This window comes from Cyprinus carpio, chromosome A16 (assembly GCF_018340385.1).
Source record: "Cyprinus carpio isolate SPL01 chromosome A16, ASM1834038v1, whole genome shotgun sequence".
NCBI classification, from domain to species: Eukaryota; Metazoa; Chordata; class Actinopteri; order Cypriniformes; family Cyprinidae; genus Cyprinus; species Cyprinus carpio.
The window spans coordinates 9,003,638-9,550,992 of record NC_056587.1 but is presented as its reverse complement, the minus strand read 5'-3'; the positions used below and the strand labels follow the sequence as shown (position 1 = coordinate 9,550,992).

Below are 547,355 nucleotides of genomic sequence, written 5' to 3'. Positions count from 1 at the left end.
TTTGAACGGCAGTGTATAGGCCTATATATAGGCTATAGGCAATCTAGCTCATGTACAGTTAAATGTTCTCCCATTGTGCAATAAAAATATGTGCAATAACCTTATTTATCACCCTACATCCTAGTAGCCTACATCCCTACAACTTTTTTTTTATTCTATTCATATTCTACAGTATTTTCAACATAGCACACCTATCTATTGTTTGTGTGTGTATGTGTGCTTAATTTATATTCATACACGTATTTTATTCACATCTTATTTTTTATTATCTGTGCGTTGTTGTTGTCTCTGTGTATTGGAAGCTTGTGGCACTAAAAAAATTCCTTGTATGTGCAAACATACTTGGCAATAAAGTTCTTTCTGACTTCTAATATACTGTACGTGTGTACAGTAGGCCTACTACATTCAGTGTAAAATGAATATTTTTCAATAAAAGATAATTTATAGAATTAATACAGACTGCTTTGGGTGCTTGACACTTCATTGGTCATTTTGTGTTTTAAAAATTATATTCAAGGTTAAGAATATGCTGGAAGTTATTTAAATAGCCTATAATATTTTTTATCATTTAGGTATATTTAACAACATTAGCCTACCTACATTAAAGAAAGACGACTTTCCTTATTGATCACGTCTTCCTTCAGGTAAAAAAAATGCACGTTTTCTTGCGCGGCTGGATGTTGGAATCACGTTGTTTGCATTCGCTCAAACTGATTTGCTGAAGTCTAAACGCGGACCTAACTCCGGACCTAAAAAAAAAACCTAACTCTGTTAGGGCGAGTCCCGCTCGCTGTGAAGCGGGAGCGACCAACCGGCAGAGGATTCTGCTTGGTCTTAAAGCCTCCCTCGAACGGCTATGTTCAAAAATCAAACACTTGATTAATTCTCAGTTTAGAGTTTGTTATTGGTATGTTCTAGGTAGTCATACAGCATATGCCTTAAATACGGGACAAACTGCGTTCCGTATAACTTTCATGTGCTTCTTTGATGCCTTAAAAATGGGACAATTCTGTATTATATGAAAAGGTTGGCAACCCTAATAGCCTGTCGATTTTCTATCTGTTCCTATCCAAAACTATAGAAGACATCTCGGTTACGTATGTATACCTGCGTGCCACATGCTATTTCGCTCAGATTTCATGATACTAAGGAAACGATATCAAGGTACGGAATGGCTTGAACAGCAGCAACTCGTTCCCTATTCAGTGAACCGCGGTTACATACGTAACCGAGATGTTCCTTTTCATAGGTCACTTCAATGCTGCAGTGACCTCACCATATGAGAACACTATACCATCACGCCTGACGTACCTGAGATAGCTGGGATCCAAGGAAAGCATCTGCTCAAGCGGAAAGAACTGGGGAGCCAGGGGCCGTCCTTAGATCCAGGCTGTAAAATTTGACAAAAGTGCTCGGTGAGGACCATCCTGCCGCAGCACATATATCATCCATAGAAGATCCACTAAGGAAGGCTTGCGATGAAGCCACCGCCCTCGTGAAATGAGCTTGAATTCCTAATGGTTAAGTGAGCCCGCGCGCCTCACAGGCTAAGGATATAGCCTCCACCAGCCAATGGGACATGCACTGCTTTGTGACAGCATGACCTTTATTTTTAATCTCAAAACAAATGAACAGCTGGTCGGACTCACGCCATCGGGCTGTACGATCAACATAAATCTTCAGTGCCCTCACAGGACTAAGGCTTAGATTTTCTAACCCCACCTCCATGGGGGAGAAAGCCTCCAAGACCACCTGCTGGAAGCGAAAAGAATTTGAAGTGACTTTAGAAACATAGTCAGGCCTTGGTCGCAGCAAAACTTTCAGAAATCCTGGTGCAAAGTCCATGCACGAAGGTGAAATAGAAAGAGCTTGTAAATCTTCAACTCTCTTGAGGGAGGATAAAGCTAACAGTAGGATGGTCTTTAGAGTCAGGATTTTTTCAGTCACAGTTTCCAAGGACTCAAACGGATGTTCTGATAGCCCTCGTAATACAATGGACAGATCCCATTAACTAACTCATGCAGGAAAGAAAACATACATCCAAAACAAACCATAAATAAATCCAGAGACCAGGGGATGACGGCCCACTGAAATGCTGTCTATGTATGCATGGTTAGCGGATATGGCTGCCACGTATACTTTAAGAGGGTGTTACTCCCTCTGAAAAACGGCTTTGAAGAAACTCCAGTACTGAAACGACGGGGCAGTAAGCTAGATCCATATTATGAAGTCTACACCAGGTAGCAAACAGTTTCCATTTGAAGGCATAGAAAACGTCTCTTAGAAACTGCCCTAGAATTAATTATAGTCTCAGTGGCCTCTGCTGAAAGACTGGGACATATTAACTCACTCCACTCAAAGGCCACGCCCACAGCCTCCATAGATCTGGCCATGGGTGCCAGATCATTCCCCGTGTTTGCGACAGCAATTCCTGTCTGAGGGGAATCTCCCACGGAAAGCCCGCTAAAAGAATTATTAGTTCCACAAACTACGGCTGAGTGGGCCACCACGGAGCTACCAACAATAGTTGTTCCACTCTATCCAACTGTATTCTGAATAGCACCGCTGGAATTAGCCGAATCGGAGGAAAAGCATACAAACTGGTTCTGGGCCATTCGTGGGCTAGAACGTCCATTACCAGGGGCGATGGGGGAGATAGGGAGAACCATAGCGGGCAATGCGTAAGTCCACTTCCACCTCTCCAAACGCTCGCCATATATATCTTACTGTTTGGGGGTACAACCGCTCGGATCGACAGAAATCTGTTCTGAGACCATAGAAGGATGTTCCTCGCCAGCCTGCATAGGGGACAAGAGTGTAATCCTCCTTGGTGATTCAAATACGACACAACCTTTGTGTTTTCCGTCCTAATTAACACATGACGGCCATTCAGCAGTCTTAAAAAATATTGGAGAGCTAGAAAGACCACTAGCAGCTCCAATCTGTTTATGTGCCACCCTCGCTGTGCCTCCGTCCAAGTCCCATGGGCTGGGCATCCTTGACAAACAGCCCCCCAACCTGTCAGTGACGCATCTGTTGTGACAGTCTCGCAGCAAAAACAGATCACTAGTCAAACTCCTTTCCAAAGAAATTCAGCAAACGTCCAGGTCTTTATCGTCAAAACACACCTCCGTGTCACCGAAATCATTCGATGCGGATAACAACGGGGTGAAATACTTTGGCTTTTCGTCCACCATTGAAATGGGCGCATGTGAACTAAGCCTAGATGGATTGCAGGGGATGCTGCTGCCATTAGGCCCAAAAATCTGAGGCACAAACTCACCGACACTGTGCGGCCTGCTTTGAAGTGGCGAAGGCATGACTTGAAAGACTGAGACAATCGTGCCCTCATCACCCAAGAGTCCAGGTCTATCCCCAAAAAGGTTACCCACTGGAAGGGGATCAAATCACTCTTTTGGAGATTCGTGCATAAGCCCAGGCTGCTTAGATGATTTATTATTTAGCACGAGATCTCGATGCTTGAGTGCTTGAGTCTGTGATTGTGCCAATACCAGCCAATAGTCTAGGTAATTTAGCACACGAACGCCCTGGAGTCGCAACGGGGCCAGAACTGCGTCCATGCATTTCGTGAGAGTTTATGAAGCCAGGGCTAATCCGAAAGGAAGAACACGGTATTGATACGCTTTGCCCTCTAAAGCGAATCTGAGGAACTTCCTGTGTCTCTTGATGATCTGAATATGAAAGTATGCATCCTTCAGATCGATCATGACAAACCAGTCGTTTGGTTGAATCTGAGACAGAATAGATTTTACAGTCAACATCTTGAATTTGCTCGTTCTGAGTGCAAGATTCAAACGGCATAAATCCAATATTGGTCATAAGCCGCCATCTTTTTTTGGCACAACAAAATATAGGCTGTAAAAATCTGACTCCATCTGAGAGGGGTGTATTTCTTCTATAGCCCATTTTTTTCAGCAGAGATGACAGCTCTTATCGCAGCACTGCGGTGTCTTTTGAACTCACGATTGTGGAAAGAATCCTGCGGAAAGGAGGCGGGCCTTTTTGAAACTGAATGGTGTATCCATAACAAATTGTGCATAATACCCATTGCGGAATGTTGGGCATGCGTTCCCACGCGGCTCGAAAAAGATTTAATGGCCTCAAGACCTCTGTCTGCGGCTGTGATGTCTCCACATGCGTTAGAATTTCCAAGCACGCAAAGCTTGCGGCGTCCGTAAGAAGGGGAAATGCATGTGTCAAGGTCGCTGCGTTTTGTTGTATATAATCCTGAAGTGTGTTTACGGCAGGATTTATTCCAACAGAAATCACACCCCACCCCAATCCAAAAAATAAAACCACAGCTTTCCGTCACAAAACAAACCAGCCATCCATACCATACCCCCGTCCCCGTCAACCAAACTTTGAAGGCTGAACTGCGCAGAGTGTCTGAGGGGCGCTCGGAGTGGTAGCTCGGTCCAATGCTGCTCGAGACACATTTTGCGGTGAGACAGTCAATGTTAGAGCCTGGGGACTGCAGTGAGAGGGTTGGATGCGCATTAGCAGTCCAACAGTGCTCTCTAGTGGAGGGCACAGTCCCTGACGAACAGCAGAAGTATCAGGACCTGAGGACGAGAGGTTTTTGCCGTCAAACTTAGGTCCAGCCTATTTCGTTGGCGCTGGCGAGCTGGTGGTTAAGCCCTAGGTCCCCAATCTTTACGAGGGGGTGCCATAGGTGATGGCTCTTCCTGTGGGGCGACCCGTTGGTGGTGTGAGGATGTTGAACGCGAGTGCGCCGCCGGTGCCTGGCATTGCTCCGTTTCCCTGGGCCTGCAAGGAATCAGCTGGCGGAAAGCGGCTGTTTGCTGCTTCTCTGCCCTAAATTTCTCCACCACCGCGGTGACCGCCTCTCCAAACAGCCCATCCTTGGAGATCGGGCCATCCATAAAAAAAGTCTTATCCTTTTCTTTAATATCGGTGAGGTTGAGCCAAAGGTGGCGCTCAACCGTCACCATCCCCGCCATTGAACGGCCTACTGCCCGGGCGGTATGCTTGGTGGCATGTAGCGCCAAGTCCGTTGCCCGTCGCAGTTCCTTTACAGCCTCCGGGGTGATGCCTTCCCCCCTCTTCGAGCTCTTTCAAAAGCTCCGCCTGGTAGGCTTGAAGCACCGCCATCGAGTGGAACGTGGCAGCCGCCTGACCTGAAGTCAAGTAAGATTTCCCGACAAGGTTAGACGGGACTTGACATGCCTTCGAAGGAAGGAGAGGGCGAGACATCCAGGCCGCGGCCGAGTTCAGCGTGAGATGTTTGGCTAGAGTCTCATTCACCGGCGTCATCGTTGCATAACCGCGGTCTGCCATGTCAGCAATGATGGCGAAATCCGAAGCTGCGGTGTTTGTGATGCGCGTTGAATAAGGCTGCTTCCAGGACATCGAAACCTCCTGGCGGAGGTCCGGGAAGAAGGGCAGCAGCTTACGGGGCTGGGCAGGTGCACGCCTAGTAAGGAAACAGTCATCCAGCTTAGATAGAGATTGGGCCTGGGCAGCGTCCACTTCCCAATGCAACCCCAGTTTATCCACCGCACGGGTAACCATATCCAACAGCTCACTGTAGGAAGGGGAGGTGCATTTCTCCTGTCTGCTCGGAGGGAGAGAACCACATGTGTCAGCCAGAATGTCCTCTGAGTCCGAAGCCGCGGTGGACAAAACATTGTTGTCATACAGCCCGCAGCCGCAGAAGGACATAGCATTGCAGGCCTCCAATGTGGGCCGTAGATCCTCGTTTGTAAAAGCAACGTGCTCCACTAAGTTTCTGATGACTTCTTGCACTTGAGTAGGGGAGAGTGAGTGAAGTGGAGAAACCTCTACCGCAGCACTGTCCTCATAGACCAGGTCGCCCCAAGCCATCGCCTTGTGTGACGCCTCAGCAACCGCAGAAGCGTTATGGCGGGTTTGGACACGGGGGCGACCTTAGAGAAGATTTCTACTCTCAAGCGCAGAACTTTTAGCCGCAGGCTATCACAGTGAGGACATGTAGAGAGGTCGCTAAGTGCCGCCTGCGCGTGATGCAGGCCCAGGCACACAACATGCCCCCGTGATAAACCTGTTACACGGCTCCTTACACTTTTGGTGACTCATCGCGTCTGCGAAGAGGAGTTAAACACTGCTCAAATAATTGTTGCTGAGATTGCAAGATGCTTTCCTAGGGCACAGAAAATTTGCTTTCCTGAAGGAAAAGAAATCTGAGCAAAATAGAGCGCGGCGCACAGGTATACTATGCTTACACATGCGTAAGGATGTGCCAAGCACTGTTTGGCCAGTAGGATTGGCGGGATGGTACAGGGCTTCAGACATTCGTCAAACCAAGAGGTGTTCCCATACGGTGACGTCACCGCAGCATTGAAGTGACCTATGAAAGAGAACCCAAGACTTGTAACTCGTAGTTTTGAATGGGGAAGAATGCAACGCTCAATATGGCCGCTCAGTCGCAGGATGCCCCACCTTCAGAATGAAAGAGCCAATAGCTAATTTATAAAGTCAGCGTGTCACTGCACTGTCACTGTTTAGACTCGCGCTTAGGACTGCGCATGCGCACTGGCTGATCTTACCTTTTTATAACGCTATTTGTGGAAAAGAAACAACATTTATGACAGTTGTCAAGATTTCTTTGGTGATTTCAAATATGAAATTTAATTGTAAGCTTAGTGAACTGGAGAACTTGATGTTTCCCCATTCAAAGAGAAAGGAGTTGCCCGAGAGGCGTTTCAAAGATGGCCGCCGAGGGACATGACTTGTCTTAAAGGGACTTGCCGCTATCAATATGCGGAGTATTTAAATCGCTTTGGATGCAGCTCATGTTGGATGCAGGGTTTCCAAATCCGTATTTTATTCCATGGAATTGGGATAATTTTATACACTGTTGCGGCAGGTTGATTTTCTCCCATGGGTTGAATGTTTGAAATATTGCATAAATTACATTTGATTGAAATGCTTGTATTGAAACATTTTGCATTCTACCTATGATAAAACTGTGGTAGATGTTAAGTTTTGTGAAAGATGACCACTGGTAGGAAGTCTTTTATAATATAATATAAATATTTAGAGTTTTGATATGGGATATGGTCATTGCGCTACTTTCGGGGCCTCATTTCTTCATGGTTAACAGTATGGAAAACAGTAAAATAATAACGATGCAGAAATATCATATTTGTTTTGTTTTGTAGAGGATACTCAACAAAACAGCAAAAACAAAACAATGAGTATCATGTAGTGCCTTCTTGTTAGAACTTCCTTTGTATTATTAATTTATTCATACAATGACAATCATAAATATCACTCACTTTTAAGCCATACTGATCTTCTGGCCATTATTTAAAACTAGCCATTATTGTCAGCTCCAGATATATCTGGTCAGTAATCAGTTTAGAAGAACCATTGGGGAAACCATATATAATATTTTCTTAAATCAATTCAATTCAATTAAAAATTAAATGAAAGGCAAAAATAAAGTAACTGATGATAGAGGTTTTACTTTTAATGTATACTGTATATGAATGTATGAATGTAATGTATATGAATATTGAGCCAAATGTCATAAGACAGACCATATAGTCTAAAAGAGCCAATGAATATACTGGTAGCTTTTGACCTGTAGATATAGCTGCATTAGAGTCACAATTACAAGATAAAACAAAAACCTCAATGTCTACAAAACCATGACTGGTAATATTACAGGTCAAAAAAGCAGGTATAAGCCAGTTCAGGAAGACTGGCCATGATCTGTGAATATATAAAAAAGAAAAACCTTAACTCAAAACATTACAGATCAACTTTCACATGACTAATACTTTTTTTTTCTCTGTGAAAAATTGAGCTCTCTGTCTATATAAGCGGTCAACCCCCTTTAAGGCTACCCTCTAATGTAGGTTTCAGGCACTATGGAGGGGTATTTTATACCTGACTGACTAGCAGGTTGGTCTCCAGTCAATATAAAAATTCAGTTGTTAGTAGTTACTAAAAAAAAAAAAAAAAAAAAAAAATCCATTTGCCAGTATGAGAACAATCCTCTATAACAATAGTTTACGCTTTCAGTAAAATTCAGACTAAGGTTATTGACTATTGAGGGTTTTTTTTATAAATTAGACTTCCTTAGAGAAGCCATATTTAAGGATATAATGTGGTTTATTGTGACCTGTACCTCAAATCATTCCAAAAGTGAAAGAAACTACTCAAACAATAAAACAGATGTAAATGTTTTTAATAGTTGAAGAAATTCTCAATATTGCCATATAAAAGTAAAACTTAACATCAGATTTTCATAGCAATGTACGTCAGCACTAATGTAGATGAAACCGCATTATTTGTCAAGCCTGAAGTTTACTTTTTGTTTGAGGCAAGCCATTGAATTTAGACTATTCTCAATAAAAAGGTACATCTGGATTTTTATGAAACATAAAATACATTAACTAAAAGGCATTCACATCATGTATAACTACTGTGTAATGACCCCTTAACTTGACCTCAAATGTTTACAAACGGACCAAAAAAAAAAAAAGAACATGGCTGGCCATTACTATGAAACATTAACATTAATCTACCGATTTCCTCTAACCGTCATAGGGATATTTAAAAATGCATTATATGGTAAGTAAATTTAGCAAGGTCAAAAATTACTTCAACAATAGAGAAATGACGCAGGATTTACAACTACACATCCTTGTGAACTGTACAGTGGAAAATTAACATCTCCAATGACTTTCATACACATATGCCTATAGTTCCATACATCATCTAGATTACATTCATTTACATCAGTCGGAGTACTGTACAAACAAAAATTAGTGAGCAGTTCACAGAACTGTAGAGCAGAGCAAACTGTATGAACATTAACATACCAATTCAGAACTACATTAAAACACCAATATCATATTTTAAAGTGGATAAAAGTAGTTAGGCCCATGTAAAAACAACAACGAGTTGTATGTACAGTTTATCTTAAATAACTTTCAGAAAACTGAATGAGTTTGAATAACCTGCATTGCAGGAAACTGAGTCATCAGTAATTCGACCTTCCTTCATTTACTGAGCTTTGATAGGGAAAATGGATTGTTGACTGAGACTGAAGAGATTCTGTAGAAGCAGCACCATGAGTCCTCTGATGCTCCTCCAAAAGATTTAGAAAAGCAAAGGCTTTGTCACACTCTGTGCATTCATAGACCACTTGTCCTACATGAGTTTCTTGATGCTTTTGCAAATGAGCAAACATGGTGAAGGACTTATAGCACATATCACACCGGTACTCCCTGTTGTCCTCACTCAGGTTTTGATGTTCAGCATGTTTCCTTTTATGTTTTGCAAGATCATTTGCTGTAAGGTAGGTTCTGCTACATATAGGGCACTGGTGTTGCCTTTTTGCATCATGCATTTTACAGTGAGATACAAGAGCTGGTTCTGTTTTAAAGGATTCTGAGCACACATCACACTGGTAAGGCCGTTCACTGTGTATCTGCTGGTGCTGCCTAAGGTAGCGTTTCTTCGTAAAGCCTTTTTTACAAACCAAGCACTTGAAAGGACGCGGATCCTCATGATGCTTTTTATGGTGCTCCATTAAACTGCTATTGGAGGAGAACCGTCTTTTACAGATAGGACAAATAATGAAGTCTTCTCCGACATCAACCTCCTCCTCTTCTTCATCACCTGCTTGAAAATAAGACCCTGAACTCTGCTTCTTGGAGAAAGAGCCAGATGACTCTGAACGGTGCTTTTCTGAAAAGGTCAAATTTCTATTACTACAGTGGTGTTTGCGGAAAGCATCACTTCCAAGAAAGCTGTCTCCACATTCTGTGCATTCATACTGAGTAGCAGCAGTCAAATGGCATTGTTCATGTTCATCCAGGTCTTTCTTAGTGGGAAAAGTCATATTACAAACACTGCACATGTGAGAATGAACAGACAGGTGATTTGCAAGGTCCAAGGCTTGGTAAAAACTCTCTGGACATATGGGGCACTGGTAAATTTTGTCACGCTTTACAGTTTCTACACGGACCATCTTTTCCCTGGTAGGAACATTAGTGTCCTTGGAAGTCTTTTCATTCCCATGGCTTCGTAAATGAGTGAGAAAAAGGTGGTGGTGGGTGAAGCTCATGCTGCAGTGATTACACTGATAAGAACGTGGACCAGACAGCTGATGGCTGAGCTGATGCTTTTTTAGGTGGGAACCATGTAAAAAATGCTTGTTACATTCAGGACATGAGTATGGGCGCTCTTTTGCTGGATTGCAGCCATGTTCTGAGAGCTGTTCTGGATCTGGAAATCTTACTTGACAAATTCCACAGCGATACTTGTACTGCTCAACATTACTTGAGATGGCAGGAGTCACTTGCATTGTTTGAGGCGGTTTGGGGGGAATCAAAGGTGGAAGATCCTCTTCTTGCTCTGTGTGCATCTTGCGATGTTCTGCTCGACTTGTTTTGCAGGAAAAGGTTTCATCACAAAGGTCACATGGGAAGTTTTCATCACGGTGGGTAACCATGTGCTCTGCTAGTTCCGTTGAGCGTGTAAAGCTCAGGTGACACTTGGTACAGCGGTGAGGACTCTTTCTGATATGTGTCTGCTTGTGTTTGCGCAGGGAGAAGAGCGAGACAAACCCTTTACCACACATTTGACACTGAAACTCTGACTTGTGGCACCGCTGATGTTGTTGCAAGTTCGCCAGCTGAAAAAAGCACTTCCCACATTCTTCACACTCGAAGGGTTTTTCCCCGAGATGACATCTTTGATGATCCTCAAGACTTTCTGATGTTAAGAATGTTTTACCACAAACATGGCAAGGAAAGTACGGTGCTGAATCAGAGTCATTGTCACTGTCATCTTCATCTTCAAAATTTCTGGAGTCTTCCTTATCCGATTCTTGACTTGCACTGCCAGAAGATTTTTTCAATTCATTATCAGAAAGGGTTTTGATAAAATCCTTGTGTTTTATTCTGCAGTGCTTCATGTATGACTTTTTTAACATGTAGGTTTTGTCACATGGTTCACACCTATATACTTCAGACTGCTCCGTTCTTGCTTTCACACTAGATTCTTTTGAGTTGGGTGGGTGTGCGTGCAAATGAACCATCCTGTGGTGAACGGTCAGAGCTTTAGCAGTCCAAAACCGCATCTTACAACTGTTACAGACAAAGGGACGATTAGGGTCATGACAAGATCTATGAATGTCCAGGTCAGATGGAAAACGAAAATTCTTGAAACAAATTTCACAAATATTATCCATTTTTTCCTGATGTTGCATTTTCACATGCCTTTGCAATATACCAGCTTGAGCAAAGACTTTACTGCACACATGGCATCTGTAGATATCTGATCTGCGCTCTTGATCCTCACGGCCATGCTGCTCCAAATGACTTATGAGTCTCAGTCCATCGGTGAAACTCTGATCACACTCAGAACACTGATACTTGTGAATGGAGACATCATCTTTCTCAGAATCATTTTCTTGGTCTTGATCTTTACATGAGAATTTAGTCTGCAGTACTCCAGTTCCTGTTGTATTAGAACCCTTGTTAAATACTAGAACAGTGTCGTTTAATTCGCCTGCACTTTCCATAGCAGATCCATTATTCGAGATAACTGTGTGACCTGTACATTTTCTTCTGTGTTTCTCCATTGTCTTTCTGGTCCAAAAACCAACATGACATTTTTTGCAAGAAAGCGGATACACTCCTGTATGTATGCGCATGTGCATACTCAGGCCAGCCTTTTTGAAAAAATGCATGTTGCAGTGTGGGCATTTAAGAGGCTTGATAAGGTCTGTGTTTGTACATGCCCGCAATTCCTTTGTGTTTATCTGACTGCTGCTTTCTTGGTTCTGTCCATTCCCCTCATCAACCTGCTCTTGCTTTATGACTTGCATGTGACTTGATACCAATTGCTGCTGACCGTTATTTGACTCTTGTGGCTGATCAGATCTATGCTTTGCTAAAAAATGCTGCTGGAGCTGGGAGAACAATAAAAAGCGGTCACTACAGTTAGCACAGGAAAAACCTTTTATCTTGGGGGGGCTCTTGTCTTTGTCATTTACCTCTTGAGATGATCCAGATGATTTTGAGCTAATGACACACGTCTTCTGGTGTACAGACAGTGCGTCCCGGGTAAACAGGTCACCGCACTTATCACAAAGATTTTTTTCTTGATTTTCTCCCTTTCCATTGCATTTAGCCAAGTGTCGTTTCAAATAGTCTGTTCTGATGAAATGCTCTCCACAGTTGGCGCAGCCATATGGTTTTTCCCCTGTATGAAGACGTACATGCACCTTTAGTTGTGCAGATAATTTAAAGCGTCGAGGGCAATACTCACATTGGTATTTAAATTTATTCAAGTAGTGCACCTGTATACGCTGCAAAAGTTTAGATGTTTCTCTGCATGGTTGGATTTGAACGTCATTCTTGGCAGGCGGCACACTTTCCTTTGAAATCTTTTTGCATCTGATTGTGAGGTTGTGCCTCCTCAAAGTCTTAGTAGTACTGTAAGTTTTGCCACATCTTTTGCAGGGAAAAGGTTTATCGGTGATGTGGAGCATGGCCATATGACGCTTCAGATCACTTGGGGTGGACAACCGCTTTAAGCAAATTTTGCATTGCAACATGTCACCATCTTCCTGGGTTTTGCTTTGGGGACTTGTGCTCAAGCTGTCGAGACTCATCTTTACAACTCGTACTTCAAGTTGACGCTTTCCTCTGCAGCGGGCTTGGTGCAGTTTTAAATGATCATAGCGGGAGAAACAACTTTCACAAGTCTTGCACCGATATGGCTTGACTTCTGTATGAGTGAGAATGTGGCGTCTTAGATATCTGGCCCTCAAAAATGATTTAGTGCAAAATTTGCACTTCAAAGCCTCGCCATTTTCTCCAGGGACCACAGTGCCCTCTTTCTGATTTTTTACTTCAGCAAACATTGATTTAATTTTATCAGATCCTCTTAAACTATCCAATCTATGTTCCTTGCACACACCATCACAAAATGCCTCATGTTGCAAGTATCGATCCTGACTGTCAAATTTCTGTCCACAATGCACGCATGCATATGCTGTTTCCTTTGAATGAAGAGATAGATGTCTCTGTAGAAAACTGCTAGATCTAAAACATTTAAAGCATTGTGGACATTGCTGCTTAAATTTGCCCTTCTCATTTGTTCCTGTTCCAGTTTCCGTTTCAGTTTTGTTCTGCTTGCCCTGGCACTGCTTTTCGTGACCATTTCTGTAGTTCTTTCTAGTAAAAACTCTCCCACATTTTCTGCAAGCAGGTTTTATCTCTTCTCCATTGCAGATCTCCACATGACCCTTAAATTTTCTTTTCCTGTAAAACTTCCCACACTTTGAGCAAGGGAAAACAGTCTTGGCCAAGTGGGCTCTTTCATGGAGTTTCAAATTGTTTGGAAAACGAAAGGAATGCGGGCAGTATGAGCAATTATAGGCTTTGTTGGTCTTTTTTGAAGGGTCTATACTATGTTCTGCCTGTAATTGTTTAGCATTTGAGGTTTGTAATGGAGGTGGTTGCTCCACTGTGCATTTTCCCTGATGTAATTTAAGAACTTCCTTTCTGTGGAAGTGCCTGCCACAAGTTTGACATGGAAAAGGCTTTTCACCAGTGTGAAGGCGAATGTGACGAATAAGCCCAGTACGATTCGAGAAATGGCGTTTGCAGAACTGACATTTGGATGCAGAAGGTCCAGGCATATGAGTTAAACAATGCTCACTAAATGCCTTTGAGTCAATGAAGGCTTCTTGGCAGAGACCACATTTGAACTCCTCTTTGTGAATTTCTTGTACCTTTTGAGGTGTAGCTTGGTCCTTTGGAGGGAGAAGTTCCTTAAGTTTGCGCCTTCTCTCATGCACAGCCACATGTCGAAGCAGAAATACTGGAAACTTGAACTGCAAAGGGCAATCAGGGCACTTGAGCATGCCTTTTTTTGGATGGGACTGTCTGTGTTTTAACAAATCTCCAATAGACGGCAGAACTTCCCAGCAGACTGAACACTGTACATTCCTCCTGTGCACATTTTTGTGAGCCATTAGGTGTCCATGCCTGGCAAAATTTTTACCACAGTCTAAACAACGAAAAGGTTTGTTTCCTTTATGAAGTTGTAAGTGCTTTTTTAATGAGTCAGGTGAAGCGAAGGCTCTTCCACAGAAGCGACAAGAGTGAGGAAGTCTTGTGTCATCAGCACATTCTTGGCTAGTTGGTCTTTGCCCAGGAGAGCTTGAACTTTTCAAATTAACAGCATTACCATGCTTGTGCTTGACTGCCTTTTTGGCATGTCCAAGCGATTTATGCTTTGCTAGATGGCTGTAGAAACCAGACTTGCTAGAAAACTCTGCTGGACAAAAAGTGCATTTATACCGCAATGCTTTTTGTGAGGACACAATCAATGGTGACTCTTTGTCCTCTTTTTTGGTATTGTTAAGTTCCTCTAACTCTGTTCTTTGTTTAACTTTTCCTTTGGCCGTATAGAGTTTAAGTTTAATGCAGGTTTGCTTGATGTGTCTATTGCGGTTGCCGGCCACAGTAAACATGTCTTTACACAGAGGGCATTGATACTTATCACCAATCTTTCCTTTGCCTTTTTTCATGTATTCACTTAGACAATGTTGACGCAAATGACGTGTACGATTGTAGGAGTACTTGAAAATGTGAAAACAGATTGGGCATTTAAACTTTGGTGGAAACTTGCTATCTGGAACTGAAGATTTTTCTTGTGGGACAATCTTTTGAGAACACTGCTCTCTTTTATGTTTGTTAAGATTCCAGGTATATTTGAATGCTTTTCCACAATTGTCACATTTGAAAGGCTTCTCATCAGAGTGTGATCTAAGGTGTGCATTCAGTTGCGCTCTGAGCCTGAAAGTCTTTCCACATACTTTACAATGTATTCGTTCAGGTGATCGGCTTGTCTTGCAAACATCCATTAGTTTCACAAAGCAATTACGAAGTTCTACATTGGACCCAACTGTTTCAACCAGGTCTGCCATTTCGCTCTTTTCATGGCTTGATTCTGAATGATCGGCAGTCTGTAAAGAAGGGTCTAGTATCAAAGGTGTGCATGTTGCTTTATGCTTGTGTCTTTGACATTTGTGAGCATTAGGAAAGTATAATCCACAACAGTTACATCTATGATGTGTGACAACTCTGTGCTTCAGCTCATGTTCTTCATAATAAGCTTGTCGAACAAAGGACTTCCTACAGTACCTACATATGAACTTTGCTTTCTTCTCAGTTAGCCCTTTGGTATGCAAAGGGGATGGTTTTATCTTGTCATTAAGCTCGACTTTCCCACAAAAGTTTTGTCCAGCCAGTGTACCACCAGCGAAGTAACTTTCAAAGGTGGAATAATACTGAGACTTATGGAGAGAATGCATGCAGTGGTAGTGATCAATTAGTTCATCTACACTTTGTGCTGACTCTTGGCACTCAAAGCAATGATATTTTTTTCCATTACAAGTTTTTTTCTCAGTTGTCTTAAGGAGAACAACAGGCTGCAGTTTTCTTTTTTGGGTCATGAAATATGATAAAGAATCTTTGCTTGAAATGGTGCTATTGCCAGTCAGACATTGTTGTTGTCCAGGATCTAGCGAGGTCTTGGACGTTTGGTCTGTACTGAGTACTGGTGGATCTTTTAGTGCATCAGTTCCCTCATCCATCTTATTATTAGATTCAAATGTAGTTTTCAGAAGAACCGGTGGTTCAGTGTGATTAAATGGACTGCACTCGTTGACTTTGTTTACATGTGCATGTTCCAGATATTTCAGTTCCTCAGCGTTCTGCGCTGTAGTTTTTAAACCAAAACAAGACTCAAGGAATCCAAAACTACTCCGTTCAACTTGTTCATCATCAGATGTAAAGCATTTCTGTCCTTCTAACTGAGAAGAATTTCCATGGACAGGTTTTGAAGAGATGCTTTTAGGATCGGGTTTGTTCCTTTCCAATTGACAGCTATCAGCAGAATTGTGTCCATGTCCAGATACCCCAATTGCCTCTTGAAATCCAGGTTTTGATGATGTGCTTTTAGGATCTAGTTGGTTGCTTTCCAATAGACAGCCATCAAGAGCACCTTTTCCATGGCCAGATATCTCAATTTTCCCTTGAAAGCTGGGCTTTGAGGATATGTTTTCAGGATTTTGGTTTATTACATCTAAATGGAAGTCATCAAGTGAACATTTTCCATCACCGGAAATCACAAATGTTTTTTCAAGTTCAGGGTTTGATGATGTGTTTTCAGGATCTGGTACTGTCCTTTCCAACTGGCAAAAACTTAATGAATCTATGGTTGGGCAAATGTTTTCATCCCTATTAGAAGTTGATGAAGTATCAATATTTGCATGATTTGAGGCACAAGTGGAACCATCTTGAGAGGTACCAAACTCTTTGCAATGATCCAAAAAACATTCCAAATCACAAGTCATTTCCCTTTCCTCAATTTGCCCATTTTTTGACAAAGGCACTGCACCATTCATATTGTCCACATCTTGTAATTCTGTACATGGAACCTCAGCATTTGAAAGAAGTAACCCTTCACTACAGTCAGTACCAGTTTGGTTTACACTTTCATTGCTCTCACCTCTGGTCACTAGAGATCCAGTGTCCTGCTGTTCATTTATTTCACTCATATCTGCTTCCACAGATAAAGGCATTGTATTACTTGAATTCAGGTCTCCATCTGAAGGCTGAACAGCCTGGTTGCTCAGGCCCGATGAACTCAAATTGCAATCAAGATTTGCTTCCGTGTCAGAGCAGCTGCTAATATCTGAATATTCAACAAGACCAGCATTTGTCTCAAAAGCAGGTTCTAATATTGCCTTGTCAGAATGTGCTTCCAATGTGGACTCAACCTCTACTGAGTTAGGCAAGTGACAGGGTGTAATGTTACCATTATTTTTTTCTTTATCCCCTGGCTTATCCTGTTCAAGTTCAGCTGAATTCATTACATCTTGCCAACATGATTCGTAGCATGTGTGCTGCAGAGAACCAGACACCAAGTCTTTTATGTCTGATTCAACAATGTCTTGCAAATCCATCATGCTTGAAAAGTTATCCTTCTCAATTAACTGTTCTATCTCATGAGCAAAGCTCTCCTCTGGTTCCACTGGAATTCCATTAGAGTCCATAGTTCCAATAGAAGTTTCCTGGCTCTGTTTAGATAGAATCTGTGCTTGCTGGAGTGCATTCCATGTTTGAGCCATCCTGGTGTTCTCCTCCAAGCACTAGTTCTCCTTAAACTCTGAAAGACAAATGTCCATGTGATTACCAAAAAGCCCACGTTTGTAAGTAAAAATATGCAGTAAGAGAAAATTAAATGCTCACCACACTTATCCACTACATATCAGTGGGAACATTATAGCCGATTTGACCAAAGACCTGCATAAAGAAAAAGAAATTCTATTTCAAAATCACCATACAAACTGTAATTACTAATAAAAACCACTGTTTTCATTAACTAGTATAAATCTGTATAAAAACCCTCATGTTCAAAGAAACACGCACAGATTACTGCCAACTAGTAGTACTGCAACACCATTATGTCAAAACAGCAGCACTGAAATAATGTGATCTAAAGGTAATGGAAGCACTAACTATGCAATCTAATTTTGGAGTTGGACAAAATTAGGTTTCCTCATTAAAAAAAAAGAAATTATAATACTCCAACAAATAATATTTAAAAAAGTAATTTTAAGTGACTTGTTCTACATGGAGGGGTTGCACCCTCATGTTGTTGAGATGACGAGGACCAGTGGTAGCTGTTAATGCTACCAAAATTATAAAGAATGAAAAGAAAAACAAAAGTAAATACACTATATAGCGATATTCCATTGCTCGGGTAAAAAAAAAAAAAAAAAAACAGTGCTTGCCAGAGTACATAGAATGCCTGCAGCAGCAAACAATCCCAGGCAGAGTATGGGGATGCCAGACTGCTCAGAGGAATGAAGCAGCACAGGCAGACACCATTGAGAAACACCACAAAACAGTTTGTTGGTACTGAATCCATTTTGTGTGTCACTCAAGTAATTTATGGGACGAACTTCAGTACACTGCAGTTAATTTCAAAGGTATTTTTCAGGGAACAAGAAATGGGTTAACAACTTAGCACAAAGCCAGAATCAGAAGTTTCTGAGAGTCAACATCTTGTGAGTACAACAGCTTTAAGCAGTTTACCATTGCACGCAAGTCTCACTACAGTGCCCTCCACTAATATTGGCACCCCATCAGTGAAAATAAATCTGCATAATTTATCTTTTTGATCTTTAATAAAAATTAAATCTTACTTTTCATTGAAGTAAAACAACTGAAAGTGGAGTGGGGGGTGGGTTCAACTATACTAAAATGGCTAACATCCATTTTCTCCAATGGATGTTAGCCACGATTATTAGCACCCCCAGAAAATCTTAGGATTAAAATATGTCTGAAGTATATTTCAATTTTTTTTTTATTTTTTTTTTACCACACCAGGGTGACTAGGAGCATGAAATTGTCCAGCCATGACTTGACCTATGAAGAACACAAAGGCCAAATTCCCTTAATCATCCATCACAACGAGTAAAACCAAAGAATATAGTTCTGATGTGTAGCACAAGTTTGTTGAGCTTCATTAAATAGAAACTGGCTGTAAGAAAATAGCTAAAGCATTAAAAAAATACCCATTTCCAACATCAAGGCAATAATTAAAAAGTTCCAATTAATTAAAGATGTTAAAAATCTGCCTGGAAGTGGACGTGTGTCTATATCGTCCTAATGCATGGTGAGGAGAAGAGTTTGAGTTGCCAAAGAGTCTCCAAGGATCACAGCTGGGGAATTGCAGAGATTATAGTTAAAGTTCTGGTTTGAAGAAAAATCATCCTCGCTTATCCAAAAACAAACTCCCGAATCTTTAATGCTGTGGGCATATTTTTCTGCCGGAGGTCCTGGACATCTTGTTCAGATACATGGCATCATGGATTCTATCAAATACCAACAGATAAAAAAAATCTAAACCTGTCGGCCTCTGTTAGACCATGGCTGGATCTTCCATCAGAACAATGATCCAAAACAAACATCAAAATCAACACAAAAATGTGTCACTGAGTACAAAATGAAGCTTCTGCCATGGCTGTTCCAGTTCCCTGACCTGAACCCTATAGAAAATGAATGGGGTGAACTGAAGAGAAGCAGCATCAACATGGAGTTAGGAATCTGAAGGGTCTGGAGAGATTCTGTATGAATGAATGTTCTCTGATCTCTTGTCAGGTGTGCTGCAAACTCATCAGGCATTGTAGGAGAAGACTCCCCCCACGCCACCAGTGGTCTACTGAAATCTTCAGTTCACACCCAAGGTTTTTGTAAATTGTCAGAACTGGTATACCTAGGTGGTCAAGGGTTTATCATTCAGCTAGAAAATGATTTAAAACATATGTCCAGGTTACATCAGATTTACCTTCAACCCTCTACCATGCGAGTAAATCACTTGCATAATCGATGTCTAACATTAGCCATTGGCCAGTAAGCTAGATTGCATATTTGTCACCTTTTCACCCCAGGTTAGTTTGCATCCCTGGATATTTTTCAATTAATATCAATGGATTCACAGCGTACCTGTCTTTGACGTACCGTAAACTCTAGTGTGATAGAGCACGACTCTCCGTCGCTTTGCTGAGAGCACTGTTTCTCACGTACACGCAAAGAGTGAGAGAGACTTAAATACCATGCAGAATTGACGTGATACATCTAAACGATATTCTGTTGTATTTTCCTGTCCAAATAACAGAGTTCATTTGGAACTCTTCAGCTTTAAAAGACAACCATAAGATACTGCTGGTTTCTCCGGTAGCGGGCAGAACTAGTGCGCAGATGACAATCTCATTGGCTGGTGCTTACCTATTATTGTCCCTGTTTTAATTTCACCAAATCAGTTTGAGCGAACACAGACAAAGTGATTAATATTCATGAACCCAGCAGCTCATTATTCCTTAGTGCGTTTTATATTGTTATTAGTAGTAGAACTTGTATTAGTATTTTTATTATCTTATCAGTATTATTGTTAATCCCCCCCCCCCTTTTTTTTTTTTTTACAGAAACACAGAATGAGCAATAATATCTTAAAAGGTTACTCCACCCCAAAATGAATTTTTCTTCATCAATCACTTACCCCCATGTCGTTCCAAACCCATAAAAGGTTTGTTGGTCTTCGGAACACAAATTAAGATATTTTGGATGAAAACCAGGAGGCTTGTGCCAAGTAAATAGCACTGTCAAGGTCCAGAAAAGAGAAGACATCGTCAGAATAGTCAGTCTGCCATCAGGTTTAGGGTGCACGATAAATATCTGCTGATAATTAATGCGCATCTCGTCAGTAAAGCCGGTTCTCAAATCAGCGGTAAATTCCATCAGGTGCGTGATTTCACATAGAGCAGCTGTTACTACACAGATCCGTTGTTAACGTACAAGCTGCGCAAATCCACATTCATTATCAGCACAAAATGACCAGCTAACATTAATTGACTAATCATATCAGCAGCACTTGTGAAAGTGTGAATGAATACTCATCAGGTAAAATTACTATCATACTAATTATATTGTAAGAGCAGACTGATTGCTATAAAAGGAGGGAAGAAGCACTTCCAATCATTGTGTTCTTGTTAGCAATGGTTACCTCCAAAAGAAAGAAGTGCAACCATCATCGCTTTGCATCAAAATGGACTCACATGCAAGAAAATTGCTACAAAGAATATTGGACCTGAAAGAACCATTTACCGGATGATCAAGAACTTCAAGGAGAGAGGTTCGACTGCAGTGAAGAAGTCTTCAGGACGTTCCAGAGTGTCCAGCAAGTACCAGCACTGTCTCCTCCTGAGGAGTCAGCTAAAGAATCGTGTCACCAGTAGTGCAGAGCTTGCTCAGGAATGGCAGCAGGTTGGTGTGAGAGCATATGCATGCACAGTGAGGCCAAGACTTTTGGACAACGGCCTGGTGTCAAGATGGACAACAAAGAAGCCACTTCTCTCCAAAAAAAAAAATGTCAAGTACAGACTGAAATTCTCCAGGAAGTACAAAGATTGGACAGCAGAAGACTGGTGCCATGTTATTTTCTTTGATGAAGCTCCCTTCCGACTGTTTGGGACATCTGGAAGATCGACTGTTCTGAGAATAAAAGGTGAATGCTTACATGAGTCCTGCATTGTGCCAGCAGTGAAGCATCCTGTGACCATCCATGTGTGGGGTAGCTTTTCAACCAAGGGAGTGGGTTCTCTCATAACTCTGCCCAAAAACACTGACATGAATAAAGAATGGTATCAAAACGTCCTGCAAGAGCGACTTCTTCCAGCGATCCATGAGCAATTTGGTGATTATCCGTGCATTTTCCAGCATGATGGAGCACCATGTCACAAAGAAAGAGTGAGAAAAAAAGTGTCTTGAAGATGATTATATTGAAACTTTGGATCCGTGGCCGGGCAACTCCCCGGATCTCAATCCCATAGAGAACCTGTGGTCAGTCCTCAAAAGGCAAGTGGACAAGCAGAAGCCCACAAATTGTGATCAACTCCGAAAACTAATAAGGCAAGAATGGATCGCCATCATTTAGAATTTGACCCAGAATCTAATATCCATCATGCCAGAGCGAATTGTAGAGGTTATGAAGAACAAGGGTCAACACTGTAAATATTGACTCATTATACATTTTTTGCCAATAAAAGCCTTTAAAACATATATGCTTATTGTTTTTCAGTATACCATAGAAACCTGTGGAAAAATAATCTACAAATACTGAAGCAGCAAACTTTGCAAAACACAAAATTTGTCACTGCCAAAACTTTTGGCAACGGCTGCAAGCTACAAGTTACAAACATAGTATATCAGTCTGGCGAGTAAACAAAAAAAAAAAAAAATGTACCAGCCAGTGGCGATTCTATTACCAAGGTGTGCGTAGAGGATTGACCTTAGAAGAAAATAAGACTGTAGGCTTTGGAGCCATTATGATCTGCACTTAGACGTATTGGTGCACTACAGGTTAAAAGTTTTAGAACACCTTATTTTTTATTGAAATGAATACTGTTTGATGTCTAGATATAACTAAATCTGAGAGCACCCACAGTTTGTAGCTTCACCTCTCCAAAGAGAATTTCCACCCAGGTCCAAATACACTTACTTCCCTATTAAGCAGTGTTAAATAAACAGTACAACCCACAAGCAGTATGGCCAAATATGGCAAATTCCCCCAATATACCCTAATGACATACTAGTGAATTCGGAATGAATCCCACAATTGATCAGGAACCCACAAGAACCAAACAAGATTTGACCTAAAGAACCACAAATTTCAGTTTTATATTTGTTTATCCAATAGGATATTGGATTCATCTTGTAAATGCCAAACTTTGAACCAACCATCTGCATCAAAAGTCCTGCCTGAAATCATAGCACTAACCTATCCCTACCCATAAACCTAATCGTAACTTATCCTTAAAGGATACATGTGTTGTGCCTTTATGTATTGGATATGTCGGTTTTCACATCTTTTGCTATCACTACTTACAATACTAATACAGTCTTGCAGTGGGATATGTTTGGTATGGGACAACTAGAATTTTGCTTGGATACTCTCTCATGACCTGCAATTGAAGTAAAAAATGACAGCATGATTTTTTTTTTTTTTTTTAATCTTAATAGCAAAATATTATAGCATCTTTACATGATATGCCCAGGGGCAACATGTAGGGCTGTCTGTTGAATAGCTGGATATGAATGGGCTTGTTTTAACAACATTAACTAATACAAAGACTCTGTTCTTTACTTTGTTTTAGGTTATCTTAGATAAAGTCCAACCGCTACCAGTCTATTCAGTTACTTCTGCATCCTTACTGCTACATTCAGTATACCTGTCATTCTCAAATGTCAGACCGGATCCAGTCTGGACCTAGCAAAGGGTCAATACAGACCAAACAGCATCAAATAATATTTAAGATAATAAATTAAATTCAGAGAGTTTTAAAACACAAATGGCCCAGCACAGCTTCTCACTCTCTAGCAGTGAAGAAACCACATCCCACTCAACAGCATAAGTTTATGCAAATGGATCTCATGAAGAGCTCTTCATCGTATCCAGCTGTCTCGCAAAATCAGTCTTGTGAAGAGATCCATGTTTCATCCAATTGCACCAATATAACAGGGCGAAAGATGTGTTGGAATGAGAACTCCAAAATATGCCTTATATGTTCAGAGTACATAGCACTCATGAAAGGCGCCAATGTGAAGCCCCACAATGACATGAAACAATCATTAAGGAAACGTATCCTGAAAGCACAGAGCTGAGAATGAGAATCAGCTCAAAGCCCAATAAGAGAGGTTCACAAGTGCATGTGAAGTTCTTTCTTCTGCATTCTGAATGGCCTCCATGTATTTCTTTTCATCTGATGATGAAACAAAGAACTAATTCAGTGAAGACCTACTGGGTTTAACAACTCTTGAAGCACACAAACACACACCCACTCACAGGAGAGGACATCCATGAGGCCATCAAAGGGAAGCTGGCAAAAAGAGGGATAGACTTCAGTGGTCTCCATCACCATAGACAAAGATCCATCCATAATAGAAGGGGACTGGTTGAACATTGGAAAGAGGACCAAACTGACCTATTATCTTACCACTGCACCTTCCACCAGTCCGTCCTCTGTGCTAATCTGGGAGAAGTGTGTGCTGACGTCATGACAACAAAAAAATTTAACTGATAAAGAGCATCATCATCCCTACAGTATTGTCTACTAAGATGCTCACACAGAGGTCAATGCCAGCTATGATGATTTACTGCACAAACTTGAGACGGTTCAAGGTTTGGGTCAAGGTTTTGGAGTGCTTTTGGGCCATTTGAAAGGAGATCAAAGCTTCCTTATCAGAGAAAAAAATGTGAAGAAAATGCAAACAGCTCAATAGTATGTGATTTGCAGCATTTTTCAACAGTCCGAGATTTCAAGACTGATCTTCAAGGTGATCTTCAACTTCTCCACTTCCTAGGCTCGGATCTATGGGGGTTGTAGAGGGAGCTAAGCACCTTCAAATGAAAGCAAGAGCAACCTCAGTTGAAACCATAATACTAGAATATTGGCAAAACGGATTGGCAAACTATTTGGTGCATATTTGTATTGGTGCTCTGTAGAGCATCAAAGATTTCTATTTACAATGTGATTTTGCAGCGTTGAGCAATGTAGACAATCACAGACATATGTGCTCACAGAATAAAGTGTAGACAATGTAAATAAGACATTCATTGTGTAGAGAGCTTGATTGTGTATTTATTAGGTTTTGTGAGATGACAATGAACTATGATAAGTGACCATTTTTACTTATAAATGCTGGATTCACTTTTGAAATTGCAATGACAGATGTAGTGATAACCACAGCAATCGACATATCAAGACAAAACAGATGTTATCGCATACTGCTCTTAGTAGCTCTGGTGTTAAATGCATAAAACTGAAGATCTGGAAAGATTTCACCCCGTTCTACTGCCATGATGCCATAGCCCAATCAAGAATCATTCTGTGCATTTCCATGGAAGACAGTGTTGCTCTTGCAAGGAAAATCAGCTGGGCAACTTTAGGGGCTCGGGATTCAGAAACCAGTCAGGGTCAGGATAGCCTCGCGTAGCCAGACCTTCAGACAAAAGGTCTGAAATTCATGGCAAATTTCATTGACCAAGGCCCGCCCATGAGGCCGTTTGACCGACATGTCAAACAACCAATCACAGTTCGTTTTATTCAGCATCACGTTTTGGGGTGCGGAAATGTCGCCACAATAACGGACCAGTGTGTAAAACTCTCTGACATTTACTGCAAACTTTAAATATTTCACATACTTTTGAAAATCCAGCGTTTAGCTGATCCTGATAAGCGCTTGTCGTCACAGTTGTGAACACGGTGGCTTTCTTCTTTCGTGAGGGGGTTTGGTGCCACGGTATCTTTGTTTCCAGGTGGAATGTTAAACAATGCCACACACACGTCTCGCGGAAATCCTGTAGAATTCAACCAAACCGATGATGACTTCATCATTCCTGAAGTGTTTCCACTTTTGTATCCCATATGCATCAGACGTTTGGCCAACGGTCCGTGGGCGTGACGCCTGAGGCTGAGACTAGGGTCAGGATAGTACCCTCATTGAGAAAAACGCCAACACTATAATATACCCAACAACCTGGATAAGATAAGCTGGTTGTAGAACATTATGCAGCTCTGTATTGTTCAGGATGCAACACATGATCCACTCTGCCAAATAATAAATAGCTAGCATTTACACCCTGGGAGACAGAAATTATGCTTGCAAAACGTTCTCAGACACAGCAATCCTGGGAGTCACAGATTTAATTTCTATTAGACAAGGGCAGGGGGTGTCTAATCCTCCTCCTGAAGGGCCAACTTCCAGAACTGCTCAAACCTTTTAAGTAATCAAGGCAAATCAAAAAGAGAATGTGAGTTGGGGCAAAAAAATCTGTAGAAGGGTGGCTTGTCCAGGAACAGGACTGGACATCCCTTTTAAGTGAAGAAGGCAATTCCCAGAGTGTGTTGTTTCCGATGCGAGCTTGCAAGCGATTTGCAGAACATTGCATTATGCATGGCATTGTTATCATACATCACCTACCTCTAGTCCCAATGCCTTCCACATTCTCTCCCCATCACTCTTGTTTGTAAACAAAGGCTAATCTTTGAATCTCAGCAGTGACCAGAGTTTAACAGTAATTCTGATTTTGTCATCTAGACCTACCCTATTCTTTTACCATTCCCCTCCTTATTATTCAGTAATGCTTATTAAAGAGTAAACGCATACACGCACCAAAAAAAAAAAAAAAAAAAAAAAAAAAAAAACACAGACATACCTTCGCTATTCTGCTAAGCTTCCCATTCTTGTAAACTTGACCGTCTTGGTAATGCATGTACATTTAAACAATTTGCCTCTGGATATGATTGAAGTGGACTGGGTACCATGTAAACAGTTACATGCAACACAAAGCATTGATGGCAAGACGTTTGATAAATAATTGCAAATATCAGACAATGATTTAATTCTACACCAATAAACAGATGCTAACATTGATTTTTTACTAATTAAAAGATTTATACATAAAAGATGTTTACATGAGAGGAACAGTTCAGACCAGGGGTAGCCAACCCTGCTCCTGGAGGGCTACTTTGCTGCAGACTTCAGATTCAACCCTGCTCCAACACCTGTGCTGGTAGCACAGCCTGATAGATTTCATGTTTGTCACGATCAGATCCATCCATGGTTTTTCTTAACTGAATCCATAAAGTCTTCTCTTTTCGTGACATTTGAATGTGTGACTGAGTTGACGAATGTAATCAGCTGCGAGGGTGTTGGATGTAAAAAATGAAATCACACACACTGAACACATTGAGTAGTTGGTTCGGATGCACTTGACTAGGGCTGGAGCTAAAATCAAAATACATGGTTGGCGACTCCTGGGCTGTACTAGTGGTTCTCAAACCTGTCAATCAACCAATCAAAGTGCACCCTTGTCAAATGGACACACCATCCACATTCCAACAACTTAAAGGATTCAATTAGCTATCACAGGCAACATCCCTCATCTAACACACCTGATTCAATTCATCAGCTCATTAGTTGAGACTGCAGGACTCAAAATTGGTCTGTCCAACATGGTGTTGTGGTGATGTCTCCAAGACAGATTTGAAAAGCAATGAGCTGTGTTCCACTTCGATTTTAGACATACACTTTCAAACTTCCCTAAGCATTTCCACTCACAGCACTCCCCCACCCCCATTGCTAATTAAAATGCGTTCCACTTTGTGTAGTGGATGAGGAAGGTTTAAATAGACAGACCCCCTCAATTTTGTCCAAGGGAACAAGTCTACTTCGTATGTACACTTCAGGCAGCTCCATATACACCACACTGCAACAAGACTGAGACATCTCCGCAGATTGTGCTTAATTTTAACCACATTTAATTCGTTTTAGTTTTAACCACAAATAACTTAGACACCCAAGGCATACCTACTCACATCCAGAATGCTATAAATTCGTAAGGTGAAAAAAAAATTGATATAATAAACTCCATAGCAGTTTCCAAATGATCAAGGGCTTAGAACATTCCAATTCAGTCAACTGCAAGGGTCCCACCGATAGTGGGCACTCGTACAATGTAATCAATGATGTACATCTGAGTCAATGAACCGGGTTTAAACATGCTATCCATCTGACCATACAGAATGAGTATGAGTGAAAATGTCCAAACATGCTGTTCCTGTTGAAAGGATGAAAACAACCATAATGACCTGCTGCTCCCATGCACAGATCAAGGAGAGATTCAGCAGCATGAAGCAGTGAGCGTGAACATGCACTGGGTCACAGATGCCCCTGCAGGCAGAAAACCCACGGGTATCCATTTGCCATAAAGTGAAGCAGCCTTACAACACCACAGACCACCAACATCGCACAAAATTACATTGAGAACTAATCCAAGAATGTCCATTGATATGTAGAGTATGAAACTGAGAAAGGGAACTTACAACATAAACACTGATGTGCAGCAGCAAACAAACTTTATACTATGTCTGTTGGAGTGGATGCATGACATCCGAAATCATAGACAGTATTGCAAAAGCTAAGAGCCAGCCAAAGTGCACCTCTAAGCCTACTTAAAGATTTAGTCTTTGCAGCCAAGGGAAACCAAACAATAATGAAAGTGCACGTGGCTTTAGCAAGGCCTGTGTAAAACCTGAAATTCATTTGCAAGCTTGTATGGACACCTGGGATCAATCCCAAACAATGAGATGTGTGTTTGCAATCTTGTGGACTTGCGATCACTGCAGTGTTTGTGTACCAGTTAATGGGATTGTAGGGTGCCCCATTTGATATTTCTAAGTTTGAGAAGAATGCTCACAGGTATAACCACCATGTGCCCTTGATGTACTCTTGGGTTGTGCCAGTTTAATACACAAAAGATTTAGCAGAGCAGGGTAAACAAAGTAACCTAACAAGGAAGATTATTTAATGGATATTATGGGTAGGATCCCTGCCTTAAAACAATAAACTGTTGTTTATGGTTGAAAATGCAATTTTCAATGCCATGACCCATGCTCGGGACCCTAGACAGCAGAGATACCCCAAATGTTATGGACAGCCCATCTTGTAGTGTACAACATGATAAAACTCCCATGCACAAAGCAGGGCCCATTAAATAAATTATGTACCGAGTCTGGTAGGAAGAAACTAAATTTACGTTCAGAAACTTGGCCCAATCAGAGTAAGGTAATGAGATCGAAAAGATATACACCAGAAGACCTAACAACAGTAAAGTGTAAAAGTTTGCCAAACCTTTTGCTATTCCTGGCACCTACAGATCAGTATAAACCCCCAGAAGGACTCCTTCAAGGATTTATTTAAATATTTGAATTCAGCTATTTTACAATAATATTCAAATATATGATTGCGTATAAAATGTGCAGCCAAGAACGATTTGACAATTTATAATAAGGTTCACATTAGTTTATTCACATTAGTTATTGCATAAAATAATATACAATACTTTTACTAGATTAATTGTGTTAAAGAGTTAGTTCACCCAAAAATGAAAATTCTGTCATTAATTACTCACCCTCATGTCATTCTAAACCCATTAAGACCTCCACTTATCTTCGGAAACACAAATTTAAGATATTTTTGATGAATTCTGAGAGCTCCCTGAGCCTCTCACAGTCAACAATGTAATTACCACGATCAATGTCCAGAAACATAGCAAGGAGATCTATAAAATAATCTATGTGACATTAGGGGTTCAACTGTAATTTTACGTAGCTACTTTTTGTACGCAAAGATAACAAAAATAACGACTTTATTCAACAATTCGTCTCCTCCACGTCACCCTGGTGCCATTATGGAGAATATCCACTGAATGTAAACAGCGTATGCTATTCTGTGTCAGCTGCGTCACTCAGATACATTTTCTATGTTGTTTACGCTTTGATTTGAACAAAAACAATGTATCTTCATGACACAGCTGACACAGAACAGCATACACCGTTTACATTCAGTGGATATTCTCCAAAATGGTCACATGATTATTATACAGATATACCTCCCACAATTAATCCCCTTGATCGTGGTAATTACATTGCTGTCTATGGGAGGGTCAGAGAGCTCTCAGAATTAATCAAAAATATCTTAATTTCTGTTCCGAAGATGAACGGAGGTCTTACGGGGTTTAAAACGACATGAGGGGGAGTACTTAATGACAATTTTCATTTTTGGGTGAACAATCCCTTTAATACGTTACAATTTCAAATTGTATAAATTAACATTAATGTATTGTGAACAAGCATTAATACATTAGCCAAGATCAATTAATGCTGTGAAAATGTTTATAGTAATATGTAATGTGTTCATCATGATGCCTAATGTTTAAACTAATATGAAATGTTTTGAACCTTACTGCAAAGTGATAAGCAACTTTCAAAAACATTCTTAGCTACCCACTCTCATCTAAAGGAGTGCTTCTCAAACCTAGTGGATCACTCACCACTACACATCTTAAAAGTCTCTCTCACCTGTCACACCCAATTCAAGTCTTGCAGTTTCGATGAGCCGATGAGTCGAATCAGGTGTTTGAAAGAGACTTCCAAAATGTACAGTGGTGGAGGGGGGAGGTTCCCAGGACAGGTTTGAGAAGAAATACAGTTATTGGAGGTAAATTTTTGTGATCAGATTTCAATATTACATGCATCATTTACTAATGTCAGTGTCAATGTCTGATCAGGGTACATTTGTCGCACCCACCAGTTTGTGGCAAATGATGGCCTGTTTCACAAATACCGTTTCTGCAGCAGATTTTCATATTGATGCCTATATTTACAAGGTACAATATACACAGATGCAGCACAGAGAGTAGAAAATCAGCACTATTTTTGCTGTACAACATCACGATCTCAGCATAAAACATGTAGAAAATGCAGTATAAACATGTTTTACAACATGGCTTAAATAAGATCAATATGATTTAATTACAGAACAAACTGAACTGTAATAATTAAAGGCACAATACCACTACACATATGTAAAAGCATAACATGAGTCATAGTCAGAGGGTTATGCTGTTTTCATAAAATATAATATGTATTGACACTTATAATGTGCAAAATAAACAATATGGTGCCATCTAGTATTGTGGATACAGAATAATGCAAAAGCAATTGTTTTCAATTACTGATGCTGCTGTAAAAATACACTGTTTAACATATATTCACTTACTTTCCAAAGCAACTTACATTGTATTCCAAGCATACATTTTATCAGTTCATGCATTCTCTGAGAATCAAACTAATGGCACTGGTAGCACAAAAGGTAGCCTTTGGCATTGCTAGCACAAAAGTGTCCTATAATAGGGGGACTACAGAGGTGAAGCAAGTAGTACATGGCAACCCCAGGAGGCAACCCGCCCAATGTATAATATATCAGTATTTATTAGGTTACTGGTATGAATACTAGAATATTCATCTAATGTTCTTTCATTTAGTGGTGAACATTTTTTTCCTAATGAGGAAAAGTTTACTGATGCACTTAAAATTGCAGTGAAGGCTATTTTTTAACATGTTTAAAACTGCTTTAGTATTCTTACTATGACTGTAGGTTTGATATAATAGCAAAATATATATGACCTGTAAAGTGACTACTTAATGTGTAAACTAAATGTGAGAACTAATTCAACAGTGTAAATAAATTAAGCTGCACAGTGTTGTTGCCATGCAAACAAAGCCTAGTATTGGCATTAACATATAGGCTATTCTATTATAAACGACCCATGTTGTCTTGACATGTAAACAAATGGCTGCACATGGCTATTATTTTATAAAATAAATTATGATTCATTGGCAATGAGCAATAATAATTCCTCTCATCAGGGGAATTGCACCTATCTGTGCAAGAAAACAAACGCCCATAAATTCTATGAGATAGAGCATATATAAGAATTGAAAAGAATAAAAAAAATTGTAAAGTCTACTTACCCTAATATGCTAGAACACATTCCAAAAGCAAACTCAGTCCTGTTATCACTGTTTTCTCCTTGTCCATCCACTCTGTATAAAGAGAAAAAAAGGCTAACATCATTATCAAGGATTTATTTCTATGGGGGAAAACTTGTCTTGTAAGTATCAAGATAAATAAAACAACTATACAACAAAATGTTTACTATCATGGACATCTTAAACGTGCTAGTTTCTAATTCTTTAAACTATATAAAACAAATCTATTCTTTAAACGTGAGAAGAAAAAAAAGAAAGAAAAAAAACATATATGTAATAGGTTCACCATGGTAACCTTCAACAATAAACGATGGAGTAGGAGTTCCTCCTGATAGCTGTACAGTGCCAACCCGGTGGCTGTTTTAAAGTGATGCAAGTGTCACTAAGACGAAAATCTACGACTAGTCAGTAAATGATCAGAAGTGTCAACAGTAACGTTATGCAAACACATCCGTGTTCATGCTTAAATCGTTAATGGCTCCATTTTAATTGTTATTTAGTTGTTTACATAATGCTAACAGCAATCTGAAAGAGGAACGCACGAAGCTAAGCTGGCAGGCTAGGAACATGGAAGTCCAACGTCACAAAACAAAATGGGCTGCATGCTTGAAAACCTGGAGTCCGAGCACACAAACAAGAACTCTTGATCCTACAAAACGACATCCTAATTTTAGCTTTAAATCTTAAGTAGTGCATTAGACACTCAGTGTTATATCACCCCGTTTAGTTCCGCAGCAAAGCGGCATAAGCTTCTCCCTATGAGATCATTCCCTCTTAGGACTGCTGGTACTCACGTCGTGCTCAGCTTCCTGCTGCTGTCGTTTTCCTTTGTAAGACTGTGCACCTTCCCATTGCGCAATGCGCACGTAAGATATTCCAAAACTTTCAATGCAAGTTAATGATGCTTGAAACACTATTCATTATTTAAAACAAAATCAATCATTAAAGGTTTGATGTTAGCACAACTCGATGCACGTTCACCAAACAATGTGGATCAACCCGGGCTCTTTCGTGACACCCGACCACTGGAACCTATGAGAAGGCGGCGAATGGAGAAGAAGACCCGCCTTCAGTTCTACGGGCCTCCATTTCAAAGTCCAATGTGTGGAAGCATTTTTTTTGCGCATGGTATCTAAGGAACATACCTTAAAATGGCTGCCGATGTCGTGGGAGGAGCTTGTTAGAAATGCTGTCGACCATCCTACATCGTGCCTTTGAGATTGTTGCAGGGTGCAGTCTTGAACCTTACAGTTTCTTTTCAAAGAACTCGAGGACATCAGTTTACCCAGAGGTCCAACAATCCACACCACCTATCTTGTTCTTAGTGCTGAGAGATATTCCATTGTTACCATACTGTTGCTACATGTACTGGGACAAAAATGTCACAAAATTGATTTTGGAATCAACAACACCTTTGCACTTAACCTAAACACTTAATAAGCAATGTGGACTGTTATCTGTGTTATAATAAACATTTTAGATTTGAAAAAGGCAATTATAATAAACAACTAATAATATTTTAATGTGGTTCCTCTTGCTTAAGGTTCAAGGTAATAAATCAGATTAATATTGAGAGTCTCTAAATAAAAGAATACATAAAAAACCTGGCACTGAGACCATTCATTCACTTCATTCCTTTGAGCAAGACATAGGCTCAACAAATGTAAATGCTTGTCTTAAAACCCCAAGGGAGGTCCTGGCAAAGATGCATGCATGCACCACCAAGAGAAAGGCTCCACTTTGTTCAGGGACTGAAACGGTTTTCATTTCCCCCTATAGTCTTCTTGATGTTGACTGTTCTTGATTCACCACAACACTTTACCAATTATTCCTAGATAAATTTCAATTATTTAGACTAAATCCCTATCTCTTAGTCAAGAGTTGTACATACAAGAGGCATAGATACAATACTAGAGAGCTGTCACTCATAGTTAAAGGGAACAATTAAAAAGAAAAAAAAAGTCAAATCAAAACCACACATTCTGGTCAGATATTATTATAAACAGAGAACATAGGGTGTCTATCATGTAATTATGGTCTATTGATATGTATTACCAAAATATAAGCTTGCATTCACTTTGGTAGGCTGCTGACTCTGGCAAACAGTAAGGACCTCTTATACCAGTTTCTTATACCAGTATACCATTTTTCACTCACTAAAATGGCCTTAAAAACCTAAATGAATCAGCCTTTACTCAATACAAAACATCTGAACCACAGTACATATACTTGACTCCAGTGGAAATAAGACTTGTAAAGGTTTACATAAGACTATTAAGAAAGGACATTGTACAAGGGATTGACTCTAAATGGGAGGTAGGGGCAATGTGTCAATGGACACTTATAGCCTACAAGACTACAAGAAAAAGTGTTTTTAAAAATCCATTGACATACTCTCATTCAGAAATGGGCACATGGGCAAGTTTCACAGATCAGTTTTGTTCACTCAAGTGTAGCCCATTAAAGTCCATTAGATACCTGATACCCACAAATGTTTTGGAATACCAAGCTTCCTTGTGATATTCTCTTGTTGTAAGAGAAGACTCAAGAGTCTAACCCAATTGTAAACCTCACCTGAAACAACAAAAATGTTTGTGAATTATGTGGAAACATATTAATCAAGATCATACAGTACAGCATATAAGATTATACAGAACAGCATATAATACAACAATGTAAAAATGTGCAAGTGCTGATCCAACACGTAGCAAATGGGGATCACTTTTTATGAAGGGTGGACAAGTTCACTATACAAATGCTTAGAGTAGATGAGTAAGAAAGTAAGGACATATTTCTACTGAGCACATATTACCATTTAATCAACATTTGAATCATTTGAAATCTTTAAATGGCTTTTTATGCCATCAGGAAAAAAACAGCCTTTGCCCAATTCTACAATGGAGGTGGTTAAGTAACTCTTCACAGTATAGTTGGGCTATTTCTGTGTCTGGGTATCTGGGTTTTTTTCTGAATCTTGAGGCTGACTTGTACAAGGACCAAAAACCAGTAAATACTTTACAGATCACAGTGCGAAGTAACTTCCTTTTGTCATAGGTCTTGTCTGAGACAGAGTTGTTGATGAGGTAGACCAATCAATGTTTTAAAGGGTTGAAACTGACTGCCAATTTCCATCACAAAACCTATTATCCAGGTCGGTTAATTCAGTACTTCTTAGAAGCCCCCCCCACTACTACACATTTAGGATGTCTCCATCTAACACACCTGATTCAACTCATTAGCAGAGACTGCCAAACCCCAAAATGGTTGTGTCCGATAAGAGAGACTTCAAAAATGTGCATTGGCGGGGGGGTAGAGCAGTGGCTCCCAACTGCGTTCCCAAAGCCCTGGAGGTCAATACTGCATATTTTGCTAGTTCACCCTGTCAGGTCTTCGAGTCTGTGTCTGAAATTTGTTGGGACAGCCATTTGTAGTGGTGTCCGACACCATAGTGGACGTTATCAAGCACACTTTTTCAATCTCATTATGCACCGCACTAACGGGTGTACAACTGATGTACACTCAATGGCTATAGAATACCCATAATGCACAGTGAGGGTCATGCCGAATTAATTCCTATGTTACGCAAAATAGCGCCTACAGCCGAATCATCCATCCATCCATTTTACCAACCTCTTGTCCAATGTGGGTACAGTGTAATATACAGGTATAGATTTATTTTTAGTTGATTATTAAAAAGTTTAATTAAGGTTTATAAATGATAGTTTTCATGAAGATAAATCTTTTAATCACTACTGTAGCTGCAAGTTTAAAATGATTATTAAGCAGCTAGCATAAACTGCTAAAAAGGCAGCCCTTCTGGCAGAGTTCAAATGGGCTTTCATTTAATCAAAAAATAAAATAAAACAAACAAAAACTACTCTGTAGGGAAAAACAGGACTGGTAGCTGGACTTGGCAGGGCAAGGCAGAACAGGAACAGGCAATGTAGGACACAAGAGGGTAACTGATGACCAACCAGCACAGGACTGAAAACACAAGGAAAATAAATTAAGAGAGAGCAAACAAAGCCGGTAATGAGGGAGCACAGGTGGGGCAAATGAACCAATCATCAGGTAGCAAAAAGAGAGGGATTAGACAACAGAGAGGAGAGCACATGGCACATAGAAACAACCATGAAAAACCATGTGTTCACTCCAAACAAAACAAAAACACATGGCCAGTGAACCCAATCACAAGCCATATGTCCAGACAAAACATGACAACATGAAAGCACGCAGCCGAAGAAAATAGTCACCATGATTTTGCCAAGTAAGACATGTTCCTGGATCAACATTACAGTCCAAAAATATAGATTTTAGACTATAGACCTAATCCCTACCCCTAAACCTAACCCTACCAATAATTTATTCCTAAAATGAGTGGGAAATGATAGCTGATTAACAAGGGTGTAGAAGAACTTAACACAGATTTTAAGCCTAAAACAGATGTTTCCTGAAAAGTCATATCTCAATTCTGATAGGTTGATTGGAATGTTGTTCCAGGATCATCAAGGATGTTGATCCAGGAACATGTTGTACTTGGTGAAATCACGCTCACCGAAGAAAACCATGAACTGCATGCACACAGCACAGCACAAGACAAAACATAACATGAAAGCATGTGGCCAATGTAAGCATAAACCATGTGCCACACAGAACACAACATACGTGGACAAAAGATCATTTGGCTCAAGCAAACTCGAAACCACACCCTCACACAGCGAGGCCAGAGTGCATGGGGAATGAGCGAATGCTCATTCCATGCACTCACAAAAGACAACACACAAAGCATGAATGTCCAAACCCTGACATAGAAACAAAACCAAACTTGACAGAAGTGTCAGGATCCGAAGACCATGCTTCGCACACAACGTGGACAAAAGAGCATACGGCCCAAGTGAATTTGGAATTGCATGCTTACAATGACAAGACAAGACAATAGAAGTATCAGAGTTCTATAAACAATTCAAAAATAAACCGACCAAAGTGACAGAACCCTGTCACACTGATTTATCCAAAGCAAAAGAACAGTGAAAATAACAGAGATAGAAGCCATTTATTCACTGGACAACAAAAGTATATCACACCAAACAAGAATTTGGGGTACAAGAATGGAATAACAGTAAGTGCATAAAAATTTTTTAGCTCCCAGAAAATGTCTTTAGCCATTTCTTAAAGATGACAGTGGATTACACTGTTAAGATGAAGGTTGAGACTTCATTCCACATCCAAGGGAGAGGGACAGTGTGAAGGCTTTTGGAAGTGACCTTGTACCACACTGTGATGGCACCATCATGTGTTCTTTGACTGACTCCAGGGTATGGGAGACCGAGTAGACAGTAGTGGTTTGGTAAGCATCTGAAGACCAGATGCTTTTATAACTCTGGATCATCTGCATGGCTTGACAGCTGGAAGGCAAGATAGTAAAGCATTCCAATTTTCCATATTTGGATGAAAAGAGTCTGAGCCCAGAGTTACACAGCATTATCAGAGGAGTGTGGGCTAATTTTCTTTAACGTTAAAGAGCATATTTGGTGGAGTTGTGTACAATTGATGGCCTGGCTGGTACGTCAAGGAGTACAGCCTTTGCAAGGTTGACCTGGACATGACATTCCTTCATTCAGTCCATGATGTTAGAAAGACAGGATAAAAGTGTGGGATAATCAGGTTGGAATGAACAGTAAAGCTGTGTTAAGTATATAGATAAGAAGAGAGAGCCAAGCATTGATCTCTAGAGTTCTCCAGTGTTTAGCCTAGTGGTTAGGTGTGAATCAGACACTCCTCCCCTTCATGGAACTTTGACAGATATGCCTGTAAATGTCCTCTTTTGAAGCCAGAATGCTTTAATCCTACAGGTTGCTCTGTGAAAGTTGAATACAGCCTTTTTCAGTGTTTTTGGACAGGAATCAGACATTCAGGCCTGTGTTATATATTACTTTTCAGTTCCAGGTCAACTGGTAAAGCTTGGCACAAGCGACACAAACATAATTGGTTTGAGTCTTGAATTCACTAGTAGTGGCTTTGGATAAATGCCCCTGCTAAATACATTAATGGAAACGGAAATCTACAGCTGCAGTGTCAAGTATTGGTTTGATTGGGGTTACAAAGGGGACACCTGAACTTACTTAAATCTGGCGGGAAAGACTCCAGTGGAATGAGACATGTTTATGATGTGTATGAGAAACACGTCAATTGTGACTGGCCGAATGCCTCAAGTGTGTGACGGAAATGTTATGCCACTTACTGTGATGCTGTGTGTCCCGGTGCATCGAGACAAAAATATTAAAACTCATTAAAAACTAGGCATTTGTTGCATTCAGTGGGGACATAATTACGGATTACAATGACAATACCAGCGGTTCTCAATTTCCAGTCCTTGCGCCCCCCCAGCTCTGCATATTTTTCATTTCTCTCTTTGTTAACACACCTGATTCAGATAACTAGCTTGTAAAAAGTGAGCTCCATGCATGAACTGTGTTCCCATTGACATGGTCCCTACACAGTGTTTACTGCTCCCTATCCTTGAGCAGGGGAAATCTGTTGAAGTTTACTTCAGTTCGGAACATTCATTCACGGATATGCGCTGCGCGACATCTTCACACACGGACAAGTGTGACATCATATACCTCTGTAAATAAATACAATTTAAATTCACGTCTCGCACACTTCAATGCACTTTGAATGGAACATATACGTTCGCTTTGAACTGGAAACATTTTGGAATATCCTATGATGTCCACTTCGCAGGGCACTTATGTTAGAATAGAACAAATGTCTGAAGCGGAGAGAAACATACAAGATGTGCAGAGCAGGGGGCGTGAGGACTTGAATTGAGAACCGCTGACTTCTACAGTCTTTTTATGCATTGCATCACACCGCCTAAACATAACACCATGTCTGCATTTGTGATCAGAGAAATAACAAACAACAAGCGCTACTCTACACTCCTCAAAACTTGCGTTTGAATCATCAGAGGTAAATCCATTACATATGTAATCATACTTACAGACTGTGAGCCAGAACAGCCAGCACTGTAGTCTACTCTCCCAGGATCAGGAAACAGTCCTCCATAAAATGCACTGCACACATCTGAATATTTGGATTGAACTTAACCACTGATTTCTAGTCGTGTCCTCTTTTGGAAGGCCAAACAAAGTAGTTTCACTTTCACAATGAAACATTGTCTCCACGACATGGCGCCGGCGGTAACAGCGAGAATAAAAGTTATGCCTTCTTTCTTTGCGTGAACATTTGGGCGGTGTTATGCAAATCTTCCCACATTGTGACATAGACGTGGGTGCATGTTAGGAGGGTGTGGTTGACTCTTAACTTTTATAAAGAATATCTCTTTGGATTTGAGACTTTAGTCTTTGCAACTTTACAGATCTTCTTTTTGCACCAAGAGCTTGTAACACTTCAAAGAGAAAGGAAAAGTTGAAAACCCATCATATGACCCCTTTAAATAATCCCCTTTAAAAAATAATGGAAGTGAATGGGAATCATGGCTTTTAGAGTCAAAAAAACATACACAAACAAAACCAAATTAAACCCAGCGGCTCGTGTCGATACATTGATGTGTAAAGACACAAAACAATCGGTCTGTGCAAGAAACTGAACAGTATTTATATTGTTTTTTACCTCTGATTCACTGCAATGTCCGAACTGTCCTGAGCGCGTTCTCAACAGCCGGAGTGGGACACATCGTTTTCTTCTTGCTTTACAGCAGATCGCAGACTTATAAGTGCATTACCACCACCTATCTCTCAAATGTGGACCACTGACACTCCTAACTGAGATTGTAGATAGTGTGTCAATGGTCCATTTGAGAGATACAAGAATCTAAGAGTTGGCAAAAGAAAATTAGACCAAACAACAATCAGTAGGCTACATTGGTGTTAGAATGTCATTGATGGCTGTAAGTCAGCAGTCAGACTGCCTAAAGGCTGTGTTAGGGTTCCAGGATTTTTGTGTTACAAGCTGAGATTCAGTATTTTCTAGTTTTTCTTTACTGCAAACAAAATAAATTAATCATAGTTTAAAAAACAGTTTGAGTTCTGTTCTTATGTTAAAGGCCCCTAACAAACGCATGTGATCAATGTGTGTTAGACATAACCCTTAATTAACCCCACACCACTGACGGAATTGGGAGTTGACAAAGAGTGAAAGACCTTATGTAACAGGATTAGGTACAATTTGGTTGTAACATAAAACAGAATCTGTAGCCTGCTGTTGTTTATCACAGAAAACAACAACTGTATCTTCTCTTAAAAAAAAAAAAAAAAAAAAAAAAAAAAAAAAAAAAGAAGAAGGTTGGGTTGAAACCCCGGTGCCAATATGGAACTGGTACCTTTATGACGGTATGCACCAGACCAAATGCAGATTTCGGTCCCACATTTAAATGCCTAAGCCAGGGGCACAAAACCTATTCCTGGAGGGCCAGTTTCCTGCAAAGATTAGCTCCAACTTGCCTAACACATCTGCTTGGAAGTTTCAAGTATACCTAGTAAGTCTCATGGTTCAGCTATGTTTGATTAGGGTTGGAGCTAAACTCTGCAGGACACTGGCCCTCCAGGACAGAGTTCGGAGACCCTGGTCTAAGATGTCAATTGAAATATATACCCTCTGGTGCTCCAAAAGGGAAGAAAGAAGCATCATCACCGCACATGATCGCTAGTTAAATTATACTGCTTTCAAGTCAGAATAATCAGAAAAATAATTTTATGACTGACAAATTTCAAGTATCTACGATAATACAAAAATCCAAAAATAGTAATGTTAGAGTCCGACTTAAAAGCACAACTCGGGAAATGAGACCATCCGAGGAGCGTGTGAATATTAACTACATTCTCTAAAATATTAACCTTTTTTTCTAATGCATCTTTTTCATCAGGCAGACAGACTTCTGTGTTTTTGTGTACACGCGAGTTCACCTGTTCAGGAAGTTGCAGTGACATTCTAGTTAGTTTGAAGGGAGTAAAGCTTATGTTTATGCTAATTAGAAAGTGTAGGCTAATCTATCCAATGAAGAACTTATGTTTTATAAATAAATAATCATTTAAAAGCAGCAAATATCAGCCTATTTTGTACTGTTACCCCTTTATGGCTCCAACAAGTTTTGTTCCATCCTCCACGCGCTGGCAACTCACACCAGGAGCGAAGCAACTGGATTTTATTATTATTATTTGATTTTTTCGCGTTTTGTCTTGATTTTTGGGGTTGTATCATGGGTTAGTTGGTTTTCCAAGGTTAAATGTGTTTATTGCTATGTTGTGTGCTGTATCCTACAGGCAAAGTTAATACACAGTCAAGTGTAGTTATGTACGACAAGGATAAAATATTTGTAGCTGTTTTTTCGTCATTTAAAATACATCCTCAATTTTCTAATAATGCAGCGTCCATCAAAAATACACTAAGTACCTATCTTAAGTGAAGCAGTGCGGCAGGTATAAACATAAGCATTGTGTGAGCATAAACATAAGCAGAGATCATCTTTGGTGGCCGTGTCGGAGCCATAATTCGTCACAAAAAACTAAACTAACCTTAAAACAAAACAAAACTCAAAGAGCAGGTCAGATGGGTTTTTGAAAAATCTCTCTTTTGCAGTTTATAACGTAGCTATCCTTAAATGAAAACAATCTGCAAAGTTGTTAATCAAAAAATTGCATGATAAATAAAGATATTATCTCTCAAAAGAGAGAGTCGGTTCTGAATCGCCGTAATGAGTCGTTATATTTTCGACTCTTTTGCCTGTTTGCCTGTACGTCACTGGGTACACATTTGCATAATCCACGCCTGCCCGCGAAATACGAACAGAGTCTGATCTGCCCACAAACACTTTTGCTATTATTGCGTTTACATCATGTTGAGAAGACGCGGTGTTCAAGGATACCACAGAAATACAATTCGAGCCTTTTGTTGTGTGCTTGTCATTTTATCAAGAACTGCTTCTCTAATCTGGACTTTTATCTTCGTTGGCTTCTAATCTTCTTAATTTGGACTAACAAGCTCTCTGAACCACGACCTGTAAGTAGTACGATTGATACGTTAGGTGTACATTTTCAAATGAGTGCTCAAAACAGGGTTAATGCGGGAGAGATGAGTGATTTCGGCTGGTACTCCTGTGATACAACTGTTCTGTGTTCTGATTAAAAGTTAAGACCAAGTGTCTTTTGTCTGCCGTTCTTCAAACATTACAGTAGACATATTTTGGTTTACAAACTGTATTGTTTCATCAGTTAGTCACGTTAGCACTTGGCTAACGTATCCACCTAGTGTTCACAGTTTAGCAGCTAAACTTTAGCTGTGGGCACGATTCGCTTGCATAAGTGTTTTTGTATTTTATGTCATTATAAGAACAGATTGATTATATTATTGTTTTATGTAAAGGTGCTTTGTCAATGGTAGCGCTGGCTAACTGGCTCAAGGACTCATCTCTGTGCCAATCACAACAGGTTTGGCCAGCTGACCAATCAGAGCAGAGTAGGCTTGAGGAAGGGAGGGGCTTGCTCCGAACTTGCTTGAAACGAATCATTTCCTAATCATTGGCAAATGACTCTAATATTAAATGTATATTCTGAGAAAATTACAATGTTTTCTGACCTTAGATGCATTTAAACCTGATGTAGGGGACTCCAATACAATATTGGGACACTTTAAAATACCATCTGACCTGCTTTTTAACTGAATCTGCTGTTAAAAATGAACCATCCATTCATCATATTATCATGCAAAATTAAGATTTTGAATAATTGTAATGTGACAATCAGTTGCGGGTTGGGGCAGATATTTAAATCCATGGCGTCAGAACCATTGTATGTGGGTAGGACAAGACCCACCCACTTTCTAAGACCAATTATATTGGACCCACTCTTTTTTTACCATCTCTAATTCAGCACATATATTTTTTCACTTTTCAAAGCACCGCCACTCAAATCCATTCCAGTTGAGGAATGCCCTCATATTTTAATCTCCATTCCGCATTTTAGCTACAGCCTTGATTTCCATGCTGCTGCTTCCTCAAATCCATTCCACTTGGCTCATTCAGTGTCCATATAAAATAAAGCATGGTAGCATATCTGCCGCTCAGGTGGGTCTGGCTGCATGCTCACATAGGCTACTCCCACTAAACAAGCTGCCATTAAACTGAATTTTAAAGGCATCATAGTCTTTGTTGCAGCGAGTAACAGTTACATAAAACTACGTTGGACCCACCCACATTTTTGTTGCTTCCGATGCCCATGTTTAAATCAGAGAAAAATAAAGATAATTGTTTATTCAAGCAGCGGATTCGGAAGATGTTTGAGCTGATTCGTACATCTCTAGTTTATAGCCCTCACCTCAGTAATGGCCAATCCATCCTTTGGGTAAAAATAGAAAAATAATACTTCTCTCAAAAGTAGTAGACATATGATAATCCATATTTTACTTGTGTAAAGGATTTGTTTTTGTATTTTTTTTTTTTTTTTGGTTAATTTGTTTTAAAATCACATTTAAAATTGCAATTTGTAAAAATAAAGATTGCCAAGCCATCAGAACCGAACCAAACAGAACCAAAAACCGTGGTTTAAAAACCAAGATATGTGTTGAACCGTGGCCTATTGTTGAATCCCTGCCAAGAATACAGACTACTTTGCTGTTATTAGTAGCCTACTGTAACTGTTATTTAGAGTTAAATTATTGTAGTTGGGTTAGGTGGCTTAGGTTTATTGAACTTATGTAAAATTTGTTGTGGTTTGTATTTAATTATTTTATTTCTGTATACTTTAAATTTGTAATATATTCATTTAAAGTTTTTTTTTTTTTTTTTTTTTTTAATAAAAGAGCCAATCTTTAATGTCATCGACCATAGTTTTGTGGCTCTTTTATGAAAGTATCGGTTCAGGCACCGGTACTGCTTTAAAAGTATAGATTTGGCACTGAAGGATACCCAATCACACAGGTTTTCAAAACCTAAAATTATTTTTCTTATGATACAGTGTATTTTATTTGACCATATTTTTTTTCAAAACATGTCAATGAGAAAATTAATACGGATTTCCCCTCGATACTTCATTATAAAACAGTACAATCTTCAAAATTATTGCAACAAAATTTAAGGTCTTTAAAGACAAGGGGAATGTATGAAGCCTGAAATAAGTTTAAAGAAATGTCTACTAATATTTGCATGCATAAAAACAATAACTTTGGTACATGAAAAATAAATTCAACAATTACAAGGCCTTAGAAGGGAAAAACAGAATTATCTTTATTTATAAACAAGTGGAACTAGCTAGACTTGCACAAGATATGTTACTGATGTTTAAGAACAGTCGAAATATGTTTTGCATCACCACTTATACAAAATAAAAAATACAGTTTGCAGAAAAAAAGAAAGAAAAAGAAATTATGTGTGGTGTTTAGTCTTTGAAAAGACTTGGGGGGGGGGGGGGGGTGTTAAATCTCCATTGTTAGTTATATATTTAAAAAAAAAAAAAATACAGCTAAAAGTCATACTTCACTAACTGCAGCAGAAATGTGTTCTTGAATCAACTTTTAGCAAAGAGAGTTCAAATGACATGAAATAGCAGGATTAATAACTTCTGCTTGCTCTAAATTCATCAGTTCATTAGTACAATTTCAAACATTCTGGTCATTATAATAGTTCTTATAAGGGCCCCTTTGGTTTGTGAATGCATACTGTGTCAACACCTACTTTGAATAAGAATTTGAATTTCCTATCCAAAAATTGGAAAATGCAAATGAGAATTTTGGGGGGAAACATTTTTATATACAACAAATGCAACAAACATGAAACAACAGTATTCATTTGGTACATCCGAGGAGCCAAACGTTACACAAGTACAACACTCAAAAACGTAAAAGTTTTATTTACTATAACTGAGTATTCTGAGAATTCTGATATAGATTATATCTTCATTGTGGACACTCTTCTCTAATAATCAAGTTATTAGAAAGGCTTTTCTCCAGGCATTCTGGTCAGAATTGTGACCTGAACACCATACTATTCAATGATCTACTTGAGTATTCTGTGCTTTCAACTTTGTTGCAACTATGTGGGGAGGGCCCTTTTCTTTACCAAAAGAACAGTGGCAGTTTGCATGAAGGCCTAAATGCTAATTATGCTCTGATGCTCTTGTCCACAATTTATTTTCAAAAGTATGACATTAATCACTCCTTTTGCAGCTATAATAAAACTCCATTCTTCTGGAATGGAACACTGTTGCAGGGACTTGCTTCAGACACAAGAGCATCAAGAAGGTCAGACAAGAACATAAAGCAAAAAAACCTGGCTCACAGTCTGCATTCCCAATTCATCCCAGTGGCTCAGTAGTGGATTTGTGCATGTCATTTACTTTCTTCAACAGTGGAAACAGTGGAGCATTGCTTTGTGCACAGGGTCATTGCCCTGCAGGGATAGGAAAAGGGTCCACGCTGTTGAGACAAAATTGAAAGCACAATTTTTCATTTTATAGTTGAGCATTTATATTTGTCTTCACTGAAATTGTTGGAATAGCCAAACCTGTTAATTATATAAGGGTCCATATACTTTTGTCCATTTTGTGGATCCCTAGGTCTGAGAACATTCAGTGGATTCATTTACTATTTCCAACGACATGCCATTATCAGCATTTTTATTAGGCTTTTCAGCATCAGCATCTCCTTGCTGACTTTTGGAATCAGCTATATTAGTCCCAGGATGTTTTGTGCCATCAGAGTCTCCTTTATGATGATATTCAAGATGGCGATCTAAAGCAGAGAGGAATGTGAAGCGGCTTGGACAGAGAGGGCAACTTAGCAGAACCTTGCAGGGATTTCGCTTGTGGTAATAAATGTGTCGCCGATAAACACTAAGTAGCCCAAAGACTCTACAACATTCTTCGCATTTGTATTTCATCCTTGGTTTGTAATTTCCCTTATAAGGAGAACCAAGTAACAGGTCATCTGTCTTGGATGCAGGCTGATTTTCTTCTTCAAGTTCTTCTTGTTTACTATCACTTTTTGGTTGTATTGATGCTTTCGCAGGTTCCTGATCATGATTTTTAACCTCTTGTTCTGTCTTTGTCTCCCCAGAAGCCTTAGGTTGAAGCACTGGACTGTGGTACATGGCCACATGCCTTGTGACATCACATCTTTGTGGAAAGTGTTTTCCACAATAAACACAGGCATGCAGAGTTCCCTTATGGTAACGCATATGACGAGAAAGACTGCTTGAGTGTACAAACACACGATGGCAGAGTTTGCAGGAAAATATTTTGACATTAAAATTGGCTCTGTTCACTCCTCTAGGTCTTCCTCGTATGCTTGACCTTAGTGGATCAACTCGCTGCTTTTGCCATTTAGTAACTATTTGTCGCATTACACCATGGCACTGCTGTTTCATCTTAGCCGGTAAGTACTTTACTTCAACCTCATCTGGATGCTGTGTTTTATGATGCTCTCTTAAATCTGAAATTTGGTTGAAATGTTCCCCACATAGGCCACAACGACATGGCTCATTAAGTGAATTACTGCCATTTTTCTTACTTTCTTCTTCCCCAAGCATTTCCTGTTTTTGTGTTACATCACTGGATGGCCTGCTGACCCGAGAATGACTGTTTAGGTGGCTTTGCAAGTCAGACAACCAAAAGAAGCGCAAACCGCAAATTTTGCAAGGATAAGACCTGTCCATTTTATTTCCTTGATTTTCCTCAGATCTACTCAAAGTCTTGGAACCAACAGATGCATGCCACTGTTTTTGATGTGACAGTAAGGTCTCTTGTCTTAAGAATCGCTTTCCACAGTGTCCACAACTATAAAAGCGTTCATGAGCATGGGTTTGAAGGTGGCTCTGCAGACTCTCCTGGTCATTAAACACCTTGCAGCACAGAGTGCATTTGAACCCCTGCTCAAGGGCACGGTACTGCTGATGCAGTTGAAAGCTCTTTGGGGTTTTGAACACTTGTTCACATCTTTCACACTTAAACCAAGTATACTCCTTCTCTGGTATCTTCGATGAAGTCAAGGCTTCTTGATTAGGGGGTTGGCACCATAATGACTTGGATGATGGTTTTCCAAACAAGAAAGTAAAGTTCGACAACACAGATCGATCAACCACAGTGAGCATTCCGTTTTCATGGAGAGCAACCTCAATGGATGCGTTGATACAATTACCATTACTAATGCTTAAACCATCAGAGGAAAATATCTCAGTAAGTCCATGAATGGCCATGTGTTCGACTAGTTTTGGGTAACGACTAAATCCTTCACCACACTCTGTACAGATGAAGGCATCTCCTCCACTTAACTCTTGCATAGAGTCCACTGAATAAGCCATCATGACAAAGCCAAATGTAGCCTCTTTTGAGGTATAAAGTTAAATTGTTTAGGAAACAGGGAACATAATATATTATGTGAGATGTTTTAAAAATATATCAAAATATGATAATGTCGACTACTGGAATTATTTTCCAGGAAATAAGTCCAATCTCACTTCAGTTGCTATAAAACAAGGCTAAATTTCTATATACATTTAATAAAAAGCCACAATTGGTCACAACATTTCTAAAATGGCAACTCTACCAAGTTCAATAAAATAGAAAATTCCAAAAAGAATAAAAAGTCTCTTCTTGAAAGTCTGTGATTGTCAATTCAAGCATCAGTTCCCCAAACTCTGCAGGAAAATGTGACATTTGAGCATAATACAATGATGTGAACCTTGTTACATATGGCCTGCCTTGTTTCAGGAGCTGGCCCACAATTCAGATATTGCCATCTGTAAAAAAAATAAAAAATAAAAGAGAGGAGAGGAAAAGACAAATAAATTTTGTTGCAAGTGATGTGTCTTTGCATAGTTAAATTGTTTAGCTTTTTCAAAATTCATAATACATACAATCCACTTAGGCTTATGATATTTCTTGGAAATGCAGCCCAGGGCAGTTATTAGAGCAACATCTACATTACCTAAATGAGCCATATGTACTTCCATTGTGGTATTTGTGTTGGGGCTAGGTATCAAGGGTGCAACAGATCGTAGATGATCTGATCCATATGGACAAGACCCCACGGTTCAGCACGCATGCGATTTGCGGATTAACTGTTAAATTTAACCATCATAGAGTCATCATTTGCATCATTTGTTTTGTCAATTTACCCATTCAAACAATTTTAAACCACTCAAGCAAAAGAGAACATGCGCGCTGTTTTCTACCACTGCCGCACACATCCGAAGCAAGCACACCCAGAGAGAGAGAGAGGCGTGATTCACACAGATTGATTCCTCTTTCACTCTCTTTGAATGGAAACATACACACAAAGTTATTTTAAAATACCCGTTTTGGCAAGTATTCTAGTAAACAGTCAGTCATGTCTAAAAAGGGGTGGTTGACTTTTTTTTCTAGGCTTAATTATGTTTATGGGGTGCAGTCTAACAAGTGTTAATGCTTTGTTTTAAAAAAACGTTATTTTTCACATAATTTACCTTTATTCTACACAACTCCTTCCCTTCTTTGATAAACGCTCCGATGAGTTCCTGGTTTTATGAAGCTTCTCTCTCAGAAATACGCAATGGGCTCAGATTGGTCTGCTGGCCCAGTGTTTTGCCAAACTGCCAGTGTGCATCTAAATGTCACGCCCCTCACCTCAGTGGCATGTGCTCCAGTTGTATTGTAAACAATGGCATTGTCAATATTGCTTATCAATTTGAACCCGAATGAGATGCAGAGGATATTACTGAAGAGGATCACGCATAACCTGTGCAAGCACAGCTCTTAATGGTATGTTTTTTATTTGTTGTTGTCTTATACTTTTGATCTGAACGAGAGAGAAAGAGATGCAGAGCAGAGCAGGGCTGTTTACAAGCTGTTTAATGCCACTCAGCGGGTGTTGCAGTGCATCAGTCCAAAAGAAGTGAAATAAAAAGCGCCCATACTTAATAAAAAATGTCTCACACAGCTCCGGGGGGTGAACGAAGTCCTCCTGTAGCAAATTTATGCATTTTTGTAAGAAAAATAACCATATTTAAAACGTAATAATTTAATCTAGCTTGCGCTCACTGTTGTGCATGGATGCAGCTCCGGGTGGATGACGTATGAGGTCAGCTTTGCGCATATGCCACTCAGAAGTAATAAACGCAGAAGCGCAGGGGACAGATCAAAACAAAACAACGGTCACTAATTAGAATTACAAAACAAGGATTTGTAAAGAACAACATCGGAGGATTTCGATATTAGCAAAGAGGAGACATGGTGTTCCTTTGCTAAAGTAAGGAAACTTTGCTTCCTTTGCTCCTGTTAACAAACGTTGGTTTTCACAAGACTCACAAGCGCATGTGCAAGGCCGACCTCATACGTCATCCTCCCGGAGCTGCTTCCGTGTACAACTGTTGGTGCAAGTTACATTAAAGTGCTTATTACGTTTTGAATATGGATATTTTTCTAACAAAAACGCATCGATTTGCTACAGGAGGCCTTTGTTCACCCCCCAGAGTCGTGTGAGGTACTTTTATTATGGATGAGAGCTTTTTATTTCACTTCTTTTGGACTGATGCACTGCAACACCTGCTGAGTGCCATTAAACAGCTTGAAAGATCAAAGACATCTTTTAATACAACTCCGACTTAATTCATCTGAAAGAAGAAATTCATATACACCTAGGATGACTTGAGGGTGAGTAATTTATGGGCTAATTTTCATATTTGAGTGAACTAACCCTTTAACAAAGAAAGCTATTAGGGATTGTGCTATAAGGTTAGGCTACCAAGAGGCAGAGCTGCCCTGGAGTCAATGGCCCCATTTACATGCAGTTTAAGATAATGGTTTATTCTAGGGTTTTTGCGGTAAGCAGTTCTAAACCAACACATTAATGCAAGAACTGTTTTCCTTAAAGGGATAGTTCACCCAAAAATCAAAATTATTTCATTAATGACTCACCCTCATGTCGTTCCAAACCCGTGAGACCTCCGTTCATCTTCGGAACACAGTATAAGATATTTTAGATTTAGTCCGAGAGCTTTCTGTCCCTCCATTGAGAATGTATGTACGGTATACTGTCCACGTCCAGAAAGGTAATAAAAAACATCTTCAAAGTAGTCCATGTGACATCAGAGGGTCCATTAGAATTTTTTGAAGCATCGAAAATACATTTTGGTCCAAAAATATCAAAAACTACGACTTTTTTCAGCATTGACTTCTCTCCCGGGTCTGTTATGAGCGCGTTCACAACACTGCAGTTTAGTGATATCCGGTTCGCGAACGAATCACTTGATGTAACCTGATCTTCTTGAACCAGTTCACCAAATCGAACTGAATCGTTTGAAATGGTTCGCGTCAACAATAAGCATTAATCCACAAATGACTTAAGCTGTTAACTTTTTTTTAACATGGCTGACACTCCCTCTGAGTTCAAATAAACCAATATCCCGGAGTAATTCATTTACTCAAACAGTACACTGACTGAACCGAGCCAGATAACGAACGAAACATTGACTCGTTCTCGAGTCAAGAACCGTTTCTGTCGGACGTGTCCGGTTCGAGAACCGAGGAGCTGATGATACTGCGGATGCGTGATTCAGACTGACACACAGCGCGTCTGAACCGAACTGGTTCTTTTGGTGATTGATTCTGAACCGATTCTGTTCTAATGTTATGAGCGCGGGTAAACTGAAGGCTTGAATCAAGGGCAATCATCGCCAATGAAGTCATTACGTCGAGCGCAAAAGAACTGGTGAACCGTTTTCGGCAACCGGTTTATTTAATCAAACTGTCCGAAATAACCGGTTCGCGGAGAAGAACAGAACTCCCCATCACTACCGGTGATCCGAAAACCGATGCAACCGGTTCTTGACTCGAGAACGAGTCAATGTTTCGTTCGTTATCTGGCTCGGTCAGCAGCTTAAGTCATTTGTGGATTAATGCTTATTGTTGACGCGAACCGTTTCAAACGATTCAGTTTGATTTGGTGAACTGGTTCAAGAAGATCCGGTTACATCGAGTGATTCGTTCGCGAACCGGATATCACTAAACTGCAGTGTTGTTAACGCGCTCTTAACAGACCCGGGAGAGAAGTCAATGCTGAATAAAGTCGTAGTTTTTGATATTTTTGGACCAAAATGTATTTTCGATGCTTCAAAAAATTCTAACGGACCCTCTGATGTCACATGGACTACTTTGAAGATGCTTTTTATTACCTTTCTGGACGTGGACAGTATACCGTACATACATTCTCAATGGAGGGACAGAAAGCTCTCGGACTAAATTTAAAATATCTTATACTGTGTTCCGAAGATGAACGGAGGTCTCACGGGTTTGGAACGACATGAGGTTGAGTCATTAATGACATAATTTTGATTTTTGGGTGAACTATCCCTTTAAGCCATTTAAAGTAAGAGAAATCAGTTTAAAACCTGCCATGTAAACAAATAAGCTGCATTTTTCACAATGTACATATTTAGAATGTGGAAAAAGAATAAATAAATGTGTAACTCTGTATATTAATATTATAGCATGTATTGGCAGGGCTGTATATAACAGGAACTGCGGTTTTGTACCATAAACAACTTTCTCATGCAAGCAATTTTCTGATGTCAGAATGATCAGATGATCAGCATCTGTACAACTGGCTCTTATATAATGTATAAAGTGAGGAAAATATTTATTTGATCCCCTGCTGATTTTGTAAGTTTGCCCACTTACAAAGAAATGAAGAGTCTCTAATTTTTATGGTAGGTTTATTTCAATGTATATATAGACAGTATACCAACCAAAAAATCCACATTATAAAAACACATTATATAAAGGTTAGAAATTGATTTGCATTTCAGTGCGTGAAATAAATATTTGATCCCCAAGCAAAACATGACTTGGTGCAAAAACCCTTGTTGGCAAGCACATAGGGAAGACGTTTCTTGTAGTTGGTCACTGGGTTTGCACACATCTCAGGAGGGATTTTGATCCACTCCTCTTTACAGATCCTCTCTAAGGTTTCTTGGCTGTCGTTTGGCAACTTGAAGTTTCAGCTCCCTCCACAGATTTTCTGTAGGATTGAGGTCTGGAGACTATGGATGGGTACCGATAACCGTAATTGGGTCAATACCGGACTACCAATAAGTTTCAGGACAAACGATACTGTTATCAATACTTGCGTTGTTTTATCTCTGAATACTTCAATGTTAATGGTGAATTAGAAGCTGCTGCTTGTCATTTTTCTTCACTTGATGTTGCCGACGTTTGCTCGACATGCATGTGATATTCATGCACATGTGCTGTGTGTTTTTGCGTGCAATCAATGGCGGTGAAACGTTCAAAAGTGTGGGCTCATGTTACAAAACTAAGCGACACCAGTGTCAGATGCAATATATGCAGTAGTGTAATAGTGAACAAAGGAGGCAGGCAACACTATTAATACAATGAAACATTTACTTACGAAACACAACATCTACCGCAAGCAATGGGCTGTATTTACTATGTCTCCTGGCTCCAGCGCCAACTGCAACTCATGCAACACATTCACATCAAATTTTATTTCAGCAGTAGTTACACTTACAAGACACTGCACTTATTTGCAATTACAAAAGTACATTATTTGCATGTGCTTTAAAACCTTCCTGGTTTAACATTACATTCGCATGCTGTTCTGACATGCTTATTCAGAGCACGTACATGTGGGATTTGTGGGAAGTCGTGGGAAGTCGTGGCCTAATGGTTAGAGAGTCGGACTCCCAATCGAAGGGTTGTGAGTTCGAGTTTCGGGCCGGCAGGAATTGTGGGTGGGGGGAGTGCATGTACAGTTCTCTCTCCACCTTCAATACCATGACTTAGGTGCCCTTGAGCAAGGCATCGAACCCCCAACTGCTCCCCGGGCGCCGCAGCATAAAATGGCTGCCCACTGCTCCGGGGGTGTGTTCACAGTGTGTGTGTGTTCACTGCTCTGTGTGTGTGCACTTCGGATGGGTTAAATGCAGAGCACGAATTCTGAGTATGGGTCACCATACTTGGCTGAATGTCACGTCACTTTCACTTTTCACTTTCATACAAAGCATGTGTACACTAAAAGGATGTTTGAACAGCACCTGGTTTACATATACACACAGTTCGTTAACTTATGTCTAAAGTGAAAGTAAACAGATGAGAGAAAAACAGATGTGTGCAGCTCTTAAAGCAACAGTACTAAACATGCTGCCAATTGTCATTAAAGGGATAGCTCACCCAAAAATTACAATTCTGTCATTATTTACTTACTCTCATGTTGTACCAAACCTGTATTAATTTCTTTCTTGTGCTGAACACAAAAGATGATATTTTGAAGAATGTGGGTAACCAAACAATTCCTGCTCCCCACTGACTTTAATAGTTGGAACAAGAAATATGAAAGTCACTAGGGACCAGCACTAAATAGCAGCGATAAGCAGTATCGGTATCGATAAAATGTAAATGATACCCATCCCTACTGGAGACTGGCTAGGCCACTCTATGACCTTAATGTGCTTCTTTCTTGAGCCACTCCTTTGTTGCCTTGGCAGTACGTTTTGGGTCATTGTCATGCTGGAAGACCAATCCATGACCCGTGTTCAGGGTTCTGGCTGAAGGAAGGTGGTTCTCGTCTAGGATTTTACAGTAAATGGCCCCATCTATTTGCCCCTCAATGCGGTGAAGTCGTCCTGTACCCTTAGCATAAAAACAGCCCCAAAGCAGAATGTTTCCACCTCTGTGCTTGACTGTAGGGAAGGTGTTCTTTAGGTCATAGTCAGCATTTCTCTCCCTCCAAACACGGCGAGTCGAGTTAATGCCAAAGAGCTCAATTTTGGTCTTATCTGACAACAGAACTTTCTCCCAAGCCTTCTCTGAATCATTTAGATGTTTTTTGGCAAACTTTAAATGGGGCTGTACATGTGCCTTCTTGAGCAGGGGGACCTTGCGGGCACTGCAGGATTTCAGTCCATTGCGGTGTAGTGTGTTACCAATGGTTGACTTGGTGACTGTGGTCCCAACTGCCTTAAGATCATTAACAAGTTTCTCCCGTGTAGTTCGGGGCTGATCCCTCACCTTTCTCATGATCATCCTTACTAGAGGTCAACCGATTCATTGGTTTTGCAGATTAATCGGCACCGATAGTTGATTGGCGGAAATATCGGTTATCGGCAAAAATCCATGCCGATAGTTTTCCGGGTTGCGTCCGTTTGCAAGAGTGGCTGAGAAGGGTCCGCTGCCGTTATACAGTATGAGAGCGGCCTCCAGAGGTGGAAATCACTAACAGCATGTGTTGTTTGTTTTGACACGTGACACTGCGCGCAGCACAGAGCGGGAAACTTCAAACGCGCATTTAAATGCAGCCGACAGAAAATCCTGCTGCAGAACAGAGCGCCAAATCATTGTTAATGTACATAATGACTTCAACCTAGGCTATAAATGATGTATTGTGTTCTTTCTGTGGCTGTAGTCTGTATGCTTCATATAGAGAGCTGTAATACAGATCGCACTTTCCCTTTCCCCTTGCTCTGTTTTTCTAAACCCCAAACTTCAAACTCATTTATGCCACATTGTTCATTCTTGAAGCAAACTAGCGGTATGTTTGGTGATTAAATAAACAGTTTTAGACCGTTGCTTGAATTGAACGTGACGCGTCTGTTGTGTGACTTCTCCTAGATATTTTTTTTTTGATAAGATAATCATGCAGTGTTCTAAAATAGAAGCAAATGAAGTGTGAGAGTACACATACAATATCAATAATCTATGTATGTAATTTTAATGATATGGCCTTGTGTACTATATATATATATATATATATATATATATATATATATATATATATATATATATATATATATTTAAATATGGCCATCTTTAAGCATTACTGTTAAAATTAAATGCTAATACTTAACAGTAAAGGCTGATTTATACAACAACAATTCTTTCCATCTCCACAAGGACTTGTACCACGGCAGATCAACATTGTTTTTCGCGGACAACTACTGATGTATAATACTATGTAGTATAATAAATAAGACACTTGTTCTTTGCTTTGTTTTATTTTATGTAAGAAGGTGTAACATTAAAATAAATTCAAGTGTACATAAACACACACAAAACTCAAGTACATACGGAGGAATGGGTTCAAGCAGACCAATCACAGCGCTTGCTGTCCGCGTAGAATTTACGAGCTGTTAGATTTTTGGAGAGATGCACATCAGCCTACGGCATAGGCTACGCGTGCTATGCACAACCTACGATGTAGCTACCCCATGGTAGGGGATCAAATACTTATTTTACTCACTGAAATTCAAGTCAATTTCTAACCTTTATGTAATGTGTTTTTCTGGAATTTTTGGTTGATTTTCTGTCTCCATCCATTAAAATACACCTACCATAAAAATGACAGACCCTTCATTTCTTTGTAAGGGGGCAAACTTACAAAATCAGCAGGGGATCAAATAAATATTTTCCCCACTGTATATACATATTTTCCAGTAATTTTAATCACCAGAGGAAAAAGTAAAAAAAAAAATATACACCAATCAGCACATTATGTGCATTATGTGCCCTTCAAGTGTCGGAAATATCATAACTACAAGCTCCAAACAAATAAATGACTATATGCAATGTGCTTATTTACTTTGTTAACACATTGTGTATATAATCATATTTAAGTGGGAAACTCTGAATTCTAGATCAATTCATTAATCACAATTAATCTCACCTAACATTAAAGGTTTTAAATATACTTTTACATTGCAATAATTTCACATTCAATCTTCAAATTATTGTAGAAACAACAAATACGATATGTTTTTAATATTTGTTCAATGGCATCAACCAATCCACCAATACTACAGTCATGGCCAAAAGTTTTGAGATAAATTGTGTTTTGCAAAGTTTGCTGCTTAGGCTGTTGTGGTGTTCATTCACATTGTTTTTAGATTATTGTGTAGAGTTATCAGATGCATTTTAAATAATTGCTAAAAGCTTCATTGGCCAAAAAATTTACTTTTTACAAAAAACTAATTTCACTGTTTTTGGATCCTGACACAAAATGACCAGCTAACATTAATTGATTAATTATATCAGCAGCACATGTGAAAGTGTGAATGAGTACTAGTCATGTGAAATCACTATCATACTAATTAGATTATAAGATAATACTGATTGCTATAAAAGGAGGGAAGAAGCACTTCCAATCATTGTGTTCTTGTTATCAATGGTTACCTCTAAAGAAACACATGCAGCCAGCGTCGCTTTGCATCAAAATGGCCTCACATGCAAGGAAATTGCTTCAAAGAATATTGCACCTGAAAGAACCATTTACCAGATCATCAAGAACTTCAAGGAGAGAGGTTCGACTGCAGTGAAGAAGACTTCAGGACGTCCCAGAGTGTCCAGAAAGCACCAGGACCGTCTCCTCCTGAGGAGTCAGCTACAGAATCATGTCACCAGTAGTGCAGAGCTTGCTCAGGAACGGCAGCAGGTTGGTGTGAGAGCATATGCATGCACAGTGAGGCCAAGACTTTTGGACAACGGCCTGGTGTCAAGATGGGCAGCAAAGAAGCCACTTCTCTCCAATAAAAACGTCAAGTACAGACTGAAATTCTGCAGCAAGTACAAGGTTTGGACAGCAGAAGACTGGTGCAAAGTTATTTTCTCTAATGAAGCTCCCAATTTTTAAATAATTGTCAAAGTTTTTAAATTCCTTGTTTTATTGTTGTGATTATTTTTTTATTATTATTATTTTCTTTTCTTTTATGTAAAGCACTTTGAATTACCATTGTGTATGAAATGTGCTATATAAATAAACTTGCCTTGCCTTCCGACTGTTCGGGACATCTGGAAAAATCAAATGTTCGGAGAAGAAAAGGTGAACGCTACCATGAGTCCTGTGTTGAGCCAACAGTGAAGCATCCTGAGACCATCCATAGCCCCTTTCACACTGCAAGTTGGTCCCGGAAAATTGCCGGATCACCTTGTGTCTGATCACAAACACAAATTGTATCTGTATTATCCGGAATCTCAGTGTGAAAGGGGCTCATGTGTGGGGTTGCTTTTCAATCAAGGGAGTGGGCTCTCTCATAATTCTGCCCAAAAACACTGACATGAATAAAGAATGGTATCGAAACGTCTTGCAAGAGCAACTTTTTCCAACGATCCATGAGCAATTTGGTGATGATCCATGCATTTTCCAGCATGATGGAGCACCATGTCACAAAGCAAGAGTGATAAAGAAGTGGCTCGAAGATCATTACATTGAAGTTTTGGATCCATTTTGGACCTCAATCCCATAGAGAACCTGTGGTCAGTCCTCAAAAGGAGAGTGGACAAGCAGAAGCCCACAAATTGTGATCAACCTCGAAAACCAATAAGGCAAGAATGGATCGCCATCAGTCAGGATTTGGCCCAGAAGCTAATATCCATCATGCCAGAGTGAATTGTAGAGGTTATGAAGAACAAGGGTCAACATTGTAAATATTGACTCATTTATTTTTTTATTTTTTTTTTGCCAATAAAAGCCTTTAAACTTATGATATGCTTATCACTGTTTTTCAGTATACCATAGAATCATGTTGAAAAAATAATCTAAAAATACTGAAGCAGCAAACTTTGCAAAACACAAAATTTGTCAACACAAAATGACTACTGATGTCTCTATAACCCCCCCCTCCAATATTTAACCAGTGACTATAGGCATTCAACATTACTGTATAACTTAGAGCTAGCAATTTTAACATTTATTAGACTTTTAAAAAAATAACTTCTAATTTAAGTGAACTTAAAACAATCCTTACATTAACCCATTATAATAAATGTCATATTTACCTGTGCCCTTCTGCAAGTAGTAAATATACAGAAATTGAACAAAGTTATCAAACATGAAAATCTAAATTAAATATAGATGAATCCTTAAAGCTTCAAAAGTTATTGATTTCCTCTTTTTTTTTTTTTTTTTGCTCTTTGATTAAAGCTGCAGTCCGTAACTTTTGCCTCTTTGTCGCCATGTTTATTTGAAAACCTGCAATTGTAGCTGTTTGTGGAATTATCTTCCTTGCGTGGGTTGTGCGCCAGCGTGGCTCCAGCTGATGAATCTAAATGTTTTGTATGGGTGGCAGTGTGGCAGTCAGTCACTGCACCTGTGTTGATTTTTACTGTACTTTCTTTGCAATAACAGATTCTAGCCTACTTCTTGGAATATATGACCCAAATAAGAATTTTCACCATATAATGCACCGTAGAAACTAGCGCAAATCTGTGCGCACAAATCAGCTTACGACAGAGTTCCTGTGTGATTCATGAAACATTTGTATGCCGCCAATCTCATTGTACGAATGACCACATGCTGATAAATGTGGTGGCAGAAAACAATCAGTCATTTGAATATCACGCCCCTAAAAACACCCTGGTTAATGCCAGGTTCAGACTACACAATATTTTTGTCTGTCACGATAGTCAATGTGTCAGATTAATCCTAAAATCTTGTCGTGTCATGGACAAGAAACATGTCAGACTACACGTTGCTTCCCGACCATTCATCGCTTGCCGTCTTTAATGACGCGCGTGATGTCATCGAGAAGGCGGAACTAGTGACTGACTTCCGAAAAAAAGAGTGTAAACTGCTGAAGTGCTTCCAAAATCGTTTGCCAGCATTTTTATGTTTTTGTTCTGTCGTGATAGTCTCTCGATGACACATCATACAGGCAGGAGTACTGTTGCCAGAGCTCCACGAACCTTTCCTCCATCTCATAATTCCACCTAGCAGCACCATCATCTCTCTTTCATTTCACTATGTTTGAAAACTGTATAAAAGAGCTTCTGTGCTGCTATTGGTCAACATCACCAATGTGAGGGAACTCGCCATGGACGACAGAGACTGTGGAATCGTTTATCGTCCACTGTGACACACTATATGAGAGGAAATTAAGGAATTTTGCGTCCCGATGCCCATTGTCGTTTACGAATCCCCACGACACCCTACATCAAGCAAATTGTGGCAAAATCGGGCTAAAATAGTGTAGTCTGAACCGGGCATTAGAAGCCACGCCCCTAGAGTTTACGACATGGAGAAATGAAACCCAGCCAAAAAGAGGAAGTAATCTCATCAAAGAGAAATATCTTACTCCAAAAACACGTGTTAACCTTGTAATGGCAAACAATTAGGCTACAGTACATTAATTTATGTTATTTATATTTATATTAAAATACTAGTAAATATAAACACCTATTTAGTTCCCCTCACTCTACAACAAATATTTTAAATTTAACGGTATTCAGAACAGAACAAGAATGAAAAATAAGTAGTTATAAAATTATATATTAAACTATAAAATAAAACAAATTATGCTATTGTGGCATTCACAATAATTTTACAGTGGACCTTTTAAAATAAACGGTGTAACTTTTTTTGTTTGGTTGACTACATTTTAGTTTAAAGATGAATGGCTGAAATGTCAGGCAACGCTATAACTAAAGTTGTTTGTGTGTGTGTGACGCGCCTGTGCAATCAGATGGATTAAATTAAATAAAGATATAAAGAAAAGAAATAAAATGCATTAAGAGTGTCACAAAAACAAGCGTAGCTTACACTTGTTGCACAGTGGGTTTTTTTTTCCTTTTGATAATCTGTTAATTATATTATAATCTATTATATATTTTGTGTGATCCTATTTATTTTATTCCTTTTATAGACTTAATTTCTGTTTTTCTCCTTTCATAAAGCCTCTTTGCGCTCGTGTCTCTTGCAGTGTCTCATGTATGAAACTCCATTCTAAAAACACTGCACTCAAGTTAAAAGTAGTTCACTCCCATCTTCTTGCATGTTTTACCTATTCCACTGCAATTCCTCGATTTCTAAAAAAAAAAATTGTGGCAAAACATTAAATTCAAATTAATCTATAAAATAGGGAAAATCGCCCAGCCCTACATCAAACCATACAAATTATTTTTATTGTTATACTTTATTCTCTGATTATTTATGCTAAAAACATCAGCATTGCCTACAGTGTGTATAAACGAGTAGATTTCAATTTCTGTACAGTCTGTACAGATCTGTACAATTGTCATACCATTCAAATTTCATATTAAGAAATTCTTTTAACCCAAAAAGCAAATTATGCTCCCTTTGAACTGGTTGTCTTTAAAATACAAATCTTGTGTAGGCCAATCCCAGGCTATCTGTAATCAGAAGCACATTTAAAACTGGACTATAATTTAATTTCGTAATGATACATTATTCTAGCTGCTGTGAGAAAAGGTTATTAACAATCCGCCACCTGCAGGATACTCACATGCGATAGACTAGCTAGCCGGGACAACTTCTTTATGTTTACAGACGTAACAATGACGCAGCAGCATGCTCGAATTTCCCACTAATTCCTACCAGTACCATTCAAATTAGAAAACATTATTAAGCTTACCATTGTGAATCGGGATAAAGTAAGGCGGTTGTTTTGAACACTGGCTGGTTATGTACTTGCTCAAATATTGATTTCGTATAATTTTTAACCAAAAAAAGTTACAGACTGCAGCTTTAACAGACATCACAGCAACTTATTAGGTTATTTTGGCTGCTGTTAGAGCTGCCACTGCCGCTGCCGAAAATGACGCGGATCAGACATGCAACCTACTTCAGGTTTAAAGTCTCTACTAATGAACTGACAAATTGAATCGGGCGTGTTAGATGAGGGAGACAGTGCTGTGCTCCAGGACAGTTTTGGAAAACACTGCATTTCAGAGACATGTTCTTAAATGTGACTCATTTATAACAAATACTTACATGCATGCACAGATTTAAGGCAGCTTTAATCACAATTTTGGTAACTTCATGACTTAACTGATGACATAACTACAACATTGCATGCTCGTAGTGTCTTTTGCGCTTTAATTTGAATAATAAACAGTGTGAGCCTCTACATTTGTGCATTCAATTGAAGAGCACGTGCTACAAGTACAGTAGAACAGATGACAGGACAGGGAAATTCGTTTTTACTGACATGGCCTGACAACATCTCATCTGACCACAGTTGACTAGCACCTGTTGGAGTGCACGTCTGAAAAGTCCCCGTTTGATGTGGTCGTAAAGACAAAAGCAGCCCTTGTGAGTGGGTCTGTCCACCCTAGGTCCACCTAGAGCTGCACGATAAATCGAAATGGAATCGAAATCATGATTAGACAGAAGCTGCGATTCGGTTCTGTGATCAGCAGTCAATCTCCATCCGAAAGCCAGAGGGCGCTCTCGCACTGAAAATCCAAATATGCCTTGCAGAAGAAACCCAGGAAATGCCTATAGCGGTAGCTGCATAAACAGAAGATTTAACTGCTTTTATTAATTCAATGTGACTAATAAACACACGATTATGACAATATCGCGAGTTATTATTGTTATAATTTTCATTAAAATAAAGTATATTTATAATGCAATGCCTTTATCTCTGCTTAGAATACTATTAAATATGTTGCGTGCATTATTCTGTTAAAGAAAGCCACATCATCTCACAGAAGGATTTATTTCAAACACTTGACTGACATTATGAAGGGAGTTTGGAGTAAAAACATGTTATTAAATGTGGTATTTTCACATGCTTTCAGGTGGAGCAGCATTTACTACACAGAGCCGTAGTTTAGCGATTTTTTTGTGTAACTTGTCATTGAACTACGGCTCTGTATAGTAAATGCTGCTCCATCTGAAAGCTTGTGATGATGATTTACTGCTGATTACAGAACCGGCTTTACTAACAAAATGCGCGTGACAATCGCATTTGATTAATCATGCAGCCCTAGCTCCGCCCCTGCGTTAGTTGTGTTAAATATTTTTAATGCATTAACTTGGAATTTTTTTTTAAATCGCCCGCGTTAACACACTAATTTTGACAGCACTAACTACAATAAATCTATAATCTATTTAGAAATCAAGGAGAGGAGAGCTAGTCTGTAGTGACTTTTACAGTTTGCTTCATGTAACAGTTAGTTATAATACCATGCATAAATAAGAGATTAATTTTGAATTCAGATGTAGTTATTTGGGTTTGTTCACAAAATAATATTTTTGTTTTGTTTACGCTTTGTTTAGGCTCTTTATTTTTCCGACTTCATGTGTGATGAATGTAGTATGAGTTCCCCAGGTTTTTTTTTTTTTTTTTTTTTTACATAAAAAGGGTATTATAAAATAACTAACAAGTGTACAAAACAGGAAATCAAGTTTTACTCACCGCAAACCTGATGTTTTAATTGTGATTACTCCCCCTTAACAGTGGCCAGGGCGAACACCAGAAATCACCCAGTATTTCTAAAGAGTGACAAAGATAAGAAAACAACAGTGTTAAAATAAGCATGTAACAATACTGAACAATGGTCTGGTACATTTTCTTACTCTATTAACAATTTCATGCACAGACAAAAACAACATAGTAACGCAGAATTAATCTCATGAAGGGCTAAAATCATTGATAGTTACACAATACACAGCAATGATGAAACAATATTATATATTAATTCAGCAGACTCTTATTCAAAGCAGCTTACAAAACGTGGAACTTCATAAGTTTTTATCTTAAGAGCTATAAGCTCAATTTAGTATTGAGTAGCAAACAGTAATTTGTTGAGGTATTTTAGGTTCCTGGCATTTAAAGGGTTAAGGCATCGTAGACTCTTTACGAGTCCAGCAACCAAATCAGGCTGCTTATCGAGACAATGAATGGTGTCCTTATAAACAATAGCAAAAACAAATACATTAAATATGAACTGGCGGTGAATGTACACATGTACAACGGGAAGATTAAGGGAAAATGTACAGCTCAAGCCAAATAAAACGCAACACCATTACATTGTTTACCCCACATTACAAGCCTAAACAACACGCTACGTTAGCAAAGTTGACTTGTAGATTACACACTTGTTACGCTACGTAAACAAAACCCAACTGGTTATGTGTGAGGAATATAGAACAAAACAAAAAAATCCATGCTTATGTACAAATAAAAACAGGCACATTTATCTGCGAATTACCTCGTCGATAGATGTCACTTCTGAAGAGGCTCAAAGGCGGGTAGCAACTTTCCGCCTCCTTTCTGTTTAGTGCATAGCTGTAGTGCAGTGTCTTGAGAATTCAACGTTTACCGTACATTGGTTTTGACCAGTCAACTGAGCTAGTTGTAGTTTATCTCAAACAACTCTAAATCCTCGAGAAAAGGAGGTGGGAAAGAAAAACGAAAGCTTCCTTTTGGCATTCTTCTTCGTGTGAGATGTGCTTTGGTTTAACGCCACCCTCAGGACTGGAGTGGAGGTGGCCAGCTAATGCGAACAGCTGAAGGGGGTGGAAAATCTATAAATAATTGTTTTGAATTCATTTGATATTTGGTGTATGCATGTACTACTTAAATCATGTTATCTAAATCTGTTGCCTTGAGATAATTGGGCACTGCATTATGAACTATATACATTTGTCTGTGCTGGAACATTGTAAGACGATTTTGAAATGTGAGGCTTTTTTATTTAAACCCACACTTTATTTTGCATGTGCTGTAGGAGGGTAGCTGTCATGAAATCATTTTAGGAAGAATGAAATATGATCTATTATGGGAAGCTCTTTTACCTTACAATGCGACATGCAATACTTCCCTTATGAAAATTAACCATGGTTTTTACTACAAATAAATCCATGGTTGCTGTAGTTAAACCATGGTAACCATAAATTAACCACGGTTTTGTTACACTAACCACAGTTTAACCATGGTATTTGTAGTAAAACTGTGGTTATGCAAATGATAATCAATACACCAGTACACTGGCCCAGTACACTTATTAAACTACTATAATAAAACCATTAATTTTCGTAGGGGTTTATTCAAAATTATTTGCAAAACAGCTGGAAGAAAATAATTTTGTAATTTTGAAATATTTAATTGATTTTAAATACAGCAAAACCATTTGAAATGAGCAAGTTAAGACAAACGTTTCCACAGATTCTTCTACACTGTAAAAACAAACAAGCCGATTCAATTTGTAACCTGGCTGCCTTAAAATGTTGTTAAATAACCTAAAAAAACTTACATTTTTTACATATATTGGAGATCCCTAATAGTTGGGGTAACAAAGGTGAAGCTGAAAAAAAGCCGAATCAACTTAATACCTCGTCTAACCAATAAGATTTTAGTTAGCCCAAGACAAAAAGGTTGTGCTAACCTAAATCAAAATAAGCTAACCTAAATAAGTTAAAACAACTGATATTGAGTTGTTTAAACTAAGCATTTTGTTGAATAAATTTATAATTATAATTTTTGCAACCTAAATAAAAAATGGGCTAAACTAGCATTTTGTTAAATTAATTTATCTTTTTATGGCAGCCAGGTTACTTTTTAAAGAATAGTTCATCTTACTTGTAACGTTAAGTTCATTCAACAGGCTGAACTATATGTAATTTGTCCACACCACTTAAGTTTCATTTTCTAACAGTACTGTATAAAAATGGCTCAAGGACATTGATGAACATGCAGAATGCTATTTTATTGGATTTCAAAATTGACAGTATTCTATTTAGCATCATTGTGTTTTGTATTAAAACACACTAACTTAAAAAAAAAAAACAATTGATGAAAATTGACATTTCATATGTCTGTGGAACAACTGCAGTAAATATTTACATTCCTTTCACTAACCGACATCCAATCAAAAGAGTTCTAAATTTCCCAGCTCAATATAAGTCAGAGTTCAGAACATGCATCAAAGTGCATATATATTTTTTTAAAGAGATGTCATAACATGGCAAAAATGTGTGTTGAACAAAGTGCAAAAACCAACCAAAAAGCCCAAAGATACTTAAAAAAAAAAGAAAAAAGAAAGAAAGAAAAGAACAAGTTAATGTTCATAAAAAGTTTTTGGAGAACATTGGAAGTGCACTTCATGTGTTTTGGGTAATCAATGTTAACGATGTAAAGAAGACCCAAATGATTGCTGCGGTTCTGAAACTGCTGCAGCTGGATATATCTCCAATGATTTCAGGACATCACAGATACGGTGAGGACACAACGCTCTTCCACAATGATAGCAACGTCAATGGTTTCTTTAAGAAGCACTTCCCATTGCTCCTCCTCAGTCACAATCAAGATGGTCATGTCAATGCCCTTCACTAATTCTTCAATTTCATGAGAAACCAGCGTTGACAATACATTTGAATGGTTTTTAAGTATGATAGACCACAGCTTCATTATACAGGTATTATTTGAGCAATTTTTTGTAAACATTACAGCATATTATGCATTGATTATTACGTTGAGTAATAATAATTACGTATAGTGATGGAGAGGCAACATTAATATGGTTTTCTTAACCCTCAGGTATTGCTTATATAAAATGACAACACAGCATAACTATCTTTTTAGTTAAATAAGTGTTATATTATATTTTAGTACAATAATAACTAAACAATATAATGAGGAGATCTTTTGGTACTAAATACTATTTGTGCAATTATTATGGTTTTCTAATATGTATATTACATTTAGTGTAGTATGTAAGGTTAAAATAGGAAGGTTTTAAATTACAATGCAAATATGCAAATTAAAGTCATTTTGTGGTCACGTAAAACAAATAATTTTCATTTGTAATGCCATGATTTACCCACTACCTGTATGGCTCTTTACTAAATATATCTAGAATATTGCGGGCCATACTTGCTTAATTTTTTTTAAGTTCTTCATTTGAATACATATTTAGAAAAAATAAAACACTGGATTTTAAAATGAGAAATTTAAAAAGTTAATAACTTAGGCCTACATCCTTTTTTTAAAAAAAATACTCACATAATTAAACACAATGAATGCAAGCAAATATTGAATTTAAACCAAGTTTAAAATGGTGCTAAAAAAGGCATTCAACTGGATTCAACAAAAGATTTTTATTCCCCTTTATTTTTACAGTATATACATATTAACTGATATTGAATCGAAATCAATCAATTATAACAATTGAATAAATATAGAATACTATTGTACATTAATTCAACTGTAGTAATATATTCTGTTAAAATATTTAACAACAACAACAAGAAGCAATTAATAGGCAAATTAAAAAAAGGCATAACATTAACATGGCTGAATATCAGGCCAACTGCAACAAGTACTGTAATTTCCAGAATGAGGGGGCAAATACTCTAGTTTGTCAACTTACAAACTAGTTGAGACAGTGAACATTTAAAATATTGAATTGAATGAACAAATTCAGAACCTGCAAGTTGTGTCAACTTAGAGTTAAACTGAAAAGCAAAAAACAAATAAATAAACAAACAAACAAACAAACTACCTGGTAGGTGGATTACTGTCATCTGCTGGACATGTAGTTACAGTACACACACAGCTTTTCGCAATGAGATAATATCCTAACTTCATCAAAGCACCAGTATCAGAATTCAAGATTTTGAGGTTCTGTTTAACTGGTATTGCCATTGCAGTAATAATGGTGTAAATGTGAAATTCAAGTCATTACAGAGTCATAGCACTCTTTCTTTGGGTCACAGTGTTATTGGCCAAATGTCCCTGACCAGTTCTCTGTGTCTGTATAGTTCAGCAAAGTAAGCCTGGCAATTTAATCCTAAGGGATAATTGGGATAATTTAATCCTAAGGGATAACAGGTGGCGACAATAAAAACATTATGGTACACTATACACAGACTTACTTTTTATCATAAACAATATAATATGACATATTTTATTCAGCTGATGGATCAACTGATTGCATTACATACTATGTGTTTACACTGCAAACAAGTGTTGTAGATAAGATGCAAATTTCATTGGTTCTCACAATCTCAAGGCTGGCCTTACTTTCTTTGTTTCCTGAATATAGCAATACAGTCAGAATCTGTTACCCATTTCAAAAACTGAAATTGAATGAATCTCTTGCTGAACTGAAATTTCATGAATCTCTTACCAGAGGGTTAATATTTAAAATAAAACCAACTTACATTTTTCATATTATCAACTGTTTAAGTATGATTAAATATACTTTGCCTTACTTGGAAACTGAAACAGCAATTTCTCCTATTCTTGAACAAAAGCATTGTTGCATTTGTTTTGACTTCACTTTACATTACTACTGTATATTACACAACTAGATTTAGAACTTGAAAAATATACATACAAGATTTAAATTTCTGTAAAGTGCATTACAAGGCTTTTTGTGGTTTAAAATTTTTTGTACAATACAGTCTTGGAAGAGATCCATGGGTTCTTTGAATAATTCAGTGAACTGTCCTCTTTAGATACTTGGTATAATATAGTTGAATAGCAACAAAGATTCATGTCATTTTACATTTGAAAAGAATATGTAAAAAAAAAAAAAAAAAAAAATTAAAATAAAAAAACCCCTAAATATTCTCTTTTATTAGTTATTAATTTTTGATTATATCTAAATTGAGACCACAATGAGACCAGAGTAAGGAGCGTAATAAGTCTATTTAGCTTCAGTTTTTTGCTTAATCTTTAAAATACATCAACAAACTTAAGACTATTATATATGAAATAAAATATACTTTATAAAAATTTATTTGCAGACAATAGGTATACAGTAAAGACATAGCAAAAAAGCTACTTGTATCACATGCAGATTGCATGTAAAAAATTGTTCTCATATGCTTACAATAGCAAGTTTTATTTGTCAAATACTTTATGGGTATATCATTAAATCGCTCTCTCTTAAGCCTGTGTTATACTTTCCGCATGAGCAATCCAGACACGTACATAGACAGTGCGGACGCGGACTACATGTATTTATACTACCGAAAGCATGATGGTCCACTCAGCAACAAACATGTGAACAAACAATTGCCCAGAATTATTGCACATCTGGCTGTCTTTATACTGTTTTGTCGACGGATTGTACAGGTTCGATTAGCAACGGGCTTCTTCGCATGTTAATTTACTGTACATGTACTCAGTACTTGGTAGGGGCTCCTTTTGCTTTAATTACTGCCTCAATTCGGCGTGGCATGGAGGTGATCAGTTTGTGGCACTGCTGAGGTGGTATGGAAGACCAGGTTTCTTTGACAGTGGCCGTCAGCTCATTTTTCGGTCTCTTGTTTCTCATTTTCCTCTTGACAGGTCTGGTGAGTTTGCTGGCCAGTCAGGCACACCAACACCATGGTCATTTAACCAACTTTTGGTGCCTTTGGCAATGTTGGCAGGGGCCAAATCCTGCTGGAAAATGAAATCAGCATCTTGAAAAGCTGGTCAGCAGACGGAAGCATGAAGTGCTCCAAAATTTCTTGGTAAACGGGTGCAGTGACTTTGGTTTTCAATGGACCAACACCAGCAGATGACATTGCACCCCAAATCATCACAGACTGTGGAAACTTAACACTGCACTTCAAGCAACTTGGGCTATGAGCTTCTCCACCCTTCCTCCAGACTATAGGACCTTGGTTTCCCAATGAAATAAAAAACTTGCTCTCATCTGAAAAGAGGACTTTGGACCACTGGGCAACAGTCCAGTTCTTCTTCCCCTTAGCCCAGGTAAGATGCCTCTGACATTGTCTGTGGTTCAGGAGTGGCTTAACAAGAGGAATACGACAACTGTAGCCAAATGCCTTGATACGTCTGTGTGTGGTGGCTCTTGATGCCTTGACCCCAGCCTCAATCCATTCCTTGCAAGGTACACTCAAATTCTTGAATCGATTTTGCTTGACAATCCTCATAAGGCTTCGGTTCTCTCGGTTGGTTGTGCATCTTTTTCTTCCACACTTTTTCCTTCTACTCAACTTTCTTTTAACATGCTTGGATACAGCACTCTGGGAACAGCCAGTTTCTCTGGCAATAAATGTTTGTGGCTTACCCTCCTTGTGAAGGGTGTCAGTGATTGTCTTCTGGACAACTGTCAGATCAGCAGTCTTCCCCATGATTGTGTAGCCTAGTGAACCAAACTGAGAGACCATTTTGAAGGCTCAGGAAACCTTTGCAGGTGTTTTGAGTTGATTAGCTGATTGGCATGTCACCATATTCTAATTTGTTGAGATTGGTGGATTGGTGGGTTTTTGTTAAATGTGAGCCAAAATCATCACAATTAAAAGAACCAAAGACTTAAACTACTTTAGTCTGCAGTGCATTGAATATATTTAATACACGAGTTTCACAATTTGAGTTGAATTACTGAAATGAACTTTTCCACGACATTCTAATTTATTGAGATGTACCAGTACTTTCCATGTCTGCGAGTCCGCTAGGGTCCGCTATGGTAGGCGTGACATAAAAATCGTAATCGGAGAGTGTGCACGGAGGCTCTGAGCAGACGACCACGTGCTTCCCATTTTTTGTGTCAGTAGGTTTCAAAAGCACCATTGCACATGCGTAGGCTGCCCATTGCTACTCAAACCTGTACAATCTGTCAATAAAAGAATATAAAGACAGTCAGATGTGCAGTAATTCTGGGCAATTGTTTGTTCACATGTTTGTTGCGGAGCGGACCATCAGCGTACGCTTTCAGTAGTATAAATACAAGTAGTCCGCGTCCGTGCACGCATCCGGATTGCTCATGCGGAAAGTATAACACAGGCTTTACACACACACACACACACACACACACACACATATAAGAATTCTCCATCACATAAGCATTTCCCCATAAGAGAATGGCAGTTTTAATGTAAAGCTTCAAACTACCTGAATTTATTTTGGTCCAGTTCTTCAGGTTAATGTGTCTCACTTTTATTTATGATGGCATTAAATCCATATGAGACACTCTGTAAAGTCCTTCTTTAGAAAAAGTACTTCATTTATGTTATACTGTTATACTTAAGCATCAGTGAAAGACTTGCTCCCATTCTCTTTGTTACGTATAGTGGGCATTAAATTTGTGTAGGTATTTGTTCGTGAAACTTCCTCTGTGAAAGCAGTTTCCAAAACCTTAAGGATTGACTTGCGCACCTTATCTTTAAAGTCTTGTCCCATGAAAACATACAACAATGGGTTCAGGCAGCTGTTTAGGAAAGCCAAGCTGGTCGCTATGGGAATTCCAACAGTGACAAATTGCAGGGTGGAGATGTATTTCATTCCCGTGTGGTTTACCATGTCAATGAGCACCAGGATATGGTAAGGAGCCCAACAGATGAAGAAGGCGGTGATCACAGCAGCAATTATCTTGAAGGGCCGTCCAGTTCGGCCAGACATGGAACGGTTTCTTTGGAGACGATGGACAATGACTGCATAGAAGGAGACGATGATCACAAAAGGCACCACAAAGCCTATGATGAAAGGTATGATCATGGCACGATGCCGTAGAATATGGAACTCCACCACCTCTGGTGTTTCATAGTCATGGGAGAATGCAAAGTTGTTGAAGCAGTTGATTGTGTTTGGGTTGCTGTGGTCGGGTGCAGTGTCCCCGAAGACAAAGTAGGGTGAGCTCAACACCAGGGCAAATAACCAAACTCCAAAGCTCACCACAGAAGCTCGGCTCAGATTCCGATGGTTCTGTGCCCAGATCGGACGTACCACAGACACACAGTGGTCAACAATGATCACAACCACAATGTACACACTGGCAAACATGTTGAGGAAACTGAGTGTGCTGTTGAATTTGCACATGAACTGGCCAAAATGCCAGTGTAAGCTCATAGCCGTATATGCCATGCTGAGAGGGAGGAAGGCTGTGAAGAGGAAGTCTGCTACAGCAAGGTTCAGAAACCAGACCGTGTTGATCGTCCTTTTAATTTTGAAACCAGTAACCCAAATGACAATGCCATTGCCCACCACTCCAAGTACAAAAGCCAGACTATAGACTATAGAGTGACATGATGAGAGATTTCCTGAGATCTGTATTCTCATCATAATCATCATCATCATAGTCATCTTTATACTTGGATGAGTTGTAATTGAGAGGACTGTTTGTAAAATTGTATGGATCAATCACTGTTTCTTCAAACCTATGTTGACAGAACAAATATGGTATTTAGTAGTTCATTTTAAGCAGTCAAGATATACTGAGAACCATATTTTTTTTTTTAGCATAAGAAACAAATGGAGAGAGAGAGAGAGAGAGAGAGAGAGAAATATTTTTGATATTTTATTCTATGTCCTTTGTAGAGGACGGCAGGATCAAGTTAATCAATGAATAAATAAATAATAAAAAATAAATAGATATGAAAATGCATGTATAGGCAAAACAATGTTTTTAGGTTTCAGGCTATTTTTAACCAAACTTTATACAAAGATGTTTCTCAGCAATGTTATGAAAGATATAACAGAATGATTTGACATACTATTTTACTTTATGCAAAATGTCTGTATAATGTCCATAAATTGGTATTATAATTTGCATCTAATTTGCATATTAATGTGTTCTTGGGGCAAACTATAATGGAAAAATAAGTGTTATACTGGGAATAATACCTTGGCAACATTTTCATAAGAATATCTCATATTTCATAGGAATATTGATCTATAATTTCTTTCCCTATTGACTTGTTGGGTTTCACCAAAATGTCTGATTAACATGCCATTTGTCCTGGTGTCCTCTACAGAAAATATGTATGCCCAGCTGTTTCATAACAAAAAATCATACTCCAATTTGAAACCCCATAACATTTTTTGTGAGATGTTTTTGTAAGACAAACAATTTGAAAATGAATCAGATTTAAATGATGCTTACATAATATTATATTTCCCTAAGAGTGCTAAATTTGATCATTCTGTCAATATCAGTCATTTTTAGGAGAAGGTGTGTTTATGATCAAACAATCAAAACATCTGATATCCCCAAAAAGCCCTGAATGTGCTGTACAAGACATTCAGACTTAAAACTGTGGCATGTAGGGTCTCAGAGAAATTCTCTAAAATAAAATGTCCTCAACAGAGGACAAAAGTTTATGTCTGGGTCCAAGGAGGAGAAAGAAAAGGAACTCACTAACTCACATGTTGTTCTGCTTTTGTCCACTGGAGGCCAGAATTTTAATAGTAAAGTGTGGCTTTGCAATACAGGAAAGCTCTAAACATTATCTGGAAGCATTTTCTCTGCTCAGTCATGTAAAATTTCACATGAGAATTCATTTATTAAAATACATTACATATATTTTTTCCTGTTTTATGGTGAACATGTGACATCTGTTTCTTACACTGCATTAAACTGAGTTCCTGCAAAATATATATGCTTACCTAGAGTTGCCTAATAAGTGACCACAAAATAATTCGACCACACCTGTGACTAGTGAGAGACTGCAATAATCTCTCTTGTTTCTGGTCGGGAAAGTCAAGCCCAGTTTGGAGTGACGTCACATCACCACCCTCCTCTTTCTACTCGGTTGTTGTTGTTGCTGCTCCCTTATTTATCAAAATTTTATAGTAATTTTCTTGTAGGTTTGACCAAAGCGGTGTGTTTCTGTTCTCAATGCACTGATACTGTCAGAGGACAGTGGCGACAAGCCTCTTCTACGTGTTAATGACTGCGGTTTCCGAATGTGGTACCGCAAGCTGCCATTTCCTGACAAAAACAGTATATTTGGAAAAAGGAGTGAGGCAATCTCATAAGTGAAATATTGAATGAGTCACACGTAGGGCTGTAGTACTCGAGTCCGGTCTCTAGATATTTTTCTATCGTCTCGGACTTGTCTCAGACTCGTTGGTGTTTGTACTCGGACTTGGTCATTGGACTCGCCAAATGTTCTCGTTGGTCTTGACCAAGTCCAGCAATATGCTTTTTTCTCCTTTAAAACAAAACCACATTTGCATGTCACACCTGAAAACGTGTGGAAAACGCTAGGCACGCTGGTTTCTCTTTTTTTTCCAAAGTACTCTGTAGCCTGCGCTCTGTGCTTGCGCTCCAGTTGCGTCTGCCGTTGCTAAGCAACCATGACCTGCTCTTCATGAAGACGCAGAAGTTTCAGCAAGAATAAATGTGTTTCCAGCACTAAAAATCCCTTGCAGCAGCCCTGCTAATAAATTCATTTAAAAAAATGGCTATCCTTGTACAGCTATGATCAACTGTTTCTCCATCTTGGCTTAGTTTTCAATTTTGTTACGGGAAAGGATGAAGCTGATTCGTTGATTCTTGTCACATGACCAGCGGTGCACTTCCTGCGTTCTGAAAAGTTTAGATGTTTCTAATTTAATTGTCTACATTTTAGATTGTGTTTAACGTCTACACCTACATAGCCTTAAACTTACCCTTTACAATAATGAAATACTAATTAATGTTGTACAGTAGGACAAATTAGGTTGTATTTATGTGTGCATGCCCAGTAGCGCCAAACATATCCCTTCTAATTTTAACCGCACGTATGCGTCATATCCCGAGCTTGGCGTGTGTGTGCTGCGCCAAGGCATCAGTCATTTTAATTTTTGACCACAGACATGATGTCAGCAAACAGCAGCATTATAAAGTAAATTAAATGTAAATAAAGTAAAAAATAATTTTATCCTACAGCTCCAAACTTGGTCCTAGAGGGCCAGTGTCCTGCAGAGTTTAGCTCCAACCCTAATTAAACACACTTGAACCAGCTAATCAAACTCTTACTAGACACACTAGAAACTTCCAGATACGTGTGTTAAGGCCAGTTGGAGCTAAACTCTGCTGGGCATTGGCCCTCCAGGATCTAGTTTGGAGACCCCTGTCCTACAGAGTTCTTACTTTGCACATGCTTTTTGATCATTACAAATAATAATATACAATTATTTTCTTAGAATAGGAGATATGCTGTCTCTCGAATCACATACATTATCAATAGTTAAGTATGTGGTCTTGAAGAGGATCCTTTTTTTCCTCTCATTTGGACTCGGTCTTGACTTGGACTCAAAACTTTTGGACTTGGACTCGAACCTCTTTGGACTCGGTCTTGACTAGTCCTGGTCTTGGACTCGACAAAGCTGGACTTGACTACAGCTCTACATGCTGTGTGGTATTGGCATTTGGTTTTGGGGCATTTTAATGAGTACGAGTACAGGAGCTCGGTATCAGTGCATCCCTAATATATATATATATCAGTGGCTTGTGGTGGTGTTTTAAAATGAGGAGGAAGTTTTTATAAATAAATATAAAAAAAAAAAAAAAAAAAAAAACATATATATAGACACACACACTCACTGGCCACTTTATTAGGAACACCTTGCTAATACCGGGTTGGACGCCCTTTTGCCTTCAGAACTACCTTAATTCTTTGTGGAATAGTTTCAACAAGGTGTTGGAAACATTCCTCAGAGATTTTGGTCCATATTGACATGATAGCATCACGCAGTAGCTGCAGATTTGTCGGCTGCACATTCATTATCTGAATCTCCCGTTCCACCACATCCCAAAGCTGATTGAGATCTGGTTACTGTGGAGGCCATTTGAGTAAAGTGAACTCATTGTCATGTTCAAGAAACCAATCTGAGATGATCTGAGCTTTGTGACATTGTGCATTATCCTGCTGGAAGTAGCATCAGAAGATGGGTACACTGTAGTCATAAAGGAATGGACATGGTCAGCAACAATACTCAGGTAAGCTGTGGCGTTTAAACGATGCTCAATTGTTACTAAGGGGCCCAAAGTGTGCCAAGAAAATATCCCCTCACACCATTACACCACCACCACCAGCCTGAATCACTGAGACAAGGCAGGATGGATCCATGCTTTTCATGTTCTTTACGCCAAATTCTAAACCTACCATCTGAATGTCACAGCAGAAATCGAGACTCATCTGACCAGGTAACATTTTTTCAATCTTCTATTGTCCAATTTTGGTGAGCCTGTGCAAATTTTAGCCTCCGTTTCCTGTTCTTAGCTGACACAAGTGGCACCCGGTGTGGTCTTCTGCTGTTGTAGCCCAACTGCTTCAGAGTTTGATGTGTTGTGCGTTCAGAGATGGTATTCTGTATACCTTGGTTCTAACAAGTGGTTATTTGAGTTACTGTTGCCTTTCTATCATCTCTAACCAGTCTGTCCATTCTCCTCTGACCTCTGACACAACAAGGCATTTTAATCCACACAACTGCTGCTCACTGGATATTTTCTCTTTAACCATCTCTGTAAACCCTAGAGATGGTTGTGTGTGAAAATCCCAGTAGATCAGCAGTTTTTGAAATACTCAGAGCAGCCCGTCTGGCACCAACAACCGTTCCATTGTTCAAAGTCACTTAAATCCTCTTTCTTCCCCATTCTGATGCTCGGTTTGAACTTCAAGTTGTCTTCACCACGTCTAGATGCCTAAATGCACTGATTTGCTGCCATGTGATTGGCTGATTATCAATTTGTGTTACCAAGCAATTGAACAGGTGTACCTAATAAAGTGGCCGGTGAGTGTGTGTGTATGTATGTATGTATATATATATATATATATATATATATATATATATATATATATATATCATGTGTACTGCATTTCTTTGTCTTGTACCCACATGTGCAATGACAATAAAGTTGAATCTAATCTAATAATAATATATATATATATATATATATATATATATATATATATATATATATATATATATATATATATATATATATATAAAACATGAAAAACAGAACAAATATAATTCTGTTTTCTATTTTATTCATATTATTTTGTATTTTTTATATATATTTTAATACTAATTATACATTTTATAGTGTTTTTATGCATTATTATATTTATTCCATTATTCCATATTTATAATGACTAAAGGCAGTAACAATTTGAACAATATTCTGGAAACAGTGTACAGCAAGGTTTCATTAATTAACATTAGTTAACTACTTTAGTTAACATGAACTAATAAACAATAGCCTACTTCTACAGCATTTATTCATCTTAGTTAATGCATTGTTAAATATTACATTTTTTAATTATGTTGAAGTTTTATTTTGACGTGACACAAAGTAGTGGTATCTAAGCGGGAGAGTTGTTTACTTAGGTCTACTTTATAATTTGTCAATAACGCCATCATTTTCTTCATTCAGATCGAGAGCTCTGGATATCGCAGATTTATCGCAGGAATCAATCACATCCAATCATATCCAATTATAGCGCGACGGAGGCATTGCCTCCTCTCACTGACTTTCCACCATTAGGGCCCTATTCTAATGATCTAAGCGCATGGTCTAAAGCGCACAGCGCAGGTTTACTCGGGCGCATGGTCTAAACGGGTTGTCCCTATTCTCTTAATGAGTAATTGCTGTTTTTTAGGCGTTATGTGCAATAAACCAATCAGAGTCTCATCTCCCATCCCCTTTAAAAGCCAGTTGCGGGTTCGCTATTTACATGGCGGAATGCAATTTTTCATTTTTAAAAATGTTTGTGTGCAGTTGCGCGTCCCTGTGTGTGTGATAAGCAGAGTGTACGCGCGTTGTGCACCCGCATTTAGGCGCATATGGCGTTGGGGAGTAACATGTAACGGCGTTACGTAATTTAATTACAAAATAAATGTAACTGAAATCAGTTAGAGTTACTAAAAAAAAGAAGAGAGAGAGAGAATGGAGTGGACTGTAAAAGCGCACAGGTGGAGCAGAGAAGCAAATATGTACTGTAAATATGCTATTGTAGTTTTGTCTTTGTTTACTTAGTCAAGCAGCAGCAGCCCATTGCTCACAATCACTCAAAATACCGTATAAAGGACATCATTATTATCTATTGTAATTTTACAGTAGTAATTTAGCAGAAAAATAATCATATTTTATAATAGGTTTAGGGGGAGCTAGGGCAGACAAAAACACAACCCTTGAAACGAAAATGAAGATGATTTACTATAAATCCAAAGACAATGGTTACTATTGTTAAACCATGGTAACCACAAATTAAAAATTATTTGACAAATTAATTTATTTAAAAATAAATACAATTGGTAATCCATTTGCCAAAAAAAAAAAAAAAAAAAAAAAAAAAAACAACACTTATGTCTTACACATGGTTTCTGTACTTTTACTATAATAAAAACATGATTAATTTTTGTAAGGGAAAAACGTGACTCGTTCAGTATTAGGATTTTTCTATAAAGATATTTAATTTTGACATGTAGACAATTTAGAAAGTATAGTTTTGTTAATTATTGTGTATTAAAGTCATGAGAGAGATAGATATCAGGGCAAAATAAAGACACTGAAAAGAAAAAATGTAAGTGAAGGTGCAGTTCAAGAGAGAACTTTTATTTATTTTGCATGTCCCCAACCTAAGGATTTAAACCTTTATGTCAGGTCCATACAAAAAAGGGGTTGTCCATGTTTCAGAATTTGTTTGTATGAGTTTGAGATTTCCCGGTCTGAATTTTTTTCCCAGTCCGCCCCTCGTAGAAATTAATGGCGCAGACATGCGGTTTTATTTACTACACATAGGCCTACTGAAACTCGTGCTGTTTTCAGCCTCTGCCGCCTCAATATATGAGTACATGAACACATAAACATAATCTCTAGAACTGCTCTGAGTCACCTCATGAGCATTTTACTTATTTTGAGAAAACTATCGTCTCATATCATATACAAAGAGACAGCAATGTTTCAAAAAGACACCAAATGTTTTAGGAGTTTAGTACACAGAAGAGGGCACATGCTTTTTAGATAACTGTATTTGAGTTTATGCTTCCATTTATTATTATTTTTTAATGAACTATTTTTTCCCCAAACCATTGTTAGATGCAGTGTTTCCTGTAGTTATGCAAAGATTTGGTTTTAAAAACAGTATCAGTAAACAATTTTTTTATGATTTTAAATCTTCATTGAACTTCAGCTCAATCTCAAAGTAAAAGGCAGTACTAAAGTCTTATTTTGTGGTGGATGTGTTCAAATTTGATCATCTTAATTCAAATGATGAAGGATTGTGAAAGTCTGACAGTGTTGAGCACTACTGTATGGTTAACCCTGCATGGTGTAAATGTTTGAAAATGATTAACAGTTGAAAATAAACATTCATTAGAAATTTAGAAAAGTAATCAAAAAGTAATCAAAAGTAATCAGTTACATTACTTTAATAAAGTAATTGATAAAATTACACTAATATTACATTTTAAATAGGGTAACTTGTAATCTGTAACCTATTACATTGCCAAAGTATCCTTCCCAACACTAGGCGCATATTACTAACGCGCTCTTTAAATAACAAAGAAAAAATATTGCGCCAGACTTTAGACCAGGTTTGAGTTGGTCTATGTAGCAGTCTATTTTCAGTTCCTCAAAATAGCAGCGTGCCAACAATGCGCCTGAACACACCTCTTTTTTAGACCAGCACGCCCATGGGCGAACAAATGTGGTGCAAATCCATTTGCTATTTAAACACCTTGCGCCGCATTTCACCGGGTGTATGATAGGGCCCTTCATCTCAATGAGCCTCCAGAAAAGTCATGGCACGCTTTAGGGTCTCTGTAGAAAGTCTATGGACTGAAGGGAGGCAATCCTCTGCTGTAACTTTACCTGCGGGTGTCACTGTTGGACAGTGTTACTTTATAAAAACGAGTGACTTTTAGACTTTTATAGCCTATCATTTAGTCATATTTGCGCTGTTTTATTTTTGTAATATTGATTATTTTCTCATCCAGTTTTGAGGAGAGGAGGAACTGACTCCTTTGCCTTTAGGAGAGAGAGAGAGAGAGAATGGAGGTAGGAGGGTACAGAGCCTGTAGATGTTCTATATGCAAGCACGAGAGCTGCAACCTTTAGGCAATGTAGAGAGATAAAGAGATGTGTGACATGGGCTTTCTTTTGGGGTCACTGATGACCAGTTGTGCTGCTGTGTTGTGAATAATTTTTTGTTGGACATGATTGAAGTCTATCTAGATGAGCAATGTAGTAGTCATGCCTAGAAATGACAAGTGCCTGAACAAGAAGTTGTGCAGCCATACTCTGCTAAGAAGGGCCTGATCTTCCTGATATTGTGGAGTGCAGCCCTGCATGATTGAGCTATCTTTGCAATGTGGTCATTGAAGTTCAGCTGGCCAGCCGGTTTGGTCAGGTGACATTCTAAAGATATCCCATTAAACCAATAAACACAAAATCCCCATATCAACGCAAGCACAAACATTTATAAACATGATAATGAGTGGCCATATATATATATATATATATATATATATATATATATATATATATATATATATATATATATATATATATATATGCAGCTTAAAGAATTACGTGTTTGTGGCTCTAAGTTTAGTCAACTCAACTCAAATTGTCCTACCCAAGTTGTCACATAGTACAACTTAATATTTTAAGGCAGCATGCACACTTAAAAAAGAAAAAAAAAAGAAAAATTAAAATAAATATATATATATATATATATAAATAAATACACATTTTATTTTACAGTGTTGATATCAGGAGGACACAGTATTGTACCACAAGAGGGCAACATATTCTGTTTTCTTAAGGCAGAGGAGTCCTTGGATAAACTATTGTTGTTTAGAGCAATTTCCTTTACCAAAAAACAAACCAAATCAAACAAACAGAAAAAGCACCAATTATATAAGATAAATGGACAAGCCCACAACTGGATATATAGAGTCAAACAGGCAAATTACAAATTAATAAAAATGTAAATAAATTAATAAAAATAAACAAAAGGGGGAGGAATAGAGAAACTTTGAGCCCTGTTTGCATAACTCCAGGGATTCAGATAAAACCAATGTATATTCTAATATTATGAATATGTAGTTTAGGCCTACATATATTACATTAACAAGATCAAGAGAAGCAGTCCTTTCTACATTGTTAAGGCATAACAATCCATTAAAATAAAGGTAGCAATTATTTTCTGTGCACACCTTGTGAAACATGACTGTTCCATAAGATACGTTGAACTTTAACAAATGAAATCCATAAAGACCTAAATTGATTATAGTCATTCATCCAGTAATTCTCTAAGTGTCACATCCTTACCCAACACTAACATCCAGTACGTCAGAATTTCAGAAAGACGAGTTTCTGAGTTTTGATGTAGAGTGTGTGAGTCACGGATGGAAGTCCTGTGAGTGGGGCGTGAACTGAGCTCAGGCACATTGGTAGCTCATTACACATCTCCAGAAGGGATGTTCCCTGAGCTCAGAGCCAGACTATAAGTTTATAGGTCCTGAATGAACAGTTAGTTCAGGAGAACAGCACAAAAAAGAAACAACCTTAATAAATATTTCCCATTAAATAATAATTATAATAACATCCGATTAATTTAATTCTAAACTGTTTATATGTATATATTTATTTGAAATGTTTTGCTTTTATATATTACACATTATATATAATCATATATAATACATAATATGTACATTAATTTCATTTACATAGTGCAATATTGGTCAGTATTTGGACTAAAGCATTACATCACTGAGATTACAAGGTATATTGGCCTTCCATCTTTTCTGATGATGATGATTACAAATTAATTATTATTATTTTTTAAATACTTTCCCCCCATTGTTTCTAGCATTTTCGTAATAAAATGGATATCAAGCCAGTATTAAGGAGATTTGGCTCTCGTGTCCGGGCCATTCTCACATTTCTCTTCGCTCTCCTGGTACTTGGGGTGATGTTATGGGCATACATCTATGGTTTCCAGATAGCCACATCTCCGTATAACATCATTTCATTTGGTTTCTATGGAGTGCTGCTTAGCCTCCACGTCCTAATTCAGAGCTTTTTTGCTTTTGTGGAGCATAGATGCATGAATGCAAGACGCAAACCATGCTCTTACACAAAAACCATCGGCTTAACTATATCAGCCTATCAGGAGGACCCTGCTTATCTCCATGAGTGCCTTCAGTCAGTACGGGCTCTGCAGTATCCATCTGAGCTGCTACGCATCATCATGGTGGTGGACGGGAACTCAGAAGATGACCGCTACATGATGGAGATGTTCCGTGAGGTCTTTGCAGACCAGGATCCTGGCTGTTATATATGGCAAAACAACTATCACTCTTGGAACCCCACTGGTCCAGAAGCAGACGACGGAGTTGTGTTTGAAGACCCTCAGCGCTTAGAGGTTGAAGAACTCATCAGGACCAAGAAGTGTGTGTGCATCATGCAAAAATGGGGAGGAAAGAGGGAAGTGATGTATACAGCATTCAAGGCACTAGGGTCCTCAGTGGATTATATACAGGTTAGTAATATTGACAAGTACACAAGTTTATTTTAAGTACAAATTTGAGCATTGAATTTTAGAGAAAAAGAGCAACGTATGTAAGAAAAACTTCATACAAGGAATAATCAATTTTCTTTTCATTCTGCTGTTTAATCAGGTATGTGACTCAGACACGAAATTAGACCCCCTGGCCACAGTTGAGCTCTGCAAGGTGCTGGAGAGCAACCAGAAATACGGTGCGGTGGGAGGCGATGTGATGATCCTTAACCTTAAAGACTCCTGTATCAGCTTCATGAGCAGCCTGCGCTACTGGATGGCATTTAACATTGAGAGGTCCTGCCAGTCCTTCTTCGACTGCGTCTCCTGTATCAGCGGCCCCTTAGGTAATACAGAAACTAAACAAGCTAAAGTTTGCTTTAATTTCAAACTGAGCCTATGTACTAAATGCGTATTTCTGGTCTTATACTGAATGAGTCATCCGAGCAGCTTTTTAAATCAAAACACATCTAATGCAATAACTTGCTTTGCCTCTGAAACAAAATTACTTTTCTACGGATGTCACTACAGGCTATTGGATAATATTAATCAACAGCCAAATGGTATTTAGGCATTGTTGTAGCAAACTAAAACATTTGGCTCCATTCTAATATGTAAAAAAACCTTCCCTTTTTTTGTATTCAAATCTTGGTTCACTCAGAGCACTGTTGTTGAGAAACACTGATAAAAAGTTTGGAATATCTACCCTAGCAGGCTTATTTTAGTTGATCTGATCTGAGTTTTAACATTTTGTCTGTAGGAATAACTGAGCATCATGATCTTTGCTTCAGGTCTTTACAGGAATGACCTGCTGCAGCAGTTTCTGGAATCCTGGTACAACCAGAAATTTCTTGGCACCCACTGTACTTTCGGGGATGACCGTCATCTCACCAATCGAATGCTAAGCATGGGCTATGCTACAAAGTAAGTAGTAACAGTATGATTCACAATTGATTATTTACAAGCTAAATACACAATGAGCAGCTATCCATCTTTTGGCAGAAAGGTTCAACTTGAGCACCGTTTGGGACATTACCATTACAAACGGTTACCAGCCCAGTAAAACAGGATTGTCTGTAGTGATGTGAGGGTCATCATAATAATATCAAAATATTATTATGGCAAACAGAACGGTTAAGAAAGTTCAAACAAACTCATATTGATACTTTGTCAATAAATGTGCTTTGTAGCTAGTCTGGAAATTTTACCTTTCTGTATGATGTGATTAACCCGATCTCTATGTCAGTATGACAGAGAACATAACTATGTTATGAGGTGGCAATTTCATTGATTTGTACGATATGATTCATATGGAAACATATGGAGTTAATTGGTTAACAAATGTTCAGGAGCAGGGGCACGCCCCAAACAATCACCTGACTTCCTGAAACCTCCATATATATCGGCCACCTCATACCATACTGCTAGTCTCGTTCTCTCGAACCCACCCTTCCCTCCCTTTCTCATCCATTTAGCCAACCTTATCCCACATTATTTTTCTATCAGGTTGTGTCAGGGGGTCCTAATTGTCTGGCCCAAATATATGCTAGAGACGGTACCCCCACCCTGAGTCTCTCTGAGCCATCAATTCTAGATGCCCTGATCAACCTGACCATCATCCCATACCCTCGACCCCTTCATCCTCTTTCTACTCTTCCCCAACTCCCTGTTCAACTAAAAGTTTCATAGATTGTTTGTGGCATGGTCCTAGCTAGTGAAATGGTTTTTAGAGAAAAAATAAGCATGAAGGTCTACCCCACACCTATCCATCAGTAGGGCAAAAGCAGATTGTACATAAATGTATTAATGAGATTGTACAAATTAGCCCAAAATGTATTATAATCAGAAAAAAGAGGCAGTGACTGTTGTTTAACTTACCAGTTGTTCAGCTAACAAAACGACTTTCTGAAAAATAAATCAATGATAATAACAGACAATAACAGTTTTGAAAGTTGTAAAAATTTTGTGATCTCTAATGGTAATCGCAACAAGAATCAATTGGTCAAATGGTGGAAAATAGTCTGACACCATTAGACTGCATTTATACCACATAAATCATGAGGTCCTTTTCCTGTCAACTACTTATAAATTATAATTAATTTCAAACAGGCATGTTTTGACAGAGTTTCTGTTTCTTTAGTACACTGCTCGTTCAAAGTGCTACACGGAAACTCCTGCCCAGTTTCTGCGCTGGCTCAATCAGCAGACACGTTGGACCAAATCCTACTTTCGTGAATGGCTCTATAATGCCATGTGGTGGCACAAGCATCACCTGTGGATGACCTACGAATCCATTGTGTCAGGCATCTTTCCTTTTTTTGTCACTGCCACCATTATCAAGCTCTTCTGGACAGGCACTCTGTGGGACATTTTGTGGGTCTTGTGCTGCATCCAACTGATTGGTCTGGTAAAGGCAACCTATGCCTGCATCCTACGACAGAAAGCAGTGATGCTCTTCATGTCCTTATACTCTGCCCTCTATATGACCAGCCTCCTGCCTGCCAAATACTTTGCCATTATCACCATGAACAAAAGCAGCTGGGGGACATCAGGCCGTCGTAAGATGGTGGGGAATTATATCCCCCTGGCACCTCTATCAGTGTGGGCTGCCATTTTGTTGGGAGGCCTGGGGTACACGATCTACAAGGAAAGCAAAAAGGATTGGACAACAGATGTAAAGAAAGAGGAGATCGAGTTTTTAATATTTGGAGCTGTAGCTTATGTGTGCTACTGGCTTGTAATGATCTGCCTCTATTGGATGTGGTTTCGGAGATTATTCCGAAAACGCTCACAGAGTTACACTGTGAATGTATAGGGCAATTATTTGGGCACATTTTCTATTTATTATTATTTTTTTTTTTTAGTATTGCACATAATTTATGCAATTTATGATGTCCACTAAGTATTCAGAGATCAGGAATGATGTGGAAGCGACCAGTTTTTATCAAATACAATGACTACATGAAATGTAGAGAAAGCAGTCATACAGAGTCAACATTGATGCTGTAGCTTTTTAAACTGAACAAATATAGCACTGAACCCAAATAATACAACTATGTTATTATTAGTGAGGGAATTCGATCATATCAGTGTACACTATTGAGCTTACTGAAGTGATATTGATTGCTGAAATAACTGAGCAAACACTAAGACATCCTGTTACATAAATAGATACATACACTGAACAGCACTGATCATGTGATATTGATGATATTTTAGCAATTGTTATTATCGGAATGACTACTAACACAAATATGACAAATATTTCATGAGAAACAATTGTGCAGACATTTCTAAATGTATTTTGTGATATGTATTGATTTAAAATATTTTTGAATTGTTTCTGATTTAGCTTTATGATTTTTATTTTATGATGTCTTTTAGCACTTTAACAGAATATGTTGAGTCAGTATATTTACTGATAAATACTTTCGGCAGAAATATTGTGTAAATGTGAAGTTACAAATGTTTGTTATTTAAACAATACAATGGATTAAATAAATAATATTTAAAGGAAAATGTGCTAAACTTATTTCAAACATTGGTGTTTGACAAAACTATTTCACCATGAATTAATATCTCAGTAAAATAACAATATGAAGACAACATGGAAGTAAATATTTCTAGTTTTGCACTGCTGGACTGATCTCAGCATTTAAAAGGTTATACTTTGATTTAAAAAAACAAAAACAAAAACAAACAAAAAAAACTACTAATTTAAAAATAGTTTAATTTACCTTAATTTCTTAAACACAGGAATTTCCAGCAGTGTAGGATGATGACGGGTGCAACTCTATAGACAATTTCACAGTCTTTGAACAAAATACAGTATATGGGAGGATTTCCTGACATTTGTACATCCAGACCAGCAGTGACATAAATCAGTTTGGGCATCATTTACAGCAAAATCAATAACACTTTAGGATAACAGCCCACAAATAAGTTATGGTTGGCCATAATGAACCTGTGGGATAATGTATGCATGTTCAATCCAAAGTAAATGGTTTAACCTTTTGTGTGATTTAGGGCATCTTGTCATACATGAACACAGGCTGAATCAGAGCAGGGTGGGTGTCGTTTGGGGTTAATTTCATGAAGAAAGTTTAAATGTTGTACCATGTTTAGACTGTTACCAATGGCAACCAAGGTGGACCCCACTTATAGGAGTTTAAGAATTAAAATTAAAACCATCAACAAAACAAAAACAGCCAGAAACAAGAAAAATGTGAGCAATATAACAACTGCTTAAACTACCTAGAACCAAATGTGAAGAGTATTACCTCAAAAAGTTTAAGGAAAATAAGTTTTTTTATCATTTGTTTTAATATTCCTAATATTCCTAATATTCCTATTTATGAAATTAAGAATAAGAACAGTAAAGTGGTACTAAGGCTTGTAAGACTAATCTAGAATGAGTTTCTAAACAGCCTGAAGTGTCTTCAATGAGTGTTAAACATCTTAACTCGCAAGAACTATTATCGGTTTAAAGGCATGGTCACATTTGTGAAATTTTGCTGACAAAAAAGATTGATTGTCTACTTTCTATAGTGTATTGATACCAGGGACGTGCACAGACATTTTGAGGGGCAGGGGATCAAATGGATAAAAGGACCTTTTCTTATATTTATTTACATATTTTTGTAATCAAAACGTTAAATATATTAGGAGTGTGCGATATTGACAAAAATATATATCTCAAAATTTTCTGGGATTTTATCGATAATGATAATTAGATGATATTTTGCTGAGTGTGTTATTGTGCTGACATCTTAAGGACTACAGTGGACAGCTGATTCCTAAAGTTTTTGATATTCTGCATATTCTGTGTGGTGATCATTTCACAGCAGTGATAGAAATTAATATTTTCCAGTAAGTTTAAATTGATCATTACCTTTTATGGACATTTTTACCTTTATAAAGGCATTTTTTTTTTCTATAAGTGTGCATCATCTTTTCAATCAATTACAATAATAAGTCATTTGGGCTGTTACCAAGCAAATTAAATCAGTATCGACAAAATTCATCTTTGCAATGCAGAGGAAACACAGAAGCTACATTTGAAGTGGCATTTAGATGCATTTACACACTGTTTAATGCAGAACATGAATACTTTAACCTGCAGTTACAAATGCATTAATACTGTTTTAATATTATAAACATAAAACGTTGAATACTTATATTTGAATATATATATATATATATACTCATTTATTAACAGTGGCTTGCTGTCACCTACTGGCGGTTTTAATTTCACATTAAAATAATAATAATAATAATAATTATTATTTTTATATATATATATATATATATATATATATATATATATATATATATATATATATATATATATATATATATATATATATATATATATATCTCACACAGTAGGTGACAGCAATGCCATAAATGATAAATAGCCATTAACATAAAAACTAAACACATTAATCAACAAAAAACAAAAAAGATTCACAAAGCCCAAAATCGCAAAAATAAATAATATCTAAATACAAAAAAAAAGCAAAAAAACTGATTAATGTCAATATTGTTTCTAAAATTGAACAGTCTTTCAATATAAATTCTTGTTTATTGGACTGCTGTATAAAATCAATATCACATTTGTAACCATGCTGCTTTTTGGTGGAAAACACGTCAGTCTTCGCGTGATACTGATTAACTGAGATGATATACATTTCTGCCCCCATATCTTGAATTTTATGATCATTCTAAATGCATTTTAATAAACTGAATCATGCAGAGAAAGAACGCGCACTGGTCTAACCTAGACTTCCTGTTGCCTTAGCTAACTTACATGGTAGCTCTCATGAGTCATGGATGTTAGCGAGACAAATTAACTGTATTTGCCTTTTGGATTATTAGCTGTAAATTCGAGGCACAGGTAGTATTTTGTTCATTACCACTCACCTCCACACCAAGAAAACACAACTGGAAAGGGAGGGAGGGCTTCACTTCTGTGGCTCTCTACCTGTCTGTGATGTTTATGTGCTGATCAATGTGTGCTACACTGCTGTGCTGCCGAGACGCAGAGGGAGAAAGGCATTGAAACTCGACCCGACCCGACCTGATATTTAGATTTTTTTATTTGTTTGACAGGGAAAGCTGTGTGCAAACAGAAACACACACGCGCACATATATACGTATATTCATTTATTAAAAAAAAAAAAAAAACACTCCTGAGAAAAAAGGGCACTTTCTCTCGAGGAAGAAAAAGGGCAGGTACTCAAGCCCCCTTTGATGTCTGTGTGTGCAGTGCCTGGGTGAAACATAAAGCACCGCTCACAGAAGTTACTTTCAAACCAAGCAGCAATTTGTTGGTCAACATGACAAATTCTTTGTGAAAAACTTTAACCCAATACAATTTTTAGGGGAGTGATATTTAGTCCTTAAGCAAAAAAGGTCCATTGTCATTAGTATAGAGATATATAAAGCCCAGCTCACATTTGAATCACTTTCAAACCAAGAAGCTTTCTGTTGGTGAATGCAGAAAATTCAAGGGTCCAGCTTGAATACAAATGGAATCTGCATGAGGAAGTCATCGCCCTTATGGGAAAATACTGAATATGTGGATTCTAAATAAAATGACTGAATTTTCGAAGATTTTCCAAGCAACAGACCGCACCTTTTAGCACTTAAAACACATATTCTATGTGAAATGAGTTTTGCAAGTTCTTATGTTTGCCAAAATACTTTTTTTTTTTTTTTTTTGATAGTGATATTCCAGTAATGGACCTGCCCTGTATCATTCTTACTCTTTCAACACTGAGAGGTTGATAAAACGGTCACTACTGCGGTCAACCAGTGATTTTCCAACCAATGGTTTCTTTTGTTTAGTCATGTTTTATTTGGTGATATACTGATTGGCACTGACACCCAATGACCTAAACACGCAACACTCATTGTGATTACGCTTGAGAAAATTAAGGAAGCTCTTTCTGTAGTCAGCCCATAGCAAAAATTATGCTTCACCCTCGACAAATGTTTGCAATTAATCAGATCCTTCCCACCCTGTCTCTTTTCCCTCTCTTGCGTCAACATGATGATGAGTAAATGAGATAATTTTCTTTACTTTTTTCACTTAAAATATATAAAACATTTAAAATAAAAATAATATAAAAGATATTTAATATTACAATGAAAATATGGGTAGTTTAGGGGCCAATTCTCCCTATTAACTAGTTGGATATTAGCATGCATATTACTAGCATACCTATTGTGTATTAGTATTTATAAAGCACATATTAATGCCTTAATCTGAATGACCATATTTTAGATCCTTAATATTTTATATCCTATTTTAATCCTACCTAAACATAACAACTACCTTACTAACTATTATTAAGCAGCAAGTCATAGTTAATAGTGAGAGTAGGTCTCCAAACTAAAGCATGACCAAAATATGTTTTTATGTTCTATGGTAAAAAGTTTTGAATCCATCGTGTTTTCCAGTTTATTATAAATAACTTTAAATAAAAAATAACTTAAACAAACCTACCTAGTCTATTAATATAGTCCCATGTGTTATAATTAATACAATGTAAATTAAACAGAGGGGGGAAATATTACAGTATATATATATATATATATATATATATATATATATATATATATATATATATATATATATATATATAGCAGTTTATAGGTTTTGTCATTTCACACTCATTTTAACAGCCAGTGAATAAAGTAGCACTTTTTTAAACTAAATAAAATCCTCACATTAAAAGCCAGAGGCACAGGTAGAGGTTGCCACTTTGAATTAAAATATCCTATTTTCCACTTTACTTTGGCACCACGTATCGGTCATGACCTCAGCATTGAGTTGGCGGACATCATCTTATCTCAGGGCAGATAAGTAGGTGCCAAAGAAGACGAGAAGCAGAAATATGACCAGTGGTGATGACAGTGATCAGCAAAGTTCATCCTTAAAAAACAACTTATTTAAATGTATAAATTAAATTAAAAAAAAAAAAAAAAAAAAAAAAAAAAAAAAAAAACATTAGGTCTTTAAATCTAAAGCCCTGTAATAAAATTCAGACATTGTAAAAGAAAATACACATTGTCCTAACAAAAATTATGGAAAATTGCAGTGCTGTATAATGAAGTATTTCCCTCGCCCAGTTTGGACTTAATGGGTTGTTGGGACAACAGTTGCAAAACACTGAGTGAAAACTGAAAACGGAGTAACGCCTTAAGTCACTGGCTATATTTAGTAATATAAAGGAGGCTTTATAACTTGATGTAGCCTATGGCACAGCCTCATTCATAAGCACAGATTCACTACCTCTCACATGTTCTCCTGCTCATTTTCAAAAGCTGACTTCTATATAATAGCCTAATATTTAAAATATTCTTTAATAATCTGGTCCTAAATCAAATGGAAATGCCTTTACTGGTGAATAGTGATGATCCGCTACGGATAATCCACGAACTGAATAATAAAAAAATACATTCAGATTAATTTCGGGTGGATGAGCTATATCATTAATGATGCAAATATCAATATCCGGGGTTTCCATCCAAAGTTTCGAATTTTACTATGCGCAATTGAACAAAATCGTCACGTCCTGATAAACTGGCACTATACATCACTAAGTAAAGTAGGAGAAGCTACTGAATATAATAATTTCCTATATAATAAATTACTTGCACCTCAGAACGAGCAGACAAAACACAATGAATGCGGTTATTGCTTTCGGAGGTGGATGCTACTGTTTGGGAACGCAGTCGTTTAACAGTTCTGGAAGGCAATTATACAGAAATACTTTGATGACAGACTTTGCTCTGGCATTTCCGAATGACCATGTAACAACATTTCAGATGCTGTGGAACAAGATCAGTCCGCTGGTTAGTCAGGATTTACCGTCCCATAGTGCAAAGTCACATGACTTTTTTGATGCGCTTTGAGGAATTTATTTGCAAAATGTATTTCCATCTCCCATTATCGCACAAGTCAAAAACCTCCTCAAGCGAGCGTAAAAACTTTTTTTGCGAATTAAGGCATTTTTATTCGAAATTCAGCATTTCCATCACTCGATTCTGATGCGATACTTCAAAATGCACATAAAAACAGGGTGATGGAAACAATGAAGCACATTTACCTGGTGCCTTTTGAGAGAAACAATGACCGGGTAAAACAACTGAGGGCTGAGTATGTTCAGATACAGCACTATATATTGTATTACTGATTTTATTTGATGCATCGCCCACTTCATATATATATATATATATATATATATATATATATATATATATATATATATATATATATATATATATATTAAACTGTAAAAAGAATTAACAGAAATATATTTTTTTAGCAGGTGATAGTGCTTAATGCTGATGTGAAGCATCACAAGTACATATTTGTTGAAGAAGTGGGCTTTAACCTGGCTGAAACTCGTCGTCTTGGACGGAACATCATCGGCCATCATCGGCCACCTCTCTGACCTCTCTGTTGGTGCCCATGCCCTCCTCTCTGACCTCTCTGTTGGGGCCCATGCCCTCCTCTCTGACCTCTCTGTTGGTGCCCATGCCCTCCTCTCTGACCTCTCTGTTGGTGCCCATGCCCTTCTCTCTGACCTCTCTGTTGGTGCCCATGCCCTCCTCTCTGACCTCTCTGTTGGGGCCCATGCCCACCTCTCTGACCTCTCTGTTGGTGCCTATCCCCTCCTCTCTGATGGTGCCCATGCTGTCCTCTCTGACCTCTCTTTTGGTGCCCATGCCCACCTCTCTGACGGATCCCTTGTCCACAAGCTCTTCCTATTCCTTGCTGTCTTATCCTTCTCCATGTTGAAAGAAATTTCCAGTGTTTACACGCCCACTTTTATATATAGTGACCAATTGTGATTACAACTATGTGAAATCAATTAGCAATGAGTATTCATCATGTGTGGTTACATGTAATTTAGATGTTTGTACAAACACACATTTTATTTTTGTAGTTCTCGAAATCCATATACTGCATAGCTAACAAACCAATTTAAAATGTATAGGTTTACCAAATGGTTCAGTGATTAACCATTAACAGCAGTTGGATTAAGTGTTTGTCAAATGTATTTACTCAAATCAGAAGAGAAAGATATCAAAAGAATTGTGAGCATTGAATTGTGAAAGACAAGTACTTCACATGAAAGTTATTTCATTGATGACACACTGATTGGGTATGGTGAAAAAGTTAATGTGTAATTTTATGTCTTGTACATAGTCGAACGTGATTACATGTTTGAAAAAACAGCCTTTTTGATGATCTGCTTTGAGTTTTGTACTAACAGGTTTTACCACATACTTGAGATAATAGTACCAAAGTGATCAACAAAAACTCTAACTAGATTTAAATGCATTTTTTTCATCACACAAATTTCATTTTTGTGTGTTCGCCTGTTCGAGAAGTTGCAGTGACAGAAACAGTGACATTCCAGAACTTTTGTTTTACAAATAAATGTTCATTTAAAAGCAACCGACTGCGTGGGAGTGTTTTTTAAGTCCCGCTCCCGCTGGGGTTATATCCACACCCTGCCGTTCCCGATATATATTCACTCTTTGTTCACCCGCTGTCTGCTTAGAACAATTTTCTTCCCGACCCGACCCTCCTGCTAAATTTAGATCTCGTTTCCAAAATTTCACATTTCCATTTCCACGGAGAAAATAAAAATGTTGTCTGCACAAAAATTTTATTTATTATTTTATTCGCCTTGTCAAGATACAAAATGTAACATTTTGCTGCCAACACAGTAGGGGAAAAAATGTCGCAGAGAAAAAATAAATAAAAACGCAGACTCTGAGCCCTCTTTTCAATATTTCTTGATACTGTTGCTGGATGTGGAAGTATCTCACTGACATTAAACTTTCCGATTTTTGCTGCTGTGTCGACCAAATGTTGGGCCAGTTGATTAAAACCTTTTCCGGACACAGTATCATACGGTCGAATGTCTTGGCAAACTAATTCAACAAATTTTTCTGTTGTCTCTTTTTTAAACTGCTCTAGACTTTGTAAATGCCAGTTTAGTTTGACCCTTTGTGATGAGTGCCGCCTTAAACCCGAGGTTCCAGTCTTGTGACTGCTGAACGGGAACACTTTTAGGCATTTATCACATTGCGCAAACGGTATTTTTTTCCATCTGCGTCTATGATACATGAAAAAGAGTCCCATACTTCAGACTTGCCTGATGTGGGTTTCTTAGCAGTAAACTGACCATTTTCCAGTCCAAGTTGAACGTCCTTCAAGGACAGCGCATCCACACTTTGCTCTGCCATCCTTTTTGAGGGCCGTATATTTACCACCGGTACAGTCTGCCCTGAGAACCGTTATGCACATGCTGCGCGCACAGACCCCGCAAATACAATGCATGACGCAGAAAAAACGTCTCAGGTTACGAATGTAACCATGGTTCCCTGAGTAGGGAACGAGACACTGCGTCCTCTAGGGGTCGCTATGTGGAACACCTCGTCGTGACCCGTGTCTGAAGCATACATTGAAAAAACACCAACGAGTTGGCCGGTGACAGCCTCTGACGTCACTACCGGCATGACTATAAACAGGCACCGGGATAACACGTCATTCACTTCTTCGTCTGAAGCTTGCGTCCGAAGCATGGCAGGGAGCTAGAGGACGCAGTGTCTCGTTCCCTACTCAGGGAACCATGGTTACATTCGTAACCTGAGACGTTCCCTTTCAAGGAAACTTCGAACTGCGTCCTCTAGGGGTCGCTATGGGGAACAGCATACCCACGCCGCCATGCTGAGGGGAGTGCAGGCCAGAATCATGGCGAACACTAAGTACCAACTCTACCATTTCCATGGGAGTTGCCCCTGGGACGTTTAGACGGCTGTCTGTGACAGTACCCCTTACGGCCAAAGGCCTAAGCTACATAACTTTCAGGTTACATTCGTAACCTGAGACGTTCCCTTTCAAGGGAACTTTGAACTGCGTCCTCTAGGGGTCGCTATGGGGAACAGTATACCCACGCCGCCATGCTGAGGGGAGTGCAGGCCAGAATCATGGCGAACACTAAGTACCAACTCTACCATTTCCATGGGAGTTGCCCCAGGGACGTTTAGACGGCTGTCTGTGACAGTACCGCTTATGGCCAAAGGCCTAAGCTACATACCCAACTTAATTGTTAGGGCCTCGGCTTGGAGAGCTGAAGGCTTGGAATCAGGAAAGATTCCTTTAAAGGGATATGGCTAGGAACCTAGCATTTTATACTAAGTCCTGCCTGTCACAGGGGCTATGCTTGCTTCCTCAAAAGCTTGCTGAACGAGCTGTCTCAACAGATCTCCAGTAGCAACACCCGGTTTAGATAGGTATCCGAGGATACATAGGTGGAGTGGCGCCCAGGATGAACGGGGCTTTTACCAACTCAAGAAAGGGCACGAAGCAACCGCGCGAAGCCCTCACCATATAGGATTTTAGAAAGAACACAGAATACTAGCGTGCGAACTTACCACAGTGTGGATTTCAGAAAATGTGCAAAAACTTCACGTGCACACTTACCATAGCATGGATTTTCAAATACTGTTCTAAGGAAGGGCTCTCGTGGCACTCTGATAGAGCAGCTCATAGATGGAATGGTGCATCTCAAAACAGTATGTTTGAGAGTCATCAACTCGTTCTGTGAAAATAATGCTGGAGCGCTCTGGGAAAAACAGTGAATTCAGTCTCATATGAGAGGAGAACTCCTGAATCCAGAGTAGCGCGCTCATAGGTGACCCTTCTTGGAAAAGGGGAGCGCTGCTAAACTACCACGAGAATCGCCCAAATAGCCCCTCATGTTGAGAGAAGCGATGCTTGAAGTGTATAAACGAATACACACTGGCTGAATGGAGCCCAAGGAACCAAGGTCTAATCATCTCAAGAAAGGGAATGAGGTGGAGCGCGTAACCCTTACCATACAGGATTTCAGAAAGTGCGCAGAGTCTTGCGTGCAGACTTATCAATACGTGGATTTTTAGAAAGTGTGCAAAGTGCTCACGTGCACACTGACCACCATGTGGTTTTCAGAAAGTACAAAGAGCTTAGCGTGTGTACCTAAATGTTCCTAAGCATCGCAGAGGCGCTGAACTGCACGGGAGAGGCAAGCTCAAATTTTACAAGTCTCTAGCGAGGGGAGCATCACCTGAGGTAGCATATACAAGAAGACTTCTGTAACTGCCACCTTCACTTCCCGCTGGATGCGGCAGCACCTAAGCGGCCAGGAGACCCCTCAGGGTGACCTGGCTGGACATCCATGAAATTCCCTGCAGTGCTGTGCCAGGCTTGATGATCAAGGAGGCTCCCACAGAAACCTGTGATCTCAGCCGCCTAATACCGGAACATGAAACCGGATGGCTGGTGCTGAAGAGTGTTTAGTAAACACTGTAACTGAGCACTGCATAGGAAACTCACAGAGTTTATTAGTAGACACATAACCACCAGCAATTTACACATAAGTATATACAGAAAGGGTTATTTTTATACTCCCACCCTCCTGCGCTGGAGCCCCGCTCAAGGGGCGCCTCCTTTTAGTCCGGACCATCAGTAAGGTGGTTGCTATGAACATAGAACCAGCCAAAAACATTATAGGTCCAGCATGGGAGACTGTTATGCGTTAGAGGTTTCCACCTAACCTCGATCAGGTGGAGAGCTGTTGGTTACAGGGGAATTAGGAAGGGGAGGATAAAAGCAGAAGTTAAAAATCCATAAAGGGAATGAGTAGATACCTCAGTATAACTCTTATTCAGACGAGAACGCTGCCTCATCTGGATCACATCCCTTAGGTTCTGCTTACCTCCTTGTGACCCACAATTCCTCTTACCCCTGCCCGCAGGTGGGGGAGGAGTGCGAGTCGCAACACTAGCCTTCTGTGCCCGTCTTTGATCCTCAGATCGAGACAGGCCAGGACCCTTATGTTGTTCGGGCTCAGACCTGGACCTTCTTGGAACGAAGGATCTGAAAGCAGCGGAGTGCGCCTTCGTCTCCCCGAACTTCTTGATCACCGTCTCAACGGAAATACCGAAAAGTTCAGAAGGTAAAACCTGAGCATCGAGAAGAAAGCCTTTTCTTTCTTCCCGATGTCTGACAGGTTCATCCACAGAAGTCTCTCCGCCACCACCATGGCCGCCATAGTCCTGCGCTTGGCAGAGGCCGCCTGCTTGGTAGCCCGGAGAGAGGCCTGTGGTGCGGCGCAGCTCGGCTACCTGATCAGGAAAAAGGCCTTCGCCTCTATCCAGGTCTCTTAGCAGATCAGTCTGATATGCTTGAAACACCACCATCGTGTGTAATAAAGCCACAGCCTTACCTGCTGCTGCGTATGCCTTGCCATTTAAGCGAGATGTATTTCTTGAAGGGGCTTAGATGGCAAGGAGGGAGATTAAGAGAGAATGTCTCCCCCGCAGAATGAAAGCTCTTTCTACAGGGGGCATCCTCTCAAAGCAGTTTTCGCGCATCGCCTCGATGTCGGCAAAACTCTTATGCCGAAACCGATGGATGCGAAAAGAAAACGGCCTCTTTCATTTCCTTTCGATCTCTGTATGGAGATCAGGCAGAAATGGAAGGCTCACATGAGCTGGAGGGCTATGGTCGGAAAGATAACGCTCATCGAGGCGCGATCCATAAACTCCAACAGCTCTACATACGCAGGACAGGAGAATTGAGAAGGCTCAGCCTCAGCTTCTTCACCATCCTCAAATATCTCCTACTTTTCCTGGGTTAAAACCCAGCAGAGCACTAACCTCAGTATCAGAAAGTGTTAAAAATATAACATCATCCTCCCGAGGCTCTCTCTCGTCCGCCGCCATTAAGAGCGCGAAAGGGAAAGTCCCTCTTTAAACCATTCAGACAGATCCACCTGAAATTCTCACGAGCTCATTCTCCTCCGTGCCTCAGCAGCGGCGGGTCCTGAACCGCGGGAAGCAGATGGCTTCCTTTTTTTTTCCTCGGAAAGAGAGATGAACGAGAGCGGAGCTTTTTCCTTGAAAAAACCCTCGCAATGCACGCAGATTGCCTCCTCAAAGACATCGCGTGGGTGCTCTTTACCCAAACAAATGACGCAAAGATCGTGTGTGTCATCGGGTGTCAAATAACGCAGACACGGATGCACACATTATCTAAACGCTTGCTAGTAATCGCCATGATAGACAGAGAAAGAACGCTCTTACCGGTTCTTTCAGATGCACGCTTCAAACAAAATGGTCAGTTTTGAAGATGAAGAAGAGAATGACGTGTTATCTTGATTTTGGGTTGGGTTGTAACGGTACACAGAAGTCGTGGTTTGGTATGTACCTCAGTTTTGGGGTCATGGTTTGATATGAGTTCGGTACAACAGGAAATGTATTTTTTCACTTATTTTGAACAGACAGTAATGCAACATACATGTAGCATGAATAGTTATTTTTGATTTGAATTAGATAGTAAAAATAGAATGGTCTGACTAGATTTGTGAAATTATGTTACTTCAGACAAAACAAAAACAGCCGATGGACTGAATGAAACTGCAAATGGATTCTCTGACAGCAGGTGGCACTTATGGAACAGCAGCGATATAGAGTTTCCTTGGCTACCACTGTAAACAAAGCAGCTGCGCTTATAAACACTAGTTTAAGCTGGGGACACACTACACGACTAGTTGAAACATTTCAAGACTGAAATCAACACACTTAAAAACTGTTTCCATCGACTAGAGCAGATTCTAGTCTTTGACAGTCAGAGACAAGCACAAAAGTAATGACCGAGTCAGTCCACTAATCAACACACTTAACGACTGGCATATCACGACTGGACAAATTCTGCTGAACAAAAAAAAAAAAAAAATGCAGTGTTCAATCCTACCTGTGCTCCCGCCCCACCAAAGACAACACAGCGGGCAACACCGGTGCTTTTACTTAATTATTGAAATGTTAAAAGTCTGTTTTTCCTTTATTAGTTTGTGTTTAATATAACAGAAAACATAGCTTTCCTACTATGTAGGTGTTGCTAATAAATGCCACAGCAAAATTTTCATATGAAGAAAATTCATTATGAAGAATAGCTTAATTGTTATGAAGTTGATTTAAAAATTCTTTATAACAAATTTTAAGAAAAAGTTAAAAGTTAAGAAAATAAAAGAATAAAAAAAAGAATTCTAGATGGTCCTGGCCTGGAGACTCCACAGTCTCCTCCCTGATGGCAGCAGACTGAAGAAGCTGTGTGACGGGTGAGTGGGATCACCTGTGATGTAGAGGGCTTTATGGGTGAGACGGGTTCCATAAATGTCCTGGAGGGAGGGGAGGGAGACACCACCAATCTTCTCACATGCTCTCACTATGTGTTGAAGAGTCTTCCGGCAGGATGTGTTGCAGGCGCCTTACCTCACAGTGATGCAGCTCGTTAGGATGCTCACGATGGTGCCTCTGTAGAAGGTGCACATGATGGGGGCCGGGGCTCTGGCTCTTCTCAGTTTGCTGAGGAAGTAGAGATGCTGCTGTGAATTCTTGGTCAGTGCTGCGGTGTTGTTGGTCCAGGAGAGGTCTTCTGAGATGTGCACACCCAGGAACCTGGTGCTGCTCACTCTCTCCACAGTCGCACCGTTGATGGTCAGAGGAGCATGCTGAGTGTGCACTCTCCTGAAGTCAACAACAATCTCCTTCGTCTTCTCCATGTTCAGAGAGAGAATGTTGTCACTGAACCACCCGGCCAGGCGGCTCACTTCGCTCCTGTAGTTTGTCTCAACTCTGTTGCTAATGAGACCTACCACAGTCGTGTCATCTGCAAACTCAATAAAGAAGTTGGAGTTGTGTAAAGGTGTGGAGTCGTGGGTCAGCAGAGTGAAGAGGAGGGGGCTCAGCACACATCCTTGGGGGGCCCCAGTGTTCTGTGTGATGGTGCTGGATGTGTTGCTGCCGACCCGTACTGCCTAAGGTCTTCCATTCAAAAAGTCTAACAGCCAGTTGCACAGCGAAGTGTTGAGCCTCAGCTGGACCAGTTTGTTAATGAGCTGTTGAGGGATGATTGTGTTGAATGCTGAACTGAAGTCTATGAACAGCATTCTGACGTATAAGTCTTTTTCTCTAGATGTGTGAGTGCTGAGTGGAGGGTAGTGGCGATGGCATCACCTGTCAAGCGGTTGGACCGATATGCAAACTGGAAGGGGTCCAGGGAGGGAGGGAAGGAAGGCAGACTTGATGTGGTGCATGACTAGCCATTCAAAGCACTTCATGAGAATAGGGGTAAGTGCAACTGGACGGTAGTCATTGAAGCAGAACGGAGATAGCTTCTTCGGGACTGGAATGATGGTGGTAGCTTTGAAGCATGTGGGAACAACAGCCTGACTAAGCAAGATGTTGATAATCTCTGTGAAGACATTAGTGAGTTCCACTGCACAGTCTCTCAGTACACTGAAGGATCTCCTCACGCTGTCCAGGGATAGCGTCATCATCTGGTCATCGGGAGGAGGTGGAGTCTTCTATGCAGTGGTGCTGTTTTGTTCCTCAAAGCAAGCGAAGAAGGCGTTCAGCTCGTTCAGCAGGGAGATGGTGCTGTCACAGGTCCCCGGTGGGGTCTTGTAGTCCAAAATGGTGTGTATCCCCTGCCACATGCTCCGAGTGTCTCTGCTGTTGCTGAATCGATGGGCTATCCTTCTGGAGTACTGTCTCTTAGCCTCTCTGATGCCGCGGGATAGGTTGGCCCTGGCTGTCCTCAGGCTCCCTCATCTCCAGCTCTGAAGGCAGCGTTCCGCATCTTCAGGAGTCTGTAGACCTCCCCTGTCATCCATGGCTTCTGGTTGGCCCAGACAGTGATGGTCTTTGTGACTGTTACATCATCAATACACTTGGTGATGTAGGCAGTGACAGTCTCTGAGTACTCTTGGAGGTCTGTCGAGTTATTGTATGTGGCAGCCTGCTTAAACATATTCCAGTCAGTGGTGTCTAAACAGTCTTGAAGAGCCTCTGATGACCCTTCAGGCCACACTTGTATCTGTTTGTGAACTGGTTTGGTGACTTCAACGAGTGGTCTGTATGCAGGCATTAGCATGACAGTGATATGAACTTATACACCAAATCTGGTTATCTTTATTTTCTTTTAATATACTTACTTGGTTTTTTAAACAAAATCCAAAAACTTCTTTACCTCTTGTTGGAAAGTTAATGTGTTGGTGTATTTTTGGGAACACACTCATTAAGTCTGCGTGGTTGAAATCCCCAGCCAAGGTGAGAAAAGCATCAGGGTGGGCTGTCTGCTGCTCACTGATGTGCTGGTAAATTTCATTCATTGCCTCACTCCTGTTGTTGATGTTGGAGCAGGGAGGAATGTAAACAGCAACAAGCAGCATGGCTGTATATTCCCTCGGTAGATAGAATGGCCCGCACTTAATAATCACAAACTCCACCAGGGGTGAGCAGTGTTTGCAGACCACAATAGAATCACAGCACCACGCATCATTGATGTAAACATAAAGCCCGCCGCCTTGTGATTTACCTCCTTCTTCGGCGTGCGTGGAGTTTAACTCTAAAAAAGTTGTTCTTCCGACATCGAGCATAAACTCACGACTGTATGCGCCCTTAAAGACAGGTAGACGTGATGAAGACGTACAAAAACACTGCAACTCACAAGACAAAAAACACGAAAACACCATTCTGACGTGAGCGAGAGAAGCTGCTGTGTGTGGACACGCCGTCATCTTGTTTAGATAAAATAGCATCAACATCATTAAGTTTTAAAATCATCTGCTGGAACACCACTCTCTTATGAATGCACGTATGACAGTTAGTGGAGGCTAAATATTATGGTTTATGAAGTTTTAAATATGGATATTTTTCTGACAGAAATGCATAGATTTGGTTCAGAAGGCCTTTATTAAAGGTGTCATATGATGCTATTTTAAAGATCATTATTTTGTGAATTTGGTGTAACAGAATATGTTGACATGCTTTAATGTTCAAAAAACACATTATTTTTCAAATACTGTGCATTATTGTAGGTTCTCTATACCCCGCCTATCTCAAATGCGTTATTTTCAACAAAGCCCCTACTACCGACAAGCGCAGTCTGCTCTGATTGGCCAGCTGACCCAGTGCATTGTGACTGGCTAAACACCACAAGCATGCTTCGGAAATGTAATGCCCCTCACCATAATTGCGAGCTTTCGCTTTCAAAGTAAATATCAAGTCAGTTAATAATGTCATTAGTTTTACCATCAGTCCAAGCCAAAAGGGCAACAGAGTCCAAGACAGACACAGTGATGATTTAGTACACAAGCCGCGGTTAAGACAGCTGACGTGCTATGATTTCTGACAGGCTGTTCACTCTGCTATGATTTGACCCTTTTCCCGTCACGACACGTTACTCTACGCTGTGCAAAACGCCGCATTTGAACAGTCAATAGCAAACACTTAAACTATTAAGAAAACATACTTACAGTCGGTGATTCAGAAGTGCCAGATTGTCATAGCAAAGTTAGAATTGACCCAATTTGTTTTTAGAAATAGCCTTTGTGGACACCCAGCCTTGTACTCTCCTAGGTTCACAAAACTGTCCTCCATAAAATGCGTTGCACAAATTCGAACATCTGGGTAGTGCTCTTCTGTTGTAAATAAATCTTCACAATGATTCCTAATAGCATCTACTTCCGTAAGGCCAAATAAAGTGCTTTTGCTTTCACACAGACACACATAGCGTCTCCTTGACATGGCTGCATCAACACTACTGGAGTTCCTGAAACCACTCCTTCTTTCTTTGCGTGAACATTTGGGCGGCGTTATGCAAATATTTCCACATCGTGACATAGACAGACATCAAGAGACTACAACGGACAGTCAGGACAGCTGAAAGGATCATTGGTGCCCCTCTGCCCAGCCTCCAAGATCTTTACATCTCCAGAGTGAGGAAAAAGGGCTAAAAAAATCACCTTGGACCCCTCACACCCAGCCCACTCTCTCTTCCAACTTTTGCCTTATGGTCAGGGCAACAGAGCACTGACCACCAGACCAGCCAGACACAAAAACAGTTTTCCCGCAGGCTTTATTCATCCTGAACAATTAATCTTACAACGTCCATCACAGCTAACATAGTCATCTGACATATTTATATTAAACTGCACACTTTGTATATAACATATCTGCACACTAATAACATGCCTGTACATTTATCTAAACAATTATCTTTTTTTTTTTTCCTATACATCTATTTCTGTATATATAGTACATAATTAAATTTTTTGATTTCTTTTTTTTATATTAGTGTTATATTACATCCCTACTGTGTTATTCCTATGTATGTCTGCACTATGTTGTACTTTCTTCTACACTGTAAGCAAACATACTCAATAAAAAATCCCTGTGTGTTCAAACACACATTGTAATAAATCTCTAATGATTCTGATTTTGATTAGACATGTGGGGGCGTGATTGAATGAGGCGTTTTAGTCCGGTCTAGATCAGCCTTATATTTTTGATAGAATAAATCCTTTTGTGGGAGACTTTGAGCTTTGTAACTCTGCAGAAATAGCATGCACAAATAGCTACATAGCACACTAAAGAAAAGTAAAGATAGAAATCGCATCATATGACCCCTTTAAAAGGATAGTTGAAAATTAACCCATGATTTTCTCACCCTCAGGGCATAATAGGCATATCCAGTGCTCGAATTGAGGGGGGATGCGGGGGGATGGCATCCCCCTGGTTGATAACAAATGACAAAAAGCATCCCATCAGTAAAACCACCATTCCCCCTTACCATCCTCTTTGGATTAATGATGTGTATTATGTTAAACTCATCATGCAAATGAAATGTTAAAATTATCTACTTAAGATACTTCACAAATAACAGCAATTGTCCAATCAGAACTCAGTTCTGTAACAAGTTGCGGACAAGCAGAAGCAAGTTTTCATAATTTTTCGGGCAAAATGGTTCAAGCGCAACTTTTTAATTTCTTTAAAAAGAAGAAAACAGAAAAGGTATGATTTTTCCTTGATTATAATTTAAAGACATTCCCAGACATTATGTTATTGTGCTGTATGTGTAACTGTGAGGGATTGAGAGACGATAGGAGAGCTGACATTATCGAGTCATCGACCTTGCAAAAACCAAACAAAAACAAGCCTTTAGACTCTGAAAGCATTCACTGCGCGATGAAGCCTATTAGAATACAGGTAAAATAACCTTATAATTCAAGCTATTAAAGAAAAAAAATCCCTTGAGTTTTTATGTTTTTTTATTCATTGCACAAGCAATGTACTTTTCTGAATATCAATAGGCCTACATACGCGAGCACAAATGTGCTATTAATTTTATACAATAGTGCATAGTAACACAGTGTTTCATTCCTTGAATGTATCAGTTTTTGAACAAATTAAGTGAGCCAGTGATTCAACAGCCCATTCAGATGGACACTTTCCCCGCGTCCCAATGTGCATACTATTCAGCCTGTCTGCCCTAAATATTATAGAAAATTACTAATATCACATAGAATTTACGATGGATATTATGCACATTGGGACGCAGGCTTATTACATTGCTAACTGAATCAGCCATTTTGAATGAGTCGTTTGATTTGAATGATTCAATAAATCATTTATCAAAACAAGGGCTTGCTGCCACCTAGTGGTGGTTTTATTGTCATAATTATTTACCCATGACAGGCCTAAACCAGCCAAGGTTTCAGCACAAAAGCACATTTGTTTAATTATCAATATTGGCCCAAATTCCTCCAATTCAGGCCCGAGAAGAAGAAAAAAGCTTATAAATAACAGTTCATTTAATAAGGCTAATATTTTTATTAAATAAAAACCTTTTTTAAAAAATGACAAATTTTGTAATCATTATGTAAAATTAGCTACAGGACCCACATAATCCGAAAAATAAACTGACCACATCATTCTCCCTGAATTTTTTTTTTTTTTTTTTTTTTTTACAATTTGACCACTGAGTGTATTTGACATTTCTCTTTCAGATGAACAGAATCAGATATATATTAAAAATTGTCCTGGTTCTTCCAAGCTGTATAATGGCAGTAAATGACGCCCCTGTTTTTGAAGCCGAAAAAAAGTGCATCCATCCATCATAAAACTACTCCACACAGCTCTGGGATGTTAATAAAGGCCTTCTTTCAGGTTTCCCTGTGTTGTAAACAAAAATTGGTTCTCACGCGACTACACTCTTCTCCCTGGAGCTTATGTTGCACCTTCCGCTACGCCTACATTATATGTTTGAACACCTTGTCGTGAACATGCTTTGTTTCGCTTCAGAAGGCCTTTATTAACACCACGGAGTCGTGTGGAGTAGTTTTATATTGGATGGATGGATGCACTTTTTTCGGATTTTAAAATAAAAAAGTCTATTGTCAGGACAGTGTCTCTGTTACTTTGGAGAATCAACTGAAATTAATGAGAAATGTGATTACACTTTTTTGTTTTGTTATACATCCAGGGTCTGCGAGCGGCCCAAACAATTATTTAACACTTTTTTGTTTTGTTTTCTGCAGACACCCAGGACTGAGGAAGAGTGGCTGAAGACTGATAAAGGCTTTCAAGAAAAATGACAGTTTTCTCAGTGCTTGGGCTCTCTGGATGGAAAACATATTTATATCCAGCCACCAGCACACAGCGGCAATACATTCAGAAATTAAAAATGCAGATTTTCTGTCCTTATGTTGGCAACTGTCAATGCAAACTGCAATTTTAGTTAGGTAAATGTAGGCACGCAGGGCAGAGTTTCTGATGCAGGTCTGTTTGTGAACTCAGACCTTAAAAGGGCATTAGATGATGTGCTGCTTAATGTCCCAAAACCAAAAATAATGCCTTCTGCATCCTTGCCAACCAATGGCAAGTGTTCTGATCAACAATGCTGTTATCACCAGATAAATTCACCAAAGTAACTATGGCAGCTGTGTGTCTACACAATTACCAAGGGCATCCTGGGTCTGAGGTATACCTCCTGCCAGGACTAGCAGATTGTGAAACTGCAGACAGAGTATTTGTGGCAATTAAATGAAGAAGGGAAGGACTTGGAGCACTGCACCCTTGGAGAGGTGGAAGAACTCATAAGCCTCTTTTCCACTATCAGGTCGAATGGTTCTCTTTGCTTCACTGTTCCATTCCGTGCCAATCCTTGGCCAGTTAGCACGGATATGGTTTCATTTTCCACCGAAGTGCTGATAACGGAGCTCTTTGGATTGTAATACAAATGCGTCAGTCATTGCTTTGGTGAGGCAAGTGTAATGCAAACAGCGATATGGAAGAAGATCAGATATTTCTGTTTTTGGGACTCCTTTTTTATCTTATATTTATTTCTTTAAATAACAGAAAAAGGACACAAATCCTGTGGAAGACTCCAGTGGAAATACAACTGGAACCGTACCTGACAGTTCTTAGAACCGTTCGGCTGATAGTGAAAAAGTGGCTATAATGTCAGCCATCCTGCCAAACATTTTTGTCAGCTTTGAAGTATTTTTGCCCTGATTAAACAGAGGGGTGTTTGATTGTGGAGGGTTTTCTTGATCAAAAGAGGGAAAGGAGTTGCTTTCCTCTGACAGGTCATCTTGATCGAGGGGGTTGTCATATGACTGACTCCTCATCCTCCAGATACTCTTTAATTGACGGAACAAGCTATAAAGAAACATTTAGAACAACTTAGTGAATTTAAAAGCCATAGAGCACATAAGAAATAAATTAGAGCAGGGGCAGCCTAGAACAGAGCAAGTGGAGGTGTATGTGGTAAAGGATTTTAAGTTGCATTTTTTATTCATATATAAATATATATATAAAAAATATTTCAACAAAAGAAAAAAAATACTTTGTTGCCACCTATAAATTACAGTTTGTCTATTATATGTTGTTTTATGAAAGTGATTATATAGTGTATATAAAAATATAAATAAGCAATACTTACACTTGTCTCAGCAACTGCAAACATGAGATTAAATTGTTATTTTAGGACAATTACAGCAGTTCTTGATTTTCCTTTGTCATTCTATAGATAGGCTACTGTAACCATTACTGTTGAGTTCATGCACAGACATTTTATACTGTAAAGCAGCATATTTATTATTTTTTATTAAACTATTATTATTATTATTATTAAATAGTGCAAGGAGATAATGGTGACAAAAAGAGTTTGCGGTGTAAAAGTACATTGGACAACTGATATGGAAGAAAAAATGATTGAATTTTGAAAAGAACATGAATGTCTTTACAACGTAACATCAAACACATACCACAATCAAAGTGATAAAAAAGGAGCAGGGCTTCAATCGCTGAAGCTTTGAATGTATCAGGTAAGCTTGCTTTCGATACAATCTATTCAGACTATCCATGCAAGCACTCACTTATTATAATTAATTAATATTAGAAATAATGTCAATGTATTTAGAATTTAATGTCATTAATGTTCTGTTCATGTAATGGTCATTTGTCCCAATTAACGCAATGTGAAACAATAGTGACTATTCATAGGCCTATATATCTTTACGTACCCTCAGTCTGTGAGTAATAGAAGTTTGCTGAGAGTAACACAATTTCTAAACCCTAAACCAAAACACTTGGTGTCTCAGAGATACATGTACTAAATGAGTAAAGGAGGGTTGGATAAGTTGCTGCATTAAAAAAAAAATAATAAGAATATAATACTACTACTACTAATACTAATAATAAATATGCGGCTTTTCAATATAAGAATGTCAGTGTGTGAACAGCAATGGTTATAGTATCTATAGAATGAAAAAGGAAAATCAAGAACTGCTGTAATTCTCCTAAAATAACAATTTAATCATGTTTGCAGTTGCTGAGGTAAAATTAAGAGCTTGCTCCTTATGAACCCAGTACAGCAGGCTGCTTAAACCAAGACCTAGTGGAAATGGTGCAACAACATTAACAGCTAAGCAAGCTTGGATCCTTAGGTCTCTGCAGTCTCTTAAAACCCTCATAACTCCATACCAAAGTGAGACAAATGTAAGTATTTCTTATTTATATTTGTATATACACTATATTATAATTATCATAAAACAAAAAAAGCGTCTGCTAAAAATGACTAAATAAAAAATTACTAAATAAAACAACACATAATAGATAAACTGTAATTTATAGGTGGCAACAATTATTTTCTTTTGCTGAAATATTTAAAACTTAAAATCCTATACCAGATACACCTCCGCTTGCTCTGCTCTAGGCTGCCCCTTCTCTAATTTATTTCTTATGTCCTCTTTGGCTTTTACATTATCTAGGTTGTTCTAAACATTTCTTTATAGCTTGATCCATCAATTAAAGAGTATCTGGAGGATGAGGAGTCAGTCAGATGACAACCCCTTCGATCAAGATGACCTGTCAGAGAAAAGCAACTCCTTTACCTCTTTTGATCAAGAAAACCCTCCACAATCAAACACCCCTCTGTTTAATCAGAGCAAAAATACTTCAAAGCAGACAAAAATGTTTGGCATGATGGCTGGTATTATGTGTTCTTCCTCCTCTCTAAGGGTGCAGTACCCAGAGTCCTTACCTTCTCCACTTACCTGCCACAAATACTCCGTCTGCAGTTTCACAATCTGCTAGTCCTGGCAGGTATGAGTCAGACCAAGGATGCACTAAGTAACTGTGTAGACAGCTGCCATAGTTACTTTGGTGAAATTATTTGGTGATAACAGCATTGTTGATCAGAACACTCGCCATCGATTGGTAAGGATGCAGAAGGCATTCTCTTTGGTTGTGAGACATTAAGCAGCTCATCATCCAATGCCCTTTTAATGTCTGAGTTCACAAACAGACCTGCATCAGAAACTCTGCCCTGCGTGCCTACATTCACATAAACACATTGTCACTGTCCTGACAGTAGATCACTTTTTAATTTAAAATTCAAAATTAAAATATGAATTTGTTCTGATACTGTGCAGTGCATGTGGGAACAGTCTTGAACTGTAGAATTAAAGGGACAGTTCACACAAAAATGTAAAATTACTCAACATCAAACCATTCTAGATGTAAATTACTTTCTTCTTTCAGACAAATACAAAGTTATATAAAAAATGTCCTGGCTCTTCCAAGCTTTATAAGGGCAGTGAATGGGGGTTTAACATAGGAGCCGTGATGACAGAGTAGAGGATCCACATGCAAGCCTTTATTAGAAGCGTAGACAGACAGGCAGAGTCACACAACAGCAAAACAGTACAAGCTAAGGTGAGACAAAAAAAGTAATCCAATATGCAGGCAATGATCAGGGCAGGCAGCCACCAATCAACAACAAGGAAACAGTTCAGGGTCAAAAACAAGGCAAGGTAAGGTAACAAGGAACAGGCAAAACAGGAGAACATGGGTACACTTCAGGCTAAAAATCCACAGCAATGTGTTTGTGACTAAGTGGATCCTTTATAGTCCTTCAAATGAGAAGCAGTTGTGAACTGGTCATGAGTGCTGATAAGTCCAGACAAAGGATTGTGGGAAATGAAGCCCTGGATGAATGGTAAAAGTCAGGGATGAAGTGCCCTCTGGTGGAGATCATGGGCACTCTAGTGTGTGATTGTGATAGAGCCCCCCCTCCACTTAACAGACTAGAGTCCAGGAGGGAGGTGGAGTGGAGGCAGAACAGGGGGAGGGATGGAGGGCCAGGTCCATGAGAAAGGGAAGGAACAGGGGACTGAGTAAAAGTTAGCAAAGGCAGAGCCGGCAGAGCAGGGTACTAGGGCGGAGCCAGCATAGCAGGGTGCCAGAATGGAGCTGAAGACCACCAGAGCAGAGTAGGCAGAGCTGTAGACCACCACAGTGGAGCAAATGGAGTGGGCGGAGCAGTGTGCCAGGGTTTTTACTCGCCGAAAACACTAACTGAGCACTTCAGAGTTTCATTGTCTGTCAAGTGATCTGTTATATTTTTCAGTTCATCTGAATGGATGTGCAGCATATGTATTTGTGCATCTGTATTTGACGTATCGTGAACCCTAGTGTGCAGGCGCACACCTTGCCGTCACTTTGTCTCACACACACGCAAAGAGAGAGAGCAAGAGAGTCTTGCATAACATGCAGAATTGACATGCTACATGTAAATGTTATACTTTGTTGTATTTTCCAGGCAAAATAATGGAGTTCCTTTGGAATTCTTCAGCTTTTAAGAACTGCCAGGTTTTCCTGAAATAGACAGAACTAATGCACAAACTGTGCATTTTCATCTAATTGGCTGGTGCTCACCTATTATCGTCCATGTAATGATTTCAGCAAATCAGTTTGAGCGAAGGCACACAGCCTGATTGATATTTTGGAATCCAGTAGCTCATTAATCCTTAGTGCGTTTTATATTGTTCTTATTAGTAGAATTCGTATCATTTTTATCTTATCAGTATTTTTTTTTTTTTTACAGAAACACCGAATGACCAAAAAAGTACCACCACCAGTCCAGTTAAAATGTTCAGTTAAAATTACTAATATGCATTCAAACTTGGTTATCAAGTTTTAATTCTAATTACTAAAGTTCTATCATTAAATAATACTTGATTATCATATTATAATGCTTGACAGACTGATGTTAAGAGTGTACATTCAGTTATTTAAAAAAACTGTGCCATTTTACAAACATTATATATATCTATATATATATATATATATATATATATATATATATATATATATATATATATATATATATATACACACATATACACACACACACACACACACAGGTACATCTAAAAAAATTAGAATATCATTGAAAAGTTCATTATTTTTTAAAATTTTATTCAAAAAAGCAAACTTTCTTATATTCTAGATTTATTACACACAAACTGAAATATTTCAGGAGTTTTTTGTTTTAATTCTGGTGGTTACAACTTACAGCTTAGGAAAATTAAAAATTCAGTATCTCAAAAAGTTAGAATATTCCATTTTGAGCTTGATTAGTTTGATTAATTTTGAGTATAAATACTGGGTACCTCCTGGGCTAGTTTAGAACATGCAACCACAATTATGGGAAAGACTACGGACTTGACAGTTTTCCAGAAGGCGATCATCGACACCCTCCACAAGGAGGGTAAGTCACAGAAAGTCATTGCTGTAAGGGCTGGCTGTTCACAGAGGCCTGTATCGAAATATATTCATAGAAATTTGACTGGAAGGAAAAAGTGTGGTAGGAAAAGGTGTACAAGCAACAGGGATGACCACAGCCTTGGGAAGATTGTCAAAACAATTCATGAACTTGGGAGAGCTTCACAAGGAGTGGACTGAAGCCAGAGTCAGCGCATCAAGAGTCACCACGCTCAGACGTCTTCAGGAAATGCTGTCACATTCCTAGAACCAAGCCACTCCTGAACCATAAAAAATGTCAGAAGCATCTCACCTGGGGTAAGGAGAAAAAGAACTGGACTGTTGCTCAGTCCTCTTTTCAGATGAAAGTTAATTTTGAATTTCATTTGGAAATCAAGGTCTGGAGTCTGGAGGAAGACTGGAGAGGCACAGTGGCAAGTCCAGTGTGAAGTTTCTGAAATATATATATATATAGTCTGGCGAGTAAACAAAAAAAAATTACTAGCCAATGACGATTCAATTGCCAAGGTGTCAGTAGAGGGTTGCCAGAGCGGAGAAGGCAGAGCTGAAGACCACCACAGCGGAGCAGACGGAGCGGGCGGAGCAGAGTGCCAGGGTGGAGCTGACAGAGCTGGACGCCAGGGTGGAGCTGAGGACCACCAGGGTGGACCAGACGGAGCTGGCAGAGCAGGATGCTAGGGCGGAGCCTGCGGCACTGAGAACCACCAGTGCAGAGCATACAGGACTGAAGATCCCTATGACAGAGCAGATGACCACCACAGCAGAGCAAATGGAATCGAAGACCCCCATGGCGGATCTGGCATGACTGCAACAAAAGGCACAAAGAGGTTAACAGTGGCTGTGGCGACCGTTACAAGATGGATGGACAGTTCATTAGTGGCATCCATGGCCAGTCTAGGACAAGACAAGAGTACATAGATGGTCTCCTTGACCATGACGAGACAGTGAGGAAGTTCACAGATTGTCTTCATAGCCATGACAGAACAGGTAGAGAGTTCACAGGCGGCGTCCATAGTTGTGACAGGACAGGCTGAGAGTTTACAGATGGCCTCCATAGTTGTGACAGGTCTGGCAGTGAGTTTTCAGATGGCCACCATAGCTGTGAAAGGAAAGGCAGAGAGTTCATAAATAGCCTCCTTTACCGTAACAGTACAAACTATGAGTTCAGAGAGAGCCTCTCTAGCCGTAACGGAACAGTCATAGAGTTCACAAATGGCCTTTGTGGCCAGGTCAAAACAGGACACAAGTTCATAGATAACCTCTGTGTTCAGTTCAGCATTGGACACAAGTTCCTATGTGGCCTCTGTGGCTAGTTCAGATGAATTCAGAGGCAGTTTTTGTGACCGTCTCAGGCAGGATTGATAGATCATGACTGGCTTTGATGACCGAGACCGGTTTGACAGGGGATTCACTGACAGTCTCCATGACCTTGTCAGGACAGACAAAGGTTTCATAGGTGGACACCCCTGTCTTGAGAGGAGCTGAGGCGAACACCCCCACTGCCTCTGGAAGTTCTGCAGCAGTGGTAACAGGAACTTCACGAAACACAGAGTTGATAGATGGCCCTTACAGCCATAAGGGAGGCATCGGGAAACATGGGAAGTTAAAAAATGGTGTCCGTGGTGGCATCAGTAGTGACGGGGACCACCGAGAGCTCAGGGAAGAGTACCACTGCTGTCTCAGGAGGAGCGGAGCGGATCTTACTGGCGTGGAAGGTTCAGCAATGGAAGTTGCCACCTTAGGGGAGACTGGCACGGACTCAGGTACTGGAGTAGATTCTGGATCAGATTCTGGAGCAGGTTCAGAAATGTATTCTAGAACTAGAGCAGGCTTGGGAATGAATTCAAGTACTGGAGCAGGCTCTGGGATTGGATTGGGCTCTGGGACAGAAGTGGGCTCTGGGTCTAGAGTGGGCACCACCATGTCGGAAGGTTCTGCAGTGGAAGCTGCAACCTCTGGGGAAACTACGGTGGTGTGAGCAGCCTAAACACAGAGAATGGCCATAGCCATAACTGGTATGGCAGAGAATAAATCGTCTATCTCAGAGACAGAAGGTGCTGTGCCTGGGGAATTGGGGTGAGTAGCGGCTGGCAGGCTGGAGAGTGTTGAAACAGTGTCGCTTGAGAGCGCTGATAGAGTGTCGCTTGAGAGCGTTGAAATAGTGTCGCTTGAAAACACTGAGTCTGTGTGGCTCAGGAGCAGAGATTTCGCAGGGTAATCCGCAACTTAGACAGACACCAGCAGTAGATCCTCCACACTGGATACCAGTCTAGGACGCCTTGTAACTGACAGGAGTGTGGAGGGCTCAGGTGGAATAGCCATGACTGGATGCTGCTCGGGAGTGGCAGCTGTGATGGGAAGAAATTCTGGAACAGCGACCATGATGGGATGAGACCCTGGGACGGTGGCCATGACGGGACGAGACACTGAAATGGCAGCCATTTTGAGAACAGGTTCTGGGTTGCCAGCCATTTTGTGAATGGTCTCTGAGCTGGTGACCATTTTGTGATAAATCTCTGCCCCATAAACACTCTTAGTGTACAACTGAATTTCCCTTCAGGTAACCATGATTTCGCTGACCCATTGAGTCCAAAATGAAAACTGTCTTTTAACATGATTTCATAGACTGGCACATGATAGGACAACTCACATAACTGTTGAACATATTCCTCAGTTGGCAGATTCCTTTGCCGAAGGTGCAGTAGCTGGTCGAATGAGTCCATGATAGGCTTGGAATGATCAAAAAGCCACTGCATCCGGGTATGGGTGTTGATTCTGTAACATAGGAGCCATGACGACAAAGTAGAGGATCCACATGCTTTTTTAGGATCCAAGGCTTTATTAGAAGCATATTCAGACAGGCAGGTGTTACACACAAGCAAAACAGTACAATATAAGGAACAGACAAAAGAGTAATCCAATATGCAGGCAATGGTCAGGGCAGGCAGCAAACAATCAATAACAAGGAACCAGTCTAGGGTCAAAAAGAAGGCAAGGCAAAGTAGGGTAAGGTAACAAGAACATGGCAAAACAGGAGAACACGGGTAAGCTACAGGCTAACAATCAACAGCGATGTGTTTGTGACTGAGTGGATCCTTTATAGTCTTTCTAATGTGAAGCAGCTGTGAATTGGTGATGATTGCTGATAAGTATGGGCAAAGGATTATGGGAAATCATGGATGAATGGTAAAAGTCAGGGATGAAGTGTCCTCTGGTGGAAATCATGGGCACTCCAGTGTGTAATTGTGACAAGGGGTCATGATTTTGAAGAAAAATAAAGCATCCATCCATCATAAAAAAGTGCTCCACACAGCTCCAGGTGGTTAATAAAGGCCTTCTGAACCAAATCTATGCATTTGTGTAAGAAAAATATCCATATTTTAAAACTTCATAATCCATAATATTTAGTCTCTGCTGACTGTCATACTTGCATTCACAAGAGTGTGGCATTCCAGCAGATGATGTAGGACTAAGGCATAGTGTAAGCTCCAGTGAGAATATGATTGTCTCGCGAGAACCAGGTTTTGCTTACAGCACAGGAAAACCAGTCTCCACTCGTCTTACATCGAAATCCTCCAACATTTTTCTTTACAAATCCTTGTTTTGTATTTCTAATTCTTGACTGGTGTTTTGTTTTGCTCTCTCCTCTGCACTTTACTCACTTCTAATTCTTTCTGTAGAGTTCACATTGCCTCCCCATCCAGGACCGCACCCATATCCTGCGGGTTTTCCCTCTTTTTGTGTGTTTTTTTTTTTTTTCTGAACAAATTGCACCGCAAATAAATAGTGATACCTTTGTATTGACATCCATGTTTGTTTGCGTACAAGATCTTGTGCAGTTGAGTTGTGCATCAAGTGGATTCGACAGAATGATGTGATGGCCATACTGTGATGGTTCAGGACAAATACATGTACCATTACACCCCTAGTACGTTTACATGCAAATATATTATTTAAAAAAATTATAAAAATGTAATAAAATAAAATAGGAATTACACTGAATAATTACACTGAAAGTAAGGAAATTATTACCCTAGACTAATGAAGACCAGCAGAAGCATTGCAGTCAGACAGGTGGTGACAAGGGCAGGACTGGGAAGCCATAAGGTGAATGGAACTGTAGGGGACAGGAAAGTGAACTGCTCCTGTTCAAAGACATCCTGTAGTCCTGCATGGCCTATTTGTGCCATTGGGACTACTGAGGTGAAAACCACAGACATTTGGTATATATAGAGAGGTCAGTAATAGCAACAGCCCAGGAATGTCATTATTTTTTATATGTGAGTGGGCACCTGTGAGGTAGTAGTAGATACGGACGAGTGAGTGCTCCTGAGAGAATATTTCACACTGGTAGGTGCCTGAGTGCTCTGGCCGGGCAGAGGGGATGAAGTAAAGTGGATCCACTCCAACCGTGACCTCGTCAAACCGATCCATCAACATCGTTCTCTCCTGTATGTCAAGATTAGCGGTTGTAAGTACAGAAAGAGTTTTTTGTTTTGTTTATTTCATTTTGATCTGTCACATTCAGTAAGTAACTCTAAATTCAAATATGCTGACTTCCACATATCTAATATTGCTATATTCTACATTGCTAAATGAATGAATAGAAATTGAAACTGTAATACACTGTAATTTTGTCTGCATAAAAAGAAAATAATATAGCTATAGCCCCCTTTAATTTTGATAAACTCTGCAGGAAACATACTGTAACTTTTTCTATATTTGAATAAAACAATAAAAAAAGGAAGAAAAATAAATAAATAAATAATAATTAATAAAAAAATAAATGAGGGAAAAAAAATACATTTTAAATAAAACTGTGGGACATACACCATAATTTTGTTTGAATGAATGAATGGATGGATGAATGAATGAATGAATAAATAAATTAATATTCATTGAAATAGCAGGAAACACTGTTATTTTGTTGCCATAAAAATATTTAAAATATTACAAATTACAGACATTGCTACATTCCCCTGTAATTTTGTTCAATTCTGCAGGAATCATTGTAATTTTGTCTGCATTTGAATAATAAACAAGAAAAGACAAATGCATGAAATAGTGAATATTCATAAATACTGCAGGAAACATACCATAATTTTAGCTGAATAAATAAATAAATCTTCATTGAAACAGCAAGAAACATACTGGAATTTAATATAATAATAATAAATAATAATAATATTAATACATTGCTATATTGTCCTCTAATTTTGGTCAATTCTGCATTAAACATTATGCAATTTTGAGTTTTACAGTCCTATAATTTTGTCTGATTTAAAAAAAAAAAAATAGATAAAAATATGAATGAATAAATAAATAATATTCACTGAAACCGCCAAAGACTGTACTAAGAATTTTTTTTTTTTTTTACATATAAATAATTATTAGTTGTACTCATAAACTATGTTAGCTATTCATGGGTTGAAGTGATTTTCTCATCACCATTGCATATCTCCAGACCATTTCTGCATCTGTAGGAAGCAGGAAAGGGACCTTACACCACATCTGAGTTCTGTTGTTCTCCTTTACATTGATTTCCTTCACTGTAAAAGCACATACATCACACACACACAGCAATACATTAGACGCAGATCTGTAACACTTCACCTTGCAACTGAATGCCTTTTGTCGACAGAAGAACAGAGGCAGCACAGTCTGCCCACCATTCAACTAATTATAATATTTAAGCAAAGCCTCTGGTGAGAGCAGCCAAAGAAAAGATACACTGAGCAATAATTGTAGCTGTGCTGAGTGGAAATGAATACCACAGTGTGTGGGAGAAGGCCTGCCATCTTAGGTGACCCAAAGGGCTATCTGTGAGAAATTATATTATGTGTAAAAGTGTGTCAAGGCCCAAGGTTTCGTTTAACAACTTTGCTGTGCTCCCAAGTAGATTTAAAAGCAATAGATGTTTGTACTGCGTAAATGCTGTTACATAATTACAGAGGTGGTTCTGTCAGGTTGAGTTATAACATATCCATCATGTCAAGTGTGGAGAGAGTGGGTGAGTGGGGGACTGCATAGAATTACATATCATAATATATTGAACACAAAACTGCACACATGTAAAGGAGCCTGTCAACTCACCAGGGCAATCCAGCGGGAACTCACAGGAGTCGTACTGACAGGTCATGCAGTTATAAACAGCACCTTGCACCTGGAAACATAAACAATAGATTTTATCCCATTTATAATATACTATTTTTTCTGTAGTCTCTGAAAGAATGTAACTGTATTTGAAAATTTTAAAAAGCCTATTTAGAGGAGTAGTATATGGAAGACATTGAATATGCCTAATAGAAAAAATTTAACGATCGCCACACTGGCAGATTTTGTTGCAATGGACCCACAAATATGATGATCCCTTTGTAAAGAATCTCCTTTCTAAAATATAAAGGCAGCTACATATTTTCATATTCAAAGCTCATTTATACTGTGAAAAAAAAATAAAAAAAATATATATATACACATACGCAATCATGCATGACACGCCACATGAACTTCATCTCCAGATCATATACTGTTCACACAGAAACTTAAAGGTCTTCAAAACAACCCATCAAAATAAAGGTCTATTTTAACTTGAAGAAAACGTGACAGAAATATAACTATTTCTGTAATATCTATATTGTATTTTTATAGTAGAATGTACTTCTTAAAGCAATAATAATAATACAATTATGGAAACTATTTTTTTAAGGAATAAAAGGAATTGTTAAATTTTCATTATATTTTAAAAGATTAAATTAAAACATAAAATATAATTTTTGAAAAAAATATTTCATAGGGTCATTTTACGGTTAAAAAAAAATCTAATAAATTATTGTTAAATTGTATTTCAATTAATTAGACATGCTTTTTGAAGACTAAAGTTTAATTTAACTATTAAAATGGAAAACCAGAAAAATTAAAATATATGGGGGGAAGAAAAAAAACTATTTTTTTTTTCTTTGAATTCAGTGAACGCACTAGTTTAAAAACCCTGTTCTGAAAAACCAATAAAGAAAAGATGGAACCCATAAATTTCTGCAAGACAGTCAGTGGTGCTTACAGTAACACCATCATAAGGGAAATGGTTTGAAAGCACTTGTAATATACAGTATATTGAGTTTCTTAAGTACTCAGTAGGATATTTGAGGCACCTTAAAACTGTCTAAACGTTCTTCAGAGAGTTCAGTGTAACAATCTGAGGAACCTCAAATTACAGAACAAGCACTTTTCTTTAGCTTCATCAGGAGAGTCATGACATATATAGGTGTTACTCACCACATGGGGGGAATCATCCAGAGGCTGCAAGAAATGATATTAAAAAAAAAAACCAATAAAAAAAAAAAAAACTTTTTATATACTGCAATATCCATGTGCAAGGAATGTACAGTTTAATAGTAAATAATACTTAGGTGGCTAGGTGCTCAGAGCGTTTAAGAGCGGGACAACTTGCTATGATTTAAGAGAGAAATATGCGGAAATTGTAATGGAACTTATAGGGGAAAGTGAGAGCTGTACTGAAGATGAAGGCTCTGGTCCAGTTTTTCATGGTTTACAAAGCAAAAGAAATGATATGATAATGTAAGTCTCACCTCTGGGCAGCCTTGAGGCTGCAGCAATGAAATTGTCTGCTGCTGCCTGTAGCCTGAACTCATACACTGTGTCTGAAAGAAGGGAGGAGAAGGGAGAAGTTTAGAAGACTAACTTGGAAGTTTTTAGAATTGCGTGGAAAAACAGTATGTCCAGCTATAGACAGGCTCTAAAACCTGCCAGGGCCGAGCATATCCACAAACTCATAGAAAACAACCAAAACAACCCAAGGTTTTTATTTAGCACAGTGGCTAGATTAACAAATTACCAGACGCCACCCGATCTAAATATTCCCTCACAGTTAAATAGTAATGACTTTATGAATTTCTTCACTGATAAAATAGATAACATCAGAAATACAATAACAAATGTAGATTCTACAGCGTCTAATACTTTAGGTTTATCTATCGCACCCAAAGATAAAATGCAGTGCTTTACAACTATAGGACAGGAAGAGCTAAATAAACTTATCACTGCATCTAAACCAACAACATGTTTATTAGATCCTGTACCCACTAAATTACTGAAAGAGTTGTTACCTGTAGCAGAAAAACCGCTTCTCAATATTATTAACTCGTCGTTATCTTTAGGTCACGTCCCAAAAACCATTCAAGCTGGCGGTTATTAAGCCTCTTATTAAGAAAACCACAACTAGATCCTAGTGAACTGGCAAATTACAGACCCATTTCAAATCTTCCATTTATGTCTAAAATTTTAGAAAAAGTTGTGTCTGCTCAAATGTGCTCCTACCTGCAAAAAAAAATGATCTCTATGAAGAATTTCAGTCGAGGTTTCAGGCCCCATCATAGCACAGAAACTGCACTTGTTAAAATTACAAATGACTTGCTTCTTGCGTCAGACCAAGGCTGCATCTCATTGCTAGTTTTACTTGATCTTAGTGCTGCGTTTGACACCATAGATCACGACATACTCATAGATAGATTACAAAACTATACAGGTATCCAAGGGCAGGCTTTAAGATGGTTTAGATCCTACCTGTCCGATCGCTACCACTTTGTTTATCTAAATGGGGAGTCATCTCATTTATCACCAGATAAAATATGGAGTGCCACAAGGATCTGTCCTAGGTCCTCTGCTATTTTCAATATACATGTTGCCCCTTGGTAATATCATTAGAAAAGATGGGATTAGTTTCCACTGTTATGCTGATGATACTCAACTATATATCTCAACAAGACCAGGTGAAAACTTCTAAATTATCTAAGCTAACAGAGTGTGTTAAAAATGTAAAAGATTGGATGACCAATAATTTTCTCCTATTAAATTCAGATAAGACAGAGATATTACTTATTGGACCAGAAAACATTACACAGTAATCTCGTAGATTACAATTTGCAACTAGACGGATGTACTGTTACTTCCTCTACTGTAAAAAATCTGGGTGTTATATTAGACAGTAACTTGTCTTTTGAAATCATATTTCCCATGTTACAAAAAACAGCATTCTTCCATCTTAGAAACATTGCCAAGCTACGAAAACATGTTACCTGTTCCTGATGCAGAAAAGCTAGTTCATGCATTCATGACCTCTAGACTGGACTATTGTAATGCACTGCTAGGTGGTTGTCCTGCATCCTCAATAAAACAAGCTACAGGTAGTCCAAAATGCAGCGGCTAGAGTCCTTACCAGGTCAAAGAAAATATGATCATATTACCCCAATACTACAGTCTCTGCACTGGCTACCTATTAAGTTCCGTATCAGTTACAAAATATTATTACTTACTTATAAGGCCCTTAATGGCTTAGCTCCTGTGTACCTAACTAGTCTTCTACCTCGCTACAACCCATCACGATCCCTAAGGTCAAAACGACGCTGGACTTTTGATAGTACCTAGGATAGCAAAGTCCACTAAAGGAGGTAGAGCTTTTTTTCGCATTTGGCTCCCAAACTCTGGAATAGCCTTCCTGATAATGTTCGGGGCTCAGGACACACTCTCTCTGTTTAAATCTAGATTAAAAACACACCTCTTTGGCCAATCATTCAAATAATGCATCTCATAATTTTGGACTGCAGTTATATCTGATCAATTGTGCATTATTATTCTTTAGCTTGGGTTAAACGAATTAATTTTACTTGGCTGGAACAGCAGCTACGCTAATTATGTCTCTATTTGTTTCTCTGCTTTGCCACGGGATTTACATCCCGTGGTAACTAGGATTTACACAAGCTCCAGTCTGGATCCAGAACACCTGAGAAGAGATGATGCCAGCCCCTCAGAGGACCTCAGATGATGCTAACCCAGAGACAACATACAGAACTACCACATTTTGCTATAAGTTTGATTGCATAATTGCTGTTAATAGTGTCAATCGTCTGTTTGTTTACGTCTTCTTATTGATTTTTTCTGAACATTTCTGCTATATGCACATGAACTGACAATCACCACTGATAAGCTACTACTAAATATTGTAGAAACTTAATTTTCTGTAAAGTTGCTTTGTAATGATTTGTATCGTAAAAAGCGCTATACAAATAAACTTGAATTGAATTGAATTGAATTGAGAAGGACAGAGCCATTTATCTCAATTGCAGTCAAAGTGTGTATGTCAAACATTACATGTCTGTTTCTATCAGGCTCTCACCCTGATATTTCATGCCAGTCTCTGTCTGTCTTTTCCACTTTCCTCAGTTTGAAAGAAAGATGGGCCCCACAATTCAATTATTGAATGCTTAGAAATGACCTAAAGCAAGCAGTTTTTTTGTTGAAAAGAGTTAATGGATAAAAACACTTAAATTGTATTGTCTCTTATGATTAAATATTTCATTTCAAAGGGATAAACAATTTTGTCTACTTGTAATCAAACCACTAGAACAGACAGATTTACAGCTTTACAACACCCAGCATCTCATAAACACCGTGTTTCTGGGTGCAGTGAGTGTAGACAATCATTTCACAGTTGTAAGCCTACATATCAGTTTTCACAGTACACATTATGCAAGTCTCTAGGTCTTCCCTTTGTAATCTAAGTATTGTTGGAGTTCACGGATAAGGGTCTACACGTTTACTATTTCCAATAGATCATGGCTGAAAGGAAATATTTACTATTCGGTCTCAGGGTGAATCCTCACCAGTTATGGCCTCATGAATTGTCACAGGTCTGGTCCCAAACAAACACAGTTATTACTTGGTTGCTGAAGAATGGTAATTAGATAAACCTGTGACCATTATTTTTCTGCTGGTCAAATTCCTCCACTATAGGCATAATTTCAGCCATCAAGATATTCTTCAGCATCACGTCATAGCCTCTCCCTAAGAAAGAGATACAAAAACATTAGCTAAACAATAACATAAACTGTACAAATTATGAACTCACTATAAATGACGTAAAGTTTAATTGCAGCCTTATTTTTATGATTATAATTAAAGTGTAGCAATGTGAAACATTTATTGCACGTTTCCGTTCATGTTGAATTTATAGTTTTTTTTTACAGAATTTACAGAACTGTTTACACACAAAATCTTTAATTGTCAGACAATTTCTCAAACCTGACACTTGAACACCAGAAACACACACCAAATCTGCAAAACCATAAACTAATTCTCAGCCTTTGACTCAAATCAAATTCATATAACACTTTTTTTGCAAAACACAACACAAAATTCTCTATGTAACACACAAAAATCTAACAGGAAGTATCTTGATCTCCTTTTTCAAACACAACAAATCAAAATGCCACACTAATTCATCAGTGCCTCACACTGACTCCTCACCTGCAAACACTCATTGCTTTACTTAACACCAAGCAATTATGGCTTTAGAATAGGTCTATAAATACAGATCTACGCATGGTTGATGTATTTTTTTTCTTTGTACTGTGTAATACTGTATTCACAACCACAAATGTTTACAGTGAAAAAAAAAGTTTGGTTTCAATCTTGTTTTCGTGTTTACCATGAATTTTTCAACATCTCCCTGTCAATTAGGCTACTTTCAATCTTGAAGAGAAATGTACATAGGAGCTCATGAAAGAAGAGCTTTAGGTTTTGAATAACTGTGTGTATATGATATGTCCAAAAATGTAATATTATTGTAAAGGTTTGCAACGTAACACAAACGTTTGCTTTTGAGATGTGTTTGTGATATTTTGAATGCAGTGCTTCATTTTGCCAGAGATGTTAGGCATTTTGCATTTTGTGCGTGCAATTCTTGGATTTGTGTGCAGTTTTTTAAAAAAAGAGGTAAAGTTTTGAAAATGTGTATAAGCAGTTGAAAAAAAAAATGTAATTAGGCTACTGAGAAAGAAAAAACTGTTGACATCAATGCAGAAATTACAGATTGAGAAGTTTAATGGATGATGAAAACTTTGTAGACTACAGTGCAGGTAGGGGGAAAAAAATGTCGATGTGACCACTTCTTCCAAACGAAGCATATTTAGGCTTTCATTTTGCAAGAAATATTGCTCAGCTACAGTAGCAAAGCAACATTATGTTACTTTATATTCCAGCAGAAGGATAGCTTAAAACTTACTGAAACATCGTTTTAATTAAGTTTATGTTCTACATTTTTTTATTATAAAGTAGCCAAACGTTTCCTTTTTTATTAAAAGCAAAAATATATGACCGTTACTTCACTTACTATACGCTTCTCGTAACCTTAGGCCTTAGTAGCATAATACCAATAATAACATATGTAATTTCTTAATTCTTACCTACTTTTCCTGCTTCAGTTACTCTCGACTCATTGTTGAATATGCGATCGAGTGTGTGGAAACAAGAGTCTACATTCCTTATATTGTATTCGGTGAGAATATGGCCCCAGCACAAACGAAGACTGTCATCGACATCAATAAAGCACTGATGCAATTCAAAGCTGTACTAATTATCGAGCTGAAAAAATAATTATCACATGGGCACAGCTATACACATAATAGTAGTGATCTTACGTGGTGATTACTTGTGCTATAATAAACATAAGCCTATATTACAAAATGTATAAATAATTAACAAAACTCTAAATTTCTCTCGTTTATTGTAAAGTTATTTATATCGATTATAGGCTCATGTAGGTTTCTTAAAGGGATCCACCCCAAAAATATAAACTTTCATCATTCACTCACCCACCCTCACTTTCCAAACCTGCATGACTTCCTTTTTTTATGTGGAACACAGAGAGCGCCAGCCCCTGCAGGGAAGATATTTTAAAGTATATAGGCCTAGTCAGGTTAGACGTCATACTGAATAGATGAAAACAAGGTTGTGAGGGATACACACTGTATAAAGGTCATAGATTATATAAATTTCACCAACTCACAACTTTAAAAATTGTTTTATGGGGTTTTGTCTACTGTTTATTATTATTATTATTATTATTATTATTATTATTATTATTATTACTGTAAATACGCTTCTCCTGGGGGGTATTCCAGAAAGCAGGTTATGTGACATACCCTGGTATGTTTAAGAGTAAGTAAGCGGATAACCTCAACTTTCGGTTCCAAAAACGGAGGTAACTTTCAGGGTATGTTAGTAGTCATAGCAACTCACTCTCTGAACTTAACCTGCTCCGGAGAAGGTTATGTTCCAGGGTTAGTTCACTTCAGCGAGCCTTCAGTGGGCATGACAGATAGCGCACAACATTATATAATTTTACAATATGTAATATAGCTTATTATATATATATATATATATATATATATATATATATATATATATATATATATATATATATATATATATATATATATATTTTGATATGTTAATGAGGAAGCGCTAATATAAGTAATAAATAAGGTAACATATTATTCTTTTATTGCCATATATAAGAGTTATATGCATAAATTATAAAACATTATGACAAGGTAATATTTAACTTATATATATATTTATTTATTTTAATACATGTTATATTATCTCACACATGCATTTTCTATAACGTCTAAATTCTAAATCAAAATACATATCTGATATGACTTAATATATAATTAGCATAAAACAAACAATATAATTATATAATTCACATTCTCAAGGATTAAAGATTAAATGGAAAAAAATAAAAATGATTGCACAGCCATCAATTAGGTGGTGATATGCACTAAGCATGTAAACAACTAATGAACAAAAGAAGAAGAAAGAAACAGCTTGTTGCGCTTTTTCTTAGCGTCCGTTTCCATAGTGACTCGTCGATTTGTCGCTCTGTTGAGAATGTCTTGAGTTTTAACCAGGAACATACTCTGAGTTGAATGAACTTACTCCCGGACACGTTTTTGGAACCACATACCTCGAGTAAGCAAGGTTTGGGGTTAATCAACCGAGAGTTCAGGGTTAAGTTCACAGTAAGTTAACCCTGCTTTCTGGAATACACCGCAGGGGCCCAAAGGAGGTTAAGTGAAAACTCTGAGTATGTTAACCCTGAAATGAGGGAAACTCTGAGGTTTCCGTTTCAGAATGAGGTTTGTCAAACCCGAGAAAGCAGGTCAAGCCCGTTTCTTAAAGAGCGGTGATTATGGCGCTTTTCCACTGCGTGGTACGACTCGGCTCGGCACGGCACGGTTTGCGTTTCCACTGCAGTTTAGTATCGCTTTAGAGTAGGCGGGATTATTCACATGTCGTTATAGTAGCGCCGCCTCTACTGCCACGACTGAAAAACTTTTTCATTCCGCGTCGCCCCATCAAGCTCTCGCTGGATCCGGGGTGTATTCCAAAAAGCAGGTTACGTGACATACCTGGGGATAAGTGAGCGGACAACCTCAGCTTTCAGGGTAAGTAACCATAGTAACTTGCTCTCTGTAGAAAACCTGCTCCAGAGCAGGTTATGTTCCAGGGTTAGCTCACTTCAGCGCACGTGTGATCTACTGACGAGCCTTCAGTGGGCGTGGCACATCATTATATAACATTACAATATGTAATATAGTCTATATGTATTTGTATATGTTAATGATGAAGCGCTAATATAAGTAATACACAAGGTAATATATTATTCTAATATGGTTCTTATTTATTTTATTGGCATATATAACAGTTAACTGTATAAATTATAAAACACTATGACAAGGTAACGTTTAATTTATTATTTTATATATCTATTTATTACATTTTATATTATCATTCACACATGGATCGGTACTTTCTATGTCTAAATTCTAAATCAAAATACATATCTGATATGACTTAGTATATAATTAGCATCAAATGTAATTCATATTCTCAAGGATTAAAGATTAAACGAAAAACTTCACAACCATCAATTAGGTGGTGATATGCACTAAGCATGTAAACGACCATTGAACAAAAGAGTAAAGAAACAGCATGGCGTGCTTTTTCTTAATGTCTTGAGTCTTAACCAGGAACATACTCTGAGTTGAATGAACTTACTCCCTCACGCGTTTTTGGAGCCACATACCTCGAGTAAGCAAGGTTTGGGGTTAATCAACCGAAAGTTCAGGTTATAGTTAACGGTAAGTTAACCGTGCTTTCTGGAATACACCCCCGCTCCTCTGCTCTCAGCGAGAGGAACGTCTGTACAGGGCTGCCGCTGGCCAAATGGGTGCCCTAGCAGGATTGTATTGTTGTGCCCCCTCCCTCAAATATTATGGAAGTTAAAAAACAACAACAAAAAAACTACTTTAGGGGTCAAAATAGAACTTAGATAAAATATAAAAGTAAATAAATAAATAAATTGTATTATTAACAAATTACAATTGTAGCTCAGACAGTTACATATGGCTATGACAGTTTTTTTCCAATTGCTAACACACTAAAATGACATGCACAGCACAATTATTTAAACTGACACACAGAGAGCAAAACTTCTTCTCAAGTCTCCAAAAGTCTAAACACATTTTCTGCTTTACACACATTTTGCATTTCAAAATGGCACTTTTTAAATGCACTGAACACAGTTCTCTGCATAAGACACAACAATCTGACAAAAAGTCACATGTTTGCCATTTCAAAACACTGCCATTCAAAATGACACTACATGAGTTAATTGGCCAATTACATGTGCCACCTGGCCAAACACCTCAATGGTTAATTGTTAACACTTCAATCAGGATGTAAGCACTATGAAAAGACCACAGGTGAGAACCTTTTTTTTTTTACAACAACAATGGAAGACATTGCAGAGAGAGGAAGAGGAAGAGGAAGAGGAAGAGGAAGAGGAAGAGGGAGGTTGAGAATAGGGGGAGGAAGAGTGAGAGGTAGGGGTAGAGCAGATAGAGGAGTTCATGGCCAAAGAAGACAAACACTTTCAAATGAAATCAAAGCAACCTTAGTAGATCATGTCATCAACCATGGGCTTACAATGCGTGAGGCTGGACAGAGAGTGCACCCAAACTTGAGCCATTTTACTGTCACCTCTGTCATCCGGACCTTTAGACTGGAGAACATGTATTTAACCAAAATTTCATGTAGTACACATGTAGTATACCCCATGTCATAGTGTATCAGTTGGGTGACACCTGTTTACTTAGTGTATGACATCAGCCATTCATAAACTGTACAAGTTTCCTGTACAATGTACTCTACTGTGGGGGAAAATATTTAGGTTGCATTGTCCAAGCCCTATATATATTTTTATTTTATTTTTTCTAAAGGACTGAGAGAGACGACACCATGGTGGAGGAAGGGGCCAAATGTTCACGGGGGTACAGGAAGTTGTAAACTTGGTTTTGGAAAATAATGAAATCAGATTACGAGAAATTCAAAGCCACATCATCCAAGACAACACCTTATTCAACAACATTCAACGAGTCAGTCTGTCCACATTGGCTCGCATTCTCAAGCGAAACCAAATCAGAATGAAACAACTTTATAAGATGCCGTTTGAGAGAAACTCTCAAAGAAACAAAGAGTTCAGACGAGCATATGTGAATGTAAGTACTATATTGACTGCAGTACACTACACGCAACATTGTTTCCCAGTGTACTGGATAACACCATATTGACTGATTTTTGTTCTTTGTTTTCAGGGAGTACTGGAAATGGATGCTCATGCAATCCCACACGAGTTCATCTTTATAGATGAGGCTGGGTTCAACCTAGCAAAGACCAGAAGAAGGGGGAGAAACATCATTGGCCACAGAGCCATTATAGATGTTCCTGGCCAACGTGGTGGGAACATCACAATGTGCGCTGCCATCTCCAGTATGCATAGTGTCCTCCACCGTCATGCCAACCTTGGACCATACAACACAGCCCATGTTCTCACATTTCTGGACAGACTTCACAACATTTTCATAACACCAGAGCGTATGAATGATGCGGACCATCAAAGAAACTGGTACATTGTAGTGTGGGACAACGTGAGCTTTTATCGTGCAGCCCCAGTCCAAAACTGGTTTGATGACCACCCAACATTTCTCGTGCAATACCTCCCACCATACTCACCATTTCTGAACCCCATAGAAGAGTTCTTCTCGGCATGGCGGTTGAAGGCATACGACTGGCAGCCCTTTGTGCACATGCCTCTTGTGCAGGCCATGGAAGAGGCATGTGATGAGATTGATGTGGGTGCAATTCAGGAATGGATAAGGCACTCAAGGTGCTTTTTCCCTCGATGTCTGGCAAGGGAAGATATTGCCTGTGATGTTGACGAGGCATTGTGGCCAGACCTGGCTGTGCGGCAAGATGCTGCCTAATTATTTTTCTTGCCTCTTTTTTTTACTGTAATATATTTTTTCTGAAATTTTCTTTTTCAGTTTACTGTTTTTTGTAAGAATATTTTTGTTCAGTCCCATGTAAATATATCTGCTGTGCATATGTTGCACTGACTTGTTTACTGTAGTGAAAAAAAAAAAATGTTGCAACAGCATGTGTGTGTATCTGCAAATATTTCTGTGCATGTGAACAATCTGATACATATTTTAGTATTATGGCAAAGCATACTAAAGATGGGGGTGCTTTTCATTATGCTCAGTGTGTAGTTGGTTAGGCAAAAATCTGGTAATATGAATGAAGTGTGTGCCATTTCATGCAGAAGTTTGATTTTGATAATATTATGTGTAGTTTCGGTTGCAGTGCTTCATTTTGCAGGATATATGAGGTATTTTGCAGTTTGGATGTGTGGTTTTGTGAATTGTGTTAAGTATTTTGATAAAACCAGACTAGTTTGAAAAAGTGTGTGTTAGCAATTGGAAAAAACAGTAATACAGTTATCTGATTGATTTTAGTCTCAAGCATTTAGAAATCATGCAAAAGAAAATTAAGCAGTTTTACTATGATACAACCATGGTTCTTTTCTGTAAGGGTTGTTAAATAAACAATAGAAGCTATGTCATCTATAGCAAAAAGCTGGCCAAAAATAAAAGATTAAGTGAATATTTGAAATAAAAATTTATTAAAACAAATAAAACAATGATCAATATACTTTCAAACAAATATACAATTGGCCCAAATGTAGCAGCAGCAATTACCAGGCCTTTGCAGGGCAGGCATTTGTAATAAATGTAATGTACATAAATAGATTACAGTATGTATTTTAACAGTGTTATTCAATTAAACCATATAATTATTAATTAACCAATCCTTAAAGCCTCATTGTTTTTATATAGTGCATTTTAAGTCATTGTAAAGACCATTGTTGGCTTAGGTCTGTTTTTATAACCATACAAAAAATATTAATACTTCTTTGTAAATTATTATTCCAAGTAACAAAACCATGGTTAATTTGCGGTTGCCATGGCTACAAGAACACTGATTTTTGGTGTTATTCGTGTTCAAACCATTGCTAATTTTCGTAAGGGAACATGGAAACTCAGAGAGAATATTAGTCAAGTCAAGTCAAGTCTGCTTTATTGTCAGTTCTTCCACATGAACAGTACATACATACAGAGAATTGAAATTGTGTTACTCTCAGACCCTTGGTCCATACAGATAACACTAGAACAATAGAACATTAAATACAGATGAAATATAAAGTACAACCATACAAATATATCAGAGTTCAGTGGTGCATGGGGAAAAAGAGGGGAGGGGAGGGGACGGGGGGGGGGTTAAGGTCGGGAGGGAGTTCAGCTTCTTGACAGCCTGATGAATGAAGCTGTCCTTCAGTCTGCTTCAGTCTGCTGGTCCTGGCCTGGAGACTCCGCAGAAGCTGTATGATGGGTGGGTGGGATCACCTGCAATGCAGAGGGCTTTACAGGTGAGACGGGTTCCTTCAATGTCCTGGAGGGAGGGGAGGGAGACACCAACGATCTTCTCAGCTGCTCTCACTTTGTGTTGAAGGGTCTTCCGGCAGGAGGTGTTGCAGGACGCCATACCACACAGTGATGCAGCTAATCAGGATGCTCTCGATGGTGCCTCTGTAGAAGGTGCACATGATGGGGGGTGGGGCTCTGGCTCTCCTCAGTTTGCGGAGGAAGTAGAGACGCTGCTGTGCTTTTTTGGCCAGTGCTGCGGTGTTGTTGGTCCAGGAGAGGTCCTCTGTGATGTGCACACCCAGGAACTTGGTGCTGCTCACTCTATCCACAGTCGCACCGTTGATGGTCAGAGTAGCATGCTGAGTGTGTGCTCTCCTGAAGTCAACAACAATCTCCTTCGTCTTCTCCACGTTCAGAGAGAGATTGTTGTCACTGCACCACCCGGCCAGGCGGCTCACCTCGCTCCTGTAGTTTGTCTCATCTCTGTTGCTAATGAGAACCACCACAGTCGTGTCATCCGCAAACTTAATAAAGAGGTTAGAGTTGTGTGACGGTGTGCATTCGTGGGTCAGCAGAGTGAAGAGGAGGGGGCTCAGCACACATCCTTGTGGGGCCCCAGTGTTCAGTGTGATGGTGCTGGATGTGTTGCTCCCGATCCGTACTGCCTGAGGTCTACCAGTCAGAAAGTCCAACACCCAGTTGTCAGGGGGGGGTGGCAGACTTGATGTGGTGCATGACTAGCCATTCAAAGTACTTCATGAGGATAGGGGTAAGCATCATCTGGGGTCAGCGTCATCACCTGGTCGCTGGGAGGAGGTGGAGTCTTCTGTGCAGTAGTGCTGTTTTGTTCCTCAAAGCGAGTAAAGAAGGCGTTCAGCTCATTCAGCAGGGAGATGGTGCTGTCACAGGTCCGCAATGGGGGCTTGAAGTCCGTAATGGTCTATATCCCATGCCACAGGCTCCGAGTGTCTCTGCTGGTACTGAATCGATGGGCTATCCTCCTGGAGTACTGTCTCTTAGCAGTAATTAGAATATTAGATGCGTTGGTGGTGGTGAAATTATTTCCAACATCAAAACATGTTAATAACGTCAATAGCCAAAAATGTTTCACATGATCATGAATGTGCCTGAAAGTGATGTACGGGCTCTGTTTTCACTTTTTTTCTCTGATTGCTGATGATCAGTTATGATTATTTGCATTCAGCCGCAAACATGAGCGGGCGCAAATGCGGGAATGGCGCGTCAAGGTTTTTTTGTTTGTTTGTTTGTTTTTTGTTTTTGAGCAATTGGGATGGTGCCCCCTGGGAGTTGGTGCAAACTGCGCAGGCTACTCTGCATAAAGGGAGCGGCAGTACTGCGGCTGTACTTCCGCAACAGACAACGAAACTTTTTGATTGAAAAGTTTTTTTTATTTATTTTTGTTTATTTTTTATTAGAATTGAAAGAATAACAACAGTTATTAAATAACATGGGGCAAACAGACATCATCACATGAGGTTAGACAAGCTACACAAATTAACAGAATATATCAATGATAAAGAAACTAAAAATAAAAAAGAAAGTCTTTTAAAGATATCTTACAATAGACTCAAGCATTTTAAAATTTTTAGAAGCCTTTGAGTTCAAAGGTTTTGACATATTTTTAAAGGAAGTAAAAAGAGACTTTATATCAGACAAAAACATTCTAAAGTTAGGTTTTCAATGAATGGTTCTGGCTTTATGAAGGTGAAATTTACCCAGAAGACAACAACAATATGTTCCAGACTAATGTCCTTGGAATGAAAATCTGAAGAAAAAAAAAAAAGATAGATAGATTCTGTTATTTCTATCATTTTGTTACGGCAGGAAAAAAATTAATATGGTCACTCCTGACCAAAAAGACTTGGAGAATGGGCAATGATAAAACAGATGTAGAATAGTTTCTTCATTTACAAAATGAACACATTGAAGATAAATTTTCAGAAAACCTGATTACAAGGGTAGTATCTATGAACAGTTTTGAAATGGAGTTCTTTAATTTTACTTGTGATAAATAGTCTATGAGGAAAGGTCCACACGTCTTTTAATTCAGAGTTAGGAAAACAGATTTTATTTGAATCATATGTAAATGATTCAAATAAAAATTCTGTTGATGGTATTAAACGTCATGTAAAATATCTAGGGGTTGATATTTGCAGATCTGATTCATACTGTATCCATCAAAATTTTCAGCCAAGGTTACATAACATTAAAAAGATTTTATGTTACTGGCTACAGAGAGATTTGAAAATTAGGAGAGTCCTAATTTAACATTTTTTGGGATTTACTTCTAATCCTGAAGCTTTGGAAATAAGAGTAAATACATTAAAGGCAACAGAAACTTGTGAATCATTTTGAAGAAAAAGACAAGTATCATCAGCTATAACTGACTAATTATCAAAGTATTCCCTCCAGGCTGAAAAGGTGCACTCGTTCAAAACAGTTGCGTTCGGTCATTGGCTGGGGGGTATTCCAAAAAGCAGGTTATGTGACATACCCGGGTATGTTTGAAGATAAGCAAGTGAATAACTTCAATATGTAATATAGCCTATTATATATATATATATATATATATATATATATATATATATATATATATATATATACAAACACTACCGTTCAAAAGTTTGGGATCAGTAAGACTTGTAATGATTTTTTTAAATAAGTCTCTTCTGCTCATCAAGGCTGCATTTATTTGATCAAAAATGAAAAAAAAAAACTGTAATCTTGCAAAATGTAAATAGAATATAAAATAATGGTTTCTATTTAAATATCCTTTAAAACATAATTTATATCTGTGATGCAAAGCTGAATTTCCAGCATCATGACTCCAGTATAAAGTGTCACATGATCCTTCAGAAATTATTGTAATATGCTGATTTATTATTAGAATTATCAATGTTGGCAACAGCCAAATATTTTTTGGAAGCTGTGATACTTTTTTTCAGGATTCTTTGATGAATAAAAAGTAAAAAAAAAAAAAAAAAAACAGCATTTATTTAAAATAGACATCTTTTTTAACAATATACACTACCAAAGAAGGTCCCCATCAGCATTGAACAAACCAGAAACAAAAAAGATATTTTGATTCACCCATTGAATGAAAAAAGTGATTTGTTACCAGACAATATATTTTCATTGTTCCAAAGAATACACGTGTGCGGGGAGAAATTATGTTTAAAAGCAATCTTCCAGGAATCTAGGGCTTGTTTACGAAAATTTTATAGTTTAATAGGTAACTTACTATACTTAAAATTACAGTACAATAAAAATGTAAGGCCACCACAATGTTTGAAGAATAAGTTAGGTTTCCAAAACCAGGGTAACACATTATTAAATAAACTTTTGATCCAGTTAATTTTGAAAGTCTGGTTAATGATTTTAAAATCTAAAGCATTAAGACCGCCCTCCTTATAATTTCTTATCATAGAATTCCTTTGAACACATTCTGTCTTATTTTTCCAAATAAAGCAGAATAGCAGAGAGTTATTTTTCAACATAAAGGGAAAAAGCAGGATAAACTAGGCGTGAAATGCTCTCACCCTTAGTCAGCAGGACTCTCCCATAAATTGTCAAATCTCTCTGTAGCCAGCAACATAAAATCTTTTTAATGTTATGTAACCTTGGCTGAAAATTTTGATGGAGACAGTATGAATCAGATCTGCAAATATCAACCCCTAGATATTTTACATGACGTTTAACTATAATACCATCAACAGAATTTTTATTTGAATCATTTACATATAAAATGTAACTTTTTTGGGGATTTACTTCTAATCCTGAAGCTTTGGAAATAAGAGTAAATACATTAAAGGCAACAGAAACTTGTGAATCATTTTTAAGAAAAATACAAGTATCATCAGCTATAACTGACTAATTATCAAAGTATTCCCTCCAGATTGAAAAGGTGCGCTCTTACAAAACAGTTGCGTTCGGTCGTTGGCTGGGGGGTATTCCAAAAAGCAGGTTATGTGACATACCCGGGTATGTTTGAAGATAAGCAAGTGAATAACTTCAATATGTAATATAGCCTATTATATATATATATATATATATATATATATATATATATATATATATGTATACACACACTACCGTTCAAAAGTTTGGGATCAGTAAGACTTGTAATGTTTTTTTAAAGAAGTCTCTTCTTCTCATCAAGGCTGCATTTATTTGATCAAAAATGCAAAAAAAAGAAAAAAAAAAAAAAAACTGTAATCTTGCAAAAATGTTATTAGAATATAAAATAATGGTTTCTATTTAAATATCCTTTAAAATATAATTTATATATGTGATGCAAAGCTGAATTTTCAGCATCATGACTCCAGTATAAAGTGTCACATGATCCTTCAGAAATCATTTTAATATGCTGATTTATTATTAGAATTATCAATGTTGGCAACAGCCAAATATTTTTTGGAAGCTGTGATACTTTTTTCAGGATTCTTTGATGAATAAAAAGTTAAAAAGAACAGCATTTATTTAAAATGGACATCTTTTTTTAACAATATACCATTCAAAAGTTTGGGGGTCAGTAAATTTTATTCTTTCTTTTTTTATAAGAAATTAAAACTTGTATTCAACAAGGATGTGTTAAAATGATAAAAAGTTACACATTTTTTTTATATTTTTAGAAAAGATTTCTATTTTGAATAAATGCTAATCTTTTTAACTTTTTATTCATCAAAGAATCCTGAAAAAAGTATCGCAGTTTCCAAAAAAAATATTTGGCAGTACAACTGTTGCCAATTTCCATATTGACTCGTCGATTTGTCACTCTGTTGAGAATGTCTTGAGTCTTAACCAGGAACATACTCTGAGTTGAATGAACTTACTCCCGGACATGTTTTTGGAACCACATATCTCGAGTAAGCAAAGTTTGGGGTTAATCAACTGAAAGTTCAGGGTATAGCTGACGGTTCCCACTGATTCCACTGAACAGACAAATGGAATGGAAAATGTATACCAACATTCTTCAAAATATTTTCTTTCATGTTCCACAGAAAAATAAAAGAAAGTTATAAAGGATTAAAAGGACATTAGAGTGAGTAAATTATGAGAGAGTTTTCCTTTATGGGTGGACTATCAATTTAACATGTGAGGCTAGTTCATCTTGATCATGCATTGACTCCAGACAAAAGCAATATACGCATGCAGGGGCAGACTGGCCATCTGGACGTTCTGGAGAAATCCAGAATGGCCGTCCATCCAACGGCCGTCGGCCTGGCTGTTTTATCATTAAAGAAAAAGTGTCAGATAAAGTGACGTTGACAGCTGACAAAAGGGGGCGCTAATGCAATCTATTTTTGCTTATAAGAAACCGAAACTGCCGTATACGGCCCGCAAGGTCTTTTAGTACGGCCCGCTGGATCATTTTAGACTCGGATGATCAATTTTAAAATATTTGAAGTGTAAGTCACGTAAAGATTGCTTTTAGTTAAATACTATCTCCAACCAGGAGAGGTCTTTAGTTTCCAGCCTCTCCCCGTACTAATTTCAGTGTAGTAGGACGTGCACTCTAATGTAAACATTCACTAACATTAGCAAATAATACATGAAAAACTGACCATGAAAACAGCATTTTCCAGTCAAGATGGTAAACAGATTATCTTTTTACCAAGTTCAAGGGGATACTGATATGTTTATTTAAATCATCATCACACCACTACGCACAAACAACGGGGACGCCAGAGTTGCACTTGCCTCAAATTTCAAAGGTAAAATGCATTTCAACAAAAGTTTTTTGCCAAATGCATGACAGGGGGTTTCCGCGGGTCCTTAAAAAGTCTGCAGTTAAATCGTTTAAATTTAAGGCCATGTAAACTCTAAAATGATATAAAGTCTTAATTATAAGAGGTCTTAAATTTGGGGACAAAAAGACAAGAACTGCAATATAGATTAGTACATAGATTAAACTTCAAAAGTCTATGATTTCACTGAATAAACTTGAGCGATGCATGTTTCAAAGTCAGGCGCTGTTTTGTACATACTGTGGTTAGTGTGGAAACTGCTTATAACGAAAGTGAAAATTGCTTGCAGAACACAAATTTGCTTTTTCAACAAGCCTGTCTACTATTTTTGCTACATATTTTTAAATGTGTACCAGTGGATCCACAAAAAGCTACAAACCCGATTCCAAAAAAGCTGGGACACTGTACAAATTGTGAATAAAAACAGAACACAATGATGTGGAAGTTTCAAATTTCAATATTTTATTCAGAATACAACATAGATGACATATCAAATGTTTAAACTGAGAAAATGTATAATTTTAAGGGAAAAATAAGTTGATTTTTAAATTTCATGGCATCAACACATCTCAAAAAAGTTGGGACAAGGCCATGTTTACCACTGTGTGGCATCACCTCTTCTTTTTATAACAGTCTGCAAACGTCTTGAGGAGACAAGTTGCTCAAGTTTAGGAATAGGAATGTTGTCCCATTCTTGTCTAATATAGGCTTCTATTTGCTCAACTGTCTTAGATCTTCTTTGTTGCATCTTCCTCTTTATGATGCGCCAAATGTTTTCTATGGGTGAAAGATCTGGACTGCAGGCTGGCCATTTCAGTACCCGGATCCTTCTTCTACGCAGCCATGATGTTGTAACTGATGCAGTATGTGGTCTGGCGTTGTCATGTTGGAAAATGCAAGGTCTTCCCTGAAAGATACAACGTCTGGGTGGGAGCATATGTTGTTCTAGAACTTGGATATACCTTTCAGCATTGATGGTGCCTTTCCAGATGTGTAAGCTGCCCATGCCACACGCACTCATGCAATCCCATACCATCAGAGATGCAGGCTTCTGAACTGAGCGCTGATAAAAACTTGGGTTGTCCTTGTCCTCTTTAGTCCGGATGACATGGCGTCCCAGTTTTCCAAAAAGAACTTCAAATTTTGATTCGTCTGACCACAGAACAGTTTTCCACTTTGCCACAGTCCATTTTAAATGAGCCTCGTCCCAGAGAAACGCCTGCGCTTCTGGATCATGTTTAGATATGGCTTCTTTTTTTTTCCTATAGAGATTTAGCCGGCAATGGCAAATGGCACGGTGGATTGTGTTCACCGACAATGTTTTCTGGCAGTATTCCTGAGCCCATGTTGTGATTTCCATTACAGCAGCATTCCTGTATGTGATGCAGTGCCGTCTAAGGGCCTGAAGATCACGGGCATCCAGTATGGTTTTCTGGCCTTGACCCTTACGCACAGAGATTGTTCCAGATTCTCTGAATCTTTGGATGATATTATGCACTGTAGATGATGATAACTTCAAACTCTTTGCAATTTTTCTCTGAGAAACTCCTTTCTGATATTGCTCCACTATTTTTTCGCCGCAGCATTTGGGGAATTGGTGATCCTCTGCCCATCTTGACTTCTGAGAGACACTGCCACTCTGAGAGGCTCTTTTTATACCCAATCATGTTGCCAATTGACCTAATAAGTTGCAAAATGGTCCTCCAGCTGTTCCTTATATGTACATTTAACTTTTCCGGCCTCTTATTGCTACCTGTCCCAACTTTTTTTTGGCATGTGTAGCTCTCATGAAATCCAAAATGAGCCAATATTTGGCATGACATTTCAAAATGTCTCACTTTCAACATTTGATATGTTGTTCTATTGTGAATAAAATATAAGTTTATGAGATTTGTAAATTATTCCATTCCTTTTTTACTCACAATTTGTACAGTGTCCCAACTTTTTTGGAATCGGGTTTGTAATATATTATAAAAATCTAAACAATTAAGACACTAAGATATATTTATATAATTTAATATAATAATTGACTAATAATAGCCTAATTGTTAAAATTAATATAATAATTGATACTTTTGACTCTTCCCTTTTCTTAAAAATTGTTTAAAGGCTGAAATGTGAAGTGCAGGGCTTTAAAGCTCTTAAATTTTATTTTAAAAATCCTGCAGTTCCCCGATTATTTTATGGTACCATTTGGAATAACTATTTATTTATTTATTTTTAATAAGCCCTTTTTAACTGTCCTCTTATGTTGTTTTGAGAATGTTCTGTAATAAAAAATAGGACCTCTGTACATTTGTTTGTTGCAAATTTACAGACAATGCAATTGAGATGTTTATATGTTGGGGTGATATTGCCGACAACAAAGTTTTCCTTCTGAATTAGCATAACTGCACAAGTTTTATAGTTAATAAAATCTTTAAAAACAAATTGCATTAATTATACTTTAATTTCCTTCAATAAAAAGGAAATTGAGTAAAACGATGTAAAAGGTGTCTGAACGTGGATTAGTAATCTGGCCCCTTGGTACAAAAGAGAAAAAATGCTGGCCCTCGTCACTATCAAAGCTGCCCATCCCTGCTACAGAGACACCCCTAGTCCGAACGTTTACTGCTATTTATTACTTTGCATTGTCTGACATGAATATTCCATTCATTCATAAAGAGAAAGCTGCGATTCTACAATGGGTTACATTTGAGAGATAGGCCTATTGAGATAAAAAATAGAGTAAATTAAATCGCCTATAAGGGGATAAGTCTGATTAACATGACACACACACACACACACACACAGAAAGAAAGAGAGAGAGAGAGAGAGAGAGAGAGAGAGAGAGAGAGAGAGACATGTGAATACTCAAATTGAATAATTCTGTTGAGTTTCTAGATGATTCTGTTCAGGTTTCTAGATTCTAGGTTTATGCTTATTATTGTCATATTATACATTTTGCATTCTGCTCTTTTTCTATAGATTTAAAGTATCTTAGTTCATACAATAGTACATTTATTTCAATCCCCTACTGAAAAAAAGAAACCATCACATAATTTGCAATGGTTTTACTGGTTATAATGAAATTGTTTTGGTTTTAATGGAAACTGTAATGGTGCCTGTGTTGGTCTCTACTGTTAACTGGTCGCATTCTGTTGGTGGCTTTTGTTAAAACCATTAAATCCGAATTTAATATGTCCCAAAAAACACACTACATGATACCATTATTTAATGGTTTTAATGGTTAAAAGTTGATGGTTTGTAGTGGTATTTGTAGTGGAAATCATTAGAATTTCTGTGATGGTTTCTATTGTTTTTGTCAGGAGGGTCACCATGGGTTTTGTGATGTTATTTGCCATAAATGCGACAGAATTGCTGTAATATTGTGAGATAGTAGCGACTGTTTGTGGTTTTAGTGGGGCAATTTAGAAGAAAATCCAGGGCCGTTTTTCACTTCCAGTCCATCCCTGTACAGATGTGATGTTCATGTTGGTCTTGTGCAGTGTTTCTCCATTAAGAAATATTGCTAATTTACTCCATTGTCTTTTCAACTCTCTCTTCCTGCTCCCATTATGCACCATTTTGCTGCAAAGTAAAGAGATGGGGAGTGTGAGTGTGAAAGAGAGGGAGAGAGAGAAGGGAAAAGGGAGGGAGAGGGTGATGCCTGTGTGCCTGTTGATGATGGTGGTGGGATGCCGTGATATTGCAAATGATCCAAATTGACCGGAACAAAGAGAAAACAAAAGGCATTCTGTGCATGTAATCGATCACTGATCTCTGAGCAGCTGACGAATAAAAGGAAAAAAACAAAGCATAAAATTAGAATAATGAAACAATGCGTGAGACATTAGAAAAGGCGTAATTGCCATTTAAAAGATTAATATAAAGGTTGAAACATAAACATATTTAAAAATGGTAAAGTAGGATTCCCAACATAGCCAATGTGTGTGTCTAAGAAATAGAGAGACTACCAATCAAGCCCACAAGCCCATTGCATCCCATATCCCACACCCCTCCCCCCCATTCCATCACCCCCCAAACCCCCACCCCCCGTCTTTTCCAAAGTGTCGCCATGGTAACGAGACAGAGTGCCTAATACATGAAGTTAATATATTTCCAATGGCAGAAGTGACTTGGGTACTAATGCATTCATCTGTCTCTGCAGAGACAAGCCAATCAATAGTAAGCAGGAGCCCCACTGCAGGCTTGCCAGAGAAAAGAGGGCGTAGTCAGTCAGCTGGCAATGATCAGAAGACAGGTAGCATTGTGCTGGACTGTCCTGAGATGTTAATTCTACAGCTGGCCCTCCAACAGGAGGCCAGAAAGTCAGTGAGGTTACAATGAAAAATGAACATATCATGGAGTGACGTTGTCTCTTTTTTTCCCAGGTTCATTTTTCATTTGTGATTTTGAATGTGCGTCACATACGGGAGAGTTACATTTTTGTACACTCTGTGGGATGTTTCATTTCTCTTGCAATAATTAAAAACAGGACCAGTGATAAGTGTAAACAAATTGTACCTGAAAAGGGGGACTACACTTCACTGCTCAGATTCAGTCAAATTTTCAGGCTCACTTCATTCAACTCACTTCACTCTCTGTAACAGAGATTAGCAAACACACAATAATTGCACAACAACTACTAAAATGTCTACAGCAATGCTTTGTGAGATGTTTAATAACTCTTTCATTGATTAATTTATTTTTGAATAGCTCTTTTGATAAATATGAACAAATTATGCACATATGAAAGTAAGAAAACTCACCAATATCAGGTATAAGTCATGCCCATTACAGTAAACTAAAACCACATACACACACACACACACACACCCACACACACACACACACACACATATATTAAAACAATTACCTGAAATAAAATATAAAGTTAAACTTGTACTGCAGTAACTAAAACTGAAATAAAAACTACACTGACATAAAACTAATGATATTGGCAAAAACAAACAAACAAAAAATACTAAAACTTTAATATAAAAACTAATTCTAAATATTAATAAAAATTATTATATTATTAAAATGATACTAAAAAAGGGGAGAAGAGATGCTTAATGACATATATAGATCAACACATCTTTATGTTCAGAAAATACATCTGTCTCGTCTTGTATGAATGGAATGACAGTATCAGTGATGATAATATTATGGGGTCACCACCCTTGACTGTCTTCTTATTGGACCATTTCTTTGTGTAGAACACAAAGCCAGCCAATAGGGTGTGTCCCCAGTAGTCTCTTCCACAACTGGAGGGCCAGAGTACAATCTAATCATTTAGAGTAAAATGCTAAATCTAAACATTAAACTGATATTTTTAAGCATTTATTTAATCAGTTACTGTAAGTAAAGCTAAGAATGATTTAATAAAGGCATAATAAAAATGCAAATGTTTCTCCTTGGTTTGACTTTTTGGGATGATGGCGCATGCAGCCTTGTTCCTGAGGACCTCACCTGTGACCTAGTTTGACCTCACAGGTTAAGGGTCTCAGGGACAAAGAGACATACTGTACTGTGAAAAAAAATAGGACCAAGTTTCTGGAATTAAAAATGCACAACTACTTCATTCTTTCGTTCTGATGTCTTCAAAACCTCATTTAAAGTGCCTGGAAAAAGGGGCTCTGACTGCATTGCGCTGTTCAGATTTTCACCTTCACTTCCTTCAGGCTGTGAAGGTGCACAGAGAGCAGTAAACACATAATGTTTGCACCAAACTGTGTTGTGTCAGTCATAATAAACCATGGGGTGTTGTTGATGGGTACTTTTACTGCAATATGTTCCACCGCAGAGGCTGTAAGCCATGGCATTATCCTCTGCACGATTTTACCAGGAGCTTCAGTAAAACCTCATCTGCTTGAGGAGCTTTTCTTTTGGAAAACCAAAGACACATTAGCTGACTCCTGAGACAATGATAGAGGATTTCTCCACGATATTACATTACAATCAGGAGAAGACTATGATAAAATAAAACTAACTTACAGTGTAAAGTAATTCTTAGTAAATTACTAAATAAAAAGCCATAAATCAACCAACAAAAATTGCCCGAAACATGTTAACAATTCAACTCTTTCAGCTGTCATCAGGTAACACGAGGACAGGGCAAAATGGAATACCTACAGCACAGTATGTGGAAGTAATCAAATTTTCCCCAAATGTCCAGGTGTTTGGTTGAGACCTGTGAAGATAAAACAAAACAAATATAAATATATTTAATGCAAATATTTTAAGAAGATAAATAAATGATTAACACTTTTAAAAATTATTAGATGGATTTATGCTACACAGTGCACAAACTAATAATGGGGACCTGAAGAAGGTAAAATGGTGCAATAGTGCCCCTTCTTGGTAGACAGCTGGTACAACTGACACAGTGACTGAGTGAGTAGAGACAGCAAACTGTCTAAATTTTTACCATGACTATCACCCAAAATGTACCAGGACTATCATAAAAAATGCAAGTTGACCAACTGATTAAGATGCCTTGACATTCAATACTTCAAACTGGTCACAGACTCGAAAATACTATGGCAATAAAATATTTCTCAAATATCACACCATTATGAATTATGAAAATGACTGCAGCAGTAGTTGGACCCAGAGTTCTATTGTCTTTTAAAAAACACCAAAAAATAAAAAAACACTTTTGATAAACCGAACAAGCGTAGCTACCTCAAAGCATCTCTCAATCTCAGCATTTGAGAATTATTATCTGTATCATATACATACATGTGCACAGATGTGTCAATCTCAAGCACCACAATAAACTGTCTACGACAAATACAAGCCTCTGCTGTGGCAAAAAACGCATAATGATGTAGCAGAGGCGAATGGCAAAAATTCAAAAAGGAGATGGCACCTGGAACATGCAGACTTTAACAATGTCTACCTTTGTGGTAACAAAAAGTGCATGACGACCTACAGAATCTGTCGAAAAACTACCCATAAAAGACGAAAAACCAGTTCACGTGCAGCATGAAGGATGTGGAAATGTGTCGGACTCGGAAAAGTTAAACCTGACGAGACAAAGAAAAAGTGAAAGAAAACAGAAAACGTCCATCCTTTCCACTCTCTTTGGGTCCAGTCTAAGTGTCTGGTCATCTTTCCCTTTTTCTCTGGAAAGAGAAAAACAGCCAGTCAGACATACAGACAATGAGCCCACAGGCAGGTAGAGCAAAGACAATCATGCTGATCCCATAGGTAGCACACAACCTACCTCCCTTACAGCAGTCCTATAGTCTACAGCGGCACGAGCCCCTCAGACTGTGTCCTCCCTGTCAGACAGACAGACACACACACTCACACTCACACATTTTCCGCCTTTGCCTCTGAGTCTTCCATCACTCTGTCTCTTCTCAGCATCTCAAGCACTCACATCCCTTGTCCCCAATCTCAAACTCTCTCGCTTTTTTTCTCTCTCAATCCCTCCCTAGCCTACAACATCCCTATTCTCTTGCTCTCTCTCTTTCCCTCGCTCACGTTTTTTCAGGCATCGTGTCTCTGTTACTACCCCTGCCCCCCCTTCTTTTGCAGTCTGTGCGCTCGTGTATGCATGCGTCTGAGAGAGGAAATGTGTGTGCGAGACAGAGGGAGCAGGGAGGGGGCAAAGGGGAGAGGAGAAAAGAGCTGAGAGTAGGAAGGAATGGGAAACGAAGGGGGAGGGTCAGAATCTCAAACCGGGTGAGAAGCCATGAGCATCAGGCTAGCAAAATGATAAAGTGCTGGAAAATATTACTCTCTGCGTTTGCTGCAATCTTCTGTTAATCAATCCGCGGGTACGCTTCATCAGATTACGCTCTGTCTTCCTGACATGCTGCGGCTTCACCAGTGCAGCAAATCGCCTATAGCTACTCGTGCACTAACATGCTCGCACACTATACTACATAGATTTTTCAGCACCAGAAGCGTCGTGCTCTGTGCATTTGAAAACACTCACCGCAGGTTAAAATGGACATTAAAAGGATAGTTAGGTCAAAAATAGTTAATTCTGTCCTCATTTACTCATCCAAATGTCATTCCAAACGTGTATGACTTGAGGAACACAAAAGAAGATGTGTCAGTAATTTTTTTTTTTTTTTTTTTTTCATTTAATGAAAGTCATTTGGGCTCAGTGTTGTTTTGGACCCCAGTGGCTTTCAGTGTGGAAACTGGTATTTTTTTCTCTAGGATTTTTTGACACATAGAAAGCTCAAAAGAACAGCATTTTTTTATTTTATTTTTTTGCCCATTTAATGAAAGTCAGTGTTATGGACCCCATTCACTTTCAATGTATAGACAAAAACATAGATGATGTATTACAAAAACATGCTTCAAAATACCTTGGTAAGTGTTTTGTAGAAGAAAGAAAGTCAAAAGGGTTTGGAATGACATTACAGAATTTACATTTTTGGGTGAACTTTTCCTTTAAAAACATAAAAAGAATAAAATCATCAGAGATATTGTGCATAAAACAGTATTATTTTTCACTTAATGTAACACATTATGTATATTCAGTATCCTTTGTAAAATTATACTATATTAAGGTCATGTGTCACAGAAATGCACTGGTGTATATGTGTTTAAAAAGTGTATAAACTTTTTAAACAATGGCAAAATCATAGTATCATAAATCATAGTAAAATCATAGTAACAATTTGCTTGACAAATCAAAATTCTGAAACAATTTCAGCTGCATATAAAACACTAATTTCTACGACTAAATGCTGCATTGTCCTCGGATGGCCTCTTTAGCCAGTCACATTCCAGTCACACAGCCTCAGTGGAGGTGTAGTCATTTAAATATGATTTATGACATGCTGGTACAGTGAGTGGGGGAGGCTACTCATTTCGCTTTGAGAGCGAACAGTAACAAAGACAAAGATAGGCGCAAAAATCAATGCTAAGAGGGAATAGCCCCTTTCCGTGCCATCGCAACCAGCGGGTATGAAATTCCCTTATTCTGGGGCCAAAATGTCTGCTGCAGACAGCATTATTAGTGCAGTCTGGGATAAAGATGTTCAGACGTTGATGCGCAGGAACATGAAAGAGCCCACTTAAACAAGGGTGCACAAGTATGGATCAGCTATACATTAGCTTTACAGCAGCTTATTCAAAGGGAATTCTTAATAACCTCCATTTCCACAACTCAGAGGGATGGCAACAGCTGTTATTAGTGCTGCTGACTGCAGGCAGTCTGGCAGGTATTTGCAAAAGCTTGAGCTTTATCTGCTCCTCATTTTTGTTCATTTCTATGTATCTATCCTCTCATAAATAAACCTAATATTTTCTCTAAATATCTATTCCTCTCTCTTCATTCATCTTTTAATATTCTGATGTCTGTTGTTTATTGCTATTGTGCTGTTTTGCATCTCCCTTTTTTTTAATCTGGACTGCTTTCTGTCTCAGTTTGCATGGATGCTTCTAAATTGTCCTGTGTGCTGCATGTCTGCAGTATGGGAGTACAATGAGACAAAGCACTGAGTTCCTCACTGAAAGAATGACGTCACCGTGTTTGGTGCAGGTCTCCCCATTTCAGAGCCCGGATGGCCACACTTCTAAGTCACTCTCAATTGAACCGCTCATGACGTGGCAAGGCATCCGCTTCCGTGAGTCATCAGACAAATGTAAGTTTACACTCGATTTATATATGGGTAGGTTTTGCCCATTTATATACTTGTTATTTGTTATTACTTGTTTTTGAAGGAAGGCTCTTGTGCTCACTTAGGCTGCATTTATTTGATAAAGAAAATACAGTAATATTGTGAAATATTATTACAATTAAAATAATAAATTAGTATTTCTAAAATAAATATTTTATGTTTTAAAATATTTGAAAATGTAATTTATTCTTGTAATTTCAGTGTCACACGATCCTTCAGAAATCATTCTCATGCTCTGATTTGGAGCTGAACAAATGTTAATTATTATCAATGTAGAAAACATTTGTGCTGCTTAATATTTTTGTGGAAACTGAGATTGAATAGAGCAGAAAGTTCAAAAGAACAGCATTTATTTGAAATGGAAAACTTTCCGAACATTATAAATGCCTTTACTGTTTTTGATCAATTTAATGTGTCCTTGCTGAATAAAAGTATTCATGCCTTTGAAAAAATATTACTGACAGGTAGTGTATATATGAAAAGTGATAAATACACATAAATAACAGAATATTTCCACTGTAATAAACCAGGCTAAAAGATGAAGTTCATCAAAAGGGCTGACATTTTGTAATGGTGGAAATAATGAGGCTTGTTGTCTCACTATATGGGCTAAGTTGTCACAGTGAAACTTGCCATTAAACAGCCTTTTCAGCAAAATTTAAATAGTAAAAACTTAAGAAACAGACAAAACTTTAAAAGTACCATTCAGGTACATCAGCAAACATTGTAATATTGGCTAAATAAATAAATTAATTAATTAAATATGTCATAACCAGTCCCAATAAAAACACAAATTTGTATAATTGTATTTTTCACTCAAACTAGTTACTGAGATTGATTGAGACGAGATCCTGGTGTAACAACTTGCTCTGGTTTCCCCATAAAAATTCACCCAACCACAGGACACACACAAATTTAACTGCACAAGCAAGCGTTTGTAAGCACAAACACACCCCCTTCAAGATTCGGATTCTATTATACATCATGCCAATTGTGTGAGTACAGCTGATTTGAGCAGCAGTTAGTCGAAGTGGGTGAAGGATATGAAAATTATAGCAGAATATGAGGACAGACACCGAAACATATCATTTCAACATATACCATTATGGTGTGTGAAATGAACACTGAATCCTTAACATACAACAGAAACTATCGACATCTGACCACAGAACAACCTCTCAACACACCTCCGATAGGATATATGCTGATACATGCACTTTTTCCCCACCCCATGGAGGGGAAACAGGAAGAAAGAGACAGAGTGAGAGAGAAAGAGAATGAAAAGACAGAGGGGGAGTAAAAGAGAGCTACAACGCAATGCGGATGCTTGCTGTCTGAGCCACCAGCCAGACACACAGGGGGAGATGGGGAGGAGGAGAAGGGAGGATGGGGGGTGACTTGGATGGTGATGCAGAAATACAAGGCACAAACAAATAAACATACAAATACACGCTAGTGTGCAGACACAAACAACCAGCAAAAGCGTTTTGCTTTGTTAAAGTTTTTCGCTGTTTCTGGGTGGGAAAAAAAGGTGAATGCAGGACATTTTTCAGTTAGAAATTAATATAAAATAAATAGAGAAAAAAAATTAACTTGATATCTAATCTATAATTTAATGAACATTAGATGAAAAAAAGTGATTAAAAAATTAAAGGCAAGATCTGAAAGTCTTGGATATCAGAGAAAAAAAATGGAGGCCAGTGGCAATAAATCAGAACAAAAATGTTCTTAATATTTCTATGAAGCTGATATATAAACAATGCCTCATACCACTGGTGTGTGAAAAATTCATGTTTATGAATGCGTCGCTTTTCAATCTAAATATGATACAGACTATGAAGAGCTGCTGCTTTTGTGCTGTTTGCATTCCTCAGTCACCACCAAACAAAAAAATTACTCTGACTTCACGACATGCATGCTGCCTTAAAGCACCTCCTGTTGATGTTTCCAATGTATAATCAAATGCTTCTGTTTTTGGTAGTGTATTCAGTGATACAGTACAGTCAGTTTTGAATATTACATATTGTATGATATGCAGTGGGGTCCAAGAGTAAGAGACCAGTGAAAGTGTCTGTTTTATATGTTTTGTAAATTTTCATTTAAAATGAATTTCAGAGTGAGACTACATGAACTCCACAGGTTTGAGTAAAACCTGATGAATATGTTTTCCAACATGATTTGACAATAATCCAAAGAGCATCTTGTGCTTCAATGGAAGATGAACATCTCACCATCTGTACATAAGAGTTCACCTCACAGATTTGCATGATTTAGCATCTGACAACTTTGCTTATTCTCAGATTTTAAATAAGACCTTGATTCCCACATGTTTAATCTGGGACAGTATAACACTGTATCTAATTTAAAAAAAAATAAAATAAAATAAAATAAAAATTATCTCTTACATATCCACCACACAACCACTGTAATTGAATCATTGCTCCTGGCTGTCCACATGAGCTCATCCCATGCTGCTTCAGGCGTCATAGTGGGTTCTGATAGCCGTAAACGTGCAGCCGCAGGGAAAGCTAGAAGGTTGTACAGTTATCTCCAGGCTGTTTATTATGCGAAACCATACAACCAACTACCTCACACCGCAACGCACATGCAGGGTTGCAAACTTCTCTGTGAAAAGCCAATTAAAGAGATTGCCGAGGACCTTATTATTCCGTTGCCAGATAAACTGGTGCATTTTTTTCTGTAACCATATTTTTTCACCTCCATCTCTCAAATTTTAATGTTTCAAAGGCATTTGCATTCATGACAAATTTAAAAGTTCTCCAAATATACGTTCACTGTTGTATTCAAAAACAATATAATGGCCTCATATCTTACCTAAAATTCTCTATATAATAATAGTCCTTAGGTACACAACATATGCAAATTCACACAAACTCACACAAAATCACCATAAACAAACTCTTGTATATTTAGCAAACAATCTTGTCTAAAGAACTTTACAATCATTGTTGTGGCATTGTTGCCCTCTGCTGGTGATATTGTGCACTAAACCGACACAGCCCTGCCTCCTGCATTGTCTCTGCTCATTAGTAGCTTCACATACATAATACACAGATGAAACACACACACACACACACACACACACACACACACACACACACACACACACACACACACACGCATATGCATCCACATGTACGCACACAGTCTGTGCTTTTTGGTGAAACCACCCACTCTCTGCAACTACTAAAATATTCATGCTGCCCTGATAATATGTTTTCTTTTATCATCATCATCCCCTCACACACAGTAATTTCCCTCACAAACACTGTTTAAGAAAAATATGCTTATTTATCTTTATTCAATGACAATGAAATGCTACAAAATCATCAAAATACACATTTAAACCCATAAATGTGTGTGTATGTAAAGAGTGCTGTGCAAATCACTGCTGTGAGCTTATATTCCATCAGTCTAGACTGATTCTGCAGGCCTGGCAATATAGAGGCAGGAATCCGTCTGCTAACAGAGAAGCTAGAGCTTATTCAGCAGGAAAGCAGTGGTGTAGCACTTCTCTGAGACCTCTCATTTTCACACACAGACACCAAATGCCTACGAGAGCCATAGGTTAAAGCCGTATCACTTTGCATGCCGACTACACACATTTCACAGATGGCATACATGCAAAGGAATGCAAATGTGTTTATCTACACTAGCATAAGCCGCTAGGTCTACAGCCTGGCTTCTTTGTTAGTGTTTGTTCATTTGTTTTACTGCAGAGTGAATTCAATCAAGAGGTTTAACTTATTGAGTGTGTAGGTTTAGCTAATGAGTTTATGACCTTCTGTATAGTAACAGATATGAATGCAGGCTAAGAAATGTCTCAGTTACGTATGGTAACCCTCATTCCCTGATAGAGGGAACAGAGATGTTGTGTCGAAGTTCCAACACTAAAGACACTAGTGGTCACACTTGGGAGCCCAGACACCTTTGACATCAATGAGAAAAGGTCAATGAAATTGGTGAGCAAAATTTGCATAGTTGGCCACTAGGGGTTTAACATTACGCGTATCGTGTACTCTATGGTTCACGGGTAAATTCCAAATGGAAGTGATCATCCCTATCACCTTGGAGTGGGGACTTTGGAGTAAGCAGGGCACATGTGTGCCATTATGTAGTTGTTTTGGAATGCACTTGGTAAAGGGAGCGACAGTTTCCTCATTATCTTCAGCTGGCATGTTACCGTGACAACGCAGCACGGTGTCCATCAGCAGGCATAAAAAAAACACATTTAATATTTTAAAAAGTTTCATACACAGTTTTTATATATTAGCATATTTTAAAAACTTTTTAACATATAAAATGTATGTTTATTTGCAACAGTTATGCTAACAACATTATAAAAACATATATGACATTAAAACAGCGATATCTGCTGACGGACACGATGCGTGTACACCTCTACTGGCCACGCCCCGGACATCCGGGTATAAATAGGCCAGTGTGGCATTTGCTCACTTGTTTTGTTCTGAGGAGTCAAGAAGCATCTCAACCCACTCAGAAGCAGTTCAGAGTTGTGGTAAAAGAGACACAATGTCTCCATTCCCTCCATCAAGGAACGAGGCTTACCATACATAACTGAGGCATTCTCTTTCAGTTGTTCCAAAACTAGGGGTCCCTATACAAAACGCCACAGCTGCTCAACTGCGTTACAAGTCCATGGGGGTGTAGATGTTGACAAGCCCAGTGTGCTACGACCAAATGCACCACTCCTCTTCGTAACCTTCCAAAACCAAAGAATAATGACCTCGCTCTCCAACATCTGGGAAAGCCGCCAAATAAGGCAGAGGTCACCTCCAGCTGAAGCCTTTTCTTATTTTGAGAAAAACATGAAAAAAAATGAGGTTTGAGAATTCCCGGTTGTAACGTTGGGGAAGCATTAATTTCCCCAAGTGGGGAGAGAACACTACAGAGACCACATCCTATCCGAACAAGAGGTAACATGGAGATACATCCTATGGACTCACTAAAAGGGAGTACTACATAGGAAAGATTTCTGTGGTGGGCTCCGCATAAGGGGAGAACTACCAAGCACAGAAACAAATGACAGACCAACTGTCTGTCTAGGGGAAACACTGAATCCTATTCAGAATAAAGCAGTGGACTAATACACATACGGGGCCAACAAAGGGAGCCACAACATATGGACCTCTAATCCATTAAGAAAGTTCACTCAAGCATACTAACTTGTAATGGATGCTTGTAATGAGTTCCTCCACTAAACTCAGCTACGTAAGGGAGTGCTTGAGTGATGGAAGGGTAGTACAGGGTTCATAAGAAGAAACTGAACTGGACTCAATAAGAGCACATTAGAACCTAAAAGAGGGGAAGGCGGTAAATGCAAGCTCTACACTCTACCAGCCATCTGAGTTTAAGAGCTAGGGCCCAAAACTCTAGATGGAACTGGTTCCATTCGTAGATTGTAGAATCTGGCAAATGTATTAGGTGTAGCCCAACCTGCAGCTCTACAAATATCCACTAATGAGGCATCATTTGCTAAAGCTGACGAAGCAGAAATGCCCCTGGTTGAGTGCGCCTTCGCTCCCAATGGGTATGGTAAGCCTCTGGCCTGAAAGACTGTAAGGATTGCATCCACAATCCAGTGGGAGATCCTTTGTTTGGAGACAGCATTCCCCTTCTGCTGACCTCTGAAGCAGACAAAGAGCTGTTCAGATAGTCTGAAACTCTGTGTGCATTCCAAATAGATGTGTAGGGCATGCACTGGGCACAACAGAGACAGGTCAGGGTCCCCCTCGTGTGGGGGGGATAGCTTGCAAGGTTACCATCTGATCTCTAAAAGGAGTGGTGGGAACCTTGGGCACATATCCAGTCTGGGGTCTCAGGACACCTCCTAGGAATCTAATAACTAGATTGTGTTTCCCCACCGATCTGCAATCTACAGTGTTGTGGCCACGTACATCTTGAATGTAGATGCAGACAGTTGACTGCCCAGGCCCTCTTGGAGGAAGGATAGCCTCATAGAGGGGGCCCTAGCCTGCATAATGATATTCAACACTGCGGGTGAAAGACCTCTGAGTTCTTCCTGGTCATGTCCAGGGACCAAACGTGGAGGTTCCAGAGATCTGGGCATGGGGTGTCAGATTGTGCCCTTCCCCTGGGAGAGAAGTTCCCTCCTCAGGCGAATCTGTCAGGGAGGGGCTGATCCCAACAGCACAAGCTCCGAGAACCATGTCTTGTTGGGACAGTAATGTGGCTCAAACAAGAGTTGTTCCATGTCCTCCCTGACTTTGCACTAGGGATGTGCCTGAATCAGAATACTGTGATCGGAAAGGAAATTACATGTACTACGGAACCCCTATAGGGAATAAATACAAAAGAAAGGGAAAAAGATATTTTATATATATTTATTTCAATGCTTTCTCTCGCAATTATTTTGTTGGCTAATTATATAGTATATAAATTGCAGGCATGAGGGAGCTGTTATTAATATGTGGGGCATTGAAATCGCTTTTGAATGCGCGTTCACTTTTTACCTTCACTTTCGAGATTAGCAATCCCATGTAATCGGTATGTAATCTGTAATGTAATAATACTATGGAGTGGTAGTACTTACCACACATTTTACAAGATTAGATGTTTGTCTATGGTACTCAGGATCTGCAAATCATTCGCCATCGTCCTATTTGTCATCTCTCCTTACTCTGTTTATGTGGTAAATGAATATTTATGTACTGTAATTTAACAGGCCAGCCGTTCACAAGTGTATTCAAGCTTAGGGGGCCTTGGTCAGGGAACCCACAGTGGGCAATGGGTGGATTTTCGTGAGGCCAACAGATCTATCTGCGCCTAACTGAATCGATTCCAAAACAACTGGACTGGCTGGGTGTGAAGCCTCCACTCGCCCCAGAGCATGACCTGCCGTGAGAGGGAGACTGCTACATGATTGAGTTCAACTGAAATGCAAGTGGTACACAGATACTTGAGTCTCTGTTGGTTCCACAGTAAGAGTGTGAGCCTCGATACCATGCCCATCTCAGGACTCGGGTATGAAGCATTAAAAAGCATTTGCATTAGTTCCAATGGCGTAAGCACAGCCGAGGATGCCACATGTCCCAGGAGCCTCTGAAAGTATTTGAAAGGGACCGCTATCTTATACTTGAGCATTCTCAAGCAGTTCAACACAGATCGAGCACGATCCAATACTAGGCATGCTGTCATAGTGACCAAGTCCAATTCACACCAAAAAAAAGTGATACTCTTCACAGGGGAGAGTTGCTCTTCTCTCAATTAACTGAAGTCCTAATCGGGGTAGGTGGTCGAAGACCATGTCCCTGTATGTGCAAACTAACTCTCACAAGTGATCTAGAATAAGCCAGTCGTCGAGAATGAGAATGAGAATGAGAATGCAAATGCGAATGCAAACGCCCACTTCCCTAAGAGGGGTAAGGGCAGCCTCCGTGACTTTCGTGAAGAAGTGAGTAGACATATGCCTGTCCTTTGAAGGCAGACCGAAGAAATGGCCTGAGCCTTGGAAGGATCGAGAAATGAAAGCATGTGTCCTTCAGGTCTATTGCCGCGAAAACAATCTTGGTACCTGACACATGTTAACGTGTTTGAGGGTTAGCATTATGAACCGGAGATTGTAAAGGGCCCAGCTCAGTACACTTAGGTCTAAGATTGGTCTGATTCCCCTAACATTCTTTGGTATAATGAAGTAGGGTCTGTAAAAACCCCTTCTTCATCTCAGCTGGGGGGACAGGCTTTATCGTATAGAAGTGATGCAAATTCCATTTGAAGAACTGCAGCACCTTCGCCTTGCACTGAGGTAACAGAATGCCACTGAACTTTGGTAGATGCCTGGTGAACTGAATCGCATAGCTGAGCCGAACGTTCCTGAGGAGCCATCGGGAAAGGCTGGGGATCTTAAGCAAGCATCCAGACACCTTGCCAAAAGTCTCAGTGGAACTACATTCAACATACCTGGAGTAAGGTTTCAGCGGAACAGAAATCACAGTGTCAGAGGACATATGTCCTTCGGGGCGCACAGTGTCCTGTCCGCCAGGTCTGTCAAAGAAGTCACTGACAAATGCAGGAACCAGAGTTCATTAACATGCGTCATACTGACTCGATCAGCTGACACCCAACCTCTGATGCGCAATCTTAGTGCCTGGCCATCACACATGGGAGGGACAGAAACGCTGGGAGTGTGACCAGGGAAGGAGGAAATAGCTCTTTAAATGACCATCTGGTGACTGCTCTTCCATGTGGCAGAAAGCAGGAGCCCAGCAGGATCCATCTCCCATCCCCCCCGCGGAAGTGGAGGTTTCCTCCCATCTCAGATTCAATACAAAGACTTTCATGGGTTCTTAGCATGCTGAGGATGGGCTTCCTGTGAGTGACTGGCCGTTGTTCAGGATTAAACTGCCAGCCCAGGCTGTTATGGGGCCTCAGTAGTTCTCGCAGGAGGCCATCCCCAACGACAAACAGACAGAGCCTGCTGCTTTGGGGTGCAGGGGTAGAACCTGACCTACGCCTAAACAGGCCTCCATTTAACCGCTGGAGAATCGCTACGCAAATTCTTAAACTGTGTCATCAAGAGACCATCCTGAGAAATTGGGGCATCGAGAAAGAGCACTTTCTCAGCATTCCCACATCTCTGCCAGGCTGACATTGCCCTCCCCGGGCCTGCGCTGTGGAAATGTGGAAATTTGATCTCAAAGATCACCATTGAAGCACCCCAGGGGTACTCTCACTGTGTATGGGCAAGGGAGAAAGGGAGAAACCACTGCCTGTGCCATAGATCCAATGATGATGAGATGAAATACCCATGTACGTGTGGACATGGCCTGAGAGGTGAATGCAGTGCTGCATCTCCCAGAGAGAGAGGGAACTGACTGAAAGGGAACTGGGGTTAATCTAGTTTATTTGTGCCAAGAAGCAAAACTTATGTTAGAAAATAATCGTGTATGTTTGGGTCTCTCCGTGTGTTATATGTATGGGCTACAATATATGTCTTTGTGTTTTCATCAAGTTTAGTTAGTTTGTTTATTTAGTTTTAGTTATTTTGGTACTTAAACTAGCTGGCAACTAGCTGAATGTTTTATTTCAGTTAATGTTTATTTTATTTTAAGTAATGGAAATTAATTGGTTTAACTTAATGATCATAAACCTTGTGGGATTGTTGTTAAGAAAAAGCAAAACATTTCACAAAAAGAATTTTGTTAGGTTTTAAATTATAAAATAACATGTATTTTCTGACTGAGAAACATTAGTGGAATATGCTCATAGCTAATGTGATAAAACTGTGGTTAATCTCCAATTATCTATGTTATGTATTGATGTGAAAACTAAAATATGTAATTTCTTCGCCACTTGCATCACCAAACAGAATAGAAAGAATAACTGTTTTAAATGGGTATACCTGAACACTCTCCCTGTCTGTGATTAGCTAACAAAAAGATCAGACTCACACCATGCTTTGCATATTAAGGAGGGGCACGAGAAAGCATTTTAAAGGGATAGTCAAAAATAAAAAAAATCTGTTCTTATTCACTCACCCTCATGTCATTCGAAACCTTCATTATATTCTTTCTTCTTTGAAACACAAAAGAAGATATTTTTAAAAATTACTTAGGGTTTTTTTTCTATTAAACACAACAGAAGTAAAATATAAATATATAAAACTCTTAATATAATACAGAGTTTTATATAAAACTGTTTGGTTACCAACATTCTTAAAAATATTGTTTTGGTGTTCTGCAGAGAGCTGATCAAACACAAGCTCCACGTAAACAACACCACCCAAAAAATGCACAAACTTTTGCATGTACCTCTATGATTCTGTATTTTTGCACAGAATGAAAAAAGATGAGCGACACATTAAAAACCTGAGACAATCCTGTGGCACGTTACCATGGCAATACCAGGGCCTCATTTAGCATGTTGCCAGGTAGATTATTTGGCCCTATATCCTTTTTGTCTCCAGACTCCTGCCCTTTTTTAACTCTCACAACACCATGTTGTCAGGTTCCCTCCCTAATTCTGCCCACATCCCAATGTCCCTTTTTCCATCCTACTACTTTCGTCGAACTTTGGACCACTATATGTCTGGTTCTCATTCTAACTCTCTCCCTGCTGACTTCTGCACCCCCTTGTTCTCTTTTAAAATCAAATCATGCATAAATGCAGCACTGATGTCAAATCAGTGTCATCTTGACAAGATACGGCTTTTATAACACCCTCTTTTCCAGTTCATGTTTTTTAAAATCTCTCAATACTTCCTTTCGGTTCCCCAATGCACTCTCACTCACCCTCTCCAGATCCCACTTTCCATATAAATCCCAATACTGGACACAGTAAGCCTGAACACCTGAATCTGAGTGTTAATGAGTAACTGTGTGAGTCAAGGTGTGGGTTGAAAATGCATATGTGTGAACGCATGATGCACATGTGTGTACCATTGAACTTGAACTCAAATGATAATCCATAATGTGCACATGGATGTTAAGTTGAATATTGATGTCTGTGATTTTAAATGGAAGGTTTTCATACTCCTGCATGTGCTGTTTGACTATTGTAAGCCAGTAATGGGACCTTTTGTCCACCATAAAGGCGAAATTAGATTTAGTTAAATCTACGTTGTTTTACAAAACGAAAAAAAAAAGCCTTTGGCACTAGCAGCAGAACTCAATACAAAAATGTAAAATAAACAGATAAATAAATGGAAATTATGAATCATAAAAATCCTATCCCCTTTCCACACATTTTCTTCCTTGGCAAATTTCAGCAGTAATCCCTTTCTGCCTCTTTGCAAAACCTTCGCTACATTTCAAGGTGGCAAATAAAGTGGTTAAACATGTTGCTATGGGAACACTTTCCCTGGCAACCCTGGGCAGCCCGGCAACGTGCCAAGCGGTTGCTAGGGCAGAGTTGTCAATCACATCAGAGGGGTTAGTGTGTATGCCAGGCATGTTGGTAGGACCGAGCTCTGCTGCTGAGAAAAGAGAGATACATACACAGCTCTGGTCAGCTGCAAAATATGAAGGTCAGCTGGCATTGTAAGTGTACAATGGAATGCCAAGGATATTCAGGAACAATCAGAAATATTCAGAGAGCAACCTGATGTCCAGTGAAGCTGCTTCACCCATTAATGTAAGAAAAGAGTCGGAAACAAAATACGAATGTGAGGTGGTTCAAAAATTATTTCTTTGATAAAAGATGACTCATAAAGGAAACCTACAAAGCACAGCAGAAACATGAAAGATATTAGAAACATACGCAGAGTCTTAGAGGAACTCATACTGAACAATAACAAAATATCTATTTGGAGCCACAAAATAGACTGAGAACAGGTTCTAAGCGTTTAAAGTTTCGATTCATAGGTGGTATTCAGCTCTGGTGTGTGAGCATTGTAGGAAGAAAAAACAAAGGGTGGAAAATGATGGTGGGAGAGAAAAGTATGGTTACCTGATCACTGACCAGCTGGCCTCCTTTGAGCAGCATGTCGTACAGTATGTGAACACCTGTAGTCCCTGAGGAGGACCACAGCGGATAACAGGTGATGCATCCCAGCTTCTAAAAAGACTGAAAGTTTAAAAGATATAACAAATACACAAACGAATGGCATTGTGCATACAGTGGCCACAGAAACTGAATTTGGAAACATTTAGACAAGAGACAAACCTAAAAATGTATAAATGTTGCACTGGATTTCAAAATAACAAACTAAGTGGTATCAGCTAATTCTCATAATTTATTTATCAGATTTTTAAAGGAAATTAATAATTTTATTCAGCAAAGATGCATTAAATGATAGTAAAATATATTTTACTGTCAATTGTTACAAAATATTTCTATTTCAAATAATTTCTGTTCTTTTGAATAACGGCTGCTGAAAAATCAGCTTTGCTATCACAGTCCTGCTTGATTTGATATTTTGTTATATAATTCAAAGTCATTCATACATTTTTAAGGGTAGTCTATATATCCAAATTAGTTTTTGGATCACAGTGTATTTTAATGCTTGAATTACTAATTGTAATGCAATAAAATTAGCTTGGTGAAGTTATTTTCTGCCTTCTGTTTGCAAGCATGTGCTCTCATTTTTCATTTTTATCCAGACACCCAGGGTTTTCCCCTGATGCATCATCTTACCCAGATAACTGTGACATCATGCCAAGAATGCACATAAGTGTTTAAATATAAACAAACTCCAGCCCCAGATCTCTGGTATGCAATTTATATTTTATATCTGTTTTGACAGGCTTCTGTGTTCATCTGCATGAGAAAATCCACCTATTTGCCTGGCACTAATCTTATCTGCATACACCATATTAAACAGGTCACATACAGGTCAACATTCATAATGGAAATAAAACTGAAATGAAAGGAGCCTTCAGAAATCAAAGAAAGTTCATTTTCATCAGTGATTATCTGCATTTATGCAGCTATCAGGGAAAGAAAACCGAACAAATTCTCTGTTCCAGGCCAATTTCATAGTCTGAAGCATAACGTATCTAACACCATTAAACAGAGCAACATAAATTCCCATGAGCTGTTATTCTGTTCCACATACTTTGTGTCCTAGGGTGAGAACAGAACCCACGCTAATCTTGTCAGTCCTGACGAGGACTCACAGCGAGTCACAACAATCCTCAGAGGAGAGGAGGATGCATGCTGCAGTTCTGGCTAGAGAGGATTAATTTCAAAGGCTTGTCAGGCATTAGTTCACTGGAGTCAAGTCTAAATAGGACTTATATTATGCTTGATAGTCCTTTTACTACCCATGATTGCCAAAGTGGTCCTTCTATATGCATATTTATATGATTACATTAATAGGTTTGGTGCTATCTGTAGAAATCAGATGGCAGATCGCAGTAGCACTGTGACAGGATAAGATGGTCTGTAATCCCTTTTTCTGACTTTTGATGGGTGGAATATTACTCTTCTTTTTTCTATGATTAAATCTTTACTAAAGCTGAAGTCTACCAAAAATACAACTGACCTCTAAAACCAGCAATAACGTATATCCATCAATGATTTACTCATCTGCCACAATAATTCAGTGTTTTTTTAAGTATCCTCATTTGGAGGCTTTACTCAACAAATACTGAAATGCACTTAAAAACAAATCAAATAAATTAAAACTTTAATAAACAAGAATAAATTATTGCAAAAGATGCTGTTTAATTTCAAACTTTGTTCATCATCATCAAAAAAAAGGTTACCACAAACACATTACCATTGATAATTATAAGAAGAAATGTTTCTTGAGCACCAAATCATCATATTAGAATGATTTTGATGGATCATGTGACACTGAAGACTCGAGTAATGGCTGCTGAAAATTCGGCTTTGCCATCACAGGAATAAAATACATTTGAAAATAGAAAACAGTTTTAAATTTTTGAATGGTAGTGCATATTTTTAAATGCTTTATTAAATTGATCATATTTTTATGATACTGCATTTTTTAAGAATGATTCTGTATTTTTGCACAGAATGAAAAAAGATGAGCGACCTTTCTGACCATCAAACTGTCCATTTCTAATCTTTCCATTGAGCATTTGTCTGAAAATTTTTCATGCTAGTAGCTGCTCTAATCACAAGCACAAGCTCCATGTACCCAAGGGACCTCATAGATCCTTTCTTTTTTTCCAAGGCAGAACTGTGTCATGGATACATTCATCTGTGCCTTTTGTTTGTGTGTGTGCGCCTGTGCCTCCCCATAACTGTGCCGGTACCCCTGCATACAACGGATGTATGGGGGAACCTTTTGTACCTCATTTTCAGAGAGGAAATGTCGCCCAATCTTTCCCCCCTTGGTTGGCCCCTCGTGGGTAATGCCTGATTGACCAAAGCACCTCTTAAAGGGGTCAAAGGGCAGACAAAACAGTCTGGTGTCATGGCAACCTGACTCTCAGCAACTAGAATGATAGGGTAGGCAGGGAGGGCTTTGAACAGGCTGTCCATCAAATTATTCTCAAAACCCTCTGCTGGTTTTCAGATTGGAACACACAGACAAACAGCAATATACAAACTCCCAAATGTGATGAGTGACAAGCATGGTTTGAAAGCAGTAAGAATAAAGAGTATAATGACACTAAATAAACAAATAAATAAAATAAATGAAAAGAGTAAATTTAATATTTGTAAATGGTAAATGTCAGATATGGTACATATCTATGTACATTACATTAAAAGGATATAAGAAAGTATAATTGTATACACCGATTTCTGACAATAATACTTATCTTCTTATTTTAATTTCAATAAAGAAAGTGCAAAATTATCAAATTTTCAGTATGTTTGATTGTAATGGCACTTTTATAGCATCAAACATTGTGCACGTGGCTCCTTTAACTCCCACAACCAACTCCATCATTTAATTAACTTTTTTTTTCTCTCATACTCAACACCGCATGATATACAGTTTTCCAATTTCCTGAATGTTAATGCCTTATGCCTGAATATTGACTTTTATTATCTAATTTATGTTTCTCTGCTGGTGTGCAGCAATATGTAATTTTGTATCACACTGCCAAATAATGTGACCTCATAACACATGACCAACAGTATGTGAGATGTTGTCAATTAATTCAGTGGAAAAAAAGCAGAAAAAAGAAAAACAGGCTAAAGCTGTTATGGAGTACATTTCCATTGACTAACGCTTACCCTAAACCTATTTGTGCATGTCTATGGCAAGCAAGTGATCCCTCCCTAGATGGATTTGGGCACAGTACCGGGTGAGTTCACAGTTCTTTGTATTCAGTGGATAAATGGAAGGCAAATGCATTCAGATCAATACTATGCCATAAGAGGGGCCCAGAGTGTGCAAGCGAGGAGGGGGAATTGGTGGAATTGGACAATGGAGCCACTGATTAATCATTCCTGTGCTGTTATTGACTTTCTGGTAAAGGGGTGAGTCAGAACCTAATTTATGTGAATGTGTGTGTGTGTGTGTGTGTGTGCGTGTGTGTGTGTGTTTACTTAGCTATACTTTGGGGACAAATTTGTAAGCAGAAGTTTGCTAAATCTGCTAAAACCTTCAAGGAAGCCTTCAGGAAAAATTATGCATACATAAATTAAATAATACATTGCATTTTGTCATATAAATTTATTTTACATACTCGTTAAAAGTTTGGGGTTGTTTGGATTTTTTAATGTTTTCAAAAAAAAATGCTCACCAAGGCTGCAGCTATTTAATCAAAAATACACTAAACAGTAATAGTTAAAAAAATTATTAAAATAATGAAAATGTTAAATATATTTTAAAATGTAATTAATGTGATGGCAAAGCTGAATTTTCAGAAGCTATTAATCTTTAGTAATCATTACTTATCTGCCTTCACATGATCCTTCAGAAATCATTCTAATATGTTGAATTGCTCAATATTATTCAATGTTGAAAACAGTTGTGCTGCTTAATATATATATATATATATATATATATATATAGAAAGTTTAAAGAACAGCATTTATTTGAAATAGAAATCTTTTGTAACATTATAAATGTATTTATTGTCACTTAAATCAACTTTAATCATCCATCCTTCATGAACAATTACTTTATTATAGTTATATATATATATAATTATAGCAATTATTTAAATATATAAGACATAGCATTAAAATATACTTTAATATAACAGAATAAATATTTATAACAATATTTATAAAATATATTTTATTATAAAAAATATTATAATTTCCCCCCAAATAAAGTAAGTTTTATGTGATATTTTGGAAGCATCTGTATTTTTTTTTTTTTTTTCAGACAGGATGAAGAGCTTGACTGTGTGTTAACAGCACATGATAATGGGCATCCCACAGGGTGTTAAATACAGACACATATCAGCCAACCAGACAAAACACAGGAGGTTGTCGGACAAGAGCTAGGGGGAAGGGAAGTGTCACATTTCCCCAGCTTTGACATCTGACCTTCTGGCTGTGACCTTGTACATTGTCTGAGAGGGCAGACGGGCACAGCTGAGTACAAATCACCCCCTTCACCAAAGGATGATGCTGTATGATCATTCACGCATTCCAGATAATCTGTGACTCCTTTATTGTCTAACTATTTCCCTTGTTCTATCTACCTGCCTCTGTTCTCTGTTGATAAATATCTATTGTGTCAGCTTTTTACTGGTTAACTTTGCATAAGAATTCAAATCCACTGGTAGAAAATCAGGCCAGGCTGAAAATTACAGCATGGTGTGAAGCCAACATACTCAGAGTTCACTAAGTGATTCTTTTTCCAGTATTCAAGTCATTAATGCACACAAAGTGAGAGCATTTGAGAAGGTTTCATCATATTAATTAGGAAATACTACTGCTGAAGTACTATCAACAATAATTTAAGAGTCAAACACGCTCTCACTGTGACCAAACATAACAGTAGAACTGAACACATCATACTATATCTCAAAATGTTTACTTGTAACTACTGATCTTATTCTTACTCTACCATGTTTTCAATTCGCCATTAAACTTCACCTTGTGCTTGAACAATGCACAAGTGTTTGCACTTGATCCGTTTCCTGACCTTTCTTTGCTCTAAGCAAACGTCCCGAGAAGGGAACCATGGTTACGGCTTTCATCTTACAGTCTGGTTCCTCTAAACTGCATGCACCCAAAAGCCACAGCTGCTTTTTAAACAATCAAGTCGTTTTCCTCATTCATTCCTCCATAAAAAGGCAAATGCAATCTAACGCCACCATGACTGTTCCTCAAAGGCCTTAAGAATCCCCAAAAAAAATTTTCTTATGAAGCCTCTGGGTGTTCAATGCTGTTTTGAAGAGTCTGCTGTCTTTGTGTGTGGTTCTACACTGAGAGATACTGGGCTGAAAGCTTCAACAAAGCCTATATTTTTAATTATCAGCTAAACTACTTTAAAAGCGTTTAATACTCAATATGTTAACATGGTTAATTCTCAGTATGTTAATATGTTAAAGGCACAAAAATATGACTACTGAAAAAGTAAAATAATGAAATATATATATATATATATATAGAGAGAGAGAGAGAGAGAGAGAGAGAGAGAGAGAGAGAGAGAGAGAGAGAGAGAGAGAGAGAGAGAGAGAGAGAGAGAGAGAGAGACAGAGAGAGTATACAACCTGTACAAAAGTTTGCATTCAAAAAAAATCTTACTTAGACCTAATAACCTACTTAAGACTGGAATAATGACTGCTGAAATTTTGCCAACACAGAAATTAATTACTTTTTAAAATATATTAAAATAAAAAAGTCATTGTTTAATGTTTAATGTCAAAAGACAAAAGACAAAAGAAACAAACCATTACAGTTTGATTTGACAAGTGAAAGTCTAATAAAACTTGAAGAACTTTAATCTTACAGCTTAGACATCTAGTCCAAAACATCTCCGCCTAAAAACCAAGAAGGAAACAGCATAAATCTCCACAGTTTAATGAATCTGAAAATCATTAAGGCATCTTTTAAGATTGTCTTTTGATGTAATGAAGCTCAAAGCTTGAGTCCTAGGTTTTGATATTACAACAATAGATGCAAGAGTAACAATGTAGTTGATATGCCAAATCTATAAATAACCATTAATTATTAATTCAGATGAGAGAATAAACCTAGTTCCTAATTTGTTTATTTTATTTTTTATTTTGAATTGGGAAATGGACTAAAATATCCTTAGTATCCTTTGAGACTATGCCTCTCTTTTCCCAGGTTCCCAGATGGGCTTAAAGACCCATATCGAGCTTTGGGGACAGAGTGTGACACAAATATACAATTTTCTGGGACCACACACACACACACACACACACACACACACACACACACACACACACACACACACACACACACACACACACAACCTGGACAGTGTAGGATCAGAGGATAAGATAGCAGAGACAGGCAGGAGATAGGGATGCAGACATGAACAAAGTGCAAATACAGATGGGAGAGAGAAAGCCAAGAAAGAGAAAGGTATCTCCACAAAAAAGACAGGGATTCAACACAAATAAAAGAGCACTGAGCACACTGGAACAAAGGTACAATGTGGATACCTGTGTGTGAGTTGTGAGTGCACATTTTGTGCGTGGTATATGTCGTTTCTGCCTGGGTTACGTTTCCCTATATTGCATTTTATACAGCATGAATGATGTGTGCGTAAACCTTTCATTTTTGGGTGCTAGACACTTCTGGGTGAGCAGATGCAGCATACTACAATTGACAGTTTGGAATACATAAAATTTTATAATGTTTTTGACAGCAATGTGTAATATCTTTGTACAGAAACACAGTAAAAACAGTGATATTGTGAAATATTATTACAATATAAAAAGTTCCAGCAGCCATTACTCCACTCTTCAGGGTCACGTGATCACTCAAAAAATCAGATTCACTTCACAATAAACAAAACCTAATATTATCAACAACAAACAACAGATAATCATCATCAAAACTGAGAACAGATATGCTGCTTTATAGATAGATAGATAGATAGATAGATAGATAGATAGATAGATAGATAGATAGATAGATAGATAGATAGATAGATAGATAGATAGATAGATAGATAGATAGATATAATATCTACTTCAACATATAAACTTATGTTCAACTGCTGCCCATAATCAAACTGGCTATACAAGTCAACTTAAATTATAAACTGACTGAAATTTAGTTGAATCACATATACATTTTTTAAAGATTTTTTTTAATCTAATATTCAACATTTATTTTTATTTAAATTACTGAAAAATATTTGTTAATGGTTTTCGTTTATTTTTAGCTAACATAAAGCATATGTTACCATGACTTATTGATCATATCATTTTATTTATTTTTTTTACAGTAGACCATGATACATTTTTTCTTGATTCTTTGATGAATAGAAAGTTCAAAAGAACAGCATTTATTTGAATTAGTTTAAATCTTTTGTACCATTATATCTCTTTACTGTCACTTTTGATCAATTTATATACTCTTGCTGAATAAAAGTATTAATTTCCTTTTAAAAAACAAATCTTATTTACCCTAAACGTTTGAACGGTAGATACTCCCTCTTTACTTCATCAGAGGAGACTGAAATGGGCGGCATCTGGTTATAAGAGAGATCGTTGACATTAACCATACACAAACATGAGCACCAAGCAGCAAAAAGTGAACGGTGCACATGGCTACATTTATATAACAGAAACACACACATATAGCCTTTCCCACTTTTCACCCAACCCCCTACATCTCAGTCGTCTTAGCAGCAGTGGGGGGAAACAAAGAAAGAATGAGTGGATGCATAACAATTCCACGTGGGAAAAGTGAAGGTTGAAAAATGAAAATGCGACCTAGCTAAAGGAAAAGAAGGGAAGCGGAGAAGGTGAGAAAATGAGAGAGAATATCGCCAGTAAAGGAGTTTGCTGAGGCAAGCAGCAGCGCTGTGACCTATTAATGCAGAACTGAGGAATTCTCATTGCTGACCCGAAACACATTCCTCTGTACTGCAGATATTAACCCCCACGCGACCACTGTATGCACACCCACACCCACACATGAACACTGTACACACACTAGCAAACCTCAGGTGTGACTATACAGTCTTGACACAATATATCATTTTCACTTGGCCACGCATACTAACACTTCTGTGTCACCTTCACTGTGTAAACGTGTATAATGCACACACAATAGCCAGTGGTACCATTTCTTCTCCAGCAATTCGAAAGTCAGCACTCCGGTAAACACACAGTATTACAGAAGGCAGGTAACTATTAATTAGCCCCATACTGTCAGCGCATTTGACTGTGCAGGTGCAGAATATCACCTGAAAAATATCACCTCCAGTATAGCTCCACAGGAAATACGGCCTTTCAATTCAAATAAATACATATTATCCTTAAAGGGATAGTTCTGCAAAAATTCTGTCATCATCTACTGCCCCTCATGTCTTTCCAACTTGTATGACAAAATAAGATATTTTGAAAGACGTCAGTGAATTTTTGGCCACAAAAGAGAAGTCAGTGTGTGATCCAATATTGTTTTGTTTTGGACCCCCTTGACTTACAATGTGTGGCCAAAAGTAGCTGAAAAGATCTTCAGAAAAGAAAGTCAAACAGGTTTGGAATTACATCTGTGTTACTTTAGTATTATTTCTACAATATTATAGTATTTATAACATTTTGAAGTTTCCATTTTAACTGTAGTTCACCTTCTAGAATTTTTATCTGGGTTTTGTTTAGTTTCAGATTTATTTTCATTACCAAAAATAATTTTAATAGTTTTATTTTTACTTTTAGTTCAGATAAACAAAACTGAACGGCATGAGGATGAGACAATGATGACTATTTTTATTTTTTAGTGATTTATCCATATGGGTTTAGGGTTATTAGGGTTATAAATTTTTAGGGTTATATTTGACTTAGACATTAACTGAAAAAAAATATATATTGAATTAGGATTTGCCATTATGGTCAGAATCTTAGGAATCAAATTAATTGAACACTCAGTGAGAGCAGTTATTTTTTTCTACAGAATATAAGCTGTTTAAAGAAGACAGAAATGTTTTCTTACCAGACGCTCTTTGATACAACTGAACTTTAGACAGGATCATTTTTCAGAAATGTAATAAAAAATCTTAAGATATATTTTTGCCCTATTGAATGTAACACATATCCACCTGTTGTTGAGAAAAAAATGTCTTAATTCAACCTAATTTGGATGGTGAAGTGGGCTGAGATTTGATGAAAGAGCTATTTAGACCTGAGTCACTAGTAAGGATACCTAAAAATATACAGTAACCACTACAATTTAGGCCAATTAGACACATTCACAGACACATTTGATACTAGAAGAACAAGGCAAATTGGTGTATATGTTCCATTATATACAGAAATGCTTTATACAGAGCCCACAGGAATATAGTTTTTTTCACAATAGCAAATGCCATCCACAGTACCTCCATATGACAATATATCAGTAATGAATAAATCTTTGTTACTTTGATTGCACAAATGTTGAACCGTTTTACTATAGAATTAAAAATAAGCCTAATAATAACCTGAAGTTAAATGAAGTAGCAGTGAACGTCCAACAGTAGCAGTGGAGGTCCACTATGTGAGTTTTTTTGGATTCACAGCAAAACGAATTTTCCACATTCTATTCCTCAGTGAGAAATTGTAAGAGAGGAGGCAGTGCTGATGTCAAACTTATTGATTTCCTGAGCACTTCAGTGAGGGTGGGCTCAAGCAATCTGAGACACTTGAACATATGGAGTCAATGGCCTGCTTGTACTGCTGGTATATTCAAGACTTGAGGCTCAAGGTGATTCATTGGTTATACTGAAACTGATGTGGTACTGTATAAATGCACTTGTGAGCCAATAATCATTGACATTTCAGTTGAGAGTCAAAATTCAAGGAAAATGAGCTACACAAATATGGAACAGATATTGTGAAACACAAAAAATAATAAAGAAATAAAATATGCCAGAGTATATTGTTATTCAAAGAAAAAGCATATTAAGTATGTAAACCAGTGCGGATTCCTCATAATAACTTTGCTTAATGAATGCTTGATACAGTATAGATAGTCGATGGTTATAGCATACAAAAATTAATGCAACTTATGCATCCATTCTTTTGGGGTTTGATTATCACAGACTCCAAAAGCACAAGTGAATCAGGGATGGTCAAATATAACTAGTTTCTATGTTCTGTATGACAATATAGACAGACCACCAAATACCCCCAAAACCAGATTTTTCCCCTTTCTGGTGCCTAGCTAACCCCCATTATGTATATAACTGACAGACATTAGACATTAGTTGTTTTCCAGTTGTTCATGATTTGCTGGATATAATTAAGTCTAAGGATTTTCCCAAATATTTTTGCTCACAAATTTATAACCGATAAAATATTTTAAAGCTTGTCATAACTAGAAAAATGTATATTCCTTATAAAAAGGCGAATGGTGATATTAGATTTTATTAACTGACATTGTTCCAGGTCTAGGAATCACAAATTAGGCTTCCTCATATACTCAGGTTTTCCAAGACCAATGCAATCCTGGTTCTTAAAAGAAATAAAGAATGATAAATATCTTGATCTTTTATCTGTATCATCTTATTTTGAATCATTTTAAGTTATCTTGAGTGGCCCTTGGAAGTTTGCTGAGGCCTCCTAGTGGGCCCCGGCCCCCTGGTTGAGAAGCAATGCATTAGACTCAACTGTTTGCTCAGAATGTTTGTGTTACATCCTCACATTTTGTAAATGGAATATACAGCATGGGTTGAGGTTTAGATAGAAGATGTTCAAGCATCTTTCCTGTTATTTACTATCCAATGTTCCTTCAACACAAAACCGAAATGTCATCTGTGATTTAAATCTTTTAGGCAGTAAAAGGAATGCACATTTGCAATTAAATTATATAATGTAAAAAGTTCACGAAAAATTTATAGTGCTTACAAAAAACACACCATTTTTAAGAAAACAAAAGCAAGAAATAAACTGGACAGGGAACTAAAAATCACAGTATCTAAACGCAAAAGCTCTTGCTGGAAGCAAACATCATTTCAGGGCTGTTTTTTAACCACTAGACTGGCATTATGCTTTTATATCTCGGCAGGTTAGCAGGAATCATGAGGTGAAGGGCAGTAGAGGATAATCACCGTGGAGACAGGTATGCAGACAGATGTGAGATATAAAACCCTGAAGGAAACACATATGCAAGCTGAGAGACAGAGGATGGAATAGCATGTCGTTATCAAATCATAAGAGGGGAATAAATATTACTTTCTTCTCTTGGGGGGGACTGTTCACTGATGCTGACATTTGCATTCACTGGTTTGATAAACACAAGCATTACAGCTGTAAACCTTTTCGCAATGGCACAGACGGAGGAAGACAGACAGCGGGGATGAGGGGTGATGGGAGGAGCGTGGTACGGAGAGAGAAGAGGGGGCACCCCAATAAAGGGACTACGCTACATTTTAAACCGATTCAAGTGAAACAAAAGTGCCACAAACTGAAAAGGCCAGGACAGACTTTGCATAAAGATCACACTCTCTACAAGTGCATCAGTGCAGAACTAATTTAACTGATGCAAACGGTAAGTATTAAACCTTTTATGCGATCATCTTGACTTGCGGGCCCCCTTTTAGCCTTTTGGAGGAGTCATGAATATAAGTCTACTGTGTAAACAATAAAGTGTCTTAAAAAAAATACATAACCAAAGCTAATGTGTCAAACAAGAAAATAAAACGTGACTGCTGCAGGAAGGAAAATGTGATGGAAGAGGAAGGAAAGTGCTTCAAGTCTCCAAACACATGGTTACTTTTGCACATTAAGAAGCAGAACGCACAGTTACACACTAATAAATCACCCAGGAAAAAATATTAGAATATATTAGCATAAAGAAAAATATAAAAATGCAATAAGAAAGATGAAAAATGCGGACAAGAAATTACCAAAATAAAAGCAAAGTGAAAAGCGAAATACCAGCAAGTGTTGGAATAAAACGGTGGCTTCTCTTCCCACGATTTTGCCCATGGTCAGCCATCCCTCGTTTCTCTTCTCACGGGTTCCTCTCCTACTTTACTCTTCTCCCTCTCGTATTTCACGTTTCTGCCAGTCCACTCTCCTCAGTCCTGCTCTCTTCTTTTACCCCCTCCTTCCTTCTCTCCCTCTCTCTCTCTCTCTCTCTCTCTTTCTGTGCCTTTTCATCATTCCTCCTCACAGACACCTCTCTCTTCCGCTTCCTTCCTTTCTTTACGGATAAGTGTAGAGAAGAAGGGGAGGGGGAGGGAAACCTGCACCGTAAAGAGAGTGAGACTTGTGTGTTACAAGTAAAAAAGGGCCTCTCAATGAGAAACAGGCTATCCCAGTGTGTGATACACAGCTGAGAGAGAGAGAGCCGCATTGAGCCAGTTTCTCCACCCCTCAGGAAAGACTGAAATACTAGAGGCTCTTAAAGCAGTGCGCTAAAAGACGACCTGATGAGAGACGAAGAAAAGTGGTGTTTAATAGTATGTGCATGTGTAGGAGAGAGTGAAGGATACAGGACAGATCGAGAGAGAGAGAAGGGGGGGGGGGCTTCAGACAGAATATCTTAGTGGGAGAGAGGAGGAGAGTGGCAGTGAAAAGAAAGCAGAGGGGTGGATTTTGCTCTTGTTCACTTTTTCTCTCATTTGAAATCAAGGTTACAGCAGCAAACAGATGACACCTCTCGGCTTAGTTACCATACTTTTTTCTCAGCTCTTCTTCTTGGTAAGGAGCATGTAATCTTGCACTTGAACTTGAAACTCTCTCCCTGGTCTGCAACCCCATCCTGGCCTCTCCCTGCCTGAGAACCTCCTGCAGGAGAAACACATTGAGTCTGAGGGGCAAGAAAGGGAAAGTGAACATTGATATGCAGAGCAGTGAGGTGCAGGACAGTCGAAGTGATATCCTGACAGATGACTCATCAAAAAGACATTTCAATATAATCAAACATTTCTGCGTATATTAGTTATTGGGTAAACAAATGAATACAATGGCATACATTTAGACAAGCATGTTTAGACAACTTTATAATGAAAGGGTATTTTTTTCATACATTTAGTCAGATCAGGGCAGGTTGTCACATTTTTACAAATAATCACAAATTACCCCTTATGTGGCAACACGACCACCTCTGGGTCTTTCTTCTTCTTCTTCTTCTTCTTCTTCTTCTTCCTCCTCTTCTTCTTCTTCTTCTTCTTCTCTGGAATTCAGTAACATTCAATAGCTTCAAGATTTTAGTTATAGTATGAGCCAATAAAGAAATTTTGTTTTAAAAATAAGCCTGCCTTGAGAAATATTTAGTGGAATAAAAAGTGTGAAAATCTGCCCCCGATCCTCTATTTATATATGTTTAGTCCTTCCTTACTTTTGTTTTGTGCAGAAAGGTCTATTCAAAAGTCTCCCTTCAGATTTCAGAAATCCCTATTCATTCACGTTTGTAATAATTGTGGTTCAAATGGGACAATTTCTTGCGTTCCAACACAGACTGAATAGAACGTGCAGGTTTTTCACGTTTGTTGAACTTTGTTTTGATGCAGTGTTTTGGGCTCAAGACAGCACTGATGCTGAACATAAATACTATTTAATCCAGTGCAGATGGGCAAAGAAAACAAGTTGCACTTTCTGCAGATCATTTGCGACTTGGTTGGAAAGATGGAAACAAAATGAAAATGAGTTTTCTTAACATAAATTTACCAAGTAAACTCAACTGAAATGTCCGGTGTAGCTACAGAAAACCTGACTGAGTAAATCCCTAAATTATATCAAAGCAACTCACTTGAATATCTTGCCTGTCAGACAATAATGCAAATCTCCAAATAATTTTTACTGTATGCAGTGTATGTTCTGCTAACTCTCCTATCATTTGCATAATAGCCTATTTTAACCCTCAAAACTCCAACACAACATAATTAATTCTAAACTCCAATATTATAAACCCAAAAGTAAACAAAAATTTCACCCTATATAAAAACACAATTTCAACATTCACTCTTGTTATGGAATTCAGAAACATACCCATGCAAAGCATGCTGGGAACTAGAAAAGTTTCTGTTAATACCAATATATATATATATAGCCATTTATATGGTGGACTTATCAGTGGACTGCAAGCAAATAACATTTATTAATAGTGTTGTATTAGCTAATTTTAATATTGTGCTGTTCTGTTGTTTAATCCTATCACCACTGGAACTCACCTGTGACATTTTTTTCTCACCACTACCTGTACCCTAAAAATAACAATGTATAAATATTACAAGCAGTTTCACTAAATATTTGCATTTAAGCACATGTAGCTCATTAATATTATACAGTACTTACTAAAATAAAACAAACAAAATAAAAACAAACATATACATACATTTTATTAAATACATCAACCATCCAAAAAAAATCAAAAAAAAATCACAGTCTTACCTCTTTGACTGCCCTCAACCAGAGTAACAAGGACAGATCACACCACACATTATCTCCACACAACCAACGAGGCAGATCTTTGAGCGCACTGCAAACATAAACAACTATCGATCTTCTTCAGAATTGGTCTGAGTGGGATGGAAGAAAGAGAAAAGACACGGTAGATAACAGAGGTCAAAGAGAAGTGTGCTGCAATCTCTTTCACCTTCATTATAGAACCAAACTGGCCCTTTATACATAACATCATAACCAGAGTGGGAGAACAATCCCATTAGGAACACTTCACTCCTAATGCAGACAAACTGTTCTTTTGCCCAAGGACAGTCATTACCTGGGGGTGTGAGGCGGATACGGAGGGAGTGTGTGTGTGTGTGTGGCTGTGTAGAGGTAACTGTGCATGAGAGGATGGTATGCTTATACTGGTGCTGATCTTGAAAGGCCATCGCTATTGATTGCATTAAGCTTGCTGGGAGCCTGGGAAATCGATACATTTTTAAAGGCGAAGCAACTAGCAGATAGCATTTGTGCATTTCAGTAATACAAAATGGATACAAAGTGGTTATTTTTAAGAAACAAAAATGTACATAATCAAATAAATATTATTAAAATGCTACATATAAAAATATATTATATGATTTAAAATGCAAATAATTATTTACAATTTTAGTCTAAATTATTTATTTGCATATATATTTAAATTAAAATTATAATTATACACTGCCTTCAGATATGATGTGCCAGCAGAGAAATCTTATATTGTCCCAGAGCTCAGCCGGGGCAACCAAAAATAGCCATGTGTACAAGCCCTCATCCATAACTTCCTCTTGATCATTTCCCATGGCTATGAAGCACCTGTGGTTTCTAATATGAGGTGATACGAGCTCTTTTGCCTCGGTAGCAATAAGTTAAAGAAAAAACCCTCAAGCTATACTTTTCAACCTCTGTTATTGTTGTGGATAATAAGCCAAGGACCTGTGGGCAGCTGGGAGATCAGGAGAAAGATAATAATAATAATAATAATAATAATAATAATAATAATAATAATAATAATAATAATATTTATATATTTAAAAAATGTAGGCTACTTTCAGAAATTAAAAGTGAATTGTATAATTTATGTGGTATGTTGCCAAACTGGCACAAATTCTGACCAAACAAAAATATTATTTGCTAAAACTGCTAAAATTATGACCGAACACTCCTTGTGTCTCCCATTGGTCAGTCATGCTGCAGCCCTGCCCCAAACTCATCCCACTGGTCGAGCCACTGTTGCTGGGCTGGTTGAGATGCTCAAACAATCAAAATGTTTTAATTGAGCCACAGTGTTTAGACTCTGGGGAAACCAGCCTACGGATGGCCAAAATCTCACATTCAAGACATTTTTCCATACTGAAGAAAAACGAATCAGATGCAAATGAATCAAGTGAACAGGTTTCTTTCATTATGATTCACGTAATGCCAACCTCACAAGGGCTGAGGTGCCAGGTCAAAGGAATGCATCACACTCTTAATTCAGGAGGGATGCCAAATCACCCATGGCTCTTTGACCAAATTAATTGGTTGTTCAAAGGCATCCAGGAAAAATCCTATCAGTCTACCATCTGAGAACCGGAATTACCCACTGACATGGAATCTGGAGCCAAGAATGTAGGAAAAGACAATGCAAGGAAAGACTCATGCTGTTTTCTAGGCCATTCTCTAGAATTCATATCATCAGGACATTTACCTTTTTCAATATGAGCAAGCTGAGCTAACGCAGGTTGATTGACATGCTCTTACATCAGATCCTTACCCAGAAAGCAACAGAAAAGCAGCATAAATGAGAAAAAAGAAAAGAGGAGGAATCAATTCTGCCATCTGCTGCACAACAGAAGAAGTTCACTTTATAGGCTAGTGTAATTCTATTCTTAACCGCCACTACTTTGCTTTATAGTGCCGTTAAATGATTCAGTGTCAGTGCACAGACTCTTACCTTAAATACCTTCACAAGACTTTCTCAAATGTTTAATCAACTAATGGTTTCATTATTGAGTAGCAATAATTATCAATTGCATTATAACTTATTAATTTATAATCATATATTATTAGATATTGTGATTTCTATGTTTTTGACGATTGGTATGTTTATTTATTTTATTTTTTGAGTTAGTCAAAAAATAATGAAACATAATATAGCCTACATACATACATGCACTATATTATTTACTTTTATGCGTAGGCTATATACAGTTTAGGCTACTGTATATATAATTCACAACAGTATTGTAAATAACCTTTTATTATTAAACTAATCTACAGACGTAGCAAACATAACGTGTTCTTACAACATCTCCTTAAATTCCTTGTGTAGCCTGAATAAATATTCTGGCCAAGTGGATTAGGCTGGTAACACTTTACAATAAGGTTCATTAGTTAACATTAGTTAACTACTTTAGTTAACATGAACTAAAAATGAACAATACTTCTACACAGAGGCAAACCAAGATAAAGTGGGGGCCCCAGGTAAGATTAAAAGATGAGAACCTTCTAATATATGCATATTTTTATTTACCTTTACAAAGGTCTATTTTTACAAATGCATAAATAATGGTTTGATATATTAAACATAAAACGTTGAATACTGATTTTTGAAATTATTTAAATAAAGGTACTTTAAATGTGAAATTTAAACCACCAGTATGGCAGCAAGTCACTGTTAATAAGTGAGTCATTGTGCTTGAACTGAATCATTTAAACGTTTGATTCATTCAGAAACGAAACACCATCATGTTGCTCAGAGAGGCAAAGCAGCGCTGTGGCTTTGATTTGATTTAATTTTGTTGTCGAAATAATGCAAAAATAGGCAATATGGTGTCTAAACCGTAAGTCTCTTAATTAACTTAGGGGTGATATCAGCTAAATTGGGCCACTTTTTGGTAAATCGTTTGGGACAATAATACCATATATGCCTATTCCACGTGTATGTATGATTAATAATGACTGTTTTTGATAATTTTGTGTTGAAATTATGTAATAAAATATAATTATTTAGGCCCTACAGTTCTTGAAACATCAGATGGGCCAGTCAAACTGTAAAGGGAAATAGTAATTTATCATCAATTTTAATTTTAAAACAGAACTGCTTATACAGCCACATAACATTTAAACTGCATTAAACAAACATATTCATATGTACCATTAAAAAAAAAAAAATACATTTTGGGTGTAAACCCACATATTCAAATGTGCAATTAAAAAAGTAAATTTTGGAACAACATAGATCAGTGAACTGATGTCAGTGGTGTGTGTGTGTGTGTGTGTGTGTGTGTTTTTATGTGATGTGTGTGTGTGTGTGTGTGTGTGTGTGTGTGTGTGTGTGTGTGTGTGTGAAACAATACATTTAGAACGAAATGTGCAAATTACAAAAATTCACATTCAAAATTGATAACTGATTTGTGTTGTGTGTGATGAAAACATTTTTCAAACACAGTCTTTGCAAATGAAACCATCGTCATCACAGATACCATTCTCTCACACCACAGCTCTCATGAAACCAGGCAGAACATGGATTACATTTTACCCATTCCTCAGTAGCCTTAGGGTCATTTGGGTCACCATAGTGGGTGTTGCAGGCTTTGCAAGGTGATTTGCTTCTTTTGCCCTGCTTTTTTTCCCCTTTTGGTTGCTTGCTGGCCGGGTACTTGCTGGCTTGCTTGGCTGGTTGCTTGCCGGATTACTTTTTTGTTTTAATATATTCAATGCGTTGCTCACTTGTGAGGTTATATGATGGTGGCTTCACTCTCTTTCTGATGGCCCTCTCCCTTTGCGGCACTGAGATCAAGTCAGTGAATGTGACCAATCTCACAGACTGAACAGAAAGAAAATAACAAAAAGAGCCTATGTTATTGTAAGAAATAGAATAATTATTTGCTGTACATTTTATATGATTAGGGACTAAATTGTGTTTGTGTGTGTGTGTGTGTGTGTGTGTGTGTGTGTGTGTGTGTGTGTGTGTGTGTGTGTGTGTGTGTGTGTGTGTGTGTGTGTGTGTGTGTGCGTGCATGAATGTGCATGCGTATGTTTGCGTGAGCATGCATGTGTAACATGTCATGTAGCCTAAGTTTGAAAGTAGTATAAAATATCACTTACTGTGGAGGTGGAAGGTCCCTCATCCTGGGAGTGGGTTTCTTTCTGTGGTGTGAAACTGATTGAAGAGGTCATTATCTTCTTCCGGTACATCCTCCAACACAACCTCTTGAAAACACCACCTTCTCATCTTCTGGGAAAAAGTACAGTGGTTCCACAGGTAGCAGGGGTGTCAGGGAAGCAGAGGACTGAGGTCTAGCTGGCGGATCGGCAGGTGACTGAGGTCTGGCTGGCGGGTGGGAGGGCTGATGTCCAGAGAGCAGGGCTGATGGCTGGCGGGCAGGGTGGGTCAAGGTCAGCAGGAGTGACCATGGTCCAGTGGCAGGGGTGGGAGAGACTCTGGTCTTGTGGGCGGGGGTAAGAGACACTGCAGCCTTATGGGTGGGGTTGGGAGAGACTGCGGCCTTGTGGGTGGGGTTGGTAGAATGGATGGTAGCACACTTTCGGTGGTCTTACTGGGGGCAAAAGCAGTCTCAGGGAGAATATCTTTATTGAGAGGGAACATCCCTGTCCCCCGGAACCCTGCCTGGGCATTTTCAATAGTGGCAGCCTTTGCCCAAGCCCTGCTGAACAACGCAAAGAACTCCATCCTTGACACCTTCTGCCCAGCCATCATCCTCGTCCACTTCCTCCCTTCCTGGTCCCAGTGGTGTTTTAGACTCTTGAAGTGGGCCTTGTCCGCCGGTTGCAGCGCATGGGTTGTGTGGGCAGGGTAGCACATGATGTGCACATTCTTGCTCTTCAGTAGCTTAATAAACTCCAGGTTATAGACATGGATACTGTGGCCCCTGAATCCAGCCATTGTCTGAACACCTTACGCTGGTGTTTTCTGGGCATCCCTGTAGCCACTCAGAACGAACACGCTTCCCCTTAAAAATAATCATTGTTCGACTGTATGTGCCTTCTGCATTGAACGCTGCCAGACAAGTCGTTGTCTCCCCCTTCTCTCCGGCACACACCTCCACACATGGCTGGCCAACCTGTCCAAAGACCTTTGTCGAACTGAACTGGTCCTGAAGCCCAGACTCGTCACAGTTCCATATATGTGATGGTGTGCCCTCAATACCCAGCTCGATTAAAATGCTCTCATACTGGTTAAACCACTGGCTAACCACCTCTTTGTTGAGTCCAGACAGGACCTCTGGCTTGCGCATCCCAAGCTCTGGGTAGCGCTTTAGAAAGTTCTGAAACCAGCAATATCCGGCCCTCCCTGCTGTCTTGGAGAAACCAGATATGTTGTTCTTGGCTGCAAAATCAAAGGCCACTTGCTGGACATCACGTTTTGTGAAGGGAAACCCCTCTGCGCCAAGGTCTTGAGGGTGGCAGCAAGCTCCCTTTCTGCCTACTCTGGAAAGTAGGGCTTCCCCCCTGACACATGTTCACTGCCAGTCACCTTTCACTGATGCATCTTTGCAGTGTGGATCACGGCACACCCCATGCTCGTGATAAGAGGTGCACACTTACTGTAATTCCTTTCTTCACTCCCTCCCTGTATTCATCTAAGGCCCCCTTCATCCCTCTCTTCTTTCCACAGATTGTAGTTGTTTGGCCTTACTTTTCCCTCCCTGTTTTATCTTTGTATCCTTTCCTCTCTGGTCCTTGCTCCTCCTCTCTTTTCTCTCTTTCTGTCTCCTCTCATTTCCTCTGCATTCCTTTCTCCTCACCTGTTCTCTCACTTCCTGTCTCCTCTGCTTGTCTCCTCTCTCATCCTTCCTCCTCCTCTCACTTCCTCTCTCTTTCCTTCCCCCTCTCCCCTCTCCTCTCGCTTCCTTCTCGTTTGCCATACTCACTGTAAATAAAATATCTACTACCATTATTACTGTTGGGGGGGTCATGGTGTGTGTGTATGTGTGTTTGTGAGTGACACAGATGATGGCCTATTTTAGCTGAAACCATATGGCCCATATTACCTCAGTGGGTTAAGGTAAATTGGGCCGCCAAGAAAAACATCACTTTTTCAAAAAATATGTTCCTATACCAAACTAACAACATTATTTCTGATTGATGCCATCAAGACATATATTATGCATAGTTTTTTTTATGTGCATGTTTGTTTTTTTATAGATTTATCATCCTTGTAATAGTTTAGTTAGATTTGGTATGCCAGGCTACTTACAATGCAGCTTTCTGGTGCAGTCTTGATAAGAATTATTGCCCCGCCCACCATAGCAACCATAAACCAATCAAATCACCTGTTACTTGTCAAGCACAGTTATGACAACAGTTTGAAATCCTTTGTAGTCATTGGTTCTAAATTCCACAGGGGCTGGGACCCCCAAACCTTAAATGACCCATTTTACCTGATATCACCCCTATAGTTTATTGAACTTGTAAAAAAACATTTGTAATCATGGTCATTTTGGAGAAAAAATGGTCTCTTCATATGAAATTGATTAACTATATGAAGTGGTATAAATATATACATTTTCTATATATAATATAAATGGCCCCCCATGTCTTGAATTTGTGAATTTATGAAATTAATTTATTAAATTATGAATGTATTTTAATAGACTGAATCATGCAGTGAAAGAGCACATTAGACTTCATGCAACGTTAATGCGTGCACTGCACACTGTAACGTTAGGTGTTTTGAATGTTTTTACTAAATATTCTCACGACGATGCAAAAAAACATTAAAAACACCTAACGTTACAGTACAAGTTGTCATGGTAGGCCTATGTTACTTAACTATATCATGTTATGAATGAACTAAACATTTTGAATTGTTAGCCTACCTCAGTGTGTTTCTTCTGAGTTTCTTTATGTGTGCTGTTACGCTCATTTGTTTTGAAGTCTCTCAAAGAGAGACAAACAGAGTGAGCCTCAACAGCGCAACCTTGATAACAGAAATAGCCTACGCTATCATTATCAATCTTTATTTACATTGAATGTAGGCTAATCAAATTAGAAGAATAATTCTCGCGTTTCGATGCATCGCTGGTAAGGTTTTTTTCTTTTTTTCACTTCTATGTTTTAATCAGGCTATTTGTTATATTTGACTTGTTCGGTGTCACGTCATAGCTGTGTGGGCGAGTCGGCGTGGGGATCACAGTCCTTTTTGCTACACTAACCATAGTTTAACCATGGTATTTGTAGTAAAACTGTGGTTATAGGCTATAATTGCTATAAAAATAGTTAGTTTTTAGATAGATAAGTAGTGTAGGCTATCTGTGCTACCCGCTGCTGTTTATCAGTCATATACATCTTCAGATTAGGTTTTTTTTTGTACTTATTAGAGGTACAGAACGCCACACAACAACTTTTTGGCACTGCACCTAGCAAAAATCAATCGAAATCTTCACAAAAAGTAAAGATCAAGTGCCTAATAAGGTCTGTGCGCATTAATTTTAATGGTTTGTTTTCCCCCACGGCATAAACGGCTAAGACGTTTTTGTGGGGGGTCCCACCAATGCCGAACAAGTCAATGGTAACACTTTACAATAAGGTTCCCTTAGATAATGTAGGCCTATTAACTAACATGAACAAACAATGAACAATACATTTATTACAGTATTTATTAATTAATCTTTGTCCATGTCAGTTAATGAAAATACAGTTGTTCATTGTTAGTTCTTGTTAATTCACAGTGCATTAACTTATGTTAACAAGCGCAACTTTTGATTTTAATAATGCATTAGTAAATGTTGACATTAACGTTAACTAAGATTAATAAATGCTGCAGAACTTTGCAAAAGCGTTGCAATAGGGCAAGCAAGGCAGGCAATTGCCTGGGGCCCCGCATTTTGAGGGGGCCCCGACAACGGACCATTTGAACTATCGGAAATGTCATTTGTCCAGTCACAGATACAGTCCGACCCAATACGACTCAGTCTTTATACGTATGTTGCTCTGTCGAGCGGCAGAAATGATTTTATGTAGGCCATTCTGAGTCTACACCATGCTTTTCCGATGAGGGGAAAGGACTGTTATCCCCCACGCCGACTCCGCCCACACAGCTATGACGCGACACCGAACAAGTCAAATACCATTATATTTTACACTTACTTCCTAGCTCTGATCATATTAGGGCTTTGAATGAATCAGCGTCATAATAACAGACACGACTGCTTGTAGTAGAAACGGTGTAAGCTATACTTTATGGACAAGGAAGTGAGTCATATGATAATCGCTGACGGTAAAATGACGTGTTTGTCGGTCGACCGAGTCCAACGCGAATGAAGAAACGTGGAAACACTGTACTACATTAAAGAAGCTTACTCAGGTATAATATTTGGATATAACCGTTTTAAGGAAGTAGAACTGAAGAGAACGAAAAATATCCAATCGTTTTGGATTCAGCTTATATCGGTAAGAAATTACCTTAAGAACTATCCATTATAGCCTACACAATAACAGCTTTAAGTTTTTATTTCTTGTTTGTTCTCTAGAAGTTAAGGAAAGTAGTAAAAGTATCAAAGCATAAATGTGATTTATATAAAATATTAAACTCCGAGTATCACGATCGTACTTGTTACTGTAATTGGACAGCACCATTATTCTACTGTTATATTAACACTGATCTATAATATATCAGTGTATATTAAGATTTTTTAAAGTCTAAAAAAATTAATTTGGAGACACCATATTGGTTTCATCACTCTGTATGTATTATATTTAGTAAATATATATCTATAATACATATAGGCTACATACATACAGTAGGCTAGATATGTTTGGGGGTTTCTTGTTGGGAATTTCCGATGATGCTCTTTCCCAGCTGCTTGCTTGAAAACCCTCAGTATTGCTTGTGGTGCGCGTGTAGCACGTGACTGAATCGTGACTGAATTGTGTGTAGCATGTGCTTTTTACTGCTTTATACAGCTTCCTAATGTACTTATCAGTTTTACTAGACTGGAATAGAAAAAAGATTTGAATTTTTTATTATTGTAAAGATAACGACAAGCGGTTTGGATCATAGATAGACAGATATATATTGTCTGGAAAATTGCTTTCTGCCTAATTTTCTACACTGAGTTTATAACGTGTGATACATCGTATGGAGACATATGTAGAATAGAGTCAGAGTCCATTTATAGAATATGTCAATGATCTCTCTGGTTACCAAACTTTAATCAACTTTAAACATTCATTCATACTTCAAATACAACCTCTCTTCAAAATAAATTGTCATATATATATATATTAGGGCTGTCAAATGATTAATCACGATTAATCACATCCAAAATAAAAGTTTTGTTTACATAATATATGAGTGTGTACTGTTTATTATGTGTATATAAATACAAACACATGAATGTATATATTTAAGAAAAATATGTTATGTTTATATATTAAATATATTTATGTATAATATAAAATATAATAATATAAATATATAAATGTATATACATGTAAATATTTTCTAAATATATAATTTATGTGTGTGTATTTATATATACATAATAAATATACCCTGTACACATACATATATTATGTAAACAAAACTTTTATTTTGGATGTGATTAATCGTGATTAATCATTTGACAGCCCTAATATATATATAGATAGATAGATAGATAGATAGATAGATAGATAGATAGATAGATAGATATAGATATATAGATATATATATAGATATAGATATAGATATATCATACAGTATTACGTTTTTGTGATGTTTCATTAACTTACCCAATTAGTCATAGCCTAGACAAAACTTTCAGCACCTGTTGACCTGCTCACTTTATACATGAGTCAGCAGATGTTTGTACTCCATCTGAACCCATGCACATGACATTAGGACATTCTGCTTTATTTAGTTTGCAGATTCTGTCACAAGTAACCCAAAAGTTTGACATGTAGGTGGAAAATAGATTTAATCTCAGCTCTGTTTGAGCCCTTTGTGCATTGTTAAAGAGACTTACTCTTGAATGAGTTATTATTGTGTCACTCAAATCAGCACTCTGACTAAAGCATGAGTAGATTCACAGTGTGCTGCTCAAAGGTTGCCTAATGCAACAACCTCAGCCACATGTTTAGAATGGCAGATTTTCTTTTTTTTGGTTTAATAAGTGTTATATAAATTTTATAGGTTAACCAGATTTTTTTTCTTGGAATTAACAAAGATTTATGAATTGTCATAAGTACGCTACCATGATTCACAAGACATTCACAAAACATTTATTCATTTAAACATAACTTAATCTTGGTTTTATTAACTAAAAAAAAAAAAAAAAAGTGAAAATATTTACACATTTTAGTTGTAATGTGGCAGCTAAAGAATATCAGCTTTAAATGTCTTGGATATAAAATCCTGCGATTCATAAAAAAACTAAAGAGTGGCCTAAGTCATGTATCTTGTTTAGCAATATAGCACTATGATAATACTAATTTAATAATACAACCTCCACTGTGAGTCCAAAGGATGAATGTTTTATTTGCAACTGTAAACCTTATTTAGCAATATGCTGTTGGCAAAAAGAGTGACTTTTTTCCCCTCCTTTGTATCTTATTTGCCTGTAATGCAAATTATGACCGTTGTATTGTATCAGTATAACAAGTCTTTACATGTGGTTGAGCTGAGTAACAGCTGACACAGCTTTAACAGGTGTCAGAGGAAAGAGAAAACTGCTTAGGGAAGTTCCTCTATCAGAGATGCCAATAGAGATTACCTACAAATGTGTTGGTGTTTCAGGTTGTGGTTAAGCATGAGAATTTATTTATTTGATATGTGTCAATATTTTTGGAAGGTGACTGGAAACTAATATGCTTTGTATTTGTTTATGTGAATGTAAAAGAAGCCTAGACTAACACTTTTTTTTAAGTCTGTATATATATATATATATGTATGTATATATATATATATATATATATATATATATATATACATACATCCATACATACATAATAATATATATATATATATTATATATATATATATATATATATATATATATATATATATATATATATACATACATACCTATACATACATACATATATACATACATATATAATATATATATATATAGATATATATATATATATATATATACATACATACATATATATATATATATATATATATATATATATAAATATATATATATATATATATATACATATATATATATATATCTATATATCTATATATATATATATTATATATACATATATAAGTTTACACTGAGTAAAGAATTCAAAATAAGAATGCTAAAACTTTCGATTTAAGGAGGTCAATGAGAAATGATGTCCTAACTTTTGTGGTTTGTTAATGTAGTAAAGCCCCAAATAGGAATTTCAGTATTGTTTTTCTTCACAGTGGTGAGAATGAAGAAGGAAGTGAGTGCTGGTGTGAACTTTCTGAAAGGTTTGGCAGTGGAGCGTGGAAGTGTGGATCAAATTAAAGCCAAACGTTTTGCTTCTAAATTACAAGAGCTTCTTCTTGAAAAATTTACAGACCACTGGTACCCAGACAATCCTAGCAAAGGACAGGCGTACAGGTAAATGAAGAAAAGAAGACTGACTGATTGAGTAAAACTTACTATACTTTTAAAAAAAAGTTATATATTAAAGTTATAAGTTATATATTAAAACTTTTGTTTTGAATTGTGATGTGTAATGGAATGATCAAAGCAAAATTAAATAAATAATATCAAAATAACTTTTTCCTCAGTATTTTCTCAGTAACACTACTTTTTTTTTAATTTAGCATCAAGGTTGCATTTTAAAAAAATAAAAAATAAAGTAAAAACAGTAATATAGCAAAATTGTATTACATTAATAATAAAGTTTTAAAATGTAGTGTATTTCTATGATGACAAAGCTGAATTTTCAACAGTCAGTACTCCAGTCTTCAGCATCACATGATCCTTCAGAAATCGTTCTAATTTGCTAATTAGGTAATCAAGAAATGCATCTTTTTATTATCAAAAAGTTATGCTGCTTAATATTTTTACGAAAAGTGTGATTAATTTTTTAAGGATTCTTTGTTTATTAGAAAGTTCAAAAAAAGAGCATTTTTAATAGAAATATTTGCATCCTTGCTGATTAAAACATTCATTTCTTAAAAAAAAAAAAAAAAATCTTACGGATCTTACCGTTTATCATACTCTGCATGAGGTAATATCTGAAAGACCTACAAACGTTCATAGTAACCATTCACAATATGACCATTTTTTATTCCCTACTCAGATGCATCAGAATAAATGACAGAATTCCCTTTGATGAATTACTATCACAAGCGTGCATGGAGAGCGGCTTAAAGCCAAGTGAATTGGGTTTTCCTCGTGAGATCACAATATGGATCGACCCGTCGGAGGTGTGTGTGCGGTAAGTTCTAGAATATTTCTATGAAAGGCTTTTTATTTGATAAATTAAAAGAAGACTGTTCCTATTGGCTTTTTCCTGAATGTTTATACTTGACATTTTCTGTGAAGTGAGAACTTATCACTTAAAGTAGTGGTTCACATTCATATGTTCCCGCAGGTCTGGGGAGAATGGCAGATATTTTACAGTAGCTCAGTTTGCTAAAGTGGAGGATGAGGAAAATGACTTGAATCATGAAGATACTTTTAGCCAAGTGGATTCTGTGAATCTGGATACATCGGACTACCATTCAGCGACCTCATCTGACTGTGGCTCAGCAGTCTCAAGTGATACAGAAGAAGAGGTGAAAGAGGATGAAACGAAAAAAGTGGAGCAGAGTACAGTGAAGAACACAGTTCATACAACAAGATCTAAAGCAAGGGAGACTAAAGGGCCACGCAAGTTTCCTCCAGCTCGGGTAAATACCATTATTCATTTCCTAAATTTCACTTCAGCAAACTCAAGTAAAAAAAAACTACACTCAAGCAAAAATAAATAAATAAATAAAATTCTGCCTCTATATATAAAAGTCATTAAACTAACATTGTAAAATATTTTCTGTCATTAACAGATCACTGGCCTGCAGTACTTTTATAACCCTGCGCCAATGTGGCCCCAGTACAAGAAGAAGAGAGGCATGTTCTTCACGACTGTATGTGCACCGGCACCTTCTCCGTTGTTTGCTTACTACGTCGTACCCAAAGCCCCTCCCCACCAATCCACAGTGCCTCACGCTGCCCTCCAAACCTGGGGGACAGTGAAAGGGTAAAGAGCTCGAAACCATGTAAGACGTATCTGCCAATCTGCAGGGAACTTTATAGCGTATCATAAACTTGAAATATAGCCTAGTGTCAAGCATGTCAACTATTTAACTTTTCACTGATTTGAAGCATAATCTAATGAACTTTAAAGCTGCAGTCCATAACTTTTTTTGGTTAAAAATGATCCGAAATCAATATTTGAGCAAGTACATAACCAGCCAGTGTTCAAAACTGCAGCCTTACTTTAGCCCGATTCACAACGGTAAGCTTATAATAATGTTTTGTAATTTGAGTGGTGCTGGTAGGAATTCGCAGGAAATGCTGCATCATTACGTCACGTCTGTAAACATAAAGAAGGAGTCCCTGCTAGTAAGCTATAATCGCATGTGAGGATCCTGCAGGTGGCGGATCATTTATAGCCTTTTCTCACAGCAGCTAGAATGATTATATTGATCATTTGGATGGCGAATTGTAATCCAACAAAGATGATGTGTTTATAAAACACAAAGACAAAGAGGCAAAACTTACGGACTGCAGCTTTAAGCTTTTCATTTTAACTATTCTGCCATTATTTATTTTTTCTTTAGGTTTTTATGTGCTAAAAATAGTCAAACAAAACACTGGCTCTGTTATTACTTGACAAACTGTTCCGGAATTATTTTTTTACTTTGCCAAAGTTAGATTGCTGCCTTTTTTAAATTTTTAAGTTTAATTTTAACATTTTTTAGTCAAATCACAACTTTTCCAGCAGCTTCTGTAGTGAGTGTTGAAATGTTTTGGTATTTTTTTTATTCATAGAATGCTTGAGTGATATTTATTGCAATAGAAAATTTTGAGTGAATGTAATTATTCAGTGAAATACTCAATGGAAACACATTCCCAAATATTACCAGCAGTTAGGTTCAGGTGTCATAGTTTATGAAGTTATCTCTAAAACACCAAGCTTCCTTTTCTATTAAAAATAAATAAATAAATCATCTCATATACTGAAAGTGAAGAGTGCTGTGTTGGTGAGGTTCCTGACTAATATGAATTCACCTTTAAGAATAATCATATCTGCTCAAGATGTAGGAACGACTGCATTAACAAAAACATTATTTAGTTAATTATGCTAGATTCTGTGCACAATGTTACCATAAACCTTGCTAAATGGTAAGGATAATTGTACTGTAATTTATTCCAATACCACTAGGTGGTAGTATACATTGCCTTAAGCCATATTTCATTATAAGCCATATTTCCACATTTCATTATCTTGATATTTTGGTTGTACACAATAGATATTCTTCTGAAAGTAACTGTTTTGTGAAAACCACATGTAAAAATGTGTACAGTGTCCTCATCTCACAAGTGCTGTCATGTCTACCAGGATGACTATGAAATGATTTTATAATCTGCCTTTTTATATTTAGCTTTTATGTAATTTTGACTAATTGAAACTATTATAACTTGTAATAGTATAATAGTCTTCAACACTGGACTTTTACCTTTTGGTATATCATTGTTATTTTTATATAAATTAATTTTGTGCAGTTTTGTATGTTAAACTTGTAACCTTTACTATGTTTACAAATTTTTGCCTGTTGTTTTGTGCATATTTTTCAAATGCATATTTATTTGTGCTTTCTTTCTCTGAAATCTTTTAAATAATGTTTTGCTGTTACGCAGTCACTGTAAATATTGCTTCTGCTTTAGCAAAAGAGTAATGAGATCTGTTTTAAAGCTATGTCCAACTGATGTTACAAATATATATTTTATTACTAAAACAGTAACAGGTTTTTTTTATTATTTGATTATGGTAAAATATACAAATGTTACTGAATTTTAACCGATTCTGGATATAATCTTTTCGTGAATTCGTTTGCTGAGTCTTCGAGTAGGCCTACTGTAAAGTCCAATGGTTATAGGACCTCTGTGAGCTTTCTTAAAGGGGTCATATGATGTTGCTAAAAAGAACATTATTTATTTTATTTAATGAAATGAAATTATTCACTATAAACTCAAAAAAAAAAAAAAAAAACCATTATTTATTTTCCACATACTTTACATTATTGTTTCTACTATGCCCTGCCTTTCTGAAATGCGTCATTTTTTACAAATCTCATTCTTCTTTCTTTGTGTGAAGATTTGGGCAGCGTTATGCAAATCTTCCCACACAGTGACGTAGACATGTGGGGGCGTGTTTGAAGGAGGCGTTTTAGGAGGGCATGGACGAGTATTAACTTTTATAAAGAATATCTCTTTGGGTTTGAGACTTTAGTCTTTGCAACTTTAGGGATCTTATCTATTCACAAACAGCTTGTAACACTCCAAAGAGGAAGGAAAACTTAAAATCGGATCATAGGACCCCTTTAAGACTTTCTAACCTCTGAAATCGGGCCAAATATATGGTGGAAACTTCCTAACAATGTATTACTCTTCATAGGCTCCTATAGAATGAGTTGGACTAAACACTTATTGGCACGGTTGTTGTAGGTACTTTGCTACAGGATGCCCTGGCGGAAGGATCCACATGGGGCGACTGCGTCACATGGCCCAAGGTCATTACGTCATTCCTAGAGGAAGACAAGCAAGGATTTCAGCATAGAAATAGAATCTGCTTCAGTTCACTGGGTTTGAAGGAGGGGGATTGTAAACTAAGAGGAGAGAGAGACAAACCTCGTGGCTATGAATGTTTAGTTTCTGAGTTCCTGTCCCTCTTGAGTTCATTATGGAAGTGACAGTTTGATGTTTAATTTTCCAAATGGTCTATTATAGGAATCTCGTTATCAAATTCTTTAAATTAGCTGTCAGTGTTAAACAAGCAGTAGCTGGTTGAAGTCCACCTGCCAGCAAAGTATGCCTGATCCCGTTTTTAAGGCTTAAGAGGAACTTTAAAAATGTCTCAGTCTTTAAAAATACATTCATTTTAATTGGTGTTTTGAAATGTTTAATTTACCTCAAAAAATTGCAACTTGTTAAATAGGCCTATACGATATAAATGTGTGTGTCTGTGTAAAAAAAAAAAAAAAAAAAAGTCACGCGGAAACAGATTTGTGCCCCGAAAATACATAAAACCATTAAAAAGTCTACCATAATTTGAGTTCTGTACCTATACACAATTAACTGTATAGTTAATACGTACGTAAGAGCACAGCATACGTAAGAGCGCTACTTCATATTGAACAGTTTCAGAGCTCCTACCCACAGACCCAAGACAAATGTTGAGGCGCGTAACAGTGGAAGTGGAAGTTTCACAGGTAGGAGCGCGCATTTCGGTCTTTGCTCTGTGCTTTGAAATTCTACTTGATTTCAACGCGCTATGCCTTCCGAAATTTTGGTTGGAGAGGGGGAAGGACAGGATGGAGAACAAGGCGACTGATGTCTGTATGGACTGAAGACAAGAGCGCGCTATGGAGATGACCGCTCGCCTCGCGCACTTGGACACCAAAGTGGATGGCAGAAACTGTGATGGACTTGTCAACCACAACGGGGAAACGACTGAGATAAGAGTACCGCTGTCTCACACGGGAAAGAGACTCGGTCCGATCGAGGGGGGGAATCTTTACAGACTGCGTGACAGAAAGTTCCTTTTGGAGGACAAGAAGCGCCTCTGCGCGTGGGCACTGGGAGCCGCGCTGTTAGGCATTCTGCTGATGGTATTACATGCTGAGCTGTGCCCAGTAGTGTATCAACCAGTAAGTAGATCTACAGCTATTGTGAAATACAGAAAACACCAGAGCGCTTGAGACAAGTGAGTAGTGAATTTGAGGGATGGAGCATCAGTTATGGGCTCTAGAGGGTAAAATGATTTTCAATAAAGAGCAATATCACCCAGATTTAGGAGAAGAGACACACATAATCATTTACCCAAATAAAAAAATTAAACGTTACAAAACTGCAAGGCTGAAATAATTGTAATAATTTCGTTGTGGGGAACTAAAGAAAAGAAACGGTTTTTTTTTTTGTTTTTTTTGTTTTTTTTTAAGTGGATACACATTGTTACCTTAATGCACTATTGCTACTTGATCTAACTCTTTAATGTTTCACTTGGATAAAACTTGTTAATTTATGGGGCTAGAGCACCCACGGAAATACATGAGATACTCTTTGTTAACTTCAACCAATCAAAACATCTCTGAGGTCTCACATCAGGTCCCTGCGGGTCATAATACACACAAATGCCTTTATACATGAAGGGAGTTTCTTTCATTCCATTCTACAAATCAGCCAGTAATCTCGAAAAATACTAGAGTCGAATCAGACTTGGTTTTTGAGAACACATTACCCAGAGGGTATCAGGTTGACCAAAAGAGGAAACATCTTTTAATCTTGCAAATAATGACTGTATAGCAGGTTTACTTGGTCACATATGTCTTCACATGAAAAAGATTAATTTGTAATGCTTTGGTGAAAAAAAGAAAATACAAATAAAGCACAACACAACATGGAATGCTGAGGTGATTCACAGAAACCAAACTAACACAGGAAACCAGATAGTCAGTGCACTGTGATCACTTATTAACTGTTATGTATCCCAGAGTCATTATTTTGATTTTTCTGATCATTTATGCGCTTAGCCAAAGCAAATCACATAAATAATAATAATAATAATAATAATAATAATAATAATAATAATAATAAGAGATAGTATATCCCTGGAGCCAGGTTCACAAAACATTCTTAGGAATAAAATTCTTCTTACTTGCTATTTTCCTTACAAAAGCCTGTCATTATTTAAAATATTATAAATAAATAAAAAGGAACATTAGGGACATTCTTATGAACGTCTTGGAATTTATCTAAGGAAAATTCCTAAACTTCCTTCTTTAGAATTAATTTATTTAATTAGTTAGTTATTTTTTTATTTAATATATATATATATATATATATATATATATATATATATATATATATATATATATATATATATATATATATATATATATATTTTTTTTGTATTTAATATTTTCTGTTTTCATTTTAGTTGAATTATGTTTTTTTGTTATTAATTAGTTTTTTCTTAATTTATATATATATATATATATATATATACATAACTTAAATAAAAAAAAAAAAAAAAAAAAAAAATATAAATATATATATATATATATATATATATATATATATATATATTAGTATTGCACTTAGGAACATTTTTACAAACTTCTTGGAATTTATTTTTAGAAATTTCTTAACTTCAGTCTTTATTTTATTTTTTATTTTTTTTAATTTATCCGACCCCTGCTCTGATTTCCATTTCATAAATGTATGAAAATACTAATTTGAAGACCTCATTAAGTGTTTTATATTATTGTAGAAAAAAAATCGGAATGCATCGGCTGTTTTTCATCTACAGTTATACCTGCATCTTCTACATTTAGACCTTTATAAAATGTATTACTCTTCACTTCTGTCACTTAATCTCTATTTTGCAGTCTCACACTGAACTAGTCAACATGGGTGACTGAAGAGTTTTAACGCCCTGACTGACATCTAATCAGTGTTCTCATCTCTGTTATCTTGATTCGCTCTAGCAAGTTTCCTCCAATTATTTTTGGTCATATTGCTTAAAACCCCCTTTTTTATTATACTGCTTCAGACAATTTAGAGAAAGAATTAATTTACACCTCCAAAGCATAGCCTACTTCTGCAACCGTGACGGTGTATTTAAACTTACCATTCTCATGGAAACCAAATTATACAGGAAAAGCAGCTATTTATGCAAGTTTTTCCACATTTTATCCTCCCTCCCTCCCTGCTCAGACTGCCTATTGCATCTTTCCACACCATTTAGTGCATAATTATCGCCTGTTTGAATAATGGATTTGAGTGTTGACCTCAAACTGGACATAAGCACTATGCTGATTTTCACGTGCTGTCCTATCCACATTCCGTGGTGATTAAAGTGGGCAAAACAAACTTCAGCCCTTCACCCTGTAAACTTTACTGTTTCCTGAATGTCGGTGTGTTGCATTTACCATGAACACAAAGAAATGATTAATTATTTTTCTGAAGCCAATTTGTGAAAAACTTTTACAATACTGCACATGCAGTCCATACAATCAAAACAACCTTATATATTTAATTGGTTTCTGTAGATGCTTATCACAATAATGGGGTTTTAGACTTTGGATTTAAAGGGGTAGTTTAACCAAAAATGAAAATTCTGACACAAAAGAAGATATTTTGAAGAATGTTGACAGCCAAACAGTTGATGGTCCCCACTGACTTCTACAGTAATTAAAAAATGCTATGGAAATCAATGGCTATACCAGCAGCTGTTTGGTTACCAACATTCTTCAAAATATCTGCTTTTGTGTTTGACAAAAGAAAGAAACTCATACAGCAACTAAAGGGTGAGTAAATGATGGCAGAATTTACATTTTTGGGTGAACTTGCGCGATCGCTTGAAGATAAATTGAGCAGAACTGTGTACAGGAAGTTGCCATGTTATTATACAAACCCAAAGGATGCATTGATTGGGTATATAACCTATGCAATGGAAGTTTCCTCTCTAAGTTTGCACCTGGTCTTATTAAGCCACTTTGGTTATGCCAGATTTCTCTATATGAAATGTGGCCTCTCATATTGTTAAATTCACTGTTGACGTCAAAATACACAGCCAAGCATGATTCGGCTTTAATGCATAAAATGATCGGTTGGTAACAGAAGGGTTTCACAGAATTCCGACTGATGCAGGTTAAAATTATTGTGTTTGGAGAAAATCTGCTCAGAAAACTGATAAGAAACCTGATCTGTTGAACTATGATTTTATATGAGAATCGATACAATGATGTAATTGTTTGTACATTTTCTTCTGTCAGTGTAATGGCATTTGCTCTCGCAGTTGCATTACAGTGCATGAATTTGGTTTAGATTATTTTCATTGCATTGGTATGGAGAAGGAACACATGCTAACAGAACGATCTTCCAGGCACAATCATTTATTTAAGCTTACCATTCTCTTGGAAAACAGGTTATGCAGGAAAATTGGCTATTTATGCAAGTTTTTCCACATTTTGTCTCCCTCCCCTTTGTGTTGCTCCCACTGCCTACGGTCATATTGCATCTTTCCACATCATTTAGTGCATAATTAGCGCCTGTTTGAATAATGGATTTGAGTTTTGACCTCTAATGGCATATAAGCTTGATGCTGATTTTCATGCACGATCCTCCCCATATAAGTGAGCGGAGCAATCTAAAATAGGATTCTAAAAATGTTACATTGCTCATTGCTTTCCACATTTTTCAACAGGAAGCACCTGCCTCAATTTATTTAAACCAAATGTAATAATTAAACAGTGGAAATTACAGTGAAATACTGTCACTTTTCACTATTAAATGTTTATCAATTGTGTTTAAGTACTATTTTTCAGTTCTCACATTGAAAAGTAGTATGACATTTTAACCTTTATTGTATAATTCACTATCATTCTCTTTGTTTTCTCTGTTCTCTCCAGGAATCCATTTATGCCCTCTCCATAAATGGTCTCATCAGTTTCTCCACGGGTTGTTTGCTCATTCTCATCATCGCCTTCCATTATAAAGACATCAGAGTGAGTGTTTTTGTCTAATCTGATTCCGTTGAATTCCCTCCTTTTAAACTCTGTCAGAATGTCAGAAGATATTGCTCTTAAAGGGATAGTTCACCCAAAAATGACAATTCTGTCATCATTTACTCATCAGCCTCGTGTATGACTTCCACACTTGTATGACTTTATTTCTTTTGTGAAACACAAACAAAGATATATTTTTGCCCATATAATGAAAGTTAACTTTCATTGTATCGACATAAACAGTTAAAATATTCTTTCAAATATTTAGTTAGTAGAACAATCACAGAATTTTCTTTTTTGAACTATCCCTTTAAGAAATTCTTGAAGATGTTTTTCATCCTAATTTTAGTACTTTTTTTGTTGTCATTCTAATTTGAAAGACTTCAATTTGGTGTCATCTGTGTTGACAGCAACAAAATAAAACAAATGAGTACACATTGACACAGTTGTGATATGCTTGTTTTATGATGTGTAATGTCATGTCCCTATGAGAGGGGTTAAAGTACAGGATCAGTTAGTAAAACCCAATAATTAGAAGATTCCTACTTTTAACCATTACATCTCAACATCTATAAAAATTTATGCTGAAAAATACTCATTTGATTGTGTGACCACAGTTCCAAACTGTAATGAATGTTGCTTTGGGTTAAGCAAGAAGGAATGATTAGTAAAAAGAAAATTGATTGAGGCCAGTGAAAGAAATCGGACTAAATTTTGGCAGCATCAAATTCAGAAAATGTTTCACAGCAGGGGATCTATCTACAAGTGTAGTATAGAGATAAGAAGGTGAAGTGTGAGGAGCAGATGGGGCTTATCTGAACTCCACACACAGAGTCAGCATTATGGAGGCCAAAGGGACCTCATGGTCTTTAAAGTTAAAAAAGTCAGTTACACTTCACTTTCTGTCCCCTAGTGTGACTCATTTGGGGCAATGAAGTTAAACAAAAGCGAAGATGAAAATGAACAGATAAATTAGGAAATTTAAAGAGAAAGCGCATATATATATATATATACGCTTTCTCTTTCAAGTTCCTAATTCATATACAGGTCCTTCTCAAAAAATTAGCATATTGTGAAAAAGTTCATTATTTTCCGTAATGTAATGATAAAAATTAAACTTTCATTTATTTTAGATTCATTGCACACACCAACTGAAATATTTCAGGTCTTTTATTGTTTTAATACTGATGATTTTGGCATACAGCTCATGAAAACCCAAAATTCCTATCTCAAAAAAATTAGCATATTTCATCCGACCAATAAAAGAAAAGTGTTTTTTAGTACAAAAAAAAGTCAACCTTCAAATAATTATGTTCAGTTTATGCACTCAATACTTGGTCGGGAATCCTTTTGCAGAAATGACTGCTTCAATGCGGCGTGGCATGGAGGCAATCAGCCTGTGGCACTGCTGAGGTGTTATGGAGGCCCAGGATGCTTCGATAGCGGCCTTAAGCTCATCCAGAGTGTTGGGTCTTGCGTCTCTCAACTTTCTCTTCACAATATCCCACAGATTCTCTATGGGGTTCAGGTCAGGAGAGTTGGCAGGCCAATTGAGCACAGTAATACCATGGTCAGTAAACCATTTACCAGTGGTTTTGGCACTGTGAGCAGGTGCCAGGTCGTGCAGAAAAAACGAATCTTCATCTCCATAAAGCTTTTCAGCAGATGGAAGCATGAAGTGCTCCAAAATCTCCTGATAGCTAGCTGCATTGACCCTGCCCTTGATAAAACACAGTGGACCAACACCAGCAGCTGACATGGCACCCCAGACCATCACTGACTGTGGGTACTTGACACTGGACTTCAGGCATTTTGGCATTTCCTTCTCCCCCAGTCTTCCTCCAGACTCTGGCACCTTGATTTCCGAATGACATGCAAAATTTGCTTTCATCCGAAAAAAGTACTTTGGACCACTGAGCAACAGTCCAGTGCTGCTTCTCTGTAGCCCAGGTCAGGCGCTTCTGCCGCTGTTTCTGGTTCAAAAGCACACGCCTGTGCATGGTGGCTCTGGATGTTTCTACTCCAGACTCAGGCCACTGCTTCTGCAGGTCCCCCAAGGTCTGGAATCGGTCCTTCTCCACAATCTTCCTCAGGGTCCGGTCACCTCTTCTCGTTGTGCAGCGTTTTTTGCCACACTTTTTCCTTCCCACAGACTTCCCACTGAGGTGCCTTGATACAGCACTCTGGGACCAGCCTATTCGTTCAGAAATGTCTTTCTGTGTCTTACCCTCTCGCTTGAGGGTGTCAATGATGGCCTTCTGGGTTAACCTCTTACCCATGATTGCGGTTTTGAGTAATGAACCAGGCTGGGAGTTGTTTAAAAGCCTCAGGAATCTTTTGCAGGTGTTTAGAGTTAATTAGTTGATTCAGATGATTAGGTTAATAGCTCGTTTAGAGAACCTTTTCATGATATGCTAATTTTTTGAGATAGGAATTTTGGGTTTTCATGAGCTGTATGCCAAAATCATCAGTATTAAAACAATAAAAGACCTGAAATATTTCAGTTGGTGTGCAATGAATCTAAAATATATGAAAGTTTAATTTTTATCATTACATTATGGAAAATAATGAACTTTTTCACAATATGCTAATTTTTTGAGAAGGACCTGTATATAGTTCTCTTTCAAGTTCCTAATTCATATATATATAGTCTTAAGTACCTCAGTACATGTCTCCATCGACCCACACTGCCAAGACATCACCTGATTTAAAAAACACTGTCTCACATCTCTCTCAGTTCAGCCCAGCCCCCACCCCATTCCCTGTGTCCGACAAACCCTTATCTGTGTTTGCATGGGACTCATATTGCACCCCTCATCCTCACTGTAAAGGGACAAAATATCTGACTCTCTGCAGCCAGTGGCTCAGTGGTAGAGCATTGCGTTAGCAGTGCAAAAGGTTGTGGGTTTGATTCCCAGGTAGAAAAAATCATCTAAAAAAAAAAAACTATACCATGAACTCAAAAAAAGCCTCATTTAAAAAAACCACCACATGTCTGCATAAATGTAATATTCAGTGTCTTACATTGAAATATTCACTCTGCTCCAGATTAAGGCCAACACTTTTGTAGTCAAGTAGACTTTTGTTGATTAGGGTGACTGTTGAGTATTGGTAGTTTCAGTTGTGATTCCTATCAAAGCAGGAACTTATGCAACCACATGTTGCTATGTTATCAGTAGTGTACAACAGGGCGAAAAGCTTCCTTTCAAGAAAAGTATTTTTTCTTCAGGTCCGTTTATTAAGTATTTATGGAGCAACCTAATATGTTTACATTTTGTTTTTGTTTTATACATTATACGTTTAATAAAAATATAAGTTATAGTTTGTTTTTGTTTTATAAATTTTTTATAAGCATTCCCTGGGAATAGAAGCCATGATCTTAGGGTTGATATACTGCCATGCTTTGCTCTACTGTTTGAGCTACAGAAACACTTCATAAAAGTTAATGTAAAATGAAAAAGTTTAATGTAAAAGTTAATGGTTCTACCAGTGCAAGTGCATTTCTGAAAGAAAAGTCTGAATTTTGTGAGATATAAATTCACAGTTAAAAGGAAAATGTCAGAAAATTCACAATAACCTTTTTATTTTTTTATAATTTTTTTCTTTTATTAATATTGTAATCAAGATTAAGTATATTATATACTGACACCTCTAATATTTTTCATTTTTTTTATGAGTTTGGCAAAGCAAAAGCAAAACCTTTCCAAATACCCTCTGGAACCCCTTGGGATGCACATATAATAAAATAACACTACTACAAATATATTTCTATTTTCATTAGATTATAGTGTGGTGTGGTTAATTATGTTACACTTAATGGGCCCTATCATACACCCAGCACAATGCGGCGCAAGTGTTTTTGCTAGTTTCAGCCCGACGCAGTTCTCATTTTCCTGTCCTGTCCTGTGCCGTGTTGTTTAAATAGAAAAGCATTTGCAACCATTTGTGCGCCCATGGGCGTGCTGGTCTAAAAAAAAGGTGTGTTCAGGTGTATTGTTGGTGCGTTGCTATTTTGAGGGACCGAAAATAGACGGCGCCGTAGACCAACTGAAACCTGGTCTAAAGTCTGGCACAATATTTTTTCTTTGTTATTTAAAGAGCGCATTAGTAATTAGTAATTATTAATTAGTAATGTGCCTATAGGTGCACAACGTGCATACACTTTGCTCATTACACATACAGGGACGCGCGGCAGCACACAAACATTTTTTAAAATTAAAAATTACATTTACAACACCATGTAAATAGCGAACCCGCCATGGCACGAGCACAACTGGCTTTAAAAGGGGATAGGAGATGAAACTCTGATTGGTTTATTGCACATTACGCCCAAAAAACACCCATTACTCATTAGGACAATAGGGACAACCTGTTTAGACCATGCACCCGGGACTCACTGACCATTTTCCTGTCGTTAAAGTGGTCTCAGACACGCCAAGAGTGCACCTGCGCTGTGCGCTTTAGACCATGCGCTTAGATCGTTAAAATGTGTTATATGTTACATTATTTGGTGCAGTTTAAGCATTATGAATTTTCCTCTCTAAACCATGCCCTTTTGCCACAGTCTCTATTGATTTAAACTGCCTAAATGTTTGATTAAATTACCTAGAATTCCATGTCTTGTCATCACACTCAATGACCTCATGGATGAGGAGAATTCTGCAGTGAAGAGTGAAAAACTTTTGCAGATTATACAACAGCTGGAACTGGTACAATAAGTGTAGCAGGAAAATGTAAGCAACAATACATTTACAACCGAATTCTGGTCCATGTACTTTTCAAACTGTCTGTAGTAATCCAAGACGACTGCTGATATATGGTGTTACTCATTTTCAGCTCTAAGTCATGTTTAATATTTTTTTTGTCATGTAATTAATGAACCATTCATTTGTGATTTATGGTTTTAAGTAGTTTCACTGACACACTTGTCCTTCACAAGCAAAACAGTTTACAGCTGGGCGTCCTATCAGGGAGGGCAGGCCTGTGTTTGTTTTGGCTCCGTTCTTACAGCGAATCAAGAACGTCTTGCTCACTCTCTCGTCTCTGCCATACTTTTGTTAATCATTGCTTCCTTATGAGATCAATCAAGTGATTCTCTTGTTGATACACATCCTGCCTCTGTTTTTCTTTCCTTTCTTCAAGCTTTTCATCATTGACCACAACCAGGTGGACTGGCGCATTGCCATGACCAGTAACCGGGTGCTTGGCATCTCCCTGGAGCTCATTGTCTGTGCTATCCATCCGGTGGCTATCTACCTGAGGCCAGATATGGGGGACAGACTGGGGGCGAAGCCAGGGCAAAATTCCTCTACCCCCCTCTGCTTGTCCTCCAGTCACAAAGAAGTCATGTTGGATGTGGAGCTACTGCTGTCGGCCCTCATGTTTCTGAGACTGTATCTCGTGCACAGAGCCGTCCTGTTACACAGCAAGGTGCTCCTCAGTGCCTCATACAGGAGCATCGGCTCCCTCAACAACATCAACTTCAGCTTCCGCTTTGTGCTCAAGGTGCTAATGAACAAGTACCCGGCCCGCACGCTGCTGGTCTTCATTATGTTCTTCTGGCTCTCAGCAGCTTGGATGCTGCGACTGTGTGAAAGGTACAGAATGTGCAATTATTTGTAGAGAAACACTTACACAAACAGTACTTATGATGCTTTTCCCATTCACTTTCCTTTTGCTTGACTCGTTAGAAAAAGCTCATCAAGTGTTATCATGCTTCTTCTGATGTTGATGGTCAATTTGAGTTGTGGTCATACATTTCTTATGAATAGATTTATTTCAGGAACAAACAAATTGCTCTTCAGCACCAGCTCATTACTGACTGTCAAATTTGGAGCAATACATTGTGGTTCACTTGTCATGGCATGGATGAGTCAATGTCTTTTTGCAACAATTATTTAGAAAATTTAAATCAGTTTAAGTTTGATTTTGTTGGTTTTGTAGAATACATAGCCAGCGTATATTTACACAGCCACTCTCTGTCTCCACCTATAGGCAGCAACAGGTAGAGACAGGTGGCATGGACAAAGCACTGTGGCTGATAGCCATCACCTTCCTCACAGTGGGATATGGAGATGTGGCCCCTCACACCAGCTGTGGCAAGTTGGTGTGTCTCTTCACAGGTGTCATGGTAAATAAAACTCTTAACTAACTATTGATTATTAGTCATACTGCTCTAGATCTACTGGTACTCTTTTACACAAGAGCAGTTTGAGACAAATGCAATAAATGATGTAATTATTGACAAAACAATGAAATGACTTTTGTTGTACCCTGTACTTTTTCTTAAAGTGTAGTCTTTGTTAAAGACGGAAAAAAATGTTTATGAAAGAAGACAAAGACTCCTACTGTTTCACTGAGCTCCATTTCTTTGGTTTAGTAAAGAAATATAATTTGTTTGCCATTATCATAGGATGCATTATTAGGTAACTCTAGACTTTGACTAAAATAGATGCAAATGCGACAATAATTTAGCCTGAAAACTCTGTGTGTGTCTATGCTATATGTGCTTTAGTCAGCTATATCGGTTTACAATATATGTATGCAATATATCATCACAACAACAAACATAGCATGAGCCATGATGATATGTAAATTTACTCTTATGTTCGTTTTAATGAGTGAGATTCAAACTCGCTCGTGAGCTTGTGCTCTAAATCAGAATCACTTACTAGTCAGTGAATCATTCAGAGTCCACGACAGACTTGTTCACAACTACAATTCAAAATCAAGTCATTCGGACAAAACATTAGCACTACTTTTCTATCCAATAAGAACATGTAGTCAATCATAGCACAGTGACTGTCAAAATACTAACAGTTGATGGCTTTACAAAATCTGCGGTACTTTCTTGTACATGTTTGACATACATGTTTCAGTTCTACCTGCATATAGACAATATAAAAATCCATTGTTTTTTTGTAATTTAGTTACCTTCAACTGAAACCCATTTTACATTTTTAAGTGTTGAAAGTGTTCATTTTCAGGAACATACTGTCTAAAACTGAATGAGTTATTACTTTATAGAATGTACAATAGAAAAAATGGGGTCCTCTATGCCGAAATTCAGTTGGATCCTTGAATGAAATTGCTCTCCAGTGTGGGGGTTGGATGTGGATGGTGCCCCATGGTAGCTGATGCCAGTGATCAACAAAATTTACAACATACATGGCCTTTGGTAAAGAGCATCAACACCTGACTATTCCTCCAACTGAGACTGGAATCAGCTATTTCTAAATATTTTAGTAATCTTTTACTTAAAAATGCTTATCAGTTGTTACAGTATTTTATATAGAGATATTTTTTTCAATACTTTTGAGTTGCTGTTGTGGCAGAAGTAGAGGCTTTACACTATATTTAAAGTTTGGAACAATAGGTCTTCATTTCTGACATGCTGTGTTTAAGCATTTGTAAAAAAGATAAGAAAGATCTATGACTTTGGTGTGGGGTAAGCTTATGTGAAAAGAAAATTGAAGCATTTTAGAAACGTGTCAATTTACTGAATATTGTGTGAAAACAACATCAATTGTGTTAAAGGTATGGTATGGCACAACAGACTGATGTTGTGCTAATTGTGTATAGTGTTTTGTACATGTGACTACAGATTGGACAAACGGATGTTAGCAATTGAAAAAAACTGTAGCTGTAACTATGCCGTATACTTTAGATGTACATTTTACTGACCCATTGATCACAGGATAACATATAATTAAAGATGCATATTCACAACATAGTTAAATTAATATTGGTATGTGGTTTGTAAGTCATTAATCTCCTAAATGGCACCTGGCTCCACTGGTTCCATTCATCACATTTAAAGCGTTGTGACTGAGTTATAAGAGCCACGTCCATCTGGACACATTTTTTGTACAGTCACAGCTGTTCTTCCACCCTTCCTGACAGTGGCACTGGAGTCCAACTGGGATTTCAGTGATGCTGTGCTAGCAGGCCCTCTGATGAAGGATGAAGATTATGATTTAAATAGAATCATAGTCTCAGTCTGTGACATCTTTCACCTATTCAGTCACATGATTAATAAACTGAATGAATGAATAAGTTGCATTTTAACAAATAACCAGCAAATTCATTTTTGTTTGTTATAGATTACATGCTGAAATCATATCTTTAAGGCATTATGAACATATTTAAAAATGCTTTAAATATGGACTCTCAGGCTTTGTGTGTGTGTCTGGGTGTATCTGAGCATAGAGTTCAGTAAGTGAAGAAGGGAGGGAATGATTTAGCAAAATGATACACAGATTGTTTTGTCTGTAAACCAAGTACTTTGGTTACACCCGTACAAGATCCTTTCAGACAGAATGATTGAAAATATAGTTGATATGCATTAATTTCATGGAAGAAGCTTATTAAATATTACTATTGTTTTTAAATATTAACATAAAAATTAACACATATTATGTTAGGGTCAAATGGTAGTTTTTATTATAAATTATATATATATATATATATATATATATAAATACAAAAACAGAAAAAAGTCAGAAAATGAAAGGATGATTAGTAACACTTTACGATAAGGTCATTGCATTTACTAACAGTAACTAACAACAACGAGCAATACACAGATTTACAAAGCCTTTAATTTACAATTCAGAATAATAAATGCTTTCATAGTATTTTTCATTGTTAGCTCATGATAACTAATGTACTTATTGAACAAATGTTTACAGTGACAGTAAGAGCTTGTGCCAGTGCCTGTTTGTGAACATGTGCTGTGTTGTGCCGTATGTTCATGAGGATTTCCAGCCCCTCTCTGACTCAGGCAGCTGCATCTGCACCGGACTGTCCGCCCTTCTCTTCTCTCCATCCCTCATTTCCGATCAGGGCAGATAAGCCCGCAGGATAGGAGCATGGGGCTCACACGACAGGAGCATGAAGCTAAAGCCAAACCCAGACACCTCCCTGACACAGTGGAAAATAATCCTTCACTCCTCTTTCTCTCCCTCACTCAGTGTTTTTATAAGCTTTCCCCTTTTTTTAAGGGAAAACTTTCCACCATTGCCATTTTTAGGTGGTTTATAGCATTTGGCGCCACTAGATCAGGAGGGTGTGCCAATCTGTGGCCAAGACTTGGAAAACCAGAAAAAAAGTTTCCTAATCCAGTTGGAACAGTATACGGGATGTTCATTAGTGTGGGATAGCCCTCTCACCTGTAGTTCATTCGACGGGAGTGTTCAACATGCCTGGTTGTCTCATGTAAATGCCTCCCATTACTTTCTCTACATAAAGATGAGACTTTAATTACTTTCCAGTATCACGATCAGCTTCCATTATCACCTGTTACCCATCAAGTGGAAGTATGATGCACTTCTGTGTGTTTGACTTGCACTTCCACCACCTGCACTGAAAAAAATTATGTTCTTAATCGCTATTTTTCCCTTCTTGTCCAAAAAGATACTTTGAGAAATTGAGTATAAATAAATAAATACAATTACACTGATTATAAAGATGGTTATTATAGTTAAAACCATAAAACAGATTTTGTTAAATAAAATAATTTAACATTAACTTAGTGTATTTCAGCCTACATTCCAAGGCAATGCCTATAATAAAAAAAAAAAAAACTAAAACAAAAAAAAAACCAAAACAAAATCACATGATCCAATTCATAAAAACTAAATTTTACTAAGAAACTTTAAATATAATTAAAATGAAAACAGAAAATATAAAAATAAATACTAACTTTCAAAATAATAAAAACTAAAATAGTATCTCAGTGATACTAAAATAACCCTGGTTATCAATGGCAAATCATTTGCTTTAAGCTTAAACAAAATTAAATCTCATGAAAAACAGGCACTTTTCATAATACACGTTGTTTCAAAGCAGCTACAGAAAATTATGATGATAATGTTTATAATATCTTAATATTTTAATGTCTTTTATTATTGAATTATCAGATGCTGAGTGACAATATAGTTTACATTTTGTGACAATAGCATCAGTCAAGAAGTTGAGATATGTTCGTGTATATAACTTTTTACATGATTATGTCATATGCAATGAATTTGTGCATAATTATATACAACTTTATATAAGATTATACTCTTTTTCTTCCCAAGTAATTTGGTTTAAGTGTTTGAATATTTATAGTGGAGAAGGAAAAGAAATACTAATCACAATATTTTTTGTAGTGTATCTTTTTGCATCTTGCATGAATTCATGAAAAAATTTGCTTGTTGGGTGGGACAGTTCAAAAGATGAATGTGTATCTCCATATTTCAAGTTATAACACAGGAATTCAAACTGTCTGCCAGCACAATATATGTAACCCTGTCTGTGAAATCCAGGCTAAAGTCTCAAAATCTAATTATGATTTTGATTTTAACCATTAATTTCACTATGATTTCAATCTTTGACATGGCCTTACTCAGTTAATATTAAAGATATAAAGGTTATATTTTCACAGAATGTTCTACATCTTAATGGAGGATGATTTTAAGTAGAAAACAGTAAATAAATGAAAAAAAGAATTTAGCAGGGTTTTCACAGGCAGGGTCACATATAAGAGCATTTTGGGAGCAACTCTTGAGAAAAATTATGGTAGTATTAAAGATGTTGCCCTTTGAATTTATTAATTCTGGCTTACTAAGATGATTAACTAAGGGGAGTTCTGTAATTCCACTTCAACATTTTCCTTGACTGCTGTGAATAATCAACTATAGAAGAACTGTAAGCCTTTGTGTCTTCAGAACTTTTAGTCAATAAAATGAAGAAACCTTAAAGCGAACTACTGCTTGCTAAGTATTCTTCTTTTCATAACAACTAACTGCCTCTCGTTTTGTATCCCTTTCTTTATCTCTCAATCATCTTTTTCTCTAATGCAACAAATTAAGGAGTTCAGGTAAATGAACTGTTTAGTGTAAAATTACATGGAAACATTATTCATAGAGACATGAACTTTATTTTACACTTGAAAACTTTATTTTATTATTCTTTTCTTTTCTTTTATAAATGGCATGCATTCCTATATTTTTTGTTTTGGAAAAGCTTTCCAAATTTTGAAACTGATTTGAATAAAATAAATGCCATTATATTTCATTCCCCCCAAAATGATTTGTACACTTGTTACAAAGAATTTTTGTAGAATTCTGTGTACTGTCTGAATATCATTAACTCTGAATACTTTATGCCTGAGTACATGTTTGGGATAATGAGACAGATGGTAACCAAGCTCATGTCTATGTGTTTGTTGTCAGGGTGTGGCATGTACTGCTATGTTGGTAGCAGTCATGACTAAGAAACTGGCGCTTAACAAAGGGGAGAAACATGTGCATTTCTTCATGATGGACATTCAGATCTCCAAGCGGGTGAGCAAGAGAGACCACCACATAAAACACCCCATAAATGCCACTCTCTTTCAGTTCTTCATTGTCTTTTTGTCAACACCTATGTGTACATTGTTATTTCCTTATGACCAATTTGGTAGTGATAAAAAATATATGTAAATGATAACCAAGCTTAGCTTAGCCATTTGGGAATACTTAACTTAATCTTTAAAAATATCCCTCCATTTCGGATGAGAAACTTAAAAAGCAGTGGCCCGGAGGATGTAGAGGCAGGAATGGAAGCAGCAGCATTTTCCACATTGCACGCGTGTTATGATTTCCGAGGCTTTTTATAATATTATTTTTTCCTTAAATAGGGGATTCCTTATAGCAGCACAGTGTGGGAAAATGCTAAGGATGGCCAGGCAGAGATGGCCGGTGAGCTCTTGATAGCCAACAAAAGGCGTCAATGGGATGAAACAATCAGGACAGGTCCCTTTCAGGAAAACTTTTGTCAGTCCGTGAGAAGTTTAACTCAGACAGGAAATAAAATGCACTGATGTGTGTCCTGTGAGTGAGTGTTAGCATATGCACTGGAAAAGAGTGAAGGAGAGAAGGTGCTGAGTGGCGGATCTTGATACTGAGGTGGGCAGGTGGGCTGCTTACATTCCTCTAACAGGATCCATCAGAGGGAAGGAGGAGAAACCTCAAAATAAATGCATAGAGGAAGATGGTAGATGCTCGATGGTAGTTTCGACAAATGGGAATTAAATCAGACTGCTTTGAGTGAGCAAGCATTGAAAGGTGTTTTTGAAAATGTAGTTACATCTGATTATTTCCCACCACCGAAAATATTAAACTTTTAAAAGTAATATTCCAGGTTTTAAGCTTACTTGACAGCATTTGTGACATAAAATTACAACAAAAAATAACTTTACCTTGTCTATTGTTATGGAATACCAGACTTGGAGACAAGATGGAACGTTAACCCTACAGGTGTGTTTATTAACAGTTTTGTAGCGATGGATAATGCAGGTGAGTTCAAGTAAATAGACAGTCTTGGGTGAATTAATGAAGATAATGATGAGTGTATCCCTTGTTTTACCAGAGATGGAGAGCACACACATAATTGATGAGATGATGGAGATTGCCAGGAGCTGGGGACAGGTGAGTATAGAATGAGTGAGGAGATCGAGGGAGACACTAGAGAACATGAGGGAGACAAAAAAAACCTTGGAATGAGGTAAGTAGAAGATCGCGGGTAAGAAGAACATACATTTTGAGTCCTTAATCCACAATAGAGACCAAACCATGTGGCAGTAAGGAGTGTGTGCTTTTATAGTGCTGGCTGAGTGATGAGATGATCCGTGACAGACTGATTAGAATTCTGGTGATTGAGTGTGCTGTGTTGTGGATGAGCCTGGTGTGGCCATGACAGAACCCCCCTCTTCTCAACGTCATGGTGGATGGCCTCGACTATGTAATGCATGGAACTTGGCTAGAAGATTGGGGTCTAAGATGTCATGCCTGGGGACCCTAGCTTTCCCAATCAACAAGGTATTCCAGCCAACCACCACAGCGCCGGGAGTTCAAGATCTCCTTGACTGCACAAACCCGTTCCATCCTCTAGTACAGGGGTGGCGAACATCGGTCCTGCAGAGCTGCAGTCCTGCCGACTTTTGCTTCAACCATGATGAAACACACCTGGACAAGCTGATATTCTGTTTCTTTTGGCCATTGCTCTGAGGGTGATAAATAGAAGAGAGACTGACTATGTCCTCTGGAATGCTGAAGTTTTGGAAGACATGATTGAACAGTAATTCTGTTGTTTCCATCGCTGTTGGTAGGCCCTTGAGGGGAATCAGTCAACAGGCTTTAGAGAATCTGTCTACCGCAACCAGAATGCAGGTGAACCCATCTGAGGCAAATCCATCACAAAATCCACTCCTAGATTTGACCTGAGAAATTTGAAGTGGATTGAGGAGAGGTGATGGCACTATAGTTATTGATGAAATGGCAATAAAAGTTGGAGAAACCAAGAAATCCCTGGAGCTCTTTAATAGTAGTTGGTGTTGGCGGGGACTTGATAGCATCCAGCTTCCTCTTGTCCATTTTGATACTATTGGAACTGATGTCATCTCCGAGGAACTGGATGGAGGAAATATGGAAGGTACATTTCTTAGATTTAAGATACAGTTAGTGCTCGCAGAGCTTCTTGAGGACCTTAGTAATGTGCTGGCGATGTTCAGCCTCATTCCAGGAGTACACTAGGATGTCATCAATATACACCAGGACGAACCGATGGAGGTATTCCCGGAAAACCTTGTTCATGTATTCATGGAATACGGAGGGGGTGTTGACTAGTCCATAGGGCAAGTCAACAAGTACTCATAGTGACATGTAGGGGTCACAAAGGTAGTCTTCTGCTCATCCCCCTCATGTATCTGGATGAGGTTGTAAGCACTCCTAAGGTCCAACTTGGTGAAGATTCAAGTTCCTCAAAGTTGTTCCAGGGCTGCAGAGATGAGAGGAAGAGGGTAATGAAATTTAACTGTTATCTTGTTGAGTGCCTGGTAATCTATGCAAGGCTGCTAGTCCTTGTCCTTCCTGGCAACAAAGAAAAAGCTGGAAGCCGCAGGAGAAGTGGAATGACAGATGAAGCCTTGTTGCAATGCCTCCTCGATATACTCCTCCATGGCCTTCTGTTCGGGCATGGAGAGAGGATATACCTTGCCTCTGGGCACTGGTTCACTGGGCAGGATGTTGATGGCACAGTCCCATAGTCTAAGAGATGGTAGTTGAGAGACTTGTTTTGGGCAGAAAACATAGCTGAAGCAGGCATAACATGTTAAAATCTCCACAGATCGCTTCTCGATAGGGCTCTCGGTGGAGGTGAAGTTCAGAGGAAGAACTGGAGTCAGGGAGACTGGTCGAGGCAGTTGTGGGAAACACCTGGAGAAACAATCCTTGCCCCACTTCAGGACTTCACTGGTGGACCACGAGATGGAAGGTTCATGTGAAACGAGCCAGGGACACCCTAGAATGATCCCAGTGGTAGAGTTATCCAAAACCAACAAGTATGTCCTCAGTATGTAGTTGACCAACCTGAAGCTGGAGTAAACCCAACCAGTATCAAACTTTTCCCCGGCCAAGGGCACCACCAGTGATAGATTGAATCTTCTATTGAATGTGGTTTACTTTTTTCTCAAGCTGGAGTTGGTTGCATAGGTCCTCAGAGATGAAGTTGGCAGCTGACCCAGAGTTGAATTGTAACAGAGTGGTGGGGAGTGGTGAGCTGAACCATAGTGGTGAATGGATGTATATTAACGGGAGAATGGGAAAAAGCATTCACCATGGGTCTAGGAAGATGGATGGGACATGTTTGTAAAATATATCCACTCTGGCCACAATATAAACATAACCCCTGGGTCAGCCAACGTTGATGCTCGGCCAAGAACAGATTTGTGTGGTTGATCTGCATGGATTCTGGAGAACTAGGATCCTCTGGCTGGTGGTAAAGAGGCGGTTTTTGGTACTGATTATCCTCCATACAGCCCTTTACTCTGTTGGTGACTCTGTTGGACAGTTGAATAAAGCGCTCAAGCCAAATGGTGTCATCATAAGTTGAGAGATGCAGCCCCAGAGAGGTCTCCAGTCCTTGACAGAAGGTGGTTAACAGCTTGAAGCTGCTAAGGTTCTGGATCGGAGAGCATAATCTTGAATGGAGTTTTTGCCATGACGAAGATGGTATAATTGCTCACCAATGGAGAAATCTCCAACCGGTCTTCCAAAAACCTCAACAAAAAAAAAAAAAAAAGACATAAAGTGAATCTGTATCTGATCTGTCTTGCTTCCACAGATATTCAGTCCACTGTAGCGCAACCGACCTGAGAGTAGAGACGGAATGAAGGAGATTTTAGCCCTTTCGGTCGGGAACGAACACTGTAGGCAGAACCTCTTGCATTTATCCACCGAGCCAAAGTAGGGCGCTGGACTGACCATGGGACTGGCACTGTAGATGGGTGCCAAAGATGTCACTGGTGAGGAAACAGGTGCTGGTGGTGCAGTGGGAGTGTGAACGGGTGTGCTGAGGACCTTGCGGACCTGCCAGGTTCATGCTGTTATGGTCTGGTCTTCTGTTATGTAATACCAGACTCTGAGACAAGATGGAACTTTAACCCAACAGGTGTGTTTATTAACAATTTTGTAGCAATGGATAATGGCAAGTGAGTTCAAGTAAATAGACAGTCTTTGGTGAATTAATGAAGATAATGATGTTTTCCTTGTTTTAGCTTGAGAGCAAACATAGAATTAATGTGATGATGGAGATTGCCAGGAGCTGGGGACGGGTGAGTATAGCAGGATTCGAGTGAGGAGATAGAGGGAGACACTGGAGAAGACAAGGGAGACGAAAAAGATCTTGGAAGGAGGTAAGTATGAGATCTTGGGTAAGTAGAGCATACACTTTGAGTCCCTAATCCATAAGGGAGGCCAGACAATGAGGCAGTGAGGAGTGTGTGCTATTATTGTGCTGGCTAGGTGATGAGATGATCCGTACAGGTGTGACTGATTAGAATGCTGGTGATTAGAATTCTGGTGGATGAGCCTGGTGTGGCTGTGACATCCATTTAAATGACCTGTATATAATCTGTGGAAAGCTGACACAAATACTTTTGGACAATTGAATTAAAAAAACACACATTTTAAATTAATGTTATTTTAATTATTCATTTAATTTATAAATTTATACAATATTTAATTTATTATAAAATTATAAAATATAATTTAATAAAAATTTAATTATGTATATTATATTATTTTTCAAATATACAATGTACATATACAAAGAAAATATAAATACATATATTATTTAAATTATTATTAGTTTTCATTACAATAGCGAACTTCAAATAGAAGTGAATGTGGCCCAATTTTGAAGAAAAAAATGAAAAATGAAGTCTTTATAAAAGCACTTACAGTTGTAAAGCTGTTGCAATCATTTTTCTGTCATTTTAGGGTTTCTGATGTTGTGTTGTGAAATCAGACGTACAGAAAAAGATAGTAACCAATGCTTTTCACACTAAAATCATGTTAATACATATAGTATTAAATAGTTATAATATAGTGAGTATTTTAAAGTTTACAAATTGGCCTAATTTACTTTTATTGCATTTGCCTCACTGTAGATCCTCTTTTGATTTGAATTTTTTTTTTTTTTATTTATTTTTTTAAAGAAGGACAAGTAGAAATAGTTGTGGTAATCAACATTATGGCACTTATGGTGTTGACTGATCCCAGAATATTCCTTTCATTCATGAAGGTCTGAACCTATGTTTTTAACAAAGCCGTATCCTGTCACAGAGTGTACTGTTGAGTGTGTGTGTGTGTGTGTGTGTGCATGCCACAGGTCCTACTCATCAGGTCCTGCAATGATTTACCTTGATGATACATTAAAGGAAGACATCTGGACACAGTTGGACACTCTATTAATAACCACAAACATACAAAATTGCCAGGGAACTTGTGACATCATTATGAGCAGGTCTTTAACGGGAAGACACCCAGACAATAATAGAATCAAAGAAAGCTGAGAAATGTGTGATTAAAAGAAAAAAAAGCCCTCAACTGTCCGTAACCCACATATTACTTTATGATGCCTATTCTCATCCTCAAATCACCCTCAAAATAACCATTACTTGTCCTTCCGTTCCCGTCGTTCCATTTTTGTTTTCATCAAGGCCACCCCTTAATAAACTGCACCAGTTTCCTTACATCCTGTCCAGATTTTCTAGTAATACCCTGTTATGTAGTAATTTGTCATTTACACAATCACATCACAAATAATCATATTATAGTTACTGAGTGTAATTAAACAGACAACAACTTGTACAGTAGTTTCAGACAGTATTTGATCAGCTATCTTCTGAACAATGCAAACATGCAACTATTTACTTAAGGAATGGCCTGCAGACTGTCAACAGACTATCACTGAAGAGCAATGATGGATGGATTACTTATCAAATTCTCTGTGACACAGATCCGGCACGCAGCAGCCAATGTGCTAAGAGAATGTTGGCTACTGCATCGCACCACCCATACAAAGGACAACAGTGGAGAGCATCGTCATCACCAGAGGTGCCTGCTGGAGGCCATACGTGTGTGAGTGACCCATTACAGTCGTCATTCAACCATTACACTTCATACTAGATTCATTAGAAGAGAAAGGCAGAGGGTCTGTGGACAGTTGACAAAATAATTTTGTCCAGTTGACATTTTTTTTTTAAACAAATATATAATCAAACATATTTTAAAATTAAATATTATTTTAAATTATAATGCAGATAGATAGATTTTTTTCTAGATTTTTTTTAAAGAAATTTAAATTTATTAATATATATAATTTAAAAATAATTTAAATGTGTGTGTGTGTTTGTGTGTATATATATATATATATATATACAGTATTACTTAGTTTTACTTAGTATTACTTAGTTTTACTTTATTAAAAAAATACAAAATTAAGCAAATATATAATTTAACACCTTTCAAAAATATTTGTATTTTTTAAATATTATAAATATTTTGAAATATAATTTCATTAGATATGACAATGAGCAAACTCATGCAACAGTCAACCAGTTAAACATCTGGGCCATCACCTGGAATATTTTACCATTAATGCCCATGGCAAGAGGACACTGCATTTTTTAAGGGAACTGATTGTATTCCACTTGGTCATTTTCTATAAAATCATACATGACATGTCAGTTCTACAGAAATCATGTTATGTGGTGCGAAGCAGCTTGGATAAAATGCAGTCTTGCGGTTGTTTATCTTGTGGTCATTGAGAGAATGGCAGTTCCCCGTCTCTCAACTGATTGTTGACCACTTTATTGTTTACAGTCCTGACATCTTCCTGCAGATAAGGGGCTGAGTTTGGGGAGAGCTGCTCAGCTGGCTGCCCTCTTTGGCTGCAGTTCCTTTATGACCAGTGAATAGGAAGCTGTGTGTCTGAATTTACACTGCAGCATTTAACATCGTTAATGACTACAGGAATCTGGCTTTTAGAATGTTCCATGTGTGCATGTATGAGATCTGTGAGTAACTGTGGATGGCCATAAGGGTGGAGGGATTTTGACTTCCTGTTTTACAGTTAGCAGATCCACCAAAAATACTCTGGAAAGAAAGTGGGTGCTGCAATGACCGCTAAAACAGCATGCCAGCAAGCAGACCACCAAACAGTTAGGAGGTCATTTTAGGTTTTTCAGTCTGTTCTCTTTTTGCTCCCGTGGCACATGGACACTGGTCATTTATGCATGCTATGGCAGTTGCTGATGGTTCCCCTGCAAAAGCTGATTTCCGTTTTGCTTTTTCGGGATACAGCATATTCAGAGACATCAGCCAGTAGGCCTTTTTCAAGTAAACAATTGTACTACTAAAACTGGTAAATGACATAGAGTAAATAAAATCAAATACAATTTATCAAACTTACATATTCAAAAACCTCAAAATATAATCTTAAACAAAAATAAGACATGTTGCCTTGGCATTGTCACAGAGTCAACAACATCCATAGCACTTGACCCCTAAACTCCGCCCACAGTCACCAGAGTGACTGATCACATCCAATCAGCACACACTATATTAACCGCTCACCTCAGTTCACTGATGTCTGGTCTCATTGTTCCTTCCTGATTGCAACCTGACCACTTACCATCGATATTCATCTGCATCCGACCTCTGGATCCACCTCACCAACACCAGTTCATTCAAACCTACAAAGATAATACTGAATTTCAGCATTGCTCTGTTGACCAATCACTCGCCTGCTATCCACGTGTATCTGTCAAAACCTGTAATAAACCTGTTGTTTGGATATCCTTGTTGCATTCTTTTGTTTCATGACAGGCAACTAACTGAAATAAAATAAGTTTAAGTTGGAGTACTAAAATTACTAAAACTGAAATAAAAATAAGTTAAAGCTATTTAAAATGATGAAAGCACATTACAAAATTAACAAACCTGAAACTAAAATTCAAATGAAAAGCTAATTCAAATTTAATAAATACTATACCACTATATCAATTATACTAAAATAATACTGTTTTGACATCCATTGAGAAAACTTACAAAAATAACAAAAAAATTGTTTTATGAACTTATGGCCAGTACATGTAAATGACATTGTTGATTAGATTAGATTTAGATTTAGATTAGATTCAGGAAGAATACTGATAAAAAAATAAAATAAAAATAAATAAACACACACACACACACACACACACACACACCCATGATCATTTTGATCTTTTTTGTATACTGGGGATATCTGAGGACTGACAACTCCAACATATAGAGAAACCAAGCTGACTAGAGTTCTGTTAAAACCATTGTACAAGAATAGAACTCATTTTTTTCCTGTCCTGACTAGATTTCGGCACTTGCGATTGAAGCAGAGGAAGTTAAGGGATTATGCCAGTGAGATGGTGGATCTCTCAAAGGTAAGTCAGACATACATCACACTCGTGTCTAGGTCAGTTTGCCTGGATAAAAGAGCTATTCACCTAACCCAGACATATAAATGTTCTGTGAAACCATAAAAATCCCTGTAAAAACTACCTTAAGTCTGACAGTGTCCTGTGTGATACTTAAAGGGGTCATATGATGCGATTTCACTTTTTCCTTTCTCTTTGGAGTGTTACAAGCTCTTGGTGCATAAAGAAGATCTGTAAAGTTGCAAAGACTAAAGTCTCAAATCCAAAGAGATATTCTTCATGAAAGTTAAGAGTCAACCACTCCTACCTAAAACAGCTCATTCTTACATGCCCCCACATATCTACGTCATGATGTGGGAAGATTTGCATAATGCTGCCCAAATGTTTACGCAAAGAAAGAAGGCGTAACTTTTATTCTCGCTGTTGCCACCAGCACCATGTTGTGGAGACACTGTGTTTCGTTGTGAAAGCAAAGCTACTTTGTTTGGCCTTCCAAAAGAGGGCACAACTAGAAATCAGTGGTTAAGTTGTATTTACAAAACTGTTCCAGAACAGTTCAACCCAACCCAGATGTGTGCAGCGCATTTTGCGGAGGATAAGGACTGTTTCCTCTGAGAGTAGCCTACAATGCCAGTGTCTGTTTCTATAAATTCTAACTTTGCAAGGAAAGTCTTGCAATTCTGACACACAGTCTGTATGTTTACATATGTAACGTTAAAGGATTTGCCACTGATGATTCAAACGCGGGTTTTGAGCAGTGTAGAGTAGCTGTTAAAGCTTGTTGTTTGTCCTTTCGCCGATCACAAATGCAGACATGGTTTTATGTTTATGCAGCGCGATATGCAATGCGTAAAAAGATAGTATAAGTCTTTATAATCAGTAATTATGTCCCCACTGGATGTAACAAATGCCTTGTTTGTAATGGGTTTTATTGGTTTTGTCTCATTGTGCCGGTGTCCTGACATTTTATTCTACCCGTCAGGCACACACAGCATCACAGTGTTTAGGGGCGTAGCATTTCTGTCACACACTTGAGGCATTCGGCCAATCACAATGCACTGGATAGCTGGCCAATCAGAGCACACCTCGCTTTTCAGAACGATGAGCTTTGTAAAAAAAACGACGCGTTTCAGAAAGGCGGAGAAACTATAAAGTAAATTATGTAAAAAATAATGTTTTTTTAACCTTAAACCACATAAAAACATTCCATTACACCAAATACACAAAATAATGTTCTTTTTAGCACGTCATATGACCCCTTTAAGGCTGTGCACATAAAAAGAAAAACAAGACCTTGATCTTTCAGAAACTATATCTCCTAAATATTTTGAGTGAGAAACCTGACCAAATGTTGAGTGTCTTATTATACTGATGTGCTTATAATGGGGGGAAATCATCTTTCACTCATGAAATATAGCTGGAAATGGCCTTTGTCTTCAAACAGATGCAGATGATCATGTGTGATCTGAGTGCAAACTGGAACAGCTCTTACCATGAGCTTGAGCAGCGAATCATCTCCATGGAGCAGAAGCTGGACGAGCTGGGACGCTCCTTCCAAAACACCTCTGAGCTGCTCACACAGGCTCTACATCACCGCAGACTGGACCACAGGTAATGCCATCAACAGTGTTTATGTGCTTGACCTAAACGAGTAGTTTTTTGCATGAAGTCTGGCTCTATCTCTACACAGGTGACCTGTGACATCTCTTTTGAAGGCTATGTAGTCTTCATCTTCTGAGTTTTCTTCAATCAAGCCTCATGAACTGATGGAGGGACTTTACGGTGAACAAAGAGATTAAGAGCAGCAACAACACAGCAGACAGTTTAATTTTAAACGGACGTTCTGTCATGTGTATTTATGAACATTTCCTCAGATGCTACAAACATGAACTTGGAAAAAGGTTACTTTTGGTTACTTTAAACTTTTGACTCCTGATTCAGAGTTTCAGTTCATGATAGATACCGAGACTATGAGGTTCTGGTGTTACACAAAGGAACAAATTTAGATTTCTTCCAAAACAATCGCACAGGCCTCAGTTTGATTTATATCAGTGTGAAAGTCACAGAAGGAATGTGAAACTTTTAAAAAAAATTATTGTTCCTGTTTTTGCCTGATACTGGGTAGGTTAGTCAATATCAAACTGAAGAAAACATCTGAAGTTCAGATGTTCATCTCAGAATTGGGAAGTATGAATCGTGCAGCATGATAATAACTTTATGATGCTAATTTGATACACTGTTTCCCAGTTACATTTAAATGTGTGTACAACCTGGTCACTACACACTTATGAAGGTCTCCATAAACTTTTCCAAAGGTAAGTCAGATAAATTGTAGTTAGGTGTCAAGGGTAAGCCAGACTTCCTCACAGACTATTGCCCTTGTACACTGATATTTTTTGAAACGACCCTAAATCAAGCTGAACCACCTGCACCCACAGCACCCCAATAAAAAAATCTGTGAATGACTTGAATTTCCATCAGCCCCTTAACCTGACAGGGCATCTGTTGAATGACGGCATGTGGTGGCTCTAATTACACCATGAAAAGGTTTTGCGTATTATGGTCTTCAGAATACTGGTGTAACGGAAAAAAATCTTTATTGCTGAAGCCTGTATTTAAGTTCATTAAGACAGAGTCTATCATTCCTCTCTGGTATCTCCTCCTGGTGGACAAAAGTGCGTTGCATGTTTGGCCATCATTCTGGTTAAGACTGTGCTTGTCCTTTATTGTTTGGGATGAATAATTTTAAAAAGAGACTCAATACCTAGATGTGTATGCAGTATAATGATTATATGAGGGCAATGGGAATAAGAAAAGAGGTCAGGTCTGTTGTCTGTAGTTCTTTTATAAACAAGAACTTCATCTTAGTTTTACTGCTGTTTTTGTGTATTTGAAACTGCTGGTATGAGGAAGCATATGAATGGCACCAGACTCATTATTTGACCATTAACTGTTGCTACTTATTGAGGAACTAAAAAAAAAAACAAAGTGAAGCAAACCAGAACATTTTTAGTGCTTTAGAATCAAGATAAGTTGATCAGGAATTCAGTTTTGCATGTTGTATTGTGAAATATACATAAAATGGCAGGAGAAAATGACAGAAAAACGTTTACAGCATTATTTTTGCACATTTTCTCATGTTAACACAACTTTGTGTTTTCCCAACTATATGATGATGATGATGAGAAAACTATAAAAAAACAAACATAGAAACACATCTCTGAGTATTTATGTACATTTTCTTTTTATTAAAAATGGGTTAGAGTGAATCATTGCCTTGTGACACAAAACCCTTATAAAAATGAAAAAAAAAAAACAATCGTGTTTTTCTTTGGTCATTAATAAATGAGAGCTTGCTTAAAATACTCCAAGTAAGCATTCTTTCAGTAGTCGCATCCATGTTATGATGGAGAACAACAATCTCCATTTATACAAATTATAAAGATAAATTATATCAATGCTCACATCACATTTCACTGAAACAAAACTTATCTATGGGGTAAAAATATTTGTGCTATTAAGAAATATTAAGAAAGAAAGAAAAATCAGATCATATCACTACTGACCACATAATACAAACACTGTACAAAGATCAATTAGGGCAGATGATTGGCCCAGATTATTAAAAAAGTGAGTTTTCAATCTTATGCGTGATTCATTTACACAAATAATTTAAACAGAGACAGATTGTGAGTTTTTTCGAGTGCATTTTGAAAGATTTGAGTTTTTAAGCATGTGCCACAACAGTGCAGATGGCCTTGTAAACATCTGCCCACAGCTACAGTCAAAAGCCACCTTGCATTTCTTCTTCGCACACTGCCTGCCATTTCTATGCTTCCGTTTATGCCAGGTCAATTTATGCGCCCCTTCAAATGTATTTCCACACCGTGCACAAACAAATCGGACTGACTCTGCATGCTGAACCTGGTGTCTCAGCAAATGCAGCTGCCTTTGGAACGACCTTCCGCACTGACATCTGTACAACCTTGACCCGCGGTGTAAGTAGCGATGGCGCACCCTCAGCGATGGTTGTCTCGAGACGGCACCGCAGTGACGGCAGGAGAAGATGGTCTTTGAGCGCCAACTCTGCTTGAGTCGCTTCTGCAGAGCCAAATCCCTGCTTTGGTTCACAAACATGGCCACTATTTGTAAGGGAGCCTTAACCTGGGCAGGAGAGATCTGTGGCTGGTTGTTCCCAATAAGAGTGCTGACCAGGGTAGGACAAGTGACCGAGGTCATCAGTGGGATGTTTACAGGTAGGGGTCTAATATTAGCCAGAGGTGTTTGTCTCAGAACAGGCCTGTTGGCTGATACTAGCCCGGGTGCAAACACGTTCACAGTGGGTGAGAAGGATACAACTACTTGAGTTGGAAGAGGTGGATTGGAAGGGGTAGGGATACGAAGAGTCATCCTGGCTGGATTTGGGATCAAGGGGCGCACTACCGAAGATAAATGGACAGGAACTTTCGGGCGAGGGACACAAGTACGCGGAGGGAAATGGGGCCTGACAAGAGTTTGCGGCACTGCCACAACTTGTGGAACCAAATCAGTCACCTTAGCAGGAATCACAGGAGTTCCCTGAAGCAATTGGTGCAACGTTAAAGCTTCGCCTGATCCCAAGGTGGTCACCACAGGTGTAGGATCAGGGGCTGTGGAAACTTTGTTCACTGTCTGAGTTATTTTGATAATTTTAATGGTGTTTTGATTGGTGTACAAAGCAGGGGCAGAAGGTCTTACTTGACTGCTGCTATCGGATAAAGGAACGACAGGTAACTGGGTTCGGGGTGGCTGGCAAGTTTATGCTGCCTGTTGGTCTTCTCAAACAGACATGATTTTTGAAACCGTCCTGTCTAGGGAAAACATTGTGGCAGTATGCACAGATATACCCAGCTGAGGGGTGTTTTTCGGTCATGTGTTTTAGCAGCAACACTTCATTCTCACATACCATGCTGCACAGGCAACAAGCAAACCTCAGTTTGTTCTTGCAATCATCCATATGCTTCTCCAGATTAGCGAATTTGCCATAGCAGCAAAATGGAGAATCGGACTGAAACCCAAATTTCTCTGCAATGTCAACTGACTCTAGGTTCCTATTTGCAGGTCTTTTCCTGTCGGGGGTCTGCTTCTTCCGTCTCTTTTTCTTTCGGTGACGGCTGTAGGAGCTGCTTCTTGAATCACTGTCATCAGGATCTGAGCTCAACTCCACATCCGGGATGTATGCCGTGTCACCAGGGGGTAGTGAGTCAGGATTTACCTCGTCGTCAGTGTCGGTACTTCCGTCATCCTCCGTCAGTCCAATTTCCTCTTCTGCAGCCACCTCATAAGCTGCAGTTTCTCCGAGCCCATCCTCAATGTCATTCTCTTCCTTCAGTCTAAAGCTTAGATGCTCTTGCTCTGACTGACTCAAGAGGCATGAGGAAAAGCTGAAGGTGGCGTTTTGTTTATCAATAATAGGCAATCTTTCGGTTTCTGTTTTGATTTGTGAGGCCTGATTTGTGGAGTTCGCATCATTGTTGATGCGTTTCTGGGTGGCACTGCAAGTGTCATTCGTAGCAACTTGCTCTGAGACACAATATGAATGATCCCACAAGGTTGTTTTTCTCATATCAGTGTATTTTATGGCCTCTTTGATGCTGATTTCATCGGTCTCTTCCATTTTAACCACAGGTTTTACCTCCATTGTGTCTTTCTGATGCTTTTCCATATGTCCATTCAGATGCCACGTGCACCTAAAGAGAGCACCACAGATTCCACACTCAAATCTTTGCTTTGGGTGGGCATTTTTGTGTAACGCCAGTGACATTACACGTCCAAACTTTGTCCGACACAGGTGGCAATACACCTCGGCTGTGTGCGTCTTAAAGTGCTCTATCAATTTATTCAGGAAGGGGATGTTGTCTCCACAAACAGCACTCGGATCCTTCCTCGCTGTTAAGTGCCAGTGGCACTATGCAGGCATCCTCATCACTAGAGTCTTCTGAGAATCCATGTAGAGGTGTAGAGATGATGTAATAACCTTAAAAACAAAGAAAATAATCTTGTGAAATCTGGTAGCTTATTCAGTGTACATAAAGAGCAGAAAACAGGGAGGACATGATGTCATGCTTTCACTTTATCTCAAATTGTCTGAGTTAATACATGTATATTACTTTCCAAATTTGGGGTCAGTAAGATTTTGTTTTTTCTTTCATATTTTTAAAAGGTTGCTTATCCTCACCAAGAGTGCTTTTGTTTTTATCAAAAATACAATAAGAACCATAATATTTTAAAATATTAATACAATTTAAAATAAATATTTTAAATTTTTAATATATTTTAACATGTAATTTATTCTTCTAATGATGAAGCAGAATTTTTAGCAGTCTTTACTCCAGTCTTCAGTGTCACATGATCCTTCAGAAATCATTCTAATGTGCAAATTTTAGAATTATTTATTATCGCTGTTTAAAAAAAAAATGTGCTGCTTAATATTTTTGTGGAAACCATGATTTTTTTCATGATTCATTGGTAAATAGAAAGCTTAGAAAATAGCAATAGAAGTCTTTTGTAACGATGTGTGTTAATGTCATTTTTGGCCATTTTAATGCAATTTAATGTATTTTAAAAGCATTAAATAAATAAAATCGTACTGACCCTAAAATTTTTAATGATATATATTCACCAATATTTGTACTTCTTGTCAACTCGTTTCCTAATGAAAATGATACATATATTACCACAGTAACCCAGTTTTCATGATAGTCTCACTGGAGCAACAGGTCTAAACATTTAGCTTAAGGGCACATTGACAAGATTGCAACCATATTTTTGACTGTGCATTCCACCAAAAATATTAGAATAGATCCCTAAACATATATAAATAATACCACTACCCCAAAAAAAGAACTATTCTAAAATGACTTTAGAACAAGGCATGTAAATACAAGGCCTATTTTGCATGTTTTATTGCTCATGCGCATGACTAAGATGGTCAACAGATGAAAGTCATTTCAATGTAAGTTCACTGAAAGAGATGAGTCTTGAGATGTGTTTTCACATGTAGGGGAATTCATTGCACCACTTACATACTGTTGAGTAGAAGTGTCACCACCTTGCTGCAGCTGTATTCTGGCACCTGCAACACGCTGAACCTCCTCAAATGGTAAGATTTCCATGACTACTCTTGTGCAGCTACTTTAGGCTGAAACAGTAAGAAAAAACTATAGGTAACCAACACACAAAAAGGCGTGACATATTACAGTCTAAATACGCATTACATATACACATGCACTGCCGTACTTTGTGCAACTTACAGCATCTCAATGTCATACAATACAATATAAAATCAGTATGAATCTTGTTCCAGGAACTTTAGAGGGTGTGGTCTGTGTTTGTGCAGTTAGAGGTTTTTCAGTGTTTTTCTGTCAAAGCATAACAGTGACGTTATGTCAGGTACGGTGGCTATCACACTTTATTAAATAATTAATCAAATCTCTTAACCTGTATAAGCAACCTGTCATTTCAAAGGGCAAGATACAAGTTAGTGCCAGACCTTTCATTGTAGCATTTTTCTAACACCTTTTATGGTATGTAAGAGGAGTTGAAAACGAAAAGTCTTCCTTACAAACGCGTATACTTCCAATATAATGATTTCATTAATAATCCCCCAAACATGCACCCACCCCCTACCCCATCTCTAATTGGTCCAACGAATCCATCTCCTAAATTCGTCCGGACAGCAAGTCTACGCATACGCATATGTATATATATATATATATATATATATATATATATATATATATATATATATATATATATATATATATATTATGGCTTTCTCGTTACAGGTGTCTTTTATTAGTCTAGAATATATTCATCGATGCTATGTTGCTGAAACAGATTTAATAAATAATAGATTTATATAAACAAACAAATAATCATAAATTATTTCAAATAGTTTTCACATATCTTACATTTCAGTGTACAGTGAATCCTGTAATTATAATATCACGGTAATAATATTGATTATGAGTTAGCTATTTTCCAAAATAGTATGGACAAATTGAATAATAGAATATTGATGGATGTCTGATAAGATAAAATTGAACCACCTAGCAAATAAGGATTAAATAAATAAAAAAATTCATGAAACATATATATATATATATATATATATATATAAATATATAGATAGATAGATAGATAGATATAGATATAGTCATGCTGTAATTGCACCTAAGTTAAAACGTATATCTGAAAAGCAATGTGTGCTGTCAAACAATTTTATTTACATCAGCTGAAAAACATATGAAACATATGAAAACCAAAGGCTTCTGCACATTTTTACTGTATAAAGAAAATGTTTACATCACTGAATCTTTGCATATTATCATTTGCAACAACAAAATGAGTTTATCACATGACTGGATGGACCCTGGCAGGCACCTGCTAATTTTCATAGAACCACCTCATGCACAACTCCCAAAGCGCAAAGCACTCCGCTGCTGTGATCCAGACCTCACAGAAGAAGATGGTTAAACCTCATTCAGCGCTACTGCATTTCTGTGGGCCAGTCTTCTGTTTGAGAACTGTATCCTGTCTGAAATCATGAGCAGGAGCCCAGTCCTCTTTAATAATAAACTCACAGTTATTGTGAGACCATCATGACTATGACAGTAGTCGGCTATATTCAGAGAGCGCAGATGATTTCTTCACACCATCCCAAATTCTAGCCGCATAGTGAAACCTGTAAAAACACACACAGTCAACCATTATCTTAAAACGTACATATATAAATAGAAATAATGTTGTTTAACACTTTCCTAATTGAAATATTTCTTTCAAACTGATGAAAAAAGGGTACATAAAGGAAGAACAGAGGCATTATGTGTCAGGGTGTGCCTTACCAGTTTTTCTCAGTGAGAATTGTGTGAGAGAGCTGACTGCGGGACATAGCCAGGATCTGACTGCGGAATTTAGAAACCAGTGAAGAAAAGCTGGGATGACCTCTGAACCCAGGCAGCAGAGAGAAAAGAGGGGAACCTGAACCTGATGCACAAAAGATACAGACCTCAGTTAGAAGATTCATCAAAAACAATGGAGAATCATGGAAAAGTCCATTATAATTCTCGTCATATTTGCATGAGCTCTCTGACAATATGAGCTATAAAATAATAAAACAAAAATTAAACAAACAATTGATAAACATTATCAAAAACTTAATAAACAGCAGTATTGAACTAAATATTTTCATTAAAAAAATATATAGAAATGCCTCGAGACTTTCAGCAACACATTTAGTTATGACTCACTTTTTTTAACTAGTTCCTTGAAATAATGCTACAGTTCTAAAATGAACTATAATCTGACCTGCTCTTGTCAAAGCATCTTCCCCATCATTCTCCATCATAGGCAAGAGGAAAAGATTGACTTCCGTCTCCAAGTAATCTCGATTCAGTCCCGGGAATACGTTACAATCCAGCATGGATAATGTCCCTACAGAAGAAAGCAAAACAAGTCGATCAGTTAAACACCAAATCGCATCGGGTTTAAGAACATGTTTACTGTCATGTCAAGTGGACTGACCTTTATATTTTAGGTGGGAATGGGCCATGAGCTTGTCAGTTGCCATATGCATCTTCTTCAGGTTTCGTGGACAGAACTCCTCCCTCCTCGCTTTGTTCTGCAAGAACACTATGAACATAGAAAGAAAACAAATGCATTAAAGCCTTACACAAAACTAAATCTGTGAGCGTTTGCCAGCAGTTTCATACATCATGATAGCTCATTATAGCTCAGTAATTGATTCAGGAATAATAATGACCATTAATAGTTTCCTGACCTATGTGAGGATAATACTCAGAGCCATCATCTGCCCCTGAGGAGCTGGTGCTGTCATGACTGGCAGATGGAGTCGAGGGTTTCAGCATCTCAGCACTCTGCAGAAACCTGCTTATAGACACAGCTGTTCGTTTTATGCCACACAGAGCCTCTAGCTTCCTACATTCTGACCATGACTATCTGTAATGTCTAAGATAATTCATCATTAACTATGACAACTGAAGTTAAAGTATGTAATATAAATACACATTACCATTAAAAAGTTTGGGGTCAGTAATACGATGTGTACAAAATGAATAATTCTTGTGCACCAAAACAGCATATTAAAATGCAATTAAATATATAAATGATATACCTATACAAGTTGATATCAGTGAACCAGTCCTGAATCACAATCACAACATGACACACGGTAAAGAGGAAGGCAGTGATCTGCAGAGACTAAACCAAACAGTTGGAAATAGGAAAAAAGAACAGGGGAGAATTTCAGTTTACAGAAAATGTATTTTGAAGAAGAATTACTTGTATATTGCAAATAAGCTATAGAAGACTATTTGTTATAGTCTGTGACATAATTATGGCATATAGTAATTATTAATACATAATATTATGTTATATTAATACACAACATTTTTGGAAAAATAGTACATGGCATAAAGTGTTGTGTGTCATTGCCTTGAACTCACCTGCATCTCCACATACGTGTGTGGAAGGTTGTATTCCGGCGGAAGCTTGCGGTCATTGTTAATGAGATGATCCAAAATAGAGGGGCTTAAAATTGGCTGGAGATGAAAATGACTATTAGTTTATCATGAGAAACAGAAAACAGCACTGTTCCAAACGACCCTACAGTCTGACCTGCGTGTCCAGAAAGATGACCCTCTCCTGAGTGATGTAGAAATCGATTCCACTGCTCTGATTCCCAGCTCTCTCCTTGATCTCCTGCGTCTGAGCTCTGAATACATATGCCCTGTTTAACAGAGAGTCACTGGGTGAAATGCAATAGTAATGAAGTGGAAAGGCAAACAAATTGGTGGTAACAAACACAAAATTTAGGATGCTGATGATGGACTAACCTCTGGTCCTCCTCAGGGCTGTTTGCAGACAGGAGAGACATGATTGTGGACTTCCCTGTGCCTTGTAGCCCAATAACTCCCACTACTAACATATCCGTCTGGTCTCGCAAGTACTGAGACATAATAAACACACATTCAGCATATATTCACCTGACTGTTATGCACTTATAAAGTGCAACAAATTCGAAACCTAACATTATCAACAGAAAAACATGTGCCCTCACCTCCATAGCGCTGTCACACCAATTCATTTGGTCATCCACCATCTTAATGCTATGCTTCATCTTCTCAGGGGGGAGGAGTTTAGTCTGGCCAATCACAGCTGAAAATCAAAAAGTAAAATACACATAATAAGAGTTTAAAGGAACTGTTCACACAAAAACAAACATTTACTGAAAATGTACTCGCTCTCAGGACATCCAAGATGTAGATGAGTTCATTTCTTCATTGGAACAGATTTGGAGAAATTTAGCATTGCATCACTTGCTCAACAATGGAACCTCTGAAGTGAATGGGTGCCGTCAGAATGAGAGTTCAGACAGCTGATAAAAACATCACAATAATTTACTCCAGGCCATTGATTAATGACTTGTAAAGCAAAAAGCTTTGTTTTTAAAAAACAAACAAATCCATCATTAAGGTTTTTTTAACATTAGTGAAAATGTCCATCCTGTTGACCTACATCAAAATCCACAGACATGTTTACCGTTTTGGATTATTTTCATTTGCAAACAGTACTTGATATGTGCACATTTCTCTCCTGATTCAGATGAGACAACTTCTTCACTTTAGAAAGCAATATTATGGATAAAGGACGAACCAGTAGCAATGGTTTTAAGTTAAAAATGTCCTAATGATGGATTTGTTGAATAAACACATGCAGCTTTTCGCTTCATGAGACATTAACTGATGGACTGGAGTTGTGATGATTTCTTGTGGATTACGGTGATATTTTTATTTGCTGTCTGAACTCTCATTCTGACGGCACCCATTCACTACAGAGGAAACATTTGGAAGAATGTGATGTAATTTTAAATTTCTGCAAAACCTATCTGCTCCATCTACATCTTTGATGACCTGAGGGTGATTACATTTTTTAGCAAATTTTCATTTTTGACAACAATTCCTTTTAAGTTTAAGTGTGTAAAACGTTGCATTGCAACTAGAAATGTAATCATAAAGATAAGTTTAGGAGTAAAACATGAGAAAATAACTGACGATCCACAGCTCCTCCGGATGCAGCTGAGCCCATGCCTCGGTTCTGGATCTGATACACAGGTTGTGTCGGCCGCTGGCCTTCCCGCTCCAGTTTGGCAGTTCCTGCACCTGAGACAGAAGGAGCCACTTCAGGTGTGTTCCCAGGTTTCGCCCCTTCATCTCTGGTTTTAATGAGCATGATTGGCTTTTCCAAAGATTGGGCTCCACTTGCTGGAGCACTTGATTTGCACTGAAACCAAATAAAGACAGTATTATATATTCTATATACAAACCAAAGCAAGTATAAAACGTTCACTTGAATTGTTTGCCTGTGTAGAATGAACACAAATTATACACTTACTCGCTCTCCAGGAGGTTTAGCAAGAATAATGGGAGTCTTCTGTAGAAGAGGTGTAGGTTCCTCACTTCCATCCTAAGAATACATGATAATGATATAATACAGCTCAGCATTTCATTCACTCAAGCAGGGGATTTCAAACTGGGGTCCAGGGTCTCAGTGCTAGGGGGTCCAGGGAAAAATGTAAAATAAATGCAATAAATGTAAAAATAAAGAAATAAAAATATTAAAATAAATACATGAATTAATTTAAATTAAATAAAAAATTTTATTAAATTCAATAATTCGAAAATATATTAAAATAAATAAAAAGAGTGAACAAACAAACAAATATCTAACAGTACAGTAATAAAAAGTAAATCGAAAAAATGCCACAGAAGCAAATCTTTTAATATTTTCATGGATTAGAAAGGAAATGTTATATTTTAAAAATATTTATAACAGTACGAGTCTTTATAAATAAAAAACATATACTGTTGCTTTTAAGTTTTAGGATGGGGGTCCCTCGCACAAAGATTATATTTGGCATCTAAAACACAGAAAATCTCTGCACTGAAGCATTATATGTTGAGGTCATTCATAAACCATGTCTTAAATGCTGTTTAGGTGGGCAGCGCATGTTTGGACACACAATCTCACCCTGCGCTCGCGGGGAACATACTCTCGATCCCGACTGGGTCCGGAGAGGTTTTGACCCGGTGGTCCTGGCTCTCGGTCTCGCCGTCGCCGCCTCCTCCTTCCCGGACCGTACAAACCGGGCTGACTGTGACCGGACTCCGACATGCCTGCTTGCTAGACACCACCACTAAGCGCTGGACGTCTTACTATAATAGATAATCTATTCTTGCGACACTTTCAGAGCAGTTTCTTAATGCTCAAAACGAATATTTACCATGCTAACGTTTTACAGTGTTTAATAAAGCAGTAGCATTACATATAAAACACTTCACGACTAATAGCTGACTGTATTTGGACTGTCGACAGCCAACTTACAAATTAATTAATAAGCAGTCTTAGTTTAAACAGCAATATCGAGTTACATGATGTTACTATGTAGCAAAAGAGCTAATTAATCTTCTTTTTGTAATGTAGTATTTAAAGAGATGTGACGTCCGCGTCAACAGGTAACGTTACCAGACTGTTGTGAACGAAACGGTACGAACCCGAAAATAGGCCGATGAGGAAACGCAATGTCGTTTTTTTGGTTCCGATGGTTTTGGTTCGCTTTGGCAGTCAAGCTACATAAAAAATATAGTTGTTTTACTATATAAATGTAATAGAATTATATATATATAGTATTAGTTATTATTAGCTGCATTCTATTTGTTAAGTGAGCAACCAGATTCTGTCGTGCATGTATCTGCTTCAGTTGGTTTAATCGGAACAAAACACGTAGTAAAAAGTTAAAATAATGTTAGAATGTCAGTAGAATTGCCATTAATTTTGTAAGAAGCCTCTTTTGGCCAGTTATTGGCCAGTTATTTGATTACGTGAATGAACTTTTACCATGGAGGCCCTAAACCGAATGAATATAACAATAGGAAAATAAAATAATTAATTTTTAACTTTATTGGTATTCATTTCAACTTCATTTTTAATCCTTAAAACCTATTTATTTATTTATGCAGCAAAGCTCTCTACCGCTGGCAAGCTGTAACTAACTCATACAATATATATATATATATATATATATATATATATATATATATATATATATATATATATATCATATACATATATATATATATATATATACATATATACATATATATACATATATATACATATATATATATATATATATATATATATATATATATTATATATATATATATATATATATATACATATATATATATATATATATATATATATATATATAGTATATATATATATATATATATATATTTTTTTTTTTTTTTTTAATTATGATTGTATTTTAATATTTAAAACTTTTTTTAACACAATCATGATTAAAACTTTAATTTTCATGATTCCATGACCATCTTATTTTTAGAGTAAAGATAAAATAAAAACATATTGTGACAGTAGAAAGCTTTAAGTAGTCTATGATATATTGAAAGTCACAGCAGCTGTCACTCAAGCATCATTCCATGAAGAATTTGTTTTTTAAAAAGTCAGCGTCACAGAAAAAGGCAAAAATAGGTAAAAACTAAACATGTAAACATGGCATTTGCATTGTTATGAAAATGTATGAGTATAGTCAGGGACAGACTGGGAGTGAAAACTGGCCCTGGATTTTCTCCCAAATATGGATGGGTTAAATGCAGAGCACGAATTCTGAGTATGGGTCACCATACTTGGCTGTATGTCACGTCACTTTTTTCACTTTACTATAAATAATACCATTACAAACATTACAAACCATCAACTTTTAACCATTAAAACCATTAAATAATGGTTTCCTGAAGTGTGTTTTGGGACATATTGCATTAGGATTTAGTAACTTTAACAACAAGACTCGAAACAAGTGCAACTCTGGCGTCCCCGTTGTTTGTGCGTAGTGGTGTGATAGCGATTTAAATTAGATTTCCAAACAATCCAAACATATAAGTATCCCCTTGAACTTGTTTAATAATCTCTTAACCATCTTGACTGGAAAATGTTTTTTCATGGTCAGTTTTTAATTTATTATTTAGCGAATGTTTACAGAGTTCACGTACCACTGCGCTGAAATTAATACAGGGAGCGGCTGGAAACCAGCGACCTCTCCTGGTTGGAGATAGTACTACCATTATAAACTGAATTCAATCTTTACTTGACTTAGACATTTCAGATATTTTAAAATTGATCATCCGAGTCTAAAAAGATCCAGCGTGCCGTACTAAAAGACATTGCGGGCCATATACGGCAGTTTCGGTTTCTTATACGCAAAAATAGATTTGTGGCTGTCAACGTCACTTTATCTGACACTTTTACTTTGATGATGGACAAAGTCCTTTTAAGAAGGGTATTCTATAGTCTTTGTGATGGATCAGCCGATGGCCGTTGGATGGACAGCCGTTTTGGACTTCTCCAGACTGTCCAGATGGCCAGTCCGCCACTATAGTATAGGATTACTAGCCATTTGTGATAGGCCTATGTGTGGCACATTTCATGTATTTATGTAAATGACAATAATTAAAAAAACAAAACAAAAAAAAAACAAAAAAAACTTTTGTTTCTGATATATACACAAACACACACACAGTGGGTACGGAAAAGAATCACCCACCTTTAAAATAATCAGGATATGCCCAGCTCTATGCCTTAATGTAGGAATGCTGTTATTAAGATGATAAGCTGTACTGGATTTCTGCCACACATATCATATGGTGTTGAGGCCAAATGATGCAGTTTGGGATAATGCGTATGCGTTTTGGCAACACTCAGTTGTGACTGCATGTGGCCTTTCTTGAGGAGTGGCTTTTTTCTTGCAACCCTCGCATACAAGCCACATTTGTGGAGAATTTGCGCTATAGTTGTCACATGAACACAATCACAAAACACTCTTTGTCATAAATTCCTGCAGCTGCTTCAGAGTTGCTGTAAGCCTCTTGGTCACCTCTCTGACAGTTTCCTCCTGACTCTTTCATCCAGTTTGGAGAGACGTCCTGATCCATGAAGGGTCTGTGTTGTACCAAATACCTTCCACTTCTTTATGAATTACCATCAAGCAATATAATGTGCACTATATTTGCACATTAATATTTACAAAGATTAAAAAATGTTAATTGTTAGTTGTTAGTTTATGATACTACATTAACTGATGTTAACAAATTGAACATATAGCTTTTACAAAAAGTTTTGTTATTCTTCTTTGAGGTTAAGTTTAGACGGGATGTTGTCTTTGGATTCTGCTTAACAAATCTACTTTCTGGATGAAAATGTGCCTTGCTGCAGTGCAAAACAGACTTGTGAAAATGCATATATAAGAGCTTGTTCTGAGGAGCTGCTGTCCTTCAGTTAGTCCAGCTATGGCACTGCACATTATTCTGCTTCTCACCACAGTTTTTTTCTCCAAAGGTATTTAGTGCAGGGTTATTTTAGTATCACTGACATAATATTATAGTTTTTGTTAATATTTTGAATTGGTTTTTACATTTTCTGTTTTTTATTTTTTTTAGATTTTATTTTAAATGTGTGTAGTATTTGTTTCTAAATGTTAAGACATAAGATGCAAACTGCTTTCCTGTTCAAGATTGGAGCTGACACCAATGAATACTTATCCATGTATTATACCTTATTTTTTTCAGCACTGACACTGAAGTGTTATGGATGTTCACCAGATTCAGCTGGAGCATGCACACAAACTCTGACCTGTCCATCTCGTTGTGGCTACATGACCACAAACGTATTCGTAGGTAAGAAATAAGACGATCATGAAAAAATGTGCAAAACTTGTTAGTGTTTTGTTACTAAACTGCTTTTCATTTTGGTCTTTGTAGATGGCAAAAAAGTGGGCAGCAGCACTACAAAGACTTGCGCAGATAATGCTTCATGTGTAACTGGGAGCATGAATTCTGGACAAAGCAAAGTGACCCTCAACTCCCAATGCTGTACTACAGATTACTGCAACAATGTAAATGCACCAGGTGAGGTTTGAGCTTGAGGTTTTGACATTTTATAGATATAGATTTATAGATATGTATTTTATGCCATGCCTACATATAACCTAAACAGATTTGCCACAAAAGCCACTTAACGGGAAGAAATGTTTCAGCTGCAATGCCACTACAGACTGCACACGTACGTTGGCTTGTGAGGGTGATGAGACTCAGTGCTTTATTACAACAGGTGAACCTTTTATTAGTAGTAGTAGTAGTAGTAGTAATAGTAGTAATAAATCTATGTGTTTTGTGTTTAAATCTATGCATAGACAGAATGTCAGTATTTAGCGGTTTTTATTTAGGACTTTAAACTTCCGTTTTGTTTTTTGTTTTTGTCTCTCAGCTGAGGTTGATGGTAAGAATGTGACCACAAAAGGATGTTCAAGCAGGTTGCTCTGTGGGAACGGAACACTGGCACTGGGATTACCTGTACAGCCCTATGGCTTTGGTGCTTACATGAAATGTTGTGAGGGAAACCTGTGTAACGGTGCTCAGAGCTTGAGAGTTTATTTCCTGATGCTGGTACCACTTCTCTCTCTATTTGTCTTCTGATATTTTATCTAATGTAATGACATCTAGGCCTATACATTTTTTACATTTAGTTTAAGTGTGTGGCCAGTGTACATGTTTTTGGAAGCTGACTGATTGAATGAGCCTCAGGTGATCCACATCAATGTTAAAATAAAAGAAAATAAAAAATCCATCTCAATGGCCCTTTTCGCAGACTGTGAGAGGCATTTCCACAGTTTATAACATCGTAAATCTAGCAAAGTTTATATATTATTTAGAAAAAATTATTGTACATTTATAAGACTATATTTTGTGTTATATCTGAGTAAATGCTAAAATGTGAAAAGGGTCTATTAAGGAGATGGAGACCTCTGGTGGTGGTGGAGGGGACTGTAGTAGATGTGGAATACTTTTAAAGATGCTTTCCTTACTCTCCAGACTGTTCAAAATGATCTTGTTTTCCATTTGAGCATCTTTTTGTATATATCTATGTCAACTGACTATCCTCATGTAAACGGTTTCATAGCACGACCATTAACACTATAGCTGCCATTATATTACAATACAAGGGTTAACCAGGACTCTCAGCCAACTTATAGTTTTTTTTTGTTGTTGTTGTTTTTTTATACATACAACAAACAACATCACAACATCCATTCATGACAAAACAAAAAACAACAACAGAAATCCTCTATATAATCCAGTACTTTAGAAAAAGAACACTGACACCAGCTCGGCTCCATCAATTTGTGCCGCTGTACATTAATGAGACATAAACTTGGCTTAACCATATAATCAGTTTGTAGTAATGAGGATAAAACAAAGTTTACATGTGTCCGTAGATTGTTAACAGAACAGGACACTCCCCAAACATATGAAGAAAACTACCTGCTGATGCAGTATTACAGAAATGGCAGTTGTAATTTGGTTGTAGTTTCATTTTAAATCTTTTGCAAGGAATTATTATACATGCTCTAAGAATAACTTTGAAATATATAAGACGATGAGCCAAGTTTTTAGAGGTTAAACTGAGGTAAGACCACACTTTCTCCAAAGTCGACAGATAAATTAAAGTCAGATAATTCCAGACTCCAAACAGATTTGTCAGAGAAAGGTATTGTAATGCGATCAACAATTCCACCACACGCCAAGATGGTCGACCAGAATATGGCGCAATCCAATACCGCACAGAAATAAAAATGTAATTAAATAAAAGTAGCACAAAAATAAAGGAACGACAAACAACTTTGAACAAGAACCAAAACAGACTGCACATTACCGAGAATATAGCCTAGGTCTGCCTAAAAATTAAAAAAAAAAAAAAAAAAAAAACTGTAAAATGTTTTGATGCTTGACCTTTCCACTCCAACGCAAACCATGTCCCCAAAAAGCCCACACTATCAAGAACTAGTAATCAAACCTTCTCTCCATTAACTCCAAGAAAAGATTTCAAAGCTTATCAGTCACTAGACAAGTTTGCAGGATAGAAGATCATAGCAGAAACTTAAGTGTCCATGTCCACCTTGTTATTCTCCTCTAGCCAACCTATAGTTTCACGTAAAATCTGGGTTAAAATAAAATGTTATAAAAACATTTTAAATGGGTAATATCATAGAAAAAGTTATTTATTGATTTGAAATGAATTCAGAAACTAAAAGTGGCCATTTCCATAAGAAAATGTGACATTAAAAAGGTAAGGAAAAAACAACAACAACAACAACAACAACTGTGTCCTGACAGTAAAAAATATCAGTAGAGAGACTGAAGAAGCTTATGGATTTGTTTGACCTTTACCAACATTGATCCTTGTAGCCATACAAGTAAACTGCTATGATTGTAGCATTATTTGATAAAGAAAGGTTTCAATGCAGGCCTGTAATGAAAAAGAATATAAATATTTCATTTTTTTAAAAGTTTTGGTTTTTAAAAGTCTTATTAATTTAATTTAGATATTTAAAAAAATTAAAATAAAGATGTACAACAATAAAATGACATCATGAGTTTTATTATTATTATTATTATGATTATTATTATTATTATTATTATTACTTATTCATTATTATTATCACAACAGAAGTAACAGAGGTACATATCAGTGGAGGGCCTTCAATTATTGTCTTGGATAAAGGGGGACCTTGAAATACAAAAGGTTCACAACCAATGCTGTAGTGCATTTAAAATATTCATAAAGTATTCACAAACTATTTGACAAAAACATTTAAAATACAAAATAATCCTAAACTAGACAGAATTGTGTTTGTGATGATTATTCTGATCAAAACCTGATTTACTCACTGCTTACATGTTTCGTTTCATAGCAGAAAAAATGTAACAATTATACAATAACCAGTTAACACCAGCAATCTGTTACTTGTAATTTCTTCCTTTCTTATAGTCTGTCATATAGTGTCAAGTGCAGGCCATGTTACTACAGCACACCAACATTAACTTCAGACAATAAAACTCCTCAGTGGTGGTCGAGCATGAGCTGTTCCTGCAGGGACGCAGGCTGAAGTCATCCTGATCATATTCCTGATCATATTTCTCCTACTGCTTTCCTGTTTATCTCTACTGCCCTACACATTAAACACACAAAATATGCCATAAAACATGCATTCTCCATCTCTCACACACACATACTATACATTATCATACCAGTTTCCATCAATAAACCAACAAGTTTCAAGTTTTCAGATTCACTGGGAACTTCAGGTGGGAAAATTATGTTGTGTGACACGTTGGCAACATTTAACTTTTTTTTTTTTGAGGGTTTCAACATGTTTCATGTTTCCTCACAGGCTGAGGGATGTAGTCTCCTGTCCCTCCCTTCTCATCTCAGTCTGAACTCAAATCAAAATGGCACAGCTCCTCTTTATTCTAATGAGTACACTTTTCTACAAAGGTAATTGTTGAAAATTTTCTTTATGCATATTTTAGTGTTAAGTGTGTTTGATTTAATTTTGTAGAGTTTTTTGCATTGTGTAACTGGGAGAATGGTGATAAAACACATTTAATAGATTAAAATACAGAATCGAATCTTTGTTGTACAAAATGTAGCAGTCTTAAACATCAGTATTGTATTTCCTTAATGTCCTATATTTACTTTGCATTATATCATATGTTTCTGATATTTAAATTAACTATTTAAACTGCACTTTTTGTTCAATTTCAGGAAATTCCCTAACCTGCTATCAGTGCATACCTGAGACATCAATTAAATGCACTGAAACTAAAGTGGAGTGTCCTGTTGGTCAGTGTGGGACAATGAGAACCACATCTTATATGGGTACATTTGAAATATTTGAACTGAAATAGTTAAGCTTTACTTTTTTTGTTTTAAAAATGAGGCTAATTTCTGCTGTAGGAAACGACACGTTGGCTGACATGATTATGAAGAGCTGCTCTACAACTAATCAATGTGTGACTGCATCTGCAAACTTTGGAATTACAAAAATAGTCATCAACAATCAGTGCTGCAATACTAACCTGTGCAATACCCAGACTGAACCAGGTACATTTAACACAGGAGGAAGAATATTATTATGTGACAATAAAATTCAAATTATTTACATCAGTCATGACTTACATTGGAGTACAGCATATTTTGTTGATTTAACTATGCATGTTTCTTAGAATCCCCCAAAATGATCCCAAATGGAATGCAATGCTACACTTGCAATGGAGAAGACTGTGCGTCATCTTTACCTTGTGTTGATGAGGAAGATCATTGTATCAAGGCATCGGGTAAGATAAGACAAAAATCATCACAGAGTAAACAAAGCTCTATAGATTTACCATTTATATATTTACAAACAACACGTCATGTACAGAAATGGGTCTTTTTTAAAAGAAAAAATCTAATTAGATTTTTATATTCATTAATAATTTGATTTCTATTTTTAAATCACATATATCCTAAATATCATAATTAGATTTTTATATTCATTAATAATTTGATTTCTATTTTTAAATCACATATATCCTAAATATCAGAATATAGAATTTTGTGTAATAAATCATTTATATTTAGAGACAGTAACCAAAAAACAGATTACTTAAAAATAATAATAATGATAATAATAATAATAATAATAATAATAATAATAAATATATATATATATGTGTGTGTGTGTGTGTTTTATTTTTATTAAAAAAATTTTTAAATTTGTAATAATATTTCAAAATATTAGTTTTTACTGTATTTTTTGATCACATAAATGCTCCCTTAATGAGCATAAGAGACTTCTTTGAAAAACGACACATAATCTTAATGAACCCACACTTTTAAATGCTATACATTCAATTGCATTAGACAACTTTTGTTAGTTTTAAAAATGTTATTGGTTAAATATGAGATGTAATATGGGCCTAAGGGTATTTCTGACATAATCAACATGTCAAAGGAGTAGAGTGTTGCCTCTGCTCAGCACTGCAGGCAATGAAACTGTTTCGTTTTTCAAAGGCTCACTGCCCCAGACAAGATTGTTTTGTTTCATTGTTGTTGAAAGTTTTTGTAACATTTTGTCTTCTCAAAATAGCAGAATGACTGTGATCCTCTTTATTTCATCATTTTTCAACAGTCTTTAGTGATGGCCATATGATGACAATGAAAGGATGTGTGACCAATAGTTTTTGTATGGGTGACCTGTCCACCAAGATCAGCCAGTCCAGCATATGGGCGGATCAGAGCTGCTGTAAAGGACATCTCTGTAACAGAGCTCAAACCTCCACTCTGAGCCGTTTGTTTCAGCTCGGGATTCTGATGTGCGCAATACTACAGATGTCTTTTTGAGCTTCAATTGCCATGGTTCTCTGATTCACATGATTTTCAGTTTTACAAAACAATAAAATCCAGCCAACATTCTTACATGTTGGTCATATCAGTTAAAAGATAATCTAAATATATATTGTTAAGGTCTTATTCTAGAATGTGTCATTTGCAATATTCACTAAAAACAGATGCAAGCAATGGCCAGTTACTGTATTTTACTCTTCTGTAACATCTTTGGTCTGAACAACCTATTCCTGAGAGACTGGTGTGTAATAGTGTTCAGATGTTTCATGTTTATTTTCCTTTCAGGAGGGTGTAGATTTAGGTTTCTACATGGAATTAAGTTTCAGTACATTAATTTTATGCCTTAGGCTTCTGAATTGTTGTGGACAAAGGAGATGAAATCTGATCATCTCTTTTTCGGACTTTTGCACAGTAATATATATATATATTAAACTGTCTTTCAAAAGTTTGGGGTCAGTGAGACTTGCTTCCTTAATGCATTTATTTGATAGAAAAAAATACAGTAATATTGTGAAATATTGTTACAATATTCATATACATGTTCATATATAATATACAATATATGTATTTACTAGAAATAAAGTCTTTTGTAAACATCTTTTGTCACTTTGGATCAATTATGAATTTAAAAAAAAAAAATTAACATCTATTTAATTTGTGTTGAATAAAAAAATAAATAAAAAACTGACCACAAACTTTTGAACTGCAATATTCCTTAAGTTGTTCTGATAACTATTTTTAGGTTAAATTATGATTTTAGAAGGCCAAGAATGCATTCCTCTAAAGGCATTTACAGATGATTTACATGATTGTACGTATCCTAATATGGCAAAACATCACATTTTTATTAAATAATAATAAGAAAACACCACATATAGTAAAACCATTGTGTTAAATTATTTTTTAATCCACTTACATGAAATTACATATTTTCCCTCCAAATAACATTTATGCTTGGGTGTTCTGTATGAAAATTCCAGACACATGACACAAAGCTAGCCAGCCTGACAGTACTCCCTTTCCTCCCCATATTAACTAATTCATAGCCACATGCAAATTAGGCAAGTATCAAAAGAAATTAATGGAAAAAAAAAAAAAAAACATTTATTGGAAACCAAAAATCACACCAGTATTTCCTACTGCTCTGCTTGTACAGTCATACAGTAACAGTATCAAGCTTATGTGCTCTTTGTTCTTAGGGTCCTCTATACCTCGTAATTAACAGGGAATAAGTAAATGCTGTTTGCAGGGAACCAAATGCCTGGAATAAGAAACATGAAAGTGACAATAAATGGAATGTAACTTCTTTTTTGCCCATCATTTTGCAGGATGTGTGAGCGAGCAGGTCACTGTATGACGTGTGACGCTGCCGTTGCTTCTTTCCCAGCTAAAGACCAGCACTGCTATCCTCACCTCTACTTGAAGACAAGGGCTGTTATAACGCAGACGCTAAATTGCAGGTGTATATAATGACCATGACAAATGACTCATTGACAGAAATTTACATACAGTATATGAATAACAAAAGGGTTTAACTTGCAACTTTGCATGAGCTGAGAACTTGCCTCACCCGCATTTCTTCCACACTAATGTGACAACCTAGAGCTCCCCACGGAGAAAACAAGGTTAACAGCAGACAAACCTCATCCCTTCCTGGTCCCCAGACCTGGCCACATCCCCACGGCCACCCGCCCCCTATTTAACCCCTCCCACCCACCTCCCGTTACACAAATCCTTAGAAAAAACCCCCACAATGACAGGGAAGGAAGGAAGAAAGCAAGGAAGGCGCGAGAGTAAAAGAACTAAAAGAAACAAAAGTTGATGATGAGGTGGTCTCAGTGTTGATGGTGAGCTGGAACGATGGCAGGTGAATAACACGGGAAGGACAGACAGAGCGAGACTCAGTTTTCCCGGCCCTCCTCGGTGTCCTCACCATCACCCTGGTTATCTGAAGTCCACAGCTGCGAAACAGATGACAGGGCACTAGTTAGACACTAACTAAACAAAGAATAAATGCTAAAACACTTTATTTTAAACTAGAGCTGTCAGATGAATTAAAAAAACTGAATAAATGACACAAACTACTAATAAACCAGAGTGCAACTTCCTACCAAAACAAATGTGCAAAGGTTAAGTGCTGGTTTAAAGGAATCCTGTTCTCAGCCTTAAAATTAATAAACTAATCTGGTGCAAACATGTATAATATGTGCACTTTGCCATCATGTTTAGTTATTAAGTTCATTTTACGTTTTTATCAATGCATGTTTTTGTACTGTCTCCACACAAACAATATTGATGTGTAAAGTTTCAATAATCATTCTAATTCCTAATTCTAATTAAAATAAAAGGATTTATTGCAGCTGATGAATAATAAAAACACTGACAGCCAATTCGAATTCACTTAACTTTAGAGAGCGCTAGGATTTAAAGCGGCAAACGACAAAACTCCAGCACACACTTGTGTGGACGCTAACATCGTTGTCATTATCTTAGTGTAAACGAGGCTTAAGCCTATCAGTGATCTATAGTCCACAAAAATGCATTTAATACCTGGACTAAATGAGCGTGTTAAATTGTCTTCATTTAACCTGCTACTAAAGAGAAACTCACTGTCAAATTGTCCCGCAGAAGCTGCATGATCAATGTGCTGTCTTTGTATGATTCTTCATTCAGTGAATCAAGCTCTGCAATGGCCTCATCAAAAGCCTAGGAGAAAAAGATCAACCAAAAACCAAATGAGTGACAAGATACAGGCTCATGAGGATATTTTGAATTGACAATATAATTGTGGGAAACACTCTTATATTTTGTTCATTAGCCTGTGTGCATGTGGGTGTGTGTTAACCTTACCGTTTTGGCAAGCTTACAGGCCTGGTCAGGCGCGTTGAGAATCTCGTAATAAAATACGGAGAAATTGAGCGCAAGGCCCAGACGAATGGGGTGTGTGGGCTGCATCTCTGCCTTACTGATTTCAAAGGCATCCTTGTAGGCCTCCTGTGAATTGCCAATGATAGCTGGAGATACAAAGAGAAAAAGTGTGTGAATGTACGTGCATTTTCAAGATTTAATAGTAATTAAACAACAGTTATAATGAGCTTAAAGAATAAACTGCATAACAGTTTATATTGTGTCTGAAATGTCTGAAACTGAAGTATGAATTAAAATTTCAATTTAAACTTCATAGTCTCGCATATGTGCTAATGTAACGAGTATTTGATCTTGAGTACAACTTGTGTGATATTGCTTTATTCTTTTCCTTTAACTTTGAATTAAGTAAAAATGTAAAATTACATGAGACATAAGCAACAAAGAGAGAGAGAGAGAGAGGAAAAAAAAAAAAGAGGCTTTTCTGCTGTAAACCAGTGAAATGACATTTTTCACTAGGGGGCATTAAAGCACAAACTTTGCAGTTAGGACAGTTTTAGTTAGAAAGCATGTTATATATAAGCACTAGGCACTTTTAATCTTATAATTAAGAAAAATAAAGTGAAGAAAATATTCTGTCAGAATTGAGCTATTCTGATCAACCAACCAAAGACAGAATTTAAAATTATTCAATTATATTTATTTACAATTTACTATATATATTAACAATTTAAAATCATCACTTTTTTAATAGCAGTGCCATCTTGACTGCAATCACCCACTTTAAAACTCTTTTCAGGTTATAAATAATGCTTTTCTTGAACCATTCCCTCTCTACTTTCACTATGTGTAGCCCATAACTTGACAGACACAAAGAGCCACAATGGTTTCTTTATAAGTCCATTTCTGTTTTGATTGTACTCTGCTGCTAGTAGACGCAAAGCTCTTAATAAACCTCAAGATCTTCAGAATGTGTTGCTAACAACTAGGTATAAGATTTCACACTGTCAGAATGACGTAGGCCTTTTTAGTTTGTTTCACTCAACACTATTGTACCAAGAGCACAGTGAGCACTAAGGATCTGTGCCAGATGGCATCGGCAAGAGACAACCGAATCAATATAAAAAGGGAATTACATTCCATTTCCTTCTTAACAAGATGGAACAGGAATCCGACAAGCTGTGAAGCAGCCCTGGAGCTCCACCCACACACAGGCTCTCATTCATTCAGTAAGGTGGGAGGACTCACATGTCTACACCTGTTCCAATGAAGGAAGGAAATCGGACCGCTAACCCTTTCCTCTGTAGACCTAAAGACCATCCTTTTATTATTTTCTCTCTCTCTCTTTCCCATAACTGAATCCTAAAGCCACGCCCTGAGAGCTCGTCAACCTCCTGGCACAGGAAGGCTGCCGCAAGATTCTTCCTGTTATGCCCTGTTCCTTTCTGACTCTACCAAGACAGACAATGGAGAGCAAACCATTTCAAGGTTTATATAGTATCTGCTTGAAATAGAATCAGCCTGTGAACAAAGCAAGCTAATACAGTGTCTGGTAATGTTGTAATTACTATCCAAAAAAGTTTGGGGTTGATCAGATTTACCTACACTACATTCGATGCTGTGGGATCAGCAAGATTTATTATTTTTGAAAGTCTTATGCTCACCAAGGCTATAATTTGATCAAAAATACAAAACTGTACTATTGTGAATATTTAGCTGAATTTTCAGAGCTTCAGTGTCACATGCTCCTTCAGGAATCATTCAAATATGCTGATTTGCAGCTCAGAAATAATTGTCTTTATTATCTTATAATAATGAATACAGTTTATGCTGCTGAGTATTTTTGTGGAAACCGCGAAACATTTTGTTCAAGATTCTACGAACGAACAAAGTTTAAAAGAACAGCATTTATTTGCTATAACAAAGTAAAAGATTTAACTCATTTTTGATCAAATTAATGCATTCTTGGTGAATGAATGTGTTCAAAGTAAAAATAAAAAAAAAATCTAACCACAAACTTTCTGAGGCAAAAACACGGTACATTTACCATTGAATTTTTCACTGAGGGGGCCAGAATTTATGAATGGGTCACAACTGTTCAACACAAAAAACGGATCCCATTTAGAGATTTCCACCCCCTTACTTCCTCTCAAGCTTGGCTTCAGGTCAACATTTTGCGGAAATGTTACATTTTTAGCAGAAGTTAGTATGTTCATGGGCAGGTGGTGGAGTCTAGTCACTACAGAAAGCCATGCAGCATTGTTCAAATGCTTACATGATTAACTAGCTTCGCAATCTGACATTGTTAACCGGATTTAATGATATTAGGAGCTCCAGGGGGTGCTAGACCACCATCTCAATCTGTCTAGTAAATTTAAATGTACTAAATTCACCTCAGAACCTTTAACATTTAATTGAACAAAAAAAGAATATATTCTGCTTGCAGTGAAAGTCAATGGAGAAAAAAAGAAAGAAGAAAAAGGCCATGTAGGTTTGGAACAACCTCCAGGTTGAGTAAATTTTCATTTTTGGATTAACTTTCCCTTTAACATTAAGGATAGACTTAACAGAATGGCTTACAGCTTTTCTCCTCTCCCAAAGCCACCTCTGCTAAGTAGCGATAGTAATCGCCTTTCATTTTCAGATAGAAGACTTTACTTTCAGCCGGGGTCGCCTTGGGGATAAGGTACTTGTCCAGAAGAACCTGTGACACACAGACAAAAGAGAAAAACCATATTAGCGGTTCGTCAAACGGTTTCACATCCTGGTTTCAGCGTGTGTTAGTAGGACAGGTGGAAGTAGTTCATAGTAGAACAAGAGTCAGTAATAAAGACACGAACAGATAAGATAACAGAGAAAACTCGTTTGACAACATGCTGTTACAAAAAGAGGCCCAGGTGAAACCATGAAACCTCTCATAGCAAAATGTGTCCAGTCCCGGGACGCCATTTACAGTAACCCCCCACCCCCCCCCCCCCCAAAAAAAAAAAAACCCTTCACTTAGTCCCAACAATGTGGTTTCTAGAATTTCAGCATTCTAGGCATTTTACAGAATAATCTTGGATTGCCTTTGGGAATGACAGAGGCCCGACGGCTTGTGGCAGGACTGGAGTTTCACAGATGCTTCTGAGACTTTCTGTTGCAGGGAGGGAGGAAGGGGAGAATGGGAAAATTGACTATGCCGTGTGAGCTAGCGCTCGTGGAACTAGGTCATTGAGCTTGCTGGGCTTGTTCACAGCTCGACTGGCCTGATTGTTGCCACCCTGAACAGAACCACAGGGTCGTTATTGCAATACAAGCATCCTTAGCCTCTCCAATGACACCCTAACAAACCACCTTGATGATGGAGGAAATCTTTTTGGATCAAGTTGATTTTGTCAAGGTCATTAATAAATGTGGAGCACATGTTTAAGGATCTCATTGGTCTGTGACCTTGATTACGTGAAAGGTCAAAACAACAGGACTTTTTAGGTGGAAAAGGTCTCCATAATCAGAGGAATCGGTCAGGCATTCCAATTCATATGAGTCATTTAACCTTGTTAAGTCACATGTCACTGATGAACCAATGACCTACTTGTGCTTTCAATGGTGGGGAGCAATGCATGGATTCAAATCACAATTCCATAATGTAGCTCTAAGCTGACAGATGCACAGTTATGGTTTTGCATAACCATCTGCTTCCCCATCATCTTTATCAAGTCGAGACATGTGGATGGGAAAATCACAGCAGCTTGCGTCAGGTGAGCGGATTTATCTTTTCATTTGATGTGTAGATAGTGATAAAGTGTGACTTGCCAACTGCCACTCACCTCCTCTTCCATATTAAATGAAACAATATAAAGCTATATAAAGTCGCTAAGATTTTGTTGGTAAAAAAAAACGTCCATTGTCTATTGCCAATAGTGTAGTGATGTATGAAGCACAGCTCACAGAGTAGTCACTTTCAAATCAAGCAGCTTTCTGCATCCATGTGACTGTTGTTGTAAAATTTGTGTGGGGAAATCTTTCACCTTCACATGAAATTCCCAATTACATGGATTCCTACTGAAATGACTGAAGAAAAATTAAACACTTGGCTTTGAAATCTTGTCCCATCATGCCTGGTTAGAATGCAGTGTAAGGGTTTATGCAACATTAAGTTATAATAATATGTAGGAACACGCATGACAGTCTCGTTTCATTCATGTTACGGCCAAAGTCCCTTTGGCTGTAACATGGAGGGCTACAGGTCAGTGGCCCAAAAAACAAGAGCTCAGCTGCTGTCATTATGGGATTAGAGGTGACTCAACCTGTGCATTTACAGAGCCCTGTGGCCTTCAGCCACTTTCATGCTATGTTGTGCACACAAAGTCAATTTATCTCCTCCCTTCAAACACATCAGGCAGCCTGGCCAAAACACTTTTTCTACTTTAACCTAGTGAAGAAGAAAAATAAAACAAAAAGTCATGCTCATCTACAAGCAGCTGTAGTCAAGTATTCTACTGTGCCCATGTTTGGTCCACAGCAACACTGTGGAGTTCAGCTATCCTCATGCTCTCTAGAGGCCTCTTCACTTCCCACACCTCATTACATAGCCTCATCGCTCCCACCCAAGCAGCTGCTAAAAGCTAATTAGCTGCCTCTCACTTACTCAGACATTGGCCGAAGCCTCAGAGTGAGCATGTTTCTCTGAAGACCTCACTTATGACTTACTGAGTTGAAGTGGACTTTAATTTATGCCTTCTGTAATGTTCAAAGACTTGGTGATATGTTACTAGTACAAGTCACTGTGTTGTCACTGGTTAAATTTACCAGTCTATTGGCACAACTGCAAAAAACAGGTGAGTTAAGAAAAAAAAAGAAAAACAGGTGAGTTACCTTCATTTTACTAACCATTTTTTGCATATATATTGTCTTTTTTAAATATTAGTTTTACTAAAATGTTTGACTTTTTTATTTTATACTAAGCTGTTTTTTTGACAGTTTTTAGAGGTGAATTTAACCATATATACATAGGCAAATTACTTATTTTTGAATATATGCAACAACACAAAATCAATATATGTTTCCTTATTGTGAAAAGTATATGAACACATGTTATTACAAAAAACAACAACAACAACAAAAGTTCAAAATATTAATAAAAATGTAGTAACTCATAATAATTTTTACGTTTGAAACATTAACAACTTAAAATGTGCGAGCTATTTAATAATGTTAACTGGCAGATAAATAATTAGCCAATGTTTTATGTTATATATATATATATATATATATATATATATTTTTTTTTTTTTTTTTTTTTTTTTTTTTTTTACTGAGAATACTGTTATACTTAAAGACCCACTGCATTACAGAAGTAAAGTAGATTGCCAACAATGGTTCACAATGACTTTACATTTCTATACACATTTCCCTAAATTCAAATATCACTGCTTTATAACCTCCAATTCAAAGTTTCTTAGTTAACAGGCATTAGACCAGCTAGAGCCTGTATCAAGTAAAATGCTTTAGCTTTTCTGATCTCTAATTCTTCCCAAATGACACAAGGATACATTTGAGATGACAGCATGGTGTTTTTTTAACACAAGTAAACCTTGTGTAATACATTCTACCCAATGTAAGGCAAGGAACCTCATTACATAAAGTCTATGCAACGTGAATTCTGTGTTCTACGGAATCTATAAAACTGTCATTTCTGCAGGCTGAAGACTGAAACAGAAGTTAAATAGACCCTGACCCCTTAAATCTGTCATCAGGGCTACAAAAACTGTCCCGAGGTAAGGACACCTGTGCATGTGTTGGAACAAATGAGATCAGGCCTGGACTAATAGGCTTGGCTGAAAGAGGGCCTTGCTCACGATGAGTAATTAACGCAAGCAGGATTATCAACCTACGTTACCCACCAACACCTGGAATAAAGAAACAGGGACAAGAGCAAACGTGCGTATCCCTGGGTCAGAATATAAACGATTGGGATTATCTCAGTTGTAAGATCCTTACCAGTACGTCATTGCAGATGTCCTTCAACTCCTTCTCAATCTTTTCCCGATATTCCTTGACCATTTGCTGCTTCTTATCGCTGCCCTCCGTCTTCTGCTCGATGCTGGAGACCACTCTCCAGGAGGAGCGACGGGCACCCACCACGTTCTTGTAAGCCACTGAGAGCAGGTTGCGTTCCTCGTTAGACAGTTCAATGTCGCCCTCAGTGACAGCCTTCATAGCGGCTGCCATGTCATCGTAGCGCTCTGCCTGCTCGGCCAGCTTGGCTTTTTGCACTAGCTCGCTCTTGTCCATGGCTGCTCAGTGCTGAGGAACAAGAGAGTTAGAGAGTTCAATCAGACACTGAATCTGATTTATCTGAGGTATAACACAAGTGTCAGGTGTCTGTTTACTGATTAGATGCAATCTCATCATTACTGAGTATAGAAACTGGACAATCAGCCTTGCAGAAGTTGTTAAAAATTTCACAGCAGTGAATCAATTAATTTGTGCTATGCCTCTGACATACATATGTGTGTGTGTGTGTGTGTTTATATATATATATATATATATATATATATATATATATATATATATATATATATATATATATATATATATATATATATATATATATAAAATCAATTGATTAATATGTTGTATAACAAATGTTTTCATCATTACACAAAACAAAATCTACAATAAACTGTCAAATCGGCGCTATTTATGAGCACCATTGCTTTCATTTAAATTATGGAAAGCCTTCAATGTACCAAAAATACCAAAAAAAAAAAGTGAAAGCAAAAGAGCAACGGAAGGAACCAAAAAGCACTTTGCAAACATCAAAATATCTGATCAAAAATTCTAGCAGCCAATCTTGCACACACCACACACTCACAAAGTTATGCCACAAGTATTTGCCCTCCAGGGTCGCATTACAGTGCGAAGAAATATGCGGATGTGCCGTTCTCGACAACCACGCCCAGTTCCCATAGTGGCCCATTCACGCGCTTTGCATATTGTGTCTTAAAGGGGTAGAACACTCCCAAAATGATCATTCTGTCCTCTTTAACTGACCCTCATGGCTTTTTTTCGTCCGTGGAACACAAATAGTATTGGTTGGCAGATTGACAGCCTCAGTCACCATTCATTTCCATTGCGACCGAAGCTGTCAGTCCGTCAAATTCTGATGAACACGTTCCACGAACAACAGTAAAACGGTTCTGAAAAATAATGGTAACTAAATAATGATGATTTTGGGTAAACTATCCCTTTCGAAGTTGGGAGGGACTGATATATACGTCGTTTCTGACTACACAAAGCTTAACCAGCAACATAAGACTAACTTACAGGCTTGTGACTGGTTTATTACAATACAGCGTGCAATGCATACAAACAGCAGCGCTGCCCCGCACTATATCAAATGTGTCAAGCTGAAAAGTGACAATTTACCGTTGCTTGCAGGTTAAAACCAAGTCTAGCTTGCTGGCTAAGCCATACGATGAAGGCAGGTCTGCCCTGCCCTTCTCCATGGCCGACTGACCTCACAGCAAAGAAACCCGCTGCTATCTGTGATGTTAAGAAACCACCAATGCGTTTGTAATCATTTACACAAGTTCTATGTGCCCATAAGACTGATAAAGCGAATGGACGACGCGGTTTGTCAGGCGGGTCTCTCGATTAAGAAACATGATGGAAGATCGTCTGATAACGATCAACCGAATTAACTTAACGTTACCTGAAGCAATCGAAGATAAATGTAGTTAGAGTTACGTTAAATGTCTTACCATAACAGGACCAAGTACAGATGAAGACCAAGTAACGTACAGAAAGGCTTCGGCTTGTTTTAGCACCAAAAATACACTGAATATTATTTTACACGAGCGCGCGCATAGAAAGCTGCTATTTATGGCCAGTGTATGATTTAAAGCATAAAACGTGTCATTTTAGCAGTAATTTTTGACTGTATGCTCGACCACACCAGATATCATACCAAAAGGAAGAAACAAAAAGGGGCGGCCTAGATCTGCCAAGCAGAGGCTTATTGTTCATTTCCAGCACGTTAGCATCACCAGCTACTCAGTCCTGTGCCTTGCGTCGTCCAGCACTTTTTGAATTTAATTTCTCGTCGCAGATGACAAAAAAGGGACCAGTAAGCATGGCATTTATCCCAATCTAGCAGATTCGCTTACCTGAGTGTCTGGGAATAACGATGGTCCTGTCGGAGCTAAGCTAACCGCGGCTCACAGCTGATTCTCACGGGCTGTGGGGCTAATCCACGGGGTTTCCCTCCAATCAGACCAGCCCCAGGAGCCGAGACAAGGCTGGGCCATCTGACGTCAAAGGTAACCAAGGCGACGGCTGACTTCACGTTGCCTGTGATTGCTCGAGAGCCAGTTTGTGATTCAGTGGTGCACCACTTTTCCTTCCATGTCCTCAGTCCGTCTCTTTCCATAAATTATACCACCAAGGTCTATCCGTTCAGGTTATATTTCATAATTAAAAGGTGACGTGTAACACCGAAAAGAGCGTGAAATGTATTATTTGCTGCGTAGTTTCGCGATGAGTCAGTTTGTTCCATGTTCACGAGTGTGCACTTGAATGAGATGGTTGGATAGCTTATAAGTGATAAATACAGACATTGGGTATTTAGAAAATAAGGGCCCTCGCATTAAATCGTGTTATTAAAAGTAGAATATAAAAATAAAAGCTGATTTGTTTAAAATGCTTTACTGTGGCATGAATCGAACTATGCATATATGCAACTAGGTAACTTAACTGTAATGAAAATCAAGGAAAGGCGACTGAAGAGACCGTCATGAGCAAAATGAGAACACAGGCCTTAAAGAGCTTGCTTGGTAGAAGAGGAGCTATTTTTGCACTACTCCAGTTTGTTTCCATGGGGAATGAGTCTATATTTTCTACATTGTCACATGTCCTCCCATCAGATGTGAATTCAGTAACCTATTTCAGGGTAAAACTCTTTATTATTGGTGAAAGTTAAGTCCACAGTGAGACTAAAGCACTTGTGCAACCAGTGTGTGCTAACAAATGAAACAGCAGTTTCACTTGAATGTGAAAAGTGATTACAGAGTTTGCTGTGTAACTAGTAGGACAGGTTTTTTTTTAAGTTTACTTAAAGCCACACCCCAGTACAGCACTTAGAGCATGACAGTTCAGAGTAACGTGAGAATCAGACGCTTAGGTAAACTGTGGCTTCATCCGACACTATTGTGTGGTTATGTCAGTCCACTAAAAAGAAAAACACTATGCAGAGAACAATGTAAGTGAATCAGACAAAATTCCAGTCATAGTCTTTGCAAAGGGTGTAGATGCCTTTTCCAGAAATGTTTCTGCAGCTTGCCATTGTCAAACACATAGTTTACTTAAAAGTATTTCACCCTATGCTCATGATATATTATCTTGATGACAGAATTACAAAGGCTCTAGAGTTCACAGAACAACACATTTAAGTATACTGATTTGCATGTTAGTGTTCACAATTGGCAGTCAGCCAGTTGAGTGTTCCCATATAAAGACTAAGGTGAAACTACCAAGTATTGTCTTCAAACCAATTTATTCTGACATATTTTGTTTTGTTATTATCAAATGATAAAGATTCAGTTACATCATGTTCCTGAATGTGGCAGGAAAAGAGGCTTCCAGAACACTAACAATATCAATTGAAGAATGTGGTGTATTGGTTCAAATAAATTCATCATTCATCATGACTCATATTTTCAGACCAGCAGAACCGACGTGGTAAAAGTCTATTTTATCAATAAGAATCATGTTTTACAACATTTCCTTCCTTGAATTCAAATACTACTCATGTGAATGAGCAAAAAAAGGATCAAATAGGCAGCAAGAAATTACACCACCTGAACCGGATGAAAATTACTCATTTATTAATTATTCATTGATTTATTCAATTTACATGCTTGACTGTATCACTGATTATGATTTTTGCACCACACCATAAACATTTCTAGGTTATAAAAAGAACTGTTTATGCACTGTAAATTGGTCAGCCTGAGTGTGAATTTTCCTCAGAAACTGAACACATGGAAATATCTGATTTCAAATTATTTTGTATATCACATTTATTTCAGTTTTGTCACTTATAAATTGGCCCAGAATCTGCTTTAGATGTCCTGTCATTACTTGATATTCCACGAATGTTGCTGTAAACTTGCTGAGTTATTGTAACATAAAAGGCTGCACAAATCACGGCACAGATAAATAAAACAAAAACCTAATTTGCAATATATTAAAATCATTTTAAGCTAATTAGTATGAAGATAAGAGATTGATTGTAGTTGTGTAGAGAGTTTCATTAATTACAATGGAAGTTTGTGAGATAGCGATGAATTAAGATGAGTGACAGCATTTTAATGATTATAAAGAAAGTTTGCAAATGTGATAGGCCTTTTGATTTTATAAAACAGTTCAATAAACAAGTTAATATTAAGTGACTTACATTTTAGAAACACGAGCTTGTGCTCGGTTCTCTCAGTCTGCACAGCATGTTTCAGTGCTGTTGGAGTTACAGGGGTAACATACTTCGGGATATTGGTTTATTTCAGTCACTTGCTTCATTCCTGAATGAAGCTATCTGAAGAAATGGATTGAATGAATGATTCAGTGGCAAAGACAGTGACTTGTCGCCACCTACTGGCCGTTTTAGTTATTTTTTTTTAAGTAAACGTTTTAAATCATTTCAGTTATTATTAAAACATTAATAACATAGTTATTATGAATTTAAATGCTTTCATGCCACCTCTGAGCCTCTTTAAACAGTCTGTTTATGCTAATTTTGTGTTCTTCAGGGCCACCTCTTTAGAGCAAAGATTAATTTTGTTGATATTGATTTAATCTGAATGGTAATTTATGCTTCATGATTTTGTCTTATTATTCTAATTGAATGTATTGTTATAATTAAAAAATGAAAAGATTATAAATATAATTACCTTCATGTCAAATCGTACTTTAAAAACAATCATGCATTTCCTTACAAATCACATTGTACAAATTCATACATAACTGTCACCTTGTAAAATAGCTACGGTTTCTCAAGTTGGGTTGATATTTTCCATATTCTGAATGAACCTTACAAACAATATCCAGTCACATTAATCACATCTTGACTTGTTTTATAGTAACAGAAAAAAAGCTGTGACTCCACTAACACAAGCACAACTGCCTATTTGGTTAAAATTCTACATGATTTCATTTTAAGATGTCTCTTTTCAAAAACAATTTTCCAAGCCCAAAAAGTCTACATATTTTGTCCAGATTTTGCAATCTCCTTCTGATTGACAGCTGATCCAGCATGAATAATAACACAGTGTTGACACTGTCAAAACGTAATATAACGCAAATACTGCCATCTGTACATTAGCCAATAAAAAAAAATAAAAATAAATAAAAAATCCAGAAACCCAGCAATGCATTATGGAAAACAACAACAACACACAAAAAAAAAAAAAAAAAAAAAAAAAAAAAAAAAAACGCGATTTGCCTGCCATCTAGAGATAAAAGCATACAAGCTACTTCTGGGTAAAGTACAAGGCGGTACGGTGTTGCCAAATCCATGATTTTACAGCGTAATTGGGGTACTTTTACACTGCTGCGGAAGGTTAAAGCGATCTCCCCAGAACGCAATTTTGACCGAAGGGACGACAGAGAAAGGGGAAAATCGCGGGTAAAACGCTATTGGGCTGGTTTTGATTAGAATTCGGGCTGGTTTTGATTTCGCAGACCTGGCAACCCTGACAACACTGATAAGGGTTAACGTTGTTTACGAGTGTTTCAGACAGTATGGGCAAAATAGCGGTACTCTCGTTAGCTGCTATTGCTCTGGCAGCTTTCATCGGAGAAAGGCTCGTTGCACTTAGGTTGGTCGATATTTCCAATCGCATTTAACGATTGCTTCTTTGCATGCCAAGCTTTTCAATTGCAATAAAGGCTTTCTTTGACTAAACGCTGTTCTGACCTTTGTTGCTAAAGTAATTTTTTTGAGTGCAAACTTTTAAAAACTCATGCAAAATATAATAAATGTTTAAATGTATTTTATTGTATTCCTCTATACAGGCATTCAACACTTTCCTCCAGAGAACTTACCCAAAACTACCTTCCTAACTGTCACCTAATAGAGGGCATAGGTAAGTTAGATACACTTTAGACACTGTTTGTTTAGCTGTTATTTGCTTGTCTGTTGTAACGTTAATGTGTTTGTATGTTTCCAACACTTAAAATGAGGACATTTCGATGTTATTTCCGTGTTTTCAACAGAGTATGGGGCTGAAGATATCACCATACTTGACGATGGATTGGCTTTTCTGAGCACTGTATGTAATGAATCTATCACTAAGCATTTTCATTAGTTAATCAGACAATACGTCGTTGTTAATCAAAAGGTGTGGGTATATTCCTGGATATATTCACATTTTATTCCCAATGCAGTGCAGCATGTGGCTAGAGTTGAATCAATGCTAACGATGTCTGTTAAACTGTTAAATGCATATTAAGCCAGCAGCTAATACTAAGTGAAATAGTGTAAATACAGTGGTGGATACTGTTTGCATCAAATGTAAATCAATACAGAATCTTATTGTATTCATACAAAGTGTAAACAGAAATGATGCTAAGGGTAAATTGTCTAAGCCAGTGCTTTCCAAACCTCTCATCAGCTCGTTAGTAGAGACTGCAAGAACTAAACTGGGTGTGTCTGATTAGGGAGACATACAAAATGTGCAGAGCAGGTTTGGGAACCACTGGTCACTGATGGCGGACAGATTGAGTCCAAAAAGCCTTTTGCACTTGTAAATAGACAGTGTTCTAATGAATTATGATAAATTAAACACAGGGCTTGAAGTATCCAGGCTTACCGTACTATTCAGATGACCCTGGAAAGATCTACTCCCTAAATCTGTTGGATTCTGATCTGAAAATTAAAGCACTGAACATCAAGGGTCAGTTTGACAAAGGCTCTTTTAATCCACATGGAATCAGTGTGTACACAGATGAAAAAGGTTTGCCATTTTTATTAAATACATTTCTAGCGTTAATCTGGGATGCATGCAGTTTAGTTGCGATTCCTCATATTTTTTCAATGTTTCTTGATTCTGTAGATGTTTTAAATGTTCCATGAACGGCTCTATGGAATGTAGGCGCTTGTGAATATATATAAATGGATTTTGTAGTAATATGTTTTTGTATAATGTACAATACAAATAGTTTCCTTTGGCAAGTCAAAACTACATAGTAAGGAAAAGTAGCCACCTAGTGGTCAAAAGACGTTTTACAATTTTATAAATTCACCAAATTTCATACATTTCATACAATACTAACCGAACCCAACACAACACATGCAGGAAAAAAAAAAATACTAAACCAAATCATGGGCACAATTTACTAATTCGTTCCCTCAATGTACTAAAACGTGCACACGATTACTATTGCGTTCCCTCGATTTATAAATTATGCGCACGATTTACTAATTTGTTCCTTCGGTTTGCTAAATTGTGTGCACGATTTAGCAAATCGAGGGAACGCAATAGTAAATCGAGGAAACGCAATAGTAATCGTGTGCACGTTTTAGTACATTGAGGGAACGAATTAGTAAATCGTGCGCACAATTTATTTATTTTTTCTTGCATGTCATATCCGGGGCTCCGTACTAATCATGTATGAATTCCTCTTCTTACTACAGATGGTGCCATATACCTGTTTGTTGTTAATCATCCTCAAGGCAAAAGCCAAGTGGAGATTTTCAGATTTGTTGAGGGTGAAAATGCTCTTCAACACATTAAGACCATCAGGCATGAACTCCTGCACAAGTATGTGCTTCTTCAAACACAATGTTTCTGTAACCCTAAACCTGATCAGAAATTAAATTCCTGTTTATTTGCATTTGTTAGTGTGAATGATATAGTAGCTGTGGGGACCGAAAGCTTTTATGCCACCAATGACCATTACTTCACTAATGGGATTCTCAAGGTTATGGAGCCACTTCTGTCTTTGTCCTGGAGTGACGTCGTCTACTACAGCCCTCAGACTGTGCAGGTTGTGGCAGGGGGCTTTTCATCTGCCAATGGCATAAATATCTCCCCCGATAAAAGGCAAGTTTCAGAAAAAGTCAAGAATTTTAATTGATGAAAGCATAGTGTAATGTACTATTAATGCATTTCTCATGTCCTTTTGTGTTGTTAATACAAGTAACTTCATTTATTTCAGGCATTTGTATGTGTCAAATATCCTGAAGCACAAAATTCGTGTCATGGAAATACAGAAGAACACTGTATTGTCTCATGTAAAGGTAAACGCAAAACTTGATATTTGTATCCCATATTGAACATTATGCGTTTTAGCTTTATTGGATGTGTTCGCTTTAAACAACCATGAAAGCTCATTATGACTTTTTTTTTTTTAAAGGATGTGTTAATATTGTTAATATAACTGCATGTTCATTTTTCCTACCCAGGAGGTTGATGTGGGGTCACTGTGTGACAACATTGAGGTGGACCGTGAATCTGGAGACCTATGGCTGGGCTGCCACCCAAATGGTCTCAAATTCATGCTTAGTGATCCAAATGATCCGCCGGGCTCTGAGGTGTGTTGCAGCAAATAGATATTTAGTAAATAATGTGTGTTCATTTAATTTGTTGGCAATTTCACGTTTATATTTTTTCTTCATTATTTACTGTTTGCTCTCAATTGTAAAACAGTAAAAATCAATAATCCTTTGTTCTCCTGTAGGTTATCAGGATTGAGAACATCCTGTCTGAAAAGCCCCGGGTGACTCAGGTATATGCAGATGACGGCAGTGTGATCATTGCTTCTTCAGTGGCAACCCCATATGGAGGAAAGCTGCTCATTGGAACAGTTTATCAGAAAGCTCTGATATGTGACCTTAAATAGTGAATCTAAATAAATATTTGATTTGGATAGGGCATATAATTTCAGATATTGGCTTTTTCCAACAAACAAATGAAAGACTAGACATGCTAATTATAGATCTCTAAAATGTAAATTTGTGCCAGCATTGTTCTGCAGTGACATTCTATACTTCATTTTAAAAGGTTTTAAACTAAAGTTTTAAAATCACATAATGATTTTACATTCCATTTGGGTCAAGTGAAACTTACAGTTTGAGTTAACTGATGGCTTGATTTAACAATGTCCTATAACTTTGTAACACACATTATTTTAATAGTATATGATGTCAGTGAAAATGAATAATTTATGATAATATATGAGTGAACTTAACAAGCAATATCTCTTCAAGCTGATAGTTTGATAGTAACACATAATACTGGAATTAATGTGTTGGAACTATAATAAGCACTTCATGTTGTGGTTGTTTGACCCGGTTTATTATTTTTCCTGAAAATGCTAGTTAAGGTTATTGCATTGGAATAAAACATAATGACTTTGTTCACACAGGGTATATTAGTTTTTTTTTTTGTCACTTGTGAAAAATGAAGCATCAAAGACATTTTTTAATAGGCTGGTCAGGAACTCCAAATTAGATAAAAGATTTTCTAAAATTCTAAAATTTTATGCATGGCATAAAGGTTAAATATTTTGTTTAAAGAACCATTGATAAGACCAAGAATGTCCAAACTGTACCTTGCAAGTGTGAATGATACTAGTGTGGAGATTTTGTGCAACAATATAATATGATGTAAACTGTTTATTGGGGAACCCGAAGACATTGTTGTTTTCATATTTTTGGAAGAGAAATGGCATCCAACTAAGCAAACCAAAGGCCGTTTTATCTTAAAAGATAAAATAATCTGTGTTCATTGGAGTGTGAGTGATTTAGTTGACTTGATTACTCTGGAATCATCCTTCTGTCCAATGACTAGCACATTTATTTGAAACAGTCCTGTGAGTGTTCATGACTTAACGTAGCTTCTGAATTTTATATGATTATGAAACAAATCCATTTTCAGCATTTTGTGTAGATATGCACTTTACTTACACAAAAGGGTTGCATGATACCAATTTGAGTATTCATTAAAACTCATGACTGAAAAGAACTGTAACTTTGAGTTTTTCCTCTTTGGAATACAGTAAAGTCACGAGGGGCATTTCAGTGAAATAGAAAACTAAACATCACATCATAGTCACAATCTAGAGGAAAATTTACACAGAACAAAATTATAAATGCAACAGTTTTGTGTTTGCCCCCATTTTTCATGATCTGAACTCAAAGATCTAAGATTTTTTTTTACACAAAAGGCCTATTTCTCTCAAATATTGTTCACAAATCTGTCTAAATCTGTGTTAGTGAGCACTTCTCCTTTGCCGAGATAATCCATCCACCACACAGGTGTGACATATCAAGATGCTGATTAGACAGCATGATTATTGCACAGGTGTGCCTTAGGCTGGCCACAATAAAAGGCCACTCTAAAAATGTGCAGTTTTACTGTATCAGGGGGTCCGGAAACCAGTCAGAATCTGGTGTGACCACCATTTGCCTCACGCAGTGCAACACATCTGATCAGTTGATCAGGTTGTTGATTGTGGCCTGTGGAATGTTGGTCCACTCCTCTTCAATGGCTGTGTGAAGTTGCTGGATATTGGCAGGAACTGGAACACGCTGTCGTATACACCGATCCAGAGCATCCCAAACATGCTCAATGGGTGACATGTCCGGTGAGTATGCTGGCTGGGATGTTTTCAGCTTCCAGGAATAGTGTACAGATCTTTGCAACATGGGGCCGTGCATTACCATGCTGTAATATGAGGTGATGGTCGTGGATGAATGGCACAACAATGGGCCTCAGGATCTCATCACAGTATCTCTGTGCATTCAAAATGCCATCAATAAAATGCACCTGTGTTCGTTGTCCATAACATAGGCCTGCCCATACCATATCTCCAATGCCACCATGGGCCAATTGATCCACAACGTTGACATCAGCAAACCACTCACCCACACAATGCCATACACACTGTCTGCCATCTGCCCTGTACAGTGAAAACCGGGATTCATCCGTGAAGAGAACACCTCTCCAAAGTGCCAGACGCCATCAAATGTGTGCATTTGCCCACTCAAGTCGGTTACGATGACGAACTGCAGTCAGGTCGAGACCCCGATGAGGACGACAAGCATGCTGATGAGCTTCCCTGAGACGGTTTCTGACAGTTTGTGCAGAAATCCTTTAGTTATGCAAACCAATTGTTGCAGCAGCTGTCCAGGTGTCTGGTCTCAGACAATCTTGGAGGTGAAGATACTGGATGTGGAGGTCCTGGGCTGGTGTGGTTACACGTGTTCTGCGGTTGTGAGGCCGGTTGGATGTACTGCCAAATTCTCTGAAACGCCTTTGGAGACGGCTTACGGTAGAGAAATGAACATTCAATTCGTGGGCAACAACTCTGGTGGACATTCCTGCAGTCAGCATGCCAATTACACACTCCTTCAAAACTTCAAATCTGTAGCATTGTGCTGCGTGATAAAACTGCACAGTTTAGAGTGGCCTTTTATTGTGGCCAGCCTAAGGCACACCTGTGCAATAATCATGCTGTCTAATCAGCATCTTGATATGTCACACCTGTGAGGTGGATGGATTATCTTGGCAAAGGAGAAGTGCTCACTAACACAGATTTAGACAGATTTGTGAACAATATTTGAGAGAAATAGGCCTTTTTGTGTACAAAGAAAAAGTCTTTGAGTTTAGCTCATGAAAAATGGGGGCAAAAACAAAAGTGTTTTGTTTATAATTTTGTTCAGTGTATGATCTGAACTTCATTCTGTCACGAGAGGAAACACAAATAGCAAAAAGAGAAAAAAGTGGGCACTCCTTACTTACAGCTGTTTATCAGCATGAGTAAGGACTTTATTCCAGTCTCAAGTGTGCTGTTGGCTAAAATCGTAAACAAAGTCGTAAGTGCTGGGCTCTTTGGGAACAGGAGGAGGGACATCAGGAATCTGAATGTTTTCGAGGTCCAAGAGGCGAAGTTTTAGCTCCATAGTAACCAGAGTGTTCATATCTGATTTTGTGAGCTCACTTGTCATCTCTTTTCCCAAAAGAGCATTCAAGCCATCAGTCCAAATGCAATACTAGTGAAAAAAGATATTGTTATTATAATATTGTTTATATAATCATAGGATCATGCATGAATTTAAGTAGTGCTTGAGTGATATCACAGTATTAAAATTCTTACAACAATGGTTTTGATGTCTAAATGATTAGGTGATATTGTTATCTTATGAAAAACAAAGGTTGTTTATCTTTCCACGAGACCAAAATACTTTTTATATGACTGTCCTGGCCTTGTATATGCTGTGACATACTCACTTCATGCTTGTCCGGAGCAATGAAGTTCAGATATACATCAGAGTTATGAAGAATGGAAAAAGCCAGCTCCAGCAGCTCCTGAAAAACAGAGGAAAAATAACGATCCCCAGAGTAACTGACCTCGCTTCCTCTCCCACAACTTCCATTTGCACTTTACTACAGGTGCCTTTGCACGACAGATGGCTTCTGTCACCGCTACACCCTCGTCCCAAAGTCAACCAGCTGGAGGTCCGAGTTTCCAGCAAGGACAATTTAGAACTGTAAAAGTAATGCTCATACCGATAAGATTTAAGAGAGGAATGTCCCTTTAATAATTACAAATTTATAGGCAAATGTATATCTTTTACATGAATAATAATAACACAAAAACGTGCTTCATTTCCAAAAGGACAGCAAACATGTTGCACATGTTGATTTAGCCTATTTACCGCTCTGCTCAGTTAAGGATTCTTCAGACTGTCTTAATCAGACGCGTTAATCATCTTTTTGAACTTTTCAACAAAACAACCGGTTCATATTTAGGCGATTTATTCGATAATTCAACTACAGTAGTAAGGTGGGTTGTATGCTTTTGATTCAATTAAATTAGCCTGTATAGGTTTGTCGACTGGCTCTTCTAATGCTCTGAATATGGCAGATCTGTCAACAATACATAAACGTACACATAATGCATCCACAGCACTTTAGTTATACGTTACGTTGAAGTTAGTGTGTGTTTTGCCTATGCAAATATAACGTACCTACAAGAGATTGTTATCTCATGTCATTACCTTATTGCCTACTGTTTGCTTTGACTATAAACAATAACTCAGCTTTAACTATAAACATTGTATATTTTTCTTTTTCGAAAGTCCAGAAAGACACCTTTTGACATAAATGGTCAATTAGAATACAAGGCCATTCATACAGAACACATTTTTGCCTTGTTTACTCCATTAGTCCTTTATCCACATCTAACCACTAGATGGCGTCATTTGGACTTAATTGGCATTGCTGGATTAATTGCTAATTGTTTCCAGCTGTTGATGTGTCTGTTTGAGGCAAAGTCCCTTTTTTCTAGCTATTCTATAGTCTTTGGTTTGAGGCCACCATTGTACTCCTGCATTGTTCTTCCTATAGGTTTTTATTTATTTATTTATATATATCTTTTATCATCTTGAGTTTAAGCCTGTAATTTGTCTCTGAAACATTCTTCAGTAAAATCAGCCTGCCTTGTGTGTTTTGAGTTTGGATCCACTACACCTAGTTCTGTCCTGTCTGGTGAGATCAGTTGCCTATTGCAGTAATTATTTCTTACCTTATTCTTAAGTGCTCCCTTTTCCTTCATGTGTGGGCAGTCTTTACCCGTGACCACTGCTTTGATATCTGCTACTGTCACTGGATGTAGAAGTTAGACAATTTAGAACAGTAGAAATTATATTCTACTTTACTATGATTGTCTAAAAAGAGCATGTTAAGCTCTAGTCTGACTCAATATGGTGTCAACAAACAATGTGATGAATAATAAAAGTCATTATAGATAATAAGACAGTAATTTTTTGTCAAACTTTGTCAATTATAATCAAGAAGTGTATTGCTCACCTTTCTCCTGGAGAGAGTCGTGTGATATTTGTCCTTGTGAGAATTCCTCTATATCTCCATAGTGTAACACTTTGTGGTTTGGTGATAGACGGCAATACCAGAACTTGTCTAGAGGAGATAATGGGAGATAGATATAGATGAGAATATGCATGTTATGTACTGTGCAAGTTATTGTTTGGCTGTTTTCTTGCAACTTGCTTTTTTACTGTCCTCATAATGATCCATTCCAATTAGATTTTATAGTTTTTTTTTTCCACTAGCAGTTCAACAGCACTGTAAATGAAAATCAGATTTTAATTAAAGCAGCAGTGACCTGAGAAAATCACTTTTGATTTAAAGCTTCAATAAGTCTGTGCTTGTGACTAACTGGGTGCCTCTTCATGCTGAATACTTGGTTAATATTTCATATCAGTAGGTTTGGAAATAAAGAGAGCACAATAATAATACAGATTTCTCTCTCTTTTTTTTTTTTTTTTTTTTTTTTTTTTTTTTTTTTTTTTTTTTTTTTTTTTTAGAGAGAGAGAGAAAGAGAGAGCATTTGCTTATAGGTTGTTGTTGTGTGTCCCAAATACAGAATGAGATTATTCTTTTAATATATGATATCTTTAAGTTGTGTTTGTAATATCAAAAAGACCAAGCATTGGGATAAAGTACTCAGGGGAACCCAAGTCTGATGCCCTATATTTGTGTAGATTATTAAAAATGTGCATAATATTAATAGACATTAAGCCATAGGAAGAGTTCAAATAGAGTATCTTCCTTTATCTAATGTATATGCGATATGAATTCAATGTCATGTTTTTGTTAACTAAACATTACATCTATGCATCTGTGGTCAGATACATCAGATGATTTTTTCAGAATCTGAATGCATGAATATGTTTACCTGTGCACATGTAGTTGTATCCTGATTGAACTGACCTTGTCTGCGACGAGCACTGATCTTCCTAAAGCATGTGCCCTCACACAGGCGGTTCAACCTCTGCTGTTTAATCAGCTCGATCACCTCTGGCTGCAGCCTCTCTCGTAGTTCTCTTTAGAAATTAAAATCAGACACATTACCCTTGAACCAGCAACAAACCATTGGCTCTTCATGCCATCAAGAACACACTCTTTCTTCTAAAAATGTGAGAAGCAGCTGAATGGAAATTAGAAACAAGGTTTTGAGACTCAATTCTAAAGTCACCATGAGATCAAATTGACAATTTGTATTTTTATAGAATATAGCAGTGTTTCTTACAAATTATTAATGTGCACACATCATTGTTTTTTTTTAAACTTTACTCAACTTCACAATTCTGAGTTTATATCTCACAATTCTGATTTTTTTCTCAAGATTGTGAGACACTCATTTCAGTTTACATCTTAATTTTTTTTTTCTCCCACGACAGAATAAAAAAAGGTGATTGTGACTTTTCACATTTTTTAAATTTTTCTTGCAATTGCGTGTTTATATTTTACAATTCTGACTTATTCTAAGAATTGTGAGAAATTTAGAATTTATGAAGGGGAAAAAATTTGAGATTAAAAAGTCACACTTTGTATTTATTTGTTGCAAAAATGGATTTCCATATGTTACATACTATACACAGGGCTGCACAATTTGGGGGAAAAAATGTAAGGACTGCACATTTTGGTGTGAACATCAATATGAATGTAAAATAATAATAATACATGTTGTGACTTTTTATCTCTTTTTGACTTTTTTGTACAGTTCTGAAAATTGTGAGAAGAATAATACATTATTATTATTATTATTATTATTATTAAAATAAAAAATAAGAAAATTACTATTACTAAGAAAATATATCATAAAATTTCACTGTAAAAGTAAATTGAGTATTTAAGCAAAAAAAATTATATTACAGCTGTAAAATTACAATAACATTTATGCCTGTATTAATCTCTTTATTTTCAAATATTAAACCATCAAACTTGCTTCAAAAGTGCTTTTTATTATAAGTATGGGAGGATGGATGGCACCTTACGTTCCCAAATGCATATATAGGCAACCCGAACTCAGAGCAAGTGTTGCTCCACACAAAGTCCATCTCTGTGTTTACTATGAACTGAGCTGTTCTGAGACACTGGAAACACCTGCAGATCATGAGCCGCTCGCATGTAAGAACATAGTGCTGCGCTTCACTCTGAAGCATGCAGCCCATATACAGTATTTCATTTATATAATCACACTAAGCCATATCACCATTTCCATTTTATTCTGATATTTTGTGCAGCCCCAGATATACATCACAATAAGAAAGACCTTTGCAGTTTCCATTTCATGCTGACTTTAAAAGTTGAATCTCTTTTAATGAGGCACGGCATAAAAAAAAAAAAGCAGCATGAACCAAAATTATTATTATTATTATTATTATTATTATTTTTTTAATCACAATGGAATGGAAAAAAATTTTTTTGGAATATGGCGGCTAGTCCATTAGTTAATGGCCAGCTATGACCATAAGATGCATGTAGCAGAGTATAAACTTAAGGAAAATTAATTAATAACTAAACAAGAAACTGATGTCTGACAGGACAGTCAAAGCCAGCAGTGTATTGCTTTATTTCTGAAGTCTGAATGTGTGGTTTCTAGACTGTAAGAGGATGTACTTACAGCATTGGGCGTGATTTGGGGTCATCCTGGCTCAACATCTCTGACTTCAGCGAGGGCCTGTGAGGCCTGGCACTGTCCACTGTGTTAAACTGCAGTGTGACACTTTGGGTGGCATACTTTTTCTGTTTTTTCTCTGCCTGCAGAGGTGTAGACATAGTCATTCAAATAATTGAATCAACACATCTTTTTGCTTTGTTCTGGAGATGATTTTCTTTGGATTGAAGGCCTGGAGGCTTCACCAGTTGATATTCTAGTTTGCTGTTGAGGAGTGTTTTGTGAGTTATCAGGAGATTTGCTATTGGCTACACAGCAGTTTATTCAGTCTGAGTGTAGTGCTTTATCTGTGTGGCTTATTGGATTTTTTCTTCATCTCCGACCTTGCATGCGTTTGTGTGGCCATTGGGTACGGGCCTGGCACAGTACTGGGAAAACTGAGGAGCTCTGTGTGATTAAGGCCCTGTCAGTCTAATCTCCAACAGTGCTGTGACACAGTCAGGGCCTATGGAGAAACATGCTGACATAGTGCACTGAAGAGAGTGGGCCAGCTAATGTCTGTATAGAGGACACATTGGTTATGGTTAGTTGCTTGGTTGGTGTGCGTTTAGTCTTATTGCACTGTACAAAATGTTTCTATCATGTTACAGTATCTGTTTCTGTCCATTTAAATCACCAAGATTTCTACACCGTATGAGATTTTCTTCATCAATAAGTAAATTCACGGTGCAATGCAGTTTTCATTCATAGTTTTAACTTTCACCATTTAGATTTTTACACATTTAAAATGAAAAGTGTTTTTACTTCTTTATAGTGTATAAGATAATGCTTTATTTTTAATGCAATTGACACTTAAGTGTGTACTTAAGCATTTGGATGCAATCTGGAAATAATTTTTGTGACTCAAGAACATAAAACCCAAATATCTGTTTATTCTGCTACATCTTGATATGGTTAAACTCTGATTAGGGTTACAGGAGGAAAATATCCTTATGCCATTAATAAAACAAGACCAATTAAAAAAAGTGTAAAAAACAGAGTAAATGAAATAAATGGCCCAATTTACATTTGTAAATATTCCATAGAGAGTATGTCAGGATATGTTTCCTGTATAACACAGCGTAGCAAAATTATATATCAATAATAATAATATAAGTATTTAAATGAATGATTTTGATTTATTCATTTTGACTACTAGTCTATCAATTAATGTTTGGCAACATATCTCAGGTTCAGGATCCCTCAGGAAGTTACTTGAAAATTCTCAGCTAAGGTCCACTGTGCTTATACTTATGTTTTTATTGCAAGATCATGTAATTATTTAATCATAAGAAGAAAGGCTAATTTTAATTGTATGATATAAAATATACAACATTTTTAATATGGCTACAATTATTTTTTCTGACTTTCCCCCCACAATGCTTTAGATTAGTTTCATTATACAGCCTGTGTCCTCAACAGATGAGTCCTCTAAATTAAAATATTCATGTATAGCAGTGCTATCAGTCACCAGTATAAATAAAATTATAATGGAGCCATAATATTATCAAGCAATGAGCAATAATTCACCCCCTCCTAGTGACAAACAAAGCTGAAGACTTTTGAAGACATGAGCTATAAATAGACCCCCTACACCAAAAAAAGGAAGTCTTTAAATATGAATAATAATCAGAAGTTTATATTCCAAATAACAAAAGCATAATATTAGGGGTTTGTATAGTAAAGCTCAAACCTGATCTATTTTTTAAAATGCTATCCTTGCTATCCTGTGATGCAGTACAAAACATGAACTGAATGTACAATACTTCAGAACAATTATTATGCTCTATATGATCATGCAGTGTTGCCAATAACAAAACATCACCCAATCATTCAGTTCTTCGACTATACTCGTGTGATTCTCAGCTTTCTGTGTGAGAGTCAGTCATTCAAAGACTCGCCGTACTTACGTGTCACAGCCATGTCCAGTGTGTCAGTGCTGAAACTGCATGTTTATTGAAGAGGATTGAACCATAAACACTGTTAGCTGGTCACAGTGTCAATAAGGCAAGAGCGAAATAATGCAGGCAAAAGCAGATGGTCCTAAAGCCAGAGTAGTTCTCTCAAAAGGAGAAGATCCCCTCTGCTTTTGGCTACAGGACACGAATGAGGACAAACAAAGTAGTGCAACCCAGTGTAGTATTTCCCATTCACTCCTCACAGAAAGAAAGACTCAGTTCTGAATCATAAGAATGCTGCTTTGCTTATGTTTATATGAGGGAACGGCAATGATTGGACCGATGCCTTTGTGGTGCCAGCCAATGAACAGCTGGCTGTGGTCACATGGGTAGATCACAGAGGGGAGAGCATGAGCAGGTTGGATGGGGGATGGGGGAGGACAAGACCAAAAGATAATGACGTAGACCATCTGACTGGCTAAATTGCAGAGGGCTTGTGCTGCTGTATATCAGGAGCACCGTCAGATACAAACGACCATGATGAGTCTATGACATTTATCGTAAAAAAGAAAAGGTGTGACACAGGAAACGTGGAGATCCAGTAGCATCGTTCTCCCTCAAAGCAAAAGCCAAGGGTGTAGTCATTAGAATTCTGTTGTCATGGAAACTGGTTCAGTGTGGCCTGTGGGGCTGGTGGCGGGACTCTCTGTCTACCCCTGCCTTACACAATAAGAGAATAATGCAGTATGTTAGCGATTTGGACTAGGCCACATTAGATCTGTGAGTGGAGATGCTGTGATTCATGGACTGCTTTAAGTACATCACATGTTGGTATGAGGGCAGATTAGAATTTCAGATGTTTTTAGTTAAGATAAAGGTTAGTCACCAGGTAAGGGGTGAGCTGTAGGGTTGGTTTGAATATAGAATTCAGTGTTCCTTTTCCCTCTGCATTTTATTATGCAGCCCTGTTTAGGTTAAAGCATTTGATTGCAATATTACAAGTGAAAAAGTAAAAATTCTCATTTTACTCACCCTCATGTTCTTCTAAACCCGTACGACTGACTTCTGTGGAATACAAAAGGAGATGTTAAGTAGTATGTTCACATTGAAAACATACAATAATCAAGGGATGCATTTTGGGATCCAGAGTAGTCTATAAACCTCATATGATATGCTCCAAATATTTTCAGATAATTTGGAATATAGTGTTTGAGTTGTATGGAAAGACTTTTATGGTGCTTTTTTTTTTGTCATTTTTAGGGCTTGATCATTTGTTTAAATACTAGTGTAAAATTGTGACCACAGTTGATGCGAATGTTCCCCATAATCAAAGGATGATTCCTCTGTTTGACGAAAGCTTCAGTTATTAAACAGAAAAAAAGGAAATGGTGCACAATGGGAGTTATTTTTAAAGTGTAAAAAGAGGTTATTTTAATTTCTCCAAAAAACTATGAAATCTAGATTGTCAAAGAGGTTGCAGAAACCACAAAGACTACCATATAATACTACAAAGAAACACAAGAAGCATATAGAGGTTCACACACTGACCATTCAAAAGTTTAAATGTTTTTTTTTTTTTTTGACAGAGGTCTCATGCTCATCAAGGCTATGATTATTTGCAAAATAAGTAATATTGTCACATCAGTAATCTTATTACAAATAAAATATTACAATTTACAAACTTGTCTATTTTAATGTATTTTAAAACATTTTATTAAATATTTTCCTTTCAGCAGCAATTACTCCAGTCTACAGTGTCACAATCCTTCAGAAATCATTCTAATATGCTGATTTGATGCTTAAGAAATTTGTATTATTGTCAATGTTGAAAACATTTATGCTGTTTAATAATTTTTGTTGTAGTCATTCTTTGAATTGAAGGTTCAAAAGAACAGTGTTTATTTGAAATAGAAATGGTTTGTAACGACTTTACTGTCACTTAATCTATGTAATGCATCCTTGTTGAATTATTTCTTTTCTTTTTTTGAATCTTACTAACCCATGACTTTTGAACAGAAGTGTGTGTGTGTGTGTGTGTATGCATAAAGCAATAAACCTTTTTAAATAGGTTTTAAAAATTAATATTTAGTAAGAAGCTTCACATCAAACTCTTTCACAATCTGAATGAGAGAATGCTAGATATGCCAAGCTGCTTCTAGCAGTCTAAGAAGGGAAAAAAACTCACCAATTTGCAGTGTGCTGTACTGATGTATCTGCCCTAAAGTTGCAGGCATTTCTCTGCAGTATCAGCATGTGTAATGTCCAGAAACCTACTGTGTTTTTCCTTTCTTTGTTTGAAGAAATGTCACCGCACTGCAACACGGGTGTTGGATTCAGTTCCTCAAAACAAAACAAAAAAAACAGTCTGTTTCCATTTCAAGGCCACAATATTGTTCATGAGCACTTCTCCATAAGGACCTGAATTAAACTTGTCAGTAAGGTTTAGAAATGGACCACAAATCACCACAGAGATTTTGAGGTGCGCATAACAGCTGTAATACGTGCTGGAGTGTGAATCAAGCGCACGACGAAGAAGATAGCTAAATAGTTCTTTTAATAATTCACAGGAGAAAAAGGGCACATCCAAACACAAATCCAAATAAACAAACATCAATAGCGGACAATGGAATAATGGAGAGGACAGACTTTTAAACACTGGGAATGTAATCAGATGGAAACAGAAACAGGTGTGGGGCTAATTAACTAACTTAACAAGAAAAGGAACATGACCAAATAAGGAAACTCAGAAAGAACAGAAATCCATAACTGTGACAACAGCAGAGCGTCACATATTTATGTAAAGCTAGTGGTGAGTTTTAACCATTTAATGAAGTCCTCACAATAAATCTTATGTATTTTTTTTTATATAAATTCAACTTTTGATATACGAATTTACTAATAGCATAAAACTAGTCAAGAATACTTTCTGATATATATTTGTCAAACTAGTATTCTATTTCTATAAGAAAATGTTAGATTTTTCTGCACCAAAAATGAGAATATGCAAAGCATGATATTCATAACCCTGTATGAAGCAGTTCCAGTGCTTCTGTATGTATACCAGTACCATTAAAATGCTTCCAGCAGCCTATTTTGTAATGCCTGACCATGCTAATCTTAAATGTGTTCTGAAAGATGTCACCTCTAATTTGATTAATGTAGGAAGCACCATTGCAGCAGCTTTAATCAACTGGCCCTCCTAATGAGTAAGTCTCAAGACTCATAAAAGGAACAATACTGAGCATTTATGTAAGGTGGGTTATGTAAGAATGCTGACATCTGCCAAACTGAACACAGCTGACCACCTCCATCTCAGATCTGTAAATTTCTACACAGGCCTATAATCATCCTTGCTTCAGATTATGAAATCCCCACCCACATACAAAAAAAAAAGTTTATCTAATTTTCTTCTTGTCATAGTGGTGATGGGATTGACTCATGCTGGTTTCAGAGCTCTGTGAAATATTCCTTCTGTACTTTGGCTTCTCTGCTGCCTAAGGGCCTCTGAATGTCTCATGTCGCTTTAAGGTCTTGTGGATTTCTTCAATAATTCAGACGTTTTGCAAGGATGCAGGCAGCAATTTCCCAAAAGAGATGCTAAGAACACTGTAAGGATTTGAGTGTTACACCATCTAGGGCTCTAAAAACCAAGCAAGTTACATATAATAAAAATATATATATTATAATAAAATAACAACAACAATATTATTATTATTATTATTATTATTTATAAATGTATATGAATCAATACTTATATAGTTTGCGTTTTATTTATTATTGTCATTTATTTATTTTATTTAAAAATGTAGATTTAAATATAATAATTAATAGTTTTTATTAATTACTACTACTATTTTAGTTTTATTATTAAATAATTGTAATAGTTATTTAGTTTATTTTTATTGATTATTATTAATTCATATTTACACATTTTATAATAATAATTTCTTAACTTGATTAATACTAAAATTAACAGTTGTAATACTTATGTTTGTTTATAATTATTATTATTAATAATAATTTATTATTTATTAATGTACATTGTATTTATTAGTACTATACTACTGGTAGTACTATTTTATTTAATAATTGTAATAGTTTTTGTTGTTTGTCTAATTTATTATTATTATTATAGTTCTTTATTATTATTATTAGGATTATTATTATTCAGTGATGTTTGAATTCAGTCATAGTATTACGGTTTTTGTCTATATAAAATAAATTGGTTCAGATAGACATTTCAGATATGTTTGACATAATTTTTAGTGCAGAAAAGAATTTTCTTAATATTAAATAGGGTGAACTAACATGCCTTTGACTGTGTGTGCTTGTGGATGGAGTGGGTGAGGGGTGGGGGTGTTTTTTTTTTTTTTTACTAAATATTTATGGGTCCTTCATTGGCAAAACATTGTTTTCAATGGGAAAAGACCAGGGTTTTTACAATATTTGTTCACTTGTATGTAAATGACGATTCATCACTGTCTGCTCAGTGGCACTGAAAAGCAGTAATGCGTCTGCTCTGCATCTCAGAGTTGGGTTACATAAGTCCCTTTTACTTCTGGTCACTGCATGTATCCCAGTCTTTCTACTGTTTTCCCTTTAACCGAAGCATTACATCAGTCTGCACTCCATCAATGACTGGAGTAGAATTCATGTTCTATCACATTTCAAAATAAATACAGATCATTGCATGATGTCTGCTTCATATTTCTTCATTTTGACCGTCAGTGATTGATATCTGAATGGTTCATATGGTTGTTTTTTGTTTACTGTGTTTTCCCTTTTGCAGTAGCTGAGCAGTTTTGTAAATTGTAAATGCCAATAGATTTGCTATTATTTAGCTTTTCATCTCACTCCAGTGGACCATGACATTGGGATGAGATGGTAAGTCATTTCCATCAGTCTCACCTGTTACACATTATTAAAGACACAAACAAAGGCTGCTATAACAATGACCCAGCATCTGCCAAGGGCACACCTGCTTGTTTCACACTCTGACGTCACGGCCTATTTCTGGAGCGAGACACTGTTGACACTGACCTCCTCCTGCATCTTTGAAACAAATAATATCTGAAGTGTAGAACTTGTTCTAATACGGGAGCTTTCAAACATGTATTCACTATGAAAACAGGGAGCAGGGATTTAGATATACACTAAAACTAGTGTAAAACCATGTCTCGTTAAAAGGTTTTACACCTCAATGAACAGTACTTTTGAAAAATATTTAAAATGCTGTCCATTCATGAGATGAAGACTTCAGTCATATGAGCAGAATAATAAAGACTGATTAATTCTGTGTGGAACAGAACTTTTTGTGGGTTTTGAAGTATTTTAAATAAATAACTGGTTGAATACTTAAATTTTTCTGATGCTGCATCTTCACTGGAAAAACAAAATGGTAGTAGAAATAATTTAAATTCAGAATTTGCTAGTAAATTTCACAAACTAAATTAAATGTAAAATTAAGTAAAAGGACTACAGTAATTTTTCTTGCAAAACTACTTAATCTTTGTTTTATTTAGGCTACAACTTTGAAAAATCACTTTTTACAGTGTTTCTGCTGGATGTCTGTTTAATTTGAAGATGACCGCCATATCAGCCAAGGCAACACACAACTTTACTGTGAAGAACACAACAACAAAAAAATATCCTATGCAGGCTCTACACAGTCATTAAAAAGGAAAGTTATTCTCTCAGGTGTTTTACTGCACCTCAGTGTTGGAAAGTGTAAGTACATTCATTATTTTCTGCCAGTATTCTGTCACAGACTAGCTCTAGTTGAATGGCGCCACCATGAGCATCACCAAATAACAACTGACTGGTTTTGCACATGTAATGAACATTGGTCTTTTTTAACTTTTTTTCCCCCTTTGAAATCTGTTAAGTAAAAACAACAGCAGCAGTGTATTGACGAACCAATGCAGTGGTTTAAAGGGGATACGTTACTGTAAAAAAATGCTGAGAATACTGTAGCCAATACTCTTTAGACAGAAGGAGACTATGCGTGGTGCAATGAGAAACACTCCCAAAGATAAGTAGTTTCAAGCACTCCTTTTATCTTTGTTTGAGCCCCTGGGTGTTGTGCAAAAACACTCTCTGTGGAATTTGTGGAATCTCGGGAGATGCTTGTAAACGGCCAACAGAGAGTTTTTGTCATTTTTTTCCCAGGCTTGAAATCAGTAGGTCTACAGATCTTCAGCGTTAAATCTATGATTTACGCTGTGTTTTACCTTATAAATAGAATTACAGGAATATTGAAATATGCGAGGTCCCTCCTATAGGAATGAGCATTGAAAATCATTTATATGAATGCAATTTCAAGGGAAGCTGGGGCTTTTACCATAACACTTGACCCAAATAAATAAATTAACTTTTATCAAAAGTTAATTACGCAAGAAAGAATGCGCGTTTTCAGTTAACATTAGCGAATAAAAATAGTGTTCAATAGCTGATAGGCTAACCTGGAATAAATAACACAAAATAAACAAGGAATTAAGAATGACACAGGATACTCCAGCAGACTAATTTGCATACATTTTAGTAGGCCACGGATACATAAGAGGTTTCAAGCATTGTTGTAAACACACTGCACTGACTACAGTATAGTCACCATGACAAGGTAGGCTACTAATCAAACTATTCAAACAAAAAATAGGCTCCCAAATGAAATTTATAAAACGCAAAACACATCAAAAAGTTAAAAAAAAATATATATATATTAGCCTGGGTTAGCACAGGTTATTCGCTGCCTGTTTGCTCGCCTGCTGTGCGTCTGTAATCAATCAGGCAGAACAGTTCAGACGATTTATCATATTACACAAACCATGCATTGTTTTAACTCTGTTGAAGTTAATGCTTAACACTGAAACTTTTCGAAATAATCCATTAAACAAGTTGCGATTTGCAGAGCTTACACTGGTTAATATTTTCAGTTTCATACGTTCGTTTGCGCGTTGTCTCAAGGACACGCCCACAATATGGGAACTAATGAATATTTATATAACTCCACCCAATGGAACGGTTTTGTCATTGGCGGACGGCATACAATATATAAATAATATTTCAATAAACAACTTAGATTAAACAAAAATAAAAATCCAAAAAATTACTTAATTTTTTTAAATACAATTATGTACAAAATTAGTACAAATATACATCTCACAACAATTTTGAGAAAGAAAAAAAGAAAGAAACAAATACGTATATATCGTTGTCGGACGAAGCAAAGGAAACAAATACTACGCTATATGTAGGCTATCACTTTATTAATATTTTACAAAACACATCATGTTTAGCCTTTTAAAGTAGTTAATGTTTAACGCCAAATAAAACCAGCACATGTAGGGCTACATCTCCAAGATCTGTTAAAGAGCTACATTTAGGAAGCATCTGATAAAAACTTGTACCTGCCATGCGAAAAAAATGCAGTTTCACATACATTCCATATCATAAACACCTTAAGAACATGCTATAAATGTCTATTTGAAATCTGACGTGCAGTTTTAAGACATGGCACATGAGCGAACGCCCCAGCAAACAACATCTTCCACATGAAAACATGTAATAGGCGTCTCTGTGATGGTTGCGCAAAGCGAACCTCAAGAGATTGCATCCTGAATATTTCCTAAAGAAATTCCTCTAAAGGTCGATTCCTTGCCTGCATCTATCTTCTGGGTCAGAGGTCCACGGTATGAAGCATAGCTGGGGAGGAGTCGAGTTCCGCTACACAGGCGCGCTTTCGAACATCAGTAAATACTGTGCGTGTGTGTCATGTCTATGACTACAGGCAGCCCACAGTTGGAGGAATAGCGCTTTTTGAACTCGTATAAGAAGATACTAGACTTTTCACTCTATTTCACTAATTCTAGAGACTTTTTGTGTAATATACAGTGTCGTCGAGAGATTGCTTCTGATTTGCCCAGGCATTCAATAAAACCGGATTCGTTGTGGTGTTGAGCAGTATCGAGCTGGTAAGACTTTCACGCACTTTGCAATTTTCTTGTTTTTTTTTTCTTTTTTTCTTTTTTTAAATATTAATCAGCTATTAGGTTAAAGTAAGATTTCTTGCATAACTACCACGCGTCTCTTTATAAGCGTTTGCTGCATTGAGATCTGTTGTTCCAATCGTTTCTGTGCATCCTTGAATGCATTGTTAGATTTGTAGTTTGCTCTTTCTTTGTTTAACATATTCAATAATGCAGTCTTGATTATATGAGCAGCTGGAGCACGTGGTCATCTATATCACAATACAGCTCCTGGAGATTTGTTTTTCACACCATGATCACGTTTTTGATCGCGTGGTCATGATAATGTTTACTGTGGTATGAGTTTACTTGTGATAATGGGGAAGAAGAAAGTGCTGCGAATTCAGTGAAATGTCACGGAAGTGGGTTAAATGGGGGGAGGGGTCTCTAGCCTCCTCCTCCTATTCCTCTTCCATATTGATCCTGTTTAGAAACATTGACACATCTGTGCAACAACTGTACTTTACTGTGGTCTTTCTGAACACAAGTGAATTAGGCTTAATCTAAGATGGTATTTAGGTACCACCGGAAGTCTCATTGTGATCTATTGCTGATTAGACCGTGTATTTGAGATGGGAGTTATGTGATGTGTTTCGAGTTAAAACAGCTAAAACTCACATCTGTAAGCCACTTACCAAATATCATCTGGATACCGTACCCCACAGCCATGTCCCTTGGGCTCCTTATCCTCTAAAAATAGAGCCCTTTTACCATTCTTAGCAACAGGAGAGAGAAACATGCTGGGGAACTGAAAGAGATCTTTTTGTGCAGATCATTTTCAGCAAACACAGTGTGTCAAATGCTTGATTAAATCACCTTTATTTTTTTAGCACTTGATGTCCAACCAAAAAGTCACCCACAACTGTCCAGACTTGTTCTTCAATTCATAGTTGAAGAGGTTTGTTAAATGTTCAAGTTAGAAATATAAGAGAAGTGATACTTCATTAGTCAGGTTTATAAACCTTCCCTCAAGAACTGAAGTGTGTGTGTGGAATTTTGCAGAGACTGAAGACAGCCCAGTGTCTCACACTCACTTGTTTTTACAGACGCGATGGAGCTTTGTGTAGCTGCAGTGCTTTTGTCGTACTTCGCTCCAGCTTTGGGTGAGTGCTGTTGTATTTGTTTTTATTGGCACCTTCTCTTTGAGTTCTTTGAGAACTTAAATATAAAGTAAAAATCTGTAATTTGTTCAAGAATGTAATTAGAACGAAAAAAAAAAGTATTTGTCCTGCACAGACTCTGGTTTAGAGATTAACGGTATATGTGTATGCATGCAGGATCAACTTTTTGCATGGAAATGCCAGGTAAGTGTGTAGATAGAGGATCAGAGGGACTGCTATATGCGTGATAAAAAAAAGCTGAATTTCAAGATTTTCTATGCTTCTGTGTGACGTTCTGTTTGTTATTGTTTAATAAAACTTGGCTGCCGTTGCACTTGACTGCTTTTCTGAAATACTGGAGCAGATGGTGTAATTTTGGCTTTGCGTGTTTTTGGCAAATTTTCGCAAAACGGTTCCAATGTCTCGTTTCTGCTTACGAATACACCTTTTCCCTGAATCATTTTTCTGAAAAGCCCGTGAAGTAACACTAGTCTCACACCACGAGGCGTGAGACTTTTAAGTGTGCCAGTGCAGCTCATGCTGTACCTAACCTTATACATACAGTTCTACTACTCCCTTTGGAGAAAGTTTTTACAAGATGAGACTTGATTGACCTTAGAAGTTTTAAGTATTGCTGCTGTAATGATTTCTGTTGAGATTTATCCACTTTTCAGTACTGTAAATCTAGCTGATCCGTTGAATTTCTGGGAGAATTGCTGCATTCTCAGACTCGTTGTGTGTGTTTGTGTTGTTGCCAACACAAACATTTGAATACACCATTTAAACGCTCCAACACTGCTGGACTGTACAGTGTGCACTCGAGTAAATACTGCACACACAAACGTACATGAGCAGCATTAAATAATGTTTTTTTATATACACAGGAATGTTAAAGTGTTTGCATCAATGCTTTGCCCATTGTTTTTGAAAGAGATGAAGGGAGGAGAGAGAGCGAGAGCTCATTATGGATGACCAAAGTCTTACAATCAGGCCATTCATAATGTTTAATGGGAGATTTGGAGCAATGCCTTCAACATTCTTGTTTACAAAGAGCAGCGCCTCTGAAAAGACTCTTTAAAAACACGTAGGTTTATTATTATTCCACAGATAAATTTGTGGCATTTAATGGTGCCATTCTAAAGTAACATTTCTGCCAAATGTCTGTTTAATACTAATAAAAAGTATTTGAAAAGAACTTGTCAAAATATTAAAATTAATGTTTTGTTCTTTGAGATGACTTCCTAAAATAACCCTCCTGTGTAATGTAAATCTCATATTGAGCTTTTAAAAACACTGTAAAATATTGTTCTGCTCTTAGGTGCTAATTAATAAACGGTGGAAACCACTGAAACTTGTCCGATCAGAACAATTAACTTAGATGAGTGTCCGTTTAGGAGGAGCTAGATGCACTCACCACTCATAGACCACTCATTGCAAACTCAAACAATATTTAATTAATTGTGGTTCTAGAAAGAGAAACAACAACAACAATAAAGTGTAAATATACACACTGATAAACATCAATATGCAAATGAATAATATCTGCATTTGCTATGACATTAACACTGATAGTGCGTCTAACAGCGATCGTATGATAAGATTGGCTAGAGATTAGCTGACAGACACATGTGCTCGATAGACGCGGTAAACACGTCTTGAAAGACTAATGCACAATCAAATATAAACACAGTATAATGAAGAAACAAACTTACTCTTTGATGCACGCACACATGCGATAACTCAATATTGCGGGAGAACTGGCATTATCATCACCGTTAGAATCGTCTCACGTTAGTAATAATAATAGCGATCATATCTGCCCTGAAACTGCGTCAGCGTCCGGGTCCTTTTTTGACTTCTGGGTCCTAACAATAGGCGTGTGACTGACGCCTGACTAAATAACAACAGCGATTAACCATTACACATATACTAGAACTGTATGAACATTAAATAACTGGCCGTCATTTTAGTACAGCCGCCCCCAAATGTGCTTGCAGATTTGTATCTTTGGGCCAGTACTCACAGTCATTCAGGAAGTGAAGGGAGCTTAATTAATCTGACAACAGGTCTGATGTAGGTTCTGTCTTTGATCTGGATTTCTGCAGCTCTTACTTTATTATCAGCTCCGACCTGGACAGATTTCACAGTTCCAACAGGCCAGAGTGCCCTGGGGAATTGTGGATCAGCAATCATAACCACTGTCCCTACTGTCAAGTTGTCTTTCTCTTGTTGCCATTTCTGGCGAGACTGGAGTCCGGGCAGGTAGTTACGCAGATAACTGCTCCAGAACTGGTCTGCCAATATCTGGCTGTGTCTCCAGCGCTTGCGGCTGAGCAGTTCAGATGCAGGGTAAATTACCTGTGGCAAGGCAGAGTCTCGTCGGCCCATTAAGAGAGAATTAGGGGTTATTGGATCAGGATCCGCTACATCTGAGGATACGTATCCCAATGGCTTTGAATTTAGAATTCCTTCGATTTCAACAAGGACAGTCCTGAGCACTTCCTCCGTGACAGTTTGCACACCAATGGTGTTGTACAGTGCAGCTTTAAGAGATCTGATTTCTCTTTCCCAGGATCCTCCGAAATGTGGGGAGTTTGGTGGATTGTAATGGAAGTCAATCTGTTGCTTGGCAAGTTCTCTTTGTAACTGAGGGTGAATATTGTTGAAGGCCTCCTTAAGCTCATGATCTCCACCCTTGAAATTGGTACCCTGATCAGAGCACAACTCATGAGGTTTTCCCCTACGGGCGATGAATCGACGTAGAGACATGAGGAAGGAGTCTGTGTCAGCTTGAGAGAGAAGGTCGATGTACACTGCCCTTGTGGTCAAACATTTATAAATGATACCCCAGCGTTTCTCGTTCCGGCGCCCAATTTTGATGGTAAATGGGCCAAAGCAGTCCATGCCTGTAGAGTAAAAGGCTGGTTGGAAGAGTCTTAAACTGGAAGGAGGTAAGTCAGCCATTTTAGGTATATTGGGCTTGCCACGCCACCTTTGACACTCAGTACAGTGATGCTGAATTGATCTTACTGCTTGACGGCCTCTCAAGATCCAGAAGCATCTTCTGATTTCAGCAAAGACTCTTTCAGTACCAGGGTGATGGAGTTGTGCATCGTACTGCTGAATTAGTAGTTTAGTCACTGGATGGACTGGGTCTAGGACAATTGGGTGAAGAATTTCAGGACTTAGTAGATGACATCTTCGGAGTCGTCCACCCACTCTAATCAGTTGCGTGTCAGAATCAAATTCGGCAGCTAATGTCTTTAAACGACTGTTTGAGGAGATGGCTTTCCCTGCTTGAAGCTGAGCATATTCATCAGGAAAACTCTCCATTTGAGACTGTTGAATAATTTTGAGCTCGGCTTTCTTATACGTGTCAGCAGTGACAGTGTCTGTGGAACTGGCCGCCCCGTGAAGGGATCTGGCTGTTGCATTTACAAGCTCTTGAAAATTGTCAAATTGAGATGCACTGACTGAATGCTGGTCACCCTGAGTTATTAGATGGAAGGATACTGGTTTATGCAGTTCCTTTGAGGTGTCAGTTGGCACCAGATTGGGCATTTTGGGCCAAGACGATAGAGGTTTCTGCAAAAAATTCTGGGCCATTCTTCCAGCGGGTAGGTTCGGCTAGCTGAACCAGTGTCATGCCACGAGTAATATCGTCAGCAGGGTTGTCTTGTGAGGGCACATAGGACCATAAATGTGAATCAGTTAGCTCTTGAAGCTCCGCAACTCTCGTTCCTACAAACACTTTAAAATGGCATGAGTCCGATTGAAGCCAGTTGAGCACGGTTGTAGAATCAGTCCAGTATCTGAAACTGCTGATGTTTAGTGTGAGCTCTCTTTGCAGAACTGCTGCCAATTGTGCTCCAGTTAAAGCAGCACATAGCTCGAGTCGGGGAATTGTTTGCTGCTTCTTTGGAGCTACTCGTGATCTAGCTGCCAAGAATGACACCTCTATCTGTCCTTTGCTATCTTCAGTGCGGAGATAGGCTACAGCTCCATACGCTCGCTCTGAGGCATCACAGAATGTGTGCACAGTTCTTGAGCTGATCAATGGATCTACATTTGTAGTGTAGCATCTGGGAAGTGTGACACAGGAAAGTTGTGGAAGCTCATCTTCCCATGTGAGCCATAAGCAGTCCAAGGTCATGGGGCAGTTCAGGGTCATCCCATTCTCTTTTTTTGTCCCAAAGCCTCTGGACTATGATCTTAGCTCTAGTGGTAAATGGGGTGATGAATCCCAAGGGATCATACTGACTGGAAAGGACGCTATATATGTGTCGCATAGTGGGCTCAGTTTTTACGACATGGCCATGTTTATAACCAAGGGTGTCGGATCTGCACTGCCACCTAAGTCCTAGTGTGCGCTCCTGGGGGTCGGCCCTGTCTGAACTAAACCAAAGCTCATGGTTCTCTGACCTGATTTGCTGCGGCAGGTGTTGCAGCAGTTGGGGAGTGTTACTAGCCCATTGACGCAGTTCAAATCCACCCTTGGCCAGCAGATGTCGCATATCATCCACTAATTGTCTGGCAATCTCAAAAGAGGGGACACTCTGCAACCAGTTGTCCACATAGAAACAACGATCTACTGCTACTCGTACCTCATTATCCGGTTGGCTGTGATCAGCAACATGTTTCCGAAGAGCAAAGGTTGCACAGCAGGGGCTGCACGTGGTGCCAAAGGGTAACACTGACCACTGATAGACATCAGGTGCGTTGGTTGGTTTTAGGTCTCACCACAGGAATCGCAAGAATGCTTGGTCTTCTGGTAGGAGACGCACCTGATGAAACATCCCCCTTATGTCACTGCTAATGGCTAATCCATACTCTCAGAAACGGAAAAGTACTCCCAGCAAGGTAGCACCCAGAGTTGGCCCAGGAATAAGATATTCATTTAAGTTCAGCCCTTGGAAGTTGAAAGAACAATTGAATACTATCCTGTTCTTTCCGTTGTGGTGGACCATGTGATGTGGAATATACCACCCTGAAGTCTGTACAGCTGTGGATTTGGGAATTTTTCTCACATAGCCTGATTCTAGCAGCCTGTTCATCTCAGATGTGTATGCTTGGGATTTCTCAAAGCTCTGTGCCAGCTGATTTTCAGTCCTTCTCAAATGAGGCATTACCGCTTCCTTTGGAGCACCTAGAGGTGGAGGACTGATTTTCCAGAGGAGGGGGGTTGCGTATCTTTGCACACCTTCAACTTCAACCCTCATAGTTTTCTCCTCCAGAATGCGCACAGCTTCTGCATCTTGCTTTGACCTCGTCACAAGTCGTTCATTTTGGTAGGGCAAGATATCCATCTGCCACAACCGCTCCACTTGACTGTATAGATCATTAGGTGCAAGGCTTACAGATGTAAACAAGCACTGTTGTGTATGTGGAATGTGTTCAAGGAACTTTGATGGACCTTGGAGTGTCCATCCCAAATTAGTTTTCACAGCTGCTGGACCTCCGGGGGGTCCCAAATGAACTGGCTCAACAGGGGTGATCAGTTGTGGGTAATCTGACCCAATGAGCAGTAATGGCCTTGCATGGTCAATTGACTGAAGAGGTAGGCCTCTGAGATGGCGATATTTATTTTGGAGCATTTCAATTGGGTAGGAATGAGGGGCTAATCCAAGCTCCTCTGCAGTGAAGGCTCTTCTGATTGTGAAGTTGCGATCTGGTTGTGTAGCTGGACTCACTGAGAATGATACTGTGAAGCCATGGATAACGCGGATGTCTTGGCGCACTGTGCGAAGACACAGGTCTTCGGGTTTTACCATTGAGGTTGAGTAGCTGAGCTGCTTCATGGAGAAGTATTGTGCGCTCTGAACCATCATCTAGTAGTGCGTATGTATCTAGTGAAAAGTCTCCGTTGCGTATGAGGACTCTGCACAATTTCAGTAACACTCTACTGCTGCCAGTAGGTCTATCAACATACAGAGTTTCTATCGTGGTGCTGGTAGACTGGGTGATCTCTCCCATTTCTTTGGTGGCATTAGCATTCAGTTCATTGTTGGCCTCATGCAGAATTTCTAGATGTCTCCTCTGACACTTCTTGCATTTCGCCTTAAGAGTACACTGACCTGCTTGGTGATCGCGCCCACATTTCCAACATCTCTGATTGGATCTGATCCAGGTAACAATCTGATCTTTGGTCAGCAGTTTGAAGTTTGAACACTGATTGAGATAGTGCTGTGTGGTATTACAGAAGGGGCAGTATTTCTTTGGTTTCTCTAGTGATCTCACCTCTGAAACTGTATTCCGGCGAACCACTTCAACCTTGGAAACTGGACTTTGCTCTCTTCCATGGAAGATGGCAGTAGATTTGTGCGCTACTTTAGGCACTCTTTGCTGGTCTTTGCGGAAGCTCTGTCTCTCTCTACCAGGGTCAATACCGAACTGGGTACCATCCTCTTGCACTCTCACCTCATACTCCAGCCATTCTGCAAATTCAAGCAAGGTAGGGATAGGTGTCTTGAGTGGATTGACATACCTCTTAAAGTTTGCTCTGAGATCGTGAGGTAGTTTAGCTAGGAGGCGGGAGACATGCGATCCACAAGCCAATTCTGTACGTCCAGGACTTCCTAACTGATCCAACATTCCAACGAGGGCTCGTACCTTTAGTGCAAAAAGCCTGAATGCTCTGGTGTCACCACTTCTTATGCTGGGCCCATCCATCATAACAGCAATGCGTTGAAGTGCAAGTTGATGCGGTTGCCCATGGAGTTCTGTTAGTGCCTGCATGGTATGAGTGTAAGGGTACCTGCTGTTACTGTAGGAGTCAGCAATGAGCAATGCTTCTTCAAACTTCAAGTGGTCCATCAATATTTTGGAACTTAAAGTGCTCTTTGGCATCAGCAGGCAGGAGATTGTCAAGAGCTACCTTTAACCTGGCGAACTCACGTGGATCCTCTTTGGTGAAGTTAGGAATGGTAGGGGTTGGACCACGATAAGTGTTCTCTTGACTGATTGGCAATGAAGAATGATAAGGCACGAATGGTCTCTGCTGCCTGGAGGTAGGGCTGTAATAGTGTGAGGATGGATGTCTTGAGTGGTGATAGCTTTCATCTGCATGCTCCGCCCTCTGGGGTGATACTGCACGCTCTGGCGATGGCGAAATTGATCTGGATTGCTTGGAACCCGCTTTCATCCTCTGAAGCTCATGAATGATCTCATCTATTCTATCACATTGACGTTCTGAGTGCAACTTATCCTTACTGTGTTTCACTGACCTTTCTCCTTCATAACGTGGATCGCTTTGATCTCTTGTTGACGTTACTCTGTGGTGTGACAGTGAGGTAGAGATTCGATTCTCCATATTGCACGTCAAATGTCTGAGTGAATGAAATGGTTGAGATGGAGACAATGATCTTGAAGTGTGAGCTGCTGAGTGTTCACTTAGGTCGCGTCTGAGTTGACGGTTCTCTTTCTCCAGATCCTTGAGGCGCATCTCCAGTGCTTCAGGTGAGAAGTGTGCATTCCCCCCATAGGCAGGAAAGTGATCAATGCCAGCAACCAGGGTGCTGTGAAGTGGTAATGGACCTCCTGTAGCCCCTATTGGCTGTTCTCCTACGTTGGAGTGGTCTGAGGGTTTGTGTGCTGATGGCTGCTCTGGCACATAATCCACCTCATAGTCATCAAGGTACTTTGGCATCTGCGTTCGGCGTCGAGAGCGAACTGTAGCATCACTAATCTCCTCACTATGTATGGACATTGTATTAATTCAGAAGTTGCCTCCATCCAACTCGAAGGGAAATGTAAAATATTGTTCTGCTCTTAGGTGCTAATTAATAAACGGTGGAAACCACTGAAACTTGTCCGATCAGAACAATTAACTTAGATGATGTCCGTTTAGGAGGAGCTAGATGCACTCACCACTCATAGACCACTCATTGCAAACTCAAACAATATTTAATTAAGTGTGGTTCTAGAAAGAGAAACAACAACAACAATAAAGTGTAAATATACACACTGATAAACATCAATATGCAAATGAATAATATCTGCATTTGCTATGACATTAACACTGATAGTGCGTCTAACAGCGATCGTATGATAAGATTGGCTAGAGATTAGCTGACAGACACATGTGCTCGATAGACGCGGTAAACACGTCTTGAAAGACTAATGCACAATCAAATATAAACACAGTATAATGAAGAAACAAACTTACTCTTTGATGCACGCACACATGCGATAACTCAATATTGCGGGAGAACTGGCATTATCATCACCGTTAGAATCGTCTCACGTTAGTAATAATAATAGCGATCATATCTGCCCTGAAACTGCGTCAGCGTCCGGGTCCTTTTTTGACTTCTGGGTCCTAACAATAGGCGTGTGACTGACGCCTGACTAAATAACAACAGCGATTAACCATTACACATATAATATAACTCTAAAAACATCAAACAAAATCCCATCATTCAATTACAAAAACATTAAGTGGATCTGGCATAATGAAAAGAAGCTATTCATGTTGGCTGCCACAGTATGAGCATTTCTTTTGTTTGTTTTTTCAGGCTTGTGCAAATGCTTTTTGAAGATATTGCCATATTTTATTTATTATTTTTTTTTTTCTCATGGCTTTATGTGTGTCTGTCTCCAAACACATTTACTGTTGAAATGTAGTGTGCAACCATAGTGTACATTTAACATCGTAGTGCACTGCAATACTTCAGTGCCAGTTTAATATTAAGTAGTTTTAGAATCACTGCAAGTTCTATATTAATTTAATTCGACTGCACTTTGTGAATTTTTGTTTTCTTCTTTTATTTTTTCTTTCTTCTCCTCTGAAAGCACTTATATATAGAATCTAATATTGCTCCGTCTGTAATAGTTTGGCTGGCATAAACTTGGCATTTTTGCTTGGTTAAATTTAAATGGTAAAACTCTTTCTCTCCCTCAGCTTCCCAAATGGATGAAATTCATGGTAAGTGTCTTATAGACTAGAATCAATTTTACATTAACTGAACGTCTCATTGGCTTATTAACAGTGTTTTTAGCCAGGCTAGACCAGGTTTAACGTTGTGTGCATTGAACATTTACGTATGTTTGTAACTATAAGCTTAATTCACAGCAGGTGTAAAAACTTTTTTACAAATGTTTATGGAGTCACCAGTCAGAAATTTTATCCTCTTATGGTACATTCCATACAGTATCAGTTTTTCCATGGCAGTCTTGAGAAATGCCTTGCAGATATGAAGAGAATATTAGAGGGTTTTTTCCTTTCTTTTTTTGGTACTAGAATGTTGTCATTAGCATCTTAAATTCTCTTAACCTTTTTTTTCATTTTGATTGCTACCGGACAACAGCTTTGCAGAATTCTGACTCTAGACATTTTCATTTTTTTCTCCCACCAGAGTACGACAAGCCATTTCATTATGGTGAGTACAGATGGACTATATCTGCTTAGGCAGTATACATACTTATATGGATTAAGGAAATCTCTTGGTTGACTTCATAAAGCTGAAAGGGAAAAATGCCTGTATGCAAAACATAGTGATTACTCAGAGGCATTTGTGTTTCTCAACTGCACTCTGATCTTTCCCATAGTGTGCTGAGCACTGTTGTATTAAGAAGGGTTTTCAGGGCCAAAGTGCGTCACCCTCTTTAAGAAACATCTGGGAAGTCAGAGAGATTATTAGTTTCCACTACTGTTTTCCCAAAATAAATGGAAAATATTCACCCTGGGACTAAGCTTCTGTAAAACACATAAATTTGAATCTTCTGTCTACCCCAGAATTTCCCTTGATTTGTTTATTGTTCATACTTGGATTATATATAATGTCCCATTTACAAATAAAAGCACAATGCACACCCCTACTTCGAAATCAAACTTCTAAGTACACATGGGAGTTTAGTGGTTCCAGACTGTCTTAGGAAAGTCATTCTTTAGCTATTTTCATTATGCTTGTTTGTGCATGTTCTGTTGACCTTAACACTCATACGCAGGACAAACTGGAATCTGCAGAACTTTTCACATTTTCTATGCTGATTTTAGGGCAAAATCTGTCATAACTTGTTATGTGGAAGTACAATAGTAGACACTTGGGAGTTTAAAGCCTAACCAATAAGCCAAAATATTAGTAACCAAATGGGTGGGGTGTAGAACTTTGTGAAAGAGCTCAAATTCTACAGATTCTGTGTGCACCTGATACAAAAAGGCCATTTTTTTTTTGTGAATCTGTAATTTGTGTATTGTTTTGCCACTAATAAAACTTTATATTGGTTGCTTCGGTGTTAAATATTTTAAGCTTATGTTGAATGTTTCCCATCTGAATCTTGTCATTAACATATTCTAATAAAATGAAAACATGCATCACTTCCGCATTTCTACATGTGTCTTCTGACTCCTCTTTCCAGATTATGAATCCCTGAGGATCGGTGGTATGATCTTTGCTGTGATCCTCTTCTTGATGGGGATCTTCCTCATTGTCAGTGAGTGTCGAACTATCTGTGTACTGCTCTCAGAAAGACTTACATACGTTTGTATAGCACTTTGCCATCAAATTTCTAGAATATTTTTGTAGATATTCGCCTAAGAATGTATCCACACATGCAGATAAACAAATATCAGTTACTGAGGGTAGACTCATTGCAGACCAGCATGTCTTTCATACCCTCTAAGTTTAAACCTCTCTACGACACCCAACACTGCACCATGACTTATGGTGTTCTACCAGTACAGGGTAAAGCAGCCAGTCTTACTCTTACTCTGAACCCCCACCAATCCACATAAATTACTAATTACTAAGGAAGTCGTTTGTTTTTTGTGTACCCATGTAATTTCTTCATGTGTAACAGCAACCTAGGAAATCTCGTTCTTGTGAATGCGTTTCTCTTGTATATTACAATAAACCACTAATGGTTTTGATCATGTTTCCAATAGGTCGGAAATGCCGCTGCAAAGGGAACAAGTCAAAGTAAGTGGTGGAGAAAACTAATACATTTTGTTCTATGAGAATATTTGGGCTAAGCTGCAGACACATTTTTCGCAGGCAAAATCCAGTCATTTCAATCCATGCGATCAGGAATTTTGCATTAATAGAAAGATTTCACCATCCAGATTGCACAACAGGTTTAATTTGGTCATGCGGCATTGGCACGTTGACCAACAGAAATCTGCTTGCTTTGACAATGACTTCTGTGTGATCTGTGCTTGATACAACGCTATACTATTGACAACAGACAGCTGACCCTTTTTGCAGCAAATATTTTATAATGTGACTACATCCGTTCTAGTGGTGCAACTAGACCAATAATTAGACATCACAATAAAATGTCTATTTATTTTTCTGCTCTTCAGGAAATGACCAGTTTTTAAATTTTGTCTCTCTTGTTGTCTTTTTCCTGCTTCACAGGCCAGTGGGTCTTGACCCAGCGGCAGCCAGAGGTGAGAATGTTCCATTTTATTTTTATTCATGACACTTAAAAAGAAACTGACATTTATGGTATTTTTTATTGCAGGTGCAAAATAAAGTAAGCCAAGGGAACCGAGAAAAAGGTGACACTGCCTCTGCTTTTGGATTCGTTGTGATGTTCTATAGCCTGCATAAATGTTTAAGACTGTGTATCTCTGCTGTGTTTAATGGAAAGCATGGCTTCTTGAGGAGAAATCTTAATCAGAACCATTTGGAAAAAGAAAAAGTCACTTGAGAATTTTGTTCTTCTAGTGTTTACAATTTTGAAATTGTCTTTGTTTCTTAAATACATGAGAGTATGAGTGCTCCTTAAGAAACATTTAAAAAAAAAAAAACCTTGTTTAAATAAAACCATTGATTCTCAGCGACAACTACTTTGCCATGTTTAACTACCTTTGATATTTCAGCCCTCACTTTTTGTCATGTACTTTTCAGTCTCCCATTGAAGTTTATGAAATACGTGTAGTATGTGTTAAGTGCTCAGTAGCTAAAAGCAAAAAATTGTCCATACAGTTTTGTCACGTTGCAGAAGTAAAAAATTTAACTGTACACTGTAGTTGAAAAATAAAGTGATTTTCATTGAAAGTCTGTTAAGCGTCGTCGAGAAAAAGTAACCGTTATGTAACGTGTGCTTGGCACCTGCCTGGCCTGTCTGTCGTATTCGGTCTGTGTTATAGTCGAGAAAAAGTAACCGTTATGTAACCAAGCATTCTTATAAACCACCTGTCCCACCTATCTTACTATGTAACTTTCACAAATATAAAGAACATGTTATTAGTAGTAATAGTACAAGCAGTTTGATATAGCAGCTGTGTCACTGATGTTGCGATGTAACGTTCGCTTCTGTAAAAAAAAAAAAAAAAAAACAACAAAAAAAAATCTTCTCTTTGCATGTAGAATATCATATTACACGGGTCTCTGGAATACTTAATTCTGATTGGTCAGTGTGCGGTCAGATCTGTAGAACGAATGTTGCTCATAACATGCACCTATGTGTCTTGGCACTTTCGCAGTGTTTTTTTTTTTCCATGTCATCACAATTTGGAGTAGAACATTGGCGCCGTCTTGTGCGCCAAAGCGATATTACGACAAACGCTAAGAAAAATGGCACCAGAGGGCTTCCAAAATAAGGAAATAACGCGGAAACACGTCTGAAGAACAAGCAACCGAAGAGATGCATTAGAAAATACTGAAAAATAAAAGCCTGTGGCCCACTGTAGTTAAATAAGGTAGTTAAACTAGTTCACAGGAAAAAAAAAAAAAGATTTCTGCCTGAGGTAAGCTAGGCTATATATATAGCAGTGTTCAGCGCCCAGGTTTCCCTCCCTCTAGCCGTTGTCACTGCGCGATGTGACGCTTGGGTTCGCTCGTGTAACGTTACCGCTCATGCTCACCGGAAAAGCAAAGTCCACGCAAATAACGCGCCGACAGGAAATTTCTATTTTCCCTTTTGCAAGCGCTACTGTGCTATATGTGGTGTAGTACAGCTGTACTGGGCAACGCTACTGATCTGCTCCCTGCTATGCTCTGCTCACATGCTCTGATAATAATAGCTCTGTAGGATACATTGTATGGATAATTAGTAAAAATAGAACTTATATATTCTCACCAATTTTGTTACTTTCAATAAAAGTGGTTATTTTGGCTTGTATTTTTTAAATTCCGTATCATTAAAATTGAGTTTAATTAAAAATTCTTAAAAAAAAATAATTATTACAAAGCATTTTCGTTTTCGTCCAAGTGCATCCAGAATTTTCAGCTTTGGCCCAGAATTTTGATTTCGGTGCATGCCTAGTTATAACAGTAGATAGACTATCAATATGATTTTGTCGGCGTCATGAATTTAATAAATAGCTTTAAAAAAAAAAAAAACGCACAGCCTACAAATACTTAACATCCCGAAGCTCACAACCATCTCATCTTACTGAAGTGTCCCCCTTCCACTTCCCGTCCTAATCCTCCTGCAGACCCCAATCCTGTTGCTGCATGGGTGGGGTTCTCTGTCGCATGTATTCATTGGGGGAGGTGTTTTTGGCTTGAGATCCCCACCGCATTGGCCAGGATGAATTGTATCTACCTAACGCCATATGTGGGAGCTTCCCCTACTACCGAATTAGTGGAACACCGACTGACCTGTGCCGCTAGGGGGCGTAAGTATGTAACTTCCGAGGGCGGCATCTATGCAGTGCAACACAGCGGGCTTTCTTCATTCAGGTTGCTGAAATACAGTCTATAGCAAGATTAAGGAAACCCTGTCTCGTTAAAACACTGCAATGATGGCAGCTTCAACAGGTTTGTCTATTTATTCGATTTAGCTGTTTGTTTTTCAAGATAAACTGCATGGTTGTGCCATAATGAATTATTAAACACGTTTTAAGATGTGTAGCCTAATGCTGAATGACTTAAGATCTGAGAAATGACACTTTTGGTGTTCGTCGTGAGTATAACAAAAGAATATTCAATCAAATAGTCTGTTATACTACTGTGTAATTTGACAGGAATTACTAATATTGTTGCATAGCCTATAGTAGGCTATATGTAGTTGTCCCATGCATATTCAGTAATTCCAGTCTAAATTAGCCTATTTCCTAAATTAGTTTGGATACTGCAGATGCTGTAATAGCCTACATTTAAAACTTTGTCATTACACGGGCATAAAAGTATTTGAAGCCGTCGCTATGGACGGATTGTTTATATAGGTAGATGAATAATTAAAATGATCGATCTGGCGTTATGTCAAATCCGTATGACATTGTTTCAACACAAAAATAAATGCTCGGAAGATGCCTCGTTTTTCTACACAATGGGAGTGACTGTCATTCTGCCTAAAATCTCATTTCGTGTTCCTCAGAAGAAAGAAATAGGAAATATAGAAATATAAAGCTTTAAAGTAAATGACGTCAGAATTTTCATTTTAGAGTGAACTATCACTTTAAGAGTGAGAGGAGTGCTGAAAATCGCCAAGTAAGCCGTTAAACCTTGAAGTTCAGACACAAGCGCATCATTGCGCTATAGAGCCAATTCTTAAGGGACCTATCACAAAGTTGTGTATCTTATGTTATTTTCTACAAAAAAAAAAAAAAAAAAAAAAAAAAAAAAAAAAAAAAATATATATATATATATATATATATATATATATATATATATATCATCATATAGGTACTACAAGCTCTCAGTATTGGCAGTTTAGACAGCTTTATTGATTATTACTAGAGGAAACTCACTCGCCACTTGCTTGTGGAGACTGCAGTTCTCAGAGCGCTTTTCGCTGAGCCCGCAGCCTCGTTATGCAGCTAATCAATAACCCGAATACTGACGTTCTCAGCTGAAAACACCTGAGTTTGCAAGATGCCCTTCTGCCTCGTAGGACACGCTCAACAGATAATTGAGACACTATTTATGTGATTAGTATTTCAAACGATTGCATTCTGAATGCATTTCAGCTAATAAGCTCGTTATCTGAGATCTCATTAGACTCTGACTGTCCAGTGTAGGCTAATATTCCCATATTTATAGATTTAATTAACCAGCATCTGTCCATGGTGCTGAACTCTGTCCCCCCGCATTGTCTTCCTTACTTCATTTCATCTCTTCACTGTGAATCACATTCCTAAGATCCATATTAAGTTTATTATAGGGGTTCCTTTTGTTTCATAGTTGTTAAAAATATTTAAATGTATTTACAGAGTCATACATGTATATGGACCAGAGTGCCTTTCAATACGGTAAGCAGGCAAATATTGCATGGAAGTGTTTATATATAGAGAGAGCCTAAAAAAAAGAAAAGAAAAAGGAAAAAAAAAACATAAATTATTTCACCATTCTTGATTTCTGAGCTCAGATTATGAGACATTGCGGACTACGGGTGTCATCCTTGCTGTGGTTATGTTCGTAACCGGGATTCTTATTGCTCTGAGTAAGTCACTTTAGTGCTAAATGAGTGTAAAAAAAATAAAAAATAAAAAATGGCAATGATGTTAGAAAATACTGTCACCAAGAGTGACATTTACCGGGCATTGTTGTCAGTCCAGTTTTACTTCAGTCAGTGCAGTGAATATCCATTAATTAATTAATAAATTTATAAATAACCATTTGTCTTCTGCAATGTAAAAAATTTGGTTTAATCTTAAAAATTAAATGAGATTGAATGCTTACAAACTGGCTAAACTCTAATTCAATTGACCTCAGTCTAGCTCCCTCTCAATTATTTATTTCACCATCTCTAACTTTTTTTTTGCTCTGACAGGTAAAAAGTTCAAATGCTCAAAATCCAAGTAAGAGTTTTTCACACAAATGTGCAGCCTTGACTGTGCATGTGGATTGAGTCCAAATAAAGGATGAGGAAATGTCCTCAAAGAAAAACAGATGTACATCGAATCAGTGGTGCCATGCCTGTTCACTGGAAAGCTCCTTTACTCTTTGAATGCAGCCCCTGGTTTCTTAATTTATTGGTTTCTGAACTGACCAGCTTCTTTTTTTCAGCTCACCAACACTGTCTATCCATTCAAACAACAGCATGTTTTACTTGCACGACCAGATGCATCAAAGACATCTGCTGTGTTCATTAAAGCTGCAGCTATGGTTCAATGTGTTTACAACAATAGAACAGAAGGTTTGTTGTTCTTGCTCTTCCTAAATCATGGACTAAAGTGGGTAGGCAGTGTATATCAAGAAGACTGAGGCTACCTCTACACTTATCCGGCTACATTAGAAAATGCATCTTTTTCTCTACTATTTGGGTTTTTGTCCTGCGAAAATGAAGCTTTTTGAAGGCTCTCTTCCAAGTGGATACATTTGAAAATGTTATAGTGTGGACTGTGAAAATGGGGTTATTTTAAAACAACGACGCATATTTAGTCATGTGACAGATATTGCTCTGGTAGATACAGTGATTAGGTGCGACCTGGACGCGCCAATAAGTGGTGAGATATTTTGTGAATAAAATGATCATGCCAGAATAAGAGTGTGACAGCTTTAAGTAAGAAGAACTTTAAGAAGTTAAAGTTTGGTCTCTTTGCATCATCTTAGTAAGCTTTTATTACGTTTTACGCATGCACAGTATGATGATTTAGCATTTTCCAACATTTCAGTGTGAATGAGAAACTTCTGGAAAACGTGTGGATGTAGAGTGTTTCAAAATGAAACTGCTGTTTTCAAATGTATCCGGATTAACGTAGACATAGTCTGATTATGCTGATGCTCAGCATGTCATTCTGAGATGATCTGAATCATTTGGTAATGTTGACGTAAGGCTCTTGCATAACTTACACTTACATCTGACTAATGCAGACGCACATGCATGCTTAATATTTCAGAGTGCTTAGACCAGGGGTGTCAAACCGGGGGTCCACAGCTCTGCAGAATTTAATTCCGACTCTAAACACACCTGAACCAGCTAATCAAGGTCTTCATGATTACAACTCAAGGTAGGTGTGTGGGAGCAAGTTGGAGCCAAACTCTGCAGGACTTTGGCTCTCCACGAGCTGAGTATTGAGTTTGACACCCCAGGTTTAGACAGACCAGTGTGGCTTAGTGGGATAATGGTCTGGTTTTGTTTTTTCCCTACAGATCTAGTCCAGTGGAAGGCGCTCAGCCACCGAAAACAGAAGGTACACTAACACAAACATTAATTACACTAAAATAATACGGTCTAGTTTTTATTGAACACTTGATAAATTTGACTTTTTTTCTTTTAGTTCCACCTCAGACAGTGTAAAGCAGATGGTGCGACAGGGCGGCCCATTTCAGCTAGAGGAAAGGCTCAGTTGCACAAAAATGTGGAGGAGAGTCGAACCTGCTTGACCTTTTTTTTTTATATAACCTCAGCCTAAATGCTGATCTATTAGGTTTAAATCTGATGTATTTTTAGGTCTTTATAGCACATGTGCTGCATTATATCACTTTTGTGTTCAACAACACCATTCAGGATGCATCTCACCTGACCCAGTTATTTTACTCATGCATGAATAATTTGCTTTAAATGTTGTTGTTATATAAAGGTCACTTATGGAAATATTTATGGAAGCAATCATGAATAATGAATTGAAAACTTGCACACTGAATGAATTACACTGAAGAACTCTCGTTTCATCTAATAGATTTAATTCATGTAGACACATGATGACGTTGATATTTTCACTCATTTACATTTTAATGAAGAGAACATTGTTAAAATAAATTAAGAGTAAATCGCTCTCCAGCATGGAAATATACTCAGTCCAGTGTGCCGCCCTGTAACTTGTGCATGCCAGGTCTCAACAAAATGTAGGACAATTTTCTAATTCTTTTAGTCTTCTATGAAGAGTTCAGATGCAAAAGCCTCTAAGTGTCATAAAATGAGCATTTTTATCAGGCTCCTATAATTAAGTTATTTCACTTTAATGCCATGGAAAAGGATCTCTACATTGCCATTAAAGTAAAATTACTGAACCTAAACATTTTAGAAGAAAATTTCAGATGGCACTTAGAGACTTTTGCATCTGAACTCTTCATATTTATTTACTATTTTAGATTTTTTGTGTATTTGAAATACTATTTAATGTGTTTCATAATTATTTGCATGTATCATATTTCAGTGGACGTTCACATTTTTACCATTAACAGTTTTGACATCAACCATAATATAAACTGAAATGCATATAGCTTATTTAAAATCTTCTGTTTACAAATTATAAAGTCGTTTCTTGGATCTGTGGAGTCAAACGTCATTGCAACAGCACATTATAGAGGGCTTAGAAACTAGGAAAGTGTTGCCTTAAAAACTAATGGTGCAACCACAGTGTTATAAACTAACTAGTGGTTACTAAGCCAACTTAACATCTCATTTTAAGTCAAGCCTCATGAGCGGCTTGTGCAACCCTTCCTTGGATTTACACATGATCTTATATCCATTGTAACAGCATGAATATTTGAATAGTGTATTCCAGTAAACAAAGTACTTTATAAAGTATACTTTAGTCCCCAGCTAAGTGTTACTAAAGGCAAATGACTTAATTGCAACTGAATGTATTTATGCCTAAGAAAGCACCCATATAAATTTTAGAGAATAATGAACCAACGCACATCTGTTTGATCAGCACGTTTTTGGGGGAACGCTTACCATTTCATTACAAGTCATCATTATACCGAAGACGTTTTTTTTCCTTCTCAGAAGTGAAGTAGTTGAGTATGACTAAACATTCACAGCAGTCATAATGAAGAGCTGAAAAGGGTTACTGTATGAAAAGGCATTTTTATTATTCATCCAAATGTTAGTCATGTACCAAATACATTTGGCTTAATAAAAGATCCTGAGTTACAGAGGTTTATTCTTGGTCTTTACTTACTTAGCTGTATTTAATTAGGCTTGGTCAGTTGACATAATGCAAAACACACTAATAAAACATTAATGATTTGCAGAAATACATGGATAATTATGTGAATGTTACTTATTAAAGATGACACATGAACAATATTTAAAACAAATAAAAAACATTGTACATACAATCAAGCGAGTTTTAATGCTACTTTATATACTCACAGAATTTGGTTTAGTCAGAAGGTTTCATTCATTGAGTGTTTGTGATATATATACCAAAACAATGAGCAAAGTTTGAAAAATGAATTCTACAGAAGGCAGTTTGCACTTTGTTTTTAAATGAATTCTCATAAATCCACAGACCTCTCTTTGTTTTACAAGAAAGTGACATGAGTGTGTGTTTTCCCTCATTTGAATTTCCAGAGGGACTGTGCACTTCAATAAGGTGAATCATGCATATATTGACTCAACAACAACAACATCCTCCAACATCTGAAATCTTGATACAAGATGGACACTATCCCCACATAGAAAAATATTCCAAAGAAATAACATTGTTAAATCATATTAATGATTCTGACAACTTGATTCTGGCAGGTCTAGATGACAAAACTAACTTCTCACCTCAGAACACCCTGACATTTCACCCCCTCATATATGACTCACCAAAATAACACATTCACATACATGGCTGGATGACACATCTCCTGTAAGGACGACTATCAAGTGTGCTGCTGAGAAAAGTGCATTACATAGCGAACTGATGTCATTCAAATAAAACAATAAATAACTGATCTTTTCCCCTGAGTGAAAGTAACATGAGCACAGAGCAACATATGCAACATATACCAACCAAAAGCTATATAAATACATATCAAAACAATTAAAGAATATCCCACTGATACAGTGAGTTAAAAAAAAAAGGGCGAGCGAGCTCAGCTGCTCATGTAAGCAAACCAATATGGTTTATAATTGAAGGTGGAAACAAGACGTACTGACAGTCCTAGTGACGATTTCATTGAAATCACTATTCATGAACACACTAAAATGTGTTTTCATCTTTAAATAAACCTGGGAAGCAGCTTTATGGTACAGAATCAATGAACGATCCTTCAAAAAAATATACTGTCATACTAAAAATGATGCGATGTTTGAAAACCCCCATAAAAGGATACTAAAGATAAACCCACTGTACTCCAGAGATTCTGTTTTTAGGCTCTTTCTGATCTCAATTCTTTAAATAGATTTTATCCACATTTTGATTGTGAACAGTTTTCAAGATTAATGTTTCAAGCACATACTGTTATCTGATCCAGATCACTGCATTTCTATTGGAGAAAGTGGGATACGCTGGGACTAAAAATCAGTCCTAGTCACTCTTGGTCCTGTAAGGATGTAAAACGTCGCCTAGAGGAGGCACTTTTCTTCTTCAAGATGAGCTTGAGCTGAGGGAGAAAGAGAGAGAGCGAGAGAGGGAAAATGGTGTGTCAGCTACTGTGTAATCTGTTCTTTTCTTTCCATGCTTTTAAAAAGATGGTAGAAACTGTACAAGAGGATATTTTCGTATGGTACTTTACACACAAGTCCTTCACACAACAGGCAGACTGGCTGTTAATAAAGAAAAGCCTCTCACTTTCTCTCCTGCGTCTCCGCTCTGCAGCAAATGAGCGGGCTGGTCGTTCTCCAGGTTGCGGATGCTGGGATCAGCACCACGACTCAGCAGCAGCCGGATCAGTTCCTCCTGAAAGGGGCTTCCATGCAGCCCTGCGGCCATGTGCAGAGCAGTGTGTCCATGAGCCTGAGAGGACACAGACATTTATAGAAAACCATGTCCACTCTGTCGTCTGTTTTTAAGTAATATGTCCTAGAGTTCATTAGAGGATGGGATAAATGTAGTGATGATTACATCACATTATACAGCAGTTAGTTCCAGTCCGCTCGTCTATGTGTCTTGTCTGTGTTTGTGTGTTTCAGACAGGCTGTTAGTCTGTATATTAGCCGTGCCTACTTTTCAGTGACTCGTTCTGCAGGTTACACAGTACGTGATGACAAGTGACAAGTCTTAATAAATAATTAATTATATAAATTCATTCAAACACAATGATTCTTTTTTGGAAAATAAATTATTTATGAGTAAGTCACTGGGTTGTTCACTCAACTGATTTGTGAAAAACAAAAAAACAAAACAAAAAAAAAAACTCTGATTCAATCAGGGCGCTGTCTATAGAAGTGAATCACTGAACTGTTCACTTAACCAGTCTGCTCAAAAACACAGATACATTCTATGTATGAATGTAACAGATGACTGTATTCATGAGTAAATCATCGGGCTGTTCACTTAGAACAAAAACTCTGATTCATTCTGGAATTGAACAAGTGGTTGTCTTTATAAGTGAATCATTCACTCAACCGATTGGTTCAAAAACACTGGTTGATAGCCAAAACAGATTTATGAGTGAATCAAAAACTCAGGTTCATTCAGGAATGAAAACATGTGACTGTCCTTATAAGTGAGTCATGCTGGGAGCCACTGATTCATTCAATTAACAGATTTGTTTTTAAGTGTCATCCACTGAGTAACAAAATGTAGTTGCTGTAATAGAGATATGCAGCAGTTAAATTAGCTTCAGCTTCATTTGAAACTTCACTGTTGTATCTAAAATGTAAGTCACTCGACAATAACTTCTTGTTCACACCCACAATAGTGCTGTTGGTCAAAATTTCACCACACCTGTAATTACCCGTGGCACGAGGCAAGTGTGATATTAACTGAGTATGATTTTGTATGTATATGAAAGTCAATACAATGTCGTCATCATGTGTCTCTCACTTTCATGTTGATGAACGCCTGCATATTGGAGAGTTGGAGGCTGAGGAGGAAGCGCACAAGTTGGATATTCCCCTCCTTCACTGCCAGGTGAAGAACGGTCTTGTTGCTTTTGATTTCCTGAAAAAGAGGTATACCAGTCAACAAAGTGAAACTGAAGCAACATCAAAGTTGTGTGAATGAATGAGGTTTCCTCCTTGTGCCGCAGTCTCAAAACGAAACCGCTTTGTATGGAACAATGACAAAATCAGTTGTTTGTCTGTCTGTCTGAAAGGAACATTTGGGAAATACATCTTTTCCTATTCAATGGAAATGTCTACTATAATTTGGAAATATCGTTATCTGTGATTTGTGTGGTACTTACTTGGTGTTAGTAAGATATTAAATAAATGAATACTTATACTTGGCAATGACGCATTAAAATTGATCGATAGTGACAATAAATTGACAATAATATTTATAACCTTACAAAATATTTATATTTCAAATTAATCCTGTTTTTTTTTTTTTTTTAACTTTCTATTCTTTAAATAATCCTGAAAAAGATGTATTGCTGTTTTCACAGAAATATTAAGCAGCACAATTGTTTTCGATATTGATAATCATACATGTTTTTTGAGCACCAAATCAGCATATTAAAATGATTTCTTAAAGCTTGTGACACTGAAGACTGGAGTAATGATTGAATTTTATGCGAGCAGCTATTGGTAGCTAGTGCAAATTGATAAACAGAGGTGTGACATGCATTCTTTTCTGCTCGTTAAAAATTAATCTTGCTGCCACATTCTGGATTAATTGTAAAGGTTTGATAGAACTGGCTAGAAGACCTGCAAAGAGAGCGTTGCAATAGTCCAGCCTGGACAGAACAAGAGCTTGAACAAGGAGTTGTACAGCATGTTCCGAAAGAAAGGGCCTGATCTTCTTAATGTTGAATAAAGCAAATCTGCAGGACCCGTCTGCAGATTTGAGTTGAAATATTCCATAGAAAATCACGTAGTGTATGACGATTCCATCCAGTCGGAGGATAACAAAAATATTTGATAGGCCTAATTTTGAGCTGGTTTTAGAACAGAAATATTAAGCAGCACAATTGTTTTCGATATTGATAATCATACATGTTTTTTGAGCACCAAATCAGCATATTAAAATGATTTCTTAAAGCTTGTGACACTGAAGACTGGAGTAATGATTGCTGAAATAAATTACATTTTACATTTTAAATTATATTAAAATAGAAAACAGCTTGTTTTAAATTGTAGTAAAATTTCACAATGTTACTGTTTTTACAGTATGTTTGATCAAATAATGCAGCCTTGGTGAGCAGAGGAGATAAAATCATTGCAAACCCTAAACTTTACATCTCTATACAACAATAATGATTATTTTATTGGCTTTATTATGGCATGTTATTCATGTTATTATGGGCCAGACTTAATGCAACACTCAGTTTCATAATAATATTATTTAATGGGGGTCCCTGCACCATCTGTTTACCCACCAAAGGGTACTTTAGCAATAATTAACATATTACCTTATTATCATTTGGATTCAACTGTACTGAAAATATAAAATATTAAAAATCCATAAAACAGAGTACCTGGCTGAGAACTGAAGCTCCAGCATTTATAAGAAGCCGCAAACACATCAGTTTATCTTCCGCTTGAGTCTGTAAACTGCCATCAGCCAACCAGGTTGAGGATGAGGGGGAGGCATTTATGGCCTTCATCGTGGTACAGTGAGAGATCACTGCACAGTGCAGAGGAGTCAGGCCTAAAAAAAAACAGGCAGAAGCATATATATATTATTGTCTCCTCAGATGTCACCTTAACTGGTAATGGAACACTATGTAAAGGTTTATACCTTCAAAATTACGAGCTTCCAGGTCCAATCGCAGTCCAGCAAAGAGTATAACCTAGAACATAGAAGTTTAGAAGCATGCTTTTTTGATTTTTAATGGTTTGCAAATGGGTGGTCAATCACCTGCATGACAGGAGGGAAACCATAGGTGGCAGCCAGATGAAGTGCAGTTTGACCATTGACGTCACAGATGCTGATGTCCGCACCTAGAGAGAGTAGATCCTGGACTATATCTGGCTGACTGGCAGTTACAGCCACCAGCAAAGCAGTCTGGGTTTCAAGAGAACAGAAAGTCAGCGAGTGCGTTAATAAAAAATCTCCCTGGTACATCTTGTATTAGATTGTTGTGATATTCACCTTGCCCTTGTGTTCCTTAGAGTCCAACTTTCCCAGTTCACGAAGTTTCTCCGCAGCAGCAAAAGCATATTCCCTCAGGCCTTTTGCAGTATAGATGTGTAGAATGCTAACAGAGAGTAAGAACAGAGTTTCAGTTTTCATTTCCAGTGCAGAGCTGTTTAATAACCCTTTCTGTTTTTTTTTTTTTTCACATTTCCATAGGATTTACACTCAAACTGCGGTTTCATTAGTTAAGAAACACACAAGACCTTGCAGGACCCCTCTGGTAAAACACCTAATGATGTGAGTGATTTACTGTACATAAATACAGTAAGAAGTACACCTATTTTTACGTAATGTATCTAAATAAGACTGCACATGTTATTTGGGTCAATGACACATTAAAAAATGTGCCTTTATATATATATAAAAAAAAATCATTAAAAGTTAACATTTTTTAAAGTTTTCGAGTTGTGGAACCAAGAAGTAAAAAGAAAAACACAAACACACACATATAATTTTAATACATTTGAGTGTACACATATAAATTCTTTAAAAAACAAATAGAAAGAATAATTATGGAACATTTAGAAATGATTAATTCAGAACAATTAAAGCCTAGAATACACTACATGATTTTGGCCCTGATTTCCCGCCGATTTACAGTCTGTACAACGCTATTTGCCGAATGTGGGCTACGTTTACACTAGTGCATTTTACATTTACATTTAGTCATTTAGTAGACGCTTTTATCCAAAGTGACTTACAAATGAGGACAATGGAAGCAATCAAAATCAATGATATAGCAATGATATGCAAGTGCTATAACAAGTCTCAGCTTAATGCAATACACATAGCAAGGTTTTTTAAATCACATAATAAAAAAGATAGTATAGGAAAAGAATAGAGAAAGCTAGTGTTAGAGGCCTTTTTTTGCTTTTGTTAATTGTATATTAAATAAAAAAAGAAAACAAATAGATAGAATACTAAAAGATTAGAAGAAGATTAGTGTTAGTTTCTTTTTTTAAGAAAACAAGCTGTTAGTAAATAAATAGAAAGCAAGTCTAAAAGGGGCTGCTTTGATTGAGTTGGGCAGGTCATTCCACCAGGAGAGAACATTTAATTTTAGTCTGTGAAAGTGATTTTGTGCTTCTTTGGGATTGCACAATAAAGCGACGTTCACTTGCAGAATGCAAGCTTCTAGAGGCCACATAAGTCTGAATTAATGAATTTAGGTAAAGGGGTGCAGAGCCAGTGCTTGTTTTGTAGGCAAACATTAATGCCTTGAATTTTATGCGAGCAGCTATTGGTAGCTAGTGCAAATTGATAAACAGAGGTGTGACATGCATTCTTTTCTGCTCGTTAAAAATTAATCTTGCTGCCACATTCTGGATTAATTGTAAAGGTTTGATAGAACTGGCTAGAAGACCTGCAAAGAGAGCGTTGCAATAGTCCAGCCTGGACAGAACAAGAGCTTGAACAAGGAGTTGTACAGCATGTTCCGAAAGAAAGGGCCTGATCTTCTTAATGTTGAATAAAGCAAATCTGCAGGACCCGTCTGCAGATTTGAGTTGAAATATTCCATAGAAAATCACGTAGTGTATGACGATTCCATCCAGTCGGAGGATAACAAAAATATTTGATAGGCCTAATTTTGAGCTGGTTTTAGAACATGTTGTTTTCATTTGGCACATGTTTCTGCTTGAGTTGGCCAGTTTTCCTTTGACACTATTTACAAAGTCTTTAAGTGTATGATGCCTCTATTCAGATTTTAAAAGCCGTATAGTGTATTCCAGCCTTTATTTTTGGGGCAGTCACATCACGTATCACAACCGTTGACAACATTTTCTGAAAAAGCACAAAGCACTTTTTTAAAGAATAATAATAAATTAAAAGATTATGCCAAACTACTTAATTTTACTACAAATTTTACTTACCCATTTTCTTGGAAATAAAAATAAACAAATTAGTTAATTAATAAATAAATTCATTCATTCATTCATTCAAATAGTCTCAAATTATAGGGGTTATTCAATGAGTTACCTTCTAAAAGAGCTTATGTGAGCTACATTCAAAAGTTTGGGGGTCAGTAATACTTATTTATTTTTATTTTTTTGCCTTTATTCAGCAAGGATGCCTTCAACTGTTCAAAAGTGACATTTTACTATGTTACTTTTACAATGTTACACACGCTTTTTATTTCAAATAAATGCTGTCCTTTTGAACTTTATAGTCATCAAAGAATTATGAAAAAATGTTTTTAACAATGATGATAAGAAAAAAAAAAATGTTTTTTGAGAACCACATCAGCATAATAGGATGATTTCAGAAGATTTGTGACACTGAAGACCGGAATAAATTTGCATCACAGGAATAAATTTCATTTTTCAAAATGTATTAAAATAGAAAAAAAAATTGCAGCCTTGGTTAGCATAATACATTTTTCTCAAAAACATTTTCATCTTATTTTCTGACTTACGTGTCCCCGTCATCATCCTGCCAGGTGGTTCTACTGTAATCCATGTTCTGCAGGAAGACTCTGGCCTCCTGCAGCTTCACCATATCCATCTGGGACCTGAACTCTTGGAGAAGGTATGGGCTTGTGTGATCCTCTGCTCTGGATTCAGATGGCCAACACAAGCCGGGGCTCTGAATGGAGACAGCCCCAGTCATATCAGTCCCAGCTGCAGTTACAGGGCACTCTGTTACAGACTGTGAGAACAGAGAATAGATTATTTTGTTTTTTCATCCATAATATAGTCAAACTCCTTCAATTGTGTAAGCCTTCAATAATCATTCTGCACAAAATACTTATAGAGCTCTTACATATTGCTGTGTTGTCTGGGTATCCTGGCAGTCTTGCATCTGCTGAGGGCTGTAGCCAGTGGCAAGCGTCTGTCCAGTCTGGGTAAAGTTTGGTGTGACGGAGGAACTAGACATGAATGTGAATGGGCTGCAATGCTGTAGGGAGGAATGTGCCTGATGAATGCTGGGAACTTCCCATCGGTCATATCTAACTGCTCCCATGTCTGTGTAGCTTGCACTGGCTCCTGCAAAGGAAATGTATCATTTTTAGATGTAAAAGAACATCTAATTGTCACGGAAGACCCATTTTATAAGCAAAACCCTCAGACTCACCGGCAGTGGGAGATTGTACTGATGGCAACACCTGTTGGAAACATTTTGGGGGATGATTAAAGTTGTTCATGTCAGCCTCAAGACATGCATATGTAGAAATATGATAATTTGACTCACTGGGACAGATGCAGCACCACCAGCAGTGTAAGATGCTGTTGAGCAGGAGGGAGGTGCTGAGGAGGTCTCTCTCTTTCTCTTCTGCTCCAGGAGTTTCTTCACTGTGGGAAGAGGGTAACACGCCTTTTCCTTCTGTGCTGTGGACACATGAAAAAACCATCATTATATTTATGATAATATGTTTTCTGTTCAAACACTGTTATATGATATAGACTATACCATTCAAAAATTTAATATATCAGCAAATAAATGTAAAGTAAATGTTGATCTTTTGAACTTTCTTCTCAAAACTTTATCTTGAAAAAAATTAAAAATGAATAATGAATAAGAAATCTTTCTTGGGCACCAAATCAGCATATTAGAATGATTTCTGAAGGATCATGTGTTACAGTGAAGATGAGTAATCGTGCTGAAAATTCATCACAGGAATAAAATACATTTTAAAATATATTATAAGAGAAAACTATATAAAACTATTTTAAATGGTAACAGTATTTCACAATATGACAATAACACAACACAATATGTTTTTACTGTATTTTTGATCAAATAAATGAAGCCTTGGTAAGCATAAGAGACTATTTATAGTACAATAATATAATGGTGGAACTTTATTTACTAGGAGTAATGACAAACTTGTCTAGAAAATAAATGCTACTAAATATTTAATTTATATATTAATTAGGAAACGTGAGCAGGGTATTGTAGATCTGACTAGAAATCTGACTTGTTTTACAATAACTTTTTAAGCATTGAAGTCAAGTGAAACATACATCATATAACCATTCAACATATCTTGCTGGATGCACATTTATTCTTGTTGTTTTCAAGTAAATCTGATTTCTCCAGTAATGTGATTTCCCCAGGGCCGTTTTTAATAACAGGTGTTGGTATGACTTAAAATGTATTTTCTTTGTGTTAGTCACCAAAAGAAACTGAAAAAGACAAGAATGCAAATATCGGAGGTTTCCAGTGGGCATCAGTTACGTATTCTAGAGCAGAGGGAAAGAAAGTTTCTTCACAATCTTTACCCCAAACGTGAGATAAGAAATAAATTTCCACCGAAGGAGCATAATTTTTATCCTCTCACCCGTGAGGAAGGTATTCCATTTGGAAAAGAGGTGGTGAGGTCACGTCTACCTGTCTTCTTTATCAGAAACCCTGCGTCTATGGAGACCATTGTCACAGCACGTTTTCTGTAACTATTTCCTTCTCTCCGTTACGCTCTTCGTGGCAAACCACATCTTCTTCCTGCATCGGTGACGTACTTCCTTTTTGCAGGGGCCCATCAAAGGTGTATGAACAGATGCTACTGATTCAGAATAAGATTTGATGCCTGTCTAACTTTTCACCGAGTGGCAGTAATAAGCTGAAATCAGCTGCAGAGGTCACAGCTAAATTGCAATACTTCATCTAGCCACTAGGAATAAAACAGATCTAATAGAGATATTTATTGAATTACTTCTTTATGCACAGATATTTCTTTCAATCATTGCAGTGTAAGAGAAACAATTTTAAGTTGTTTTATTATATTTTATGGGCATGTCAGAATATAGGCTACTATGCACCTCCATGTTCTGATAATAGTTTTTTTTTATATAACTACAATAACAGGGTTTTGGTTGATTTATCTATTTAGCCTATAGCTCAGACAGAAGAACTATTTGAGTCTTATTCTGCAAGGTATCCCTTTACAGGAAAAGTAACTGGTTTCACCAAAACCTAATTCTTATGATGAAGGGGAGTCAAAAGAGGAAGATGGAAATTCCATTGGGCATAACCTTGAGGGGATCATTCCTTTCCTTATCTCTCTTGTTTGTTCTCCATTCCATGTTATTTTAATTACTCCACTTCTCAGTCTCACTTTTCAAAGCTGACTCAAAAAGTTAAAAGGAAAGATAATCTGCTTCTCAACCCTGTACATTACATGTGGTTGTGTATAACTGACTCAAAAAAAACAACAAAAAAAACAATACAGTTCTATATTTCTAAAAGATTAAGAAAAAAGCTGGAATTGTTATAATATCTTTATAGATACACAAATTCTGAAAGTTATATCAAAATGTCGCAATGTGTATTTAAATGATTTCAATATATTTACATTGTGTAGGAGAAAGCAGAGTGGTTTAACATGGGGTGAGTTCAGCTTAACCAATTAGAAATGAGTGAAATCAACCATTACCCTTCTGAGGTTACAGTAATTCCAAAAATATAAAGCATTTACATCCACACACAGGACGCTGTCCAGTGCACCTCTATGGGACCCGCAAAGATCATAATATTGACCTATAGTTTCCGCAGTTGAGATGTGACTAACACAAACACACACAGTCTACTATATTTTTTAGAATGGTTTTACATATTTTTTGTATTTTTATTTGAATTAAAAGTCAAATGAAATTAGAATGAAGAGCTAAGCCTAAGCCATTTTTAATAAGCAAGTGGGGTAGGCCTGTTAGTGGAGTAGATTGTAGCTGACATTAATTCACATAATTTAGACACAAAATATTAGTTATGTGAGATTAATGTTGGGATGTTATATCAACGTTTGAGAGACGTTGGAAATGTGTTACAACAACAACCACCACCAAACGTTAATGACCTAAAAACACCTGACATTCATATTCTTTAAGCAGGCTATCTAATGCTTCTACCCCTCGCAAAAGTTTCAAAGGTCACATGTTTACAGATATACAAGATTGATTTGTATGGTTAAAATGTCCGAAAGAGTGGGCTTTAGCGGCTGGGATACCCTCGCACCTCTATCTTGTAATTTCAAACGGAAATCCCTGGCCAGTGAGTCACGCGCGTGTGTGTCATCGCGGGGATTCCGTGGCTCTTACTCCGTTATCTGACTCTAGACACAGTAAATCTATTTACGCATTACAAAAATCTTAGATGGCACTTTATTCCTAGACACCTGGCATATTCCACGTGACAGTTTGTAGCAGTATTAGAAATGTCCGACAGGTATTTTCTTCATTTTCACACGCTTTTCTCTATAAAAATGAGACCGCACACCCATTAAAAACGGGAAATGAAAGTTGAACAGGGAGGAGTTATTAAGGGGTTTGTCCAAATAGCTGTAAAAATGAACTCAGTGACTGACATGCTGGGGGATCCTTTATTCAAATGAGTTAAGTCTATTTTTAAACGGTTATATATCACCGAGATTACGTCATATAAAAAACATGTAAACAGCAAAAGATAAAGGTAGTATCGCATATGTTGGTTCCAGCAAAATACTTGTATTTAATAGCCTTTGTGTATTTAGTTAAATGACTTATTAAACGCTTATGTATATTTATTACTAGGAAGTCCTTTAAGCCGGACACTTAGCCTACTAATGGCAGTCATTCTCTCTCTCTCTCTCTCTCTCTCTCTCTTACACACACACACACACACACACACACACACACACACACACACACACACACACACACACACACACACACAGTTACTAACGCTGTAACTGGGTCGGTATCTTTTCAAAAAGTACCTTATTTACCCCTAAAAGGTGCATATTAGTATGTGAAAGGTAGGTATTAGTAGCCTACCTCAAGTAGCTATACATATTAGTAGGGTAGGCTATTGCCCATAGTGATAACTTTTGTACCTTTTTTCCTGATAAAGTCGGCTATTTCTGTCTTTTTTACTCCACCATTTCATAAAGCCAACGTATAGCCTATTCCCCATCACTTTCTGCTGTATAAATTCTCTAAATAAACGAAAAAAGTCTGCGTACTCACATTTCTGAAAGTGCATGTCAGAATCCCTTTAGCTGTCTTTAATCTCGGCTCCCACGCCAGGTGAATGAATGATGTCAGTCAGAGCAGCCTCTGTCAAATGTCAACTCCTCCAGTCACTGCCCGTTATCGACTGATTCGGGCACGTTCCACTCTGTATACACAGACCACGCTGTATTATGCCCAGCCCATCTTTAGCTCCGCCCTCTGATGAGCTGTCAAACACCAGCGCACAAGAAAATGCGCAAAGCATACCAAAATGTAATTTGTTTTTATTAGAAAATGTAATCTTTGAAAGTGTCTAATGTAAATTAATAACAAAAGGATTGTTTTTTTTATTGTATAGTTCCCCCACTGTAGTCCTTGATTTTGTCCTAAGGAAGAAGGCAGATAATTTGAACTATTGTTTAGTAGTTTATGTAGCCTATATAGTTTATATATATATATATATATATATATATATATATATATATATATATATATATATATATAGATAGAGAGAGAGAGAGAGAGAGAGAGAGAGAGAGAGAGAGAGAGAGAGAGAGAGAGAGAGAGAGAGAGAGAGAGTTATTTGTTTCTTTCTCTCTTCTCTTAAATGCTTTCTTACAGATTAATATTGTTCTTCTTTCTTGTGTATGTGGACTTATTTGTTAAAATGTATTGTAATGTTGTGAGAGCAACAATAAGGGCTGACAAAATGACAAATAAGTAGGCTATGTCCAAGATGATAACTGTAAGGAAGGGTCAGAGGTGTGCAGATCCATTTGCAGCTTTAATAAAGTTATAACAGACACAAACAGGCAGCAATCAATCACCGGCGTCAGGAAAAACAGAGACAATCCAGAAGAGCAAACTGTAACAGAGCAAGGGTCGAGGCAGGCAGCAGACAGGGAATAGTGAGCAGAATCCAACGGTATGGTCATAAGGGTAGGCAGCAGAGAATCACACGATAACAAACAGTCCAGGGTCATACACAAGAGATCAAACTAACAGGACAAAAAGCTCAGAAATGTAGCCGGGGCAATTCAAGAATGGCTGAGAGTCCGGAAGCAATTTAAATAGGGGAGCTAAGGGGAAACACCTGTGCTAGCAATCAGTCCAAGGCACGGGAATTATGGGAAATGAAGTCCATGAACGTTAGTACTCAGGAGAGGGTTCCCTCCGGTGGCGATCGGAGAGAGCCACAGAGGCCTGATTTGTAACAATAACAAGGAGAAATATTTTAGAAATGTAAAACTTAAAACTCATTTGTTTTTGGAAATGTCATCCATGTTTCATTTTTTTTGGTTTGATTTAATACATTTTTGAAAAACATTTATTGTAGCCTACTAAAATATTTTCCAAGCACCTTTTATACAACCTAAAAATGATTAGTGATAATATTAAATGTTATTATATTTTAAATATAGCAAAACATCTTCCGAAGAGTCAAAATGATATATTTCAACCTCATCATAGAAATAGTGTATTGAAGTAATTGTTGTTGGATTTCTTTACTGTAAACACTGCTGCTTTAAGAAATATAATAATTTATATTAATTCAATATAGACAGTGCTTCTGTGTAGAGTTAGTTTTGTCAAATGAATTTGAAGACTATATCTATACTTCCTTTTCCCCCCACAAAAACTTTGATCTGCTAATTTGCCTCAGAAATGTTAACCATTTTGTCCATTTCCTCTTTTCTCACCACGACACCAAAATTGTCTTCTGTTTCCTTTTCATCCTCCTCCTCCACCCACTCATACTCTCCCAGCTGCAAAAAAGTGGAGAACTTTAAACGCTTAAGCTCGGATGCTGTTCACTTTGTAGTGGTCTTACAGTTATTTATAATGAGAACGCTTCCGTATCGCTTTAAATAAACATGATGATGAGCATGATAAGTGCACACTTAGGACATTCTGATGTAATACTTAAAAAAAATCTGAAGAGATGCAATTTTTAAATGTTGCATGGCCACTCCATATAGCTAATTTATTCCTGTAGTAACACGTTTGACTAACCTCATTGTGAACCAGCTGCATTAGATCTTCAACAGCAAAAGTTAGAGCCCCTCCATTATGTGTCCTTACAAATGTAAACATCATAAATCATTATGGGTATTACAGCTCATTTCTTTAGTGAACAAAAATCCTTTTATTTATTTATTTATAAAAGAGGAGTGGTATTCAAGTAGTCTACATTAGTTTGAGCTAGTGTCTCCTGGAATGTGTAGCCTACAGAACTTCTGTTTTCATGGCTCCATCTAGTGACCAAAAAATATATATACATGTATACATGCAATGTTAAGCTAAATTCAGGTGCTCCATAATGTGGCATAAACAACATCATTACATCATTTACAAATTAAAAACAGCATCAACAACAAATGAGATTTCATAATTTTGTACAAAAAAGTATGATTCATAAAGAAACCAAGCTGAGATCAGCCCTACATGGATTCACTGTTGGCTATTTATGTATTCATACAGAAAATCATTTCAGTAAATATGTGAATTTAAAGTAATAATGTTCTAAATTCAGCATTTTAATTGCTCATATCATATGCTCAACAGAAACACAGATCATATAGAATATGCAGATAAACATGAGCATCATATTCTTGTTCATGACCATTCACATATGCCAGATACAATATTCATAACTTTCTTTATAGTCTTAATAGTAGATTTCCTAGTAACCTATACTTTATAGATGTCCAGATTCAGTCTCAAATATATCAATTTAAAAGAGACTGAAAACAGAAATAGCCTTTCTACAGGAAAAACACTTATGTATTGAAGATCATAACTGACTTAGAAAAGCTTGGGTTGGCCATGCTGGTTTACCACTCTAGCTTTAACCATAGGGTAGAGGTGCAGTCATTATAATTCATAAAAAATTACAATTTACTGCATCTGAAACAATTTCAGATCCCCAAGGGCAGTACATTATTGTATCAGGCCATCTTTTCGGCACACCAGTAGTGCTGGTGAGTGTCTACGGACCCAACTGGGATGACGTTAATTTTGTGAAAAAAAAAAAAACATTTTCCTTGTTACCAGATTTAAACTCTTACCATCTTATATTTGGTGGGGATTTGAATTGTGTGATGGATACAGCTATGGATCGATCCAACCCTAAAACTGTACCTCTTTTAAAAATGTCTCAGACTATTGCTGGATATATGACTCAGATTGGATGTGTGGATCCATGGAGGTTTTTATTTCCTGATAAAAAACAATTCTCTTGCTTTTCACATTTCCATCATATGTATTCAAGGATATATTATTTCTTTACTGATAAAAGGCTTATCCCAGCAATAAAAAACATAGAATACTCTGCTATTGTCGAAGCAGATCACGCCCCGGTAATTCTCGTTATTTGTTTTACTTATAACATGGTCAATATGGAGGCTAAACACAACTTTACTTTCAGATGTAAACTTTTGCCAATTCATATCTTGTGCGATTGACAATTTTCTACCAACTAATAAAACAGACTCTATATCACCATCATTATTATGGGAGACATTTAAGGTTGTAATAAGGGGAGAAATAATATCATACTCTGCCTTATGTAATAAAGAAAGGGAAAAAAGACAGGAGAAACTTGTTGAATCTATACAGAAAACTGACCGTCAGTATGCTAAGGCCCCGACGGCAGAACTATATAGAGAAAAACTTAGTCTTAAGACAAAATATGATTTACTATCAACAGAAAAAACAGAACGCAACTTGGTTTTTCCCCTTGCCAGGTTTTACGAACATGGTGAAAAGGCAGGCTGTCTTCTTGCCCAACAGTCAAAAAGTAAATCAGCATCTCGACTTATTCCAAAGATTAGGAAAACATCGCAAGAAATTACAGTAGATCCCCAGGAAATTAATTTTGTTTTTCATAAATATTATTCAGATCTGTACAGTTCAGAATTTCCACATGATGACTCTTTCATGTTAAATTTTTGGCTAATGTTAACCTGCCCACAGTTAATATATACTAAAGAATTATCTTGATAAACCTCTACAACTTCAAGAGATAGAGGATTCAGTCAGAGCCATGCAAAGTGGTAAAACCCTGGGACCAGAGGGGTTCCCTGTCGAGTTTTATAAAACATTTTCCTCAAAACTGTCCCCTTTGCTTCTTAATATGTTCAATCACTCTCTTAATTAATCAAAACTGCCATCAAGTCTTACGCAGGCCCATATCACAGTTCTTCTGAAGCCAGATAAAGATGCCCTTGATTGTAATTCTTATAGAATTATTTCCGTGCTAAATGTAGATGTCACAATTTTATCTAAAGTACTGGCCTCTAGAATGGAGTATATAATACCAGATATTATTTCACAAGACCAGACAGGCTTCATAAAGAGGCGCCACTCCTTAGGAAACTTCTTAATGTTGTGCATTCTCCTGCATCAGTGGGAAATCCTGAAGTGATTATTTCTCTAAAGCAGTCAAATGGAACTATTTATTTGCTGTTTTAGATAAATCTGGATTTGGCTCAAAATTAATTTCCTGGATTCACCTGCTTTATCATCAACCTAAGGCAGCCGTAGTCACAAATAAGATAATATCACAATATTTTTCCTAGTCTAGAGGCACACGGCAAGGAAGACCCCTTAGCCCTTTGTTATTTATTTTGGCTATAGAGCCATTATCATCAGTACTCAGATCATCACAGTCGATCAGTGGTATTAAAAGAATAGGTGTAGAGTAAAGTCTGTCTCTATGCTGACGATTTGTTACTATATATAACTGACCCACTATCATGCATCTCTGAAGTTGTGAAAATATTAAAAGAGTACGGGTACTTTTCAGGTTATAAATTAAACTTCTAAGTATATGCTTCCCTGTAAATCATATGGCAGATCAGATTACAGATACAGACTTGCCCTTTTGTATATCAAAATCAAGATTTAAATACTTAGGAATAAATATTACCCGTTCGTACACTGATCTGTTTAAAGCAAATTATAATCCCATACTTAAAAAAACTTGAATCAGATTTCCAACGGTGGAGTGTTACATATTTGTCTTTAACTGGTAAAATCAACTGTGTTAAAATGAATGTGTTACCCAGATTATTGTATTTGTTTCAGAGTCTTCCAATTTTCTTGCCAAAGTCCTTTTTTCAGTCAACAGATAGGTTGCGCAGGGAGCTTCTTGAAAAAACGAAAAAGGACAGAGGACTGGCTCTCCCAAATTTGCTAAATTATTATTGGGCAGCAAATTTACAAAAAATTATGAATTGGTTTCAGTCCCCACATATAGAATGGTGTGAAGTGGAGGCTAATTCTTGCAAATCAACCTCATTGTCAGTGCTGATTACAATGAAGTCACCATTCTCACCATCGCAGTTTTCCTCAAGTCCAATTGTAATTTCGACTCTCAAAATATATAATCAGTTTAGACAAGCATTTCAACTCACAGACTTTTCCTTGGAAACCCCCATATGTAATAATCATCTTTTCCCAGCTGCCAAGCTAGATGCTACTTTCAAGCAATGGCAGGACTTGGGCATATAAATGCAGTGACTTTTTCATTGACAATATTTTTGCCAATTACAATGATCTGATTAAAAAATGTAATCTTCAAAAGTCCGATTTTTTTGTTATCTTCAGGTTCGACACTTTATTCAGGCCCATTGCTCTGTGTTTCCTCAAATGCCCTCTGAATCAGGGTTGGACTTGGTTCTTAAGACCCCTACACATCTCAAGGGCCTTATTTCCAAAATATATAACTTAATTATGACATTCCAAAATAGATCACTAGAGAAAATCAAAACAGAATGGATAGGAGAGTTGGGAATTGACATATCTGATACACTTGGGACAAAGCTGTTGACAGAATAAATAAGACTTCATCTTGTGCACGACTCAATCTGATTCAGATGAAAGTTCTCTACCGTATTCACTATAGTAAAACCAAACTGGCTAAACTATACCCAAATGTAGATGAAACATGTGACTGTTGCAATGCATTTAAGGCAGATCTAACCCATATGTTCTGGTCGTGTACTAAACTGAGACAATTTTGGTCTTCAATATTTGAAATTTTGAAATTTTGCATTTCATTTAAGAATTCAGCCTAACCCAATAATGGCTTTGTTTGGAGTTACAGGTGACGACATTCACATAACTAAAGATAAAGAAATGCCTTGGCATTTGCGACATTAATAGTTAGAAGAAGAATTCTTTTAGAGTGGAAACACCAATGCCACCTAAATTGTAATGTTTTTTCTAAAAACTGAAAAAATCAAATACTTTCTCAGAGGATCAACCAGAACATTTTACAAAACATTGGATCCTTTAATAATCTATACCGAGAAGAATGTACTCCTCCAACTTTGAACTAACCCCCCCACCCCCACAATATTCTTTCCCCTTCCCCTATAGTTTATTTATTATTTTTTTTTTTTTATGTTGTGGGTAGAAAAAGTAAAAATGAATGCCTTTGAAAGTGCCTCTGTCACTGAATACTTTCAATGTACCTTGTTCTGATAAAAATATATAATTTCTTTCTTTCTTTCTTTCTTTCTTTCTTTCTTTCTTTCTTTCTTTCTTTCTTTCTTTCTTTCTTTCCTTCCTAATGGGCAGGGTACCAAATGTAAAAAAGGAACATCTGTCACAACAAGTTAATTCCAATATAACAACACAGTAATTATATATTTATACTCCATGAATTGGATCATAATTCAGTCTATTACAATTGTCATGCTAGTTATTTACTAGCAAAGACATGACAGAGAGACACACACACACACACACACACACACACACACACACACACACACACACACACACACACACATATATATATATATATATCATATGAATCTGATATGACACAGTCGGTTGTTATGGTACGTGACTGTAAGGTAAGCTACAGAACATGGTTATAAAGAAATTAGTATGTAGTCACATGGTTCATATCCCGGAAATACACTGCTGTCGATGGGGGAAAAATGGCGTTATGAGCAGCTCTAGACTGTAACAGAAATGTGGCAGAAGAGTCAAGAGACAATGGTTAACCCGCGTTTCTCGGTTTACCAAATGACAGAAACGCCTAACCTGACATTAGCCTAGACATTAATGTGTTTTAATACAGTTGCACACCCGATTATGTAAGGGCACTCCACAGATGGACAAAGACAGACTCGCAGTGAGTACATGCCAAAATAAACACGAGGAAGTAGCCTTAAAAGGGCAGTGTAATGTGCTTCATGGCTTTGAGAAATACCAAAGGCGACAAAAACGCAGACATAAGCAATTTATTCGCGTACCTGTATGCAGCAGCACAGCGATAGGCTACGGATCGATGGAAATGTTTTGTTATTTAGTACGATGTCTCGCTTGATACCGTACGCTTAGCGCTTGTTTGGCATCTTGTTACGCGTAGCTACCTAAAGGTGTCATTTTCTCATGATGCGATTTATTCTATGACCTCGTTATCCTATTGCTTAAAGTAATTTATTTATTTTAATCCAGTGTAAAGAAATTTGCATATGGGCCATTCCACCGAATGGGTGCCATTTGCTTCCAAACCTCTTCCAAAATAATAATAAAATAATTATATAAAAATATTTGAATCTTTTTTTTAAGACTTCCACATCTCCCACATATAAGGTGTTGCAAGTAGGTGAATGAAGATAGGCTACTTGCCAGGTTACGTGTCACTACACTACTTTATTAATTTATCCAGCGTAAAACCCAGACACCGTGACACAAATGTGGCTTTTTGTTAACGACTGTCCTACTACAGGCTTTAACACAGAGTAACAGATCACTACCAGTTACAAAAGACACTGTAACAGTCTGTCACAGGCAATTCTAGTTGCATTTTTCATCAATTAATTTCTTAAATTATTCTTTGACTGTATATATCAGGGGTGCCCAACCCTGGTCCTGGAGATCTACCTTCCTGCAGAGTTCAGCTCCAACCCTGATCAAACACAGCTGTCTAAAATTATCAAGTGCATCCTAATTAGTTGGTTCAGCTGTGTTTGATCAGGGTTGGAGCTGAACAATGCAGGAAGGTAGATCTTCAGGTCCAGGGTTGGGCACCCCTGATATATATAGTAAGCTATATATGTTCTGGCCCGCCATCTAGTGGGGAATTTGTTTTTTTTGGCCCCATGCCAAACATACTTAGCGACCCCTAGCCTAGAGTGATCACACCGATGTGATCGTACGCGTTAAAGGTTTTTAATATGGATGTAGCCTAATATTTACATGAATAAATCAGATGACACTACTCACTCCTGTTACTGTTACTTAGTTACTATAAATGAGTATAGGACATATGAGTATAAGAGTAACAGGACTGAAAGTAACAGGATTGAGATTTTAGGATAAAATTAGCAAATACATATAATATAGCCTCATGGAGTACATGCTAGTATTATGAGGACACTCAGCAAATTATAGTGATTCACCAAATATTTGTATTTTTAAAATAAACAAGTAGCATCTTTAGGTAACAGGACAGTTTGTTAATGTTGACATTCCCAGTCATCATTACAATATCATCAAATATGCAGAAAAGAAAATGAGACCACATGCGTTAGGTAATTTCATTGTCTTCAGAAATTCCAGATGTTGCGATATCATGTTGAAAATGTGTCTTGTGGAATTTTCCCAGTTTTTCAGAGGGTGGAATGTGTTAGGGTAACAGGACCGAGTGAAAACCTGGGGACACGACTAAAAAGTGTATTTTATCTAAAATATTAGAGATTTATTTCAAAATAAATGTATTTAAAGCACACATGGGTTATGGAGTTACAAAAATGCTAAATAAGAATGATTTCTGAGTGATTTTATATATTTATATAGACTGGAGACATGTAACAAACACTAGGTTTTCAGTTTAGGTAGTTTATATTAATTTTTAAAAATGATATATTTTAAATTTACAGTTAGATTTATGTGCAGGACACTTTGCTTAATAATAAAATGTATTTTATAGTTACTTTTCATGTATAATTGTAAATATAATGTCCTGGGGACAGATTTGGCACCCATTCAGTGGAATGGCCCATATGCAGCAATGTGACATTCATATATTTAAATATGATATGATATATTATAGTTATATTATACTATATATTATATTATCTTATATTAAAATTATATTACAGTATTTACAACTAATATTATACAATGAATATTATTTAATGCAGGCTGGTCCATGCTCATGGCTGGATATGCATAATTTTATTGGTGACCTTATGGCTGCAAATGCTTCAGTCACTGGACATCCACTGAGAGAGCAACGTACTGAGACAGTGAGTTCTGCTTGGCCCAAAGTCTCTCATCCTCCCCAGTCCAACCCATCCAGACAGAGCCAGGTGAAAAGTGCTGTTGTTCAGTTTGGTCTGCATTCTGAGGAAAGGGAAAGGGAACCCAGAGACCATGAAAGAAATGGTGAGTATATTACAATAGACTGTAAGGGTGCTGTACCGCTGTGTAATACTGTAAATATCCAGTCCTAACTATTTATTAATATATATATTAAAGAAGAGATAATAATTATAATATTATGAGTCAGCAGGTCATTATCACAAAATAAACCCAGACAGGGTGATTAGAACCCTGATTATTTGATATGAAACCACAGGTTTTCTGGAAATGGATGAGCAAGTCATTTATACAGTGACAACAGTAATTATTTAGAAATATTTGATGGCTGAACTCTGCTAAATAGAATCAAATATTCCAGAGAGCCATATAAAAAATAAAAATACTAAAATTATATATTTTTTATAATACATGTCATTTATTTTCATAAAATATCACTTAATACCCCAAAGCTCATAATATGTATCTTTAACTACTTGTTATATAAACAGCCAGCACACATCCTGAAGTACACATTCTTCTGAATAACAACCAGTTCTCGGTTACCAACCCTGCCAGGAAATAGTTTAATATTAAGTTTTATCATGTTTATCTATCTTCTACTCACTGCTTCATTGATTTTTATCGACTCACTTTCTGCATTCTCATTTTGTAGTTCAGCATCATGCCTGCACATGTTCTGGCTGCCCTCTTTCGTCATCTCCTTCTAGTTCCTCAGTCCACACCCTGAAACCCAGAACCAGCCCAGCCTCACAGATCCAATCACCTTCATCCCTCCAATCCACCCCACTGCAGCAGACCAAAGAACCCAGCCCTGCTGCTGTCAGCCTGGGCTTGTGTCTAGGTTTGGGTCTCTCTCTGGAAGAGGAGAACACAGAGCCCAGCAACACATCTGCTCACCCCCAGCAGGAAGACAAATGCACTAGCACCCATAGCCCAATCCCTCAGGCAAATCCTGAGTCCCCCAGTGTTCCACCAGTTCAGGCGTTTGCGTGTCTATGCTGCCACAGTGGGTTTCAAAACTTTAGCCAACTTCTACGCCAACAAAAGGACCCAGAGTCACATGTTTCCCACCACCGCTGCCATCACCACCATCACTGCCCTCTCACCACCTGCACGTCATATACGCTCCCGTCCTTCCCTTGCCTGTCCTGTCAGCGCACCTTCCCCACCTGCGCTCAGCTCCTGCGCCATCAGCAGGGCCACACGCAACAGGAGGGCTTGCAGCAGCTCCCATGCATGCACTGCAATGCTTCTTTCCCTCGGCCATCGCAATTGCTGCAGCACCAGCGAACCCAGCATGCGTCCAAAGTGGGTGGCTTCCTGTGCTCCGAGTGCGGTCGTGCTTTCAACTCGCATAGCAATCTGCGCATCCACCTCAACGTACACACAGGTGCCCGGCCCTACAGCTGTACCGACTGCGGAAAGAGCTTCAGCCAGTCCGGGGCACTTAAGATTCACCGCCGAATTCACACCGGAGAGAGGCCGTTCACCTGCACTTATTGCGGGAGGGGTTTCCCTCACTTAGCTGGGGTGAGAGCGCATCAGCGAATTCACACGGGGGAGAAACCATACAGCTGTGGTCAGTGCGGGAAGTGCTTTACTCAGTCCGGGGCTCTGAAGATCCACACTCGCATCCACACTGGCGAGAGGCCTTTCCTTTGCGGCCTCTGTGGGAAGAGCTTTTCAAACCGTTCTGGTATTCGCTTTCATCACCGCACGGTTCACGGGATCGTGACGGATCCCAACTCGGTGGGAAGGCCTAGTCTGGCTGCCTCTGCGTCGTCCTCAGTTTCAGATTTCCAGAGAATTCAAGCCCCTGGTCTCAACCAGAACCATCTCCAGGAAATGGAAGAGAGGAGTCCGCCCAGTAAAGAGCAGTTAAGAGGGGATGGGGACAAAAAGGCGCTTCCGTATGCCTGCGAGGACTGTGGCCAGCGTTTTCCGGATGCTCCATCTAGAAACAGACACCAGACATTGCAGCACTACTCTAAGGAAGAGAGAGAAAAAGAAGAGAGCAGCTCAGGCAAAACTATAGATTAGACAAAAACAACAAACATTTCTGACTCCAAAAGAGAGGAAAGATTAAAGCAACTTTAATAGGAAATTTATTATTTCATTTTAAAGTCCCCTCACACTGTTAAGTCATGATGTAAGAAACATTGTTTGTGTCCAAGACACTATACACTTTAATTGAGAATGCTGTCTAATTTATATCACACATTTAAGCTAAACTTTTAAAAACTTGCAGTGTACACTAAAATCTCCGGGATCACAGTGTGCTGGACACCATTATTGTATTAATTCATAAAGGATGAATCACTGTCTAGCCATCTGAGATTTCAGTATGGAGATAAAGCTTAGGATCAAGATTTTTCAGTAGAATTACAGCACACTGTGAGTGTACTGAATATTGACAACCATATGTTGTTTGCTTTTGGCATCTGATAAGAGCGTTTGGACCCGGAAATGGTTTTGATCACGTAAGATTCTTTTGCCTGTGATATGTGCCTCTAAAAAAGTAAAATTGTGACAACTTGTATTGAGAAACTGCACCTTAAAATTTAAACAAGTAGCTTTGCATATCAGTATTAAGGTATTTGTGCATAAACGTTACCAAACCTGTGCTAGTTTTTCCACCATCGGGCTGAAAGGTTACCAGAAAGCAAAGAGAAGAAGGCTTGTTGGCGAAGCACATGAGTCTCCATGTCACTAAAGCAGTTCTACTAGCATGATTCTCCTGCCCTGAGGACGGTTAGATAGATGTGCTGAGAAATCCACAAATGGAATGGTTTGTATTTGTACTTAATGCGACTCATACCACAATTGGTGTCACTTACAGCCATTCAGCCCGATAATGGAAAAGTGCTTTATTTTACATTTTAGCACCGTATACTTTTATGTGGGAGTATTTTGCAGTTTTGCAAGTTGTTGTTTTTTTTAAGCTTATTATATTTCTTTTTAGTTTAACAAACTTCTGATGCTGTTTTGATAATGAACTGGGTCATTAAGAAAAGGTGCTGATTGGAGGGCGGCATGGTGGTTCAGAAGGTAGCATTGTTGCCTCACAGCATCAATGTCACCAGTTTGAGCCTGAGGCCTTCTGTGTGGAGTTTGCATGTTCTCTCTGTGTTGCTGTGTGATTCCTCTTGGTGCTTCGGTTTCCCCCATAATCCAAAATCGTGCAACATATGTTAATTGGAGAAGCTAAACTGTCTGAAGGTGTGAATGTGTGGTGGATTGGCCATCTGTCCGGCCCGTGGCCCAAGAGGCTGGGATAGGCCCCAGTATCCCCACAACCCTACAGAGGACAAGCGGTTAAAGAACAGATGAAAATGGTTCCAATTGGTTTCTTAGATTTTAAGTTTTTGAATTTTTAAGCCTGAAATTGAATTTGAATAGAATTAATGTTGTTTTTATATAAAATTTTATATTAAATGATGCTCTTAGCATATTTAAATTCAATACAGCTTGTTGTGTGGGGATGAATATTATGACCTTACCAGAATATTTGATGTACGTTCCTGGTGTTCTGTACTGTATCTGTGGTCTCTGCAGGGACTGACAGCACACAAGGCTGCATGAAGCGAGGGGCTGACATTTTTACAATTGGCAAAAGGTTTGTTGTTAAGTTTTATCACTTAGAATTAAAGTTTGGCAAAACTATCAGGGGAAATGAATTGTACATTATTTTTGTGACCATTTTGTATCTTTAAAATGACACTGTTGATATGTGAACCCTCCTTATGCGGTTTTGTGAATGTTGTTGGCCAATAATCAGGTCAATGACCTCTCAACCCAGAGCATCAGATACGTCTTGTACATCTGTCAGTTTAGCTCATGTCTATATATGCATTGTGTACACATGTCAACAAAATGTAGCTTTTTTGGAATTAAAATTTTAAGAGTTTGGAGTTTAAATGTTCAACTTTATGACTCTAGTGATACTAGTTTGGTTTATTGATGTATTCTGTTTTGTTGATTAGCTTTTACCTGTAAAATGTGTGATTCATTTCAGACCAGAACCCTTGAACTATGTCTTGGGGTTACTCTCATTTTAAAACATAGAACAGAAGCTTTGTCTACAACAAACAAACAAGTAGCCCCCTTCAGATACATTTCAGAACTACAGTTATAACCAATCGCACTTAAGAATTCACCTTTGCTGAGTCACCAACAGTCACCTGTGATTATCTGAAAATTACTTTAAGGTCAGTGAACTTTAGACTAGGGAATTTCCATTGTTCCCTACCTACTTTTCTGTCCTCTTCAATTGAAATAACAACGCATTGGGTTTGTTATGAAATGATAGAACGGTAAGGTAAAAATGACTTTAAGGATGTCATGACAAATTCAGGTGGGCTACAATAAACAGTTTTAAATGTATGGAAGATTTCAAACATTTTTTCAGTATCTAAATGTAACGCGTCACCTGTCTTAAAACTTTTTAGAAAGAAATTGTGGTCTCTGAGGAAGTTCATTGCAGTTCACATAGACGCTATCACACAAAAACTAAACAAACATCTTGATAGGCACCAGAAAAAACAAGTGCACTCTCACCTTCTGAACACTAATTATGCTAGATTCAAGTGACGCATACGCTTATTTGGATGAGGTGTTAGATATGATACCATGGCTAGATAGTGTTGTCTCTAAATATTTTTGTAATATGACAGGACAAATTTAGAACAAATAAATGCATTAGAAACATTATTTTAGTGCATAGTTGTATCTTTGTAATAAAAACAAAAGAAACAATAGCACGGTACGTTGTCAAACCTGCTCGCTCCTCCTTCTTTCGCGCTCATAAATTGTTTACAAACTTTCGTTTCCACAGAACTCGCTCTCAAACGCAGAAGCCAAGATCCTTCAAAATGAGAGGCTATATTTTCATCACAATCGTGGCGGTCAGCTTTCTCCAAACATCTACAGGTATATAACATTTTGCTTTTCGCAAAACTATTATTTTTAACGCCTTTCACGGTTTCAACCTAGAATAAATATTATAATACCAAACTCAATCTGCCAGTATTTCTGTAAAAACAATATAACTAGGGCAGTTGTTACTTGCTAATAACTAGCTGTTACAATTTTATAAAGTTTATTTTTTTATATGATTAATTATAGGCCTATTATTTTTCACTTATCCCTTTCTTGTTTTCTGGCTGACGTTTACACTAAAGCTCGCACAAACGAAAATGTATCTAAACGTTCAGAATTGCACACCTCAAAATCGAATTAATCTGAACTATCAACAATTTCCTTCCTTAGGGGTAATGCAGGGTATTTTTGCAGTTAAGTGAGAGCCCAAAGAAACATATTAAGCAGAAGATAGGTTAAGGAATTTGCCACCTGCTTCCTTATGAGATATTAAACAAATTCTGTTGGGTATCCCGTATAGATGCAATTGTTGCATTACTCTATAAGACTAGTAAATTAGAAATCGTTTTGTTTTACTATTATTTTGTATTATTTTACTGTTCTTCAGCTTCTTTGGAGGTAAACGGCCCATCTGAGCCGATTCTGGAAGGACAGGATGTGACACTGGAGTGTGTGGTTACAGAATCCGAGTTGAACATGAGCACAGTGCACTTTGAGAGGTACTCCAAGGTAAGGGCACTTACACAGAATGGCAAGGGAAGATCTGTGACACAATGTGTTTTGATGTGCATTTGTCTGTAAATGTCAAGGAAACAGCAGAATGAAACTGAAATGACACTTTGTTCTCATGGAAATGTTGAAGGGTTTCTGTTATTGTTGCTGTCTGTGCATGTCCCCTGCAGTGCTGGCAGGTCTGATTACTGTATAAACAAAAAGTGAGAGATCTAAAATTACAAACATATCTGTGAGGGACGCTTACTCTCAAATATCAACACAACTGCTCTCATGATTTTGTAAACAATCCTATAGGGAAATATCAAATAAAGAACAATAACATTATTTTGAATTTATTTGTCTGGAGATCAAGGCTGCAACTGGTATGTAAACAGCAGGAGGCAGTGTGTGTTTTACTGAGCTTCTGAGAGCTGTTATTCTGGGTTTAATTAGTATCTGGCAGTGAGGGGCCTTTGGAGGATTCACAGCATCTGCTGCTTCTGTCAGTGCAGACAGAGTCTGTTTGTCATCTTTTCCAGCTATCTAAACGCATTCGAGCAAAACATGGTTTCCATACCACCAATCACAAATACAGATGTTTTGTTTTGCAATCTCTCATTAACCTGTGTTAGTGAGACCCAAGTGTCAGTGCCCCGGATAGTCTTCCTCCTCCAAGTGTAACATGCTTCATCAAATTTGGCAAGTGTTCCTTACATCAGCAAGATGTTTGTAACCCCATAAAGCCTACGACATTATATCTGCTAAACAAGTTTCGAAGGCCTCTGACTCATCAGCAAGCATGATCAGAATGTTGATGGAAAAACCGGTTTTACACATTCTACTACATTTCCTTGTCATGTGAATGATAGTTTATTTTTAAACTAACACTTACCAGACTGAAGCAGGTTAGGGTCATATATTAGAAAAATAATATTAAAATGGGAATATAAAATATGATGCATCAGCCTTTTGAGGAACGTTTATGTGTACATCTCTCAATTGGCATTGTATTGGATTGCATTAAATGCATTAAACCACAGAAGTAAAAAAAAAAAAAAAACAGATAGTTTTATATTTGTCTAAATGTTCAATAAATTGTTCTGTAAAAAAAAGAAGAAGATTTTTTTGCCTGTTATTTTATGTTCACCTAAAATGAAAGTGTTATTACAAAATTTGTTATAAAAGGACAAAAAAAAGAAAGAAAAAAAGCACCACTAAAGTAGTCAAAGTAAATCACATGCTGTTAATATGTTAAGTTGAAGTCAAATGAGCATAATATTCAATTTGTAAGCTACTGAAGTTAAATATTTCTTTGTTTTTCTTCCCAACAGTACATGAAGAGGTGGTATCGGCTAGAGTCAGATCAGATTTATTTCTACCGCCGGTGTTTTCTGTATGACGTGGATGTGAGAAGGGAGGAAGGCAGACTGCTCCTCTTCATCGCCAGCATCCAGTCCTGGTCTGAGGGTCCATACCGCTGCGTCTCTGAGAACAGTTCTGCAGCAGACAACTCCTCCCAACCCTTCACCATCCCCGTACACTGTGAGTAAGAGACATCAAGGGCAGCATGAAAAGTGCTAATGGTCTGTGATGCAAATCCCCAGGGATTGCTACATACAAAAATTGATCCATATGTGTCTAGATTGTTCTGATGCATCACGATTTCCATCGTTGTATGTGAGTCAAGTTGCATCTGACATTTTGTTGAAAGGAAGTTTTATATTTGGGATTTAAAAGGGTCCTATTATGCTTTTTCACTTTTTCAACTTTAGTTAGTCTGTAATGTTGCTGTTTGAGCATAAAAAAGATCAGAAAAGTTACAAAGCTCAAAGTTCACTTCAAAAGGAGATATTTTACTGAACAGAAATCACTTTTCAAAAACTACAACGAACGACTCATTTGGACTACAACACATCTTTTTCCGGGATTTGTGATATCACAGATACAGATGAATGGGACGAGACCTGGTTGAGCTGCACTAGAGAAGGCAACGAGTGTTATCACTATGTTGGAGACTCGCTAGCTTTCCCAAGGCAGACAAATTTAGAGTGCTTACAATCATCTGGGTTTAAATCACGCTCAAACTGAATTGATTTTGACGCAATATTTACAATGAAGCTCGCAGCAGGCAGCCGCGGCTGTCTAAAAGGGGCATAATATTTCCCGACCAGGCTCCGAGTGGAGCCAATCACAACACAGATTGGCCCAGCTAACAAATCACAGCACACACAGGCCCAGTTAACCAATCACAGCACATTTTGTATTTCAGAAGGCAGGCCTTCATTTGATACAGGAACTATTCGAGCCGTTGCCAGACTGGGGAGAGAGGTGTTGTAATAATGTAAAATATGAGAAAAATAATGTGTTTTTCAAACAACCTAGTTTGAGAGCCTGTTCTAGTACACCCCCAAAACAAAATCAAGACTTTGTAAAAGAGCATAATAGGACCCCTTTAAAGATTAGATGACGAATAAAACTCTCTATCTCCCAAGATGACAAAATTAATATTGTTATTGATTGAGGGCTTTTACAGTGGCCAGGGATGATTTGACAGTGGAGATTTATTGGGAAAAACTGAGTGGAAAAAATGGATGGATCAATAGAGAAATGTTCAGTGTGAATAATCAGAGACAAGATGATCCATGCTCACATTGTATTATTACAGCGAACCTGAACTTAAAATACTATAATAATTGATGATAATCCATCGCTGTCACCAACAAGTTACAATACTGTTTAAAACTGTTTAAAAGAGGTCGGTAAGATTTATAAATGTTTTTGAAAGAAGTCTCTTATGCTCCCCAATGCTGCATTTTTTTTAAAAATCAAAATTTAGGTAAAATGTATGTCGTTCCAAGCCTGTAAAAGCTTCGTTCATCTTCTGAATACAATTTAAGATATTTTGGATGAAAACCAGGAGTCTTGTGACTGTCCCATAACTGCCAAGTAAATGACACTGTCAAGGCCCAGAAAAATATTAAAGACATCGTCAGTATAGTCCATCTGCCATCAGTGGTTCAATCTGAATTTAATGAAGCGATGAGAACAAAAACAAACAACGACTTTATTCAACAATTCGTCTCCTCTGCGTCAGCGTAGACACAGACAACGTACAGTATTTGCGTCCAGTGGATATTCTCCAAAATGTAGCTACGCTTACGTAGAGGAGACGAATTGTTGAATTAAGTCGTCGTTTTTTTTTTCTTTGCACAGAAAAAGTGTTCTCATCGCTTCATTAAATTCAGATAAAAAAAAAAAACAAGTGTAGGTTTAAGGCTATTTTTGATCAACAGGTAAGTATATTGAACCAAAACTTTTAAAGACAAGTAATTTCTTGGCAATTAAAAGTGTTATATAGCCCACTGAATCATACTCAGACTTAATGCTGGCAGCAGTGGAACCACTTTGAAGAGAACTGCCAGGTGACTTATTTCTTAGCATAAAAGAAGACAATGGTACAAGAAGAATACCAAATTATTGTTTAAGTGTGAAAATATAGCAGAAGTAGCACCGACATTCATAAACAATTAACTTGTGACAAGGCTGCTGAAATAATCAGGTCTTCACTTTACGTTTTCATTTAGTGATGAGTGAATTTTTGCTGGAAAAAGAGCAGGAGAAATAACATGCAAGTGTCTTAGAGCCAGCAAAAGCTATGAAAAGAGTGACACTTTATCTCACAGAGTATGACGCAGCCTGCAGACATGCTGCATGGTTGTTGTCACCACTAGAATTACCTACTGTAGCCAACGCATAATAAACTCATTTAACCTCTTCCAAAGCCAATATTTACAAAATAGAGACGTCTGGGAATCCATATTCTGGTCTCAAGAGACCAAGTCAATCATTTTGGATCCAAAAGCATCCAAAATGTTCTGGTGTTGCTAGTGGAGGAGTACAGTAAGAAGTGCTTGGTATCCACAGTGACGTTCAGTGGTAGTAAAGCTTTTATATAGGGATGAATGAGTGCTGGAGGTGTGAGGGAGTTGTGCTTTATCAATGCTGGCATGAATTCACACACTACTGTGTGATGTAATACAAAAACTTGAAACAGAAGATGCTACCCTCCCCTCATTCCCTGCATTATTGGGCATTTTCATCATTGCATCATTCTCCCAAGGTGAAAATCCTTCAGTGGACATGTATTTCACTCAATCTCAACACTCTTGAGCAGCTTGAACTTGTACACTCAGTGCCAAGAAGGGTCAGAACAGTATACTTTAAGTTTTGGAGGACATACTAAGTACTAGAATATTATACATTTTCTGAATTAAATCTTGGGTGTACTCAATTCTGCAATCCTTCATTTAAACAAAATTGGCAAATTTACTTTATATTACAGAAAATACTGGCATATATTTTGTTGTTTTTATTAAGTATATGTTTAATATGTTTTAATTTTGCCATCTTTCCATGAATTATATTAGTGATCATTAAGAAAATACATCTTTTAGATTTATTCAGAGGAGGTGTACTCATTTATGCTGTGCACTATATGTAAAAATAATGTGTAAATAGAGGATATCTTATATAATACTAAATATATACTGTACATATGTTATTTTTTGAGCAATGAAAACATGCTCAGAATTTCCATGCCCTACTTCCATTTTTTTATTTGCTATGCAAATGTATCCAGGAGGAAAGCTGTTTTGACTAATCCGCTTTTTCCTCAAATGTTCTCTCTTTTTCTCTCACAGATATGCGGGAGGTGGCTGTGCACAGGGCTGGTTTGGGATACTTAACACGTTATTTAAACTTGGTGCAGGACCTCAAAGTACGATTAGGAGATAATGTGGAGCTGGAATGTTCTACTTCAGCTTCTGAGGCACCTGAGTACTTCTGGGCTAAAGAGGTGACAGATTTAATATCAAATGCTCTTGCTTTCCTTTTTCCTTCATTTTTCTTACAGTTTCTTTTAAACATGATGCATTACTGTGTCTACTACAAAACTGCTGTATTGGGAATGCAGTTGCCTGTTTTCATGTAGGTTTCTCATATATTTGAGAGAAAGACCTGGAAGGCCATTTTGCTGTTGAAGTGAAAATAATCTTATTCACACAGGTCTGGGTAAAAGGGTGTGAAATTGTCAACTCTTAGAACAGGAAATGTGTGGTAGATCTACACTATGGTAGATCTACACTAAAGAGTCTCTAGAGGTCTAGTCTAGTCTACACTCCTCATATCAATTCTGATTTATTTTTATATGAAAGCTTGGTGCAGCCATGGTCCAAAATCGCAGCCAAATGTGAGCAAAAATTGGCTTTTTTAAGTTTAAGTAGGTTAGAATGCTAATCGTACAATCACTGATGTAACTGAGACACACGATTCAAATCAAAGGAATAAGACACATGAGTCTTGACAGATGTTTGCTAAAGAAAACATCTGTCACGTCTTGTGCGTCCTCTACCTCTGCGGAAAATTTGCCAACATTTGTTTATCTTGGAAGTCTATAAGTTTATTTCACCATGTGGCAACACATGTGAAATATTTCTTATATTGAGAAACAGTACCAACTGTTTTCTGGTGCATGTGCATACCTTTATTTCTCAGACCAAAACAAAAAAGTCCCTCCAAATGTCATGGTGTGGGTGAGCGATGACTATAGAATTTCATGAGATGGAAGTGTAGATTGACTCACTTCTGTTATTCAGAATGACACTCTGTCTACCACCACATGTCCCTGATGTCAGACAGTTTAAATACATATTTTCACTTATGTTTTCTATCTGGCAGATTCTTTTGAACGAAGTAAACCAGAAAAGCAAGCTTCCCTTTTATGGCAGAGCACAGTCTGACACATAGCTGAAACATAGAGGAAACAGGAAGACAACTGATTAGCTTAAACAATGGTGCTGTGGCCAGAACTTTGGCTTGACTGGGAATCCTCTTAATTCACTTTCATTTAAATTGAAATGGACTTTGTTGGCAGGCTGCAGAAGTTCCTTTAGTGCCAAAAGCATTTATATGGTTATGACGTACTTTGAGTGGATTTTGCACAGGCATTTGTTTTCTTTGAAGTATATGGTGTTATGTTTTATTTTTACTTCATTACTCTTCATTACTCTCACTATCATTATTTATTGTAACTGGTGCAGTGATTCTTTTTTCAGTTTTTATTCAAAAAATTAAAGTGGGAATTCACCTTCTTGCATGATTCACTGCCTAAGAATTATTACTTCTGGCTTATCTTTCTTACGTCATATCTTATGTGTAGATCCAGTTTTGCATTTCACTTCTCAATAACTTCTTCCCTGTCTGTTTGTGTCTGCTTTCTGTTAAGGGAGAGGACTGGCTTTTGCCTTCCAATAAGCTGAAGTTGGAGAATGTGAGGGAACAGGATGGAGGGAGATTCACCTGTTCAGCTCAGTCTCCTACTGTGAATTCCCTCATGAAGAAACGTACAATCAGCATCACTGTTCTACCAGGTCAGAACAGCAAAACAGGGTAGACAGCGTGCAGCTTATAGTAAACAACTTGAGTTGATTTGTTTATGTTCAGTATGTTAATGATTTGAACATTTCATTTGATATCCAATGGCACTAACAACATTTCAACAAACAAAATCCCTCTTTGATGTATTTATCCAATATTCAGCTTAAGTTATCTGAATACAACAGGAAGACCTTTGGAGCCAATGGATTAGCTTAGACAGTGGTACTTTGGCCATATGTAAGCCTGTGGAAGACAATAATATTGACCCTGTGACCCCATTTAACCTCCATAATATGACATATTTCTAAAAGTAATTTTGAGATGGCCACTTTTCTTTAAATCAGGATTATAATATCTGACTGTCATTCTATTAGAACTGAGCATTATAGCTTTAAAAATTAAGTTATTTTTATTGGTAGAGCACTTTTTGCAATCCATGTTGTTTCAAAGTAGCTTTACAGATAATTGTGCCTAATTGTGCCTTAATGTCTTACGATAGCTCAATATTTTTCTGCATTTTGACAGTATGTATAGAGATATTTATAGTACCCTTACGAAAAAGAAGTTTATTCAAGTGTGCTATTAGTATACTTCTTTTAAACTAAAAATAGGAAAGTATGCTTTTAGTTTACTTTTTATATACTTCTCAGAAATGGGCTTTATGTACTTCTCAGAAATATACTTAAAATGACATTTAAGTATACTTGACTTATACTTACAAAAAGTCTAAATATATTTGAACTATACTTGTGCTCCTAGAATCCGTGTTTTCATTGTTATATGGTAGAGGGCGCTAGGTCATCTGACATGAAACAGCATCAAAACTGTAACGTTATGGAATAAAATGTCGACCGATGAAGAGGTAATAATTACAGTCAAGCAAGTATACTTAAAAATATACTTGAACTTTACTTAAGTATACTTAATAAAATAAACTTGAAGTATACTACTTTTTGGTAAGGGTAATTTGTTCTGAAACAAGTTTTTTTTTAAGTCAGAAGAACCATATTTTTTATCAGCCACTGTTATTAAGTAGATTCAAAGTGTAAACATTGGAATGGAATCAAACTGATGATTTTATTATTTGCACTAATGTGAACTGATGAATCGTGATAAGAACTTAAGGATATAGATAGGGCTGAATTTGATGTAATGCTGACAATTAGCTCACCTGCCCAAAGCTGAGCAACTAATACCAAAGTGTCGATCAAGTTAAAATAGTTTGATTAGGTTTTTAGTTGTTGTTTTTTTCTTATTTTGTAACAAAACTTTTAAAGTCAGTTTGATAGATGTATAATTTGTGACTGTGTCTGTCTTATAGAGGATGCAGCATGGTATGAGACAACGACCGGTCGCATTTCTCTAATGGTATCTGGAGCAGTTTTTGTCCTTCTGGTGGTTGTGATATCCATGACCGCTTACCTCTGCCGCCGAGCCAAACAGAGGAAGAGTAAGGGACCCATGTAAGTACTCAAAACTGTCCTAGTCATGTTGTTCACTGGGATTCACGTGGGTTTTTAATCTCTAGCCCTCCTCCATTATGTGGAGTGGAGTCTGTGTATTACTGTGAGCATCAGCAGATGCTGATGACCACTTCTCTCCTCCTACATCTTCTCACTCCTTCAAATCTGTCCAGGCAGGCTAGTCTATTTGCAAATAACTCTCAATATCCACATTTCTCCCTTAGGCCCAAATCTTTTCTTATTCTGCCTGATAAAACACTCATTCTGTCGTATTTCCCTCTCTCATCATTTCAGTGATGACCGTTCCCTGAAGAAGCCCATCTACAGAACCAGTGTGGAGTCCCTGCCCTCCACCGCTTCTGACAAGCAGCCGCTGGTGTAAAGAGTGAGATTGATGCAGGACTGGAGAGGAGAGTAGAGAAAAGAAGACAAGAGGAAAAAAAAGAGTAGGGAGTATTGGGTATTCTCAGTGAAAGAGTGTTAATGAGAGATTTGCCAAAAGATTTTGTTATGCTCTTGGGTCTTTATTCAGATATATAATTATGCGGTGAATCGAAAAAGTATACAAAGATGGGACAAATTATGGTTTTACTGTGGGTCCTTTCCAGTGTGTATGGCAGAAGTGCTTTTCAACAAATATGTGCAATTTTCTCTGTATTCAACAACCCTACAAAATTGAGAAATGCTTAAAAGATAGTTTTGTGAGGTGACATTGAATGCCTCTTTCTTTCCACCAGTCTTGGGTTGGCTTATTTCTTAAAACTGATTAACATTTCTTTTAAGGAAAACTACTGTCTGCCAGCTGTACGATCATTTGGTCCAATTTTTGAAATTTTAGGGGTATTGCTTTACATAAGCATATAATGTTCTGCTTCATTTGAGAGGACAGTAGATATGATCCAAACTAACACTGAACCAATTACTCTAGAAGCACTTTGAAACTATTGCACAGTTTGATATTTCCATATCTTTGAATGTAAAGCTATTAAAATAATTTTACAACATAATAACCCTCCAGTGTTGTTACTGATCTAATTAAGATAGACCCCCATGCATGCTAAACTTTGAAGAAATCTCAAGAGAGTTCATCTCTGTGTAAATGGCATTGCCACTGTTTTTAAAAAGCTCTTTCCATTTCAGACTTCCGAGGTATTAAAAGAATACCTGTAATTTCCCAGGCAAGAGTTCTGATACACAACAAATGTCCCTGATTACCTAGTTGATTTACTGACCATTACAAAATACAATTTAGCAATATCACATGAGCATGACTGCTGTTGTCAAGAGTGGACTATCATGTGATTTGCATATTGTTCTTATACAACAGCTCATCAAACAAGACTTACATTTTAGACAATATTGCCAGCCACTTTTTTCTATTTTCGAACCGAACCAATTTTAAAGCAAAATCAATACCTGAATGAACCATAGATGAGCAAATCATTTTAATGAATGATTCAAAGCCTTACTTTTAAAGACACCCTATATCCATAGTGCACATTTGTGGGAACAGCCATATTTGGTGTTGTCAGAAAACTTGGTAGACCCTCATTCATGTGAAATTTAGGGAACAGTGACTATGTGGGGCAATTTTGGATACAGCATTTTCTTTTAACTGAACGAACCAGTGTTTTTGAATGAATTATGCTGTGGAGAGAAGTCTTCTCTGTCTTGCAAAATAATGCTCAGAAAAGTCAAATTAGACTTTATTGCAAGACAACAAAGCAGAGAATGCCTGCAGAACATCTCAACTGGTCTCTGTCAATTTCTTTATTTTGTCACTGTCCAATGAGCGTTCAGACCATTCTTTGATACGTAATTCCTGGTACTTTCCACAATTGTTTATTAGTTTTCATAATACTTGCTTTCATTGTGGAAAACCAGCTGTTAGTGTGTTTTTCAAAAGATGACTTCTCTTATCTACCACTTTCCAGGTGCCCAAGGTTGCAGAGGCATAAACATTTTAGGATTTTAAGGAGCTCTCAGGATTTTAATGAGCTTAAGACACATTATCTATTTCTGCACTATCTCATCCTGTAGCATCTCCCATCTCCAGTATTTCCTTCTGTATTCTCCTTTCATAAGCGCAGTCACGCAGACCATAAGGCTTACACAGTCAGTTAGTTTGGCCTTGAGGGCTTCAAAATGCACCCAGCTCACATATGAGGCAAACTAACTTTCACAAACATGCAAAGTTCTTCAGTTGTTTTCCACAGGATAAATAAAATAATTCATCAGTAGTTTCAGTAAATGATTCAGTGATTGGAATGTCACATGGCCAATCAAATTCAAGTACAGGAACCGTCAATATACTGTACATGTAGCCATAGCTATACACATATTGTATGAAATGATACTCTGTTTTTATTCTGGACCTGTATTTTAACTCGGTCTCTCAGTGGGTGGTAAGAATATTTCTGTCCAGTCTAATAATAAAGGTGGAAACTAGAAATGTGTGAGAAACCTATTTGAATACAACAGAAAAGAAGAACTAATCCATACCTAAAAAGGCCTGGAGGCAGTCCAGAGGTGGGGTTTTTTTTTGTAAATGTGACATAATCTTTACATGCTGCCACAAGCCTAACTTGGTTTGACATTTTCACAAACAACATGAACTGGAATTGCCTGCACTATACTTAGTCACCACATCACAACTGTTTCTTAATTTTACCCTTCAATGCTTCAACCTTAACAGTTAATCACTGTAAACATTCTCATAGCTAGCTACTCATTTCTTTTCTTCTGTCTGCTATATTTGTGTTTCATTTCGTGTGGTTTTATTACCAGTGAGCGGCTGACCAGAGGCCACCATTAATAACTGTGTTTTGTGTGCCTTAACGACGACAGTTCATTAACGAAGGTACATGCCATGGAATTCAACAAGAACAATATTATTACACAAATGATTCAATATCTCTCCAGCGGTTATTCATAAAGTCCTTGAACAAGAGGATACATTAGCATGGCGAGCTCTTTGGAATACAGACATCTGAAATGGATATGGACCTAAAAGAAAAATACAATTTTTTACATTTTGCTTTCTCTTGGGGCTCTTCAAAGTAAATGGCCTGCAGCAGGAAAATCTCCAAAGGGTTACGCATTTCACATTTACATCATCTAGATAATGGACTTTCATAAAAGAGAGGACTGAAAACAATAAAAGCTCTAAATGCCCACTGTTCTGTTTTTTCACTGAAAACCCCTTTCCCCCATCATTGTTTACTCAGAAAGGATCCCAAACATCAAAAACTTAATTTGCTGAATAAATAGTTAAGTTCAAAATGCCACGAGTTGCAATTTAGAACGAAAGCAAACAAATGTTTTGGATCCTGCATAGGGACTTTCTGATTGTTTATGTCTAGCTTGTCTGTGACCATAATCTTCTAGAAGTGTTTCTTATGATTGAATATAATTGGACAAAGGAGCAATATCTATAATAGGCAACAGCAAAAACAAGGCATAATCTGGAGCAGCCAGTAAGCCTATTGTTCTTTTTACAGGTTTTTCTGCTGCTATTGCATAATTTAACATCTGAGATTTCTTCTACCACAAACATGCTGTCATGTTAAAATTAATGCAATTTGTATCTAACTCTCAAATCCAGTATTTCAGGCTAGTTGTCACACAGATAATTAGCCCAGCGGTGGGTTAGTATGTTGATTTCAAACACCTAGTTCAAAAACCTCTTAAATTAAAATAATTGTTGTCTAGACTAAAATTGTGACAACTAGCCCCAGTCTCCTCTGAGACACACGTACGGAACTACTGTACCATGCACAGACCTCTGCTGAAAACCGCAATGTTCACCACATGATGTCGCTGAATACAAACTCAATATTAACTCAACTATAAAGCCCATGAATTGTTTCAGGTTTTAATTACGCCAGTGAAGTGAGTTTGAGGAAGATATTTAAGTCGCGCTCGGGCTGGTTTCATGCCAGCTTGGTTGCTAATGATCGCGTTGATTCTGTTCGTCACATGTCACATAGCTGAATGAATCACATTCTAATTCCTTGTTCTGAATTGGTCCAGTCAGTGAATCTGTCATCTATCTCTGCGGACTCCACATTACACGCTAGAGATTCATTAAAAAGCTCAGTCTTCCAGTAAATTCGGATTATTTATATACAGCGCTCAAAACTTTATTGATCGCCACTGTAATTCATCAGAGTTATAGAGCGGTTCATTTGGAGGCTAGGACTCGTTCCAATTGCTGTTATAGCGCTATGAACACGGTGTAGGCTATAGCACATTGTCTTCTTTATAAAAACAAAATGTTATTTGTTTTTATAATATTATAGGCATACTTTACCCCGCCCATGATTTGGTGTGCGCCGCGGTCATTGTCAAATCCGATTGGTTGTGGCTCAGGCCAAGAAAAACCGGCCGTGCTACATTTCCACCTTTCATTCAGAGTAGTGTAGCAGATTGAGTGTGCATGTGTGAGTACTAGTATGCAATACACAACGATTCCAGCGAACACTGGAGTTGAGAAAAGACATAACTCGTAGGTGAGAGCCTGCGCACTCATGCTATTCTAATTCCTATCAAAGGGAAAAGGATTACCAGAGAGATCGGAATAACACACATGATGGCATTTTCTTCTTTTTGGAAGTACTGCGCTCCCCTTTCTCTCCTACTGCTCCTGTCCTATTCGCAGACAGGTAAGACTATATTTCTTCAGTCCATAAACACTTTGGAAGTGAACTTGCCTTGAACGCGGACAGATGTTTCAATAGAGAGAACTATTCATCTGTTCACCAATGTTGCCATCGCGAGATGTATTGGATAGCCATATATATGTAAATACAATGGGCATATACATCGCCTACAACATGCTACGTGGGTTCAGCAAATCGACAGTGTTACGTGTTAGAAATCATGTTAGCTTCCTTTTTAGCCATTTATACGAAAAGGAAATTTTGTTTCTCTTAAAGTTCTTTCTGTTCCGGTTTTCACCCTTTTCTGTTACTGTTCCGTGCATGCTTATTATCGCTTGTTTTAGTCACTCACTCACCTGCACCTCAGCTTACTCCGTTTGCTCTAATAATAAAAGGAGTTCGCTAAATAACTGCATGAACAGTACACACACGTGTTTGGCATTTCATTTTCAGATGCGTTTCTACGCATAGGTGTATTCACAGCGTTCTTTGTTGTCGCTCGCGCGCATCATTGTTCAGATACTGTGCACAGTGCTTTTTCTTTGTGTATGCGTAATGTTCTTTCATTTACCGATGTGTTTTGAGATCTCGAGGTGTACCTATACGGTCATTGCGACAGTCTGTACAAGAGCGCAGGTACCATAATCATGATCGCGCTGCTCGGAGGTCCCGCACTGGGCTTCTCTGCGAGGGGTTGCTGTCCCAAATCAGTCTCAAATACAAGACTGTCAGAGCAAATCCCAACACGGGCCGCGTATTTCATGCTTGCCATCGCATGATAAGTGCATCTGCCGTTGTCCTGGGATTTGGATTACAAGAGCATCTTGAAGATACTAGCTGGCCGTTTAATTCTTCTTTTCAAGCTGTGCCATCTGTTTGTAAGATGAGGCTCAAATTAATAATTATTAAGTAAGAGCGAAAATAGCCTGGGACAAAAAGAAAATGCGGCTACACTTTATTAGGTGTCTTTCACTCGTGCCTACGGCTGAATCGCATCCGTTCTTGTGATATAAATTCCATTATCAGCCAATTTATGACTTACATTGCAAACCAAAACATTGTCACTTCGTATATATTCAAAAACAAACCAAATCAGGCGGTTGGCACTTCACCAAGCAACGCAAATACTAAATGCCTGTCTATAATCGTGTATATATGGGCCGGAATGGCCAATATTTCTTATTCTTGCCAGCAGTGTTCAAGATAGAACCTTATGCTCCACTCCGTGTTTTCCATTCCCTCCTGCCTTCTCACTCCAAGGGAGAGAAACCCACCCCAAGCGAAAACAAAACCCTCAGACTGTTACAAATATACTTTTATAGAATTTATTCAAATCATGACATATTTTCATAGAAATTGCAACAAGTACAATAGTGTAATGTACAGAATATGTGTATTTTAATGCAGTCTAAGGTACTTATATAGCAAAGCCATAGTAAAATGGGGCCAAAAAAGCTAAATGATAGTTCCTCACTTCATGTTTTGAATTTTATATAAACAATATTATCATATTTATCTGTTTGAGATTATAAAAGCATTCTTTTGTTGAATTTCAGTAGCTATTTGTGGTCCAAGCTACTGGCAGGCTTGTGTTTGCAGCTGTTTATTTTATACTGTCTAATAATCTGTTTTATTTTTTTTGTTTTTTTTCTGTACAGCTACACATTGCTTTTCTTGCTGTATGTGGTTGTGGCCACATTTGAATGTGAAGAAATGTGTATAATTGTATTTTAAAGTTCATAGGCTTTGAATTTATGGGTATATGTATGTTTAGCCTACTTATTGCTCAAATGTCAGTTTGTCTCTTCATTTGGACATTGGGGGTCAAGAGGGAGCTATGGAGATGACTGTCATTAATCTCTCCAGTGACACAAGCTAAAATAAGAGAGAAGGTGGGGGAGGGGAGGAGGATAGAGACAACTGATTATCACACCCCTTCATCATTTAAATAAATAGAGAATTTTTATGCCAGATTGACATATCTTCATTCCTGTTTCCAGAAAGAAACATTGAAAAGTTAATTTCTTAGAGATGCAGCAAGAGGAGAAGATGGAGGAGAGAGAATGGGGAGGAAAAAGAAGGAAAGTGTGTGAGATGAAATGATCTTTGTACTTACTGAAGCAGAATGAGAAAGAGAGAAATAGACAATGAAGAAGAGGTAAAGATGTAAACGGGGTGGAAAAGTAGAAGACTGCCAGGGAAACAGATGGAGTGACTGGGATAATGGGAGGAAGAGACTTGAACCTATAAGAAACCACTCTATCATAGACTGAGAGAGTGGGGAAAAGAAAGATATAGAATAGTGTGTGTGTGTGTGTGTGTGTGTGTGTGTGTGTGTGTGTGTGTGTGTATGTGGAGGTGCCTGTAAAACTGCCCCTTCCCCCAGCACAACAAATACAGAATGCACTAGGCTCAGTGACTGTGTGTGTCCCTTGGGTACAGGCCTGCAGACTCATGTTGTGTTCTCCATCGGAGCACCTCTTTTTCTTTTTGCCTCTCCCTCTCCATCTCTCTCCCTCTGCATGCCCTTTTTTGCAGTGCTGTCTGACTGACACATACGAGCACACACACAATAAACAGCCACAACTGTTCCAGCCACATTCTGCATGCTGTATTTTTTGCCCGTCCTCTCTCATCACTGGCCCTGCACAGTTAATCATCTCTATTTGTTTATTTGATGGCAAGCAATATGAAAGTCATTCGTTTGAATCTGTTTTCATCATTTTTTGGAATTCTGTCAATGTTGCTTCTGCTGGAGGGCCAAATTGCCTTCTAATTGGAAAAAGGTATAAAAATAGCTGCACAGTTTAAGAGAAATTGTATGTATTTTCCTTTTTCTTCAAGTAAAATGCAATTACATATTGTAGTTATAATAGTTGTCTTATTATATAGTTTTATATGACTAGTCATGTGGATAAAGTTTGTTTTAGTAAATCAGAGCTTCATAATGTGAATGGTTTCAAATGCAACAAATAATAAAAACTGATCACAATAATTTAAAATCTAATAGCCGTTGGCAACATTTGGGAAAACTCTGTGCATCCATATGTGGTTTTGGCAGTTGTTCTTAGTGTTTTCTACACCAATGAGTTGTGATGTCTGATTTGTGAACAAATGACTCTTATGAACTGGTTCTTTTCAATGAGTCAGTCAAAAAGATTCACAAAACTAGCTTGTGAGTTAGTGGTATGAATCAGATTCACTCAGTGAATCGTGAGTGCAGTTGCATGAATCATGAGTGCAGTTGCTCTAAACCATGATTCATTTTTCAGTTATATCTGATTTGACATGACCATGAATTATTTATTTGTAATTGAATATAGATATTTGTTCTGATAAATGTTTTTCTAAAAGTAAAAAAATGAAAAATGATGACACAAATATGGTCAAGATCAAGTGGGAACTACACCACTTCTGAAAAACAGTCTTTATCGGGCAATTTTGTTAACTAAAAAAGACATTTGGCCATTTTTAGTCTGGGGCCCTGAATATATGGGACATGGAAATCAAGAACGTCTTTTCTTTTGAGCTTTTGATTTCCTAGTCTTATTCAGATTGGTGCATTATGTAGGGTAGGCGCTATAGGATTAGCGCATGTAGGACAGAAATTGGTATTTTCACTTGACACTTTGTTCTGTAATGCCATGAGGAAGCCTTTATCTTAAGCCAAGGTTTATCCTTTGATTCCAGCGTGTATGGTTGTGTAATTCCCGCAGTAAAATAAAAGTGTTGACATTTAATTGCAGTGGAAACCCTCCTACCAGTATGTTAAAAACAGACATGTAGTAAAGCCTTCAGGTACACGCTTCCTATTTTTACTCTCATTTCACAGCGAACTCTAAACCCAGGCTCAGAATAGATGAATAAAGACGACATAAAGAGGGAAAGCTGGTGGCAGACTGTTACGTAGCTACCTGGCTTTCTCTTATCACTGTAATAGAGTACACATTTTATAGTCCTATATAAACAGATGTTCCTTTAGGGATCCTATTTGTTATGCAACAACACAGAAGATAGAAAAGCGAATAAGAGAGTAATAGTCATATGTGTGCTAAAACTCATGAACACCTGTAATTTGAGGACGAGGTGATAAACAGGGAGGAATAAACCTATTTTAAACCGTTTCAAGGAAGGGCTGAATTCGTCTTTGTGTTTTATGGAGCTGTTACGCAGGCTGGGTTTGTCGCAGGTGGCGTGTTTCGGTAACTGTATTTCACCGTAATTATCTTCAATCTGATTTGACTGATTAGACACTCCTTTCATTTTCTTGTTCGCTCCCATTGCCTGCCTGCCTGCGGTCATTCATATTAGACATAATACTTTATGTCTTATTTCAGGGCTGAAGAGATGGTTATTGGAAGACTGTGCGGTTTTTAAATGACAGAAATGATGAATAAGACGCTTGTGGTCAAGCTGACTACAAACGTTTTTGAGCACGGCCAGCACACCGCTGTTATGAAACCAAAAACCTTCCATCTCTCCCAAAAGAACGTCTCGACTATTATTCTAATGAAACACACTCAGAAAGGTACACCAATTAAACAGGCTTAGTTTTCAGGGTTATCACTCTCAAGCAGTTTCTGCAGCTCGCTTTGATTGAATGCAAGCACATTCACTGTGGGGATTTAAGTGCTTGCTCTCTGATAAGTGTGAATTATTGAAATGTGCCTGTTCGTACTGGACCCGATTCTGTCTGTGTCACTTGTGAGAAGGCAAAACCTCACCAGACATGAGTTGTCAATAATTCAGACTTCGGTTGTGAAGTGCAGATCTAATTTTTCTTCCTTTTGTCATGTGAGGCGTCTGAGTGGCAGATTTGCTGTCTGGTGCCTGACTATGTCTTTCTCAGCATGGTGAATAAGACTGCAGAATAGCAATGCATGATTATAGTCTTTATTTCACAGCTTGAGAACTAGATAGAAATGTAGTAATCTGAAATTAGTTTTTTTTTTTTTTTTTTTTTTTTTTTGAGTACTAAGATAAATGGAATTTTAGCAAGGGATAGGACACAGTCACTTGGGGGTTTTAAGTCTTAAAAAAATAAGGACCCCAAATATGACTTTCTTAAATCACATTTTTAAATTTTTTTTTTTTATAATTACCTTTAAAATACTTTCTATAGGGGCTTTCAAATTTTAGATACAGGTACCCACATGGGACAGCAGAAGGGGTTGATCTGAGGGAAAATATTTTTTTTTTAGGGCTGTCAAAGTTAAAATGTTAATTACAAATATTTTTAAAAATATCACTTTTAATTAACTGATTAATTGACAATTAAGTTTTCATTTTTTTCTTCTTGTTTTTTTAAATATCACTTTTAGCCCTATTTTTTAACAGTAAAAATCTGCATGGACATTATTCATTAATTTTACCCACATTTCTGTTAACCCTAAAACACAACCCAATGCTGTGCAAAATTCAAAATACAGGTAAAAAACTTTCAGCAATCAATACAGAAAATTCCTTCATATTAATACAGTACACTGTTCCCTATTCTTAATTTTTTTTAGAGTCTGAACATTTTTCAGATAATATTTTAAATATTTGTGAATAGTTGATTTTGAAAATATGTACTTTTAATCATCTCTCACTCTGGCAATATCCTAAAATCATGAGCTAAATCCTTTCAGTTTTGTTCTCTTTTATACCAAGAAAATCACCTTTTGGAATTTTATCTTAGAGAGAGAATGGAGCTGCTTATGTAGAGAGAGAGAGAAATGAAAGATGAGGCTTTGAGACATGAAAAAAGAGGTGGAGAGAAGAGCGAGCCAGACTTAAGTGGATGTTGTGGTTGATTGCCACAGAGGTGAACATTCCTCCGTACAGGGGACAGAGTTGCCATGACTTTGCAAACTCTGCCCTGTGCTTGTTTAACAGCCCCCTAACCTCTTTTCTCTCGCTACTTCTTTCATTTCTTTGCCTCATCCTTCCACCAGTTCCGAGCCTCCCATCGTGTCTCTGTTCCCTACCCACATGAGGTAAAGGTCCCAGGCTTTTGCAGTAATTACAGGAGTTTTAAGTGGAACTAAAGCCCTCTGTGTTTGATTGCATGAAGGGCCCATTAGAACTAAAATGGGCCCCTGCTCCAGATGGAGTGTGTGTGAAAGGCTTCGTAGCTTCTTGAGAGGGAAACTAATGCCGCCTGCACCGATTACATTATGTGGAGAGCGTGGAGGTGATAATGAGGCTGTGGATGAGCGTAGAGGGCTGGAGGGAGCAGCCCTTACTGGGGACAGGTGTGTGTGAGACGTGAGTCAAATCTGACCACAGCACATCCTCACCCAGAGAGAGAGAGAGATTGAAAGAGGAGAAGAGGGGAGTGGATGAGAGGGACTTTTGACTTATTTTCCTATTAATATTGGATGCCAGAATGTGTGTTTTTAGAATTTTAAAAACCATCTCTAATCCCAGCAGAGACAACTTTAATAAGCAGAAAATATGTAAACGGCGTGGCTCTGCAGCAAAATGTCCAAACATCGTTCTGTTTGTTGAAGCATCCTGACCAGCTCAACATAGTAACAATGGCCAATGGACTGAAAGGAGTTTGGGGGCGGGGCTATCTGTTTGCCAATGGTAGACACAAGGAAACCTGTCTGAAAGCAGTCAGGTTGATACTAGTTGAGATCTCGATCATTTGGCTCAGCTCAGCTCAGCAAAAAGAACCAGCTCTTTCGGCTCCCAAACGGCTCTTTATTTAGTACCACTTCTGGCTTTTATAATTCAGCCAAATTTGTCAATGTTTTGACCTATGTTTGGTATGTGCACAACTATACTTACTCAATATAATACTCAAAATGGAACACGGTGTGCCATATAACATTAAAACTACATTACAATGTGCAAAAGAGAAGCATCCAACACAGTTGTATTGTTGCATCTATTAACCCTGAAACATTGTCACATTATGCACGTCTGTTGAATCTGTTGATGTATGTATGCATGCTACCAATCTTCACGTACTCATCAAAGCAACATTAAGTCAGTATATGAAGTGCATGTGGATAACAAGCAGTGTGGCAAAAATCTGCCCATTATTTTGTCTTGAATTAAGAACGTAAAAAAAAAAAGGTTGCTCATATTGTTCACTTAAAGAGACCACATCATATTTGATATAAAAGAAATTTGTGCTCTGGAAATGTTTTATTAAAAATATTAAAATAATGTGTAGTGCTGGCTAGAGTGCTTAAAAGATTTTTTTCACATGGCTATTACTGTGCATTAAAAAATATATTTTTATAAGACATTTCCAGGGTTCAGAGCTCGTTTGGAATTGACTTAATTATTTGGTAGAGGCACCTGAGCTTGCTGGAAGATCGTGGTGATTAGCTTGTTTTAAAACAGTCAATTTTGTAATTTTGTTTTGTGATGCTCTTGGCACAGAAGTTGCACACTTCACCTTAGATGTTTTTTATTCTAATCATAGATTTTACCAAAATAACGTATTTTTCTAGTTATTATTTAATTTTTGGGACATTTAATGATAAGCACTGTAAGAGGTAGGGCGGGAAATCCTGTGTAGAAGATGGAGAAAATGATTGGGAAATGACCAAAATACCATAGCTGGGTGTTTCTTCAACTTTGAGCACCCTGGGGTTGACTGTTTAAACAATAGAGTTAAGGTTTTTTTCTTTTTGTTATATGAAGGCCAGCTGTCTTGGAAACATTCCACTATCCCTTCATCTTCAGCTGCTTTTCGAATGGATTTTATGTTAAGAAGACCTCACTTTTAAGATACATACTGTAAAATGTTAGCTAAGACAAATGAGTCAGACATACTTTTTCAAAAATGTTTTTCAAAATGTTATTTCCACATGTTTCATCTCCATCACAGAATGCTACATCATTTGAGATGAGTGGAAATGACACTGTGGTAGGAATTTTCATGACCTTCAGAAAAAATGCCAAAAGATATTCTTTGATGCATGTATGAACACCATTAAACAATGTTAGTAGAGAAATTAAATAAACTAGTGAGTGTGAAAAGTGTGTTTAAAAGAGTATATTTTCTAAATGTCCTCTGGGCCAGAAGTGCCCATGGTTGACCCACCCAGTTACCATGGTACATATTTGTAAGGGGAGAGAGAGAGGCAGGAAAAAAAAGGAGGAAGAAAAGGCTGAAGGTTTAAAGGAGAACCGTGTGAAGGTCTCAGCACCTACACTACACAGTTCAATGGTCTGTGAAACAGTGGAGAATGGGAAGTTAAAAAGGCTAGTGTGCACAGCACCAGACTTGACTGAGGAGACTGGAGAGCAAGAGATGGAGGGAAGAAAAACAACTGAGATTGCTGAAGAATCACGGGGAAGAAAGAGCAACACATCAGTGGAGGCTAAAAGATCCTGCATCCAGTGGGAACATTAAAGAAGGAGAGATAGGCTAGAGTGAGTAAGTAGTTGTGTGGAAACTAGTTGTGTAGGTGACTGCAACAAACAGCAAAAACGTGGCACCATTACAAAGTGAGAACAGATGATCAATGAGGACATTCTACTGCAGGCCACCCTCCCATCTGGAGCTGAGTGGCAGGTCAGGGGTGAAACCCTCACACACACAAACACAATCACATTTCCATCCCAGTCTTCTGCTCTCACTGATATGCCCACTGAAGCGCTCAGCAGTGGGCTGGTGAATGAGAGTTGCAGGATTGTGCAACATTCAGAATGGAAGAATTGGCTTCATTTTTAATATATGAATGTGAATTTGAATTGAATTAGCCACACGCCACATGAAATCAAACTAGAAACTAGTATTATTTAAGTATTATTTGTTTACTATAATATTTTTGTTATTCATATTTTGAAGTAGCTTTAATGTTTCCATTTTTCATTTGAATTTTAGTATAATTTTTTTGTTTTCTTTTGTTAATTTATTTTTATTTTAGTATAGTTTTAATTTGGCTTGAGTTTTTATTTATTTCTAGTTTATTGTAGTGCTTCAGACTTATTTCAGCTAGTTGCCAAGGAAACTTTTCTAATTTTTTATCTGACATTTAAGAGATATATGTTTTATTTCAACTTAATTAACAAAGGTACAGATAACTGAAACTTTTTAAAGGTAACTGAAAAAAAAAATAGTTAAAATAGCCCTGACTGCAGTGACAGAAATAGAAATGTACTGAATTGCATTCTGGGAAATGAATTGTTCTTTTATCCTGGTCCACAAAAATGTAATTTAACGCCATTATTAAAGTTATTGTTATTTTTTTCTATCTTATCTATCATGTTCCATCCATCCTTACAACTTCAAGGCTTTTTCTACTGTTTCAAAAGTTTTAAGGTCAAAGTTGTCTGGACAAACTTTGCTTTTCTAGTTAGCAATTACAGTCATATATGAATTTTAAATCTAAACCTTACATTCAAATTCTACATGAAATACAAGAAAAAATAAATAAATTGTGCACACAATTTACTGATTTGTTCCCTCAATGTACTAAAACGTGCACATGATTACTATTTAATTCCCTCGATTTGCTAATTCATTCCCTCGAATTATTAAATCTTGTGCACAATTTATAAATTGAGGGAACGAAATAGTAAATTGTGCACACAATTTACGATTTAGCCTACTATTTTTTGCTGCATGCGGGGCTCTGTAAAATTCAGATAGTTGCGTGCTGTATCAAATTCTGCATGATGTTTGCAGCCTCAGTTCAAATTTTGAAATTGAAATGGCAGAGAATTACTACTTGAATATAAAGAGAGGACCTGAACCTAAACGAAGGTAATTACTTTCCTGTATTCAAAGCGATCTGCACCATTGTTTCTGGTCAAGGGCCACACTGAGAGGAATGACTACACATGGTCAGGCAATAGTAATAATGATGATCTGGAGATTACGTTAAAAACAAATTGAGGTGATGTGAGATGCCTGATTGATAAGCACTTCAAACATGGATCAGAGCCAGACAGCACAACACTATCTATCACTGCAGCATCAGCACAATGCTGTCCTCTGTCCTCAATGAATTCAGGCTTGGGAGTTAACCTTTGATCTTGGATAATTAGTAAACGGTAAATAAATCTTCATTAGCCATAATGAATTTACACCACAAAACAAAAAGCTTCAAAAAGTTGCTGGTAGTTCCACAATTAAAATCTCAAGGCACGCCTCGAGGACGAGGGGCGCACTTGTTAGTATGCGCTTGCGATGTTTAGACTCCTTATTGTTTTGTAGAAAACCGTAGAGACCGTGAGGTCATCTTGTTGTTGTTCTGGCGATGGAAGGAGAGTTTGTCCTTCCAGGGCTGGTGGGCAGAATTGGCCCAAGGCTCCGATAGAAGGAGATTACTTCCTCTAACAATGGATTACGTTTCCGAGATTGTCTCGGTTCAAGGGGTGTGCGCAAGGTGCTGAGACATCCTGGACTTGCGACCTTGACGATGGGTGACTGCAAGAACTCAGCTCCTGGGAGCTCTTAGCGAGAATAGGAAAATACATAATAAGACAGGCAGGTTTTTAGTCTGAATGAATGCAGGCATGACTGTGGCTGTGCAGAAGATTTGGAAGTCTTGTTTCTTGTACCCCTGAGACCAAACCTGGAGCGCTCGACAATCTCGCAACTCATCTGAAAAAGAAATAATATTATCATCTATTGCACACGGGAGGGGTGACTCACATCCCCCTCTGCCTCACCGGCAAATCACATTGCTGTGCAAGCTGTTATATTAACAGTAATTTCTGATGCAAACACACAAATCTAAATGAGTCACTTTTTGGAGGTGAGTATCAGCCTCTAGCACCTCGGGGATGAGTGGAATTGGTCAGTAGTATATACTGCTTTAATTAAGCATGATTCTCCTACACCTTATCTGTGTTGAACTAATGAAGCTCCTTGGAATGCAACTGGCTGCTACAGGAAATTGTCTAATTAAAAAAAGATTGCTTATATACTGGGAGATGGATAGCGGCTCTCAGAGTGACATTTATGTGCATACGTGGATGTTGTTGAAGTTAAGGGAATTGGTTATTAAGGTTCTGTTTACAGGAAACAGATGCAGGCAGGTGGTTGTTTCAGGGTAAAATAAGTTTTTTCTAATGTTATCCATTACTCACCTTCATGCCATTCCAAATATGTTTGACTTTCATCTGTAAAAAACAAAAGAAGTATGTGGAAGAAGGTTTTAGCTGTTTTGGTTGATTCAGTGAAAGTCAGTAGGGTCCGAAACAATAGTGGAACCCATTGTCATTGTATGGACACAAGGAGATTTTTTCAAAATATCTTCTCTTATGTTCCACATAGAAGAAAGTCATACAAATTTGGAATGATGTCAGGATGAGTAAATGATGACAGAATTTTCATTTCCTATCCTTTGAAGGAAGGCCTCATTTTGAGGCGAATCTCTCTATCATGCCTGGAAATGGCAGAATAAAAGTGTTCTTGCTTCATGTCCTGGAGGTAAACTCAGGCTGCAGATCTGACACCCGTACGGATTTTAATTTTTTTCAACAACATTCACTCCCTTGTTCTCACTCTCTGTTGGCTTCTGACCTCCTCTGCTTTATCCATCACACACACACACACACACACACACACACACACACACACACACACACACACACACACACACACACACACACACACACACACACACACACACACACACACACACACGCCCCTCTACATGTACAGTAGCTATTCCTCCTGTTGGATATGATGTGGTATCTGTGATGTAGGGGAAAGTGATTTTCACTGTAGTTGCCGTGGGCTATGTTTTGTAGGGGAAGTTGTGAGTGTGTTCGCCAGGTGCTCTGTAGCAGACCATTCAGTCCAGGTGTCCAAATTTGACGCCTGTGGCTGTTTTGTGCTCATTTACATACAGAAAATCTGTTGTGGTTCTATTTCCACCTCCAACAGACATTGCTACACCACCACCCCTCTTTAGTCTCTCTGCTCTCTATTGTCTTTTTTAGGGTTGCAACTAACAACTAATGCTTAAGCAAATATGCTTTGATTTTGCTTAATCCGATGATTCTTTCCCAATACTCTTCCTCAGATGTATAGTGTACGCTACACAAAAAACATAAATTGAATAAAAAGAAAAACTGTTCACAGTTTGACAGCAGCAGAACTGTCCAACATATAATTTATATAAAAAATATGTTTATAGGTAAGAGGTAGAATTTTCTGCTGGAACACTCATATCAGATGAACATTTTATATAAAAACTACCTGGCATTATCAGGGTCAGAAATATTCTCTACAAAACATTATACATTAGACAGTATACTTTATGTTAAGTATTATAAATATCAGTTTTATGTGCTAGTCGAATTAAACATTTCGAAACTTTAATTTTCTTGCAGATTGCCTCGCTCAGTAGTCCCTATACCCAGTACATTTCTGGTCAGAGCCCTAATTTCTTTTGCTTAATAGTCTCTCTCTTTAAATTCTCTAATTTCTCTCTCGGTCTGCTGATGTGTGCACTTTGCATCTGTGCTGTGCTGCATTTTTGTTATAGCAGATCTTTCTCACTTTTCTATTTCAGCCTTGTTCTCCTTCATTTCCTCTCCTCTCGCCCTGCCTGTTTATCACTCTCAGTTTTATTCATATTTTCCTTCAATCACTCCTTCCACCACTGAAGTTCTTTGGTTTCACTTTCAGAAGTCTCACGTTTCCTCTCTACTCACCTTCTTGTTGTTGCTCTCTCTAAATTTCAAGGCATTGCTCAGTTTGGGTGATATCCAGCGGGAGCTTTTCTGTACAGCAGTGGGACGTTTAAAACTATTTACTCGCATCAATTTTTAATTTTCTCATCTCTCTGCATTATTGTCATGGTGAGGAATTTAAAGCGGACATGTCTCACTCGCTCCATCTCTCTTCCCTTCTCTTTTCCCTCTATTTCCCTCTCTTCCCTCAAGCCCAGTTTATATCTTTATCCATTATATATTGCTCTTTATGTCTCTCTGCCAAGCAATATAGCATAAGGTTTATGTGCAAATCAGGGAATAGCAGGGGATTGACTGGGTCTGTATGGATATGTGTGTGTGTGTGTGTGTGTGTGTAATGTGCACTTGGGGACATTAGCAGTCATTGGCTCAGAAGTGTGCAGCTCTTTCTCACACACATACATTATTGTGCTTGTGTCATTATTATGCAGAATGCATTTCTCTGCATGGCCTGATCACTTGCATGTGCGCACACACACACACACACACACACACACACACACACACACACACACACACACACACACACACACACACACACACACACACACACAAACTTATGCACTCTGAGAAAACTGAGAGAAGAGACTTTCTGAATTTTTATTACACACACACACACACACACACACACATATATATATATACATATATATATATAGTAAAAATAATTCTAAACTATATATATATATATATATATATATATATATATATATATATATATATATATATATATATATATATATATATATATATATATATATATATATATATATACACAGTATATAAGTAGGCACACACAAGCACGCATACACACACAATTTTTTGTTGTTATATGAAGGTCACAATCTATTGTTTAAAACTAGAATATAATAAAGTTTTTTTTTTAACTTGTTTAAGTGTCAATGAAAAAACTCAAAGCAAATATAATATAATTTTTAATGTTATAATTTTTAATGTGCATTTTTTTTCAGACAAGCTGTCATTTTGTCAAATAATGGAAAAATTGTGGAATATAATTTAGTTGTGTGTATTTAGGATGCATAAAATGCTAGCTATGAAAATTGTCCATTTTATTCCAAAAATGGATTTCCATCACCTTCATTTCCACCACAGAACACTGTTAAAAACAATACATCATTTGACATGTGGTGGGAATTTTCATTACTTTCAGAAAATATGACAGAATCTTCCTATGGGACATATATTTTTCGAGGTTGGAGATTGTTAGTAGTTTTATCAAAAATTAAATAAACTAGTGAAAGTATAAAAAGTAACTTTTAAGACAGATTAATTTCTAAAAAGTCCACAGGGCTAAAAGATCTCATGGTTGAAGAAACAGCCTTACACAACTGCCATTGTTCTGGACATGAAGCACCATGGGATGAATATATTAAAATGATTTGCATCTTTCCAAGGAATGATTTGGAGCTGCAGTTTGACCCGGATTCTCCTGAAGGCATTACCTTAAGAGATTTCTTTATACATTTTTCAGCAGTTCAGTTGAGTCATGCTCATCTAACAAAACAAAAATGGTTTTAGTTCATTTGTACTGCATATATGTCAAAAGGCTCTCTACAAGAGGATAAAAAGAGCTATATAAACCACAGTCCTCCAGTGAAACCGGCTGCAGTCTGGAAATAAAAGGACTAGCTGAGCCCTCATCCAGTCATGAAATATCCCAGCTGAGCAGTACCATCCAGACTTTTTGCCAACTATACAGCTGCAGCGGGAACAATGACACACATACGCATACAAATGCGCTCACACACTCTTACTTAGGCACTCTGAACAGGCTTGGACTAGCTGGCACAAGCTTAGAATTTCAGGACAGGAGTGGACGAAGCAACCTAAGCTAACCTTGAGTTACATTTTACATGTCTTCACTAGCACACAGGGGTCTTGTGAATGAATGCAGAAGGTGGATTTGACTCCCTTATGTTTTATGAAGTTTTATGGTGTCATCTGCTAGTTTTAACCAGCTGGTGTTCATACAAACACACACATACTCAAACTCCCATGCTGCCTAATGTGGTATGTTATGCTCATAAAGTCCAAGAGGCCTGAAGTTTAAGAACATCACACACTCCCACGGCCCACATGCTGTAGGCACACACACACACCACACACTTTCATGCTGTCACACTGTGGGCTATGCTAAGTCTTGGCTGTGCTGGGAGGTTTAACAGCAGCCAGAGGGGCATTTGTCCTTCACTTTCACTCCCACTCCTTTTTTCATCCCTCCATCTTTTAACTCAGCATCCCGACCCCCAAGTCCCAGCATCTGCCTCTGCTCGCCGTCATTTGTTTCCTCTCAAGTAGACCCTGCATCCCTCTCTCTCCCTGTTTAGGGACTTAATCGCGTCATTTTGTACTTCACCACCCCCTTTCAGACAAGAGTTGGCAGAAAACGAAAAACAGAAAGAAGATGATGCGCATGCATGTGTGTGAGAATGAGGGTCCAAAAGGAAAGCCATGAAAGCAGGCGGAAACACACGTCTTCTGGCTTTGAATTAATCCCGTTGATTATACTGCCAAAATCTGGATTGTGACACAGTTGTTATTGCTTTACGATATTAATAAAAGAGTGAGATGAAGAAAGGAGGCGGAGGGGAGGGGGGGCAGCAGGAAAGATGGAGGAAAAGAATCAATGCAGAAGCTTGCAAGGTAATTAAAAGCAGCTATGGACAGGCCTTGAAAGCCATTATTAGTAGCACTTGGTAAAATTACTATGATTACACAAACAGCTTCAGCAACACAGGTTTTGGTGTTTAGGTCATAATTGCCCCTGCAGTGAATTCAGATTTTCAACAATGTTGTTTTTCGTGATGGGAAACAAAGCAAGGGGAGGAAGAAGGCTGAATGTAAAGGCCAACACTTCTCGATGCCCCAGACATCAGTATAAGAATTAATCGCTTAATCGCTATCCACAGAGCAAATGTACTTTCATGATCTCAATTTAAAAAGATCAGCTTCTTGGAACTGCAGTGTTCTTGGAATACAGGACACATTGAGCTTTAAACAAATTTGAGTTGCTATCATGAAATGGTGAAGGTTTTCATTTGAATATTAATGTATTGGTACTGTCTGCTGAGTAAACTGATTAATAGCAGGGTTCTGATATTATTATTAAAGATGCTGCTCAGATAAAGTAGAGTTCAGTAGAGCATTCTTATCTTTAATACACCAAAACTGAAATATAAACATGAAATTAATTTAACATTAAATTACAATTAAAAATAAAACTGATCATGTCTGAAGCATGCTATTGGCAAAAATATACAAAAATGTAGGTTCAAAACCCTGTGATTTCATCTAAAAAACAATATCAGTGTTCCTCTTCAGACAAGCCCATGCTTGTTCGCTTTTATCCATTTCATCACTGCCGGAATTAAATGAAAGAAACTTTGTAGGTCAGCTGGTGCTCAGATCAGTGGCCGGTTACATAAACTGCTTATACTAGTCATAAAGAGTTAGTCATCTATTTTTTTCTTCTTCAAGACTGGTCATAACTTATGAAAGTTATTTTTGAAACTAGTTGGAAGTTGGCCAAACCAGTTAAGTCTAAATATAGTGGTTATGCAAATAGTGGGGTAAAAAGTTACTTTTTATTTTATATAATATATTGTGTGTATATTGGCATTATATAAATATTACATATAATTCTATAATATTTATATAATGCCAATGTGGATAACATGAGTTAAAGCCCAATGTCATTTTCTTTATCTGCTTCGCATCATTTCCCTTCCAAGGCCATGGGTTTGATTGCCAGAGATAGCAAAAACTGATTAAATGTTGAATGCAATTTAAGTTGCTTTGGATGAAAGTGTCTGCCAAAAAAATGTCTGCCAAATGCATAAATGTAATGTTTCTGTTAGTAAGAAAACAGAAGGTCAGAACTCAGTTGCTGTTGTCAAGTTTTGGTTTGAACATTGAGGGTGTGGGGCTGGGGTACAAAAGTACAAAGAAAAGATTGCCAAAATTTTCACTGACCAACGTAAATGTATTTTGTAAGTATGAACAAATTTTGATTTTGATTGTTGCAACACACTCCAAAAAAGTTGGGACAGAGGCAAAATAAAAGTGAAAAGGTTATAGAATATCTAAATTATACTGTTTTGAAACAGTTCGCAGAAGTGTCAAACAAATAAAAAATCACATTTCTCAATGCAAAATCGCAAAGAATTTAGGTCTTTCACCAACTACCATACATAATATTGTAAAAAGATTCAGGGAATCCAGAGAAATCTCAGTCTATGTAGGGCGAGGCAGAAAATCTCAGTTGAATGTGCATGACCTTTGAGCCCTCAGATGGCAGTGCTTAAGAAACGATCATGCTGTGGTGTTAAATATAGCCACGTGAGCTCGGAAGTACTTCTGAAAACTGCTGTCATGTACCACAGTCTGCTACTGCAGCTGAAGTCTTGTATCAAGCGAGATTAGACAAAAATTTTGCTTGCAAAACTTTAACATTAGTATCCTCATTTCCCCAAAAATTAAACACTGTAATTAAAAGGAAAGTTGATGTGACACATTGTTAAACATGCCTCTGTCTCAACTTTTTTGGAATGTGTTGCAGCCATCAAAATCAAAATTTGTTCATATTTACAAAATACATTTACGTTGGTCAGTGAAAGCTTAGGAAATCTTTTCTTTGTTGCATTTTACAAAACGTCCCAAATTTGGGGTTATATAATCCACACATGCAAAGTTGGTTGATAACATAACTGCAATAAAGTCATGGCCTAGTTAACAATTACTTGTAGGATATATAATGTATTTTATATTATTCAGGCACTGTTTGACAGAATGTTCTAATTCAACATGCCATGGGAAGTCAATCTAACTTAACATTTTCTTATACTGATATACTGATATGTCTTACTTAGTTCATCAGGCTCTTAAGATTTAATCTATGCCATCTCTAGGAATATGTAAAGACCTGGTTTTTCCACCACTCACCACCCATTTTACAAATTGCTCTTGATTCTGACTTGGACTTGCTCTTATGAAAATGTGCCATGTATATACATATATATATATATATATATATATATATATATATAATATATATATATATATATATATATATATATATATATATGGCACATTTTCATAATATATATATATATATATATATATATAATAGCAATAACCAAAAAAAAAAAAAAAAAAAACATTGTATGGGTCAAAATTATCGATTCTTCTTTTATGCCAAAAATCATTAGGATATTAAGTAAAGATCATGTTCAATGAAGATATTTGGTAAATTTCCTACTGTAAATATATCAAAACTTAATTTTTGATTAGTAAAATGCATTGTTAAGAATTCATTTGGACAACTTCAAAGGCAATTTTCTAACCCTAACCCTCAGATTCCAGATTTTCAAATAATTGTATCTCGGCCAAATAATGTCCTAAAAAACCATACATCAATGGAAAGCTTATTTATTCAGCTTTCAGATGATAAAAATTTACACTTAAGACAGGTTTTGTGGTCCAGGGTCACATATATGCTAGTTGGCCTTTGGTTGTAGTCTTGAACCATGTGTTCAAGCTCAACTTTTTGGCCCAGCCACAGATGACGCGAGGCGACAACACAGTCGGCTTTCATTGTCGCTAGTTCTTTGATGTCAGTTTGGTGTGGTATGGCCTTTATGGATGTCATACTGTATGTTAATGTAACATGTTCATCATACTGAACTACACCTGTGGTAACATTTTATACTAGAAGTTGTGGCCTAATGTTTAGAGAGTTTGATTCCTAACCCTAAGGTTGTGGGTTTGAGTCTTGGGCCGGCAATACCACGACTGAGGTGCCCTTGAGCAAGGCACCGAACCCCCAACTGCTCCCCGGGCGCCGCAGCATAAATGGCTGCCCACTGCACCAGGTGTGTTCACAGTGTGTGTGTGTGTGTGCACTTTAGATGGGTTAAATGCAGAGCACGAATTCTGAGTATGGGTCACCATACTTGGCTGTATGTCACATCACATTCACTTTTCACTTTTTTATACATCCAATAAAAATCACCTTGACACCAGGTGTATAAAAGTCACTGCAAACAAGCCCAAGTAAAGTTTAGTTCTGAGGTTTGCATATGCCACACAGATTGACATTTTGAATTTAATGCAATGACATTCAGATGCTTTTTTGGCATCTGCGGAGACACAAGTTTGAGTCCAGAGTCCATCATTTCCCAATCTCATTCCCCATTTTCTGTCCTGTCTAATCAAGGCACGAAAAGTCTAAAAAAGATGATGTCAGAGGCAATGAAGATGTCTTAACGAGACAACCTGAAAAATAGGCCAAAATACATCAGCACACTCGCTGTATTACTCTATGAGAGTGAGTCATCAGCACTTCCTGTTCCCGTCTGAGTTACACACAACCCTAACGCAAATACTTACTCGTTGGCACTTCTACATGTGCACTTCAAATGGTTGAAGTGCTGTACAAGCACACACACCCCGGCGCTTCCTCCACCGTCCTCGTTAAGTAAAACAGAGAGAGGCTAATGCATTTGGATTTGGCACTGTGCAAATTCATCGCAGCTCCTCAGACATGACCCACTTTATCTGAAGTGGAGCCACATCCGTTATGCTGAGAATCTATCACCATTAGAGCTCAGCTCTCCAGTCCCACTGCCTCGTGGTGTTAAAGAGACCCACATACACAAATGCACATGCTGTGTTCCGGCCCAGGGGGCGGCAATCATGTTCCTCTGCAGGGGATGGAAAAGTGACAGAGACAGGGGCACAGATGTGTGTCTCTCTGGAAGAGCGTGTTCGTGTGTGTGTCTGTTTGAGCACTTTCTGCCAGCTAGTGCATCAGGGGATTGAGGTTTCCTTGATAAATGGAGGATGTGCTGAAATACTGTGTGCAAAAAGTGGATTGTTTAAATGAAGAGCATCTGTATGAGCAACGGAAATGGTTTATCCCAGTTCTGTGTGTCTGTTTAGGACTATGCGATGGATTATGCTGTATATGAGGAGACAGAATAAACAGATTTAGGAGATGGAAAAACATGAGTAGAAGATCAGACGAGGAGAGAGATTTAGGATGAAGGAAACTGAGAAAAGAGAGGGAAAGTAAAAAATGAAAAATGACTAAGCTGTGAGCAGAGGAGAGCTACTTTGCCATATATTAAAATGTCTCCTGACTGAGTAGTAATTACAGATAGAGAGAAAAAAAATAGTGGAAAAGAGCAAATGAAGGAGACACCCAGAGGGAACGAGTGTCGGAGGAGTACTTTTCTAAAAAAAAAAAAAAAAAGGAAAAAAAGGGGGTGGCAGTGGAAATAAAAAAGATCATTTAGATATAAAGTCAGGGGTTTGTGAGAAAATGAAGAGGTAAGAGGGGAAACAGCAGGAGGTGGATATATAAAAAGAAAGAACAAAGAGAGGGAGAGTGCGGGGAGACAAAGGAGTAGATTAATGAGATTTTAAATACTTAACTAAAAAAGGAGTATTAGGCCTACCTGAGAAACATTCCATGACACTATTTTAGCACATACATCATCTGAATTTTCTGTTATCTGTTTAAATTCAGAACTAGCAATGCCCGGTTCACTAGCAAATCACTAGTTTGAAAAGTGAGTTAGACAAACGGTTTGAATCAGTTTGTGGTGCATTCTGAGTGATTCATACAGATTCTGTTCCCAGTAGTCACCACAAATGAATTCTTTGTTGAAACTTCATGTTCATTTCTGTTTATTGCCTGTTTATGAATACATATACATTTGCATCTTTGTTTACTAGCAAATCTGATCTACAATAACGAGGTCAACATCTTACATTAATTGTTTTTATTTATTTAAACCCATTGCACAGATTCCCCCCCAAAATCAGCTTGAAGTGTGTAGGGCCTGAACACAAACAAGTCCTGCTCTTTTAATGATTCTGCATTGGGTTTAATGATTTTATAGTGAGGAGTAAGAGAGTCTGAGCGAGGAGGTGGGAGGTGAACGGTTATAGAGGGGAACAGCAGGTGTTACGGAGCTCCCAGATGAGAGATCTGATTATTATGATCATGTTGACGATGCAGCTGATGAGCGAGAAGCAGCAGACAGGAAGAGAGAGAGAAAAGACTGATTAGAATTTGATGGCCACTTCTTTTCCTCATGGGAATGAAGCTATGCCGACCTTTCCTGGGTCTGTCTTCCTTTCTCCCTCTCTCTCTCTTTTACTTTCTCTTTGTCTCTCTCTCTCTCTCTCTCTCTCTCTCTCTCTCTCTCTCTCTCTCACACACACACACACACACACACACACACACACACACACACACACACAGGTGTTTACTAAATCTAAACCTGTGTGCTGAACGTCAAATGCAAGACATTCTTTGACCTTTCGTTGTTGTGTCTCTGAGTGTGAAATGCATATATGTCAGCACAGGAAACACTCTATGAATGCTGATGGGCACACTTCCTCGCTCACTATGCAGGGATATGTTTATTCAGCACCCAAATGCTCATGCATAATAATATTGTGATGCTCTAGAGATATATGTCATTATAAAACAGAAATAGCGTGTGTGTGAGTGTAGCTTGTTTGTCATCTGATACTGATTCACATTCAGAGTTTGTTTCCAAGTCTGATGAGGTGTTGCTGAGATACACAGTGGCAATTTGGGATAAAAAAAAAAAAAACTGGAATACAGAATTAATTAGGGATCTATTTTCGGAAATGTGGAATGGTGATCAAGCTGGTGATGTGAGGAGTGTGTGAATTGGAAGTTGACCCTTATTGCTCCTTTTGCACAGTGTGTATGTTATAGATATTGATACAGTGAGGATGATGATAGTTTTTTTCTACTTGGCACACTTTTTATGTAGTTGCCGTCTTGAATGTCTGCGAATTCCACAATTCCACAAGACCATAGGGCAGAAAAATAGGGAAAGATGTTAAAAAAAATTAAATAAAATAAAAAAGCCTCCCTGAATCCATTTCCCATGTTATATTTTTCTGTTTTGTGTAACAGAAATAGAAAAAAATATGTAAGAAAAAATGGGGAAAATGATTTCTTACATTTTCTGCATATTTAAAAAAAAATTTTGTTGTTATTACACACAGAAGAGAAATAATTAATTTGACCTTAGGGGTTTACATAACCACAATAAAAAAAAATAATAAAAAAAAATAAAGGAGAAGAAAAAGAAGAAGAAGAAGAAAGAAAGAAAATGAAAGACTGAAGTTAAATTGCATGCTATTTTTTAATGTGCTTCATACCTAGAGTATGTATGAGAAAAATGCAGAAAGTTTTTTTTTGTATTTCACAGAGAAACTATGGCGATAATTTAGAAAATAGACAGTAAAAAAATAAAAATAAAAAAATAATGAATAAAAAGCATGCATAAAACATTTTTGGTTTACTTACAGTGCAGGGTTTCTCAAACTGGGGTTATAAAACACTACTAAAAAGATGAAATATTTTATTTGTTTGCCTGCAGGTTGTGTGACCATTGACCAACATCTGAGAACTGGAAACAGGAATGTACTGTTAAATTATTGAAATATTAACTAAACATTATCATTAACTCTCAGTACTTCAAGTGAATCTTTAAGGTTGGAGGGTTTTGGCTGGTAAAAAAAAGTGGGAATCCATGCTATAGCATGATCCATTTGGATTCATAGGAGGACCGCTAGTTTGACATTTGGGATGAGGCATATGACTGATAACTTTGCGGCTGTTATGTTTCCAGCAAACTTTCACCTGACTGTGGTTTAACTCTCTCACACACCTACACACTATAGTAGTGCATTATATATTCGGGCCTGTTAATAATTCTGATTTATTTACTTTGTCCTCTCATCCAAGAAGACAGCCTTTTTTCCCCCATTGTACTTTCTTGTTCTCTCTGTAATTGACAACTTTATAATATCAGTCTCATTCTGTGTAAAAGCTCTTGAGTTCAGTAAACTCTCAGACTATTCAATAAAGAAACAAAAGTTTATTTTTCTGTGAAAGTGCATGATATTCTAGGCTGCACATGAAAGCTTTTTTTCAGTGTACATATAATATAGTTAATAAAGCAATATCTACAGTATGAATATCTTCTAGACTATATGATGTTATGATGACTTAAAAATGCCCACCCAGGATCTCTGCCAGCCCACCCTTCTAAAGCCACCAAGAACTGGGTCTGGTGTCTAATATAAGTATGAAAGTTAAAACAGCGTGTGATATCAATCACTCCCATGCAGGCTTTCACTTTCTCTTTGAAAGACTTTTCTGCCCCCTCTTTTGATTCTATTCATGCTTTCTCAATCTCTCTACCACTCTTTAGCCTTAATGGCATCATTCCAGTCTCCTTTCTCATTCAGATTCATTTTCATTCTCCTCATCCCTTTAAGTCTTGGCTGGAGAAATAGCCGTGACCTAAGAGATGTAGTTATGAGAGTGTGACAGCTCATAGAGGTACAAGTGTAGTGTTTCCTGTGTAGGAGGCCGCGGAAAGTCCTGTGAAATTGGGGAAAAAATGAAAGTCAGATATTTTCGGCCTGGTGATTGGTTCATTTTGAGACCACTTTTACTTTTAGTCTGACACAGAAAGTCCCCAGGTTACCACCTCCTCCATTGACCGAAGATAAGAATGAGAGATAGAATGAGAAAGTTAGCAGTGAAGAGATGGTGACATTAGTTTCTCACCTTCTGTCATGCCTCATTCTGTTGTCAAGGGCTCTTTCATGATGCAAGTGCGTGAAATGTTTGGCAGGATTGTCTGTTTTATCGAGGCTGGTACAGTTGGGACGGCCACCTCACATGTTCAAACATGTGTGATTTGGCCATGGGTGCAACCACACAACATGTTCAGCCTGAGGCCTGACAAAGAGAGAGAGAGAACTGTTTTTTTTTCCTTCTCTCCATTCGGAGGTCTTTAAAAGCATTTCAGGCCTCGCAAGTGACTGAAGATCAGAATGCTGTTAGACTTCAGATTTCTCTTTCAGTATTGATGGGGTCTAATTAACCAAAAGTCATTCCACCTTCAGGATGATTATCCCACTGAGTGAATACTTATCTTTAAATAATCAGTTCAGGTTGTGTTGTGCAACCCTTCCCCCTGTAGGTGCTTTTTAAAGTGATCTTTTTTTTTTACCTTTTTCAAATCCTCACAGACAGCATATTGGACCTTGAAAGCTGTTAATTAAACAAGCCCATCTATTTGAATGTAAGCTACAGCTTTAAAGGTAATATCACAAGAAAATAAGAAAATCTGTGGCCACTTTGAGAATCTGGGATCTATTTCATTTAAACTCATAAATAACTTGTCTTTGTTTTAGATTTTTATGACTTGCATAAAACTAAAGGGATAGTTCACCGCAAAATGAAAATTCTGTCATCATTAACTCATCTTTATGTCATTCACAATCTTTCTTCTGTGCAACATAAAAGATGTTTTGAGAAATTAGTGTATTTAAAAAAAAAACAAAAAACAATAGAATTCAGTGGCAACCAAAGCCAAATCTTTTTGTGTTACACAGTAGAAATAAAGTCGTGCAGGTTTGGAATGGCATGAGGCTGATGATAACAGAATCTCTTCAGGTAGAAAAATGCTATAGTTTATTTAATATTTAAGACACATTTCTAGGTCAATAATCAAATTACTGCAATTTCTGACTTAAGTATTAAATATTTACTAAATGTTAAATATTTAGTATTTGTATGGAAGTGTATCTGTCTAAATAATATTTATAAACTACACTATATTTCAAATGTTAGTAAAGATGGGATCAGTATGATTTTTGATGTTTTTGAACAAAGTCTCTTATGCTCACCAAGGCTGCATTTATTTTATTAAAAATACAAAAGTAAAAATAGAAATATTAAAAATTGTTTATTTCAAAAATGATCATGATCCTTCAGAAATCATTCTAATATGCTGATATGGAAGCATTTCTTATTAGTTTTGAAAATGGTTATACTGCTTAATTTTTTTATGGAAATCATTCCATTAAACAAAATAATAGAATGGAAATAATGAATAGAAAGTGCAGAAGAATAGCATTTATTTGAAATGCAGAGTTTTGTAACATAATGCATTCTTGCTATATATTAAATAATAGTATTATTTATTAAAAATAAAAAGGATCCCTAAAAATTTGAACGGTAGTGTACAAACAAATATTAAGTAATACTGTTACTTTGAAATAGACACATTTTTACCAGTGGTCTTAGATTTTTCATCTATTTTATATGTAGGATTTGTTATTCAGAAAAATTTCCAAATTAATAAGACCTTCATGGCGTACTTCATACTTGACAATATCAGTATTGAAAAGGTTGAGAAATTAGTTTGGACAGGATTTACTCTACCTGCAATTTCCCAGCAGATGAATCTTTAGGCATGGGAGAAAGAGAGAGAGAGTAGACTTTAACTCAGGCAGTTTTGCATTTAAATAAGGTGTCTGCACCTTAATGATCTCAAATGACTCTGAGGCTAACCACAGACTCCCACATAGATATCAGAAAGTGCTTTTCACTCGGCCTCCCCGTTTCCTCAGCTAATCGCTTAACAACATCACAGAACACACACATGAGTAGTAGTGGATCAAGGCTAGGTGAAATTGCATTTCTTTTTTCTCCCGAGGCGCTGATAGTGAAGTGTGTTCAGATGCCCTCAGGCTGAAGAAGTCGTGGCTACTGTAACACAGTTTCTCACTTAAACAGAGAACCATCCGTCATGATCCACAATTAAACCACATGTCAAGAACCACTGCAGGTTACAAGGCGAGTGCAAGATTGTTTTGCTTCATAGCACTGAGGAATTAGCAATCAAACTACAGTCATCCAACCTTTCTGTTCTCATCACATGCGAGTGCTCTGTTTTCTCTCTCTGTTGCCTCTGCCTTGCTGTTACTTTCAGGTTTTTGCTGCTTTTATTGATAGGAAAGTAGAGAAAGGACAGGAGATGAGAGGGAAAAGAGGGGGGATATGATTGGAAAACAATGAACTCAAAACTCATGTCACCCGCATAACCAGTTCATTAATATGTAGTCAGCAACACTGTGTTCCCTTGAAGGCAAGTCATTTCACTCTGGACATCTTTGCAATGCCCTCGGGCAGCTGTTTTCTGTGCAGGTAATCAGCTCCTATCTACTTGAATGAATCATTTTGAATTAGCAGTAAAATCTGATAATAATAGTGCAATACATTTTTTTTTTGGGTTGCACTAAAAACTATATTTTGTTTTTCAGGCTGGTGGACAGTCTTGAATTAACAAGCAATCAAAAAAGGTCACTAGCTCTTTTAACTAGTGGTCGACTGATATATCGTTGAGTTTACTTTTGGTTAAAATTTTATCTTTTTTTATTCATATGGTTTTTACTTCCTTTTATTAAAAAAAATAATATAATAAATCTAAAGTATAAATTCTTTTTTTTTTCAAATCCGTTTACAACTGATTTCAAATTAATTTAGTAAAATAAGTTATAATAATCTTAAAATAAGCTACATATAATGTTTTTTTTTTGCAGCAATATTATATTGCAGCAAGATTTCTGTTTCAAACAAATGCAGTTATTGTGAAGTTTCTATTCATCTAAAAATGTATTGCAGTTTTGACAAAAATATTAAGTAGCACAACTATTTTCATGATTGATTAGAACAATATATATTTTTTGTTGGGTTTTTTTTTTTTGAGCTGCAAATCTGCATATTAGAATGATTTCTGAAGGATCGTGTGACACTGAAGACTGGAGTAAATTACATTTAAAAACATATTAAAATAGAAAATTTAAAAGAAGTATTTTAAATTGTAATAATATTTCACAATATACTGTGTTTTTGATCAAATAAATGCAGCTTTGGAGAGTATAAGATATTTATTTAAAAAGATCTATTTTGTGTCAGCCAACGGCCACCATGCCCTCTAAGATTTCAGCTTTGGCCATTACATTAAAAAATATCAGTTGACAACTACTTTTAATGGAATTATTAGATTTCATTCTGACAGCCTCCGTGTTTTTCTCCTGTTTCACTGTCCCTGACTGTGTTGATGAGGAGATCAATCTACCAGCTACTGTACAGTACGTCTCACAACTTCCTTTTCACACTCAGCGACCACCTCTCTTAAGATGACACATGTTTCCCCCTCTTTCCTCTCATCATCCTCCATTGCCTTCTCCCTTTCTCTGATTCCATTTTTCACTTGGGTTGTTCATCCGTCAGTGACACACTCTTTCTCTGGCTGCGCTGTAGATCTAAAGTGTACCGCTGCTGTGTGCTTGTAGGGAGATAAATCCTGATGGCCAGCAGTGCAGATCACTGGGGCTGATAGTTCAGGAGGATTGGCCCGTTAATTGGTGCTCTGAGCCGAATCTCCACTGGGAAGAGTTGAGATCTTGAGTCGGTCTTTCACTCTTCTGCTTTGTCTGAATGGTGAGGGGATATAGTCAGTGTGGTCTGATCATGCAGGGAACAATCAAAACGTTTTTAAGCTCCTGTTTTTGTATGCCGTACCATTGCCTTTTCAGTTATCAAAATTGCCTCTGCACCGCAAAATTAATGTTCAGAAAAATGAGAAAGAAATATCGGCACTATATAATGCATGAAAATAGTTTCCCAAATTGGGAAATGGGCTTTATCAATCATTATGCAATTTTGCCACTTAACTAATAAGGTTATACTCATTCCATTATCGTTTCTGTGCTGAGTCAACCTCTTAAATTCAGCACAACTATCTATATTGGTTGAGCAACATTGGACATCTAACAAGCATTTGCAAGAGGAAAGGAACATTGCAAAAGTCAAATAAATGGATCCCTTAAAAGATTTCCCAGCAAAGCAGAGTTTGGTGACATTAAATATGTTTAAAGGCACTGTTATAATTGAGCCACTGCAGATTTTTGTGTAGTTGAGCTACGGGCTTCATCAGTCATGATATGATGCATAATCGAATATTTGAAGGGTGAAACACACACTGTTTGTCACCAAGGCCAATTGTAATCCAATTATTGTGTATACATGCAGGGCCGGGTGCCATGTGTGGGCGTCGCCCCCCTCACTCGGACTATTCCATCCCCTCACTCAAGATGAGTGTGAAAATAGATTTTATTTATGAAATATAATAGTTTATTTGAATAAATACAGTTGCTAAATGTATAGGCTTTCTAGCATTAATATGATGCTACTATAGCAACAATTTAGGGCGGTCCATTTCACAAAGTCGCATTTTAATTGTTACATCAACTTTATGTTCAACTTACGCACAACTGCGTAAGCTAAAGGTATGATGAAATAATTCTTTAATGTTTAATAGAGGGCTAGATGTTCATAGTAAGTTGATCATTTCACTGTATTGTTATTGTTTGTTGCTGTTCAAGTTGTTCTAATGATGCATCTGTTAAATGGGTTGCAATGAAAGTGTTGGGAATCGGTCGCAATGGTTGTGTTTCATTGTAAAGCAGACACAATTAAGTGTTTGTGGTGGTATCACTTGTCTGTATGTGTGGTAAAACTGCTGCCTTAAGACATACTAGGCCTGATGTCAATTTGTTGCCTTTGCGATTTTGTTTTATTCAATAGCTACACTGCCATCTGTATTTGCTGAGTACCTTTTAGTAGGGTCATTCATTCAGAACGCATTTTTCATTCCACTGCGGTACATTTCCATTGTATTTCAAACTAAATGCGCTACGGACATCTTTGTATTTGTGTTTGAATGCTGCGCTCCTCTCAGGTCTTTATAGCAGCTTGTCTTGCATTATAGGCTACATCATTCTAAAACACGGCACTCAAGTTCAAAGAAATGCAACTTCTAAAAACACGTCTCTAGACCTTGCGGTTAAAAAAAAAAAAAACTTCCACTGACCTGTCTTGCAACCAAAACACCATCTGTGTGAACTCAGTATGCTAATAATAGTGGGCAGGTTTGTTTATGGTCTGACAAATATGAGAATGAGCCACATATGTTTTTTGTTTTTTTTACTTTGTGCTACGTCATAGCCCCCCTCTGTATACATGTTGAACGAAATAATATTATCTGGCTCTGTTAGTCTGTTGGTTTTCCTGTAGATTAACCTGTAAAGCATCAGGGGTTTGATTCCAATCTGTTTAAAGATGCAGAAATACACATTTCTATTTGAGCCCATGCACATAATATTATTTTCACTACAATCTTACAATTGGAAGCCACATGCAACCCAATCACAGCATTTTTTTAGTTGAAAATAATTTTTTTCTTCCTATATGTTTTTGTGTGTTTGAGGTTCACAGAGAGAAAGACAAGAGTATCTGTTGTCTTATTTCAGTAGTGAATCAAGAGGACTCTGTCTGAAGGAGCTTTTGCTCTCTCAGAGCGCTGTGATTGGCTCAGCGGGGAGGGATGAACCTTAAATTTGAACTTATAGCTTCTCTCAGGCATGCAGACACATAAACACGTTCACAACTGCCCTGTAACTGTTCAGTCCATGAGGCTGATTGGTTTGAAAATAAAGGTTGGGTTGGGTTGAGTTGGTGATGAGGTGATGGAAGATTGGATGAACACACCTCTCCCAATCCTGCGGTTAGATCTCTGGAAACATTAGGGCGGGTAGCCACAAGATTGTGGGTTCAAAACCCAGCAGGGTGATCTAGCCTCTGTCCATTTTGGTCACACAACAGATTTAATGCCAAAGTCTGGCTCAATTAGATTTGCAGTGATCCATGATCAGCACTGATCATTATTATGGTCTTGAGTGAGGCATTTAACCCTTGGTTGCTCCACGGCGATTGTTCCTTTAATAAATATACTGTGTTCTGCTTAGGATAAGCGTTGATTATTAAGGGGAAGTGACGAAAGCTACAAATAATGATTATTTTTCAATTGATTGATTAATCAGTTATTTTCTATTTAGTTGATTAATCCTAAAATCATTCTTAATTTTAATATAAATTAATATTCTAAATTTATAAGTACCACCTTGCTTTTTGTTGGGCTTTTCTCTCTTTTTTTGTGAATCTTGCATTTTAATAAATGAACCCTTAAATATTGTTTAATTTTTTTAGTAGACTAATTAAACAATTGCTGAACAAACTGGACAAATATGGATTGAAGTTTTAATTTTTGACCTTTTTTAGCACCATTCAGCGATACTTAAAAATAACTGGTCAGTCTAAATTCTGTGTGTCTTCATCTGTGGTGGGCTTCTCACCAAAATTAATTGTGAAATACCACTTTAATGTGCCTCTAATATGCCTCACATACGGCTCCATTTTCATTGTTTTTATAACAGCTCTAAGCACCTGAGCTTCAGTCATTACACCTTATTAAATAAAAGATGTCGTTGAAAACCGACTTTAGGCTTTTCCTGATTAAACCAGGATTGAAACTGTTTTTTTGGCACTTCTGATTCATGCACAGTCCTGAGGGTCTGTATTTAGTGCCTTCACTAAAGTTTGAACCCAGCTCAGTCACGCTCCCTATGGCAGCAGTCAATTTGTGTGTGCTTCCCTTCAGAAGCAGAATCTTTAAATTCAGTCACCTTCAATCAATTGAAGCCTGTATTGGACTTCTCCTCCCTGGAGGGCATGTAGACGAGAGAGAAGGAATAGAGAGAGAAGAAAGCAGAAGATACAGTATAAAGAAGCAAAGTTCACCCTCAATGAATTTGCCCCAGTTGGAGATAAAAATCAAGGGTTAATATCTTAATGGTTAATATCCAATGGTTTAATTTAGTTGCGCACAGCTGAAGTTGTCATTCAGTAAACTAGCTTGAAATATTTTTTTTTTTTTTTATATTTCTGTTTAGCTTTATTTTATTTAGTAATTCTAGTATTTTCAATTATACATATTCTTATAACATTTATTTTTTTCCTTTACATTTAAACATTTCATCTAATATTTATTTGAAATTTCAGCTTTATTTCAGTTAACAAAAACTATTTTAATCTTTGTGTGTGTGTGTGTGTGTGTGTGTGTGTGTGTCTGTGTGTGTGTAGAATTTTGATATCATTAATTTATTGGTTATCAGCAATAACATGAAAATAATTATTGGCTAATTTGGTATTCAGCCATAATATTTAATATCAGTGGATGCTGATATGTACGTGCAGTCTTTGGCAGAGCAGTGATTGTATCTGATTAGACAAGGATACAGTTGTCGAGCATGCTTCCAGAAGGCCCGTGTGAGCTGGATGAATGCGACAAATGTGTGCAAGAGATTTGAAACCGTAACAATGAGGCTCTATTAATCTTTCAGTATGAAAGTCACGGGCCACATCCTCTACTCTTGCCTGCTGAGTTCCATTGACGTCCTCCTGCTGAGTAGCACAGCGAGATGATGTAATGCTCAATCTGTCCATAAATATTGCCTGATTGAATTGATTTCAGATGGCACGATACCGTGTGGGTTTGTGTGCAGCTAATGCAATGAGCATGATACACATGGCCTACAGTAAATTACCCTCTGACAGGTAATCACTACATACACCATATTCCATCCGAGCAGCTGATCACTTTATTTAAATCTCCATGAATTCTGGTGTATATTAACTAATGTGGGTGAGAAGATGAGTTCTTAGAGACAAAAACACAAAAGGTTCAGAGTGAGACATATATCCACATTAGAGGTGGGCAGCAGGTGTAAAAATAATGGTCAATCTGAGTTAAATATTAACGGTCGATACACATTTTTGATGCTAGGCAGTTTATACCATCATGCTGTTCAGCCCTAGTCCAGGTATGGAAATGGTATGGGTGTGATTGTGCTTTGACAGTCATAAAGAGTGACGGCAGCAACAGCGAATCAATAACGGCCCTCAGCATGGCCCTGACAGACAGATGGTAAATTGAAGTGTAGCGTTGCTGCAAGACAAATCGACACAATCAGATCTGCAGGAGAAGAATAGCTGTTAGGAACAAATGCGCACACATTCCAGTTGCACAGAAGATGGGCGAAAGGCAAATAATGTAATTCATTCAGTGGCAGGGAGATGGAAAGCAACACAGGAGCCATGGTGGGAAAACTGAGAGAAAAAATCTTTATAGGAGGTAGATGGCGGTTGAGACACAGTTGATATTAAAACTATACTTTTACTCGTGCTTGGATCACACTTTCTCCTCTATCTGTCGCCCCACTGTTCCCTCTCACGGTCTGCCATTAATTTTTTACTGCCTCTTGGACTTGAAGCTTCTGTCCCCCATCCCTCTCCGTTTTCTTTGTCTAAAGAGTGTCTGTTCTTTCGCCTGCTACAGAACCATTGTTAACTGTGCATTTTGGATCCATTTGGTCTATGTGTCTAAATATGCCCATTTTACTACTGTATAGGATGCGAAAACTGTTTGTGTGTAGTATTTCCAATACATTTATTAGTGAAAAATAGAAGAAATTGTAGTATTCTGATTCTGAAACAGGTGAACATGAATCTGGCAATGTTTTATTATGTTTGTTGTTGTACGTATTATGGCAGCTCAGAAATTAAAGGTTCGGTGAGTGGCACTGAAATTTGAATGCTCTAGCACATTTGCAATTAACATACATTTACCATTTCTAAATCCTACCCTTAACCTTGCTAAAAGTGTTAATAAAAGCAAACATACGGTTGAAAACACATGCTAAAAGCAACCGTGCCATTTTTGCTTGCTTCTATGTCTTTGAGCTCTTTTATTGTGACTTGTGTTTCATGGGACTCATACCTGAGTGCTCTGCAAGGCAAGAGCAGTGCCTTACCAGGTGAGCTAAATCATGCACTATGGTCATGACATACGGCTATTAGTATTATGCAAGGAACTGTGTAAAAAGTCTTAATTCACAATCTGCCCCTGTAATCATAATTTGTGTGAAAAGGAATAAAAGTTGTTTTACTGCCACTCGTGTTCATTTCAGCTGGAAACTACAGTATGTAGGTATGTTTTTGCAGTTTATTAAAAAAAGTAGGTAGAGGTACATTTCAACAATCAGCCTGTTTTGAAAATAGTTGCCTGAGAGAATTGCCAAAATGTCTGTCAAGTGAACCTACTTGCCTTGAATGGAACTTTGGAAATACCCGGATGACCTGTGTAGACACTTTCTGTCCAGTAAGGGCGTGTCCCGTGGGAGAGGAGAAAGTGAAGAACTGCAGTGCATATGATATCATAAGTCATTTGAGAACATGGCAGATGTAGTATGTAGTGGTCGACCAAAACAGATTTTATTGACGGACAATGCCAATGCCGTCTTAGAGAACAGGGTGGCTGATGATTCTTATGATACTAAGACACTAAATAACACATGCTGCAGTGAAATTTATATTTATTTTACGTAGTATTTACTAAATAGATATTATGAAAATTTATGAATATAAAAATTTGTGAACAATGAAAAGATAAATCTGTAAAATCAACAGATTTATACTTTGCTAGCACACTTTTGTAATCGTATTTTTCACGAACAGAGGCTCAGGTGATGGCATTCTTATTGCTGTCAAAATAAAAGTCCTCTTTCTGACACTTATTGGCCAAACAGAACTTATCAGTCAATGCAAATAATTAAAAAAAGCAGAATATATAGGTCTTGGCAATATATCAGTCAAACACTTATAGAACATACTTTTTTAAAAGTCAAGAAGTACGTTCTTTCAGATTTCAGATGCAGCTCATGTTTGTCCCTTCTGCTTGTTTTAGACAAATGAAAACATGTCCATCTCTATCTCTTTGCCTCCCTCTTTCCCTCTCTCTCTCTGTTTTGTTGGCTCTTCTGGGCTTTTCCATCCATCTTGCTCTCTCATTCATGATTGCCCACTTGTTTTTCTGCCACATGTTTCACTCGATGTTTCTCATTTGTGGACTGAAAGTTGCTGTTTGAATAATCATGTTTGTACTTCTTAATACTAAGTTCTATCTCTTTTTCTGTGATTCAGCCAGAGCTTATCTTTTATAAACACTCTGCTCGTCTCCCTATCTCCCCCCTTAGCACACACGCTCACACACACACGCTTACACACTTTCACTTTTCAGTCCCCTTGCTTGATTTATGTTGACCCCTCAAGCTAATGAAGAATACAGAAAAACAACCACGGCACAACATTAAATCAGCCTAGACTTCAGCTGTCACGGTTGAACCACCACATTTGTTTGACTTCTAGTGTTTCGAACAGTTGATGTTAATGACAAACCTCAAGTGCTTCACAGCCCCTCTGCCATTATATCCATCGCTGTCCGTCATCTTTGCGGAAATTGCATTGACTTCTGAAATGCATGTTACTCACAGATATTTTGATGTGACACATCCCCAGATGACAATTCAGCCCGGACCGGTTGGCATGGTGTGTTTTTCGAGCTGTCATTACCAGGGCAATCCGCCGAGGTTGAGAAATAGCTTTGACAAATGAACGGTTTGGGGTCAGAGCGCACTCAACTTTACAGCGCAATGACGAGCCCCTTATTCCCCCACGAGGATGAATCAGACACGCTTTGAATTAAAGGAAAGCAAAGAGGGAGGGATGCGATCTGAAAAGCTTAAAATGAGATCACAATGCTCCCTTCAAGCAGACTGAATTAAATGAAAGAGGGATAGATTTCGTCCTTACATAATCTTGGAAGCCATGTGATTATAAGGGCTACCACTGGGATTTTATATCTCTCAATTTCCCATCAGGCCCTCTCCCAATCCGTTGCATGTGTATATCACACAAACAGTGATTCCTGTAATTAAAAGGCATTGCGTAATTGGTATGCCTGTTGATGACCTGTTGAGTAGCATGTACACGTGTACTTACTTGTAAGTCATCCCAAGCAAGTCCTTAGAAACGTATATCATTTAAATGAAAAATTTAAATCTAATGACACTAAAATTTAATGAGATGTAACTTTAAAGAAAAACTAATGCATCATTTCATCTTGAATTTTTTATTTATTTTTTGACAAATAACATGAATTAATTCAAGTATCATTATGTTTTTGACATTTGAAACCTTGGACTAACTGTTTTGTCAAAAAATGTCAAAGTAGCTGATATTTTAAAGACTTATTGACCTTGATACAGAGTCATGAGGTGTTACAAATATTCTTGTTTTCTCCTCTGCATGTTGGTTGCACCGTATGACTTCGATTAAAAGTTTTCCCAGTGTTAATAAATAGTGAAGTTTACGTTTCTAAAAAATAAAAGATTGCGAGCGATTATGCCAAACTACTTTTTTTTTCAAGATTTTATTTCTTTTAATGAGGCTTTTTCATTATAAAATCAGGATAGTTTTATTACCTTAGTCACTTTCTTTCTTTCTTTAAATTCACAATTAGAAAAGGTTGTAGCCAAACACACGTCCAAAAATCCAGTAGGCAACTAACATAAGGTGCGTAGATCCAAAATATACAATAATATAGAGATGAAAGAGACCCGTACTCATCCAGGTCACAAAATTCTGTGCAAAAAAAAGTGCAAATGTGCACTGAGTGCGGATCTCTTTCATCTTTTTTAAAATGTATTCTTAAATAAATTATCATTTAAATTAATTCAATTGAATTTATTTAATATCAGTTAATAAATAAATTGTTTGTTTCCCTCCTGATCCATTACATGTGTGGACATGCATAAATAGTGATTCCTGTTATTGAAACTCAAGACTGGATACATTCCATAATGGGAATGCCTGTTAAAGTCGCACATGTATATTTACATTTGAGCGCTGAACCACCCCGCAGGTGAAGTTCATAAATCTAACAGAATATATTAGCTCGTCAGGGTGTAAGTATATTTGTGTACTAAAGTCTGACTGTGAAGCGTCCTAGTGGGAGTTTACTGGCGCGGCCATCTGTGTATGTGCTTGTTTTTGTTTTTACTGTATGATGAAATGGAGTTTATACATTTGTAAGTCTGTTGTCTTTGATAGAGTCTGTCCAGAGGCACACATTTGTGTCTGAAGCAAAATAAATGCGCGTTTCTATGTAGTGCCCCCACAGGCACGAGCAGGCGACTGCAATCCACACAAGCAAATTACCATATGTGTGCATTTGTGTAAGTTAGAGTGAACATATCTGGCCTGAGGACGTGTGTGAGTATCACTTACTGTATGCAAACGTGCCATCTATGAACTGGTTTTCTTGTTGTCACACCTATTTTCATCATTCCGTCAGATGGCATTGGGAGGCACACTTGTGTGAGTGCACCTGTGGCATTGTTTGTGTTCTTTTGAACACGGTAAGAAAAGATATTGAAATACTTAGAGCTGAACAGATAATTTCGCCTTTCTATAGATAAAAACAGCTTGTTTACTGAACAAATTCACCACTGAATGACAGAATCCGCTCTCATTTTGAGAGCAATGCTTGTCGGTGAACTAAAGCTGAGGGCAAATTATCAGCCCACTTCAGTCTGCACTCTCAGCAGGAGAAGGCCTAGTCTATGCACTTTGTACAAAGCACCGCTGGAGGACGTTCAAATGTATGAGACATGTGCGCAGGTTCTTCTCTTAATATTTAATGTAAGCGTGCGTTCTGATAGCCGGCCGTAATTACCGCTCTGCCTCGCGCTATAACTCAGTCATCTTTCTGAGTGCCAGTGTTATTTATAGATTTTATTAATGATAATTTCCTCCGACACAAACAGTGCCCATTCTCCACCTCATTTCCTCTACTCCTCCTCCTCTTTTTGTAGCCATTTTCTTTCAAAGAAGTGGGGACATTGTGTTCCTGGCCCTTTCCTTTGGGATTTTGAAGAAGCTGGGGGAAATTGAATTGCTTGACTACAAACAAGTGTAAGGAGAAAAGATGGCAAGTGTGTCTGCATTCTATATGTTTGTGACTGTCATTCTCTTTCACTCTCACACACACAAACACACACACAGATATACACTGAGTGACAGAGCTGCATCCTTGGAGGAGCATTATTGGCATGACATTTATGATGCTGTATCTCTCTCTGGTCCAGTACAGCACCCTTCACTCTTTATTTCTGTCACCTTCTGTCTTGTTCTCTCTTGTTCTAGGAAAGATAAATCACAAATGTATTCTCTTTGCTTTCTCAATTGTTTATCATTAGGCAGCAATGAGATCAAATGGAGAGCAAATTGAGACTTTTGCTTATGTCTCCTGCTTATTAGATGTTTCTACGAAGAAAGATCCCAAGTTTAAAAACTCTTTAAATATAAACTCAGTATTTCAGCAAAATTCTTCCAAGACCAAATCGAGTTGTGCAATCCATATGATTTTTATATCTCTACTCTTACTTTGTTAATCCCTTTTGCACATTAAACTGGTAAATTACCAGACTTTTCTGGTAAATGCCCCATACAATAAATGCTAGTCACAGTACCAGTAAGATACATACATCAGTGCCAAAATACCACAAAACTTTGTGATATCATTCATCCAGAATTACCTTTAAATGATGCACCATTTTCTTCATCCACCTATCTGTCCATATTTATTTATTTTTACTTATGAGTGACAGGCGTAAGGGGACGATCACACTGAATGTGTTTTTGCTTTTAAAAACACAAGATGCCACACAGTAGTAACTGCAGAGCTTTAGGGCGGATGACAGGAAAAGAAAGGAGTGTTTTGAGTGCAAGATGCAAAAAAGCAATGCCGAAGCTATCCATCTAGTGCTAGTTTATGTAGAAAAACATTTAAAAACCAGTGGAGCTTACTGTATACAGTGTGGAGTAATCAAATCATCTCCATCAGAGCTTTATGTTTGGCCTAGAGCAGACTTATAATATTGTATTATCTAAAAGATGAATTGTAATAAATTATGAGATATTGTAAGAAACATTGCTGGGATAAGTTCTGTTTTGTACTGTTTATTGAAGTCTTGAGTTGATGCTTAAAATAAACATTACTAAGAGCTCTATTATGTCTCCTGAGATATGCATGAGCAGTCTCTGAACAACTGAATTTTACTCTCTTGTCTTTCTAGTGTGGGTGCAAATACTGTAAGAGATCCAGAACACTGATCAGGCCCAGATCAAATAGCTACAAAAAATAAATAATTTGTACATTAGATATTGCATGTATGCATTTATTTAGTTAAAACTATTTTTTATTATTATTCATTATTCATTTATCATTGAATAATATAATTTGGCCTTTATTTCAAAGACTTTTTTGTATGGCAGCCTTTGAAGCTCCACTATAGCTGAACGCTTTAAAACACGCCTCAGTTCTTTGTTTGCTCAAACCAAATCTTCACCTGACCTGCTTGTTCTTTTATTTCAGCAGCCACCGCCCAGCTGTCTGTTTAGTCTTATTTTGTTGTATCTCTCTACACTACATTTCTAAAAGTTTGTATCCTTTTTTCTTCTCTCCATTCAGTCCTTTATTTTCTCTTCCCATGTGGCGGAGAGCTCAGGTGGCTTTGGGAACATTATTCGAATAAAGGTTGACCGTGAGAGCGCGAGTGAATGGAAGGAAGAGAAGGTAAATAAAGGGCAGAAATAAATATGTGTAACTAGAGGAGAGCAAGGAGTCTCTTTTATTTTTTCCCCTCTTTCTTCCTCTTTCTCTCGTTCCTTCTCTCCGGAGAGACAGGGCTTTAGAACTGTGAGAAAATCAATCACTTTACTCTTTCAGTCTGCTCTCCTTTCCCCTCTTTCATCTTTCTCTCTCTCTATCTTGTTTTGTGTGCGCTTGCATCTTTCTTCTCAAAACATCATTTCAACACATCTATGCTCTTTTCAAAAGGGAGAGTTTATGAAGTAAGCAACATTAGAGTACAGGACAAAGTTTTATATAAACCACAGAAACATCTGTTTCAATAACATGGATGGCTTTCTAAAATAGACACTTCCTTGTGGATTTAACCAGTGTGTGGTTAAAAGTTGAATCATTAAATGGTTGGTTTAACCCATCAGTGCACGCATAATCCTTCTTTTGATTTTATGGGTTAATTTAACCCCAGGCTTTGTTCGTCAGAGAGCTCCCGAGGGAGAGTCACCGTCAGACAGTTAGTGGAGAACATGAGATACTAAACGTCCTACATGCTTGAACAGCTATGGCTAATAATATAATTCATGCGTATTTAAAAGTTGAGGGTTGGTATTTCATCTTTTTAATACAGAAAACAGTAATATTGTGAAATATTGGTTAAAATGGCTTTATTCTATTTGAGTATATTTTTTAAATGTAATTTATTCCCATGAAAGCAAAGCTGATTTTTCAGCATCATTACTCCCATCATTACAGTCTCACATGATCCTTCAGAAATCATTCTAATATGCTGATCTGATGCTCAAGAAACATTATCATTGTTGAAAACAATGTATTCACTGGACGCGGCCTTTGATTACTATGGCTCTTAGTGGTCAGAAACAACAACAACAACAAAAAACAATTAAATAATTATAAGAAACTATTATTCTAATATTTTACCTCATAATACTATATTGATTATTTGGGGGGGGGGGGTGATGGGGTTAAAGATTTAAAACGTCAATACAATCACAATATATATCAGCAATATTGCCACTCCTAATGAGTTCTGTGTACCTCTACTGCATTTTTTATGCCTTGGTTTCTGTTCTGAAAGGGCTGTTGTACAGTAATTTGTCAAGTGCTGATGTATTGTGTAATCAGTGTTTTAGTCCATATGCTGAGAAATGTGTTACGCTGTTTTGCCATCAACTTTACCATATTGGGTGTCTTGCATTTCTATTTTGAGCTTTTTAGTCTATGTATATGTATACTTTTTTCTTTATGCTCTTTCTCTCTCAACATTGCTTTCTGTTACCATAGAACTGTTTAAGAAATAGCATACATTTCTTTCTTTCAGGTTCAGCTGTTTTTCTGAATCCTTCTCCTCCCTGTCACTCTATACCTCACTGCTTTCTTTACATTGCTATTGTTTTCTCATCATGTGATGTTGTTCTTCTCCATACTATCATCTCGTCCTCTTCAACAGTGACTGTTCAGTTGTTTTCCTCCTCTTCTTGTCATCCTCTCCATCTGTGTGATCTCTCATCCTTGTTTCCACCATTTCTCTTTTCTTCTTTCATCATTCTCCTCTCACGATCTTCTGGACCTCTCTCTCTCTCTCTCTCTCTCTCTCTCCATATATCATGATGTGTCCCAGTTCTGACGGGGGCCCTCGAGGGCCAGTTCCTTAATGAATGTGAGTACCACATGAATATTTCATGAGCCTTGTTCCTGTTTACTTAATGACAGCGCCAATTCAAAGGCCCATTGATTAAAATTTCATTTTTATTTTGTTAGATGTTTTCTTGTTTTTCTTATTTGCTCAAGATGGGGTTTGTTTGTTTGCTTAAGCAGCATGTTTATGAAAGGACGAGCAAAAGATTGCGAGGAGCAGATACTGTATTTCAACTCTGATGCATGGATCGTGTTGTGCGAATGTTTGTGTATTAGTCTAGTGATAGTTTATTGTACAGTGTTTCAGCTTGTCCTCATTTTTCTGTTGTTATGTTCTTTGTCTGTTTCCTCTCACTGTTCTTCTCTCTAGAGACACAAATACACCACTGCAACATTTCCTTTATCAGAGAGAGACGCACCTCAGCACGATTGTTCTGCTTGTTCTCTCTGACACACTCTTCATTTTCCTCCAAGATCTTTCATTCCACTTCTTGCCTCTTAGAGTCTTGTTTTTGCTGTCTCTCTGTTTTTGATTTACTTGCTTTCTTGTGGTCAGCGGCTGGTGGTTGTAACCCTGTCTGTCTAGCCTCTTCAGAAGGTTTTTGAAGTAGCTATTTGTGTGCTGTGTATCCACCTGGAGCGTATGTGCATGCTCTTTAAAGACAACAGCTGAATCCGATCAGTCGTCCTCTGTGTTTTCGTTCGTCTTTAGCCCTATTCGCACGAGATTAGTATGGTGACCTCCTGTCATTTGTAATAATTGCGGAGGTTGTCTATGATCTTAATCCAGTGCGAATCGGTCATGTCTGTAATTTGTAAAGTAAAAATTCCAAGTCCTGTGCGAATCGACATCTCTGTGATTTGGGGTGGATTTGGCGGGTCGTATATCATTTTTCGAGGTATTTATTTCCTGTGTGCCTTTTTATCCATCTTTCGCAAAGAATGGAGCTGCATTGGAGTATTTGGGGTGCTGTCATATCGCTACACCATACAATTTAAAAAAATAGAAAGCTGAAAAAGTTTTAATGTGTTACAAATAAATCAAGACTAAAGCTTGAGATATTATTTTAACCTGGTGTAAATAACACAGCACAAGAAACTATATTAATTTTTTTTTTTTTTTTTTAATCCATCTGGACCATAGAATGGGACTCTCAAAGCCTTGACATCCGAGTTTCCGGGAGATAAGTAAGTAAATTCGAGTAAAATCACAGGCTTCGCTTATCCTGTGCGAATGTACCACATGAGATTCAGATGTGTGTGTTTGTGTGTGGGGGGGGTAATGTCAAAAATCACACAAGGTCCCTAGATGATACTAATCCCGTGAGAATAGGGCTTTTGATTCCAAGTTTCTATTTCCATCTGTCCTCCACTGATCTCTGAATCTGTGATTTTTCGTCCTCTCTGATCCCATTCTCCTTCTATCATTTACAGCAGGGGTAGGGAAAGTTGATCCATGCGAGCCACAGCCCTGCACAGTTTAGTTCCAACCTTGATTAAAAAATACTCACCTGTCCCTGTCCTCAGTAATCCTGAAGACCTTGATTAGATTCAGGTGTCTTTGATAAGGGTAGGACCCAAACTGTGCAGGGCTGTGGCTCTCCAGGATCAACGTTCCCTACCCCTGATTTACAGCATTCATATATCTTGCCTTGACATCTTCTACCTTGCAGTCATTCCTTCAGATATTCCCTCATTTCTCACTCCATCCCAGCTCTGTGTCCTCTGATAGCCTCAACATGTAAAAATGAATGCAAGAGAAGTAAGAGAAAAGGAAGACAGCTCTCCCTCCTCATTTCTTGCATTCTCACTAGCCAGGAGGACAGTTTTGTAACGTTTTTTATAAGAAAATGACAGGGTAAGGATTTTAAGGGATTGTTCACTCATAAATGAAAATGCTGTCATTTACTCATCCTCATGTCGCTCCAAAACAATATGTCAGGGATGGTGGTGAAGGATGGAGCAAGGAGAGTGATGGGCTTTATTAAAAACAAAATAAAACAAACAAACCAACCAAAACTACCCCTGGGGGGAAGAACAGGCTTGCAACAAGCTTGACAAGACAAGGCAGGAAATCACATGGGTAAATACGACAACAAACTGGCACAGGATTGCAAACACAAGGAGAATAAATAGGGAGCACATGAGCAGGGTAACGAGGGAAACACAGGTGGGGCGGATAAACCAATAATCAGGTAACTGGATGGGTCGGGTTAGACAGTTGACATGAGAGCACATGGCACACAGGAAACAAAGACAAAAGCCATGTGCTCTCACAAAACAAAAACACAAGCACATGGCCGGCAAAACAATCACAAGCCATGTGCTTGAACAAAACAAGACACAAACACGCAGCTAATGAGAATACTAATGCAAGACATGACAACATAAAAGCATGCAGCCAACGAAAAACACAAGCTTCTTGCTACACTGCACAAGACGTAACATGAAAGCACGCAGCCTAAAACACGAGCTGTGTGCAACAACACAAGACACAAAGACAGAAGAGCATACGGCCCAAGCGAACTCGAGACTGCATGCTCCCACAACAAAACAGAACATGGAGCCTGAGTGCCCAGCCCTGACACCAAACTGTAACTGAATCTGAACAGGACATAAGTGCTGGGATCCGAACACCACGCTCCAACATGACACAAGGCACACAGAAAAAAACAAGACAACGCTTACAAGAAAACAAGACAAGCACTCACATAAAAACACGACAAGATGGGAGTGCCAGGGCTCTGTCACAAAACCATGAATAAACTAGACCGAAGTGACAGAATCCTGACACCATATGCCTGTCTGTCTTCTGAAGCATGTCATTCCACAACCGTATCTCTTTTTGTCTTATGTAGAGTGCAGAGGGTGAAATTTTGATGAGTGTCCCCATTGCTCTCTTCCATGCATTCGTTTTCTTGGTGAATGGGGCTTTAACGGTTTGAAAAGGATGTAAATTCACCATAAAAGTATCTTAAAAATCTCTGTCACACCCAGATCGAGTCAGTCCATTCGATTCATGAATGAATCTTTCAGATTTGTGAACTGGATCAACGGATCAATTCAAATGCTGGCTACAATGATGGTTACAGAGAATGACTGGGCCTCATACACTCATACACTGAACAACAGAGGATCGCATGCTATCATACTTTCAAGTTGTTCCAAACACATCAAATTCTCATTGCTAGGAGGTGCATGACATACAGTATTAAAAAAAAGTGTTTTAACATGTTTAATATCCTCAGACCGGACAGAATCATAGTCTGAAGCTAGGGATGCACAACATTATCAGAATGTTATCGGAATCGGCTGATAATGGCTTAATACGCAAATATCAGCATCGGCCCGATATGAAAAAGTATGACGATATGCTTTGCCGATAAGACGAAAAACTCACATTGAAAGTTATTTTCAAAGCTTTAACCCTCTGGGGTCTGTATATTGTGTATATTGTTACACTTGGAGTAAGACTGGAGTAATGATGCTGAAAATTTAGCTTTGATCACAGGAATAAATTACATTTTAAAATATATACAAATAGAAAGCAGTTATTTAAAATAGTAAAAATATTTCCCAATATTACTGTTTTAGCAAATGCAACTTTCTGTATTTTGGATCAAATAAATGCAGGCTTGGTCAGCAGAAGAGAATTCTTTACAAAAACATTAAAAATCTTCAAAATCTTACTGTTCAAAAGTTTTGACTGTGTCGTTGAAATATATAAATAAACATCACATACCTGGCACATACCTCATATTACTTATATATCTCATTGCTGTCTATGTTATACGTTTGAGCATAAAAAAATGACAACAAAAAAACATCCTGGCATCGTGAAACATTGAGATGATGAAATGAAACTTCATAATGTTTCACTTGATTATACATTTAGTCAGGAATTATATTTTGGAAAAAGTCTAACTAGTAAAATGTGTACAAGTTATATGAAATTTATCTCTGCTGGGTCAAGACGCCTATGCACTTACTCATGTTTATGATCTCCGCTGGGTCAATCCGCTTCATTCTTCTTTCTGAGGTAATCCAAGTCTTATTCCTCTCAGCGGTCTTATTGAGGTGATTTATGTTTTATCCCTCTCAGCATGAAGCGAACAGTAACATTTAAAAAATGTGAAGTACAGTCTCGTTGCTTTGTTTGCGTTTAACAGCCGCGAGCTTCATGTAGACGATTGTAATATCAATAGCGCGCTCAGCATGTGGGCGTGGCCGCATTAGATATAATGAAGGGAGACGTGAAAGACTGGACATCGCGTTGTTTTCATATGGATTATCACAGAATATTTTTTTTGATAAGACTTGCTCGATTTAAAAATAGACATGTCAAGCTTTCTATACTGTAGATCTATCTCTCATGTCTCTGTGTTGAGTATTTGCTGAGTTACAGTTTATTTTAATGACGTATTTCTAAATGAAGATCACGCAGAACCAAGGCGGCAGACAGTGCACTCTGTTTGTTTTGTTGTTATTATGCGTGTATATAAATAAAAGTAGACCCTTTAGAATCAGAATCAGAAAGAGCTTTATTGCCAAGTATGCTTGCGCATACAAGGAATTTGTTTTAATGACATAAGCTTCCAGTACACAGAGACAACAACACAGACAAAAAAAAAAAAAAAAAAAAAAAAAAATTAGCGAGTAAATAATTTGTATATACAGTTGTGCTATAGATGATAATGGAATAGAATTGAGTAAGATGGAGGAATGTACTAGGATGGAGGGGTAACAAATAAATATAAGGATATTGCACATTTTTATTGCATAAGATTTACAGATTCAATTGATATACTGCTCTTATCTGAACGATCAAAACAATATCGTGCAATATGTGATTTCCTGTGAAATTTGTCAACTACAAAACTCAGAAAAAAATAGGATTGAAAATCGGTGAAAAATCTGGCCTAAAGAAATATAGTGTATTCCAACATTTAAATTTTGGTCTGTTTGTTAAGCAAATCTGTAATATGGGTTCAGAAGACTTGTAAAGTAGTCTTCAAATCATATTGACAGCTTATATGGGACTTTTATGGTGCTTTTGTGTCCTTTTTGAAGCCGAAAGCTTTAGTACCCATTCATTGTAATTGCATGGAAAATGGCGGCAAAATGTTTCTCTTTGTGTTCCATAGAAGACATGAAGCGTGTGTATATGATGACAGAATTTTCATTTTCAGGTGAATTATTCATTTAAGGGAGTGAGAGAAAGTGATTTGAAGACTTGTCAGGCAGTGTTTTGCTGTGGAGAGGAACGGACAGAGAGCAGAGAGATGAGAGGGTGTCACACTCACTTCACTCAAAAGCAATTGATGGTCGTTTACCTACTAACAACCCCAATGAAGCATTCGCTGTCCCTCGATTCCTCTCATCTTCTCTCTCTGTCTGTATTTCTTTTCATTTCTGTCTATCCATCTGCTCACTCCATCCCTCAAGACTAAAGTTAGCCCTTGCAAAATTTTATTATTTCTCCATCCGTCTCTCCCGCTGAATTTATTTGCCTTTGCATCGTATCGACTCTAAATTGAATTCTTTTTTTTTCCGGCCCATCCTATCTGCGCTTGCCACCCTTTGAAGTGTTTTTAATGCTGTCACTGCTTTTCCTTCAAAATATCTCATGAATGAAAGTAGCATAAAAGTGAGGGTGTGTGTTTGTGGATGTGTGTATTAGTGATAACAGTCGGAACACCCATTTACATACAGCTGTTCTGAAGTTCAGAGAACTTTGAAGCCCTAGACTAACTCCAGAGCACTACTCTCACGCACACATAACCCTCAGTGTGTGTGTGTAGTAGGTGAGCTGGTAATACCAGGGTACGTGAGACCCTACCGTGTAAGTGTCACACTGGTGAGCAATTTGTTGCCAAGCAACTCTGCTGTGTACTGTACTGTCTTGAGTATACAGCTAACTGCTGTATATATATGCCTGCTGAGATGACCAGTTTAGACTAATCTCCGCCCACTGACCGTCAAGCTCTGTTTCATGCATACTGCAAATAAAACCGCTGAAATGGTGAGTTCCATTGCATTGTTTTCAGCATTTTTATGGGAGTTATTGTATATGTTTCTGTTGAGTTGACAACTCAATAGTTAGAAGATTCTTCTCATTATTTGTGGTATACTCTGTTTTATTGCATCATGTTTAATACAGACTGCAAGCTTACATTCACAACTCGAGTATGATTTATTTTTCCATAACACTGAATATTCTGGAGCACTGTGGCTAAAAAGCAATGCAGGAACACTGTTTGTTTACACGCACACACACACACACACACACACACACACACACACACACACACACACACACACACACACACACACACACACACACACACACACACACACACACACATTTATTTTAGTAAATAATATCAATAATATCACTAATAATTTTCAGTAACCTAAGTTACTAAAGAGGAATGTGTTTCTATGTCCACGTGTGATGAACGCAAGGAGAAGCTTCACAGGAGAGAAAATCCTTTTTTTTTTGGCCTTTGTCAGAATGCTGTCCCCTCAGGGCTTTTGTTTGAGGATTGGTTCTGACACACTAACATTCAAACACACAACCACATACACACAAACATGGTGTTGGTCAGTTAGACTTCAATTCCTTTTATCCTCACAGACACCTCACACACACACACACACACACACACACACAATTCAAGACTGATGTTTCTATAAAAAGATTTCCTCACTGAGAGAGTGAATGAGAGAGACGGAAAGACTAAAGATGTAATTGGGCTTGTTGCTGGCTGCTTGTGATGCAGGATCATATAAAGCTGAAATCCAGGTCCATTAGAGCTCAGTTTAAGCTTCTTAATCCATCCCGTTCCAGCACTGCGCATCTATTAGCACTCCAAGCATCATAATTACAGCTGCTTGCTGGGCCTGGATATGTGGACATGAGCCCTGCTTTTTCTCTCACATACTCCACCGTTCGCCCATCCCTTAGAGTCACGGGTTCTCAGACAGTATGATCACATGAAAATAAATGATTTCCTCTGGTCTCAAGTTATATTTAAGCCTTTGTGGAAAATGCTTAAGTCATAAACAGCAGTGGTAGCGAATAGTCAGTCAGTAGTATGATATCTCCTATAATAATGTGCAAAATGCTTTTGCCATTGCCAGACATGTAATTAAAACAGGCATCTTCAAATCGAGATTTGGAAACGGTACTAAAGAAAATGTGAAATATTTATATATATATCATTGGATCATTTTTTTGATAACAGCCATAGGTCATTGTTAATTAGAAATTTTCAGCAGCAATTACTCCAGCCCTCAGTGTCACATGTATATTATTCGTTAGTTTTCAACATTGACAGCATTACTGCTTAGTGATATGAGACCGATTTAAGCTCTATAGTGTAAAAAATTAAATAAAGTCAATTTGGTACATAACAAAAGTAATATATGGCTTTGATATAAGCTGCAGTAATAATAGAAGTTTTTACATTAGAAACACATTATCTAACCAAGCCAAAGCCATCAGGGTATTAAGAATGATAAGTCTCTCGCACCTACTCATTTCTTTTTGGCACTGCACAAATTACAAAAGCAGATTTGGCCCCTGTGGCTAAAAAACACTATATATCAATATGCTCTTGCCACTGAAACTCTTTGCAGTCTGTTAAATAGCCGAACAGACATGTGATTCAGTGTGCTGATTTGTTCTCTACACCTCACTGGAGCGCTTTCTGAAAGCTGCGTCTGGTATGGCTGAATCCTACAGCTGCTCTGGATTAAACGTATTTAGTAGATAGATTGACGCCTGTGATGCTGTGATACACCAGAGCGGCGGTCTCCTCGGCACTAAGGCCCACCCAACTCTTCTACAGATGGGATAACAGGTTTGGATGGCAGCGGTTGCCGGGGAGGTCCCTCTTTGATCTGCTTCCACGAGCTTTTGATTTCAGGCCAGGCGAGTCTGAACTACCTGGCACCAGCATCCGCACTGAGATCTCTCGGATCTTTTGTTCCGCCGTTGTTATCGGTGTTTGATTTTTCCGTAAGTAACCACCTGTGTTGTTGTAAACAAAGTGGTTATAATGAAGGCATTCTGTGAATTGTTTAAATGAGTCTTTTCTTATCTTTAACTACATTCCTGCCTCTGTATTTTGAGAATGAATTTGAAATACATCAAGTGAATGTTCCCATGACAATCCGAGGGGGAAAAGATGCGGGAAAGCAGTGTGGAAAAGCAATTTTAGGTTCAAACCAAGACAATACCGGCAGATGTTCTGGCATGTTTCAAGCCTCATGGAATATAACCTTATTTTATGCAGCTGAGTAATTTAACATGTTTAGGAGCTGGGCTGAACACAGCCTAGAGTCTACACTGGACCAGATCCTTCTAACTGAAACTTAATTTAAAATTAAAACCACATTAAACAACAAAAAAAGACAAAAGAATACAATAAACTTTGCAAAACAGGTGCACAAATTGAACATGCTTTTTCAAATGAAAACAATTATGCGAACTTAATAGTTAAAGAGAGCTAGTTCAGTTAATTCAGTTGCTGTACAGTATATATTGAACTTTGGTGTGTGTTTTCTTTGTTATTTGGCCTGAACAGTTTAAAGTTAATGAGCTGATGTGTTGGGGTACCAGGTGGAAATGTGTATTCAGATTTTTGCGATTATTGAACTTTGGAGTATTTTGTCATATACCCTGTGAACACAGTAGGGTTTTAGCGGTTTTACACTTGGTCTCAAACAGCTGGTTTATGTTTGTCTTGTATCTCAAACCAACTGCTAATTTGTGTGATCTGATTAATATTTTTATCAATTTCATCTTGGAGCTTGTTTACATTGGGTCTTATACAATGTTTATTTGTGAATATATGCCTACATTAAATCTGTTCATTATATAAAGCAATCATATCTCTTCAGAAGACTAGAGTTAAAGTGCTCGATTGACTTGGATTTCTTTAACTTTTTGGCGCATCAAAGTTTTAGGTGAATAGATTTCCAATGGAAGGACAGAAATCTCCCAGGTTTCATTAAAATATCTCCAACTGTGTTTCAAAGATGAATGAAAGTCAGTCTCATATATATATATATATATATATATACATATATATATATATATATTATATATATATATATATATATATTTTTTTTTTTTTTATATATGAAATATATATATAGAGCAGGTCATTTTTTTTGGAAAAATATTCCTTTATAAAATGAAATAAAATGATGAAAAAAGTGATAATGTTATAGAGCAGGTCAATATGGGTTTTTGCTTGTTATGGGTAAACTGGGTAACACATTTCTTTTCCAGTTTATAAACTGTAGCTATCTCGAGAGGTACAATGAAAACAATCTGCAATTTAGTTGTCAAAAAAGTGCATGATAAATAAAGAAGTTGTATTGTCTTTCAAAAATGACGAGAGTCGGTTTACTGAATTGCCTTAAACGAGTCATTATAATTTCGAATCTTTTTGCTTGTTATGGCACTTGTATATGCAGATGTGAGAGCGTCAGAGCCAGGGGGTAACACATTTTTATTGCATGAGCAATACGCCAGCCACCCCGCCTGTCCATACGGTAATACGAATTGAGTTCACTGACCTGCTTTTACCACACTGCATTCATTTTGTCATTCAGGTATTAAGCTGGTAGACAAATAATGCAAACATTCCGCATATCGTGTATCCAGAATTGCCAACATACTGTGTTAAATGATGTTGAGGATTAAATTCCTAATTTGCTTGTCAGAATGACTGTGTTCAAGGATACATTAAACAGCAAAACCTACAATTCAAACCTTTTGTTGTAGAGCTAAATACATGTGGATTTATAAACAATCAATAAGGCCATCTAGCTGGTTTAAACAATGGCATTACATATGAATATTATCTTGGGACACCAAATGGTTTCCAGGTGAAGCACAATATTCTTTACTGAAGTAGTTTCTGATAATTCGCTGGTGAACCTAATTTTTCAAATTACAAAAGAATGTGTCGATTATTGTTATTTTATTGGTTACTGATGTTGTTCTAAAGGACTTTGTTTAATAGTAAGGAATGTAGTGTAGCACACAGACTTTATAATCATTGTGAAATTGCTGTTCCCATATTGTGCGCCAGCACTGGCAGATCAAAGCATTATAGGGTTAATGTGGGAGAGGTTAGATGTTAGGCTGATAATACCTGAATGACTGCTCCATGTAAAAAGCTTAGGATATACAAATAGGCCTAACTGATACATATGCATAAAATAAAACACAAATTTCTTTCTTGGCCAAGTCGCGATCGCACCCAGCCACTCGACCAAATAAAATGTGATACTGTCTGCATGTTTTTTTTTGCAACAGGGAATACTGCAAAAAGAGTAGCAAAGTTTGAACTCGTACTGCCAGATCTGAGAGGTTAAAACCTTGTTAAGACAGTGTCTTTTGTCTGTCGTTCTTCAAATCTGTTACAACTTCCATTACAGTAGACAATGTGTGTGCAAATTTGACAGTAACAACTGTATTGTTTCATCAGTATGTTTATTTGTTTTGATTTACACCAAGTGTTCACAGTTTGTGTTTAAATACTGATGTTGAGCTGTTAAACTTTAGCTGTGGGCACGATTTTGGACGCTTGCATAAGTGTTCTTGTGTTTTTCATTTTATGTCATAAGAACGGCATGGAGTTTCTGACGCTGTGATATTTTTCAAAGTTTAATGTAAAGGTTGCTTGACTTTGTTTATGACAATGGTAGCGCTGGCTAAGGGTTAATGTCTCAATGACTCCTCTCTGTGCCAACATCACAAACAGGCTTGTCCAGCTGACCAATCAGAGCAGAGTAGGCTTGAGGAAGGGAGGGGTTTGCTCCGAACTTGCTGGGAACGAATCATTTCCTAATCATTGACAATTGACTCTAATATTAAATGTATATTCTGAGAAAATTACAATGTTTTCTGACCTTAGATGCATTTAAACCTGTATGTCACACCAAAACAAAACAAAAAAACATCAAAATACAAAAAACAACATCACCTTAAAATTAAAATTGAGCAAATAAGCATACAGAATATCAATATTCAATATTGACCAATACAGATTTCTAATAGTAATGGCACTGATATATCATGGATCTCTACATTGCATTGTGCCTAACAGCACCCCCTACAGTCACTGTAACAGCTTTTTAAGGTCGAAATGACTTTGATTTAACCTCACAACTGAATAAAACTTTTAATATTGATTATACAAGACTCTGAATGGAGAATCATGTCAGTAATGGTTATAGATGTTCATTTTAATCTTCTCTGACAGTGAAGTGTATTAATCTTTACTGGTGCATTGTGGTCTATTTCACAGATGGCCAATCACAGATATTGTCACCTCAGTTTTAGTCGTAATGTATTCAAAGAGAGCTGTGCTGACTTGCGATTTTTTTCCTCGTGGCACACTAAAAAATAATAGACTGGCAAAGGCCTATCCGACTATCTTAAAATCTCTCTATCACGCTCTCTATCACTCTCTGGCCCTTTCTGTCTGTCTGTATCACTTCTGATAAAAATCTTTAATTAATCTACCCAGGCACTGCTGCAGACCTCACGCGTCTGTCTCCGCTTGGCCCAATAGTTTCCATTTTACCATTCTTTAAGACGTCAGTCCTTTCCGTCATCATTGGCCTGGAGTGAAACAGTGTTTCTTCTGTCTGGACAAGTGTAAAGGTCTTTTGTATGTTCTGACTGTCCACTCCAGACAGTGACATCAGTGGTGACCTCACTTAAAAGTGCATGACGTCTCGTCCTCCCGGAAATTCCCTCGCTGTCTTGTTCAATCCTGAACGGCGATGACGACTCTCTCCATCTTTCCCTGTTTCCCTTCATCTGTGAGCAGTGTGTCCATGTGTGTGCAGATCACAATTCGGTGGTTATGGTAGAAATTTTTGTGTGTGTGTTAGAGAGAGATTTAATGATTAATGTGTTTCTGTGCTGTGGTCAATGTCATTGCCCCAACAGAAACAGCTTAAGGCAGTCAAGCACACTCTAAAAGAAACAAGCTTGTTTTTGCGTTACCCTCTGGAGAGAGAAGCATATGTGTGTATCATCCGCAAGGCCTGGCAGCAGTATCAGAATGAAAATGCACTTGCAAAGGCAAGTGAGTGAGTCAGTAAGTTGAAGGGTCTGAGTGTTTGTTTGTTGGACTGTGACAGGCTCTTCTTTAGGTTCTTCTCTACCCAGAGTGGAGCAGTGAGAGTAGCTTGTTCTAGAGAGGGTTAAAGGTAGACACTGGGTTGTTTGAAACAAGATGAATGCAGAATTGAAAGAGGCTCATTAGCAGTTTATCTTGTGATTTTTCATTGTCAGAGGCAGTCGATTTGGTATTATTTATAACGTGTTAGCCTATAATTTATATATTGTGAATTAGCTTTTTATATTTTTAATTTAATTTGTTTAATTTGTGTTTTTGACATTTATTGGTTACTGCATTTAAAATATTAATCAAATATTTAATTAATTTATATTTAATATTTTTGCTTAGTTTTTTCAGTTTCGTTTCATTTCTAGTTGGTAACTTAAACATATTTCAATTCGTAAAGTTTTGTTATATGTTAAAACATATTTATACTTCATTTAAGCTGTATAGCTTTATTTCAACAATGTATTTCAATAAAAATAGTTTGGTCTCACTTTATTTTAAGGTCCAATTCTCACTATTAACAAACCATTAACAAATTTTGCATCAATAAACTCCTAATTAGCTGCTTATTAATAGTTAATAATTAAGTTTAGGTATTGAGTAGGATTATGGATGTAGAATATGGTCATGCAGAATATGTGGTTTATAAGTTCTAATAAACAACCAATATGTTAATAAAAGGCATGCTAATAAGCAACTAGTTAATAGTGAGAATTGGTCCCTATACTAAAGTGGTACCAATAGTTTGAGTTTTACTTAACAATAAAAACCCTGGTCAGAGGAGTGAAGTGAAATCCTGAATATCTTGAGGGGGGAAAACTGCTAAAACAATCCTAAGGTGTTTTTTTGGTCTAAGCTGGTTTTTGCTGGTCTAGCCTGTTCCACTTATTGGTTCCCAAAAGTCCTTTAAAATCAGACTAGCATACCAGACCAGCCTGACAGTGTAATACTAATAAAACCAGCCTAGTTTATACCAGTTTTCCATTTGGAGAAACATAACCATTTTTTTTTCTTGTGGAGTTTGTGAATGTTTTACAAATTTTCTTTCAGTGGTTGTGTGTTTAAAGGTGGATGTGTGCTTGAAGGGGTTTGTTTGCTTCTGTCTCTTTCTCTCTCAAGGCAGAACAGGGCCAGTTGTATGATTAGATGACATTGTCATGATGGACACTAATTTAAATCAGAGTTGTCATGAGAACAGGGCCAGTTACGCGCATGTATATCTATATACAAACTTCAGAATAAAAATGAAAAACAAACAAACAAAAAAAAATCCCTGCAGATTTCCAACACCACAAATTCCACATCAAAATATTGAATTATCGCTCATATTTCTGCATATTTCCTGTTCTGATGACATCACTTAGTGTGTGTGAGCTAGTGAATAATGTTTATAGAATAACTATTTGCACATTATTTAGCAAACTCCCATTTGGTTTGACTTTATTCTGGTATTTAACAGCCTCTTTTCACAATATAATCACTTCTCAGTGGATAAGATCAAGTCCTGATCTACATTTTTTCTCTGACTGAATATCCTGTTTCTCTCAGAAAAACATCAAATCATGCAAGTAAAATGTGTTGCAAATGTCACATTTGGCATTAATATTCAGAAAATTCAAATCTTACATGTTATCAGTCTAACACTCTGTATACAGGCAGAGAGATTGAGAGAGAAAGTGTGTCTGAACTTGCATGACATCACACATGTAAGGCCTCATGAAAGATGTGAAAATCATTAGAGCACTGAAAGAGAGCAATAAAAAGAGCAAATGACTTTATGTCAGCTGTTTTATGTTGGAGGAGAGAGGCAGAGAGGGATTCAGCCATAAAAAGGGAGTGAGAGATAGATAGAGCTGCAAGGGATGCAAGAATGTATAGAAAGGAAGGGATGAATGCCAGGGAAAGAGAGAGAGAAGGATAGAAGTCAAACTGCACATTTAATCTTCTCCACTCTCTGGCACGCTGTAAATCAACCACAAAACACTGTTACTAGAGCTTGACCAGCCACACATATACTCAGAAAGCTACTGCACCAAGACACACACACACACAGCACTTCTATGATATATAGTGCCAGGAACTAACTGTCTGTCTGCCTGTCTGTCTGTCGGTCAGTCGGTCGGTCTGCAGTGCCCTCCACTAATATTGGCACCATTGGTAAATATGAGCAAAGGTGGCTGTGAAAATAAATATGCAATTTGATCTTTCATTCAAAAAATAAATAAATAAATTCTAACCTTTTATTGAAGTATAACAGTGGAAAGTTGGGGGAATCTCATTATGAAACATTGGCCACAGTTATTGGCACCCAATTATTGCAAAATCCTTTTCCCAAGATAACAGCTCTGTGTTTTTTCCTATAATGCCTGATGAGTTTGGAGAACACCTGGCAAGAGATCAGAGACCATTCCTTCATTCAGAATCTCTCCAGACCCTTCAGATTTCCAGCTCCATGTTAGTGCTTCTTCTCTTTAGTTCAACCCACTCATTTTCTATAGGGTTCAGGTCAGGGAACTGGATGGCCATGGCAGAAGCTTCATTTTGTGCTGTTACATCTTTTTGTGTTGATTTTGATGGAAGATCCAGACATGGTCCATCATAAGATTTCTAACAGAGGCAGTCAGGTTTTGATTTTTTATCTGTTGGTATTTGATTAAATCCATAATGTCATGTATCTGAACAAGATGTGCAGAAAAATAGGCCCACAACATTAAAGATCCAGCAGTATATTTAACTGTGGGCATTGGGTACTTTTTATCCGTTTGCACCAATCCCATCTGGTGGGTTTGCTGCCAAGCTCTTTTTTTTCTTTTTCACTAGTTTCAGTAGTGTCTGACAACTGAATATGCTGGAGTTTGTTTTTGGATGAGCGAGGAGGATTTTTCTTGAAACCCTCCCGAACAACATCTGACCCCAATTCTCCAGCTGTGATCCATGGCGAGTCTTTGGCCACTCAAACTAATGGTGGAAATGGGGATTTTCAATGCTTTAGCTATTTTTTTTACAGCCACTTTCTATTTTGTGAAGCTCAACACTCTTGTTCTGCACATCAGAACTATATTCTTTGGTTTTACTCCTTGTGATGGATGATTTAGGGAATTTGGCCTTTGTGTTCCTCATATTTAAAATCCTGTGGAACAGGAAGTCATGGCTGGACAATTTCATGCTCCTTGTCAACCTGGTGTGCTAAAAAGTGTAAACATGTTTGGGAATATACTTCAGAGATATAACTGAGGCCAACATGCATTGGAGAAAAACATTAATTTCATAATGTGAGTTTCTGTAAACTCACTTATTTTATCAAATTTTTTGACAGGGATTTTTGGTTCCTTTGTAGCTTGCTTCTTTGACAATTTTGTATTAAAAATATGAATAGATGAAGAAATTATATAAATATAAATAACAAAAATGTTGCCAAAAGTGTTTTGCCATATTTATATATTGTGGAGTCCAAAACTGAATTCAAATGAAACGTCCCTGTTGAAATTCTGTGATTGAAAATCTTATATAAACTTGGAAATGAACATATGTGGAAATTGATGGCTTAAAATGATTAAGAAATATAAAAAATTTCATCATTGTTTCTAATCAAAAAAGCAGATTTGGACAGTCAGATGTTGTTATTCTGTTGAAGCAAATGATCCCGAATCATGTTCATTAGGTTTGAAAAACTTGCGGAGTTCATGCATTTATTTATTTAGTGTCAATATTTTATTTTATATTATTGTTTTTTAAAAATTAAAGCTTCCTCTTTGACTTTCTCTCATTATTTCGATAATAGAATTTGCAATGGAATCAGACTTTAGACCTTGTGGTACTCTTAAGGTACTTAAAAAATACTATAGTGTTACCACAGTATTCATAAATGTTACTTCTATGGAATATTGTTATGGTAATACCACCATGATACTTGCTCGTAAGGGCGCTCACAAAAAAGGGCTCTGGTATGAGTGAAAGAATGGTCCGTGCGAGGGGCCGGTAGGTCCAAAGGCCTGGCATCAGGTGGTCATTGATTAAGTGGCTGCCTGGCTGTGTTGTGTTCCTCCTGACCTCAAAGACAACTCATGAATGCACATTCAGCATACGTGAGACACGATGCTGAATTTATGGATCTGGTGACAAAGCATTATTCATTCCCCATCTCGATGTGAACCTGGGCCGCCACACTGCAATAACCACATTCAGTGTGAATGGAAATTACACATGCAGGTACACAGCTTACCAATGAACATCAAGTAACAAAAGATTTTTTATGGGCTTTTACACTAATACAAACCCTCTGCATGTCTCCTTGGCTGACTGTCCCTCTCCAGCAGCAGCACTTTCTTTCCAGATGCAGTGAGTAAAAGACATCACCAAAACCGCAGGGGCTGAAGTTGTGTGTGTGAGTGGGTGGGAGTTTTGTGGTAATTAAATGGACAGTTTATGTGTGTAATTTTTGCTGTATGTTGCTGATGGGGATGAGCTAGCTTTCAAATGGCTCGGAAATGAGGCAATTTGCTCCACAGAGAATAATGCTTTCATCTGTGTGAGCTGCAACACATGTGCTTGATAATTCACAACCCTCCTGTTCACACACACATTCTGTGTCACTGTGCAATTACTGTGTCCTTGTTCTGTCCCCCTTTAAATGTCACCATGTGTGCGCTCAAGAGGAGAGAAGGGAGTGCTGTGCTTGTGAGTTTATGTACACCTGATGGTTTTTGTGTTCTTTAGTACTCAAGCCCATTCAAGTATGTGCAGTTGAGTGCAGGGGGCACCTGCAGGATTTTACCCATGCATTAATTAACAATTAAGATGTGCCAAAACCGAGTTTGAAATTTGCTCTTTGTCTTCCGGTTGCATCAAATAGTTTGAATACTACCTCCGATATTTTTAAATTCAAGGTGAATTTTCATTGGGGAACATGCTATTTGTCAACTTCTATTATGTTGTTTAAATAAGACACTTTAGGCCCCATGAGTCAAAATTATAGTTATGTGCTAGCTTCATCCATATCTTTGTTGGCATCTGCAGTTTATGTTATCATAATGATTTTTTTTTCTCATATTTTGTTGTTTTAGTTTTATTTGGTTTTTGTTGTTTTTCATTTTGTTTTGAGAACTTGTTTGATGCCTATTTAATGCAAATAAAAACATGATAAATCCAGTGTTGATAAGATGCAATAAAAAAAAAAACAGCTTCACCTTTTGCAACGCTTGAGTTAGAAACACCTGTGACAGTGTCATCAGTTAAAATCCATACTGATGTCAAGTCATAACATTGCTTGACCAGCGTAAGCAACCTACAGTTAATTTTGAGCCTGTATTTGATGCATGCAACTCAGCACAACATGTCAAAACTGAATCACTTCCATTATATTCAACAAAGCTGTCTACACTGGAAGTGTCCATCTATTGCACAGTTTGGTGAGTAAACCTTTTTTAAATTACGCTGCAGATATACCACAATAGAAACTGTATAGCAAGATCCATCATTTATTGACAATTTCTTCCCATCACTTCTGTAAAGTAACTGCATTCTGTTGGCTATTAAAAAAAGGGATGATCCATTTGATATGTCCCACCCCAAACATAACATTTCAGTAGTAAGTTCGTACTGTACACCCAGAAAATAAAGCTGAACGTTCAACAGAGGATGTGGACACTGGCACAGTTAGTGCACACTACATGTGCCATGCTCTTTTTCATTTAAAAGTTGAGTTGATTTAGAAAACTACTTCCTTTTTAGCTAGGCTGCTGTCAACACAAACTAGCTTATTATAGGACAGACATTTTGAATCATTTTGGGAATGAAGCTCTACACTTGAAAGGATACAGTTCAACAATTCTATCAACACACACGCCTCTCTCTTTCTCTCTCTTCGCTCTCTCTTGATTTTAATTAAATCAGGAGTGAACTTGAAGGCCAAGAATTATATAATAATAATAACAACATCAATAAGCAAGTGCTCATGTTACATACAGCTGCAGGCACAGATGTTTGAGTATATAATGATGCCTACACACTAGAAAAAGTTTTAGAGCGGTTGACTGATATAAATGTCCAAAATTCATCATGTGAGATGACTAACGAAGTGCGGGAATAAAATTGATTTTGATTTCTTGGCTTGTCTTTTATAAAATTCTCATTGATAAGCGGAATACATTGCAGCAACTAAACATTTCTTAACATTTGTTCACAAAACAGAGCATCATTTTGCAAGTGTAAATGAAATTCACAAATCAGAAAACACCATTAAGTCAAAATAGAGTTATGTGGTATGGCTGTTATGTTTGATAGCATCTGCAGTATATGTTATTTTAAGGGTGAGTGTTATAGTAATTGTTTTATTTGAAATGATTTTGTTTTGAGAACTTGATTGATACACACCAAAAGGTACTATTTAATGTAAATAAACATTATTAATCTTATTTTATGATATAATTAGGCTATATATAATATTATATGAATTATCTATAAAAATATTTTGGCATCAGTACAAAAAAAAGCTCCACATTATGTAAAGCTTGAGTTAGAAATATCTGTGATTGTGTCGCCAGCTGAAATCTACACTCATGGGGGAAGGTCCAACATTTCTTCAGACATAATTTTCCATGTACACTCCAGTGTGTAGGTGCCCTAAGCCTTGCACTACTTAATGCATTTTCACTTTGTCCATTTCAATAAAAAGGTCACAGTCCTACGAGAGCATTGAGAGTACAGTGTTCTTGTATAGAGAGAAGAGAGAAAGAGAAAAGTTGGGGGTTGCTGATCAGTGTGTACTTGTTTACCTTAAGGTATACCATATTGATTTTGTGTGTACTGAGTGTGTGGCTACACAAAGCAAGCTTACAGTATATGTGTGCGTAGCCGGTGACCGAATTACTTAGGCTTTATTGGAGTGGCGAGAAAAGAGTGTGAGGATGGACGGCAATGGGCGAAGGAAGAATGACAGTGAAGTGGGGATAGAGTAACGAACAAAATGGCACTGAGTCCTCCCTAATGAAGACAAATCGAGGTCCGAGCCCGAGGGTGATTGCGATGGATCGCCGTGGTAACGGGGTGGCGAATACATAATGTTCAAACATCTCCCATAAGAGCAGCAATAATAGCCCCTTGAGTCTGTGGTAACCGGGCCATGACATCACCACCTCAAATTGCATCGCTACGACAACTGCTCTCTTCCAGGAGTTGCCAGGCAGCGGTCACCATGGAGATGTAATATAGGCTGGGGTTAAGAGTTAGGGTAATGGACGGGTGGGGGCGGGAAGCTCTTGACTGGGTTTTTTATGTTTATGTGCACGTGTTGCTTAGGTTATGATCAGGTTATGGCAGTGGTTGCATTAGTGGTTGCAGTGGACAACAATAGAAATGGGCATGAGATATTAGTAGTAATATTGCACACTTCACCTGATAGCCAGAGTGAGAGAGAAAATTAGTGAAATACAAGGAAATGATAAAAGGTAATGACCAAGATAGGCAGTAAATGTGAAGTGAGAGAAACAGAGCGAGAAAGAGTGGTGACCCACTCTGCAGGAGAGTCCACAGGAGAGTGACACATAGCCGTTTTCCACCCATCTCTCTAATGATGGACCAGTCATGACAAAGATGACACATACTGTACATAGTCCGTCAAAGCAGAGCTAGGTTATTCCTGTTATGAGCTCTGTAATTTTTAACAGATGAATATGCCTGTGTTGTTTTAGTTTTATTAAAGTCATTATGAAATTAAATTGTACCCTATCTATTTTCTAGATGTACGTTATTGATCTTGTTGTGACTGATTCATCCATGCAAGTTTTATTTTTTTTTATTTCTTGAGCTTGACATTTTTAATAAAAATGTTGATTTTCCAGTGAAACAACAGGTGAACAGGTGACAATTTTGGTGATGTATGCTGGTCTTCTCCAATCATTTAGTCTGCCAAGCTTGAATTTAAATCTGCCTCCATTTTTTAGTACATCGCCCTCATCTCAGAATCCAACAAACAACCGTTGGATATAATCAAGTTCCCATCCTACATTTGATCTTTTTTGATAATCTGTTACCCTCAGATGGATGTTACAATGCAAAAAAGATCTGTCACTACTTTCATTGCGACTTTAAAGGACACACCAGACAGCTTGTCAAGTTAGGACTGAAACTTTTCTGATTATAATGTGATTCTTTATTTAATATGCACAAAAACAATAGAAACAGGTTGGAAATAAAGAAATGAAAAGTATTCCAGACAGTATGGAAAATAAAAGGATGGAAATATAGTGCTGAATTAATTAACACGAGGATGTCAACCTGAAGGTCATGTTGTGTGTGTGTGTGTGTGTGTTCCAAAAATATTTTGCCCAAAATATGATTTTTTTATATTATTTTTTTTTATATTATTAATATAAAATATATATAATATATATATTAAAGGTATACTTCATCCAAAAATGAAAAATGTGTTTTTCTTTGACAACGAGAAGATATTTTGAAAAATTTTGTGAGCCAAACAGTTTTGGTGACCATTAACTTCTTTGGACAAAAACATTTCTCAAAATATCAGAAACATTTCTCAAAGTATCTTTTATTTTATTTTCCACAAAAGTCAGTCAATGACACAAGGGTGAGTAAATGATTGAGTTTTTCATTTTTGGGTGAACTGTCCATGTAAGATTTACTATACGTATATGATGGGGACGTTAAAATGCACTGCATAATGAAAATGACCCAGCTGCATTTTTCTTCACCCATTTCCACTTTTCTCCAACTCTCCCACTCCCTCCATCTCCCCTGCCTTGCTTAAGAGTTGAGTAATTAAGCACTTTTTACATTTCACTGCTAAACTCCCACAGCTTCTGAGTTAGCCTAACATTCATTAAGCAATGCTGCAAATCTTCGGCAGTGCTGCTAAACAGCCTTTCCTTGTTCTACATCCCTGGCTTAGCAATTTTTGAAGCACTGCCCCTGCTGTGCCTCCACACCTGCCTCTGACAGAGGATTTATAAAGGGACCATCATGCTGTTTTATTAAAGCCCATTAAAGGAAAATGGTGCTGGATCTACTGGGGTCGTTTACTGGAGCTCCCCACACTTCGTTAGTCTAGCCATTATTAAAGAAGCGCTCCGAGCCGAGTTCAGATCGCCTCATGCCATTAATACCTCTCTAGCTCTTGTCCACTGGCGCAAAATCATGAATATCAAAATGGCCACCAATGAAAAGCTGCCCCTGGGTCATTGTGGTCCTCAGGTGCTGATGGAAACATGGATCTTCGGATCGATTCCAGTGTTTAACGGTTATAATAGAAGCGCAAAACTGATCATGGCTCATTGGCAGGTTGCCGTGGGTGTTTAGCGAGTCCCTTGGCATTAGCATTAGCACTGTGAGTTATGTACACTTGTCAGTTTAGTTCATCCTCTTTTATTCATAGCGGAAGAGCTAATGGCCCCCAAAGCTTCCTCATAATTAGCATCCTTCCTCAGCCTCAATTATATTAACCACTAATGCACACCGAACATAGACCTGTTAGTGAAATGTTAGATACTAGCGCTAGTCTTTATTAAGCTATGTTTGTTTAGGGCTGTTTTGGTGTATGCCGTTAGAGGCATTTAACTCCCTGCTCTGTCTCAGTCTAGCGTCGTTTATTAAGAGCCTTTTCTCCCAACGTACATTTGTTTTCCTGCAGAAGCTTTTATACAAGTGTATAAGTGGGACGTTCATTCCCTTGGGTAGAGAGAAGCGGCGCGCACAGGTTACATCGCACAGGTGTGGTGATTTACTACAGAATCCCACTGCGCTTCAGCAACAACTTCACCCTGCCGCAGTCTGTGAGTGTGTGTGTGTGAAGGAAACTGTTGTAGTGTCCCTCTGTCCATGTGTCTGAGCACTGCACCAAGGATTAGCATTTATTTAGCTCCCTTCCCCTCATTTATTTATTTATTCATATGTGGGAGTTTTTTTTTTTAGCTAATTAGTTTGTATCCAGGGGAAAACTGTAATTGTGTCCTGGGGGATCAAGGGATGGCGGGTGAAGGGGTGGGGGTGCACGTATATGACACATGTTTAGAAGTGTGAGCACAGAAAATTGAGTAAGATTTTGGGAGTAGACTGTGATAGATAAGACATTTCTATAAAAAACAAACAACAAAAAAACAGTTTTCTACTGACAGTGAAAGTTTCCAGAGCTAGTGCCCACTCTCAAACCATTCTGAATGCTTCTATCACAGAAAAAGGAAGTTCCAAAGAAAAAACTGGTTCTGTGTGAGCTTTGCTCAGGATCTAACCTCCTTTTACTCAATCCCTGATTAAAAAGTGCAATAGTGTGTTTTGCCAAATCCAAAGAGCTTTTTTAACCAGTCAGTACTAGTTATTCTAAGCTAGTTAGCTAAGCTGCCCAAGCTTTGCTTCCTAATGTGTATTGGTAGCATACGCATACAGCTGAACGCTTAGCCATCCAAAGTATAGTTCATTTTTGATGCGTGAACACAATCGCTTGACACATTCATGCCCGAAAGTTTAACCTTTGTCCAGTGTCTCTCCCTAGAAACACTGGGCTGCATGCACACAGAATGCTGATGATGAAATTTACATTACATTTTCGTCATGTACTAGTACCCTAACATTTACTGTATGCATAAACCAAAGTATACTTTGGGCTTCAGCTTGTTAACTGATGGCTTATTGAAAGTGCAAAAAATGGTAAATGTTATAATGTTTTATAATGTAAATGTTTTAAATTCAAGACAAGTCAGTTTCATGATTAAGACTAAATACACTACTAAATGATTTCTATCAGTTCTAACCTGGTCCCAAAAAAGTTATTTCCGTCAATGGAATATACGGTGACAGAGAGAGCTCAATGTGCTGCAACTTAAGAAAACACATGCAAATAGAAAAACCACCAGCAAATTAAGAACACATCTACATCAGTTTGACAACACATGTGCTGCAAATACTCAAAATGCAGAAAACACAACAAAATCAAATACAGAAACTCGCTGCAAATACTCACCGCACAAATACAGATACATGCTGCAAATACTCACAGCACAATCAAATACAGAAACTCGCTTCAAATACTCACAATGAAAACAAATACAGAAACGCGCTGCAAATGTGCACAACACAACCAAATACAGAAACGCATTGCAAAAAACAAATACAGAAACATGCTGCAAATACTCACAACACAACCAAAAAAACAAACACACAAAAAAAAAGCAAATACAAAAAACTCAACCAAATCCACAAAAAACAACCAAATAAATAAAAACACAACAAAAAACAAATACAGAAACACGCTGCAAATCACAACACGACCAGAACCAAATACAAAAAACCAACAAAACAAAAACGCGCTGCAAATGTGCACAATGCAACCAAATCCAGAAACATGCTGCAAATACTCACAACACAACCAAATACAAAACGCGCTGCAAATACTCACAACACAACCAAATACAGAAACGTGCTGCAAAAAACAAATACAGAAACACGCTGCAAATGTGAACAACGCAACCAAATACAGAAACATGCTGCAAATACTCAGAACACAACCAAATACAAAACGCGCTGCAAATACTCACAACACAAACAAATACAGAAACGTGCTGCAAATGTGCACAACGCGACCAAATACAGAAAAGCGTTGCAAGTAGGACAGACCACAACGAAAATGTTTCAAACATTTCCAATGTAGTCTGTGCATATTTGCAGCGCGTTTCTGTATTTGGTAACGTTGAATATTTGCAGCATGTGTTCTCAAACTGATGAAGATGTTTTCTTAATTTGCTGCTGTTTTTTCTATTTGCATGTATTGTTTTATTTGCAACATTGAACTCTCTGCCACTGTAAATGCCAGGTAATATTTTGTTACTGGGTAAAGTTTTCCAAGTAACAGCAATAGTTTGGCTAGCTAGCTAATGTGCTAACGTTTGCGATGAGAAGTAGTTCTCAACAGTACAGGATGAGCCAGCAGGATGAACGCGCACTCTTAGTAAGAATGATTTTCTGCAGAGATCCAAGTTACACAAATTAAAGAGTTCGCCAAGAACATCAACAGAAATGCGGGCAAAAGGTTCGCCTCAGGTTTTCTCATACCGTTTTTTCCATTTCAATAGAAAAGGGGTATGAGAAAAAGAAATTGAGTAGACAGTGGAAGATGAGACGATGTTGAGGCATTACAGTGCATCTTTGGGTATGGTGTGTTTCAGGTGATTTGGTTCTGCAGAGCTGCTTGTGTCGGGATTGAAATGTTTGTCAGAGATGTCAACCTTCACTGTGAGTTTGGCTAAGAGTGCATTTTCACAGACAGCATTCTTACATCATTTACTTTCACATTCAGTTTGTGTAAGCGCACTAGAGAGCAAGCAAGAGCGAGGGATGATGGCAGTGGAGTGATCGAGTGCTTTGGCAGTCACAGATAGGGAGAATTACAGTGAAATGAAACTGAATAGCAAAAGGGGTGATGAATATTATTCCTCCGCTGGGGAGTTTTTACCTCCTGTCAATCATTGCATTAATCTTAAACCTTCCCTTCTCTCTCACATCCCACACTCACTTGTGTTTTGCCCATCACTCAAAATATCTCTTTCATGTTCTCAATTCTCCAACCTTAAATATCAATCCAATATCCTAAACCAGGCATTTAGGCAGACATCACGTCTGCTCTTATTTTAGATGTTTTTTTTTTTTATTTTTATAAAAAACAGTTTATTCACTGAAAGAAATGCTTTAAGCTGTTATGTAGCCAATATGTCCCAATATGTCAATTTATTATTTTTCTTTCATTTTTACATTTATTATTTAACATAAAGTTAATATAAAATAATTCATTTTAATTCTTAATTTTTTTTATTATTCTTTAAAATTTTATAAATGTAATGTATAGTATAAAATAATAATTCTCTTTTTAGAATTTATATATTAGACAATACATTTTAAGTTTATTGAATAAATGTGTTAAAGGCATATTCAGACATGGGGTATGTTAGTCTTCCAATTTCCATAGCAACCATGAACAGTCTTTGTTTAGGCTAATGAAATGTATTACTCATCTGAAGAATGTTTTATTGTGATTATTATCGTTAATAAATGTAATAATTTTAACATATTGCTATCTTTGATGTTTTTACTGTTTTATAAAAGCAATAAGCCAGGCTGTACATTTCAGTATTTTTTTTTTTTTATAGTTAATAAAATCACTGCAGTGTGTCAGCTCCTATGGCTTATTGATATAAATTTTCTTTAGCAACCTTTTTGGGGTATCCTACTCCATTTTCTTCTTTCTTCCTGCCTTAGTTTCATGGTTCATATTCATACTTAGATGGTTGATGATGCTTTTTAGGGACAGTGTGTGTCTGGCCACTCAGAAGCTTAATTGAAGCATTGTGATGAGCAGAAATGGAACAGCTGAATCGCTCAGCCTTGATCATGTTCAGTTTCCAAAGAGCCAGAGCTCTATTTATTCCACTAAACCTGCAGTCCTATGGTTATGTTATTGATTTCTATTGTAGACATGCTTCACTGGGAGTTCTGTATTATTGTGCCTTAAAGGACAGTCTCCACAGTGAGGAGGTTTCATATTCATCTTTTTATTTCATATCAAATCCCATGGTCTACTTAAACATATCTCCTTTCATCTGTGTTTATTCAATATCCACTTAGACTGGGCATCCTCTCTCACATGCACACACAGGAACACACACTCTATTCACTAAACTGTATTCACACTAGTCTTGCATTGCCAGGACGTTGAATAAACAACAAAATGTCTCGTCCACATTTCAGCTTATTTTGGCCAAGGACCATCCGCTAATGCAGGAAGAGAATGTCTTATTGACGTTCATGGTGCTTAGACAATATTGCTTAGTAGTAGGCCATGCATGGGTTTGATTCCCAGGGAATGCAGAAATGCTGATGAAATGTTTATCAATTCAATTCAATTCAATTCAATTTAATTTAATTTAATTTAATTTAATTTAATTTAATTTAATTTAATTTAATTTAATTTTAGCATTTATTTATGATTATAGTTTTGTTAATATTTTGAATTAGCTGTAATTTTTATGTTTTCATTTTAATTTGTTTTAGTAGGTTTTTTATGCTTTTGTACTTTTTTCTGTTTTCTAAAGACTTCTATTTAACTTTATTTTTTTTCAGCTTTAGCTTTAATCATTTTAATTAAATTATTAATTATACGTTTTTAATCTAATATTTCTTTGTAAAAAAACAAATTCAGTTTTATTTCAATTAACAAAACTGATTTTAATCATTTTAGTTAGGAGTAACAACACCGATCAGGTGGTGGATCACTGTCTCCTCCTCACTCCTATTGGTGCTCACTGCATTGCAGCACTGTTCATTTGCATAAAGTTTTCTGCTAAACTTTGCAGCCACATTAATGGTTGTTTTGCCAGAAATCTCTAACCTTTTCTTGATTTGTCAATGTGACACCCCTTTACTTCATCTCTCCTCATGTCCACTCTCTCAATGCAGACACCTGTCTGTTTTCATAAAGCTCTCTCTGTCTCCAGCTAGCCTCTCTCTCTCTCTCTCTCTCTCTCTCTCTCTCTCTCTCAATAATTTTCTCCCTCTTTTGCTCTTTCCTTCTGTTCTTGGTTACTTGAAGGAGTCATAGAGAAAGAAATAAAATCATTGTGTGCAGATATAAACACTCAAACACATGCATATAAGCACCTAGAGAACTGAAAACGTACATGCACTCATGGCCCAGCATGCACTTCAGCATATTAAATAGGTAGTTGTAGGTTGAGAAAGGGCTGCTTTGCATTCCACTTGTAGTGCTTGTTGTGGGGCTGCTCAGTAACACACGTGCTTAACGTAAACTACAGTGATGAAGATTACACAATAATCAACCTCCTTCAGCCATCCTGCTTGAACACCTGAAGTGGTCAGCGACTTGACAGCATAGCTGCTTCCTGTTTGTAAACACTTTGAAAGGACGAAACGCATTAGTCACCCCTCTCACGTGTCCGCACACATTTATCGGCAAAGGTGCTTTACTGAAATCCTGGTTTTTAAAAAACAGCCAGAATTTTATTAGTCACCTTAATGCACAGAAAAAATTTCAAAATGACAAATTCAAAACCTGTAACTAATTTCACAGCTGCTTGAGGTAGTCTCTGGAGTGATATGCCAGCGTGTGCGCGCATGTGTGTGTTTGTGTCTCTGCAGAGCTGGAATGCAAATGACGGAATTGGCTTTATCTCCTGTAGAAGGGAAGTAAGTCATTTTGTAGCAGCTGTGTTTGTAGCTTCTGGGGGAAAAAAGGGATGGACTACCTCAGTCTCAGGACAAATAGCAAGGGTTTGTGTGTGTAACTGAGACAAAACGAGAAATGATGGGGAAATTAGTAAAAAGAGTTGTGGCGTGACAAGAAGTGTTAAGCAAAAGCAGGCTAAAAAGCCCAAAAATTTGATTTGACTGGAAATAAATGATTCAGCCAACTTTTGATGGATTTTTTATGAGCTAAATGCTTTCTTAAATCTGCTTGGTAAATAAAAGAGAAAATGACTTCAGAGAAGGGGCTTCAGAAAGAGTGTATGACAGGAATTAAAAATAAATAGCGTGTCACGCTGGGCGAGAGAATCGAAAAGCTGGGGGTCAGGGTAAAGAGCGATGGCAGGGGTTACACCAACCCCTTTATTGTCAAAGTCAAATGCAGCTCGTTGCTGTGACAACATGCAAATGAGATGCAAACGAGTGGAACATTTCGGAGGAGGGATGGTTGTCAGGGTGATGTTGTCATGGCGACCCCCAGTGATGCACAACGGAAGAACACAAACAGGCAGGAGGGCTGCGCAGGGGACGGCCAGAGTCATATTAAAAGAAAGCGTTTAGAGATGAAGAGATTATGGAGCAAAGCACTGGACAGGGGGCATATTGGAGGGTGGGATGTAATGGGATAAGAATATAACATTAGGGATTTGGGAGGGGGTAAGGGCTTGGAAAGAATGATTTCTTCATCTGTTCCAATGCTTTTCCCTGCTTCACTCTTTCTTTTATGCTGACTTTATCACACTTTTTTAGGTTGGCGGCTGATAGGGGACATAACAAACTCAGAAGGCAGAGGGAAAGACAGGTGGAAGAAAGAGAGAACAGGGCTTTATTTTGCTGGGTGAGAGAAATTGAGTTGTGAAATGAATGTGTTAGGATTACAGCAGTTGAGAAAAAAAAAAAAAAACTTTTTGAGAAAAGTGGGTTACTTCATGATGCCAAACTTTCAGTAGGAGATTTCAAGTAGATCAAAAAATCTAAGATTTCAAGAGCACAACTGAAACAAGATTGTATTTTATTTCATTTTTTATAATAATGCAAGCATTTTCTTTTGTTTTTCTATTGAATTTGGTTCCCCTTGGTCCTTTGCTTTAGAAAATTTGTCCATGATAGGATTTTTACGAGAATAATGTCAAAAGAGTAAAGAGAATAGTATCATAATACACAACATCAATATGATGGTACTGTACTTTCTTATAGGGCTGCGAATTTTAATCTCAATCTTGAATGCTGCCTCTCTCAATTAATTAATCATAATTGTCTCCATTATTTGCCTGCTGGTTATTTATCCTGAAAGTATTTTTCCCCCATTTGACTTTTCCGTTATCTTGCATTAATACGTTTCCACAAGCTTTCATGCTTTGGGTTGCCAGATGTCAAGTGTTTAAATCCCACAATCAAAGCTTGTCTCTTACATGGATAAATTAAAGAGAATAATATATCTAATATGAAGTTCAAACACGAATATCAACTTTATTGAATAAACGCACTTATGCAACTTCTGTGCCATAATGCAAAGTCTTTTTTGTTGTCGTTTTAATAGAATGATAGCATAATGTAGTATTATTATTACAAATTTCACTGTTTTAGCTTTAGATAGAAGCTCCTTTTTTTACCAGTTTTTATAATGTTGAGATTGTTAATTTTATTTGATAAATATAATAAATCAGAAACCCACATTAGGCAAAATAAACCCTGCATAGGAATTGAAGGTCTTAATAAACGCGATTATACATTTATAAACAAAATAATCATGATTATTTGTTTAAACATTATCATTGAGCCCATACTTTTTTGATTATTTTCAGAATATTACGACTATTATATTATTCTTAAAATCTTAGATTTTTTTTGTAAAATGTATTTTAGTTTGGCATTAAAATGTGGCTGTAAATTCAATTTGGTTACCTCCACATTTGCTGAGAGAAGATTTGCAGCTACAGAATGAGCAGCAAAGTGACAGGGGCACATGTGAACCAATCATGCAGAGAGGCATTATGGGATGGAGGAGAGGTGACTGGAGGTCCGTGTTTTACAAATTGCTGCTAAAAATGAAGCAGGCAAAGGTTGAACGAGAGATGTATAAAATGGAGTGAGAGAGAAAGCATCGAAAAGGGTACAGATTGCTCACAGCAAGAGATGTTCTCTTTACACTCCAGATCGCAGCGCGGGTGTGTAGCTGTCTCTCCGGCGGGCATCCCGCTGCCCGGTCCATCCCCGACACCACGCGTGGGCAACAGCACTTTATCACCAGTGCGTGCACACGTGCTTACAGAGTCTCAGCTTGCTGATGGTTCCACTCCAGCCCCCCTGCTATCTCTCTGCAACCGAAAAACCCATCTAGCGGTATTGGCAATGCACAACTCTATTCATTAAACAAAACAACTCAGACTCAGAGAGAATGAATCACAGCCTAACTACCGTGAGAGGTGAGGAATCACACTGTAAACCGAGCGTGTGAGCTCTCCCGCTGGCCGTCTGCGTGCCGGAGACGGGCTGAAACCCCACTGTTTTGGCTGACAGGTCACAGAAGCCACATATCACCTGCCGCTAACCACCAGCCAGGTTAAACAGACTTCAATCTAACAAGTTACCCCTGACAACTTAAAAACACACCAGCAGTATCTCTCGTACCGTGTGTGCTGTCTTTTTTTTTTTATCTCTCTCCCAGTTTGTCACAATTTTTTCCTCTTGCTTTTGTCCCCCGAGCCTGTTTTCTCTTCTTGGCTCTTGTCTTTTCAATTGTTCCCTACCAGAACGGATCTGGAGAGCTGACCGGGGGCTTGGCGAACCGGCAGAGGAACCGCTGGCTCTCGAAGTGCTCTTCACACTCTCTGAGATTAGAAGGCTAATCAGAAAGCCCTCTCTCAGGCACCTGCGAGCCCCCTCCAGTAGTTTGGGTTGTTGTTGTTAGTTAGCACCACATTAGAGGAAGTTAACTGCAATTACATTTGCCTGCCTGCGGGGGTCAGCCAGGTTGCTCCTCATTAACTCCAGCTCCTTTCAGTTGTTGTTTTTTCCTCTCTCCTGCTATTTTCTCACTGTTTCTCTTTCTAGGTCACATCAGAGACAACAATTAGAGGGGGAAAGAATAGGAGAGGGCTGGGAGGAGAGGAGAAGCATCTTTTGTGTGGCATATTGCGGGCGAACACAATGCTGTCAGTGTGCTCGAGACCTGAGAGAGACTTTTGACAGCCACCCGAGTGTGGGGCAGCGTGTTTATTCATCTTTGCCCCAGCGGTCAAGGGCTTTTGAATGGATGGAAAGAGTGTGGGAGGGCATTTATAAAGGAGAAATATGTTGAAAATTTCAAGCTTTATTTCTTTGCATCTCCGCGTCGGCTTGTCTATGTATGTGGGAGTTTGTGTGATGTATAATTGTGTATGTGTGAATGCCTGGCAGGGCAGAGAACAATATGAACAATTTGGGCTTGACATCATCAGCAAGCTGCTTGTCAGAATAATCGAGATGCTTCTGATGCTTTCAGACGCAAAGGCTATGAGCCAACAAACAGACACTCACTGTGAGCGTAACACAAATGCAAATATCACTGATCACAGAGTAGGAGAGAAAGAAGCTAGACACAAACACACTTGATTATTCATCTCCTTCAACTCTGGATGGTGACTCAACAATTACTCATCGGTGAGCCACCAGATGTTGACATATAATTGGCTCCCTGCTGTTGTTCATTCAAGACTGATCCTCTCAACTGAACTACTGACCATCTTAAATGACCATTTGAAACTGTCGTAGTGTCGTTTTTCTTTAGTAAGCTGTTTTACTCTTACTTGTAGCAGACTGGCATCATTCATCTGAGACTGGTTGAGATGGTTGAATTGAAGCTGTTTTTTTGTGTTCTGTCTTCCTTCGCCAGCTGTGAGCACTCGTGATGGCATGATAAATGAGAAATACACAGTTCAGCAACTCTTCAAAGAGCTGAGTAGTAAAGCTCAAGATGTCCTCCATTCAGCCTTCCCTGATGAAAAGAGCAACATGTGTAGTCACAAGCATCTGTTGTGGTTTGTATTCTGGACCCTAGAATCGGATGCTGTTGTGTTGGTTAGTGATAGACCGATAGACTGATTTTTGGCCCTTGTAGGACTACCAGAAGTGGTTCTTTTGCTTAATAGGGCCTTTCACACTGCAGGAACCTTTTCATAGTACCAGAACTAATTGTGGAACTACCCACTTTTTGGCATTTTCGCACCACTGGAACTGGGTGCGATTTTAGTTTAGTTGATTTTTAGACTGCCTTTTTCAAGAACCAAATTAGCTACTACTCTGGAGCAGGGTCTAACCAGCGCAACTGGTACTACATGTGATGTAAGTAGACATTGATTGGCCAGATGCTTACAAAAACGCCCTCACCTGCCATTATTTAAAACGCTGTGTAAACATACTGTAATCATTGTATCAACTTATTTCACAAGTCTGGAGAACAGCGATAGATGAATGGACGCTGAAGTGCAGGCACTTGTAGCAAATGTAGCACTGCCAATTGTCGTTGGACATTCTTAGTCCTCCTTTCTGTTCTTTCAATCGCTTTACGTATACGTAGACATTCCATGTCCATTATTGTGAAACCTGCGAAACACAACAAAAACACAGCTTCGATCACAGCGTCCTCCATCCTCCTGTTGTTAACATTGTTCTTATTTGTTTTCATTGTTGAACGCCGCGCACAAATGATGTCGCTGTCGCCCGGCTTACGTCACTTCCTAGTACACACTGTCGGTGCGAATGTTAAAGTATTTATCTATATATCTACTCTTACATACAAAATACAGAATTCAAAATAACATTTATTTATATAAAGTGATGATAAATATAAAATATTTCAAAATGTATATTTACTATAGAGAGTCATATCTGCCATTATTATTGGTTATTGGCATAACAAGCAAGACTTCAACAACTTTACCACAAACCAACTGGGAGTCAACCAACTTCACCACAATGAGCTCTTGTCAACCAGCATTGCTTCATCTGTGTAGGTGAACACCATTGATATCCGCCAGCTGAAAAACCAAGCTGACACTAACCATGGAAATTCATTCTGGTCTAAGCTGGTCTTGTCAGCAGCATTCATGCATGGTATCTTATTTCTCCTTGGCTTAATCTCACTCTTAGCCTATTCCTAATGGATGTCCCCCCCATCCACCGCTCTCTCTCTGGAGTGCAGCATCATTACTGTAGCTTCATATGAGTTTTCATTGACAGTCAGTTGCTGGGTTCAGCAATAACAGTGGTCACAGTTCTGGGCTCCTGAGGGCCCCAGTCTGAGCTTGAGAGTGTGTGTAAAGCAGTATTGATTGTGCACAGAGACGAGTGAGCGTATTTTACATCCTGCTGTGATTTCTCTGCCCCTGGTGCTCTTTGTCGTAGATATATGAGGTCCTGTATAGGTGCTGATGTGAAGCCTGATGCGTAATTCAAAATTTCTGTGTGGCTCTGCTCACTGTCTGCTGTTCAGAAAATCTATATATATTTATCTGTTTGGGTTATGAGATAAAAAGTTGGTGTGGGTGAGTATGTGCTGTAATGTGTGTTTCTACCTTGTCACCTCATACCAGCTGCTGTCTTTCTATTTTTCTTTCGCTGTCCTCTGCCTGAACTCGGCTGCTCAACATAGCCACTGCCTGACACCTCAGCCATATTAATGACAGCGAGGAGATAGAGAGAGATAGAGGGGGGAGGGATGGAGGGATGGAGGGACAGGGTGATGGAATAAACCGGAAGCAGAGGAGGAGAACTGGATAAACTTATATAGTGAGAGACTGGGGCTAGTTGTCACACAGAGAATTTGTCATAAGTGTTTTCTCTAGGTTTTGTATGATGGTTTTGAGCATCTACTTCAAATAATTATCAGGTTATTGTTATCGTCCATAACATAATAAATATTAGTGCACCACCAGTGTTTTAAAAATCATCAATTTGACATTAAATATAGTTATTAACTGCAATATTTGTTGAAAAAAAAACGTTTTTTTTGTATTCTTACCCCATGCACATTGTATCAGTTCAGGGAAATGTGATGTATTCAGATTTTTATGTTTTCTCAACTATTGTCTTAATAATTGTCTTAGTAAAACTAATTTCTTTTGTCAATTTGAACTTGTTTGTTCACTAAATGCAAAATGCCTCATTCAGCCAAAAAAATTAAATCAACTGCAGATTTTTTTTTTTCATCAAATTTCTTAGTAACACAATAAATTAATATTTTGGTGGCATATGCTTAGTTTTATAGAATACTTAATGTGTTAGAAGTACATTGTTATTTCTAGAATCCGTCATTGTATATAGAATCCGTCATCTTACAAACACAATATATCTGGGCTATAGTTTTAAAAGGTTGTACAAAGAGTCAGCAAACAATAATCTTGTAACAGTAACCACATAATTCATTCATTCTGCAATGCATGTTGGTAACTCAAAAATCATTTCAGCATTATTGCTCAATATGAAATTCTTTGTTCAGGAAGCTGTGTTTGACTAGTTGGGTCAGCATTTGGGAGAATTCTATTGATCTAATATGGGTTTTTTAAGTAGTTTCAAGTAATTCACATATATTATTGTTTACTAATCAAAAAGTCCTGTCAACTGGAAAATATGTAGTTGCTTTTTTACAGTGCAGTGTGACTACATCCTAGTCCTTGTATTATGTTGCCATAAAAGTCCAATGCATGTTTAATGACCTGAATCTTTTAACTGGACGATGGAAATGTTGTTGGAAATGTTCAACAGCTATTTTGCAGCCAAGATGTTAATGTATGTGCTTATACACAGACACTGACCTTCAAAACTAAACCTACCCAGGGAAATATCCACCAGAGTAAAAAGTGACACCAAGCATGAGTGTCCCCACGGACACTCCTCTCTGTATACTTGGAAGAAAAAAGCAAAAAAATGAATAAGGAATGAAATATGTTGTAGATTATGCCCAGAGCTCTTGTATTTTCTGATCACTGTGGAACGACTCAGGGGATCGACTCACCTGATTGGCCGAGAGTGCTGGTGTGTGGCCGGAGCACAGAGGCTTGTGAGCGTGCTGATAGGCAGTTGCTTGGCGACTGTGTGCTTTATGCTGAATGACATGCAGCCAGTGCCCAGCTGTGCATGAAGAAAGAGAGAAAGAGGGAGAGAGAAAAGAACAGACAAATGAGAGGAGAGAGAGAGATAGCAAGGATTTACCTGCCTGGCTTATGCTAGTAGAAGAGATGTAATAACTATAATTACAGCACAATTTAATGCATTAAACAAAGAGATTGATGCCACACCTACAGCTAGGAGCTTGTTTGAATCTGTGAGTGTGTGTACGTGCATAGAAATGTGTGTGTGTGTTGAACTAATAATAAAAACCTAATGAAAGCATCTAAAAATATGGTGTTTGTGAGTTTAAATTCACACATAAGCACTTTTTATATACAGAAAAAACATTTTTTTTTTTTTGTCAAATGGGACAAACAAATTAAAGTCTTCATTAGTGTGTGTAGTAATAGTTTGGAGCTCTATATGTAGAAGCAAGCTAATGAGCCCTGTGATTAATACACACAAACACAGACACAAAAATAGAAGTCTTTGGTGCAAAGAGATACACACAGACGAAACATAGGGATAGTAGCACAGAAGGGGAGATGTAGTGTGTGTGTATGTGTGTGTGTAGGTGGGAGATAATAATGCTTTTGAACAGCCAAGATGTTCTGTGTTCTTGGCTGCTGACTATCTGATAGCAACAGCTTGAGTTTGACATGAAGCTCTGTAGTAAAAACTACAGTGCATTATTTATCAAAGAGCACCTGTATGCTGAGGTCACCTTGCCCAGAAACTGTCCACTTCCTCATAATGATGAAGGGAAGATGGGATTGAAATAGGAGAGAGGAAACATGGATGATGAAACTTAAAAAAAAAAAAGCTGGATTTGGAAGAGTTTAGTTTTGTGCGTGACATGTAGTTACATTTTGGCACAGTTTAATGTGTGAGTCCAGAAATCTTCAGTCTTTTCTGTGCCGTAAATGTTATTTCCTTAGCTTTTATGAGACTATATTTGTTCATCAATTAACTGAATAATACACTGCACAAATGTACTTCAATACAGGTCTGTCTGCGGTACTGAGGGCTGCAGCTGCCAGTGCTCATTTACTGCTTTATTACCAATTGTTTTACTGTTTACGGTGCTATTTGCATTGGTGGTGTTCTTTTGAGTTATGTGTTATGTTGAATGTCACCTTGTGCTTTTGTGTGCATCATTGCTCTGAATAGTTTTCATCTCTTGGGATATTGTCATCCTGACAAATGTGTCCCCAGTAGTTCAAGTTTTGTCTAACTGTGATTTCTGTTACTCAAGTTTAACATTATTGGTATGAGAGAGATGTTCGTTTAAAAAAACGTGACCAGATATAAACTTGTATGCTTTTTTCCTCATTATTTCCAAAACATTAAAATATTTCAGCATCTTTAAATATGCAAATTAACGTGAATCTGGATAACTAATTTCCATATAGAGACGGACCCACTCATACACAATGGAAAAAATCGCAACACTTCTTACAGTTAAAAGAGCCAGTTGCCTTTAGAGGCATCATAGTGTTAAGGACAATTGGTTGTCCAACCAGAAGCGCCAGGAAGAGTAAATCTGTTTGATAACATTAATTTTTGTGATTATGTTTGGTGCCACGGAAATTACACGCTTCACCTTTAAGGAAGACAGCTTCCTATTTGTGAGGTTGCTCTCTTGATCTGTAATCTACATAGACATCTGTCTCTCTCTTTGCCTTCGCCTCGCTCTCACACATCCAGTTCACACAAACACACACAATCTCATCTATTTTCATTACCAAATATGTTTCACCTGAATGCACACTGAGAGACTGATTATAAATCTTACGTTTGAGCTTTTTGAAACAATGATTCAGGCATAACAATTTTCATAAACATCTTATCACCCACTTTCTTTTTCTCTCTCTCTCTCTCTCTCTCTCTCTCACACACACACACACACACACCATATGTGCCCATGGGCAGTACAGAACTACGGTAATTGAACTGACATACCTACAGTGTATTAATACAACATTAATATGGCTGGTGTGAATGAGAGAAGAGCTGGAGACATAAAGACGATGACTGGAGAGAGAGAGAGGGTGAGTTAGAAATGAGAGCAGCAGAGCAAATCAAAGCCAAATTAAATGGATTTGCATATTTCAATGAACGCCGCAGGTAGGCCTTCTAATTATTTCATTTTCCCTCAGCACTCATTTCCTCACTTGTTCCTCTTAGTTGACAGATGGCCTGTTGGACTGTTAAAGATGTGTACTTTAGCTCCAGACTTATTTTTTTTAGACCGTTCCAGCGGCTGTAGCTCTCAGTTATTGCTAATGATGTACTTGGTGTTGTCCATCCTGTCCACTGTCCCAACATCACCCAAATTTATTTTGTGTCTCGGCCTCGGTTCAGGTATTTGTTTTTGGAAATCTTCCTCTTTCAATGAAACTCTCCCCTGAGATGGTTTCCCATAATTCAGTTTAATTCAGTTCTCAGTCTTTGGCCGTGACTGCTCACACTGTTGGCAAATCAATGAAGTGACGGTTAGGCAACCCAATATTTGACAAAGAAACAGCAATGATTATATGAATATTAGTCATAAATATTGTATCACATCTCACTGACATGATGAGAATAATTGAGTATGGGTAGTGTTTTGAGATTTAAGGGGGAAATGGATAGTTTTGGTCCATTGTTTATTGGATGTAGATGTTCTGGACACGCTGGAATTGTAATGCTGGACACACAAAAATATGTGAGTGATTTGAGTGTGAGTGTGATTGTGTAAAAAGCACATTACTGGTGTATATTTTGCACCAGTAATGTCCCTAATACAGCAAAATCTAATGATGTTCCGAGGTTCCAGACTCAGGCTTTGGCTGAATGCATGGTTATCACTAGGACTGCGGAAAAAAAAATGGTATTTGTTCTAATGTTACCAATATTGATTCTTAAAATCAAGCAAGATCAATTTTGGAACAATGTGAGGGTGAGTAAATGATGACAGAATTAATGTTTGGGTGAACTATCTCTTTAAGTTGATTTTGCCAGCTGCACGGAAAAAACAAACATGCAACCAGTGTAGTTCAATGACGTACAAATGACTCTTATGAACTGTAACTATTTGCAAATTCAAAAACATCAAAATCCAAGCCAAAAATAAAAAAATTCAAACCAAAATAAAAAAAATACCCCTGAAACACCTTGTTAGTAGTTCTACATGTAATTGATCTGCAGAATTACAAAGCACACCAAAAGGAGCTAATCTCTCCAAACAGAAAACACTTGCCTGAAACGCCTCATTTGTAGTCCTGCCATTATTTCTGTGACTTAGTTACGTCGCCATATTTCATGTTTGCATAATGCCCGCCCACTGGCTGCATTGGTCCGCCTTCAAAGAACAGCTTGGTAAGCGATTTCGCGATGTCCAGGAGACTATGCTATTTCACTGTGAAGGCAAAAAACATTGTATGAACAGACACTATAGTTACTGTATATTGTTCATAGCTGAAAACCCGATTATGGTAAGGAATTTACATTTCTGTCATGTTCTCTGTGTGGAGAAGCAATCACAACAGACTAGGTCAGCTGCAGTCAGATCAGACTTGGGTTTTTAAGAAAGTGAGTTTTAAGGTAAAAGAGGTGAAATGTATTCTAGGAGACCCCAAAAATACAATTATGAACTGGTAAATGAGCATAATATGGGCACTTTAAAAACGTCTGAAACATGAAGGTCATTTTGGACATACTGGACAACAAAATGGACATTATAACTGAAATATACTCAGTTAAAACTTATTCGTATTTAATCAAATCAAACTGAATCACCAGCTTGTGAATCACTATCGAATTGAATCAGGTAATCTGTATTGATATACAGCCATAGTAACAAATCAGAGAGAGTCAACCAATATATTAAAAAAGCTCAGTGCCTGTCTGTCACCAATCTTCTAACTCTTTAATTCAATACCGTGTATCTACGGATACCTTATTCTTACAGTACTGTCTCTATTTCTGTATCTCTGTGAATCTGGGGATATTCTGCATCTGTGTCATACGTCTCTGACAGTGAGGATGCATTAAGTGAATCTGTATTCAGTGTCTCTGACAGTGACGACATATTCTGCCATTTCATAATCTTGTTTTGAAGCCCAATAACATTATAACTTGTATCATGGTTGGATTTTATTCTTTCAGTATTCCAGGGCCATTTATATTTTGTTTTTGTAATTTGATTTACTGTGATTTGTATTGGGTCAGAGAAGATGTTACTGATTTTCTGTTTTATATATATATACATAGGTTTCAGAACCCAAGAAAATACATTATATTCAGCAAAAAACACAAACAGAACTTTTCACCATATTTAGATTCACATCCTGTATATTTATTCTGGATGACATACATCGTTTTATATTTATAATGACTATTCGGCCTAGTTTTGTCTGCATGCATTTGACTGTGGGTAATAGTGCAAAATATACCAGATGACCAGGACACAGATGTAAAACTGGAGTTTTGATTGATTGATTTTCTTATTTATTTATTTATTTATTTAAAAATACTGTAAAACGTGTTCTGGAGAATGCCCCTCCTTAACATCTGGATCATTCATTTTAGATTCATAGTGCACATACACAATAGCAATAAGATCCCTTTCAATAATTTTTCTTCGTAATTTAATTGGAATTGGAATTTAATTATGCAAGTTGAATAATGAACTCGTTTTAATCACTCTACTACTCTCAACAGTCTGGATAGGTCTAGAAGCACAACTCTTGATTAATTCTCTTGAAATTGTGATTACATTTTCTTCCCATGATTCCTCATCCCACTCCTCTGTCTCGTTTTAACATGATCATGTGCTCTGGCTTTTGCTTTTGCTTTTCTCTTTCAGACACTTCCACCATCTTCATCCTCACAGCATAAATGTCAAATTAAATGGCTTTCTCTTTGTTTCACACACTCTCTCTCTCTTTGTTGCCCTCTCTCCTTCTTTTCCCAGCATGCTGGCTTGTATAAAAGGTTGTTATGTGAGTTAGGTGTTAATTGGTTGCTGAAGTCCATTAATATTCTCCTTGTGACTTTGCTCATCAAGAGCCAAGCAGGGAAAACTGATGAGTGTGTGATTTTGCTCTAGAGAGAGAGAAAGAGAGTGTGCGAGGGAGAGAATGAGAGAATGATGGAGAGGGAGGAAGAAAGAGCAAGGTTCAAAGCCTTGCTGTAAGGTCACTGGCAGTTATTTAGAAAGAAAGGGACAGAGAGACAGTCTAAGGCGGTGAACAGAGAGGGCGATAGACAGAGAGAGAAACACTGTTGATAAAGAGACACTAAAGGGCACCTTTCAGAGAGGAACAGAAAAGGAAGATTATGTTATCGTATGGAAAGAAATAGTCCCTTTGTGGGCTGATAGATTACTGGCAGAATAGGGATGAGATGGGAAGGCATGAAGAAAACAGTTTGGTGATCACGTTCTTGTTCTCCTGTTCCTTTTGATAAACAACATGCAGTGCTGCTCAACAGGCTCTGATCCAAGTGAGAAACAGCACAGGCCGGCTCTCTCAGAACCTGCGAGAACACTCTTCCTTCCTGTTGACCAACTTTATTCAAGTGTGTTTGTCGCTCTGCAGGAGTGTGTACTTACTAGCTGAACCCTGACCGTACTGCAGTGCAAATGCAAATGCACAAATGTTAAAATGTGACAACTGATATCAAATATCAATGGAATATTTATCAAATCAATCATAATTCAATCAAAAGTTGTAAAAGTTTTAGAATTGGTGGGGGTTTTGACATTGCATGGTAGAGTATCTTATATTTAGAGTACATTTAATCATTTACCAGATGTTTTCTCCGAACAAACTTACAAATGAGGAACATCACAAGCAATTTATCATATTAATAATGTTGCTTTTTCAGTAACAAGCTACTAGGGAGTATGTAGCAGTTGTAGCATGACAAAACAGCTATATCATATTTGTCACACTGTATCTCACATGCTGGTTTACAGCCTACTGGCCTGAGGCAATGATCAAATTAAAATAAGTCTGATTCATTTTTAGTGAATCAGTTCATTCGGGAAATTTAAACAGAAACTATTTATTTTATTATTTTTATTTAATTTAATTTTTATTTTTAGTAAAAGTTTCAGTATTGACAGCTTCATTATAATGGAAATGATTCGGAGCGTTCAGTTCAGACCGAGTGTTACAGTGTTGTTGCTCTTAGAGGGGTATTTAAGTGTTCAGTGCTGTAAACAGCCTGTGTGTAGGGGTGACTGGGGTTAGTTCATCTCCAAGTGCTTTAATAGCATCCCACAAATTGAGAATTCAGCAGGACTTGGATTTCTGTTTCGTCTGTATTTTTGTTGTTAGTCAACTGTGTGCGTGCACCTCCGAGTTTGTGTGTGTGTTTGTATAAAGGGTGATAATTGTGCTCATAGGTTTTGAGTTCGTGTGAGGTTTTAATGAGAAGAGCTCACAGGAAGCTGTCTGATTGAGTAATGGCTGCCGGCTTGGCATAAAAGCCTGGCACTAACAAACAACAAGACTCAGAAGGAAAGAGAGAGAGAAAGAGTGCCAAGAAAGTCTTCCACACACACACACACTCAGTGCCATGCGCACTTGTTTCGCTCCCTCTCGCTCTTACTCTACGCCCTTCTTCTCCTCCAAGAGACTTAAATTCACTACTCCCCCACCCACACAAATTATTATATAGCCTGAAGGACAAAACGCAAATTTAATCTGTGATAAGCAGAACATAGGATCAGCGCATCAAAAATACTCTGCACCTTTTCTGCTGATGCACCAGGATTCCTGCACCCACGGACACCCACAATCCCACCTGCAGCCTCGGGCTTTCCTGGACTGAACCGTTGGTGCTAAATTAAGTTTTAAGAGCCTTAATGTCTATGGTATCACGAGCAGCAGAGTGTGTATGAGGCATGCATGAGTTTTTAACAGTACCCTCATGCAACTGTTAAGTCATGTCCCTTAAGTGTTTTGCAACATTGGGTCTGGTGTGATGCCAATGAAAAATGAAATGATTGGGATGCAAATGAGGTTGGAAGAGCAGGGGAGTGGACTCGTGCTGAACACAACTGTAATGAATTCACACAGCTGCATCAGCAGTAATAAAGCATATTAAGGGTGAGACGATGAAGTTAAATGACATCTGTGCTTCTACAAAAGTAACAATTTTTACACAGATGGACGTGGCTGTTTAGAGACATTGTCAGGAGTCATCCAGAAAAGTAGTCAACTAGTTGGTGTGTTAATGTTACCAGCGCACACACACACACACACACACACACATGTATTTATATAGCATATATGTTAAACAGGTGAATGGATGGGTGGGTAAGTAGATACAGAGATAGATAAGGTGGATAGATAGGAAGGTAGAAAAGTAGGTAAGCAGGTTTGTTGAATGGATAATAGGTAGGTGGTTGGATGGAAGGGGGATTGGTTTGTAGATATGTAGGTGGGTATGTAGGAATGTTGTTGGATGGACAGGTGGATAGATAGGTAAGTAGATCAGGTGGATGTTTATATGGATTGATGGATAGATAGGTAGATGGGTGGATTGGTGGATATGTAGGTAGATAAGAATAGGGGGGTAGCTACAATGGGTATAGAAAAAAATCACCATCCTTTTAAATAATCACAGATGGACGCAGTTTTTATTTCATCCAGTTATATTTACTCATTGCAACTTATAACATCCAAGTGAAAGATATAACAGCAACATGTCAGAAAAAAATAATGAAAGAGTCAGGAGGAAGCTGTCGGAGAGGCGACCAAGAGGCCTACAGCAACTCTGGAGCAGTTGCCAGAATTTATGACAAAGAGTGGTCATTGTGTGCATGTGACAATAACAAATTCTTCACAAATGTGGCTTGTATGGAACGGTTGCAAGAAAAAAGCCACTCCTCAAGAAAGGCCACACGACTGAGGCCATGTCCACACGTACACAGGTATTTTTATAAACAGAGTTTTTCTTTCCTCCGTTTTTAAAAAAACCTCTGTCCACATGAAAACGCAAAAGCCTGCTATGAAGCACTTTCAAGAACATGCCAAGCCAACAGGTGGCGATATAATCTCAACCGTAAAGCGATGTTGGCCAATCAGAATCCTGAAAAAGTTTCCAGTAGGCGGAGATAATAGAGACACCGCCACACCTCGTTCTTGTTCCGAGTGTGTCTCGAACCTGGGTTTCCGGCATGGGAGGCGGACACACTAACAAGAAGGCTAAAGACTGCAGCCACTAGCGTCAGTTGCTAGTAGATCAGGGGAGTGAGGTTTACCTGCACAGCACATACTCCCTGGCCTCCATTACACATGCTCTGACATCACAAGCCAAAATCTCTGGTTTCACAGTCTACATGATAACACTGCAAACAGAGTTTTTGAAAATCTTTACCCTGGCAGGAGTTGCGTGTGGACGAATGGCCAAACCACATAGAAAAAGCTGCGTTTTGAAAATACCCGCATTCGTGTAGACAGGGCCTAAGCTTTGCCAAAGCACACCTTTAAAAAATTCTGAGGCAGATGAGAGTAAAATTAAATTATTTGGCCTCAACAGCAAAAGATATGTTTGGTGGAAATCCAATACAGCTTAAGTGGACGTTGCCAAATACTGTCAAATTATTTCAGAGGGCATGTCCTTGCATGGCCTAGTCAGAGCCCAGACTTAAACTCCATTAAAAATCTGTGGAATGACTTGAAAACTGCAGTCTACAAACAGTCACCATCAAATTTAACTGAACTTGAGCAGTTCTGTAAAAAGGAGTGGGTCAATATTGCAAAGTCTAGATGTGCAAAGTTAGTAGAGACAGAGACATATCCCAATCTTGAGTACCTATATAGTAGTATTGCATCCTTCATATCTCTGAAGAGTCTTTAGTTTTATCAGATTTATTAAAGAATGATACAGCTTTACTATTCTCTCTGAAAACAGCCGAGCTCCTGAAGGCATGCCGTGGGCAGAGCTAAAGAGTCCCAAACACTTACATTCCGATTGCCAACAAAACACCGAAATTTGATGCAGTTTTACTCACCATCTGTTTAATCACCATCCATTTTAGCTCATGACTGGGATCTTTTATCGCTGGGACCGCTACATCTTTCAGTATTAAACAATGTACAAATCCAGTGTCGAACTGGGCTTTGTTTATAAAACATTTGTCACCGAAATGATGGGAACAAACACACATGTGCGAAACTCCATTGCTGTCCCGGAAAAACAAACTGCATCCACTGTTCCCTTAATTCTTTGGGAAGCTGAAAAAGGTTATCTTTCCCTCACATCCAAAAACACACTTCTTTGGAGACATTCTTCTAGAGCAAGTCCAGTGCAGTGCTGCCGACGACTTCAATAACCTGAATGAAGCACGTTGACTGGCACGCATTCTCGCTCTATTTTCTGTGTTCACGCAGTCTTCCAGGAGAAGAGCCCATACAAAGAAATCCACCCATCGTAATGTCATGAAGAACCATGCTTGAAAAAACTTTCATCAGATACTTATTCGAACCCAGAAGGAGTGTATTTGGCACAGAAATATTCTGTCATACATCCAAGTCATTTTTTTTTTTTAACTTTGGCTATATTTAGCATGAGAATCCAACTCTTTAACAGTATAAATAACAAATAATGCATGAAATAGCATTAGACCCCCCCCCCAAAGCAAAAGGTGGTTCAACAAAATACTCACACAAGGGGGTGATCCTTTTTCCAACTCAGTGATTCTATTTAGTTTTTCTGACATGTTGGTGTTATATCTTTCACTTGGATGTTATAAGTTGCACTGAGTAAATACAGCTTGATAAAACAAAAACTGTGTCCGTCTTCATTTCAGGCTGCAAAGCAACAAAATGAGATCATTTTATTACAAATTATATTTTCTATACCCACTGTAGATAGGTGAATGGATGGATGGGGTGGATTGGTAGGTAGGGAAATAGATGGGTACATGATGGATGGATGGTTAGGCGGATAGATAGGTAGACGAATAGATAGGATGATGAATGGATGGGTAGGTAGATTGACAGGTACTGTAGATGTATATATGGATGGATGATGGACTTTTTTCATGCAGAACCTGGATTGAATTTCTTTGAATCAATCAACTAATTGACTAGTCTGTCCACATTCGCACAATCTTGCTATCCTCTCCCTTAGTCCTGTATGCACACACTGGATACTGTTCACACATGAATACACACATTTATGTGCACACAGCTTAGTATAGTACAGAATCTACAGCACGTTGCAAAACAAAACGCATTCATTTAGAACATTCCCTCGTGACCTTGTGAACACTCTTTGTATGCCAGACGGATAAAGACTGATCAGAAAGAAGCTGACCCAGAGAGCTTTAGCAAAACACAACCAACTGTAGAAGTGAGACTGAAAGACGAAGCTTACTGACTGACTGATTGTTTTGCTTTATGAATGAGTGCTATTATGGAATCTTACCCTCCCCTGCCCTTTACCAAAATAACGATATGTGGGATATGCATCTGCCAGCACACACACACACTCAAGTATATATACAAGGGTTCTCTCCCAAATTGTGTCAGTGCAGTTTTAGGAGAGGTTACACCAACATCAAGCAGATTACTCAAGGAGTTTTGGAGTAGAAGAAGAGAAAGAAAATAAACAATACTTGCAGGAATTAGAGGACCTTCCACCGATGGACAGCTCAAAAAAGAAAGAGAAGGAAGAAAGGAAAGGAGAGATGGATTAACTTTGACTCAACTTTGGTGGAAGTAGGGAAGTTGTGTGACGACTTTGGGGAAAATCGAATGGAATCAGGCAGTTACCTGAGGCACAGATCTGAAGTTGTGGTCCCACACAGTGAATATCAGCCCTGCCAATCACTGTGTGTGTTAGTGAGGATCCCGGCTGTGCTCAGTATCACGGCGTACTTAGAACACTAGTATGAGCGGTTGTTCTGGGCTTTAAGACACCTGCGCACACGGTGTGATAACATATAGCTCTTTGTTAGGGATCATTCTGGACTTCTGAGCCGTTTCAGCAAGTTCCTACTATACATGGTTTTCAGTGTTTTAGAGCAGAACCTTGTAATATTTCATACATAGATGTGCGGTATCCAATCTCAACTTCAATTCCATGTCAGATTGGTTATAGATTTGGTTATATGACGCAAAACACATCATTAATCGCCTACCTGTACTTCCATTATTGCGTGCAGCCCTTTCTATAGTCGCGCAAATGTGGTCGTTTAACTTCTTATAGTCTGAATACTCAATTTAAATCTGGTGAAAACAGTTTGCAGATTAGAAAGCGCATTGATTTATAATTGTTTCAGTGAGCCAGAGTCTGGTTGCGGTATCACAGTGTCTTTCTGGTACCGAGGTGTGCGTTATGACGAGGTGAATGTCAGCAGGCTCTGCCTCACCACGAAAGAGAAAAACAAACTCACAAAGGTGTGAGGAGAACAACAAGAATTTCATTAGCGAAAGCTTTTGTGGGATTCAAATCTGTGATGTGGTTAGCCGGCTACCGTTTCAGATATAAACACAACAGCCTTCTGCATAACAAGTATGATATTATCTAAAAGTGACTATTCCATTAGTGTTTGCAACATTTGAGCTTAGTCTTTGAGTGCTAATAAGTGTTTTGACGGCAAAGTTAAGTGTGGAAATTGCCACACGATAGGATTTTCTTTTCACTCTTAAACATGGAGGATTGTTTTAATTAGCCGCCTTCGGTTGGTTGTTATCGCATGTGATATTAGTTGCTTGAGGATTAAAACGCAGCCGCTAAAGTGATTTAGTTAACCCTGCACTTAAAGAGCACTGGTGTTTAGTGTAGTAATTTTGCTGCGGTTTCAGCTGTGTAGCGTGTGCTGAATTGTGCAGTCATCAACCACAGAGGCCTCATTGATCAGCTACCGAGCCTCAATACACAATGAGACGAGGCCAGCGATCTCTCCTCCTCTCCTCCACTCCATCCCTCCTGCTGCGATCCCTCGTTCTGCTCTCCCTCTGCCGTGAGTTGTCACATTTCTTGCTTTACTTCTCCATCTGTCTCGTTCCTCAGCACACCTTGAAATGAATCTTTCTCCTTCTGTCTATAACCTTATGAAACCCAAAGGTTCTTTCATTTCTCTTCCTCTTTCTCATCTCGGTCTCAGCCTCTTTGTTCCTCTTTATTTTCACCGGTCCCCTTCTCCTTAGACACTTCTCTCTGTCCTTCCCCTCACTCTGCCTCAGAGGAAGATAATTTATGGGAAGGAGCGAAGAGATGCGTGTGTGACAAGAAAAGAGAATACATGGAGAGGAGAACAGAGACAGAGTTATCTGACAGATTTATGATTGAGGGATCAGAGAGGAGTATGGACCAAAGACAAAAGATGGAAAATAGTGGCGTCATGTGCTTTTTTCCTTCTCTTTTTTAAATGGGCACCAGTGGAAGTCTTGACTCACTCAGTGCTTTAGGCAAGAATGTACATATATATATATATATATATTTTTGTTGTTGTTTTTGTTTTACAAATTACCTGTTGGATAAGTAAATGATAGAACAGATATTTCATTTGACATGCAAAGAGACATTCAAATCCGACCTAATAGGCTCTTTTGAAATAAAGCAAGCAAAATTGCAGCAGAACTTGACAGCTGTAGTAATCAACTTGCATTTTCATTGTATGGAAATGATTTGACATTTTGATAATGATCCTTTTGTGCTCCACCAGAAAAAGGGCATATGAGCTTGGAGCAATGTGAGGGTGGGTAGATGATGACAGATTCTATTCAGTGAGATTGACCACATTTAGATTGCTGCAGCAATTTAGATAAACACTTTTTCTTTTTAATTATCAATGAACTAAATAATGTTTTTGGATGTTTAATTGTACATGTTCATTTCCCATTACTTTTACTATAATCTAACGCTCACTTAAACACCAATAAATTAATAACACTGTTAAATCGAAATGTTAGCTAATCTTGAAATCTCAATATTGAGGCCAAATTCACATTTAGCATTTATTTATTCATTTATTTATTTATTCACATTCATTCATCTAGTGTAGAATTTTAATATCAGCCATTTACCAATAATTGTTCATAATTATTTTTTAAGGTTATTACCATCTTTTGGGTGTCACGATTGTAATATTATGCAGCTTTTGAAATATGTCAGATTCTGCACTACTTCTTAGTCACTTATCAATCAATTTGTGACATCTGAGTAGGTGAACTTGAGTAGGTTAAAACAGCCAGATGTTCTTGAATTCACCAAATTTAGACTGCCACCTTATTCGGATGGTAATTGTTTCTGATCTGTAAAAATACATTTACATAGTTCCTCAGTGATAAAACTCATGCGATTGGATAATAATTTAATCACTGTGGAGGAGTGAGTTCTGTGATCCTACAAAGCTGCAAGTTCAACATGGCAATACATTTAATAATAGGAAATTAATATTAAATTAATTTTTTATTCATTCATTTAAATGTAATTTTTATAATAGGAAAATTGATGCACTATGGTTTAATGTCTTTCTTGCATTGTATCTCTCAAAATGATTGAGAAAAAGTGGAAACTAGCAGAAACGAGTTATGCAGCCTCTTATTTATTGAAGGCAAACACTTGACTACTTCTTTGACTGCTAGTAAAATGGTTAGTCATGTGAGCCCTAATTTATATGAATAATAACTTGTATAACTTGTCAACATAGGAAGAGCAAGATGAAGAAACAAAGAAGAGTAATGGCATGTGGAAAACTCACAGAGATCAGACATCTTGTAGAAAGAAAGGAAGAGAGGAGAGTGGTAAAACAAGAGCCTGAAGTTGAGAGGGAATTGTTAATACAACCTTTAAAATGTGCAGAACACTGGGGAGGAAGGAAACGGCAGTATAACAATGAGGAGAACGGGACGAATGAGCAAGAATATAAACTCTGTAGGGACAGAAAGGCAAAAATGAAGGAAGGAGATATGACAGTGGTTTATGGAGGATAACCTCAAATTCACTCTGGGACTTTTGCAGTTAAAGAGAACATGTATTCAAGAGGAACCTCAAGGAAAACCGAGATTGGCCATTTTATGGTGTAATTGCTGTTTTTCCCAGAGTATGTGCACTTATAGCTCAACAAGGACATTTTTGTTCCTGTTCTCTGTGACTCACTACCTCAGGTTGATACTTCAGATTGAAGTCCATGCTGTACATTATAATGTTGGGATGCCTAAATTCACTTGTAGCATTTATGACTTTTTTAGTGTTATTAATGAATCTGCATAAAATCTGCATACCATGAAAGTCAGTATCAGCTTATTGATATCATGAAGTTTATTTGTATAGTGCTTTTCACAATACACCGTTTCAAAGCAGTTTTAAAGAAAATCATGAGATAAATATTTATAATATCTTAATATGTTTATGCTTTATAATTGCTTTTAGCAGATTAGAACTGGGCGATGATATAGTTTACATTTTGCGACAATACAAGCAATCAAGCAGTTGAGGTTTACTCTGTAGTACAGTGTATATCAACATACGTGAGTATACAATATGTATACTTCGCATAACTTCCTTTATAATATTTCAGATTCGATTTCGCTATTTCTAGGTCACTAAAAGAGTTGGTGACATTTATACTGTAATCCACAGTCAGGTGTTCATCCAGTGAAGTAGAATTAGCGCTTTGGACAATTCTGAAGGACCTGATCATGAGGTTTTACACAAACTTGTGGATCCAGAGTGCTGCTTTCATTAAAGCAAAAGCGGGTCATACAGTACAAATGCTAAGACATTCTGAAAGTCATTAAATTACATTTTCAACTCAATGTTTCACTCAACTGTTACGCTGATAATATAATTTGTAATGGAAAAAACTATTAAAATAGAAAAAGGCTAAATAGAAGCAATTTCAGTGGTCTCAGACATTTGAACCCTGTTGTATATTCATAATCTCGGCAACAAAAAGCCATTCTTTGCACCAGCATGTGTGTATGTGTGTGAGTGAGAGAGCCTTGGCAGAATAAGCTGAGATGTAATTCTCACCAATAAAGCATTTTTTTCTCTAGCAGTTGAATGTGAGATGCTGTTGGGGATGGGAGCCAGGTTGACAGGATGAGTTTGTGGATGCAAAGAATTGTGGCTGTTTGGATTTCTGCGCTGGCCATAGGCTAACTCTCCCAGGCTAGCCTGGTGTAATTGCCCTGTAAAATTCCCGTAAGCCCCCTTTGTGATGCCCGACTGTAAATGTCTCTGCAGTGCTTCAAGACAGTGTGTCAGGAACACACACGGGACTCAGTACTGCTCAAAAAAACAAGCAAATGTCCACACACACACACATCAAGAAACCAAGGATACCAAGGACAGAATAACCTGAAGGAAGTGGTCTAGAGAAACGAACAGATGGATGGAGGGGAAAAGAGGATGAAATGGAGTGAGGAGAGAGTAATATGCCGTAATATGGTGAAAGAAAAGAGCAGCGTAAAACATGAAGGTCAAAAGAAAGAGAGCGCAGTGGTTATGGTGAGGGGAAGAGATAAGGGAGAACAGGAGCAAGAAATCACAGATGGAGCGAGGGAACAGGAGACGAAAGAATAAACATCATGAACAGACAATGAAACAATGAAGAGAAAAATGTTTGAAGATTCAGGACACACTTTAAAAAAAATCTTAGATCAGTAAATACTTGTAAGAAAATAACCAATATTTTCTTTTGCTTCCTATTTTGTAAAGGAATAGTATGCCAAAAATGAAGATTCTGTCAATTTACTCACCCTTATGTTATTCCAAGCCTGCATGACTTCATTTCTTCTGTAAGACATGAAATAATAATATTTTGAAGAACGTTGGGATCCAAGCAACAGACCCCGTTGACTTTCATTGTATGGAAAAAAAGACGATTTTCAATGTGTCTTATTTTCACTAAATATTTTAGTTTGTAGGCAATCTATCCCTTTAAGTCAAAGCATAGCTGAAGAAAAAAATGGGTATTCAAGTTAGTTCTGTTAAAATGATCAGTTAGTTACCCCTGTTGAGGCACTTCATGACAATCTTTTCTCATAGAAAATGCGATGAAGCGCTTAAAATTGCACAGTTTAAACCAATAGCAATAGAGGAAACAATCAGCATTGCCATTGATACTTGGCAGAATAAGCTGAGATGTGATTCTCACCAATAAAGCATTTTTTTCTCTAGCAGTTGAATGTGAGATGCTGTTGGGGATGGGAGCCAGGTTGACAGGATGAGTTTGTGGATGCAAAGAATTGTGGCTGTTTGGATTTCTGCGCTGGCCATAGGCTAACTCTCCCAGGCTAGCCTGGTGTAATTGCCCTGTAAATTCCCGAAATCACAGATGGAGCGAGGGAACAGGAGACGAAAGAATAAACATCATGAACAAAAAATTAAACAATGAAGAGAAAAATGTTTGAAGATTCAGGACACACTTTAAAAAAAATCTTAGATCAGTAAATACTTGTAAGAAAATAACCAATATTTTCTTTTGCTTCCTATTTTGTAAAGGAATAGTATGCCCAAAAATGAAGATTCTGTCAATTTACTCATCCTTATGTTATTCCAAGCCTGCATGACTTCATTTCTTCTGTAAGACATGAAATAATAATATTTTGAAGAACGTTGGGATCCAAGCAACAGACCCCGTTGACTTTCATTGTATGGAAAAAAAGACGATTTTCAATGTGTCTTATTTTCACTAAATATTTTAGTTTGTAGGCAATCTATCCCTTTAAGTCAAAGCATAGCTGAAGAAAAAATGGGTATTCAAGTTAGTTCTGTTAAAATGATCAGTTAGTTACCCCTGTTGAGGTGCTTCATGACAATCTTTTCTCATAGAAAATGCGATGAAGCGCTTAAAATTGCACAGTTTAAACCAATAGCAATAGAGGAAACAATCAGCATTGCCATTGATACATAATCTTGAAACAATAACTTTTTTGTTAACATTGTCATTTGGGCCTTTTACTGACACCTAGTGGTGTGGATGTATCAATTTTGATTCCAAAAGTAAAATTGTCTATTAACAGTGATGTTGCAGGACTACATTGAGTGTTATTCAGCTGGTCATGTGATCTCAAAATGGTGAAATGGTAAACCTGCTCCATATAAAATTAAATTTCTTTTTTTAGGTGACTGAAATGTCTGGAGAATTTATATAAAAAAAAATGTCTATTCAGTTCTTTGTGTTAAACTATTTAATGAAGGGAAAAAATGACTCCATGAACCTTCAATCTAAATAGCCAATTATTACAATGATGGCAGATTTTAAGTCATTCCAGTTCGACATTTCCAGTTCAGTCAAGACATTTACTTAAAATAATTACTAATTAAGTAAATGCATTCAAGAAAGCCATTTGCGTGTCCTTCATTATTTTTTATGTTAAACGAACTCTTGATTTTGTACTGTGCAGCTTTAGAATAAGGATATGGATGAGAGAGAATATATGAAGGCAAGAACATGGATGTAATTAGACGAGTGGAACAAAGAGACATGAGATGGATGTTCAGTCCATTTTCTCCTCTCTTTGCTTTTTGCGTGTCCTTTTCACTCCCTCCTTCCATTTTCCCTCTGCTCCTCCTTTCTTCCACTCTCTCTCGCCCGCCTGGACAAAGCAGGATGATTACACTGCGAGACTGAGCTGCAAAGCAAATCACATTTCTGAAGGAGAGAGATGGAAATAAACAGGCCCCTTGCCGGAGAGATAGCAAAGTGAGAGACACGAAAGAGATGATGAAGAATCCATGGTAGGGAGATAAAGAAAAGGAAAGTTAAGAAAATTTAAAGTAGAAGAGACATGGAGGAAAAGTTAGGGAAGGTTACAAGGAGAAAACCAGAGGAAGCAAGTGACAGATGAAGTTCCAGAGGACAAGGTAGCTTAGTGTGAGGGTTAAGGGGCTGCAGACAAGAAAAACAAGGGGAAAATGAAGGAAAGAGACGGGGTTTGATGTTAAGGAGGAGGTGGGGGAGACTGTGTAGGTGTAAAAGCAGAAGAGAATGAGATTAGTGAGGAAAAGCATGCGGTAGGAGAGGGAATTATGAGTTTTAGACAGGAGCAGAAAGCGGGGAAAAGAAAAGAACAAAGAAAAGAAGGGCAGGGGATAGAACTATGCCGGATTGGAGAAAAGACAAGGTTCTCAGGGAGATGGAACTGGGAAAGACCAGGAATAAGAGAGTGACAGATTGAGATAAAAAGGAGAGAGGGGATTTGCAAGGGATTATGTTTTATTTATGGCATGAATGTTTTTTTAACCACGTATGATTGACATAAAGCAAGATTCTTCAGAGAGATAGTTTTAATTTTACACCACAGAGTGAAAGAAAGAGATATATAAAGATATAGAAGCAGGGAATCTCAGTCCGTCAGCTTTTCAGCCAAAGCTGCTTGCTCACTAATTACCTGAGACATCAAGTTAGGTGACGTCTGGGAGCTTCAGGTTGTGGAGAATCATGGCTGGAAAAATAAAACACTGTGATGAGTGACTCATGACTTACGAAGATATCAGGTGCTCACAGAGCGAAGCAGAAAGTCTGAAATTAAATTGGATTAAAGGAAAGAATCAAAGGACATCTTAATGTCTCAACAGCGCTAGTATGGTTAAACTTTGACATGGATCTCTTAGGATGTCCTCATCTCTGCTTGGTTGTCTGCTTATTCATTTCAGAGTTATAAATGTGTGTGTGTGTGTGTGTGTGTGTGTGTGTCTATGCCTACATTCTGTGTGTGAGAGCGTCTGGTGGTTCCACTGTACACTGCAATTCAGCTAGCTAATCTCAAGCAGGGTAGTTGTTCATACGCCTGCTCTGTATCTGGCCTTCTACCAAGTCACTAAATTGAACTCACCTCCATAATTCCCAGCTGCTTTCTTAGTAGGGAAGTAGAGGGAAAGATGCCCTACCTTAAAGGGACAGTTCACCCAAAACTGAATTTTTTGTCATTGTTTCCTGACCCTCATGTTGGAAATTACTGGGGTTCAAAGCAGTTGTTTTGAATCCCATTGACTTTCATTGAAGGGACAATAACAGTTCAGATGTTCTTCTCTCTCTCTCTCTCTCTCTCTCTCTCTCTCTCTCTCTCTCTGTGTGTGTGTTCTGCAGAAGAAAGTATAAGTCATATTGGTTTGATTTTTGGGTGAACTGTTCCTGGGTGAACAGGTAAAATGACCCCCTACTCATCGTAAACTTATCAAACACCAAGGGTCTATCTTTAACTTGTTTTTACAACAAAAAGGACATTTGTTACTGTACAAATCTAAATGAGTTACTGTGTCTATATATCTTCCATTAACAACTTAATTTTAAACACTTAATAACAATACATTAACTTAATCCCTAAAATAATGTAAATTCACAGTTCCCGATTATCAAATGATAAACAATTACATTATTAGCCAAAAAACTTTTCAGATGGAATAAACCTCAAAAAATGTTGATGTTCAGATAAAAAGTAAATATTAACCATTAAGTCTAGGATCAAGAGTGTAAGCTTTCCTCATCTTACTCTACTGTTGAACTGTCATGATATGTATTTAGATGAATTTTATTTATTTATATATTTTTTATTTACTCTTTAATTTAATTTAATTTATTCGCTCATTCTACCTATTTTCTTCAGGATAAGGATTTGTACAATTTGTGTGTATTGATACATCGCCCTCATCTGGCCAAATCATGAAGTTCTTCTCCACGTCCCACCACCACCACCACCCCTCCAACCAATTTTACTTATTTGCTTCTCATAGCACCAGTAGTACGCCAGCCTGTTATCGATCTCTTCAATTTCACACCTAATCCAATTGTGAGCATGTTGTGTATTTTATTATGGTTTGATTGCAATAGGGTCAAGATGAATCCATCTGCAGTTTCTTGATGTTTTCGCCCTGTCGTCGGTGCTCATAAACGTCCATGCCCACAATGCAGATACGACTCCCACGCAAGTTGTATTGCTCAAGCCTGTGTAGCGGACTTGACGGCCCCTCCGCTATTTTCCTGACAGCTGCAAATGAACCCGCAGCTGTCTTTCTCCTGCCCTGTGCCTTCCTCTACATCCCGTCAGCGAGTTGGCAAGTTTCTCGAATGCCGTATTGGCGTCACGGCACCCTCCCCTCCCTCCATGCCATTTGTTTTCCCGTTCGCGTCCCTTCATTTCGGTCATTTACATGAAGAGGAGTCAGCTGGCGTGCGGCGGAGTGCATTTAACGGATGCTCAATTAGCCGTCTTTTGTTTGACTTCTCAATCAAACACATTTAGCTACTTTTGTTGGGAATTTGGCCACACTTGTTTGAGTTCTGTTAGGTTTGAATTAGGTTTTTAATTGCCTCCCATGCATTCACAGACCTTCTCTTGATGTATAGTGCTGTTGGAACAATTAGGAGCCATTAAAACAATGGCGGCCAAGTCTGCGGACGCCTGAGTGCTGAGTAATAACAGTCATTAGAATAATAATTGGGATAGCAATGGCGGTGCTGATTGTCGTGATATGAATCACAATATTGATGCAGAGGACAGAAATAATAATGACTACAATTACAATGGCAACTGTGCAAAATTCCAGGACGTCCTCAGTCACTGTCTCCCATTTTCTTCCCTGTTCTTGCCTCCTGATTTCAGCTCAATACCTCACCTGTCAATGTTTTATTTACCCGCTTTCCCTCCACGCTGAATTTAAGACAAGGGTACTCTTAGATGGATAGAGCTTGACAGGATTAAACTTAAATAAAGCCAGACGAGTGGGCCAACAGGTGATGAAGGATGCCTTCTAGCGCCTTTATAGACTCTCCTATATTTCCCTCCTGAACTTTGTCTTTTGTCTCTTTTCAGCAAAAAACTCCATAGTAATCCTAATCATTCCTCTAAGAGATGTTTTGCCTCTGGTCTATAAACAGGATGTCCTGATGGAAAAAAAAATAAAAATAAAAATATTTTTGGTTAATTTGTACACTTGCAATGGTACAACATTGGATAAACATGCATTGCAGAAGAAAGTCATGAAAAGTCATGAATTTTCATCACACTGTCATTTCCGTCACATCTCAAGTGCATTGATGCATGCATTCCACTGTGGTGGAAATAAAATTTTTGGAATAAAATTGCCAACTCTTGTTAAGGCTAATTTCATAGCTATTAAGAATTTTATGTAGCATAAACACACCATTAAATATTTCGGTAACACTTTAGAATCACTATTAACCAAGAGTTTTCCCCGAACAAACTCCTAATTTGCTGCTTATTGATAGTTAGTAAGGTAGTTGTTAAAGGGATACTCCAGCCCAAAATGAAAATTTTGGCATGAATCACTTTGTCACATTAATCACAAGTCGTTCCAAACCCGTAAAAGCTTTGTTTGTCTTCGGAACACAATTTAAGATATTTTTGATGAAAACAGGGAGGCTTTTGACTGTCCCATAGACTGCCAAGTAAAATACACTTTCAAGGTCCAGAAAAGTATGAAAAGCATCATCAGAATAGTCCATCTGCCTTCAGTGGTTCAACCGTAACGTTATGAAGCGACAACATTACTTTTTGTATGTGAATAAAACAAAACAATGACTTTATTCAACAATTTGTCTCCTCTGTGTCACTCCACATCAGCATAGAGCCATTTTGGCAAATATGAGCTGTACGCAGGCAGCGTAAGCCTCAGCCGCACCACAAGGATTTGTTTTCTATGTATATTTACGCTTTGATTTGAAAGAAAACAGCGCATCCTGCGCAAGTTCACTAACTTTTCCAGTGGCAAAATTATTGGTTATGGTGTAAATGACACAGAGGGACAGTTGTAATTTGAGTATAAATTAATATTTTTACATAACAAATATTGAAATAATTTACAGTTGTGTAACTTTTTATGTTATGATAGTTAAAATAATATTAAAATAAGTTTAATTAATATTTTTTATTATTAATTTCTATATTCTGATCTGAGCTGAAGGTAAAGATAAACTATGAATTCATAGGGAAAAGTTTCCAAGACAGTTTTGATGTGACCATCATATAAAAAATGTGGTAAACAAGTAGTACACTAACTTTACTAGTGGCAAAATTGTTGGAAATGACACTGAGGGACAGTTGTCCCTCGTGCAGAAACAAATTAGAAATTGGTGAGGAAAAGTTTCCAAGACAGTTTTACCGTGATTATATATAATATATATTATATATTTATATAACAGGAAGGCGGGGGAGGGGGGGGGTGAGTTATAATAAAAACAAACCCTTGGAACATAAGTGCCTATAGACCCTTCACTTTCTCAATATTATTATTATTATTATTATTATTATAGTGTGAAATGAGTCACCTACACAGTACTCCATCAACTGTTCCAAGCTTAAGCTATATACAGCATGTCTGTAACATGTCAGTCTGAGCATGTCTGACATCTTGTCCTAGCTAGGTGAGTGGAGCGATGGAGAAGACAGGTCGCAGTGAATCAGCAGCTGTGACAGTTTTACCCTATTGATCTGCTGTGATGTCATCAGATCGAGTCTGTTCTGGTGAAGAATGTGGTGCCTTGGTGTCAGGGTTGCGAATCATTACAGTCCACCAGAGACAGGCTCTCCACGAAGACCACAGCTAATGATGTGCTGAGGCTTCCTGCAGCTTGCTCGCACGGGCCAGCCATGATGACCTCATGTCCAACCTCCTCTATACTGTGCTAAAATAAACATCAACAATACATGAGCATTGCCCAGAACATGCAGTAGATGTTACGTTCAACTAAGGCATGGTGTTAGATTTAGCAGTGAAAGTGCCATTAGATGTTCTGTGTTCCCTGCGTATGACTGATCCGAGTTCATTCACAAAAAAAAGCCGTCATTACTGGCGCTTTCACGAGCTGGATGTCAGACCGAGCAGATGGAAGAGAGAAGTGTGTCAGCCCACAGTAATGGATAAAGATAACGATACTATTGGTCTTTCCAGCACTTAATTAGGACCGTTTCTTTCTTTTTCTTCCTTTCGCTGTCTCTGTCTATCTGTCAGTCTCTCATTATTTTGCTTTTTTCACTCACTCTGTCTCTCCTCTTCTGCATAGTTCACACTTCTAAGCACAAAGGTAGTTGCGTGAGCGAGGTGTTAATTGGTCACAGAGGTATTTCTATCTTCAAAATTGCTCCATGTGCCTTCTTGTCTCCTTCTGTCCATCAAAAAATATCTTCAGAAATGATTAATTTCACAAAATGAGAGTTCTGCATTAACTCTCTTACCCCTCTTTCTTTCAGCGCGGGGGCAGGCCGTGCAGGCTGAGAACGTGACCGTGCTGGAGGGGGGGACGGCACAGATCTCCTGTCGTCTCCAGAACTATGACGGCTCAATCGTGGTCATCCAGAACCCACGCAGACAAACACTCTTCTTCAATGGAACTCGAGGTGAGCGCAGACACCGCTTCATTGGAAGTCATTAACAGATCTTTTAAAAATTCATTGGCACACATTACTTAAGAAGATTAGTTTGAAGACTTGAAGATATTGCTGGGATGCACAGGATATTTTCTTTTATTTAAGCAATGTAAACAACAACAACTGACAATTGATATTTTATTGCAACTTTATATTTCAAAATTAAAATTATTTCTCATAATTGTGACTATATGTGACTATATACTATATATATCATGCAAAAGAGACTTCGGTTATTGTATTTGCAACTTTATATCTCCAAAAACTTGACTTCATTCTCAGTTTTATATCCTTTAATTGTGAGTTTGTCACTTTGTACATAAAAAGTTTGACTACTTGCAGTTGTGTCTTCATATTTCACAGTTAAACATTCTTATAATAAACTTATTATAAAACTTCATTGCCTTATACAATGCTTAACATTTAATTCATCTCATAGTTATCAGTGATCACATAGATAAAATTTTATTTTGGTTTATTTTGATTTATTTTTTACATTTTGATTTGACTTTATATGTCCCAATATGACTAATTCTAATAACTGACTTCATTTTAACTATATGTCCATTTCTCGCAATATAGACTTAAAATCTTATAATTAAAATTGTAGCTTACTGAAAATTGCAACTTTATATATCACAATATGGCTTTATTATCTTGTAACGGCAACCTTTTTTCTTGTATTTCCTTCAAAATTGTGACTTTTCTGCAATTGAATCCCTTTATATTTCACAATGTGACTTTTTTTTCGCAGGTTGCAATGGATAGATGTCACATTGTTGACTTTTTTTCTAGAAGCTGTAACTGTCTCATAAGTGACATTATATATATTTTTTTCATTTTAAACTTAATATCATAATTGCTTGTTTTATTTATTTTTTATTTACTGTGGAAACAGTCTTTCATAATAACACGAACAAACCTTTATACACTCTCAGAAAAAAAGGGTCACAAGCTGTCACTGAGATGGTACCCTTTGTAAAGGTACACCTTATTACCTTATTTACTCCTGAAGGGTGCATTTTACTACCTTAAAAGTACATATTAGTATCTTTTGAAAAGCTACTGTCCCAGTGACAGCCTTTTTTCCCCAGATTGTAGCATCTGCTAAGCATCATATAAAGTTTCATAATGATCGTTTTAAAGTTCTTCCCCATTTTTATTACATTGCAGCTGCTGCTTTTTTTCTTTTCCTTTTTTTTTTTTAGCAAAAGTACCAGAATTAACTTATTGAGCACTCCTTCTCTGACATTAAGTTCATCAGACACATTCCATATACATTAATGGTTCTCTTGTAGCGCTGGTAAGTGGTAAATATGTTAAACACAACCTTGGTGTCCGTGCTAGCAGTGGAGCAGTCTCTTTTCATGCTGCTTAGCTTTTATCATCTTTGGAATATATTTATACTGGCGTCATCAGTCTTTCTGAAACCCTTTTTAACTGATTACACCTTATTTCAATTTCTTTTTAAAGATCCTTTTATGTAATAACCTTTGTTTTTTCCATCGCAGCCGTCACTATCACTCAAAATTGAAATCCCTTTAAGTGATGAGTCTCTGTCCCCCTTGTTTAACATGATATGTAATGTGTTTTCATCCTTGCCTTTGTAACCCTTGCCTCAGAAAAGGACTCAGAAAGCCTACTTAATTCGGTGAAAAAAAGGGAATGGAGAAAAAGAATGAAATTGGTAAAAACAGAAAGGACCACAAAAGCTAAAAGCTGAATTAGTATCCGTGATCTCTGCTTTTATAAGTGCACGTAATTGGGCCATTTTGTAGGAGCTAAATCACCTCTCTTCGAGCCATTCACACCACTATTTCCAGACATACTTTTTGCTAACAGTTTTTAGACTTTTAATATCGGTGCGGTCATGACAGATCCAGGTTGCCCTTACAGCTTGAGTGCCCTGGTCTATATGTTCAGAGAAACACAAATGAAAACCTCTGCTTACTAATGAATCCCGATAACAGTCTTTTAGCAGGCAGCAGGGCGTAAATATCCCTCAGCGGTCATGTATACAATAGCCTATCAGCATGCACCCTTTCCATGAGATTACTTCAGATTGGCCAGATCTGTGAGGTATGTAAATGAGGCGTGACTAAAGGTGACACCGGCTTGGACAATGCATTGACATTTCCCTGCCATTTAGCATGAGTGAAGGCATTTATCTCTTTTAGTGAGGCTCTTTTACTCCCGTCGAGTGAAACATGGATCGAGTGAGAAGATACACATCACGCAAAAGGGCTCACTCACTCATTTAGTTTTATCACTCATTCATTCACTAACTCACTCATTCTTTTACTTACTCAGTATATAACTTATCCATTCATTGAGTTGCTTGTCACTGACTATTCGTTTTAGCAATTCACATCCAGTACTCAATGTATTTTGTTGATTTGTTCATGCATTTAATCATTTATTCAATACATCTTACACATTTATTCAATGTATCACTCTGACTTACTTAATGTACAATTAAGTAACTCACTGTAACACTGAATCATTGATTCATTCATTCACTCGCTCATTCATTTACTATCTTGCTCTTTTTTTCACTGTACTGTATCTCTCACTTAATGTACAACTCATTCACCAACTCACTTACTCGTTCACTGACTGATTAATATAGTGATGCACTTACTCTGTGTATGGCTCACTCACTCAGTGTTACACACTGAAGCATTGATTCAATCATTCATTCACTTTCAAACATTGTTTGCTCACAGATCTATTTAGTGATTCACTTATTCAATGTATCACTATCACTCACTCAATGTAACATCCTGAATCAATGATTCATTCAATGGGTTTATTCAATGTATCACTCTTTTTCTCAATATAAAATTTTCATTCATTCATTCATTCAGTTGCTTGCTCACAGACTGTTTTATTTAGTGATTCACTTATCACTATCATTCATTCTGTGTAACACACTGAATTAGGGATGTTAATTTCAGGTATTTTTCCTAACCGACAACTAACACTCGTTATTAACCGTTAACTGGCAAGATTATTTAAATTAGAATTGAATTAGAAAGTATAAGTGTCTGTGACCCATTAAAAATACTAACATTTGTTTCCCAGGGATTAATTTTACATGCGCAAAAAAAAGCAGCAACCAACAGAACATCAGGATTCACATCATATCACATTACGCACCTGCAGCTCTTCTGCGAGCAGAGAAAAACATAATAAAGCTAGGCTATATATATATACATATATATAACGAATAAATAGGCCTAAACAAGAAATATATTTTTACTTAAATAATAAATTATGAAAGTGATAGAAAAACTGTGCAACAAGTAGCCTAGCATGCAGAGTTTCGGTTCATTATTGTGCTGCGACAAAGGACAACAGACGGCAGAAAGCGGCATCCTATTTTTCTTTAGGCTTATTTTACAAAAGCACAAAGATTTGTTTTTATTGTAAATGTACACAAATAAAGGCAAACCTTTTACAATTCTGATTATCTTTATGACTAAAAGTAATAGTTGCTTCCACTGTTAGAAGGAAAAACACAGTTAAGCATTGCTACCTTGACAATGCAGCCTGCTCATTATCATAATAAAATACAGTCAGTCAAACATATGGAAAAATCACTGAAAATCACACTAGTAAAATCTGTGCCGTTAAGCGTTATCACCGTACCTCTGTGATATTATGCAAAACATTTAGTTTTACGTGGATATTGGAACGCGAACTTTGTAATAAATAATATTTTGGCATTCATATACATCGCAAATACGGAAACATTTGATTTTGTGTCGAAAGAGAGACTCAACGTTGGTTTCAGTTTCAGGTTTTTTTGGCTTTTCATTTATATAGCTATAGCTCTTTTCTAAATACTGTTAAATTGAAAGGATTTGTTGTGGAGTGAAGGGAACTAAAATAGCCTAGCTATGTTTACAGTGTTAATTATAATATTTGTAAACATTTTGCATTGGCTTTAGGCCTATTTTTTTTATACACATAGCATATTTTAACCATGCAGCAAACCTTTTTTAAAAATAGTTTGATCAGTTACTAAAAAATAAATAAAGAAACGTCTAACTGATTGTATTAATCGGACATAATTCATACGGTCGGTTAACGGTTAACCGGTTAAAATGAACATCCCTACACTGAATCATTGATTCAATCATTGGTTCATACAATCACTCATTCATTAATTTATTCATGCATTCAGTAACTTGCTCCTTTGTTCAGTGTATCATTCACTAAATCAATAAACAACTCATTCACAGATTCCCTTGCTCATTCACTGACAGATTCATTTTGTTTACCGTACTCAGTGTATCACTATCACTCCCTTAATATAACACTGAATCATTGATTCATTCACTCACTCACTCACTCACATTCATTCAAACGGTAATTTGTTCAATCACTTATTTTCTTATTTAGATAAATGCAGCCAGGTGTAGTCTGGGTTCATTCAGATCAGTAATCATCTTATTGGTCCAGTGTGTCGTGCTGCTATCTGTGAGTGTCGCATCTCCAGAGCACAGTCGGCCACAGACAAAGAGCTCTAAAAGGAAGTAGGGAGAAAAGGAGTTTTAGTGCCAGTCAATACAAAATGGGTTTGTGTGAATCTTATCCCAAAAAGGCCCATCCAGCCTTTGTAACTGGCATCATTATTTGTTATTATTATTTTCTGACAATTGATTTTTCTCTCACCTTGGTTTCAAAGTGCAAATCATTTTTAACACTAGTTCTCGATGCTTCAGTTTTCTGCTTCCCCTCAGTATTTATGTGTTGTTCTCTGCCAGCTGTTCTGTGAGAGATGCTATTTAAAAACCCTCGTCTTTTGTTTTCTTCTCCGTTTCATCTTCTCCGTTTTATGTTGCTCCATTCTTTTGATCTTTATTGTGTTATTTTTCTTGAGTTGGAGGAGTTAAAACTGTAACTTGCCAACAACAAACTACTACGAATTAGAAGTAGTTAAGCTACAAGCTTCCCTTTTGATAGTAGACAACTATCCTGACAAAGTCCTGACAACTAAACAATTGAAAATAGCCATATTTAAGCATGGATGTAAAGTGCACATTACTGTTAAAATTTTTGGGGCCAGCTAAAAATTTTATTGTTTATGAAGGAAATCTCTTATGCTTACCAAGGTTGCATTTATTGAATTAAAAAGACAGTAAAATCAGTCATAATGTGAAATATCATTACAATTTAAAATAGCTGTTTTCTATTATAGTAAATTTTCTAATGTAATTTATTCCTGTGATGACAAAGCTGAATTTTCAGCAGTCATTTCTCCAGTCTTCAGTGTCCCATGATCCTTAAGCAATCATTCTAATAGAAACATATTATGCCTTTACTGTCACTTTTGATCACTTTTGTTACTTTAAGTTTGTGTCAATTGCCAACCACAACCCATTTTACTTATGTAATGAGCTTGACTTGATTTTAATCATTGTGAAAAGAAGGCATTAAAAACCAGAATAAAGCAAAACTAGAAATGGGATTGCTAAAACAATGCCTAAATGCCTATTTGGACGTCAGTGGAAAAGGGAAGTCATTTCAGGGAAAGAGAAAGTCATTCCATTTTGATTAAAAATTAAAAAGACACATTTTCTTCTTTGCAATAACATGCACCATTGAAATTGCTCAAAATAAGACTATAAGGATGCATTTAGAGAGCAAATAGGCTCAATTTTAATTTAATTTGAACTTGCGTATCCTGGGGTTCCTTTATCCTTACTTATCCTTACTCTCTCTCTTCTAGCACTGAAAGACGACCGTTTTCAGATGGTTCTTTTCACGCCGCGCCTGGTGCGGATCACGTTGACTAATGTAAGTGTATCTGACGAGGGCGGCTACTTCTGTCAGCTCTACACCGATGACACACACCACCAGGTGGCGACGCTGTCGGTGGTGGTACCCCCGGAGGTCCCTACAGTGGAGGTGAAGACAGAGGCAGTGGAGGGTGGAGAGGTGGAACTCACATGCTTGTCCCCGCGGAGCAAACCACCAGCCACACTGCGCTGGGTTCGAGACCGCCGAGAAATTGCAGGTGAGTTTAATCACAAGTATTTGTGAGTTTGTGGGTTTGAATCACAAAGTAATTTCACATTCAATGCAGCCACATTTATATTCTATACATGCACTTACACACATGAATGACACATATAAGCACATATACAAAGTCAGCTTTTCTACAAAATCCTTCACATGTGTGCATATTCGCTTTGTCTCTTTGTCAGACTCTCTGTCTTCACGGTAAATGTCATGCATTTTAACTAATCTCTCTGACAGCCAGGAAGATACGCTTTGCTCCTCTCCCCTTTGTGTTTGCTCATTGGCACATTTTCCCCTCTATTGCTTTATGACACGCTATCGAATTTCAAATGCATCTGTCCATCTGTGTCTCTTTGGATGTGTGCAGATGAACGTTTTTTTGTCACATACACCCCCCCTCCCACAGAACTGGATCCAGGTGCGTCCCCAATCTGTGCCTTTCCTCCTTTTCTGTCAACTCCACCTCTCATTTTCCTGCTTTCTCTCCCCTCTTTTTCTCACTGCCATCATATTTGCTCTATCTGTTTGTTTTAGCTTTTCTTTTTTGGGCTCCAGTAGGGGAAAAAACATGGAGACAGAAAATGACAAAGACACAGAGACAGAATAAAAAGAGGCAAGGAAAGTGCAGGGTGAGATTGGAGGCTTGGCGTGCTATCAATGTTGTTGGAATATAAAGTTGTGAGCACAAGTGTCTGTCTGAAGACGGGGCTCAGTTTGAATTTAGACTTCTGAGCCCAACGCTGTTCCGCTTCAGTAAAAATAATTTAAATGTCTGCCTGATCAAGGTTATTTAAGCAATATCACACAAGTAAGAGTTATATAAACAAGTTTATGTCAGGTAACATGTTTCAGACAAAATTTGCTGTTAATTCACACAAGTAGCACACAGGCTGACAGCCTGTCTGGAAAAATGACACAGCTCCACAAAGCCACTTGCATATTTTGGCCTGGAACGCCATTAACACAGACAAGCGGAGTGACACAAACATTAAAAAAAACTGGCCTGTGCGGTTACACCAATGCTGTGTTTATGTCATTTTATTGGGAAATGGTAACTCTGAGATTGGATAACACTTTAAAAATGTTCAGTTTAGTGAATGCATTACTAACAGTACTTTTACAGCATTTAGTAATCTTAATGTTTTGGAAAGAAGTCTTTATGCTCACCAAGGCTGCATTTATTTGATCAAAAATACAGTAAAAACAGTAATATTATTAAATATTAGTATTATTATTTTAAAAATCGGTAACACTTTCTATGAAGTACTGTATGATTATTTATAACATGCAATAAACGCCATGGTAAATCCACTTAATTTATAATGGATTATAAATCTCATATCTTGACATTATTTATTTAAGATCTGTACAGTATCTTATTGATATTACAATAAAAACAGTTAAAATCAAATGTGCCATATTACACATTCATCTGATCAGATATCTGATCTTATGGCTGTTTAAGAAACATTTTTTATTAATATAGCTGTTGTTGTTGCTGTTGTTATTTATAAGTGGTCTTTGTCTGTTTTAAGTAAAGTAACAAGTTAACAATGGCAAGATATGATACTTATAATAAATTATAACTATGGGAAATATAATCCATTGTAAGTTAAGTGGATGCATTGTGTTCATTGTATATTGAAATAATATTAACCTAGGGTGATTAGTTAAAACATTATCATTACTTAATGAATAATAATCAAGCATGATTTAACAATAAACAAAGCTATATTTATAAATTAACATTAACATATAAATTAACAAAAGCTGTGAAAATGTAGAGTGCTCCAATTGTTATATATTTTTAGGCGAACTTTCAAGTTAGCATCATCCTAGTTTCCTCAACAAAAACCCAATAGGATTTTTCCATTGGCTTTTAGATTATTGCAGAAAACAAACTCTTTGACACATAAATATTTATGGTTCATACTTTTTGTTCATCATGACAACTTTCATGAATTTTGAAGCCTAACTAAAAGCCAAATGTAAGCTACATATAGTTTAAAACAGCTATAAAAAATGTAAAGGCTACACAAAATCACAATTAGATATTACTGATGTATTTTATGTTTAGAATAAAGCATGAAAATATCTTGAGCTTATGTTAACCTCAGACCTTATTTTAGGCATTTAACTTAAAACCCATTAAAAAAACTTTGTTATGATGGAACCGGAAGTGTGAAAATGCAAACTCTTTTCCAGATTTTGTCATCCCCACGGCACGGTTTATTTTTAGTTAATGATACTTAATATAATAGAGCCTTATTGTAAAGTGTTGTTTTAGAATCTTCTCTAAGCTGCTTACGTCTTCAAACTCAGAAATTATTTGTTTCTATAGCAGTACTCACAAAAGAGGATCTGTTTTTGGCTTTGATGTTGATGACAGCATGATAATTGATTGCTGCATTGTTCAAAATAAAAAAAATTCAAAATAAAACACAAAGCAAGTATAAAATTACATATCAACAAAATGGGTAAAGATCATTATTTTTTGCCACTGCCATTCTGATTGTTTTTATATGGCGTTGCAATAGTCAATTTATTGGTACTGTCTGGTAAATATGAAGTTGGAAGCCCATAATTACGATAATCCTCATAAATATTGTTCATAAATCGGTAAACTCTGTTTGACCTCACTCTCTATAGACCTAACTTCCCTCTGTCTGTTTCATCATCCAATTACTGCCCTTCACTCGCCCCTTGTCATTTCGTTTTTTTATCATCAAATTAAAACTTAATAGTCTCAGAAGGATAATAGAGTCTGTTCTGTAGTTGTGAAATCAATGTGAGGAAGGTGTTTTGCTCAGTGCGTCAAATTCATACTGTTTCAACTAATGAGGGCAAGCGTGTAATCATTTGTACGAAAGGTGTGCAAATAATGTCTGGCTGAAACGTGAACATACATTGTTAAAATTTGAGCAAACTGATTTCTTTTTCTTCCATCCCTCTCTCTTCATTCAGGTGTGATCTCTCAGCAGGAGAACGGCAAGACTGTGAGTGTTTCCAACACTATCCGTATCCCCGTGGAGAGGAAAGATAACGGAGCGGCGCTGAGCTGTGAGGCATCTCACCCGGCACTCGTGGGGCAGAAGCGAGTTCGTCACTACAGCCTGGACGTTCACTGTGAGCCAACAATGCCGTCACGTTTCCATGACTACCGCCATATTAGACTGATTAACGGTTGTTATTAGCTCGCTGAAGCCCCATCTGTTTAAAAATGTTCACTTGGCAAGCCTCTAACAAGGTTTGTTTGTTTGTGTTACATCTTGCCTGTGATGATAAAGGACGAGAAGACAACAGTATCCCATTAAACATCACACCACAGTATAAACAGAAACACTCGAAGTGTAATACTGTGGAAAGATCTAATATTAACTTTATACAAGGACTTCTCACGTAAAGTTGCTGTAAAAATCAGAAGGGCTTTACTCTCTAAAAAGACAATCAAGTTCAAATGAATTTTATTGTATTGCTGTTTGTACCCACAGTGAGTTTAAATCAGACACATGCTAGAAATGTGTTGAGACACTTGCTCTGTTCCAAAACCTAGTGAGCTGCATCAATAGGCAACACTTCAAAAGCACTTTTATGCAATTTTTTTTTTTTTTGAAAGAAGCATAAGCTTCTCCCAGGCTGTATTTATCAAAAATACAGGAAAAACAGTAATATCATGAAATATTATTAGCATTAAAATGTTAAAAAATTAATTATTGCTATGATAGCTTTTTTATTAATCTTATTAATAGTTCTTGTGAAAAATTACTTTAAGTACCCCAAACCTTGGAATAATAGTTAATAAAAATAGTTGAAAACGTCTTGGGTTACTCATGTAACCATGGTTCCCTGAGAAGTTTCCCAAAACTGTCCTCTAGGGGACTTAGTGCGAGTTCCCATTCGATAAGGGAACGTCTCAGTTTTCTCATGTAACCATGGTTCCCCGAGTAGGGGAACAAGACACTGCGTCCCCTTGAGGACACTTTGGCATTCCCCAGAGTGTCCTCTAGGGGACGCAGTGCGAGTTCCCATTTGATGAGGGAATAATAAATAGATCATAATTAAACTTGAAATAATAAAAAACGTATTTAAAGGGATACTCCACCCCAAAATGAAAATTTTGTTATTAATCACTTCCCCCCATTTTGTTCCAAACCCATTAAAGCTTCAGTCGTCTTCAGAACACAATTTAAGATATTTTGGATGAAAACCGAGAGGCCTGTGACTGTCCCATAGACTGGCAACAGTGTCAAGGTCCATAAAAAGTATGAAAGTCGTCATCAGAATACTCCATCTGCCATCAGATGTGCAATCTACATTATATGAAGCGACGGGAACACTTTTTGTAAGTGAAGAAAACAAAAATAACGATTTTATTCAATAATTCCTTTTTCAACAGTCTCCTCTGTGTCTCTCCATATCACTGTATGCTGCGTATGCTCTTCTGTATCATCCACGCCACAAGGATGTCCTTGTGGCATAGATGATACAGAAGAGCATAAGAGGAATTGTTGATTAAAGCCGTTATTTTTGTTTTCTTTGCTTACAAAAAATGTTCCCGTCACTTCATATAACCCAGATTGCAGATGGAGTATTCTGATGACGACTTTCATACCTTTTATGGACCTTGACACTGCTATTTACTTGGCAGTCTAGTCTAGGGACAGTCACAGGCCTCCCGGTTTTCATCCAAAATATCTTAAATTGTGTTCCGAAGACGAACTAAGCTTTTACAGGTTTGGAACGACATGGGGGTAAGTGATTAATGAAAAAAAAAAATTCATTTTGGGGTGGAGTATCCCATTAAGAACAAAATTTTAATTGTTTATTTATTTATTTATTATTATAATTATAATTATAATTATTATTATATTATTTGCATTGACTGTATTAAAATCAACTGTGAGTCCAGAGCAACATTTAGTTGTGAGTGAGAAATGTATTTGTTCCAAAGCTGTAACTTATGAAGTTCCATTTTAGTCAGTATACTGCAATTGAACACAGTATGTGTTGACTAGACTTTGTGACAGAGCCCTTTTTCTTGTTTTATTCCCTCTCTCTATCCTTCTCTTTATCTCTGCAGTTGCTCCTACGGTGAAAATCATTCCCCCTCAGGGCATCCTCCGAGAGGGAGACTCCCTCAGTCTCACCTGCTCTGTTACCGGCAACCCACTGTGAGTGTACAAGAGCATGTGTGCTTTTCTTTGGAAATGTATCTGTCAGGTTGCGTGTGGGACATTTTGATGGATATGAAAGCGCGTGTGAATTTCTGTTTCGACATGTGCTTTAAAAATGAATCATCTGAACTGGTCCCACAAGAACAGCTTTTATCTTCTAACACTCCAAAATGCTTAAAGATGATCATCTCAATCCAGCTTCAATAAAGTATAACGGCTCAGAACAAAGACGATCCTGCATCTGTACATGAGGAAGAACAACTTTGACTCCGTCCTCTGTTCCTCCTCCCATCTCTCTCTCTCTCTCTCTCTCTCTCTCTCTCTCATTATTTCCCCTTCAGTTTTAATTTCAAAGTACACAATAAAAGCAGTGACTAGAAAAGTAAAATACAAATTTATTGTATATTATTATTTTATAACAATTATTACCACCTTTACTTATTAATAATTTAAAAATCAATTTATTTGAATAATTAATTTTGCAGTAAAGGTTGAGGTAATAAAAAATAATAACAGTATGTAGTAAAATAAAACAAGATGAAACTAATTGTACAATTACTACCTTTATTGATAAATAATATAAAATAAATATTTTATTTTATTAACTAGAAGTAGCAGGAAAGACTGGAGTAATAAAAATACAGTATGCATTATTATTAATAAATATTATTTTTTATTTATAACATCATATTAAAAAATCATTTGAATTTTGTTTTAAGAAAAAAATTATATGGCAGTGCTGGTGGTCATAGTTATGATAAAAATAATAACAGTATACAATAAAATAAAAAGGTGAACAATTAAAAAAGACATCAGTGAACATTTAAATGAAAAACAATTCTTCACCAGCAGTTGAGTATTTTCTGCCAATTTTGGTAAATGTGGAATGAAGTTTCAGAGTTTTCCTCTTTGATATTTCTCTCTTACCTCACTAAACATCTTATATTGAAGGAGAAAGTGTCCTTCTGTCAACCTCAGCAGTGTCACAGTGAGCACAGACACTTTCTTCCATCAGAAGGCATGTTTGTCTTAGTCTATCTTTTTTCTGCGGCTCTCCCGTGGTCACTGAGCCTCTTCTCCCTAAGAAGCTGTGAGCAGAAAGCCATTAAACCTCTCCAGAGCCTCGTAAGGGACCGCTACAGAAATGAAAGATGGAGAAATAGAGAGGACGCTTGAGCTGCCACGCTGAAATGGGGAAATGACAGATTGAGTGATGGAAAGAAAGATGGGCTTAGAGGAATTTTAGCTAGGAAAGAGAAATGAAAGGCTACTTGATTTATATGGTAGGGGAAAAGAGAGTGTCAAATGTGTAAATGTTTAATTGTAGGGGCATGTTTGAAGATTACAGAATGCAGTGATGAGAAATGAGAATAGACTGCCCACCCACAGAGAGACCGCTCTCTGGATAGGTTGAGATAAATGAGTGTATTGATGGGAGGGATGAGAGATGGATCCAGATGCCGCTCTACAGTAACTGAACTCACAGTACACTGCGTTGTGCTGCTTGGTTATAAAGCCATTACGATCATGTTCATCCGACATTAATCACCAATTAAACACAGTCTGCATTTGTTGGAGGGGTGTGTTTATTGTTCCTCCGCACTTGGCTGGCTCATCCTCGGCATTTGTGCTCATATGTATGTGAGAGCATGTGTGTGTGTGTGGTACTGTACCCTGAATCCTGTGAGGGCTGTAATTAAACGTGTCCTGTGGGATTACGGTGATGACGTAGACTTGTCTTCCAGCCAGGGTGGATGAGGGATGAGGCGATTCACAGGCGCTGGGCTCAGAACTGAAGCCTCAGGCTTTTTGTCCTTCAGTTTCCATTTATCTCCTGCTGCTGTGGATCACCTCGCAGCTGTTTGTGTGTGTGTGTGTGTGTTCACCGGTTTGGATGGTTTATGAGGACACAAATTTGTATAATGATATGGGTATGACATAGGTATTACAGTGTTAAAGGTGGTTTATGAGGACATTTCCTGTTTCCTCGTAATTCAAAGGCTTTAAAAACATAAACCACCTATACCAACATGTGCGTGTGTGTGTGTGTGTTAGGCAATCTCCTCCTTTCATGCTCTTTTGTCTCTGTCTGGCTGATTTTATCTGCTAGGACTATCCTCTCTTCTCCACTCCTCTCTTCTTTGAAAAATATCAAGAATGGATATATGAATTTCAAATGACAAAGAGCTGAATAAAGATTTATGCTTTGTATACGTCATTCCCCTTGTACATTCACTGTTTATGTAATTATGTTGTTTTATTTTTTTTTATTCGTACAATAGGCCAACTGCAAAGGTTTCAACAATGATGTCTTAACAGCATGCATTTTGAAGCAGTTCATTATTTAAGTATTGGTTAAATTAATAATTAAGTAAACATACATAACATAACATTTTACTCCTGTGGAAACAGTAATGCTAGTAAAATACCGAAGAATTTGCACGATTTTGAAGAATCTGAAATGTTGCTCCATCAGGACATAAAAAATCATAACTTATTCAAAGAAATAATGCTGACTACATATGATACAGACTTAAAGACATGAAGCTTTATTTCCAAGATGATTTATTGTAAACTTTAAATACAATTTCATTGCAATATAGAGCAATATTAACAGAGGCTTGTATTGTAAAATTTGTTGTATGTCCAAATCCATTTGCAAATATGCAGCTGACACACCCACCTAAACGATTTCAATATATTGCTTATCCTGCCCCAAATGACCATAAACATTGCAGATAACATCTGAAGTAATAATTAATTTACATACACATAACATAAAAACAAATCAAGTGTGACTGATACGCTTCAAATCAGGTGATTTTAGGCCAAGGTTTTGGCTGTTTAGAACTCAATGAGCAATCCAGCCATTATATAGATCAGTGGTAAAACCTAGTGTTTTGAAGGACAGTGGCAAAGACTGGTAAATATTCAAAATTACAGTAAATTAGTTCTTGAGGGCTGCACTGTGATCCTTAAATAGAGTCTTATAATGTCATCTGATTCTAGTTCTAGATAGGCCTGACAAGCTTTTTGGTATATTTACCAAACTTATTTTAAACACTTAATGACATTGTAGTGGGTGTCTAATGTAAATAATGGTAATGTATGATAGTCTTTTTTTTTTTTTTTTTTTTTGCTCAAAAAAATAACATGGGGAAAAATTTAAGCTGTATTAAACTTTTAGTTGTTTGATGCTTGAAAACCCCTTTTTGTCTTTGAATGATGCATATATGTGTTGTGTGTTTGTTCACAAATGAAACAAATGGCTCTTTATGAGTGAGTCATTGAATCATTCTTTTAACTGATTCGTTCAAAAACATTTAGGAAAGAGACAAGTGAATGGCTTAGTCCAAAACTGCATTCGAGTAGGTACTTTTTTGGATTAGTAAGTAATTCATTTGCAACCATTATAAAGGACATTGTTTTAATGTGTGTAGTATGAACGTAATCCAGATGTACCACATTATGTTGTTGTTATCATGTGACCTAATAGTGTCAGTTGTATCACTTCACTGCCATTCACAAATCCTCTCTTCTCTGAGGATGGGTTAGAAATGTGTCCATTAGATGCATACTTCAGAAGCTCACCAGAGATAAAATTAACTGGGGTTTATAAATATAATAAATAATAGTTAATTAATTTAACAAACTCTGAAAACAAATCTTATCTTTCACAAATAACAGATAATTTTATTTCAGATAAATAAACATTTTTATAAATTATTTGTTTTATGGCTGTTTAAATTTTTAACCCAACAAAAATACTGTTTTTTTTTCCTCCCCCAAACCCTTTTATCTCTTTTTCATCCTTTTTTATAGAATCTGTCTTCTATTGTCTTTCGTCCCTGGTGCCTAATTATTTGAAGAAGATTTGTTTGTTACACTTTTCTTTTAATGCCTTGCTCCTTTGATAAATTCTTGATTGCTTAATGTGTTTTTTTTTGCTGTCTTCTTTTCTAGACCACGTGACATTCAGTGGTCACGAGTGAACGACACTCTTCCTGAGAGGGCGGAGAAAACGGGCAACATTCTCCAAATGTCTCGCCTCAGCCAATCACACAATGGCACCTACCTCTGTCAGGCCCATAATAATTACGGCCGTGCAGCCGACCACTACACACTGCTGGTGTATGGTAAGAAAACGAATGTCCTTGGTCACATGAAATTAACCCTAACCCTTTCTAAACTACTCAGTACAGTCCACATTTTTGCATGTCAAAGTCTGTAGGCTTTCGTATGAAACCTGTTTTCACACCTCTCAGAAAACAATTCCATATGTATTCGCATGAACACCTACACTTTCTTTTCCATTCAAGAACAGCGTGGGTTCTTTATAGCTACAGAGGTGGTTTACTGTGGCTTTGAATGCGACGAAGTAGTCTTGTTCTCCCACCACGGTGTGTGTGTGTTTTTTTAGTCCTCCCCCTCTCGCCCAGGTCTGCCCCCTGTTTCTGTACAGGGTACTGCATCTTCCAGCTGTGTTTGTAGACCCGCAGGATGTGTGATATATTTTGAAAGAGTGCAAGAAATGAGATCCCCTGAGGTCTTCCTCCTTTCTTTCTTTTTCCTCCTGCTTTTTTGCATGATAACGACAGCCATCAAATACGCACCTTAACGAGGCAGCTCGGAGAGCGCAGGTGGGTGGGAATGTCATCTTTCATCCCGCTTCTATCCTTCGCTCCCTCTCTCTTCCACTCGTTCTATCCGCGGTTCTGTGTAGGTGAGCCTCTTAGCTTTGAAACACCTCTGCACTTTAGAAAATGTCCCAGGAATCCCTTTCTCTGCCTGTTTATTCTTCCTTCCTTCCCACCTGCATTCTTTCCTCCCTCTTTTACTTCTTCATTCTTTTCGTCCTTTATTCATTCCATCCATCCTTACTTCCTCCTTTCTTACCCCTTTTATTTGTTCCCTGCCTTCTTCCATCCTTCCATTTTTCTTTAGATTGTTTTATCTTCCTTCATTTCCTCCTCCCTTTGTTTCTTCTTTTTATCCACCTTTCCAATTTTTCTTTTCTTCCTTACTTTATTAATTGCTTTGTTCCTTCCTTCCTTTTTCTCCTTTCCCTCTATTTTTCTACATTTCCTTACTTTCCTCCTTTTTTCTTCATTCTTTTGCCCTTTCTTCTTTTCATACATTCTTCCTCCATTTTTCCTTTCCTTCATTCATTTATTTCTTTCTTTGTTTTCATCCTTTCATCCTTCCTTCATTTCTCCTTTCCTTCCTTCCTCTCATCCTTCCCTCCTTAATTCATGTCTCCTTTCCTTCCTTAGGTTTAATACTTCCTTTGTTCCACCCCTTCTTTTCCCTTTTTTATCCTTCCTTCCGTTTTTTTCTGTCCTTCCTTCCTTTATTCCTTTAGTTACATCCCTTTTTCTTTCCTTTCTTCAATTCTCTTCTCCTTTCATTCTTCCTTATTTCTTTCCTTCATTCCTTCCTCTAACCTTTTCTTTATTCTTTCCCTCCTCCCTCTCTTCTTTTCTGCCTTTTCCACCCCTTCTGTTCCTTTTTTCTTTGTTTCTTCTATCCTTCCTTACGTCCTTTCTTCCTACCTGCCTTCCCTTCATCCAGTATTCCTTCCTTCCTTTTTCTTTCTTTCATTGCTCTCCTACACAGAACGCCGACCTTCCCATTTAATGTGTTTGTGTGGGAGTAAATGAACAAGATTTGGTGTTAACTCTCAGCGGTATCAGCGTATTTAGGTTTCACCCGCTGGAAATCCCATGCTCAGTGCAACTAAAAAGAGAGACATGGCTGACTGCTGAAGGTTGATAGAGGATGAGGGAGAACTACTGAGATGATGAGTCAGCAGTCACAGTGAAACGAGAGGGTGGAGGAGGCCTGATCTCAATATCTTGCTGCTTCGCACTGACAAACCTTTTCTCACTGATTTATTTTATGTCTAAAGTGGCCATGAAGTGCAAAATGAAGAATTACAGCCAATACGAACAGAATGATGATTATAAACTGGAGGAAGGTGAGAGAAAGACAAAATGAGTCAGGAAAGACGAAAAGACAGAGGAGGAGACTTTGTTTTAGAAATTTCGCAATTTAGGCTGACTGATATATAAGTGTGTCTGTGCTACTTTATCTCTGTCTGTCTGGAAATATTTGCATATATATTTGGTACACACTTTTTTTTTTACCCAAACCCACTTAAGAAACATTTTAATGTGTAACTACTTTTTATATTTGTTGGAATGCATCTGTGTGGGTTCAGGTTTAGCCTACACAAGATCTGTTAAACCTGAAATCACCTACATTGTAGGCAGCAGCCAAAAGTCTCTATGAGGAAAAGTCTTAAACATGCTAAACAATGCTTTAATGAAAATACAAAAATGCAAAAAGGTGTCTCAGTGCTACATTCAAGATTAGAAAAACTTCATTAACTTATTAGAAAGACCCACCACAGAAAAGCACATTTGAATATGTGTACGTGTACACCTCACCTCCACAGATGCAGCTTGTCCAGTGGTCAAACGGTCAAAGGACAGTCCCCTGTAGCCATGCTTATATAAAACTTAGCTATGATGGATCCTGCTGCCAATAAAAACCATTACAATTGAATGGCCTCAGAGAGCCACTTAGACTGAAATGAGTGAAAGGATGGATGGAGAAAGAGATAAGGAGAACCAGTGTTGCTTTCAGGAGAGAGGAAAAAATGTAGCACAGTAATGAGCTGTGGCTCTAATTGGAAGACACAACATGGGCACTTAATTAATGAAGTGAAATTCAGGAAAAGGAGAAGAAAGCGTGAACAAGAGGGGATATAGTAATTGAAAATGTCATATTTTTATCTTTGGATAGTCATGACAGGAATATTAAGCGTGGCGAATCGAAGAGTGTGTCGAGTAGACGACAGAGACTTGGCCTTTGTGCAGAGAGGGGAGAGGTGAGAGACTGTGGGATTTACAGACTCCATATACAGAGAGAATTAGAACAACTTGAAGATCTGCCACTCTTTCTTTCTTTGGTGCTATAATGTGGCACACACACAAATGTCCCAAAAACGCAGAGCACAACATTGCTGACATGACTCACCCAAACATCTGTGTGATGAAATGTTTATCAGCTTCCAGCCTGAGCTGTAATGATGTGCAGGAAGCAGGGAAGAAGAAGCGCCTTTAAAATGATTTGTTTTGGGGAAAGTGCATGAAAAACAGAGAAATGTAATGAATGAGAAAGTGGGAGCACTGAACAGAGCGGAGAAAGGAAAGAGGGACAGGAAATGTAATAAGAAAGGATCTAAATGACAGAATATGGCAACCAAAACCAAAATTCGGTCATTATTTACTCACCCACATGTCATTCCAAACCTGTATGGCTTTCTTTTTCTTCTGTAGAGCACAAAAGGGGAAGAAAATTTGCCTGCTACTTTCCTGCTACTTTCCATGCAATTACAATAAATTGGGACTGAAGCGTTCAAGCTTTAAAAGGATCCAAAACCCCCGTAAAATAACAAAAGTCATGCACATGATTTGTGGGCTATACTCCAAGCCTTCTAAAGTGATATGCAGTCTTCATGCAAGAAACAGCCCAAACCAAATTCGTTATTCACTAATTTTTCATTACTTTTTTCGTTCTTTTTTCACATTGTGATAATGGGAGAAGTAGCCATTTTTGATTTGTGAACAAATTATTTTTGATCTGTGGATCTTTTCAGTGAATTGGTTATAGTGGTTCACAAAAAACTGATTTTGTTGTCCCAATGGAACTGATATCGAGTTCAACTCACTAACTCAGTGATCCGGTCACAGTGGTTCACAGTGATATCAATTATTCCCAGTGTTAATTTGGTTAGTATCTTTCACAAATCAATAGTAAGACTACAGAAGACTTGGAACTAGTTGTATGGTCAATGATTATGAAAATCTTATGGTCCTTTTGTGCCAGTCCTTGTTTATGGTCTGAAGAATGAAGAATTTATTTTCTAAGGTATAAAAGTCATAAAATAAAGGTTTGAGGATGAGTAAATAAGGACAGAATTCACCTTTTTGGGTCATTTAAGAATACGTTTTAAAAGCAGTTGTTTATTAGGAAACTATACCTTTAAATATCTGAACAGTTTTAGAAGTTTTGCCACAGAGAAAGGTAAGAGGTATTGAGAGGAGAGGAATGAGAGTGATGATTAGCTGCCTTCCTCTTTCTGAAGAGTCATGGTGGTCCTGGGATATTGATCTGCGTCGGTTATTGATCGGTCTGGTACCAAGCTGTTAATCCCTCCAAGTTTTGAAGCCCACGCACATACGCAAACTAATACTCTGTTGCTGCTCTTTGTTGAATAAAAAGATAGACCCATATGCAGATAGAGGAGAGAGCTGCGAGGCAGCATCAGGAACGAGATGGGGCGAGAAAGAGCGATGAGGCTAGTGCTTATATTAGAGGTGTGGAGGATGGTGAGCAGAGCAGTAAGATTGATGATCTTTGGGATGGAGGGATTGAAGATTACAGTGAGAGAGAGAGCTGAGCCCGGGGTGCATGGTAACTGCAGTGTTTTGCAGTGGTGAGAGATGAAAGGGTGGAACAGGAAGCTGCTGCACCCTGCTGGCTGGAGATGTTACCCGCAAAGGGACCCTTGACCCTGGCAGAGGGGTATAATTCATGAACATCACAGTTTATCTCTTGCTCACACACTCGTACACTCACTCACACACTGATAGGCCTCATTTTGCTTGTGTTTTCCCCTGCATGTGCTTGTATGTAGCTGCAGTAGTTAGTAAATAACCCTCTTGTAAATCCATTCCCTTGTAGTGTCTATCCCTCCCAACTCTCATCCTGCCATCGCTCACAACACCCTTCCATCCTCCAGATTTACAAAGGAATACCAAGGTAACCCTTCTTCCATCACCTCACCTTACCTCATCTCCATTACATTGTTCACTTCCCTTTTACCTCCCTTTGTTTCCTGAGTTGTACTTAATGTTAGTTTATTGCACCAAAAATAGTCATAATTTAGTTTTGCATGACTACATTTGCATTTCTTTCTATCCCTTAGAATAAATCAGGCTGTTTTTGCTATTGTAGCTGTAAGAATTATGTAAACAACCTCTGTTGTGATTGGCTAACCTCTTCATTTGTGTAATGAGTGACAGTTTTATTACAGTGCTTGCATAACGAGCATTGTAGTAATATTTTATCTTCTCATTCTTCTACACAAATTTCTGCGGTTATTTATGCTTGGTTTATTTGTTTTGTAAATTATTTTCTTAATAATTTTATGACAGATTCCATTGAAAACTTATGAGTAATTTTTGAGACTTTATCCCAAACACCCACTACTTATAATATATTGTTAAACACTATAGCCTTGGAAAACTCATATTAGCATCTAATTTGGTATTAGTTGTCCAACTCTGATCTAGCTACATTAAACTGTATTGTGTCTTTCATTTATTTTTAGATTAGTCTTGCATTTACATTTAGTCAATTACTGGAATTTATAAGAGATATAAGAAATATTAAGAGATAAATAAATAAATTTCGCACACTAGCTGTCCTAAATAATATTTGAAATTAGAATAAATGTGTCTCCAATCATGGTGTGTTGAAGTGACTATCCAAAAGTTACTTGGATGGTCTACAATTTCCAGTAAAAATTTAAAGTGCAAATCCGTGCACACTCTTACCCATTGCATGTTGGAAGAGGATTCGCTTTAGAACTACAAACACAAAAAAGGTATAAAAAACTACAAAAATGGCAGATATGCAAGACTGATGGTAAAGAAGGTAAGATAAAGATGTTTGAGTGATAATAATCAACATTTATTTTTAAATAAATGTTTATTTAATGTAATCCGTGTTATATTTCAGCTGCAATAACATTATGAACTATTTAAAGATACATTTGGCCATTAACTTTTAAAAAACATGAGGTTGAGTTCTCTGCATGTCCCACGACTGGAAAATCAAGGTACAGAGAATGTAACCTGTGACAAGATGATTGACAGGCCAGTTTACACTAACTGGATGCGTGTAACAATGTGACAGATTGGCTGTTAAAATTGCATTTTTATGATGTGATAATATGTCCCAAAGCATACTTTTTATTCACAAAATGACAGTTTTAGGGAATAGTATAGGTAGGCGAACTGCAAAGCAGCTTTGGTCTTTTTAAAATTCACTCTAAAAAAAAATTGCATACTAAAGGTTTGATCTGTTCCTTCTGTGTACAAAGGCAGTACACTATAGGCTTACTCATCAATCTACACTGCATAGTATTGTCAATTTCTGTCTTTGATTTCACAGCTTTTTTTTATTCATTTTACCTTAAATTTTCCTTTTAATGTATGCTGACTTGCAAACACTGTTATTTCCTTCAGGAAATGCAAATCCAGTTTTTTAATTGTCTTCCACCTCAACATATGCGAATTCCTTCCTGACGGCTCTGCTCCAATGCTTACTTTGAAACCATTTCGTTCCATGTTTTCTCCTGTTAAATCACCTAGCATCTCATCTGCTCATTCATGTTTTGTGTTTATTAATGTTCCTTAAGATACATGTGCACACAATCCTATTGTCTTCCAAGTGCCCTTGTCGTCTGAAGCACGAGCACTGCTCTCCAGAGGATCTACTCAGCTGCTGCGCCTTGTTTTTCGTTAGAATTTAAGAGGCTGTGAACAGATGAAGAAACACATGCTAAAAGAGAGAGCAAGAAAGAGATAAAAAAAAAAAAGACACAATGACCCCTTAAAAGAAGCCCGGCTCTACACAGCATCGCTTGTCATTCATGATGTTGTGGGATGTGAGGTCGGGTCAGACGGGAGCCCTTGATCCTCCCACCTGAGAGAACTACTAAAAGACTTCACTGTACTGCAAGACATCAGCATCACGCAACACTGCACAAACCTCAAAGTGCACAGTCATTGAATCTATGACCCTTTTTGTGCTGGCTCTATCTTTCTCACACATCTTGCTCTTTCTCTTTCTGACTGACATTGTTTGCTGTCTCCAGTATCCAGCAAGAATTGAAGAGATAAAGACTGTGTTTTCCAGAACAAACTAGAAGAGTAAGACAACTGCAAGTAGAAGTGAGAGATGATCTGGTCTCTTTAATGTTTCTTCCTCAGCGCCGGGTGGATAGTTCTCTGAAAAGTGTGCATGAGACAGGGAGAAGCGTTAATTTTTCATTGTCTCTGAAATGGACTCCTAATGAAAAGTTTCTCGACAGCCTGTTCAAAGGCGACCTCCCTCTCTCCAGCTCTCCCGCTGTTTCTGAAGCATTTGCGGTGAAGGTGAAGTGTGTAATTTTTTTGATGTTTAAATACTTTCTCTTATCCCATCTTAATATGCAGAGACAACTGTAAGTAAAGCCATTTGTAGGTTTATTTCCCTCGAAAAAAATGTAAACACTGGGGCTCTGTGGTGAAAACATTGTTTTGTTTGTTTGAAAATCTTGACCAGCCCCACACTGCAACATCAGCTCAACCAATGGCGTGTGTTTGGGGGCGGAGTAATCGGTTTGGCTTACCAAAAAAAGAACATTATTACACCCTTCACCTTTAAATTAATAGTCTTAAAAAAAAAAAAACATTGTTTACTCACTCTGGTAGTTCCATATGCTGTTCTGCGCAACAAAAAAGGTGAATTTTAAGAATCCTCACACAGCTCTTTTCTATACAATGAGGGTTCATAGAGAACAGGGACGATTCACCCAAAAACAAAAATTCTGTCATAATTTCCTCACTCTCATTCCAAACATGTATGACTTACTTTCTTCCGTGAAACACAAATAAGATATTTTGTGTATACAGTGGAAGTCAGTAGTTAACAAAATTGTTTGTTTAACAAAAATAAAAATAAAATACAGGTTTAGAACGATATGAGGGTGAGTAGATGATTTAATGACTAAAGATCATTTAACATCAAAAACAATTAATAAACTCTTGCAGTTTTTGTTTTTTAGTTAATGTTAGCTAATGCATTATCTAATAACAAACAAGACCTTATTGCAAGGGTGGGCAACTAGAAAGCCACAGTCCTGCAGAGTTTTGCGACTGTATATATCACTGTATATATCACTATTAAGGTTTATTCATTTCAGTTTTAGTTTTAATTTATTTCTAGTTAATAATTTTTGTATTAATTTTAGAGCAACCTATCTATTTTTCAATTAGTTCAGGTTTTTCATCATTATATTTTTTCAGCTTTAATTAAATTAACAAACATGTTTTTAATAGTTTTAGTTTTAGCTAATGATAATAACCCTGATTGTAAAGTTGTATCTTTTTCAGATTTTAGAGAATAACAGCCTTGGTCATGAGCTATTGCAGTTTTTTTTCCCACAGAAATAAAGTCATACAGGTTTGGAACTAAGTGAGGGTGAAAAAAAAATGATGACAGAATTTTTCATCACTATTCCTTTAAGATTTGGTCGCTTGTCTTTTTTTTTCAGGCACTCGTGAAAACTTTATTTATGTTGTTGATTTTTGCCCCGCAAGCAAACATACAGCACATTCCCTCCTCACTCTTTCTTGCCATTATTCTCATCTGGTATGTCACTTTCTCTCTTCTGCTCTCTCTCTGTCTGTATTTCTTTCATTCACTCGGTCTCCATGTCTCCTATTTTCCTTTTCTACCCACTGCTGTGTTGTGTAAACAGGTTGTTAAATATTTAAGGGTGCTGTCCAGCCTCATGTGTTGATGATTCAGTGTCTGCCTGGCTCTCACTGTTTCCCATCTGTCAGTTTAGGTAAAACTTTACTGTACACTTCACACACAGTCTCTGATGGCATCTTTCCTCTGCAGCCATTGTCTCTTTCAACTAATAAAATGCAAGCAATAAAATAACATGATGCTTTAATCACAGTTCTTTGTTTTCACAGGTCACTTCTTGTAAGTTAAAATGCCAAAGCTAAAACTGTGTATGTGTGTGTGTGTGTCTCAGACCCTGGAGCAGTGGTAGAAACCCACAGTGCTGTTCCGTATGCAGTGATTGGGGGCATCCTGGCTCTGCTGGTCTTCACTGTCATCTGTGTGCTCATCGTCACCATCTGGTGCTCCGTCCGACAGAAAGGTGACCTCCTCTCTCTACAAACCCTTAACCTGTGGTGACACACAGACATGCAGCACCTCAACTACTGAGGAGAGGCTGGTTCACACTGCACCAACATCAACCAGGTTCAGACACTCATCCAGTTTGATGGTGTTTGCTGGTGCAGTGAGAGCCAGCATTAGTAAGAACTAGAAAAAGAACACTGGTGGTTTAAGGTTGGGCTGAATAATATACTGGCTGATGGTAGAAATGTCACTCTCTTGAGATTGTTCTGTTCTGTTTATACTGCAGTGGATTCTTATCAGTGAGCAGAACTTGCTTTTTTCATGTGACAACCATGAAGAAACATTGAGTAATGTGAAAATACAGAGCATGATGTGAGGATGAACTTATCACAGGGTGTTTGTTTATAGGCAAGAAATGCAGTGTTTGCAGTTTCCAAGCCACCTCAACTCAAAGTGTGTTTCAACAGATGTCTACTATTTGACATTAATCCAAGCAGAATATTAGTTTTAGAGAATAAGTATAGAATAGTTATAAACACTACCATTCATACATTAATTTATTTTCTTTATAATAAATAAATAATACTTATAATTAATTTGATCAAAAGAGACAGTAAAGACATTTTTTTCTGTTATAAAAGATTTCTGTTTCTAATAAATGTCCTTCCTGAAGCAGCACAACTGTTTTCAGCTTTGATAATAATAATAAATGTTTCATAAAAACACCAAATCAGCATATTAGAATGATTTCTGACTGATCATGTGATGCTGAAGACTGGACTAATGGCTGCTGAAAATTCAACTTTGCCATCACAGGAAAAAATTACTGTGATCCTGTTGTAGATTTTGATCATGCCGCCCACCCCTAAGGTGATATAATGGATGAGCAAAAAAAATCAGTAGGAGGAGAGAATAGTTGAGAAAAGTTGGTGTAGGTGTTTCTTTTTTTCTTTTTTGGTGTTCCTGAGGGCACATAGAATGCTTAAGTGTAAATGTGTTCAGATGAGAAAAGGGAGAAAGAAAGAAAGTCCTCGTGTTTAATTGCCTTTTTTTGTCAACCGTATCGTGGTGCATCTATAAAGAAAACTTAATTACCTCATCCCTGAACTCTTTAAGAACTTCTAGCAATCTCGGTGTGTTACCGTTTCCAATAAAGATCACTGCACCTGCAAATTAGGGCGGAGGCAGAGGGCGGGGAGGAACCCGAGATCACCTGCCAATCAAAGTCAGATGCGGTTAGTTCACCCATCGGCTCAGAGACAGAGAGCATTAGGGTTGATCCTGTCTAACCTTGGGGTGGCTGGAAAGGCAGAATGGAAGTGATTAATCTTAGGGCAGAGGGAGAGGAACATTACAGCTCTGATGCATTGTGCTGGTTCTGCACGGTCTACGACATTACTATTTTTAATGGCCCAATCAGCCACTTGCAATGTAGGAAAGCAAAATTGCACATACATAAGATCGATTTTTTTAATTAAATGGTGTCATGCTGGTGCCACAAAGTCACTTCTGCCCGAGTAATTTCAGTTATTTGTCCCCCAGCCACAGAGGCAAAACCATTGTTTCATATAATGATGTGAATAAAAAGGTCGCAATGTACCAAATCGTTGAGTGTGCAGTAAAATGTCAGAGGTTATTATTCCTAATGAATTTTGTGAATAATTAAAAGTTGATCTGCATAAGTTCACTCCAATTACAGTAGATGACTTTTGCTGGCCCTGCAAAAGAAGCTGTAACTGGCAGAAACTTGATGATGAATGTTTAGATGTGTGCAATCTAATACAGCAGCATGAATCCCCAGGGGACAGTTTAGATTGAGGACACTCAGGTATAGGTGGAGGGGAACATGTGAAAGTTATATGGACTGTTATGCATACAAATGAGAATACACTGAGAATCCATTAAAATATATATGGAGGAGCACCAGGGCTAGGTGTCATGGGGAGCAGTGTTGTTGTTGTTAAGTAAAACTGAAACTATTTTAAATCATTTTCTTTATTGAAATAAAGCTGAAACGAAATAAATTATAAATATTAACATGAAGCCTTTAAAAACTGAAATGTTGCTTTGGCAACTAACTGAAGTTGAATTACTAAAATTACTAAAACCAAAAATGTAATATAAAGCTAAATAGAAATAACTAAAAACTAATAAAAATTACAAATGCACTTAAGTTAATTAACTGATGCTGGGAAGTTTTTCAGTCAGGTTTTTCGTCAAAATTCCAATTGCAAATGTGTTTTCTCTTGCATCGCATATGTATGATGGTTTCAAACAGCTCTTTAATTTGACACGACACAGGCACATAAATGTCAGGTAGAAGCAGCTTAACTAATTTTTTTATTGGGGTTGTTGCATATTTTAAAGGTGCTGTATGTAGGATTGACACAGAGTGGTTGAACTAGGACTTGCAGTCCAAATTCAAAATATAGATTTTTTTTTCACCCAGCCCCTCCTCCTCAGACTTGATGCACAGCAGGTGGCCAGATTGACAACACCAACAGGAACGAGCACTCTTGACGATGAATGAAATTATATACGCTGTGTTTTCCGCCAACTGGTAACCTGGGGTCCCGAAATACAATTGGGTAAACTGGCAGTGGGCGAGACATTCCTCTGCAAAACAGAGACTGACATTCCGGCCCGGAATGCACATTTTCAAAAGAGAATAACTGACTGTAGCATTGTTTTTCAGATAAACAAGTATGTTAACTTAGCATGTTTCTTAAATATCTGCAAACATATTATGGTATTTTTATGCTTTAGTAAAGTCAAAAACTTACATACAGCACCTTTAAATGTTAATAATTAAATATCAACTAGCCCCAGTCTCCTACTGGATGAAAATCAAAACAGAAAGAGACAATAATTAAGACAACCAAAAGTACAATCACTTCGGCGTCCTGTTTCAAAAGAAAATATATTTAATTGCACTCAGCAAGTGATTTAGTAAGTTTTTGTTGTTGCTGCTGCTCTTTTAATTCCTGCGGTGAAGTATGAACCTAATTCTGATAAAATTGTCTTTCTTTCTCTCTAGGTTCATATTTGACTCACGAGGCCAGTGGGTTGGATGAACACGGTGAAGTACAGGAGGCGTTCCTCAATGGCAATGATGCCAGCCAGGGCAAGAAGGAGTACCTACTGTAGCGCCGCCCTAGTGGAGCTCTTCAGAAACACTGGACCGCTGCAGAGTGCACACCGCAACACACACTGTTCCCAAACAGACCTACACACCACCACAACGACAACCAGAGGGAATCACAATCGTGCCATATGAAGTTGTAGTGGGAAGGAGAGGACGGAGACAATAATGGAGCGGGGTGGAGAGCGAAAGAGCAGAGAGGAGAGGATAATTATTATGACTGAAAGAGACCATCACACACACTCTTTCTGTTTTTACTTGCTTGTACAATAGACAACTAGCCATAATTGTAGGACCAGGAGAGAAAAGTGTCCATTCAAAACAGGCCGATCCATAACTGGGTGAAACAGCGTCTCTGTGGGAAGCCGCAAAGAGCTTATGAGCTATTGAATGTCCCAACGTGAGCAAATTTTAATTCCCTGCATTTGCCAAAGCATTTGGGCCTCAGAGACTGAGCTGGTAGACAATAAATCCACCATTGACAGAGCTGAGAGCTCAGAGCCGTCCTCATAAAGTATTCATCTGCGCTTTTCATCTGGCGACTCCATTATCTGCTCATGTTGGCCAAAACCTGTTGACTTTTGAAGAAAAGTTTCTCCCATTTTGATCCTCTCTCTGTGACTCTCTGTTTCCCGCTCTCCAATGCTCCTTCCTCTCCCTCCTCTATCTCTCCACTATTGTTTGTTAATAATTAAGGGATCAGACATGTTCTCTTTTATGAGAGGAATGAATTGGAGCAGACTGCTCACTCTGGCGCTGTAAAAAGGGGCTTAATTAAGAGACACTGGAAAACGTGAAACTATGAGTTGCTCGACTTGGGTGAGAAAAAAACAGGTAGGGAGTTTGTAGAGAACATGTCAGAAATTTCAATGGGTTTTTTTCTTTTTCTTTTTTGATTGCTCAACACAAAAACACTTACACAATGAAACATATCTCTAAAGTCATTATTTGTATGAAAGTCTACAAAGTAAGTTAAATGACTCTTTTAAGAAAAAAAAATAAAAAATTACTTTTGCCACATTACCAAGCGATGCTATCGTACTAACACAGAATATTAGCTTAGAGCTGCAAAACTGAACAAACTACTGTTACGTCATCTTTAAAAAAAAAAAATCAAAATTCAAAAAAATATATATATTTTGTTTGTCTTTAAAAGATATCAGAAGTCTTAATTGTTTTTATGAATTATTATTTGGACTATTATGATCGTTGTTATTATTATTATTATTATTCTTACTGTTATTATAATTGTAAATGTTATAAATTGTATACTTCCCATGCTTTAGTTTTACTAGTAGAAACAGCCGTGTACCCACTTTTCTCTTTCCTCTTTCATTCTCTTCGGTCCTTCTTGATCCTCTTTGTGTCTTTCCTTCTAGTTGTCCGTCTCTTCTTCGTCTTTCACTTCCTGTTTATTTTGTAGTCTTTGAGTCGCTGTTGATATAGCTAACTGTACATCTTTATAGGGGAAAGATACCAAGCACGACAAAATAATAAATACTGAAAGAATCTTGTGTAAAAGACTGATTTTCTGACTTCGAGAAGCTGACACAATCAAGTTTCACCAGTGGCAATAAAGGAGAGCAGCAAGGAAAAAGGAGAGGATATTTTAATTAGCAGAAGCAGCCAGCAGAAATGAAAGCTGTGTGACTGAGATGATGAATCATAAGACTCCTATGACAAAAGAGCACCGAAGAGAGAAAGCAGGTGCATTAAAATAGGACTCCTCCATTATTCCACTGCAATCAATATACGATTGTGTCAGAAGTCATTTGCTGAGCGCTCCGGGAGGGGTGGGTCTACATTTAAAAGCCGAGGGGAGGATGACTGATCGATGTGTTTGTACTCTATTGATGGAGAGCCTCTGCAGAAGCCTGTCATAAACAGTAACTGTCACATGGCAATCAAAGCACACACTGCGTTACTTGCTGTTCTGCTCGCTTTGAGCAGCTCCTTAGATAAAGAAGGACGTATGCTAGCAATTTTCTTTTAGTACAAGTATAAATGCTTCACAAAAAATGATCATTTGCTAATTTTGGGTCTTCTGCAAAGCGAGTAACGCTTCAATGAGCCGACAAACTCCAAACGTGGTGTTCAAATGAAAAATGACAGCCGTAGACTTCATCTGAACTTCATCAATCTCTTGTAATTTTGTTTATAGGAGCTCGGCTGGCATCTCAAAGGCAGATCCATGGGTAATAAACCATATGCTGGTCAAACAACACACTTCGGCTTTATCCAAAGACGATAAACGGTTACGTTCTGTGCGTGACGGATTTGAAGCTTCCATGCTCCTTTAATGACCCCATTTAAGGGGATGTGGACTAGAGCAGGTGCGATGAATTGACTGAAGGCGCTTTAGTGATGAAAGATTGCCTTATCGCCAGGAAGCTAAAGGCTCTCGAGCGGAGAAAACCATCAAATGAGCTCTCAGTTAGGGTGAGCTTTTACTTGTTTTTCCTTTTTGACAGTCCAGCTTCACTCAATAATTCACCTCGGCTTTGGAGGTTAGTGCAGACTTTAATGAGAGAGAAAAGCATTTGCAAGAAAATGAGTTGAAGACAATAATCAAGAAAGGAAAAAGTGCTAGACAAATCAAAGTCGGGGCTATACAGAGACAAAGTGAGTGAAAGTAACATTAGATGGAGGATTTCATGCTTGAAACTTGGATGGATAATGGGCGGATTGGGGGAGTGAGACGGCAAGGAGGGAGAGGAAGACACGGAGATCATAACACAAATATTCAGATACAAATGGAGTCATTTTTTACACCAGCACTGGCACAAGTGAGCAAAAAGAATAATCCAATTAGTGTGAAACGACTTTTATTCAGGCTGCACATAAGACGTACGCATTTAATCTAAACAGCTATGGAATCCTGTTTTCCCTGGGAGTTATTGAGTGGTTAATTATCTCGATGCATTCAAACAGTCTCTCCCACTTGATATGCTATTATAGTGTTTATAATTAAACATTCAGTTCAAACCAAAAGCTAGTACAGGGCTTTAACATTGATGGGACACATTTTAATGTTCTATATTTAATCATGTATAAGTATGCAAACATATTGATGTATTCATATAACAGTCTTCTGAGATTGTTGCTTACATAATTTCACAGTTAATCCTGGAGTATCACTGCAGCAGTGGAATATTTATTGGACCATTTTTGCCACATAACAGGAATTTACAAAGTGCTTTCTAATGATTCAGTACATCTTCAATCAGAAAGGTTATTTTTCAGCCCCCTGAAGAATTCATTATTTCCAAGCCAATAAAGGTCTTGTCTGGGAAGCCATGTTCAGGGTATGACAACTCAAGAATTACGATTGCTAGCCTCACAGGAATTTGAAGATATACACAAACTTATTTCCTTTGAATCCAAACGGTTCAGTGTCCCTGCTGAGTTCAAGTATATTCATAATTGGCCCCTAAAGTTGGAAAAAAAGTGAAAACTTTTTAGACGTGTGTGGTATTGGGGCCTTAATCTTAAAAACACTAAGGATACAAATAAATGTGTTTTGAAACCTTAAAACCAAAGTCTTGATTTGCAAAATTGTCAAATTTGCAAGTCCATGAGCAGAATGTGATTTGTTAGTATTTTAGTCAGGTTCAGTACAACATTTTGCTAATTTTTAGGCACTCGTTTAACTAAATAAAAATGTTTCATGTAACTTTGTTAATTAGAATAAACTGACCAAATACAATTGAAATTTCATTCAAATTGAAATGGGTGGTGTAAACTTTTGATAATATTACCCTAGACATGAAAACATTCCATCAGATTGGCTTTTATACGAATAACGAATATACAATACAAATAACAATACAGTTTAAAATCATCTGTGGGTAAGAATTCATTGAGGATAAAAAATGTGCCCCACTACAGTCATTAGATATATTTAATTGGGTATATTTTCAGAGAAACATGGCATGTAGGTCTATTATAATTTCAGGGGACTCAAAAAATGACAATTTTATTCATGCTTTAATTTTAGGTTTCAAATAGCACAAAAAAAAGTATGAACAGAATCGTTGTGCAGCAACACACTTCTTTAATTCAATCTGCATTTACATGGATGGACCCTAATGCAAATACACTGCAAAAAGCCTGGCATCTGTCATGAGCTAGTATTGGATTAGTTTTATGCAACTGCTGAATATAATTTCATATAACCCATACAAGGACTCTACAGAAAACTTTTGGTGTAAGTGACCTCTTCACATCCCATCACATCTCTGGAGAAACTTTGCCTTTCAGGGTCAGTCCAGGGTGACTGAAATCATCCACTGAATGGAAAGCACTCCCCTCAGATTTGACTCGAGAGGAGATAACACTCAAGGTCAGATTGGGTGCGGATAACAAGGTGCACTCAAAGCATACCTGCTGAGAGGTGCTGGTGAAGAGAAGAGGGGGCACTAGGCTATACATCTGGAAGAGAAAAGAGGCCGTCAGAGAGGTCTAGCTGAGTCTAGCAGCACTCGGGGCGAAAAGTAACAAAGTCGGGGTGATGTGCAGGGGCAGAACCAACAAAGGGATACCAAACACAGTGACGGCATAAACCATGAAGACTGGACTGAGTGTGGTGTCGGGGGCACAGATGCCCCAATGGCTGCCGTGGATCTCCGCGTATGTGAAGTTCTCATTGTCCTCCACCAAAAACTTCTATAGAAATCGTTTGTAAGGCAAGAATAGCCCGATTACAGAGCGATCCTGTGGGTAGGGACATTTGGGAGGGAGGGCAGGGGTGGTATAATTGGCTTCAGGCCATTCATCCATCCCCAGTCCAGCCGTATTGTCATCCTCAGCAGCTCCAGGTATCAGAAGAGTTGGAAACGATGAACTGGCCGAAGGCAATGATCACTGAAATGACCCAGCAGAGAAGCACCGAGCACAAAACCCGCCTACGAGTTACTAAACATATCTGAAAAAAACATAAGCTCCGTCCTGAATTTTTACTATTTAGCGTATTCAGAACAATTTAATACTCTGATTTTATAGTCAGCACGAATCAAGTCTTTAATGTTTTTTCACATATGCAAAAATCCAAATAGCTGAAAACTTGCTGAACTTGTCAAACATTAGGACTGCAAGCAAGGTCAGGATGTTCACACTCACCTGTTCCCCAGGCGGCACTGCAGGTGTGTATTAAGAGTTAGTAGAAGCAGGAGGCACATTGTGAACTGCCTGAGCAGGAGACCATAGCGATACAGGTGTACAGGCACTAAGAGCTCCTCAGGTTCAAGAGCACAGACACAGGAGTGCTCACAATACTGCCCACTGACCCAACCAAGCCGAGGCAGAGCTTCAGGCACGCAGCTGTGCTCCAGCTTCTAGTTCCTGGCCCAACTGCAGCACAACCAGCAGCCATCACAACCTCACACTCACTCCGATCACCAGCACCGCAATTACATACTGAATCAGGGAATAAAGCCACATGGAATATATGATCCCCTAGGAAAGAGAGGAGAGGGAGATTAAATATGATTTATAGAATTAAATAAAAATAATTAAATAAGAATTAATTAAAGACTGGCTTTGGATAAAAGTCTATGCAAAAATGAATAAATGTCATTTTAGCAATTGATTTCTACTGTTTGGTCCCTGCTTTCTACTCCCCTTGCTGTCCCTTCTTGTCAATACCCCAGGTAAAGTTAACACTAAAATGAAAAATTTAAAATATAAAATGAAAAATTGATATAACATTGACACATTATTTGTCATGTCATCTTATATTCCAGGCAATCTTCAGTTAGTTTTGATCAGAATCAGAATGATTTAGTTGGATTGATTAAAATTATACAAGCATTATTATTAGTGTTATTAGTTATTAACTAATATTAATTTAATATAAAGATAATATTGTAGAATCTGCATCACTACCCTCCAGTTTATGTTTATGGGTTCTGCATAACCCATATTTGTTTATGTGGTATTCAGTACATGCAGTTTTAAACAGGTACACAAATACATTATTTGTTTAGGCCTATAAAGTTGTTATAAATAATCAACCATATATTATGAATATTGTTCATTTTAATAATTATATTAATAATACCAGTGATTATAGTATTAAGTAATATAATACAATATGAATTTAAAAAAATAAAAAAATTAAATAATTATATTGCAAAATTTTCATTACCATTTTTATGTTTGTGGGTTGTGCATGACCCATATTTGTTTACTATGGTATTCAATACAAGTGGTTTTACACAGGTAAATACATTGTCTACATATATAATTATATTTAAGCATGTTTATTCATGTTGTCATTCAGCTCATGCTTTTATACAGTAGCCTACATTGTATTTTTATAGGGACAGTCCCCAAGTAAATATATATTATAATACATATTTTCATCACCAGACAATTCCCGATGGTTAATGAAAAAAATTAATACAAAATTAAAATTCGTTAATAATTATATATATATATATATATATATATATATATATATATATATATATATATATATATATATATATATATATATATATATATATTTTTTTTTTTTTTTTTTTTTTTTTTTTTTTTTTAAATTAATAGCATGTTTGACCCACGTATGGGTTTAAGACAGATACAGTAGCTGGATACAGGAAGACAATAAAAGACAAGATTCCTCATGGCTTTTATGGTTTAGGCCTACACTCCACTGAAAAGGTTAGCTGAGATTGTTGTGACAGTGCATCCATACAGCGGATGTAATCGCAAACTACAGCGTGGAAAAGAATGAAAAGTCACGCACGCAGCAACAGCCGCTACGACAACCCGATCACGTAGGCTACTTGCTTCACTGCTCTGACAGGTTATTTCATTTTGTGCCCAGACAATGGAAAAAATACATATTTGCAATAAAATAAAAGCTGTTAAAATATCCCCCGAAACGCTTCAATATGCCACCTGTCTATTTATCATAATGAGTTTGACCTTTTCAACAGCCACTGACAGTAATCAGTCTGAGAAAGCCCGCGAGTGTTTAGTAATGAAAGATGATTGCGCAATGCGCGGTCTCTTAATCCAGTGCTCCTCACAAGCGCGGGCTGGGCCGCTGGGTCTGCTCTTCTTTCATTGTTTTCCCCACTCGTACAAATTGATTAGCCTAGTTGAAATAATTAATGGTGTAAAAGTTAGAAGTCGTCTCATTGTTCCGCTCCCATTGTAATGCTTCTGCACTTCACTCTCCGCACAATTAATTTCTCCGGCTAATCAACTGAGCCCAACGATACACAAACACTCGCGGATTCACTGCCCTCCACTGACGAAAACAACAGGAAATGTGTTAATTAAAAAAAATAATAATAATAAAAAAATAAAAAAAACAGCACGTTTACAATTGAATAAAAGGTGAGAGAAACAAGTTGTTGAAATACCGGAATTGGACGCGGAGATAGGCTATATAATACAAATCTGTCAGCTCAAGAGTTTCCTCCGTCACCCAATGCTGTCACGCGATCCGTGGGTTTCAAGATGGACAGAGCGAACACATAATAATAAACCATTTTTAACACAACGTCTCCCTTCAGTACATTGTGTGCTTATCAATTCAAGTGTGTGAGCAAAATTGCCCATTCCATTTGGCCAGTTCAAAGAGCAGCCTCGCCATAAATAAAGCCTACATCAGTTTCATTCAGAAACACATAAAGATTCCAGCTCACATACACACTTTTAGATATGCACAGCCTGAGACAGACACACACCAGCACCGATTTGCGCACGCCGGGACTCTATCTCTAAAGTAAACAGATATGACAAGAATGATTGGGTAGAAAGAAGAATGAAGGGGAGATGAAAAGCTTATCTGTTTGGGAGTTTAGGTGTTGATGCACATTAACTAATTAAGTTCTCAGCAGGGTATGAAATGATAGATTTCTACCACGGTTCAATAAAGCTGATTCACTGCTTTTTTTAAGCAAATAAATAAATAAAAATAATAATATTTGTACTAATACACAACATGTCTATTAAACTTCACAAGGCTTAAGTCCTCAGCTTAGGAAAGTATTCTAGACTTCCTGTTGTTTTGCATATAAGGGCACACTATTGGTGTTGGGGGTCAAAATGACCCCCTTTGGTTTCCATGCAATTTGCCAAAAATCAACTCTATGAAAAACACTCACATCATGTTAAAATGTATAACCTCTATTACAGCTTGTCAGAGACAAAGAAAATAAAATATGAACTCCTGTTTTTAAAAAAATAGTCCCTTTGTGTTAGTGGTCAACTTGAACCACATACTTGTAGAACTAGTGACTACCGTAGTGTGCAAATAACTACAACTAAGTATCTAACATTATTTGTACTTAGTGTAAATATAATTTATTTCTGTGTTATTGTTTTGCCTGGTTCACAAACCCTTGTGAGGTAAAAATGTGTTTTTCTCACTTACTTTTAATGCTGCAACAGACTTGTAATAGGGAGCCAGAAAACTAACAACCAAAAACATAATTTTCAGATTTTTGACTGTGGAACTCAAATAGATGATGAAATAGCTAATTCTCCTTAGGAAGATTCAGAGGACTGAATGAAGAGTCAGAATAAAGTGAATAAAGAGGATTGAAGTGATTGAAGATTATTTGAATAAACTTCAAGTCTTAAATGTTAAATAAATATTTTATATTTTAGTCTTTGACAAGCTACGGTAAAGGTTTTTTTTTTACCTGGCTCTTTGCTGTTTTTCAGTTGATTTTTGCAAATGGCATAGAAACCAGTGGGGGTCAGTTTGACCTCTAACACAATCGTTGTCACCAAAATGTATACAGCCTTTCTGAAACACATTTATGTGTCAAAAGTGTGCATGCACATTCAAGGGCATAAATGAGAAAAAGTCACATGATGAAGAAATAAATATAGTTTAACCCAGAGCTCATCAATCCCGCTCCTGTAAACCCAGTGTCCTGCAGAGTTTAGTTTCAGGCAATCAAACACACCTACAGGTCCTTCTAAAAAAATTAGCATATTGTGAAAAAGTTCATTATTTTCCATAATGTAATGATAAAAATTAAACTTTCATATATTTTAGATTCATTGCACACCAACTGAAATATTTCAGGTCTTTTATTGTTTTAATACTGATGATTTTGGCATACAGCTCATGAAAACCCAAAATTCCTGAAGGACCTGTATAAACAGGGGCGCATGCAGGTTTTTATAAAGAGGTCCCAAAATGGAAGTTGGTAGGGGGTTCGGGGACATGCTCCCCCGAGAAAATTTGGATTTTCCTGACCTACATGTGTGCATTTTAAGATGTTTTAAGGCTCATAAAGTCAGTGGGCAGTAGTACATTTTTATTTTATTTTTTCAGGATAACAGATTCTTAAACATGAGAATCAGAATGTTGCAAGGAATGATCCATGCTACAAACTGGAAATAGAGAAGATATAGTTTGTTTATGTTTATGAATTTAATGATAAATATTATTATTATTCACACTGACAGAAATTAATCTTTTCCAATAAGTTTAAACTGATTTTTTACATTTAGTCAAGTCAAGTCAAGTCAAGTCACTTTTATTGTCACATCACCATGTGCCTTGGTGAGTGAAATTCTTGGGAGCGTGCACCAGAAATTGCAGAAACAGTTAACATATAACCATACAGACTTCAACAGGTGAAAATATGCAATATGCACATACATATAGTCAGTACACACAGTGTACTATTGGACATACTTACAGTTAGCACTACACATTTTACGCAATATGTACATACATACAGTTAGCACTACACATTATACACTATACACAGAATGTACACATTCTACTTTATGTAGACATATATACACATGAAAATATGCTAAGGTGCAACAGAGTGTACGTGGGCTGGATACAGAAATGTTATGGATGTGCATTGGATGGAATCCAGTGGTAGCAGGTAGATTATTGTATTAAATAGTTCGGTGTTGAACTGTTAAAGTTAAAGTGCAGTGTGTGGCATACCATATTGTGGAGTATGCTGTAGGGTGTATTAGTTCAGACTGTTCATAAGTCTGATAGCCTGAGGGAAAAAGCTATCCCTCAGTCGGCTAGTGCGGGATCGGATGCTGCGGAGACGTCTTCCTGAGTGCAGCAGAGAGAGCAGTCTGTGGGAAAGATGGCTGGAGTCACTGAAATGCCCACTGAAATGCCCATTTAATGGGCATTTCTACCTTTATGAAGCATTTTTTTTTCTAAAAGTGTCCATCATCTTTTGAGTAAAATTCTTACATTTAATCAGTGAATTAGAATAATAAGACGTTTGGGCTGTTACCCATCAAATGAAATCAACACAGAAGCTGCATCTGAAGTAGCATTTAGATGTATTTACACACTGTTTAATGCAAGACATGAATGCATTTAACCTGCAGTTACACATGCATAAATAACGTTTCGATATATTAAACATAAAACGTTGAATTCTGATGTTTGATTTAAAGATTTAAAACTTGAAAGATAAAAAAAAAAAAAAAAAATCGAAAAAAAGTCGAAATGTGAAATTTAAACCGCCAATAGGTGGCAGCAAATCACTGGTAATAAGTGAGTTTTTGCGATTTGACCAACCGAATCAATTTGAACGGTCGATTCATTCAGAAACAAAACACCGTCATGTTGCTCAGCTGTTGTGAAAAAACAATATCACATTTGTAATCATGAGAATTTTTGGAGAAAAGGAACAAACGTGATGTCCGTAAATAACTGCTCCATAAAAGTAACCTATTTATTGCAACGTTTCAACCATCCGGGGACATTTGGGAGAAAAATTGCACTCTTCGTGTGAAATTGATTAACAAGCCTATATGTAGTGTATAAATATATACATTTTCTGCCCCCATGTCTTAAATGTGTGATCATTCTAAATGCATTCTAATAGACTGAAACATGCAGTGAAAGAACACACTCTAAATGCGCACAGGCACTAGTCTAGACTTCACGTAATGTAGCCTACGCGTGCACTCTGTAGGGAATGGTTTTTGCAAAATAGCTTACTCCATAATGCCAAATCGCACATCGTTAAAATCAAAAATACGATATTATCGTAGACGATATATATCGCACACCCCTACCGTTGAGGCATCTCAGATGAGAAGGTCTGTTATCTTGGCTTTTTATCCTTGCAGCACCAAAGCAGAATTAATATGAGGTAATTATTTTACAAATTCTGTTACTGGAAAAAAAAAAAAAACAATGGTGACGGCCCTGCTATAAAGCAGCTAATCAAGCTCTTCAGGATCACTTGAAAATACACAGGTTGAAAATAAACTTTGCAGGAAAGTGGGTTTCCATGCAGGAGCAGAGTTGAAGACCTCAGATTTAACCAGTTATTCAAACAGTTTAAATATAAAATGTGCACAATATGCCTTTTTCATAAACTGTGATGATGTTTCAGTGGTTATTAACATAGTAAGTCTATTTTATTTTATATTATCCTTTAAAAAATAACACATTTATAACACTGAATGTAATCTATCTCAATTTTTTGTAAGTTTACAGAAATGTTATTGTGGATTTTGTCTTGTGCAATTAAATCAAATGGGAACACAAAAATTACATTACAAGTTTACCTGACCATTATGACTTCTGTTTCTGAGAACCCTGGAAATATGAAAAGTGTCCATATAGGAGGGCTATATCAGGGGCGTCCAAACATGTCCCTGGGGGGCCACTGTCCCGCAAAGTTTAGCTACAGTACATCCCTAATTAAGCACACCTGAACCACCTAATAGCAGACTAACTGACTTCTCTTCCAGGCAGGTGTATTGAAGTCATTCTCTGCAGGACATCAACCCTCCAGGAGCAGGATTAGACACCCTTGGTCTAAAACTGGGGTGCCCAATCCTGTGTGTTTGATCAGGGTTGGAGCTGAACTTTACAGGGAGGTAGATCTCCAGGAACAGGATTGGGCCCCATGGTCTAAAGTGATGGATGCAGTGAAGGGCATAATGTGATCAATGTCCCACCTGCATGCAGGCTGCAGCTGATAGATGTGGCAAAAGGTGTACATGCTTATATGTTGTTATTTTTAATGTTGTTATTTTTCACTCTTGTCATAAATTAATCTATTAATTTTCCTACATATTTTTTAACAACAAACATGGTAAAATATTTATTTAGACCATTACAATGATACATAGTTTGTCATGATTATTAGGATTTAATTGTAATATAGTCAAGTAAACGTAGGCGTCCCACAGAGGGTTAAGAGAGTTAAGAGGTTAAAAATGATTTTCACAAAAAAAAAAAAAAAAAAAAAAAAAAAATTGGGTTCACTAAAAAAATTATTCTTTTACTAATAATGGATCTTTATTGCCATTGATGGTTCCATGGAGAACATTAATGCAACCACATAAGGTTCTTTATAGTGGAAAAAGCTAATACCTCGCTGCATGAAATCATACACATAAAAAAAAAATGCAGACTTCCATGCACTCACATTAATACTGACTTTAGTTTGTTCAAAAATAGCTGAAATTGGGAATTTGTAAATTTAAAATTCTTGTTGTTATAGCCATCATCACTGAACATCAATTCCCTTCACTTCTAAAGCTTTACAGTGTGCATGTGGCCAAAGTGTCAATCCTTAACCACAAGATTTAACACAATGACTGGTCCAGAAAGAACAGTTCAGATAAATCAAAACCTAAAATTAACTCGTATTAGCCAATATTAGGACATATTAGCCAAGTGTGGATCAAATTTGCCAATTTAACTCACTTCATAAGAACAGCTGAATTGCCTGATTGTATGCCTGGCCTATTGTATAAATAAATGTTTAGAAAAAGGACCTAATTATATCAATATAAAGTTATGTGCTTATATAAAGAAGAATTCTTTATATAATAGCTTATATTAAGAATTCTTCTTTGGGTCCTCCTGCTTTAAACAGTTGCTACTGTTTTTGCTGCCCAATGGCATACTTGCCATCACTGTGATTTACTCTTTCTGTTATAGATAATTTATATCGATTAAAAAAAAAAGTTTTAGTCATTTGTATCAAATGACTATTTATAGCTACTTTGTCTGAACTTCCTTAGATGAAAAACAAAGCTTTTAAACTAATGTTTTATTTATGTGTGCCTAAATAAACACATATTATAATAAACTGCATAACTGTTAAATTTACATAATAGTTATTATATTTTTGTTCACAAAACATTCTGGCTAAGTTTTTACATTTGGCATAATACTTCGTGAAGCTGAACAGAACTCAGTCCATCACTGCGGCTTGTTCAAATCTCGCGATAACAAACGCGACTCGCCCCTGTTAACACGCATAGGAAACCCTGCGTGTCCCTCTTCTTTTTGCTGTCTACAAGCAAGGTAAATCATACTCCGTATCTTTCTAGGTTATAAAGTGACTTATGTGAATTGTTTGCCACTATTTCGATCCTACAAACAATTTATTATGTATCAGTACTCATACTAACACCGTACTGTCAGTAAAATTATACAGAAATGCATAGTTTTTTTGAAAATTAAAAATGAGATCGCATGCTATGAATTCCCGGAGTTCAATGGCAGCGCCCATGCAGCCGCATTGAGGCCTGCTCTACTCGGCATGTATCACTTTACCTAGTTGCAAAAAGAGACGTTATTATTGGTAATTACAATAAATCGTTACATGATCTAAAACGGTAGTCTTATAATTTGTTGCTTTTTAGTCACTGGAATTTGGTGGTATGGTCTGTTTTTCCGCCTCAGAATAAACGTGGTCGTTAGCCGCGTTGCTAACACGATGCTTGTGAACATCAAATTACGCGTAAAACTGAGTGTTAATATTTGGGATTTTAACAATAAGGCAATAATATTGTTTTTTTCATTTTACACCGTCTCTAGGCTTCCTCAAATATAACTTATTCATGTTAGCTAGCTAAACGTTTTATATGCGACTCGCTGTTAGAAAGGACTGTAAAATACCAGTACGTGACTTTAATTGAAAATTGATTATGGTTTTCAGATGCCAGGCGGTGGTGTAACCGTGAAAGACGTCAACCAGCAGGAGTTTGTCCGCGCGCTGGCAGCCTTCCTCAAGAAGTCAGTTCAACTGTCTTTGTTCAATGTGTATATTACTTTTTTTTAAGCTTTGACACCATGATAAAGTAGTTTTGGCTGTGTGTATTGAAGCTGATTTTGAACTCTGGTGTTCTGACAGGTCGGGGAAGCTGAAAGTGCCAGACTGGGTTGACATAGTTAAGCTGGCCAAGCATAAAGAGCTGGCTCCCTGTGATGAGAACTGGTTCTACGTCAGAGCTGGTGAGCGTGATGTCTATTTTATAAAAGCTAATGCACGTGCATGAAACTAAGACTTTCATGCATTGCACTTTGTGCATATCCATCCAAGCAGAACCTCTCATACTGTAGAACTAGGATGCTGGCTGTGCATCTTTTAGCTTGAGCCATGCACCACACTTATGCTTTCTTCTGGGGATGTGCAAAATATCTGTGAGGAAATAATTTGTGCATCTTATGTGCATCTGTCAAGTAGCTAGTAAAATTATGACTTGTATTTCTTTATGGAATAGGTCTTACAGTCAGTATTTCTGTGCCAGGTCTCTATTGAATAGGTCCCCATTTTGGTTCCAGTTTTGTTGCATAAAATTTAATTATCACAGACATTGAGGTGTCAGTGTTGTCCATAATGAACTTGTAATTTGTATGTTTGTCTTGATACCAAGACATGGTTTTATGGTTCTTGATAATTTCAAAATCATAGTAAACACTGTTATGCTATTTCTCAAGTATTACATTGTTGTTTTCAGTAAGGAGTGATGTAAACGGGTCAGAAATGGAAAGCAGTGGTGTATATAAAAACAATATAACACAGTAACAGACTTTTATAAACAACTCAAGTATGTACCAGCAGCAGTATCAAGTGATAAAGTAAAACTTATTGGGGAAATATGCAGTGAAATAGATCTTTGTAATTAATATTAAAGGGATATTTTTCCCAAAAATGAAAATTGTAGTTTACACACCTTCATGTCCTTCCAAATCTGTGTATGACTTTTTTTTTTATTAATTTTTTTTATTTCCTTCCTATGAATGTTGGTTACCAAACAGCTCCAGTGCCCATTGACTTAAATGTATTTTTTGACCTTATAATGGAAGTCAATGAGAAGCAAAACTATTTTGATTACCAAAATTCTTCCAAATATCCACCAAATTTTCCTGTCGACCAAGGATGTTTTCATTCATATATTGCTATGGTGTGCATTTTGGCCAAAAAATGCATTTAACCACTCAAATGAGTGTTTTTTTGTATGCAGATTTTAGCAGTAAGATTGAGCAAAAACGTGTTGAGCTTGCTCTCTAGTAAGCATATGAACGTGGTTAAACCTTTGTTTTGTGATTGATCTATTTGAATGCTTTGTGCTTTGAGCAAAAATGTAACATTTAAAGACACTAAACTCATTATTTGAAAAAATGTCAGTTTAGTGTCTTTAAATGTTGACTCTGAGAATCTGGTGGAACACAATGGTTAAAGCAAGCGATTGTGTCAGGATTGGGCTCAGTTATTGATGATCTTGCCCTGTTAATGTATCAGCAGTTTCTAGTGTGCTGAGAAACTGATGAAACTTTTTCTCTGAAACAAAGTTCCCACTTGACCCACTCTCTAAAATTGAGCTGAGTTTGTGTAGTTAGGAACTGATATTACAGATTTTATGCCATGTGTGCTGTATTTTTGCTGCGAGTTTGAACAGACCTGCGTTCTCTTCTCCTGACCCTCTCTGTCCTCTCTCAGCCTCAACAGTGCGTCACCTGTACCTGCGTGGAGGTGTTGGAGTGGGCTCTATGACCAAGATCTATGGCGGGCGTAAGAGGAATGGCGTGTGCCCCTCTCACTTCAGTGTGGGCTCAAAAAACGTTGCCCGTAAAGTGCTCCAGGCCCTCGAGGGACTCAAGATGGTGGAGAAAGACCCCAATGGGTGAGTGGCCTGAAGGCTGCTTTTGACTATATGTGATCTGTATCAGCAGGTAGTGTTATTTTGGAGTTCAACTAACTCTTCAATTGTTGCTGTTTTCCAGTGGGCGTAGACTGACCCCTCAGGGCACCAGAGACCTGGACAGAATTGCTGGGCAGGTAAGAAGTGTTATCAGCTCACTATATTTGTGAACTTGAGCATTTGTAACATCGATTTTTGTAAAAATCGGATTTAAGGTACTATTGATTTAGTCTCCAAGTCAGGCTTCTAAAGTTAGTCAGATACCATACAACAGATGGTGGTTCTCAGATTTGACAGTTCTGTTCACCTTAGTTGTGTAATCAAATTTCAAAGGGATTAAAACGTTGTTGCTGCACAATGCAGATTCAGGTACTGATTGTAATGAACTTTTCACTTATTAAAAGTGGAAAAAAATTTTTTTGCCTGCAGCAGCTTTCATTTAATATGTGGACAAAGTGCTGTCTTCAAAAAGGAAATGCATGCACATCTCCTCCTTTTCACCCCTCTGTTGCTCCTCCGCTTTCCCTGCGAGCTACCGCTGTGCGCCAATCCAGTGCTGGAGGAAGTAAACAAGCCGATTGAATTTCATGCTCGCTGGGCTGCCGTATGGCGGCGTTTTATTCTGCCTGATCCCCTTAATGAGCTGAATTCAGATGAGTTAACGTTATTTTCTTGTGTTGTGCTTGCCTTGGCTGTGTCGTCTGCACTGACTCTTTCCAGAGCACTGTTGATATGCTTGGCTTCTCATTGGTGGCATGAGCAGAAACGGTGTCAGAGTAGAACCGAATGTTGCTTCTAATCTCCTGGCTAAGATCACATCCAGGACCTGAAAGGCTCCTGAATGTGAAAAAGTGAAAAAAAAAAAAGTGACGTGACATTCAGCCAAGTATGGTGACCCATACTCAGAATTTGTGCTCTGCATTTAACCCATCCGAAGTGCACACACCAGAGCAGTGAACACACACACACTGTGAACACACACCCGGAGCAGTGGGCAGCCATTTATGCTGCGGCGCCCGGGGAGCAGTTGGGGTCAGTGCCTTGCTCAAGGGCACCTAAGTCGTGGTATTGAGGGTGGAGAGAGCCTGTACATTCACTCCCCCCACCCACAATTCCTGCCGGCCCGAGACTTCACAACCCTTCGATTGGGAGTCCGACTCTCTAACCATTAGGCCACGACTTCCCCACTGTTAATTAATTTCTGGAGGATTTTGGGCTGACGGTGCAGGGAATAACCAGATTGATGTGATTGATTTGTCTCTTAATCCTGATTTTTTTTGTTTTGTTTATACTCTGTTGCAGGTTTCCGCCGCAAGCAAGAAATCTTGAAGTGTAAAATAAACTTTTGTGAGAAACCAACCTCTGTGTCTTTGTCTCATTTAATGTTTTTGTGGATGACTTTCCTTCAGGAACTAAAGCTAAAAATGAATGCTTTATTTCTACTAAAGCCATTGGCTTAATGTTCTGTAATCCCCTCCTCCCTTTCCATATTTTAACTTCATTTGCTTTTATTTTTTTATTCTGTGTCTTTGAGTAATATTTTAGATTAATTCAGTCTAAGGTGCTTCAGGCAAATTGCTTGCATCATCATCTTAGAGTCTGATGAACTGTAAGGCAGGATTTGTATCAGTTCTTGGCAAAGATGCTGATTGATTTACTCATTAAGACAAGTATCTTTATTCCCCTGCTGCTAGCTTTGGCAGAGGAATTTGGAGCAGTGAATGGATAATTGCATGGGAGTCAAACAGCTGTGTATTGAGATGAACTGCGATCGTTGCATGGTAACAGTGCCATCATGTGGGCTTCTATGATAAGATCTGTTTGATTTGTGATGACAGCTAGAGTTCACTCCACTTACTGTGCCTTACTTACTTTTCCCTATCAAGAAAATCTCAATCTACAGTATTCAAATCATAAAGGTGCAAGGAACAAAAGATGTTGCGCCTTTCTGTTTAACTTTGTGCTGTAGCTTTCTATGTGATATAACTTCATGATAAAATAATTCAATTACAGCTTTTGAAAGTGTTTTTTCTACGGCAAGACAAAGGTTTAATGTTGCTTTGACACCTTATAGCATACATAAGTTACTGTAAGGAATAAGCTTACGAACTTAAACTATAGCGCCTGATTCATACCCAATTTGTCTAAAGTGAACTTTTATTTGGTATGCAAGAAGCTGTTTTAGTGATTAATTGTTGACAACTAATTTGTGCGCCTGTCAATGACACGCAGTTGAGTTTTAAAACAAAAGGATGGGGACTCGCACTTTGTCCGATTCCTCATCATAAACTTTGTGATAGTGCTGTGTAGAAATGGTCTCACTTATTTTTATCCAGACAAATTCCAGGCTAGACACTTTACCTCCGAGTATGTAGCCTACAGTTATACATAAGCTACTAATTCCGCGTTCTGAATTATTTTCTTAAAGAACTCAATAACTTCCTTGATAAGCCGAGTTATCCTTCTCTTTTCTGCCTCATGCCGTAAATAGTAAGTAATTGCTATTTTGAAATTACCTGCATCGAATAAATAACGTGTAATGTTAATAATAGTACAGTTAAAGGCTGGAAATGTTTAAATATGCCTGGTAAAAAAACGTTTTTGACCCTATTTGTAAAGCCACGGTTAATAAGCACCAGAGGGCAGCAAAGATCAAGATATTTATTGCGTTGTTGAGCTGCAACATGAATCTACACCGAGTGTCTGTGTGTATATATACATTATTACATTACAGCGGTGCAAGTAGAAAAGTTTCTTATTACATTTTAAATGATAAATGACATACCCGCTAAACAGAAATGATGTAGGCTACACGTTCGTTCGCCGTTGTGACTCCATTGGGGACGTTCCACGTTTGATTTGTGTTTGAGTGCTGTTTTGTGTTGTTTACTGTACTGTTTGATTCACACACTGTGTTCAGAACAAAGCTGTGCTATTCTCTGTCTCCACAACTCAGCACCACTCCAGTTTATCGATGACCCGTGTGTACTCAGAATCTCTCTAACGCAAGAGTCCATCATAAAATAACTAGCGGTTCTGCGTTCCCAGCTAACAAAAAAAGGTCCCCAGGACGTCCCTTTTGTAACATTTTCATTCAAATTCTCTCTCTCGCCAGCTGTTGTAGAGCACCTGAAGCCCTCCCTCTCTCTGTCTCTACCCTGTAATTTGGAAGTAAGAGAGAAAGATAAACATGTACACAGTGTCTAGGAATATCGGTTAACCACTCTTTTTTCCGTATTTGTACCCTGTATAGACGCAAAGCGGTCTTGGAAGTAATATTTAAGAGAGAATTTACGAATAAACATATCTTCGAAAGTGAGTTTTTAAAAAGGTATCACTTTTCAAAAATGTAAGCATTAGGCATAAACAGTAGTTACGGTAGCTAGGTATATTTGAATACCAAACTTTCCGACCAAACAAAAGCGAAAACTCAAGGCCGTGAAAAGACCGTTAACTGTCAAGAATGTGTCTCAATTTGAGCGAGCACTTGCTTGGATCCTATCTCCCAATGTGTCTGTATTACTTTTTTTTTTTTTTTTAGCTGCCATGTAGTGTAGGCAGTCTTAAAATGAGAAGTTACCTGTGTTTTTTTTCCACTTTCTTACTTTCTGTTCTTCAGTTTTTCCTGTTCACTCCTGGGATACCTTATTTTCTTCATTCATGGGGAATGCATAAACCTAACTGAACGTATGATGTTTAAATGCTGAAAATAGATTCGGACTTGAGGACATTTTAAATTAAGAAGTTTGTTTAGGCCTATCCAAAAAATTTTGTTTTTTTTTTTTTGCATTTTTGCATTCTATTATTATCACAGAAAAAAAAAAGGGATTTTGTAATGATTTTGATGTTTAAATGCTGAAAATAGGATTTTTTAGCAATATTTTTTATATTTTAGTTTAATTTTGTCACTCTCTTATGTCTGAGTTACAAAGTGTCTGGTACAGTGTTTTTTTTTTTTTTTGGCAACCATTTTGGTTAGGTTACAGATTACAAATTTTGAACCTATTTAAAACAAAATATTAATTTTGGTAACGGTTTCAGTGACTTTATTAAACATAAAAACAAAATGTAACTTACAGGAGCTCCTGCAGCCTTTCACGTTGCGACTTTGTCTTTTTACCTTTTCAGGGCTTTGTTATCATAATGGATCTTACAATGCCTGTGGGTGGAAATAAATTCAGTATAAGGGAGATTTGTGAAAATATTCAAAAAAGTAACTGTTAATTTAATAGGTTACATGTAACTAGTTACTCTCAACTACTGATCAGGTCTGATGATAAAGGATAAAGGACTGGAATTAATGTGGTTTGGATAAACTAATTCATGAAATTATGCAATTATGACATTAGATGAGTTAAGTAAGTTTTTGTGCGCTCAGGTAATATGCCATGCCTGTTTAGTAGCAGGAGAATGTGAAAATGTGCGGGCTCCAACGGTAGCTGCGCATGCGCTGTCTTTTATTTTCCAATGCAGATGTGTTGATTTTAAGGATTTCTGGACCGCGCGCTGTTTCCTAAAAAATAACCGTATTATCAGTGAAGTCTCAAAAGGCACTCAACCCCCCTCTTCAATTTTTTTTCCCCAGGACAGAGAGATCTGTGAGAGCGTGTCAGGATGAGTAAAGGCAAGGACAGAATAATGAGTAATAAGATTAAGATATAATAGAATCTTCCTGTTAAACGAAGCTTTCTTGTGTGTGTGTGTGCAGAGCCGGATTAAATAAATGGACTACACTAGGCAGGCTGCATTTTTTGGGCCCCCCTCCATCGATGTTATTTATGAATTGAAATCTGAAACTTACCAAAGTTACTAATAAAAGTTAATTCACATTTTACATAGCCTAGTCTTTGGTTACAAATTGGTTGTGTTGTATATTAAACAGTCTATCAGACTATTTTTTGATATTCATTATTTATACGTCATTACACAGCTCTAAATGCTATTAAATTATCCTCATCCATTGGGAGTGCCATTGTTAAGGCAGTAGTACCATTTTCTTGACAGGGTTTTTAGCTTTTTTCTAAAGAAATGTTCCTTGGTTAAGCTTCGGTTAATGTCTCAATATTTCCTCTGTGATGCAGAGAAATCTCCAATATTTTAACAGGGATGGTTTAGTGCAAAGTACTCACGCATCCTGTCATCAATTTGGTCCCACTTTGCAGGATCAGATGGGTAGCTTGTTAATACAGAGCGGCAACCTCGCGCTCTCTCTCTGAACCCAACAAGGAAGTGACTTAAACTGTAATTCATCGACTGGCCGCTTGAGGCTGGCTGCAAAAGGGATTCAGTCCCATAGACTCCCCATGTTAAAATGGCCAACTTTACAGCAGTAAAAAACGTTACAGCCTGGTTCAAAAAAAGATTTTGGTCGATATTGCTAATTTTGCCCTTCATGACAACTGTGAGGGGGGTGAATTTTTTAATAACTCATCCCTTTAAATTATATCAAGCCTTAAAGTTCTGCAAAATTAAGGGCGTGGCCACTTGAGTGACAGGTGGATTGCCGCTGCTGGCAATGCCGTTGCGCTAGGTGGGCGTGGCTTCAGCAACCAGCTCCCGCCTTTTTGCCCATTTTCGATTAACCTTAAAAGTCGCGCGGTGACGTGCTGCCAAGATGGCGACGTCCCGCTCTGCACACTTTGAGCTTCAAAACCGCTATTGAGGAGTCTATAGGTGACGTCACGGACACTACGTCCATATTTTTTTACAGTCTATGGTTAATACCCTTTCTGGGTCAAGAGGCTCCTGCTGGAAAACGATATTGAGCTCAATTCTGGCTGGCTGCTGTTCTTCCATCAGTTTGTCGTTCTGTGACGGCGCTGATGTTGACGGCGCGGGCGCCACAGTGTCTTCCGCCGCATCTTCCACCGCGTCTTCCGCCGCATTTTCCGCCGCATCTTCCACCGCGTCTTCGGGCCGTGTCTCCGGGCCTGGCTCGGCCTCTGGCTCTGCTGACTCGAGCAGGTTCACAGCTGTCGGACGGCTGCCCGACAGAAACTTCTGTAAAGCCCCCCGCTGTCTCTTCTTTTGTTCCTCTTCATTTTTTTTTCTTTTTACGTTTTGCCGCACCCGAAAGCATCTTGAATGTTAGCCTTCTCAAAACACACCTGCCTGCTAGCTTTGTTGTCCCGCTCTGACCGGCACTGATGTCTCCTCGGACTTAACTGGCTGGCGCCTCTATATAAATACAGTCATGGGCTGGCGTTAATGTGACGTAATGTAACAGTCTATGATTAAGATAAACATCGTCACTATTTTTAGTTAATTAATAAATATTGAAATAAATCTTAGATAGGACATTTGTACATTTTATTTTATTTTTATTTTATTTTTATTATTATTATTTATTTATTTTTTTGTCCCTCTGTCTGGGCCCCATCCCGCCAATCGGGCCCTAGGCACGTGCCTAGTTTGCCTTTGCGTTAATCCGGCTCTGTGTGTGTGTATGAGCTGTCCTAAATCTATTCACACAGAGCTTTTCCATTTCACACTGATGAAGTGTGGGTAATTTTTTTTTTTTCCTGTTTTAAACATTGCTAATCTAATCTAACCGTCAGTAAACTCAAGCAAACAACCACTGATTGTTAATGGTGTTGAATGTCTTATTGAAGACAGAAAGCAAAGTAATTGAACAGAAACACTCAAAAAACTTATCATGTAAACACTTTCAGTGGCTAGTAGCCTATTACATCTGTGGCCTGAACCATGAGGCTAGCTGAAAGAATTCGGAGTTAAAGGGACAGTTTCAAGATGAAGAAACCAAACCAATCGATACTGCCTTTGTATCTTGACGCTGATCATCAGATTTTTCATCATCACAGGCCTTAATCTGGAGTTTATGAATGACTGTAGAGTGCATGCACATGACAGTGTGGTATCGACATACCTGAAACAGTAAAACGTCAATTTACTTTGTGTAAGTGCAATTCACTTTTTCTGTTTTAAGAGATTACACAGCACTTACATTTACGCAGCAAAAAGGGGGAAAAGAGTTCTAGTGCATTTCATGTTATAGTGGCTAAAGTGCAAGTGAAGCAGCTAACATACAGAGTTGATAATAGCCTATAGGTGACCCACAACAACTAAGATTTATATATTGAGTCTTATTTGATTCTACATCTCTGTTGTTATCTCTGTATGTGATGGGTGGAGGTGTAGTGTTTTGAGAACAAAGCTCTCAGATATTACAAATGGTAGAAATTTCCTGTTAAAAAATTGGCGAACAATGGTAAATGTGACCAGGTACCTTAGCGTAGTTTTGCAGACAAAAAAAGGTTCTGTTGTCTGTAGTCAACATTGTTGTGATTTACAAATCACACAGAAGTCACTTTCAAACCAAGCAGCTCTCTTCCGGTTAACGTGGCAAATCTGTGTGACCAATTTGAATCCGTATGGAATAACATCTTTGTAGTTGAATTTTCGAACATTCATGCAGATTTCTATTAAAATGTCTGGTTTCCACTCACAAAAACAAATGCCATATTTGACCGCATCATTACAAGAAGTGCAACTTGTAAAAATGTGTATCGAGACAGTGCATCCTTTTCGAATCCTTAGCTCGTAATCTTGCTTTTTTTTTTAAACACGAGTGCATTCTCTGTGTCTTTTTTTCTTTTCTCTCTCTCTTTCAGACTCTCGCTGGCATCTTTGTCAGTCTACCCATCATGCTCTGTTTGTGTTTGGGGCAGGTGGTGTTGTAAGTCCTGGTGCTTTTGTGTATTCATCTTCTGTGTGTGCAAATGTGGCTGTGATTTCTCTGTGTGTGTGTGTGTGTGGCACAGCCTCAGGGCAGACAAGCCTGTGTTGTCTTTACTCAACAGGCGCATGGCACAGCCTTCTCCCCTGGACATAACACCTGTTTTGAGGGCAAAAGGCAAGCAGTGAACAGATGCAGGTTAGAAACACTGTGTTTGGCACTTGATCTGTGTTCATACGTTTGCCAGACATAATCAAACACCTGTCAAAGAATAGACCATAGTCAAGTTTAAAGAGAAACTATTAGGAAGAAACAACGCAGGGCTGGCAATTTAACAAATTAATTTGGTATTGGTCAAAAAGTAAAAATAAAAAAATTGGACAGAAATAAAATAAAAATAAATAAAAACGATTAGGAATAATTAAGTAATATATAAAATAAGTAGATATTACATTATTAAACTATTTTTTTATTGAATATTAAAAATGGAATTTTATTGCAATGAATGAAAATAAATAGACATTTATTCAAGACTCATTTTACAGTCTTTGATTACTTTATAAAGACCGGTAATCTGAAGTAATGAATCGCTTGTTCTATTGACGGCTGTAGTTTTATAACAATAAGAAAAACAAAAAACAAACCTGCATTGTTTTTTTTTTATTTATTTTTTTATCTTAATAATTGTTTAAGAATTGTATTTGTGTTGTATCTTTCTAGTTTCTTCTTGTCATGGTCTCCTCTGTTTTTTAAAAGTGCTGAACAAATTTGAATTGAATTGAAAAATTTTCTCTTCAGGTCTATACATATAATATGTAATATATATTGCTTAATTAGTTGAAGTTTCAGTAAAGTTTAAGTAAAAGTTTTTGTTTTTGGCATAATATAAATCCAGACAATACAAATCAAATGTAATTCATTTTTGCATAATGTTGCCTTTGTGAGACCGTACTGCTTGTCTCACACATGGGTCTGAATTATACATATAAATATATACCTTTCTTTCTTACATCAAGTGGATGCCTTGAAAGCGATTATAGTTTTAGCGGATCCTTGCCATGATGTTTGAAAACACTTGAGACAGAAAATAGACACACATTCATAAAGGTGAGGCTGACTGAGATAACTATGGAAACATCTTAATAAATCCTATACAAAGTGAATTCTGTATATTAAAGTGTGAAGTGACACTCAGTATGTGTTCTTGCAATGTGCTGTTATCAGAAACATCTACATTCTGAGGGATAATCTGTTCCCGCCCACCAAATACCCAGCAGTCACACGCAAGCTTGTTTGGGGTTTGTAGGATTCGTCTCTGTCTTTGCTCGTAAACAAGTCCTCCTGATCTTATCACACAAACCGATAACCAGACAGTTCTCCTATTTCCGTCGTATTTCTCTCACCTGTGCCGGCCCCCTCAGTGGCTACCAGCACTTCACCTCTCTTTTAACTTAACCCACTGTTCACTGTAAGCTCTCAGCTACTCTAATCCCTCCCGAGTATGTGTGGTCTTATCTTAACAGCGTCTGAACCAGAGTTCCCCTCTCCTTTACTCCTATCAGCCCATTCCTCTCCCATTCACTTAAGCAGAAAATGCACATCCAACATCCCACTCCTCTGAACAGGAATATGAATTTTGCAACATCCCAGTATTAAATATTTACTCGAACAGTGTCCGGAGGAATGTGAGCATAAGCCATGCACATACCTGCAGTTATTTATTAAGTCTCATATGACAGTCCAGATCCCTGCAGTTGGTGAGAGCAGCCAGAACAGACACGCATGAGTTAGGATTATTAGAGCGGATGAACTCTCTAGAAAGATAGGAATGGATTATTTATGGATGTTGTAATGGTCAGTGCTGATGGTGTGATAGTTCTTCTCCAGCTTTAGCAATGTGTTGAATGGAATAATACATTTCTTAGACTTGGGGCAAAGGTCTCCCATTTTTTCCTCCCTTCGTGCCCCTTCAGAGTTCAGGCATGCCTGATGACTGGGTGGATGCTGTGCTGAGGGTTGGTACATGAAGTATGTGTGCAGGCCACATTCCCGATCTGATGGTTAAATCCTACAGCCCCCCCCACCCACCCAGCAAATCAAGAGAACTGTATTATTGTAGTGGTTGACCGATGCTGGTTTTTAAATGCCATTTGGCCATTATAGGGGTAGTTTATCAACTTACGTCTTGGTGATGCCCCTGGAGATGAATTTCCAAAATGTAGGATTTTAGCTAAAACTCATTCCTACACCTACCTGGACCTGCTGATATACTTGCTGTCTCACTGATTAATAGTTTTGATGATGAATATTAATATTCCTCCTTATCCACAAAGATTTTTTAAAGTTGTAAGTCAAATGAAGATTATTATAGTACATTTTACAATGTACTGTATAAAATAATATTGCAGTCTTTTACTTCAAATTGCTCTTTTAATTAAATGTTACTTTTCATTGGCAGTTTCAGAGAGAACTTTCTATGCATGAAAGAATACTTCAACATATATATATATATATATATATATATATATATATATATATATATATATATATATATATATATATAGATATATATATATATATATATATATATGTGTGTGTGCAAAAATAGCACAACTGTTTTAATAAATATTTCAATAAATATTCAAATCAGCATATTAGTATGTTTTCTGAAGGATCATGTGACACTGAAGACTGACGTAATTGCTTAGCCATAACAGAAATAAATATGTAAAGAGAAACCAGACTTATGTAATGTAAGAGGCTTGGAAGGAACACCTGCATTCAAAAAAGAAAAAAAAAGACGATCTTTATTTGTTTTCTCATTCTATTTCCTGTTATTTCTTACAATCTGTAGGTAGCATGTTCATGCATGTTCTGCATCAGTACTGGGAGAATAGAGCCAGAGAGAGAGGGACCAAGTCTGAGATCTTTTATCTTTCAGTCATAGAGCTTGTCTATCAGGTAGTGCAGAGCCACAGTGGGACACTGACTGTCCCCTTGCTTTTGAAGGAGAGAGCTCAGGAGAGAGCTCACATGGAATGCTAATGCTACAGTCAAAGTCAGGACAGTGAAATATTGGGATGGTGTTCCAGAAAGGAGACATTGTGTCATTGCTCTGAGATCCATTAGTATGGCAGGCAGTAATATAGTATGTAATATAGCAGACACCTCACTTTCATTTCACAAGTTAATTATGAAACAAGTCGTACAGAACAGGAGTGGTGATATGTGGACTTAAATAATTTTAGCTGGGTAAGAGGCAAACTGTGTTAAAGATTAAAACTTTGTTTCTCACTTTGTCCCATTCAAATTGTCATCTTTACACTCAGAAGCCAGCCAATTTGGGTGGAGGGGACAATGATTGCTGCTGCAATGCTATTTTTTAAGTTCTTTTTTTTTTTCTTTCCACAACCACAACATCACCTCGTAGTGCATATTTGTATATATTAACAATCATTTGAAGCATATTGTTTGTTTTATAAATGGTGAAATAACCATGTATTTGACCAAAATTCCAGAATTGTCAGCAAGCTGATTATCTAGTGCGGTCAATGTTTATATGTACAGTTGTTATTTTAGTATCACTGAGATTCTATCATAGTTTTTATTAAAGTGTGTGTATATATATATATATATATATATATATATATATATATATATATATATTATATATATAATATATATATATATATATATATATATATTAAATATTTTCATTTAATTTTGTATTTATACTTTATTTTTATATTTCCATTTTTCACTTTAATTTTAGTAAAACTTTTAGTAATTTTAGTAACTAAATATAACTATTTTATTCAAGTACATACGTTTTAAGTACATAATTTGATTAAGTAACATTTTTTTTAATTGTTTTGTAGTTTCTTCTTTAGATTTAGTTAACTATAATAACCCTGATCTGATTAAATGTGCAAATTTATTTGAATAATAAATGTTTATTAATTATGAATTTTACATTACTTTAGCATTATAATTGTAAAGAATTATAGTAAGCTCATAGTTGTTAGTTTTTTTGTTTTTTATTTTAGTTTTTTAATTTAATTTTACTAAATATGCATATCAACAACTGTATTGTTTAATCTGTAATGTTTAACCGCATTGTATTATTTCATTCCATGGATACAATTAATATAATTTAGATAAGCTTATTGCTGTGGTGCATTGTTCAGCCATCTTGTCCTTAGTTCATATATATTTGTATGAAGTCTTTATTTCATATATAGAAATGCTTTCAGTTAGTTCTGTGATAAATGAGTGACCGGCACTGAGCACTGGTTAATAGAGTTTCCTAAGGCCACAAAATATGTGCACTAGTTCCTTACTTTGATTAGCTTTAATATTACTTCAAGACCTTCCAATTACCTTTACGCTACCATTCTGAACATTCTTTTAATACTGTTCATTCTTTAACCTCTTCCACTGTGCAGCTAAAGTACACAGATACACTGCCCCTCTATTTGCATTTTGCCCTGCATTGTACCAGCCTAAGTAGTCCAGTTTTGACCTAAATTAAATACCCTTTCTTTCCTTGCCCTTTTCTTCTGACCCTTCTCTCCAATTGCTCCAAACAAGAGGCAAAACGTGTGCTGGAGGACAGTAATCTGCTCTTTTGCTCTCCTTTATTTCCATTTCAATTCCTTGTTCACAGCTGGAACCCAACCGCTTTGAATGCTGATGAAGAATGGATCAGCCCAATGTGGAGAAAAAAAAGTGCAAACAGACAGGAGGAGGGAACGAGGGATTGAGAAGAGTAAAAGAGAAGAAAGGGTAAAAAAGCTGAGGAAAAAAAGTGTGTATTTGTACACTTTTAAAAAGCACTCAGAGAAAATCTATAATTTCCACTTATAAACTGATCGATTGTTCTTGCATTTTCTCCCTTTCTCTTATATTCCTGCCTGTGGTAGCGCTTGTTCTGTGGACTGCAGTGTGAAGTCATCTCTTTTGGGAAAAGTGAGAGATGCTGAGTCAGATTCCTCATAACCTTAGAGCATCAAACAGCATTATTCTAGCAGGAAGTGGTGAGCAGTGTTCACTGTGACAGAACAGTAGAAATAGTAGATCTATTGTTGGTGACGTTGAGGATGTGAGTAAGTTTGTGAGTCAGATTATTTGGTAGTTGTGAAGAGATGACGTGTTGAAATGAGTAATAAGTATGGGCTCCGAATAGTGTCAAAGTGCTGCACCATTTCAGAAACACCAGCAAAAATTTACAGTGGCCCCAAAAACTATTTTGGTACTCAAGGTGGACGTAACAGAAACATATTTTTCTGAAACATTTTTGCAGTTCATTTTATTCAGCTGGTCCTTTGCTGACGTATGCTGGACTTTTCCAATCATTAGTTTTTATTTAAACGACAGAATGCTCATTCAGATTGAAAACACCCCCCACTCCCCAAAGTTTTTTTTTCTTTTTCTAAACAATATTCTAAATCAATTGTGTAAGAAAGTAGTTGTACACACAAGATGTGTCTATGTGCTAACTGTGGTATAAGTGAAATAACTGACTGTTGAATTATTGATAATTAATGCACACCCTTGTCTTAGCTTCACATTGTGAACCACAATATGCATTAACTTTTAATAATTCGTCATCCAATGTCATCCTCTAATGTTTACTTAACTGTAAATCCAGCTAAAGCATTTGAAATGCATTTGTGTAAGTGAGAGAGAGACAGAGACTGAGTGAGCGTGAGTTCTTGTAGAGGGGGCTGCTTGATCAAAGGGACAGAAGCAGCTCAAGCTAACTGAGCCTGATGAACACAATCACTATCACACTCACACACTCTCCTGGGATGCTGCGCCTTACCATATGCTAAATATTGATTATTATTCCTATTGATTTATGCTCCCGTGCCTAAGCACTAAATTAAGTCTCAACATTTTTCAAGAAATTACTGCAGTGAGCATGCATTACGCTGTCCTTGGCTCTTGAAAATGGTACAGAGTTTCCTTTTAACCTGAATAATGTCATGTTTTTGCCGATCTCTGCAATCCAGTCAATCTATTTCCGCCGGCAGACATGAGTGAATCAGCCGGTAAGTTGATTAAAGGAGCACGTGGGCATTCTGCTGCACTGCCACACTGGTGAGCGGGCATGCTGGGAGCTTGGCAGAAAAGATCACAGTGCTAAATCATGGCGGTAAGGGGGGGATCAGACTGCTGCAGGCTGGGATTTCCAGCACTCTCTCTTTATTCTCAGCCTTAAACTGGCATTTTTATGCCAGCGTGTGTCATGGGTACTCTTCCCTCAATACACCGTCATCAGCGGATAATAAGATAATGACCATGATCATGAGTAATAGAGGGTGAGAGTGAGATGGAATTGAATGATAAAAAAAGGGCTTTCCAGTGACAGAGAAAGCAGAAATGAGGATAAACGGAATAAGGAGGTGGAACATGGAAGGAGCTTAGGTTAAGGAAATGGGGACGCAAATAAAACTGTGAGAAGAAAACTAGGCTAAATAGAGGCAAGGATTAGCACGCTGGTTGGGTCGATAAAGAGCAGAAGTTTGTGTGTGTGCTGGTTTGGGGGTCTCCTCAAAGGAAGAGGCCACTCAGGGGAGGTGACATCAGTGGGGTTTGGCACTGAAACAGGCCTCACTGCACACAGCTGAGGCCCCCAATATGAACAAGCTAACACACACAGACAGAAGCGCAGGCTAATGGATGCACAGGTGGACAAATACTGCCATGATTTGACTCTAGATACAAGAAATCATAAAAACGCTCTCTTGTTTCTGCTGCATACTGCACTGGTTTATTTGTTGTGTGCAATTGTAGGAACTTTAGCTATACTGTAGGTGTAAATATGTTTTGTTGTACCTGCAGATCAAACAGAGGTCTTTGTGACTTATTGATGCACACACTGGCTGCCTCATTAATATGCTTCATAAGTAAATAGTCATGCTTTGGTTCATCCATAATTACCTCTTAATTCATTCTATGGAACTTGTATTATTTCTCTTTAAACAAGTCAAGGAATTTTTCACAGAATTCGCCTTAAGCTCCAACACCACCATCTGTACTCCAGCACACACTTTTTCTTGACTCTGTGTTGAAATGGACCTCAGGCAAGTGTGTTTGGAAAGAGACAAAGGTTTAAATTCTCCATGTTGTTTCAGTTTATGAATATTTCAGTATGTTTTTCAGAGAGAAATTATTTCATTTATGGAATTTAACGTGTGGTAAGTTTTTAAAGTTTGCAGTACAGTTTTTAAAGGGGTCATATGATGCAATTTCAAATTTTCCTTTCTCTTTGGAGTGTTACAAGCTCTTGGTGAATTAAGAAGATCTGTTGAGTTGCAAAGACTAAAGAATCAAATCCAAAGAGATATTCGAGGAAGCGGCGTCCAGTCCGGGGTCATCACATGTGGTTGCTGCAAGACCAAGGTACGCTCCTTCGTAGAATCCACCTGCTGCACCATTCTCAAGCTGCCCGCCTCTGCTCACTCAAGCCGGCCGCGGCTCACTCTAGACCTCCGGCCTTCGCTCACTCAAGGCTGCGGTGTGTGACGTTGTTTTGTTGAGAAAGCGAAACTACTTTGTTTTTTCCTTCCAAAACAAAACACGACTAGAAATCATGTTTATATCACGTTTATAATGGGTTTTATGTTTTTGTCTCGTCGCTCCGGCCGGACAAGGCATCACAATATGTTAAGAGGCGTAACATTTCCATCTCATGCTTGAGGCATTCGGCCAATCATAACACGCTGGAAAGCTGGCCAATCACAGCACACCTCGCTTTTCAGAGAGCTGAGCCATGTGAAAATCGACGCGTTTCAGAAGGTGGGGCATACAGGAGAAACAATAATGTACAGTATGTGGAAAATAATGTTCTTTTTAACATTAAATCGCATAAACACATTTCATTACACCAAATACACAAAATAATGTTCTTTTTAGCAGCATAATATGACCCCTTTAAATAAGAGGTTAAGCTGTTTCAAGTATGTTACATCTTTAAACACCTTTAAATTTTATGATTTTCTTGTGCAAAAAAAGGACCTACAAACCCGGAAAAGCATTCATAATTGTGATTAATCGAGACTAAAATAAAAGTTTATGTTTGCATTATATATGTGTGTACTGTGTATATTTATATGTATACTGTATAAAATTACACACACATAGATGCATCAATTTAAGAAATATATGTAATATATATATTTATATTTGCATATAAATCATATAAATACGAATATATATAAGTATTTCTTAAATATATACATGTATGTGTGTATTTATATATTCACATAAATATACACACATATTATGTAAACAAACTTTTATTTTGGATGTGATTAATCACAATTAATTGATTCGACAGCCTTAATTTATATATATCTGACCATATGCAAATATTTTGTTTTTGAAAGAATCTTTTATGGCAATCAAGGCTGCATTTATTTGATCACAGTGATATTGTGAAATATGACGATTTAAAATCTTTTTTTTATTTTTTTATTTTATTTTTTTATAAATGTAATGTGTAATGAGAAAGATGAATTTTCAGTAGCTGATCTAGTGAATATATACGCTATTTAAAAAAGTTGTAAATAAAAATTGCTGGAGTATGGTTTACAAGAGAATACTATTTCAGTATTTCTCTTTCAAAATTCCATGTTTAATTCATTAAGTTACTTGCCATTTCCTTGTAATTATTTGTGAAATTTACTAGCAATTTCTGAGTGAAAATTGTTTAAAAGTGCTGTATGTATAAAATATAGTATGAATGATGCAATAGCCCATTATAAACCTTCTATTATTCATGTGAGTATTAAACAAAGGCTTTTGTTAGATGCATTGTTTCACAGGCAGTGACCCATAGTTCTTTTGAGTGAGTCATCTCAGTTTACAGTAAACGTAAATGTCTTTGAGCACAAAGTCGTGTGAATCCTGTAGCACACTGTGCTTAATGAGGCTGGTCTTGAGTTTCCGTTGTGAAGTCGTAATCTGCGGTGTTTACTGAGAGCATCAACGGCTTCCATGTCTTCCCCAGTTGTTCTTTGACCTCTGGCATGAGTTGAGGTCAGTTCACACACACACACAGCTCTGATCTGTGTGGTCTGTAGTTTATGATAATCAGCTCTATGTGCAGAGAAAGATGTTCAGTCAGGCTGTGGGCAGAAGGAATGATAGGCTGTATTGTTCTACTGAAAGCCCCCATGAGGATGAACCCTGCAGCCGAAATGTCAGCACGTCCGCCCACGTGCCATGCTGAAATGACTAGCACAAATATTTTAACTTTTTGGGTTGGATCCCGACACTGCCACCATGATGACAGAGTGTTATGGCTAGATCTAAAGGCTGGATACATGTAGCCTGTGGGTTTAGTGTGGTGGCAGTCTTTCCTGGAAAGTAGAGCAGAATAAGGATTTGTCCTTGACTAAACTCTCAGCTGCAGGAACCTTGTACAGTATCACCATACACAATACTGAGAGTAAATCCAGTGCAGGTGATTTAACATTTAAATGTTCAACTTTTTTTTTTTTTTTTTTGGTCAACTTATGAGATCTTTCATTTTTATTCCGTTCCATTTTATTATTAGTTTCATTATTATTTCAGTGTTATGTGTGCATTACTTATTTGAGCACATGACACTTGTACCGCCTATATTTTTCTCTGTTAACCCTCTGTTTTTTACATTGTTGCATGGTTACATTCTCTTCTCTTTAATGGACAAAATTTCAAAATAAACCCCAACAGGGTGATCGGGACCTCAATGTGTATTAATGATGAGAACAATATTGTGCATCTTTCAGTGACCAAGAGGGTTTTTTCCCCACAGGTTTTTTGCACTGGTTAATTTAGACTCTGAATAGGTTTATTTCCCCTGCTTCCATACCAGGTTTGTCTATAAAAGAGACATTTTAAAAAGCCATCTCTGGTAACAAGATTTTTATCCCAGCATGTTCTCTGTATTCAGCAGTTCTATCTGAAAACAAAATTGCAGGAATACTATTTGAGATTAAATTGATTTGGAGGGTAAACAAAAACTCGACTGAAAAGATGTAGGCAAATACAAAATGGAGAGAGCGTGTGTGAGAGCAGTTTACCTAACAACCTATAATTGCGAAAATGATAGTAAAAGCACATTACATTTAATACATCGACTCTGTCCATCCTCCCTTTTGGCTGCCTTTAGTCATTCTCTGCTGATTTACTTGCCTGGTGTGCAGTCCTCTTTCCTCTCCCTTAAGCCTCAATTTATCATTCTGTTTCTCTCTTCTTCGCTGCTCTGTTCTGTATCCCTGTTGTTCCCCCAGGCCCCATGATAGTCACACCCTGACACAAGAATCAAAGAGTTTTTCTAACAACTTTTCTCCCTTTTCATCATTTTATTATTACATCCCTCCATCAACCTGACATCTCTGTGTACTTCTGATAGTATTGTTACTGAGTAAAATGACACTTTTGGTGAAAATCACATGCACTTTAAATCACCCACATAAGATGTTTTCAAAGTCTGGGCAGTGGAAAGGTTATAGAGTGGGTTTCAGTTACTTGTATGTTCTCCTGGCAAGACTGAGATAGGAGACCCGACAACCCTGTGCCATACAGCAGCTTTTGAAGGACATTTTGAAGAATCTTCATGTATCATGGGGGTGAGTAAATGGTGACAGAATTTTCCTTTTTGAGTGATCTATTCCTTTCAATCTTATTATCCACTTCTTTCTCTCCAGTACATTTTGGTGTTTTTATAGTGAATTTTGTCCAGTGGAATTTTCTCAAGAGGTGTTAAATATGTTAAACGTGCGTTTTCTTGGTCATTTACAGGCACTTTCTAAATTTTCCCTCTTCTTATAGGCGCATATATTGTCAAAATGATTATTTGTCCGTTTTTGTTACTCCCACCTACAATGTTATGTTTACGACGTAAGGACTTAATAGTAAAATATGTGCATTTGTGGAGTTGAATTTGAAAACAGTGAAACAAACATAAATCAGATCAATTCTTTAAAAAGTATATTGAATATCCCAATTGGAAGTCTTAGCAATGAATCCGGCCAATGAAGCCAGACCACTTGCTGGTGATAGATTTATTAGAAACTTCTGAACCAAAACTGTTTGGAGCATCATATTTGCAGGTAGTGTTTGATCCGCTGAATAGACTTGTCCATTGTGGAAAAATTAATGTTGTGCTATATAGATCCTGTTTTCCACAACTGCAAATTTGCAGCTACGCTTATTTCTATGGTCCTCAGTATTTACTCTTCTGTCAGTGTGAACTGACAGAGACACTTGATTATGAGATCATCTGCGAAGCCCCGTTGTCTCAGACTGAGGTAATGCTTTACAATGAATTTACAATAACCTTTAATTAACGTTAGTTAATACATGATCTAACATTTACAATGAGCAATACATTTGTTAAAGTATTTATTAATCTTTGTTAAGGTTAGTTAATAAAATGCAACTGTTCATTGTTATTTGTGTTATTTTAATGTATTAGTAAATTTAAAAATTAACATTAATACAGTGGTGGAAGGAGTACTAAGAAATTGTACTTAAGTAAAAGTATTGCTATTTAAAGGGTTACTCCACGCCAAAATTAACATTTTGGCATTAATCACTTACCCCCATATCAATCCAAACATGTAAAAGCTTCGTTCATCTTCGGAACACAATTTAAGATATTTTGGATGAAAACTGGGAGGCTTGTGACTGTCCCATTGACTGCCAAGTAAATTACATTGTCAATGTCCAGAAAAGTATGAAAGACATCATCAGAATAGTCCATCTGTCATCAGTGGTTCAACCGTAACGTTATGAAGCGACGAGAATACTATTTGTACATAAAGAAAACAAAAAATAACGACTTTTTATTCAAAAATTCGTCTCCTCTGTGTCTCTCCGCATCACCATAGCACCATTTTGGAGAATATAAACTGAATGCAAGCAGCTTAAGCTCTTTTGTGTCAGCCGCGACACAAGAATATGTTTTCTACGTGTATTTACGCTTTGATTTGAAAGAAAGCACATCTGTGCAGAGATGAGCATAAATACATGAAAATGTATTTAAAATAAAAATACAAAATACTGTGTGGAAAAAAATTTATTTAAATACAAATACAGTATTTTGTTTTTTGAAAATACACAAAGTATGCTAAATCGTGTGCATGATTTATTATTTTGTTCCCTCGATTTATAAATTGTGCGCATGATTTACTAATTCATTCGCAAAGCATGCATACGATTTATAAATCGAGAGAACGAATTAGTAAATTGTGCATGCGATTTGGCAAATCTAGGGAACAAAATAGTAATCGTGTGCACATTTTAGTACATCGAGGGAACAAATTTGTAAATTGTGTGCAAGATTTATGTAGTTATGTACGACTGTACTTACAGCCTGAATCATTTGCTGGTCTGTGTAACGCTGAGAAACAAGATGCTTTGACTGATAAAACATGGAAGACAATACACACTATTGAAATGCAAATCTAACTGACATAGCTTGTATCACAGTATAAATTCAATAAAATATTTTGTCTCACTGTGATAAGAAGCAACATGGAACCACAAAAGCTAATTGTTTCAAACATGACTGATGTTATAGTGATTTTGGAGCAAAACTTGATATTAGTCTCATAAATTATCATGTTTGACTGAATGCTAAGCAAACATACTAGGTACAGTGCCTTGCGAAAGTATTCATACCCCTTCATTTTTCATGTTGCTGCCTTGTTAAGCTGCTTTAAATTGCTTTTTTTCCACATCAATGTACATTCTATACACCATATTGACAAAGCAAAAACTGAATTGTCACAACTTTGTAAATTAAAAATAAATTAAACTGAAAAAAGTACACTGCATAAGTATTCATACCTTTATCTAAATATTAAGTTGAAGCACATTTACAGCCTCAAGACTTTTTTGTTTGATACGACAAGCTTTGCTCATCAGCATTTGGCAATTATCTGCTATTCTTCTCCTCACCTCTTCACCTCCCAAGCTTTGTCAGGTTGGATGTGGGCAGATGCACATTTTCAGGTTTCTCCAGATATAATTTATTGTGTTCAAGCTCTGGCTCTGGGCCATTCAAGGACATTCACAGAGTTGTCAGTAAGCCACTCGTGCTGTTTTTAGGTTCATTGTCCGGTTGAAAGGTGAACCTTCTGCCCAGTGTGAGGTTCTGAATGCTTGGGACTTGGTTTTCATTAAGGCTATCTCGATATTTTGGTGCATTGGTCTTTTCTTCTACTCTGATGAGTCCCTCAGTCCCTGCCGCTGAAAAACAGCTCCAAAGCATGAGGCTGCTACCAGCACACTTTACTTTTGGGATGGTACTCTGCAGGTGATGAGGAGTGCCTGGTTTCCTTCAAACATGATGCTTAGAATTGAGAATATTCTCACAGTCTGAGGGTCCTTTGAGGGTCTTCCATTAAGGGTAACAGAGACTATGCTTCTGTGAACCTTCAATGAAGCAGAATTTTTTCTGAACACTTCCCCAGATGTGTGGCTTGACACAAACCTGTTTCTGAGCATTTCTTTTGACCTCAGGGCTTGGTTTTTGATCTGATATGAAATATCAGCTTTTAGATCTTTTATTAAAGGGATACTCCGCCCCAAAATGAAAATTTTGTCATTAATCACTTACACCCATGTCGTTCCAAACCCCTTAAAAGCTCTGTTTGTCTTCGGAACACAATTTAAGATATTTTGGATGAAAACCTGGAGGCTTGAGACTGTCCCATAGACTGCCAAGTAAATAACAGTGTCAAGGTCCATAAAAGGCATGAAAGTCGTCTTCAGAATACTCCATCTGCCATAAGATGTGCAATCTGGGTTATATGAAGCAACGGGAACACTTTTTGTAAGTGAAGAAAACAAAAATTATGAAACAATAATTCCTTTGTCAGCGATCTCCTCTGTCTCTCTTCATATCACCATATGCGGTGTATGCTCTTTTGTGTCATCCGTGCCACAAGAATGCGGTGGCCTTTTTTTCACCCCCCGGAGCCATGTGAGGCACGTATTATTATGGATTCACACGCTTTTTTTGATAACTTGTGCAACGTTCAACTGCAACACCCGCTGACTGCAGTGATAGAGCTTGGAATAGCCAGGACAATTTTTAATACAACTTAAACTGGATTTGTCTGAAAGAAGAAAGTCATATACACCTAGGATGCTTTGAGGGTGAGTAAAACTAAACTAACTAAAGTAATTTTCATTTTTGGGTGAACTAACCCTAAAGAGGGTGATATTTTTACCATTCATCTAAACTGTGTGCATGCATTTTAGACACTTACATTGATCTTCCTCCATCCATGCAACTGCGTCCTTCTATCAACTGAGTTTCTATTTACTTAAACTGCTGACTGCTCTGGTGATATCAATGGCATGACCCATTTCAGGAGCTGCTTAAATTACGAATGAAAATTTCACTAAAATTTTGAAACCGATTCAGATTCAAAATGGATGCAGAGTAAAAAAACCAACACTGGTGATTGAGAGTCAAAGCAAAGCGCGGTTTGAACGCCCTGCCCCCCAGCTGAACTGGAAGTTTTGACTGGTTTTGCACCCGAGTGAGACCTGTCTGTTATTGCCTGAAGCACAGGGCTCCACCCCACTATTTCCAAAAAACTCGCACAAACCATTGCTCTCTCTCTTTTCCTCCATTTTCACCTTTGTTTTTTTTTTTCTTTTCTTTTTTTTGTTTTTTTTTTTGGTAGTGCTTTGTTCTTTTAGTGGAAAATAAATGTAGCGCAGTTGAATACTTTATTTTAATAGTACTCAAGTAAAAGTAAAAGTGCCACAATTTTATTATTTATTATACTCAAAAGTAGAATTTTTTTTTTTTTTTTAATTTACTAAAGTAACTAGTTACTTTCCACCTCTGCATTAATGTTAATCGTTGCCTTAGAAGTATTTTGTATTGAACCTTCATGCTGTATTTTCTGTTGGCAATTTGACATGCAGTTTTCATATGCTACACTTTGCCAACCGTGTTTTATGTAGGCCCACCCACTTAAAATTTTCTGGCCTCCTCCCTGCTTATCAGTAGGCTACTGCTGTTTCTTGAAAACAGGCTTTAATTGATGCTATTTGACCAGTTTTGCCTAAAGGACAGGTACGTGCAAACATAGACATCAAAGTGTGCGTGTGTGTTTCTGTTTGCACACAGCTTTCCCTGTCAAACAAATAAAAAAATCTAAATATCAGGTCGGGTCAGGAAATGTTGAGACTCTGTCGAGTTCTGATGCCTTTCTCCCCTCCACGTCTCCACAGCACAACAGTGTAGCACACATTGATTGGCACATAAACATCACAGACAGGTAGAGAGCCGCAGAAGTAAAGCCCTCCCTCCCTTTCCAGTTGTGTTTGTCTTGGTGTGGAGGTGATTGAGCTAAGCTACCTGTGCCTCGAATTTACAGCTAAGCAGGGGACAGCTTGTCTGTGCATGTCCCTGCTAAAGGATACTATGACTATTCCCTAACTTTTCCTGCTTTGCACTGCATTTTCGGCATTGGAATAAAGCAATGCTTGTGCATAAGTAATGTCTGTGTGGACTTTGAAGTGCAAAGAGTCACTTCTGGTGTTAGGAGACAAGCAGTTTAATACATTGCTGTGCTGTCATGACCCAAGAATAGCACAAAGTTACAGTAATGACACAGCTGAATATATCACACCATATCCTCTATATCCAACACAAAAGCTCCACCCTCCTGTCTTCTCTCTCCTCTTCTTTCATCACTTTGCCCTATTCCATTTCCCAGGCCTCTCTCCTCTTATCGGGTTCGATAACGCGCTCTCTCTCTCGTGCACCCCACTCTCGCCCTGAGAAAAGTGAAGCAGCTGTTTTGCTCCATCTATCCCAGCCAGGGATGCCTGTTTGAAACCCAGTTGTGAGCTGAAAGACTATTACCAAAGGGATGCGCAAATGAATGATCTAAACCAGTGGAAGAGATGAAACTGCACTAGTGCATCCTTGTCAGTCATAAAAAAAACCTGTATTTTACAATGCTTTATGTATGTTTACCGATATTAATTTAGTGCCTTCAAAATTAAACCGTTTCACTGTTATTGAATACATCACCCTTTTTAATAATTAGCCGATACCGCGTAAAAGTATCTCATCTCTTGGCCATATCTGTTCACTCCAGCAGCACTTTGCGCGTTTGGGAAGGGAAGGGGGAGGGGAGAGGAGGGGCGCACGGTCACCTTTTGTGCAAATATATCAGCCAAGTCACTGCCATCCGCATCAGATTTCTTACGCCAAGAAGGACGGGGGTGCGCACTGCACTACTGCGTGTGAGGGCGAGAGCAGAGGGCGAAGGAGCTGCAAAGAAATACAACGACGCGACGCAGGAAATAAGCCGTCAAGTTCAGACGCAGTTATGGAGAGAGCGATGTTGGGACGGGTCGGGATTTGTTGCACATTGTTTGCTGTAGCGCTGCAAGGTAAGTAGTAATGATGATAACTACTTAAAAAAAATAGAGATTTTACTGAATAATGAAAAGCCCAAGTTTTTTTTCTTCTTTTTAAACACAAGCTTTACTTCGTAGCTACTTTGTGAGTATAAAGAACGTTGAGTAAATTAAGAGCAGGTTACTTTTCTGTTGGTTCTTGTAACAACCTGTTACCTTGTAACCTAGCTACAGTACATGGAGGATAAAAGAGCCCAAGTGTCGAAAGCAACTTTGGGGACTTAAGTGACGTTGAGCGGAAGATATTTTCAAACACTTAATTAAAATAAACAGGGCTTTTGTGGCTGTTGGCGTCTTTGAGGGTCTCGTGTTTAAGTCAGGGAATGGTTCAAGGGTTAACAGCCCGGACTGGTCGTGGTCTTTGAGGAGGGGATGGACGCTCCTAATCCGCTGCACTTGAGAGCGGCAGTATCACAGCGCTGCCCCGCGCGTGCTTTCATCTAAATTCAAGTGCGCGGCTGCAAGAGTCCAAATTCATATCACGTCAGTATGATTCTGTGTTGTTGAAATCTAAATGAACGGTCTCATACATATTACTATATTTAAAATCATTTTTAAGATCATAAAATAAGAAATAATGGCTTAAAATGAAATTCAACATACTTCGTTAACTCATTATATGAGGTGTACGATTGGGTTCACCTATTATAATTTAAAACGATACAGTTAAATTATTTTTGGATATTATAATACAAATATAAAAATCATATAGATATGATTTCAAGATATCCCAGATATCAATTTCCCCGTGTTAAATGCTCAATGTTTTTCAAGCACCTGTATTTTATTAATTAAGAGTCTAATGGAAGGAAAATAATATCTGTGTGAGAATATATGAACCTGCTCTGAGCTACCAAGTCTATTGCGCCGTATGCACCCTGCAGTTCAGTTGATAGCAGTTTTGCTCTGCTTTGAAGTGTTTGGCTTCCTATGACCAATGATTTTTCAGCACAGAGGGACTCTAGCTTCGCCCATTCTCTAGCACAGTCTTTACCATTTTTTTCACGTATGTGTTGATGAATTATCACTTTTAAAATGAAGCCTAACTGGAAATTACGACATGCTGGACTTGCAGATAAGTTGATTTAACGTTGACACTAAATTTACATTTTATGACAGAGATTTGACTTAAGTCAATATTGAAAGTCTTCCACTTTAACATGACTGTATGAGAAAAAACACTCATATAAAGAACCTCTCTCTAAAGCAGACATTCTTCACCATCCCAGAGGTACTTGCGTTTTATCTTTTTATCTGCTCTTAAGGCTATCTCCCCTACAGTCTCTTCTACCATTCTTACCTTTGCAATGCTGTGGCTATCTGCAGTCTTTTTTTTTACCTAACTATCTTATCCCTCTGCACCCTGCCTTCTTCCATTGTTTGAGGCTCTTCTCGTGCAGATACGTGTGGAGCAACAGACAGAAGAAGTGTTTCTTCTGATGAGCTCATTCGGGGCTCCAGGGTGCTGTGTTTATCTGTGATGCTGCTGTTGTTCTTAAAGCAGGTCCTCTGAGATCTTCTCTTCTGTAGCTGTTTATCCCTCTCTCTTTAACTTAAAAGTCATTAAGAATTAACTTTTTTTTTCATGTGCTTTAATTGGGCTGATCATGGGAATCCTTAGTTACTCTCTTCTGATGCCAAACTATCTGATGCCCAGACTGGTTTGGCAGTTTCTAGTATCATACCACATGATCTGTGACTTCTCAAACTCAGCAAGGTTGAAAAATGCTACACTTCCACTAGCCCCACAGCTTCTTTTCTTTGAGCACATCAACAGAAAAAACTCTTTTAACGACTTTATCCTCTTTCCGGGCACACATTTTAATTGATCTGTAGCCTTTAACTGCCAAATGACAACAGCTGGAACTCTGCCTGTTCATTTCAATTAGTTGCCTATATCTTTCCCAGAGGTACGCCAGCCTCTGCTAGAGCTTTCGTATAATTGACCTTATAATGGAAGTCTTAGTGATTAGCATTTAAAATGGTTCCTGTCCAGCCTCATATCGGAGCCACCTGACCTTGTTACAGTAACCACCAGCACTGATACCAAAGCAATACCCTCCCAGATGACATTTACACAATATTATTTCCGTTTCCAAGTCCCTGTTGCATATTCCTAGGGAGTATCTAATCGCGGTGGGATGTCAGTAGGTGGCGGAAAGAACCATCGAGAGTTTAAGATGCCTCGCAGAAACAATGCCCTTCCCTTCTTTGTCTGTTTCCCCTGCTCATTTCCTTGCTTAAATTTTCTCCTCAGCAGAACCTCCCCAACCGCAGCGGCATCAAACGCAAGTGTGCACACACACACACACACACACACACACACACACACATCACCCCCTGCAGTAATTATTATGGAATTAGTAGGCTTCAAATTAAAACCCTCTCTTTGTGCTGGGCCAGCAGATAAAAGCCAATCTTGTGTCTGAAGTGGCTTCTGCGAGCTCAAAGCTCCTATAGATATCCATCACGCACACATCTGCGCATGAATCTAGTCACGCACACCTGTGTGTTTGCAGTGTAAGGCCACATGTTGTGTAACTGTACAAACCCAAGGTGCTAATTTGGCCTGGCGATGATGGTAGTGGTAGAAAGAGCCGGTAAAGTATATGATTGGGCTCACTGCTGTGGGCCCCAGTCTCTCGTATCAGCTTTGTGATTCATGCTCGTGAGGAGGGGGGAGCCACTGCTTGGAATGAGAAGCATTCAGCAGGGGACAGGTTACATCTCGCCCCCTGACTCTTCAACCCCCTAGAATCTCTCTCTTTCTATCCCGTCTCTATTTCTCTGTCTCTCTCTTTCATTCGGCACAGATGGACATGCAGGCTGCCAGTGAAAGCAAGTCACGCAACCACAACACACTGGTTTTAATCCAAGATCACAATATGGCACTTTGCTGCTAGACCATAAAGCATTTTTTTTTTTTTTTACACATCAATCATATTTTAGCGGTTTGACCTCTCCCTGACCCTGTAGCATGTGCCAGTTTTTTAAAATTGCAATTGCAATTTTTATCAGAGAAAATGCTATTTTTTTATTTATTTTTTTTAGTTGCGTCTCTTCATGGCCCTTCACAAATCCTCTCCCGTGGCCTCATGGGATGGTAATGTGTCCATTGGATGCTCACTTCAGAATCTCACTGGAAGTAATAGGTAATTTGGGTACTTTTTGCTTACTGTTTTATGAATACTGTAAATTCGGACATTCTACTCTTAACATACTGTTTTTCACCGACTCTATAGTAGGGAAGTATGCATATTCGTTATAAGAACTCTGATAGAATTACAGCTGAATGAGGTTTAAAATGCCTAAAATAATAATCAAGAGTGTTTGGGCTTGTTTTAATTGTTTTGAAACCCATCATGAAAGCTTGTTTTTGGACTGGCAGCTTGCTCAGAAAAAGAGATACTAAGCAGTCTGTCTTTTCATCTTAATATCATCTATAAGCCAGGTTCTCCTGATCTTTTTTTGTTTTGTTTTTTTTGTCTTATGTATCTCCACAACCCCATCCATACGCAGGCACCCTCTCATTGACACCAGATCATAAATGTGTTACTTTTTAAACTTTTATATAATGTTTAAGCTGAATATCAGTTAACAGTATGTCTAATGTTATGAAGGCAATATTAGGTTACGAAAGGTTACAAAAAGTCACTAAAACTAAAAACAATCAATTAGCTTCCTCTGTCTTTAAGGAGACACCTGGGCTTTGTTGTGTTTGAACAGCTCTGATGGCAATAATGGAGAAGCTTTATCATTTATAGTATTTTTTATGGTAAGTTTTATAAGTTTATTAATGCTAAATCAAAACATGCAATGATAGCCAATGAGGTCAAAAATTGTTTTGGACCCCACTGGTTTTCATTAAATGGACCAAAACTGTTTTTCCCAAATATCTTATTTTGTGTTCTGCCGAAGAAACAAAGCCGTTATGTTTTGGATAGACATGAGGATGGGTAAACGATGATCGCATTTTTAAATTTTTGGTGAACTATGCATTTAAGTAATATTTCAGTCAGGGTAAAGTTTTTGGAAAAACAAATTACTGTTTTTGTCTACCTGAAATTGAACTTTTGAAGTACACGTAAACATATTGACTGATCTGAGCCACAGCTGTTCAGATGCTGCTGCAGATGTTGCACTCAGACACAACACACTGAGTTTTAATGCTGTGGATTAGCTCTGTCTGGGTTGCTTCTGTGTTTGTTAGTGTCTCTCTTTGTTTTTAGTAATGACGGTGCTGTTTGTGATCAGTGGGTGACCGATGTTTTGCGTGATTTATGGTTGGTATTGTACGTGCTCTGGAAGAGATAACAAAAAAAGTTGACTGGGAAGACAGACAGTGTGTCTATAGATTCTGTGCTGGCAGAAAATAATTAATTCATGCAGACCCCCTGAGCTTTTTCTCTCAGAATTTATAACCAGCACTGATAGAGTCATTTCTTCAAAAAAAGAATGCAGTATCCCTCCATCACCCCCCCCCCCATTCTCCCATCTTTCATGAAATTTGGGTCCTGCCCAGTCCTTCAGCATTCAAACACTTTGCCTACACTACAAAGCATCCGGGCAAGGCAGAAACAAAGATAGAGGAAGCCCGGTAACCCACTGCCCTTTGATTACACCAAGGCTGTTATTACTGGCATACAGGAAACAGAGTATGTGGAAGATATTTCGTGTGTACAGGATGTTGAAGTGGTCTGATACTACAGAAAAAATCACAATGAAAAAAAACACAGGGAAAAGCTGTATCTGTGTGTTGGGCTATAGTGCTTTGAAGAATAGGCGCTTTGGAGGCTCTTTGGGGAGACTAGGTTAAGAGCGGCCGATCCATTTAGCTGTGTAGTTCGGCAGGGAGATTGGCCGACGCAAATCCTGAGGCCTCTCTCAGGCATTCCTAATGGAATCAGGGCTGATAGGTTTCCTTTTGGGGAAAATATCGCTTTTTAGCGAGGATCTTAGGCCATGCTACATTATCGTCCATCTTGTAGTACATTGCGAAATCTCCCGTAGCTCTATTATACCCATATCGATTTGAAGATGGACATTAGTTCTTCTGAATTGATTTGTTTATCCTAGCAGTGTTTGGGGATTTGGCTTCCAAGAAATGCTCCATCTTGACGCACTTCTACAGCTTGTTTTCTGTCATTGGTGATCTGTTTTGTGGTGTGAATATGGATGAATGTGGGTGATAAAAAAATAATGAAAAAATCCACTTGTGTGTGTGTGTGTGTGTGTGTGTGTGTGTGTATATATATATATATATATATATATATATATATATATATATATATATATATATATATATATATTTTACAATATATTTTCCTGTTTTCACATATTTGCCTTAAAAAAAGAATATATATATATATATATATATATATATATATATATATATATATATATATATATATATATATATATATATATATTATTTAAATATAATAGAAATTGTAAAATAAAGTATTTAAAAATAATAATAATATATTCAAAAAATTATCACATATTTCACATATTTGCCTTAAAATCTAATGTTTTCAAATAACAGCCATACAGTAGAATTTAAATATTTAAAATGTAATATATATATATATATATATATATATATATATATATATATATATATATATATATATATATATGTTAAATGGTCAAATGATAATTAATCAACTCTACAACTCTAACACACTATTTTACTAAATAGGCCTACTGTAGGCTACAAACAAATTGTTGAACCAGAGCTGAATCATGAACATTAATCACACTTATGTCTTATGAAGTGTGGAAGTTTGAATGAGAGTTGTGAGAAAAGGAAAAATTTTAAAAATTGGAAATACAATGGGCAAGTAAAACAACAATTTGTGATATATTTTATAACCCCCTTAAAATCATGACAAATACTAAATCAACATTCAATGTATCATCCAGCTCTACGTATATCACAGGCTACTTTCTTGCCCTTGGTCTCAGTCATTTGCGTCATATCTCAATTGGACTTCCAGTGCAGCTAGTTTAAACTGTGCCAGCTTTGCCTGATGTGCCTGAAAATAGTCGTGTTGAAACAGTGCTTGTTTATGAGCTCTTCAAACATCCTTTTCCTTACACAGACTATGCCCATTGTCCTCATACTATCAGCTGACAAACATTCCCTGGAGAACAGTCTAAAAAAGCCTTTATAGCCCTCAGCTTATGGCTGTTTGGTTAGTCAAGCGCACCCCCAGGCTGAGCTATTCACTGCCCGCACTCGAGAGACCCTTCAAGATGTGTCCTCACTGGAGTTTAAACACACACATAAACACTATTTGTAATCCTGACCCTTTGTTTGCACTCGCTTTACCTGAAAAATATTCACACACATAGTTCAGTACGAGAAAGGAAAAAAAAAGAGCTTTTATTAGACAAGTTCGGTTCTTGTTTGATGTTCACTTCACAAATCACACACTTTTGTATCACATATTGTTTGGGTGAATCATAGTTCAGTGGGTGAAACTAAATGTCCAGGTTGCGTGTGTGTTTCCGGCTGTGATTTATCATCAGCAATCTCCTTTACAATCATTCTTTCTCCATTTGCACAGCGTGTGCCTTTAACACGAAGGACACTTTATTTCCTTGAGATGCTATTTTACAGTTTTTTAATATGGTTAATGGTTAACTAAGCATTGTTAACCTCTTCAACGAAAATGGTCACTGTTTGATGAGCCACATTGTTGCTTTAACAGTGCTTGAGCCATGAAGCACCACAAGACCCTCTGCTGAATTTAAAATGTCCTCACATGGGTGGACTAAATGAGTGCATTTGTGAGCATGTATGTGTCTGAGGTTCCTTATGAATGAAATATGCTGTGTAAAAGAACCACATTTATAAATGTTACACATAACGTTGCCAGAGGGATTGTGTTTGTGTTAGTCAGACAGACATTTGGGGAGGGTTTGAGTATAAGAGATTGGGGCTTCCAGTTCACACGCTGAGATTGGGTGTCAGATCACATTTCATTTAGGAGACACATGTTCAGGTGATTACCTGCGGGAGAAGAGTGTCTCTTGCTGTACTCAACCTCAACCCCCACAACCTGCTCTGTCTCTGTAACACACATTTTGCTGTCCTGTATGTTGTAAAACCTGTGTGAACATGACTTTGAATATAACCAGGACTACAGCACTACACATTATTTTACATACTGGTAAAATGTGTAGCCTGAATGCACTGTAAGTCGCTTTGGATAAAAGCGTCTACTAAATGCATAAATGTAAATGTAGAAGTTGTTGAAAGAGCTGAAGATTAAAAATGACCAACTTTTTGCTCTCACTCTTAAAAAAAAAAAAAAAAAAAAAAGTCATATTCATAATTAATTAAATTAAATAACAATTAAATTAATCATTACATGTCTTGTAAGAATATGTACATGATTCATGATATTAAAGATTTTTCAGAGTGTGTGTGTACATGTATACAGTATATACATTTTTGCAAGTAGAGTAATGCATAAACGTAAATTAACAAAATATTTGATAAGTCTTATGCAATCTTATGAAATTTGGCTACTTTTATTCATTGGGTTTATATATCTTTACTGGAAAACGTCAAAGAAAATGATTTTGGTTTGCTCTTTTACTCTCTCCTTCCATCCTTCTTCTTTATTGAAACCCTTCATCCTTGTAGATTAGCAAGCGCTCTGCTTTAGTTAGTGGGTAATGAGTGTCCATGGCTGACAGCTAATCAGGAAGGTGCTCTGATAGACCCCAAGGAGCACAGTGCCAACTCTTATTCTGTTGCCTTGCTGATTGACACTCAGCTTGATAATCATATTCAGGCCTGCGGTGCCCCAGCATTGGTTCCCCACTGCATAATCTCAACCAATCAGTTATTACCCTGTACAGTACTAGCATGACTGATAGCTAGCATGGCTACATTTCCTATTGAGTTTCAGGTTTCATACCTTGCCGTTTGTTAAAGGTTGTAGTCGACCATTTGCTCTGAAATGAAATCTTATTAATGGCCAGTAATCAGTCTTGGATGTAATTTTCGTTTCGCAGAGAACACAGATGAAGTTTGTAACATTCACTTTATGCATCAACTCCCGATGGGAAGGATCTTTTTACCAGCGCTAGGATCTCAGAAGAGCTTAATCTATCGGTTTACCTAGTTTGAAGAGCTAGCAGACATTAAAATCTTATGTATTATCAAAGGAATTGGGCTTTGTGCAATCAAATTAAGCTTTTATGAGGGCCAGTAATTCTTTGTTTGCTGTCTATTCCTTGAAGAGTCCAGAATCTTTTAAAAGACAATAATGCAGACAACGGTAGTATTTGGCTTACGATGGATTAGTTCAGTTTGGTAAAAACACAGAAGCTCATGAAATGGTCTTTAAGGGCTTTAACTCTTTAAGATGGATTTAATTACACTTATTTTGGGAAGAGGTCGTCACACTTTGGAAGATAGAATCTTTTGGGCATATGTTTGAGGGACTTTGTTGGTGGCGTTGGTGTCTTTGGTCTTCCTGGTCTCCTGCCTGCTGACAGCGGCGGCTGTCACTCCCCACCTCAGCTGAACATTTTTGGGACAGCGGTAAGTCTAACCCCTCCGCTCATTGCCAAGTAACCATGGTGACAGGCACGTGGAATTCCCTAGTCAATTAACAGTTGGAGTGGGAGCAGGAGCTGGAGTGTGGGCGCATATTGACTGGGTTGACGGAGCGAGAACAGAGGACACATGTTCATTAAAATCATCCATTCTGGATCAGATGGTGGATCTGGAGATTTATTCCTCCCTCCCTTTCTTCCTCCCATTCTTTTTGAAATGCTTGTGTTGCTGGTTTGTGAGTGTGATACTGTACCTCAGTGGGCTGAAGGCAACTTTCTCACACTGCTCTGCCCTTTCCTTTGTCCTTCATTCATTCTCACTCGCTTTGTTAAGGTCTCTTTTTCTTTTGGGAAGCCCCTTTCCTTCTCTGTTTTCTCATCTTTTTCCTCTTTTCGCTGCTCAGTCACTCACTATATTCTCTAAGCAGTGGCATCATACAGTACAAGTCGTGAAAGTCATACATACAAGCCAGTTTAATCAGAACACAGAGAATACGATCCAATAGAAGTTATTGTCAAATATTTGCACTTGCAGTTTTTCTCTGAAAGTTTTGTCACTATTTTTTTTAAGAAATATATATTTTTTTATTCAGTAAGGACACATTAAATTGATCAAAAGTGACAGTAAAGATATTTATAGTGTTACATGTTGTAAGATTTTTTATTTATTTAAATAAAACCTGAACTTTCCATTTATCAAATAATCAAGAAAAAAATTACTTTCACAAAAATATATGAAGCAGTATAGCTGCCTGTTCTCAACATCGATAAAAATCACAAATGTTTCTTGAGCACATAATTAGCATAGCTGAATGAATTCTGAAGGATTATGTGACACTGAAGTCTGAAGTAATGACTGCTGAAAATTCAGCTTTGCCATCACAGGATGAAATTTCATTTCAAAATATATTAAAATAGAAAACAATGACTTTAAATTGTAGTATTGCTGTTTGTATTTTCAAATGTTCAAAAACATAAAAAAAAACCTTACCAACCCTAAAATTTTGAATAGTAATGTTTTATTATTGTTATTATTATTGGTTATGTAGGGTCCAGGGCATCTAAATCCATTTCTGTCTCCTCACTTTCTGTCTACATGTGGCCACAAACATGCACATCAACATGCTCTTATACCTCTGCAGCAGTTAAAGGACAAGCTACATTGTTAAGACTGCTGGAATGCAGGTATTAATGCGGAGTGATTAGACACAGCGAGAGAACAAGTGCAGACAGGAGGGGGGAGAGACAAAAAGGAAAAAAGAAGGACAGAGGGGCTGGATTGGGAAATAATGAGGGAAGAATGGAGTGGGACAGTCTGAGATAAAGAAATGGAAACATATTTCAGGCAGAGAATATTATTTTTTTCTTAAAGAGGAGAGGATTCTAAGCGAGTGATAGTCAAACTTTAAATTAATTTTCTACACCTAAAAGGATAGTTCACCCAAAAATGAACATTCTGTCATCATTTATTGATGACCCATGTTGTTCAAACCCTGTACGACTGACTGGAAGACAAAAAAAGTAAAAGTGGCCCATGTCAAATCTTTTGAAGCTGTACAATAGCTTTGTGTGAGAAAAGAACTGAATACTGTTATGCACTAAAAATCTTGAATTTAGTTTTCCTGTCCATGTTCATGATGTTATGATGTTAATGATAAGCAGGGTTATCTAATTTTAAAATTAATTAATATCGGTCTCAGTAATTTGTTCATGAATCTGAATGGTCGAGTTCAATCACAGACTCAGTGATCCAGTTGAGTTAACATCAGTTTTGGTCTGTTTCTCACACAAAGCTATCTGATTACGTCAGAAGATTTGTAATAAATTGCATAAATTGCATGCACCACTCTCATGATAACTTCACAGTCCTTTTTGAAAGCTCCATTACCCATAGCTTGCAACTGTAAGGAAAGTCTTAAAGTTTTCTATGTTCTTCAGTAGAAAAGTCACTGGATTGGAATGATGCGTGGGTGAGTAAATGATAACAGAGGATTCATTTTGAGGGGAACTATCCCTGTAAGTTTATGTGTTGACTGTGTGAGACTGTGTGTGTGTGTGTTGACATTGGAGGTGGAAATGTATGTGTGGGGAGCATTTATAGCAAAAAAAGGAGCTTAAGAAAATGGCTTTTTTTCACTTCAGAGAAAAATTAAATAGAACTGTATTTAAAAATAGGAAGTGGAACGCCTAGGAGGTCCCAGCGTAACGATAGCAGTACCAGCTGGTGATTGGATCTGCCATGGATCTGTGTGTGTGAGAAAGGGAGGACGAGAGCAGGCGGGGAAGACGGGGGTTGCCTGTTGGTGCTTCCATGCAGAGGGCCACATTGCCAACCAATGTCAGCCTTGCCATCATTGCTATATGGCCAGGTGGCATCAACCAGTAACATGTCCTGGCATTAACTACTACACACCCCTTCCAACACACATGGTGGTGTAATCAATGTCAAAGTCAACCTCCTCTACCCCATGATCTACCATCACCCCTCCTAGAATCCCCACCCATCTTTCCATCTGCTTTCTCTATGTGCTGAGCAAATGGGTTGTGTCTCATATCAAAAATTTACCAATTCCAGTAGCTCACTGTTCAGAAACCTTTCCTTACCATAGCTTTTAGTCAAAATATATGCCACGTTTCTGGTTGAAATAGTCTGATCAAAAATCACCCATTTTTAATTCATTTCAGACCAAATGCATGAATATCTATATATACTGAATATCATTAAAATGATGAAAAATATTGATGTTTTTGTTGGTGCTTTTGTTTGTGTCAGATTACATGTAGCATTGTAAAAGTTCTTTGATTGGAGCTATTTAATGAACAAGCAAGATTGTGTGCTCTTTCATCATTTTCTTATTGAGTTCCATCTTCCTCTCTCTTGATCTTTCCATGTTTCTGTATCTGTGAATCATAGTTCAAATCATAGCTGTGTTGAGCTCTGGATGGAGTGACAGAGAGGGAGAGAGACAGCTGGACACCCATGGCTCCAAAGATCAGCTTACACAAACTCACTGGCGTGTCTGGCTGCAGTGTCCCTCGCTTTCTGTCCCTCATCTCTTTCGTTCCACTTCTCTTATTCGCTCAGACCATTGCTCTGTTTCATTCAAACAAACTCCCTACACACACATGGTGCTATGTGTTACGGTAGAGCTGGCGTCTTGTGTTGGTTTATCTGGAGCAGAGCTCAAGCCTGACATCAAACACACAACTAAACAATGGAGTCATGAAAACAGGATGAAACTGCTCTGGGGCAGTAACCATGAGCCCCTGTCTACAAACACACACACATTCAAATGGAAACACGTTTTAAAGGCATGACTCCTCAAGCCCCTGCCGTGTCATTCATTTATAAAGAATGGAGTGGATTGCACATAGAAAAATGACAGACAGGCAGAAACTGCCCCAACACCCTGCCCCCTTCTCTCCCTCTGCACCCTCTGTTTTTAAGGTGACAGATGGCTGTTTTCTACCCTTTTCCTTTTCTTCTGTCACTCTGGTCTCTCTTCTTCATACCTGCCTGAAAATAGTCCTTGTCTTCTCCCCTCTCCAGCCTCATAAAACCCCCACCTTCAACAAACATCCTAAAATCCTCACTTTACCCAAGAGTATGGTCACAGCCTCAGGCCGTGCAATCTTAGGTGTGTTCACTTAGATGGGAACAAGCCTAAGATTTTAACTTTTTTAGAACTTACGTTTTAGAACATGCACATGGTAGCTGATAGCTGGTCCAGGTTGATTCAAGCTAGTATATTCCAGAAGACCAGCTTGACCACCTTAAGTTGGTTTGACAAGTTAAAGAAGGCTTGTTGCTAAATAGAAGTATAAAATGATAAAAGCAGATGACAAAATTATTAAATGAATAGCTTTGACCTGCTAGAAACCAGCTTACCAAAACACAGCTACTAATTTAAGATACCTGTAGATTCTCCAGTAGGGTTTTCGTATTGGTAACTTACATGCAGCTTCTGAATATAAGGCCATGGGAGAGGAGAGGTCACATGCAAACATGGCAGATATAGTACATCCAAATTACATTCATACTAGTCTCAGCCTCAGACGTAATGCCCACGGACCGTTGGCTAAACGTCTGATGCATATGGGACACAAAAGTGGAAACACTTCAGGAGTGTCGAAGTCGTCATTGGATTGGCTGAATTCTACAGGATTTCCGGGAGACGTGTGTCGCATTCTTTAACGTTCTGTCCGGAAACAAAGATGCCGTGACGCCAAATCCCCTCAAGAAAGAAGGGGGCGGGCCTTGGCCAATAAAAGCTGACATGAATTCCAGATCTTCAGTTGCAGTCTGACGGTCTGGCTACGTGACGCTACATTCATACTACCCATATTCATACTATATAGAGCATACTTTTTTAATGGGCACAAGTTTCAAACCAAATATAGTACCTACTAAAGAGAATGCAATTTCAGATGCACCTACAGTCTGCCTAAGACTCTAAAGTGCTTTAGAATCAGATAAGTTGTCTGAATTTGGCATTCTGATCATTAATGTTGCACATAATAGTACAAAATCAAAGTATACATCCCGTTTTTCAAGGAGAGTACTATTTTAGCATACCATTAGCCTATTAGCCTGCTAGCTTGACCTATACCATACACAAATGTTACATTTTTACATGTTTTTTTTTATGTTATTGTTCAGGCATTACAAACAGCTACCCCCAGAGTCCTCGCCGGATTGTTCATGACACAGTAGCTTTTAGGGATTTAGTTACAGGCCTTATAGAGCAAAGAAGGACTAGTTTCCATAACCGAACCTTTCCTCTCATTCTGCCACACTCTGTGTACCGCTTCAGTCACCGCGACAGTTGACTGTGTTTGTGTGATGTTTAGCAGATAAACTGTGACATGTCTTCTCATGTCAGATGTGTGTATCGTTTTCCTCACCAGTCAGACAATGAGTCACAATGCAGATGAAAGACAGAGATTACATCATGCTCCTTTAATGTTTGTTTTTATCATGTTTTTTGAAATACTTCTCATGTTTGAGTCCTGCGTCAGACTTCTGTCGCTTTTGAAATGTTATCATGTTTGCGCTTGTGGAAGGTTATCCATTCTTAATAATTTTCTGGAAATTAATTTAGCTTTTTGAGCTGAAATACTGCAAGCAAATGCGGCGCAACTGTTTAGCAAATTCATCCATCTGATTTTGTGTGTTTGAATTACAAAAGAAATCATGGGACACAGAGGAGGCAGCAGTAGCCTCTTTTCTTATCTCTTTCTTTCACTCAAGGTTCCACCTCACTGCTCTCCTCCACAGTTCTCTCTGACTGTCCCACCTCCACATGCCCGAAGTTCTGTCCATCCTGCCAGAACAGTTGAAGCAGAGCAGTCTGTGTTTGATTTCATCCATTTTTTCATAGCTTTTCTCCTCATTGTTTTCCTTTTACAATTAGATCTCTCTCCCACTATTGCTAGAAGCTGTAGTTTTAACATGGGTTCATTACACAAAGACTTTTAAGGGGGTTTGCTCTGGGGGTTGGAGGGCTGACGTCTCGGATGGCTGCCCCCAAACATAAAAATGGCTTGCTTTCTCTGTTTTAGCTTTTACTTCTGAACGGTCTGCATATTTACAGTAATATTCACTTAAAATGTGGTCTGTGATCTTACTTTTTCAGCATAATTCATCTGATGAAAAAAAATAAAACGCTTAAATTCAATAATACTCTAGAGAAATTTCATGAGTCAGCTGTGTGGTAAAAGTATTCATGACGTACATCCAGACTAGAACTTTGAACTACATTACTTTAAAACCTTTGATTTTTGACTTCCACTGAGGGGATTTAAGCTTTATTTTCTCGAATCAGACCACCAAAATGTTTAAATTCTCTCTTTCTCTCATTCTCTCTCACTCACTTCCTCTCTCCTTGTCCAGCTGAAATTCTGATTAAGCGATAATTTGTCACCTGCTTCCCTAATTTTATATATATATATATATATATATATATATATATATATATATATATATATATATATATATGTATATATAATCACGCAATGCTCGTTCTTCCTTCATGTCTTTGTTCTTTGTCTTTATATTTATCTGCTTCTCAGCAGACCATAAACTCTTGGCCTGTCTCTTCCCCTCTGTCCTCTTCACACCCGCATTTATAAGTCTGTTTTGTGGGCATATGCATTGTCGCCACTTCTAACGAGCTGTATTGTATCTGTTTGTATGTTGGTGTCTTTGAGGCTGTGATGAATCAGTATTCCATGTAACCTTGAATGTCAGACATCTGATTATTGTTCTGTCCTTGTCTATCTTTGTCTTTGGTACGAGCAGACAAAACGTACATTTCTTTATTACATGCCACTCTGAAATAGACCTTACTCAGGGTAGTGGCATATTTTATTTTTGAAAGTAACAAAACCAAAGCTGTGAGGGATAAAAGTACAGTGTGTTCAATGGTTCAGAAAATAACTCCATAAAACAGTTTTGATAATTGTGAGTTGTGAAAATTATATAATCTAGGACCTTATATTGTGCATGGCATTGAGAAGACTGTAAGCCTCGTTTTCATCCATGTAAAATTCAGGATGGTGTCTAAACTGACTAAAGTCTATATTTGATTCTGACTGGTCAATCGCAGCATTCTACCATGAAATATTTGTATATTTTGGTGTAAATCATTTGTACATTTGACCATTGTACTTGACAACCAATTCTCTACACTGTGCTTTTATATGTAATCTCAATATTAAGTCAAAGGGAAGGAAGCTAAATCCAGGAGTTCACCATGTTTTCAGCAGGTAGTGGAATCTGTGAGTCAGATCTTAAGACCTGAAAGTCAAATACGGAGATGAAGTTGTGTTTACTGACAACAGCAGTACTGGAAGGCGGCGTGAGCAACAAGCAGCGTCCCAAAAACAGAGGAACCTCATAAAAAGATAGAAAGATGCAACAATACGTACATCCGATCACCATATCCCATCCACAGCAGTAAGGAACCCCTGTCTCCACATCCAACGCTGAGTGACAGATTTTAAACAACCATGAGAGAGAGTGTGGTTATCTCAGTCTGGGATGGTGTCATGGATTCCATGTATGGTCCTTAGCAGGAAGTTTTATTCAACCTTCCTTCACTTTTTTTTTTTGTGTGTGTATGTGTGTGTGTATACTGACGCTCTGTTTTCATCTCCATTTTTGTGTTTACAGACTTTTTTGCTGCTGCTCATTAATTATAATGCTCTATCCCTGACACTCTCCACTTCCCCCTCGTTCTATCTCTCATCTCTCTAGTTACTGGCTCCTGCAGGTTGGGACGTGTTATGTCTATAATGCAGATAAGGGCGATTCTGCAGTTCACATTGCAGATCCCAATCTGTTGGGCTCTGCTCTGTTGTTAAACATTTACAATGGTTTTACTGTTCACTAAAACGTAGGTGTTTTACTGCTGATTTTGGAAGGAAAATCTTTAGAATTCCATGGAATAGATTTAAATGTTTCAGCTGAGAGGACCACAGTGTTGGTAGCGGAAATCATATTTAGCCAAAATATGTAAGAAATGAACACGCAAGTGGCTGTGCGATGCTCAGAGCTTATGATGGGTGTTCAAAGTCTGGGGAAATCTGTGTGACTTCATGTGGAGTCTACTCATAGTATTTTACTATTCATTAACTCTTACATCTTTCATTTTTATCACTCAGAGATTTTATAGATCACTCATTACTTTGTCCCATGATACATTGCTCTTCTTTTTGCTTCCATGTTACTAATTTGAACTAGTTTTATAATATATATATATATATATATATATATATATATATATATATATATATATATATATATATATATATATATATATATATATATATATCTCACCAATTTCTTCCACTTTTCTTGATTCTTGTAGCACTCTGTGGTCCTTTGATGAAGGTTTCTGTAATATTGTATAAACCAGTCATGTGGGGTGTCACATTATCTGTCTTTTCTGTGATGTTTTGACTCTGACCTCTGCTTTATAACCTCCAGCAGTGTCAGAATGAACCTAAAGCAATCAATAAGGACAGACTTGTATATGACCTGACCCCACCCTAGACCCCACTGCCCCCCGTCTTCCATCCCGCCTCCACACCCTCTCCCATCTATCTCGGTCCCCTTAGTGACCATCATACAAAGACAGTTACCCCCTGCTTGTAACCTTGTTGACATTCCATTGTTGTCTTCTCCGCCCTTCAAATTTTAGGGCTTTTTCCCAGCAGATTAAAAAGAGAAAGCATTTATTTTTTTCTGATTTCTTATGAATGTATAGATATAGCTGAACTGACAGGGATGGAAAGGGCAAGAGGATGTGTTGATTGAGTGTATGTTTGTTGTCTCATAATTATCTCAGATTATCTTTGAACGTTCCACACAGGTACTCGGGAAATGCTTTGAGGGGCAACTCTTGTGTCTGCACTCATCTGTCCTATCGGTTTATCTGTGTCTCAGTGCTATAGTCCTATCCGTTAACATCGGTTTGCATGGAATTCAAACATCTACTGTATACATATGTATGTAGTTTGTGGAATGCTGCTGCTCACATGACGCAGAACACAGAAATGACGCAGGTGAAAGTATAATACAAACACACATCCTAGTGCACTGCACAGCAATGTGATCACATGTTTGTATTTAACATGTGAGTTCACTATCTTGTGTGTGCATCACAGTTTAGGCAAGATGTTAAACTGAAAAGACCTTTCTGGCGCTCAGCACGCATGTAAACACAAAGTAGTTTTTGTGATATGTTGTTACATGAGTGGAGTGATTCGACAATTTACCTTGCACACTAAAAGCATTCTGTAATCAGTTCACTTTAACGACGCTCCAGGTTTTCCATTTCCTCTTTCTCTCGCTTTGCGTTTTTTCCACTCTGAAGTTTTTCTGTATAGTTTTTTTATTTGATCAAATATCAGAGGCACCAGACGTATTATCTAAAATCATTTTTGTGCAATTTCCGTACATTTGCAAGACAGATGTATTATAATAGTGATGAAACTGCTCCATTAACACTGTCACTGTAGTGATTTTTTGCTGATGTGCAATTCCATTATAAGCTGTTAATGTGTGTGATGGAGAGGTTTCGAAACAATTTTAGAGTTAGAGACAACACAGACATCTACGTTTATTAAATCGCACTCTGGAACCCTTCATTCTGATTAGTCAGTTGCATACTCATATTTGTGTCAGTTCATGTATTTATTTGGTAAGTTGTCATCTAATTTACAACATTATGAACTGTCAGACAGTCATTATTACTCTGAATTTCTAAAGAAACACTCCAGGCAAAATCGAGCAAATCTACTTCCACTCCACACCGTTCACATGCTCTCTTGCTAATATTTTGCATAATTAAGTTCAGTTCCCAACAAATTACATTTCCTGCTGAAATGACCAAAGGTCTGCAAGTGCCCCTCTGCATCTGTGTGTGTGGTTGTGTGTTTTTAGTGTCCTCTGTGCTAAGTGACCCTTTGTTTTAATCAATCAAAGTGGCTCACAAGACCTTGACAGCTTGGCACAGAGAGGATGAGAAGGAAGACAGAAAGTGCAGTAGAAAGATGAGTAAAATGTGAATCTGTGCAGTAATTGCACATGAGAGAAGAAGTGGAATCATTGAAGGTAGATGGGGATAAGATGGATTAGCCGGCCATGAGCTGCAACGATCCCTCTGTCATACTCTCTGACTTGTTTACACACTCGATGCCCTGAGTTACAGAGCTAGTGACGAGCCTGTAAGACTGTGACTTGTTACCCTCCACTTACTCACGGTCATTCAAGCTTTATAAAGCTAATCCGCTCTAATAGGGAAAAGAGAGAGTGCGAAACAGAGGGTTTGGTAATAGAAGTGATGGAGAGCTAGCAAAATGGAGGGATAAAATGGAAGAGTGGTTTCCTACTAGGCTTAGCGCTGTGTTTTTGCTTTGAGACACTGATAACCTGTACAGACATTCCCGGGCCAAAACACTGAAATACACGATAAACAACACTGAAATACACCGATAAAAAAGAAGAATGGCAAGGGATAAAAAACACTGAAATACACTGAAGAATGGCAACACTTGCAATCAGGGCAAGTTTTTTTAATAGTTTTTTTTTTAAACACACAAACAACAAAATTCAATATTTAAACATTTAAAAACACCATGACCATAGTCTGTTTCCACATATAAACAAATATTATAGTAATAATATACCAGTTTGACCTACCTGACCTAACTCTTAAAAACCTCATTCTATAATATACAATATATATACACATATAAACAACTCAATAAAACAAAAAAAATAAAACAATATGACAAACAACATAACTATATTATATTATATTATATTATATTAACTCATATTTCGTTCCTTTATATATTAAATCAAATTTATATATATTAAAATATTTGAACTTTTTAAAGTGAGGAGAAAATGTTTATTTTATTATATTATATTATATTATATTAAAGAATGCAAATAAAATTTAACTTAATAATATTTACATGCATAGACAGTGATTAGAAAATTTTAATTTTAGTTATGACAAAATCCTTATTTTATTATATGGTTAAATATGGTTAAAAGATATAATCAGTGGTTAAAAGCTGTGTTTTAAAAATAGAACGTTTTTTCTGTAAGTAAACCTGTGTGTGTGTGTGTGTGTATGTGCTGTGTGTGTGTGTGTGTGTGTGTGTATGTTAAAAATGTGTGTGTGCGTGTGTGTGTGTGTGTGTGTGTGTGTGTGTATGTGTGATTCTGACCTTTAGCCCTCAGTCTGCTGTTAGCACTGTCAACATTGTAAACAAACTCACTTTATACCGGAGACAGGCTCAGAGAAAAATAAAATAAAATAAGAGAGAGGCAGAAGCAGTGGGAAGAAAAGAAAATCTGGAGGGAGAGACGTGAGGCAGAGAAAAAGGGAAGAGAGAGATTGGAGCGGAGAGGAAAGGGGGAGAGTAAGGCAGGTGCCGGACTGACTGTAATAGCATTGTGCTGGAAACAGCAGGACACAGGCAAACCTTGAGCCTGCTCTTCTACTCCTCTCGCTCTGTCCTTCACCCCCTTATCAGCCCTCTCCTTTCTTCTTTCACGCCTACTCTTTAAACTCTCCCACAGATTCTGCTTTCTTCCATCAGAGCTGAGATTTACATGGCCCAGTGCGTCTCGCTATCTTTTCTTGACACACACAGGCTGCGGTCCCTACAGCGGAGGGGCCTCCGGTAAGTGGACCTCATAAGATCGCCCTGGTGTTTTCACGGGACCGGTTTGACAAGATGACTCCTTATTCTACTTCACCATAGAGACTTGCAATGTTACGATAACACTCTTCTTTATTTCTATCGGATTAACACCGTATCATTTGATTAAATTTTCTCTTATGGGCGAAGCTGTTAATATAAGCATTGAAGATGTAATTATGCAGAGTCATTCGACGTTTATCGCTCAGGCCACAACGAATGCTCATTTTCTTATATGCTGCCCTCATTTCCTTCTTTTCCCGTACTCACCAACCTAAAACCGGGAAAGGAAAACTACACCAGCTTATCTATATTCTGGTTGACAGGAAAGCAGGCCCGAGGATGTACAGTCAAACATCAGCAGCCTCAGGGATCGCAGTCGCTCTCTCTCCCTCCCTCCTTTCCTCTCCGCTGCCAAGCCGAAGCTCATTAGAGGAAAAGGGATTCCTGACTAAATAGCATGGGGCTCCTGCCAGACTGGGTGAAAGATGAGGGAGAGAGAAAGAGGTAGAGAGGGAAAGTGTGTAGAAGTGAAATGATTGTCACTTTTATTAAACTAGGATTTATTTATTTATTTTGCTGCATGGGTTATCTTAACCAATAATAATATAATATAATATAATATAATATAATATAATATAATATAATATAATATAATATAATATAATATAATATAATATAATATAATATAATATTTATATTTATATAATATTTATATGAATATATAAAAATGTAATGTTATATTATGGTTATGGTTAGACGGTTATGATTTTACACTGTAAACCCTGGTTAATGTTCATATTTGCATATTTATGTTTTTAATATAGATTTTAATAGGAATATGTTTTATTAACATTGATTGGACGAATACAGCAAGCAATAAGTATCTGCTTCTCCTTTTGTAAAATGTCATCCTTCCAGTTAATATGTTAAATTTTTTGCAGGTTTTCTCAGATGCCGTAACTAAACACAATGCACAAAAGTTTCTGTGACTATACACTCTAGCGCCACATTGTTTCACACTGTACAGTTTTAGTAGAGCTCCATACCCTAGGGTTAGAAATGGTGCCAACCCCCTTTCAAAACAACATGTGGTATACTGCATAATCATCTCCATATCTTTAATTTTACTAATAACATTTATTGCCCTAATTTAGATTCATTTTCAGTTCTTCTGTTATAAAAGAAGAAAAGTAAAATGATTTATGTGCACTTGAAGTTTGCAGCTCTGTTTGTAGAATCCTGTTACTTCCTCAGTTTACAGTAAAGTTAATCAAATTTACTTGGACCGGTGTGTATATACTGTACAATTGGTATAGAAAAGAATCAGCCCCCTTAAAAATGATCACATTTTGTTGCTTTGCAGCCTGAAATGAAGACAGACAGTTTTTGTTTTATCTAGCTGTATTTTCTCAGTGCAACTTATAACATCCAAATGAAAGATATAATGCCAACATGTCAGAATAAAATAAAATAAATAAATCAATGAGTTGGAAAAAGGATCAACTCCTTATGTAAGCATTTTGTTGAACCACCTTTTGCTTTAGTCTGTTGGAACATCTCTCTACTAACTTTGCACATCTAGACATTGCAATATTTGCTCACTCTTCTTTGCAGAACTGCTCATGTTCAGTTAAATTCGATCGTGACCGTTTGTAGACTGCAGTTTTCAAGTCATTCCACAGATTTTGGCTGTGCCTTGCCACCCATAGTTAATTGTTTGCTTCAGTTGCACTACCAAGGACTGAAATGCTCCAGGAAAGCTTTTTTCATGCTGAGCTAATCAAAATGGCCACAGCTAATCACAGTTGAAAGAAAAATGGCTATGGCTGCACCCGAAAACTTCTGCATCAGGCAATGACTTTGCAGGCAGCGTTTCTGCATGAAGGTACTTCATGAAACTGATTTTGGACAGACTTCTGAGGCAGAGTAATGGTTTAATGATCTTCAGCAAAATATAGAGAGCTTTGGTGATAACTAAGTGGATATTTCATTACTGCAATATTAATTTATCGCTAGAAATGACATCAAAAGTGGAAAACATTGATCAAAAACATTTATACACAAACTGACCACCGACCGCAACGTTCAGCTGCCATCTTTATTTTTTGGCTTAACTGTCACAGATTGGAACGCACAGGATTGTGGGATATCAAAGGCAGCAAAGGATACATCTATGCTGCCTTCAAAAACCTGCCAGGTGAAGGCATCTCAGGAGACAGGAACTGAAGCTACCACTGAATTCAGGCATGCCATGATGCCTTCCTACCTTGGAATGCGTCCTCCGAAGGCAGCATTTTTCAGTTTTCGGATGCAGCCTTTGTGTGCCATTGAGAAGGTGATTAGCTACACCTGATTAAGTTTACAAGTCATTTTTAGGAGGGGGGGTGATCCTTTTCCAACTCAGGCCTAGTCCACATGTATACTGGTATTTTTATAAAAAACATTTTCCTCCATTCAAAAAAAAAAAAAAATCTCATCCACATGAAAACGCAAAAAACACACTATGAAGCTCTGTCAAGAGCATGCCAAACCAACAGGTGGCAATATAACCCTAACCGTAAAGCCATGTTGGCCAATCAGAAGCCTGAAAAAAAGGTTATTACCGGCGCACACTCCGACTTCACGAGCCAAAATCTCCAGTTTCACTGGCTATCTTCAACCTGGCAGGAGTTTTCAAATAGGTTTGGTTTCAGTGACCTGATACTGTGTTTGCGTGTGGACGAACTGCCAAACCACATAGAAAAAGCTGCGGTTTTGAAAATACCTGTGTTTGTGGGGACAGAAGCTCAGGGACTTTTCTGACATGTTGGTGTTATATTTTTCACTTGGATGTTATAAGTTGCACTAAGTAAATGCAGCTGGATAAAACAAAAACTGTGTCCATATTCATTTCTGGCTGCAAAGCAACAAAATGTGATTATTTTAAATGGGGGTGATTCTTTTCTATACTCACTGTATGGGATTTGTGTGCGAGCCACCCCACCAATCCCCCCAATAGCCCCTCCAAAAGTCACCCGCACCATTGTCCAGTTAATAAAGCACCTGAGTGTCTGCAATGTGGAGCTTATGGAGGGAAGGAGCAGACAAAAGGAGAAGTGTTAAGTGAAGTCAGGAGACTAGAATTAAAGCTGACACGGTAAGCAGAGGGCTAGAGGAGGGGACATGTTTTTGTGTGTGGCCTGGTTGAAAGACCTTCATTTGAACTTGATAAGTTCATAATGACCTGTAAGAAAACAAGGAAAGAGGAACTTGTAGAAACTAGTAGAACTAGTAGTGTTAATATCTCAAATGTTTCACCAAGGCATGGTGATTTAAAGGAGGTCAAGCATTGTTAGTGACATGTAATTTTAATAAATCAAATAGTTAATAATAAAGAAAAAAATATTATTTTTAATTTATTATTTCACCTTATGAAAGGATTTCAGGAGAAACAACAAGAGACAAACTTGATACTTCAATGAGAGATAATTGACATAGATATCTGGATCCTCAGTGGACAAAATTTGCAGTCTTATATTTGTTTTCATTACTCCGTAACATATTTCCTGCTGGAACAAAGCTCTGTTGATTTGGTCTCATTTGAGCCAGGATAACCCCTTTTCCTTCAGGATATCTACACCCTTAATACACAACTGTGTCTGCTCAGTATTTATAAATACATCTTACTATCATCCCTCAGAGAAAAGCATGCTGCATAGAGGGAATGCTGGGACAGAGAGAGGGAGAGGGAGTGGAGAATTGGCTCTGGATGGATAGAGTGAGCGAAAGAGAGTGAGGGGGCAGCGCTGGCTGTCCTAACCCTTTTAGTGAGATTAACTTGAGCCATAATGTCTCTCTCACATGGCCCTACTATTTATCTTCTGACTCAGCTCTCTCTCCCTTTTTTCCTTATCCTTCTATCTCAATAATGAGTTTCAGTGCTATGGAAGAGCCTGCATTGTGGATGCGGCAGCTGTAGCATTAAAACACACCAGCAGTGTGGCGGCTCTCATACAGTAACTGTCAGCGCTAATACACCCCCCACACAAACCCTTCATCCACTCCCACCCCGCTGCTGTCAGTCACGTTATTTGTTTTATTGCAGCCTGCATCCATTTTCAGTTTTTATTCCATCTCTTTCTCTCTCAGAGCTCTCCTGTTTAATTCAGTTCATTTTAGATGTCCATTAGCTGTTCCACCATTAACTGCCATCTATCCTGACTGATTGCGCTGCTAAACAATGCATATATCTGGTTCTTGCTTTAGACGCTCAATTTTTGCTGAAATAAGTGGGTGGAGTGCAGACAAGCACTCAGTTGTAGCATTTAGACTCCTTCCATTTAGACATCTCTCTTTCTTTTTATATTCCCCCATTTGCATACATCCATCTTTGGGTTTTTTGTACTCTCCGCTCAAATGGAACCGCCCAACCCCCAACCATTACCCCATTTCTCTCCCCAAATTTCATTCTCACGTCCGGATTCGCTCTGGGAACTGGAGTTAGGAATACAGGGCTGTAATTGCACCGCCTGGGGGCCAGTGAGGTGATTGGAAGAGCGAGAGTTGTCCCTCAGCATTAAATATTAACCTTATTTTTAATCCCTACTTTGCTGACATGCCCTAATAAGAATCCCATCTCTTCATTTTTGTCAATGTCATGTGAGTTTCATTCTAATCCCTTAGAGGCGATTTCAAATCGAGTTTCCCGAAACAAGTAATTGGAAACTTTTGAGATGGGCCCTAAGATTGAGCTCCATCCCTTCTTGTTGACCACATAACAAACTATTATCAGATTTATATGACATACGTCATGTATATTAATAGAATTTGTGTCATTTTGGCAAATAGATATGCTTCTATATTTAGTTTTGTAGTGCAAGCTCACATATCTAAGAAAGAGTGCAATATTTTCCTCTCAGAGGCATTTGAACCTACTTGAAAACTATGTAAAAAATAAATAAATAAATAAATAAAAATAAAACATCAGCTGTGTTGGCTGCAGAGGATATATTGTGTCTGAATTATTAATTCAAGATTTGTGGCATAACCTTCTTAGACAAAATGCACCAGCCTAACAAACCAGACTATAAATTATAGATGCAGAACAGGATATCGGCTAGCTTTTAATATATCCTGTACATAGATTTAGTGTAGAATGATGAAAATGCATGTTTAATAAACTCTCATCTTTTATTGATTTGTTGTACAGATCATCATAATGCGATCCTCACACTGTGGTTTATTTGTGTAAATGTAGTTCCCAACGTAGTTTCTCTTGCATGTCATGTGTAGTAGTCAGCACTGGCCCTCAGACTGAATGTGTTTGACTCGCGACCCTGTTGTCAGGACGACTGCTGTAGTGGGGTGGAATGGCTGTAAAACAAAAGACGGAGTGTGAACTGACCTTGTAGTCTACTGTTTATCCTCAGAGATCAAGAGACTGAGACTCTTTACCTAATTATGGGAAAACTAGAGTTTATCATAGAATATATCACTGAGAGAGAGAAAGGGCATGGAAAATACTGACTTAAATCTGCAATAAATCATGTTTTTCTTTTAATCAACACTTGTTGCCAGGAGACACATGACAAATGAAAACAAAGTGTTCTAAAAACAATGTGTTTAAAATGATTCTAAGTATCAAACAATGTCTGATATACTCAGACTGAATGAAATCATAGTCTGAAGCTAAAAAATTGAAGTCTGTGCCCATCATAAACTATGCAATTTTTGGGGGGCAAATTTGTCAAACCCTGATTGCTGAAAATTGGCAGACTTGGGCATCACTACTCAATTTCTCAGTCATCAAATCTTTCCACCTTGTGTTTGCTGTACTAATGTTTATGCTCATTTATTTGTCTTTGTGTGACTTTCTGTCTTCTGGCTTCAGGCCTTTCCTGCTTCTTTGGCTCTTCAGTTACTGATTCTCCCATTGTCTCTTCTGGTGAAGCACAATAATAAGTGTGTTCTGTTTAATGTTTGTTCTTCCATCAGTTTTATCAGCGTATCTACAGAGACGTCCGCCAATAAGAGTAAGGATCCTCTCAGTTGTTAAGCAAAACACTGCAGGTCATGCTGTTTCAAAATGACAAAATACATAGAGGGTGGTGACCCTCTCTCTATATAATTAAAACTCTTTTAAAGGGAACTATTATCAGTACAGTCTCATATAAGTGTACACCATTCAGATGACTTCACAAAAACATGATTAATTTTTAAATTAGCACTAAACTACTGAATGCACCTTTATTTCAGAAATACATCAGTTAAAAGAAGTAAAATGTGTTGCAAACAGCAATTCACAGCAATTTTAACCAAGCAAATGTGAGAAAGAGGAATGGGAGGAGATTTGTTTACCAGAGTGAAGTGCAGAGGAATGTGTAAGGCTAGTGAATGATGTGAAGCATCGCTGAATGTTTAACAACCAATAACACGGCTAAATCAAAACAACATGACTGTAAATATATACTCTAGTGTCATTTGTCACAGGTCTGTGGTCCCAAAATGAAAACAGAATGGCAGGAAGAGATGCATGAAGTAGAGAAATATAGTGCTCGGCAGGCGCCCAAAAGATAAATTCCCACAACTTTTGATGTCCTGATGGTTTAGCAGAACAAATCTGACCACACACACACACACAGACAGACAGACAGACTGTAAACCTCAATTAGTTAAACCGAAATGCTAATGTTAAACCTCAGTTTTATGTCAGTGAAAGTGTGCGGTGTAACCAGGAATATATGTGACCACTTTCTATTCAATGGCAGTCATGCTCTTGTCTCAAACTGGATATTGATCTTAGAACAGAAGCTTGAAAATCAGAAAGTTCCTCTTCCTTTGTTATATAATGTCTGGGTTTGTTGTTTGTGACTCGCTCACACACTTCAGGAAGTGTATGGAGAAGCAAACAATGCTCTGAAGGCCTGACGAGGGTAACAAGTTCACATGGTTTCACTTTGTCTTAGTTTGCTGGTCTAATAGATGACAATAGGGAAAAAAACTTTATTGTTTTTCTAAGTATTTTTAAGCTACAATCAACCTGTTGGTATTGGTGGACTAAACAAAGTTGACTTTTTCAATTTTCCATTGTGTTTTTTTGCTTTTAGCAATTTCCTGCTACCTTCATGTCATATTATTACTCAATCCCAGTTTCACTTCTTATTTGTCATGTGTATGTCTGTCTCCTCCGATCTCTTCTCATTGCCTTGTGACTGAGGGTGTGAGAGAGCCAGCAGCTGCTGTTGGTGCTCTTGCACCTGTTCTTGTCTCATCACGGCAGTGATGACTGATGTCAGGCCGTACATGGACCCATCACGCCCCTCTCCACCCTCCACATCCATTAAACACAGCCCTTCTTTATCTCGATCCTGTGTAATCAGTTTGTATTTGGCAGCTTATTTAAAGATGTCAGGAAGGAAGTTCTAAATTTCTAACCTAATTCCTGTTCTGAAGTTGCTTTATACTACATATTTTTCTTGAAGCCCTGTGAGTGTTAAGTCTGCATGCTGAATATGATTGTCAATTGGTTTTGTTTTCATTTTACACTTTTATGGTAATAAAAAAAGAATACTTCACCATTGTTCTAAATCCACAGGATAGTCTTAAAATGTTGAAGAAACTACTGGCCACTTTTCCATTTAAATAAAATGTCAAGCTCAAAAAAAAAAAAAAAAAAAAAAAAAAACTTTATTATTTAGTTATTTATTTATGTTTAATTTTAGGATTAGTCATGCACTTTTAGGTGTTTATTTATACTAATAAATATCTTTTAATTTTTTCAGTATTTTTAGTTTATGGATATATTTATTTAGTTTTATTTTATTTCAATTTTAATAATTTTAGGACATTAATACATATTTCAGTTAGTTGTTAAAACAACATTTCTCGTTTTGATTTAGGTTTAAGTTTTCATCTAATATTTATATTTATACGTATATTTATATTTACAACATTGCAGAAAAGTGGTCTAAATGACTTATGTGTTAAATTCTTCTAATTGTTATGAATACATTTACTCAAAATAGTGGAATGGTAAGACTTGACATCTGCTGTCAACATCCGCAATAGTGAATGTCATCCAGCTACTGATATACCCACTTCCTTCCCTCTCACTGTTGTATCCCTCCAGCAGTCCTGCTACCCTGTTGCCATAGTAATAATGTTCATCACAACATCATCACTGAAAATTACAGCCTTCCATAAAAATCAGCAAGGTTAACACTTTTTCTGTTTGTGTACATGCATGTGGGTGGTTGTTTTCTCATAAATATTCATGTATGGTTTGTGTCTGAATATATTTCTGTATTTAATTTATTTATAAGCATCTGTCTGCTTGGGTTAGGCTTAACGTGGGTTATGTTCCAGTGGGGTATGGAAAAAAGAAAGTTCACAGAAGTTCATAACAAAAAAATCAAATTATAATAAACTCAAAATTTGAATATACTTATTTAAAAAGTTGTATTTTAATTTTATTTTATATACATTTTTTTGATGTGCATTAAATCATGATGCACATAAAGGGTTGATTTCAGCCTGGTGTTGTCTGTGTTCTACGGTTGTGTAAATGACAGAAGCAGAGGCTATGAGGCGCCGCGTAGGATTTAAATCAAACTTCGCTTATGAATACATCTATAAAACACGTGCATATACACCTATACATTACTCACATATACATGCATACTACGGGACGTTCACAAATACATATATGAAATACACATGCACACTAATATGAAATCGATACTAATACATATAATGTTAACAATGAATGCATACACACTTGTGAATAACTTGCGTATACATATAAACTTGACGCGTGCATACACCAAAAGACACTCGCATATATGTATAAGCTCGATCCATGCATATACACCTACACACACTCGCGCATACATATAAACTCGCTGCATACAAACACAACTGCACATACTCGCATATACATATAAACTTGATCCGTGCATATATACCTATTAAACACTCGCACATAAATGTAAACTCGATGCGCGCATACACATCCATAAAACACTCGCGCATACACAAAAAAATAACATTTACTAACGTATACAGTTCAGATAAGAAAGACACATGCTTTATTTGTGTACATATATATATGCAAGTGATTTCGTATGTAGATGTGCGTGAACTTTTCAGTTTAAACGGAAGGCATTTCAGTGTAAACGGAAGGCATTTCAGTGTAAAAGGAAGTCGTTAAAGCGTGAACGGAAGTAACCTGTCTATATACCGCATTTGCAATCATGGATAGGGATCGTTCTACAACTGAAGCAATTAGCATTTTGCGAAATGTTCTTTCTTCGCCCGCTATTATAATAACACGCAAACGATGCCAACATCATCCGCCGGTTGAGTTCAACGGACCATAATATCACACTCGACAGCAGTTAATTGGCAGTCTCGATCTAGGAAAAAGGGTGAGATTTTAACTTCTATGCAATCTTCATGAAATGCATCCAAACGCTATGCAAATTACACACACACATAGAGAGTAAAATGTCCTGCCTCTATAGTTAAAAAAATATAAAATGTGTTTTCCCAACTAAGTCCCAGTTTCAATAGTGAGTTTTACCCCATTTTCAGAATTAAGGATGTCAAGAAACTTTAAATGTGATTAATTAAAGTTTGCTTTTTGTTAAGCTGTATTTGTTTTTACAGGCCAAGGACACAATACCATCGGACTTTTAATAAGGATGTTATACTGTTGACCTCTCCTGACGATAATGTAGTAGTAAAGCAAAAGAAAAAAGACAGCACTTGCATGAGATTGGACACATATTAAATGCGTTTGAATTTGACAAAACATGGGATAAAAAACATATAAAAACCTCCAAAACATAAAAACCAAACAATAAAAATTATAAAGAAGTTATAGTTATTGTAAATGTTTTACTGTGTGATGTATTATTTAAGGGTTTATTAGGGGTTTGTTTATCAAGGGTATTACAGTAAACTTTTGAATGGGGTCATTTTTATAAATTCAGTTATTATTTTGTCTTGTAGAGTATATGTAAACATCTCATGTGAAATAGCTTATTCTGGACAGAACTAAATAAAAAAAATAAAATGCAATTTTCATGATCCCTCAAATTTTGTTTCAACTATTAATATTTTGCACATTCTGCAAAGGGTATGTAAACTTATGAGGGAGGTCGTGGCCTAATGGTTAGAGAATCCAAAAGGTTGTGAGTTCAAGTCTCGGGCAGGCAGGGATTGTAGGTAGGAGGAGTGAATGTACAGCGCTCTCTCCACCTTCAATACCACGACTGAGGTACCCTTGAGCAAGGCACCGAACCCCCCCAACTGCTCCCCGGGCGCCGCAGCATAAATGGCTGCCCACTGCTCTGGGTGTGTGTTCATGCTGTGTGTGTGCACTTTGGATGGGTTTAAATGCAGAGCACGAATCCTGAGTATGGGTCACCATACTTGGCTGTATGTCACGTCACTTATGAGCACAACTGTATATGGCCTAAAATAACCCTAAACCCTATAAGGAAGCCCATCTGGGAAATAAAAAATAATTAAACTTCATAAACAAAAAAAAAAAAAAAAAAAAAAAAAAACACAAACACACTCCAGTCTTACCAAGAGTAGTGGTCTTAAGGAATTTACGTACAAGGCCTTCAACACCTTTAAAATCAAGCTGCTATCCAGTTCCTGACCTTCACTTAAGGTGTAATGAGCTTGTATGGGATACATCCCATAAGTATTTCCAAACTGCACACAATTAAAACCAGTGGTACTAATAAACCCTTAAATAATACATCATTTACAATAACTAACATCTTTAAAAAAAAAAAAAAAACATACATTTACTTTAAATCATGTGGCACCGTTTTCTTTTGATTTTTTCTTAAAAAACCGTTCTATCCCATGTTTTGTCAAATTCAAACGCATTTAATATGTGTCCAATCTCATGCAAGTGCTGTTTTTTCTTTTGCTTTACTACTACATTATCGTCAGAGGAGGTCAACAGTATAACATCCTTGTTAAAAGTCCGATGGTATTGTGTCCTTGGCATGTAAAAAAAGGCAAGCACAGTTTAACAAAAAGCAAACTTTAAACCACATTTAAATTGCTTGACATCCTTAATTCTGAAAATGGCAAAGCTCACTATTAAAACTGGGACTTAGTTGGGAACACATTTTATATTTTTTAACTATAGAGACAGGCACATTTTATTCTCTCTTTCTGTGTGTGTGTAATTTGCATAGCGTTTGCAGCTATTTCATGAAGATTGCATAGAAGTTAAATTCTCACCTTTTTCTAGATCGAGACTGCCAATTAACTTACTGCTGGCAAGTGTGATATGGTCCGTGAACTTTGCCGGCGGATAATGTTGACATCGTTTGTGTGTTATTGATGCTTTTGTATACCAGGGGTAGAAGGCCGAAACAAAGTGCGCGATTTAGATTGTGTTTCTGACTGCAGTTGATCAGGCAACACATTCGATTCAACTGAATTGGTAATTGATCTTATAATAGTGGGCGAAGAAAGAACATTTCGCAAAAAAAATAATTGCTTCAGTTGTACCACGATGCCTGTCCATGATTGCAAATGCGGTATATAGACCATATAGACAGGTTACTTCCGTTCACGCTTAAACGACTTCCTTTTACACTGAAATGCCTTCCTTTTACACTGAAATGCCTTCCTTTTACACTGAAATGCCTTCCGTTTACACTGAAATGCCTTCCGTTTAAACTGAAAAGTTCACGCACATCTACATACGAAATCACTTGCATATATATATGAACACAAATAAAGCATGTGTCTTTCTTATCTGAACTGTATACGTTAGTAAATGTTATTTTTTATGTATGCGCGAGTGTTTTATGGATGTGTATGCGCGCATCGAGTTTACATTTATGTGGCGAGTGTTTAATAGGTGTATATGCACGGATCAAGTTTATATATATATGCGAGTATGTGCAGTTGTGTTTGTATGCAGCGAGTTTATATGGTATGCGCGAGTGTGTGTAGGTGTATATGCATGGATCGAGCTTATACATATATGCGAGTGTCTTTTGGTGTATGCACGCGTCAAGTTTATATGTATACGCAAGTTATTCACAAGTGTGTATGCATTCATTGTTAACATTATATGTATTAGTATCGATTTCATATTAGTGTGCATGTGTATTTCATATATGTATTTGTGAACGTCCCGTAGTATGCATGTATATGTGAGTAATGTATAGGTGTATATGCACGTGTTTTATACATGTATTCATAAGCGAAGTTTGATTTAAATCCTACGCGGCGCCTCATAAGAGGCAGTTTTATACAGAAACTTTGGATTTAATGAAACTGCTCAGCTGTTCTGACCTACTGTCACAAGCAGACAGACAAGTTCATCCATTCAATCTCCTCTGAACAGGGAGGTTATTTTGAGGACTGGCAATAATGAAAGTCCTAAAAGGTCAAGATTTATTTTTTAAATAAAAGTAAACTGAAAGTGGCTAAGCAGATATATAAATACTGTAGCAGAGTGAAGATACTTTGAGAGCAGTGCTAGGAGAGATTATTAGCTTATCTTTAATTTACACTGCAGTTTGTGGGAAGCAATGCTTCTGTTTATGTGACTTTTTTGTACTATCATTAAGATCAGTTACAGGGCTCCTTTGGTTTTGTTTCTAACCACACACACACCATCTCTAATGCACTCTCATGAGATACTCTCTCTCTCTCATAGTTCACAACCTCTGTGTGGAGCATCCAAACACACTACTAAACTCATACATTATTAATTCGTAGTTTTCAGAGTTTCCAGCTTCAGGGCGGGAGATAGTGTTATTTTTTTTTTTTTTTTTACCTATTGGTCATTTTGAAATGATGAGAGACTAGGATTTTGTGAAGCAGCAATTGCAAGCCAGACCCAAACATACCTTGCCCATATGAGTAGCAATCGGAGCAAATGCAATAACCATTGCTCCTGTTGTTTGAGCACTCAGAGAAAGGACTGATGATGTACCAATGAAAATTGAGTTTTCTTTTGAAGCTGTTGGCCATGAGGGAGTGAACACCTTTCCACCTGTCAGACCTTGTGTGTGTTTGTATGCCTGCGTGACTATACAGTATGTCCGCTTAGTGGAAAGGTACCATATACATACCATTCATCAGTATAATACATCAGTCCCTCTGTATATGCTTATATAGCACCAGCCAGAAAATTAATGAAAGCTTGCTATAAAATAGAGGGGAGGGTACATTGTTAGATTAAAAATGGCACTGACTCTGCCCACAATTTACCCATAGTGCTAAATGTTTAAATGTATGCCTTGTGTAAATAGCATCTATTACTATTTGCTCTTAGTATAAACAAGATGCTTTTGTACACTTGGTGCAAAGAGTATTCATCACTATTTGGTGTTTGCATTAAAGGTAATACACTGTACAAAAAAGAAAAAAAGGCAGCTGTACTCTGCTATTGAAATCTGTTTTGTACCTTAACAACTATTTTTTAACATATACTGACAACCACCATACAAACACAGAGAAAGCCTCATGACAAATCAAAATTCATCACAAGTAGATGTTAATGTTTTTGATTAGGGATTAGGGCATGCAAATAATATTAATAATGATGATGGTGATGAAGGTTTGCATGCATAAATCATTTATAATAAACATTGCAACATTCCATTAAACAAATAAGAATTGTACATTTTTAATTCATGCTGAATTTAAATAATAACGAATCAATTGACTGAATTATTCACGCCACTTCTTTTGTTCCTGAATGAATCCTGAGTGGTTTTGAAAGAGTCCTTTGAATGAATGATTCAGTGACTCACTCAATTGAGGTTCACTTGTCGACACCTATATGATGCACATGTATGTAATGATGTAACCTATGGAAAGTGTCACTGAAGAATAACCACCACTAATATACAGACTGACAATCTTGTCTGGAACATGCAAGTGAGGACAGGAAGTGTTGTATAACGAGCGACATGGTTTTTGTTGTTTCAGATATAAAAATAGAAAAGACAGTTGTAGCGGAGAGGCAGCTGGCTCTTTTCAGAGTAGCGTCTGTTCTCCAGCTGTGTGTGCGTGTGTGTGTGTTTGTGAAGGATAGTATTCAGTTCACACTTTGGGGCAGAACTTCAGACGGACTGCACGTCAGCAGCCTTTGACTGTGGCAGCTCTCCATCTTTCTGACGTTGACTGGCCCAGTTCTCCCTGTAACTCTCTTGCCAGAAATTGCCGGTACTAAAATGATCTACCGTCTGAAAACTGCCTTGAGTTTTCAGAATGCAGTGTGGCGACCTGATGCGTTTCATAAATACTGAATGTGTGTGTGTGTGTGTGTGTGTAAGGTCTCGTCTCAGTGTGAGTGTCTGAATGTGTCTGCTGCTCACAGTCAGAACGTCTCCTGTCCATCTGCTTCTCTCGCCATTCATCACGCATGCTCTCTTTCTTTCTTTAAATCCGATTATATTTACCACTCACTATCACTCACATCCACCCGCACATGCCCTTGACCGCACCCATCTGAGGTGGAGATTGAACAGAGGAGGCACTAATTGCCCTTTAATTGCCCCTCTGTCTGTCCAGCTGCTCCCCTAGGCAGAAAAGATGAGTGGACAAGTAGTATTGATCAGACAATAGTAGTGAGAACAAAAAAGAGAGGTGGATCTGGGCTGGGAGTTTTAAACAGATATTATTAACGAGATAACTCACCTAAATTTTCATTTTTTTTTCATCAATTACTCATCTTCATGTTGTTCCAATCACTTTTTTTGGAAAGTCAGTGGGTTCCAGTTTTGTTTGGATAAGTCACAAACCATGCAAGGAATCATGTGATATTCCGGGTTATTATATTAAAGCCATACATATTTTTCTTCTTCCATTATTTGAAATAAAATATTTTTTTTTTTAAATACTTAACTAGTTACCAAGGCAGCATTCACTTTCATTAAGTGTAACTTGATGTTCTAAAATAAGTAAACTGAAAATAAAAATAAAAATAAAAATAAAAATAAAATACAATAAATTAAAATAAAACTATATAGAAAATCAAAAATGGGAAAAAATTACTTAAACTTTAAAATTAAAAAATAAAACTTTAAAATTGTAAAAACTTTAAAATATAAAAATAAAAACTAATTTAAAATAATAATAATAATAGGGTCTCAGTAATAGCATAATAACTCTGGTGATATTTTATTTCTTAATAAATCCGCTGTGATTTCTAATGGATCGTTCTGACCCATGAGACTTGCTTTGAGGTGATGTCATCTGCCTGTTTTCCATGTCATGTGGACATTCATAGTGACTCATCAGACAATAATGGATCTCGGTATGTAATTGCTGTACCTTTAGAGGCATCAGACAGAACTGCAAAAATAAAAATAGTTTTAACACAGGTTTCCAATGCACTTTTTTTAAGTGATGTGCTCTTAGGAGCCTAAAATGGTATATCTTACAGCTACGAACCAGTCAACCAATTAAAAAGATAATTAAAATTATTACATTTCACACTAATTTATTAAATAGAATCAATGAAAATAATACCCCAAATGGAAAGTCCTTTATTCCGGAATTTTTCATTATTATGTACTGGTTAATTATACAATGAATAAAATGTATTATAAGTATTTGTTATATAATTAATATAAATGACATGTTGTTTATTATATAATTCATTCTATATTTTACAAAATTATCATGTAAACTGAATTTTTTTATTTTAACAATGAAAAACTTACCATCACTTTATCTTCATTAGAAGGCGTAGTGACAAAGAGAAAGTTTCTGTCCCAAATGATGGCCTCTGCAGTCACGCTTGGATCACTATTCAATTACAGTGGATATTACAAAAGTCTATTATGCAATACCTCACAACTGCATGAACTGCTAAGGCTGCCAATTTCGGACAGGGTCATATAGAAAGTGATGGAGATGTAGGAGGAAGGAAATGAAATGGAATGCTGTTTTTGCCTGTTATATAGACTACAGAGGATGACTTTGTACGGGAGACACAGAGTTGTGCTCTGTAAATGTCAACACACACTGACCTTTGACCGCAGTATTACATACTGAGGTCTCTGAAGCATTTTCTGTCAATCACCAAAGGAATGTCACAGCCACACACACACAAAACTCCATACTACGGGGTTGTAGTGCATATACACAAATAATTTTTATTTTACTATCTTTAAGATGTGTTCTGTCCATATCAGCTCATTTCATTCTTGCTGAGTATTAATGTGGAGCACTTCTTCTTAAACAATCTTTCTGGATCTGACTGGTGTGTTCTGGTCTCTGTGTTGTTTTGATACAGTTTTAAAGGGAAAGTTGCCTCTTTTTATTTCACTGTTTCTTCCGAACTGGTTTTAACCCCTCAGACAGCCTTTACTGTATAACACATGACAGTAGTCAGGAGCTGTTTGTTTGGGTTTAGTGGGAGTCATGAGAATCTGTTAGCGGGTATGTTTATGTGTGTTGTCTATCAGCTCAGAGGCATCTGTGGAAGTGGGAGGATCCTAGAAGAGATTATTGTCTGTCTGAATGCCACACTACTCCTGTGATCTGTCTAAACAAGGCAACTCCATGCTCATATTACACACACACACACAAAAGGACTCTTAATCTGGGTTTCATTCTAGATTACACACCAAAACGTAGTCTGAGATGGGAAGTGTTTTGAAAAACCTAAATAACTTAGTGTAAGTTATTTTAGTGGGTCGCTCAAAAATGTGCCATGCCATTTTTTTACCTTTTAGCTTTAATATTTATTATTTATAGGTGTTTGTTTTTAAATTAGAAGAATCATTATTTCCAAAAGATTTAAATTGTTAACTACATGAAAAGAAAAATCTAGTTAAATAATCAAGGCATGTTTTTCATACATTTATTAATTTATTTATTCGTACATACTAAATGAACAAAGAAAAATTATATTTAATCATTTTCCTTTATATGTGCTCATCGACACTACTATTCAAACGTTTGGGCTCAGATTTTCTTTTTCAGCATGGATGCATCAAATTGATCAAATTGATCCTTTTTTTAACATTTTTTTTCTTCTTTTGAACATTTATAGACTATTTATAGACTAAAGTATCTTTAACTGCTGTATATTGCAATCCACAGAAAAAAAAAAACTGTTTTTTTAGGAAACTTGATGGAGATATAAATGATGCATTAAACTCTATAAAATTTTCATGAGGATTCTTAATTTTAAATTGCCTTCAAAATCATTGGAAATGTATTGAACTATGATATTTATCACCCGGTCCCACTGTGGACTGTCTAACACGCTCCTACTACCTGGTTTCATGAGAGCAAAGGGTTATCAACAGTCTTTTTTCTTTCTCTTTCTTGCACCTGGTTCTGTGCAGCTGGGCTTCATGTTTGGAGGCAGCGGGAACACAATGGCTATATCAGACTCACAGGGTGTGGATCATTTCTCAATGCGTGTGACTCTGAGGCTGCTGCATTGAAAAGCCGTCTGGCAAATTATTATGAGTGTCATCCAGCCACTTATCCAGCTCTCGATCATTCCAGCCAAAACCAAGTCCAATTGTCCAGTACAATAGCCATCATTGCTATCACATATGTAATTTTTTTTGTCTCTTTTCCCTTTTCTTTACAGTATGTCAGGCTTCAGTCATGGTCAAGGTGACCCCAGAGGTGGAAGTGATTAAAGGAGAAACCGTCAAACTGCCTTGCAGCTACACCACCTCTGCACCGGCCTCTCCCATTGTGGTCCAGTGGTTCATTGTAAGCACATAAATGACTTTATATTATAAGAATATACCACTTTTTTCATTTGATATCTTTTTTTTCTTGTTTTGCATTTTTTCCTGTAAAATGCTGTACTACATTTATGTGTATGTGTTTCCATCATCCTCAGGAGGTTGCAGGTGCAAGAAAGCAAATTGCTTACAATTCTTCCCATGGTTTTGGCGTTGATGCAGGCACAGGAATGACAGAACGCTTAACCATGGGAAAGGACTTGTCCCTCACCATCTCCCCAGTCATGGTGGAAGATGACAGAACCTACTTCTGCCAAGTGACCGCAGGACCTTTAGGGTTCTCTGACAATAAAACCCAGGTCAAGGTTTTCTGTAAGTCTGACTGAAAATTAATACATATCATATTTATTCCCTCCTTATTAGCTTACATGTTTCATCTGACCATTTTGTCTACTCCATAAACTAAATGGGACATATGGCCAGCCACTTTTACCCCTATTCATTAGTCTTTGGTGTTGTTTATGAGTTTGCCCTGGGTCAATTATGGCCGTACAGATTGCATTTGACACTATTGATTAATAGAGTGATTGCACTTGTCATGTTTGATGGATGTCATTTTAAGGGTTATGAGAGCTAAAGAGCTCTATGTGCATTAAGCAGTACACTAATGACCACTGACCTGAGAGCAGAGCTTATTTATATATTTATTGGGAGGGGGTTGGGGGCTGTAACTGGGAATTTACAGACAACTGTAAAATTCACAGTAAAAACATTTTCCTAATCAGTATTTAGTTATGTTTTCCAGAAACAATTTTTTTGATCAAATAAATGCAGCCTTAGTGTACTTGTGTGTGTGTGTGATGTATATATTTCTACACACATACATGTACATACATACATACACACACATATCAATTATAGAACATCAACTAGTGAACCTTAAGTTTACTCTAAAAGGTGGTGTAACACTGTATGTACATTATATATTACAAACACAGAGTAATACATGGTGCATTTAAATTATCACGATTTATAGAATATTTAATTTATCACAGTTAAAAGATTATTTTATTATTATTTTAGGTAACACTTTATTTTTATGGTGTCCTTGTTACACGTTACATGTACTTACTATTATAATAACAATTAATTATGCATAATTACTTGCAAGTAACCATAAGTTAAACCCAAATCCTAACCCTAACCTAATAGTAAGTACATGTTGTTAATTTGGTAGCGCCGTTACAAAATGATGGTGCCGCAGATGGCAGCCATGGTTTGTCGGTCCTTGGTACTTGTACTTTTTTTGTTTGTTTGCCTTGTCTTAAGCAATATTTTCCCGATCAGCTTTACTAGGAACAAACTCCTGGACATCAGAAATAACACACCAAATAACTTTCTGCCGACATTTGAGCATTCAGATTCAGTCCTGTTTTATTGGACATTTTAGTCGGAGGAGTTGTGTTCTTATACAAGTGCTCCAGGCGACGCAAGCGAGGGAAGCATGCCAATGTACTCGTTAAATTCCGCCTGCGCTGATTTAGGACGTTGCTGCCGAGCATTCATCTGGCGACTCTCTGCTCCCTAGCAAATAAATCAGATGAACTACTACAACTCACAAGCACAAGCACAAACAAGGGCTTTTTAAACTCCATTGTGCTCTGCTTCACAGAAACCTGGCTGAACGGAGCCATTCCGGACAGTGCGTTACATCTAACGGGCTTCCAGCTGTTCAGAGCAGACCGTGTCACAGAGTCGTTGATTATGTTTTTATATCAATGAAGGCTGGTGTACAGACGTGACAGTTTTAAAGAAGATGTGCTGCCCAAATTTGGAAGCTCTCTTCATCTTTTATTCACCGCGGGAGTTTTCTACATTTATTCTGGTAAGTGTATACATTCCTCCTGACGCGCGTGTCAGAACTGTTGGCCAATCAGATCACACACACAGAACAACATTATCCAGACTTTTTCATTATCGTTCTCTGTGATTTTAATAAAGCTAATCACCCATGAGCCAACTAAATATAGACAGAACATCACATGCCCCACCAAAGACAACACTCTGTTTTAAAGGATGCATACCACTCTGTCCCCCGAGCAGCGCTGGGATTCTCTGATCACTGTTTGGTTCATCTTCTACCAGCCTACAGGCAGAAACTCAAATCTGCTAAGCCTGTAGTAAAAACTGTAAAGGGATGGACTGCTGAAGCAGAGTAAGATTTACAGACCTGCTTTGAACTTACTGATTGGAGTGTTTTTGAGGCTACAGCTACTGATCTGGATGAGCTTACTGACACCATGACATCCTACATCAGTTTCTGTGAGGACATGTGTGTTCCCACCAGGACTTATTTAACTTTTAACAATGACAAACCTTGGTCCAGTGCAAAACTCAAGCAGCTTCGCCAGGCCAAAGAGGACACCTACAGGAGTGGGGACAAAGACAGGCCAAATACACACTGAATAGGGAAATAAGAGTGGCAAAGTTAAACTACTCTGAAAAGCTAAAAAAAAAAACAGCTTTCAAGTAATGACTCTACATCGATGTGGAAAGTCCTGAAAGCCATCACCAGCTACAGGACCCCATCCCCCAGCACTGAGGCCAATCAACAACTGGCTGAAGACCTGAACGAGTTTTACTGCAGGTTTGAAAAGCTGACACCCCACACCCGCTCTGACCATCTCACAGCACAGCCATCAACCCCCCCCCCCCCCACTGTACCCTCCCCCTCCCTCTCCCCCTATTGTATCTCATCCTGTACTCAAGATCTGTGAAGATGATGTATTCAGAGTCTTCAAGAAGCAGAAGATAAGGAAAGCCAAAGGCCCAGATGGTGTCTCTCCAGCCTGCCTCAAAGCTTGTGCTGTCCAGCTATCATCCATCTTCACAATGATCTTCAACAGATCCCTGGAGCTGTGTGAAGTCCCCTCCTGCTTCAAAAGATCCACCATCATCTCTGTACCCAAGAAACCAAAAATCACAGGACTTAATGACTACAGACCTGTTGCTTTAACATCTGTGGTCATGAAGTCATTTTAAAAGAGACTGGTGTTGGCCTACTTGAAGTACATTACTGGACTCTTGCTGGACCCCCTGCAGTTTGCTTACCGAGCAAACAGGTCTGTGGATGATGCAGTCAATATGGGATTGCACTACATCCTCCAACATCTGGACAAACCAGGGACTTATGCAAGGATCTCGTTTGTGAACTTCAGCTTCGCTTTTAACATCAGCATCCCGGACACCTTTCAGAATAAACTCACACAGCTCTCTGTGCCCACCTCCATCTGTCAGTGGATCACCAGTTTCCTGACAGACAGGCAGCAGCTAGTGAGGCTAGGAAAACTCACATCCAACACCCGCACCATCAGCACCGGAGCTCCTCAGGTATGTGTTCTCTCCCCACTGCTCTTCTCCCTCTACACAAATACCTGCACCTCTAAAGACCCCTCTGTCAAGCTCCTGAAGTTTGCAGACAACACCACAGTCATCGGCCTCATCCAGGACAGAGACGAGTATGCTTACAGACAGGAGGTTGAGCAGCTGCTGTCTGGTGCAGTCACAGCAACCTGGAGCTTAACACGCTCAAAAGTGTGGAGATGATGGTGGACTTCAGGGAAAACCCTTCTGCTCTCCCCCCCTTGACATCATGGACAGCACTGTGGCTGCAATGGAGTCATTCAGGTTCCTGGGCACAACCATCTCTCAGGACATTCACATTGACTCCAACTCAAAAAATACCCAGCAGATACTGTACTCCCTTATTCAGCTGAAAAAGTTCAACCTGCCACATGTGCAGATGACACAGTTTTACTCAGCTACTACTGAGTCGGTTCTGTGCTCTTTTATAACTCTCTGGTTTGGGTCAGCCAGCAAATCAGATTTAAGAAGACTGCAACTGACTGTCAGAACTTCAGAAAGGATCATTGGTGTGCACCTGCCCAGTTTTCAGGACTCGTACAACTCCAGAGTGAAGAAACTGGCAGGTAACATCATCACAGACCCCTCTCATCCCAGACACAACCTGTTTACACTTCTCTACTCAGGCTGACGCTATAGATCTCTGTGCACTAGAACATCTAGGCATAAAAACATTTTTTCCCCATGCTATCTCCAGCTTAAACAGCTATCATATGAATCATTACCTGTGTTCTGTAATTCATTTCCATAATTCATTCTACATATTTAATTATTGCCTTTCTCAAGTATTATGTAAATACATATGCATATCTCTTTATTTATACAGTTCTATATAGAGTAAAATTGCACAAATCTGTACATAAATCAATCTACTGTTCCAGATTCATACACATTATTTATTGTTAATTCTTACTATTTAAATGGGTTTTTTTTCTATTCCCATGTCAGATGTGTATGTATGTATGTATGCATGTATGTATGTACCAGGAGCACCTTAAAAAAAAAAAAATCTTCATGTGTTTGCGCACACCTGGCGAATAAAGCTAATTCTGATTCTGATTTTGATTAATTTATATTACTCAGCACTTATATGTATAATTACACTGTTACAAGGACACCTTAAAATAAAGTGTAACCTTATTTTATTATTTTTTATGTCTCTAATTGGCCTGCATTAGATGGTATTGAACTTTCAGCCCCCTGCTAAGCAATTTATAATTTCTTTAGAGACCCTCCCCCAGCTATCGTGATGGGGTCACTGGTGGGGAAACTTTATGAAAAGCTAGACAACTGTTTATGCGTAGGCTCCGTGGTATATAGTGTGTGTGTATACAGATCAGAGAAAACAGCAGAACGGCTTTTTATTCATTTTCCACTCCAGACTGCATGGACCGAGAGAGGCAGTAATGGCTATAATAATTGTGAACGAGAGCAATGGGACTGGAAAACAATGGCATCTCCTCCCTGGAGACAATTGCTGCTGCCTGCTTCGTGGCTAATGGCTACACCAGAGGGACATGTCCTTATGTAGAGAGAGAAAGAGACATCCATCTCCATGCAAACACATGTTCTCTGCTGCTTTTAAAGTGCCTTTTAAACGTATTTTGAGATAGAATAAGACATGAGAGAGATGCTTTGGTGACTGAAAGATCATGCACCAAGAAGAGAGCCTGAAAAACTAAGCACTCTAGGAAGAATGGCATGACTGCTAATGTTATTAAAAATGATTCAGTTTATTTTTGTACCAGATGACAGCTGGGGGCAGTGATACATTGACCTTGCATGTGAATTGGTGGGTGGGGGAGAGGTTGCAGCTTGATTTGAAAAGAGAACTGGTAGTGTCAGTGTTAATGCATCTTAATTTTGGCTTTTTATATATTTAGCTAGTTTCCATTTGCAAATTTATGGGCAAATTCACTAAACAAGTTTTTGCACACAGTATCACAGTGCAAAAACTTGATTCTTATTCACTAACTAGCTGCAATTTGGTTTTAGCCTGCAAAAACATTTAAATTAAGTGAATGTCATTCTTTTCAGCACAAATACACCTTTGCATCCAAATTAGGCTCATTATATTGTGCCTTATTCACTAAATTCAGCACAATTTGCCTGGCACATTTAATGTTACGCTATTACCGCCTACAGACAGCAGGTGGTAAACTGGATTTTATCTAATAGAACTTTCTGTGTATATTTCTATTGATCGTGGCAGAAGTTATTCATAATATAATGATTTAATGATGAAGAGGAGCATTATAACTAGGCATCCTGGGTATAAATCCAGTGTGGTGCAGTCAAGTGTTTTAAAAGAGCCAGTTATCCACTGTCATAATTCTTTCAGTGAATTTCCCCCAAAATGTATTCATATTTGAATGTGTTCATATTTGTCAATAAAGCTCTTCCTGATTCTGATTCTGATATTTATATGGCCAATTACAGTGGGTGTATGCATGTAATATTTTTAGGAAACATCTCTGGCTCGATTTAAATTATTATTAAACTTCTCTTTTCCTATCACAGTTCCTCCAGAGAAGCCAGTGGTCACAGGAAATAATCAGGCTATCAGTGTCAGTGATGCTGAAATCTTCTCTGAAGTAAGTCTCACGTAAATGTTTATAGCTGTTTATGGTCACTGTGAGCATTTAAATGTAAATTTATTTTGTGTAAGGTTACAATGACTTAAAGAAGTTTGTCAGAAATCTTGTAACAGCATGTCACATTTTTGTGTGGTATGTTTGTTTAGGCGGCCAAGTGCATCAGCAGGAACGGTTTCCCTCAGCCTCGTATTATCTGGTTTAAAGATGCCACCCCTCTGCCTGAAGTAAAGGACCAAAAGGAAAGTACGTGAAGAACAAAAAAATTCATCATAATTATAAATTCACATATACCTAAAAAATCATCATCACACCTATAGAAACCCTAAAATAACAAAAAAAATAATAATAATAATAAAAACACATTTATAATAATAATAATAATAATAATAATAATAATAAAAATGAAATAATTTTTTTAGCAAAGGTGCATTAAATTGATAAAAAATTGACCGTGAAAATATTTACATTATATTATATATATATATATATATATATATATATATATATATATATATATATATATAAATAATAATTCAGTTTAAAATAAAACTGCTCTTTTTATTAATCAAAACAATCCTGGAAAGTCCCCCTAAATACTGAAGTGATTCAAAATCATTAAATACCTTTCAGAATAGATATATATACTGTATAATGTTTTTTTTTTAATTAGCATAGTAGGATTCCACTACTCCTCACAGACTTCTAGACATCTTACAGTGAAGTTAATCTCTCTCTCTAATGTCTCACTCTTTCTCAGAAACTTATATGATACCTAGTGTGGTGAAGGAAGCCTCAGGCCTGTACACCATGACCAGCACACTGTTCATGCATCCGGTTAAAGCCGATGCTAAATCAGTCTTCCACTGCACAGTGGAGTACAGCATGCCAAACAAACAGATCAAACAGGAGAGCTCCGATGAATTCAGCCTCTCGTTACTCTGTGAGTCCGACGTGCACACACTCACAATTAACCTGTAACCCCTGCCGTGTGTTTCAACTGTACACTCATTTACCTCAAGCTCCTCAACCTGTGCTTTCCTCCAATCAGATCCAACAGAAAATGTGTTCTTCCAACTGAAGAATCAGGGGCCAGTCAAAGAGGGTGATGATGTGCTGATGAAGTGTGAGACTGATGGAAACCCTCAGCCAGAGTTTGATTTTTTCAAAGAGGTGAGAGACCATCTATGCCAAATCACAACCAAATAATCTGGTAGTGGTTTGTCTAGATTATTCTCACTCACATATTTACTTACTCACTCGTAAGGAGAAAGAACTGCGAGGATTGAAAGGAATGTTAGAAGTGAAGAACGTCTCACGAAAGGATGCTGGAATCTATAAGTGTGAGGCTATGGACTTTGATGCCTTGGATGGTGTCGAACTTATCAAAACTCTAAACTTGAGTGTACACTGTAAGTATCAATCCCAGATGTTATAATAAATACAATAAACCGAATGAGTTATTAAATGACACACATAACTGATCCTTTGTTGCACTCCTTCATAACCACTGCTAATTTAGACAAGCTTTACAGACCATTGCACTGGAATGAAAAAGAGATTTGCATTAACAGCGTGATTAATTACTGTGGCGAGGGCAAAAATAGAGGCAAATGCTTCTCTTTAGTCTTCTTTTTTGTGTTATTTAGACACTATTATAGTATTTATTAATATTTTAAATTAGATTTTATTTTTTATTTTAGTTCTACTTAAAATTATAATAAAAATAATAAAAATATAAAAATAAAATTTTTTATAAAAAAATTCCTTTTATAGCTCATTTATTTTATTTCACTTTCAGTTTAATAATTTTAGTACTTAAACTTATTTTATTTCACTTAGTTGCCAAGGTAACATTTCTAATTTTAGTTTACATTTTTTTATCAAGTATTTATATTTTATTTTATTTTAGCTTCATTTCGAAAATGATTTTTACTAGCTTCAGTTTAAACTAACAATAACACCTCTGCTTCCCATCATCAACTGAAAAGAGAAGAGTATCATTTGAAAGTAATTACATTTAAACAACTGTTCCTAATGTTTCTGTAACACATTCACTCTAGTACTGTAAACTCATGAGTTACTTCCAACACTACAGTGACCTCAGTCAATATGTCAATTCAATTATGTTAAGCTAGTAACATTACTTTTTAACTTAGAGCAACAGTTGCTAAGTTAGGATGTTCAGTAATGTTTTAGGGTGGGGTTTAGCATCAAGGATCAGTTATTATGATATAAACTTTATTGTCAGACAAAGTCTGAAATTATATCATTAAGTTCAGGTTTAATTGATCACCACTCTTAGCTATATTCATTCTTTTGTCGCTCTGTCAGATCTTGACCCTGTGGCAGTGACTCCAGAAGGCCCATTGTTTGCTGCTAAAGGAAATACTGTGGAGCTTCAGTGTAGGACAAAGTCCTCTGATGAATTCACCCTGAAGTGGAAAAAGGCACGTATCGATTTCAACAAGCCAATTTTTCCTCACTTTTTCCTCTATTGTGATGTTTCTCTCGCTGATGTTTATTGTTTTCTTTCTGAATAATGTTCTTTTAGTTCTAATGGTGCTACGCTGTGTCTACCTTTGTAGTTTTCAGTGTTTTTTTTGTCATTTTGGCAGATAGTTCTTCAAAAACTGAATATTCTAATTACTTTCTAGTCAATCCAAACCCATAGGACTTAGGTTAAGCTTTGAAACACAAATTAAGGCATTTTTAATGAATTCTGAGAGATTTCTGTCCCTCTATTGAAAGTCCAGGTAACCAATGTCTAATAAGGCCATAAAGTCTTTGTAAAATGAATCCAAATGAATCAAGTGGTTTAATCCAAGTCTTGTGATGAGATATGATTACTTAATATGATGAACAGATTTAATTTATTCTTCTATTCACATATAAACACATACAGAGCATGTCACATATGGTAAACACAAAAGATTGGGTCTTGTGCATCATAAACTAACAAACAAACCTCATTGGTTCTTGTGGATCATTTTCGTCTTTACCATATGTGACATGCTCCATGTATGTATGTCAATTATTGTTTAGATATAAATAAAAGCCCAAATTACATCTGTTCATCATATAACGCAATCATATCTCTTCACAAGACTTTGATTAAACTGCTACAATGACTTTATGACCTTTTCAGATCTTCAACTTTTTGGTTACCTGGACCTTCAGTGGAGGCACAGAAACCTCTCAGATGTCATATAAAATATCTTAATTTGTGTTAACCGCAGTATAATAGGTTTGGAACGACACAAGTGTGAATAAATGATGACAGAATTTTCATTATTGGGTAAACTATACTTTTAAGTTTTATATGGCTGTACATCTTGTTTTTTGGCTAATATGTTGTACTAGATCTCATTGGACTCAGCATCTCATTTGATCTCACTGTATACCATAGGACTCAAAGGTACTGTCGCAGTCGGGTGGGTTGACTATTGAGTCAGTGACTCTGGCTCATGCTGGTGTGTATTTATGTGTCGGAGCAGTACCTTCAGTGCCAGGTCTCCAAAAACAAGCCAGTGTCACCCTTACCGTCACAGGTACTAAGTGCATACATAGACACGCAGTTTTTATGGTGGTTTATCAGTGCAAAGTGTCAATACAAGCTGTCATCAGTATCAAGGCAGCATGCATTCAGGAGACAGAAGTAAACTATGGGCTGTCAACAAACTGTCAACGTCTGTTGTTATACCAGCTGGTTTCCATAATGTGGATATTATGTTTAGATACGGGTGGGAGTTCAATAGCAAAAGAAAATAGTCTCAGTGAAGTGTATTTCTTCTTAAAATATATATTTTTTTATGCTCAAAGTAACCAATCAAGCAGAATTTTAAGTATATTTAAGTATATATATATCCATATATATATATATATATATATATATATATATATATATATATATATATATATATATATATATATATATATATATATCCATATAAAAATAATGTGATATGAAACAACATTAAACACTTTTAAAGGCAAAACTCGTAGGTTGAGCTGTTAGATTGTCAAATGCTACTGTTACACTACTGTTCAAATGTTTGGGGTCGGTAAGATTTTAAAAAAGTCTCTTATGCTCACCAAGGCTGCATTTATCTAATTCAGAACAGTAAAACACAATATTATAAAATATTATTACAGATTAAAATAACTTTTTTCTATTTTAATGTCATTTTTAAAATGAAAAGCTGAATTTTCAACAGCGATTACACCAGTTTTCAATGTCACATGATCCTTCAGAAATCATTCTAATAAGCTGATTTGGTGCTCAATGCATTTATTTTATGCATCTTTACTGAATAAAAGTATTTATTTCTTACAAAAAAAAAAAAAATGATTGCATCCTTACTGAATAAAAGTATTAATTTCTTAAAAAAATAAATACTGACCCCAAACATTTGAACAGTAGTGTGTATGTTTCTTTAGAGGTCATAAGTCATCTATAATCCTGAAGTCTCTGTTGCAATGGAAATGAGAACAGATGCTGCGTTCACGTTCTCCTCAGAAGTACCTTCTTTTTCAAATCATAATAATGATATGATGTACACTCAAGTGATTTTGAGTCATTTTTTTTAATTTCATATTTATCTCTCTTTTTTAATTCCCGAGAAAGTCAGGAAGCATTTTAGCACTAATGCACCATAATGAAGAGTAAATAATGCACATTAGCTGTGTAACTGATGCAGATCTGCGTGTTTTATCATTCTCGTGCTGCCATGGAGGATGATGGGAAATGTTAATCTGCTTATAAACCAGCTTAATGAGTTGGGTTTCCTTGCAGTAAACAAAATGCTTACAAACTAAATGGCACTGTCAACATTCACATTTACAGCTTATTATAATCCATTACAATTTGCTTCCACCATGCATATTTAATTTATACACCCCTAACTCAGGGTGTTAAAAAAACAAATAAAGTCCCAGACTTTAATTAAGCCGCTTATGTACGTTCAGCTATTCTGAATGAGTAAAGAGTTGTAGTGAGTCTGAGCTACAGTAGCTTAGCTAGCTATTATGGGATGCTGAAGCACTGAATCATGAAAGCCAGTAGAGATGTTTTATAATAAGAAACTACATCAAAAGGAAACAAAATGGTTCTTTTTCCAATTATCATAGACATTTTGCTTCAAATCAAATGTTGTGATTCATCGTTGAGCTGTTTCATTTGGTTGAAGGCAACTTTGCTGAAAAGTCAAAGGGAGATATATTTCCAAGGTCACTAACAATGTGAGAAGTTACTGTTGAACTAATTCCTATAATAAAACTCTAACATAAGCTGTTAAACACTTTGTCACCCTGCAGTATGAGACATATACTGTAACACTAAGCAAGGTCTCATGTATCTTTTCTATGCCATCGGAAAAGCTTTCATTCTACAGCCAATTTCCTGGTTTTGTTCTGTATGCTTTCAATGCATTTAGAGAATTCATGGGTGTAGTTCGCACCTTTTCCTGGTTTCCAAGAAAGGATGGTGAAGCATTTATAATAAGGTCCTTAAAATGTCCTCTAGTACTGAGCACATGGAATATGATGTCATAAGAATATGGTGTTTTAAAGCCATTGACTGAATCCTCAGAAATAGGCAGATGTCAGTTAAGATCGGTTCATAGGTTTAATTTAACTTTGGGAACCATCATTGGCTTACAAAGGTTTCAAGGAATTTACAACTCAAAGAAACATTTAAAGCAAATGAACTCAAAGATGGGATACTAATAATAAACATATGCTTTCATTTTGAGGTAAACCTGAGATTGATGCTTCAGTGAATGGTTTTGTTGATAAGGAAGGAGGGATGGTCACTCTCAACTGCTCTGCTCTTGGTCATCCTGCTCCACAGTTCACTTGGAAACCGTCTGGCAAAGAGGTGTGTGTATGTGCTTCAAATAAATTAGGTTTGAATTTGATCTTTACATCAGAAAACTGTATTGATCATATTTTTGTAATGATATTCATCTGTGTTTGTCTGTGTGTAGTCAGTGACAGTAGTGGGGAATAAGGTGATCAGCACGATCACTCTTGAGGCTTCGGCTGCGGTTCTGAAGGATGGTGTGATTTGTGAAGCAAACAACAGTCTTGGAAAAGACATGAAGAGGTTCCAGGTATCCATCAAATCAGGTTAGTGCATCCTATTCTTACAGACTAAGGCTATATTGGGACTGGAATACTGCACTCTTAAAATTACTGGGTTAAAATTATCTGACAGGTTAACTTGCAGTTTTGTAGTTTGGTACATATAAACCAGCAGCAAGGTTTGCACAAAAAAGCACCCCAGCATATATGATGTATACTGCTTTCTATTTTTTTCAGAACAGTATGTAAATAGGTTTGCAGAATGCAGGGATATACATTTCAGACAGTGCTTCTGTACATTGTCACATGACCTCATTACATTGCATGGTTTATTCAGCCAGTAGCAACCTAATATCTTTGTGTAATGTCTGAATTTTGGCAATAGAAAATTGAGAAGATTTAAAGAATCATGGCTATTGCTTCCAGTTCATTTAATTCACGGAAAACTAATGGTCAAGTGCACAGTGGATTGTGGGATACCATATCTTATGCAGTGTGCAATGGCTGTATGCTGCACATTGTAGAATATTTAATTGTTACACATATACAATCCCAACCCTTTGCCCATAATCCCACCCTCTATATATTATTATTATTATTTATTTATTGGAGGGTAAGATTATGGGCAAAGGGTTGTGACATCAATATCTAGAAACACTATGCTCATGAATATTAATTGATGTGTGCTGATGTTTTTCATGACATTCATGAGCCAAAATACACCTTAAAACTATTTATAAAATGATGACCAGTGCGGATGTGCTTGAGTTGCATATCCTTGTAGACATTTCTTTTAATTTTTTTTTTTAATGTTTTTGAAAGACATCTCTTATGTTCACCAAGGCTGCATATATTTGATAAAAAAAACAAACAAAATAAACAGTAAAATTGTGAAATATTATTTCAATTTAAAATAAGGGATTTCTGTTTTAATATACTTTAAAATGTAATTTATTCCTGCAATGGTAAAGCTGAATTTTCAGCATCCATTTCTCCAGTCTTCAGTGTCACAAAAAAAAAAGGGGGAAGTCATGGCCTAGTGGTTAGCGAGTTTGAGTCCTAACCCTAAGGTTGAGGGTTTGAGTCTCGGGCCGGCAATACCACGACTGAGGTGCCCTTGAGCAAGGCACCGAACTCCGAACTGCTCCCCGGGGCGCCGCAGCATAAATGGCTGCCCACTGCTCCGGGTGTGTGTTCACAGTGTGTGTGTGTTCACTGCTGTGAGTGTGCACTTTGGATGTGTTAAATGAAGAGCACGAATTCTTGGCTGTATGTCACATCACTTTATCCTTCAGAAATGCTCAAGAAACATTACTTATTATCAGTTTTGAAAATGGTTGCAAAAAAGGTTAATATTTAGATTTTTGTGGAAACCTTTTTTTTTCAGGATTTTTTATGAATATAAATTTAAAGAGAACAGCATTTATTTGAAATAGAAAGTTTGTGTAGTCAGTTTAATGCTCATTGCTAAATAAAATAATAAATTTCATAAAAATAAATAAATAAATAAATAAAAATCTGCCCGCCCCCAAACTTTTGAACACAATGTATTTATTCAGATTTACTCAACATATCTTCACAGACACAGATTTACACTCAAAATGTTACCCGTTCATTAAACCTTGTTCTTTTATTTCCTCTGTGCAGATCCAGACAAAGCATCAGATCCCAATGCTGTTAACCGAGGTAGACACTTGACCCAGCTCTCTCTGCTCCTCCTCTCCCTCTCAGGACTCTTTCTTGTATATACTCCGTGATCTAGCTTTCCAGCCCTTTACACTGTATATTATGTACTGTTACCAAACACTGTGTATATTGTATATTGTATTACGTATGTGATCTTTGTATGATGTCCGTCCTCTATTTTGTTGATGCTGCACCTTTAACTTTACCCTCATTTGGGACAATAAAGGATTCTGTTCTATTTTACTTTCCTCTCTTTCCTTCCTCTATGTTTCTGGGTGTCTGTCTCTTAATACTGCCGTTCTTTCCTTTCATCCTTGAGTGTGCTGTCAAGTGTTTAGCTTGTGCGGTCACTTTAGCGTGTGTGTGTTTGTCTTCATCTTGGTGATGGGCCTTGTTGTGTGTGTATGTGGGTTAATGGTAGAGTGTTTTTTCCTATGCGCTGTTCAATGGGACTCAACTTTCTCTTTCCCATAATGCTGCTCAAAGGAAACCCTGTGTTCAAAACAGGTCTGTATAACCCCTGCTGCATAAAACAGTGTGTGTGTGTGTGTGTGTACAGTATGTATGCGATTGTCTGTTTGCTTACAGCTGTGGAATTGCGTGTATGTTTGTATATAGTTTATCAAACTGTGACCTTATTTATCACTGCTTACTTGGGTCTCGCATTTAATGTGACAAAAGAACAATTGCTTATTGTTTTGGTTTACTTCCTCCCCACCCTCCTCAACACGCCCGTTCCCCCTATGTGTTCCACTTTCTCTTCCTGTCCCACCCAAACTCATCACTTCTTTACGCTCGCCATTAACCTTTAACTTCTCACCAGCTCTCTTCTGATTCAATCTTTTCAGCGGAGAAACAGCAAGGAGGTTCGAGCGCGGTCGTGATTGCCGTGGTGGTGTGCGTTCTGTTGCTTCTCCTCATGGTGGCTCTGCTCTTCTTCCTTAGTAAAAAGGGCAAGCTGAGCTGTGGGGAAAAGGACAAGGATGTGTGAGTAGCAAGAACCATGATAACCAATATTTGCACATCATGTTCACATTTCCATATATTAATTTTCTTATATATTCTTTATCTCTCACTTCCTCCTTCCAGGGCATCTGCGGACATGAAAAGTATTGTGGTGATGTCCAGTGAGAAAGGCAATGAAGAAGCTAGTCTGCTAAACAAACCGCATGCAGAACAGGTGAGTTGTCAGAGGCCAAGTTTAGCATGGTGGTCCTGAACTGGTGTTGATTCAAGAGAACACAGTATCAAAATTGGTTACTGTACAACAAGAATGTCCTTAAAATCACAATAAAACTGTCATTCAGTGTAACAGATACATTTATGTAAAAATAAAACAACATACTTATTTTCACCTTGTACTTACTAAACTAAATAAAAGACTAAGTGATCATACTACATTTTATTGTATTTTAAATGATAAAAACTTCTCTAAATGATAGAAAAGTTAAAAGATCGGTAAAGATTTAAAATTACAATTAATTGGTTCTTGAGGCCTGCACTGTGATCCTTAAATAGTCAATAGTCTTTAATCTCAAATATTGTATTACTTTAGGCAGCTAAATTATGGCCAGTAGTATGCATACATTAACAACCTTTACACTTTCACAGTGATAAAAAAGAAGAATAAGAAGAAAAGAGACAAGTAAGAACAAGATCTCCAGGGATTTAGAGGATGGCGGTGGAATTAAGAGTGCTCTGATGGAGGAGAAGAGAAGATGAATTAATTTTAGCTGTACAGTTTTCTTTTTTTTAAAGATTTGGGAGGGGTTCTATGATGTTAAACTGAGGGTGGGTTTCTGTTCGGGAGGGGCAATAAATGTAAATCTGGCATTATTTTGATAAGGGTACATACTATGTCCTAATTGTGTTATCAAGCCAATCTTTGTAGTACAACTCTGTGAAATAGAGTGCGACTTAATGCAGTGTTCTTCTACCCAAAACAAAGCAGAAAACTCACTGTGGACACTAGATGTTACTCTTCATGCTGTGCTGCACCCTGGTTATGTCAATTAGTTCATGTTGTTGAATAGTGCACTACAGCCTCTTTTTGCATTAAAAACTGCAGTTACTGTTTATATTTTTGATAGTGAACTGCAAACATGCCATTACCCTGATTAGTAAACCCTACAGATCACTATACTCTTTGGCCACGATCTGCATGGAGCATATGGATGTGTCATTATACACACTGTTCAGCTGTACATTTAACGCTGGAAAAATAATCAAGCTGTCATTCATATCAGCCTTCATATGGTCAAATATTCATATTTTTGCCTTATATATTACTACTATTACTACAAAAGTGATATTTTAGATCATGCCTACATGTCCCACACCTATATGTTTTAAAGCTAAAACCAAAAGCCAGTGGTGACAGAAAAGAAAGATAGTGTGTAAGAATCCCATTCAAACCATATATCTGAATGCATGGACCCATTTAGCTTAAGTCTGAGAGATGTGGAAGAGTTACTGAACTGACTCAATCATCTCATTTCCTCTGAACTGCACTGAATTCCATATAACAGCCCAAACATGTTTAAAGACTTTCACCTAACTCTGTAATTATTACACATGGGTTAGTAGGGGGACAGGTCAGATCCTTCTTTGTCGTTTAAAATGCCTCCTAACGGGATTAAGCACTCACTAGTATATATAGTCTCAACTCCATTATTCTTTTTGGATAATTAAAGTGCTGAGCGTAATTGGGAATGATCTACTTACTGAGCAGAAATCATAACGAACATACTGTTCCAATATACTAGTCGGTTTTATCTTTTTCCAACACTGTTAACATCACTGTTTTTCATTATTTATATTTATAGAAACATCAAATTAATCACCTTCAGCCTTTTCTTAACAACAGTTTTTGCTATGTGTTAGTTATGTGAAACCCCAAGACTTTATACTTTAAAGTCATAATTCACACAAAAACAAATTCTGTCAGCATTTACTCATCCTCATTATTGTTTTAAACCTAGATGGCTTTCTTTCTTCTGTGGAACACAAAATAAGATATTTTGAACTGTTTTTGTACATAATGGAAGTCAATGGCTCCAAAATCAAACTGGATCCCACTGATTTTCAGTGTAAAACAGAAACACTGAGAATTACATGAGGGTGAGTACATTTTGACACAATTTTCATTTTTGGATGAACTATCGCTTTCAATTCCGAGAGCAAGGAGAAAAACAAGAAAACATTGTAAAAGTTGAGTGCCAGATGTTTTCCACTGTTGTCACAGTGTGATAATCTTTTGTTTTTTATCAATACTGTTATTCATTGCCACTTTCATTTTGTTTTTTTCTTTAAACCAAAAATATGACGTGGTGTAAAAATGATTTCTTTAAGCTTGTATATGACATTACATGTTTCTTTGTTTTCATATATATATATATATATATATATATATATATATATATATATATATATATATATATATATATATATATATATATATATATAATATAATATAAAAATTAATATACACACACACACACAAACATAAATCATGTCTAAATATAAAAATTATGTTTTTGTATCTTACTTAGTAAAAGCACACTGTTGTTCAGGTGGCACAGCTAGAACATTCTAGAATCACTATGTTGTTGGAAAACCCTGTAATTTTTTCCCCTGGGCACTACTGTTAAACAAAGCTGTAAGCCTTGTTATTTGCTTTAAATAACAGATTCACAATCTGCTGTTCTTTGAGTCGAGTCCTCTGGGACAACACACAGGGACAGTTTGTCAAACATTTACTCAATTTCTGAATATGGCCACAGACATTTATACAGTATACATACAGTGTTTCTCTGTACCAACAAAACATTGATTCTAGACTCTCCAGTTAGCAGGTTAGGGGCAATTGGATGAGGGTAAAGAGAGGACAGAGGAGAAATGAGACGTTTAGAGGGTGGGAGAGGGCTTGGTTTGGATATAACATTATCATTTTTTACCTACTGAGTCTTTGTGTTTAGTTGAGAGTATTTTAATGAATCAGTATGTATTAATTGTCTAGCAGAGACATGGAACATGAGCTAAAATATCTCTGAAAATCTCAAACACTGGAAAATGTATGATGGCCAGTTTATAAAGGCCTCTGTTTTAGACTCCTCAGAATATTTTTTTATCTTGATGCTCTTTTTTTTTTTTTTTTTTTTACATTCACTGATTTCTGTTTGCAAAATGTACTCATATGTTCTGTCAATGCTACATGTGATTTACAGTTCTGGTCAATATTTGCATATAAGATATTTGAATCCCCATTTTGTAGAATATTGTGGGGAATTTTTCTTAAGAATACATGTCTTAACTACTGAATGATTTTGGAATTTTGCTCATTTTGCAATAAAAGAAAAGCGCTGTTTTGAATAAAATGTCATACTTTATGGATGTCTGCAAGTGTTTATGCTCTCCAGGTATACTGTATATTTGTGGTACGCATTTGTGAACTTTGTAGCTAGTCTTCTTTTGATTGAAACTGTTTAGAGTTTATACTGCCAAAAGAACAACAAATCCCAAACGGTCTGTTGTTTTGTGTCTAGAATTGCTGTAAGCCTCAGTTAACTTCATAATTTAAATGGCTAAACCACATAAGTATGTTGAACATTGTTACTCACCCTCTTAACATTCATCTTGAATTTCCCTTTGGGGTTTCAGTGTTTGTTCTTTACTGCTAATGACAGTTCTGATTTAATAGGTATTAATCTGTTGGAACCATCAGGTAAGTAGCTATATTATGTAAGATCTTGTTAATTGTTAAATGATGATGCGAAACCCCCGTAAGGGATTTGTACGTGTAAAGACAGTATAATCTTTGAGGACAGATCGCTTCTGATTGAATGACATTTAAGTATGATCATTACATTATGTAATCTGATAGGCGTGGGGTTTGGTTATTTCATCTTTGTGAGAATGAACCGTCATATTTAGTGATATCCTGATATAGGAACCTTGTTGATGACGTGTTCACACTCCTGATTTTCTTTTTCGAGTTGTGGGTTTTTTGTCAGTATATAATTTATGTCATAGAACAAAACATGAAAGTCTCGAATTTCAGCAATGTCAACCACAAAGATTATATTACTTGTAAATAATAATAATAAAAAAGAAAAACCTAAAGGAACCTCTTAAGGATTTTGAGAGTGCCGATTTACGTTACGTATTATAAAATAATATAAACTCAAACTCATTCATTCATTAAAAACATTTATTATTTACTTAGCAATGTCTGTAATGTCTGTATTTTTGTCCTATTTTGCATACTTATACAGTGTTCTATGATTTTTGTAGTATAAGTAGTGTGAGTAGTGTATTCACACACACACAAACACACACACACACAAAAAAAAAAAAAAATACAGATAGTGCACTAAAGGTACCTTTATGATGTACTGTACTTTGTGAACGCTGGGCAATTCCTACACAACCTCAAGATAGCCATGTCTTAAAATGTAGTGTGCTAGCATATTTGGACAGATGACACAGCCAATATGTCATCAAACATTCACCCACAGCCTCATTCATCCTTGCCCCGGACTGCCGGGTGTCAGTCAAGCTGGTGAAATTTGCATGTAAGGGGATCATTTTAAAAATACATAGCCTACTAGACAGCCAGATACACCCTCAGGTGTGATTAACATTATTTGCTTGCACTGTTCACATGAGTTTGAGGAATGAGACAGATGTTAAGAAGCATGTGTG

The 547,355-nt window shown here is 37.5% G+C and overlaps 21 protein-coding genes and 2 long non-coding RNA genes across 55 annotated transcripts; 13 read left to right on the top strand and 10 right to left on the bottom strand.

Annotated features, from left to right (window-relative positions):
• Positions 1–8,199: 8,199 nt before the first annotated feature.
• On the bottom strand, positions 8,200–32,731 carry LOC109054675. 4 transcript variants are annotated; one of them, XM_042772478.1, is made up of 4 exons: positions 32,167–32,731; positions 31,004–31,075; positions 17,313–17,366; positions 8,200–17,229 (listed from the first exon to the last, which is right to left on the bottom strand). In XM_042772478.1, the coding sequence occupies exon 4, from the start codon at positions 17,189–17,191 to the stop codon at positions 9,014–9,016; it is 8,178 nt and encodes a 2,725-aa protein (XP_042628412.1). In that variant the 5' UTR covers positions 17,192–17,229; positions 17,313–17,366; positions 31,004–31,075; positions 32,167–32,731; the 3' UTR covers positions 8,200–9,013. The 4 variants fall into 4 exon arrangements, with proteins under 4 accessions (XP_042628412.1, XP_042628411.1, XP_042628413.1 ...); XM_042772477.1 differs by lacking the exon at positions 32,167–32,731 and adding an exon at positions 31,816–32,158; XM_042772479.1 differs by lacking the exon at positions 32,167–32,731 and adding an exon at positions 31,740–31,758.
• A 10,069-nt stretch (positions 32,732–42,800) lies between these two features.
• LOC109056379 (zinc finger protein 43-like) lies at positions 42,801–62,233 on the bottom strand. Of its 8 annotated transcripts, none has more exons than XM_042772475.1 (4): positions 61,972–62,230; positions 61,176–61,252; positions 46,958–47,090; positions 42,801–46,769 (listed from the first exon to the last, which is right to left on the bottom strand). In XM_042772475.1, exon 4 carries the CDS (start codon positions 46,332–46,334, stop codon positions 44,586–44,588), a length of 1,749 nt encoding a protein of 582 aa, XP_042628409.1. In that variant the 5' UTR covers positions 46,335–46,769; positions 46,958–47,090; positions 61,176–61,252; positions 61,972–62,230; the 3' UTR covers positions 42,801–44,585. The 8 variants fall into 8 exon arrangements, 4 of the variants coding, with proteins under 4 accessions (XP_042628409.1, XP_042628410.1, XP_042628408.1 ...); XM_042772476.1 differs by lacking the exon at positions 46,958–47,090 and having other exon boundaries at positions 42,801–44,449; positions 44,538–46,769; XR_006161970.1 differs by lacking the exon at positions 46,958–47,090 and having other exon boundaries at positions 42,801–44,449; positions 61,972–62,232.
• Positions 62,234–68,617: 6,384 nt separating this feature from the next.
• Positions 68,618–69,888, bottom strand: LOC109089672 (chemokine-like receptor 1; the record flags this gene model as incomplete). Its single annotated transcript, XM_042771897.1, is given in 2 exon segments — positions 68,618–69,734; positions 69,736–69,888. Coding segments are annotated over 2 exon segments (1,143 nt in total), but the record flags the coding sequence as incomplete, so codon positions are not given.
• A 9,197-nt stretch (positions 69,889–79,085) lies between these two features.
• Positions 79,086–83,480, top strand: LOC109057465 (hyaluronan synthase 1-like). The gene is given in 4 exon segments (XM_042772473.1): positions 79,086–79,978; positions 80,118–80,343; positions 80,788–80,924; positions 82,137–83,480. Coding segments are annotated over 4 exon segments (1,695 nt in total). The 5' UTR covers positions 79,086–79,321; the 3' UTR covers positions 82,812–83,480.
• Positions 83,481–108,370: 24,890 nt separating this feature from the next.
• LOC122147986 lies at positions 108,371–115,279 on the bottom strand. The gene is made up of 4 exons (XR_006161966.1): positions 115,253–115,279; positions 114,074–114,143; positions 113,429–113,529; positions 108,371–112,429 (listed from the first exon to the last, which is right to left on the bottom strand). It is a non-coding gene; the product is annotated as an uncharacterized LOC122147986 (long non-coding RNA).
• Positions 115,280–176,055: 60,776 nt separating this feature from the next.
• On the top strand, positions 176,056–181,430 carry LOC109104812 (maternal B9.15 protein-like). Of its 2 annotated transcripts, none has more exons than XM_042772472.1 (5): positions 176,056–176,323; positions 179,363–179,543; positions 180,235–180,372; positions 180,529–180,826; positions 180,980–181,430. In XM_042772472.1, the coding sequence occupies exons 2-5, from the start codon at positions 179,371–179,373 to the stop codon at positions 181,175–181,177; spliced, it is 807 nt and encodes a 268-aa protein (XP_042628406.1). In that variant the 5' UTR covers positions 176,056–176,323; positions 179,363–179,370; the 3' UTR covers positions 181,178–181,430. The 2 variants fall into 2 exon arrangements, with proteins under 2 accessions (XP_042628406.1, XP_042628405.1); XM_042772471.1 differs by having other exon boundaries at positions 176,063–176,409; positions 180,980–181,429.
• A 2,888-nt stretch (positions 181,431–184,318) lies between these two features.
• On the top strand, positions 184,319–211,855 carry LOC109104815 (intermediate conductance calcium-activated potassium channel protein 4-like). Of its 4 annotated transcripts, XM_019118110.2 has the most exons (9): positions 184,321–184,846; positions 188,612–188,707; positions 193,850–194,304; positions 194,702–194,837; positions 199,927–200,037; positions 206,033–206,154; positions 208,427–208,496; positions 209,935–210,101; positions 210,181–211,855. In XM_019118110.2, exons 1-9 carry the CDS (start codon positions 184,562–184,564, stop codon positions 210,182–210,184), a joined length of 1,446 nt encoding a protein of 481 aa, XP_018973655.1. In that variant the 5' UTR covers positions 184,321–184,561; the 3' UTR covers positions 210,185–211,855. The 4 variants fall into 4 exon arrangements, 2 of the variants coding, with proteins under 2 accessions (XP_018973657.1, XP_018973655.1); XR_002020299.2 differs by lacking the exons at positions 206,033–206,154; positions 208,427–208,496; positions 209,935–210,101; positions 210,181–211,855 and adding exons at positions 200,373–200,991; positions 201,104–203,786 and having other exon boundaries at positions 184,319–184,846; XR_006161965.1 differs by lacking the exons at positions 206,033–206,154; positions 208,427–208,496; positions 209,935–210,101; positions 210,181–211,855 and adding exons at positions 200,373–201,030; positions 201,104–203,786 and having other exon boundaries at positions 184,319–184,846.
• Positions 211,718–216,132, bottom strand: LOC109104813. Of its 5 annotated transcripts, none has more exons than XM_019118102.2 (3): positions 216,022–216,132; positions 215,555–215,670; positions 211,718–214,506 (listed from the first exon to the last, which is right to left on the bottom strand). In XM_019118102.2, the coding sequence occupies exon 3, from the start codon at positions 214,291–214,293 to the stop codon at positions 213,238–213,240; it is 1,056 nt and encodes a 351-aa protein (XP_018973647.2). In that variant the 5' UTR covers positions 214,294–214,506; positions 215,555–215,670; positions 216,022–216,132; the 3' UTR covers positions 211,718–213,237. The 5 variants fall into 5 exon arrangements, with proteins under 5 accessions (XP_018973647.2, XP_018973654.2, XP_018973650.2 ...); XM_019118109.2 differs by having other exon boundaries at positions 216,094–216,132; XM_019118105.2 differs by having other exon boundaries at positions 215,559–215,670; positions 216,022–216,059.
• LOC109084516 (urokinase plasminogen activator surface receptor-like) lies at positions 215,143–227,928 on the top strand. The gene is made up of 5 exons (XM_042772470.1): positions 215,143–215,631; positions 225,197–225,304; positions 225,389–225,535; positions 225,624–225,737; positions 225,894–227,928. Exons 2-5 carry the CDS (start codon positions 225,283–225,285, stop codon positions 226,100–226,102), a joined length of 492 nt encoding a protein of 163 aa, XP_042628404.1. The 5' UTR covers positions 215,143–215,631; positions 225,197–225,282; the 3' UTR covers positions 226,103–227,928.
• Positions 216,738–222,126, bottom strand: LOC109084475 (protein SMG9-like). Of its 2 annotated transcripts, XM_042772466.1 has the most exons (14): positions 221,981–222,126; positions 221,580–221,732; positions 220,944–221,015; positions 220,604–220,832; positions 219,610–219,707; positions 219,386–219,498; positions 219,168–219,279; positions 218,996–219,091; positions 218,665–218,750; positions 218,311–218,420; positions 218,055–218,162; positions 217,839–217,964; positions 217,376–217,517; positions 216,738–217,215 (listed from the first exon to the last, which is right to left on the bottom strand). In XM_042772466.1, the coding sequence occupies exons 2-14, from the start codon at positions 221,721–221,723 to the stop codon at positions 217,137–217,139; spliced, it is 1,515 nt and encodes a 504-aa protein (XP_042628400.1). In that variant the 5' UTR covers positions 221,724–221,732; positions 221,981–222,126; the 3' UTR covers positions 216,738–217,136. The 2 variants fall into 2 exon arrangements, with proteins under 2 accessions (XP_042628400.1, XP_042628401.1); XM_042772467.1 differs by having other exon boundaries at positions 218,311–218,417; positions 221,580–222,111.
• A 267-nt stretch (positions 227,929–228,195) lies between the features above and the next one.
• Positions 228,196–231,225, top strand: LOC122147985 (urokinase plasminogen activator surface receptor-like). The gene is made up of 5 exons (XM_042772465.1): positions 228,196–228,962; positions 229,233–229,346; positions 229,425–229,571; positions 229,694–229,804; positions 230,641–231,225. Exons 1-5 carry the CDS (start codon positions 228,917–228,919, stop codon positions 230,850–230,852), a joined length of 630 nt encoding a protein of 209 aa, XP_042628399.1. The 5' UTR covers positions 228,196–228,916; the 3' UTR covers positions 230,853–231,225.
• A 516-nt stretch (positions 231,226–231,741) lies between these two features.
• On the bottom strand, positions 231,742–242,031 carry LOC109071019 (14-3-3 protein beta/alpha-A-like). The gene is made up of 6 exons (XM_042772464.1): positions 241,874–242,031; positions 239,703–240,008; positions 236,301–236,424; positions 233,706–233,869; positions 233,466–233,561; positions 231,742–232,816 (listed from the first exon to the last, which is right to left on the bottom strand). Exons 2-6 carry the CDS (start codon positions 239,994–239,996, stop codon positions 232,757–232,759), a joined length of 738 nt encoding a protein of 245 aa, XP_042628398.1. The 5' UTR covers positions 239,997–240,008; positions 241,874–242,031; the 3' UTR covers positions 231,742–232,756.
• Positions 242,032–245,241: 3,210 nt separating this feature from the next.
• LOC109074777 (serum paraoxonase/arylesterase 2-like) lies at positions 245,242–249,727 on the top strand. Its single transcript, XM_042772463.1, has 9 exons — positions 245,242–245,578; positions 245,775–245,845; positions 245,976–246,031; positions 246,550–246,715; positions 247,396–247,522; positions 247,604–247,804; positions 247,920–248,001; positions 248,167–248,295; positions 248,442–249,727. The coding sequence occupies exons 1-9, from the start codon at positions 245,502–245,504 to the stop codon at positions 248,601–248,603; spliced, it is 1,071 nt and encodes a 356-aa protein (XP_042628397.1). The 5' UTR covers positions 245,242–245,501; the 3' UTR covers positions 248,604–249,727.
• A 1,618-nt stretch (positions 249,728–251,345) lies between these two features.
• LOC122147929 (engulfment and cell motility protein 1-like) lies at positions 251,346–256,348 on the bottom strand. The gene is made up of 6 exons (XM_042771896.1): positions 256,194–256,348; positions 254,498–254,610; positions 253,577–253,684; positions 253,293–253,372; positions 251,996–252,073; positions 251,346–251,757 (listed from the first exon to the last, which is right to left on the bottom strand). The coding sequence occupies exons 1-6, from the start codon at positions 256,346–256,348 to the stop codon at positions 251,545–251,547; spliced, it is 747 nt and encodes a 248-aa protein (XP_042627830.1). The 3' UTR covers positions 251,346–251,544.
• A 9,340-nt stretch (positions 256,349–265,688) lies between these two features.
• On the top strand, positions 265,689–284,260 carry LOC122147983 (FXYD domain-containing ion transport regulator 6-like). Of its 8 annotated transcripts, none has more exons than XR_006161962.1 (11): positions 265,689–266,094; positions 267,195–267,251; positions 267,426–267,452; positions 276,148–276,171; positions 276,602–276,625; positions 277,605–277,679; positions 278,131–278,164; positions 278,603–278,634; positions 278,709–278,745; positions 283,978–284,088; positions 284,231–284,260. XR_006161962.1 is itself a non-coding variant. In XM_042772460.1 (10 exons), exons 2-9 carry the CDS (start codon positions 267,200–267,202, stop codon positions 278,717–278,719), a joined length of 279 nt encoding a protein of 92 aa, XP_042628394.1. In that variant the 5' UTR covers positions 265,689–266,094; positions 267,195–267,199; the 3' UTR covers positions 278,720–278,745; positions 283,978–284,260. The 8 variants fall into 8 exon arrangements, 6 of the variants coding, with proteins under 6 accessions (XP_042628394.1, XP_042628393.1, XP_042628390.1 ...); XR_006161963.1 differs by lacking the exon at positions 283,978–284,088 and adding an exon at positions 282,349–282,387; XM_042772460.1 differs by having other exon boundaries at positions 283,978–284,260.
• Positions 275,132–275,623, bottom strand: LOC122147984. The gene is made up of 2 exons (XR_006161964.1): positions 275,413–275,623; positions 275,132–275,166 (listed from the first exon to the last, which is right to left on the bottom strand). It is a non-coding gene; the product is annotated as an uncharacterized LOC122147984 (long non-coding RNA).
• On the top strand, positions 278,137–285,961 carry LOC109083365 (FXYD domain-containing ion transport regulator 7-like). 2 transcript variants are annotated; one of them, XM_042772455.1, is made up of 7 exons: positions 278,137–278,164; positions 278,603–278,634; positions 278,709–278,745; positions 282,349–282,387; positions 282,504–282,578; positions 284,231–284,271; positions 284,359–285,961. In XM_042772455.1, the coding sequence occupies exons 4-7, from the start codon at positions 282,357–282,359 to the stop codon at positions 284,491–284,493; spliced, it is 282 nt and encodes a 93-aa protein (XP_042628389.1). In that variant the 5' UTR covers positions 278,137–278,164; positions 278,603–278,634; positions 278,709–278,745; positions 282,349–282,356; the 3' UTR covers positions 284,494–285,961. The 2 variants fall into 2 exon arrangements, with proteins under 2 accessions (XP_042628389.1, XP_018953697.2); XM_019098152.2 differs by lacking the exons at positions 278,137–278,164; positions 278,603–278,634; positions 278,709–278,745 and adding an exon at positions 279,436–280,954.
• Positions 285,874–298,141, bottom strand: LOC109083363 (NF-kappa-B inhibitor delta-like). 3 transcript variants are annotated; one of them, XM_019098150.2, is made up of 12 exons: positions 297,984–298,141; positions 294,235–294,371; positions 294,118–294,148; positions 293,806–294,029; positions 293,459–293,691; positions 291,001–291,106; positions 290,767–290,913; positions 290,647–290,698; positions 290,384–290,556; positions 288,790–288,906; positions 287,593–287,757; positions 285,874–287,404 (listed from the first exon to the last, which is right to left on the bottom strand). In XM_019098150.2, exons 1-12 carry the CDS (start codon positions 297,997–297,999, stop codon positions 287,333–287,335), a joined length of 1,473 nt encoding a protein of 490 aa, XP_018953695.1. In that variant the 5' UTR covers positions 298,000–298,141; the 3' UTR covers positions 285,874–287,332. The 3 variants fall into 3 exon arrangements, with proteins under 3 accessions (XP_018953695.1, XP_042628388.1, XP_018953696.1); XM_042772454.1 differs by having other exon boundaries at positions 294,235–294,366; positions 297,984–298,133; XM_019098151.2 differs by lacking the exon at positions 297,984–298,141 and adding an exon at positions 295,325–295,473.
• A 6,738-nt stretch (positions 298,142–304,879) lies between these two features.
• On the top strand, positions 304,880–311,234 carry LOC109104743 (zinc finger protein 260-like). The gene is made up of 3 exons (XM_019118019.2): positions 304,880–305,118; positions 307,136–307,379; positions 307,969–311,234. Exons 1-3 carry the CDS (start codon positions 305,098–305,100, stop codon positions 309,354–309,356), a joined length of 1,653 nt encoding a protein of 550 aa, XP_018973564.1. The 5' UTR covers positions 304,880–305,097; the 3' UTR covers positions 309,357–311,234.
• On the top strand, positions 310,798–321,813 carry LOC109104744 (vascular endothelial growth factor receptor 3-like). The gene is made up of 8 exons (XM_042772453.1): positions 310,798–310,932; positions 312,151–312,245; positions 312,802–312,923; positions 314,240–314,450; positions 317,609–317,763; positions 319,192–319,336; positions 320,665–320,806; positions 321,101–321,813. Exons 1-8 carry the CDS (start codon positions 310,895–310,897, stop codon positions 321,186–321,188), a joined length of 996 nt encoding a protein of 331 aa, XP_042628387.1. The 5' UTR covers positions 310,798–310,894; the 3' UTR covers positions 321,189–321,813.
• Positions 321,814–325,199: 3,386 nt separating this feature from the next.
• LOC109104745 (cell adhesion molecule 4) lies at positions 325,200–451,813 on the top strand. Of its 3 annotated transcripts, none has more exons than XM_042772451.1 (9): positions 325,200–325,470; positions 422,785–422,931; positions 428,699–428,986; positions 431,956–432,117; positions 434,072–434,162; positions 438,129–438,301; positions 442,917–442,994; positions 447,049–447,177; positions 450,199–451,813. In XM_042772451.1, exons 1-9 carry the CDS (start codon positions 325,395–325,397, stop codon positions 450,306–450,308), a joined length of 1,254 nt encoding a protein of 417 aa, XP_042628385.1. In that variant the 5' UTR covers positions 325,200–325,394; the 3' UTR covers positions 450,309–451,813. The 3 variants fall into 3 exon arrangements, with proteins under 3 accessions (XP_042628385.1, XP_042628384.1, XP_042628386.1); XM_042772450.1 differs by lacking the exon at positions 325,200–325,470 and adding an exon at positions 410,141–411,584; XM_042772452.1 differs by lacking the exons at positions 325,200–325,470; positions 442,917–442,994 and adding an exon at positions 410,142–411,584.
• An 11,747-nt stretch (positions 451,814–463,560) lies between these two features.
• On the top strand, positions 463,561–467,580 carry LOC109104750 (40S ribosomal protein S19-like). Its single transcript, XM_019118026.2, has 6 exons — positions 463,561–463,597; positions 464,235–464,311; positions 464,430–464,530; positions 466,020–466,203; positions 466,304–466,358; positions 467,524–467,580. Exons 2-6 carry the CDS (start codon positions 464,235–464,237, stop codon positions 467,548–467,550), a joined length of 444 nt encoding a protein of 147 aa, XP_018973571.1. The 5' UTR covers positions 463,561–463,597; the 3' UTR covers positions 467,551–467,580.
• Positions 467,581–490,104: 22,524 nt separating this feature from the next.
• LOC109058392 (basal cell adhesion molecule-like) lies at positions 490,105–544,954 on the top strand. 2 transcript variants are annotated; one of them, XM_042772447.1, is made up of 17 exons: positions 490,105–490,342; positions 527,763–527,890; positions 528,024–528,237; positions 533,809–533,882; positions 534,032–534,128; positions 534,643–534,825; positions 534,934–535,055; positions 535,150–535,294; positions 536,217–536,332; positions 537,292–537,433; positions 539,636–539,760; positions 539,870–540,011; positions 541,614–541,652; positions 542,139–542,159; positions 542,501–542,639; positions 542,742–542,832; positions 543,264–544,954. In XM_042772447.1, the coding sequence occupies exons 1-17, from the start codon at positions 490,279–490,281 to the stop codon at positions 543,264–543,266; spliced, it is 1,845 nt and encodes a 614-aa protein (XP_042628381.1). In that variant the 5' UTR covers positions 490,105–490,278; the 3' UTR covers positions 543,267–544,954. The 2 variants fall into 2 exon arrangements, with proteins under 2 accessions (XP_042628381.1, XP_042628382.1); XM_042772448.1 differs by lacking the exon at positions 542,139–542,159 and having other exon boundaries at positions 490,106–490,342.
• Positions 544,955–547,355: the final 2,401 nt, after the last annotated feature.

What these genes read in the sequence shown, in the direction of transcription:
- LOC109054675 (XM_042772478.1), bottom strand. Translation starts at nt 17,191, where the DNA reads ATGGCTCAAACATGGAATGCACTCCAGCAAGCACAGATTCTATCTAAA.
- LOC109056379 (XM_042772475.1), bottom strand. Translation starts at nt 46,334, where the DNA reads ATGATGGCTTATTCAGTGGACTCTATGCAAGAGTTAAGTGGAGGAGAT.
- LOC109104812 (XM_042772472.1), top strand. Translation starts at nt 179,371, where the DNA reads ATGAAGAAGGAAGTGAGTGCTGGTGTGAACTTTCTGAAAGGTTTGGCA. An exon ending in CCGTCGGAGGTGTGTGTGCG is followed by an intron (nt 180,373 to 180,528) that starts GTAAGTTCTAGA and finishes ATGTTCCCGCAG; the next exon opens with GTCTGGGGAGAATGGCAGAT. An exon ending in GCAAGTTTCCTCCAGCTCGG is followed by an intron (nt 180,827 to 180,979) that starts GTAAATACCATT and finishes TGTCATTAACAG; the next exon opens with ATCACTGGCCTGCAGTACTT.
- LOC109104815 (XM_019118110.2), top strand. Translation starts at nt 184,562, where the DNA reads ATGGAGATGACCGCTCGCCTCGCGCACTTGGACACCAAAGTGGATGGC. An exon ending in GCCCAGTAGTGTATCAACCA is followed by an intron (nt 184,847 to 188,611) that starts GTAAGTAGATCT and finishes TGTTCTCTCCAG; the next exon opens with GAATCCATTTATGCCCTCTC. An exon ending in CTGCTGGAGGCCATACGTGT is followed by an intron (nt 206,155 to 208,426) that starts GTGAGTGACCCA and finishes TGTCCTGACTAG; the next exon opens with ATTTCGGCACTTGCGATTGA.
- LOC109104813 (XM_019118102.2), bottom strand. Translation starts at nt 214,293, where the DNA reads ATGTCACTGGCGTTACACAAAAATGCCCACCCAAAGCAAAGATTTGAG.
- LOC109084475 (XM_042772466.1), bottom strand. Translation starts at nt 221,723, where the DNA reads ATGTCGGAGTCCGGTCACAGTCAGCCCGGTTTGTACGGTCCGGGAAGG. An exon ending in ACACGTATGTGGAGATGCAG is followed by an intron (nt 218,751 to 218,995) that starts GTGAGTTCAAGG and finishes TGTTTGGTTTAG; the next exon opens with TCTCTGCAGATCACTGCCTT. An exon ending in AGATGCTTTGACAAGAGCAG is followed by an intron (nt 217,518 to 217,838) that starts GTCAGATTATAG and finishes TTTGTGCATCAG; the next exon opens with GTTCAGGTTCCCCTCTTTTC.
- LOC109084516 (XM_042772470.1), top strand. Translation starts at nt 225,283, where the DNA reads ATGACCACAAACGTATTCGTAG. An exon ending in CAACAATGTAAATGCACCAG is followed by an intron (nt 225,536 to 225,623) that starts GTGAGGTTTGAG and finishes TAACCTAAACAG; the next exon opens with ATTTGCCACAAAAGCCACTT. An exon ending in TCAGTGCTTTATTACAACAG is followed by an intron (nt 225,738 to 225,893) that starts GTGAACCTTTTA and finishes TTTGTCTCTCAG; the next exon opens with CTGAGGTTGATGGTAAGAAT.
- LOC122147985 (XM_042772465.1), top strand. Translation starts at nt 228,917, where the DNA reads ATGGCACAGCTCCTCTTTATTCTAATGAGTACACTTTTCTACAAAG. An exon ending in CAATACCCAGACTGAACCAG is followed by an intron (nt 229,572 to 229,693) that starts GTACATTTAACA and finishes CATGTTTCTTAG; the next exon opens with AATCCCCCAAAATGATCCCA. An exon ending in TCATTGTATCAAGGCATCGG is followed by an intron (nt 229,805 to 230,640) that starts GTAAGATAAGAC and finishes ATTTTTCAACAG; the next exon opens with TCTTTAGTGATGGCCATATG.
- LOC109071019 (XM_042772464.1), bottom strand. Translation starts at nt 239,996, where the DNA reads ATGGACAAGAGCGAGCTAGTGCAAAAAGCCAAGCTGGCCGAGCAGGCA. An exon ending in ACATCTGCAATGACGTACTG is followed by an intron (nt 236,425 to 239,702) that starts GTAAGGATCTTA and finishes TGTGTGTCACAG; the next exon opens with GTTCTTCTGGACAAGTACCT. An exon ending in TTTGGGAGAGGAGAAAAGCT is followed by an intron (nt 233,870 to 236,300) that starts GTAAGCCATTCT and finishes TTGTATCTCCAG; the next exon opens with CTATCATTGGCAATTCACAG.
- LOC109074777 (XM_042772463.1), top strand. Translation starts at nt 245,502, where the DNA reads ATGGGCAAAATAGCGGTACTCTCGTTAGCTGCTATTGCTCTGGCAGCT. An exon ending in GAAAGGCTCGTTGCACTTAG is followed by an intron (nt 245,579 to 245,774) that starts GTTGGTCGATAT and finishes TCCTCTATACAG; the next exon opens with GCATTCAACACTTTCCTCCA. An exon ending in TCACCTAATAGAGGGCATAG is followed by an intron (nt 245,846 to 245,975) that starts GTAAGTTAGATA and finishes TGTTTTCAACAG; the next exon opens with AGTATGGGGCTGAAGATATC.
- LOC122147929 (XM_042771896.1), bottom strand. Translation starts at nt 256,348, where the DNA reads ATGTCTACACCTCTGCAGGCAGAGAAAAAACAGAAAAAGTATGCCACC. An exon ending in CAGTGCTCGTCGCAGACAAG is followed by an intron (nt 253,685 to 254,497) that starts GTCAGTTCAATC and finishes TATCTCCTCTAG; the next exon opens with ACAAGTTCTGGTATTGCCGT. An exon ending in CGACTCTCTCCAGGAGAAAG is followed by an intron (nt 253,373 to 253,576) that starts GTGAGCAATACA and finishes TTCTACATCCAG; the next exon opens with TGACAGTAGCAGATATCAAA.
- LOC122147983 (XM_042772460.1), top strand. Translation starts at nt 267,200, where the DNA reads ATGGAGCTTTGTGTAGCTGCAGTGCTTTTGTCGTACTTCGCTCCAGCT. An exon ending in TTTTTGCATGGAAATGCCAG is followed by an intron (nt 267,453 to 276,147) that starts GTAAGTGTGTAG and finishes TCTCTCCCTCAG; the next exon opens with CTTCCCAAATGGATGAAATT. An exon ending in GGGGATCTTCCTCATTGTCA is followed by an intron (nt 277,680 to 278,130) that starts GTGAGTGTCGAA and finishes TGTTTCCAATAG; the next exon opens with GTCGGAAATGCCGCTGCAAA.
- LOC109083365 (XM_019098152.2), top strand. An exon ending in CCAGAGTGCCTTTCAATACG is followed by an intron (nt 282,388 to 282,503) that starts GTAAGCAGGCAA and finishes TTCTGAGCTCAG; the next exon opens with ATTATGAGACATTGCGGACT. An exon ending in TCAGCCACCGAAAACAGAAG is followed by an intron (nt 284,272 to 284,358) that starts GTACACTAACAC and finishes TTTTTCTTTTAG; the next exon opens with TTCCACCTCAGACAGTGTAA.
- LOC109083363 (XM_019098150.2), bottom strand. An exon ending in CAGGATGATGACGGGGACAC is followed by an intron (nt 291,107 to 293,458) that starts GTAAGTCAGAAA and finishes ACTCTCTGTTAG; the next exon opens with CATTCTACACATCTATACTG. An exon ending in GGAAGCTCGTAATTTTGAAG is followed by an intron (nt 290,557 to 290,646) that starts GTATAAACCTTT and finishes GTTTTTTTTTAG; the next exon opens with GCCTGACTCCTCTGCACTGT.
- LOC109104743 (XM_019118019.2), top strand. Translation starts at nt 305,098, where the DNA reads ATGGACAAAGACAGACTCGCA. An exon ending in TGGACAAAGACAGACTCGCA is followed by an intron (nt 305,119 to 307,135) that starts GTGAGTACATGC and finishes TATTTAATGCAG; the next exon opens with GCTGGTCCATGCTCATGGCT. An exon ending in CAGAGACCATGAAAGAAATG is followed by an intron (nt 307,380 to 307,968) that starts GTGAGTATATTA and finishes CTCATTTTGTAG; the next exon opens with TTCAGCATCATGCCTGCACA.
- LOC109104744 (XM_042772453.1), top strand. Translation starts at nt 310,895, where the DNA reads ATGAAGCGAGGGGCTGACATTTTTACAATTGGCAAAAG. An exon ending in AGTACTTCTGGGCTAAAGAG is followed by an intron (nt 317,764 to 319,191) that starts GTGACAGATTTA and finishes CTTTCTGTTAAG; the next exon opens with GGAGAGGACTGGCTTTTGCC. An exon ending in CAGCATCACTGTTCTACCAG is followed by an intron (nt 319,337 to 320,664) that starts GTCAGAACAGCA and finishes TCTGTCTTATAG; the next exon opens with AGGATGCAGCATGGTATGAG.
- LOC109104745 (XM_042772450.1), top strand. Translation starts at nt 411,503, where the DNA reads ATGAGACGAGGCCAGCGATCTCTCCTCCTCTCCTCCACTCCATCCCTC. An exon ending in CTTCTTCAATGGAACTCGAG is followed by an intron (nt 422,932 to 428,698) that starts GTGAGCGCAGAC and finishes TCTCTCTTCTAG; the next exon opens with CACTGAAAGACGACCGTTTT. An exon ending in CTACACACTGCTGGTGTATG is followed by an intron (nt 438,302 to 442,916) that starts GTAAGAAAACGA and finishes ATTCCCTTGTAG; the next exon opens with TGTCTATCCCTCCCAACTCT.
- LOC109104750 (XM_019118026.2), top strand. Translation starts at nt 464,235, where the DNA reads ATGCCAGGCGGTGGTGTAACCGTGAAAGACGTCAACCAGCAGGAGTTT. An exon ending in CTGGTTCTACGTCAGAGCTG is followed by an intron (nt 464,531 to 466,019) that starts GTGAGCGTGATG and finishes GTCCTCTCTCAG; the next exon opens with CCTCAACAGTGCGTCACCTG. An exon ending in GTGGAGAAAGACCCCAATGG is followed by an intron (nt 466,204 to 466,303) that starts GTGAGTGGCCTG and finishes GCTGTTTTCCAG; the next exon opens with TGGGCGTAGACTGACCCCTC.
- LOC109058392 (XM_042772447.1), top strand. Translation starts at nt 490,279, where the DNA reads ATGGAGAGAGCGATGTTGGGACGGGTCGGGATTTGTTGCACATTGTTT. An exon ending in TGTCACCCTTACCGTCACAG is followed by an intron (nt 537,434 to 539,635) that starts GTACTAAGTGCA and finishes TTTCATTTTGAG; the next exon opens with GTAAACCTGAGATTGATGCT. An exon ending in GGGGAAAAGGACAAGGATGT is followed by an intron (nt 542,640 to 542,741) that starts GTGAGTAGCAAG and finishes TCCTCCTTCCAG; the next exon opens with GGCATCTGCGGACATGAAAA.